Source organism: Cryptomeria japonica, chromosome 10, assembly GCF_030272615.1.
Source record: "Cryptomeria japonica chromosome 10, Sugi_1.0, whole genome shotgun sequence".
NCBI lineage: Eukaryota > Viridiplantae > Streptophyta > Pinopsida > Cupressales > Cupressaceae > Cryptomeria > Cryptomeria japonica.
Genome location: NC_081414.1, coordinates 62,164,077 through 62,740,792, shown reverse-complemented (window position 1 = coordinate 62,740,792; position 576,716 = coordinate 62,164,077). Strand labels below are relative to the sequence as shown.

The window sequence follows — 576,716 nt, the reverse complement described above, 5'->3', positions numbered from 1 at the left end:
GTTGGTGAACAATATAACCTATCGGTGAACAATATATCGGTGACTGTGCATAAGTGACTGAACTTGCCGGTGAACATAATGTGTCGATTCAACATAACCAAAGATCTCCAGAAGGATAAGTGTTGACATCAATGACAAAACCAATGCAACACATCCATAATACCAACAATCTCCCCATTTGTCATTGATGGCAACACAAGATGGAAAAACATCTAAGTACCAAAACAGAATGCCAAAAACCAAAAACCAACAATCTCCAAAATAGATCAATACCAAAAATCAAAATACAAATGCAAAGAGTATGTATCTCTCCCCCAATGAATAATCTCTCTCCATAGGATAATGTTTTTCCATAGATATCTCTCCCCCTTTGACATCAAATGCCAAACAATACAAATACTAGAACATACAACCAACTCATAGAACCCATTATTTTAACCAACTACTCCCCCTGAGAAGTAGCTCTCCTCCATCAAAGCTGGAAAAAAGGTTTCTCTATTAATTATGTCAGTTTGATGCCAATTATCAAGTGTTTAAGTCTCTACCGGTGAGGGTATTACCCCAAGTTGCTCTCTGAGATATTCAAAAGTTTCCTTAGGCAAAGGCTTAGTAAATATATCTACAATCTGCTCTTTAGTATTCACATAAACCAATCTCACTTCTTTTGCTTCAACATTCTCTTTTAGAAAATTATATTTGATAGAAACATGTTTAGTCTTAGAGTGAAATACCAGATTCTTAGATATATCAATTGTTTCTAAGTTATCACAATAAATGATTATAGGTTCTTTGCATTTTACCTTTATGTCCATCAACATTTGTTTAATTCATAATACCTAAGTACAATTAGTTGTTGCTGCAACATATTCTGATTCTACTGTTGATAATGATGTACAACTCTATTTCTTTCCCAATCATGAAATCAGTCTGCTACCAAGAAAGAATACCCCGCTAGTGGTGCTCTTTCTATCATCTATATCTCCTACCCAATTTGCATCGGTGTATGCACATAAATCAAAATTTTCATCTTTAGGATACCATAAACCAAGATTTGTTGTGCCTTGTAGATACTAGAAAATCCTTTTCACTCTTGATTCATGATTTTATTTAGGATTACTCTGAAATCTTGAAATAATACACACTGCATTCATTATTTTAGGTCTTGTTCATGTCAAATACAGTAAACCTTCAATCATAGATTTATATCTTGTCAGATTAACATGAGCTGAATCATCCTTCAATGTCAATTTATCAGTTGTAGTCATAGGAGTACTTACCAGTTTAGAGTTTTCCATTACAAATTTATTCAATAGTTCCTTCAAGTACTTTGTTTGACATATAAATATACCTTTATCAGTTTGTGAAATCTGCAATCCTAAAAAGAATTTTATCTCCCCAAACATAGACATTTCAAATTTTTCCTGCATCTTATTAGCAAAGTCTTTACATAATCCATCTTCTCCTCCAAAAATGATATCATCAACAAAAACTTCAATAACTAAGATGTCTTCATTACTCACTTTCAAATATAAGTTGATGTCAGCATTACCTTTAGTATAACCAAGCTTCAAAAGATATTTGTCCAATCTAGCATACCAAGCTTTACGAGCTTGCTTCAATGCATACAAATGTTTCCTTAATGTGCAAACCATATCTTTATCATTTGTCAATGAAAATCCATCAGGCTCTTCAAGATCACCATTCAACAATACACATTTTACATCCATTTGATATACTTTATAGTTCTTATGGGCTGCAAATGCAACAAAAAATATGACTGCCTCAATTCTAGCTACCGGTGCAAAGGTTTCATTATAATAAGTTCCCTCTTTTTGTGAATATCCTTTACACACTAATCTTTCTTTATTCCTGATTACCTTACCATCTTCATTAAGTTTATTTCTGAATACCCATTTAGTTCCAATTACATTTTTGTCTTTAGGCCAGGGAACCAATGTCCATATATTGTTCTTTTCAATTTGTTGTAATTCATCTTCCATAACTTTAATCCAATGTTTATATTCACATGCCTCACTAACATATGCTGGTTCAATTTGAGAAATTAAACACACCTCTTCATTTGCCAATCTTCCTCTTGTCATAACACCTTGATACTTATTCCCAATTATCTAACTTTTAGAGTGATTCAGTCTTACATACCTGGGTGTGTTCACTTGCTGTTGTTCTTCAGTCACTGTGGAATTCTCTGATGATGCCGGTGTGGATGGATCCACATTCTATACCAGTGCACTCTATATAGGTTCATTTATGATCATCTCAACTGTTGGTTTAGAGTCCATAGACCTTGAATTTCCTCTAAATTGTTCATCTATCTTCACATTTGCACTCTTAATGATTTTCTACAATCTTTTATTAAAAAATCTATTTGCCTTGCTCTTAGATGAATAACCAAGAAATATTCCTTCATCACTTCTAGGATCAAATTTACCAATATACTCATCTCTCCTAATGTAACATTTTCTTCCAAATATTCTGAAATATTTAAGAGCAGGAGTATTACCAAACCATAGTTCATAAAGTGTCTTACTGGTCTCACCTTTGATGTGAACTCTGTTAAAAGTGTAAACCATTGTATTCACTACTTCTCTCTAGTACACATGAGGTACATTTTCTTCTAATATCATGCTTCTAACTGCATCTAGAATAGTTATGATCTTCCTTTCCACAACTCCATTTTGCTGAGGTGCTTGGGGTGCTGATAGTTGTCTTCTAATTCCATTCACTTCACAAAATGTATTAAACTCCTTGGATGCAAATTCTCCTCCTTGATCTAATCTTAAACATTTTATTTTCTTATTGGTTTCATTCTATACCATTACCATGAACAGTTTGAATTTCCCAAAAGATTTTGATTTTTCTCTGAGAAAAGTAACCCAACACATTCTAGAATAATCATCAATGATTAGCATAAAGTATCTATCTCCCTATAGACTTCTTGTTCTTACCGGACCACACAAGTTAGTATGAATTAAATCAAGAACATTATTGGATTTCTCGGACATACTCTTAAAAGTTATTCTAAGTTGCTTTCCCATTTGACATTCCTTACATACAGGATTATGAGGTTTTACAATCTTAGGTAGATCCCTTACTACCTTAGATGAACTGATCTTTATAATGCTATCAAAATTCACATGACAAATTCTTTTATGCCATAACCAACTTTCATCAATATGTGCAATCTATAATGGAAGGAATATGCAAATGAAAAGTTTGAATTGTATCCTAGAGGCTTCCTCAGTGCAAATAAAATTAAAGATAAGGAAGTATGGATTGAGGAGCTGGGTCATAGGCTATCTCAAAGAATAAATAATATTATAAAGATGGATGACACTTCTTTGTTTATTCAAACCATTGAAGAAATTGAAAAGGTAAAATCACATTTTGGCTTTTTGGAGAAGGAGGTTAAACAACTAAGGGTGACATGGAAAGGTTTAAATAAACAAAACTAGAAAATTATCAGCTTCCCTTGGCCCAGTGATGATGTGTTCAAGTTATGGGAAAGCAAATATGTTGTGAAAGAGACAGAAGAGCAGGAAGATCCCACTGATGCTCTAGCATGTGGTAGTTCATAGGCATCTTGAAGCAGTTGGTTTTTTGCAACAGATTTTTGGGTAATTGGAACCTCGAAGGATTGAAAACATCTGGCGCCTGATTTATAATTATAGAGAGATTAGTTGGCCATTTTCCACCTGGAAAACTAATCAGTTGTGGAAGAGTACACTACAAAATCAGTTATGCTCCTACCTCAGTCGTAGTTTTGGAATCAGTGTAACTTTTGGAGGGAATTTTGGTTAGGATAGGAATATTCTTCTAGGGAAGTCCAAATCTTTTTGCATCCAAAATTTAATAAATGGATACCAGGACTACCTAGAAAGGGATCACAAAAAAATTTGTATCGAAGGTCTGGTTAAATATATGCAGCCATTTGTTTTGGCATTTTGAGTCATTCTTGTGTCTATGTAAAATTTTGATGAGAGAATAGTAATATACAATCAAAATATTTTCTTGAGCTCAGATCTATGTTGTCTTTATGTTTGTATGTTGGTTTTCATTTCTGATTAGATAATCAAGGATTGGTTAATTAGATGATTTTCAAGGCAAATGATGGGAATGTTTTAGGTCTTTTCCTCAAGGAGGAGAATTAAATATACTTATTTCATCTTCATTGATAATCACTACATTCACATGAATTTGATGACTAGGTCTAGCACAGGTTAAGAGTTTGTATATGTCAAGCATATACAGATTTGGTAGATCAAAGTGGTGATATGTATGTGAATTCTATTGCCAAATTTTAACCTAATTTTGATGACTCTAAGGCCCAGAGAAGGCACTGGTTTAAGTTGCTAGTGTTCATGGCATTCTTTGTGATCCTTTACAATGAAAACAAATCTTTCATTTATGTTTGGTTGCACTAAAGTGAAAAAGTTTACAGATATTCGCATTGGTTTTCTGTAAATCATCTACTAAGTTGTGAGAAATTAGTCACAAGTAGGTATACCCACCTAAACTTTGTCAAGCTTGAAGTGTAGGAGCTTTCCTTGTAAACCTTGTTAATTGTTGTCTTGTTTCCTATTCTTGTTATTCTCTTCTTTTGTAAATAGAGGAAAAATATTTTGAAGAGAAAACAAAGTAGTTAGAAATTGAGACCAACAACAATTGGTGACTCTTCTGGGGAGATTCATAATATAAGTCTTATAATACAGATTAGTGTATACATTCCATAAGTTGTTAAAAATCGAGTATCTCATGGTCTCCGTGAAAATCTATCAACCCTGCATTTACCCATGTCCCTGCAATAGTCTTTTTCCATCATTGCATTGTTTAAATATTTCTCTGAGAGTAGCGATCTCATTCTGTAGTCTCTTGTGAGTGAGCTATTGTGTTCAAAATATTTTCAATTCCCAAGTGATTGGGTGGTGACTCTGACAACAAAAAGAAGCTAGTGCTCTTTTTATATAATCACATATCACTTCAAGGAAGTTCACATAATGCAGAGAGGAAGGAACACTAGGTCCTAGATGAAGAAGAATCCTCAAGAGAAGCTGCAAGGAGGATTGCTCAAACTGGTTCGAAAAGGCCAAAGAGAAACAACTATACATGAACCAATTAATTCTTCATGGAGACAGAAAGGCAGCCATATGGGTAAGTCCTTTGGATGACTAGTGTATGCAAATTCTAATACATCATCTCATGAGTCTGAACAAGACATTATGGGTTTTCATATGGGTCTGTTTGGTAATAATGAGGTTATTCAAACTTTTCATCAAATATTCTCATTCTGGCATTTCTGGGAGAGATAGGAATAGCTCCAATGTTAGGATAGATTCTTTTCCCCGAACTATAGATGGGAATGTGAGTTTGATTGATATTGACCATGTCAATATATCAGATTCAAAGGAGATCTTTCCAAACCCTGATGAGGTTTCCTAGGAAATTGAGGCTCTCAATAAAAGAGTCCATCGGTTAATTTACTTAAGAAAACAAAAGGAGATGGAGAAGGAAAATGAAACTAAGGAAAAACTTATTGAGAGAGATAGGTTGTTGAGATAGACTGTAGATCTTGAGTTATTCACTCAAGAAGACCCTAAAAGTGAGGAGGAGGGCCCTGCTATTAGAGAGAATTTGACTGCCAAAATTAATTCTGAACCCAAAGTTGTTGTGCAAACTAATAGGGAGGTTCACAGTGATCCACGACCTACCAAAATTTGTACTAACAAGGGAAAGCAGAAGGTTGTAAAGATTGGAGCTGGTTCCAAAAATGCAGATGTAACATCAGGAAGTGGAAGGGTACCTCATGGAATGTCCTTACATGAAGTTGAAATAGAGAGGATGAGAAAAGAGAAGGAAAATTTGTAGAGGAAATTGGAGAAAGCTGAATTAGAAGCAACCAATGTCGAAGTCAGAAGAAAAATTGACTACCTAAATGCCCCTCCTATAACTTTCCCTTCAATGGATCAGAGTAAACCTATAACTCAACATACCTCACATTCGGTAATGAAAACTCAACCAACTATTCTATTCCCCCTGTTAACCAAAATAACTTTGCCTTTCCTTTTAATGCTGCTCTAGTAAATCAAATACCTCTTGGAAACCCCCCCACCAGAATAACCAAGTTTCTTGAGTTGGTGGTCTAAGTTCAAAAATGAATACTAGGAATATTTGTGTTGGTAACCAATTCCAGAGAAGACCCATCAATGTTGAATTATATAGACAACTTTTCTTTGATGGGATCCCAAGTTATCCAAACCATGTCCCTATTGAAATGAGGGACAAACTTCAAAAATTTGTTGGAAACAATGCCATAAGTGCAGAGGAGCATCTAGAGTTTTTCAGTGATATGATTAATAATTATGAGATTGCAAATAAGGATGTGATCATGAAGTTGTTTGTGCAATCTCTAGTTGAAGATGCCAAGGATTGGTACAGAGGGTTGCCTGTAGATAGCATAAGTTCTTGGGAAGAATTCAAGAATTCCTTTCAAGAGCAGTATGGGGACAAGACAAATGTGAACTTCATGCTCAATGAATTTAATAATATCAAAAAATATGATAATGAGGCCATCACAGACTTTAATGCAAGGTTCCAAAAGGAAATGCATATATTATTTCAAGTGATGAGGCTAGATGAAAATGTATGTTTAACCACCTATTATAATGCCTTTGACCCAAAGATGGCCTATATCCTCAGGGATAAAAACCCACACAGTTTGAGGGATGCTTTCAAAATTTTAATAAATATGGAAAGTAATAGGAAAGAATCAGGCAAAGTGGGAAGAAGAACTGATGGCAGACTGTGGAAAGAGCAAAAGCCACAACCAAATAAAGCCACTACAATTGGCAAGATAGGCATGCCAAGTTACATGATATGCCATATAACACTATTTGGAAAGATGACAAACCTGTGCAAGACAAGCCAAGAAGTACAGAGAATCATGATACTCTGGACCCTTTAAAAGTTGGAAACGTGTATAATGTGGAGTATACTCCTTGGTGTGCAACATGTGATGGACCACATTCCCCTTACTAGTGTGTTGTGTCTCAAGATTTAAATGAATCTATGAGGAGTGAGGGTGAATTGAGATATCACAATGAGGATAAGCCTACCCTAAATATGTTTGAAACCATTGTTGAAAGTGACTATGAGTCTTCACATGATGAAGCAAGTAAGTATGATGCACTAAGTAGCAATACAAATTGCCATGGGCAATTAACAATTTATTGGTATCCTACCCTAAATGTGGTGATAATTGAGGATGAACAAGTTCATCTTAGAAGGCCTAGTGAGGAAGAAGTCAAGAACCTCATGAAAGTTGCAATAGCTAAGGCCAAACATAATTATAATCTTAGAAGTAGCAAGAGAGATGAGAATCAGGGTGAGCCTAGTTCCATTTTTATTAAAGAAGTTTTTCAGAAAAGGGTGGCTGATAGTAATACTTATGCCAAAGACAATCATGCTAAAAAGGATCAGTCCAACACTTCAGATAAAACTGAGAAATTTAATGCAACTTGTGATTTATTAGAGACTGCTACTGATAAGAAGATAAGTCACCAAAAGGTAGATAAGGGTAAAGCCCATTCTAAGTCTAATATTAATATTGTGTTTAATATAACTCAAGCTTTAACCCAGATGAGAGTTACAATACCACTGATGGAGTTGTTAAAATTAAAAGAACACAAAGAAGCTGTGTTTTCTTTTCTTTCTAGTATATTAGATACATATGCATCTTCACCAAAAGGTACTGAAAAGGATAAAAAGGACCAAGATAAAAAAATCCCAGAAATTTATGTGGGAACCACAATTACTCAAGAACCTTCCCAAGTTGATCCCTTTTATGTGATATTATTAGTCAACAATAGACATGAAAAATTGCATGATAGATTATGGGGTCATGAAGGAGCTAGGATTGTTAGTAAATACCTTGTATGGGAAGTGCTATGCTATGGATAATAGAGAAGTACCTGTTCTGGGTACAATGAAAGATGTAGAGGTAAAAACAACAGCATTCCCTGAGGCCACCTATAAGATGGATGTCATATTAATTGACACCAAGCCCCATTATGGAATGCTTTTATCAAGATAATGGGTAGCAGTAGTTGGAGGAAATGTCCAACTAGACCTCTCGTATACAACCATCCTAGTGAATGGAAATCAAGTGAAATTATATAGAGAACCACGTGCTCCAAGGGTCATTGAGAAAGTAGATCCTAACATGCTTAATTGAATGATTGATGTGGATCGTGACAACTTTAGAATTGAACCAATTCATCCTCAGCTAAAAAATACAAACCCTATTGTTAATGAATCAGAATCTTAACAAGAAGGCCTATGACAGATGTACTTTGATGGAGCTTGTTCCAAACAAGGGTCTAGAGCAGGAGTACTTTTTGTTTCCCCATCGAATACTACTTTTAAATACTCCTTTCTATTGGCTTTTCAGTGCACAAACAATAAAACTGAGTACAAGGCCTTATTATTGGGTTAGAAATTGCTAAGAAACATGGGATTCAGTTGTTGAGAGTTTTTGGAGATTCAGAACTTGTAGTATCTTAGATAAGATCAAAATATGCATCTAAGAATGATAGGTTAAAAAAGTATAAGCATGTTGTTTGGGATGTGATTGAGTATTTTGATGCATTTTCAATTTACTGGATTGAAAGGTCAAAAAACATTATGTCAGACTTCTTAGCTAATGTTACATTGGAAAATGATGATGTAACATTAACTGGAGTATCAATAATTGAGATCAAGGCCATACCTTCTATCCCAGACAATGTGTATAACTGGTAGGTGTTCGAAAATGATAATGATTATATACTTAGGTTTGTACAATGCATTGATGAATATGAAGGTCAGAAAATCAAGTGTAATGCATTGGTAGTAGTAGATGAGAAAGAAATAGTTTTTGGAAATGACATAGTTCAACTAGAAACTAATGAGATACCCAGAGGACTAGTGGAACTAGAGGGTATGTTTAGCTATACTGACAGTCATTTACACCAGGAGCCATCTACAAGTTGGAAGAACTCGAAAAGGTAAACCTAGGGATAGAATCATCCCCTAAGTTGGTGTATATTGGGAAAATTTTGCCTTCCCATATCAAGGCTAACCTCATTAATATGCTAAAAAAGTACAAACATGTTTTTACTTGGTCTTATGATGACTTGAAGGCATATAGACAAGATTTATTATATCATAAAATACCTTTGCATCCTAATGCTAAGCCTTTTAGACAAAAGAAAAGACCTATCAACCCCCTCCTGGAACCCAAAATGCAACAAGAACTGACCAAGCTGAGAGAAGGGGAAATCATAAAGCCTATAAGGCATTCATCATGGGTATCCAATCTGGTTCTTGTCAAGAAGAAGAATGGGGACATAAGGCTTTGTGTAGATTTTAGGAATTTGAATGTCGCTTCTCTTAAGGACAATTACTCATCACCAAATATGGAAGCTATGCTATAGAGGGTCACTGGGTGTGACCTATTGTCAATGATGGATAGCTTCTCTGGTTACAATTAGGTATTGGTAAAAGAGTCTGAGCAGTTCAAGACTGCTTTTACTACCCCTTGGGGAAACTATGTTTATGTAAGGATGCTATTTAGTTTAAAGAATGTTGGGGCAACTTTTTCAGAGGGCTATGTATATAGCCTTCAAAGAATTTATTAACATAAAAAAGGTTGTCTACCAGGATGATCTTACATGTTTTTCAAAAAAGGTAGATGATCACTGTGATTAGCTGGAAAAATTATTTTGTAGGGCCTTGGAATTCAGTAAGTCTCTAAATCCCAAAAAATACCACTTTGTTGTAACTAAAGGAAAGCTATTAGGACATATTATTTCCAAGGGAGGAGTCAGGATTGACCTTGAGAGAATTGAGGCTATTAACAATGTGCCTCAACCAAAGGATGTTAAAGAAATTTAGTCCTTCTTGGGTAAGGTGAATTTTGTCAAAAGGTTTATAGCCAGTTTTGCTGAGATTGTTAAGCCTATTGTTAAGTTACTGAAAAAGGATGCTAAGTTTTCTTGGGATGAGGAAGCAACATAGGCTTTTGACAAGATTAAAAAGGCTATTCAGGAAGCCCCAGTGCTAAAATCTCTTGACTACAGTAAGCTTTTTTCATTGTTTTCCTTTGCTTCTTATCATACAATAGCAGTAGTTTTTCTTCAGAAGGATGATGAAGGGTATGAACATCCTATTGCTTTTTATAGTAAATCTTTGCAAGCTACTGAGTTAAAATATGAAATTATGGAAAATGGGCATATGCTTTGGTCAAGGTTGTTAAAGCATTCAGGCCTTATCTTGTAAATGCAAGAGTAGTGGCTTATGTCCCACATGCAGCTATCAAAGATATTTTATCCCAGTCTGAAGTTACCGGTAAAAGGTGCAGATGGATAAATAGGATACATGAGTTTGATCTTGAGATCAAGATCACAAAATTGGTAAGAGGATTGGGCCTTGCCAAACTAATGATTGAATCAAATCTTGCTAGCATTGACATCAACAATGTTGAAACTGAAGAGGTTATGGCCACTAGCATTGAAATGTAGCCATGGTATTCAGAGATTGTGCATTTCTTAAAAAATGCAACATGTCCAGTGGGAATGACCCACAATCAGAAGAGAACACTAAAGCTGAAGTCATAGAAATATGTTCTCGTTCAGGGAGACCTATACTTGAGAAATAGAGATGGGGCATTATTGATGTGTCTAGATGATTCCCAAGCTCAAAAGGTGCTAACAGAGATGCATAATGGAGTATGTGGAGGTCATTATTAAGCAAAGGCAACTACTGGCAAAATAATCAAGGCAAGATATTACTACCCTACCTTGTTTAAAGATACTCACAAGTATGTCCAGAAATGTGACCCTTGTCAGAAATTTGCTTCCAAATTGAAGTATGCAGGTGCCTTGCCACTTAACCATGTTACAGTTGAGGCCCCTTTTGTTCAATGGGGCATGGACTTCATTGGAGAGATAACAAAAAAATGAAGCCGAGGTCACAGGTGGATCTTGGTGGCCACCAATTATTTTACAAAATGGATTGAGGCCATACCTACCAAACGAGCAACTAGTAAAGTTGTTATTGAATTTTTAATGGATAATGTATTGACAAGGTTTGGTGTGCCTGTGAAGTTGATTATAGATAACGCTATGTGCTTCAGGTCAGAGGAATTCATAGAATTTTGTGCAAGTTATGGAATTATCATATCATATTCCTCACCATACCACCCACAGGGCAATGGCTAGGCAGAATCAAGCAACAAAAGCCTCTTGAACATCATTAAGAAGATTCTTGAGCAGAATAAAAGATCTTGGGATCAGAAGCTCAAGCTAGCTTTATGGGTAGATAGGGTTACAATGAAAAAGGCCATTGGTACATCTCCATTTGAATTGGTATATGGAGTACAGACCAGGGTACCTATAAATAATATCCTCCCTATATATAAATTCTTGCAAGATGAAGAATTGGAAGTGTTTGAACCTATGGAGGATAGAATGATCCAATTGGTAGAACTGGAAGAAATGAGAATTATGGCTCATAAAAGGAATCTAAAGATTCAGTTGCAGTCAAAATATCTTTTTGACAAGAGGACCACAACCAAAAAGTTTCAGATTGGTGATATGGTTCTTCAGTGGAATGCTAGAGAATGGGATAAGGGAAAGCACAAGAAGTTTGAATCATTATGGATAGGCCCTTTTATTGTCTTTGATGTCAATGGAAAAGATTCATACTTCCTGCAAAGAATGAACAGTGAGTTACAGAAATTCTCAGTGCATGGACTCTTCCTGAAATATTAATTCTAATGACTCATTTTGTCCATGCGCAGTAGTTGTAAATTTATATATATTAGGTTTTCTTTGGTTAGGGTTTTGTTTTGGTCTTCATCCTAGAGTTTTGCTAAGTTCTTGTATTGATCTTGTATCCAACCATCCCCAGTCAGAGCCATTGTTATCAATATTTTGGATTGTGTTGAAATATTCCTGATATCCCTAAGTTTTTCCACATTCTTTCTGATGTTCTAAGTCTACAAATCAATGGTTTCTAAGGGTTTTGGGTTTAATAATTTAAATCATTTAAAATAAACCTTTATGTCTTTTGTCCTAAAGAAAGGTTTTTGTAATTGTTGCCTTTATGTCTCTTAATTAGAAGGGTCATTATGTCATTAAAAGGGAGCCATTTAAGTCCCAGGCCTAGGCAGGTTTCATTTCTATAGTTGGAGCACTTTAAATTTTCCCTAAGTCCTAAGTAATACCTTTAATACATGTATCAGGTTCTTAAAAGTCAAGCAGATCACAGAGATCCAACGGTTGTCGCTAGACCGCAATGGGAAGATGAACATTGAATCCTCATCATGACTCAGCGACAAGTTGCTAGTGGTGGGGCCAGTCAGAGATCCAATGGTGATAGTTAAGTCTTGGTAGTTAAGTGACGATGGTTAAGTGATGAAGGGATCCTAAAGATTGAATGGCAAGGACTTGATTGGACGGTTGTCGCTAGACCGCGATGAAGAGTTGTGAGTCCTTTACTCTTTGTGGGTCAGCGACTAATGGGTGGGCCCAACCAGTGTTAGTGGCTAGGGTATTTTAAACTATGATCAAGTCCAAGGAAAATCAATGATGGTCGTGAGACCACGATGGGAAGATGTAGGTCCTTTTACCCATCATGACTCACTAACAAATGAAAAGTAGATGAAGAATGGTGGGCCCTCTTCAAAGGCTTAAGTGGTTAACGAGTGTGCTAAATTTGCATGATCTAAAGGTTTTTGCTAGACCACGATGGAAATTTGCTAGAGTTTTACTCTTCGCGGATCAGCGACTGAAAGGAAAAGCATAATGAAGAAACCCTTTTGGTCCGTTGGAGCTGAAATTTGAAATTCAAAAGAATTAATTGTAGAATGCGTGGCTTCATTGATGAGAAATCATGCTAATTTTCCACCGAGGTTGTTTCATAAAACCTTGTTTTGAAATTTTAATTGTAAAATTCATTCATGAAGGTTGGCAAAGACATAGTGTGCAAGCTTCTGTGAGTTCTCAAGCAACAAGTAAGTTGTTTTGTGACTGTGATTTGCAATTTCTGCTTGTGTTGATATTATCTAGTGCTGAAATTCTGAAAGGTTGTTTGAGTAAAAGTGAAATAAGATAAATCTTAGATTATTAAAATGGCACCACAAAGGGAATTTAAAGGAAAAGTAGACTATTAGGAAAGGGCTATATGTGATGATTTTCTAGAACAGTTGGTTCAGTCCATGAATAGTGCTGCAAAAATAAAGGAACTTGTGCCCAAATCTTCTTGCCTACAGATTAGTGATGGTTTGTATGATAAATGATGTTGGCTAAGAGATCCCTAGATAGGAATGTATGGTCTAGGTCTACTCAGGGTAGGGTTTGGTCAACGAAATACCCGTGCTCCTACAAATAACCTATGGGAATTAGATGTTGAGAAATTGGTGGTCCCTGGAGTCTTAATGGATATTGATTTGTTGACTCAGATTGCAAAGAACTATGACCCCATTACCAAGATTGTAAGGAATATAAGTGGAGGCCCTCTAATTGAAATTACAAGTTGTTGTTCTCAAATTCTGATTCCCCTTAAAATCCCTTATAATAAAATAATAAACTCTATCTGCAGAAGAGAAATCAAAGAGAAGGAAACTTCAAAGCAACATATGACAAGGTTTTATAACCTTCTACACTTCAAACTTATCCAAAGTTCAGGCAGGTATACCTTAGGTGAATTCTTTCACACTTTTAAACAAAATCCACAGTAACCATTGTCCAAAAACTAGTGGATCTTATCGCCTCAAAATCAACTGAAAAAAAGAAATAAAGCTTATGCTCATATTTAGTATCAACCTACAAGATATGTAAAAGATAACCACAATAGATACTAGTGCCATATCCAGGCCACATAGTCATCTAAGTTCAAACAATAATCTCACAATTAAACATCTCCATTCATCCCATCACTTTGACTTCTATAAAACCCCACATATGCCTGACATACATAAGAATTTACCCTCATCACAACTAGATAGCATTCATCAAATTCAAAGCCTCCCACAAGGAATTTACTGATAGAAATGATTCCTGCATATTTAATTCCCCTCCTGAAGAGAAAAGCTAAGAAACACATCTATTTAAGATTGCCTTACAATCCATATTCAAATGAACAACCCTAGATTACTCAAATTGAAAACAACAAATATTTGCAAGCACACTTGAAGACAACATAGATTCTAGGCTCAAAGTTGATGGTCTGTGTATTGATATTAATTCAGAAAATATTACAAGACACTTAAATGTTCTCCATAAGACTTAAAGAAAGCTCAGATAAATTTCTACAGCATTTTCTTACAATTCCTTGTGATCATTTTTTAGAAGTCCTGGTATCCATTTATAATAGCATGGATGCATACAAGCTTCGGACCTTTCAAAAGAAAGTTTGTTACAAACAACCATCTTTTCCAAGAAGTGGTTACAAGTCCTTTTCAACATCTGCAGCTTCCTCTTCTAACTGCTCTACATCTAGCACTGTGTACTTTCTTGTCCACTCCTGGTATACATTGTCAGCAGGCCACAAGAAGTTAATCACTTTTCCCTTCATCTTGGCTAATCTTTTCCAAGAGTTCCTCATTTTGTTGACCTCTGAATTTAGAAAACCATAGTGTGATTTGATTTTCTCTATCTCCTCAATTGTTTTGACAAATAGGGAAGTATCATCTGTATTAATGATTCCTTTTATTGTTAATGATAGGTTGGCTTCTAATTCATTAAGCCATATTTGTTTGTCCTTCAATTGAGTTGGACTGGCAAAACTCCTTAGGAGCAATTCAAATACTTGATTAGTGTACTCTTTCTTGTACAAGCTGATCTTTCTATGTGTATTATCTACTCCTTCTACTAACTTTGCTAGGTCCTTTGTTATGTCACAAGTGGATTTGATAATGGGGTCAGCCCCTACCTCATCATAAGATACACAAATAAGTTCTAGATCCTTCTCTCTGGGTTTCCACTTGTCAAAAATAGGCATTAGAACAACCTTGTCTCCATTGAGTTCATTCCACATGTCCAAAATTTTAATCATGTTATTATACATTAATGAGGACCTTATGGAGTCAGCAAAACTCAAAATTGTAGCCCTCACTCTCTCTTCATATTTCTTTGCAAACAGGTCTTGGGCCTGTTTTAGCTTCTCCAATTCATGGGGAGTGATCTCAACCGATTGGGAACTAGAAGCTTCTGGAGATGGTGGGAATTCAATGATGGGGCTAGTAGGTGGAGGTCATGCAGGAGAAGAAGCGATCATCAATGTTGAGGACTCACCTTGATGGTATTGTCCTGCCAACTGGCTTTTCAACTTGGCAATGATGCTATCTCTACCCATTACCTCCTCCTTGGCATTGTTGAAAGCTTTTAAAACTGTCTCCAACTTAGCTTGGAGATCTGCCTTTTCCTTTGCTTCTTTCTCTGCCACTGCAACACTGAACTTTGTAGTCTCTAGGACTGTGCTAGCAGCCTCCACTACCTCAGTACTTTGTACTCTTTTCACTATCATACCTCCAAGGTAGCTTGAACCTAGGGTGTCCTTTTTCTTTCTATTTTCATCTCTTTTCAGAGACCACATGACTAGGGCAGCATTATCCTTGCTGAAGGTGACTCCTTAGATAGGCTTGGTCTCCTTCCTTACTGCCTCTAAAACCAAGGCATCTGCTATATCCCATTCAAGGAGAATGAGTACACCAGCCTTTGATACCATGTCTCTTCCTTGCTCAAGAGTGATGGTCTTGAACTTAGTGACCATTTCTTTCTTTATTTCTTCCTCCACCACAGCTGGATCCTTGTGTGACTGCTCACTCTTCCTCTTCTCACATCTAGCATTAAACTGATCAATATTATGCTTCTACATGAATTGCATGAAAGCTCCTGATGTGACAAAGTTGCTATCAGCTAAGAAATCCTCATTAGCTTATTTAATATCGGGATCTAGCTCCTGGCCTTTGAACTCATTGGTGGTTATGTTCATCTTAGCATTAAGGGGCTCTTCTGGCATTCCCTCTTCTACTTCATCATAGGTGTAGGCTATCTCCCCAAGACTGCGTAATTGTAGCAGTTGCTCAGCTGCTGCCTGTTGATCTCCTATATGAATAGGGGATTGAGATGGGGATATAAGGGCTCATCAGATTACACTTCCTTTCCCACCTTTTTCTTCTTTGGGGAGTCCTGAATGTCAATGACATCTTGTATATTCCTCTTCCCTCTTGAAGTAGAAGGCTCCCTTGTTGTTGGCACTAGCACACTGTATTTGGACTTTTTATGTAGCACATAATCACCTAGAGGGATTGCTTTGGCAAATGTAGACATACTTAAAACTAGTCTTGCCTTCTTAGGGTTATTTTTAATCACTTCCTCCCTCTTCTCTTTCAATGTCTGCATTACATCTTCAAAACAAAGAATTAAAAATTTTGCCTTTTCTTCAAAGGGGTGGAAACTGGACAAAGGGTCATAGTTGGTGTCAAATTGGTGCACAAAATCTAGGGCCTTCTTGTAGGCCACCCACTTTTCTTTCCTTATCTCCTACTCATCCAAATTGAACTCATTCCTGATGAGGTCTTTAGGTAATTGGAATTGGTGAGGTCTGCTTCTACATATTGCCCTTTTTCTGAACATGTCGTTGAAGAAGTCTTCAGGGTTGGCACACCTTGATACTAGAGTTGATAAATGGTAGGGTCGAAGGAAATATTCAAAGCACTTCCAACCCCCTTTAGTTATTACAAACTGATATGTTATAGTTATTGTAGGGAGAATGGCCCCTTTACCTCTACCTATTAGCTCTGCCTCTTGCACACTTCCAATTTGCCTGAGGACTTCTGCAATTCCTATTTTTAGTGGGACCTGATATGGCAACAAAAATGGAGTGCCTCTGAAACCATACACTCTAAAAACTGTGGAAATGGGGTATAAGTACATATTACCCCAATTGTGGACAATTTTGATATCTTCAGCAAACTCCTTTGGCCTAAGGAACTCCAAAAGAGCTTTAGGGACTCTTGGATTCTCTGAGCATAAAAGAGTCCTGATTTTGGATGCAAAGCCATTATCAAACCTCAAGTAGCTAGCATCTTCTCTATCCCTAACACTCTTTGTAATGGGGTCATAGTTGTGTGCAATCTGAGTCAGGAGATCCACATCCATGAACACTCCAGAGACCACCAATTTTCCTACATCCAACTCCCAAATACTATTCATTGGGGCTAGGGAGTGTCTCATACCAAATTTGACCTTGAATAAACCCAACCCAGACAACCTTGTCTGCGGGTCTCTCAGCCAATTGCCTTTGTCATACAATCCTTCACCTATTCTCAGGCGAGGAGCTTTTGGCACCAACTCTTTAACTTTAGCTGCCACGTTAGTTGACATGGTTAACTATTCCTGCAAATCATCACAGATTGCCCTCTCATGGTAATTAACTTTCCCTGAGAACTCCCTTTTAGGTGCCATCTCAATAATACTATGCAAGTAACTTAATTACTAACCACAACAATTCTATAATAGAACAAAACCCCAATTCAAACAAACTGTCAAGTAATTGCTAAGCAAAAATACAAGAAAACCTGTTCTTGGCTTGAAGAAATCTACTCTACACCCGCTTTTTTGCAACAGCTCTTCGAGATGATGCCTACATTCAATTGATGTAAGACCATATACGATAATCGGGCTCTTAACTGCAACATTGATACTGCATGCTTCAGCTATCCCTTCAGAATTGAATACATGGAAGATTTCAAAAATTTGGCTCCAATGGGTCATAACGGGTCATAAAATTTGGCTCCAATGAAGTCACACCAACCGCTAGATCAAATAAAACTTGCACTGCCTTTACCCTTTTACCTTTCCTCATCCGGCAACGGGCTAGAAATCCTTTCACTATTTCGCAGATGGTAGCCAATGTGCACTTTAACCCAGTGAAGCCGCGCTAGCCATCTGATCAGATGGAACTTGATCGGTCTTTATCTCTGCTTGATCTCACTATGTTAGTGACGGGCCCTACCTCCTTTTCGCTACTTCACGGGCTTTAACCCTTGAACACTTTTCTTTCATGAAGTCATGCCAACCATTAGATTGAGCTCAAATCATCCAGTCTTTAATTCTAACCAGGACTATCAACCTCACTAATTAACCACGCTTCATCTTGACATCTTGTGGTTTTCTCCATTTCACAAAGGTTAAGCTGTGGGCATCTTTGGGCCATGAACCAATGAAAACCGTTGGATCATCCTTGAGATGGATACCTTTTAACAAGATTTGAACCTTTTAAGTTGGCCCTTTATTCAGAAATCACTTGCCCCACTTGTTCTCCGGTTAACAAAAGCCACATGGTAGTCAGCCATTAGCTCTAGAAGCTCCTCCGGGTTCAGTTCTGAGTCAGCCACGTGTCTTACTTCACTATTCCCACATAACTACCAGTTACACTTAGGCGGGCCCTCAACTACCCTTCAAAACCACGTGGCATTCGACACATCACTATCAAACCCTATAAAATGCACCAGCTGTCATGCCACGTCATGCCTTCGTGTGATTTCCACCTATCTTTCACCATTTTGTGAACATTAATCTTCATTCATCTTGCGGCCATGAAACCATGAGAACCATTGGATCAAAACAAAGTTGATCGGATTTTAATTTCATGCCTTGCCTGTCCTTTGGGCCCACTAGCCTTTTCGCCATTTCGCAGGCTTTAATTCACTAGCATCTTACCTTTGCAAATCCATGCAAGCCATCAGATCTCATGAACCTGCTTGTTGTTTATTCCTTTTATGACAACCTTGCCCAGGCCTACTGCGAATCACAAACTGAGCACCTCATCACTGCTCTATCATCACCAGCTGGACCTACCATCTTCACTACCACCTTTAGCGGGACCCACCACCTTTTCGTTATTTCAGGATTAATAAACTACAAGCATCTCCAGGCCATGAGTCAATGCGGGCCGTTGACCTCTTTCAAGCTTGATCACCTTTTAGCCTAGGGAGAAGTCCTCACCGCTGGGTCCCGCCAAACCTTTTTGCTATTTTGCAATAGGTAACTTGCGTGCTTATTTCGGTTGTGAATCAACATGAGCCATTAGATTCGAAATGAGATGGAGTCTCGTTAAGTTGGCTGCCAGTGCACCCGGTCATGCCTGCTTATGCCTTTCGCTATTTTGCAGAGGTTAACACACTAGCAACACCACCCAATGAAATAGTGAAAGTGATAGATTTATCTGAGAGTTGCACAATACTTACGGGGCCCGACAAACATTAGGAAAAGGCATGTGAGATAGGTGTAAAATTTTACAAGTATTTAACGACTGCCTAGGAAAAGAATAATGGGGGGACACTCGCACGACTAAGGAACCCATCACTTAAGTGAATAAAGTAACGAAGAATTAGAAGCCAAAGGGTTTTTATCAGACATTAAAGTGATTAAAACCTAAACCCTAAACCCCTTTGGATTTAAAATAGTTTTGAAGTAACAAGGGCATACCTGACTTAAAACTTCATAAACTTAGCCAATTATGGGAAAAGAATACCCATTTTTTAAACAGTGATAACAGCGGCTCTGACTGGGGATTGTTGATCACAAGATCAACACAAGAAACTCAGAAAACTATGAAGAAACAGACCAAAAACAAGCCCAAAAACAACAACTAAAGCAAACCTAAATATATACAAACAAGGACCTACTGTGCATGGACTTTTAAGAGAAATAATGCTTTAGGAATTGTCCATGCACTGGAAATTCCTGTATTTCATCATTCATATTCTTTAGAAAGTATGAATCTTTTCCATTCACATCACAGACCACAGAAGGGCCAATCCATAATGACTCAAACTTCTTATGCTTTCCCTTGTCCTATCCTTTTGCATTCCACTAAAGAACAACATCACCAATTTGAAACTTTCTCAATGATGTCCTCTTATCAAATAGATACTTAGAATGCAATTGGATCTTCAAATTTCTCTTATGGGCTAAAGTTCTAATTTCTTCCACTTCCACCATGTGAATCATCCGGTCCTCCATAGGCTCAAACAACTCCATGTCTTTAGCTTGTAGGAATTTATATACTAGAAGAAGATTATTTACTGGCACTCTAGCTTGTGTACCATAAACTAGTTCAAAAGGTGACATTCCAATGGCCTTCTTGACAGTAATTCTATCAGCCCACAAAGCTAATTTCAAATTTTGATCCCATGACCTCTTGTTCTCTTCTAAGATTTTCTTAATAATGTTCAAGAGGCTTTTATTACTGGATTCAGCTTGTCCATTCCCTTGAGGATGATAGGTTTGAAGAGTAGGACATAATTATCCCATGGCTAGTGCAAAATGTAACAAACTCTTCATACCTAAAACTCATTGCATTATATATTACTAATTTTGTAGGGACTCCAAATCTATTTATAACATTATCTATCAGGAAATCGATGACAACTTTACTTGTAGCTCTCCTGGTGGGTATGGCTTCGATCCATTTAGTAAAATAGTCAGTTGCTACTATAATCCACCCGTGGCCTCCTCCTAATCTTTCAACAATTTCTCCAATAAAATCAATGCCCCACTGGACAAAAGGAGCTTCCACTGTGACCGGATTTAAAGATAAAGCTCCCTCATATTGTTAGGCCCAATATGGAAAGCTAATGTACTGATAGGGGAGGGGTGAATCAGTACTCCAAAACTTTTCTTGAATAATAACTTCACTATTATGCATAAACAGAATAGTGCAGTAACATAAAATAAAGTTAAAACAAATAGATAATGATCATACATGATTCACTCCATAACACATATATTTTGGTTATACAGAAACTCTTGGTTAGAGAGAAAAAATGTGGTGGGGATGGCACCCACAACTTCACTACTACAATAATAAAGAATGTTCGGTTAGGGCTACATTTAGCTATTTCTAATAGCATACACTGTTAGCAGTAACAAGATCTGTTAGATCTACCTTGTTAAAGGATTTTACAACATTTATTCTAAATGTTGCACCTGGTTAGAGGCTTTGCAATTTATAGACTTGATTAGAGTCTTTTACCCTATTAAAGGTTTCTCTTTCAACTTCACAATATTACAATAAAATCATTACAAATATTTGCAACTTTACATCTAAAATGTTATAGTAGATTCTATGTGCTCAGAATAGATTACCTTGCTTATAGCATACCTCGGTAACCCATCTAGTAACTCGGTAAACCCTTCTGTTTACTCTGTTCTTTGACTGATCTCTGAAAACCTTCTCAGCGACCTCTGTGTCTCTATAATAGTCTTCTTTCATGCATATGTACACCCTTAACTCATACTGTATAAATAGATCTCTTAAAACATTGATCCAATTCATTGCTTCGATCTTACAAACAAGATTCCTCGAATGAATAACTAAACAAAATATTTCATTGGTTAGATTGTCCATGTAATCATACACAATCTTCTAGTGCAATTTCCAATGTAATAATGGCTAGATGTGCCTCGATCTTGTAACACATTTTCATGTGCATGTCCAGGTTCAATGTATCTGGTAACATGTTTCACTCGGTGTATGTCAACTCGGTGTGTCATCTTTGCTGCTCAGTAGTCTCAAAAATATACTCGGTAGACAACTCAGTGTATACTGCATTCTATGACTGCTTTACTCTATAACCGACTAGACTGTGCATACTAACTTCTCTATGTGTACCGACTACATGATTCAGTAGTGTTAACTGACTAGAATATATAGTATGACTTTGACTATAAAAACTAATGGCAATTTGATAAGTAGTAACAATCTCCCCTTTTGACATTAGTTGAGATGTTTGACAAAAACTACTTTCAAAGTCATAACTAAAACATCTATATACTTTGCAAAATGACTATACTTAACAGTAAATACAATAGTCAATGAAATAGTATATTCAGATATACTCCCCTTATCATTATACTGTACATAACTCTGATTTTGTGCATGCTCGGTTTTGTGCTTGTGAGCTCTACTTTCTATCCTTGGTATATACTCCCCCTATATATAATACTCTGAATACTGTATCAAAACTGTATCACAAAATATATTGTATTACTCCCTCAAGATTATCATATTACTCCCCCTTTTGGACAAACATCAAAAACTTAATTCCCATCCGGGGGTGGTAACTGGTCAAAAATAGATTTATACTTCTTTCAGGCATCAATGAGGGCAACAGAGAGTGCATCCTTTATACTTTCCATTAAAGAATTTTGTGCTTGAATATTAGCCAATAGGGATATTAAGCCATCAAGAGTGCTTCCCTCTTGTGTAGTAGATAGGAGTGTACCTCAGTTAATCTGTTCTTGAACTGATGAAAGATGAGGAAGGAATAATGTCTGGAGTGTCATTACATCCATTCGGATCTTATGTTCTTCATTTTTGAGTTCTAACTGTTGAGCCATGAGCTGTTGAAGCTTGGTATAAAATTTTTGAACTGAATTAGGCTCAGGAGTCAACTTATTTGAGAGATCGGTGATCTCTTTCTCAATTGCATTAGTCTTATTCTTGATATCTTTAATGAATATGGAAAATGTACAAAGTTTCTGAAATAAATAAAGAATATGCTTGAGTTGATGGGACAACTCAGTAATGAATTTGACAAGTTTGACTTTTCCAATAGCGAGAGCTTTTTGTACCTCTTCAATCATTTTTGCAATAAGCTCCTTGTCTTTGAGCTTGCTCAAGTACTCAGATGCATCAACTCTAGATGTTTCTATTTGAGTAAGGAGTTCATCCAGTTGAATGTGGATGGCTGCATCAGTTGACACTATAGCTGAAGGTAGCATATTTGTTAGCAGTGTCTTTACCTTCTGAAAAACTTTATTCTTCTTTTGAATGGCCATTTGTTTTTCTTGTTCGGCCTTTGCTTTGCATAGTTCACTGAAATCAATAAGTGCTTGCCCCTTTAATTTTGAGATATCCACATTGGGTAACACTATTAGTTTAGATAAATCAACTTTGAAACTATGATTTTTTACCTTCTTCTCTTTACCTTTGGTCAGTTGGACCAAGACAATAGCTTGAGAGGCTTGTTGACCCTCGGTAGGTTGCTCGGTAGAGGCAACACTTTGGTCGGTTCCTGTAGCTACTATGGTGTCTTTTGGTGTCTCGGTACTGGGTGTCTCAGCTACTACATTTTCAATGCTTTACGGTGCTTGAGAGGTCTGGTCTTGAGTTGTGCCTTCTCCTATTTCAGACTGGTGACCTTCGATGCCTTATGCTGTATCTTTAGGAGCTTTGGTAGAGATAGGTTGAGTGATCGGTGGGTAAGGCTGAACTTGTACTAACATGGATTCACTAGATACAAGTTTTTCATATGTAGTGCCTTCTATCATCTCCTGCTCCTGTTCTTCTATATCCATGACAGCTTCATCAATTTTAATAGTGTCAATAGGGTCTTGCTCGGTAGCATCAGGATCGTGCTCGGTGATATCAAGATCATGCTCGGTGACATCAACGATTCCAACTTTAGATTGTTCACCGACATCTTTTATTTTGAAGATTTCCTACCATTTTTCTTTTGTCTCATTCTCTACATCAATATATAGCCCATTCATCAATTTTAAGGCTCTTTGTTTGGCAAGAAATTTAGAATTGTAAGTTGTCAGATGCTCCTTAATTTCTACGATAGACATATCAGGAAATAGATGGACTAGACTTCTTTCTATAATTTGTTTCTCTGAGTCCATTGCATATTTCCACCTATTATCAATATGCAAGTAAAGTTCGTTCGGAAGTGACTTTACTAGTTCCAATGGAGCTAGCCGAAACTTTAGAAGTGTACAGATGATAGCTTCTTCAATTTGTCTCTTCTCATCATTATTTCTTGTTTCATACTTGACATATCTAAAAGAACCAAATCCACCATATTCTTTTAGATTGGTATAGAAATTTTCAACACTATGTATATTTTCCTTCTTGCTTTCGACAATTTGGAATTTGTTGGCATCCTCAGATTCTGTATCACTAGACTCTTTTGCCAAAATGAGTCTCCAAGTAGATTTCTTGTAGGTCTTGGTTACTTTGGGAGCAGTAACACTCTTTTGTTTCTTACTCGGTGATGCAACTGATGCTCTTGTATTAGGTCTCTTTGTTGGAGGAGTCAGTAGGGCCTTTGAAATGTCTTGTTTCTTTCTTTTCAATACTTTACCCTTAGGCAATTTGGTGCTGAATGTTATTGCTGCCTCTTGAGCTTCTGATTCTTCTTCAGTAATGGCAAGAGTACCTTTGATAGGTGTGGAGGAAGATTATTCTTTGAATTTCTTAGATAATGCCTTAATCATCTTTGTAGCCTTTCTTGTAGCTTTAGGTACTACAATGCTCATTTTCACCTTTTCCTTAACTTCATAAGTTCCATATCTTAGTTCGGTAGCATGCCTTGGTAATGAAAGATATGCATCAATTTGTTGTTGTGTGATGTCATAGTCAGTCTTGTAACCCATAGGTGGCAAAGATTGAGTCCTTAGTTCCATAGCATTCACATAATAGTAATCGGTGTCTACCTCAAAGCATATATCATCTTTACATTTCTCTACTAGCTGAGATGGAATCTGGTATCTGTTGTGCATCTTCTCTTGAAATTTTCTGAAATAATCATCCATGATATCATTGAAATTATCACCTAGCTTCTTGATAAAGTCATTAACCTGATGGGTGATTGGTCGATGTAGCTCCCATACTACTTTACCGATTGATAGAAAGAATTTTTCAAAGTAGAAAAACATGCATACAAGAAGTGAACCAAACTTTAGTGTATTTGCCGAGTTGTTCTTCTTTAGCTTCCTTATTGTGTTCAGGTTCTCAAATAGGTTCTTCAGTAATACTTCACATAAGTCAATCTTCATTCCCTTTTCCACAATTTTATAAGCTAAGTCAACTGTTGCACAAGGTACACTATTTTCCCTTGCTGATTGGAAGAAACAGTAACCAATTACTCAAATTGTAAACTTAAGTTCTGCATCAGTGACATTGTTCAGTTTCAGTCCTCGGTAATCAAATTCTACTCCAGTTAAACTAATTAACTCCTTCTGTGATATCATCTTCTATGCTTGTGCATGATCATAGATAGGATAACCGGTGATCACATGAATGATTTCCTTAGTGATTTTGAATGGTTGCTCCTCTAGCCACATAAAATCATCATGAACTCTACTCAAAACAAACTTAACCCACTAGGGTTTGAACACAAAGGGATAAGCTAGGGCTTTAGTTAATCCCTTGATTTTGATATGCTCGTACTTGCTATCCATTTTGCCATCGGTACATAGCTCATCATATGTGTCACTTATCTCAACATGACCGAGTTCTTCAACACGGCATTTGGTGAAGAATCTAACATCTTCGACTAACAAGACTCGATCCGGGATGAGTGAAAAGGCAGTTTTGTCATCCGGTTCAGAGGCAACTTTAGGAGTCAAAGAGTATTTCAGAGAGGGCTTCTTGACATTCTTGACAACTATGGGATCTTGGATCTTGGGTGCCATTTGTAAATTTCAAATAAAACTTAGCAAACTATCCTTAGGGTTTGACAGTTTACAAATGACAGATGCTTCACACTCAGTAGATAATAGCAATTTTACAAGATCGGTAAACTAGCTTAATAGTGTGATGAGATTTGATGTAAATACCTTGGATTCACTTGAATGAGGTTTGATCACCTTGATTTTCTCTGCTTTGCTCTCTTGAAAACTTGGTGAATGTAAATGACCGCTAAAATACCTTTAAGTACACAAAATACCTTATTGGGCTTTGTGCGGGTTAGTTCAAGATATTAAATGCACTCAGTTTACCTTTAACCGATTTACTCCTTTTTTCCTTTTAATCGAGTAACCAAATTTCCTTTATTTACCTACTTGATAGGCTTCCTGTAAAGTACTTTGGATAGAATTTCAAACTTACGAATACATCTTAACTTATGCAGATTTTGGATTTGGTACATAATAGAATAGGAACTATTATGATTTTAACCTTTAGAGAATGTAGTCCCTTCATACCTTAGTTGATTAATTTGGAATAGGTGCACCTAACTCGGTAGGTAAGGTGCTTTCTTCATTTGACACAATTTCCTTCTTTTTCCAAATCATCATTAATTTTTCTTTTATCTCTTCAGTGTCTTCTCTAGGGTGATCTCTGCAATCTCCAACTAAATGTCTAGCTTTGTGACAATGAAAACATGCCATACCAGGATTTCTCCATGATCTTCAGTTGTTAATTCCAAATCTTATAAAACAGTTGGCGCTAATATGTCCATATCTTCCACAACATTCGCACCATATCCTTGTATTGTAATCCCATGGTACTGCTGCATATTGTCAGTAAGGATCTATGTGAGTTCGGTAACCTTTAGCATTTGCTCGGTGTGCATACCACCTATAGTTCTTTTGTTTATGCCAGCACTTCTTGGTACTATGTCCATATCTATTGCAGTTTCTACAAAACCCTTTGAATTTTTCCTTCTGATAGTTGTTAACAGACTTTGTCCTACATTGATTAGATGTGTGACCATATTTATTGCAATTGTAACAATAACCATTGGACTTGGTGATATTCGATTGCTTACCTTTTTTGATTTGGCACATATTGGCAGTGTGCCCTTGATTTCCACAGTGGTAGCAAATAGGCTTCTTTCTTTTGATGTTATTCCTTTTTCCAACTTGCTTTGATGATTCTCCTCTCTCGATAGTATGAATTCCCTTCTCGATAGATTCTTTTCCTTTGTAACCAAGTCCTACATCTTTGTTGGGTCTTCTTGTATTCAATTGCTCATCCAACATCTTCGAGGCTTCATAACTCTTCTTTAGTGATTCTTCGGATTTCTTCTCTATTTCAATTTCATTGGACAACCTAGATACTTCAAATTTCAATGCTTGATTCTCATTCTCTTTCAAATTTGCATCATGATGTGCATAGCCTAGTTGATCTGGCATATTTTGTTGAATCCCAGTCAACCTTGTGATTTCATCATTCTTTTCAGATACTAAAGCTTCAAGTTGTTGTTTCTCTCTTTGTAGATCTATTGCTTTATCTTCAGCTGTCCTTAATGCATCTAGATTTTGAGTCATTTGTGTGCTGAAATATTCATGTTCTCTTTTCATTGCTTTTAGTTGATCAGCTAATGCCTTGTTATTTTCTTTCAAAACTCCAATCATTTCTTCAGTCTCTTCAGATATACTATTCTCAGATGATGTTTCAATTTGTTCCACTAACTCTTGAGAATCCTGCAAGTCATTAGATAATCTTCTTCTTACTTTCAAAGATTTTTGCATTTGCCTTTGCATGTCTGTAATCACTTGATTAGCATGATCCAACTCTTCTTGCAGATATACAAATCCTCTGAGATTGTTTGTATCCTTCCATTGATAAGATCCTTCTCTTTAGGCAATTAAACCCTTTTCCAAGATTCAAGCTCTAATACCAATTGTTAGGCCCAATATAGAAAGCTAATGTACTAAGAGGGGAGGGGTGAATCAGTACTCCAAAACTTTTCTTGAATAATAACTTCACTATTATGCATAAACAAAATAGTGCAGTAACATAAAATAAAGTTAAAACAAATAGATAACAATCATACATGATTCACTCCATAACACATATATTTTGGTTATGCAGAAACTCTTGGTTAGAGAGAAAAACTGTGGTGGGGATGGCACCCACAACTTCACTACTGCAATAATAAAGAATGCTCGATTAGAGCTACATTTAGCTATTTCTGATAGCATACCCTATTAGGAGTAACAAGATCTGTTAGATCTACCTTGCTAAAGGATTTTACAACATTTATTCTGAATGTTGCACCTGGTTAGAGGCTTTGCAATTTATAGACTTGATTAGAGTCTTTTACCCTATTAAAGGTTTCTCTTTCAACTTCATAATATTACAATAAAATCATTACAAATATCTGCAACTTTATGTCTGAAATGTTATAGCAGATTCTATGTGCTCAGAATAGATTACCTTGCTTATAACATATCTCGGTAACCCATCTAGTAACTCGGTAAACCCTTCTGTTTACTCTGTTCTTCAACTGTTCTCTGAAAACCTTCTCGGTGACCTCTGTGTCTCTATAACAGTCTTCTTTCATGCATATGTACACCCTTAACTCATACTGTATAAATAGATCTCTTAAAATGGTGATCCAATTCATTACTTCGATCTTACAAACAAGATTCCTCGAATGAATAACTAAACAAAATATTTCATTGGTTAGATTGTCCTTGTAATCATACACAATCTTCTGGTGCAATTTCCAATGTAATAATGGTTAGATGTGCCTTGATCTTGTAACACGTTTTCATGTGCATGTCCAGGTTCAATGTATCTGGTAACACATTTCGCTCAGTGTATGTCAACTCGATGTGTCATCTTTACTGCTCGGTAGTCTCAAAAATATACTCGGTAGACAGCTTGGTGTATACTGTGTTCTATGACTGCTTTCCTCTGAAACCAACTAGACTGTGCATATGGACTTCTCTACCGACTGCACGATTCGGTAGTGTTAACCGACTAGAATATATAGTATGACTTTGACTATAAAAACTAATTGCAATTTGATAAGTAGTAACACATATTTTAGCTTGGATGAAAACCTTTGGCATGGGTCACATTTCTTAACATGTTCATGAGCATCTTTAAATAAGGTAGGCCAATAATACCCAGCCCAGACTATCTTTCTAGCAGTTGTCTTAGCAGAGTAATGACCTCCACATACTCCATCATGCATTTGAATCAACACTTCCTTGGCCTAGAATTCATCCAAACACATTAGTAATGCCCCATCTCTATTTCTCCAAAACAGTTCACCCTGAATGAGAACATATTTTTGTGACTTAAGTTTTAAAGTCCTTTTCTGATTGTGGGTCATTCCTTCTGAAAATGTCACATCTCTCAAGAAATACACTACCTCTGGATACCAGGGTTGCTTTTCAATGCTAGTGACTATGACATTTTCAACTTCAACATTGCTTACTTCAACATCAAGAAGATTGGATGCAACCATAAGCTTGGCCTAGCCTAAGCCTCTCACCAATTTGGTGATCTTTATTTCCAAATCAAACTCTTGGATTCTGTTAATCCATTTGCACCTTTTTCCTATGACCTCAGATTGGGATAAAATATCCTTGACTACAGCATGTGGAACATAAGCAACTACTTGTGCATTTACAAGATATGGCCTAAAAGCCTTGACAGCGTTAACCAAAGCATATGCCTATTTTTCCATGATCTCATACCTTAATTCTACTACTTGTAAAGACTTTCTATAAAATGCTATGGGATGTTCAAATCCCTCATTATCCTTTTGCAACAATACAACAGCTACTGTATGATATGAAGCAAAAGAGAACAAAGAAAAGGGCTTACTATAATCCAGGGATTTCAACACAGGTGCTTCCTGAATGGCTCTTTTAATCTCAGCAAAAGTTTTTGAAGCTTCTTGATCCCAACAAAATTTTGTATCCTTCTTGAGTAGTCTAACAATGGGTTTTACCACCTTTACAAAGTTTGCAATGAATCTTCTAACAAAATTAACTTTTCCTAAAAAAGACTGAATACCTTTAACACTCTTTGGTTCAGGCACATTATTTATTGTTTCAATTCTTTCACGGTTTATCCTTACCCCTTCCTTGGAGACAATATGCCCCAACAAATTCCCTTTAATAACAGCAAAATGACACTTCTTGGGGTTTAATGACACACCATATTCCAAAGCCTTATTGAACACTTTTTCCAAATGTCCACAGTGGTCATTAGCCCTTTTAGAGAAACATGTTAAATCATCTTGGTACACTACCATGATGATGTTGATGAATTCTTTGAAGGCTACATCCATAGCTCTCTGAAATGTAGCTCCAGCATTTTTTAATCCAAATGGCATTCTTACATAAACATATGTTCCCCAAGGGGTGGTGAAAGTGGTTTTGAATTTCTCAGATTCCTTCACTAGCACTTGATTATACCCTGAGAAACCGTCCATCATTGACAAAAGATCACAGGCAGTTACTCTCTACAGCATGACTTCCATATTGGGAGAAGAACAATTATCCTTCAGGGAAGAAACATTTAAATTTCTAAAATCAACACACAATCTTATGTCCCCATTTTTCTTTCTAACTGGGACCAAATTGGAGACCCATGAAGTATGTCTTATAGGTTTAATAATCCCCCCTTCTCTTAGCTTAGTTAATTCTTGCTGCATCTTGGTTTCTAGCAGGGGATTAATAGGTCTCTGCTTTTGTCTGAAAGGCTTAGTATCTAGAAGTAAAGGGACTTCATGCTGAAATAGGTCTTGTCTATACGCCTTTAGGTCTTTCTAGGACCAAGCAAACACATGCTTATATCTTTTCAATAAATTAATAAGATTAGTTCTAACATGAGGAGACAAGTTTTTCCCAATGTATACCAACTTAGTGGATAATTTTGTCCCCAAGTTTACTTCCTACAATTCTTTTAACTTGGTAGTAGATTGCTGGTGCAGGTGACTGTCATTATAGTTGAACATGCCCTCAAGCTCTACCAACCCTTTTGGTATCTCATTTGTTTCCAACTGAAACAAGTCATTACCGAATACTGTCTCTCTATTATCAATAACCTCTACTAATGCATTGCAGTCAATTTTTTGTCCATCATAATCATCAATGCATTGTATGAATCTAAGAATATCTTCATCATTGGCAAAAACTTGCCAATTATACACATTATCAGGGATGGGAGGCCTAGATTTTATTTCCACAGTGGATATGTTGGTTAGTGTTGCATCATCATTTTTCAATGCAACATTGGCTAAAAAGTCTGCCATGATATTCTTTGATCTCTCTATCCAATTAATAGAAAAAGCACTAAAATGCTCAATGATAGCCCAACTGCATGCTCATATCTTTTCAATCTATCATTTTTTGATGCATATTTGGATCTTACCTAAGAGACAACCAATTATGAATCTCCTAAAACTTTCAATAGTTGTATCCCATGCCTCTTTGCAACTTCAAGCCCCAATAACAGAGCTTCATATTCTGCAGTGTTGTTTGTGCACTGAAAGGCTAATAAAAAGGAATATTTAAAAGTTATACCTGATGGGGATACAAAAGGAACTCCTACTCCAGACCCTTCTTTGGAGCAAGCTCCATCAAAATACATTTGCCATAGACTATGCTGTTGTGATTCTAATTCAATCACAATGGAGTCAGTATTCTTTAACTGAGGTAAAATTGGTTGTATTCTAAAGTTGTCAAGATCCACATCAATCATACAATTGAGCATGCTAGGATCTACATTTTCAATTACTCTAGGAGCACGTGGTTCTTTGTATAACTGGACTTGATTCCCATTGATTGGGATGGTAGCATAAGATAAATCCAATTGGTCATTTCTACCTACTGCTGTTGCCCACTGCCTGGTTAATAACATGCCATAATGAGGCTTAGTGTCAGTGACAATAACATCCATCTTATAGGTTGCTTTAGGGAATGTTGCTATCTTTACCTCAACATCTTTCATTGTACCTATCACAGGCACTTCTCTGTTATCCATAGCATAGCATTTCCCATATACTGTAGTCACTGATAATCCTAATTCTTTCATAGCACCATAAGGCATTACATTAGGAACTGCACCTGAATCTATCATACAATTTTTTATCAACCGGTTATTCACTAACAAAGTGACATAAAAAGGATCTACCTGTGAAGGCTCTTGAGTAATAGTTGTTCCAACATAAACCTCTGGGGTTTGGAACTCCTGATCCTTTCCATTTTTATAGGAACCGGTGGGTAGGACTGTGTTACTGTCAGATATATTAGAAAACAAAGACAAGGAAGCTTCTCTATGTTCTTTTATTTTCATTAACTCTATTAATGGGACAGTAACTTTCATTTATGTAAGAGCCTGAGCCATATCAAATGTGGAATTGCTGCTCAACTCAGCATTAACTTTAACTCTTTCTACCTTAGGCTGACTCGCCTTCTTTGTTGTGGCAACTCCTTGTGTATCATTTGCATTTTTATCATCTGTACTCTTGGGTACATCTTTAATTTGATCTTTCTTTTCTTGACCCATTTGAGGGGTAGTAGCACTACTTGTTGCCTTTTTCTAAAAAACCTCTTTTATAAACATAGAACTAGGTTCACCCTGATCACTATCCTTTTTGGTGCTCCTTAGGTTATAATTGTGCTTTGCCTTAGCTATAGCAGCTTTGGTGAGATTTTTCACTTCTTCCTCACTAGGCCTTCTAAGATGAACTTCTTCATCTTCAATAGTTACCACATTCAAAGTAGGATGCCAATCAAGTGTTAGTTGTCCTTGAAAAGACCTTTCACTATCCAGCACATCACTAAATTCACTTTGTACAGATTCCTTGTCACTTTCTACAACGGTTTCAAACATATTAATATCAGGCTCAACCTCTTGCCTTATGGACTCTTCAAGGGCTTGAGCAACTGCACAGTGATGAGGAGAATGTGGTCCATCACAAGCAATACACCAAGGAGTGTTTTCTATGTTGTGGACATTTTTTCCTTTTAAGGGATCAGGGGTGTCTTGGCTCTAAACATTCTTAGGCTTCTCATTCTGAGGTTTACCATCCTTCCAATTGGTATTATAAGGCATATCATGCAATCTGGGAGGTCTATCTTGCCAATTATAGTGAGGCTTATCATTTTTATTTACCTTAGCAGTTAGATCTTTCATAGCAGTGACTAACTTTTCTATCTTAATTTCCTCCTTAGAAACTTTGTTTGGTTGTTGTTTTGTTTCTTGCCATAGCCTACCATCAGTTCTTCTTCCTAATTTTCCGGATGCTTTCCTATTTCTCTCCACATTGATAGCAATTCTAAAAGCATCTCTCAGGCTATGTGGATTCTTATCCCTTAAAATATAAGCCATTTTGGAATCAAATGCATTGTAATAAGTGTTTAGGCACATGTTATCATCCAATCTCATCACCTGATATAACCTATGCATGGCTTTCTGAAATCTAGCATTGAAATCAGTGACCATTTCATTATCAGATTTTTTAATATTATTGAATTCATTTAACATGAAAGTCACATTCATTTTGTCACCATATTGTTTTTGGAAACAATTCTTGAAATCCTCCCAAGACCCAATGCTATTAATAGGGAGACCTCTATACCAATCTCTTGCATCATCTATTAGGGACTGGACAAATAATTTCATTATGACATCTTCATATTCTATCTCATAATCATTTATCAAGTCACCAAAAGATTTTAAATGCTCCTCTGCACTAATTGCATTATTTCCAACAAACTTAGGGAGTCTATCTCTTAACTCAATAGGGACATGGTTGGGATTTCCTGGGATTCCATCAAAAAATAACTTCCTGTACTACTCTAAGTTGATGGGTCTCCTTTGGAAAGGGTTAATAACATTATTATTACCCATGTTCATTCTCATAGTAGGGTTTTGAGTTTGAGATATCTAGTTATTCTGATTAATTATAGGGGCTTGAATGGCCATTGCTATATTGATAGGCAAAGTGGACTGAACCTTAATAGGGGGGAAAAAACTTGTTGAGGAATAGGCTTGTTTAGATCTTCTGATGGGAAAATGATAGGGGGAGCTTTTAGGTAACCAATTTTTCTTTTAACTTCCTGGTTAGCTACCTCTAATTCAGATTTCTCTAGCTCCATTTGTAGATCTTCTTTCTCTTTCCTCATTCTTTCCATTTCCCTTTCATGTGCTGATAATATATGAGAGATGTCCACTGTAATCTTTGATCCTAACCCGCCTTCCATGCATTTTTTCTTTCCTTTATCAACCTCATTTCTAATAGGCTATGGGTCACTAAAAGCCTCCTTATTTGGTTGGATTACTGACTTATATACTGGTTTGGCTTTGGGGACTAGAATTTCCCTGATCATAGGACCTCCATCATCACTCTTTTCCTTTTCTTGGGCCAACAATTCAAGATCAGAAATCTACCTAAGAAGCCTATCTCTTTCCATCAATTTTTCTTTGACTTCCTTCTCCCTATTTGCTTCTTTTTGGGCTCTTAAAGAGATTAAGTGATGAACCTTCCTATTTAGGTCTTCTATTTCTTGGGACACTTCATCTTCATCAGGGAAAATCTCCTCAGAGTCAGATACGTTAACTTGGTCTATATCAATCAAGCTGATATTTCCATCAACTGTTCTAGGCACAGAATGTCTGACTATATTGGAACTATTTCTATCTTTCTTAGAAAAACTAGCATGAGATATATCTTGATTTAAAACTTGAACATCATCTATATTTCCAAATAATCCAAAATGAAAACCTAAAACATCATGTTCAGATTCTCAGGAAGAAGAATTAGACTTTGCATTTACAGGTCTATCAGATACCTTACCAGTATTGTTACTTTTTTGCACCCATGTAGCATTTGATGGCTCATGTTGTACTGATCTTTTTTGACCTCTTCGTGACTCTTCAAGTAATCCCTCCTGCAATGTCTCACGAGGATGTTTCTTCATGAAGGACCTAGTGTTCTTTCCTCCTTGCATTATGCTTGTTTCCTTTTCAGAATTTTCTTATTTTAAAAGGACTGGTTGAACTAACAAAGTCACCACCCACAGATCTATGGGAAATATGAAAACAAGATTTGAACAAAATATTGCAAATCTTTAGACCAACATCATGTATCAAATATCATGCAAATTTCTTTAAATGAATATATCAAGACAACACTGATATTTTATTGAAACACCAATCTGCATAATTAACTAAAACAAAGAAATAAAGCTTATGCTCATATTCAGTATCGGCCTACAAGATATGTAAAAGATAACCACAATAGATACCAGTGCCTTATCCAGGCCACAGAGTCATTTAAGTTCAAAAAATAATCTCACAATTAAACATCTCCATTCATCCCATCACTTTGGCTTCTATAAAACCCCACATATGCCTAACATACATAAGAATTTACCCTCATCACAACTAGATAGAATTCATCAAATTCAAAGTCTCCCACAAGGAATTTACTAATAGAAATGATTCCTGCATGTTTGATTCCCCTCCTGAAGAGAAAAGCTAAGAAACGCATCTATTTAAGAATGCCTTACAATCCATATTCAAATGAATAACCCTAGATTACTCAAATTGAAAACAACAAATATTTCAAGCACACTTGAAGACAACACATATTCTAGGCTCAAAGTTGATGGTCTATGTATTGATATTAATTCAGAAAATATTACAAGACACTTAAATGTTCTCCATAAGACTTAAAAAAAGCTCAGATAAATTTCTATAGTGTTTTCTTACAATTCCTTGCGATCATTTTTTAGAAGTCCTAGTATCCATTTATAATAGCATGGATGTGTTTACGATGAAAATGGATAACAATAATAATAATATTGAAAGACTAAATGAATTCAACCACAAAACCCTAGCCTAACAACAACAAAGATCCACCATAACATATGAAGATTACCTAAGACAATGCAAATCAAATGAAATCACAAAGATTATACCATCACATGTCCAATAGGGTTTGAATCTTCATTTTTCCTATCTCCATTGATCTTGCTTGATATATTTTCTCTCAAATTTTATATGTGCACAAGAGCTCAACAAAGAATGGAAATGTGGTTGCAAGTAGGATCGCATATGTTCAAAAAGTGTAGTATAGTCGAGTAGTCATCGGGGGGTTGATAATGAAGGAAGCATCTCTTTATATAGAAGACACTATATGAAATGGAGGGATAAGATTGAGAGGTGTAAAAGATAAATGGTCAGCTATGATTAAAGGGTAGGTAGAGGAAATAAGAAAATAATAAGAGGGTAGGAGTGTATGAATTAAGAGATGAATGACATGTGTCATAAGTGGAAAAGGTTAATGAATTAATTAAATAAATAAAGATTTATTTAATTAATAGAGGAAGTGGGATCAATTAAATAAATAAAACTATTTATTTAATTTAAGGAAAAGGATAATTTAAATAAATAAATGTATTTATTTAAATGAGAAATAAGGCTAGAAGTGGATAAATAAATTAATTAAATAAATAAAGATTTATTTAATTAATAGAATAATTGGGCTAAAATAATTAAATAAATAAAGATATTTAATTAATTAGACTGGACAATTTTAGGTGTCTACATTTTGCCCCTCTTTGAGACAATGCAGCTTGTCGCCTTGTTTCAAAGAAGATAATATGAACTAATACAAAGTTGCCCCAAGATGGGAATTATATGCCCCCTCAAGAGATTGGATGAAAATGTCTAGAAAGATCGTAGACAATCTCTCGATAAGAAAGAAAGGCTAGAATGGACTAATCGGATAGAGTGACAGAGTCATGGGATAATGAAGACTGACTTGAGAAACGAGGGTTAGGGCTAGGGCTAGGGTAGTCTATAAAGTAGACCATGAGGGGAATACATCCTCATTGTCATCCATACATCTAGAAGATCAGAGTGCAAAGAGAGCATAGAGCAGCAGCAGTCAGCGGCGAAGGCATTGGTGCATAGATTCGATCGCATTCGTCAATTCTAGTGGCCAGCAGATGTAGGAGAGCTAGTGAGTACTGCAAAACCTCCTTGTACTTTGTTGCAATAAATGTTGTCATTAATGCATGCTAGGTAGTGCAATAAATGCGCATTTAGGTATGTCAAAAAAAAAGTCAAAACCATGTAGGCACGTTTGCGTTGGTGCCAGGTACGTCTGGGTTGGCTAGGCACGTCTGTGTTTGTGCCAGGCACGTCTATGAATGAAATGGCATCTATGTCAAATGCAAGTGCGTCTGTGTTGTGTAGGCATGTTTATGTTATGTCGGCACATCTGTGCAAGACAGGCGCATTTGTGCAGAGCAGAGTCACGTCTATGTTTTTCAGGTGCATATATGCAGTATGTAAGCACGTTTATGTCATGAAGGCGCGTTTATGTCTTCAAGGTCAAATCAGCAGTTCTGTGATGAACATACGTTGTCGAATGGATAAGCTACTGAGAGGATTCACTCAAGTAGGTCCTCTAGGGAAGACCAAGATAGATCAAGGCACTTTGTGATGAACAGGGAGTACCAAGACAAAGTAATTTGTGATGAATAGGGAGTACTAATATGAGCAGGACTTTGTGATGAACAAGGAGTACAAAATATGAGAAGCACTTTGTGATGAACAGGGAGTGCAAAAAAAACACGTAGTACTTTGTGATGAATAGGGAGTACCACTAGGATAAATAGAAACACTTTGTGATGAATAGTGAGTGTCACTAGGATAGAGTGCCATATGATAAATATAAGCACTAGGATAAAGAGAAACACTTTGTGATGAACAGTGAGCATCACTTTGACTGACAGAGTTGATTTGTTTGACTGCAAGAGGACTTACCTATGCTGGAGTCACGGGAGAGATTCCCCTCAACTCAAAGTTTGCAAGCAGAGCTGACAATTGAGGATAGAGTAGCAATTGAGGCTATGGGCTTATGCCACATTCTGTATGTGCCTAAGTTTTGGGTGAACATGGGTTTGCTGACTGCATTAGCTGAGAGATGGCACTCAGAGACTCACACATTCCATTTGTCGATGGGTGAGATGACAGTCACCTTGGAGGATGTATACAGGATATTGAGGATACCGATTGATGGGAGTTAGTACCCTATTATCAAGATGGAGACAGGGATGCACTGAGATGAGTGTTTCAGGATCCAGGACTAGAGATGAGGGTAGGACATGTCGCCTGGGACACCATGAGATAGAGTGGATTGGCACTACCAGTAGTACTGGCAGGAGTTATCAGCAAGTTCTTATGTCCTGATAGGGCTACACGAGGATTGGCTATGGGCTAGGGGAGCACCTTGGAGACACTAGTGACACAACATACCAGATATGCCTGGGGATCGTGCATGCTGGCGCATTTATATTATGAGCTCCATCAGTTTGTCTACCATGGATCCATAGGATTGGACTATGGAGTTACATTGCTATAGGTGTGGGCATATGAGCATCTGCTAGTGACACGACTGATACATTTCAAAGGCAAGGGTCATGGACGCAGCTTTGTGCATTTGTATGATTTGATTACATCATTGCCATGGATTGGTAGGTTGGAGTACTAGGATCGAGTCCTTGATGAGATTGACACTATGATATGGAGGCCATACTGAGAGTGTGAGAAGTGGGAGGATGATGTAGTTGAGCTGCCATATACTTTTAGGAGCAGGTATTTGATTGGGTAGATGCCCTATGTACTAGAGAGGCAGTTGGTAGACAGAGTGGACAGGCAGTTTGGCACGATCCAGTGGATGCCATGGAGTTCTAGTATGTATGCACAGATAGTGTGAGACAAGGCACACTTTGGGCCACTGTTATCATATGATCAGGCTGTGATGTAGCTAGTAGAGATGATTCCTTTGCCATGGGATATGTAGCCTAAGATTGAGGATGCAAGGATGGATGCAGAGTATACTGCATATTGGGTTGAGCATCCATTTCAATGCCTAATAGATCTAGGAGAGCTGATAGATGGGGATGGCGAAGGGGATGAGGATGAGGATGGAGATGGTGGGGGTAGAGGCCAATGGAGGAGGCAGGGTGCAATAGGAGAGTGGCTCCATAGAGAGAGGGTGGAGAGGAGAGACAGGCTCGAGTGGTGACGGGTCGTGGTATGTTGCCATTATAGATGCTAGCATCACAGGGTCCTAAACAAGAGCAGGGATAGGTACAGGGACAAGGACAAGGTCAGGGGTAGCCACATGAGTAGCCACAGGTATAGGCATAGGTACAACCACCAGTACAGGGGGCCGAGGAGGAGGAGGATGAGCTATTAGAACTAAGGGAGATCTTTTAGGGATAGGCAGATGAGATCCAGGAGCTGGAGAGGGAGAGGGATCGACTGAGGGACACTGAGCAGGAGCAAGATTAGGCTATCCAGTGTTACACTAAGGCTAAGATAACACTAAGGGCTGGGAGGTAGGCGACAGAAGACACAGGGGCTGGATACGCCTATGTTCTGTGGGTAGGGGAGGAGATAGGTTATTGGCGAGACCTATACTACGGAGCAGTGCCACCAGAGCAGTGGGCTAGGAGCTTCCGCAGACCATCACGGACAGCGACGACCACTGGAGGGAGTCACAGGAGACAGGTGTCTAGTGGTGGGGTTATGGGTCCTCCACCACCACCAGATAGGGGGGCAGGAGAGATGATCTTGGGGTGGGTCCTTCCAGGGCTCGGACTTCGTCGAGGCTAGCCGGCTCTGAGGGAGGGAGTTCATCATAGCCGTAGAGGGATCCCTATGTATCAGTTTTCTACCATTTTTTATTATGATGTAGACACCTCCGGGTGATTGTAGTCATATGATTTTGACATCATTGTATCATGACACTTATGATTATATATATATGAGATTCATACTTGCGGAAGCTATATGCATGTGTACCTATGTGATGCTTATGATATGGATGCAAATATGTACATGATGAAATGCAATATTTTTGTTCTTTTATGTTTTTTAAATGTTTATGCAAATGCAAGTGTGAATGTATAAAATGCAAATGACTATTTACATGATGAGAATGTAAAATGTGCTAACATATGTTGTGTGTAGGATGTGATACAATTGTGATATCTATATGTATGTATGAAATGCTTATATGTGGTAATGCAAGTGCAACTACATGAAATGCAAATATCTTTGGCATGTCATTATACTCAGTCATGTGATAGCAGGCTACATGGACTCAGGAAGGATCATGGAAGTCAATCAAAAAAGGGGGATGAAAGATAGAAGATATGGAAGTGAAAGAGCTTTTTGTGCATTATCATCATTAAGCTTTATTATGGCAAAATAGGTTATGACAATCGAGGCATATGTTCGACCTAGAAAGTCATTGTACCCGTTTGCATGGAGATAAGATTGTTGCAAACAAAGAATGCCCCGGTTCATACTAGACTCATAGTGTCCTCATATCCTTGGACAACTCATAGCATTACTAAGAGACAATCCACAGATAGCAAAGAAAAAAAATAGGTGACGATACCCCATCCTTGCCTTTCTAGTCAAAGACATTGTGGAGATAAAATTTCTAGTCAGAGACATCCTGGAAAAGCTAAAAGACATGTCACCCAAAAAGATAAAATCAAAAGAAAACCAAGACTCGACACAAATATCCACTATAGTCCTCAATTTTAGTCTCTCTTGTCACTTGTATAAGTCAATTTGATTGTGGTCACAATGTTTACTTTCACAAAAGGATATATAGCACTGAACCATAATGTTGTCTAAGTTTGTTGAAAGATTTGATTTGTTGAAGCCCATTGTTGCTGCTATGTCTATCTGAAATTGATTGAATCCATGAAACTAATAATTTATTGTAGAGAAGATGGAACTTTATTGTGGATTGTGATGCAAATGCTGCTTTATTGTGGATTGTGCGTGGATAGACTGAAGAAAATTGGAAGAAACTGTACTCCTTGAAACATGTGATGCTCTCAGTTCCACACCCATTACTAGACGTAGGATTTGCCTTAGCCATAGATAGGAGCTGATTTATTATGGATGGAAAGGGGTGAAAAGGAATGTTTATTATGAATGGCTAACAAATCTTGGGTAGATCAATAACAAGCCATGATGGGAATGGGTATGTTTATTATGGATGGATAGGTTGTGAGTGTGTGCAAAGTGAAGGATGAAATGGAATCCTGAAAGAGGGAGGAGCAATGTCTCTACACATGGCACCGGTGACCCGATTTTCACCATGGTACTTGCCCAAGGTGCCACCAAAGTGGTTTTCACCATCGGACGAAAATGTTTTTCTTTACTTTTTTTTTTTTTGATTTTTCAATTTTCTTTTTTGTGTCACAAGGCGCCTGTTTGCCAGGTTTTCACCAAGTAATGATTTTTTTATGTTTTATGATTGTTTTTTTTTTTGTATTTTTGAATAGGATACTCTGAAGAGCTATGTGTAAAACCTATGAAGGTGCATGCTATTGATAGGATCCTCCAAAGGTTCACCATTTGGAGTTGAAAGTTGATATGCACCAGATCCATAAGCTACTGTGATGATGTAAGGACCAAGTCAATTTGGTTCAAACTTGCCCTTCTTCTCTCTGTCTTGATGATTTTTAGGATTTTCTCTAAGAACCAAATCACCTACCTCAAATGTGTGAGGCTTGACTTTATGATTGTAGTTGCGACTCATGCATTGTTGATAAGCCTTAATATGATTAAAAGCAGTTTGTCTTCATTCATCCAATAGTTCAAGCTCTTGTAAGCAAGAGACCTTGTAGTCTTCATCATGGATAATGTTTTGCAAAGAGACTCATAAAGAGGGTAACTCGACCTCAATAGGCAAGATATCTTCAGCGTTGTATACAAGTGAATAAGGTGTAGCTCCTGTAGGTGTGCAGATGCTTGTGTGGTAAGCCCAAAGTGTAGGATCAAGTTGGATATGCCAATTGGGGCCAGCATCATCGACTGTCTTTTTTAAGATTTTAAGGATTGTTTTATTAGACGCCTCAGCTTGACCGTTACCTTGGGGGTAACAAGGTGTGGAGAAATGATGGGTAATATGGAAGCGATCATAGTGTTCACGAACATCCTGATTTTTGAAGGGATGTCCGTTATCATTGATGATGGAAACAGGAATACCGTATCGACAAATGATATAGTTGAGAATGATTGTAGCAATTTTTTTTCCAATGACTTGTGTGAGAGGCACGACTTCAATCCATTTTGTGAAATACTTTGTGGCAATGATAATGAATTTATGACCGTTGGAAGAAGGAGGGTGAATCTTGCCTATGAGATCGAGTCCCCATTGACAAAAGGGCAAAGGAGTCGCAATTGGTTGAAGTTCCTGCACTCGCACATGAATGAGGTCTCCATGAAGTTGACACTGCTTACATTTCTTGACAAACTGATATGAGTCTTTTTCCATGTTGGGCCAGTAATATCTAGTCCTAATGAGTTTCTTGGCTAAGGTAGGACCACTAGAATATGGACCACATATCCCTTCATGTACTTCACATAACGCAATCTGAGCTTCGTCTCTTTCTAAACATCTACGAAGAGTGCCATCTAGACCTTAATGGTATAGGATATCAGCTAAAATGACGTATCGAGAAGATTGGTGAATGAAAGTGTGGCATTGGTTATTAGATAGGTCAGGAGGAAGGGTATTGTTACAAAGGTATGTGAAAATGGAACCATATAACTAGGACTCAAGACCGACAATGCATATCATCTCAATAGGAGTGATCTCATATGAGGGAACCAAAAGGTTATCCACCAAGAACTCATAGCGGGCTTCATTCGGGGGTAGATCGATTAGTGAAGCAATTGTAGCCATGGCATCCACAGCTCGATTCTATTCTCTTGGTATCTGCTCAAAGTCTAACTTCGTGAAATGTTGTTTCAGGTCATCCACCATTCTTTTGTAAGGCATTAATTTCTCATCCTTTGTTTGGTACTCATCAGTTGCTTGACGAATTACAAGTTGAGAGTCCCCAAAAACATGAAGTTACTGGATCTTCCACTGAACTGCTATTCGTAATCCAGTTGTTAATGCCTTGTATTCTGCTATGTTATTAGTGCAGGGAAATGATAATCGATATGATTTTGGTATAGAATCCCCTTGAGGAGTTATGAAGAGGATGCCAGCTCCTACCCCATGCTGTGTGTATGAGCCATCAAAGTATAGCTGCCAAGGTTTTGCATGTGACGCTGTTAAGATGGATTCATCTAGAAATTCTGAAATTAGAGGAACATCATCTATCATGGGAGCATTTGCTAACTAGTCTACGATCACTTGTCCTTTTATTGCTTTTCTATCCACATATTCAATATCAAATTCACTCAGTAGCATCACCCATTTGGCTAGTCGACCAATAAGTGTTACTTTATTGAGAAGATATTTCAATGGATCGATCCTTGCAACCAACTTAGTTTTATGAGTTAGCATGTAATGTCGTAATTTCTGCGAAGCAAAGACCACAATGAGACATGCACACTCAATTGGTGTGTAATTTAGCTCATATCCCACTAATGTGAGACTAATGTAGTATACTGCCTTTCTTTGCCCTCAGCAACCTGTTGTGCTAAGAGTGCCCCCAGTGTTGTTGAAGTAGCTGATATGTATAGTAATAGAGGTTGATCTGGAACTGGTGGCATCAAAACTGGCAGATTCAAAAGATAATCTTTGAGTGTCTGGAAAGCTCATTGACAATTATCATCCCATTAGAATTTGATGTTTTTGTGTAGCAGGTGCTGAAAAGGATTACATTTATCCGCAAGTTGTGCTATGAATCTTTGTATGGACTGGAGTCTCCCTTGCAAAGATCAAAGTTGACTGATATTTCTCGGTGGTTGCATCTCTAGGATGGCCTTGACTTTTGCTGGATTGGCTTTGATTCCTCTTTTTGAGATAATGAATCCCAGGAGCTTCCCAGAGGTTACTCCAAAGACACATTTCTTGGGGTTTAATCTTACTTTATATTTTTCCAACTGATCAAAGATGATTGATAGTATGTCCAAATGTGTATCTTTGTCTATTGATTTTCCTAAGAGGTCATCAATATAATCTTCCATAGTAACATGCATGAGATCATGAAAGATAGTAGTCATGGCTCTTTGATATGTAGCACCTGCATTTTTTAGCCCAAAGGGCATAACATTCTAGCAGAAAGTTCCCCAAGGACAAGTAAATGCCATTTTGTGTTGATCTTCGGATGTGATTTTTATTTGATTATAACCAGAGAATCCATCCATCAAAGATAACATCGCATGACCTACTGTGAGATCTATGATCAAGTCAATATTTGGTAATGGAAAGTCATCCTTAGGACAAGCTTTGTTGATGTCTTTGAAATCTGTACATATTCTGATGCTATGATCTAGTTTAGTGACAGACACTAAGTTGGAGATCCATTTAGGATAATCAATTGGGCGTATGAATCCGACATCCAATAATTTCTCCAGCTCTGCTTTGACTAATAATGCCACTTGTGGATGCATCTTTCTTAATTTATGTTTTACTGGTTTTGCCCCCGTTTTAACTGTCAATTGATGCATTACCAAATTTGGATCCAATCCAAGTATATCAGCAAATGACCATGAAAAATTGATTTTTCGTTCTGTGAAGAAACTTATGAACTTTGATCTTTCTGTCTTTGTCAAAGATTGAACCAGGAATATGTTGTGTGGAACTTCTTCTGTGACAATGTTTGTTTTGATAGTCTCCTCTACCAACATGGATGACTTTTCCTCATATGATGCTGGGAGAATGTCGAGCCTTCCATCTTTGGGTGCCTCAGAGAGGTTTTCGCCCTCAGATACATCCTTTCTTTTTACATTTTTGGGGCTAGACAGTGCCACAATGTGATTTTCACCATAAGACCCTTGATTTGTTTTTATTTTTATATTTTTGCGACTAGAAGGCCCAACACCCTCACCAAAATATGCCATGCTATTGAGTTCTATAGTGTATCCTACCTTATGGTCCCCAGGGGGAAGATCATCTCATATTCTAAGATAGTCAATAAAAGCTTCATCATTTTGGAATGTGTCGAATTGTGTAGGTCCTTCATGGTCCCAGTCAATAAGTTGGTGGTGAACAAGGGGAAGGCCTTTGATGTCTTCAAAGTTAGCGGGGCTAAGGGTGAAGATGCAGTTATATTCAGGTATGTCAAGGTAGTTATCAAGGTCATCATTGGCACTCTCCTCATCTATCTCAATCATGAACAAATCCAAATTGTCATCACTACTAGCGCATTCTAGGATAGGTTCCCTCATTCTATGTGATTTCAACCTAGAACTTAGAGGCAAGGACTGTGTGGGATCCTCAGGGGTTGTTTCTTGATCAACTTTGAATTTTCTACAAAATTCCTCTTCTTCTGCGGGTTCACCTGGTTCTCTAAATGTCTCAGTGAGCTCATAGTCACTGACGAATTTGTCTGAACCCCATTCCCATTCATTGGAGTCTATGGAATAGTGATTCTCTTGTTTAGCTTTGATTTGTAATGCTTTTCCTGTCTTTTGAGTATTTACCTTGAAACTCATGAAACCAAGTCCTTTGGAGCATTCCTTTTTGAATGTCAATTCAGGTTGTAAAGGTTCAATGATGCCTTCTTTTCTTAAGCCAAGAGGACTTTTGCCATCATACCCAAAATTTTGTAGGATCTTGAATTGTTTGCTATACTTTTCACATGGTATGTTGATATGATCTTGTGTATCATTTTCAGGGTCTTTGTAAATCATTTTGTATAAGTCTTCTTCTTCCACTTCACCCCATTTTTGGAAGATTGTAGGATCCCATTTAAGTGTAATGATGGATACCCACTTAGTAGGATGTGGTCGTCCATATTCTTTTGGTGAATTTATGACTTGTTGTAAGTACATGGTTTGATTCAAAGTGTATTCACCCATGCCCTTATCCTGGAATTTTCCTTTAAGCTCACCTTGTTTTGATGTCGAAGGTTTTAATGATTCCAGATCAATGTACGTAGAAGAAGGGACAGCTTCTTGAATACTTGGAATGATCATCTTAGTTTTCAATCTCAAGTTATTACAGTATATGAATGGATTAAGATCTCCATTAACTGTTATTTCAACTCCATTGTGAGGAAATTTAATGCATTGGTGATATGTAGATGGGACTGCCCTCATTTCATGAATCCAAGGATGTCCTAGTAATATATTGTACGTGAGATCCAGGTCTAGGACTTGACAAACCACATCCTTTGTAACTAGCCCAACTCTGAGAGGTAAGGTGACTGTGCCTTTGGATGAACGCTCTTCATCATCATATGCCTTGATGGTAATTTTGTTTGTAGAATTCATAGCTTTATCAGAATATCCCAATTGTTTAATAGTGCTCAAAGTACAAATGTTTAGACTTTATCCTCCATCTATTGGGACTCAATTTATTCGGTGTTTGTGTAGGAAGGCTTCAATGTGTAAAGGTGCATTATGTGGTTGACTTACAGAGGCATCATCGACTTCTGTGAATGTAAGGGAGTGTGGAATGGAAGGTATCCCATCATGGCTTGAAACTGGTCCACATTCAGATCAGTAGGAACAGTAGTGTCTCTCAAGATTTTATCAAGAATGGCTTTATGTGCTAGGGATATGCGTAAGAGCTCAAGAATGGAGATGAGCACGGGTGTTTTCCCTAACTGTTCTACAAGATCATACTCAGGCTTGGTTGATTAGGAAGTAGTGTTTTTAGCTGGAGCACCTTGCAAAGTGAATTTACCTCGACGAGTTGTAACATTACATTCAAAGGTAGGTTTGGAAGAAGATCCAATGCCTTTTAGGACAATCTTGGGTCTTTGGGTAGAATTCTCAGGCGTTTTGTCCTTGATGATAATGGTAGAAACATAATTGTCCATTGAAATGTGATTGATAGTTGAATCATAATTATAAGATTCTCTGGTATAGTTGGTTTGGTCATCTATGGCTTTAGATTTTCCTTTGTCATGTTTTGGGAATGGTTCCTTAAATATCTCATGTTCCTGATTGAATGAGTGTCCCTCAATCTCAATGTTGCCTCTATCAATAAGATCTTGTATGATGTTCTTCAGTCGATGATAGTTTTTGTAGACATCTAAAAATGGTCAACGCTTGCAGAGTCATACTTTAACATCTGCGCATTGCCTTATTTTAGGGTTTTTGCATTGCATTAACATTTCTTCTATGTTGTGCGCTTGGTCTTTATCATTTGCGAGCATTGAGTCCTTCTACATTCCTCATTTTTCTCGCTTTAGAATTTGGTCTTGTCAATAACAATCTTCAGTCATGATTTTGGTCGATCTTATCCTGTCGCATCAATGTGCATGCTCATTTATCATCATTTTGGACATCGTCAATCCTAATCGATGATAGAATTAGGGTTTTGTTCTCTTGTCAATCTTTCAATCATCTTTGGCTTATTAGTAATCATTTGCGATTACCAACTTGTCAATCTCATCATTTTGTGATCAATTCATCATCGATCCTTGTCCTCTTGTCAATCTTGTCATTTAGCAATCGATTTGTCATCGATCCTTGTCCTTGTCAATCTTGTCATTTTGCAATCAATTCGTCATCGATCCTTGTCCTGATCAATCTTGTCATTTGGCAATCGATTCGTCATTGATCCTCATCCTTTTCAATCTTGTTATTTTGTGATCGATTCATCATCGATCCTTGTCCTGATCAATCCTATCATTTATTGATTGATTCGTCATCGATCCTCGTCCTTGTCAATCTTGTTATTTTGTGATCGATTCGTCATTGATCCTTGTCCTGATCAATCTTGTCATTTTGCGATCGATTCATCATTGATCATTGTCCTTTTCAATCGTGTCAATTTGGATCAATTAGTCATTGTTCCTCGTCAATTGGCACCTATCAATTTGATCTCTTTGTCAATCTTGGTCAATTTGTCAACCAATCTCAATCATTTGTCAATATTGGTCCTTTGTCAATCAAAATCATGATCGAATCGACTTTAATTTCTTGCTATCTTGACCTAATTCCTTGTCCTCTTATTTCTAGGGTTTTATGATTTGATCATTAAATCCTTTTCTTCTTCTTGGTGGGTTAAATAAATCTATTTATTTATTCCTAGGTCTTTTCATGAATTAATTAATGGATGAAAACCTATTAATTAATTCACCTAATTTCTATTTCATATTTTTCCTCAATTTTCCAATTTACTATTTTCTCCTAATTCCTAGTTTCTATTTCTCCTATTTTCTTCAATTTTTCTAATTTTTCCCCTAATTTCATGGGAGTGGTATTTCAATTTTGTCATAATTTGTCATAATTTGTCAATCAATCAATCTTGCATGTCAATTTTGTCATAATTTGTCAATCAATCAATCTTGAATGTCAATTTTGTCATAATTGTGTCAATCAATCAATCTTGCATAGAAAAAGTCAATCTTGTCATAATTTGTCATATTTGTCATCCTTGATTTGAAATTTCCTTTCAAATCTCTTCATGCTAATCTTGTCATCTCTCCAATTTGTCTATAAATTGGATGATTTTCTTCAAAAAAAAGATCAATCACATTTTCGAGTAACCATATGCTACAGATTTCATTAACAACTTGCTTTCCACTTGCAAATGCACTTCGTAGGTGAGAACAACATCAAATTGGAAGGTGAAAGAAGAAAAATGGAGCCACATGAAGGAGATATCTACATTTGGTTTGCTTTGATTTCATTTTGAATATCTTGTCTTCATGTTTTCATTGATTAGATTAGGATTGTTTTCATTATAGTTTTAGGTATTGTGATTGTCCTAATTGTTATTTGCTTTGATGAATCCTCAATTTCCTAGTCTACATTTTGGTGAACCCGACGTGAACTAACCATTTAACCATGTTTTTGAGTGCTTTTGAGCTGATTTGCAGGTGAAAACTCAAGAAATAGGGTGACTCAGAGCTTTCTGGACACTTCTATGCCTGTGTCAAAGCATTTTGCGCCTGTGTCAGGGCATCCTACGCTTGTGTCAAAGAGATCTGTGCCTATGTCAAAGAGATCTGCGCCTGTGTCAAGGCATTCTACGCATGTGTTAAGGAATTTTGTGCCTATGTTGAGACATTCTGTGCCTGTGTAAGGCCAGAAACAGAGGTGAAACCAGTGTTTTTACTTGCCAATTACTTTGTTTTCATTTTGTTCTTATATTCTGGTTTTTCTTTGGTACTGATTCTCTGTGCAGCACCTTGGCGTTACGTGTGACGAATACATGAAAATGAAACTACTAACAAATCTTATGCAGGACGCGGTCAAAGAATTCTATTAAAAGATCTTGCATGTGATTTTTAAAGTAGTTGCACATTTAAATTATTAAAGGTTAATGAACACCATGCATGCTTTGTCTATTTTTAATTTGATTGCATGTTTTAACCCTTAGAATTGGGCCTGCCTCCCGATCTGCTTGGCACTTTACATAGGAATTGGTTAGAGGGAACGACCCAAAGTGGTGATGGGCTAAAGCCAAGCTCTTCTAGACCACTCTAAATAACTATGGATGCAACAAAAGTTGTAGACAACGGGTGCTGGAATGGTATTGCGATAATTTATTCACTAGATCAATACCCACCCGAATGGATGCCCTTACTAGAATCCCTTGTTTTTAGAGGCCAAAATCCTTCTATCTGTTGGCTCAGGCATTGTGATACGTGCATGCCAAAGACACCTCTCATGTACTCCTTAGTTAGAGATAGAAAGTTCTTGGGAAGTGATGCCCCTTGAACTTGAAGCTTGGTATGCCCGAGAAGTGAGTGCACTGTAAGGGGGAGCCAGTGCTACCAAGTGTCTAGCTATCCGGCTGAGTGTTGTATTTCGAGTACAGGATTCAATAGATATTGCCCTTGCTAGCCATAGGATTTGTTGTAAATGTGCTTGATTGTCTTGAGTCAAAGTCAAACAAACATTTTGTCTTCCGTGATTGTCAAAGGTTAAATTAAAAACAAACTTTCAAAAGTGCTCATAATCAACTCAGATTTTCAAAAATCAACAACCTTCAACTCAAAACACAATCCGAACAAAAGTCTAAATTTGTCCAAGTATTCATCCAACATTTGAATATGGCTTGTCAAAACATTGAATGTCTTTGTTTCAAAATTCATGTCACTTTAGGCTAGGTTTTGCATAGTCCCACTTAGGTCCTAAGGCATATTGTCATCTCCTTTCATTTTAGTCCTTTTCATTGTAAGCATCCTCATTTTGCACTTAGGTCCAAGATCATTTTCCCTAAGTTTGCATTTCATTGTCATACTCAAGTTAGGTTTCCATTTAGGTAACATTCATGCATTATCCTTGTCATGCTAAAATTAGGTATTGCCTAGGTTGCATTTCGCATATTCCAAGTCATTGGTCTTCGCATATCCTTGTCACTGTATTGTCATATTGTCTTGGCTTCTTCTTGTCATATCATATCCTTAGATAATTTTCATGTCCTAAGTCATTGTCATAATCATTTCCTTCCTGCATTTAGTCTCAAAAATTTGATTTGTCAAACTTGGAAAATCAAAACTTTGGATGATACCCTAAGTTGTTGTTAGGGAGTCTTGACCTAGTCTAAAAATTTGTCCTTTCATTAATATCACTTTTTTCAAAACCTATCTTAGTATCCAAGCATATAGGTGCGACATTGTCAATTTGTCCTATTGTCATTTGGTCCTTTGTCCTTTAAGGTCTTGGCTTCATTCCAACTTCCCAAGGTTGAGACTTTAGGTTTACATTTCAAAAAGCTTGTCAAAATATTGAAAAACAACAAAAACATAGGTTGCATTCTTGCCATAGATTGCATTTTCATTACATTTAGTTGCATATCATACATCATCCTTTTAAAAGTGAAAAAGTCCCAAAAATATTGCATTTGCATAGTGACATGCCTGTTGAAACAAGGTCAAAGTCTAAGAAGATGGGTGAACCAATATATCAACCCATGGACAACATATCAAACTCACAGTTTCAACCCAGTCAAACATTACACATTGAAGGTTCGTCAAATACATCATTACCACAATATGGAATGGTTTAACTTGGACCACCTCCACTATATGAGCTAGTGTTTGTACCCATGAAACTAGGATATGGAAGTGTTCCACCAACGCCAAGGGAAAATGCACCTTTTGACTAGAATCAACCGAACATACAACATGAAATTCAAACTCAAACATTACATGAGAAACAAACTCTTTCACAAGGATTTGATTCAGATCAAGGCATTCAACAAGAAACAAATCCAAATATTTTACCAGATTCTTCATCAGATTCTGATGCTTCTGATGATGTTGATATGCTTCTTAAAGACCTGAAATTGACAAAAAAGATGGATAAATTCTTGAACAAGGTCTTTAAGATGCTTCCACAAAAATATCTTAATATGATGAGTAATGTGACCTCCTCAAATGAGCAAAATAATGTGCAAAGACAACAAGATGGTGATTTGTTAAGTTTCTCTCCACATCCAAACGAAGAAAATGTACAACAAGAACCTCAACACACATTGTTGAGTAAGCGTGTTTCACAAACTTTGACAGTGACTATTCCACAAAAATCAACATTTGAAACAATAAACAATCCATTTTTTACTACAACACCTTTAACACAAGATCAAATGATGGCCACACAAATGTAGACAGGTGTACCTCAACAAGAAGTGATTCCTCACATGCCTAAAATTGGAACCAAATCTAAGATGTAAGAAAGCTTTACGACTGGAATGCCTGATCTTCCGAATGTTCAAAACAATTCTACAATGCAACAAAGTTCATACGTCCTGTCAAGCTCAATATGTTTGGCAAATACTCAAGTACCCGTTACGCAAAATATATTGACAAATCCTTTGATAGTGACAACACAAAAGGCCACAAATAGTGATGTTCACCAACAACAAATGCTGCAACAATTGAGAAATACACAAAAAGCACAATCGAATGCATAAACACACAATGCACAACAACAACAATATCGCATTCAACAACAAGTTGCAATGTCTTCAGCATCATTACAAGTCAATTCAAACTTGCAACCACCACAATGGATTGGACAAACAACACAGCAAGTCAATGCAAGTGCCATACCCCATCCAAAGGAGAAACAACAAAAACCTCCCAAATAAAGTTTTTTGCAAATGATGGGATTTACATTAGGACAACAACAATTGGCACAAAGTCAACAAATGCCGATTCATCAGCATCAACAACAATATGTGCCTCAATATGTGCTAGGACAAACAAGTTATCATACATCACAACCACAACTGATGTCCATGCAATATCAATAATACCCTCAATTGCAATATCAACCAAGGCTACCAATGATGATCCCATCACAAGAAACACCGCAATAGGGTCAATGTCAAGGCATGGCACAACCACAGCAACAAGAGCTGTATCAAGAACTTTATATGCCAGAGACACCAAAGACAACAATTTTAGAATATCAACAGCCAATGGAGAACATGATGTATCGACAAAGAGTATACCCAATAATGAATGATGAACTTCCAAAATCTTCGATATCTGACACAGTTGCGCAATAGCTTGAGAAGTTACAATGAAAAATTGAAGCATTGCAAACCAAAGAGGCAAAGAAATCATACACTGATCAAGATTTATGTCCTAATCCATTTGACAAGAGCTTGTACATGCCTCCCTTTCCTAAGCATTTTGAGGCACCTCATTTTGAGAAATATAAAGGGACAGGCAACTCGAAAGACCATATACGAGCATTTTTTGCAGCATGTACTGAAGTGAGCTATGAGGAAACATATTTGATGCACTTATTCACATGAAGTCTCATAGGACAAGCCATGGATTGGTATTCACATTTGCCAGGGAACATAAAGACATGGCCGGAATTGGCTCAAAAGTTTATATCCCACTTCGCATTCAACATTGACACCAAAGTGACCATGTCAGATTTATGCAACACAAAGCAAAAGCAAGGTGAACCATTAGTGACTTTCTTACAAAGATGGTGAAGCTTATATAGTCATTCTTCCCTAGATATAGCTGAAGAACAACAAGTGAACTTGTTTATTTCAAAATTTGGTCCCAGAAATGATGTACGAGCTTAAACTGAAAAGTCCTAGTACCATTGAGAAGCTCATTAAGAAAGGGATGAACATTGAAAATGCTCTTGTGGCTAAGGGACTCATTAAACTCAACAAAGACAGTGATAACACAAACAATTCAGGGGAGAAAAATAGATTTTGGTACAAAAACAAGAATGTCACTAATGATGGAGTTGTTGATGCAAGAGTAGTGAATGCAAATCAACCCAAGTTCACGATAAAGAAATTGAGTGCTCCTAATATGCCAGCTATGCAACAAAATTAGACACAAGCAAGCAATGTTATTCAACAGCCACAACACCAACAGTATAACCAACAACAAGGTCAACAACAAAGCCAACAGCAAAAACCTTTTAGATCAAGGGATGGGCCCCCTTGATAGTTTAGACCATTGGGGGAGCCTATCGAGTCAGTAATGAAACAATTAATACAAGCAAATTTTATCAAGTTACCAGATGTCAAGGAAGAACCATTGGTAAAGCCGCATTGGTGGAATGATAATGCATATTGTGAATACCATCGGTCAAAAGGACATAAAACCACATCGTGTTTTCAATTCAAACATATGATTCAAGACTTGTTAGATCAAGGAGTAATTGAGGTAGACCCGCCCAACATGACTTCTAACACTGATCATACAATTTTCAAAACTCCTTTGCTTGATCATGACAAGGGTAAAGCATCTTCTTCAAACTCTACCCAAACAATGAATCTTAATTATGCAAATAATGGTTATAAAAATGTCATCAATTGTTTTCAAGCATCAAATGAGTATGTTTCCACCATAAGAGTAAAGGGACAAGATCCTTCTTGCGTAGTCACCACTCGTCGATCTAAAATAGTCCTGAAAGGAGCTCCTGCAATTCCTCCCAAATCCACTCCTACGAGTCAGTATAATCTCCTAGATCATCTGGGGAAGACACCTGCACAAATATCAATTCTTGAGTTATTGAGAATGTCCCCCATGCATCGCGTAGTCTTAGATAAAGCCTTAATTGAATCCACCATCCTAACAAACATTGATGTTGACCAGTTTCAAGCCCGAATTGGACATCTTGTTGTTTCCCAACATGTTGCCTTTTCTGATAATGATATTTCCCCTGATAAGCTCCCTCATAATGATCCTTTACATCTTGAAGTCTTTGTCCATAATTGCAAGATCCGATGAGTCTTGATAGATGGCGGAGCAGGTCTTAACATCTGTACCTTGAGAGTGGTCATTGGTCTTGGTTATACAGAAAATGACATTGATTCTTCCAGAAGAATAAAAATCAAAGCATATGATGATGCTGAGCACCCATCTAAAGGGGTAATTTCATTGCCTATCAGAGTTGATCCAATGACAGAAAACACTTTCCTGCAGGTCCTAGACCTCGATCTCCCTTACAATATGATTCTTGGCCATCTGTGGATCCATGCAATGAAAGCAGTTCCATCTACTTATCATTAGTGTTTAAAATATCCTTACAATGTGACTGAGATAACAATTCTAGGAGATCATAATCCATTTCAATTTTGTGCTAATCTAAAGGATTCCCCGTAGCAACAAGTCCCAGTCAATAGAGAGGCCCACTCACATAATTATGTGGATCCTAATGAGTTGTTAGATGTTGTCAAAGGAAAATTGAAGATATAAGACCAAGGATGCGGAGAGTATTCAATGGCTCAAACATTCTTTATTGGGAATTTACCAATATCTCCAAAATCACATGGCAAACCACATTTGTTGCAAAAGGAACCTAAGATAGTCATTCAATATTAGCCCCCCACTACATTTACAAGATGGGGTGAACTTGACAAGGAAACTTTGGATGATGGTGTCATAGATTCGCTTTATAAGGATCCAACTAAGACAACACCTGTCAGCTTGCCCATGGAGTGGTATGGCAAAGGGTTTACTATGCTGTAGAAAAAGGGATATGATGGTAGTAGTGGTTTGGGCCCTAACAAGAAAGGGAGACTGGAACCTATTATTCCTAAGATGCGACATCCAACTTTAGGGTTAGGTTTTGTACCATTGTGAATTGGAACATCATTTACCAAAGTGACCACATGTGGAAAAGGGCGTGACTCTGATGATGAAACAACACCTGAGGATATCCAACCTGAAACTGATTCTAATGAATGGGAATGGAGTTCCTTTTCTTCTAGCTCCTATGCCCTTGAAGATATTTTCCTTGACCCTGGTGATTTGCCCATGGAAGATAAACATGAAATAACTCCCCCTCCCAAAATGTGTCCTAATGCTTGGATAGAGTCATTCTGGGACCCAAGCTCCAAATCAAATATGAGCAGTTCAGAAAGTGATACCATAGACATCGTTATCCTTACCATCTCGGCCCTAACTCTCCCTGAAACCGATGATGACATGCCCCTTGTCTATCCACAGCTTATCCAACAGGACCAACAAGAACCGCTCAAATTGGATTGTTTTCAAAATGATGAAGCAATTGTAGAATTCCTTGGACTACGGGAAGGCATACCACAAGGTGATCATAAGGAAGGATTTTCTATTGATTTAGATTCCATAGCATATTTTGGGGAGTCAACTCCATCTTCTAGTCATAAAAATGAAAAAGAAAAAGTAAAAAATCAAAAGAATAGGTCTTTGAGTGAAAACCGTAAGGCACTCTCTGATCATGAAAAAGTAAAAATAAAAGACGTACCTGCGGGTGAAAACCTCTCTGAGGTGCCCAAAGGTGGAAGATTGGACATACCCTCGTCAAGTTAGGATAAATCAACATTGCTTGTGGAAATGACCAAAGAGATAAATTTGGGTACACCTGACAACCCTAAGGTCATTCATTTTGCTGCTTCTCTATCAAAACAAGAAAGAATATATTTTGTCAATTTCTTTCTCAAGAAAAAGATCAATTTTGCATGGTCTTATGCAGATATGCCTAGCCTTGATCCTAAATTAGTCCTTCATCACTTGCCATTAAAACTAGATGCCAAGCCCGTCAAACAAAAGCTTAGAAAGATGCATCCCCAGGTGGCTCTCTTGGTCAAAGTGGAACTCAAAAAATGATTAGATGTGGGCTTTATCAAACCAATTGATTATGCAAATTGGATTTCAAATTTGGTACCAGTTAGCAAAGTAACTGGGGGCATCCGAATCTGTACGGATTTTAGGGATCTTAATAAAGCATGCCCTAAAGATGACTTTCCACTGCCGAATATAGACATCATAGTTGACATGACTATTGGATATGAGATGCTATCATTGAGGGATGGTTTTTTCGGATATAATCAAATTTGTATTGCTCCTGAAGATCAACATAAGACTGCATTCACATGTGCTTGGGGTACCTACTGCTGGAATGCGATGCCCTTTGGCCTTAAAAATGATGGAGCAACATATCAAAGAGCTATGACAACAATTTTCCATGATTTTATGCATACTTTGATGGAAGACTATGTTGATGACCTATTATGCAAATCTAACACAAGAGATAGTCATCTAGCTATCCTCGGCCCAATCTTTGATTGAATGGAAACCTACGAGCTCATACTCAACCCAAAGAAATGTGTCTTTGGTGTCACAGCTGGCAAATTATTAGGGTACATTGTTTCTCACAGAGGCATCGAAGTAGACCTTGAAAAGGTTAAAGCAATAATGGATATGCCTCCTCCTTCAAATCTCCATCAATTAAGAAGTCTGCAAGGAAAGTTACAGTCAATCCGCCAGTTTATAGCTCAATTGGTAGACAAATGTCATCCCTTCGAGCATTTATTGCATAAAGGTGTCACTTTTAAATGGACTGAGCAATGTCAATCAACATTTCAAACTCTCAAGGATTATTTGCTATTGCCACCTATTCTAATGCCTCCTATAGAAGGGAAGCCATTCATATTGTATATCTCTCTAACTGAAATGGCACTGGGAGTTCTCTTAGCCCAACAGGATGAGAAAGGCAAAGAATGGGCTATTTATTATATCAGTCGGACGCTAGTAGGCTATGAGCTGAATTATTCAACTATTGAATGGGCATGTTTAGCAGTGGTATTTGCAACACAGAAGCTTCGACATTATATGTTAAATCATCAGACATTGCTAGTTGCAAAAATTGATCCTTTGAAATACTTGCTTAGCGGGGCAACTTTGATAGGTCGCCTAGCAAAGTGGGTTATGATCCTCAGTGAGTTTGATATTGAGTACATTAAGAGAAAGGTAATAAAAGGACAAATCATAGCGGATCAACTTGCAGAGGCACCTATTCATGATGATCATCCAATGTTGATGGATTTTCCAGATGAACTAGTCTTTGCTGTCACATCTTCTAATGAATGGAAATTATATTTTGATGGATCCCATACCAAATTCGGGTCCAGAGCAGGCAAATTGTTTGTCACCACTCAAGGTGATGCTATTCCCAAATCCTACAAAATAACTTTCCATTGCACCAATAATATTGCAGAATATGAAGCTCTGGTCATAGGACTCCGAGTAGCAATCCACTGGAACATCACACATTTGCAAGTCTATGGAGATTCCCAGTTAGTCATCCATCAAGTGAATGATGACTATGAAACAAAAGATGAAAAGCTTATTCCCTACAAGCATATGGTGTATTTATTCAAGACAAAATTTACGGTTATCCATTTCAGTCAAGTTCCAAGAATTCAAAACAAGTCAGCAGATGTGATGGCAACTATTTCTTCCATGTTAAATATGCCCCACAATATGGACAGATGTGAATTTTTGGTCGAATAGTTGCTTGTCCCATCTTTTGAAATTCTGACAGTAGATGTGATGTGTGTTCTTGTTGGTCCTAATTCCCCATGGTACAATGACATCTATCAATATTTGAAATCCCAAGCCTTACCACCTAACCTTTCCACTAACCAACATCGAGCCTTCATCCTCCAAACTACCAAATATGTCATCATCGCAGTGACCCTTTACCGTCATTCCTTTGACCACACCCTCCTAAGGTGTTTGGATTTTGACGAGGCACAAACGGCTTTACACGAGGTTCATGATGGTATATATGGGGGCCATTTCAATGGTCTAAGTCTAGCTAAAAAGTTGATTCGTGTTGGGTATTATTGGCCCACTATGGAAAATGATGCTCATGATTTTGTCAAGAAATGCTACAAATGCCAAATCCATGGAAATTACACTCATGCACCAGCTCAAGAATTTCACTCCATCATATCTCCATGGCCCTTTTCTCAATGGGGATTGGATCTTATTAGCGAAATTCACCCGGCATCTGCAAATGGACACAAATTCATCATCATGGCCATAGAATACTTTACAAAATGGATCGAGGCTATCCCCATGACCTATATCACTGGTTTTCAAATTTCAAATGTTTCTACTGAATTATATCATATGTAGATATGGGGTTCCCCTTGCAATTGTCATAGATAATGGCCGTCCATTTAAAAATAAAGATGTCATAGAACTCTATGAAAATTTTTGCATCCAACACCGTTTCTCTAGTCCTTATTATCCACAAAGTAATGGTCAAGCCAAAGCATCAAATAAAACCATCATTAAGATCCTGAAAAAGGTTGTCAATGACACTGGTCGAGATTGGCATGTATAGTTGAATCCAGCACTATGGGCTTATCGCACTTCCATCCACATACCTACTGGCGCAACACCTTATTCCTTGGTGTATGGTGTGGAAGCCATTTTACCCTTAGAAGTGGAGATTCCCTCTTTGTGTGTTTCCTTGCAACATTTGATTGATGATGAAATGTACAGAGTCTCTCGGTTGCATTAGCTTGAGATGTTAGATGAGAAATGTCAAATAGCCCTGACACATTTGCAGGCATATCAAAACCCTCTCTGTCGCTCTTATAATAAGAAGGTCAAAGGGTGACACTTCAAAGTGGGAGATTTGGTTTTAAAGGTGAACCCGAAGAATGTACAATCTACTGACATCATCAAAGGAAAGTTTGAGCCTAATTGGGTTGGGACTTTCATAGTTACTACAGCCTATGGCTCAGGGGCATATCAGCTTGCAACCCCAGAAGGTGAACCTTTGTCAGATCCTGTAAATAGCATGCACCTTTGCAAGTACTGGGCATAGTTCTTTTGTCAGCAGTTCTTTAATATGATCCTGAAAAAATACAAAAAAATCAAAAAGCTCAAAAAAAAAAAAAAAATACACAAAAAATCAAATAAAAAGTGAAAAATTGAAAAGAACAAAAGTAAAGAAAAATAATTTGCCCTCTAGTGAAAACCTGGAAAACAAGCACTTTGGGCAAGTACCATGGTGAAAACCTGGCAAACAAGCGCCATGTGTAAAAGATTATTGCTCTGTCATCTATCATGACCCCTAGCTATACTTTCCCTCTGCAGGTTTACAATGCTTATCCTTGCCCTAACCCAATGTTCTATTCCAAGCCTGTGATTGGTCAACATCATTGTCTTGCATACTCAAGTTCTAGTCCTTGTGCATGTGTTTTGATCCTGGTCACTGTATATATCTTTCAAATTTTCATTGGGTGTGTGCCCCTTGTCATAATCAATTACTGGAGCTTTCAAATCACATAATGTCTTGAAATAATCCAAAAAAAAAAAATCAAATAATGTCCTGAAAAAATCCCTAAAAATCAAATAATGTCCTGAAAAAAATCTCTAAAAAGTCAAATAAAGTCCTTAAAAAATGACAAAAAAAATTCCAAAAACATCAAAATCAAAAAATGATTCCTTTGGCATTTTGCATTTTGTCAATAAATGGTCCCCTTCATGCATGGATAGATTGTTGAGCATACATCCAATGACAAATTGATCAAACATTTATGTAGACAACAAACAAATAACATGTTGCAACATTATGCTTTAATGAAATCACGTATTAACAGATGAACTTTTCAATCAAACTCAACATTCAAACTGATCAAAATTGTCATATCAATAAATCAACATCAATATCATTTCTCCTTGTCACTATTATCATGGGTCTTATACAGGGTGTGGTATACTCGAAACCAGACTGTGTCCTGTCTTAGACGGGGTACCGCATTCCCTGAAACCAGACAATATGATCATTCTTGTTTTTCACTTTTGACAATGATGATCAAAATGTTTGTTTGACTTGGTTGAATTTGTGCGTCTTATCTTTTTATTGATTTATCTTTGGCTTTGATCATGTTCCTATGTTGCTCGATGATATCACTACATGATTTAGAGTGACCAGGATGGTTCATGGTCCCTTTCCTCTTTTTTTGTTATGTTTGCTATTTGTGGAATGTTTGTTACAAACTGGGGCAACTATATCATTGGGTGTCTATGATAAGTATGTTCACTTTGTGAATGCCGCACATACCTTGACCCTTGATGCTCTGCATCCGCTTTGCTACATTAAATAAAGGTTCTCACCTACTTCTGTGCATTGGTGAAAGCAAGTTTTTCTTCATCTCTAACTGTCCTCTGTCTAATTTCTTCTCACTAACATTTCTTCTGTCAGTTTGGGCAGTCAGTTTGGTCTAGTTCTCTGATCTCCAAAAACATAAGTTGTATCCTACATTCATTGATTAGTACATTTTCATTATATCAAGTCCATGCAAAACCATTTTATCCATTTCATATTATAAATGCATCAAAAACACATAAAAATATATTCATACATGTTCCACAATGGTATATAAATAGTGCATAAGCCATCCATACATGGAAAGTACATATAAGCCATAACACATTGCATTCTATCATATAGTTGCATATCATATCATATATCAAAACAATATTGGAGTACAAAATTGGACTGTCTGTCCTAAGTATGGCCCGCAGGCTGAGTATATAATGTCAAACTATATATGTCTCTGTCATAAGGAGCACATGCCTCTGTCACTGGATGCTCCCTCTGTCCTCCTCATCCCTACTATATCTTGAGGATGAAGCCCCTCCTATCCCTGGTCCTGGCTGTGGTGGTCTCCTAGGTCCACTCACCCCCATGCTGCTCACTAACCTCCAAGAGCATGGTCTGCTCTCTGTCCTTAACTGTGACTGATATGTTGCTGCTCTCTGCTCTGGTGGAACTGCACTCTCATAAAGTGTCCTCAACTAGCGTATCTCATCTCTGATCTCTACCAACATCTATGCCATCTCACGTGCACTGGCATCCCTAATCAACCCAATATACTCGGTCACTCTCTGCTCTGCTTGCTGTGGTTGGGCTATCGTTGTATCTCAAGCCGCTATTAGTCTGGCTATCTCTACTCTGAACTAATCCTGCTCTATCCTCAAGATAGCATTCTATCTCTCTAATGTGGCAATGTAATCATGCTGACTCGCTATGGTGGCCCTACATGTTTGCATCTCCTCTATGCTCACTATCTCCTATCCTATGGGTATATCCTACAATGCCTCATGATCTATCGGATCTGACTCATCTCGCTGCATGCACCTAGGACTCTCATCATCCCCCTCATCCTCATCATCCCCCTCATCCTCATCATCTCCCTCCTCATCATCTCTCTCCTCACCATCCCCCTCATCCTCATCATCTCTCTTCTCCTCTCCAGCAAGTGGGAAGTCCTCTTGTCTCCTAGGTACCAAACTATCAGGATCTGTCAATCGCACTGGCCATCATCATGCAAACCATCGCTCATACTCCTCTGTCATCTCGGCATCTACAACAAATAATCTCCAATCCTACTGTCTCCGCTGTAGCTGTGTGAAGTCAGTATATGCTATGTGTGGCTAAATCATCCTCCCTCACTAACTCGTCTCTCTGTGAGATTGGGCAAAGTGTGCAGTCCCTATCGATACATCCTGCCTCTCTCCAAACTATCATTTGACTCTCTCTGGCAGATACATCTCAATCACTCTCTGGTGGTTCATTGGTTGCCCAATCAGGTATCTCTCCTATCTACAATACGATAGCTCATCACTATCATCTGACCATCCAGGGCAATCAAGATATGGCCTTCATGTGAAATCTCTCAATCTATCTAGCTCATGTCACCAATACAGTATGTATCCAAATAGACCCTGTCTTAGCGTACCCCCATAATAGTACACATATGGTCGATGTGGTACTACCTATCTCTCTGCAATCGGTCAACATATGGCTATGTGCTCAAATGCTCGTACCTATAATAGTGTGACCCCACAGCTCAATGTCGAAACCCTTTGATATGCTATCTAATGCAACTGAAAATATAGCATGGCAAGCACACATGGTCCCCATGCATATACAATCCCCTCTGTCGCCATCCACTCTAGCACTCTTCCCCATCCAATAGGGAATCCATGTCTTTGTCTATCCCCTACTAATAGGCATGCTATAACAACTACTATCACCACATATCATTGATCATACTCTGTTGCGATGGTCTCCCAGCGAATCTCCCTCTCTATGATATCAAGCTCATCTGCATCGCACTCAAATAATCTGCACAATGAGTCTCTCCCTATCACTGGGTCATATACTATCATCTCCCCATGAATCGGAATGTGGAGGATACGCCACACGTCCTCTAGTGTCACCGTCACCTCTCCAGTTGGCAGATGGAATGAGGAAGTCTCTAAATACCATCGCTCTACCAATGCAGTGAGCAGTCCTATGTTTGCCCTAATCTCGGGCATGTATGTGATATAGTATAATCCAAGTCTTGCTAGTGTATCTTTGTCAGTACTCCTGAGTCTGTATCGCAACATGAAGCAGTCAGGTCTATTCTCCCATGTAATCAATGGATACTATCGACTCTGCATCACAATTGGGGCACAAATTTGTCAGTTTTAGGGTTTTCTCCTAAGGGCTACATTTCCTTGTTTCATGCACCAATCAAGGTTTTTCTTATCTATTTTGACCTATCCTACCCTTATCCCCCTTTTCAGGAGCATCCGTGTGCTATTTTCGGTCAAATTTGAGTCCTAAGTGCACAACTGCGCCCGTGTACCCTGTCCTACACCTGTGTAGTATCAAACTGCGCCTGTGTACCTTACACAGGTGCAGAACTTGTTTACACAGGTGTAGAATGCACCCACATAGGCACAAAACTCCCTTTTTCCTTCTTCTATGGGCCCTGCAATGTACCACAAGCAAGCAAAATTCATGAAATTTGACATATGAGTTTTTGAGCTACATACCACTTGTCCCACGTCATCCGATCATCTGTAGGTGTGTACACATTCCCCGAGATGATCTACCATTGGAATGTTCACCATCTCTATGCAAGGGTCCTTTTCTAGAGCAACAATTCCTCCACTTTGGCCAGTGCAAATGAGCTCTTTTCCTTCTCCTTGTATCATTTATAGCTCTTTGTCAGTACCTAGATGGATGTGCATGCTCTCCATCTTATGTTGGTCATGGTTTTTTGCACCTTCCACTACTTGTCATTTGTGTATCCGATCTCCGATCTTTCATCCGTTCAATCCTATCATTTTCTATCATTCTTATCAATCAATTGGCCTCTTTTTTTGATTTTTCCAGCCAATTCCTCGAGGGGGCATGCATATGTCATTGTTATTGTCTGGGGCATTTTCATTATTGTTCTTTGAAACAATGCTTAAAATCGCATTGTCTCAAAGAGGGGCAAAATGTAGACATCTAAAAATGGTCAACGCTTGCAGAGTCATACTTTAACATCTGCGAATTGCCTTATTTTAGGGTTTTTGCATTGCATTAACATTTCATCTATGTTGCACGCTTGGTCTTTATCATTTGTGAGCATCGAGTCCTTCTTCTGCATTCCTCATTTTTCTCACTTTCAAATTCGGTCTTGTCGATAACAATCTTCAGTCATGATTTTAGTCAATCTTATCCTGTCACATCAATGTGCGTGCTCATTTATCATCATTTTGGACATCGTCAATCCTAATCGATGATAGAATTAGGGTTTTGTCCTCTTGTCAATCTTTCAATCATCTTTGGCCTATTAGTAATCATTTGCGATTACCAACTTGTCAATCTCATCATTTTGTGATCGATTCATCATCGATCCTTGTCCTCTTGTCAAACTTGTCATTTAGCGATTGATTCATCATCGATCCTTGTCCTTGTCAATCTTGTCACTTTGCGATCGATTCATCATCGATCCTTGTCCTGATCAATCTTGTCATTTAGTGATTGATTCGTCATTGATCCTCGTCCTTGTCAATCTTGTTATTTTGCGATCAATTCGTCATCAATCCTTGTCCTGATCAATCTTGTCATTTAGCGATCGATTCATCATCGATCCTCATCCTTGTCAATCTTGTTATTTTGTGATCGATTTATCATTGATCCTTGTTTTGATCAATCTTGTCATTTTGTGATCAATTCGTCATTGATCATTGTCCTTTTCAATCGTGTCAATTTGGATCAATTAGTCATTGTTCCTCATCAATTGGCGCCTATCAATTTGATCTCTTTGTCAATCTTGGTCAATTTGTCAACCAATCTCAATCATTTGTCAATATTGGTCCTTTGTCAATCAAAATCATGATCGAATCGACAGTAATTTCTTGTTGTCTTGACCTAATTCCTTGTCCTCTTATTTCTAAGGTTTTATGATTTGATCATTAAATCCTTTTCTTCTTCTTGGTGGGTTAAATAAATCTATTTATTTAGTCCTAGGTCTTTTCATGAATTAATTAATGGATGAAAACCTATTAATTAATTCACCTAATTTCTATTTCATATTTTTCCTCAATTTTCCAATTTACTATTTTCTCCTAATTCCTAATTTCTATTTCTCCTATTTTCTTTAATTTTTCTAATTTTTCCCCTAATCTCATGGGAGTGGTATTTCAATTTTGTCATAATTTGTCATAATTTGTCAATCAATCAATCTTGCATGTCAATTTTGTCATAATTTGTCAATCAATCAATCTTGAATGTCAATTTTGTCATAATTGTGTCAATCAATCAATCTTGCATAGAAAAAGTCAATCTTTTCATAATTTGTCATATTTGTCATCCTTTATTTGAAATTTCCTTTCAAATCTCTTCATGCTAATCTTTTCATCTCTCCAATTTGTCTATAAATTGGATGATTTTCTTCAAAAAAAAGATCAATCACATTTTCGAGTAACCTTATGCTACAGATTTCATTAAAAACTTGCTTTCCACTTGCAAATGCACTTTGTAGGTGAGAACAACATCAAATTGGAAGGTGAAAGAAGAACAATGGAGCCACATGAAGGAGATATCTACATTTGGTTTGCTTTGATTTCATTTTGAATATCTTGTCTTCATGTTTTCATTGATTAGATTAGGATTGTTTTCATTGCAGTTTTAGGTTTTGTGATTGTCCTAATTGTTATTTGCTTTGATGAATCCTCAATTTCCTAGTCTACAGTTTCCTATTTTATGACCCTTGCTCTTATGAAATTCATAATACTCATCATCATTCCACCAATTTGGTTTAACCTTTGGCTCATATGGAGGCAAATATGGAATTGTTATTATTTTGTTTGCCACTAGCTTCTTGAAAACTGACTCTAGTGGTTCTCCCAATGGTGTGTACTTCCTTTATGATTTGGAACTTGTTTGAGTATTTACTTGATTATTTGTAGAGCTTGATCTAGAAAAGATGATTTTAGGTCATATTATATTGGCATCAACGACACCATCATTGACTGTGCTCTTGTTTTTATTCCAAAATCTTGGCTTGTCTTTTCCTTTATAGTCCTCTTTGTTTTCTTTGAATATTTTGATGATGCCTTGCTCAATTAGGACCTTCTTTGTTGCTAAGCCTTTTTCAATGATGTCCTTGAAGATGGACAAACAAGATTTTCTCAAGTCATAACCAATGTCTTTGTTAACATTCTGGGTGAACATTTCTACCATTTGTTTTTGTGGAATTTTACAAGAGCATCTACTGGCTAGATTCCTCCATCTTTGTAAAAATGATGAAAAAGACTCTCCATATTTTTGCTTGGTGTTGCACAAAGTAGTGACTGATATATCTATCTCTATGTTGTATGAGAAATGTTGGATAAATGCCTTTGCTAAGTCACCCCATGACTTAATTCCAGGTGGAAGTTGGGAGAACCATTCCATAGCTTGATCACCTAAGCTCTAAGGAAATAATCTCATCAAATATGTCTCCTCTGCTGCTACTTCAATGCAGGCTATGAAAAATTGTCTTATGTGTGCCTTAGGATCCCCTTTTCCTCTGTACTTATCAAAATTAGGTGTCACAAAGTGTGTAGGAAAAGGAGGCATTGGAATACTTTTGTCAAATGGATATGGACATATGTCTCTCATTGTGTAAGTTGGCTTTGGTGTATTTATGTCCTCCATTTTCTTTTGTAAGTCCTTGATTTGTTGTTCCAAATTGTTCTTAGGTGGAGACTGACTTCTTGGACCATACCCCATGCCTGAATCACCGTGTGGAGGAGGAGAATGTTGCATATATTGATGATATTAATCATACACATGTTCATATGGAGGAGGTCTGTAGTGATGTTGCGTATATGGACCACTTGGTATAGAGTCATGGTGAGGAATGGAATATATGTTTTGTCCATGTATACCATACTCTATCGGAATTTCATGAATTTGTTCTAATGTGTTGCCCCCAAATTTGACACGGGGTTTCCTTGTGTCCAAATTTTGCTCATGCCTCTGGATATCCAATTGCTTTGGTGGTTGATCCTTAGCATTGGTATGAGATTGAGCATATTTTTCTGCATAAAACTTCCATAATGGTCTACGAAGGTGATTATCATATGCTTGACCATGTGTTTATGGTATCTCGGGTTTTTGAAACAAAGATGATGGTGATTCAGGCACCATATATGGTCCTCTATTGCCTCCACTATTAGGCCTCCTTTGATCCATGTTGGAATGAGTTTGTTGCAAAGGTCGATTTTCCATTATTTGAGACATGTCAAAATCATGAGGGATCTTGGCTCCACTTTGTGCCATCACTTGTAGGAAGTATTGTCTATCTCTCCTCATTATTTCCTCAATCAATTGATTGAAACGGGGATCCATAATGGATTCTTCCACTTCTGCTAAATGTACTGAAATGTTGTCCATATTGTCATTATGTGTATCATTGTTGTTTGTAGTGTCCATGTTCTCAACATCTGGAATGTTTCTATAAGCATCCATGTCAGGTAATGTAGTATGATCAGAATTGAAAAAGATATCATTGTCATACTCATAGGAACTCATGTTTGTGGACTCTTGAGCCTATTTAGCTTCTCTCCTAGATTTTTGGAAATGGGTTTCAACCATGAACTAGGTATTGATCAAGATGTGTGAGACTAGATGAAAATGGAAAGATATGAAAGACCAAGAGTTGGATGTAATGTAAATGAACCTGAAGTGTACTTACAATGTCCAAAGTGTAAGACCAAGTATGTATGTAGTAGAGTAGGTGTGACTTCCAAAGAGATGATAGTTTCTCTTGATGAGGTAAGTTGACCTTGACTCTAAGTAAGACCAAATGAGACCCAAAGGTGATAGACCTTGATGAGGGACCACTTAGCAAAATGTTGTTGTATTTAATGTGTTGACAAAGTATAATGAGGACAAGCAAGTGACCTTTTGACTCAAGTTTAGACAAATGTGTATGTAATGTAAGGTGTAAAGAAATGATGGATTTTGTGAGACCCAAAGATAGGTTGAATGCTATATGAAAACCTAGAGAGATACCTAGGAAGCTCAATAAGTTTGAAACTAACTATTCTTGTTTGTTGGATGGTAACAGATTTTCAATTCTGAACACAGACGTGCCTGTATACTTCACAGATGTGCTTAAATGACACAAACGCTATTCTGTCAGACACAGACATGTTTCTAAAAATTGTGTAAATACAACGTTGCTCAAAGACATAGACGCATTTCTGCCCTTCACAAACATGGTTATATGACACAGACACGTTTCTGGAGATTTTGTGCAATTTTCCCAATGTGTAAAGTTGTTTGTTGTGACCCAATCTGAATTTTTTTTTTGACTATTTTTTCGTGATAAGAGGACATAGTGTTGATTAAGACTCAATGTTTGCAAGTGTTTAGACTTCAAAATGACTCAGAGAAAAGTCTGTTGTTTGATGTAAAAATATTTTTCATACACTTGAAGACACAAAAGACACAATGTTTCAATGTTTGGTCTTGAATGTTTGATTGTTCAAAATAAGACAAGCACAATTCTTATGGCTGGCCAGGACAATAGTTGTTGATTCCCACATGAGTCTACACTATTCAGAGCGGAAACTTAGATGCTTGACCCCACTAGCTCCACCCTTGGCACTCACTTCTTAGGGTAGCCAAGCATCAATCCCCATGAAAACTCCTCGTGGCAAACTTTGTATCTCTACTAAGAACTGTATGTGTGTGGGCCGCTCCAGAGGTCTGATCTCCTGCCCCAACAACTAGAAGGATTTTGGCTTCTAAAACAAAAAGGTGCTAGTAAGGGCATCCACTCATATGGCCATACATGCAGCACTTTTAGCTCTGTAAATACAGAAGGTTCCCAGCCGGTAGGGGTTACGCCCTACAACTGATCAAATAAATTTAATCAAATGGGTTTATGGGGAGACATAGTGTCGGTATGAATTAATCAGCACACGTTATCCATAGTTTTCACCATGAATAAAGTTATTTATAGTGGTTTGGAAGAGGATGGCTTTTCCTTGCTACCACTTGGGTTGTTCTCTCCTCACTAGTAGTCCTAATGACCACCCGGAGAGACAGGCCCTCTAAAGATTCAACAAAAAGAGCCTATTGCCCAAGACACAAAAGACAATGGTTCAATTTTATCGCACCAATTGAAGTGTTTGCTAGTCTATGAAAACAAGACACACAATAAAGATCAAAAACCCTTGCCAAGGTCCTACAACAAAGATTTATTAGTAATTTGGATTGTTTTAAATGATCACCCCTTCCTGCAAGCACACAAGTTAGGTAAATTTTAGATCCAAAAGACTTTGTGAAAATAGGAGCCTTCAACAAAATGATTTTTCTTTCAAAACAAGCTTCACCAATTTCGTTAGTTAGATCTGAAGATGTTAACTCAAAATAAACCAGATCTCAAAATCTGAATGATGAAAAACCGAATCAAAGAAACCCAAAATGTAACAACTTCACACAAACGCGCTTAGATCTAACACAAACGTAGTTCCAGAACACAAATGCCTTATAACTTCACAGATGCACTTAGATCCAACATAGATGTGATTCCAAAACACAAACGCAGTTCTTGGATGTAGACACGCCTGAAGACCTCACAGACGCGACTAGGGAACACAAATGCGTTTCCCAGAATCTGCAAAAAAAAAAAATACTGTCAAAGATTTAGACACGATTCCAGATGTCACATACATAGTAGGAAATCAAAAACGCAATTCGAAAGCATGCAGACGCAAAAATATCAAAATGTTGTCGGAAATATCAGATCTGCAACTTCAAAACACAAAATCTGCAACAAAAGATGTTAAATGCAAAAGGGACAAGAGTCCCACTGGGCGTGCCAAAATGTTTACAGTGAAAATGGATAACAATAATAATAATATTGAAATACTAAATGAATTCAACCACAAAACCCTATCCTAACAACAACGAAGATCCACCATAACATATGAAGATTACCTAAGACAATGCAAATCAAATGAAACCACAAAGATTATACCATCACATGTCCAATAGGATTTGAATCTCCATTTTTCCTATCTCCATTGATCTTGCTTGATATATTTGCTCTCAGATTTTATATGTGCACAAGAGCTCAACAAAGAATGGAAATGTGGTTGCAAGTAGGATCGCATATGTTCGAAAAGCGTAGTATAGTTGAGTAGTCATCAGGGGGTTGATAATGAAGGAAGCATCTCTTTATATAGAAGACACTATATGAAATGGAGGGATAAGATTGAGAGGTGTAAAAGATAAATGGTTGGCTATGATTAAAGGTTAGGTAGAGGAAATAAGAAAATAATAAGAGGGTAGGTAGTGTATGAATTAAGAGATGAATGACATGTGTCATAAGTGGTAAAGGTTAATGAATTAATTAAATAAATAAAGATTTATTTAATTAATAGAGGAAGTGGGATCAATTAAATAAATAAAACTATTTATTTAATTTAAGGAAAAGGATAATTTAAATAAATAAATGTATTTATTTAAATGAGAAATAAGGCTAGAAGAGGATAAATGAATTAATTAAATAGATAAAGATTTATTTAATTAATAGAAGAATTGGGCTAAAATAATTAAATAAATAAAGATATTTATTTAATTAGACTGGACAATTTTAGGTGTCTACAGGATGCATACAAGCTTCAGAACTTTCAAAAGAAAGTTTCTTACAAACAACCATCTTTTCCAAGAAGTAGTTAAAAGTCCTTTTCAACATCTGCGACTTCCTCTTCTTGTTGTTCTGTTGCAACCTCTTCTAACTGCTCTACATCTAGAACCATGTAATTTCTTGTCCACTCTTGGTATACATCATCAGCAAGCCACGAGAAGTTAATCACTTTTCCTTTCGTCTTGGCTAATCTTTTCCAAGAGTTCCTCATTTTGTTGACCTCTGAATTTAGAAAACCAAGTGTGATTTGATTTTTTCTATCTCCTCAATTGTTTTGACAAATAGGGAAGTATCATCTGTATTAATGATTCCTTTGAATCTTAATGATAGGTTGGCTTCTAATTCATTAAGCCATATTTGTTTGTCCTTCAATTGAGTTGGACTAGCAAAACCCCTTGGGAGTAATTCAAATACTTGATCAGTGTACTCTTTCTTGTACAAGTTGATCTTTCTATCTGCATTATCTACTCCTTCTACTAACTTTGCTAGATCCTTTGTTATGTCACAAGTGGATTTGATAATGGGGTCAGCCCCTGCCTCATCATAAGATACACAAATAAGTTCTAGATCCTGCTCTCTAGGTTTCCACTTGTCAAAAATAGGCATTAGAACAACCTTGTCTCCATTGGGTTCTTTCCACATGTCCAAAATTTTTCTCATGTTGTTGAACATTAATGAGGACCCTATGGAGTCAGCAAAACTCAAAATTGTAGCCCTCACTCTCTCTTTATATTTCTTTGCAAACAGGGTTTGGGCATGTTTTAGCTTCTCCAATTCATGGGGAGTGATCTCAACTGATTGGGAACTAGAAGGTGTTGGAGATGGTGGGAATTCAATAATGGAGCTAGTAGGTGGAGGCCGTGTAGAAGAAGAAGCAATCATCAATGTTGAGGACTCACCTTGATGGTATTGTCCTGCCAACTGGCTTTTCAACATGGCAATGATGCTATCTCTACCCATTACCTCCTCCTTTGAATTGTTGTAAGCTTTTAAAACTATCTCCAACTTAGCTTGGAGATCTGCCTTTTCCTTTGCTTCTTTCTCTACCACTACAACACTAAACTTTACAGTCTCTAGGACTGTGCTAGCAACCTCCACTACCCTAGTGCTTTGTACTCTTTTCACTATCATACCTCCAAGGTAGCTTGACCCTGGGGTGTCCTTTTTCTTTCTATTTTCATCTCTTTTCAGAGGCCACATGACCAGGGCAGCATTATCCTTTCTGAAGGTGACTCCTTCCATAGGCTTAGTCTCCTTCCTTACTGCCTCTAAAACCAAGGCATCTACTATATCCCATTCAGGGAGAATGAGTACACCAGCCTTTGCTACCATGTCTCTTCCTTGCTCAGGAGTGATGGTCTTGAACTTAGTGACCATTTATTGCTTTATTTCTTCCTCCACCATAGCTGGATCCTTGTGGGGCTACTCACTCTTCCTCTTCTTACATCTAGTATTAAACTGATCAATATTCTTCTTCCACATGAATTGAATGAAAGCTCCTGATGTGACAAAGTTGCTATCAGCCAAAAAATCCTCACTGACTTGTTTAATATCAAGATCCAGCTCTTGGCCTTTGAACTCATTGGTGGTTATGTTCATCTCAGCATTAAGGGGCTCTTCCAGCATTCCCTCTTCTACTTCATCATAGGTGTAGGTTATCTCCCCAAGACTACCTAATTGTAGTAGTTTCTTAACTGCTGCCTGTTCATCTCCCATATGAATAGGGCATTGAGATGGGGAATATAAAGGCTCATCAGATTGCACTTCCTTTCCCACCCTTTGCTTCTTTGGGGAGTCCTGAATGTCAATGACATCTTGTATTTTCCTCTTCCCTCTTAAAGTAGAAGGCTCCCCTGTTGTTGGAACTAGCACACTGTATTTGGACTTTTTATGTAGCACATAATCACCTAGAGGGATTGCTTTGGCAGATGTAGACCTAGTTGAAACTAATCTTGCCTTCTCAGGGTTATTTTTAATCACTGCCTCCCTCTTCTCTTTCAATGTCTGCATTACATCTTCAAAACAAAGAATTAAGAATTTTGTCTTTTCTTCAAAGGGGTGGAAACTGGACAAAGGGTCATAGGTGGTGTCAAATTGGTGCACAAAATCTAGGGCCTTCTTGTAGGCCACCCACTTTTCTTTCCTTAGCTCTTTCTCATCCAAATCGAACTCATTCCTGATGAGGTCTTCAAGGAATTGGAATTGGTGAGATCTACCTCTGCATACTGCCCTTTTTCTAAACATGTCATTGAAGAAATCTTCAGGGTCAGCACACATTGATACTGCAGTTGATAAATGGTAGGGTTGAAGGAAATATTCAAAGCACTTCCAACCCCCTTTAGTTATTACAAACTGGTGTGCTATAGTTATTGTAGGGAAAATGGTCCCTTTACCTCTACCTGTTAGCTCTGCTTCTTGCACACTTCCAATCTACTTGAGGACTTCTGCAATTCCTATTTTTAGTGGGACCTGATATGGCAACAAAAATGGAGTGCCTCTGAAACCATACACTCTGAAAACTATGGAAACGGGGTATAAGTACACATCACCCCAATTGTGGACAATTTTGATATCTTCAGCAAACTCCTTTGGCCTAAGGAACTCCAAAAGAGCTTTAGGGACTCTTGGATTCTCTGAGCATAAAAGAGTCCTGATTTTGGATGCAAAGCACTTATCAAACCTCAAGTAGCTAGCATCTTCTCTATCCCATGATAGCACTATGCTCCATAGCTGAACTGGCATCTTCTCTTCGTCCTTTTCTTTCACTAGATCCATTCCATTTGTAAAGTAATCACCACCCTTGAATAGAAATAGGTGCATGAGGAGGGAGTACCATCCAAAAGGCCTATCAACTTTTCCATTCTTTATCCCTATCAAGACTTCATGGATGGCATCAGTAATATAAGGGGCATAATCAAATGTCACTACCAGAGAAGGATTTAAAATTTGAGCAATCATTAACATGTAATGAGTTGGCATGTTTGCTTCAGCATCCTCTCCAAAAATGTTGCAGAGTGACCAGTATAATCCCTTGGCTCTAAGAGTGAACATATTTAAGGAGAAAGGCTCCATGGCATTAGGTCCTACAACACGTAATCTGCCTATTTTAACAAAGAATTCTTTAAGAGGCCTATTCCTAAGATGATTCCTCTATACATTGTAAACCTAAGCCAATGATTTAAAATTGATGGGTTCCAAGTAATTGGACACTTCACTAAGCCCAAATACATTTCTGAACTCCTCATCATTTATTTCAATGAGGGTTTTTCCTTTTATGTCCCTAACACTCTTTTTAATGGGGTCATAGTTGTGTGCAATCTGAGTCAAGAGATCCACATCCATGAACACTCCAGGGACCACCAATTTGGCTACATCCAACTCCCAAATATTGTTCATTGGGGCTGGGGAGTGTCTCATACTGAATCCGACCTTGAATAAACCCAACCCAGACAACCCTATCTACGGGTCTCTCAGCCAATTGCCTTTGTCGTACAATCCTTCTCCCATTCTCAGGCGAGGAGCTTTTGGCACCAACTCTTTAACCTTAGCTGCCACTTTAGTTGACATGGTTAACTGTTCTAGGAAATCATCACAAATTGCCCTCTCATGGTAATTAACTTTAACTCTCTTTTAGGTGCCATCTCAATAATACTATGCAAGTAACTTAATTACTAACCACAACAATTCTATAACAGAACAAAACCCCAATTCAAACAAACTATCAAGTAATTGCTAAGAAAAAATACAAGAAAACCTATTCTTGGCTTAAAGAAATATGCTCTGCACCCGCTTTTTCACAACAACTCTTCAAAATGATGCCTACATTCAATTGATGTGAGACCATATATAGTAATCGGGCTCTTAACTGCAACATTGATACCGCATGCTTTGGTCATCCCTTCAGAATTGAATTCATGGAAGAATTCAAAAATTTGGCTCCAACGGGTCATAACATGTTTGTGTATTTTCTTTTCTCTCTTTCACCATTTCACAGAGCATAACACCCTTGCATGTTCATCTAACAAAGTCACGCCAACCACTAGATCAAATAAAACTTGCACTGCCTTTACCCTTTTACCTTTCCTCATCCGGCAACGGGCTTGAAATCCTTTCGCTATTTTGAAGATGGTAGCCAACGTGCACTTTAAACTAGCAAAGCCATGCTAGCCGTCCGATCGGATGGAACTTGATCGGTCTTTATCTCTGCTTGATCTCACTGCATTAGTGTCGGGCCCTACCTCCTTTTCGCCACTTCATGGGCTTTAACCCTTGAACACTTTTCTTTCACTAAGCCATGCCAACCATTAGATTGAGCTCAAATCACCCAGTCTTTAACTCTAACCAGGACTGTCAACCTCACTAATTAACCGCACTTCATCTTGACAGCTAGTGGTTTTTGCCATTTCGGAGAGGTTAAGCCACGGGCATCTTTGGGCCACAAAACAATGAAAACCATTGGATCGTCCTCGAGATGGATACCTTTTTACAAGCTTCGTACCTTTTAAGTGGGCCCTTTATTTAGAAATCACTTGCCCCACTTGTTCTCCAGTTAATAAATGCCACATGGCAGTTGCCCATTAGCTCTGGAAGCTCCTTCGGGTTCATTTATGAGTCAGCCACATGTCTTACTTCACTATTCCCACATAACTGCTAGTTATGCCTAGGTGGGCCCTCAACTACCCTTCAAAACCACGTGGCATTTGACACATCACTATCAAACCCTATGAAATGCACCAGCTGTCATGCCAGGTCTTGCCTTCGTGTGATTTCCACCTATCTTTCGCCATTTTGTCAACATTAATCTTCGTTCATCTTGTAGCCATGAAACCATGAGAACGATTGGATCAAAACAGAGTTGATCAGCTTTTAATTTTGTGCCTTTCTTGTCCTTTGGGCCCACCAGCCTTTTTGCCATTTTGCAGGCTTTAATTCACTAGCATCTTACCTTCGCGAATCCACACGAGCCGTCAAATCTCAAGAACCTGCTCATTGTTTATTCCTTTTATGACAACCTTGCCTGGGCCTACTGCAAATCGCCAACTGAGTGCCTCATCACTGCTCTATCATCACCAGCTGGACCTACCATCTTCACTGCCACCTTTAGTAGGACCCACCACCTTTTCGCTATTTTGCGATTAATAAACTGTGAGCATCTCCTGGCTGCGAATCAACGTGGGCCATTGATCTCTTTCAAACCTGATCACCTTTTAGCCTAGGGAGAAGTCCTCACTGCTGGGTCCCGCCAAACCTTTTCGCTATTTCACAATAGGTAACTTGCATGCTTATTTTGGCTGCAAATCAACGCGAGCCATTGGATTCAAAATGAGATGGAGTCTCATTAAACTGGCTACCAGTGCACTTGATCAGGCCCGCTTATGCCTTTCTATTTCATAGAGGTTAACACACTAGTAACTCCGCCCAACAAAACAATGAATGTCATAGATTTATCTAAGAGTTGCGCGATACTTACCGGGCCCAAGAAACATTAGGAAAAGGCATATGAGATAGGCGTAAAATTTTACAAGTATTTAACGACCGCCTAGGCAAATAACAATGGGGGGAAACTCGCACGACTAAGGGACCCATCACTTAAGTGAATAAAGTAACATAGAATTAGAAGCCAAAGGGTTTTTATCAAACATTAAAGCGATTAAAACCTAAACCCTAAACCCCTTCAGATTTAAAACAGTTTTGAAGCAACAAGGGCATACCTGACTCAAAACTTCATAAACTTTGCCAATTATGGGAAAAGAATACCCATTTTTTAAATAGTGATAACACAAGTGATGAGGTTAAAAGGGTATTCTGGCTAAATGAAGCCTCAAGTTATCTAGAGCCCATTGATTTTGAAATGCTAAGGAAGGTTTATGATGCTCAAAAGGATCATCTTAGGAGTGGACCAATTAGGGAATTTTTTGCAAAGATAGGAGGACTAACACTGGTAGGGCCTAGTACAGTTGAACCTTTCCCTATGAATTTATTCACTTTGAAGGCTAAGGGGATATATTGGTCTTTGTGTCAAATTTTTAGAGAAGATGCATAAAATGCTATGCCAACTCACTACATGCTCATGATGGCACAAATTCTTAATCCCTCCATAGCACTAGCTTATGACTTTGTGCCCTATCTGATAAATGTCATCCATGAGGGTTTGATTGGGATCAATAATGCTAAAGTGGATAGACCTTTTCGCTGGTATTCTATGTTGATGCACATGTTTTTATTCAAGGGTGTAGAATATTTTGCAAAGGATATGGACCTATTGAGGGGAAAAGATGGTGAAGACATGCTAGTCCAATTATGGAGTGCAGATCTATTTTGGGACATAGAAGATGCTAGTTATTTGAAATTTGACAGATGTTTTGCATCTAAGCTAAGAATTCTTCTATGTCAAGAGAACCCCAAGATCCCAAAAGTTCTCATTCAATTCATCAGACCCAAGGAGTTTGCAGAGGAACGATTTTTCCAACCGTTACTCTGGCACATTGATTTGTTACTGTAACGTCATAAATTGTACGCACTTGCTAAAAGCGGTACAATTTAACACCTAGTTTAGCACCCGCCTTGGCACAGTTGCATTGTGCATTACATTTCTCCTTAAGTACTTAATTAATCAAATTAATTAGGTCTAAGGTCCTACCTCATCATTCTCTACATCATGAAGTTGGGCCCTTTCACTAAAGCGCGCCCTTCGCATTTTATTCCTCCAATACATCACTTAATCAAAAACCCTAATTAGGCCCTATTCTGAGCTTGGGGGCTTAATTTTGGGGGTCAAAACATCTCGAAATCACCTGTAACTTTGGGATTCTCTCTAAAAACATCATATCTGACAGTCCTGAAAATTTGGTGAAAAGTTGTCGGGACCGTGGCACCCGGAGTGCACACGGTCCCGGACGATTTTCCCAAAATTTTAGGAGTGCGATCCAATCATAAAATAAAGCTTAACCCCAAGAAATTGGCGGGATATTCAATCTCTAGGTCAACCAAAAGATGAAATTGCGACCTAGGGTTTCATACATAAGAGCTCTCTTTCTTCATTTGAAGGGATCCGATTTTGGTTTTCAGGAACTTCATATGCAGCGAAAGAGAAGATCTTTGAAGACTTCAACATCTTACAACATCCCTCTATCAAGCATTTATCAATTCCATTCATCCATTTAGGGCTTGGAAGACATTGAAGAACAATAGGAGATTACCGACTGAAGATTGGCTTGTACTCCTCCCTTGAGGGTTGGGTATGATTTCATGTTGTTTTCATGTCTTTACATAAGCTTCAATACATCATTTATTCATGCTTTAGATCACTTTGCATCTTGATTTAGAGCATTTACGTTATCATTTACAAGCAATTAGGGTTTACTTTCTAGGTTGCTCTAGTTTGCTTTGTTGCATTTTAGGACCTTGCACACACACAATACATTTTACAAAACAACTTGGCTATTCATGGAGGTGGAAATCACCGAAGCGGGGGTTTGACTAAGGCAAAACCCTATATAGCCGCCCATACACCCTTTTTCAGATATCATTGCAGGTTTCGGGATTCAGACGATGCCGCGGGATACAGATCCGGAGAGAGAAGATCAAGACAGCACTCTGTATCAAATTACAGAGCAAAAGACTGGGACAGGGGCACTGGGTGCCCTGGTCCTGCCACGACAAGGGCACTGGGTGCCCTGGTCCCTGGGACAGAGGCGCTGGGTGCCCTGGTCCTCCGGACAGACAGCTTTCAGACAGCTTTCCGATAGTGTTCCAGAGTGCAGAACATCAGTTTCCGGTGCAATTTTCAGGATAGTGGTGCCCATGCCCCCATCCTGAACATTTTCAATCCGATTTTGACTCCAGGTACACATCTGCATTCTTATTTCATCCTTGTATTTACAGCTGTTCATTGTTTAATCTCAATTCTGCAATCTTGTTATTAGTTCATACTTGCATTTTGGGATTAGGGTTTGAACTTGCATTACTTGATCTTACAATTTCAACAAGGGAATAGAAATCCTAATAGATATCCCATGGCTCTCTCTTTCACCAAAAGAAGTAGCCAATTATGCAATATCTCTAGGCTCTTTCGTATTCCGTAATGTGTGTCAAAAGGTAGGATTAGGGCATAGTCTCACTTTTTCCCCCACACATTTTGGTGAACCCGACATGAATCTATCATTGCTTCCTCTTGCATTACATTTGTTAGATCTAGATCTAGATTTAGTGTGTTTTCATTTCATTTTCATTAAAAGCAAAAAGAAGAAAAAAAAAAAAAAAAAAGTGTGTTTCTTTGCATTGGGTGTTTAAGTTTTGTGTAATCTTTTCAAAATGTCAGATTTTTATTTGCAAAATGTTCATGCTTTCGATGATTATTATGAGTATAGCCAAGACGAATTAGATGAAGCTTTAGATGAGTTTTTAAACCCTAAAGATGCCAAACCTTCATTTTACCAAAAACTCATAAACCTTGTTACTATGCCATTTCGTTGTGATGAGAAAGATAAGTTGAATGAGTCCTCTCAAGGGTACATTCCTATCAACTCTTCCACTAAATCTAGTAACATGGTTGTTTTCACCAATCCCCTCTATGAGGAGATGTCTCCTTTTGAATCAAAAGATAAACCTTTCAATAGATATGATCATGCTTTGTTGGATGATGCTCTTGATGACTTTGTGGCTTTATTGAAATCTTTAAACAAGAACAAAACTTCTAAATTAGTTAACATGATAAACTTGAATGAGCATAAAAAGCCTCTCTTTGAAGTCCAAGGAGCTTATCCTTCTCCCACCTTTCAAGTTTCTAAGTCACCTCTCCTTACTATCCAAGGAGGGTATGATCATGATTCCTTTCGTACTCTGAATAAACCAATCATCACTGTGCAAGGAAGAAAACTTATGAGTCCTTATAATTATGCCAAGCAAATAACTAGAGAGAGTTATCATGCGGTTGCCCATACTTATCATACCAGAAATAATAGGCAGCCTAGTCCTCCTCCTGTTATCCCAGTTTCCCTTCCGAATCCTCAACCGGTTCTTCCACAAGCTCCACGTATTTCACAAGTTCTTGGAAAGGAATATGATCTCATAGAAAAACTTAAAGCTACCCCTGCTAAGATATCCCTTTGGGATTTGATTCAAACTTCTTCCGCTCATCATGGAATGTTACAAGATGCCTTGAAAGATTTGAATGTTCCTACACCGAATACATCTAGTAATATAGCATCTTTGGTTAACTCTGTGATGAATCCTAAAGCTCAAATTGTGTTTACCCAAGATGAGTTGCCTACTAGTGAAATCCAACATCAATATGATCCCTTGATGATTGTGGTTATCATGAAAGACACTGCTATAAGGTGAACACTAGTAGATAATGGCTCTGGTCTTAATGTGTGTAGCATTAATCTTTTGCATAAGATGAATGTGGATAGATCCTTAATTGAACCGGACTCTCGTCCTATTCGAGGCTTTGATAATGTGGCTAAAACTTCATTAGGTACTATCACCTTACCCATCACAGTGGGGCCTGTTACTTTGCCTACACCTATCCATGTTATGTCGGGAAATCTAATGTACAACTTGCTACTGGGGAGACCTTGGATTCACAGTATGCAAGCTGTCCCTTCTACATTGCATAGACAAGTTAAATTTATTTATAACAATAAGACATATACCTTGATAGGTGATACTAATTTTCAAGCTTGTTTGCAAACATCCACTTCTAAGGGGGGGTCTTCTAAGCCGTCCTCATCTAGTGATGAATCTTTAAATAAGATACCTATCGGTGAATCCTTGCTCTCCGATGATCAAAATTCTTTGGATGAGTCTGGAGCTCTTGGAGAAGATTCTTCTCGACTTGAAACTACACATAAGAAGGATTTTGATCCTGGGAAGATCCTCGAAGATGACGATTGGGGATCCCCTGATTTTAATCCTACCTTTGTGGGTGAATATAAGGTTCCTTCTAGAGAAATTAAAGTTGAAAAGAAAGAAGAAACTAAAAATCAATCAACCTTACCTGAATCTATGAGTAATAATTTTGTGGCCTCCTCTCAAACTTCTTCTCCTCACATCTCTAATTATGAAGAGTTTGATTCTTTGTCTTATGAAAAACCACCTTCTCTTCCTGAAATGGCTGATCGTTATGGTCATGGTTTTCGCATTTTTGCTAAGCATGGGTATCATGGAAAAGGTTGTGGTGCTCATGAACAAGGGATAAGAGTTCCTCTAGAGACTAATTTTCACAATTATGCCTTTGGACTTGGCTTTAATCCCTGCAAACGTACTAAAGCTTCTAAAAGACCATGCATTAGTGTTAATGCTATTTCTACATCTCTATCAATGCAACACCCTGAGTATATTGATGGGGATCCTTTGTGTGCCTGTGCTTTGGATGTCTTCCCTACTGACGATGCTTTAGCTGAGTTCTTGGGAGCCTATGACACTCTTCCTCGTTATCATCACAATAGGGGACTCCCTTATTGTTTGAACACTGAAGCCTATTTTGGAAAAGAGATTGATAATGACGAGATTGTGAAAGAATTCCCTCAGTTAAAGGATACTCCTCAACAAAGTAATCTTCTCATAAGTGACACCACTGATGTTAAGATGGATCCTTGCAATAAAGAGAAAGTCATTAAAATTGGGAAATGTTTGGATGAAGAGGAACAGAAACAATATGAAGAACTATTGCATGAATTCCCTGAGATCTTTGCTTGGGCATATTCTGACATGCCTGGTATAGATCCTAAGATCGTTACTCATAATATTGTCTTAGTTCCTGATGCTAAGCCCGTGAAACAAAAGATTCGAAAAATGAATCCTAAGGTGGCTCTGCTTGTTAAAGCTGAGATTGAAAAATTATTGGAGGCTGGATTTATCCGCCCTATTGACTATTCCCCATGGATTTCAAATATTGTCGTTGTGGCTAAACCAGACAACAAAATAAGAATGTGTACCAACTTTCGGGATCTAAATAAGGCTTCTTTAAAAGATGATTTCCCTCTTCCAAACATTGACATGATAGTTGATTCTACGGCAGGACATGCTTTGTTATCCTTCATGGATGGTTTTTTAGGCTACAATCAAATTTTTATTAACCCTCAAGATCAATTCAAAACTGCTTTCACCACTCCTTGGGGTACGTTTTGTTGGATAATGATGCCTTTTGGACTTAAAAATGCCGGTGCAACTTGATGCCCTCCTAAATGGCACAATGTTAGTCTAAGATCAAACAACACAAAACACACAAGATGTTAGAGTTAGTCAATCAAAAACTAAAACATATGAAGGCATTCCAAGAGAGACACTAAAAACATGCTAATGAATCTAACTAAAGAAGTAAGACAATGAGATATCTCCAACCATCTCTTAACATGATATTAGCTCCTTTCTCCCTTGTTCCTCTCCTCTCCAAGTTCCAAAATAGTGTAGCTCTCAGCAGCTTTTTGCACTATGGATGCTTATGGAGGATTGAGATTTGTAGAATAGCTCCAAACATGAAATGAAAAGCTATTTTTAATGCTAAAATGATTGATTTTACCAAAAAGACAATATTTAGTTATGCTATGCTAAATGCTCTCTAAAATGGCTATAGTCTAAATGCTTACAAGTTTTCAGGATCTGGATTATGAAGGAATGGGCTCTATTTATAGGAAAAATGGAGCAATGGATGGTCAAGATTGAATGGTTTAATCAAGGGTCAAGCTTGAAAGTTGGGGATCCATGTGCACAATTTGCACCAATAAAATGGTGACAAGTGTCAACATAGGATTGGGTTGAGAGAAGAGGTTGGAGGCATTAAAGGCCTGAGAAGACCTCATGGTTATCTAGAAGGTAAGGGTCAAGTCTAAATTAGGATTACCCACTGGATTAGGAGTTAATGCAAGGATAAACCTTTGTGAAAATGATTAAGAGATAATCATGGTCAAAGCATTAATGACCTGATGAGACCCTTGGGTTGGGTAGAGGTTGAGTCAAAACAAATGTTTTAACCATGTGGGAGGGTTGAATTAACCATTAATGGTTATTGGAGACTTTGGGGATTAAGTGGTTGAAGGTTGAAAGCTTTCAAAGGTTATCCAAGACTTTGGGGTTTTTGGTGGTTGAAGGTTGAAAACCTTCAATGGTTATCCAAGACTTTGGGCCATTTGAGAAGTGACTCCATTTTGCTTATGAATGTGACAATATTTAGGGGATGAATTAGGCTAATTAGGAAGGGGTTAGAAGAATCTAGAAGGGGATTAGATTTTGCAAGTGGATTTGGTGGGTGAGGGAAAATAGGATTTTATTTAAAATAAAAATTCATTTATTTCAAAATGTGTGCAAGTTGCATTTGTAGGAAAATGCAAGTGGGGTGGGGATAATGATTTAAATAAATGTTTTATTTAATTTATTTAAAAGAGGAATAGGGGGATATAATTAAATAAATTGATTTTATTTATTTAATTGAATGAAATTTGATTTAATGAATTAATTAAAATAAATTGAATAATTTATTTAATTAATAGAAGAATGTTTGGGGATGAATTAATTAAATATTAATTTAATTAACTGATGGCTAGTGGATTTTTAATCAAATAAATACGAAATATTCATTTAATTAAAATGGACAGATTTATGTGACTACACAACTTATCAACGAGCGATGACCCTTATCTTTCATGATTATATGCATAAGATTTTAGAGGATTATGTTGATGATATTTTGGCCAAATCCTTTCTTCGCATGGATCATGTTAAAATCCTTCATCAAATCTTTGAAAGAATTCATAAATATCACATGCGCTTGAATCCCCGCAAATGTGTTTTTGGTGTGGATACTGGAAAACTATTAGGGTTCATAGTTTCGCATCGTGGGATTGAGGTGGATACTAAGAAAATAGATGCTATTGTCAACATGCCACCTCCTAGAAATGTGTCTCAACTTAAAAGCTTACAAAGAAAAATTCAAGCTATTCGTAGGTTTGTGTCTCAGCTTGCAGATCGTACCTTTCCTTTCACTCAACTTCTTAAAAAGGATATCACTTTTCAATGGAATGAGGATTGTCAACAAGAATTTGAAGATTTAAAAGTGTATTTGGCTAGTCCTCCTATTCTTCAACCTGCCGAACCGTCTAAACCTTTCCTTCTGTATATAGCTGCTTCTTCTCATGCTCTTGTAGCATTGTTAGCACAACATGATAAAGATGGTAAGGAATGTCCGGTTTATTACATAAGTCGTACCTTACTCGATTATGAGACTCGATATTCTGCGATAGAAAGACAATGCTTGGTCGTGGTGTTTGCGACTCAGAAATTGAGACATTATCTTTTAAATTCAGAAGTCCAGGTCATGGTAAAGTTTGATCCTTTGAAGCATCTTTTCTCTAAAACTGATTTATCAGGACGTCTAGCTAAGTGGGTTATGATGTTAACTGAATTTGACCTTAAATTTGTTTCACAAAGAGCAATTAAAGGACAAGCGTTGACCGATCACTTAGTTGAGGCCCCTTCACCTTTCTCCTTCCCTAACCCTGAATCCTTTCCTGATGACTTCATTCTTTCTATAGAGAAAGATGAAACTTGGGAGTTATACTTTGATGGCTCTAAGTGTCATACGGGATCGGGGGCAGGTGTTGTTCTGATTTCTCCTACAAAGAAACCTATTCCCTTATCATATCATCTAAATTTCCTGTGTACCAATAACATTGCTGAGTATGAGGCTCTTATAGCGGGAATAAAAGCAGCCTTAGCTCTGAACATAAAACACATACATATCTATGGAGATTCGCAATTGATTATAAGACAAGTAACAGGAATGTATCAAGCAAAACAAGACAAATTATCACAATATAAAGACCTTGCTATCTCTTTATTACAAAATTTTGATTCTTATACCATGGAACCCGTTCCTCGAAAAGATAATCGACATGCGGACGCAATGGCATGTGTGGCTTCTCTAGTATCTTTAGAGGACCCTATGGTCGATCTTAATTTTGTTATTCACAACCTTATTTCTCCAGCTATTGAAGATGATTCTAGCTTGGTAACATGTTGTGATTTTATAGACTCAGATGAATGGTACTCGCATATCGTAAGATATTTGACCGATGGTACCTTTCCTGATTCTGCTAATAGAAACACTAGGGCTAGAATCCACAAGTTGTCTGCTAGGTATATCATTCTTTCTAATGTCCTTTACCGAAGGGGTTATGATGGTCTTCTCCTTCGTTGTCTTAACAAGTCAGAAATCCCTGTTGCTCTTGAAGAGGCACATTCAAGTGCCTGTGGTGGGCATTTTGGGGGCAAATCCTTAGTTCATAGATTGCTTCGTATGGGATACTATTGGCAAACTATGCAGAAGGATTCCTTTTCATTTGTTAAAAAATGTCATCAATGTCAACAACACAATAATCTGATTCATGCTCCTGCCCAAGAACTTCGTTCTCAAGTAGCATCTTGGCCTTTCTCCGCATGGGGTTTGGATCTTATTGGAAAAATCTCCCCTCCTTCATCTCAAGGACACACCTTCATTATAACCGCAACGGATTACTTTACGAAGTGGGTAGAAGCTATTCCCCTTCGCTCTACTACTGCTGAAGTGATTTGTCAATTTCTTCTAGAAAACATTATTTCTCGATTTGGGATACCTTCCACTATAATCTCAGATAATGGGACATCATTTAAGAACAAGGACGTGAATAAATTCCTCAAGAAGTATCATATCAAACATCAATTTTCTACACCATACTATCCTCAGTCAAATGGTCAAGCCAAATCATCCAATAAGATAATTGAACAAATTCTTCGCAAAACCGTGAATAAGCATGGTAAGGATTGGAGTAACCAGCTAATCTATGCTCTTCGGGCTTACCGAACGAGTGTATGAATTGCCACAGGAGCTACTCCTTATAATCTTGTTTATGGTGCTGACGCTATTATGCCTTTAGAGCTAGAGATTCCATCACTTAGGGTTTCTCTCAAAGGTATAGTAGATGATGACTCTTATAGAGAACAACGACTTCAACAGCTTGAGATGCTTGATGAACAGCGTATAAATGCTCTTGAGCATATTCAAGCATATCACAAAACTCTACAACGAAGCTATAATGATAAGGTTATTCAACATTCCTTCTCAGTAGGTGACTTAGTCCTCTATGAGAATCAGCGCAATGTGAATGCCTTACCTGCAGAAAAGGGAAAATTCAGTCCTAATTGGCTTGGACCATACATCGTTATTGAGGATTATGGATCAGGTGCTTACAAAATAGCGGATGTAGACGGTACGCCTCTTAAAGAACCTATAAATGCTATGCACTTGCGTAGATATTATGCTTAATTCTTCATTCCTTATTTATCTTCTTTTCAATTCTTCGAACATTGGATAATATGTTAGTGTCTCTTAATTAAAGCAAAATAGAATTAAATGTTATGATGTTTTGCTTCGTTCTTGACAAGTGTGTTTCTTTACTTCATGGTTTGTCTTGAATTCATTTATGTAAATTGTGAAAGATTTACATTCCATTATGCTAGCATATTATATAGTGTCGTTATGTGTTAAGTAGAATCGTATCATGTTGTGTTTAAGTTCAAAATTAAATCACATTAGTTATATGATTCTTAGACTTAATACATATTTCTTCCTTATCATCAATGTTGTACTTGATTAAATATTTTAATTAAGTCACACATGTATCAATTTAATCATGGGGCATTGAGAAATCAATCACATGGAAATTAAATTCTGAACATACATGTACATTTACCAAATGTATTAGATTTAATCAAAACAAAATATATAATGTTTTAAGCATTAAAGATAACACATTTGAGACAAAAGAGAAGCATGTATATATACATATATATGTGTGGATCGTATACAAATATAGGTCACTATATATCCAAAATGTGACCAACCCTACATCATAAAATCATCTCCTATCCCTAGGGCTAGTGGCTGGAGAATGTCGACTGGACGCTCCCTCCTGATCTGGCCGTGAAGGTGGACCCATGGGTGTGTAGCATGATACAGATCGTGAGTGACTCCGAGAGGAACTCTTGCGATCCCTATCCATAAGGATCGCGTGATAGGTGGTAGCCTCGATCTGAGCCACTGCTAGATCTCGCCGCACCTGCTGGAGGTCCTCTGATAGGACTCTCTCTCTCTATTGCACCTGTTGGAGGTCCTCTGATAGGACTCTCTCTCTCTCCCTCCATATATCTACCTGTACTCAGAATGGGAAAAACAAATCCTCATGCCGACCCGCGTTCCCCTGAGGCCTATAGGCAATCTGTGAGGAACTGGGGATCTGTGCTATCATGGAAATGTCTGTCATTGCCTGCTGAATTAGGGAACGCCATTCCTGCACATTAGCTGTGGTAGTAGAACAGATTTTTGTTAGTACCATTCTATATCATCAAAACATTAATCAATCAATATAAACCTACTATACCTGGATCTCCCTCGCGCCAGTAGGGATCATGATATGGTAGCATCTATGCCTGGGAACCGCTAGGCTCCCCTCGCTCGAATAATCTGTCTACGATGGGTGTAGGTTAGATGGTACTAGGGACAAGTCTCTGTATCGCCTCATGTTCCCCCTGTTGGGGAATAAGAGGTGGATCCAGAGCTATGGTATCGTCTCCTGAATGGTGGGGAGCTACATCCAACTCCTCCTCATCATCTCTATCCTCCTCCTCATCGTCCTCCTCATCCTTCTCATCCTCATCCTCATCCTCATCTGCATCATCACCTGCATCCTCCTCCTCCTCCTCTCTATCTGTATCCTCCTCCTCCTCCTCCTCATCACTGGGCTGATCACCTATAGGTGGATCAGGATCTCCCGCCTCCTCATGACCCTCTCCCTCCTCTAGTTCCTCTGACCTAGATCCCTGGTCCTTGTCTCAGTCTCCATGTCTCCATGGGCCTGGATAGCCTATCGGATGATCTGGTGGAAAGATAGGACCTGGATATGATCTCATAAACCATGAGACGTACCTCCGCTGTGCTCCAGGCTCTGCAGAATAATCAGTAACTACATCCTGATCAGATCCCTCTAAGTCTGTCATCTCAATGTCATCTACCATCGGTCTCGCTACTGCTCTAGGTCTGGCAAGGACCCGTGAGTGTCGAGTATAGATGGGCACATCGGCTGGAACACACTGCTCTAGTCTGAACTGCCTCCATACTCGGTCAAAGTAGAAAGGGACTATGATGTGTGCATATCATCCCCGCAGTAGGCGGTACCTCTGTAGGCATGCTAACTGTCTCTCCATACCATCCCATCTGTGCATCCGTAGGTAAGGTCTCCACACTGTCACCTCGGCTGTCAGTCTATCAAAAATCACTCTCCAATATAACAAATCTCCAAATCTCCACTCGCTGGTAAGTGGATAAGCGAACACCCTAGGTCGCTCGCTTGCTGTACTCAGCGAAAAGCCGACGGGCCTGGTACATGTGAAGTGCTCTAAAATCCACACCTGCAGAAGTGTGCATGTCATCAAACTGAACCCCTGTCCAAATACGTACTCCTCAAGGTCGTGATAGAGATGTGCAAGCATACTCCGACCCCAAGCATACACTCTCCTGTGTCTCTCCATCGCTCTGATACACCATGTGAGACCCCCATGCATATGTGTCCCTCGCCCATTAGGGCAGACGGCTAGTGCTATGATGGCTATCATAAGGTATCTCAGAAGGGGTACCTCCCTTGTAGGATGTAAGAGCCAGCTAACCATGATGCGACCTCTCGTCTCGCTCAGCATGACTCTCCCTATGCAATACACCTACTCTCTCTGATGATCCTCCGCTGACCGATCGGTCGCGTATGTAATAGTCGCTCCTCTGATAGGAAGATGAAGTATACGGTACACATCCTCGAGTGTGACTATCAACTCTCCTACTGGAAGGTGAAAAGTGCATGTGTCAGGATCCCATCACTCCATCAATGCCATCAGCATCGTAGGATGGAACCGAATGGCTGGCATGAGGATCACATACCATAATCCTACTATTGCCAGTGTGTCTCTCTCTGACTGAGTAAGCCGCAGAATCTGATCTCGTAAACTGCGAAGAATATGTCCCGCTGTATGCTCTCTCATGTACGGGAGACCCTGCAACACCAAAACATGACCGTAATCAGTACTTGATCATCAAAATCACAAATACAAACTATCGCACATCGTATGCTAGCCCTAAAACCCTTCGCCAGGCCCTGATTGGGGACCATAGTGTCCTATCAGGGACCATGGCGCCCTGTTAGGGACCATGGCGCCCTGAAGGGACCATGGCGCCCTTGTCAGGGACCATGGCACCCTGGGGGGACCAGGGCACCCCACAGGGACCATGGCGCCCTGGGTGGGCCCCGGTCAGCCTTCAAGGCCCGCATACGATCACAGAAAAGTCAAAAATGCAGAAAATCAAAAGTCAAAGTTCAGTCAACTCACCTCGTCCAGTGGCTCGTCGTCAATCACGGCCTGGCGCAGGATCTTAACCCTCATGGGATGCTCCGGTCATCATGAAGGCATGATGATAGCTATGTGGGCTCCGCTGCAATGAACAGTACTCAGAATCAACAAAGTGACAAATGCAAGTGTCTCTTTCAAGGTATATACGTTCATTCCTGTACCTTTATTTTCAAAACCCTAATTTTCCTCTTTCACTCATTTCATCATAACTTGAGTTTGGGAGATGCGATTTTCGAACCGTTTGTTGCGTAGGAATCGTATTTTCAGTCCCCTATTCTCAGGATGTTCCAAAAAGTGCTCTGATAAAGCCTTTTTAGTGAACATCCCTCATCAATACTCTCTTACACAATTTGTCGTAAGTAAACATGCTACCCTGTTTCACCTCCCTAATAAGCAAGTTGAAACAGGGGGGGCATATAGCTACTCACAAATTTCATCACTTTCCTTAGTAAGCATTAGGTGATTTTTGTGATCTAACATTTGTTTTGTAGGGTGCGGTTCCTAACTGTGTACTGCAGATGCCGCTGGGGGCTTCGTCCGACAACTTATGGATATATCCTTTTTCAAATAATGTTTACTTTCTATACTTTAGCTTGCATATGCACATAGTACTCATATGACCGCTAAAGTGGGGGCTAAATGTAATGTCATAAATTGTACGCACTTGCTAAAAGCGGTACAATTTAACACCTAGTTTAGCACCCGCCTTGGCACAGTTGCATTGTGCATTACATTTCTCCTTAAGTACTTAATTAATCAAATTAATTAGGTCTAAGGTCCTACCTCATCATTCTCTACATCATGAAGTTGGGCCCTTTCACTAAAGCGCACCCTTCGCATTTTATTCCTCCAATACATCACTTAATCAAAAACCGTAATTAGGCCCTATTCTGAGCTTGGGGGCTTAATTTCGGGGGTCAAAATATCTCGAAATCACCTGTAACTTCGGGATTCTCTCTAAAAACATCATATCTGACGGTCCTGAAAATTTGGTGAAAAGTTGTCGGGACCGTGTCACCCGGAGTGCACACGATCCCGGACGATTTTCCCAAAATTTTAGGAGCGCAATCCAATCATAAAATAAAGCTTAACCCCAAGAAATTGGCGGGATATTCAATCTCTAGGTCAACCAAAATATGAAATTGCGACCTAGGGTTTCATACATAAGAGCTCTCTTTCTTCATTTGAAGGGATCCGATTTTGGTTTTCAGGAACTTCATATGCAGTGAAAGAGAAGATCTTTGAAGACTTCAACATCTTACAACATCCCTCTATCAAGCATTTATCAATTCCATTCATCCATTTAGGGCTTGGAAGACATTAAAGAACAATAGGAGATTACCGACTGAAGATTGGCTTGTACTCCTCCCTTGAGGGTTGGGTATGATTTCATGTTGTTTTCATGTCTTTACATAAGCTTCAATACATCATTTATTCATGCTTTAGATCACTTTGCATCTTGATTTAGAGCATTTACGTTATCATTTACAAGAAATTAGGGTTTACTTTCTAGGTTGCTCTAGTTTGCTTTGTTGCATTTTAGGACCTTGCACACACACTAGGTCTGCACACACAATACATTTTACAAAACAACTTGGCTATTCGTGGAGGTGGAAATCACCGAAGCGGGGGTTTGACTAAGGTAAAACCCTATATAGCTGCCCATACACCCTTTTTCAGATATCATTGCAGGTTTCAAGATTCAGACGATGCCGCGGGATACAGATCCGGAGAGAGAAGGTCAAGACAGCACTCTGTATCAAATTGCAGAGCAGAAGACTGGGACAGGGGCGCTGGGCGCCCTAGTCCTGCCAGGACAGGGGCACTGGGTGCCCTGGTCCTTGGGACAGAGGCGCTGGGCACCCTGGTCCTCCGGACAGACAGCTTTTAGACAGCTTTCCGACAATGTTCCAAAGTGCAGAACAGCAGTTTCCAGTGCAGTTTTCAGGACAGTGGCGCCCGCGCCCCCGTCCCGAACATTTTCAGTCCGATTTTGACTCCAGGTACACATCTGCATTCTTATTTCATCCTTGTATTTATAGCTGTTCATTGTTTAATCTCAATTCTGCAATCTTGTTATTAGTTCATACTTGCATTTTGGGATTAGGGTTTGAACTTGCATTACTTGATCTTACAATTTCAACAAGGGAATAGAAATCCTAATAGATATCCCGTGGCTCTCTCTTTCACCAAAAGAAGTAGCCAATTGTGCGATATCTCTAGGCTCTTTCGTATTCCGTAATGTGTGTCAAAAGGTAGGATTAGGGCATAGTCTCACTTTTTCCCCCACACAGTTACCACTAAAGGGGATTGGCTACATTTTGGGAAATTCTTCATGTCGTACAGATTGCCAACAATAGTTGCAAGGTTTGTTGATCCTGAAGATTTCTTCAATGGTATGTTTAGAAAGAAGGTGAGGTGTGGGGCCAAAGTTCATCAATTCCACTTCCCTGAGGACTTCATAAGAAATGAGTTTAATCTGGCAGAGCAAGAGGTGGGAAAGGAAAAATGGTTGGTGTTGACTCTAAATTTTACTTTGGAAACAAACAGTCTTATGGGAAATTCAGTGCTAGGGGACCGATGCGTAGGTTACACTGAATGACCTCCGGGATTGAGAAGTCGACTCTTCCTTGGTGTTTTGAGGAAAGGGAAAGAAAGAAACACCTTTAAAGACTACTAAGGTGATATACCAGATCATTAAAAGACATGAGCATACAAATTCCATAAAAACATATGACTTTCATAAGCCCATTCAACAATCTACAAGTCAGGATCCAGAACATAATAAAAAAATACAATCAAATTTATTTGCGACATAAGGAAATTTCCATCATGCATTTACCAGATAACAAGTACGAGACATGGTCTAATCGGAAAAATCTTAGATAGATAGATTTCCAAAGTTATTGAAACTTTAACACAACAGCATAGAAAATACCATCAAAAGCATACTGAAAGAGGCATCATAAAGGTCGTATGCACAATTTGAATAACCTTCCTCAAGCAAAACCATAATAGGTTTTAAAGGCTCTAAACTAAAACTTCTACTTAGCCAATTTGATTGTTCCTTTTTCAAAAGTTCAAAACCTCTACAATAGGGAAAATACCAGCATAAATAGAGCCCTAGGCTCCTGAAAACAACCCCCGAAAGCACACCAAAAGGGCATAACCTCCCTAAATAGAAAAACATGCCGTGCCACTCTAGAGATCATACCCAACAAAATGGCCTTTGAAATTCTACTCCTCACCTACAACGGTCCGCATACTACCACGAACTGAAAAGATTTTGCTAACTCCAAATGGGCTGCTGGAAATAGACAAAAATGAAAGAAACTGCTCGCATACTGCACCAAAAGGGTGGGCCTTGAAAGAACAACTAGTCAGCATGCCTTCCCATTTGTCACCACCACGCTACTTCAAAAAATGAATGCCCGAAACGGACCGAGGGAGCAACGTCGGGCCGACAACTGTCCTACGCACCCTGCGCAGCTAGATAACAAAAAAGGCAAAACTAACCGGGCCCGCAACAAACCTTAGATCGGGAAAATTAATGTGAATATTTCTTGGCAGTTAACAGGGGAAAATCCATCCACGGAGTAAGAGAACCCAAAATTACTAGTTCCACCAACCAGATTTCATACCACAATGGGATGGAGCAGATCGAAGGCCTATTGCAAAGGCAACCATTCATCTTCAGAGAGTGTAGCTTGTGCCTCTAAATCTTGAAAATATTGATCCAAGAAAATTACTTCATCAAAGGGCAGAGGTAGAGGCTCATCCTAGACCTTCTTCAGGAGAGCAAAGAGCTAGGCCAGACGGTACAAAAGATAGTCCACCTCATTCATCGAAATAGGAGTCCCCAGTCACTGCAAGAAAGCTCTATCTTGTTGCAAATACTTGACCTACTGAACTACTTGTTTAATTCCTAACACAGTATCATCTGCAGGGAGAGGAAAAGGCAAGCCCAAAGAAATGAACTTCTCTAAACATTGTTTGATATTTGGAACTAAAAACTGCAAAGGCGCCAGGGCTGCTGAAGCCTACATGATTATTCTATGCCGGTTTATGAAAACATTAGTCATTTTGATCAATTGCTAGTGGTCAACAATCCCTTTCTCCCTTAGTCCCTCATCTTGGGCGGAATACAACAACTAAATAAGACCTTGGGCTACTAGGAACTTAAGACCAATGAAAAGCATGGAAGTGCTAATAAGAGCATCGGCCTCAGTACATAGGGATTGCGCATCACTAAGAAATCTTAACACTGGCTGCAGGGATGGACAGTATTGTTTTACCTTTTCCCAATGAGAAACATACAACTTTGTCAGCATGATAGAAAAATCTGGAGGAATCTGCTGTAGAGGTGGAAGGTTCAACAATCGAGATATTTCATTATCTTTCACAATCATCTCTTACTAGAGCCAATTGCATTTACTTTGTTCAATGGCTACTTGGTTTACCAAAGTAATAACCTTTGCCTCCCCAGTCCTTACAGCTTGTTGTAGCTACAATACACGATCTTGCTTATGTTGTAAGAGAGTCTCCAACTCTAAAATGCACTCACCAGATTGTCCAAGACTAGTCTCTCTCTCTTTCAGCTCTGCTTCAAAATTCATCTTTTCTTCCGACTGTGATACCTGGGCTTGACTCAGTTGATGGGAATAATCTTCTTTGAGAAGGATTTCTTCATGCAACTTTATGTGGACCTAGGTGACATCCCTAGAGGTAGCCTTTAACTATTGTATTTCTGCATCCTTCTCTTGCAATTCCTTCAAAGCCACATTCCTTTTTGCTTCTTGGCCTTTTAGCTGAGAGCTTACATTGTTGAGAGATAACTACAATTTCCCTTTCTCTTAATTAGCCTAAGCTAGAAGACTTTGAAAATGATTGATCTCTAAGCTCTGAGCCTTATCTTTCTTCCTTTGCTGGGAAAGGGACTCATGGAGACTAACATTCTTTGCTTGGAACATTCTTTGCTTGGAGATTTTTCAGATGATGACTTTTCTTGATAAAATCTATGGATAGTGCTTTTGAAGTCTCTTCCATCATTCTGACTTTGTCAGATACTGTGGTGTTTTGGAGACTAACATCGATGGCTTGTAGCATGTAATCATCAGGTCTCATCTGAGATTCCAGTTTGTTAACCTTGGGAACTAGATTTGCAAAGTAGAGGCAATCCCTTTGCTCACTGAAATGTGTTTGTAAATGGGGGTGGGCTAGGAAAGCACCTTCCTTTTCCTTCCGCTTGTTGGACTTACTCAGGCTAGCAGTTCTATCATAAATGACTTGCTGATGGAAATCATCTGGACGATCAATGGCTTGACCTGCAAAAGCTACACCAAGAGGGACTGCAAAGGGGAAATGTGAAATGGGTCCAGTGAAAGCAGGTTGGAGGGGATGAGCTAGACCCAATAGGGAAAATAATGGGACAAAAGGGGAACCCCCTAACAGGAAAGGGCTAGAGGATGCGACACCCATAGCCTAGGGAGAGGATTCCTCAAAACCTAGCCTACATGACACAGGGACTGCTTTTGATGCAGGCGATTCAAAGGCTGCGGATATGGAAGCCATGTCTAGGAAAGGGGCAGAAACCTATGTGAATACATCTTGGGGATTGACTAGTGTACCCACTAGGGCTAGGGTGAGAATGGTAGGGATTGAGGCTTGCATTGTGGTCATGGGGACAGTTGAAAGAAAATTTGGAGCTTGAGATGAAGGGAAAAGAGGACGTACCTAAACTACGGAAGGATACGGCTGCTAAAGATTTGAAGATGTTGCCGATAACTTATAGGGTCAATTTCCTTCTAACACACCAAGGTATGTTTTCTTCTTTGGAGGGCTCTCAAAGGACTGCTTCTCGGACCCCCTCTTACTAGCCTGTGAATAGGCCTGCGAGCTACGCTATCTAAAGGAAGAAAAGATTATGGTTCTGGCGCTTGTCCTTCGATATTTGTAACCCCAACCTCCTGTTGGGTGGCTACCTTGGAGATGAGTCTCTGTGTGAGGAACTATCACCTGTCTCATCATCAGATTTATTTACCTTACCCCATTCTTGCTCAAAACTCTCTTCCAAGGATGCATTCCCAAGGCTAGCTCTAAGCTGATTCACCTCCTGACGATAAACCCAAAATCTTCCCTTTTCTTTTTGGACCAAGATAAAGTCTTCATGTTTTCCAACAATGCCCAAGGAATAGGCTTTGTAGGGTTGAACCTTTGCATGGGAGAATAGAACTTTAACCATGGGGGCATTCTAAAATAGGAAAATCATGAGGGCCCACATATAGGTTAAGGTCATCAACCGCGGGGTTCGTGCACTCGACCCATAAGTTTCGAGGTTTGTGCCTGATGACATTTTTCCTTTTGCTTAAGCAACCATCAGGATCATAACTCCAAGAGTCATCAATTACTACAAAACACAGCTGCACCATTTTTTACGTCAGGGTTTCCTTAACCAACTTTCTCTTTACTAGAGTAATTGGGCCAATGGCTTTGTTATCTTTGATGATAGAGGTGTCATGCCTTCCAGGACCAATAGCTTGCTCAATTCTCACCAACTGCCTTGCCATTTCAAGAGCTAGGGTTCGGTCAGTTACGTAAGTGGGGAGCCAAAAAGGTTCCTCGGAAAACCCATGCACATAGATGAAAGAAAAATCAGGGCCCACGAACTAGTCGCAAGGAGGTCGTTCATTTTGCATCTAGTTCATCTAAATCTGAGAGAACCAGGCTAATGGTTCCTTGGGAATCACTTCAAAGTCCTTAAGTATGAGAGTCATGAACAAATCTGAAAACTGATAGGAATCATAAGAGGCCAGCAGTAGAGGTGTCTAGTAGGACACCAACATTATGTTTCCTGACTCATCATAAGTGGCCAAGCACATGAACTATGTGAAGAAAGCTTCATTTTGGTGCAAAAGCAGGTGTACCAATACTGAAGAGAATCTGAAGCATCGCAACTATTGGAACTTGGATAACTGCTTAACGATGGCTTTAGCGATAGTAACAAAGAAGTCAAAGTGAAAAGGCTCTCTTTGCTTCCTACATTTGAAAAGAAAATCCATCATGGAAGCTGTGATATCCCAGTCATTGTCATGACCACACAGCCATCTCAAGGTAGACGAGATATCCTTGAGGTCATCTTGCTTTAGGTTGATGTAAGACAAAGGGAACTTTGGAAGTCTAGCCGATAAGCTGTGATTTAGGGCACTTTGATAGAAAGTCAAAGCGTCTCTCTTGGTGCTCCAGAACTCCTTCATGAATTTTTTTGAGAAAACCTCTATTATTTCAAAGATTGGGAAGCACAGCATCTCCCTAATGGCTTCTAGAGATATGACCAATTTTAGGTGGGAGCTGCTAATGGAGCACGAAGCAGGATCAAAAATCTTCGCACAAGCCGCAATGAGCTCAAGGCAGTGTGGGACTATGGGAACCAAAGATTGAGGAGCACCACTTTTCCAGAAATGCACTGCTACCAAATGAGGATCATTTCTATGATGCAGCATCCTTGAGCAAGCATCCTCTCTAAGGCTCTTGGGCTACCTATGGACCTTGGGCTCGTAGATATTTTCCAAAGAATCCAGAATGATAGACGCATTCCAGGTTGTCGTTTTAGCTTTAGCTTTCATCTTTGGAGGGATGGCATGGGCAGAATAAGACAGTTCTTCAAAAACATTAACCCAGAAACCCCTGGGAATGGCACTTGTGGATGCAGCCTCGGAATCCATTATAGGCAAATGACTTTCCTTATTTTTCCTAAAAAGCTAAAGATGGGAGATAGAACCTCACTCCTCCTTCTTTTCCCTCATTCCTCAGAAAATAAAAAGTAAACAGACCAATAGGAGGGAGGACTTTGAGATTTTAATGCATAACATGCCTTGATTTTCCTGAAAGCCGAGTGTTTAAAGGCAAGGACCTACTTACATGCATGCCAACTCAAATTGATGTTGCGATCAACCCCCATAGATGAAGGGCATCATCATTCCCACTTCCCTAGAAAACCCTTTGGCTAATTCGACATTACTCGAGAGGCATTTTCTCAGGTAAATCTTTACTTTGATTAAGGGGATCAGCTAGAAGTAATCACGCGAGCTGAAACAGGCTAGCGGAACCTAATATTTAAAGCATGACGTACCTAAATGTATGCATGGCTCTTGGTTCCATCCATTTTGCTCATCAAGGTAACTGACAAGACCCCGGTATCTTGAAGACAATCCCATTCGCATGACATGAATTAGTGGAGACATGATAGAAATATTGAAATGGGGAGGCATGCGCTTTGATCATCAGTAAACTATTTGCCAAAATTTTGCTATAAAGATGTCTTTTCAGACATTCTTTTACCATATTGCGAGCTTTAACGGTGGAGCTTCTGAAAAAATGGATACTCTCATTCGACTCGTCAGTAAGAGGGCATAGGTTGCTTTCTTGGGAAACATCTCAGACCAGAGACTGCAAAGGATGACGCGCAGGAAGAATCCTTTAATAATAGTCGTAATTAAATGATTACTTACAGAGGATTTTGTTGGCAACCCAAACTGATATCGGGTAAATAAGGACATCTGCTCATGCTTTATAGCCCCTCTGCTAGATTATGGTCAGTCCGGGATGCTCGTAACACAACTAACTTAGGTAATTTTTCCTGAAGATTACTTGTGTGGGCTGGTTGATGTTGTTGCATATCATGTACCCTTCTTAGGGCTTCCTGTGGCATCTGACTTGGAATGATTCATCATGCTCAATGAGGAGGTGGCGTGGCATCCACTCATCAGTGGGCTGAAGACCATGACACTATCTTCCCATCGATACTATGCCGAGCTTGCTACACAATTCCTTCTATGTGTCCATCTGATAGTCCCAGTTCCAGAAGGCACGAACTGGTACACTGGGTTCAGAGATTATATCTTCCCGAGAATTTTCATGCCAGACTGACCGCCAAACCTAGTGGTCATTTTCATGCCCAGGGAGCTTGAGATCTCTTCTGACTCAGAATGGCTAGGGGAAGAAGAAAACTTCAACACCAATGAGGGAGACTCGAGGGAGCTACTGAAAGAAGAAACAAAAACTTGACTTGTATCTGAACCCAAGGATGTAAAAAAAGGAGAGGCCAAGGGCCGACATATTTTATAATGAAAATATAAGAAACTCTTAATATAATCGATTTTACTTTTCTCTTCTATCTGACCTCTCTCTTTTTTTTTCTTCCTTTTCTGCTTTCTTGACTGTAAATAAATAAAATAAATAAGCACCATATACATCATGAACATAATATACATTATTTACTTAAAAAGGGGAAGGAACCCCTAATGGAAAGGCTTGAGATGGAAACCGTTAACTGGGATGGAGAGGGGGTCTCCATTCATATCTTCTAACTTGAAAGCATTGAAATCTTTGCCACCTATTATGTGGAAAGGTCCCTCCCATAAGCAGTCAAACTTGGCATGCTGACTAGGTTTCGTCATTCTCTCATTATATTTTAATACAAGGTCTCCGAGGGCGAAAATAAAATTAGAACTCTTTTTACTATCAAACCACCTTTTTATGACTTCCTGTCTGTCTCAGAGAGCTGCGAAAGCTGCCTCCCTTGCTTCCTCTAGTTCCATAATTTCTGCCAACCTTACAGCCATGGGGCTGTTTTCAGCAACTTCCATTGATTTTAGCAATTGTAATGTCGGGATCTCAAGTGACAGGGGAAAAAGTGCATCTTTCCCGTATACCAGCTTGTACGGGGAGTTTTTTAGAATCTATTTGGGTGTTATGTGGTCTGCCCATAGTGCGCTTCTTAGGTGGTGGTGCCACTCCTTCTTGTATTCAGAACCTATCCTTTTGATAAGTTGGATTAGGTTCTTATTGGTAGATTCGGCAAGTCCATTCCCTTGAGGGTAGTAGTTAGAAGAGGTCTTGAGATAAATACCTCTGCTGAGGGTGAATTGTGTGAATCGTGAGCCTGTGAATGTGTGTGCATTATCTGATATAATGGTTTTTGGGGGACCATACCGACAAGTCAGATCTTCTAAGAAAGCCAACACTTTGCTTTCAGATGAATTCTATAAAGGGATTGCTTCAGACCATCTAGTGAAATAATCAGTAGCAGTCAGGATCCATTTATGTCCAGCTAAACTTGGGGGGTTGATCATCCGATAAAATCAAGACCCCATTGAGCGAAAGGCTCTTCCACGGACACAGGCCTGAGTGGCATTGCAGATTTCTTACCTCTTCCTATGTAATATTGGCACTGTTTACATCCCCTTACCAAATTGTGTGTATCTTTGAACATGGACGGCAAAAAATATCCACCTCAGGTAATCTTGATAGTGGTTGTGGGTGTGGAGAAGTGACCTCCTAAGGAACCGTAGTGAAACTCATGTAGGATTTTATCAGCTTGGCTCTATTCCACACAACAGAGCAAAACTCCATTGAAATTCCTTTTGAAAAGAGTCCCATCTATCAAGCGGAAACCGCTATTTTGAAGTCGGTAGAACCTCCTCTTAGTCAGGGCAAGATGTTTGGGAAAAATCCCAGTCTTCACGAAAAGCTTCCTTTGGTCAATCCAACTGTCACTGGGGACATCAGGTACAAACATAACCATTTCCTCTACAACCGCTTCATCACCACAGGGTTCACAGTCCTGCACTATATATTCACATAGGCCTCTTCCACAAACAAGCTTTGTTGGCTTGATATCAACATCATATTCTATAATCTTAGTTATCCAATTTGATCTTTTTTTATTGATGTCGCCCTCCATGATGTATTCCCTTACCGCGGGATGAGTCACGTAAACTGTGGTCTTATTATAGGCAATGAAATGCCTGAATTTATTTAGTCCTTTGATGGCAGCCAAGGCTTGCTTTTCAACAAAGTTGTAGTGGACCTCATAATCCTTAAGGGTCTTTGAATGGAAAGCTATGGGACGCTCTCGTCCTCTTTGTGTATCATTTTGAGTTAAAACCATGGCGATGCTATGCTGACCAGAATAGACATACATTATGAAATCCTTAGACATGTCTGGGTTAGATAATACAGGAGCGAAGCAGATGACATTTTTTATTTCATCAAAAATCTTTTTTGGCTTCAGCAGCCCATTTGAAATGTATATCTTTTTTCAGCATGAGAGTGATGAGTCTTATTATTCCAACAAAGTCAGAGATAAAATGACTAAGAAAATTGATCTTTCCTAGGAAGGATTGGACTCCCTTTTTGTTGACTGGAAGGGGGAGGTCTTTAATAGATTTGAACTGGTCTAGATCAATGGAGACACCTTCCTTTGAAACTATATGCCCAAGTAATTTTCCTTGAGGAACCCCAAAGATACATTTCTTTGGGTTCAAGGAGATCCCAAATTCAAGACACTTTTGTAGGACTAACTCGAGATGATCAAAATGATCCTCTCGGTGTTTGGAAAACACAGTCAGGTCATCTAAGTATATTAGGATGATCTTGTTATTTAGTTTTTTGAAAGCTAAATCCATGGCCCTTTGGAAAGTTTCTCCAGCGTTTGACAAACCGAAAGGCATCTTTTGGTATGCAAATGTTCCCCACTTAGTAGTGAAAGTCATCTTGTGTTGGTCCTCCGCTTTCACACTTACCTAGTTATATCCTGAGAAACTATCAAGCATTGAGAACATTTCTGATCTAGCCACAGTGCTCAATAATTGTTCCATTGATGGCAAGGGATAGTGATCTTTGAATGATGCTTGATTCAGGTCTCAAAAGTCCACACAGAGTTGGATATCTCCATTTTTCTTCCTGATAGGGACTAAATTGGACACCTAGGTACTATGCTTTATGGGGTAAACAATCCTTGATTCGATCAACTTCTTCAACTCTTGAGCCATGAGGAATTCAATTTTGGGGTTGACTAGTCTTTTCTTCTGTTGGACCAGCTTAGCTTCATTTGTAAGCTCGATGGTATGTTGGATGATGTTAGGATCATACCCCTTTAAATCCTCACAAGACCAAGCCATGACACCTTCATATTCATCATAGTATTGAGCCAACTTCTTTTCTATCTTCAGCGGAAACACCTTTTCCTACTTTAAGGATTCTTCCACTTCCGACTGACATCTCAGCGTAATCCCCCTTATTTGCTATGAGTTTTTGTTTATCTTTTTTAGCATCCTCATGGTCAAACAATTTCTCTAAGGTGATCACACTATTAGGGAGCTTGTTGGACTTTAACTAAATGACCTAGCTCCTGTAAGCTTCTTTGATATTAGGTTGCAGCTGGTCAGCAAATTCTACCGAGCTTTGGATAGACAAAACGATCTGCTCATCACTTTCAAACACTTGACAATGTGCATCATTATTAGGGATAGCCAGGCAAACCACCATGTTGACTGCTTGGGGGTCAGTCAGGAAGTCCACGACGGGATCAAAATGTGCTCCTATGGTGGCCATGTGATCCATTGAAGTATTTAGTTTTTGAGGAATGCTTATGATATTGAAAGAATCAAAAATTTCTATTAGATCCCACACTCTGGCAGGGTAAGACCTCATGCGGACATTCTTAGCACTGGATATCCCTCAAACTTGGTGCACTACCAGCTCGAAATCACCCAGGACTTTCAATTTTTTAATGCCCATCTTTTCTGCCATGCTTAGGCCTTGAATCAGCCCTTCATATTCTGCTTCATTATTTGAACATGCAAACTACAACCGGAAAGGCTTTCATATTTGATCGCCCAAAGGGGGGGTGAGACAAACTCTAGCTCTGAATCCCATTTTGCATTTAGCTTCATTGAAGTGTAAGGTTGATAGTGCCGAAGACAACTAATCTTCAGAGAATGGGTCCTTAGTGAGCTTTGGGATGGTCTGATCTTCTTAAAAAATGCAATAGATACCCAGGCCGGTGGCATGATAATTAGAGAAGGGGTCCGAATCTATGAACTCATTTAGAAAGGATTCTTGCTCTGGTAGAGTCTCCCCTGTTACTTCTTCATCTTCTAAAAACTCTACTACCTTTCGTTCATCATTGGATATAGAAGTGTGTGTAGGCTCAAAATTAATCAAGGCCTAATCAGCTATGTGCTCAGCGTGAAGGGGTTTTGAAAGGATTTTCATCTTAGCACCATGCTAGGTACGGAGGATAAGATGGGACCAATCTAGAGACATATAGCCTCCTATTTTAGTAGTAAAATCTTGAGATAGACAAAGCCCAAAGACAGGGGGAATATCGATGACCACTACTTCTTGGGATACGGTTACACTTAGACATGCAAATAATGTTAAGGAGAGGCTTTTGATGAGGCCTACCATCTGAACCTTGTTCCCATCGAGTTGCATTACTCCTTTATTTAAAGGGTCATACCTAATGTTCAACACTTCGGCAATTTGCTTAGGCATGACCGTGGTGCTAGCCCCAGAATCTATCATGCAGGTATGCAAGAGTTTATCTCCAACTATAAGGGTAAAGTAAAAAGGATTTGGTTTAGGTTTACATTCTCCTTGGATAGCTGGGGATGTGCTTTCATTTGTCAATATGGTTGGGGAGCGTGCTTTACCAGCTACTGAGCAGAGACTCACCCCATCAGTCTGAAAGGATGACGGAGCTAACGCACTTGCATCTTTTTGATCACGAGACAAGGCCTCTCTTAGTTTGTTCTTCTATTCTGGGATACTTAGAAGATCCCACAGAGAGAGATGAGTCAGAGCTTTCTTCAACTGTTCAACTACATCCAACACCTAATGCGTGAGGACCTTTGGCTCTTTCGGTTTATAAGGGATGAAATATTTCCGCGAGTAGGCGGAATTGATGACTGGTGGTTTCGAGGGCCTATTCACGGGCACGAATCTCATATTGTCAGAATCCTCTCAGTCAAACACCTTTTAGAGAAAAGATTGTAATCTGAGTGCATAATAGGGGCTTCATCCTTTAGGGCACTTACATCATTGGTCAGTACAGTGTCTTCGTCTTCCATCCATGAAAAAAGTGCATGGTTAGGGGCGATCTCTGCTGCTTGTTGTAATGACATTCCTTGCATCTGAGCGACAAAAGCCACATTGTCCACACCCAGAGATGTGTATGCAGAATCATTCAGCGTCATGCATGAGCTCCTTTGTTCTGCGACCTTTTGTTGAAAATTTCCCCTTGGGCAATTCCTTGAAGTATGAGCATTGTTGCATGGGAAACATCGGAGTTGGTGTCGTCCGCCAGATTATTTTGACCTACTGTTAGTTCTCTACCAATGGTGGGGTACACGGCCTACAATGGATTGGGGACTGGGACTATTTGGCCATTTGGTGAAAGAGATTTCTTAGCATGATGATTCGTATGTTGGTATGGAGGTCGATTCCCTTAGAAATTTTGCTGAAAAGGGGGCTTGGTGGGCGAGACTTGGGCCCTTTTTAGGTTGACAATTTCATTGGAGAAGGATCTCTGGAGATTTTTCATATCACTGACTTCAGTAGCCAAAGAAGCAGTTTGGGGAGTAGGGAACGAATAAATAGATTGCAGAGTGCAAGTACTAGGAGCGGCTTCCTCCATGACTTGGGTAGATATTTCAGGGAATACTGGCATTATAAGGTGAGGGGCTAGCTTTCCAGTGTCAATAAGGTTGTTTTCAGCTTGGATTGCTATATCAAATGCTTGTGGAAGAGTGTTACCTCCTAAAAATTGAATCATCACTGATATGTCCAAGTCGAAAGCTTTTAGATAGAATACAAAAGCCATGTCTGCCAGAGGGCGAGAAAACAACGGGATCCTTTGCCAGGTTTGCTGAAACCTCGAGTTAAAATCAGTTAATGCTTCTATAGGAGCACTCTTGATTGTAATGAGTTGGTGCATTAAGGATGATCTGTTAGCTTTATCTGAGAATCTCTGAAAGAAACAATCCCCCAGCTGATCCCAATCCCCTATAGTACTAGGGCCCAAGGATCTAAACCAGTCCAGAGCTTTTCCTTTGAAAGATGCTATGAGCAACCTCAAAGCTACATTCTATTCGGTAATGCCATGGATAGTACAGACCATAGCTACATCTTGTAGATGCTCCCCAAGGGTTTTATGACATTCTTTGGTAAACTTAGGAATGACCTTAATCGCGGCTACCGGGATGGCTCCCCAGACTATGGGTGGAATCGGAGGAATGAGGGGGTTGCCATTATCCCAAGTCACAAAATTTCAGGGAGGAACTTGTGCCATCATAGCATGTATGATTGTGGGGAAACCCTGAGAAGATGAAGTTGTGGTTGAATGGATGATCACCAATGGAGGAAAAAGTTAGGGTTGTTTGACTTCTAGTGACAGGCCTATGACTCATAAACTAGCTGAAATATATTTCAAGAAATTAGTCCCACCGGGCATGCCGGAAAAAGAATTGTTGAGTCTAAATTTTACTTTGGAAACAAATAGTCTTATGGGAAATTCAATGCTGGGGGACTGATGCCTTGGTGTTTTGAGGAAAGGGAAAGAAAGAAACACCTTTAAAGACTACTAAGGTGATACGCCAGATCATTAAAAGACATGAGCATACAAATTCCATAAAAACATATGACTTTCATAAGCCCATTCAACATTCTACAAGTCAGGATCCAGAACATAATCAAAAGATACAATCAAATTTCTTTGCGACATAAGGAAATTTCCATCATGCATTTACCAGATAACAAGTATGAGACATGGTTTAATCAACAAAATCTTAGATAGATAGATTTTAGAAGTTATTGGAACTTTAACAAAATGACATTGAAAATACCATCAAAAGCATATTGAAAGAGGCATCATAAAGGCCGTAGACACAATTTGAATAACCTTCCTCAAGCAAAACCATAATAGTTTTTAAAGGCTCTAAACTAAAACTTCTACTTAGCCAATTTGATTGTTCCTTTTCCAAAAGTTCAAAACCCCTACAACAGGGAAAAAATCAGCATAAATAGAGCCCTAGGCTCCTAAAAACAACCCCCAAAAGCATGCCAAAAGGGCATAACCTCCCTAAATAGAAAAATATGTCATGTCGCTCAGAGATCATACCCAGAAAAACAGCCCCTGGAATTCTACTCCTCCTCTACAACGGTCTGCATACTACCATGAACTAAAAAGATTTTGCTAATTGCAGATGAGCTGTTGGAAATAGACAAAAATGCAGGAAACTGCTCGCATACTATGCCAAAAAGGTGGGCCTTGAAAGAACAACCAGTCAGCATGCCTTGCCATTTGTCACCACCACGCTACTTCAAAAATTGAATGCCCGAAATGGATTGAGGGAGCAACGTCAAGCCGACAACTGTCCTACGTGCCCTGCGTAGCTGGATAACAAAAAGGCAAAACTAAATGGGCCCGCAACAAACCTTAGACCGGGAAAATTAATGTGAACAGTTAGTATTTAAGAAAACTCTTGACTTTGTCCAACATTTTGATAAAAACTATGATCCATTGAAGAGTTTCAACCCATTTGGGGAAAAGATAAAAATTTTGATAGATTATTTTGAGGATGCTATGCAAAATTTGAATGAGAAGAAAGATGTAGTGATAAAGGTAGATCCTGAAAAGGCCAAGCTCATCTTGACCAAACCCATTTTTCCTAAGATCATTCCGCCTGGAGAGTATGTAATGTACAAGAAATCGGGCTATAATGTGGTGATGCCTAGGAGGGATGAACCTTCCACATTGAAGGGCAAAAGGTCAATGGAGGATTCTCCATAGTCCCAAACCTCCCCAAAGAGGCAGAGATTGGAGAAAGAGGCACAACCAAGTGAATTCATGTATTCACCTTCCTAATCCCCATTACATATAGGTGATGAGTAGGCCATTGCTAAGAAACTAATGCAATTAGGAAGCCTGGGGGGAATTTCTTTTACTTATGGAGAGTTGTAGGAAGGAATGCCAGAAGAACCATCAGGTGCTAAGATGGATTTGACTATTAAGGAATTTGCTGGTAGAGAATTGGATCCTGTTATAAATAAGCCAGTAATGAATTTTTGGTCGATGATAGTTTTGTGAAGTCAGGAGCCTTTTTGCAATTTGTTTGGAGAAAGAACATGGATAAGTTCAAGGAAAGATGTAAAAAAAGAAAAATTGAACAATCAAATAAAGATCCATTGGCTATTGAGGTAGAAATAAAGCAAGAAATGCTAAAGGACTTTGAGGTGATTACCCCAGAGGAGGAAAGGAAATTGATTGTAGATGTTGGAGTGCTAATTCTCCCAAAATGGGATAAAGCAGATGCTGTAATTTTTGATGCAGTGAGAAAAGAAACAAAACCCTTGGAGGGAATAACATATAGTAATTACCATGCAGCTCTTGTAATGTGGTGTCTTAAAAGAGAAGAGAATAGAAGAAAGTGAGAATCCTCAGGATCTGACTACTCAAGGGGCATGATAGTAAAGAGAGTCAGAGATACAAGGGTAATTGAAGCTACTAGCATGACTTTAGAGTCTGCTAAATTTGGAATGGCAGTGACCAAAAAGGAGGCAAAAGAAAAGGCTAATCTTCAAGTAAAAATAGAAGTTTTCCTCAAGGTCTATAATGAAGCAAAGGTTGAAATAGCTTCTAAAGACAACACCATTGTAGATCTGAAAGGTAAATTGGAGGGATAGCAACAAAAGGGTCAGTCTTCACAACTAACGATTGCTTCTTCTCCTACTAGGCCCCCTCCTTCCAATCCTATTGTTGAATTCCCTCCTTCCCCCATGACTCCTTGCTTTCAATCAACAAAAAGTGTTCAAGATGAGATTGAAAAACTGAAGCAGGCTTAGTCAACATTTACAAATAAATATGAATAAAAGGTCAGAGGCACCATTGTGAAATTTACTAATATGTTGGAGCAGCAATTGTTTATATAAACATGAAAAGAATAATGACTCTTTTGGTTTCTTTGAAGGAGGATAAGGCTACTTTGGGGCCATTTTTGGATAAATGGATTGCCAAAGAGGTGAACTTAGAGTCCATATATTCATTATCCCAGAAAGAATTAGGTGCTAATGATGAAATCAAATCTACTTATGAATTAGAAAAAGATTTGTCCAGGTTTGTAGCAGAAAGGGTACATATTGAAAGAAGGGCAAATCTATATCGGAAGGAATATGCAAATGAAAAGTTTGAATTGTATCCTGGAGGCTTTTTAAGTGCAAATAAAATTAAAGATAAGGAAGTATGGATTGAGGAGCTAGGTCATAGGCTATCTCAAAGAATAAATAATATTATAAACTTGGATGGCACTTCTTTGTTTATTCAAACCATTGAAGAAATTGAAAAGGTAAAATCACATTTTGGCTTTTTTGAGGAGGTTAAACAACTAAGGGTGACATGGAAAGGTTTAAATAAATAGAAGAAGAAAATTATCAGCTTCCCTTGGCCTAGTGATGATGTGTTCAAGTTATGGGAAAGCAAATATGTTGTGAAAGAGACAAAAGAGCAGGAAGATCCCACCGATGCTCCAGCATGTGGCAGTTCATAGGTATCTTCAAGTAGTTGGTTTTTTGCAACAGATTTTTGGGTAACTGGAACCTCGTAGGATTGAAAACATCTGGTGCCTGATTTATAATTATAGAGAGATTAGTTGGCCATTTTCTAGCTAGAAAACTAATCAGTCGTGGAAGAGTACATTCCAAAATTAGTTATGCTCCTACCTCAGTCACAGTTTTGGAATCAGTGTAACTTTTGGAGGGAATTTTGGTTAGGATAGGAATATTCTTCTAGGGAAGTCCGAAGCTTTTTGCATCCAAAATTTTATAAATGGATACTAGGACTACCTAGAAAGGGATCACAAAAAAATTTGTATCAAAGCTCTGGTGAAATATATGCAGGATTTTATTTTGGCATTTTGAGTCATTCTTGTGTCTATGTAAAATTTTGATGAGAGAATAGTAATATACAATCAAAATATTTTCTTGAGCTCAGATCTATGTTGTCTTTATGTTTGTATGTTGGTTTTCATTTCTGATTAGATAATCAAGGATTGTTTAATTAGATGATTTTCAAGGCAAATGATGGGAATGTTTTAGGTCTTTTCCTCAAGGAGGAGAATTAAATATACTTATTTCATCTTCATTGATAATCACTACATTCACATGAATTTGATGACTAGGTCTAGCACATGTTAAAAGTTTGTATATGTCAGGCATATACAGATTCAGTAGATCAAAGTGGTGATATGTATGTGAATTCTATTGTCAACTTTTAACTTGATTTTGATTACTCTAAGGCCCAGATAAGGCACTAGTTTAAGTTGCTAGTGTTTGTGGCATTCTTTGTGATCCTTTACAATGAAAACAAATCTTTCATTTATGTTTGGTTACACTAAAGTGAAAAAGTTTACAGATATTCGCACTATTTTTCTATAAATCATCTACTAAGTTGTGAGAAATTAGTCACAAGTAGGTATACCCACCTAAGCTTTGTCAAGCTTGAAGTGTAGGAGCTTTCCTTGTAAACCTTGTTAATTGTTGTCTTGTTTCCTATTCTTGTTATTCTCTTCTTTTGTAAACAGAGGCAAAATATTTTGAAGAGAAAACAAAGTAGTTAGAAATTAAGACCAACACAACTGAGAGGGGGTGTAAATCAATTATCAATAGATTATATCAATCAAACCACTTAATAACCTTTAACTAGAGCACATAAACATTAAATACCAGAATAGAAGAAACAAATACTGGTAAGCAATAAAAATTAAGAATGAAAAAGAGAATTAACACAATGCAACCATACCACATAAAACCATCATTTGTGGAAAACCTGGTAAAGATAAAAACCACAGTGGGAAGCCTACCCACAGTCAGATGATACTTATGCAGAAAGTATGTGATATAATGACAGGCCTGCACATGTAGGAAGGCACACTACCTAGAGCATACTGTTCATTACAAAAGAGTCTCACTGACTACAGAGAGGTTATAACCACCTCAAGATAATTGGATAACAATCCAGAATAATGAATTGCCTGAGATAGCATCTACCATGCCTGGTTACAGTCTCGGTTAAGCTCAACACCATAGGCCTTTTACCTCTTCCTTAAACCCAATTCCATCACCTGTGATTGACCAAATCTCCTTCGCATATCATATTACATTCCACAACCACGACACTTATTTTATTCTCATTCCATACCATTCCATGATCTACAATAAGATCTTACATCAATTTATACAAACCCTAAGGCCTAAATCAATTAGGTCAGCCACCTAAAATATATTACAATAATATCATTATGTACATCCATATTACAATGATATGCCATGTTGGCTTTAGACCAAAACAATAATAACCAATCCATAAATCATCCTGGTAATGTATAGAGAACATGTTAACATGATACCGTTCCATAACCTAGATAGGTACGAGACCTAATCTGTGTCCACCATGCCAAAGTGATGTCTTCAAACAGTTGAGGCATGATCAAGGATCACTTTCTGCATCCTGAATTCCATCTAGAAGCCACACCAGTACCACTTAGCATTCTGTCAAATTTTCTCGGTGAAGGCTCTGTCGGTTAAACCTTAAACCTATACTGATAACACAAGATCTTCTACCGGTAACCAAAACCTATTTGTCAGTAACCAACCATAACAAATAGTGCTGACATCAATGACAAAACATCAATGCAACACATAATCAATTCATCCATATTGCCAACAATAACAAAACACCTTATGAATTATGGCATGGAAAGAATCCTAGTGTAAGTTATTTCAAAAATCTTTGGGAGTAAATGTTATATTAAGAGAGATGATTACACTGAAAAATTTGATGCTAAGTGCGATGAAGGCATTTTTCTTGGTTACTCTACAAAGAGTAAGGCATTTAAATGTTATAACAAGAGAACTAAGAAGATCATTGAGAGTGCTAATGTGAACATAGATGAACTCCTTGAGAAATTTGATGAGTCCGATAGATTTGAGTCTGAGAAAGATGAAGAAAGACTTGTGTTCATAGAACCATAAGTGGATAAGACTAATGAGAAAAGTGTTACAGAAATAGGTGCTCAACCGGTAAATGCAGAGAGTGATGAAGAAGATGAAGAACATGAAGCAGGAAGCACAATACTAGAACCGGTTATTCCAAGGTGTGTCAGGTTAAATCATTCAGAAGAACAAATAATTGGAGATAAACATGTTGGAGTACAAACAAGGAGGAAAATCAGAGAAAATTCTTGTCTGATTTCTACTATTGAACCGAGAACAGTAAGAGAGGCATTAAAGGATGATGACTAGATTAGTGCAATGAATGAGGAGTTAGATTAGATAGAGAAGAACAAGATATGGACAATTGTTCCTAGATCGGAAGACAAGAATGTGATTGGAACCAAATGGGTTTTTAGAAACAAGTTAAATGAAGAAGGAAATGTTGCGAGAAATAAAGCAAGATTGATTTGCAAAGGCTATGCACAAGAAGAAGGAGAAAATTATGGTGAAACCTTTGCACCTATGGCGATATTGGAAGGAGTAAGAATGCTACTTGCTTATGCTGCATTTAAAGGATTTAAATTCTATCAAATGGATGTTAAATCAGTTTTTCTCAATGGCATCCTTGAAGAAGAAGTATGCATAGAACAACCAGATGGATTTTCTTTGTCTAAAGACAAAGATATGATTTGCAAACTAAATAAGGCACTATATGGACTGAAGCAAGCACCGAGAGCATGATTTGAAAGGTTGCATGCACACCTGATCAAGTTAGGATTCTAACGTACCAATGATGATAGTAACATATTGTTGGTCATTTGGTGGAATTGATTATGTGTTGCATTGATTTTTTGTCATTGATGTCAATACTAGCTATTTGGATACTTTACCGACACCCTTCCGGTTTCGGTAGATTGAGTTGTTTTTGGTTAACTTGGATCTGGCATGATCTGGTTAACTCCTGTATAATCTAGTGATGGATTTGGCTTATTTGGTCAGTTGGTTTCATTCTGGTGATTGGATGTTATCCTGCTTACACAGAAGATTGGTTTTTGGTTCCGGCAAGGGTTTCATCAGCAGATCTTTTGGTGGAGATCTTTGATGCATTGCATAATTGGTGTCAGTGCAGCTTATAATAGAGTTCCAGGATGTTGTTGGTAATCTTGTTTGAGACTTAGAGTTTGGAGATCATTGCTGAAGCGTGTGGACCTATACTTGGTCCCGGTTGACCTATGTTATGGACCGACATTAATGTAACATCTGGACAAGAATTATTGTTGTATTTTCGTGATATCTTATGTGTTAGATATTATTTGTTTTGGTCTAAGGCCAACATGGCTTGTAATAATATAATTATTTTATTGTTTGGTAGTCGACCTGATTATTTATGGTTGAGGGTTTGTATAAATAAGATGTAAGATCTCATTGTAGATCATCATGGTTATTGTAAGAGGCCATGGTCAAGGAATGTAGTGTTCAAATATTGTAATATCATTCAAACAGAGGATTTGGTCATTCAATGGAGATCGAATTGGGTTTGTAAGAGGATTTAGTCCTCTAGTATTGAGCTTAACCAGAACTGTACTCGGGCATAAGAGATGCTATCTTTTGCAGTTCAACACTTCTCTAGATTGTAGTCTGGATTTGTATGTAGTCAGTGAGACTCCTTTTGTGATGAGCAATGTGCTCTAGGCTATTGGCCATCCTGCATGTGTATGCCCCTTCATTTTAAATTCACATACTTACTATTGAAGTATTATCTGACTATGGGTAGGTTTCTCACTATGGTTTTTCCCTTTATCAGGTTTTCCACGTACAAATCTTGGTGTTGTGTGGATGGCTTTTATTATGTGATTATTGATTATGCTTAATTGGATTAAGTGTTATTTCGGTATTGTTTTAAATTGATAATGCTTTTGGTAATCTGTGACAACTGATTCACCCCCCTCTCAGTTGTCTTTCGGTTATCTAAACTATCTAACACATATATATAAAGACTGATGGAGAGAATGTATTGATAGCTGAAGTATTTGTGGATGATATTATCTTTGGTGGTAATGATGACTTATGCATGGATTTTGCTAAGGAGATGAAAAAGGAATTTGAGATGTCTCTTATTGGAGAGATTAAATTTTTTATTGGGTTGTAGGTCCAACAATTGGATGGTGGAATTTTTATTTGTCAAAGTAAGTATGTCAAAGAGTTGTTGAAAATATTTGGCATGGGAGATTGTAAACTGGTTGGTATGCCAATGGTGATAGGCTACAAGTTGTCTAAGAAAGATGACTCACCATATATGGATGAGAAAGAATATAGGTCTATGATTGGTAAATTGCATTATGTCATTCATAGAAGACTAACTATTGCACATGTTATTGGATTGGTTGCTAGATTTCAAAAGGATCCCAAGGAGACTCACTTGGTAGCTTTGAAAAGGATATTCTGGTACCTGAAAGCCACAATAGATTATGTTTTGTGGTATGCTTATAAAGGAAATTTCTCTTTGGATGTGTTTACTAATGCAGATTGGGTAGGCAATGTAGATGACTGGAAAAGAAATACCGGTGGAGATTTTCTTCTTGGAGGCAGATTGGTTGCTTGGACAAGTAAGAATAAAACTTGTGTTTCTCAGTCAACAGTAGAGGCAAAGTATGTTGCAACATCAATGAATTGCACATAGACAATCTGGATGAGATATGTGCTTAAAGGATTCAGATTTGATATATCTGAACCGGTAACTATTTACTGTGATAATACTACTGCAATCAATATTTCAATTTTTTTTGTGTTACATGCTAGAACAAAGCACATAGAATTGAAATATCATTTTCTAAGGGAAAGAGTACAGGAAAAAAAAGTCCACATGGAGTATGTGATAAGCAAAGAGCAGCTAGCTGATATTTTCACAAAACCATTTCCGAAGACAACCTTTGAGTATCTCAGAGGTAAATTAGAGGTCAGACCCCTACTCAGACAAAACTAGAATACATGATGCATCAATCCAATGGGCTTCATGACTATTTTTCACTTTGGACTGATGAGAAGCAGGCTACTCCATTGGGGGAGCATTTTAGATGTGTTTGCGGACATATTGAAGATAGAAATCGCAACAGACTTAATGATTTGTGATACTTATGCACCTTTGGCATTGCTATCAAAGGGGGAGAAGAAATATGATTAAGAGAAGACATATGATCAGTTGGAGTAGATATAGTGTAACTGACACATGAGATGCAACAGAGAAGAGAAGAGTTGCAAAGAAGGTCCAAAACATAGCAGAACAGTATGAGTTGAGTATATTGATATTTAGTGTAGCCATCAATGCCAAAGGGGTTGGCATGTTTGGCATAACTAATGAAGATGAGATGATGGTGGATGATTGTATCGGTAGAGGAAGATGACATGATCAATTATTTATATTGTCATTGATGGTAACCTAGTTCAACTAATGTTTAATGATGTTTATAGTTGGTTTTTGGTGGTTGACTTGCTAGCTAAGTGATTTGGTCTACCAGAGTAAGAGTTTGACAGTTTAATAGAGTTTACCGATAAGACTGTGAATTAGGACCTTAATCGGTAAAGTAGATAAGTTTTGATGGAATCAGGTGATTGGCGATGTTTGGTGACTTGTGGTTTGATACATAAGAATTTATGATGGATTTGAGTATGTAACCGGAACTACATCCTATGATGTTTATTGGAAGGCATGTTTTGAATTTTGATGAAGTTTTACCAAGGGTTTAAGAAGGGTTTAAGGATCGGTAAAGAATTCTCTTAACTGGTAATGATTTTTGGTTTGGCGGTGATCTACATAAATTTCACGTGTTGATGATAACGTGACACAAATTGCATGATGGGTTTTAAATATGTTTACGTGCATTTGTAGAACAAATTTATTGGGAATGTGCAAAGTGCTTAGCGGAATGTGCTAAGGGTTTGACTTTGTACCAAATCGACTTGCTGTGATGATTTATGATCATTCAATGACCGATATTGATTTGTAATTGATTGTAATGATCCCTATGATGATCTATAATGATTTGTAAAGATTTGTGATGATCTACGTAGTAATTCTTAGGGTTTTGATGCTCACATAGTTGTAGAAGTTATTTATGTTGACAAGGTTGATGTTTTGAAGTGTCAGTGATTTTGAGTAGTGTGAGAAGTCAAACTAGTGTGTGTGAGAAGATCTACCAAAGAGATGCAAACATAGAACCTAATTGGATCTAGTAAAGCAAGAAGTGGATTGCTATACACTGATCATTCATTGTTGTTTTCTGACAATTACAACAACTAAAATCCCTTAATTGGGTAGAGCCTAACAGGCCTCACATTGTAAAATCTTCTAATAGGGTGACACAATATCTGAGTTCTAAATCCTCTTGCAAGGTTGATCCTAACAGATCAAAGCATCTAACAGGGCTAAGGTAAATCCCTTAATTGGGTGACTCCTAACAGGGCATCATTGTAAGCTTCTAACTGAGCTTTGCTCCTAATAGTGCACATTTTGAAAGAGTGCAAAATATTTGTGGGTACCAATTCCCACCGTCATTTTTCCCTATTTGGGTTTCCACATGAAAAACATGGTGTTCATGTGTGGTATGCTTTTCTTGTGATGTTCATGTTCTATTTCTGATAACCAATAAAGACAGTTTATGTGTGTTTATCAGATATCTTAAAGTGGTTACCGATATTGATGATTATATAATTGATGAAGTATTTTGATCATTTAATAAGTTGGTAAATGTGTTTGTTGATCTGATATTGAATTGATGGCTAATCTGATTAATAAGCTTGCATAAGAGGAAATGATCACCTAGATCTGGTAAGAAAAACTATTATGAAGATTTAGTTGAAGTGTTGAATGTTTTCCGATCTAAAATAAGTCTATTTTGGTGTTGAAAGATTCAATATTTGTTAATACTGATTCATCCCCCTCCCACTATTAACCAAATCCTCTAGGTTTATCATAGGGTACCAACCCCTAGATTTAGGGCACCAACCCAAGGAGCACCAATCCCTAAAGTTTTATGGGCACCAACCCAAAGGAGCACCAACCCCTAGCTCTGAGAATCCACTCAGAGATTAAAATGAGTATAGATTTCAAATATAAATTATATGCCTTGTTTGAAATGAGGTTTTGCAACACCTTAATATTCTACTCTTTCTCTTCTTTCTCTCCACTCTTGTTCTCTACTCTCTGCTTCTAGTTTTGCTCTATTCTCAGCTCTCTATTCTTCCCTACTCTATGCACTTTCTTGTTCTCTACCTTGGCTTTCTACTTTGTCTTGACAACTACAACATTCAATCAGCTTAGCTGCTACTACACCTTCTCTGATCACCTCTCTCACTTGGTCTCTATTGCTTTCTCTTCTTTTCTATTCTATCTAATCTAGCTCTTAACTTTTGACCTCTAGTCATTGTTGCTCTCTATGTTTTTTAACTTTGTTATCACACTATGCCATTCACTATTCTCACCTCAGCATCTTTTCTTCTCCACATCTACACACATACTTATCCAACTCTCATCATCACTTCCTTTGCTGAAAAGTCTATGTTTTTGTATTTGGCATATACCTCTAGGAGGTTAGTTGGATCATAACTCATCACACATCAGATAAGATATGTTTGCCTAATTTTTATCCCACATGATCTGTACAATTTCCTATGCAACATGTAGATCATTCATTGAGTCTTTTTGCATTTTTTCCAAACAGCAATTTAAGTTCCTATACACACAAGACACTACCAATCTATTTATTTCATTGACTTTAACTTAGGACCATTGATCTTCAAGATTCAACCTCTACTGCTAGCATCATGGCGGTTTCACATGCCACATCATCTCTGTGTCCTCTCTCACTAACAATCTCAGTCCAAAATGCATTTACTATATTGCACAATCATCTCTACACATAGGAATGTTTTTCCTTCCAACTGAAATTTAAAAATTAATTCATTCTTGTCTTAAGAGATCTAATATGAATAATATTTGATCTCCTTTCTTGAATTGAACACTTACATTGAATGACTCTATAATGAATTGTCAATGATCTCCACTATATCAAATTGGATAACCTGCACTGAACACATCTCCTTTGTTCACATATTGTTCTCTGTACTTGGTTTTCTATATTTAGCAAACTCAATCTGTCTCATTGAATTGGTTCTTCCTTAGTCGATCATCTCAATCTTTTTAATCACCTATACCAGGGTCACCATTAATGCACCTCTATCCTCTGTCGACCTACCCTAAAGAAAAGATGGACAGCCACCATACTAAAATCCACCATCACCGACTTCAATATATCTTATTAGTCTTGTGACCTCTGGAAGCCAAATGTCCTCATTATCATCATCCAAGTCAGATGGTCACAGTCAGTCTAAGTCCATGTGGACAATCGGGCTTCTCAGATTAGTCAAACTTCATGTTGTGGATAACCTTCGTGTTATGCAAACATGTAGCACATATCATGTTGACAATAAACACTGATGCTCTACAAAATGGGACAAGTTTAGACTAAAACCTGTGGTCGTATAACACACAAAAACAAAGAAATAAAGGCAAATGTTAGTGTTAATCAACCAAAAATTAGTCTAAGTAGACATACCAAAATAGACACTAAAAACAAAGTAAAGCATTTAACTATGAATGTAAACGCAAGAAGACATGAAAACAAAATAGCTCCTTCTCCCTTGTTCCTCTCCTCTCCAAGTTCCAAATTAGTGTAGCTCTTAGTAGCTTTTTGCACTATGGATGCTTATGGAGGTTCAAGATTGTAGATGATTATGAAAAGTATGCAAATGCAAGCTTAATAACCAAATAAGGATGAGTTATCTAAATGCTATTTGTTAATTTTAACCAAAAGAGTGAATATGAGTAAGATATGCTAAATGCTCTCTAAACTTCTCTATAACTTAGATGCATACAAGTTTTCCGAATCTGGATTATGAAGAAATGGGCTCTATTTATAGGAAAAATGGAGCAATGGTTGGTTGAGATTGAGTAATCTCAACAAGGGTCAGGATTGAATGATATCAAATCCATGTGTAGGCTTTCAACCCAATCCCAGGATGACAAGTGTCAATATGAGATGGGTTGAGAGGAGAGGGAATAAGCATTAAATGCTTGATATGACCTGAAGGTTAACTTGGGAGTTAAGGTCAAGGTTGGGTTGAGTGAATAAATTCTTTATTCAAAGAATAAAGATTTTATCCAATGGATAAACTCTTATGCAAAGGTTAAAGGGATAACCATGGTCAAAGCAATAAATGCTTGTGGAGACATATGAGTCACATGAGGGTTGAGTTAGGGGTTAACCATAAATGGTCATGTAAGAGCCATAAGTGGTTTGGAAGACTTTAGAGGTTAAATTGTTGAACACACCAAGCATTTAATGTTTTTCAAAGACTTTGAAGTCTTTGAGAAGTGACTCCAAGTTTCTTAGGAATGTGACAATAATTAGGGGATGGATTAGGCTAATTTGGAAGGGGCTAGAAGAATCTAGAAGGGGGTTTTAGGAGTGCAAGTGGATTTGGTGGGTGAGGGAAAATAGGATTTTAATTAAGATAAAATTAATTTATTTCAACTTGTCGTTGCAACTTTCATTTGTAGGAAAATGCAAGTCGGGGGGGACTAATGATTTAAATAAATGTTTTATTTAGTTTATTTAAAAGAGGAAAGAGGATTAAATTGAATAAATAGTATTTATTCATTTAATTGAGCGTGAATTTGGTTGAATGAATTAATTAAAATAAATTGAATAATTTATTTAATTAATAGGAGAATGTTTGAAGATGAATTAATTAAATATTAATCTAATTATCTAATGGCTAGTGGATTTTTAATCAAATAATTATGAAATACTCATTTAATTAAAATGGACATATTTATGTGACTACATTTGCCCCTCTTTGAGACGGTGCCATTTATCGCATCGTTTCAAAGAAAGAGAAATAGGTGTGTAGAAATGCCCCATAAAATGTTAATTTAATGGGTTGTATGCCCCCTTGAGAGATGGGCGAAAAAATTTCAAAAAATCGGGCGATCTCTCGAAAAAGAATTAAAATTGGCAAGGTGGTAGAAGAGAATATTTTAGCAATACTGGTGAAAGAATGGAATAAAACAGAGTGAATACGGAGAAATGGTAAGCCAGTGAGTACTCGTAGGTTATGCAGGAGATACAGTGCAAATTTCATGTTGTGCTTTTGATTGATACTATACAATTGATCAAAATTAGTTGAACAATCTGGCACAATCGGTTTAATTGCCCCGGTCGAGTCAAAGCATGATAGTTGATGTCATTTGGTCACTTGGATATGATAAAGTCTGAGTAAGTGAATCAAAGTGACCTGATGTGACTTAGACAATTGATGTAATTGACCGATGAAGTCAAGGTATATGAAGAAAAATACTCATTGAGACATAGACAATTGAGGTAATTGTCTATTAGATTGTGTTTGGATTGGTTGATCAATTGATAGTGTGGGCGTGGGATGGATGGTTATGGTGAATCATGGCAGCCCCATTGAGACTAGGTCTTTATGATAAAGGTCTGACATAGTCTAGGATTACTACGATCGATTACCTATTGAGACCCAAAGATACTTGATCAGAGTATCTGATGAGAGTCTAGGTGTGTGTGAGTCAATGTACCTATGCAGACAGAGTAACTTGCTTGGCTTATAGGATGACTTAGGATAGGAAATGCAACCCCTCCTATTAGAGATGGATGGTGATGAACGTGGCTTGATTGATTTGATGGGGCATGATGTAGGGTATGTGATGTTGATTATCGAGATGGGGAGGGTGGGGCGGATTCGATGTTAGATAGAAGAAATGGAAGACCTATGACTCATTCCTATGGAAGAAGAGGAAAATAGAGTAGGCATTGTTATGACTATGTATGAATGATATGCAACTATTATGAATGTATGGATGGGTGGAATGCAATGGCATGCAATATATACAGATGAGATGAAATGAAGATCCATAGTGCTTTATTTTTCATCATTGGGATTTAAAATGTTTTAAGAAAATACAAGCAACTTGACATAATGATTCAAGATGACCCGAGTATTCCTTACATGGATTTTGATATAGCAAGTTAATACAAGCAACTTGATATAATGGATCAAGTTGACCTGAGTATTGCTTGCAAAACAGACAAGGATTATCTCCTTTCATGCATGACTTGGAACGTCCTCCTTGATCTTTTGTCAATCATATCCGGAGACAAGTTCATACCATAATCAGAGATAAACCATTATTGAGTTTGGATGAGGCAGTAGGAACCAAAGATGGAGCATTGTACCTATAAGAAAACAACATATATAATGAATAAAGAATATGGATCCTCGATAATGGTTCATGCTCATATGGTCGAGGTATACGCCGTAGTCATCAAATTGTAGTGATCTATGATTGTATTTTGCCTATGATCACATAGCTTAGTGAACTTCCCACGTAGACACCATTAGTACATGCCCCAGAACTTCATCAGAATAATTTGCAAAAGATACACAAACAATGTTGTAGGAACCTAATATATATAAATGAATGAATAACCTACAAATCAACCAGGTACTTGATAGCTTAAACAAAATTTTCTTGTCAAAGAAAATGTCATCTTGTCTTTGTTTTGGTAAGGAAAGATGCATCCTTGTTAAGACAGTGTGTGTGTAGATGTTGATTGTTTGGTTGATCGGATAAGTGGTCATCGTTTGATTATTTCACAATGTTTGCTTGGTATCTACTTTTAAGAATGTATGTACAAGGTTTTTCCATGTTTTTGATTGATTTTGATGTTTTCGAAATATTTTGGGATTTTCTGAGATAGTTTTCAATGTTTTTGGATTTTGTAGGATAATGTTTGAATGAAGAAAATGATGAATCATAAGTAATGCACAATCCACTTCCATCAATAGGTTAAGGGAACTGCCCCCAGTTTAGACATGACAATGAAAAAGTGGGATACAAGACGCTTGAAGGACTATCCTTGATTGTAGATCAATAACAAGCCACGGTTTTGGACTAATGGATGAGTGGATGCAAACGAATGTGATCGCAACAAGTCTAAAAGACAATGGAGGCATAGCCTTTATGAGTGGCACCTGTTTGCCAGGTTTTCACCATTGCACTTACCCAAAGTGCCACCGGAGTGGTTGTTCACCATTTGGATGTATGATTTTTTTTCTTTACTATTTTGATGTTTTGTATTTTCTTCAGGATATTTATCTAAATGTTTTTGGTGTTTTTGCCAAGATGTATGGGATCCTGATGCTCTATGCAGCTCATGTATAAAATTTTTTAAGGTACATGTTGTTGATCGGATCTCCTAGCGGTTTTCCTTCTGAAGTAGCCAATTGAAATGCCCCAGATCCAAATACAATAGTGATAATATATGGACCCAACCAGTTTGATTTAGACTTTCCCTGATGTTCTCAATTTGGTTGGTTACAAGGATCCTCTCGAAGAACAAGATCACCTACCTTGAATGTGTGAGGTCTAACTCAGTGATTATAGCTTCTTCTCATGTGCTGGTGATAGGCCTTGAGGTGATTATATGAAGCTTGTTGCTTCTCATCAAGTAGTTCTAAATCTTGGAGATGGTATACTTTGTATGCTTCATCATCTATGAGATTGTGTAAGGAAGCCTGTAGAGATGGTATCTTGACCTCAATAGGTAAGATAGCTTTTGTATCGTAGACCAGTGAGTAGGGAGTTGCTCCTGTAGGGGTTCGAATGCTAGTTTGGTATGCCCATAGTGCTAGATTCAATTGAACATGCCAATCATGGCTGGCATCATTGACTGTCTTCTTAAGGATTCTGAATATGTTCTTGTTTGATGCTTTGACCTGACCATTGCCTTGTGGGTAATAGGGAGTGGAAAAGCGATGTTGGATGTGAAATTTCTCACAAAGCTCATGAACATCCTAATTTTTGAATGGAAGTCCATTATCTATGATGATGGACATGGGTACACCATACCAGCAGATGATGTAATTAAGGATGAATGAGGTGATCTGCTTGTTGGTGACTTGGGTAAGTGGAATAGCGTCGATCCACTTTGTGAAGTACTCGACGGTAGTAATAATGAATTTGTGCCCATTGGATGAAGATGGATGGATTTTACCCACAAGGTCAAGGCCCCATTGACAAAAAGGCCATGGTGTTGTGATTGGTTGCAATTCCTGTGCTGGAGCATGTATCAAGTCTCCATGAACTTGGCATTTCTTGCACTTTCTAACAAAATAGTAGGAGTCTTTTTCCATGGATGGCCAATAGTATCCAGTGCGCAGGAGTTTCTTGGCTAATGATGGACTGCTTGCATGAGTTCCACAAATTCCTTCATGTACCTCTTCCAAGGCCTTTGTTATCTCATCCTATTCCAGACATCGAAGGAGAGTACCATCAAGACTACGTCAGTATAGGGTTTTAGCAATAATGGTATATCAAGTGGTTTGGCGAATGAAGGTTTTACATTGGTTATTCGATTGGTTAGGAGGAAGCATGTGCTCACAGAGGTAGGTGTAGAACTCACCGTACCATGGGGATTTAGAGCCAATAAGGTGACATATCATCTCAGATTCGGGGATATCATAAGCGGGAATCCAAAGCTGTTCGACCAAGAACTCATAGCATGTTGAATTTTGTGGAAGATCTAGGAGAGATGAAATGGTAGCCATAGTGTCAGCAGCTCGATTCTGATCTCTGGGTATCTGCTCAAAGGTGATAGTAGTGAATGATGTTTTTAATTTGTCCACCATTTGTTTGTACGACATGATTTTGTCATCCTTGGTCTGATATTCATCTGTTGCTTGTTGAATGACCAGTTGGGAGTCGCCATATACTTGTAGTTATTGTAACTTCCATTGTATGGTTAATATAAATCCTATGATCAAGGCCTCATACTCAGCTATGTTGTTTGTACATGAAATTGTGAGCCTGTAAGACTTCGAGATGTTGTCACCTTGAGGTGTGATAAATAGAATGCCTGCCCCCGAGCCATGCCTAGTGTATGAACCATCAAAGTATAGTTTCCATGGTTGTGTTGTTGTGATCATGAATATCTCTTCATCTAGAAAATTGGAAATGAGGGGATGATCACCTATGAGCGGTGCATCGGCCAACTGATCTGCAATAACTTGACCCTTGATAACCTTACAGTCTACATACTCGATGTCAAATTCACTTAGAATCATCACCCATTTGGCCAAGCGGCCTGTCAATGCTGCTTTGCTGAGTAAGTACTTTAGTGGATCAATCTTTTCAATGAGTTGTACTTTATGTGTCAACAAATAGTGCTTCAGTTTAGTGGCTGCCAAGATTATTGCTAGGCAAGCTCACGCAATAGGTGTGTAATTGAGTTCATAACCAACCAGTCTGCGAGAGATGTAGTAAATAGCACACTCTTTCCCTTCTGCATTGTGTTGTGCCAATAGTACACCCAATGTTGTACTTGTTGCTGATATATAGAGTAATAAAGTCCTACTTAGATCTAGTGTAATTAGCAATGGTGTATTCATGAGATAGTCTTTAAGCATCTAGAATGTGTGCTAGCATCTAGTATCCCACTGAAAACGGATGTTATTGTGTAATAGGTGTGTAAATGGGTGACACTTATCTGCCAATTGTGCAATGAATCTTCGGATGGATTGTAACCGCCCTTGGAATGTCTTGAGTTGACTGATATTCTTTGGAGGTGGCATGTCTATGATTGCTTTGACCTTTGTAGGATCAACCTCGATGCCTTTGCTTGAGACAATTTATCCTAGAAGCTTCCCTGACGTTACTCCAAAGACACATTTCTTTGGGTTGAGTCGAACATGATATTGTTCTAGTCTATCAAAGATTTTCTCTAATATGTTTAGATGACCTACTCTTGTTAGTGATTTTGCCAGTAAGTCATCAACATAATCTTCCATTATATTATGCATCATGTCATGGAAGATGGTGGTCATTGCTCGTTGATAGGTTGCTTATGTATTCTTTAGACCAAAAGGCATTACATTCCAGCAGTATGTTCCCCATGGACATGTGAAGGCCGTCTTATGTTGATCCTCTGGTGTGATCTTTATCTAATTGTACCCTAAAAAGCCATCCATGAGGGAAAGCATGGCATGCCCTACTGTTAGGTCCACTATTATGTCAATGTTTGGTAGGGGGAAGTCATCTTTAGGGCATGCCTTGTTCACATCTCTGAAGTCAATATAGATATGGATGCCCCCATTTGGTTTTCCGATAGGCACAATATTGGATATCCAATTTGCATAATCAATTGGTCTAATAAAACTAACATCTAGGAGTTTCTTGAGTTCTGCTTTGACTAGCACCGCAATCTGGGGATGCATCTTGCGAAGTTTCTGCTTGATAGGTTTGGCTCCTTCTGCTATAGTGAGGTGATGCATGACTAAATCCGGATCAAGACAAAGCATGTCTGCATATGACCATGCAAAGTTGATCTGACACTTTTGGAAGAATTCGACAAACTTAGGTTGTTCCTCTAGAGTTAAAAGAGATGCTAGATGTATGTGGTGAGGAGTTTCAGGAGTCCCCATGTTGTATTCTTTTGTTTCCTCAATGAGAATTGTTGATTGTTCCTCCTATGTACTAGAAGGGAGGATGTCAAACCTTTCATCCTTAGGTGCCTCAGAGAAGTTTTCACCATTGGATACACTCTCTCTTTTTACTTTTGTGAGACCAAACAATGCCATAGTGTGGTTTTCACCGGAAGATCCATGTTTTATTATTATATTTTTGCAACTGAAAGGCTTGGCATCCGCCCCAAAGTATGTTATGCTATTAAGTTATATGGTGAATCTAGCTTTGTGATCCCCACTTGGTGTGTTATCCCATAGTTCCAAAAAGTCAATGATCGCCTCATCATTTTGGAAATGGTCAAGACATGGGGGATTATGTTGGTTCCATTCGATGAGTTCGGGATGGATAATGGGAATTACCTCATTGATTAGGTTAAGTTCATTAGATGTGTCAGTGAGGGTTAAGATGTTGTGGTGAAGGTCGTTGATAGTACTCTCCCTATCAGAATTAGGCGTAGGATGTGACGTAGGGTCTGTGGAAGAAGTTTCCAGCTTAGGAACCCAAGAGGTCTTTATCTATGCTTCTTTGTAAACAAGGATGTCTTTGTAGGGTGGAGGTGGTGATGTGTCTTCCTCATCTAAAGTATTAAGTTGTATGGAATCAAATTCCCACTCATGTGAGTCAGTCTCTGAGTCACTTTCCACTAGTCGATTACTATACCATACGGGGATATCCTTTGAGTTAAACATTGTAGGTGTGATCAGTTGATGTACCTTTGGAGGTGAAATGATTGGTGTTGTAGGAAGGATTATGGGGATCAACAAATTTGATATGAGGAGTATCGGTAGTGTTGACTCTGTTGCTTCTACTAGAATTGTCGGTGTTGTTGATATTGTTGTGGGTTCTGATATAGTTGCTACTACTAATAGTGTTATTGAAGTTATTGCTGCTACTAATGGGGTTACTGGTTTGATTGGTGGGATGATGGGTGTTGTAGATGGTTTTTCTAGGATTTTTAGCCTCAATGGGGTAGTTGCTATGGTTTTTGATGCTGCTTTTATAACCAATGGTGACCTCTTTGTAATAGGCTGATATAGTGGTTTGTTGGGTTTCCCTTTGAATCTGAGCTTAGGAAGAATTGCCTTTTGAAAGCCTAGGCTAGTGTTATCTTTGGGCTTTAATTCCGGTTGTAGTTGTTCATGTTGTCCTTGCTTGCAAGGTCCTAGAGCATTCTGACCATCATAACCCATTCTTTGCATAATGAGAAGGCCTTTGCCATACTGATCTGTGGGAAGCTTAGCTTGTGGAATATCGGTGGTGATGGGATCTTTATAGATCCATTTTGCTAAGTCTTCATCTCTGGCCTCTTCTTCTTAACTCTTTCCAAGGATGAATGGCATCAAATTACATGTTCATTTGACCAATGGTGTTTGAAGTAACCGTTGAGGTTTGCCATGTGTCCTAGGAGAAGTAGGCATTTGTCCCACACAAAAGAGTTTGCTCAAATTGTACTCCCCAGGACCTTCCTTTTCTATTTTCATTTTGAGCTTTTCTTGCTTGGGTATAGTGGTGTTTGAACTGGAAAGAGAGGTTGGACTTATGTATGATGTGGAGGAGATGGCTTCTCTATTGTTGGGAATGGTAATCTCTGGTTGATGACTTATATTATGACAATATGCAAAGGGGTTTTCATTGCCTAGGATTGTAATTTATACACCATTATGCGGGAACTTGATACACTGATGGTAGGTGGATGGAATAGCTTGCATGGCATGTATCCAAGATCTTCCTAATAATGAATTGTATGGTAGAGGAAGGTCCAAAACTTGACAGATGATGTGTTTCACCATAGGGCCCACTCGGATTGATAGCACAACAGCTCCTTTGGATGAACTCTCTGCATCATCATAGGCTTTGATTGTGATCTTCTTGTGGGGATCCACTGATTCAATTGTATATCCCAAAGTTGTGACTAATTGTAGAGTACAAATATTCAGGCTTGCTCCATTATCAATCAAGACTCACTTGATCCTATGTTGGTTGATAAACCCTTCCATGTGTAGTGAGGCATTGTGAGGTTGCTGGAAGGATGAGTTGTCACTTTCAGAGAAGGTGAGACAAGGTGATGACCTTAGGTTTCCAGCCATGGCTTGGAACTGATCTGTATTTAGGATCATAGGGACTGATGCCTCTTGGAGATCTTGATCCAAGATTATTTTATGGGATGGAGATAGGCGCAATAGCTCTAAGATAGATATCAGTGCGGGTGTTTTATCTAATTGTTCCACAAGGTTATACTACTTTGGGATAGATGGGGTGCCTTGTGGAGTTGCTTTTATGGTAATCTTGTTGCAATGTGTAACAACATTGCAAGTGGAGCTGGGATTTTTGATGGTTATAGTTGCAATTTGTTCACTGGCATCATATAGGTGATTCACAGTGTAATTATATGCGGCTTGCATATAATCAGTAGTATCTGTGTTTCTCCCTAAAGTGGAAGGACCCCTTTGATCTTGTGATGGAAGTGGATTTTTAACATGAGATGATCATTGTTTGTTGTCTTTGGGTCATGTCCTTCAATTTCAATTTCACCTCGGTCAATAAGATCCTAAATAAGATCTTTTAATCTGTGACAATTGCTTGTCTTATGCCCTTTCCCTTGATGGAAATTGCAATGTTCAGTATCCCTCCACCATGAAGGTTTGACTTGAGGTTCATAATTTGATGTTTTGGGTAAGGTAACCAGATTTTGAGAAACCAACTGACATAATATTGTTTCGATGGGTTCCCCTAAGGGAGTGTATGTTTGTTTTGGTTTAAAATTTTGTTGACGTTGTCTAGGTTCCTCTTGAGATGTGTTGCATCCTTGATTTGGAGGAGCAACTATGTTATTCTTGGGTGGGGGTTTCTGTCCTGCAAATCAAACCATAGGTTGTGCACTTTTGATAGTTCTTGCATCCACAACCTTGTCGTTGACAATGTTTTTGTTTTTGTTCCATAAGTTAGGCTTGTCACTATTGAAGCGTGGATGAGGGCCATCCTTTGGTTCATTATATATTTTGATAATCCCTTTTTTGATGAGAGCCCGCTCACATTTTAAGCCTTTTGTGATCATGTCATTGAAAGAGTCTGTGTCTTTTACATCTAGGTGAAATTCCATTTTGTCATTTAAGTTGGAAATAAATATTTCCACTAGTTCTTGTTCAGGTAACTGAAGAGAACATCTGCTAGACATTTGACGCCATCGTTGCAGAAAGACTGAAAATAGCTCACCTGGTTTTTGTTTAGTGTTACATAGATCAGCCATTGTGATATCATGTTCAATGTTGTGTGAATAATGTGCCAAGAATTTTTGGATGAGTTCTTCAAATGTCCTAATACCACCTGGTAATTGGGAAAACCATGATGTGGTTGTTCCTCCAAAGCTTTAGGAAAAAAGTCACATTAGGTAAGTATCCTCATATGTCACTTCAAGGCAAGTTGAATGGAATTCTCTAACATGATCATGAGGATCTCCTTTTCCTCTATACTTTTCAAACTTGGGTGTTTCAAACCCTCGTGGAAAAGGTGGCATATGAAGATTCCTATCAAAGGGATAGGGACAAATGTCATTAAGTGAAAATTGATTGGTTTTACACCACTATGAAGTTTTTGGGCGAGATTCTCGACTTGTTGCCGCAACATGTCTATTTCATTTGGAGGAGGAGGAGGTGGGAGAATACCTTGATGAAGGTTGTATCTGATATGTTCTTGACCTCTTTGATCCTCATTACGACTTTGGCATTCTGATGCTTGTCTTAGTTGTGCAACATCAAAGTCAGAGGGTAGTTTAGCCCCCTCTTGAGCAAGTTTTAAAAAGTGAGCATCCGCATTGCTCCTAAGTATTTCATCAAAAAGTGTATTAAAGATAGGGTTGTGTTGTGCCCATTCTATTGCCACAGGAGTAGGAGTACTTGGGTTGTCATCATTTACGTTTCCTCCAAGGGCTTCTTGGAATTCATTGATATTTTCCTCCTCTTCCTCTTCAATTCCTTGTTGTCTAGACCTGGACCTGGTATGAGCCATTTTGTTTATAAGTTTTTGTTGAAGTTTGATGAAAATGATGATGAGTTGGTGATGAAATGAAAGATTGATGTTTGGTGAAGTGCTTTGCATACAAATCCCTAGCACTAAAGGTAGATTTTACCAAATTTATTTCTTGAATTGCTTGTTGTGTTGGATTGACAAAGTTTGATGTGATAAGGTTTAGAGGAATATGAGATGTATTATAAAGGCAACTACCTAGTAATGAGAGGATGCACTCATAGACTAGTTTTTAACTTGCATAGAAATGTCTCTTAGGATGAGTTTATCCTAGATGTAGAGACACTCTAAAAAGTGATGTATTGTGTTTGATTCAAGCAATATCGAAATAAAACTTAGGACAAAAAGAAAACCTTTTTGATGTTATGAGAGTTGGAAGTGGATTGGATGAAATGTGAATGTGATAATGGATGAAATGTGAACTTCAATAAAAGCTTTGTGTCACATATGGGACAAATTCTTCCTCTTCTCTTTCGGGAGTTGGTGGTTCTTCCCGAGCTACATTATATGTAATGCAAATGTCGGGAAAGAAGTTAGGATTGATTTTGCCTCCTTTGTTCTTGTGATAACTCAAAGCTCTGTATTGAGTAAAAGCTCTGCGGTTTAATGATTCTAAATCAAATTTGTTTGATTTCCCTTGAAGGTAAAGATGCATGTGACGTAAGAAGGTTTTGTGAGAGACAAAGATTTGTCTATTAAGATAGAATAATTTCCTCCTTTTGATAAAAGCCTTTGAGCTTAATGGTCTTTTCTTCAAGTTGATGTTTTGATGAAGATTCTTCTTTCTCAAGATGTGAAGAATGGTCATATAGTTTGATACTTTTGATTATTTCTCTTGGTTTTGGATCTTTTGTGTTTTTGAAAATGTTAGTGTTGGATGAATACTTGTTTTGGATTTTGGTTTTTTATGATGTTTCTTTGACAAGAAAACAAAGAAAGCACACAAACACAAGAATGTTGCCTCAAAAGGCACAAGTAAGTATGGGTCTAGATCAACCCAATCTTTTGAACTTTTTATGACTCTTTCCTTTAAATGTATTTTGGGTGTTTCCAAAGCCTGAAGTCGGCTCAATTTGCACTGGTCTTGACTCAAAAATGCAAACACTTCCAACACTTTGTATCCCTAAGGTCAAATGGCCAGTTGTGATAATTTCAGCCCACATCTTGATATTTCTTCGACTTTGGTATTACATACCTTATGAATCCCGCCATGGCAGGTAAGGATGTGATATATTAAGTCTTGCACGAGTATAACAAATAGATGATCCCTTTGATGGGGGAGTCACCACCTTTATCGGGCTATAGGTAACCTTTCAAAAAGCTATGTTTCTACTCAAGGAAATATGTATGGTGAGTATCTTGGGAGCAAAACCATCTATGCTCTTGCACTAAATTTATCACAAATATCCTCAATCAATAGAACGGGTGGGCTACTACTTAAAAGTGTTTAGTAATTTTTGATGTTTTTGGACATAAGTTCATTCTGTAGTGACTCACTTAAGAGCCTTGTAACTTGTGGTGGAGCCCATTTGTCCTTTTGGCAAGTTACACTATAGGAACATCTATACCCAAGGCTACAACTTTCGCTCTCACCCAATTTCTATAGCGGCTCGAAGGATTTATCACATGAGGTTGTTCCCAAAGAGTGATGTGTCTCTTGGCAGGCCTCTCTTAAAAAGATAAAACTTGAGTGTTACTAACACTTTTCTCTTGCACCTAGGACCATAAAAGCCAAGGGAGAGGATAGTGTGTGTTAGAAGTAAGACCACTTGACCAGCTCTTTTGCACAAGTGTGCCAAACACAAAATACACTTGTTCTTTTTAACTTGTCATTGCAATGATGTTCTATATAATTGGAGATGTTGCTCCAACAACCATGATGTTCTTTTTAACTTCAAAGGCAAAATGTTGAGTAAACTAGAATTTGAAATCCTGGTCAACTTAATGAAAAACACATTTCCATGAAGTAAAATCATTTTGCAAAAAATGAGACAAGTTGATTGTTCTTTTTACTTGCACAAAATCAAAATATTGATTGTGAATTTTTAAGTCTAGATTGATGCAAGGAAATCAAATTTGTGTTGTTGATTTTAAGGACCAAAAGGAAAATGAATCCTAATCTTGTAATGAAAACAAATTTGAAGTTGTTGTTCTTTTTACCTTGCAATAAAGAAAGATGAATTTTCTTTTAAGCACCAAAAACAAGTTTGAGGTTCATTTTATGCACTCCAAAATAAAATGTGAGGTTTATTTTAACTTGTACAAGAAGGGAGAGTGGATTCTTTTTAAACAACTTTTGTTGAAAGAAAGTAAAAAAATAAACTTAAAGCCTCTAAACTAACTCCTTCCCCTGCACAAAAAAGATTAAAACCTGCACACAGTCAGTGATCAAATGTTAGTGTGGGCTTACACGAGCCTAAATTCTGAACTTGGTTATAAATTTTACAATCCTGGTCCTGAAATGCCCTGAAATTTGACTAAGTCTGAAATTTGGAGGATCTTCAAGAAACTAGATTTTGCATTACAACTCCTAGAGGTCTGAACCCCTCTCAAACATCTTGACTTAGAACCTAATTGGATCTGATCAATCAAGCAGTAGATTTCTATACACTGATCATTCATTATTGTTTTCTGACAATTACAACAACTAAAATCCCTTAACCGAGTAGGGCCTAATAGACCTCACATTATAAAATCTTCTAATAGGGTGACTCAATATCTGAGTTCTAAATCCTCTTGCAAGGTTGATCCTAATAGATCAAAGCTTCTAACAGGGCTAGGGTAAATCCCTTAATCGGGTGACTCCTAACAGGGCATCATCGTAAGCTTCTAACTGGGCTTTGCTCCTAATAGTGCACATTTCGAAAGAGTGCAAAATATTTGTGGGTACCAATTCCCACCATCATTTTTCCCTATTTGGTTTTCCACATGAAAAACATGGTGTTCATGTGTGGTATGCTTTCCTTGTGATGTTCATGTTCTATTTCTGATAACCGGTAAAGACAGTTTATGTTTGTTTATTAGAGATCTTAAAGTGGTTACTGATATTGATGATTATATAATTGATAAAGTATTTTAATCATTTAATAAGTTGGTAAATGTTTTTGTTGATCTGATATTGAATTGATGGCTGATCTAATTAATAAGTTTACATAAGAGGAAATGATCATCTAGATCTAGTAAGAAAAACTATTATGAAGATTTGGTTGAAGTGTTGAATGTTTTCTGATCTGAAATAAGTCTGTTTTGGTGTTGAAAGATTCATTTTTTGCTAATACTAATTCACCCCCCTCCTAGTATTAACTAGATCCTCTAGGTTTATCATAGGGCACCAACCCCTAGATTTAGGGCACCAACCCAAGGAGCACCAATCCCTACAATTTTATGGGCACCAACCTAAAGGAGCACCAATCCCTATCTCTGAGCACCCACTCGGAGATTACAATGAGTATAGATTTCAAATATAAATTATATGCCTTGTTTGAAATGAGGTTTTGCAACACCTTAATATTCTTCTCTTTCTCTTCTTTCTCTCTACTCTTGTTCTCTGCTCTCTGCTCATAGTTCTTCTCTATTCTCAGCTCTCTATTCTTCCCTACTCTATGTACTTTCATGTTCTCTGCCTTGGCTTTCTACTTTGTCTTGACAACTAAAACATTCAATCAACTTAGCTACTACTACACCTTCTCTGATCACCTCTCTCACTTGGTCTCTATTGTTTTCTCTCTTTTTCTATTCTATCTACTCCATCACTTAACTTTTGACCTCTAGTCACTACTGCTCTCTATGTTTTTTAACTCTGTTATCACACTGTGCCATTCACTGTTCTCACCTCAACATCTTTTCTTCTCTACATCTACACACATACTTATCCAACTCTCATCATCACTTCCTTTGTCGAAAAGTCTATGTTTTTGTATTCGACATATACCTCCAAGAGGTCGGTTGGATCATAACTCATCACACATCAGATAAGATATGTTTGCCTCATTTGTATCCCACATGATCTGTACAATTTCCTATGCAACGTGCAGATCGTTCATTCAGTCTTTTTGCATTTTTCCAATCAGCAATTTAAGTTCCTATACACACAAGACACTACCAATCTGTTTATTTCATTGACTTTAACTTAGGACCATTGATCTGCAAGATTCAACCTCTACTACTAGCATCATGGCGATTTCACATGCCACATCATCTTTGTGTCCTCTCTCACTAACCATCTCAGTCAAAAATGCATTTACTATATTGCACAGTCATCTCTACACAGGAATGTTTTTCCTTCCAACTAAAATTTAAAAATTAATTCATTCTTGTCCTAAGAGATCTATTATGAATCAAATTTGATCTCCTTTCTTGAATTGAAGACTTGCATTAAAGGACTCTATATTGAGTTTCCGATGATCTCCACTATATCAAATTGGATAAACTACACTAAACACATCTCCTTTCTTCACATATTGTTCTATGTACTTGGTTTTCTATATTTAGCAAACTCAATCTGTCTCATTGATTTGGTTCTTCCTTAGTCGATCATCTCAATCTTTGCAATCACCTATACCAGGGTCACCATTAATGCACCTCTATCCTCTGTCGACCTACCCTGAAGAAAAGATGGACAACCACCATACTAAAATCCACCATCACCTACTTCAACATATCTGATTAGTCTTGTGACCTCTGGAAGCCACATGTCCTCATTATCATCATCCAAGTCAGATGGTCATAGTCAGTCTAAGTCCATGTGGACAATTGGGCTTCTTATATTAGTCGAACTTCATGTTGTGGATAACCTTCGTATTATGCAGACATGTAGCACAAATCATGTTGACAATAAACACTGATGGTCTGCAAATTGGGACAAGGTTAGACTAAAACCTCTGGTCGTATAACACACAAAAACAAAGAAACAAAGGCAAATGTTCGTGTTAATCAACCAAAAACTAGTCTAAGCAGGCATACCAAAAGAGACACTAAAAAAAAAGTAAAGCATTTGACTATGAATTTAAATGCAAGAAGACATCTCCAAATTCCTTCTACCATGCTCTTAGCTCCTTCTCCCTTGTTCCTCTCCTCTCCAAGCTCCAAATTAGTGTAGCTCTTAGCAGCTTTTTGCACTATGGATGCTTATGGAGGTTCAAGATTGTAGATGATTATGAAAAGTATGCAAATGCAAGCTTAATAACCAAATAAGGATGAGTTATCTAAATGCTATTTGTTAATTTTAACCAAAAGAGTGAATATGAGTAAGATGTGCTAAATGCTCTCTAAAATTATCTATAACTTAGATGCATACAAGTTTTCCGGATCTGGATTATGAAGAAATGGGCTCTATTTATAGGAAAAATGGAGCAATGGATGGTTGAGATTGAGTAATCTCAACAAGGGTCAAGATTGAATGATATCAAATCCATGTGAAGGCTTTCAACCCAATCCCAAGATGACAAGTGTCAATATGAGATGGGTTGAGAGGAGAGGGAATAAGCATTAAATGCTTGATATGACCTGAAGGTTAACTTGGGAGTTAAGGTCAAGGTTGGGTTGAGTGAATAAATTCTTTATTCAAAGAATAAAGCTTTTATCCAATGGATAAACTCTTGTGCAAAGGTTAAAGGGATAACCATGGTCAAAGCAATAAATGTTTGAGGAGATACATGAGTCACATGAGGGTTGAGTTAGGGGTTAACCATAAATGGTCATGTAAAAGCCATAAGTGGTTTGGAAGACTTTAGAGGTTAAATTGTTGAACACACCAAGCATTTAATGCTTTTCAAAGACTTTGAAGTCTTTGAGCAGTGACTCCAAGTTGCTTAGGAATGTGACAATAATTAGGGGATGGATTAGGCTAATTAGGAAAGGGTTAGAAGAATCTAGAAGGGGGTTTTAGGAGTGCAAGTGGATTTGGTGGGTGAGGGAAAATAGGATTTTAATTAAAATAAAATTTATTTATTTCAACTTGTGGTTGCAACTTGCATTTGTAGGAAAATGCAAGTGTGGCGGGGAATAATGATTTAAATAAATGTTTTATTTAGTTTATTTAAAAGAGGAAAGAGGATTAAATTGAATAAATAGTATTTATTCATTTAATTGAGTGTGAATTTGGTTGAATGAATGAATTAAAATAAATTGAATAATTTATTTAATTAATAGGAGAATGTTTGAAGATGAATTAATTAAATATTAATTTAATTAACTGATGGCTAGTGGATTTTTAATCAAATAAATATGAAATATTCATTTAATTAAAATGGACAGATTTATGTGACTACAAACACTTATCCCAATCTATTCTATCTTTTTTATTTCTCTTTCTCCATGTTCATCACCATTGTTATCCCGAAGTCAGATTCTCAAAGCTTCATCAATATAGCATTGACTATCGGGTTAACATCTTGCCACTACTCTGCTTGAAAAAATAATCCTGATGACTATTTGATGCCTTTGATCCTTCTCATCAGCATGAGTTATTCTAAAGAAAAACTCACCTTTGATTTTACTTGTCGCCATAGGCTATCCTGATGTAACACTTCTCACTTGCTATCAGAATAGTTTTCACTATCGACATAGGGAAAACATGCTAGAACAACATAACAATTTATTTTGATGCCTCACTGTCAACTCGCCTTTATCGGCATAGGGTATTTCGATACTCAAACTCTATGGTGATAAACTACATCGGCATAGGTTACTCTAATGAGAACCTCTATCAAAACAACCAACACTATTGACTTAGCACTTGGACACTATCCCATCAAAACAAACCTATTCAGATGACCCAACATGAACCTGCATTGACATAGTTACTTTGAAATTGTACATCCATAGTCCTTCAACATATTGACATATGTTATTCTGATAACCTTACAAATGGGCAATTCTTCTTATTCCTCTATCAACATGGCTTGTTCTATCTATAGACGTCTAAAAATGGTCAACGCTTGCAGAGTCATACTTTAACATTGGTGCATTGCCTTATTTTAGGGTCTTGCGTCGCATTAACATTTCTCCTATGATTCGCACTTGGTCTTTATCATTTGCGAGCATCGAGTCCTTCTTCTGCATTCTTCATTCGTCTCGCTTTCAAATTTGGTCTTGTCGATAACAATCTTCAGTCATGATTTTGGTCGATCTTATCTTATCATATCAATGTGCATGCTCATTTGTCATACTTTGACATCGTCAATCCTAATCGGTGATAGAATTAGGGTTTTGTCATTTTCAATCTCATCATCTTGCGATCGATTTGTCATCGATCATTGTCATTTTCAATCTCATCATCTTGCGATCGATTTGTCATCGATCGTTGTCATTTTTAATCTTGTCATCTTGTGATCGATTTGTCATCGATCGTTGTCATTTTCAATCTTGTCATTTTGTGATCGATTTGTCATCGATCGTCATCTTTCTCAATCATGTTAATTTGGATCAATTAGTCATTGTTCCTCGTCAATTGGCACATTTATCAATCAAATCACTTATCAGCATTGGTCCTTTGTCAGTTAGAATCATGATCAAATCGAATCGATATCAAATATCTTTTGTCAAGACCTAATTGTCATCCTTGCATTTCTAATTCATCTTCTAGGGTTTCATGATTTATTCATTTAACCTTGTTTGTCCTTTCTCCCTCTAGGTTAAAAAGTTTATTTATCCTAAGTCTTCTTGTCACAATTAAATATTTATTTAATCGGCTAACTAATTCTTCCTCTCTTTGTGTATTAATTAATGAATGAAAAATTATTAATTAATTTACCTAATTTTCCAATTTACTAATTTCTCCTAATTCCTAATTTTCTAATTTCATCAATTTCTAATTTTCTAATTTCCTCATTTTCTAATTTCCTAATTTCAATTTCCACCTAATCAATTCCTCTCCAGTCTTTCCCTATTTTTGTGCTTCGGTGGAAGCATGAATTTCTCATGTGTCATACTATTGGCATAGCAAGATGTCATAGGCTTTTAGTCTTCTAACCTTTGCATTGGCAATATGTCATAATTCATGACATAGAAGGTGTCATAACCTTCTTCCTTCAACTCAATTGTGCCATTTTTGAAATCAATTGCCTCTAATATCAATTTCATGCTAATCTTGTCTTTTCTCCAATTTGTCTATAAATTAGATGAATTTCTTCAATCAAAAGGTCGAATCAATCACGCTTCTAGTACCCTTATGTTGTCGTCTCGTCTTGACAATCTTGCTTTCACATTATGCTTATGCACTTGAAGGTGAGATCCACAAAACAAAAGCTATTTGAAGGAGAAAGAAGGACAATGGAGCCACATGAAGGAGACATCTGCATTTGGTTTGCTTAGATTTCATATTGAATGTCTTGTTTTCATGTTTTCATTGAATGTTTTTAGGATTGTTATCACTACAATTGAGTTTTCGTGATTGAGCTAGGCTAATATCGATTTGCTTTGATGATTTCCACATTTCCTATCTACACTATCAACATAGTTTAAATTAGTCATTCCACCTTTAATAGATACTCTGATACACCTACTTGGTCTCTTTGTCAGCATAGTTATTCCAACACAACAATGTTAGAGTAGTTTACTCTATCGGCATAACACAAACTCATTATGTTGCCTTCATTAGCAAACCCAAAAAGTGGCTCTTACATTGTGATTGGTATTGCTATCCCAGTCCAACAAGATATAAAAGAGACTCCAGATGACTTGGTATCAACCTAGCTATTCTGATATGACCACTAGAGAAGACATTACCTGCACACCACTTGATCAGCATATACTATTCCATTCTGATCACTTGAGCAACACAACAAACACTTGATCGGTATAACATAGTGAGGTTTTGTTGATATACAATTTTTTTTGTTTTCACAACTACTAGCTTCAGGACATCCAACAAGACCTTCATAGACACATCATATGGAATTGTGGGATTGTGCAATAATTCATCTCCCTGATCCATCAACCTAATCATTGGCTTCTCTTCTACTTAATCTATAGCCTGACTGATCTTCCTTTGAAACCTCATCATCCCACATCAGTGTCATCTTCATCAATTAGATCTCAATGATCTCTTCTGCAACTTCATTAGATTTGTACACACACATGTTGACATCAATGACAACTTCAATACCAACAATCTCCCCTTTTGGCATTGATGTCAACACCAATCATCACTCTTCCCCTTTGACAACAATGGTAAAGGGGTTAGCTGTCATATAACTTCTGATACTAGCATAAATGCTTCTCATCATTCTCCCTCTTTAAATCATTCAATTGTGTGCACTAACGTTGCCTTTCACTTTTCCCTTTTTACAAATAAGACTATTCTTTTTTGTAGCTAGATGAACCATTATTACAATATAATAAGCAGTGCCAATACTGCTTACAAAGATCACTTGTCTCCCCCTGAGGCCTGCAACTGCCAAGCTAAGACATCCTACATCTTCATCTTATCTAATATTATTCATCTTCATTCTTGCAGTCCCCTTGAACAATGATCTCCCCCTGAGATCTGCTACTATCAAATGCATTTTGTCTCCCCTTGAGAATCACAACTAGTATGCATCATTTGTTCATCTGTTTTCTTTTATTTTTCACTATTGTTGGCTTGTCTTGCAACCAATTTATTGTATCTATAATTTTATATACATACTATCAACATGTCTTCACTATTATGTCCATTCTCTTTTGTGCTGCAATAATCTTTCATGTTGAATGTAGTGCTTTGTGTACAATCTTCAAAATGTCTTCACTAAATGCAACAATATGCATCCTTATGTATGCAAATGTGAAACCATAACAACATGCCTCTTCATAGTGATCTATATGCCAACAATGTCAAAGCTTGGTATGCTTCCAAGGCATAAACTTCTAAAACTCCGAACTTAAGCAAAAGTGCAAACATTTTATACTAACTCAACATTAATTATGCATGAACAATCATCCTTTTTGGCTTATTTCATATCACTAGTTCCATCCTTTGAACCAACCTTGTTCATTTAAGAAATTTTATGGTGAATGATATGATTTACATGTAGCTCCTCCTAAAGCCATGCATCTCCTTAAGCTTTGGGAGATATCACTTGTGCATAAAATGCACTATGCTAGCCCATGAATACATTCTTACCATTCTCACATGCGTTCTGTCTCATTTTCCAAACTTGCTTCATTTCATTCCTCTTCTTCATTACAACTTCTAGACCAGCATCAATTTTCTTCTTGTGTTGGACAACCCTTTCTCTACAATACCTTGCAATGTGAGAGAAATTGTGACAATAGTAGTATACTGTGTTCTTGCTAAATGAAGAAGTATACGGGTATCTATCAACTTGATTTGTTCTCCTTCTCCAAGACATGCCATTATGACCAGCTACAGATGGAACAAAAGAACTTCTTAACCTTCTTGGAGCATTTCTGATTTTGTTCCATGCTAAATTTTGTCTCTGATATGTTCTGCCAACTCTTCCATGCTGACCATAAGTATTATATCTTGCAATTTTGTTGGAAGAGAAAGTGGAAGGGCTTCTATATGACTGAAAATTTCTCATTCTACATGCATGACTCATATGACCAACTTTATTACAATTATAATAGACAATATTTATATTTCTTGGAGTACCAAATGAACTCTTCCTATCATGGATGGAGGTAGATCTATGCATGAATTTACAACTTGACATACTATGTCCATATACATTACATTTTTGACAAAATACATTTTTATTTCCAGAAAAATCAGCTTGACCTTTCCTAGACCATTTTCTACACTCACTTTCTCTATGACCATAACCATTGCATGACTAACAATAACCAGAGAAAAGAGACTTGTTACTTACATACTTATTCTACCATGTATGTGGAGATCTTGCAGGTTTATTTGCTCCATTTATTCTTCTTTTGTTGTTGACCCTGGGTAGTACATTTGCAACAGTTCATTCATTTGAGCCTTTCTTTCTCCAAACTTGTTCAGTCTTATGAGCAGCAACATATTCTGTTCTTCTTCTAGTAGGAGGTCTTCTAGACAATCTTGTGTTTTTATTTCTAATGAAACCATCATCAATAATCTTTCCCTTTAATTTTAGATTAGCATGATTCTTCCTTGTAGAAGTAGCCTTCATCTTCATGTCTTCAGCAGTAGTAGTCAAATCTATCTTCGCTCTCTGGGCATTCCTGACTGTGAAGGTTTTTTTATTACCATTATCACTAGAAGAAACAAAATGTATCTCCTTCTTAGATGAGTCCTTGTTGGTAGAGAACTGACCAACATAGTATCCATCACCTTTGGTGTCCTTAGAGTGCGTTTGTTTACTCAATATTTTTTCCAAAGCCTCAGTGTTGTCCTCATATTTAATTCTTGTCTTGAGCTCATCTTGGCACTTCTCCAATTCTATTGTTAGCTTTTCTATTTCATCTTTTAGATTTTGACACTCATTTCCTTTAGTCTCCACTTCTTGCTCTAATTCCTCACATTTTCTTTTCTTGACATCAAAGTCTAATCTTATTTATTCATACATGCCTTTGGCTTCATCTAGTTGAGTTTTCAGTGTACTGATATTATTCTTAGACTCTTCAAAACTTGTATTTAATTTGTCTTGTTCTTTATCAACAACATTCCTATACTTTTTGTATACTCTCCTCACCTTTTTGAGCTCATCAAGTACACAAATACGCTCCCCTTCAAGATCCACTTCAGCTTCCACTTCTTCTTCATCTTCTTCATCACTGCTAAAATGTTATTTCCTGTTGTGTTGAGATGCACTATCACAACTAGATGTTTTCTCCTCATTTTGTGCCCCTTGTGCTATAAATAGATGTGATTCATTTTTATCTTCATTGCAACAATTGATAGGGTCTGCACTTATCAACTTCACATTTATCTACTTCATAAATATTCTTCCTCTCACCATCTAATCTAGTAGTGGTAAGCTCTTTACCATATAATTTCTTTAGTCTATCCCACAAGCTCTTTGCAGATTTGCATTTATCAACCTTTGAAGCTATAGTATCAGATAATCTGCTAATAATAGCCTTCATGGCTTCAACTTTACATTCATATCTTCTCTTTGCATCAGGATCAGTAGGAGGACAACCAGGACTAGAGTGGCAATTTACAACCGACATCAAAACATCATAACCCAAGGCAAACAAATAGACTTCTATCCTACTAGACCAAATAAAAGAGTTTGAACCATCAAACATAGGTGTAGGGATTGACTCAAATTTAACCATTGTGTCCAGACACCAGAATCTACCCAAGTTGGAGAAAGCTTTTCAACTAGGGAACCTAGGGATCTGATACCAATTGAAGGAACACAATGGACCCCTGGGAGGTGGGTGAATCAATGGTGATCAATAATTTTTTTTTACCTTCATTTTTTACCTTCTAAAAGATATAAGAATTAATAACAATAATCATGAAGCAATGAGCAGAGGTATAAAACACATAAGCACACACACATAAGAGGCACATCACATAACACCAGATGTATGAGGAAAACCCAATGTGGGAAAAACATTGGTGAGAAATGGTGTTGGAGTCTACTGCTCCAATCCAGCCTCATAGGTAAAATTGATTATAACATTTAGGGCACCAACACCTAGCTTTAGGGAACTAACCCAAGGAGAACCAACCCCTACAATTTTATGGGCACCAACCCAAAGGAGCACTAGCCCCTAGCTTCATAGGATACAACCTAAAGGAGAACAACCCCTAGCTCTGAGAACCCACTTAGAGATTACAATGAGTATAGATTTCAAATACAAATTATATGCCTTGTTGCAAGTGAGGTTTTGCAACACCTTACTGTTCTTCTCTTTCTCTTCCTTCTCTTTGCTCTCTACTTCTAGTTCTACTCTATTCTTATCTCTCTATTATGCCATGCTCTATGCACTTTCCTATTCTCTACCTTGGTTTTCTTCTTTCTCTCTACAACTACAACATTCAATCAACTCAACTGCTACTACACCTTCTCTAATCACCTCTCTCACTTGGTCTCTATTGCTTTCTCTCTTTTTCTATCCTATCTACTCTAGCTATGTATGTTTGACCTCTAGTCACTATTGCTCTCTATTTTTTTTCATTATGTTATCATACTATACCATTCAGTGTTCTCACCTAAGCATCTTTTCTTCCCCACAGCTACACACATACTTATCTAACTCTCATCATCACTTCCTTTGCCGAAAATTCTATGTTTTTGTATTTGACATACACCTCCAGGAGGTCAGTTGGATCATAACTCATCACATATCAAATAAGATCTATTTGCCTCATTGTCATCCCACATGATCTGTACAATTTAATATACATCATGCAGATCGTTCATTCAGTCGGTTTGCATTTTGCAAATCAGCAATTCAAGTTCCTATACACACTAGACACCGCCAATCTATTAATTTCATTGACTTTAACTCAGGACCATTGATCTACAAGATTCAACCTCTATTGTTGGCATCATGGCAGTTTCACGTGCCACATCATCTTTGTATCCTCTCTCACTAACCATCTCAGTCCAAAATGCATTTACTATATTGTACAGTCAGCTCTGCACACAAGAATGTTTTCCCCTCCAACTAGAATTTAAAAATTACTTCATTCTTCTCCTAAGAGATCTGACATGAATCATATTTGATCTCCCTTCTTGAATTGAACACCTACATTGAATGACTCTGTACTGAGTTGTCGATGATTTCCACTATATCAGATTGGATAACCTGCAATGAACACATCTCCTCTGCTCACACATTGTTCGTTGTACTTGGTTCTCTATATTTAGCAAACTCAATATGTCTCACAGATTTGGTTCTACCTCAGTAGATCATCTTGAACCCTGCAATCACCTGTACCAAATTTGCCATTAATGCACCTCTATCCTCTATCGACCTACCCTAAATAAAAGATGGACAACCACCATACTAAAATCCACCATCACCAACTTTAGCATATCTGATTTGTCCTATTACCTATAGAAGCCAAATGTCTTCATTATCATTGTCCTAGTCAGATGGTCACGATCGGTGAAAGTCCATGTGGACAATCGAGCTTCTCATATTAGTCAAACTTCATGTCATGGATAAGCTTCATGTTATGCAAAAATGTAACACATATCGGGTTGACAATAAACACTTATCCTGATATATTCTATCTTTTTTATTTTTCTTTCTTCATGTTCATCATCATAGTTATCCCGAAGTCAGATTCTCAAAGCTTCATCAGTATAGAATTTACTATCGGGTTAACATCTTGCCTCTACTCCAACTTCAAAACTTATCTTGATGACTACTTGATGCCTTTTATCCCTCTCATCAACATGAGTTATTTGGATGAAAAAATCACCTTTAATTTCACTTGTTGTCATTGGCTATGTTGATGTAACACTACTCACTTGCTATCAGAATAGTTTTAACTATCAACATAGGGAAAACATGCTATAATGAAAAAAAAAATTATTTTGATGCCTCACTATCAACTCGCCTTTATCGACATAGGGTATTCCGATACTCAAACTCTATGGTGATAAACTACATCGGCATAGGTTACTCCGATGAGAACCTCCATTGGAACAACCAACACTATCAACTTAGCACTTGGACACTATCCCATCAAAACAAACCCATTCCAATGACCCAATATGAACTTGCATCGACATAGTTACTCTGAAATTGCATATCCATAGTCCTTCAACATATCGACATATATTATTTCGATAACCTTGCCAATGAGTCAATTCTTTGTTTTCCTCTATTGAAATAGCTTGGTCTATCAGCATAGTTGAAATTAGTCATTCTACCTTCAATAGATACTCTGATACACCTAGTTGGTCTCCTTGTCGGCATATCTATTCTGACACAACAATGTCAAAGTAGTTTACTCTATTGGCATAACACAAACTTGTTATGCCACCTTTGTCAGCTAACCTGAAAAGTGTCTGTTACTTTGTGACTGGTATTGCTATCTTGATCCGACAAGATACAATAGAAACTCCACATGACTTGGTATTAGCCTAGCTATTCTGATACAACCACCAGAGCAGACATTACATGCACACCACTTGATCAGCATAGACTATTCCGATTTGATCACATGAGGAGAACAATAAATACTTGATTGGTATAACATAGTATGATTTTGCCGATATACAAAATTTGTTATTTTCATAGCTATTGGGTTCAGGACATCCAACAGGAACTTCATAGACACATCATATGGCATTGTAGGAGTATGAAACAATTCACCACTATGATCCATCAGCCTAATCCATCAACCTAAACACTAGCTTCTCTTCTACTTAATCTATAGCCTGACTGATCTTCCTTTGAAACCTCATAATCCTGCATCACTGTCATCTTCATCAATCAAATCTCTATGATATCTTCTGCAACTTCATTAGATCTGCACACACACATGTTGACATCAATGACAACTTCAATGCCAACAAGCTTGAATTCAATAAAGGTACTATTGACAGTAATCTGTACTTCAAGATTGATAATGACATCTTGATTGTTGAAGTTTTTGTTGATGATATTATTTTTGGTGGAAATGATTGTTTGTGCAAGAAGCTTGTTGATGATATATAGAATGAGTTTGAGATGTCTATGATAGGAAAGATGAAATTATTTATGGGATTGCAAATTACTCAATTGGATAAAGGTATCTTTATATCTCAATCTAATTATGTGAAAGAATTATTGAAGAAGTTTGGTTTGGATGATGCAAAGCTTGTTGGTACACCTATGGTGACCGGATGTAAGTTGATAGAGGATGATGATTCTTTGAAAGAAAATTGAACTAGATACAAATCTATGATTGGTGGTTTGTTGTATTTGACTTAGACTAGACTTGATATTATGAATGTTGTATGTCTTGTTGCTAGATTTCAAGCTGATCCTAAGGAATCTCATGTTCTTATTGTGAAAATATTTTTTAGATAGTTGAAAGGAACTATAGATTTTGGTTTGTGGTATCCTAGAGATGATGAATTTACTTTGTGCTTTTATTGATGTTGATGATAGAAAGAGTACTAGTGGTGGTGCATTTTTCTTGGGTAAGAGATTGGTTTCATGGATGAGTAAGAATTAGAATGTTATCTTTTTGTTTATTACAGAAGTTGAATACATTGCTGCTACTAGCAACTATACTCAGGTGATTTGGATGAAGCAGATGTTGAAGGATATCAATTTTTTTTGTTGGATATTATTTGATATGTTGTCATTAATGTCAACATATGTGGAGATTGTTGATGAGGAGATTGTTGGAAAGTTTTGTTAACATATTCTTCTGTGTATTCCAGTGTTGCAGTTTGATTAGATGAGTTGGTTTAGCCTGTGTGTTGTAGTTGATCTAATGTGGTTTAATGGGTTTCAGGTATGTTGTCTCTAAATGGTTCATTTCCATTTGGAGAGGTCCACATGATGTTGTAATCAAGTTATGAGATTTGGTATTGGGATGTTATGTAGTTGTTTGTGTCATTCGGTATTTTGGTTTGTGCTCCGTATTGCTTCAAAATTGATATATCTTTAGTTGTGGATGTATGGGATGTATTCTGGATGTTGATGTGTGTCCTTAGTTTGATTGGTTCATGATTTGGAAATCTACAAGAAAATATTTCACAGTGATAATCAGTTATGTTGATGTTCTTAAGCTACTATATAGAGATGATGATGATTCTGGTAATCTGAGTTGTTGTGGTTATTATGGTACAATTCACGTTGCTTGTGAATGTCTCTATATCATTCTCTATGCATATTGGTGGTCTACATTGATTATTGTGCACGTTATTGAAGATTTTCCTTGTTCGGTGATGTTCTTCGTGTTATGTGACATTCTTGGTGGTTGTACAATGTTGTGAATAATCAAGGCATAATTCTTGGAGGTGTTTCATATTTGTGGTATTGATTTGGGTCCATGTTATGTCTTAGCCGACATTATTTTGGTTCACTTGCATTGTTGTAGCAAGTGAGGATATTAGTTTGTAATTTGTATTGAGGGTTTGGCCAACCTTGTAATATAGGTTGAGGGTTTGTATAAATAAATGTAATAAACATACAAGATGTATGTTTGTGAATGTATGTGTTGTATATGCAAGTGAATGATCGAGTTGGATATGTGAACAAGTGATCTGATCTTTCGGAAGTGTGAAGAAGAGAAGTGTTGTAGAGAAGACTATGTGCTTAACCGGAACTGTACTCAAGCATATGGGGATGCTATTTTCATAATTCATATAATCTGGATTGTAGTCTGTATGTTTTTGTAAGTCAATGAGACTTCCTATAAGGCAGTGAGCCTTCCTTTAAGGTTGTAGCCTTTCTGAGTTGCTTATTTTGAGTAGTGAGATCTAGGCAGTGTGCTTGAATGCATGTTCATTATCCATTCTAATATTCACATTTTCTTCTAACAGGGTATTATCTCATTGTGGGTAGGTTCCCACCATGCTTTTTCCCTTAACTAAGTTTTCCACATCAAAAATATTGGTTTTATGTGTGTTATTGATGTGGTGTTGCTTCATGCTTTAACTATTAATTATCAAATCTATTTTGTAGTTTAATTTGCAGTAAGTTTTTGTGCAAATTGATTCACCCCCCCCCCCCCCTCTCATTTTGTTGTATTGTTATCAACAATTGGTATTAGAGCTAGATCCGCTGGAAGAAGCTTGACCACTTGAGGAGATTCGGGATGTAAACCTTTGATTTCAAGAAGGATAGTCTAAGATTTGATGAAACAAATTACAATCTCTTGAAGAGCCGGATGCAATGTCATTTGAGATGCATTGGAAAAGAGTACCAGAAGATTACTAAGAATGTATATAATGTTCCTCAGAATGATCCTACTACTCCGGATGAAATAAACGAAGGAAAACTCAATATTAGAGCCAAGGAAGCATTGCTAAGTGCATTGTCAGATTTTGAGATGACTAATGTGATGGACTTAGAGACAGCTTATGAGGTCTGGGTAAAGTTGGAGACCTTCCATGAAGTTGATAGTCATGTGAAGATTGCTAAGTAGTAGAGCTTGAAGGGTAAATATGAGAACTTGAAGATAAGTGAAGATGAGAATATTACTTCTTATATGCAAAAAGTGAATGAGCTTGTGTGTGTAATCAGTTGTGCTAGTGGAGTATTAGAAGAATCCAATATTGTTGCTAAAGTGTTGAGATCCTTGCCTCCTTAGAAACATAAAGTTACTGCTATTGATGAGATCCAGACTGTGACAAATATGACAAGAGACATGTTGATTGGTAAACTTGCTTCTTTTGAGCTGAGTGAGTTTGGAGACTCTCTTCCTAAGACTGAATCTGCATTCAAAGCTACTATTTCCAGGAAGCAGAGATATGATCTGGGAGAAAGTTCTACAAGAGTATCTAGATATGAGAAAGAGATGAAAGAGATGGAAGATCAAGAAAGAAAGCTTGAGGAGCTTGAAGCACTTATTGCCAGAAGATTGCCTAAAGGTGCTAATAAGTATGAAGGGAAGTTACCTCTTAAATGTTTTTCATGTAATAAGATAGGACATTTTGCATCAAGGTGTCTAGAAAGAGATATAAATTGTAAGAAGCCATTTAAGCCATATAATCCTAAATATCAAAAGAAGTTTTATTATGCTACTGATGAAGGTGTGACATATGATGATTCAGATAAGGGTAATTCAGGAGATCAATTTGTGTTCATTTCTATCAAGGAAGATGCTCTTATAACTATAGATTCTACAAGCTGCACCAATTAGGAGAAATCTTTAGCTGATAAAGTTGAGGAGAAAGATGGATGGGTAATTGATAGTGGTTTCTCTCATCATATGGCAGGTGATAAGAGTAAATTTGTGAACTTGGAAAGATATGATGGTGTTATAGTAAGATTTGGTGATAACAAAGCTTGTGTAATCCATGGTAGAGGTTCTATTTCTCTTTATGGTAAGCATAATACTGATGATGTGTTGTATGTTGAAAGATTAAAGCATAATATTTTGAGTGTTGATTAGATGGTTGATAAGGGATATAACTTGCAATTAAAGAATGACAAATATGAGATCTTGAGTAGATCCGGAACTAAGATTGCACTAGGGACAAAGACTAAAGGTAATATCTTTCACTTGAATGCTGGTGGTAGAAGTTGTCTGATTTCTTAGATTGATTAAAGTTAGTTATGGCATAAAAGGATGTGTCATGTAAATTTTGATTGCATGGTTAAGATAAGTTCTACTTAGGTAGTGAGAGATCTACCAAAGTTAATAAAGCCTTCTAATCTAGTATTTAAGGAATGTCAATTAGGGAAGCAGACAAGACTTACTTATTAGAGAAAATAGTATAATTCTAATGAATTGTTGGATATTGTGCATACTAATCTATGTGGTCCTTCTAGAGTGAGAAGCTTGTAGGGTGACATGTATTTCATGCTATTGATTGATGACTATTCAAGGATGATATGGGTTACTTTCTTAAGGAAGAAGTCTGCAGCATTGGAGAAGTTCAATATTTTCAAAGCTAGAGTTGAAACTAAGACTAGATTAAAGTTGAAGTGTCTAAGATCTGATAGAGCTGGAGAATTCACTTCTGGTGAGTTTAATGCATACTTTGAAGAGCATGGAGTTAAGAGACATTTATCTACTCCTAGGACACCATAGTAGAATGGTGTTGTGGAAAGGAAGAATGGAATAGTTTAAGAAGATGCTAGAACCATTATGATTGAAGAAAATATTTTGCATGTATTTTGGAGAGAAGATGTGAGTATTGTAGTATACAATCTTAATCAGGTAAATGCCAAAGGTGATACTAGTATGACTCCTTATGAGTTATGGTTTGGTCATGCTGGACTACTGTTAGATATTTCAAAAAATTTGGTAACTTAAATGCTATATCAAAAGAGATAAAGATCTTGGAAAGTTTGATGCTATATGTCATGAAGGAATCTTTCTTGGATATTCAACTAAAAGTAAAGCCTACCTATGTTATAATAAAATATTGAGAAATATGGTTGAAAGTGATAATGTGAAGGTTCATGAAGGCAATATAAGATAGATTAGATCTTGTGGATATGATTCTCATGATCAGGATGCTAGTTCTGATAAAGGAAAGCTAGTGCAGGCCCAAAGTCATGTTTAGATTGCTCCAAAAAAGTCTGAGAATGAAGGTGCAGATGTTAGTGTAGAAGAAAGAGTTCAAGAACCCAAAATTCAAGAAAAGACTAAAACTCCCAGGTATGTGAGGTTGAATCATTTAGAAAAGAAAATTATTGTTGACAAGAATAAAGGTGTAATGACTACAAGAGGACTTGTTGAAGAAATTTGTTTGATTTCTAAGATTGAGCCTAAGAATGTTGAAGAAATTTGTTTGATTTCTAAGATTGAGCCTAAGAATGTTGATGAAGCATGCAAAGATGAAAATTGGATTAAATCTATGGAAGAAGAATTGAATGAGATTGAGAAAAATAATGCATGGATTCTTGTTCCTGTTAGACAATTCAAATAACTGGAAGACAACTAAGAGGGGGGGGGAGTGAATCAGTTATCATAGATTACCAGAAATATTAGAAATTTAAAACTTTAATACCGAAAGACAACATTAATACCGAAATAGGATTTAAACCAATTAAGCATAAACAATAATCACAGAATAAAAACCATCCACATGACACCAAGATTTATACGTGGAAAACCCAGTAAAGGGAAAAACCATGGTGGGAAGCCTACCCACAGTCTAGATAATACTTCTACAATAAGTATGTGAATTATAATTGAGGGGTCTACACTCGTAGGAAGGCCAAGAGCCTAGAGCGCACTTCTTCCATATCTTTAATCCAATTTTTACCTTTGCATGCTTCATTGGGCAGGTGATGTTGATGATTGGAAAAGTATTATAGGCAGTGCATTCTTTTTGGGAAAGAAGTTGGTCTCTTGGGCAAGTAAGAAGTAGAATGTTATTTCCTTATCTACTGTGAAAGATGAATACATTTCTACTACTAGCAATTCTACTCAGGTAATTTGGATGGAGCAGATGTTGAAGGATTTATAAGTTATTTATGATGAACCTATTGCTATATAATGTGACAATTCAAGTTCTATCAATATTTCAAAGAATCCAGTGTTGCATTCCAAGACAAAGCATATATCAATCAAGTTTCATTTCTTGATAAAGAAGGTGAATGAGAAAGAAGTTAGATTGGATTATGTATCTATAAAGGAACAAATTGTAGATATCTTTACAAAGCCTTTGCCTAAAGATAATTTTGAGTATCTTACAGAGAAGTTAGGGGTAATTTCCCCTCTTGATGAGAAATAAGGTGCATGAATTTGCATCAGTCTGGTAAACTTCATAGAGCTATTTTATGCTTTGAATTAATGAGTGTGGTTGCTACTCAGGGGGAGTAGTCAGTGTCAGTGTTGTTGGTTCAGTTGTTCAAATTTGTGGGGAGAGAATCCTGATTCTTGAGACTTTGTCATTGATGTCAAAGGGAAAGAGAAGCATCTAAAAAACTCTAAAGTAGTTTGAGTTGTTTGTTAAAGGGGGAGTTGATCCTTGTGATTTTGACGGAGATTGCTGAGAACTGATTTTTTTCTTTGCATTGATTATTTTTCACATTCATATGTTTCCATGAATTCCAAAGGAGGAGATTGTTGGATATTGGTTGATATGTTATCATTGATGTGTTGTCGTTGATGTCAACATATGTGGAGATTGATGGTGTGATTAATCAATAAGGATCTAGACAACTACTGAGAGGGGGGGGTTAATCAGTAGATAGAAAACTAACTAAAATTTCACTAACCTTAAAAACAATCTCACAAGCCAATCTCAGAACTAACTGGTTCAAACACTGCACTACAAACTTCAATAGCATTGACAGTTTACCAGTTTTACTCGCATATCAAAATAACATTATAACAACTCTGAAACTCACAAACCATTTAACCAAAACATCCAAATACTTTACTAACAATAGTAAAATCACATTTCAGATTACAGTCGGTCATCTTATCATTTCTAAGTGGATTTAACAGTTAAGCAAATTAACCATATCAAACATAACCACAAAAATCATTCACCACTTGACATAATGATTTTTGACGTGGAAACCCAAATGGGAAAAACCAAGGTGGGGATGAATATGTTGGCATTTTTTATGATTATGTTGTGATTGTCATTGATGGACACACCCTTACATTGAGATTATTTTTGTATGTATATGTCAAATCTCAACCGGTACATGTTCCAACCAGTATGATGCATTATAGTCCTTAGACTATTGATGTTTTGCAGAAAGTGATTACCAATCTGAAGCGGTATGTTGATCCCAAGCGGTTTTAGGATCTCAAGCGGTACAAAGGATCAAAGCAGCAGAACACATATTTCCCAGTCTTCATTTTTGTCAAACCGACAACTGGCATTTTGCTTGAACCGGTATATTGTATGAACCGGTAATACTCTATGATGAGTTACCAACCGACATTTTGTGATGAGCTATCATCCACTGATTGTTTGATGGTGCCGACATGTTAATTGTGTTTTTTGTGTCATGTTACCAGGTATGTCTAGATGCATTGAACCTAGGAAATTGGATTGTAATCCTATTGCACCAACATGAAATCAAATTCCTTTATAAGGACATCATGTCTAGGGTTTTAGGTTGTTGCTATTGGTGAAGTTGATATTGTTGCTAGGGTTTAAGGTGGTTGAGGAGTTAGAGAGAGTATGAATATGTAGAAGACTGAAGTAATGTTATAATGCATTAGGATCGAGCTATCAAGGATCTAACCAAGCAATCTATGCTATTTGCTAGATCACTCACTTGTTGATTACTCATATCTTCGACAAGTCTATAGCCCTTAACCGGGTAGGCCCAAAAGCCTCTTGTAAATCCTCTAACAAGGTGGTTCACATCTGTGGATCTAAAATCCTCTAGCAAGGTATTCTTTAATTGGACTTATCTCCTAACAGAGATTGAGATTCCTAACAGGATCTGTTCTGGTAAAGAATATTGTAAGACCTTAACCGGTCTAACCTTAACCGGTCTAGTTCCTATTCTACAGATAGTTACTTGTGAGTTCCATCTCAACATGGTTTTTCCCATTTGGGTTTCCACGTCAAAATCTCTTGTGTTATGGTGTTTGTGCTTCTGTGGGTGAATGCATTATTTGCTATTTAGTTTGCATGTGTGCTAACTGGTCTGTCTGCTAAACTATTTTATCGGTTTACTGTTAGTCTTGCAAAGTGTTTAAGTACAAAGATTTTTGGCATACTAATTCACCCCCCCTCTTAGTATTCATCAATTGGTATCAGAGCCTACCTTTCTATAAGTTTAACCACTTGGAAAGAGATATGGGGGAATACACATTGAGGGAACTTACTCATCGGCTCACTTAGTCTGAGCAAGCCTATGATGATCTTATGGTCAAATACAAGGAATCTCAAGCAAAAAGGAGAGAACATGCAAAAAAGCTGATGGAGCTATCTGGAAATAGTTCCTCTGATGAAGCGAACATGGAAGCCCTGATTCAAGAAGTAGAAAAGCTGAATGAATCAAACTCCAACCTAAGAAAGGAGCTCGACGGACTGACTATCTGAATGTGTCAAGAGCTTGAGAACCAGAGGAAAACTAAAGATTTGGTGAAAGACAAAGATCATGAGAACTCCAAGCTAAAGCAAGAGATCGATGCACTAACTGCTCAACTCCATGCAAGAAAAGTGGAAAAGGAAGACATGCAAGGAGAACTGAATAGTGCCATCTCTGAGAATGAAAACCTGATGGAAACAAATGCTGCTATTTCCAAAGAACTCTCTGAGTCAAAGGAAATACTTGCTAAGTTCAACAAGAGCACTGTCAAGCTAGAGCAAAAGCTTGAATATGCCAAACCTGTCAAGAATACTGATGGACTTGGCTATTCCGATCATGAGGAAGGTGAGACCTCTGGTACAAATGATGGAGCATCAAAGAAACAACCAGCATCAAAGGATAAAGGTAAGAAAAAGTTTAAACCTGTTTTCTTTAACTATCTTAAAGAAGGACATATTGCCCATGTGTGTAGGAGTAAGGCTTACAACAATTTTCCTTATTTTCTAAATGATAAGCCTAGATCCTATAGATTCAATGGTAACCACTATGCATGCAACAAGTTTGAGCATAGAGCATCTGAATGTAGGTCTGTTATGAATAACACTGGAAGATATCCTCAGAGGACCCAAGGAGTTGGTCCTGAACCTTTTGTGAACTGGAATCACAACTGGTTTAATGCCTTCAATCAGCAGCCAAGAAGCGGTGGCTATCAAGCGGCAACCAGATGGAGAGAAAATTGTTGGATTTGTCATGGGCATGATCACACTGCTACAACATGAAAAAGGAAGAATGGAAACATGAACAATGGACCTTGGAGAGCATCTAGATTGGTTTGCTATCACTACAAAAAACCAGGTCACATTGCTAGATTCTGTAGATCAAGAAAGAGTATATCAGATGATATACCGGTCAGTCCATAAGGAAACATTGATGTTGACACTGTTCAAGTGGATATGAACAAAATCTGGAAGAAGAAACCAGTGGTGCTACAAGAGGAACCGATTTCTGCACCTAGTGTGGAAATCATGGAACCGACAAAATAAGATTCAGAAAAGCTTAGGGGGAGCAAACGGTAAAATTTTTCAAACCCCAGTTTACACCTGGTAAAAGACCTTAACCGGTATGTGATACCTGTCATTTGGTGGAAGACCAGAAAAGGTAAAAGGCAAATTAGGGTTTATGCCATAATAGTGGAGCATTTATTGCGATAGGTGAGGAATATGTTTCAAAGGATTTTTCAAATCATTTCTCACTATCAGTTTTCTAAGCGAAAGAGGTTTTCAAGTACAAAGCGATTTGTGTTGCGATTTTGAGAATTTAAGGAATCATCAAGGGGACTCAAATTCAAATTACAAACGGTCAAGTGAAGAATGCAAAGCAGTGATTCAACAACCATCGAAGTGTGAGGTGGAGAAGAATCTGAAAGCCCTAAATTCACATTTTTCGAAAGGTATTTTTTGAGTTTTCAGTTTCTATCATGGCTTCTGCATCCCATACTAGCTCTAGTACATCTGTAGATTCAGTAAGCTTTATTCAACACAAGTCTAGATATAATGCCCTATCTCAAGTTCCAGCTGGTGTGATAGTAGAAAAGGGAATCTCAGATTACATAGACTGTAAAATAGAAGACCTAGGGTCTCTAGCAATTCACTCACAGCTAGGTTTGTTTTGTGGACAAGATAAAAAGATCAAACTGGAGTATAGTATCTTGGAGAAGAAGAAGCTCCACAATGTTGTTTATTTTCTGGAGGATTTCATAGATGATCATTCTGAGTAGAGTTCATGGTGACAAGATGTACCTGGAAAGAACGCATGACATAACACCACAAGTAATTCATGTCATCATCAGTTTCTGCAATACAAGGGAAGTGCCAGCCCTAAGGATGGTAAGCAAAACTGAAATGTCCAAGCTCACTGGTTCTGTGAGCGACTCAAGAGGTATGACCATCAATTCTATCAAGGATGATTTGGTGAAATATGCATGTATGGTGATTGGATACCGGACGTTCTCAACTAGCAGAATTAACTTTGTATCTGTTGCAATAGTAAATGCTACTTACCGGATGATCAAGGAGGATGCATCATTTGACCTATGCACCGGTATGCAAAGGCAACTCCTATTGAATCTAAAATCAATCAAACAAGATAACGCATTGAGGTTCAAGTTTGGACAACTACTAGTTGGGTTATTCTTTTACTTCCAAGGCTACTTCCCAGGAGTAGGTGATGTCCAGTGGTCTGTTGACCAACCAGTAACCAAGCAAATCAAGGAAAGCATTCAAGCAGTTGGAACCGGTTACCCTAAAGTTCTGAACAAGTACTTTGATGAGTTCAGGTGCAAAATGAGTCAGAGGGTGAGAATATCAGGTGATATTGTCAAGAAATATGAAGATGATATTTGTTTCACCATTAAAGTGGATCAATGCATAATGGAGGCTGCTGAGCCCAGACAAGAGGAAGTGGAGCCTATGGGCTATGAGGTAATGAATGATATGCTGGATGGATATGCCTCTACCCTTATTGCCTCACCGCTTGATCCAAAGGCAAAAAGAACCAGCACCTACCTAGAAAGGATAACACCAGTTGAGGAACCCTTAGAAAAGAAAGGAAAAGAACCTTCAGTGAAGAAGGCAAAAGCAGTGCCTTTAGCATCGGCACCGACTACTACAGCCAGTCCTACAGTGACCAAGCAGTCACTAGCTAAAAAGAAATCTGAAGTGGAACCTACTAAAGTGATCGAGAGAAAGAGGAAAACAAGGAATACCTCTCCAGACTCAGAAGACACTATGTCTGAGGAAAAACCAAAGAAGACACGTCAAGCAAAGAAAAAGACAAAGAATGAACCAGCATCATCGGCACCGGTAAATATTGATATCTCCTCCTACAAACCTTTGACACATTGTCAAAGAACTATCAAAAACATTAGGAGAAAATTGTTGAATGATTTAATTGATTGTTTTGATGACTTTAATGATGATGAAAAGGAAGCGATTGAAAAGGAAATAATTTAGTATTTATGTGTTAATGATCGATCGCCTTCAGAAATTAGATCTGAGACACTGGATTCTTTGTATAAGTCCTTAGACAATAAATGGTGCATTGCCATAGAGAAGGACTGGGAAATTAAGGAGAAAGTTTTTGCTCAACACTTTCCCAACCTGTCCAATTCAGAGCTGTTTGATGTCATCAATCAGAATAAAGGAATCTTCTTCACCAAAAGAAGAAGACTTTGGTTATTGGAAGGAAGAATTGATGATGTTGAAAAAGACACTCATCTGCTTATGACAACAGCAGTTCACACGCACAAAGTGCGACCAGCCAATAGGGAGGTTGAACAAGAACCAGCTATATCTAAACCAGATGAAGTATTTGATGATGAAGGAAATCCGGTTGGTGAACCAATTGAAACTATTGATGTTGATGCTTTGGAGGAAGAGGATGTTGCTCAGGTCACACCATCAGAAGCATCAGGATAGGAGAAGCAAGCAGAATAGGAAGTAAAGAAAAAGGAAACTGAGGACAAAGAGAAGAAGAAGAAGGATGAAGAGGAGAAGAAGAAGAAGGATGAAGAGGAAAAGAGAAAAGAGGAGGAGAAAAGAAAAGAGGAAGAGAAAAGAGCAGAAGAGGAGAGGAAGAGACAAGAGGAAGATAAGAAGAAGAAAGAAGTGGAAAGGAAAAAGAAAGAAAAAGATGATGAGGACAAGAGAAAAGAGGAAGAAGAGAAAAGGAAACAAGAAGAAGCCAAGAAGAAAAAAGAAGAAGAGGAGAAGAAAAAGGAAGAGGAGAAGAAGAAGGAAGAGGAAGCAGAGAAGAAGAAGGAAGTAGAGAAGAAGAAAGCGGTGGAGGACAAGGAAGCAGAAGCGGCAAAGAGCACACAGATGGAGACTCCTAAGGCAACCGGTAGTCAAGCCAAACCGGCTGACCTCACCAGTCCTATTGACCTCTAGTCTACAAGAGAAATGGAGCTGCTACAAAGCATTAAGGTTGCTCAAGAATGCCTTGAGGTTTTAAGGAGGAAGAAGGAGGAAGATGTGATCCAAGCTGCGGTGGACACACTTACCGGTTTGTTACCTGGTACAAACCTCCCAAGCACTAACTCATCATTGGCCTAATTGAAGCTTCTATGCACTGTAGTGGATGACCAGGTGCAGAGCCTAGAGGAGGTAGCAGAGGCATATGCCAAGAAAGAGCATCAAAAGGCTCTCAACATTGCCCTTGTGAAAAAGCTTAATGAGCTCCGGTCTGAACTCCGAAAAGCACAAAAGGATATAAGGGATGCTCTGGATGAGGGGAATCTTCTACTCAGCAAGATTTGCCAACCCCATCTATTTTGTGATGATGTGCTTGTTCAAAAGCAAAAGCTAAAAATAGACTTACAGTCATACATGAGCACCTTCAAGCTGCCATATGACTCTTTCACAGTTTATGGACAAACCATTCAACAGTTTCATATCCAGTCTACAAGAATAGAGATTGAGATTAGTAATCGGACTCAAGATTTGCAGGAACTCCAACTGGTTCTACTCCCATGCCTGTAGATTCTTCAAAAATGTTATCTCAATCTGGATGCTTTAACAGTGACTCAGGAGATGAGCACACTAGATGCCATGGAAGAACAGGTCTCCCAGATGCAGACAGAGAAAGAAGTGGCAACCTCCCTACTTGAGTCCTGGTCTTTATCTATGAAACAATTCTTGCAGGACTTTAAATTTGTTTTTGACAAGTTTTATTCATTATTGTCATAAACTTTTATTATTTTAATACCAAATGGAAACAGGGGTTGTTCAATTGTACTTTGTCATTGTGGGCAAAGGGGGAGAAGTATTCTAAGGGGGAGAATATCTGGTATTTAAAATTTTGATGTATGCTCTGATATCTCTATATGCAAAATAGTTATACATTGTATTGTTAAAGGGATAGTGTATATGCTTAGGGGGAGCAATTTTGCTAATGGCATGATTTTGTTGTAAAACACTTAGATGTCAAAATTTTATTTTCCTAAGTGTTGTCATCAATGCCAAAGGGGGAGATTGTTGGCATTTTTTATTATTATGTTGTGATTGTCATTGATGGACACACACTTACATTGAGATCATTTTTGTATGTATATGTCAAAGCTCAACCGGTACATGTTCCAATTGGTATGATGTATTATACCCCTTAGGCTATTGGTGTTTTGCAGAAAGTGATTACTGATCTGAAGCAGTATGTTGACCCCAAGAAGTTTGAGGATCTCAAGTGGTATGAAGGATCAAAGCGACAGAACACATATTTCCTAGTCTTCATTTTGTCAAACCGGCAACCGGCATTTTGCTTGAACCGGTATATTGTATGAACCCGTAATACTCTATGATGAGTTACCAACTAGCATTTTGTGATGAGTTATCATCCACCAATTGTTTGATGGTGCCGACACATTAACGGTTCTTTTTGTGTCATGTTACTAGATATGTCTAGATGCATTGAACCTAGGAAATTGGATTGTAATCCTATTGGACCGACATGAAATCAGATTCCTTTATAAGGACATCATATCTAGGGTTTTAGATTGTTGCTATTGGTGAAGTTGATATTGTTGCTAGGGTTTAAGGTGGTTGAGGAGTTAGAGAGAGTATGAATGTGTAGAAGACTGAAGTAATGTTGTAATGCATTAGGATCGAGCTATCAAGGATCTAACCAAGAAATCTGTGTTATTTGCTAGATCACTCACCTGTTTATTACTCATATCTTCAACAAGTCTGTAGCCCTTAACCAGGTAGGCCCAAAAGCCTCTTGTAAATCCTCTAACAAGGTGGTTCACATCTATGGATCTAAAATCCTCTAGCAAGGTAGTCTTTAATCAGACTTATCTCCTAACAGAGATTGAGATTCCTAATAGGATCTATTCTGGTAAAGAACATTGTAAGACCTTAACCGGTCTGGTTCCTATTCTACAGATAGTTACTTGTGAGTTCCATCTCACCATGGTTTTTCCCATTTGGGTTTCCACATCAAAATATCTTGTGTTATGGTGTTTGTGCTTTTGTGGGTGAATGCATTATTTGCTATTTGGTTTGCATGTGTGCTAACCAGTCTGTCTGCTAAACTATTTTACTGGTTTACTGTTAGTCTTGCAAAGTGTTTAAGTACAAAGATTTTGGGCATACTAATTCACCCCCCCCTCTTAGTATTCATTAGAATACCCACAAGTATTCTAAACTCTTCTGAAGTTCTCCATGTTAGGAGCCAAGCCTGGTAAATCTTTTACAAAATGTCCTGTTAGGAATAGATCTTATTAAGGACCACTCGGTTAAGGGATTGAATATAATACCCTGTTAGAAGCAATACCGTGTTAGGAGTAACCTCAGTAGAGGATTTGGAATCCAAGCTAATGGATCACCTAGTTAGAGGATTTAGATAGAACTAAGCCCATTAAAGCTTACCTGGTTAAGTGATTTGACCATTGTAACTGTTAGAGAACAACAGGGGTTTGTTGATCTAGTAAATAACACTACTCTGCTTGATTAGATCCTTTTCATGCTTCTATCTACCTTCACACATACTGCAGATACACCTTCTAGTTTGGCAATCAATCACACTAACACAACTAAAATTGCCAACACTACAACAAAACAACTCATCGACCTTATAAGAAAAACAACAGGTCGGTAACACATCACAAACCTAAGATCTTATAGAAATTACAAACAAATCAGTTCAAGTATGACCATTAGATTACATAGAAATCATTCCATATTGTTCAAGACAACCTCAACCATTCCTTGATCACTGCTTCATTGGTTCCAGTAACTCATCACATGTTTTCCTCTTCATGCAATGTACTCACTCATTCCCAAGATAAAACCGTTATATCTATGCGCCAAAAACCATTTGAAACTCTTCACATACAACATGCATATGTGGCATAATCATCACCATTCATCATTTGATCATAAACCAATACAACCGATTCACCAAGCTCCATTGGTTAGGGTTTGGCACATCAACAGGTAGGGTTACCAGTTGATCTCACTGCTTCTTAAGTAATACCGGTTTCCTTCACTAACTCACCTACCAGTTGCAAAACAACGTCATAACAACATCATTACTGGTTACAATTGACATCAATGACAACATAATAGTTCATCAATGCAATCTTCATGCAAATGCCAACAATCTCCTCCTTTGGCATTGATGGCAATACAAATATCAACACCCTTAATTGTAATGATTGAGACTAATGCACATACATAGGTATAGGAATCATGGTTTATATTTTACCATGTACTCTCCTTCAACTGAGCCTCAATGTCTTTAGCTGGTATCTGGCTATAGATATTCTCTCTATCAATCATACAATTCTTCTCCCCATAATCATATAGTTCTTCTCCCCCTTTGACAACAATACCAAAGTGAAAGTAAACCATGCAGTGTCATACTTCACTATTCTGCATCAACAATTTGCAACTTGATGCTCCCCCTATGGAATAACTCCACTCTACACCAATCCTTCTTCAAGATTCTTCAATTTTCTCCTGGACTGATGTATTCCACGTCTACTCAATTGACCTCATGTAGGGGCACAACCCCTAGCTGACCTCTAAGATACTCAAAAGTAGTCTTAGGCAGAGGTTTCATAAAGATATCTGCTAGCTGCTCCTTAGTAGATACATGCTCGAGTAACACATATTTACTCTGCACTTTCTCCCTCGAGAAATGATATTTTATCTCAATATGCTTGGTTCTAGCATGCAACACCAGGTTCTTTGAAATATTTATTGCACTGGTGTTATCACATAAAATCTTTACTAGTTCTGTGACCTTCAACTTGAATCCTTCCAGAATGTGTTTCATCCAGATTGCCTGGGTACAATTCATATACACTGCAACATATTCAACTTCAGCAGTGGACTATGATATACAACTTTCCTTCTTGCTGCTCCAAGATACAAGTCTTCCTCTAAGAAAGAATACACCATCGGTTGTGCTCTTCCTATCATCAACATTTCCTGCCCAATCTGCATCTGTATAAACCTTCAAATCATAGTTACCTGCATATGGATACCATAATCCATAATCAATAGTACTTTTCAAATATCTGAATATCCTTTTAGTTGCAATCATGTGTGTCTGCTTTGGGTTCTTCTTAAATCAGGCAACTAAACCAACTGCATGAGCAATATCCTTTCTGTTATGAACAACGTAATGCAGTTTCCCTATCATTGATATGTACTTCTTTTCATCAAAAGATGTGGCATCATCCTCCTTAGATAATTTACAACCTGTAACCATTGGTGTCCCAACTAGTTTACAGTCACTCATTCCAAATATCTTCAATACCTCTTTCACATATTTAGACTGTGTGATAAAAATAGCACTCTTCATCTGCTAAATTTGCAAACCTATGAAATTTTTTATCTCTCCTACTAGAGACATTTCAAATTCACTTTTCATCTCATCTGCAAACTCATCACTCATGTTATCATTGTCTCCAAATATGATATCATCTACAAACAGTTCACCAACCTATACCTTATCTCCTTGAGTCTTGAGATATATATTGATGTCTTCATTGGTTCTCTGAAAACCTATCTTCATCAGGTGTGAATGTAGTCTTTCATACCATGCTCTTGGTGCTTTCTTCAAACCATATAGTGCCTTATGTATTTTACACACCATATCCTTTGCATTAGTCAAAGCATAGCTGTAGTGCCCCTACCCTAGTCAGCTTTGTAAAACCGGTTTGACCTTGGTTGACTTTTTTATGTGGCATTCTTGGATGGTTGATTTACCATTATGTAATGTTGTAGTCAGATATTATGATTATTGTGCATACCTGTTAATGTGCTTTTGCATTGATTCTTATGTAAGTTTATTTGTTCTCCTGATTCATGTTATTAATCTCAGGCTAACACTTTCATTATATATATATATATATATATATATGTATGCTTGTGTGACTCATGGTTGCAGGAGATTGTAGGTATAGTACCGCCTAGGTGCGAGGTTCATCTTCACTTGGATTTGTAGGTTTGAGTGTACCTCTTTGGTCCTTATTTTGGATTAGGTGCTCGTAAAACCCTCATTTTACCCTAGTCGTGCCCAAATTAGCATTGTCAGTTGTCTGTTGTTTTCCCTTTTGTTGGGTTTGTGGGTTGTGTATCTGGTTGGCTTTCTTGGGTTGTGTACTTTGTGTGTGGTAAAATTGAGTATTTAATCCTAAGTATGTAATTTGATTTAATGTGTGTTTACGCATTGTAATTAAGGAACTCAATTAAATAGGTTTCTTTTATGCGATTAATCATTAATTAAAAAAAATTCTCTATTCATGTTTGTAGCAAGTTCAATTTAATGGTTATTTTAAATGATGAATTTATCCAGTTTATGTGTTTTGAAAGGAAAGATTTAATTTATTCAAAAAATATATAATTTAACTTGTTTGGCATTTTGGAAATAAAAAGGTTAATTTCAATTAAGAGAGAAAATGAATTTTTATTAGAAAAGCAAGTTTAATATATTTAATTTGTTGAAAAGAATGATTTTTGGATTTTAATTGAAAGAAAGTATTTTAAATTCAAAAATAAGAAATTAGGTCAAACATTCCTCCATTTAACCTAGGTTTGAAAATATTTTTAGGGGGATTATTTTTGGAGAGCATTTTTTTGAAAAATATTTTTTGGAGAAGGATTTTTGGAGAAGATTTGGGCATTTTTGGGAAAGAAGGATTTCTTGAGCTACAGGTTGGGCTCTTCATCAGATCTTGCCAGAAATGTGAAATGAGGTAGGATTCTCGTGCATCTCTTTGATTTCTTGTTTTATTGGGATTGTATGGTTTTTGGAAAGAAATTTGGTTGTGTCTGTAGATAATCTCTTATTTTGTGTGGGAAATGGAAGAGTTGTAATGAAATGACAAACTCAAACCCTCCTTGCTCTCTTACCAAACCTCTAGTTTAAAATGTTGGTTGTTCTCATAAACTTTGTTCAAACTCCATGAATATTTTTAGATTTAAGTTTTAATCTGGGGGAATTAGTTTGTTTTGGGCAAGATTGGTTGAATGGATTGGATAAATGGGTGTAATTCAATCTTAGTTGCCAAGTATGGTGTTGATTGGAAAAGTTTCCCTTTTGCTGGGTCTGGTTATTTTGGAAATTATAAACATTTGATAACCATGGACATTTTGGAAATTTGTTGGAAGTCTTTGTTTGAGACTATAAATAATAAACAAGCTGGGTTTTTTTTTCTGTTTTGAAAAGTTTTTATTAAATATATATATAAAAAAAGAAGAAACAAAATTTATTTGGGCATTTAGGGTTTGGAGGGTGGAGGAGTCGAGGCTCAACCCGCGTCCCTTCCCCTCCATGGTCTTGCAGCCTTGGAGGTCTGCGACCACACTAGTGGCCTCAGTGCTCTGCAAACACAGTGTGGCCACAGAGACCTACGACTCCCCTGTGGCCATAGGAACTTGCGACCCCATGGTGGCCGTAGAAGCCTATGACCATAGCAGGGTCGTAGAAGCCTGCGTCCACATTGTGGCCGCAGGAACCTGCAACCCCATGGTGGCCGTAGAAGCCTGCAACCACAGTGTCGCCATAGAAGCCTGCGTCCACATTGTTGTCGCAGGGACTGCATTTGGACACACTCCATCTCCCGTGGATGGAGGGTGGGCCCCACAGGGTTGCCTATCTTTATATTTTGAAATAAAAAAATAAATGCATCGTATTTTATAGTTTGGTTTATTTTAAAAGTTTTTAATATTATTTTATTAAAAAAAATTAAATAGTTTTTTTTTAATTATTAATTATTATTTAGTATATATTTTATTAATTTCCGATTAATATATATATTAATTAATAGTTAATATGTAATTTTTTATTAATTATTAATTAGTATATATTTTATTAATTGCGGATTAATATATAGATATACTAATTAATATTTAATTTGTATTTTTCTATATGTATGCAAGGATGTATCAATTTACTTAGAAAATGAACATCGATTTTGATTTCTTTCTATTTTTGGAAAATGCATATTTGTGTTGCAAGAGATGAGATTAGATTATTGTTTTCGATCAAGGATGGAAATGATGTTTTATTTTGAAAATGCATATTGTATTTTGAGTTGATTATATTCTTGTGAATTTGGTTTGGAAACACATGATGACGTATTTATGTTATTATATGATGCAAATGAGCTATAGTGAGTTAGTAAACCATAGATTTCATGTTGCTAGACAAGGTAGACAGATAGAAATCAAATTAGACCAATTAGAAAATTGGATCGATTGTTGTGTGTAAACAATATGGAAGAAGATTGTCTTTTCTGATTTATGCCTATGCATGTTTAATTTTCTATGTTTGCATTTTCTTGAGAAATGGCAAGTCCTTGATGGTGAATGTTGAATATTGTTGCATGTTAATTTGGGTACCTGCTTATGTCCTTGATCTCGAGTATTTACTGTTTTCATGTGGTGGTGTTGTATCTGGTCATGTCCTGTTGTTTTTTCCCTTGTGAGAACCTGATATTCATGTTAGACCATGGGTTGCAAAGACTTAGTTTCGCGGATGCACCAGTTGATTTTTATATTTGTTTCTTATTATGTTCAGTTGGATCCTTTTCCTATTCAGGGATCATTCTTGTATTTATTGACCGATGTGGTCGTATGTATTATTGGTATAAGTACATCTTGATGGCAAGATGTAAATGATGTGAACCTTATGTATTCTTCACCCTATTATTTTATCAGAGGGGTCTTGTAGTTGAGCAGACCTGGAGATGTAGCCCACTAGGGGTGAACTCTGATATCATTTCGGTGTTATGTGGTGTTTATGTTCTTTTGTTTCCTCTTTAATTTAGCATGTATGGATGGCATTATGTTAAAATGTGTAATGTGGATTAGATGAAGTTAATCATAAATGCATGTATGTAGTCATCTTATTAATGCAGTAATTTGGATCACGAAGAATGTAAATTTGAATAATGGAATGTATTCATTTGTTGATAATGCAATTAAAGTATGCTTGGAAAGCATTCGTTATCTTATAATCAAATTAAAGTATGCAATGAAATTAAATGCATGACTTATGTTTTAATGAAAGATTGGGCAAAGAGGAGATGGCTTTGCTTGTGTGTGGGTGTTGTGCTAGGGCTGAAGTGCCCTAGCCTATGACCTGCGCTCTTCTTGCTTCGTTCTTGGGGGGGGGGGGGTTCTTGCTTGTTGGGGGTCAATTTTTGCTTGCCCGCGGTCGGGTTTTTTGGGCTGCCATAGGGTTTTTTGCAACCCTTTTCTGTTTCTTCTGCTCTGGGTTATCATTGGGGTTTGTGGGGTTTTGGGGTTTGGTTTTCTGCCCCTCTTCTTTTTATTCTTTTCGTATTTTTTCTAAATCCATGGAGAATAGAGGAGTATCCTCTTCTCCGATGGTCTCTGGAGATCTGGATATGGCGGATCCGTCGCATTTGACACATGCATGTGGAAAGGAACACATTGGTCATTCCCAATCAAGGGCAGACGTTTCTTCTTTGAAAGAGCCTTTTCGCATGAAAAACGTGAATGGTTGTTTGGAGAGATCCCAAAATCGTCCAGTTCTGGTTATTCAACCTGAGCAAATTTCAAAGGATGTTGAATATTGGTGCAACCATGCTCTCATATGCAAATTCATTGGTCTTTGCCTTTCTATACTTGTTTTAGAGTCTTGGACATGCCATGTCTAGAATCCTGAAGGAGACATGGAGCTACTTATGGCAGCCAGTAACTATTTTCTGGTTATTTTTTCCAACCTGGCAGACAAGAACAAGGCTTTTGAGGGTGGCCCTTATTTTTTCAACCAAGTGGGACTCTCTATCAAACCCTGGCATATTGGCTTTAATTTTGTTGAGGAGCTTCCCTCTCATGTGCCCGTGTGGATTTGATTGTCAAGGCTTCTGCTGGAGTTCTGGAGAGAAGATATTCTTCACTCAATCTCACTGCTTCTTGGTAAACCTGTGGGTTCAGCTTCACAAACTCAAGATCAAAAGGTAATTTCCTATGCTATCATATGTGTAGAAGTTGATTTAAATAATCCTTTGCCAGACTCTATGGAAATCTATTTGGGGACATCTTCTTGGATCCAACAGTTGGACTATGAGACCCTACCATTTAGATGCAGAATTTGTCATGAATATAGTCATTTACAGCGGAGATGTCCCAGAAATAAATCTTCTAAACTGGATGTTTCCGATCCTCCTCACTCTGTTCTGGGGGAAGATAATGGGAAAGCCCCTTTGCTTAATGGTCCTACTGATAAAGATGGCTTCATTCCTGTGAAACCCTGAAATAAAGACAAGGGAAAGAAGAGAACCTGGTTGGATAGGCAAAGTGATGTCACCCTACATAGGTTTGAGGTTCTAGAGGATTTGGTCAAAGAGGAAGGAGTTCCAGTTGAAATGTCCTTGGGTACCCAATTTCAGCATGAGGTGCTAGATGGGGATTCCAAGAAAGAGGGTTGGGCCCTATCTTTGGAGAATCAATAGGATGTTCAAATGGTTATGGATTTGCCTTCCCATGTTCAGGACAACAGAGATCTTAGTGAGTCACAGGTCCCTAAAGGTGTAGTGGTCATGGCGTCTACTCCTCCTTCCACTATAATGGCCTCAAGTTCAGTGAAGAGTAACAAAACCCTACCTGTTTTAGGTTTGCAGTAAAAGATCCTCAAAAAGGGTTCTTTAGACAAACCTTTAAGGAGTGGATGAAAAATGGATTAGGAAAAGGTTAAGCTTATTGGTGATACTTTGGTTGAGTCGGGGTCTATGAAGCCCATTGATTCTCATTCTCTCAACCACATAAATGATTGTTCTCTCATGAAATGTAAGGGGGTTGAACAACATACCTAGACAAAAGGTTGTTCGTGGATTAATTGACTCTGAGTCTCCTGATGTTGTTTTTATTCAGGAAACCAAGCTTTTAGTGGATGGTTTGGCTAGTTGATGGAAGACCTTTGGTAGGGAGTGAGCTCTCATGGCAATTTAGGGAGGGTTGCTTGCTTCTGGAACCTGAGGAAATTTTCCCCTTTGTGGTGGTTTTCTAGCAGGTCTTCCATTTCTATGGTCGCTTCTAGCTTTGAGACAGGAGAAAGATGCCTCTTCTCTAATATTTATGCTCCTACTGATCTTGTGGGTAAGTCTCATCTTTGGTCTCACATCAATTTTATTTGGGATCGGGATCCTTTTCTCCCCTAGATTTTGGCTAGAGATATAATGCCATCACTACTTTGGAGGAAAAGCGAGATGAGTTATTCAGGCTTGATCCTTCCTCAAATTTACTCAAAGATAATATTAGTCTCTTGAATCTCATTGATGTGAAGCCAATTAATGGTGTCTTTACATGGATTAATAGGAGGAGTGGTATTGAGGCTATCTCAGAAAGGCTTGATAGATTTTTGGTTTCCTTCTTTTGGGTGCATGATAGGTGGTCCACCAGTTCAGAAATTCTTGATTGGAGGGGTTTTGATCATTGGCCTATTAAGATTTCTATTACATCTTTTAGAACCTCAAAAAATTCCTCTTTCAAATTTCAATTGATGTGGCTTCGTGATCAGTCATTGAGGGATCTTATGGTTGATTGGTTGTATGAAGGGGTGCTTGCCCATGGACGGGCTATGTACTCCTTTGGGAAGAGATTACAACATTTAAAATACAGGCTGAAGAGGTGGAATAAACAATGTTTTAGGAACCTGCATAGACACAAGATGGCAGCTCAATCCAAGATGGATGAGGCTATGCATCAAATTAGGGATCAAGGGATGACTGTGGAGCTCAGTATGGTCGAGTCCCTTTCTCTAAAGGACTTAGAAGAGTGGGAGTTGCATGAGGAGATTTTCTAGAAACAAAAGTCTCATGTGGATTGGCTCCAAGAAGGTGATAGAAACACTGTTTTATTCATAATTTTGTTAAGGCTCATAGGTATGGTATTTCTATTACCTCTCTCATTTCTTTAGAAGGGGTTCATCTTTCATCTAAAGAAGAAATTGCTATGGAAGCTGTCATATTTTTTTCTAGTTTGTTTACCAAAGAGGATCCTGAAGCTATGGTGGAAGAAAGGGCCATCCTGAACTGTATTCCCCCTCCTGTCTTTGTTGAAATGAATGATGCTCTCTTATGCCCCATTTTGTTTTTTGAACTTGAGGGGGTTGTGTTTCAAATGAAAAAAGGCAAGGCTCCTAGCCCTGATCGATTTATTATTGAGTTTTTTCATGAATTTTGGGAGATTATAAAGTATGATCTTCTAGATGTGGTTCAAGAATCTCATAGGAATAAGCAAATGCTCAAATCTATGAATTTTACCTTCTTCTCTCTCATTCCTAAGGAGGGGGCTAATAGCTTGGATCAGTATAGCCCTATTACTTTATGTAATGTTGTCTACAAGATAATCACTAAATTGATTGTTGAACGACTCAAACCTCTTCTCTGCACTTTGGTTTCTAAGGAGCAAGGTAGTTTCATTAACGGAAGACGAATCCTTGATGAAGTTGTGATAGCAATGGAGGCTATTCATTCGATGGCTTTTGGTTTTGGAGAAGAGTGGGTGAATTGGGTTCTTAGTTGTGTGACTTCTACCTCTTTCTCAGTTTTTATTAATGGGGAACCCTCGGAATTGTTTAGCGCTTCATGGGGGCTTCGGCAAGAAGGCCCTTTATCTCCCTATTTATTTATTCTCATGGCTGAAGGTCTTGGAAGATTTCTCACTTCCCAGGTGAGACATGGTCTTATCCAGGGTTGGAGTTGGAGTAATGCTCTACCTCCCTACTGCCATCTTCAGTTTGTGGATGACACGGGTTTGATGGGCAGGGCCAGAATCAATGAGGCGGTGAATTTCAGGAGAGCTTTGGATATCTATTGCAAAGCCTTAGGTCAGAAAATTAATGAAGATAAATTATCCATATATTTCTTTAATACCCCTTAGCTTATTCAGAATAGGATTGCCAAGATCCTCAAATTTCAGATGGGGTCTCTTCCTTTGTTGTACCTCAGGATTCCTTTAGATTTGGGGGTTTAGCGCAGATATTTTTGGCAAGGAATTTTGGATAAATTTCATTGTAAGATTAATCATTGGACTTACAAGTGGTTATCCTCTGCTGGAAGAGTGATCCTTTTGAAGACTGTGGTGCAAGCACTTCCCATTTATAGGTGTTTTGTGCAGGCTCCCCCCTCCATCTTTGTGAGAGATTTTGATGCTCTTTCTCGTCAATTTCTTTGGTCTGGTAATTTTCTTTCTTCTAAGTGGAGCTTAGTTAAATGGGACTCTATTTGTAGACCAAGACATGCTGGGCATCTTGGCCTCAGATCTATTGCTTTGGTTAGCAAGGCCTTGGTAGCTAAGCTATATTGGAGGTGGTGTAACACTCAGGATTGGGACTGGGCCAAGATTTTAACCCACAAGTATCTCCTTAGTGCTTATAATCATGAGGTGCTTTGTCTTAGTTTAGTGGGCAGGGGCTCTTGTATCTAGGATACTCTTAAAAAAAGTGCCCAACTTATTAAATATGGCCTTTTTTGGATTTGTAATAGAGTCTATGAAGCTCTTTTTTGGCAGGACTCTTGGGATGGTCACCCTCCTATTTTGTCTAGTTATCCACAGCTTCAGCCTCTTTCCAACATTTTCATTGATGCTAGATGGGCTAAGGTGGAGAATTTTAAAATGGTTAGGCGCATTGGACAAGTTGAGGTGACTTGTTGGAAGGATCCTCTTGAATGGCCCTTGGGTGGTTCAGATGAAGATCATGTGGTGTTGGTTAATATCTTGGAGGGTAGGTTATGTAGTTTCTCAAGGAGAGAGATATTTTGGCTTGGGGTCCTAATCCAAAAGGCAAGTTTTCTATTGCTGAAGGTTATGCTCAGCTTGATAGGAAATTGCATGGCCTGACAAATGTTGCCTGGTGGAAGAAGGTTTGGAATAGCTTCTCTTGGCTGAAATGTAATTTCTTCGTATGGCTAGTTGCTCAGAGGAAATGCCTCATGTGGGAGAATCTTCATAAGGGAGGATTCTAGGGACCATCTATCTATTATCTTTGTATGCATAATGAGGAAGACTGCTCCCACTTGTTTTTTATATGCTCTTTCTCTAGGGATATTTGGCACAAGTGGTGGGAGGCTTGGCAACATGCTTGTTTTCATGCTACCTCCTTGATTGAATTTTGGGATAGCTTGGGCAGACCCCCAACAAAGACCTCTTTTCTTCAAGTGGCCTAGGCTATTGGGCCATCTCTTATTATCTAGAATTTATGGTTGGAAAGGAATTGAAGGGTCTTTTGTGATTCACATATAGGGAGTCCTTAGTTGTGGCAAAAGATAGTTAATAGGCTTTGGGAGACAATCTCAGCTAAGTGCAATTTGTCTGAAAATGTTGATCTGGGTGATTATGCTATTGTAAGGAATCTACAATTGGAAAACATTAAAATGGATTGTGCTGCTAGAAATAGATATCGCCATGTAAAGAAATGGATAAGTAGAGATGGAAGGTGGATTCCCCCTCCTATGGGAATCTTAAAAATTAATACTGATGGCTCTTCCCATGGGAATCCTGGACATGTAGGTATTGGAGGTATAGGTAGAGGTGATGATGGTTGTGCAGTTTTTTTCTTCTCTATTTATATTGGGCAGCACTCTAACAATCTTATGGAGGCCCTAGCTATTAAGATTGTTGTTGAGCGAGGCTGTTCTTTAGGATGGAGGAAGATTATTTGTGAGTTGGATTCTCAGATTGTTGTGGACATGCTGAACAAACAAAATTTGAATGATGTGAGTTGGCAACTAGATTCTGTGGTCAGACAAATTTTACAAATGTGTAATACATTGGAATTTGTCCCCTTTTGTCATATTCCCAGGGAGTGGAATAGAGTGGCTGATTGTTTGGTCAAGTGGGCTTTAGAGCATGTTGATGGTTGGTATTTTAGTGGAAGGGATGGTATACCTTCTGATTATCTTGAAACTTTAGACAGGTTAATGCTTGAAGACGGGATGATGCAAGAGCACCCAGTGGTGTAGGATCAATTTCCCTTTTATGTTTGTTTCATTTTCATTGTCATTTTTGAGGCCCTTTGAGGCTCCAGATGAGCCTGGTTTTTTGTGTAATTCCAAACTAGTTGGCCTTTGGCCCTATTTTGAGCAACGTCATCTTTCTGAGAGTTTTTCGAAAAGGTATTATCATTGGAAATCCGATGGTCGGATCTATTACTATGGTCACTGGACTTTGTAGTGGTGGTGTTGGTGGTTCTTTTAGGATCCTTTTAGTTTTTGTTGTTTTCTTGGTGGGCCTAAGGCCTATTCTTTGTAATTCTATGATTTCTAAATAAATTTTTACCCCCTTTTTTCAAAAAAAAAAAAATTATTTTTAAAATTAAATAACTATATATGTATTTTTTTTCAACTTTTTTAAAAAATGTTATGAAAAACATAGAAAACTAAGGTAGTAAATTAAAACTTAGAAAAACGTTAAGAAAAAATTAGCAAAATTAAAAATTAGAAAAATGTTACAAATCTAAATATAATAAATTAAAACATTAGAAAAATAAATAAATTTAAATTTATAAAACCATTATAAAACTTAGATAACAAATTTAAACAAATTAGACAAAATAAATCCTCTACATGACCCCTTTTCACATCCTATTACACACACAATATGACCCCTTAGGACCCCTTAAGACCACATATGCCCTTGATGAAACTATATGTCCCCTTAGGGCCATAGAGGATCACATAATGGACCCTAAGGGATCATATGTGGTCCTAAGGGGTCACGCATGTGTTCTAACATATGTGTGACCCCTTATAAAATCCTAGTGTGTACGACATACCCCTTAGTCCATCACATAGTGTCCTAAGGGGTCATATGTGGTCCTAAGGGGTCACGCATTTGTTAACAAATGTGTGACCCCTTAGGACCACATATGACCCTTTAAAACATCCTAGTGTGTACAACATACCCCTTAGGATCACATAGTGTCCTAAGGGATCATATGTGGTCCTAAGGGGTCACACATCTAACACATGTGTGACCCCTTAGAACCGCATATGACCCCTTATAAAATCCTAGTGTGAACAACATACCTCTTAGTCCATCACATAGTGTCCTAAGGGGTCATATGTGGTCCTAAGGGGTCACACATGTATTAACACATGTGTGACCCATTAGGACCACATATGACCCCTTATAACATCCTATTGTATACAACATGTACCCCTTAGGATCACATAGTGTTCTAGAAGGGGTCATATGTGGTCATAAGGGGTCATGCATGTGTGTTCAAACATTGTACATATGTGACCCCTTAGGACCACATATGACCCCTTATAACATCCTAGTGTCTACGACATATGATCCCTTAAGATCACATGTACAGTGTCCTAAGGGGTCACGCATGTCTTCTAACACATGTGTGACCCCTTAGGACAACATATGACCCCTTATAACATACTATTGTACATATGACATTCCCCTTAGGATCACATAGTGTCCTAAGGGGTCATATATGATCCTAAGAGGTCACGTGTGTGTTCTAACACATGCATGACCCCTTAGAACCATATATGAACCCTTATAAAATCCTAGCATGTACAACATATCGGTCCCTTAAGATCACATACATTAGTGTCCTAAGGGGTCAAGAATGTGTGGTCCTAAGGGGTCATGCATGTGTTCTAACACATGCGTGACCCCTTAGAACTGCATATGACCCCTTATAAATCTCTCTTCCCTTAATTTTCTTAGATGACAAGTGTTTTAATTTAGTATATGATGTATATATCTTTAATGATCTCTCTCTCTCTGAAATTAATGTTATCTCTCTCTCTATCATGAAAATGATCTCCCTCTCTCTCTTGAATCAATGTTTTAATAATTTAAAATGTATGTATGCTATCTATATAGATAAATTTATATATGTATTAATTTAGTAATTGTATGTATATATCTTTAATGATCTCGCTCTCTCTTTCTCTGAAATTAATGTTAGATCTCTCTCTAGATGTCATGATTTAAATGATCTCCCTCTCTCTCTCATTTATCACATAAGATGGATGCTATGAATTGACTTGTTCGTTTAGGAGGATCTTTTTCATAACCATCACTATCTTCTCTAATCTTTCAAAAGATCAAATTCGATGTGATAATGACAACAACAAGTTTTAAAGACTTTGTTTACCTTCACATAATATGGCCTTAACCGTTCAAACATGGTTTGTCCAATCTTTATATGAGGGTTTGTTTTAGTAAACAACACATACAAATCATGTTTTGTTGTGTCTAACCAATGTTTTATATGGAGATCATAACGATCAAGGCCAATCCTTTGCTTGATAACATCTCTAATGTTTGATGAAGGACGAGTATTATCATTCCAAAAACTTGTCACGGAGTTCCGAACAACACCTTCAATTCTATTAGAATGAGGAGCTCTAAACAATAATTGCCCAATTCCCTTCTGAGGTAGTATCATCCAAACCCTTTCTCCTTTTCACATATTTTGATATTGTCCTTCTACTAAAACCAAACTCAGATGACAGTGAAGAGATTTGTCTTTTTTGAGGCAATCTTTCATTTACTAAATATGTCAACATCACTCTTCTTGAAATGGTCTTATCAACTGTTCGAGCTTTTTTACAAATGTTCACCAAACCTTTCTTAACATTATCAACAATAGGATTTTGTAGCTGATAAGTTTTCCTCTTTTGACTTGTTGTATCTATACCCAATAATTTCAGTGGATCTATTAAGTCTTTACGAGTAAGTATAATTGATAACAATTGAGCTTTCTCTAGTGTAGTATCAAGATTGTAGAAATGAGATATTATTTCTTTTGCACTTTTATTCATTGACCTCCTTTTAGTATGTCTAGGTTCTTCACTGAGACGTTTCAACTCATCCACATCCATTTCAAGTAAATGATCTAAATTTTTATAAGAAATATTTCGCTTCACCTGTTTAGCTAGATCCACAATATGCTCATCCATACCAATGGTAGGAGGTAATGAGCCTAAACCCTCTCCTTCAACCTCCATTGGTTCAACTTGGGCAAGCTCCTCCCTATGTTCATCAACTAAATTGTGTTCTTCAACAGGTCCATTTACCTCGACTCTCGCTTGAGAACTCCCTTCTTCTCAAGCCCATTCTGCACATAATTTAAGATGACAGAGAATATTTTTAATGCAATGAAATTCCAAGTTTAATTTGAAACCAAATTTTCAAGTCATTTAGTAAGACCTAAAAATTGTGTCATAACAGGTGGACTATTATGTCATATTTAAGACCTATTATTGCATAATAGACTTCCTAATATCACATGTAATAGGTCCTAATATCTACATAATATAGGTCTTAAGGGGACTCTTGAGTATAATGTGAAATGTTTTTGCATATGTCAAGTCATATAAATAGAACCTATTATGACATAATAGGTTCTAAATTTATGTCATATTTAAGACCTATAATCACATAATAAGTCCTAATATCACATAATAGGCCTTATTATTACTTAATATGACCACGTATGCAAAAACATTTCACATTAATATACTTGACTCCCCTTAAGACAGATATATTATGTGATATTAGAGGACATTATCACATGAAATTAAGTAGGTCCTAAATATGATATAAGTTAGAACCTATTATGACATAATAGGTCTTATTAATTATGACTTAATACATGACCATATATGTAAAAACATTTCACATTATATACTTGTTCAATACCAAATAAAAAATCATGAAAAAAAATAAACTCGTTTATTGATACACAATAGTGAATCTAGGGCTTATGTTTGATTAAGAAACTCATGGTTATCCATAGATTGCATTGGGACATGTTTACATACTCACAAAATCAAACATGAAATTAAATTATTCTTTTTATCTATAAGAAAATTCATATTCTAAACATATCCTCTCCTACGATTAGGTGCATGCATTTAAAAAGAATACATTGCAATGGAAATAAATGTATCCTTTTTCTCAAGAATCCCTAAAATACTATTTAGTGAAATAAGTTTATATTAGAAGATATGGGCATACATAAATGTCTAGTGACAATAAGCTTATATTAGGAAAAAATGCACTTGGCATGCAAAAACCCACAACAGAATCACAGAGACTATCCTTGGTATAGAATCAGAAAAATTACTTTTCTGGGTGAGTAGTAAATGTTGTTGAGACCGAGACCGAGAGCATGTTATCCCTAAAATAGAGTTCAAAGCACACTCTATAAATTGTATAATGTGGACATTACAAAGCATTAACTCCTCAAAGGGAGCTTACTCTCATTACCATCATAATTTTCACTTGTAAAGCCTAAGTATGCCTATTGTTCACTTGCAACAACACTACAATAATCTTCTTGAGTCTTTTTATGAGGAGGTTGAAATTTTTGTTTCCAATACATATTTTTTAGTTGTTAAATCCTTTTTCTTTTCCTGGTTTGTGTATACTCATAGTTTGTGACTGTCTTCTAAGCACAATAAAACTATTGTAGGGATTTGTGACTGAGCAATTTAGTGAGTTGAGAGAAATGCAGAGTGATAACAATTCTCATTTAATGCGAGTAGCACTTTCTGACTTTTCTGATGATTTACATGGTTTTCTCAATACCTTCGACACCACACTATATGTTCTTTAATATGCTTCTTATTATTATTTTGTTAAATTTTCAATAAAGTTGGGGAAGACATTTGATAGCTTATATATATTCATTTCATGGTAATATGTAGGTTCTTTTAGACATGAGCAGCTCAAGGCATGCAAATTGCTCTTCTATATATAGTTGTTGCCTGAAGCATTTAAGTAACAATCATATATAGTTGTTGTGTACGTGCTACCTTCTCTAGGCTCGGGAACAACAAACCTAAGCGTGTACACGGTGAATTCAAATTTTAGAACCGTGTATGCGCTGCTTGTTTTTCCATGTTTATTTTGGGTGGTGTCCACTTTTCTAACCACCATCTTTGTGCACATACCCACCTATATTATGAAAATATTAGGACCTATTATGTATGTGATATTAGGACCTAAATTATACGATAATAGGTCATTAATTTATCACATGTACATAATAGGCCTTAATATATCATAAATATAGGTCTTAAGGCTTAGACTCAAGTATATAATGTGAAATGCTTTTGCATGCGTGGTCATGTTATTAATTCACAATAATACCTATTATGTCATAATAGGTTCTATTATGTCATATTTAAGATAGGTATTATCGCATATAATAGGTCTTAATATCACATAATAGGTCCCAGTATCACATAACATAGGTTTTAAGGGGACTCAAGTATAATGTGAAATATTTTTGCATACACTTGAAAACAAAGAAGACACAATGTTTGTTTGTTTTAAAGTGTTTGATTGTTTTGATCATGCAAGCACAAATCCTAGGGTTGGATGAGATAGTAGTTGTTGAATCTCACTTGGGGGGTTACCCCGAGCTATGCAATTCAGAGTGGATACTTAGGTGCTTGACCCCACTGGATCCCCTCCGCAGCACTCACTTCTCTGGGGCAGCCAAGCACCACTCCCCACGAAAACTCCTTGTGGCGAACTTTGTATCTCTACTAAGAACCATAAGAATGTGATCCACTTCAGAGATCCGACCTCATATGCCAACAACTAGAAGTGTTTTGGCTTCTAACACAAAAGGTGTCTAGTAAGGGCATTCGTCCGGGTGGCTAAAATCAGCAGCGTGTTACACTTCGTTAAATGGAAGGCCTCCCAGCCTATAAAGGTTGTGCTCTATAGGGTTTATGGGGAGTCATAACATCGTTATAGAAGCATGTAACACCTGTTGCTTGCAACTTTCGTCACAAACACATTTATTTATAGTGGCTTGGAAGAGCTTGGATTTAGCTTGTTACCACTTTGGGTCATTCCCTCTCACTGAGCCTTAAGGGCTACTCAGGAGGCAGGCCCCTTTCTAAGGATAAAACAAAAAGAGCCTATTTCAGAAAACACAAAAGACAATTTTGTTAATTTTAGAGCACGAATTGAAGTGTTTGCTAAACTATAAAGGCATTTGGTTTCAAAATCTAAATTAAATTATATATTTATGGACTATCTAAATTAAATTATAAATTATAAATAATAAATGGGAAAGAGAGGGTTCCTAAAGATCTAAATTTTAAATTAAAACCATGATCTATTATAAATGGACATAAGCAAGGAGAAAAAATGTCAATTACACAACAAGCAAGTTAATGGAATTTGAAATTTGCAAATACACATTATTTCAAATTAAAACATAATTATTTTTAATTAAAATGAGATTATTTTTAATCCTACTATTTCCAATTAATTTAATAAAAATAACACCATTTAGAATTATTATACAAATTAAATTAATTTAATTTAATTAATATTATTTAAAATAATTTTCATTAAAATATTAGATAAAAAATATTTAACTAATACTAACAAATAAACACAATTTTTGGTATGTAATACATATAAAATTAAATAGAAATAAAAATAAAAATGCATACTTGCATCATGATATCTTTGCCTTCTTTGTTCTCGATATCTTTGTTCCATTTTGGGAGAATAATTACTTGATGTCTTAGTTTGCCTTCTCTTCTTGTTCCCCATGCTTTTAAAATAACCTTCAAATATCTTTAAAAAAAAAATTTGGTAGGTAATAGGCCGAAGCCGCAATATTTTGAGTTATTATTATTATTATTATTATTATTATTATGTTTGATTAGATTGACCCTAGACCTTCCCCATTTTTATGGAAGGCCAAGAGTCACAGCTTAGAGTTCCATTTTAGATGTCCCTATTGGGAATTGAACTTGGGTCTCCACAGTGAGAACCCAGTGTTTTAACCAGTTAAGCTCAACCCCTTGGACTTCTAATATCTTAAAATTATTGTCCTCAAAATAACTTTCAAATGTCTTGTTTCATCCAAAAATATGAATTGTTTTAATCATTTGTGTGTAAAAAAATGAAAAAAGTTATGTATATTTATATGACTGTACAAAAATGTAAAAAAAAAAAAAAGTTGGGTTAGCCAGGGTTCGAATGAACTCTAACAGTTACAAAAGACCGGGTTCGTTCGAACCCGACCGTTACATGAATTACACGTCATTATGTTTCCCAGGGGGTTCGAGTGAAGGGGGGTTTGATCGAACCCCTTATGGTTTGATCAAACCCCCCTTCGCTCGAACCGCTATTCATTCGAACCCTCTTTTTAGAGATCTCTCCCCAAATTTTTTAGAGTTCTGAGAATTTTTTGCCTTCAAACCTCTGGTTCAAGGCACAAATGAAAGAATCTTGATAACCCCAAAATATAAGATGGTAGTTCTCGGAGCAAGCTTTCCAATGAGTATAATTTTATTACATTGTGAATTTATTATGTTCTTGTTTTTTTAATTTTATGGAATATTGGTTTTTCACTGAACATGAACTTCTTTGTTCAACGCATTAGGAAAAATAGGAAACTAATTCAAAAAAATTCTGAAAATATCTATGCCCCAAGTATTGATGTCTTCTTTCTAACAAAAAAAAAAATTGAATTTCGCTATATATAGAACAAGTTATGTGTTCAAACTTAACCCTATGCCTGAATTATAACTAGTTGGACTTCAAAACTTAATAAAATGGAAAATATTCAACATATCATGATCGAACCATCAACAAGCCCTAGATATTGATGTTACAAACCAAAATTCAAAAGAATTGAGTTTTTATCATTTATAGAAAAAAAGTTATGCATTTTGGGTGGCACATCACTCTTAAAAAATGTAGTTTGTTGTTAAAAAAAACTACTTTTCGAAGGAGATGGAAAAAAAAAAAATTTAAAAAAATATATTTAGAATCTACAAACAAAATGCTACAAATCACTAATTTACATCATCTACAAATTCTTAATAGTTTAAAAGTTATTGTTGTTGGAAGTTGAAGATTATTTTAAAAATGTTCATCTCATTGTCAAAAGTGGGAACCATTATTGTGAGTTCGCCCTTAAATAAATATTACACACCTACAACATGTGAAGATCTATCACATTGCCTCATGATATGGATAGTTATTGAATTACGCTACTACATCATGTGGATATTCGCCACATTACCTATATTGGACAAACTTTATCGCATTAAAAATTTCAGCTTGTGGATACATAGCATATGAAGTTTACAACATGGTGACATCACTTGGATATCTATTGCATTACCACACTAAATGTGGAGTACTTAATATCACTTTTTGTATGGGCAACATTTTATATCCCTTCTCTCTACTTTTTATTTTCATAGACAATTGAAGCACCTTAAATATAATGCTTATTTAATTATAAGACAAGAGATAATTGGTTCATATATTTTTGTTTTTTTTGTATATTTTAATAGAGTTCTCATACCCAAAAAGAATGTGTAGTCACATAAATCTGTCCACTTAATTAAATGAATACTTAGTATTTATTTGATTATTTAACCATCAATTAATAATTAATTAAATTAATATTTAATTAATTCATCTTAACCCTATTCTCCTATTAATTAAATAAATTATTCAATTTATTTGATTTAATTCACTTAACCAAATTCAGACCATTAATTAAATAAATAAATCATATTTATTTAATTAAATCTTCTCTCACATTTAAATAAATTAATATTTATTTAAAACCCCCAAAATCCCACCTCTCACATTTAAATAAATAAATCATTTATTTAAAATCACCTTTATCCTCCACCCACTTGCATTTTCCTACAAATACAAGTTGCACAATTATTTTAAATAAATAATTTATTTAAATCACCTTTATCCTCCACCCACTTGTATTTTCCTACAAAAGCAAGTTGCACAACTATTTTAAATAAATTATTTATTTAAAATCCTATTTATCCTCACCCACTTGAAACCTTTAATGGTTTCCCTTAAAGTATTCAAACTTGATGGCTTTAAAGTCTTCAAACTTGATGGCTTCCTTCTATAGTCTTCTTAAGACTTTAATGGTTTTCCTTAAAGTCTTCAAGCCTTTAATGGTTCCCCTCAAAGTCTTCAAGCATTTTAATGCTTTATCTTCCTTTTTCTCATTTAAATAAATTAATATTTATTTGAATATTTATCCAAATACAACTTGCACACATTTATTGAAATAAATGAATTTTTATTTTAATAAAATCCTATTTTCCCTCACCCACCAAATCCACTTGCATGCCTAAACCCCTTCTAAATTCTTCTAAACCCTTCCTAATTAGCCTAATCCATCCCCTAAATATTGTCACATTCCTAAGCAAATTGGAGTCACTTCTCAAAGACTCCAAAGTCTTTGAAAAGCAATTAATGCTTTGTGTGTTCAACAAATTAACCCTCAAAGTCTTGGATAACCTTTGAAAGCTTCCAACCTTCAACCACTAAATGGCTCAAAGTCTTTGATAACCATTGAAGGCTTTCAACCTTCAACCACTTAATCCCCAAAGTCTCCAATAACCATTAATGGTTACCTCAAACCCTCCCACATGGTTAAAACATTTGTTTTGACTCAACCTCTACCCAACCCAAGGGTCTCATCAAGCCTTTAATGCTTTGACCATGATTATCTCTTAATCATTTGCACAAAGGTTTATCCTTGGATTAACTCTTAATCCAATGGGTAATCTTAATTTAGACTTGACCCTTACCTTCTAGATAACCATGAGGTCTTCTCAGGCCTTTAATGCCTCCAACCTCTTCTCTCAACCCAATCCTATGTTGAAACTTGTCACCATTTTATTGGTGCCAATTGTGCACATGGATCCCCAACTTTCAATCCTAACCCTTGTTAAGATTGCTCAATCTTAACCCTTCATTTCCCTATTTCTTCTATAAATAGAACCCTTCTCCTCAAGCAAAAGGAGAAGCATTTTAGAGTATTGTTGTTATACTGGCATTAGCATAGAGCTTTTTCATAGCATCACTATCTACTCTTGCATAGTATTTGCTTATCATATTCAACCATCTTGAATCTCCATATGGCATCCATGGCTAGTGCTAAAAGCTGAGAGCTACACTCATTTGGGACTTGGAGAGGAGAGGAACAAGGGAGGAGCAACTATGAGCATCTTGATTAGCTATTTCATTCTATGTTTATATGCTTTCTATTTCATGCTTAATATCTCTCTTGATATGCCTGTTTAGGATAATCTTTTGTTGCTAACACTAACGTTTGTTTCTTGTGCTCTTGTGTGTGTTGCCATCAAACAGATTTTCTAATCCTTTTTGCAGAGCATCATTTGGTGAACCCGACGTGAATCCAAACACCAAAAAGTTCAACTTTTTTTTTTAACCAATAACATGTTTGAATGTTGAAAATGTCACACAGGTTGCGCTTTTGACACTGTTTTGGTGCATTTGACATTATTTTGGCGCTATTCACCCTGTTTCAGTGCTTTTTCCTTCTCTGTCTTTCCCTTTCTTTTAGTGCGTTTGTGTTAAATAGTGCCTCTGTTCAAACGCAGACTAGCGCTATTGTAACAAAACGTTGTACAAATCACCTTGTAACCAAAAAAAAAAAAATTAGGCTTGTAGAAGCCCACCAAATAGGCAGATTTTACTAACTATTTTTCTCTTTTGTGCAGATTTAAATTAGATTAAAAAGTAGATTTATATTTTTTACTAACTTGTTTTTGAAGTTGGTTTTAAAAATGAATTCACTTTTTATTTTGGTTTAAAATTAACTTCACATTTCAAATTTGGGCTTTTAAAAAAAGAATCACACATTTGTTTGGGGCTCTTAAAAAGAATTTCATTGTTCCAAGGTAAAAAGAACCACAAACTTATACAAAAACAACTTAATTTTTTTGCAAGTTAGGAAACAAACTTCGTTTTGGTGCTTAAAATCAACAAGGCAAATTTTATTTCTTGCATCAAGATAAAACTCACAATCCACACTTCCATTTTTGGTGCAAATAAAATTCACAATCAACTTGTCTCATTTTTAAAGCAATTTTACTTCAGGCAAACGTGTTTTTCATTAAGTTGACCAGGATTTTCAAATTCTAGTTTACTCAAACAATTGCCTTTGAAAATTAAAAAGAACACCATGATTGTTGGAGCAACATCTCCAAATAGTTAGATCACATTGCAATGATAGATTAAAAAGAACAAGTGTTTTTCATGCTTGGCACACTTGTGCAAAGAGTTGGTCGAGTGGTCCTACTTCTAACACACACTATCCTCTCCCTTGGCTTTCGTGGTCCTAGGTGCAAGAGAAAAGTGTTAGTAACACTCACATTTTATCTTTTTAAGAGAGGCCTGCCAAGGGATCGATACTCTTGGGAACGACCTCGAGCGGTAAATCCTTCGGGCCGCTATAGAAATCAGGTGAGAGCGAAAGCTGTAGCCTTGGGTATAGCTGTTCCTACAGTGTAACTGGCCGAAAGGACAAATGGGCCCCACCACCAGTTACAAGGCTCTTAAGTGAGTCACTGCAGAATGAACTTATGTCCAAAAACATCGAACATGACTAAACACTTTTAAGTAGTAGCCCACCCGTTCTATTGATTGAGGATATTTGAGATATAATTTAGTGCAAGAGCATAGATGGTTTTGCTCCCAAGATACTCACCATACATATTTCCTTGAGTAGAAACATAGCTTTTTGAAAAGTCACTTGTGGCTTGATAAAAGTGGTGACTCCCCCATCATAGGGATCATCTATTTGTTATGCTCATGCAAGACTTAGTATATCACATCCTTACCTGCCAAGGCGGGATTCATAAGGTATGTAGTACCAAAGTTGAAGAAATATCAAGATGTGGGCTAAATTTATCACAACTGGCCATTTGACCTTAGGGATAAAAAGTGTTTGAAGTGTGTTCGTTTTACAGACCTAGTGCAAATTGAGCCGACTTCAGGCTTTGGAAATACACTTTAAAATAAATCTAAAGGAAGGGTCATATACAAGTCCAAAGATTGGGTTGATCTAGACCCATACTCATTTGTGCCTTTGGGGGCAACATTCTTGTGTTTGTGTGCTTGCTTTGTTTTCTTGTCAAAAAAAAAATCAGCAAATCACTTTCAAAAACAAAGTACTCATCCAACATTTCTCAAAAAAAACCAAACACATCAAAAACAAAGTACAAACAACAAAGAGTCAAATTTTATGACCATTCTTCACATCTTGCGAAAGAAGAAGTGTCATCAGAATATCAACTTAAAAAGGTGACCATTAAGCTCAAAGGCTTTGATCAAAAGGAGGAAATTCTTCTATATCAATCGACAAATCTTTGTCTCCCATAGAGTCTTTCTACATCGCATGCGTCTATACCTTCAAGGTACAACAAACGAGTTTGATTCCGAATCATTGAACCGCAGAGCTTTTATGCAATATAGAGCTCTGAGTTATCACAAAAATCAAGGAGGAAAGATTAATCCCAACTTCTTCCCAAACATCTGTATCACCTACAACACAGCTCGAGAAATGCCACCAATGCCTGAAAGGGAAGAAGTAGACTTTGTTCCATTTGTAACACAAAGTTTTTATTAAAGTTGAAAACAAAACATCCATCATCTCATTCATACATCATTTTTCCATCATCAATTCATCCCAAAACTCTCAAAACATTAAGAGGTTCTTGTCCCAAGATTCCTTTTTTAGATATTGCTTGAAATCAAACACATCACATCACTTTTAGATTGTTTCTACATCTAGGATAAGCTCATCCTAAGAGACACATCTACGCAGGTTAAAACTAGTTCATGAGTGAATCCTCTCATTACTAGGTAGTCAAAATCTGTAACACATCTCAGATTTCTCTACACCTTATCACATCCAAAATCATCAAAACAAACAAGCAATTCAAAGAAAGAATTCTGGTTACATTTACCTTTAGAGTGCTAGAGATCTACAATCCACTAATCATCCATCTTTCATCGAACAACTCATCATCATCTTCAATCAACTTCAACACAAACTTGCAAACAAAATGGCTCAAACCCGATCGCGATCAAGGCAACGAGAAATAGAAATTGAGGAAGAAGAGGACAACCTCAATGAATTTCAAGAAGCACTTGGAGGAAATGTAAATGATGAAAACCCAAGTAGTCCCACTCCTTCAACAATCGAAAGGGTTCAGCATAACCCTCATTTTAACAGATTATTTGATGAAATATTAAGGAGCAATGCGGATGCTCACTTTTTAAGACTCGCTCAAGAAGGAGCCAAACTCCCCTCAGACTTTGATCTTGCCCAAATAAGACAAGCATCAGAAAGACAAAGTCGCCATGAGGAGGAAAGACGTAGAGATCCCATCAGATATAACATCCCTCGAGGTAACCCACCACCTCCTCCTCCAAATGAAATGGAGATGTTGCGGCAACAAGTCGCGAATCTCGCCCAACAACTTCATAGTGGTGTTAAGACCAATCAATTTTCACTTAACGACATCTGTCCCTATCCGTTTGATAGGAATCTTTATATGCCACCCTTTCCACGCGGGTTTGAAACACCCAAATTTGAAAAATATAGAGGAAAGGGGGATCCCCGTGATCATGTCCGAGAATTTCATTCTGCTTGTCTTGAAGTAGCTTATGAGGACACATACCTAATGCGCCTTTTTCCCCAAAGCTTGGGAGGAACAACCACATCATGGTTTTCCCGACTTCCAGGTGGCATTAGAACATTTGAGGAACTCATCCAAAAGTTCCTATCTCATTACTCTTATAATATTGAACGCGACATCACCATGGCTGATCTATGCAACACCAAACAAAAACCAGGTGAATTATTCGCAGTATTCCTGCAACGATGGCGCCAAATGTCTAGCAGACGTTCTCTTCAGTTACCTGAACGAGAACTAGTGGAAATTTTCATTTCCAACTTAAACGAAGAAATGGAATTTCACCTGGATGTCAAAGACACAGACTCTTTTAACGATATGATCACCAAGGGTATAAAATGTGAAAGGGCACTCATCAAAAAAGGACTCATCAAAATCTTTAATGAACCCAAAGATGGTCCTCGCCCGCGCTTCAATAGCGATAAACCGAAGTTCTGGAACAAGAATAAGAATATCGTCAACGATGGAGTTGTGGATGCTCGGACTGTCCAAAATGCACAACCTGTGGTTCGATTTGCAGGACAAAATCCTCCACCTCAAAATAACACAAATGTTCCTCTTAATCAAGGTCGCATCACATCTCATGATGAACCAAGACCTCGTCCACAAAAACAAAAACGCACATACACTCCCTTAGGGGAACCCATTGAAACAGTGTTACGACAACTCATTTCTCAGAATTTGATCACTTTACCTAAGTTATCAAATTATGAGCCTCAAGTCAAACCGGCATGGTGGAGAGATACTGAACATTGTGAGTTCCATCAAGGAAGAGGACATAAGACAAGTAATTGTCACCGATTGAAAGATCTCATTCAAGATCTTATTGATCGAGGAGAAATTGAGATTGAAGGACATGATCCAAAAACGACAAATAATGATCATCAGATGTTCAAAAATCCACTTCCATCGCAAGATCAAAGGGGTCCTTCCACTTCCCGGCGAGGCACTGATACCACTGATTATACGCAGGCTACGTATAACTACATTGTAAATCACCTGTATGATGCCAGTGAACAAATTGCAACCATAACCTTCAAAAATCCCACCTCAAATTGCAATGTTGTTACACGTCGTGGCAAGGTCACCATCAAGGCAGCTCCACAAGGCACCACCTCCAATCCAAAGCAGTACAATCTTGTGGAACAATTAGACAAAACGCCTGCGCTCATATCCATTTTAGAACTATTACGCCTATCGCCATCTCATAAAACAATCTTGGATCAAGCACTCCAAGAGGCGTCAGTCCCTGCAAACCTGAACACAGACCAATTTCAAGACATGGTTGGAAATCTAAAGTCATCACCTTGTCTCACTTTTTCCGAAAGTGACAACTCTTCGTTCCAGCAACCTCATAACGCCTCACTCCACATTGAAGGCTTTGTCAACCAACACAGGATCAAGCGAGTCTTGATAGATAATGGAGCAGGCCTAAACATTTGTACACTACAGTTGGTCACAGCATTGGGATATGCAATAGAATCAGTGGATCCTCGCAAGAAGATCACCATCAAGGCCTATGATGATGCAGAGCGTTCATCCAAAGGAGCGGTGGTGCTACCAATCCGAGTGGGCCCTGTGGTAAAACACATAATTTGTCAGGTTCTGGACCTTCCTCTGCCATATAATCTATTATTAGGAAGACCTTGGATACATGCCATGCAAGCTGTTCCATCTACCTACCATCAATGTATCAAGTTCCCACATAACGGGGTCGAGATCACAATCCTGGGCGATGCAAATCCCTTTGCATTTTGCCATAATATCAGCCATCAACCAGAGATTACCGTTCCTAATAATAGAGAAGCCATTTCCTCCACATCATATATAAATCCCGCCTCTCTTGCCAGTTCAAACACCCCTATGCCCAAGCAAGAAAAGCTAAAGATGAAAGTCGCAGAGGAAGGTCCTGGAGAATACAACTTGAGTCAGCTCTTTTGTGTGGGACAAATGCCTACTTCTCCTAGAACACATGGTAAACCACAGCAGTTGCTCCAGCAACCACTAATCACGCCTCCATGTGCCTTAACGCCTTTCATTCTTGGAAAGAGTCAAGAGGAAGAGACACAAGATGAGGACCTAGCGGAATGGATCTATAAAGATCCCATCACCACTGACAAACCGCAAGTTACACTTCCTACGGAACAATATGGCAAAGGCCTCCTCATTATGCAAAGAATGGGGTATGATGGTCAAAGTGCTTTGGGATACTGCAAACAAGGACGACATGAACCGTTGCTGCCAGAGTTCAAACCCGAGTTCAAGCCCAAAGGTAATACAGGCCTAGGCTTTGAAAAAGAGATCCTTCCTAAACTCAGATTTAAAGGAAAACCTAGCAAACCATTTTGCCCACCTACTGTAAAGAGGACACCTTTCATAATCAAAGCACCATCAAGCAATATTGTCACTGCCCCATCGAGGCTCACAAACCCACCGCAACCATCATCAGTGCCAAAAATCCCACCAATCGAACTAGTAATCCCATCCACAACAGTCATCACATCAATAAAACCATTCATAGCAGCAACTATATTGGAACCCGTAGCAGCATCTATGGCACCAGCCGTTCCAATAGAAGCCACTAAATCACCATTACCAATACTTCCAGTAACAAATCCATTAAACCCCATCACAATTCCTGCAACACCGATCACTACAAGGATACATAAACCAATCACACCTGTCGTGTTTAACTCCAAAGACATCCCAGTATGGTATAGCAATCGGATGCTGGAGAGTGATTCAGAGACCGACTCACATGAGTGGGAATTCGATTCAGTGCAACTTAACACTTCAGATGAGGAAGACACATCACCACCTCCACCCCGCAAAGACATCCCTGTTTACGGAAAAGCACAGATAAAGACCACTTGGGTACCTGAGCTGGAAACATCTTCCACAGACCCTACGTCTCATCCTACGCCTGATTCTGACAGGGAGAGTACCATCAACGACCTTCACCACACCGTCTTAACCCTCACTGATACATCTCCCGCACTTAACTTAATCAATGAAGTAATGCCCATTATCCACCCTGAACTCATTGAATGGAACCAACCAAATCCCCCATGTCTTGACCTCTTCCAGAACGATGAGGCTATCATTGACTTTTTGGAATTAAGGGATAATCTACCAAGCGGGGATCACAAAGCTGGATTCGCCATTGAACTTAATAGCGCAGCATACTTCGGGGCGGATGCCAAACCCTTCAGCTGCAAAAATATAACAATAAAACATGGATCTTCCAGTGAAAACCACACTGTGGCACTATTTGATCCGACAAAAGTAAAAAGAAAGAGCGTATCCAATGGTGAAAACCTCTCTGAGGCGCCTGAGGATGAAGGGTTTGACATCCTCCCTGCTAGTACACAACAGGAACGATCAACGATTCTTATCGAGGAAACCAAAGAATACAATGTGGGGACTCCTGAAAATCCTCATATCATACATCTGGCATCTCTTCTCACTCCAGAGGAACAGCCTCAATTTATAGAGTTCTTCCAACAGCGTCAGATCAACTTTGCATGGTCATATGCAGACATGCCTGGGCTTGATCCTGATTTAGTCATGCATCATCTCACAGTAGCAAAAGGAGCCAAACCTGTCAAGCAGAAGCTTCGTAAGATGCATCCTCAGATTGCCGTGCTAGTCAAAACAGAACTCAAGAAACTCCTGGATGTTGGTTTCATTAGACCAATTGATTATGCAGAATGGATCTCCAATATTGTGCCAGTTGGCAAACCAAAAGGGGGCATCCGCATTTGTACTGACTTCAGAGATCTAAATAAGGCATGTCCTAAGGATGATTTCCCTCTACCAAATATCGACATCATAGTGGATTTGACAGCAGGACATGCCATGCTTTCACTCATGGATGGCTTTTCAGGATACAATCAAATAAAGATCGCACCAGAGGACCAACATAAGACAGCCTTCACATGTCCATGGGGCACATACTGCTGGAATGTAATGCCTTTTGGTCTAAAGAATGCAGGAGCGACCTATCAAAGAGCAATGACCACCATCTTCCATGACATGATGCATACTATGATGGAAGATTATGTGGATGATTTACTAGCAAAATCACTTACTAGAGAAGGACATCTTCACATCTTAGATAAAATCTTTGATAGACTGGAACAATACCATGTTCGACTCAACCCAAAGAAATGTGTCTTCGGAGTGACCTCCGGGAAGCTTCTAGGATACATTGTCTCAAGCAAAGGTATTGAGGTCGATCCAGCAAAGGTTAAGGCAATCATGGACATGCCACCACCAAGGAATATCAGTCAGCTAAGAACACTACAAGGACGGCTTCAATCTATCCGCAGATTCATTGCACAATTAGCCGATAAGTGTCACCCATTCACACACCTGCTACACAAGAACATCCGCTTTCAGTGGGATGCTCGATGCCAGCAAGCATTTCAGACACTTAAAGACTATCTCATGAATCCACCATTGCTGATGCCACCAGATCCAAGTAGACCATTGTTACTCTATATCTCGGCAACAAGTACATCATTGGGTGTACTACTGGCACAACATAATGCAGAAGGAAAAGAGTGTGCTATTTACTACATCTCTCGCACACTGGTGGGCTATGAACTCAATTACACACCTATTGAGCGAGCTTGCCTAGCAGTAATCCTGGCAGCCACTAAATTGCGGCACTATCTATTAACACACAAGGTACAACTCATTGCAAAGATTGATCCACTCAAGTATTTACTCAGCAAAGCAGCATTGACAGGTCGCTTGGCCAAATGGGTAATGATTCTAAGTGAATTTGACATTGAGTATGTGGACCGTAAAGCTATCAAAGGTCAAGTTATTGCAGATCAGTTGGCTGATGCACCTCTCATAGGCGATCATCCTCTCATTTCCAATTTTCCAGATGAAGAGATATTCATGATTACAGAAGCACAGTCATGGAAATTATACTTTGATGGTTCATACACTAGGCATGGCTCGGGGGCAGGCATTCTGTTTATCACACCTCAAGGTGATAGCATCCCGAAGTCTTACAGGCTCACATTTCCATGCACAAACAACATAGCAGAGTATGAGGCCTTGATCACAGGACTCAGATTAGCCATACAATGGAAATTAAAAGAACTGCAAGTATATGGCGATTCCCAACTAGTCATTCGACAAGCAACAGATGAGTATCAGACCAAAGATGATAAACTCATGCCATACAAGCAAATGGTGGACAGTCTAAAGACATCATTTACTACTATCACTTTTGAGCAGATACCAAGAGATCAGAATCGAGCTGCTGACGCCATGGCTACCATCGCATCTCTACTAGATCTTCCACAGAATTCAACACGCTACGAGTTCTTGGTAGAACAACTTTGGATTCCCGCTTATGATATCCCCGAATCTGAAATGATATGTTGCCTTGTTGGTTCTGAATCCCCATGGTACGATGAGTTCTACACCTATCTCCGCGATCACACCCTTCCTCCCAACCAATCAAATAACCAACGTAAAACCTTCATTCGCCAAACTGCTCGATATACCATTATTGCCGAAACCCTATACCGACGCAGTCTTGATGGTACTCTCCTTCGATGTCTAGAACAAGGTGAGATAACAAAGGCTTTGGAAGAGGTACATGAAGGAATTTGCGGGACTCACTCAAGTGGTCCATCACTAGCCAAGAAGATCATGCGAGCTGGATACTATTGGCCATCTATGGAAAAGGATTCCTACTACTTTGTCAGGAAATGCAAGAAATGTCAAATTCATGGTGACCTGATACATGCACCGGCCCAGGAACTACAACCAATCACAACACCATGGCCTTTTTGTCAATGGGGTCTTGATCTTGTGGGTAAAATCCATCCATCTTCATCCAATGGCCATAAATTCATTATTACCGCCACCGAATATTTCACCAAGTGGATCGAAGCTGTTCCACTTACCCAAGTCACCGGCAAGCAGATCGCCTCATTCATCCTCAATTACATCATCTGCCGGTATGGTGTGCCCATGTCCATTGTCACAGATAATGGTCTTCCTTTCAAAAATCAGGATGTCCGTGAGCTTTGTGAGAAATTTCATATCCAACACCGTTTTTCCACTCCCTATTACCCACAAGGCAATGGTCAGGCCGAAGCATCCAATAAAAACATATTGAGGATCCTAAAGAAGACAGTCAATGATGCCGGCCGTGATTGGCATGTTCAATTGAATCCAGCGCTATGGGCATATCGAACTAGCATTCGGACCCCTACAGGTGCAACTCCTTATTCATTGGTCTATGGTGTTGAAGCTATCTTACCTATTGAGGTCGAGATACCATCCTTACGAGTTTCATTGCACAATCTCATCGATGATGAAGCATACAGAGTATCTCGTCTTCAGGACTTAGAGTTACTTGATGAGAAGCGACAAGCTGCATACAATCACCTCAAAGCCTATCAGCAGCGCATGAGTAGAAGCTACAATCACCGAGTTAGACCTCGTACATTTGAGGTAGGTGATCTTGTTCTTCGAGAGAATCCTCGTAACCAACCAAACAGAGAACATCAAGGCAAGTTTGAATCAAACTGGCTGGGCCCATATGTTGTCACTGCTGTATTTGGGTCCGGGGCATATCAGTTGGCTACATCAGAAGGAGAACCGCTCGCAGATCCAATTAACAGCATGCACCTCAAACGGTTTCACACATAAGCTGTACAGAGCATCAGGCTCCCCTGCCTATCAGAAAATACCAAAAAACATTCAGAAAAATGTCCTGAAGAAAATATAAAAACATTCAAAAAAGTAAAGAAAAATCATGCATCCAAACGGTGAACAACCACTCCGGTGGCACCTTGGGTAAGAACGATGGTAAAAACCTGGCAAACAGGCGCCACTCGTAAAGGCTATGGCTCCATTATCTTTCAGACTTGTGGCGATCACATCTACTTCATACATACATCCATCCATCCATCAACCATGGCTTGTTATTCCTCTGCAATTATGATAGTACTTCATGCGTCTAGCATCCCGCTTTTTCATAAATCATGTCCAACTTGGGGGCAATGCCCTTACAATCTAGATGATGGAAGTGGATTCTACATTACTGGTGATTCATTGGCAAAAACATTCAAAAATGTCTCGCAAAATATCAAAAACATTCACAAACAATACAAAATCCAAAAACATTCAAAAATGACTCACAAAATCCACAAACATTCAAAAACTATTACACAAAATCCAAAAACATCGGAAAAACCATCGAAAATCACCCAAAAACATGACAACACCTTGTACATATTCATCCGATCAGATACAAAACAAACATTAACAAAATACTCACACAAATGACCACTTATCAATCGACCACACAATCCACATCCAACAAATCAGAAACTGTCTTTAAAAACAAGGATGCATCCTTCCTTACCAAAACAAAGACAAAAGTGACGTTTTCTTTGACAAGAAAATTATGTTAAGCTATCAAATGCTTGGTTGATTCATGAGTAATTCATTTGTTTATCTGTATCGGGATCTTTCAGCATTGTTTTGTATCGTTTGCGCATTATTTCCGATGAAGTTCTGGGGCATGTACTAATGGTGTCTACGTGGGAAGTTCACCAAGCTACGTGATCTTATGCAAAATGCAGTCATAGATCACTATGGCTTGCTGACTACAGCGTATACCTCGACCATATGAGCATGAACCATTACCAAGGATCCATATTCTTTTATTCTTTATGTATATACTGTTTGTTTGCAGGTACAATGCTCTTCCTTTGGTTCCTCCTCATCCAATTTGGATAAAGGTTTTTATTTCTTAGTACGGTATGCACTTGTCTCAGGATATGATCAGCCTAAGATCAAGGAGGACGATCCAAGTCATGCATGAACGGAGATAATCCTTGTCTGTTCCGCAAGCAATACTCAGGTCAACTTGATCCATTATATCAAGTTGCTTGTATTAACTTGCTATATCAAAATTCATGTAAGAAATACTCTGGTCATCTTGAATCTTTATGTCAAGTTGCTTGTATTTTCTTATAACATTTTAAAGCTCAATGATGAAAAATAAAGCACCATGGATCATCATTCCATCTCATTTGTATATATTGCATTTCGTTGCATTCCATCCATCCATACATTCATAAATAGCTGCATATCATTCATACATAGTAATGACAATGGATACTCTATTTTCTTCTTCTTCCATAGGAATGTAATAGGTCCTCCATTTCTTCTATCTAACATTGAACCCCCCCCACCCTCCCCATCTCGATAATCACCATCACATACCCTACATCATGTCCCAATCAACCTAATCAAGCCACGTTCATCACCATCCATCTCTAAATAGGAGGGATTGTGTTTCCTATCCTAAGTCATCCAATAAGTCAAGAAAGTTACTCTATCTGCACAGATACATCGTCTCACACACACCTAGACTATCAACAGATACTCTGATCAAGTATCTTCGGGTCTCAACAGGTAATCGATTATGGTAATCCTAGACTACATCAGGCATTTATCATAATGACCTAGTCTCAACGGGACTGCCATGATTCCCCACAACCATCCATCACACGCACATACTATCAATTGATTAGCCAATCAAACACAATCCAACGGACAATTACATCAATTGTCTACGTCTCAACGAGTATTTTGCTTCATATACCTTGACTTCATCGGACAATTACATCAATTGTCTAAGTCACCATCAGGTCACTTTGATTCACTTACTCAGACTTTATCATGTTCAAGCGACCAACTGACATCAACTGTCACGCTTTGACTTGACCGGGGCAATTCAACCGATTGCACCAGATTGTCCAACCAATTTTGATCAATTGTATAGCATCAATCCAAACCCCACACTACATCTGCTATGTATCTCTTGCATGACCTCAGGGTACTCGTTGGCTTGTTGTTTCTTCATATTCACTCCATTTTCTCCCATTCTTTCATCATTAGTTCTAATTTCTTCTATTCTACCTCCCCTCCGCTTTTCATTCTTTTTCGAGAGATCGCCCGATTTTTCAAAAAAATTCGGCCCATCCCTCGAGGGGGCATACCACCCATTAAATTTACATTTTATGGGGCATTTCTTCACACCTATTTTTCTTTCTTTGAAACGATGCGATAAACCGCACCGTCTCAAAGAGGGGCAAATGTAGTCACATAAATCTGTCCACTTAATTAAATGAATACTTAGTATTTATTTGATTATTTAACCATCAATTAATAATTAATTAAATTAATATTTAATTAATTCATCTTAACCCTATTCTCCTATTAATTAAATAAATTATTCAATTTATTTGATTTAATTCACTTAACCAAATTCAGACCATTAATTAAATAAATAAATCATATTTATTTAATTAAATCTTCTCTCACATTTAAATAAATTAATATTTATTTAAAACCCCCAAAATCCCACCTCTCACATTTAAATAAATAAATCATTTATTTAAAATCACCTTTATCCTCCACCCACTTGCATTTTCCTACAAATACAAGTTGCACAATTATTTTAAATAAATAATTTATTTAAATCACCTTTATCCTCCACCCACTTGTATTTTCCTACAAAAGCAAGTTGCACAACTATTTTAAATAAATTATTTATTTAAAATCCTATTTATCCTCACCCACTTGAAACCTTTAATGGTTTCCCTTAAAGTATTCAAACTTGATGGCTTTAAAGTCTTCAAACTTGATGGCTTCCTTCTATAGTCTTCTTAAGACTTTAATGGTTTTCCTTAAAGTCTTCAAGCCTTTAATGGTTCCCCTCAAAGTCTTCAAGCATTTTAATGCTTTATCTTCCTTTTTCTCATTTAAATAAATTAATATTTATTTGAATATTTATCCAAATACAACTTGCACACATTTATTGAAATAAATGAATTTTTATTTTAATAAAATCCTATTTTCCCTCACCCACCAAATCCACTTGCATGCCTAAACCCCTTCTAAATTCTTCTAAACCCTTCCTAATTAGCCTAATCCATCCCCTAAATATTGTCACATTCCTAAGCAAATTGGAGTCACTTCTCAAAGACTCCAAAGTCTTTGAAAAGCAATTAATGCTTTGTGTGTTCAACAAATTAACCCTCAAAGTCTTGGATAACCTTTGAAAGCTTCCAACCTTCAACCACTAAATGGCTCAAAGTCTTTGATAACCATTGAAGGCTTTCAACCTTCAACCACTTAATCCCCAAAGTCTCCAATAACCATTAATGGTTACCTCAAACCCTCCCACATGGTTAAAACATTTGTTTTGACTCAACCTCTACCCAACCCAAGGGTCTCATCAAGCCTTTAATGCTTTGACCATGATTATCTCTTAATCATTTGCACAAAGGTTTATCCTTGGATTAACTCTTAATCCAATGGGTAATCTTAATTTAGACTTGACCCTTACCTTCTAGATAACCATGAGGTCTTCTCAGGCCTTTAATGCCTCCAACCTCTTCTCTCAACCCAATCCTATGTTGAAACTTGTCACCATTTTATTGGTGCCAATTGTGCACATGGATCCCCAACTTTCAATCCTAACCCTTGTTAAGATTGCTCAATCTTAACCCTTCATTTCCCTATTTCTTCTATAAATAGAACCCTTCTCCTCAAGCAAAAGGAGAAGCATTTTAGAGTATTGTTGTTATACTGGCATTAGCATAGAGCTTTTTCATAGCATCACTATCTACTCTTGCATAGTATTTGCTTATCATATTCAACCATCTTGAATCTCCATATGGCATCCATGGCTAGTGCTAAAAGCTGAGAGCTACACTCATTTGGGACTTGGAGAGGAGAGGAACAAGGGAGGAGCAACTATGAGCATCTTGATTAGCTATTTCATTCTATGTTTATATGCTTTCTATTTCATGCTTAATATCTCTCTTGATATGCCTGTTTAGGATAATCTTTTGTTGCTAACACTAACGTTTGTTTCTTGTGCTCTTGTGTGTGTTGCCATCAAACAGATTTTCTAATCCTTTTTGCAGAGCATCAGAATGTATGAAGAATTGTTGTATCCTTTTAGAAAGATAGTATCCTTTATTAGTGCCTCTATATTTATTTTAAATGTTGGCTAAGAATGTTCTTATACTTTGAAATTATGCTCATGTTACATTCACAATCAAAGTGTAGGAAAACTTTAATGATGAAATTTATATATCCATGTCATTTCTTATCTAGTTTGGTACATTTGCCTTGGTGGAATGGCTTAATGTGATAACACATTAAAAAGTGGCATACTCTTGAGCTAGGCTTGGCTCATGGTCTAAATCCTTTCAATCTCATTTACATTAATCAATATATGATGGTCAATCCCTATTTGCACCTTTTTTCATATACGTGCTCCCTATTTCAATATATATATGTTAATGTCTAAGTAACATGAGATCAACATAGTTCAATTTTGAGAAGCACGGGAATGGCCCCAAAATTTGAATATTCAAATTCAAATATAACTCTCCCACCACCTTCTACTAGCCATTATGAGTTGAATCAATCCACATATATGTGGCATGTTGTTTTGTCATAATATTTAAAGACATTCTATATACAATTAATTCACATATAAAAGATTAATAATAATAATAATAACAATTATAACACACTTTGATTTCTAATTACATCTACATGACAATGTGAAGCAGAAAAGAATACAATACAATACAAATTGACTTAGTGATAGAAATCCAGCTATGTCTATTCCATTGCCTTTTGCTATCAAGATTCTATTAAAGTGTGCTTAGCTGTGTTTGACAATTTAGATGATCAATACATGATACATAACTCAAAAAGTCTTTACCACAATTGTGAGATAAGAAACTTGTTCAATACCAAATAAAAAATTATGAAAAGAAATAAACTCGTTTATTGGTACACAATAGTGAATCTAAGACTTGTGTCTTCTTAAGAAACTCATGGTTATCCATTGGGGCATGTATACATACTCACAAAATCAAACATGGAATTAAATTATTCTTTTAATCTCTAAGAAAAGTCATATTGTAAACATATCCTCTCTCCTACGATTAGGTACATGCATTGAAAAATAATACATTGCAATGGGAATAAATGAATCATTTTTCTCAAGAAAAGTCATATTGTAAACATATCCTCTCTCCTACGATTAGGTACATGCATTGAAAAATAATACATTGCAATGGGAATAAATGAATCATTTTTCTCAAGAATCCCTAAAATACTATTTAGTGAAATAAGTCTATATTAGAAGATATGGGCATACATAAATGTCCAGTGACAATAAGCTTATATTAGGAAAAAATGCACTTGGCATGCAAAAACCCACAGCAGAATCACAGAGACTATCCTTGGTATAGAATCAGAAAAATTACTTTTTTGGGTGAGTAGTAAATGTTGATGAGAGCATGAGTTCAAAGCACACTCCATAAATTGTATAATGTGGACATTACAAAGCATTAACTCCTCAAAGGGAGCTTAATCTCATTACCATCATAATTTTCACTTGTAAAGCCTGAGTATGCCTATTGTTCACTTGCAACAACACTACAATAATCTTCTTGACTCCTTTTATGAGGAGGTTGAAATTTTTGTTTCCAATACATATTTTTTAGTTGTTAAATCCTTTTTCTTTTCCTGGTTTGTGTATACTCATAGTTTGTGACTGTCTTCTAAGCACAATAAAACTATTGTAGGGATTTGTGAGTGAGCAATTTAGTGAGGTGAGGCAAATGCAGAGTGATAACAATTCTCATTTAATGCGAGCAGCACTTTCTGACTTTTCTGATGATTTACATGGTTTTCTCAATACCTTCGACACCACACTGTATGTTCTTTAATATGCTTCTTATTATGATTTTATTATATTTTCAGTAAAGTTGGGGAAGACATTTGATAGCTTATATATATTCATTTCATGGTAATATGCAGGCGTCAAAAATGGATAAAATACAAAGAACTGCATCAACTGATAGTTCTTTTAGACACTAGCAGCTCAAGGCATGCTCCGTCATTGTTCTTCTATATTATATAGTTGTTGCCTGAAGCATTTAAGTAACAATGCTGATTACTTACATTACTAGTACTAGGGGCAAGGAGAGTTAAGAAGTACTTGTGCATCCCATTTCGTGCCTTCTGTCGACAGAAAAAGATAGACGGGTACACCCTTTCTCACTCTCACACTTCACTCACACCTTTAACTGCTTTCATATTTCTCAAGTGTTTGGTAAAATCTGTTGATTATCTGTTTTTGTTTGTGTTTTCAGGTGCTTCCAGTGTCTGGAACAAGTGAAGCGGGAGTGTTATCTTTTCATGAGCAAGGTCGAACAAATACTTCAGGCAATTATCACTTCAACTCTCCACAACATTATTTTTAAATTTCAACAAATTTTAAAATGGCTATCCAGCTTCATATACTATAATTTATGCATTCATTCATGAAAGAACTGGATTTAGCCATTTCCTCTAGAATACTAACTGAAAGCCACGTTTAATTTATTGATATAATTTTGCAGTCAAGTTCTAAAATGGGGTTTAGTTTAATTGCAGATTGAAGAACAAGTCCTGAGAGCAGGTGGGAGGATGACAAGACGACTATAAATATGCAACGTGAAAGAGGAGATACAGCATGCGTTGCAATTTAGTTCTAAAATGGAGTTTTGTTTAAGATTTTGAAACACTTTTTTAAGTATGTTTTTATGTTTAGTAAGTTGCGTGGCTACAGTCACTGAATGTACTGACAGTTTGACAATATTTAAGAATTAATGGAGGTGTCAGAAAGGAGCGGGGGAAACTATATCTACTTTGCTTGTGGAATGAATTGGAATAGGTTTAATGCTTAAGGTTTTAGCCGCAGGATGTTCAATGTTTGATTTTGTTTGATTTGTATAATGGAAGTGATTGACACACACAATTGTCTCCCTCTCCCTCCTCTTTCTGTATTTTCTTATATCTCTATCTTTCTATCATTTTATCTTTCCATATATCGAGCTCTATATCTCCCTCTCCCTCTTCCTCTATATCTCTCTCTATCTCTTCCTCTCTATTTTTATTTCCCTATCTCTATATTTATCTTTCCCTCTATGTCCCTCCCTTGTTATCAATATGTATCCCTCTTCTTCTCTCTATCTTAAAATCTATCTTTATTTTCCTCTACCTTCCCAATCTCTAGACTTATCTCCCTCTCTATCCATCTACCTCTCTTCGCCTCTCTCTCCAACTCTCCCTCTTCCTAGACCTCTATATCTATTTCTCTTTACCTCTCTATTTCTATTGCTCCATATTTCTTCTTTCATCTCTTTCTACCCCTACATATCTTCCTCTCTCTTTCCCTATATCTCTTTCTACCAATTGACCTTAGTACATAACAAATTATTGAAAAAATATACCATTTTTAAATTTTTTTTCTGAATTGACCTTGCAAACCTCATTACACACCAAGGTGCCAATACTAGTTATATTTTATAAGCATGGGCTTCAAAAAAATTATATATAAAATTCAATATTTCTTAGAAGATAAGCATAGAATGCAATATTGACATATTAGTAATTTTTTTCACTCCTTTTTTTAAATAATTTACTTTTTTTCTTTATTTATACTCTACTTGTTGCTTTAATTGTAAATCTAGTGATTTGTTCATATAAAATTTGTAAATATTAAATATTTTGTCACCATCTTTTACATTATTCTTTTTAAATATATGTAAATTCTATTTATACTTTTATAATGCAATTATAAATATGATGTCTTACATTATAATTAAATTATAAATATTTATTATAAGAGAATATAATATTTATTTTGTCTTATAAAAATTTATATATTATTCTAGAAGGGATTTATCTAAAAATTAAGAGAGCATGCTACCTATGTGTTATTATTAGAGAGAAAGATTTTTCATTTCACTCTAAAAGTGTTGGGTGTTGTTAGATCCATATTTTTCATGACAATCTATGGTGTTAGACCTAGGTTTAAGTGGTCTAACCTTTATGATGGTTCTAACAATGTTTTTAAACACCTTACATGAATAGTCAACTTATTGGCATGCTTGTGTTCAAAAAAGATAATTGTCATTTTTTATTACAAACAATCTATCGTTTCAAATTTAATGACATGACTAGATGACTTGTATATATACAAATAAAATATGATAACTTTTACTCAGTTTTATTTTTAATTCAAGTTGAAATTACAACTCATTGGCCACTTAAATGCTTTCATTCTCAAATCCCTCAATTTTGTTATGATTTATGACTAACGCTTGCCCCACTTTCTTGAGCATAATTAAAAAAAAAGTCATTGTAAATCGAAAGATTTTTTGTTTTTGTTTTTGTGCATTCTTTTGATTTTTAAAATCTCTAGAAAAGAAAAGAAAGATTTTGGAAAAGAATTATCCACATATGAGGTTCTAGGATTGGTGAATGGATTTCAAATATTATTATGTATAGAGTGGGTAATGCTCATGAAATTTGTGACATGCAAAAGAATTGAGAAAACATAAAAATATAAACACAATTTGTAATCAAAGGCATGAGGAGGCTAAGTCATGAGACAAATGAGCCTAAAAAATGCTAAGGTTAAACACTAAATCAAACCTAAAAGAAGCATAAATATTGTGAAGGTATGCAATTTTAAATATTACATTTAAATATGGCATATTTCTTGCAACACATAAGATTCTACCATAATATCTCATACTTATCCTCCTAATGGGTACTTCAATTTGTTTGATTTAAACCCTTAAAAGATGCTTTACAATAGTTAGCATAACAACATATCATAATTGGTGAATGTTTTTGGTTAATCCCTTTTACATCTCTTGCATGCATTATAGATGCTCTTACACTTTTTATGTGGAGGGACTAACTTATAGAGGCCATAAATTATGATATAAGAGGCTAAATGAACCGCCTAAATGTTTTGTTGAATAACTTAGAGAGGTTAATGTTAGCATAACTAGCGTCAATCAATTAAAGCCTATTTTGACAATTTTAGAACAAAAAATGACCTCTATAGCTCAAAATTTATATTTTAGTGTTTTTAACATTAAGATACAAGGTTAAGATAATTTTCTTTGCATTTTTGTAAATATCTATCCTCTTGGTCCCTACACCAATTATTTTTATGCCTACACAAGTTAGTTTGTGGTCAATATGCATCTACTTAATTTTTATCCTTATATCATGTCCACCTAATTTATTGTTGGACATAGCCTATCCTTTGTTCCAATTTCCATTTACCTACTCTTATTTTGCTTGTCCTAATTTATTTTTCTTTTATTCAGATTCTAAATTCACTCCAAAATCCTACCGGTTTTCTATTTCTACGTTGCTATTGAACTTTCCTCTCATTCTACCTCAAATGATGTTCATTAAAAATGTAGATGATAGACAATTTTGTTTTTAAATGATTTGATTCTAAAATAATATTTAGTAACTATTTTTACTTGTGTGTTTTCCTTGCTAATAAGAAGTGTGTATTGAACAAAGAAATGATTGCAAGGGACATAATTTGCACATATCAATTTTAAACGCCATAAATAATTAGTTATTGTTTACAAAATTTACTTTAGCATATTATATCGCAATAAAAACTTGGTGCTTTCACAAATTAAACTCAACCCCATTGACTTGTTAAATGAAATTAAATTATAAATTTATATTAAAAATATAATTTTTTTATAAATAATAAATCTACTATTAACCTAAAGTAATTTTTTTTGAGGTTTATAGAATAGAAATAAGATATACTAGTGAAAAATATTATTTATTAAGAACTTTGATATTCATTAAGTTTCACCATGATCACTTTCATTTAATTTTAAATTATTATGTAATTTAAAAGTAAATCAACAAATTTTCCTTGACCCCTTTTTCTATTTATGAAGCATTTTTATGAGGAAAATTATTTGTACATTCACTCAAAAAGTAGACAGGTAGGAGATGGATGACAATAATGTACATGCCTCTAATTTTTTAACAATTTATTTTGAAATCTCTAATTTAAAATCTAAATAAATTCATTTTTCTACAACCATCAAATGTAAGTTTTTGACATAAATAGAAAAATTATTTATCATTTTTGTGTGTATATGAGTTACAAAATATAGATAAGTTACATACAATTGCTTTAAATGTTTGACTGTAGAACCACTAAATGTCTAAAAAAGATGACTAAAGGTTTATGGTTAAAATAATTATAACAAATAAAATGTCTATTTTTCTATTGTGTTTAGAGTTCAAACTTTCTTAAATTCATTTGGGGCACAACCCTGACCTCATCCATTATGATGTCAGAGCCTATTGTTCAAAATTTCAATCCTATAATGTAAGGAAAAGTCGCTTGTGCCTCTTAAAAGCTTTTGTAGGCTACTTTCTTAATTTTTAATTTGAAGGTAAAAAAGTGGAAATTTTTGGATAAGGTGTTGTATGTTAGGTCTTGGAGACAACTGAGAGAGGGGGGGGTGGGTGAATCAGTTGTCAAATAAATTCAAACGAAACAACTTAACCAACTTTAATGCTTAATACCGGTAAACCAAACTTTTATGCCGGTAGACAGTTTTATCAGTTAATTTCAGTATCGGTAAATATTAATGCATGAAATAGAAAGACAATAACATCCACAACACATAACACCAATATTTATACGTGGAAACCCTATAAGGGGAAAAACCATGGTGGGAAACCTTACCCACAATCAGATGATACTACCGCAGATAGTATGTGTATACAAATGGGGTCTGCACATGTAGAAAGGCCAAGCGCCTAGAGCTCACTACTCAAACACAAATAGGAGTTACACTGACTACAATTGGATGGTTAAATCCAATAAGGATGTACTGCTTAAAATAGCATCTTACTATGTTGGATTCAGTACCGGTGTAGTTCTGTTTGTCTTCACAAAAACCTTTCTTCACCTTCAAATGATGTCTGTGTGTAAAGCCTGCTTATTCTCGCATATATCGAATTATTTCTTCCTTCGCACTCCACAATTGATCTTACAAATAAGATCTTACATTTATATCATAACCTAAGACCAATTTTAGTAGGTCAGCTCTAAAGGATATTACAATAAAATCAATTTACAAATAAAACAATATCCGATGAAATAATCGATTCAACATGTCGGCTTGATGCATTTACAACAATAATAAAACATCTCCATAGCGTGTCGTGCTAATCTAGAATAGATAAGCCTGTCGGTGTATAACCTGGACCTATTTGTCGGTAACAACAAATATGCAAATACGAATATGCCAATGAACAAATCTCCAAGACAAAGTGTCCAAACGATGTTTTCGACATAACCAGGTGTTTTTCATGCCATTCCAAGTGTCGGTGAACATCATATCCTGTCGGTGTACCAGTATCGGTGACTGTGAATAAGTCACTTGTTTGCTGGTGAACATTGTCGATTCTTCAAAGTGCCAGAGTTGATAAGTGATAGTAGGTGTTGACATCAATGACAAAACCATACCAAAATACTAACAATCTCCCCCTTTGGCATTGATGGCAACACAAGATGGAAAAACCATCAAAGTGCCAAACAGAAATGCCAAATACCAAAAACCAACAATCTCCCAAAAAGAGATCATAACCAGAAATCAAAATACAGATATAGAGAGTAATCAGTTTCTCTCAAAATAACAATCTCTCCCCAAGCGATAATGTCTTTTTCCATATTAATCTCTCCCCCTTTGACATCAAATGCCAAAGCCATTACAAAACCAGATTCAAATACAAAATACCAACGAATTCAGTATACCAACTACTCCCCCTTAGAAGTAGCTTTCTCATCAAAGCCGGAGTAAAAGATTTATGTGTTGATTATGTTGGTTGATGACTAACATCAACTATCTAAGTCTCTACCGGTGGGGGTATGACCCCAAGCTGATCTCTGAGATATTCAAAGGTCTCCTTAGGCAGAGGTTTAGTGAAAATATCTGCAATCTGCTCTTTAGTATTCACATAAATTAGTTTTACTTCTTTTGCTTCAACATTCTCTTTCTGAAAATTTAGTTTAATAGAAACATGTTTGGTTTCGGAATGTAATACCGGATTCTTAGATATATCAATTGTTGCAGTGTTATCACAATAGATAGTTATGGGTTCCTTGCATTTTACCTTTATGTCCTTCAACATTTGCTTAAGCCATAATACCTGTGTACAGTTAGTTGTGGTTGCAACATATTCAGATTTTGATGTTGATAAAGATGTACAACTTTGTTTCTTACTCAACCAAGAAATTAATCTGCTGCCAAGAAAAAATGCTCCGTTGGTGGTGCGTTTTCTATCATCCACATCTCTTGCCCAATTTGCATCTGTGTATGCACATAATTCAAAGTTTTCATCTCTAGGATACCATAAACCAAGATTTGTAGTACCTTGTAAGTACCAGAAAATCCTTTTTACTGTTGATTCATGATTTTCTCTAGGATTACCCTGAAATCTTGAAATAATACATACTGCATTCATAATATCAGGTCTTGTTTGTGTCAAATACAGTAAACCTCCTATCATTGATTTGTACCTAGTCGGATTAACAAGTGTAGATTCATCCCTTAGTGATAATTTGTCATTTGTAGTCATAGGTGTGCTTACTGGTTTAGAGTTTTCCATCCCAAATTTCTTTAGTAACTCCTTCAAGTATTTGGATTGACTCAAGAATATACCTTTATCAGTCTGTGAAATCTGCAATCCTAAAAAGAATTTTATCTCTCCAATCATAGACATTTAAAATTCATGTTGCATTTTGATAGAAAAGTCTTTACATAATTCATCTTCTCCTCCAAATATTATATCATCAACAAAAACTTCTATAACCAATATGTCATCATTAGTCACTTTGTAGTATAAGTTGTTGTCAGCATTACCTTTAGAAAATCCAATCTTCAAAAGATACTTATCCAATCTAGCATACCAAGCTCTTGGAGCTTGCTTCAACCCATACAAAGCTTTCCTTAACCTGCAAACCATATCTTTGTTATCTATCAAAGAAAATCCATCAGGTTGTTCAATGTAAACTTCTTCTTCAAGATCTCCATTTAGAAATGCACATTTAATATCCATTTGATATACTTTGTAGTTCTTGTGTACTGCAAAAGCCAAGAATAATCTGACTACCTCAATTCTAGCTACCGATGCAAAGGTTTCATTATAATCAATTCCTTCTTTCTGAGAATATCCCTTACACACTAGTCTTGCTTTATTTTTTATTACCTTACCTTCTTCATTAAGTTTATTTATGAATACCCATTTTGTTCCAATCACATTTTTGTCTTTAGGCCAAGGAACTAATGTACATGTGTTATTTTTCTCAATTTGGTCTAGTTCCTCTTCCATAGCTTTAATCCACAGTTTATCTTCACACGCCTCATTAATTGATGATGGTTCAATTTGATAAATAAGACATACCTCTTCATTTGCCAATCTTTCTCTTGTCATAACTCCTTTATACTTATTTCCAATTATCTGATCTTTAGAGTGATTTAGTCTTACATACCGAGGTGTCTTTGTTTGTTGTTGTTCCTCAGTTATAGTGGAATTTTCAGATGATACCAGTGTAACTGGATCTTCATTCTGTATCGGTGGGTTCAATGTAGATTCATTTGTCAGAATCTCTGTTGTCGGTTCAGAGTCTATATACCTTGAAGTTCCTCTGAATTATTCATCAATCTTCACAAATTTCTACTCTCAACAATTTTCTGCAATCTTTTGTTAAAACATCTGTATGCCTTGATTTAGATGAATAACCAAGAAAAATTCCTTCATCACTTCTAGGATCAATTTTGCCAATATACTCATCTCTTCTAATATAGAATCTACTTCCAAATATTCTAAAATATTTAAGAGTAGGAATAATACCTGTAGACACCCAAAATTGTCCAGTCTAATTAAATAAATATTTTATTTATTTAATTATCTAAGCTTAATTCTTCTATTAATTAAATAAATCTTTATTTATTTAATTAATTCATTTATCCTCTTCTAGCCTTATTTCTCATTTAAATAAATACATTTATTTATTTAAATTATCCTTTTCCTAAATTAAATAAATATCTTATTTATTTAATTATCCTACTTCTTCTATTAATTAAATAAATCTTTATTTATTTAATTAATTCATTAACCTTTTCTACCCATGACACATGTCATTCATCTCTTAATTCATACACTACCTACCCCTTTCATTATTTTATTATTTCTTTTACCTACCCTCTAATCATAGCCGACCTCCTTTTACACCTCTCAATCGTATCCCTCCATTTCATATAGTGTCTTCTATATAAGGAGATGCTTCCTTCATTATCAAACCCTAACTACATGATTAATTTGATTACTTGGCATATGCGATCCTACTTGCAACCACATTCTGTTCTTTGTTGAGCTCTTGTGCACATAAAATCTGAGAGCAAATATCTCAAGCAAGATCAATGGAGATAGGAAGAATGGAGATCAAAACACTATAGGACATGTGATGGTATAATATTTGTGATTTCATTTGATTTGCATTGTCTTAGGTAATCTTCATATGTTATGGTGGATCTTTGTTGTTGTTAGGCTAGGGTTTTGTGGTTGAATTCATTTAGCCTTTCAATATCGTTATTATTGTTATCCATTTTTCACCATATACAATACCACACCATAGTTCATGAGGGGTTTTACCGGTTTCACCTTTGATGTGAACTTTGTTGAATGTGTAGACTGTTGTGCTTACTGCCTCTCTCCAATATACATGTGGTAGATTTGCTTCAAATAACGTACTTCTAGCTGCATCCAAGATAGTTATGTTTTTCCTTTCTACAACCCCATTGTGTTGTGGTGTCTGGGGTGTTGATAACTGTCTTTTGATTCCATTCACTTCACGGAATGCATTAAATTCCTTAGATGTAAATTCTCCTCCTTGATTTGATCTCAGACATTTTATTTTCTTACCAGTTTCATTCTCTACCATTGCTTTGAATAGTTTGAAGTTCCCAAGTGCTTTTGATTTTTCTCCGAGAAAAGTAACCCAACACATTCTAGAATAGTCATCAATGATTAGCATGAAATATCTATCACCTTGTAAACTTTTAGCTCTAGCTGGACCACATAAATTAGTATGAATTAAGTCAAGAGCATTATTGGATTTTTCTGGAATACTTTTAAAAGATGCTCTAACTTGTTTTCCAAATTGACATTCCTTACATATCGGATTGTGAGGTTTAACAATCTTAGGTAAATCTCTAACTACCTTAATAGTACTAATTTTTACCATGCAATCAAAATTTACATGACAAAGTCTCTTATGCCATAGCCAACTTTCATCAATATGTGCAATCAAGCATGTCTTTTCATTGTTATTCAAATGAAATATGTTGCCTCTAGTTTGATTACCGGTTGCAATTTCCAAACCAGTTTTGTTCATAATTTTGCATTTTCCATTCTTGAATTGTAACTAAAATCCTTTTTCAACTAATTGACCAACACTTAAAAGACTATGTTTTAAACCTTCTACATAGTAAACGTTGTCAGTATTATACTTTCCATCAAGAGATATTGTACCTTTTCCTTTGATCAAACAAGCTTTATCATCTCCAAATCTTACTAGACCTCCATTATATTCCTGAAAAGTCAATAATTTGCTTTTATCACCAGTCATATGATGTGAGCATTCTGAATCAATGATCCACTCATCCTTAACTTCAATTTTAGCTACCAAGGCCTATTCTACCGGTTGAACAGTAGGTTCTGGTTGATCTTCTGTTATAGAAACAAAAACCCATCCATTGTCTGTCGGATCTTCATCAAAATCATCAATGACTCCTTCATCAGCTTGTATGTTCTCCTAGCTTCTTCTCTTAGTCTCGCATGTCTATCAGAGCATCTAGAAGCCATGTGACCAATCTTATTATAGTTAAAGCATTTAAAGGGTGCTTTACCTTCATACTTACTTCCAACTGGACCTTTAGGCATTTTTCTTCCAAATAGTGCTTCAAGCTCTTCAAGTTCTTCATTTTCTCTCTTGCTTTCTTCAAGTTCTCTTGCATAAAAGGCTTTTCAATCAGACTTGTCAAATGATGGTGCAGATGATGTTGATGCCTTAAAAGATAAATTTGTCTTTATAGTAGCAACAGGACCAAATTCCTCAATTTCAAAAGCTGAAAGTTTTCCAATCAATGTATCCCTAGTTACTGATGTATTAGGCATTGTTCTTAACTCATTTATAGCAGTAACCTTTATTTTGTATGTTGGTGGCAATCCTCTTAAAACTTTTGAAACAATTTCATCTTCACTTAAGGTTCCTCCACAACATTTAATACCCAAAACAATTTCATTTACCCTTTCCATAAAAGCAGAAATCCTTTCATCTTCTTCCATTTTTTAGATTTTCATACCTGACCCGGAAGCTTTCAAGTTTTGTAATTTTGACTATGGAATCTCCTTCATTCAATGTTTCCTAGTGATCCCAAATAGCTTTAGCAGTTGATCTATCTAATAATCCCATGATTTTCTGATCTGATAATGCGCTCAAAAGTGCTTCTCTAGCTTTGCAATCATTTTCCTCATCTTTTCCTAAGGTAGGTGGATTAGGCTGACCGGGAGTAGGAGCAGTATAGCCATTCTTTGTAACTTCCCAGATGTCCTTTCCAATGCAATTCAAATGTGTCTCCATTCTGATCTTCCATATGCCATAGTTGGTTCCATCAAGTTTAGGACTGTCCTTCCTAAAATAGTTAGTAGACATTGGATCTCCTCAAGCTGTTAAACTTCTGCAAAAGAGGACTAGGCTATGATACCAATTGTTAGGTCCAGGAGACAACTGAGAAGGGGGGTGAATCGGTTGTCAAATAAATTCAAATGAAACAACTTAACCAACTTTAATGCTTAATACCGGTAAACCAAACTTTTATGTCGGTAGATAGTTTTATCAGTTAATTACAATATCGGTAAAAATTAATGCATGAAATAGAAAGACAATAACATCCACAACACATAACACCAATATTTGTACGTGGAAACCCTGTAAGGGGGAAAACCATGGTGGGAAACCTTACCCACAATCAGATGATACTACTGCAGATAGTATGTGTATACAAATGGGGTCTGCACATGCAGAAAGGCCAAGTGCCTAGAGCTCACTGCTCAAACACAAATAGGAGTCACACTGACTACAATTGGATGGTTAAATCCAATAAGGATGTGCTGATCAAAATAGCATCTTACTATGCTGGATTCAGTATTGGTGTAGTTCTGATTGTCTTCACAAAAACCTTGCTTCACCTTCAAATGATGTCTACATGTAAAGCTCTCCTTATTCTCGCATATACCTAATTATTTCTTCCTTCGCATTCCACACTTGATCTTACAAATAAGATCTTATATTTATATCATAACCTGAGACCAATTTTAGTAGGTCATCTCTAAAGGATATTACAATAAAATAAATTTACAAATAAAACAATATCCAATGCAATAATCGATTCAACATGTTGGCTTGATGCATTTACAACATTAATAAAACATCTCCATAGCGTGTCATGCTGATCTGGAATAGATAAGCCTGTCGGTGTATAAACTGGACCTATTTGCCAGTAACAACAAATATGCAAATACGAATATGCCAATGAACAAATCTCCAAGACAAAGTGTCCAAATGATGTTTTCGACATAACCAGGTGTTTTTCATGCCATTCCAAGTGCCGGTGAACATCATATCATGCCGGTGTACCAGATACCGGTGATTGTGCATGTCACTTGTTTGCCGATGAACATTGTTGATTCTTCAAAGTGTCAGAGTTGATAAGTGATAGTAGGTGTTGACATCAATGACAAAACCATACCAAAATACCAATATTGTACACCTTGTATAATGTTTGTAATGTTTTATTTATTATTATGTGTGTAGTGCTCCTAGGGGAACCTAGATGGGCATGCATCACTAGAACTTAACTTTCTTGGGGCCAATTTATGTGTTGTCTGTAACTTTGGGAATAAATTTAATGTGGGTTTGGCATTGGGAAAATGTATTTAATTTAAAATTGAAGAAATATTAATAAAGTAAAAACTTAGTACCCAATATTCAATGAGGGGTCAATGGTTTTGTCAACTCATGATTTTGAGTCATGCAACTTTTCTTGACCACTAGCTATATTTGTGTAAGCTTGATTCTATATAAGCATGCACATATTTAGTGGTTAAGGCTAGTTGGGTGAGTTGGATGTCATTGTATTTAGTCTTGCATGATAGATAGTATTTTTATTTAAATCATTTGATTCTAAAATAATATTTAGTAACTTCTTCCCTTTTGTGTTTTCCTTGCTAATAAGAAGCAAATATTGAACAAAAAAATTATGGCAAGGGACATAATTTGCACATATCAATTTTTAATGTCATAAAAAATTATTTATTGTTTACAATTTTTATTTATTTTTTGATTAGTAATCACTTTTTATTAGAGCTTTGAACCAATGAGGCCACAATTTTGAGGGACCTCATCATAAAATCTTGGGGATCACACAAATTTTAGGATTAACCCCTAAGCTAGTAGAACTTCCTTATCTCTCTGTGCATGCCTTATCTCTCTATTTGATCCCTAGTTATATCTCCGTTCTCACCTTATTTCTTTGTTCTCACCTTATCTCTCTGATCTCACCTTATCTCTGTGTGTATACATATACACATACACACACATACAAACACACACATATACACACATACACACACATACACATACACACACATACGCATATGCATACACACATATATACATACACACATACATACACACATATATACACACATACACATGCACACATGCACATATACATACATCTACGTATTCATGTACATGTATACATCAAAGATACACACATACACACACATACATACATGTACACACATATGTTAGACACAATGCACCACTGAGAGGAGGAGGGGGTGAATCAGTGGTTCTCAAACTTTTCCCTTTACCTATCTCATGTGAGCATACCAGTTTGTGGTTCTAACTCAATGTAGACTTACCAGTTAGTGGGGAGACAAACACATATGCAATCACAAACAAGAGGAATCACATAACACTAGCATGTACGAGGAAAACCCAATATGGGAAAAACCTCGGTGAGTAATGTTATTGGAGTCTACTACTCCAATTTAGCCTCACAATGAAAACTGCTACAAAGTTTAGGGCACCAACCCAAGGAGCACCAACCCCTAACTTTATGCGATATAACCCAAAGGAGTTACAACCCCTGACTTTAGGGCACCTACCCAAGGACCACCAACCCGTGACTTTATGGGCTCCAACCCAAAGGAGCTACAACCCCTGCACCGAGCTACAACTCAGTGTTCTTAAAGTAAACTTCAAATACATAAGTAGTTATCTTATTACAACTGAATCTTGCAACCATTTCATATACCTTACTCTGTTAGTGAGATACCTTCTCTGCAACACCGACTTACTTCTCTCACCTGATGCTTCTTTGTCAGTAAGCCCTACCAATACACCTCTTCTACTCTTCTTCTCTACAGTATCTCCTCCTCGCTTCTCTGCACTTTACTAGTACTAAACTCTACTAGTCCACTGGCTGCTTTCTCTTCAGCACTCTTTACTTTTTGCTCTACCGATATAACCACTACTAATTCTTCTCTTCACTTTCCCTCTTGTCTTAAATACTCTCTAAGCACTTGGTTGGTTTTCTCTCACATCTTGAAGTAAAACTTAGTCACTTCGCAATAGCACAATATATTTCTCCTCTTTAGCAACACCTAACAATGTCTTACGCTCGCATATTTATAGCCTAGGTTTCCCGCCAAAAGACAATTCAAATTTCAGGTAGTTAGGGTTTCTTCACCATCCTCGAGGCAAACCAAATCCAATCAGATCTTGTCCGATCTGATCTTCCAAACTGCCAGCCTGCACAACTCTACCATTTATGCACCTCCTAGATTACGCCTTCCATCTCTAGCAATATGCTTTTTTTCTTATCGACTGGTCTCTTGGTCAAACACCAAGACTTGGTTATGTTATTTCCTTCATCCACCTCGATCTCCTCAATCACTCTTAGTTGGCTCATAGTTGTCCTCCAGACCTCGAGCCACACACCCCTGCAACAGCTCTACAACATGTCCTATGATTTGTGGGACCTTCCATTTATGTCGATCAACCCTGCAACTACCCCATCGGTGTTCATTCCATCCTTATCCAAATGTAGGTTCACCACCTTGACTCCAAGTGGCATCCATGTCGACCATCTGCTAGCTTGGCTCTTCATGTCAGTCCAAATAGGATCACCGACCAAATAATTCTACCAGTTACTCTTCTTTGTCAATATACAAACCCTGTCGGCATCTCACACTCTAGCGGTTAACTCATCATGTCTTCTCTCTGCTGAACTATTTGTGGAACACCTTGATCGATCGTCAAACATGTCTATCTTGAGCCTGCTCATTCCCACAAGGTGGGAGGATATTTGTAACTGCATCCTGCTCATATTATCGATGGACTTACATACCGGTAAACCTTGTTGATGACACTTTGTCTTCAACTATTAGCACACTTCATCTTTAGTCCGGCCATTCTCCTCTGACTGCATCTGATTAGCCTTGCCTTCTCCCTAATCATCTCAGACCATATCACAACCAGTTTGTCAAGATGACAAACACATCACTCTTCTTTTGTACCGACATCTCAACATGTCTTTACCTCTTCTCTCTTATCTCAAAGAATTATGATGAACACTATGCATACCTAGAGATAAGTTCCACTTACTGGTGGACTGACACCTTAACATCTGCATTTTGTAATGTACACATGTGACTCCCTTTTTGTGCAGCATATCTTCAAACAGGCACATGTGATCTGGTGTGGGAACATTCACTGTCAGTCATCTCTTCATATGGTGACTGCATCTTCATTAGGTGGGAGTCCTGTTGTCCGGAAACCTTACAACATAATACCTGGTCATTCTTCTCCTCCAGTGTTGATGTGATTTAGGTAACATTCTGCCTCTTCATCACAAACAACCGCTCAAACACCTTGCCCATCCTTCTTGTACATTGGTCATGACCTTTGCAGGCTAACAACCATTCACTTAGTTGATCTTACTTCTCCATGTTAACACATCACTTACCAGTTGACATCCTTTCCTTACCGGTGCTGCACTGTACCAGTACCGCTCACTTTCCAAACTCATCTTCACAAGTCGGGTACAATCTTGTGTACCAGTGACTCCCAAGGTCATCTTCCTTACCTTACTGGTGTTTTGCAACACAAGGTGATATCCAAGATATCTCAACCTGTAATCCTTCTTGATAGTGTTGCACATACATCTCTCATGTTGGTAGTCATCCCATACCAATTGACATCAATGACAATAGAATAATAACACACGCACATATACGTAACATGTACATACATACATATATACACACATACACATGCATACACATACATACACATGGGCACGCATACACATACATATATGCATTGCATAGACACATGCATACATGACATACATACATACATAACACACACACACATACATATATACATGCATACACGTACACACACACATGCACACACATGTAGAGAGACATACATGATACATACATATACATACATACACATACACGCGCGGGTAAGTGCACAAAGATGGTGGTTAAAAAGAGGGGTATAAGTGGACACTTTTTTTTTGAAATCAGGTGAACCTGAACTTAGAGGTAAAATTTGAAAGTCATCCACTCAAGATATGGAGATAATCAAAGAACAAATATTGTAGTCCTCAGAATCTAGTTTCCAAACTACTAAACGTTTTCAAAATTGGATAATATTAAGGGGGTCAACTCCTTCGCACACAAAAAACTGACCCTGATTTTTTTCTAAAAAACATAACATAGTGTCTGACGTGCGCATCAAAAAAGTCATAGTTAGATTTAGTATTTTACAAATCCTTTGGCAAAAAGACAGTTAAGAGTGAGCAATAGAAGATGTGTATTTTTTTGTAATTTTTTGTTGAGTATTTTATTTTTTATGATTTTTCCAATCGAGCACATCCTGAAAAATTAAGTACCTGTTCATGTGCGAAGCATAAGTTGCACTAAACAAATCGAAAATACAATTTTATTTTTTTTAAATTGTAAAGAATCAAGTGCACTATAATAATATATAATTTTTAAAAAATTTGGATAAGTATATCAAAATTTATTCAAAAAATGGTGCACCTATGTCTGTGAGAACTATGGGGACACTGGTAAAAGAAATTAAATAATAATATGTTATTGTTGTTCAAATTGAAAAAAATTATATGGTTAGAAAGCTCAGAAAATGGGTGAAAATATGGTGGCAATTTTAGAAATACCCACTTGATGAAGTGTAAAACTGATGATGACAAAGTCGATAAACCAAGTTGATAAAATAAAACACGTCAAAAATGAGAGAAATGGAGGGAAATCAAACTTCCAAACCGTATCTTTGTCATCCATGCCTATTTCCAAGCCTAAATAGTCAAAAGCACGTATGGGGTACTTATGGTTTAAAAAGTGCGTACGGGGTACTTATGGTGTAAGTAGCACATACGCGCTCTTTTTACTATAAACAGCACGTATATGCTCTTTTTACTATAAACAACACATACGCACTATTGTATAATATGATATTATATATATAATATGTGTATTCATTTAATATATGTAATGTATAATATGTGTATATACATATTGTGTGTGTGAAAAGTGGACCTATATCTATATCTGGAATACACAACACTTCAATTAAGTCATTAGATGAATGGTTAGGAAATCAATAATCAATGAATAATAAACCATTACAAAGCGATCTATTGCCTTCTAGGAGATGCGAGTTTAGATTGCTCTCAGATTGCTAAGCTATCCAGTGACTAGATAACACCTAAACGAAGGATTTTTAAATCTATATGAGCATGAATATGAGCTAAATGGATGCAAGATTAATCAAACATGATTTAAGTAATATATGAATATTTTAGCTAAATGATTTAACCAATATGAAACAACTAATATACAATATCTCAATGCAAATTCTCAATGAACCTAGAGAAAAAACAACATGATAACAATATATTCTCCATGATTTTTTAATGAGAGATGAGAGCCTGAATTTATAGAAAATTCAAAAAGAAACCAAAGGCTGAGATCAAATGATGATGAGCGGTCAAGATTTTCCAAGAGGAAGCACAATCCAGGTGAATTCATATGATTGGATGATTTTCTCAGTTTTAAAAGAAATTGAACTAAAATTAAGATAAAAAAAAAAAAAAAAAACTTATTTATTCTCTATAACTTGATTAAACTAGACACAATGAGTGAAGATAAAAATCGATCTTGAACTTGATTGATCAAGATACGATGAGCGAAGATAAACTATCCAGCTTGATTAGATGCGATGAAACTAAACACTTGCTTAGATTGAGTGTGATCAAAGATACTCTTTAAACCTTTGATTGAGTTTAAACGAATAATCAGCTTGATAAAAAGTGATGAAACTGATTAACGTTAAAAGATCGATTCAAACAAAGACAATGTTAGGTTGATATGAAGCAATGAAACTGATATGCCCCTAGAGATTGATTCAATTCAGATAATCAAGAGATCTACACTTGATATAAAGTGATGAAGTTGAGATGTCCCTAGAAATAAGAATTTGATTGATTTTCTTTAGTTGAAAAAGGTTTTTTTGCTTGACTTTTGATGAAGATTTGAAAATTTTCTCGACTTTGAAGATGTGAGGCCATAAGGTCACGAGTATGCCCCCTCAGGAGAGAAATCGAAAGATAGCGAGGGTACATAATTATAGGCAATTTCTTTAGCGATGATAATGATTTGAGCATGAAAGTGATTCAGAGGAATATTTGAAGATTAAGCGTGATGAGAAAAGTGAGCACAAATTTGATTTTTAGAATAAATTGAGGTTCAGCATTGATTTACGAGAAATTGAGCGCAAATTGGAGAAAGAGTGAGTTTTTAATGAAAAGCGCTAAGTGGTCCAAATTTGATGAAATTGACTAGCAAAATTATCTCGAATTTTGATTTCAATCCCAAAAATAGAATCAAGATGGGCAAATTAGCTAAGGGTATAATTTCCATGTCCATCGGAGCAAGTTGAAAAATTAGGGTTTTGGCTATATATGGGTAAAAAGTGTCATTTTCAATTCATTTTAACCCTCCAAGTTTGAAAATTCAAAAAGCCTTCTATGAATAAAATGGTTGTCCCTACTCATGAGCATCGATTTGAGTGCCAAAGACAACATAATCAACCTTGACACTATGAGCCAGCGGTAAGTGGTCAATCTTAAGCCTCTTTATGTTCTCAATTTTGAATTTTTTTGTTCATTTTTTATTTTTTGGCATGTTTGAAGTTGACCCTTCTCATTTTGTCATGCAAGATAGGATCTTGTCTCATACAACAAACTGCTGAAGGTTGTTTTGTCATTTTAGGCCATTATATTTGTCGTTCTAACCCCACCCTTCTATCGTACGACAACATGCATAAAAGACCATTTTGTCGTCCGAAGTCTAATCTTTTATCGTATGGGGTTCTTTTGTTGTACGGAGCCCAATCCTGACTCGTACGAGTTGTTGTCCTTCTATGTTTTGTCATTTTGGAAACAGTGAGCATTTTTTAAGGTTGAAACTTGAAATTTCAATTTTGCAATTGACGTAGTTGAATTTGTGTGATGTTTTACTTCTCTTGTAGGCTTATTTGGAATGTTTTATGATGCTTCATTGTTTTGATTTTTGCAGGTTTGATTGCCTCATGTTCTCTTCAGATGTGTTTATCCTCCTACCATGACATTAGTGTGGCAGTTATCAGAGGTTGATCAAGCTCGTATTGATTTGTGTGGCTTGACACACCCTCTTGGTTTACCAAACATCTGTGTGAATCACGGAATGCTCACAGCATTGGTTAAGCGATTCCATTTAGAGCATAATACCTTCCATTTGCTAGTTGGGGAGATGAATATCACTCCCAAGGATGTATATAGGATCCTCTATATCCCTTTTGCTGGGGATAAGGTAGATTACAATGTAGTGTTGCTACTTGGATTACAGGTAGTCAGGCATGTCTTTAGGGATTCTGATATATTGACACGTTCCATCAGTTGGGACATCATGATGAGCAAGTACAGTGAGGAGTTTCCTCTAGCTTGTGTTCTAGTAGGGTTTATCAGTTGTTTTATGATGTCGGATAGGGGACAATAGGGATTACAATGTGGATGGGGTAGGATGCTAGAGAGATTGATGGAGACCCCTCAGAGGCTTGGCTGGGTTTCTTGCATATTAGCCCACATGTATCGTGAGATGCATGAGATTGTGTATAGGGAGGGCAAGAGTATGGCTACAGGTGTTTTGATTTTAAAGGTTTGGGCTTAGGAGCACCTCCCAATTTGTCAACCGATTGTAGATGATAGTGGAGAGTCGGGGAAGAGATCGATGCTTTGCAGCAGGAGGTTTTGCACCAGACCAATCGGGCGGCTTATTACGTTGCAGCTTACAGCGTAGTTGTTTCTGTAGAGCAGCAGGTTGTACCATACTCACAGTATATGGCACGATCAGAGGGAGCTCAGGCACCTCATCAGGATCCCGATCAGTAGGCTCCACCTCCTCCACCAGGAGATGAGGGAGAGGCCGAGAGCTAGATATTATTTTTGTAGCTCTGATATTTATTTTTGTAGACATACCCATTTTTGTAGCCTATACAATTCTTTCTCTGATGGGAGTTTGCATATTTCATTTGACATCATTTTTTACTCTAAGACTTTATACAATATATATATATATATATATACGAGATCGATTTGACTTCATCGTACTTGTGTTGATTCATTTATGAGATGCTTTTATATGTTCTATTCTACATGTATGCATTTCTTTTCAGTATGGATGTAATGCAAATGAATATGGATGTTTATTATTTTTTTTAGTTCTTTTCATATGCAAATAAATGAATGTGAATGAGTAATGAGTAATGCAAATTTTTCATTTTTCTATGCAATGAGATGAATGCAAATGAGTAATAATGAAATGTATAAATCTATATAAGATTCTTATGTATGTAGCTAACATCTCAAAATACAAGTACTCGATCGGAGAAATGATGAAAAGAGACCACTTAGCGAAGAAATGATGATGCTTCCAACTTCTCATTCAGAAGATAAAGAGATCATTGTTATCATGCTAAAATCACTCTAAATTCATGAGATGCAAAATGAAATGCAAGATGATATTCAAAATGCAACCTAAACCTAGTCACTGGATTTTAAAAAAAGCTTAATTTTCATCACTGAGCGTTTTACAACCACAACAGGCAAATTTAGAGTTCCTTGCTTTTCATGTGCAATATTAATTATCTTGTCCACAATGACCCTTTTTTCGTTCATATCCTTGGATAGATTACGCATGGACCCAGATTGCACAATAAAGAAATTCCCTCAAAACAAACAAAGAAATGATGGGAACCTCCCTGTAGCATTCAAATTAGTGGAGTCGAGGTATGTGAGGCGATTTCACCTTAATGTGAAGGCACTTATCATAGACACCCAGCTAATTAGATGTTTTCAAATCATCAGAATCATTCCTACAGCAGAAAACAAAGAAAATATTATTCCCCCAATCCTTGCTCCTCTTAGTCAAGATAGACTTCCTCGAGTTACTCAGAGGGATAATAATAAGTGAAAGCCAATATAAAAGACAACACACAAAGAAAATTTCATGCATATCTCAAATTGTTTAGTGATTGTTTTTCAGTTTTGTTTTGCTTGTGTACTCAGTGATAAAACTCTTCAGTAGTCGGGAGATAGGTGACTGACTCAGAGTGGACTACCGGGTATTACTGACGTAAAGATGACTTAGTTGATACTGCTTAGGACATGTAATGTGCTCTATTGATTAACCTAAGACTAGGACATTGATCATTTTCAATCCATGAGGGTTCAAAAAGAACCAGGATGTCACGAAAGTGACTAAAAGATATGTACAAGAGACAACAAAGAATTTCATGAAAGCGGGAATGCCAATGTTGCGTTGATAGATGGAGTGCTTGAGTACAAGAGGTGCCTGTTAGACAGGTTTTCACCTGCTTGGCAGAGATTCCTTTTTTTTTTTACCAAGGTGCTTGTTTACTAGGTTTTCACCTACTTGGCAGAGATTCCTCTTTATTTTTTTACCAAGGTGCCTGTTTACCAGGTTTTCACCAAGACATTTTCTCTCTTTTTCCTTTTTTTTTTCTTTTTCTTTTTTTTTTTCTTTTTTTGAATTTCTTCAGGACTTTTTCTGATTTTTAGGATTTCTTCAGGACATTTTATGATTTTTAGGATTTCTTCAAGACTTTTTTATGATTTTTTATAATTTCTTTAGGATATTTTAGTTGTATAGGTTGTTGGAGTAGAGAATATTTAGGTGAAGAATCTCTTCAAATGGATGGTGTTGATCGGTTTGCGGAGCTGTTCTCCTTCTGATGTTGAGAGTTGATAGGTACCATAGCCAAAAGTTGTGGTAATGATATAGGGACCTAGCTTGTTGGGTTCAAACTTCTCTTTGTTGTCTCGAAACTGTTGATTTTTAGGATTTTCTCGTAGAACTAGGTCACCAACCTGAAATTCTCTTTGTCATACCTTCTTGTTATATCCTCTAGACATTCTCTTTTGATACACTTTGAGATGATCAAATGCCACTTGTCGATGCTCATCCAGCAATTTGAACTCTTGCAATCTAGATATTCTATAGTCTTCATCAGTAACAAGACCTTGCAAAGAAACTCTTAGAGATGGTATTTCCACCTCAATAGGTAATACTGCTTCAGACCCATAAACCAAAGAAAAAGGTGTATCCCTAGTAGATGTTCTGATGCCCCTTCTATAAGCTCACATGGAAGGATTGAGCTACAGATGCTAGTCCTTTCCAGATTTATTGACTGTAGAGTCGTAAATTGTACGCACTTGCTAGGGTGGTACAATTTCACACCTAGTTTAGCACCCGCCTTGGCGCATTTTGCATTTTGCATTGCATTTCCCTTTAGCACTTAATTATTTAAATTAATTAGGCCTAGGGTTCTATTTTATCATTTCATCATCATTAAGTTGGGCCCTTTTCATTAAAGTGTGCCCCTTTCATTTTATTCTTCCAATACATCATTTAATCAAAAACCCTAATTAGGTCCTATTTTGAACTTGGGGGCTTGATTTCGGGGGTCAAAACATCTCGAAATCAGCTGTAACTTCAAGATTCGCTCTAAAATCATCATATCCGACGGCCCTAAAAATTTGGTGAAAAGTTGTAGGGACCATGGCGCCCGGCATGCACATGGTCCCGGACATTTTTCCTGAAATTTTAGGAGCACGACCCAATCATAAAATAAAGCTTAACCCCAAGAAATTGGTGGGACATTCAATCTCTAGGTCGGCCAAATGTTGAAATTAAGACCTAGGGTTTCATATATAAGAGCTCTCTTTCTTCATTTGAAAGGATCCGAATTTTGGTTTCAGGGACCTTCTAGGCAGCGAAAGAGCAGATCTTTGAAGACTTCAACAACATTCAACATCCATCCATCAAGCATCTATCAATTTCATTCATCCATTTAGGGCTTTGAAGGCATTGAAGAACAATAAGGGATCACCAACTGAAGATTGGCTTGTACCCCTCCCTTGGGGTTGGGTATGATTTCATGTTGTTTTCATGTCTTTGCATAAGCTTCATCATATCATTTGTATTCATGCTTTAGATCACTTTGCATCTTGATTTGGAGCATTTACATTATCATGTACAAGCAATTAGGGTTTACTTTCTAGGTTGCTCTAGTTTGCTTACTTGCATTTTAGGATCTTGCACACACACAAGGTCTGCACACAGTACTTTTACAATACAACTTGGCTATTCGTGGAGGTGGAAATCACCAAAGCGGGGGTTTGACTAAGGCAAAACCCTATATAGCCGCCCACCATACCTTTTCAGATATAAGAGCAGGTTTCGGGATTCGGACGACGCCGCAAGTTGCAGATCCGACGGAAGCAGACGGAGACAGAACAACACACCAAATTTCAGAGCAAGAGACCAAGACAAGGGCGTGGGTCACCCTATTCCTGCCAGGATAGGGGTGCTAGACACCCTGGTCCCTGGGACAGGGGCCCTGGGCGCCCTGGTCCTTCTGTCAGACAGCAGTTTCAGCATTTTTTTGACAGCTTTTCAGGTTGCAAAACAACAGTTTCAGGTGCAGAATCAGGACAGTGGCGCCTACGCCCCCGTCCCGAACATTTTCACTCAGATTTTAGCTCCAGGTATGCATTTGCATTCTTGTCTTGTCCTTGTGTTTACAGCTTTCCATTGTTTAACCTTAATTCTACAATCTTGTTATTAGTTCATACTTGCACTTTGGGATTATTAGTTGAACTTGCATTATTTTATCCATCATTTGCAACAAAGGAATAGAAATCCTAATAGGTAGCCCGTGGCTCTCTCTTCCACAAAAAGAAGTAGCCAATTGTGTGGTACCTCTAGGCTCTTTCGTATTCCACAATGTGTGTCAAAAGGTTGGATTAGGACATGTTTGCTTAGTGTCACTTTTTCCCCCACACATTTTGGTGAACCCGACGTGAATCTTATTATTTCTTTCTCTTGCATTACATTTGTTAGATCTAAATCTAGATTTAGCGTGTTTCATTTTCATTAAAAAAAAAAAGAGAAAAAAAAAAAAAAAGGAGGAAAAGAAAGAGTGTGTTTTGTTTCTTTGCATTGTGTGTTTAAGTTTTATGCAATTTTTATTTCAAAATGTCAGATTTTTATTTGCAAGATGTTCATATTTGTGATGATTATGAGTTAGATGAAGCTTTAGATGAGTTTTTGAAACCTAAAGATACCAAACCTTCATTTTACCAAAAACTCATAAACATTGTTACTATGCCATTTCGTTGTGATGAGAAAGATAAGTCAAATGATTCCTCTCAAGGGTACATTCCTATGAACTCTTCCACTAAATCTAGTAACATGGTTGTTTTCAATGATCCCCTCTATGAAGAGATATCTCCTTTTGAATCAAAAGATAAACCTTTTAATAGATATGATCATGTTTTGTTGGATGATGCCCTTGATGACTTTGTGGCTCCTAAAAAACGCTCCCTTCATGAGGATCCTTTTGTGCAAGAAGATAACATTATCCCTACATTTCCTAGTGATGGCATTTCCTTTTCCAACAAAATTCCCACTAGAGATGATGAATTAATGATAAATGCTTACCCTTCTCCTAAATTTTGTCTTACCCATAAGCATCCCTTAGAGAAAGAAGATGAAATAAAAAGCAATTTCCCTAATTCTCTCTCCCCTAAAGATCATATTGAACATATTTAGAGGAAAGAGGATGAGTTTAACACATCTATTGATGCTCTCCCTCCTAAGGATGAGGAATTAATAAACAATGTTATCTCCCCTCCCGAAATTCACAATACTTCAAACACTCCTTTCAACAACCTCACTATTTGGGATGAACCATTAGAAGAAGGTGTAGATTATTCTCTTCCCCATGAGAGAACCCTAGCCAAAAGGGATGAAATCAAGATTGAAAACTCCCTTGTTAGTTTCTCACCTTCCTTTAATCTCAATCATTCTCCCTCTAAAAATAAAGCATCTCCCTCTCCTCAACTTGGTTCTACTCATAAGGAAACCCTAGTTCAAAACAAGATGGTTAACATCTCTTTCAAAGATCTCAATCTCAAAAGTGAGAATTTAGAGAGTAATTTTGATCCTTCCCCTAGAGAGTTTATTCCCCATGTAGATCCTTTGATGATAGAGGATGATATGACCTTTCCTAGTATTACTCTTCCTACTGGAACATCAATGCTTACCCCTTGTCTCTCTCCTAAAATTGATTTAATTCATGATAAGATTTTAGTGCAAGAGAAGACTATCAATAATTTTTCCAACACTTTTGTTCATTCCTCTAAACCATCCTCAATCAATTTAATACATGTGAATGAAACACCTAACAAACCTCTCTTCACTGTCCAAGGTGCTTGTCCTTCTCAAAATTCTCAACCTTTAAATAAGCCTATCTTAGTGGTTCAAGATGGTTATGCTAATGATTCTTTTTGCACTCCTAAGAAACCTATTATTACTGTGCAAGGAGGTTATTCTACTAAGAGCCCTTATGAGTATGCTAAGCAACTGACTAGAGAGAGTTATCATGCCGTTGCCCATACCTATAACACAAGAAACAATAGGCAACCTAATCCTCCTCCAGTTATCCCAACTTCACTTCCTCCTTCCCAACCTATTCTTCCTCAAGCTCCTTGTATTTCACAAATTTTTAGTAAGGACTATGATCTCATAGAACAACTTAAAGCTACCCCTGCTAAGATATCCCTTTGGGATTTGATCCAAACTTCTTCCGCTCATCATGGAATGTTACAAGATGCCTTGAAAGATTTGAATGTTCCTCCACCTAATACATCTAGTAATATAGTGTCTTTGGTTAACTCTGTGATGAATCCTAAAGCTCAAATTGTGTTTACTCAAGATGAGTTGCCTACTAGCGAAATTCAACATCAATATGATCCCTTGATGATTGTGGCTATCATAAATGACACTGCTATAAGATGAACACTGGTAGATAATGGTTCTGGCCTTAATGTGTGTAGCATTAATCTATTGCATAAGATGAATGTGGATACATCCCTTATTGAGCCTGACTCTCATCCCATTCGAGGCTTTGATAATGTGGCTAAGTCTTCATTAGGTATTATCACCTTACCCATCACAGTGGGACCTGTTACTTTGCCTAATCCTATCCATGTTATGTCAGGAAATCTAACATACAACTTGTTATTAGGGAGACCTTGGATTCACAGTATGCAAGCTGTCCCCTCTACATTGCATAGACAAGTTAAATTTATTTATAATAATAAGACATATACCTTGATAGGTGATACTAATTTTCAAGCTTGTTTGCAAACATCTACTTCCAAAGGGAGTTCTTCTAAGCCTTCCTCTTCTAGTGATGACTCGTTAAACAAGATACCTATGGATGAATCATCACCCTCCGATAATCAAAATTATTTGGATGAGTCTGAAGTTCCTGAAGAAGATTCTTCTCAACTTGAATCTACACATGAAAAGGCTTTTGATCCTGAGAAGGTTCTCGCAGAAGACGATTGGGGATCTCTTGATTTTAATCCCACCTTTGTAGGTGAGTATAGGGTTCCTCCTAGAGAGCTTAAAGTTAAAAAGAAGGAAGAAACTGGAGATCAATCAGTCTTACCTGAAACTATGAGCAATAATTTTGTGGCTGCTTCTCAAACTTCTTCTCCTCACACCTCTAATTCTGAAGAATTTGATTCTTTGTCTTATGAAAAACCACCTTTTCTTTCTGAAATGGCTAATCGTTATGGTCGTGGTTTCCACATTTTGGCTAAGAGTGGCTATAATGGAAATGGTTGTGGTGCAAATGAACAAGGAATTAAAGTTCCTTTAGAACATAACATGCATGAATATTCATTTGGACTTGGATATAATCTTTCTAAGCCCACCAAGGCATCTAAAAGACCATCTCTCAATGTGAATGCTATATTTAGTAGTGATGATGATGATCTCACTTCAACTAAATCATCTTCTACTTCTATCAACTCTCATTCCCCTCATAAGGAAATCTTGGCGATGAACAAATCTCTTTATGACTCCCCTCAAATTTCTAAATCCAGTTATGAATCTTTATCTCCTATTCATCATAAAGTCCTTTCCTCCAGGGATAAGGCTCTAATAGATTACACTCATCTCTCTTCTAAGATTTGTCGTAACTTTCCTTCTTCAATTTTTATCATTTTATACATGTTTTTGATCTTACTTATAGTTGAGCATTTAGCATGTCATATTCAAATACCTCAATCAATCTATCATGCCTTTAAATAACATTAATGGCTATGATGTTGCTCATCATTATGTGACATTGGTAGCTCATTTACTGGGGGCTCATTGTCATTCATGATGGTACAATTTCAAGTGCAATCATATTTTTGAAGCAACATAATAGCCTAATTTTCTATGTTATCTCTTGTTCCTATGGGGACAAGAGTGATTTCATACATCTCTTCTTTTTTATGGTAATAGTATGGAAATATTGATCATCTTTTCTCTAGAATCCTCTTTTCCTAGATATGGGAGAAGATGTGTATTCTCTTTCTTATCCTACCCACTTCTTGTAAGGAGCATTTTACATATACTAATGTCTTGCTCGCATGAACTCATGTGAGTATGTAGTACATTTTTCTTATGTCTAAATCTCTCCCTAGAAGATTGTGTAATTCCTTCTCATTGTCCTTATCCTTGAGAGGCAATGATGTTTCCTTATTTTTATCTAAGGATCCTCTTTTTCCTATTTCGTGGATGGTGTGAACTTTATTACTTGATGTTATTCCTTGTATGCATTTGTTGTTGTTTGTTCAAGGATTCTCTCTTACAAGAGGTGTAAGTCCTTGACTACAACCTCTTTTGCACTTGGTAAAATACATCCATAATGAATTCACTTTCCCAATTGGGTTAAAAAGAGCGTCATCCTTCATTAAGAATCACTTTCACCTCGCAAAAGAAGGAAGTATTGCATTCTTATTCTCTTCTTTGTCTTATTCTAGAAGATGTTATATTTGTCTAAGACAATTCCTCTCAGGGATAGGTGTCTTTTGTACAAAGATCCCTTCTCCTTTAAGGATCTCCTTTACACATACTACAAGATATCCCTTTTCAACTATCTTATCTTTTCTTCTCTTTGCATTTTGTTTCCATTTACATCCTTCATCTTGTGTTAGATAACTCTCAAATCCTCACACCCTTTGTTGTGTTGGAATTGAGATTTAGTCCTCTTTCTTACCAAATGATTCTCCATTAATTTTTGATCTCATATCAAATCTTCTTGTGAGCATTTGTCATCAATATTCTTTAACAATTCGAAGTGGTAAACATGATACCCTGTTTCAACTCACTAAAATTAGCAAGCCGAAACAGGGGGGGGGCATATAGCTACCCTCAAATTTTCATCACCTTCCTTAGTAAGCATTAGGTGTTTTTGTGATCTAACGTGTGTTTTGTAGGGTGCGGTTCCTAACTGTGTACTGCAGATACCGCTGGGGGCTTCGTTCAACAGACTTATGGATATATCCTTTTTCAAATAATGTTTACTTTTTTGTACTTTAGCTTGCATATGCACGTAGTGTTCATATGACCGCTAAAGTGGGAGCTAAATGTAGCGTCGTAAATTGTACGCACTTTCTAGGGTGGTACAATTTCACACCTAGTTTAGCACCCGCCTTGGCGCATTTTGCATTTTGCATTGTATTTCCCTTTAGCACTTAATTAATTAAATTAATTAGGTCTAGGGTTCTATTTTATCATTTCATCATCATTAAGTTGGGCCCTTTTCATTAAAGTGTGCCCCTTTCATTTTATTCTTCCAATACATCATTTAATCAAAAACCCTAATTAGGTCCTATTTTGAACTTGGGGGCTTGATTTCGGGGGTCAAAACATCTCGAAATCAGCTATAACTTCAGGATTCACTCTAAAATCATCATATCCGACGGCCCTGAAAATTTGGTGAAAAGTTGTCGGGACCATGGCGCCCAGCATGCACATGGTCCCGAACATTTTTCTCAAAATTTTAGGAGCACGACCCAATCATAAAATAAAGCTTAACCCCAAGAAATTGGTGGGAAATTCAATCTCTAGGTCGGCCAAAAGTTGAAATTAAGACCTAGGGTTTCATATATAAGAGCTCTCTTTCTTCATTTGAAAGGATCCGAATTTTGGTTTCAGGGACCTTCTAGGTAGCGAAAGAGTAGATCTTTGAAGACTTCAACAACATTCAACATCCATCCATCAAGCATCTATCAATTTCATTCGTCCATTTAGGGCTTTGAAGGCATTGAAGAACAATAAGGGATCACCGACTGAAGATTGGCTTGTGCCCCTTCCTTGGGGTTGGGTATGATTTCATGTTGTTTTCATGTCTTTGCATAAGCTTCATCATATCATTTGTATTCATGCTTTAGATCACTTTGCATCTTGATTTGGAGCATTTACATTATCATGTACAAGTAATTAGGGTTTACTTTCTAGGTTGCTCTAGTTTGCTTACTTGCATTTTAGGATCTTGCACACACACAAGGTCTGCACACACTACTTTTACAATACAACTTGGCTATTCATGGAGGTGGAAATCACCAAAGTGAGGGTTTGACTAAGGCAAAACCCTATATAGCCGCCCACCATACCTTTTCAGATATAAGTGCAGGTTTCGGGATTCGGACAACGCCGCAAGTTGCAAATCCGACGGAAGCAGACGAAGACAGAACAACACACCAAATTTCAGAGCAAGAGACCAAGACAGGGGCGTGGGGCACCCTGGTCCTGCCAGGACAAGGGCGCTGGGTGCCCTGGTCCCTGGGACAGGGGCGCTGGGCACCCTAGTCCTTCTGTCAGACAGCAGTTTCAGCATTTTTCTACAGCTTTTCAGGTTGCAAAACAACAGTTTCAGGTGCAGAATCAGGACAGTGGTGCCCGCGCCCCCGTCCTGAACATTTTCACTCACATTTTAGCTTCGGGTATGCATTTGCATTCTTGTCTTGTCCTTGTGTTTACAGCTTTCCATTGTTTAACCTTAATTCTGCAATCTTGTTATTAGTTCATACTTGCACTTTGGGATTAGTAGTTGAACTTGCATTATTTTATCCATCATTTGCAACAAAGGAATAGAAATCCTAATAGGTAGCCCATGGCTCTCTCTTCCACAAAAAGAAGTTGCCAATTGTGTGATACCTCTAGGCTCTTTCGTATTCCACAATGTGTGTCAAAAGGTTGGATTAGGACATGTTTGCTTAGTGTCACTTTTTCCCTCACACATTGACCTTATTGTGTAAGATAGTCAACATATTCTTGTTAGATGCTTCATCTTGTCCATTACCTTGAGGGTAGTATGCAAATGACCAATGTTGTTTTATTTTGAATTTTTTACAGAGTTCATTTAGATCTTTGTTCTTGAACTATCCTCCATTGTTAGTTATAATGGATGAAGGTATACCATACCTGCAAATGATATAATTAAGAATAAATAGAGCTACTTGTTTGTCGATTGCTTTGATGAGTGGAACCACTTCTACCCACTTAGTGAAATACTCAGTGGTAGTGAAAATAAATTTGTGTCTGTTAGATGATGCATGATATATTTGGCCAATTAGATCAAACGCCCACTGTTGAAAGGGGCAGTGTGTCACAAAGGGTATGAGATCCATTGCTGGAGCATGGATAAGGTGCCCATGCAGTTGACACTTTTCACAAGTTTTTGCAAATTTTATAGCTTCTTTCTCCATGTCTGGCTAGTAGTAGCCAGCCCTTAGTAGTTTTCGTGCTAAAGTTAGACCATTCAAATGGGATCCACAAACACCTTCATGAACCTCAGATAATGTGTGTTGGGACTCCTCAGTTTCTAGACATCTAAGAAAAGTATTATCTAAACCTCGCCTGAATGGGTCGTTATCAATGATGACGTACCGTGACGCATTTCAGATTAGGAACTTATTTCAGGAAAGATTACCAAGGATAACTTGGTCATGCAGGTAAGAGTAAATGTGGCTATAACGAGATGAGTCATGTCCAATAATAGAACAAACTATTTGGGACTCGGGAGAATCATAGGTAGGATAATGTAACTCTTCCACCAGGAATTCAAAGTGAAAATTAGATTCTTGTAGTTGTGGTATAGATGCCAAAGTGGCCATTGCATCCGCTACTCTATTTGTTGATCTAGGGATCTGCTGAAATGATACGAAGGTAAAGTATTTCTTGAGCTCATCAACCATTCTCTTGTCTGATATAGATCATTGATTTGGTTGATAATGAGTTGAGAATATCCATAGATGTTTAATTCAACAATCTTCCACTCGATGGTCAGCTTGATCCCGTTTACTAAAGCTTCATATTCTGCAATGTTGTTTGTGCAAGGGAACAGAAACTTGTAAGCTTTTGGGATTGAATATTTTTGGGGAGTAATAAAAAGTATTCCCGCACCAGAAGCATGTTGAGTGAAAGATCCATCAAAGAACATCTTCCATGATTGTTGAGTAAGGTGCATGATTCATTCATCTAGGAATTCTATATGTAGAGGTTGATTATCTTCAAGTGGAGCATCAGCAAGTTGGTCTCCAATAACCTATCCTTTGATGGCTTTATGTTCCACATATTCAATATCAAATTCCATAAGAACCATGACCCATTTAGCCAGTCTTCCTGTAAGCGTTGCTTTACTGAGAAGATATTTGAGCAGATCAATCTTGGCTACTAGCTTAATAGAGTGTGCTAACATATAGTGCCTTAATTTTTGTGATGCAAAGATCAATGCCAAGCATGCTTTCTCTATTATAGTGTAGTTCATTTCATAAGACACCAATGTTCTGCTGATGTAATAGATAGCTTGTTCCTTTTTATTGTCATCCTGTTGTGCCAGAAGTGTCCCCAATGAAGTATATGTAGCTGATATGTATAGAATCAATGGCTTACCTTGAATTGGTGGCATTAATATGGATGGATTAGAAAGATATTCTTTGATTAGTTTTAAATGTTGTTCACAATCTTTATCCCAGTTGTATTGAACTCTTTTCCTTAATACCTTTGTGAAGGGTTGAGCTTTGTCTGCTAGCTGAGATATAAAATGCCTTATTGACTGAAGATGGCCTTGTAAACTTCTCATTTGACTGATGTTCTTGGGCGGAGGAATTTCCATTATAGCTTGGACCTTTTTAGGGTCAACCTCAGATCCTTTTTTTCAGATTATGCAACCAAGCAATTTTCCTGATGTTACTCCAAATGCACCCTTTTTAGGATTTAACCAGAGCTTGAATCTTTCCATTCTATTTGGTATGAGATCTAGTTCTTGAATATGCATAGATCTCTTCATGGTTTTTACTAGGGTGTCATCAACATAATCTTCCATGTTTTTATGCATCATATCATGAAAGATAGTGGTTACTTCCCTTTGGTAAGTTTCTCCTGCATTCTTTAGCCCAAATGGCATAACATTCCAGTAGAAGGTTCCCCATGCACATGTGAAAGTTATCTTTTCTTAATCTTCAGGCACTATCTTGATCTAATTGTAATAAGAGAATCCATCCATTAATGAATACATATGATATCCAGCAGTCATATCTACTATTATGTCAATGTTGGGCAATGGAAAATCATCTTTCAAACATGCTTTGTTGAGATCCCTGAAGTATGTTCAAACTCTAATAGATTTGTCTGCCTTTGATATAGATACTATGTTTGATATCCATTTCGTGTAGTCTATAGCTCTGATAAATCCAACTTTTAGCAATTTTTCTAGTTCAGCCTTGACTAGCAGTGCCACATGAGGATGCATATTACGGAGTTTTTGCTTGACTAGTTTAACTCCTGGTGTAATAGATAGATGATGCATGATGAGATCAGGATCTAGTCCTGGCATATCTGAGTATGCCCATGCTAAGTTGATCTTCTTTTCTAAAAAAAGGTTGCTGAAATCTTTTAACTCTTCTCCTAATAGTGATTGAGCTAAATGAATGATGTGTGGTGTCTCTTGACTCCCAATGTCCACTGGCTCAGTTGGCTCGATCAATATGGAAGATCTCTCCTGGAAGTGACTTGGCAGTATATCAAGTATCTCACCTTTAGGCACCTTAGAGAGGTTTTCACCTTTAGGTACATCCTTTATTTTCTCTTTTTTAGATTCTGACACCACCACAATATGGTTTTCGCCATCGAGTCTTTTATTTTTATTTTTCTTATTTTAGCGACTAAGATACTTGATATATGTTTCAGTCCTGTTTTCACTCTGTTCATTGGTGGAAGAGTTCATGGGTTCAACTACATTGAGATAATAGGCTAACGTATAGTCATTGGCAAAAGTAGGTAGATTCAAGGGTTGGTTATAAAGAGTACAATCAATTAGTTTAGGATGTTTTAGGGATAAGGTTGGAACAGGCTCAAGGGATTTCACAATACTATCATCATGGCTTTGGACCAACCAGACGAGTTCCAGAAGACTACCTTGCATATGTGTCTCGAGACCAGGTACGACACGGTTATCAAAATTCATGCTAGTATCTATTGGACCTAATCCAACCAACCTACTTCTAGCATAGTCACCTACTTCAAACTGGACTACATACCGTGGTGTGACAGTAATAGGGTTAGCAAACAGTATCTCAACATTCATGAGGGAGTAGTCATAATGCATTGTTGAATAGTTGTTTTTATAAAAAGAGCTCGTGTCTGAGTTATCAGAGTCATAGGATGAAGTTTCTGACTCGTCTTCAAGTGGCTTAGTAAAAGTATATATAGTATATGTAGTCACACAAATCTATCCAGCTTAACTAAATAAATATTCGCTATTTATTTGATTAAAAATCCACTAGCCATTAGTTAATTAAATTAATATTTAATTAATTCATCTCCAAACATTCTTCTATTAATTAAATAAATTATTCAATTTATTTTAATTAATTCATTAAATCAAATTCAAATCAATTAAATAAATAAAATCTATTTATTTAATTAAAATCCCTTTTTCCTCTTTTAAATAAATTAAATAAAACATTTATTTAAATCATTATCCCCCCCCCACTTGCATTTTCCTACAAATGCAACTTGCACACATTTATTGGAATAAATGAATTTTTATTTTAATAAAATCCTATTTTCCCTCACCCAACAAATCCACTCGCAAAATCTAATCCCCTTTCTAGATTCTTCTAACCCCTTCCTAATTAGCCTAATCCATCTCCTAATTATTGTCACATTCCTAAGAAAAATGGAGTCACTTCTCAAAGACTCCAAAGTCTTTGAAAACCATTTAATGTTTTGTGTGTTCAACAAATTAACCCCCAAAGTCTTACAAGACCACTAATGGCTCTTACATAACCATTTATGGCTCTTACATAACTATTTATGGTTATTTCAAACTTGTCCTCCCAAACATTTATTGTTTTGACCATATTCATCCATTTCACATTTGCACAAGAGTTTATCCATTGGATAAAAGCTTTATTCTTTGAATAAAGAGTTTATTCATTCAACCAACCTTGACTTTAACTTCCAAAGTCATGTCAAGCATTTAATGCTTATTCTCTCTCCTCTCAACCTATCTCACATTGACACTTGTCATCCTGGGATTGGGTTGAAAGCCCTCACATGGATTTGAAATCATTCAATCCTGACCCTTATTGAGATTGCTCAATCTCAACCATCCATTGCTCCATTTTTCCTATAAATAGAGCCCATTTCTTCATAATCCAGGTCCTGAAAACTTGTATGCATTTAAGCTATAGGCATTTTAAGAGAGAATTTTAGCATAATCAACTCATATATTGTCATTTTGGATAAAATCAATCATTTTAGTATCAATAGCTTAATATTTGCTTCTTTATTTACATTTAGAGCAACATTTCAATCTCAATCCTCCATAAGCATCCATAGTGCAAAAAGCTGCTGAGAGTTACACTATTTTGGAACTTGGAGAGGAGAGGAACAAGGGAGAAGGAGCTAAGAGCATGCTAAGAGGCATTTGGAGATGCCTCATTATCTTTGTTTCATTAGTTAGAGATATTAGCATGATTTTAGTGTCTCTCTTGATATGCCTATTTAGATTAGTCTTTGATTAAATAACACTAACGGTTTCTTGTGTGTTTTGTGTTGTTTCTCTTAGACTAACCTTGTCCATTTTGTAGGGCATCATTTGGTGAACCCGACGTGAATCCAAGCACCAAAAATATCATTTTTTTTTAAAACTAACATGTTTGAATGTTGAAAATGTCACACAAGTTGTGCTTTGGTGCTATTGAACTTGTTCTAGCGCTATCGACACTTATCCTTTTAGCGCTATTGTTCTTACAATAGCGCTATTGTCTCAAGTTCAGCGCTTTTGGTATCGTTTTGGCGCTTTTGACGTTGTTTTGGCGCTATTAACCCTTTTTCAGCGCTTTTGCCTCTCTGTCTTTTCCCTTCTTTCAGTGCTTTTGAGTTAAATAGCACTTCTGTTCAAACACAGACTAGCGCTATTGTAACAGAATGTCGTAAAAATCACCTTGTAACCAAAAAAATTGAAAATTTTAGGCTTGTGGAAGCCCCCCTTGGACATAGATTTTACTAACAATTTGTTGTTTGTGCAGGTTTAAAACTCACCATAAAAAAATAAAAATAAATAAATTAATTAATTAAAAAAATCACAAACTTGTCTTTTTGGTGCTTTTAAAACTTGAACAAAAACAAATCTTCCTTGTTTTCTAGTTAGACTCACTCGTCTTTTGGTGCATTAAAAATTGAACAAAAGAAACATTTGCTTTCATTGCAAGTTAGGACTCATTTTCTTTTGGGGCTTAAAATCAACAATTTGATTTCCTTGCATCAAACTAAAAAAATTTACAATCCACACTTCAAAATTTTGGTGCAAATAAAATTCACAATCAACTTGTCTCAATTTTGCACAAGCGATTTACTTTATGCAAAACGTGTTTTTTTGTTAAGTTGACCAGGACTTCCCATTCCTAGTTTACAAAATATATTGCCTTTGAAAATTAAAAAGAACATCATGATTTTTGGAGCAACATCTCCAAATAGTTAGACCACATTTGCAATGATGGGTTAAAAAGAACAAGTGTTTTTCGTGTTTGGCATGCTTGTGCAAAAAGTCGGTCGAGTGGTCCTACCTCTAGCACACACTATCCTCTCCCTTGGCTTTCGTGGTCCTAGGTGCAAGAGAAAAGTGTTAGTAACACTCAAATTTTATCTTTTTAAGAGAGGCCTGCCAAGGGATCGATACTCTTGGGAACGACCTCGAGCAGTAAATCCTTCGAGCCACTATAGAAATCAGGTGAGAGCGAAAGCTATAGCCTTGGGTATAGCTGTTTCTATAGTGTAACTGGCCGAAAGGAAAAATGGGCCCCACCACCAGTTACAAGGCTCTTAAGTGAGTCACTACAGAATGAATTTATGTCCAAAAACATCAAACATGACTAAACACCTTTAAGTAGTATCCCACCCATTCTATTGATTGAGGATATTTGCGATATAATTTAGTGCAAGAGCATAGATGGTTTTGGTCCCAAGATACTTACCATACATATTTCCTTGAGTAGAAACATAGCTTTTTGAAAAGTCACTTGTGGCTTGATAAAAGTGGTGACTCCCCCATCATAGGGATCATCTATTTGTTATGCTCATGCAAGACTTAGTATATCACATCCTTACCTGCCACGGTGGGATTCATAAGGTATGTAGTACCAAAGTCAAAGAAATATCAATATGTGGGCTAAATTTATCACAACTGGCCATTTGACCTTAGGGATAAAAAGTGTTTGAAGTGTGTTCGTTTTAAAGACCAAGTGCAAATTGAGCCGACTTCAGGCTTTGGAAATACACCTTAAAATACATCTAAAGGAAGGATCATATACAAGTCCAAGGATTGGGTTGATCTAGACCCATACTCATTTGTGCCTTTTAGGCAACATTCTTGTGTTTGTGTGTTTGCTTTGTTTTCTTGTCAAAGAAAAATCAAAAATCACTTTCAAAACAAAGTATTCATCCAACCAAACATTTTTCAAAACAAACAAACACATCAAAAACAAAGTGCAAACAACAAAGAGACAAATTTTATGACCATTCTTCACATCTTGCGAAAGAAGAAGCATCATCAGAATATCAACTTGACAAGAAGACCATTAAGCTCAAAGGCTTTGATCAAAAAGAGGAAATTCTTCTATATAAATAGACAAATCTTTGTCTCCCATAGAGTTTTTTTGCGTCACATGCGTCTCTACCTTCAAGGCAAAACAAACGAATTTGATTCAGAATCATTGAACCGTGGAGCTTTTATGCAATATAGAGCTCTAAGTTATCACAAAAACCAAGGAGGTAAGATTAATCCCAACTTTTTCCCAAACGTTTGCATCACATACAACACAACTTGAGAAATACCACCAACACCCGAAAGGGAAGAGGTAGAGTTTGTCCCATTTGTAACACAAAGTTTTTATTGAAGTTGAAAAAAAAATTCATCCATTTCATCCATCATCACTTCATCATCAATTCATTCCAAACTCTCAAAACATTAAGAGGTTCTTGTCCCAAAGTTCTCTTTTAGATATTGCTTGAAATCAAAAACTTCACATCACTTTTTAGATTGTTTCTACATCTAGGATAAGCTCATCCTAAGAGACACATCTACGCAGGTTAAAACTAGTTCATGAGTGAATCCTCTCATTATTAGGTAGTTAAATCTGTAACACATCTTAGATTTCTCTACACCTTATCACATCCAACCTTATCAAAACAAACAAGCAATTCAAAGAAGGAATTTCGATTACATCTACCTTAAAAGGTGCTAGAGATCCACATGCAACACAAATCACCAACCATCAATCTCTCATTTCATCAAAAACTCATCATCATCTTCACTCACCTTCAACAAAAGCTTGTAAGCAAAATGGCTCAAACCCGATCACGGTCGAGGCAATGAGAAATAGAAATAGAAGAAGAAGAAGAGGAAAATCTCAATGAGTTTCAAGAGGCACTTGGGGGAAATGCAAATGACAAAAACCCAAGTACTCCTACTCCTGCAACAATAGAAAGGGCTCAGCATAACCCTCTCTTTAACAGACTGTTTGACGAAATACTCAGGAGCAATGCGGATGCTCACTTCTTAAAACTCGCTCAAGAAGGAGAAAAACTCCCCTCTGAATTTGATCTTTCCCAATTAAGAAAAGCCTCGGAAAGACAAAGTCGCCATGAAGAGGAAAGAGGTAGAGATCCCATCAGATATAACATTCCTCGAGGTAACCCACCACCTCCTCCTCCAACTGAAATGGAGATGTTGCGGCAACAAGTCGAGAATCTCGCCCAACAACTTCATAGTGGTGTCAAGACCAACCAATTCTCACTCAATGACATCTGTCCCTATCCTTTTGATAGGAATCTTTATATGTCACCCTTTCCCCGAGGATTCGAAACACCCAAATTTGAAAAATATAGAGGAAAGGGAGATCCCCACGATCATGTTAGAGAATTTCATTCCGCTTGTCTTGAAGTGGCATGTGAAGATACCTACCTAATGCGCCTTTTTCCCCAAAGCTTGGGAGAAACAACCACATCATGGTTTTCCCGACTACTAGGTGGCATTAGAACATTTGAGGAACTCATCCAGAAGTTTCTAGCTCATTACTCTCATAACATTGAACGCGACATTACCATGGCTGATCTATGCAACACTAAACAAAAACCAGGTGAACTATTCTCAGTATTCCTGCAACGATGGCGTCAAATGTCTAGCAGACGTTCTCTTCAGTTACCTGAATGAGAACTAGTGGAAATATTCATTTCCAACTTAAACGAAGAAATGGAATTTCACCTGGATGTCAAAGACACGGACTCTTTTAATGATATGATAACCAAGGGTTTGAAATGTGAAAGGGCACTTATCAAGAAAGGACTCATCAAAATCTTTAATAAACCAAAAGATGGTCCTCGCCCACGCTTCAATAGCGATAAACCAAACTTCTGGAATAAAAACAAGAATATTGTCAATGATGGGGTTGTGGATGCCTGGACTATCCAAAATGCACAACCCGTGGTTCGGTTTGCAGGACAAAATCCTCCACCTCAGAATAACACAAATGTTCCTTCCAATCAAGGTCGCATCACATCTCATGATGAACCTAGACCTCGTCAGCAAAAATAGAAACGAACATACACTCCCTTAGGGGAACCCATTGAAATAGTATTGCGACAACTCATTTCTCAAAATTTGGTCACTCTACCTAAACTATCAAACTATGAGCCTCAAGTCAAACCGGCATGGTGGAGAGATACTGAACACTGTGAATTCCATCAAGGAAGAGGACACAAGACAAGTAATTGTCACCGATTAAAAGATCTTATTCAGGATCTTATTGACCGAGGAGAAATTGAAATTGAAGGACATGACCCAAATACAACCAATAATGATCATCTGATGTTCAAAAATCCACTTCCATCACAAGATCAAAGGGGTCCTTCCACTTCCAGGCGAGGCACTGATACCACAGATTATACGCAGGCTGCGTATAATTACACTGTAAATCATCTATATGATGCCAGTGAACAAGTTGCAACCATAACCTTCAAAAATCCCAACTCAAATTGCAATGTTGTTACACGTCGCAATAAGGTTACCATAAAGGCAGCTCCACAAGGCACCACCTCCATCCCAAAGCAGTACAATCTTGTGGAACAATTAGATAAAATGCCTGCACTTATATCCATTTTAGAGCTATTGCGCCTATCGCCCTCTCATAAAACTATCTTGGATCAAGCACTCCAAGAGGTGTCAATCCCTGCAAATCTGAATACAGACCAATTTCAAGCCATGGTTGGAAGTCTAAAGTCGTCACCTTATCTCACTTTTTCCGAAAGTGACAACTCTTCCTTCCAGCAACCTCATAACGCTTCATTACACATCGAAGGATTTATTAACCAGCATAGGATCAAGCGAGTTTTGATTGATAATGGAGCAGGCCTAAATATTTGTACACTATAGTTGGTCACAGCATTGGGATATGCAGTAGAATCAGTAGATCCTCATAAGAAGATCACAATCAAAGCCTATGACGATGCAGAGCGGTCATCCAAAGGAGCTGTGGTACTACCCATCCGAGTGGGCCCTGTGGTAAAGCACATCATCTGTCAGGTTCTGGACCTTCCTCTGCCTTATAATCTATTGTTAGGAAGACCCTGGATACATGCCATGCAAGCCATTCCATCTACCTACCATCAATGTATCAAGTTCCCACATAACGGTGTAGAGATCACAATCATGGGCGATGTAAATCCCTTTGCGTACTGTCATAATATCAGTCATCAACTAGAGATTACCGTTCCTAATAATAGAGAAGCCATTTCCTCCACATCATATATAAGTCCTGCCTCTCTTGTGAGTTCAAACACCACTATACCAAAGCAAGAAAAGCTTAAAATGAAAATAGCAGAGGAAGGTCCTGGGGAATACAACTTGAGTCAACTCTTTTGTGTGGGACAAATGCCCACTTCTCCTAGAACACATGGTAAACCATAGTAGGTACTCCAGCAACCACTAGTCATGCCAGCATGTGCTTTGACACCTTTCATCCTTGGAAAGAGCCAAGAAGAAGAAACCCAAGAGGAGGACTTAGCGGACTGGATCTATAAAGATCCCATCACCACTGATATAGCACAAATTAGACTTCCTACGGATCAGTATGGCAAAGGCCTCCTCATTATGCAAAGAATGGGATATGATGGTTAGAGTGCTTTGGGATATTGCAAACAAGGACGACATGAACCTCTACTACCAGAATTAAAGCCCAAAGGTAATACAGGCCTAGGCTTTGAAAAAGAGATCTTTCCTAAACTCAAATTCAAAGGAAAACCTAGCAAACCATTATGTCAACCTATTGCAAAGAGGACACCTTTCATTGTCAAAGCAACATCGAGCACCATCATAACTGCCCCACCGAGGCTCAGAATCCCAACACAACCATCACCAATGCCACTCATCCCACCAAACGAACTCATAATCCCATCATCAGCACCATTAGCAGCAGCAACTATATCAGAACCCGCAGTAGCATCTATGGCACCAGCAGTTCCAGCAGAAGCCATTGAGTCAACACTACCGATACTCCCTATACCATATTCTTTAATCCCCATCGACTGTCCTGCAGCACCAATCACTACAAAGGTACATCAACCAATCACACCTGTAGTATTTAACTCCAAAGACATCCCAGTATGGTATAGTAATTGGATGCTGGAAAGTGACTCAGAGACCGACTCACATGAGTGGGAATTTGATTCTGTACAGCTTAACACTTCAAATGAGGAAGATGCATCACTACCTCCACCACGCAAAGACATCCCTGTTTATGGAGAAGCACAGATAAAGACCACATGGGTTCCTAAACTGGAAACATCTTCCATAGACCCTACGTCTCATCCTACACTTGATTCTGACAGGGAAAGTACCATCAACGACCTTCACCATAACATCTTAACCCTCACTAATACATCTGACGCACTTAACCTAATCGATGAAGTAATGCCCATTATCCACCCTAAACTCATCGAATGGAACCAACCAAATCCCCCATGTCTTGACTTCTTCCAAAATGATGAGGCTATCATTGACTTTTTGGAATTAAGGGATAACCTACCAAGCGGGGATCACAAAGCTAGATTCACCATAGAACTTAATAGCGCAGCATACTTCGGGGCGGATGCCAAACCTTTTAGCTACAAAAATATAACAATAAAGAAGGGATCTTCTAGTGAAAACCACACTATGGCACTGTTTGATCCAATAAAAGTAAAAAGAAAGAGCGTATCCAATGGTGAAAACCTCTCTGAGGGGCTTGAGGATGAAGGGTTTGACATTCTCCCTGGTAATGCACAACAGGAACGATCAACGATTCTCATCGAGGAAACCAAAGAATACAATGTGGGGACCCCTGAAAATCCTCACCTCGTACATCTGGCATCTCTTCTCACTCCAGAAGAACAACCTAAGTTTATAGAGTTCTTCTAGAAGCATCAGATCAACTTTGCATGGTCATATGCAGACATGCTTGGGCTTGATCCTGATTTAGTCATGCATCACCTTACCGTAGTAGAAGGAGCCAAACCTATCAAGCAGATGCTTCGTAAGATGCATCCTCAAATTGCAGTACTAGTCAAAACAGAACTCAAGAAACTCCTAGATGTTGGTTTCATTAGACCAATTGATTATGCAGAATGGATCTCCAATATTGTGCCTGTCGGCAAACCAAAAGGGGGCATTCGCATTTGTACTGACTTCAGAGATCTCAATAAAGCCTGTCCTAAGGATGACTTCCCCCTACCAAATATCGACATCATAGTGGATCTGACAGCGGGACATGCCATGCTTTCACTTATGGATGGCTTTTCAAGATACAATCAGATAAAGATCGCACCAGAAGATCAACATAAGACAACCTTCACCTATCCATGGGGCACATATTGCTGGAATGTGATGCATTTCGGTCTCAAGAATGCAGGAGCAACCTATCAAAGAGCAATGACCACAATCTTCCATGACATGATGCATACTATGATGGAAGATTATGTGGATGATTTACTAGCAAAGTCACTCACCAGAGAAGGGCATCTCCACATCTTAGATAAAATCTTTGATAGACTGGAACAATACCATGTTCGACTTAACCCAAAGAAATGTGTCTTTGGAGTAACCTCTGGGAAGCTTCTAGGATACATTATCTCAAGCAAAGGTATTGAGGTCGACCCAGCAAAGGTAAAAGCAATCATGGACATGCCACCACCAAAGAATATCAGTCAGCTAAGGACATTACAAGGGCGACTTCAATCCATCCGAAGATTCATTGCACAATTGGCTGATAAGTGTCACCCATTTACACACCTGCTACACAAGAACATCCGCTTTCAGTGGGATGCCCAATGCCAACAAGCATTTCAGATGCTTAAAGACTATCTCATGAATCCACCATTGCTGATGCCACCAGATCCAAGTAGACCATTGTTACTCTATATCTCAGTAACAAGTACAGCATTGGGTGTACTACTGGCACAACATAATGCAGAAGGAAAAGAGTGTGTTGTTTACTACATCTCTCGCACACTGGTAGGCTATGAACTCAATTACACACCTATTGAGAGAGCTTGCCTAGCAGTAATCTTAGCAACCACTAAACTGAGGCACTATCTGTTAACACACAAAGTACAACTCATTGCAAAGATTGATCCACTCAAGTATTTACTCAGCAAAGCAGCATTGACAGGTCACTTGGCCAAATGGGTGATGATTCTAAGTGAATTTGACATCGAGTATGTAGACCGTAAAGCTATCAAAGGGCAAGTTATTGTAGATCAGTTGGTCGATGCACCCCTCATAGGCGATCATCCTCTTATTTCCAATTTTCTAGATGAAGAGATATTCATGCTCACAACAACACAAACATGGAAGCTATACTTTGATGGTTCATACACTAGACATGGCTTGAGGGCAAGCATCCTATTTATCACACCTCAAGGTGATAGCATCCTGAAGTCTTACAGGCTCACATTTCCATGCACTAACAACATAGCAGAGTATGAGGCCTTGATCACAGGACTCAGGCTAGCCGTCCAATGGAAATTACAAGAACTGCAAGTATATGGTGACTCACAATTGGTCATTCAACAAGCAACCGATGAATATCAGACCAAAGATGATAAACTCATGCCATATGAGCAAATGGTGGACACTCTAAAGACATCATTTACTACTCTCACTTTTGAGCAGATACCAAGAGATCAGAATTGAGCTACTAACACCATGGCTACCATCGCATCTCTCCTAGATCTTCCGCAAAATTCAACAAGCTGTGAGTTCTTGGTAGAACAACTTTGGATCCCCATTTATGATATCCCTGAAGCTGAAATGATATGTCGCCTTGTTGGTTCTGAATCCCCATGGTATGGTGAATTCTACACCTATCTCCACGATCACACCCTTCCTCCCAATCAATCCAATAACCAACGTAAAACCTTCATTCGCCAAACTACTTGATATACCATTATTGTTGAAACCCTATACTGACGCGGTCTTGATGGTACTCTCCTTCGATGTCTGGAACAAGGTGAGATAACAAAGGCTTTGGAAGAAGTCCATGAAGGAATTTGCGGGACTCATTCAAGTGGTCCATCACTCACCAAGAAACTCCTGCGCAATGGATACTATTGGCCATCCATGAAAAAGGATTCCTACTACTTTGTCAGAAAATGCAAGAAATGTCAAGTTCATGGAGACCTGATACATGCACTAGCATAGGAACTACAACCAATCATGACACCATGGCCTTTTTGTCAATGGGGCCTTGACCTTGTGGGTAAAATTCATCCATCTTCATCCAATGGCCACAAATTCATTATTACCACCACCGAATATTTCACAAAGTGGATCGAAGTTGTTCCACTTACCCAGGTCATCAGCAAGCAAATCGCCTCATTCATCCTCAACTACATCATCTACCGGTATGGTGTGCCCATGTCCATCATCACAGATAACGGTCTTCCTTTCAAAAATTGGGATGTCCGCAAACTTTGTGAGAAATTTCATATCCAACATCGCTTTTCCACCCCTATTACCCACAAGGCAATGGTCAGGCTGAAGCATCAAATAAAAACATATTAAGAATCCTCAAGAAGACAGTCAATGATGCTGGCCGTGATTGGCATGTTCAATTGAATCCAGCACTATGGGCATATCGAACTAGCATTTGAACCCCTACAGGCGCAACTCCCTACTCATTGGTCTATGGTGCCAAAGCTATTCTACCTATTGAGGTCAAGATACCATCACTATGGGTTTCCTTGCATAATCTGATAGATGACGAAGCCTATAGAGTATCCTGTCTTCAGGACTTAGAGTTACTTGATGAGAAGCGACAAGCTACATATAATCACCTCAAAGCCTATCAGCAGTGCATGAGAAAAAGCTACAATCACTGAGTTAGACCTCGTACATTTGAGGTAGGTGATCTTGTTCTATGAGAGAATCCTCGCAACTAACCAAACAGAGAACATCAGGGCAAGTTTGAATCAAACTGGCTGGGCCCATATGTTGTCACTGCTGTGTTCGGGACCGGGGCATATCAGTTGGCTACATCAAAAGGAGAACCGCTTGCAGATCCAATCAGCAGCATGCACCTAAAACGGTTTTATACCTAAGCTGTACAGAGCATCAGGCTCCCCTACATACCAGAAAATACCAAAAACATTCAGAAAAATGTCTTGAAGAAAATACAAAAACATTCAAAAAAGTAAAGAAAAATCATGCATCCAAATGGTGAACAACCACTTTGGTGGCACCTTGGGTACGTACGATGGTGAAAACCTGGCAAACAGGTGCCACTCGTAAAGGCTATGGCTCCATTGTCTTTTAGACTTGTTGCGATCACATCTACTTCATACGTACATCCATCCGTCCAAAACCATGGCTTGTTATTCATCTGCAATTAAGAAAGTACTCCATGCATCTTGCATCCCACTTTTTCATAGTCATGTCTAAACTAGGGGCAATGCCCTTAACCTATTGATGGAAGTGGATTCTACATTGTCTTATGATTCATTAAAGTTCTTCATTCCAAACAATCATCAAACTACCAAAAACATTGGAAAATGTCTCACAAAATACCAAAAACATTCAAAACTGTTTCACAAAAATCCAAAAACATTCAAAATGTCTCACAAAATCCAAAAACATTAGAAAATATCAAAAAACAAACAAAAACATGGCAGCACATTGTACATACTCATCCGCGTAGATACCAAACAAACATTGTGATATACTCCACAAAATGACCACTTATCAATCGACCACACAATCACTATCAACACTCAAAACTGTCTTCAAACAAGGATGCATCCTTCCTTACCAAAACAAAGACAAAAGTGACATTTTCTTTGACAAGAAAATTATGTTAAGTTATCAAATACTTGGTTGATTTGTGAGTACAATCATTCGTTTATCTGTATCGAGATCTTTCATCATTTGTTTTGTATCGTTTGCACATTATTTCTGATGAAGTTCTGGGGCATGTACTAATGGTGTCTACGTGGGAAGTTCACCAAGCTATGTGATCTTATGCCAAATGCAGTCATAGATCATTACGTCTTATTGACTATAGCGTATACCTCGACCATATGGGCAGGAACCATTACCAAGGATCCTTAATCTTTATTCTTTATGTATATACTGTTTGTTTGTAGGTACAATGCTCTTTCTTTGGTTCCTCCTACCTCATCCAAACTGGATAAAGTTTTTATCTCTTAGTATGGTATGCACTTGTCTCAGGATATGATCGGCCTAAGATCAAGGAGGACAATCCAAGTCATGCATGAATAGAGATAATCCTTGTCTGTTCCGCAAGCAATACTCTGGTCGACTTGACCCTTATATCAAGTCGTTTGTATTAACTTGCTATATAAAATCCATGTAAGGAATACTCAGGTCATCTTGAATCATTATGTCAAGATGCTTGTATTCTCTTCCAACATTTTAAAGCTCAATGATGAAAATAGAGCACTATGGATCGTCATCTCATCTCATCTGTATATATTGCATTTCGTTGCATTCCACCCATCCATACATTCATAATAGTTGCATATCATGCATACATAGTCATAATAATGCATACTCTATTTTCCTCTTTTTCCATAGGAATGAGTCATAGGTTCTCCATTTCTTCTATCTAACATCAAACCCCCCCCCTCACCCTCCCCATCTCGATAATCAGCATCACATACCCTACATCATTTCTCAATCAACCCAATCAAGCCACGTTCATCACCATCCATCTCTAACTAGGAGGGATTATGTTTCCTATCCTCATTCATCCACACAATCAAGCAAGTTACTCTGTCTACATAGATACCTTGACTCACACACACCTAGACTATCAACAGATACTCTGATCAAGTATCTTCGGGTCTCAACAGGTAATCGATTATGGTAATCATAGACTACATCAGGCATTTATCATAATGACCTAGTCTCAACGGGGCTGCCATGATTCCCCACAACCATCCATCACACGCACACACTATCAATTGATCAACCAATCAAACACAATCACATTAGACAATTACATCAATTGTCTACGTCTCAATGAGTATTTTGCTTCATATACCTTGACTTCATCGGGCAATTACATCAATTGTCTAAGTCACATCAAGTCACTTTGATTCACTTACTCAGACTTTATCATGTACAAGCGACCAACTGACATCAACTGTCACTCTTTGACTTGATCGGGGCAATTAAACCGATTGCACCAGATTGTCCAACCAATTTTGATCAATTGTATAGAATCAATCCAAACCCCACACTACATCTGCTATGTATCTCTTGCATGACCTCAGGGTACTCGCTGACTTGTTGTTTCTCCGTATTCACTCTATTTTTCTTCCATTCTTTCACCGTTGTTGCTAATTTCTTCTATTCTACCTCCCCTCCACTTCTCATTCTTTTTCGAGAGATTGCTCGATTTTTTCAAAAAAATTCGGCCCATCTCTCGAGGGGGCATACCACCCATTAAATTTACATTTTATGGGGCATTTCTTCACACCAATTTTTCTTTCTTTGAAACGACGTGATAAACTGCACCATCTCAAAGAGGGGCAAATGTAGTTACACAAATCTATCCAGCTTAACTAAATAAATATTCACTATTTATTTGATTAAAAATCCACTAACCATCAGTTAATTAAATTAATATTTAATTAATTCATCTCCAAACATTCTTCTATTAATTAAATAAAGTATTCAATTTATTTTAATTAATTCATTAAATCAAATTCAAATCAATTAAATAAATAAAATCTATTTATTTAATTAAAATCCCTTTTTCCTCTTTTAAATAAATTAAATAAAACATTTATTTAAATCATTATCCCCCCCCCCCACTTGCATTTTCCTACAAATGCAACTTGCACACATTTATTGGAATAAATGAATTTTTATTTTAATAAAATCCTATTTTCCCTCACCCACCAAATCCACTTGCAAAATCTAATCCCCTTTCTAGATTCTTCTAACCCCTTCCGAATTAGCCTAATCCATCTCCTAATTATTGTCACATTCCTAAGCAAAATGGAGTCACTTCTCAAAGACTCCAAAGTCTTTGAAAACCATTTAATGCTTTGTGTGTTCAACAAATTAACCCCCAAAGTCTTCCAAGACTACTAATGGCTCTTACATAACCATTTATGGCTCTTACATAACCATTTATGGTTATTTCAAACTTGTCCTCCCAAACATTTATTGTTTTGACCATATTCATCCATTTCACATTTGCACAAGAGTTTATCCATTGGATAAAAGCTTTATTCTTTGAATAAAGAGTTTATTCATTCAACCAACCTTGACTTTAACTTCCAAAGTCATGTCAAGCATTTAATGCTTATTCTCTCTCCTCTCAACCTATCTCACATTGACACTTGTCATCCTGGGATTGGGTTGAAAGCCCTCACATGGATTTGAAATCATTCAATCCTGACCCTTGTTGAGATTGCTCAATCTCAACCATCCATTGCTCCATTTTTCCTATAAATAGAGCCCATTTCTTCATAATCCAGATCCTGAAAACTTGTATGCATTTAAGCTATAGGCATTTTAAGAGAGCATTTTAGCATAATTAACTCATATATTGTCATTTTGGATAAAATCAATCATTTTAGTATCAATAGCTTAATATTTGCTTCTTTATTTACATTTAGAGCAACATTTCAATCTCAATCCTCCATAAGCAACCATAGTGCAAAAAGCTGCTGAGAGCTACACTATTTTGGAACTTGGAGAGGAGAGGAACAAGGGAGAAGGAGCTAAGAGCATGCTAAGAGGCATTTGGAGATGCCTCATTATCTTTGTTTCATTAGTTAGAGATATTAGCATGATTTTAGTGTCTCTCTTGATATGCTTGTTTAGATTAGTCTTTGATTAAATAACACTAATGGTTTCTTGTGTGTTTTGTGTTGTTTCTCTTAGACTAACCTTGTCCATTTTGCAGGGCATCAGTATCAATATCCACATCTTTGATGCTGCAAGTTCCTTCATGATTTGGTTCATTGATTGCCTGTATTTGACACATTTGTGGACATAACCTTGATGGTTCTATTAATCCTTGTTGTCTATTCCATTCAGCTTCCTCTGGACTGATGACTAGTTCTATTTATGTAGCTTCTAATTCTTCTTTTGTAGTTTTGTACCTGATTTGTCCTATCTCATTAGAGGGAGAGTTATTAGGTGAAGAAATTGCTTGTGTTCATTCTTCCTCTAGCTGTTGTTCATAGTCTTCTTGTCTTTTTAGTCTGATTTCTTTCATTTCTCTTTGCATTCTTAGGCATATCATCTCTTGTGCATCATCTATGATATCACTGGATTCTTCAGGGGTTTCTGTAGTAGATGTATCTGAGAGGTGGTCAGGACCCCATTCATACTCATTTGAATCAGTTTTTGAATCATCTAGTTGTCATCTGCCAGTATATGTGACTGAAGATTTCAGTGGTGCAAACAATTCTTTGATTCTGTATACTTCATCTCTCATATCCTCTGGGACTTCTACTTCTTGTGGCATTACAGCTAATATAATTGGAACTTGATTCCCATCTATTTCCTCTCTTTGGGTTGGCAATTATTTTTGTTCATCGTCGCACTCTTCCTAAGTTTGTTGAGTATTAATTTCTTGTGTTGTTAAAGGTAGTGCCTTTTTCTTCCACTTAAGTTGATGGTGGGACATGTGCTTTTGCTCTGATGACTTTCTTATATCATATCCCAGTCCAGCTTTATCATTGGCAGACTTAGTTTGTAATTGAATAGGTTCAACAATACCTTTTTGATGCTTTCCTGGAGGACCGGTACCTAAATATCCCATGTGTTGAAGCATCTTATAGCTTGGACCATATTGTGTCGAAGAAATCTCACAATGTCGTATTTATTTGTTTAAGCTATCTTCTTTGAAAAGCGATTTGAGAACATCATCCTATTCTATTTCATCTGCAAGGGAAGTAGAGGACTGTATAAATAGACCATCATAAATGACTTTTGGACTTGAAGTTTGTGGCTTCATAACCTCTTATGTTTTTCTTGACTATCTTGGTGATGAAGGAAGAGACATTGGTGAGAGTATAGGCTCTATTTGGTAGCCATATATGCCAATGTTTGTGATTTTCAATTTATTTTCTAAATCTTTCAGCAAAAAATCCAAACTTTCAGCTGTACAGGTTGCTCTATTATGAGGAACAAAAGCATCAGCACTCTGTGTTAATGCATTGCAAGTATAGCTTGTATCGGCAGGAATACGGACTTTAACTCCATTATAAGGAAATTTTAAGCATTGATGATACGTAGATGGTACTGCTTTCATTTCATAAATCCATGGCCTGCCTAGTAAGATGTTGTATGAAAGATGAAGATCAAGGACCTAAAAAATGGCATCTCTTTCTACAAGTCCTACCCTAATTGGTAATAATACCAAACCCTTAGAAGTTATTTCTTCTTCATCATAAGCCTTGATTGTTATTTTCTTTGTTGGATCAATAACATTTTCAAAAAATCCCAGTTGTGCCAGTAGAATGTAGGTATAAATATTCAACCCAACGTCTCCATCTATCAAAACATGTCTAACGCGGTGTTTATGGATCATAGCTTCAATGTGTAATGGTTGGTTATGTGGGTGACTCAGTGAGTTATCATCTTATTCAGAGAAAGTGAGGTAATGGGTTGAAGTCAGGTGACCCACCATAGATTGAAATCGATCTACGTCTAAATCTTTAGGGGCACTGGTGCAAACAATTCTCTGATTTTATAAACTTCATCTTGTTGGGAAATGCACACTCCAATGAGATATTGTAGGTGATTGAAGGTTTTGTCATTGATGGCAACCTTACAATCTTATGACACCGGCAAGAAAATTTATCGGCACTAGCAAGGTTAGACTCTACACCAGCACATATACCACTGACAGTGAAAGGAAGTATACCGGCACAGAAGCTAATAGGAATTTTGTTTATAATATATTTTGTAAATTATTATAAAAATCATTGTAAGCTGACTTGGCAAGTTGTAAAATGACTCATATATATAAGAGATCATTGTAGAACATTTTAGAGATGATGGATGGAAGAAATTAGGCAAAATAAGGTAGACCTATTATGCGAATTATAGGTTAAGGGTTTATGTATGAAGTAGAGCTATAAACCAGTACTGGATCTGGCATAGTAGCTACTATTTTGAAGTAGTACAAGACATTGGATTTATATAATACATTTTGTAAGTCAGTGAGACTTCCCATTTTGTAATTGAGCAGTGAGCTCTAGGCACTTGGCCTTCCTGCATGTGTAGGTCCCTATTGTAGCAGAAATATTCTCTTATTGGCCAGTAAGTGAATATTGTGGGTCACAAATCCCACTGAGGCTTTTCCCACACCGGGTTTCCTCTTTAAACTACTATGTTATGGTGTGTTTTTCATGTGGTTGTTTCTATCTCTATTTATTGCATTAATTTTTGTTTACTGGTATACAGTATTGATATGCTTTACATGTTTTAAGTTAAGAAAACCGTATTACAGGTTAGATACCGATTCACACCCCCCCCCCTCTCAGTATCTTTGGGAATCCTAACAATTGGTATCAGAGCTTGGTCCTCTATTTTCAAAAGCCTAACATCTTGAGGAAGATCTTGACACCAGTAGAGATGGAAAACTTGATGAAGCAATTAGAAGCAGCTCTCTCAGACTATGATGCAGAAAAGTTGAAAAATATCAAACTTGAAGATGATCTAAAAGTTGCACAGGATATTATTCAAGCACTTCAAGAAAATCTTACCATTGCAAGAAACAAGAGAAGAGAACTTTGTGAAAAGATACAAAATGAGAATGATAAAAAGGTAACTCTTAGTGACCTGATAAACAAGCTGAAACAAGATAACATGACAACAAAGAATGAGATGCAGGATATGACTATGAGATTTTGTAAGGAAATTGAAGATAGGAAGAAAAATGAAGAAGATTTGACTAGAAGACTAAGTGATGCTGCAAATGAGAACACAAGACTTAGCTATGAAAATGATATGTTGAAGACAGATTTGATGCATACACAGAATGACTCAAATGAACTTATGAGACAGAAAGAAATCTTGGTAAGAGAACTAGATACTGCAAATCAGCACAAAGAAAAATTCAAGAAAAGCTCAGAAGAACTTGGTGACTTGTTGAAAAATCAAAAACCTAATGGTGACACTTGTGTACTTGGCTTTGAAGCTGGTGAAAGCTCCAGTACTACAAACACACAGGATCATAGAAAACCAGTAAGATAACCTACTGCTTATAAATTTAATGGCAAATGCTTTAACTATAACAAGTATGGTCATAGAGCAAATCAATGTAGATCTAGAAATTATCAGAATACCAATACACCCACCAGTCAATGTTCAAAATGCAACAAAGTTGGTCATAATTCAAAAAATTGTAGAATGAATGTAAGATGTTATGTTTGTGGAAGATTTGGACATCTATCTGATCAATGTAGAACACAAACTAACATAGGATATGGGACAGCTATTCAGAAAAATAATATGACTTGTTATGCCTGTAACAAGATTGGACATATTGTAAATTTTTGTAGAAGCAAGTCCTCACCGATAAATAACAAAGGTCCTAGTTTGAAAGGTAAAGAAAAAGTTGAAGAAGTAAAGCAAGAATTCTCAAAACAATGGATCAGGAAATTAGAACTAAATGGTGATAGGAATACTCCTCCATCGGCAGAACAGAGTAACAGTCCACCAACAGGAGACTCTTCATCTAACTGAAGAAAATTCCTTTGAGGGTTTGGCAATCAAATGTGAAACGTGCTATTATTCCCTCGGTTGATGGTGAGAAGTTGAAATTACTTCTATACCGGCAGATAAGTTAAGTCATTACTTAATCGGCAAGCATTAAATGTGGTGGTTGGCAAAATTAACATTATAAAACAAGTGTTTTGGCTCCATTTTTATTTCACCGAGCATTCAAACCTTCGAGAGCGCAAAAATTCCTGAGCAAAGGCATTCTGAGAAAAGAACTAAAGCAATTCAGCAAGCAATCATTCCTAAGGCAAATAAAGGTATTTATAATCATGGCTTCTTCATCTATTCCTGAATTCATAGAAAACCCTACTGTAGTTGAAGTGATTTAACGCCCTAGACTCGTATTTTAGTTAGTTCCCAAAATTGCCAAAAAAGATGATAATGTTGGTGCATTTTCTCAAATCCCTAAAGGAGTAGTTTTTGCTGAAGACCCTAGAATGTACATTCATTGTCACATAGATGAATTAGGTAATGAGGAAATCAAGAATATGTATAAATCAATAATTTTTTATGAATCCGGTAATGTTAAATTTGAACACAAGATAGTAGAAACCTTAGGTTTCACTGAAATCTTCAGTATCCCGGATTTTCCTAAGGATGTTATAAGGATAGTACTAAGTAGGGTACATGGTGCATTCTTCTGGTTGGACTCAATTCACAAAATCACTAAAGAGGCAGTAAAGGTTGTGATAGGGTTACCCTCCACCGGTAACAGACCTGATTAAACAAAGAAGGTCTCAAATGACCTAGTGATTAACCTAACAGGTGCGACATCTAATAAGAGATCTTTAAGAGTAAATGATGTAACAGATATCAATATCAGATTCATCAGTATGATCTTAGGCTACAAAACTACACATGCAAATAGGTTAAACTCAGTCTCTAGCCTATGCATAAAGAGTGCCTATGACATGATTAAAGATAATGCAAAAATAGATGTGTGTGAATGGCTTAAAGATGAACTAATTGACAATCTAGGAAAGATAAAGAAAGACAAAAAGGGGACATTCAGATTTGGAAACCTACTTGTCTGTCTAATGCTACACATAACAAAACAAGTGCCCGGTATCGATAATAGAAATATTGGTTTTGATATACCGGTAGGCAAACAGTTGTCAGATTTACTAAACAACATGGGAGAAAACAGAGAAAAGAATATAAATGAGTATTTTCAGGCATTAAAGGCCCGGATGAAGACCAGAGTCAGATTGTCACAAGAAATTGTAAACAAGTATAAGGATGAAATCTGTTTTGTTATCAAGAAGGATGAAATTTGGATGGAGGCAGTTATCCCAAGAACCATTTGGGTTACTGAAATGGGGTATGAAACTAATGACCACATAATAGAAACATATGCAAAAGCCCTCCTAGAAGCACCTAAGGAACCTAAAGAAGAGGTATTTGGCAGTGCTGAGACTATTGAAAATCAAATTCAATCAAAGAAAAGGGTTAAGAAGGTGGAAGCAACAGTTAGAAGAGGATCTAGGCAAGAAAAAAATATCAAGGAAGATGTACTTAAATAAACTGGTATTACTGAAGATGAGTTAGAAGCACTTCAACCGGAAACTCACCTTTCACCCATTGGAAATTCTTCAGAAAGTGATATACCAGCTGCATTCAAAAGAGTTGTGAGAAAAAGGAAACCTTCACCAGTATCCACACCTTCTCCTAAAATAACCAAACAAAAACAACAAGCAGTAAGGCCCCCAGCTAGGAAATTAACTCCAAAGAAGAAGTTAAACCCTAAGAAGAAAACTCAACAAACCATTGCTCCAATTGACAAACTTCTCAATGAAATAGCAAAGGATGGAAAGCTGAAAAACATCAACAAATTATATGACTCATTATCAGTTGATGACAAGGAGAAAGTTGAAAATAGTGTAATCCTACACTTGGACATTTACAAGAAATTTTTGATGCAAGTTGTCGATGAAATACCGGGAGAACTATACAAAAGACTTGAAGCTAGAAGGCAAGCTATTGTTGAGCTTGATAAGAAAATAAAAGTTGAAAAACTACTTGTTGTATATCTTGTCAACTCACCACAAGAGATAGATGAACTGATCTCTGTGGCTAACTGGTCAGTATTTTCAACTACACACCAGCATGTAGCACTTATGGTTGGTAGAGTGAATGAGGTTGCAGAGGAAATAGCTAATGCATGGGACATATTCCTTGTAGAGAAGGAAAAGCAGGAAGAATATCGAAACCCCAAACCCATCAAAGTATATCAAAAGGATAAGGATAAGGGAAAAGGTAAGGTTGGTGGACCACCTAGCATAAAAATAACAGATAACTTATCTCCACTACCTCTAGATACTCCACTGGTAGTTACCACTGACAATCAACCGATTAGTGAGAGTATGGACATACCACAAGAGGACACAAATCCTAATTCTGAGGTGTTATATATAATGAATATTGACACTCAGAAAGTCAATATTGTGGTAGATAAGGATTCAACAGTGAAAATAGATATGGCAAATGAACCACCGACAACAGATAGAATAGAAGGTAAACCGACAGGTGACAACATTGAGCAATAGGCTCACTCAGAGCAATAGGCTCCCTCAGAGCAACAGGTTCATACAAAGACAGTGCCACTGACATCAGCTGAGCAATCCAAACCTTTGCTTAAAGAAATGCAAACACAAACTGACCTACCAGAGGTCACCATAAGCAAAGAAATTGCTCCCACTGGTGGAATACAGATTGTTGGCTCTTCCAATGCAGAATTCAAACCAACAAATGTGACAGAAGTTCTTTTGGATTCTATCAAGAAGATAACAGAGTGTAGCTCACAAGCATACAAAGCAATTGATGACACAATTCCAATTTTGAAATTGATAGCACCTAAGTGTAATGTAGATAATAAAGATTATTTGAATCAACTTGAAACATTGTATAAGTATATTACTGACAACATTGTGACAGCTGAAAAAATAAAAGAGGAAGCATTCAAGGAGAGACTAGAGAAGGAAAAACACAAATTCTTTTAAGAAGAAATAAAGAAGTGTACAAGACAATTTGACACTCTTTTACCGAAACTGTGTAGTACATTGAAGGAATTTAAAACTTTGTATAGGGATACATGTAAAACTAACTTTTTGACAATAGATATAGACCAGAAGATCAGCAAGATACAGGAAGAAATAAATCAACTAGCTGATAATTTCATTAATTCATCTAAACCACTATCAGTTTTTGAGCAAACAATAATAGGTTTTGAGGAGGAACTTCTAAAGTTGGAAAGAGAAAAGGAAAGAATAAAAGGAAAGGCTAAAGATCTAAAATGGAGACTTAGTCCAAAATTGGACTACCTCACCTCCTTAAGAAAAGAAATATCTGATGCTTTAATTCAAGGATAGAAAACACCAGCAGAGCAAATGCAACACCTCACCGATACAGTTCAAAGGTCAGAGGCCGCATTAAAAGACAGCAAAAAGTTCATTGAGAGCCTAAATCTGGTTTTGGCATATCTTTTTTAGATTGTAACCAACTAGTTACAAGGATGAAACTAGAAACCACACTCAATTGACACTTTGACAACCTTTGTCATTGATGCCAAAGGGGGAGTAGTGGAATGAGAAAAATAATCAGCAAATGACTCATCAACTTAGGGGGAGCACACATTCTTTTGGTAGCACACATTCTTTTTTGGTACACAATTTTTGGTAAGACAATTCTAGCAAATTCTTTTTGGATGACAATTTTTGGTAAGACAATTCCAGCAGATTCTTTTTGGATGACAATTTTTGGATTTTTCTCATGAGTGTTGCCATCAATCCCAAAGGGGGAGATTGTTGGCAAATGCACACTCCAATGAGATATTGTAGGTGATTGAAGGTTTTGTCATTTATGGCAACTTTACAATCCTATGACACCGGCAAGACAATTTACTGACACATAGACCACCAGCAGTGAAAGGAAGTATACTAGCATAGAAGCCGACAAGAATTTTGTTTATAATATATTTTGTAAATTATTGTAAAAATAATTTTAAGTTGACTTGGCAAGTTGTAAAATGACTCATATATATAAGAGATCATTGTAGAACATTTTAGAGATGATGGATGGAAGAAATTAGGCGAAATAAGGTAGACCTATTATGTGAATTATAGGTTAAGGGTTTATGTATGAAGCAGAGCTATAAACCGGTATTGGATCTGGCATAGTAGATGCTATTTTGAAGCAGTACAAGATGTTGGATTTATATAATCCATTTTGTAAGTCAGTGAGACTTCCCATTTTGTAATTGAGCAGTGAGCTCTAGGCACTTGGCCTTCCTACATGTGCAGGCCCCTATTGTAGTAGTAATATTCTCTTATTGGCCAGTAAGTGAATATTGTGGGTCACAAATCCCACCGAGTTTTTTCCCACACCGAGTTTCCTCATTAAACTATTGTGTTATGGTGTGTTTTTCATGTGGTTGTTGCTATCTCTATTTATTGCATTAATTTATGTTTACCGATATACAATATTGATATGCTTTACATGTTTTAAGTTAAGAAAATCTTATTACTAGTTAGATACTGATTCACCCCCCCCCCTCTCAGTATCTTTGGGAATCCTAACACATCTCTCATATCCTCTGGGACTTCTACTTCCTGTGGTACTATAGCTGATATAATTGGAACTTTATTACCATTTGTTTCCTCTCTTTGGGTTGGCAATTCTTTTTGTTCATCGCCGCACTCTTCCTCAGTTTGTTGAGTATTAATTTCTTGTGTTGTTAGAGGTAGTACCTTTTTCTTCCACTTAAGTTGATGGTGGGACATGTGCTTCTAATCTGATGACTTTCTTGGATCATATCCCAGTCCAGCTTTATCATTTGCAGACTTGGTTTGTAACTGAATAGGTTCAACAATACCTTTTTGATGTTTTCCTAGAGGACCGGTACCTAATATCCCATGTGTTGAAGCATCTTATAGCCTGGACCATATTGTATTGGAGAAATCTCACAATGTCGTATTTCTTTATTTGCACTATCTTCTTTGAAAAGCGATTTGAGAACATCATCCTCTTCTATTTCATCTACAAGGGAAGTAGAGGATTGTATAAAGAGACCATCATAAATGACTTTTGGACTTGAAGTTTGTGGCTTCATAACCTCTGATGTTTTTCCTGACTGTCTTGGTGATGAAGGAAGAGACATTAGTGAGAGTATAGGCTCTATCTTGTAGCCATATATGCCAATGTTTGTGATTTTCAATTTCTTTTCTAAATCTTTTAGCAAAAATTCCAAACTTTTAGCTATAGAGGTTGCTCTATTATGAGGAACAAAAGCATCAGCACTCTGTGTTAATGCATTACAGGTATAGCTTGTATCGGTAGGAATACTGACTTCAACTCCATTATAAGGAAATTTCAAGCACTGATGATACGCAGATGGTACTACTTTCATTTCATGAATCCATGGCCTGCCCAGTAAGATGTTGTATGAAAGATGAAGATCAAGGACCTGAAAAATGACATCTCTTTCTACAGGTCCTACCCTGATTGGTAATAGTACCAGGCCCTTAGAAGTTATTTCTTCTTCATCATAAGCCTTGATTGTTATTTTCTTTGTTGGATCAATAACGTTTTCAGAAAATCCCAGCTGTGTCAGTAGATTATAGGTACAAATATTCAACCCAACGCCTCCATCTATCAAAACATGTTTAACTCGGTGTTTATGGATCATAGCTTCGATGTGTAATGGTTGGTTATGCGGGTGACTTAGTGAGTTATCATCTTCTTCAGAGAAAGTGAGGTAATGGGGTGAAGTCAAGTTGCCCACCATAGATTGAAACCGATCTACATCTAAATCTTTAGGGACACCGGTGGTAAGTAAAGCCTTGTCCAGGACCTCTCTATGAGCAGAAGAGATCTTAAGCAGTTCCAAAATGGAGATCTGAGCATTGGTTTTCTTCAATTGTTCAACAATAATATAACCAGGAGAAGATGATAAAGCCAGTTGTTTTGACTTGCTTATGATTGTGTCTGTTTATCTATTTGGTAGATTTGATATTGTTTGATCGAAAGTTGAGGAACTAGCTCCTTGGAGAGTAACCTTCTTTTGAGCGTGAGTCACAACATTAGCAGTTTGTGCTGAATTTTGTTGATCATGGATTATGATCACATTGCAATATTCAGGTTGGGAAGATTCAATCATGTTGATCACATTATCATTGTTAGTGTAGGTATAATTGACTCTAGATCCTCCCTTGGATTTTGAGGAATCTCCTTGTTTATAAGTCGGTAAGGGATCTTTAAAGGCCTTATGACCAGCATCAGTTGCATGATTTCCAACAATGATCTTCCCTTTGTCAATGAGATCTTGGATTTCATGTTGAAGTTTCATGCAGTTGTTTATGTTATGTCCCTTGTTCCGATGGTAGTCACAGTATTCATTTTCTCTCCACCATTTGGGTCTAATTTCTAGGTCATATGGTCTAGAATTGTCTGGCGATGTTATCAAAATATTTGCCAATAAGGTTTTAAAAGCTGATTCATATGATTCATCTAGAGGAGTAAAATCCCGCTTAGGTTTTGAAAGCCAAGGCTTTTCTTTAAACCATTCTCTTGCTTTCTTCGAAGGATTTTCTGCTATGGTTTCAGTTGCCTTTAGTGCTTGTGTGCCACTGGCTAGGTTAAATATTGTGGATTTTGTTTTTTCTTTGATAGTATCTACCACCCCGACATTAACAACATTTCTATTGTTATCTTTTTTGTATTTCTATTATTTTCTCTTTTCTTTAGAACTAGAACCTTGTGATGTTTCTTTCCAAAGTGATATATCTCCCTTTTTTATAAGCACGTCTTCCATTCTGGGGGCATTAACTACCATTTTCTTGAATGAAGGATGTACTTGCATCTGGACACTATATTTCAATTCAGCGATTAAGTTGTTGACAAAGATATCCATCTTCTCAAGATTTGGAATAGTCCGTGAATATCTAGAGAACATCTTTCTTCGTTGTTGGAGAAAAGTGAGAAAGGGTTCTCCTATATTTTGTTTGGTATTGCAAAGCTCTATCAAGTGACGGGGTGACGAATGTTATAGGAGTGTTATTGTAAGAATAGTTGGATTAATTCTTCAAAAGTTTTTATTCCCATTGGTAGACTTGAGAACCATTCCATAGCTTGCCCCCCTAAACTTCTTGGGAAAAGGCGCATGAGATACGTTTGGTTGTGCATGAACTCCATGCTAGAGCACAAAATTCTCTGATATGATCTTGAGGGTCTGTATTCCCATCATATTTGTCAAACTTAGGCATTTCTACTTTTTGAGGGAAATAGAGGCATGTAAAGGTTTTTGTCAAATGTGAATGGGCATATTATATCCAAAGAATATTGTTTTGGTGATTTATGTTTGTTTTTCAGTTTTGTGACATAAGTTTGTAATGCTTGTATTTGTTTGTTTATCCTTCCCAATGGTGTCTCTTCCTTTTTAGTGATAAGGGCCTCCACATTATAACCAGTAGGAAGTTTGGCACCTTGCTTTGCTAATTCTAGGAAAGAGTCTTCTTTTTCCCTAGCCATGATGACCTTCATTATTTTTCGGAACTCTTTATCATTCTGACATCTATGTATTTCAACCTCAGGAGGATTAGGGAGTTCAGATTCAGTTGATGAGGACTCATTGTTAGTGGCATGATTGTTGAAGTTGTCATAAGTGTCTCGTTTACTAGCTTGTCTTTCTTGCCTTTCTCCAGACATGGTGGGGGATACGGGCTGACCAAAGATTGGTAGATCATAAACTGGTATTTGTGACGAGGACGGTTTATTTGGAAAGAGATTTTCTACAAAGAATGGATTGTCGTTTGATGAAAAGGGTGTTTCTTTTTCTTTGTCTATTTTGCTGCGAGAGTTTTTGGTTTGAACAAGCATTTGCAACCGATGGGACTGAAAGCTAGATGTGTTGCAGAAGTCAAGATTAAATTGTAGCTAGTTATTCGCTTAACATAGTGATTGAGAGAAGTTACTAAGATCTGGTCTGGTTTCAGGAATGATCTATCCTATGTAAGACGTTATCTAAGTTAACTTAGGTTTGATAAGATGTTGTTTGATAGCTTAAAGATGATCGACAAAATCATGCAACACAATGGTAGGGGTACACTATCAAGGTTGTTTATGCTTAGGGGGATGATGACCAGTTTTATGCTCAGGGAGATGATGACCAGTTTTATGCTCGTTGTAGACTATTTTAGGCAGTTTTGACTGTTCTATACTGACAAAATTAGAGATTTATATGACAAAATTTACTGAGCTGGATGACAATTTAATAGTTCCAGGATGACAACAGTTATGTTTCATACGAGTTGCTGCCTAGTACCGTATGAAAAATGGGTATGTCTAGAATGACAAAAGATTTAGTGCAGTTTTGTTTCATATGACACATGATTTAGCTTTAAACGATAGACTACTAGGTTTCGTACGACAAAGGATTGAGCTTAGACAATAGATTATTAGACTCGTACGACACAGGATATGGTGCGGGACAATAAATAATCAGGTTTGTACGACTGTTAACAGGATAGAGACAACAAATTTGAGTTTTTTAATAGCTAAGTATGACAACTGAGTATGACCAATTCTGAGATGGACTGAATTTTTACCAGGATAGACTAGTTTTGGACAGATTTTCAACTTAGGGTAGACTAGTTCTGACACAGACAAAGTTTATCACTGAGTTGTTGATTTGTTTTCTCCTATTTTAGTATTCCAGTTTTAGTTTGAGGGATGAAAACACAGAAAACACGCAGTATGAATAGTAACTCTAATCACAGCATGCAAACCCTATGGAAGCTGGTTTAGAGAAGAAAACCTTTGCTTGCTGACTTAGGTACACACCCAATAGCTAATCAGAATACGGTCATTGAGTCTCATGCAATGGATTCTCAACGCTGTATTAGCCAACTCCAAACGCTAATGGGGGCACAATATAGCAAGTGTCTTGGGAGAGTTACTATCTCTTGCACAAAAATTATCAACCTTTCGGAGGTGAATCGGGTAGCTTCTAATTTTAATTGGATCTAGTAAGGGGTCTGTTCGGCGCGTCGAGGTATAAACTCAATTAAGAGGTCTCCCAGCCTTGAAAACCAAGGTTCAATATACCCGAAGGTACTGAGAAGATCTATTCCCGGCATTGCCATTGACTTGATTTTCATCAAATCATGTTTATTTTATAGTGGGTTGGAGTACTTGGAGTTTAGCCGTTCCCACTTAGGTCATTCCCCTCACACTGGCCTTAACGACTTTAAGATTTTTTAAGCTCCTCAAGAGGGAAGGCCTGCTAAAGATGTACAAATCTCAAACAAAGAAAATGCTTCAAGGTTCTAGATTTATGATTGTCTAAAAAAGATGAGCATACTCTCCTACCTCTCAAAATTTACCTAAAACATGAAATACAGATTTGTTCTTTAACCAGATAGCAAGTTAGGTGCCTAAAAAAATGAAATTAAAGAATACACGATGTTTGGTTGATTCACTTTAGGCAACCTGCAAAAACAACATATCAGTAGTCATGTTGTTTTTATTCTTTGACAGGCGTATGTTTGATTGATAAATTCTTTGACAAGCATCCTGCAAGAAACTGGTTAAGCTATGAAAATATCAGGTAGATAGAAGACGATCGAGGATTAGCGTTAGCATAATCAAAATTTGACAGAAGACCTGAAAAGTGAAACTTGTTTTAACCCAATAGAATACAGCATCGTACGACAATTATCATAGAATGAAACGACAAAAGGCTTTTATCGTATGAGTCAGAACTGAGTATAGGATGACAAAATATAAAATCAGATAATTAGAATAGTATGTCATACGACATAATTTTATGATTCGTATGACAAATAACAGGCTTCAATACAATGTCATACGATACAGTGATACTACTTGTACGATATTTCGCAGAGATTGTACAGACGAAACCTGCAGGATTAAAAAAATGATTTTGAGGCTGAAAAATTAGTTTCCTGCCCCACGGTGGGTGCCAAAAATGTGTGTGAAAAGTGGACCTGTATCTATATCTGGAATACACAACACTTCAATTAAGTCATTAGATGCATGGTTAGGAAATCAATAATCAATGAATAATAAACCATTACAAAGTGACCTATTGCCTTCTAGTAGATGCGAGTTTATATTGCTCTCAGATTGCTAAGTTATCCAGTGGCTAGACAACACCTAAATGAAGGATTTTTAAATCTATATGAGCATGAATATGAGCTAAATGGATGCAAGATTAATCTAACATGATTTAAGTAATATATGAATATTTAAGATAAATGATTTAAGCAATATGAAATAACTAATATGCAATATCTCAATGCAAATTCTCAATGAACCTAGAGCAAAAACAACATGATAACAATATATTCTCCAGGATTTTTTAATGAGAGATGAGAACCTGAATTTATAGAAAATTCAGAAAGAAACCAAAGGCTGAGATCAAATGATGATGAGCAGTCAAGATTTTCCAAGAGGAAGCACAATCTAGGTGAATTCATATGATTGGATGCTTTTCTCAGTTTTAAAGGAAATTGAACTAAAATTAAGATAAAATCAGAAAAAAACTAATTTATTCTCTATTTCATTCAATTTTAATATTTAATTGTTTTAATTGCTTTCTTTGAGATTATTTATCAATTTTTTATTTGTTTTTCAAGATTATCTCCAATTGATTTCTTTTCTCAATTTTTAATTCTTTTTTGGTCAATTAATTCCTTTTTCAATTTGTTTCCTTTTTTGAAGATTTGTGCTCATAATTTCCAATTCCTCTTTCTTGATTTGTTTCCTTTTTTGAAGATTTTGATGATTTAATGGCAAGTTGATTTATTTAATTAAATATATTAGGATATTTAATAAAATAAATAAGATAATTGTTTAAAATGATTTACTTGGAATGATCAAATAATTAAATAAATATTTAATTAATATTAAATGATTAATTTACCATGTGACATTTGATGATTAAAGAATTAATTGTGTGCTCAAGATTGATTTAATTGCCTTTGGTTAGGACCTTGGTGACGTTGTCGAGATTAGGGACCCATGGTTTAGATGACCATTTTTAGGGTATTACACATATAATATATGTAATATATAGTATGTGTAAAATATGATATTGTATATATAATATGTGTATATACATATAATATATAATATTTATATATATGTGTGTGTGTGTATAATATATTAAATATATATATACACATGTAAGTGTATTGTCTCCCCCTCTCAAACACATACAAGGTGCCTCTCTCTCTCTCTCTCTCTCTCTCTCTCTCTCTCTCTCTCTCTCTCTCTCTCTCTCTCTCTCTCTCTCTCCATACCCCATCCCTCTTTCTCTTATTCTCTCCCTCCCTCCCTCCATGCCCCACTGCAACTATGTCTACACTTCTATAGAAGTAAGTGAATTTATTTCTTGTCTACAACTTCCTCTTTGATTTTTATCATGTATGCTCTACTAAGAAAATTGACTGATGGATTTGTGTGTGTATATTGAATAGGAGGAATAGGGTTTGAAATTGAACCACGGATGTATTAGCATGACAAACAAGGAAACTTGTAGCAATATTCTTCTCGAATGTGTTTTCAATGAGTAGAGCAGATGTGGAAAATAGTATCAACAAAGCAATGTGATGAGTCATAGTACCTACAATATGTTTTTCAGAAGGAAACAACAAGTAGGAAGAGAAAGAGGGAGAGTAACACAGATGATGTCCTTGAGAATGATAGTGGTGGGTATGCAAGAGTTCCCATGTTGCTACATAATGCATGTCACCTAAATAAATTAAAGTTTGTTGTATGCATGGTAGTGGTAGTATATGATGATCAGCACTTGTCAAATAGTTTGGAACAGTACATACCCATGAAAGAAATCAAGTGTGTAATTCCTATAGTCACAATCGAGATCAGTCTTATAACCTTGCAAATTTAATAGCATCATATGTTTTAGAACTTAGGCAGTACTCTTAGGGTTAGGTCAAGCTCTTACACTTTCTTTTTAGCGAAGCCTCATTGTTTGTTCGCTTGGAGTCTCGTTGACTGATGGATTTGTGTGTGTATATTGAGTAGGAGGAATAGGGTATGAAATTGAACCATGGGTGTATTACAATGACAAACAAGGAAACCTACAACAATATTCTTCTCGAATGTGTTTTTAATGAGCAGAGCAAATGTGGAAAATAGTGTCAACAAAGCAACATGATGAGTCAGAGTACCTGCAATATGTTTTTCAGAAGGAAATAATAGGTAGGAAGAGAAAGAGGGAGAGTAACATAGATGATGTCCTAGAGAATGATAGTGGTGGGTATGCAAGAGTTCCCATGTTGTTACACAATTCCTATCACCTAAAGAAATTAAATTTTGGTGTATGCATGGTAGTGGTAGTATATGATGATCATCACTTGTCAAACAGCTTGGAACAGTACATACCCATGAAAGAAATCAAGTGTGTAATTCCTATAGTCACAATCGAGATCAGTCTTATAACCTTGCAAATTTAATAGCATCATATGTTTTCGAACTGAGGCAGTACTCTTAGGGTTAGGTCAATCTCTTATACTTGTTTTTTAGCAAAGCCTCATTGTTTGTTCGCTTGGAGTCTCGTTGTATGATGTTATATTCATAACTTTAAATTTAATATATCATTTTATTAGCCCACCATATGACCCCTTAGGTGTCATTGGGGGTCATATGGTGTCATATGGTGTCCTGTGTCCCTCTCTCTCTCTCTCTCTCTCTCTCTCTCTCTCTCTCTCTCTCTCTCTCTCTCTCTCTCTCTCTCTCTCTCTCTCTCTCCCCCTCTCTCTCTCCCTCTCTCCCTCTCCCTCCTTCCCTCCTCTCTCCCTCCACCCTACTCTCTCTCTCCCTTCCTCCATACCCATTCTTCTCTCCCACCCTTTTCTCTTCCTCTCTCCCTCCCTCTACCTCTATCCCTCTCTCTACCTTCCCTCCCCCCTCTCTCTCTCTCCCTCTCTCTCCCTCTCCCTCCTTCCCTCTCTCTCTCCCTCTCCCCCTTTCCCTCCTTCCCTCCTCTCTCCCTCCACCCTACTCTCCCTCTCCCTTCCTCCATAGCCCTTCTTCCCTCCCACCCTCCCCCATCTTCTCTCCCTCTCTCCCTCCCTCTACCTCTCTCCCTGTCTCTACCTTCCCTCTCCCCTCTCTCTCCCTCTCCCTCCCTCTCCCTCCTTCCATCTCTCTCTCTTCCTATCCCTCCCCCCTCTCTCTCTATCTCCCTCTCCCTCCTTCCCTCTCTCTCTCTCTTCCTCCCCTCCCCCTCCCTCCCCCCTCTCCTCTCCCTTCCTCCATACCCATTCTTCTCTCCCACCCTCCCACCCTCCCCCCTCTTCTCTCCCTCTCTCCCTCCCTCCTTCCCTCCTCTCTCCCTCCACCCTACTCTCCCTCTCCCTTCCTCCATACCTCTTATTCTCTCCCACCCTCCCCCCTCTTCTCTCCCTCTCTCCCTCCCTCTACCTCTCTCTCTCTACCTTCCCTCCCCCTCTCTCTATCTCTCCCTCTCCCTCCTTCCCTCTCTCTCTCTCTTCCTCTCCCTCCCCCCTCTCTCTCTCTCCCTCTCCCTCCTTCCCTCTCTCTCTCTCTCTTCCTCTCTCTCTCTTCCTCTCCCTCCCTCCCTCCCCCCTCTCCTCTTCCTCCCTCCCCCTACTCTCCCTCTCCCTTCCTCCATACCCCTTCTTCTCTCCCACCCTCCCCCCTCTTATCTCCCTCTCTCTCTCCCTCCTTCCCTTCCACCCCCCTCCTCTCTCCCTCCCCCTACTCTCCCCCCTCTCCCTCTCTCTCTCTCTCTCCCTCCCTCCCTTTTCATTCACATCTTTTCTACTACCAATAGCACGTATGGGGTACTAAAACTATTAGTTCACTGCCCTGCCATAACTTTTTTAAGGCAAAGGAGCATGTACATGGTACTTATTACTTGCAAGTGCGTACGGGGTACTGAGCCCATTATTCGCTACCCTGCAATAACATTTTTTAGGCTTAGGAGTGCGTATGCGCTACTTATTAATCCAGAATGGGAAAAAAGAATATCGTTGGGCTTGCCAATATTTTATGGACTAACAGCGCATACGCGGTACATAGACATTGTTTTAGTTCCCCAAGAGCCTCAATGGCCTCAAAAGAAGTTTTTGAGGTCATTGAAGGCCCCACTGGAACTGTGCCTGCACTTTTATCACTATTTTATACATAGAAGTAATTGAATTTTTTGTTTTTGCATGATATCAAATGATTGAATTGTTGTTCTTATTAGTTTTTGTCAATAGCATTGTGATTTTTTAATAGTTTGATTCCAAAAAATAGTGATAAGATGCATATTTATGGTTATTTGTTTGTTTATGAACTTTTGTTTACATATATATGTAATATGATTCTATTTAGGACAACCGATATCAACCATGGGAAATAACAAGTGAGGAATGATAGAATAATGAGAGGCTCAAAAGGAAAGACAAAGGTAGCGTATGAAGAAATTGTGTGACATAAGAACAATGGGAGAAGAAGGTATGTCATCCTCAACATCTCAATTCGATTTACCAAATGAATATAATGTACCTAATGCAATTGAAGAAAAAATATTTGATTTACTATATGAACCTAATGCAATTGAAGAAGATACCACATTGAATAATCAATTAAATAATGAACATATTACACCTTCTCTACTTGATGAATTGAATGTACATAATGCACCGATGTTAACACCTCCTAGAATCATTCGTAGGAAACCAAATTATCTAATTGACATTGATGAGAATATATTGAAGCCAATGCCCAATAAAATGAATGAACGAACTTGTAGGAGAATGGTTAAAATAATATGGCAAAACTATTTTGAAAACTTAAATCAAACCGCAAGATGTCAATTAATTCTTCAAATGATTAAAAATTTGAATTTTAGAGAGACAAAGAAAATTCTAGGCCTAAGATCATCTAAAAGTAATAGTGAAAGAACTATTGTGAGAAATCTATTTGATGCATATCAAGCTATTGGTTCAAAATCACATACTAAAGATTCTAATGCTACTCGACGTGTCATTACATCAACCATAATGAGCAAGAAAAAAAAAAGATCGTTTGATAAGAAAAACAAGTAAGTCATTAAACGTTAGTAGAACAACATTAAGTAAAGCATTAAAGAGGCAGGAAAAAATAGAGGAACCTAACAATAATTCTCTTTGGGCATTCTCGGGTAGACTACCATGCAAAGACAAGGTTGTTGTTGATGCACTAAGAACATTAATTGAAAAATTTTGGCATGACAACACAAGAGCTTCGCCCAACCAAAGAGATGTTGTTAGAAGGCAAATTGGGTCTAAAAATCGTGAGCCACATGCCAAACACTATTTGGATATGACTCAAACTAAATTTTATGAAAGATTCCTTCAAAATTTTCCTCAAATAAAATTTCTCAAAGATTTTTTGAAATGGCAAAACCTTTTTATATTAAGATTAATCATGTACGCACCACGTGTTGTTGTAGGATGCATATTGATTTTTCCATGCATTATGATATTTTTCGTCATATTTGTTCTACTTTGCACACTAACGATGTTTTGCAGGAATGTAATATACAAGTACCTCCTAAGTTGGTAAGAGAATTTATTTCAAGTGTGCTATGTAATAGACATGATGGGTGCATTTATTATAAGACACCTTGTTTGGAAGGTTCTTGTGTTATATGTGGTGGTTTGCAATATTTACCATGATGCGTACATTTGGAGAGCACACATGAAATTGGTATGTTCTTTTAGAAAATACAAGACAGACACATATGGATTTAAAGCTGGAAAAGATTTGAAGAGATGTGAGCTAGTGAAAAATGATATATGTGTAGCTCAATTTATGAAAATATTTCAAGAGAAACTAGTTTATGAGTACATAATGCATACACATAGAGCTCGATGGTTAGATGAGCAATTCAAGTTATTTAAGGACACATTTCCTCTTGGCACCATTGTCTCTATCATTGATTTCACTGAAAATTATACACTACAACCTCAAAATGAAGTGCAATCCATGTATTATCACTCTACACAAGTTTCTATTTTTGTACACGTAGCATTCATGCATGCAGATGATAGCACAGAGGAGGATAGAAAGGTTGTAAGAGAGTATCACTTCCACATAAGTGATGATAGTACTCATTCATCGGAGTTAGTACAAGGATGCTTTAAAGTTTTCTATGATAGTTTAAGGGAAAGGAACATACGATACAACCGACACTTAATATGGTCAGATAATTGCACCGCATAATTCAAGAATGCAAGGATGTTTATTGGTTGACAAGGATGTATATGACAAGCGATATACAACATTTTTGGAATTTCATTGAGGCTGGACATGGTAAGGGAGAGCACGATGGTACAGAAGCATGTGTGAAAAGAGCCCTAGCTAGGGAAGAATTGAAGTATGAAGGTGGTGCTGAGTTGATAGATGCAGAAACAATTGTGCGATGGTGTAAGTCTACGATGGGTCTAGGTAATCCAGGTACGTCAATGGTTCATAGATATTTTTGGCTGATCACTGAATCTAACATTGAAAACTATCTAGATTGTTGTACAGTTGCAGAATCGAGTGACATACACTCATTTATGAGTTCAAATTCAAGTTCACTGGTAATTTATATGAGATAGATGGTATATTTTTTCTCTTCATGCATGTATTGTTTGTGGGAAGAATGTGAATCACAAGAGTGGGTTGACAAATGGTTTTGTAGACCATTGGTTCCCATTGATTCATATCAAGTTCCCAAAGCACTACAATTGAGCCAGATGGAGACATCAGTGGATTTTGACCATGTATCCGACCTAGTTGATTCAGGTGATTTTTTGAGTTAATTTTTTTGCAAGTATTCTTTTTGGTTCATTTTTTGTACATCATACTTTATTTTTGGTATTAATTAACACTTTATAAAATGTAGGTCATGTGTATGCAGTTGTTGCAGAAGAGAACAATGAAGAAGGAACATATTACTATTTGTGTGGTTGTGTTGAGCCAAAAAGAAAATTGACAACCACAATCATTGATGGAGAGGGTATTGAGAACCCAATAGGGTCTGTTGTCGTGATAGGAACATGGCTTCAAAGATACCCTATCAAAAATTCTGATATTTGGTTGTTCGAGGACTTTGAAACACACAGACATATTCTTCATTTCTCTAACCTTGTTGCTGCAACAAATATTCATTTGATTAAGTATCGTAGTAGACCTCATAACAACATTTTATGGAAAGTTTGTGAATCTGACCACGAGGCAATACTTGACACAATATGGGTTAGAGCCGATCCTGAAGGCTCACTTGATTGATTCTACAGTTCAGAGTAGAATGATTTTGAGAATTTTGTGTAAATCATCGATGAATTGTTCTATATTCATTTTTTGTATATATAAATGCCCATGAGTTGATTTTTACATGTTTAGGCGCATAATTTTGTATATTTAAATGGCAATGAGCTGATTTGTACATATGTACATGCCAAATTTTGTATATTAAAATGGCGATGAGCTGAATCGCACATATTGTAATGCCAAATTTTGTATAAAATCCCATGAGATAATTTGTATATTAAAATGGCGATGAGTTGAATCACACATATTGTAATGCCAAATTTTGTATAAAAGCCCATGAGATGATTTGTAAGACATTTTTTTGTATAATCAAATAGCCAAGAGTTGATTTGACCATATTTAGAGGCAAATTTTTAAATAATATGTGACTATTTTGTGTGTCAATGTTTTGTGACTATGTTTTGAGTATATTTGATGTGTCCTTGGTCAATCATGAGCATTCTTGATTCTTGTATAATCATGGAGAATTATTTGAGTCATTATTGGGTCATAGGGGTCATAGATTGAGACTAAATACAATTTCAGCAAAAATTGTCATTGTTGTCAAAAAAGTTGTCAAGCAACTTCAACATTGCGTCGGTAGGGTATGACTCTCGACGTTCTGGTGCTTTGGGATGCATGACAGGGGCATGCCTAGCATAAAACTACCCACCTAGATGCGCTTGTGACTTCAATTTGTGTACACAACAAACCGAATCAATTCTAGCAAATCTTGCAACTTTTCATTGCATGCAACTGACAGTTTTTGCAGTAGGCAAAAAAATGCTACCAATTGAAAATGGCTTAGAGTCGTCAAAAACCAAGATAGGTCATTGTATAGGATCCTCACACGACCCCATAGGTTCAAATGGATTGACCATATGTGTCCTGGATTTGAAGAAACAGTTTGTCAAATTTTGACAATTTTTTGGACTCAAGGCACTTGAGAGATCGCACCAGTATGGTATGACTCTTGACGTTCCAGCGCTTTGGGATGCATGACAGGGGCATGCCTAGTGTAAAATTTCCCACTCAAATGTACTTGCGATGTTGGTTTGTGAACACGATGAACCGAATCAATTCTAGCCAATCTTGTAACTTTTCATTGCATGCAACTAACGGTTTTTGCAGCAGGCGAAAAAATGCTACCAATTGAAAATGGCTCGGATTCGTCAAAAATTGAGATAGGCCATTATAGAGGAGCCTCATGTGACCCCACAGGTTCAAATGGATCGACCATATGTGTCCTGGATTTGAAAAAATAGTCCATCAAATTTTGACATTTTTTAGGACTCAAGGCAATTGAGAGATCGCACTAGTACAGTATGACTCTTGACGTTTTAGCACTTTGGGATGCATGATGGGGGCATGCCTAGCATAAACCTACCCACTCAAACGTTCTCGTGACATCAGTTTGTGCACATGACGAACCGAATCAATTCTAGCCAATCTGGCAACTTTGCATTGCATGCAACTGACGATTTTTGCAGTAGGCAAAAAAATGCTACCAATTGAAAATGGCTCAAACTCATCAAAAAATAAGATAGGACATTGTAGAGGAGCCTCACTCAACCCCACGAGTTCAAATGGATCAACCATATGTGTTCTAGATTTGAAGAAACAGTCCGTCAAATTTTGACATTTTTTTGGACTCAAGGCACTTGAGAGATCGCACCAGTATGGTATGACTCTTGATGTTCTGGCACTTTGGGATCCATGATAGGGGCATGCCTAGCGTAAACCTACCCACCCAGACCTACTCATGACATTGGTTTGTGTACATGACAAACTGAATCAATTCTAGCCAATCTGGCAACTTTGCATTGCATGCAACTAACAGTTTTTGCAGCATACGAAAGAATGCTACCAATTGAAAATGGCTTTGACTCATCAAAAATTGAGATATTCCATTGTAGAGGAACCTCACGCAAGCCCAGAGGCTCAAACAGATTGACCATATGTGTGTTGGATTTGAAGAAACAGTCCGTCAAATTTTGACAATTTTTTGGACTCAGGGCACTTGAGAGATCACACCAGTATGGTATGACTCTCGATGTTCTGGTGCTTTGGGATGCATGTTAGGGGCATTTCTAGCATAAACCTACCCACTTGAACGTGCTCACGATGTTAGTTTGTGCACATGACGAACAAAATTTGACCATTGCGAGCATGAGGGTGCTCTCGCACCAAACACGTATTGTTGTTTATATTCATATTGTTGATTTTTGTTGTTTATATTCATATTGTTGATTACATATGCAAATATTCATTTAAATTTATAAAAGGGCAGCCACCAAATATAGCAAATACACAATAATGAACTAAATACAAGGAGTTTTGTAGGGTTATTTCAACATTTTAGAAATTTTATCAAATCATATTCCACGATTGCAATGCTTTTTATTAAGGTAAAAATAGGTTTTGAAGGGACCCTGAAACCCTTTACAAAAGGACCTTACAAGATAAAAGAATTAAGAAACTAGGAGGAACAAACCCAAGAAAATCCAGCAAAATAACTAGAGAAAACCAGCTAAAGCCCCAAAAAACCAACAAAATCTGGTAAGACCCGACAAAAGGAACTAATTAATATTTTTTAGGGCATTAGCCAAGTTATTTCTAATCCCATACAGGTCTTTGATATTTTCCCTAAGATTAGGGATCTCCTTAGCAGACACAGCAGCATCTTTCTTGACACTCGCTCTGGTTCTCTTTCCAGCTCCACCCCGTGTAGCTTCACCACTTCCAATATCGATAGCATCTTCATCCATGTCGAGGTCCACCACCGATTTGGGAGAGCTGGAATTATCAAGGACCTTCAAAATATCCTCAAGGTTTTTTGTGACAGCAGACAAGATATTCAGGATAATACCTAGTAGGTTTTTCATTGCCACTTTCCCTTCTTCCAACAAGTTAATCTAAGCAGCCATTTTATTAACTTTCTCCTCCATTTCCTTCTTCCACTGCTTTTGATCCCTATCATCTTCCTTCCTTTTGTCATCCATCTATTTCCCATTTTTGTCCAGGTTCTTGAATAGTTCATAAGTGCATCTGTCATAACCCAATATGGCCTCAGTGAGTTTTTTAAGGTTATCCAAGAATAACCCTTCTCCAGCACTTTCCTTTTCCTCACTCAAACTATCCTTTGCCATATCCTTCTTAGGTTCCTTGTTCTTCTCCCTCTCAGAATTCAAATATTTTTCCTCATTATCCTTGTCATCCACATCCACCATAGGTTGGTTGTTGTCGTTGCCAGGGCTGGCACTGTGAATTGGGCTATCATTGTTGGACTCATTCTCACCTTCTTCATGCTTTGCACCCACATCCTCATCTTTCCAGCTGTCCTCACCCTCTGACTCGTTTGTTTCCATTTCATTGCCCTCTTTTCCAGTTTCCTCTATGTCATTCTTATCTTTATGGGCTTTCATCCCAATGGCACTCTTGCTTTTTTCCCTGGAGGTAGCCTCCTCCTTGCTAGGTTCCCCTTCTTCCAGCATTCTCTTGCCTTTCCCTGGAGAAGCGGATAACCTCTTATTTTCTAGCATGGTAAGGGTTTTATAGTGCTCATAAATGAGCAGCAAAAGCCCACAATGGAGCACCGGATTCAAGGGATTCTTGTTGTGTTTATTGAGAGACCTAGAAAGGGACCTGAAGAGATAGTAGGATAGGGATACCTATTTCTCATGTCTAAAGTGGTTTAATAACACAAAGTGATAAGTGTGGGCCCTGGAAAAGAGACCCTCAATAGTTATGTATTCCATTATGGCATTCAAAACCCAGCCCCATATTTTCTTGATGTTGGAGGCTTCGTAATAACCCCCTGTGGCTTTTCCAATTTTAGCCCTCTCCTTTTCCTTATGCGAGAACAAATTTACCACATTATTGGAAACCTTGAGATCTCTAAAGAAATTAAGCCTGGAGTGGGACATACCTGTCATAGTCGCGATGAGGTCGGCATCCAATTTGAACCTAACACCATAGATTTTAAAGGACCCATTACACCAATTTTCAAAGATTTTGGAGACAACAAGATTAACCCTACCTTTGTCATAATCAACCAGCTTCTCCATGAAACTCGTAAGGGATCCTTTTTCTAGCTTCACCCAAACTTTCGGCATGTCCTTCCATCTGGATGTGTTGTCTGGTTCCTCCCTCCTTAAATCTCCTCCCATATTCAATTTCAGACTTTCACCTCTGTTCTTCTGCAAACTCAAAACTTTCTTCCCATTGTCTCTCAAGATTTTGGAAAAGATGACCCACAAAGTGTGCAAAGTGATATTATATTTGATTGGGATTCTGCCACTTTGCCAGGTAATCATAACCTTACCATCAAAGCATAAATTACTCATATAATCTATCATGATTATGGGATCCTTCTTTCCCCATAAATCTATCCTTTCTGAGGAGCTCTTTAATACTCAAATTAGTATCTTCCCCGTGCCAAATTATTTGAGAATTGGAGTTAACGCCTAGGTTCGCCAGACAGTCCACCACCATATTTTTCTCTCTAAAGGCATGTTCAATGATAATTGATTTAAAACTAGCAATGATTTCCCTAGCTTTAAAAATAATGTTTTCAATGGACCACGATGGCTTTGTCTCCCCCTTCAAACACTTAATGATATTAAGTGAGTCTCCCTCAAGCCATAATTTAACATGATTTAGGTTCTTAGCTATAATAAGAGTGTTCAGCGCAGCTGAGGCTTCAGCAAAATGACTGATATGACTCCCCAAAGGACTAGCAACCACCACTAGGCAACTACCAGCAAATTTCTGACAATGCCCCCATAACCAGCTTTACCCGGATTCCCCTTAGAAGCCCCATCAAAGTTGGCCTTTAGCCATCCCTGAGGTGGAAAACACCAAACAAGACCTTCTCTACCCTTCTCCTTACTAGGTTTGGTAGTGGAGAGCTTCCACCTGTCATTGAAGTCTTCTTTAGCAACTGGTCCATCATCAATACCATTGATGCATTCAAAGATACTCCTGTAAATTTTATCCACCACCACTTCAAGGATGGCACTTTTATATTCATATTGTCGATTTTTGTTGTTTATATTCATATTGTTGATTACATATGCAAATATTCATTTAAATTTATAAAAGGACAACCACAAAATACAACGAATACAAAATAATGAACTCAGTACACATTTATTGGATCGAATATCGATATTTATATATATAAAAAAAGGCATGTCTGCCAAGTCAATACAAGTATTACAAAAATGTGGCATATGCTATGTCCAAATCGATATACAATAAAAATGTAGAATATATCTACATGTATTGGTCATTCTATGACCAAAACTAACACTATATGATCCTAAACTTGTGGTGGATCATCAAAATCAAGCCTCTTTGATGCAGTACACGGCTCTATAGATGGCTGGAAAACCACAATTCAAAAGCCAAGTTCGAATTCTTTTGTAGAAAATAGTTCACAATTAACAACATAACTATGCATTTAACTTTAATTCCTTTGCAATTGAAATGTAGATTACCTCATCAGCTGATCTAGGAGCTAATGTCTTCGCTCTCCTTTCCTTGTCACTCTTAGGAGTTTTCTTGAAGACATACTTAAATGGATCCACGTTATGGTGGTACCACGAAGGGGTCTATTGCAGATTAAATGTACTAACATAAATATATCAAAAACACTTAAAAGCTATAATATAGAGAACAATGATGTACCTATGCCTGAGATGCTTCTCTAATGGACTGAGGATGGCTCACCATCGATGTAGAAACTATCGCTATTACCTATACAAATAATGTTCAAAGATTAAATACAATTAATATAATGATAAGTATTGAAGGTTAAAAACAATTAATTTTACATATCAAACAAAAGTTTACTGGATCCTGAGATGCTTCTCCAGTGCATAGAGGAGGGTTCACCATTGATGAAATAGGTATCGATATTTCTTGTATGAAAAAATTATAAGATTATAATATATCACAAGTTCACATCTACGTGTGCATATAATCATGAAATCAAGAAAATAAAGTAGAAATACATACCTTCGCCCTCTCTTGATCCACGGGCGAATCAAGTGCATTCAACAAATCCACATAGCTCAATGGTCATTGTACATGTAAAATAGACAAAAAACACTAATCAATCTACAAAACCCAACTAATACTTGATTTCAAAATTTTCAAACAATTGTACAACTAAAAATGTGTTCAATTACCTTCTTCCCATATTTTGGCATCTTCGAGGAATTCTTTTTCTTAGGATGAGCCCTAGACGTGGAGGGGGTACCCTAAAAAAACAAAATTAACATGAGATATTAGTACAGATAATAAATTAAACATAATTTTAAAAATCTAAAATGAAATGACTTGCATATTCCGTCAAAACAATACATAAAAAGGTTTGTACAAAATATGATACCGTATAGCCTTGAAGGCCAAAATTGATTCCTGAGAGTGTGATGTCATCAATCTGGGACATTTCGTCCCCTGTCAACACCTACAAACCAAAAATTGGACCAAGCATTAAAGATAGTTAGTATATCTTGTATTTTTTTGAATTCAAAGTGTACTATTCTATTCTAACATGTTACAAAATTTATACCTCAGGCATCGAAGTTGCAGCTATAGTAATTGGGGGAGGAGTATAGGATACCACTGCTGCATCCTGAAATGCATATTATTTGTCTCAATTTAAATCGATGTATAAATGAAAATTTATTTATGTAATTACAAATTTAAAGTGACTGATAAATAAAATGCTATGAATTCAAATCAACACACTTGTGTCTCTCGCTCATGGGCAAACACCATGTCCATCAACTCATTTGTCAACATGAAATCCTCAGTCGTGTGGGCCTGCCATCTACTCCCACAAATCGTGCATAGATGAGATGAGGATCCATCTGCATCGGTTGCATCATCTATCCCCAAGCATATCCCCGAGCAACTGACACACATATGTTGAATGGGCTCTTTGTCGCCACCTAATGGCTCATCATCCAATACAATAGGGTGTGCTAATGACGTCCCATGCTAGATGATGGCACTAGTCAATGTTGTAGCCGCCTGAAGAGTCTGTAGCTCCATCGACTCTTTCAGCTCTACTAGGACAACCTGATGCACCTTGGGTTTGGGTACTAGGAGGCAGTGACTCTCCGCGGGTAATCGCCTACGAGCTCCAGGTCTATCTTGGGCAGAGCCACCACCTCTACCATGGAACTCTCTCATGTCAAAATAGTTTGGGTGCACATTGAGCACAAACTCACAATATACTTCTCTCAAAAAATATAATGGCACCTCAAAATTATTACAAGGTGGATCATCAAAGACCATCCACCACCTCTGCCAAAAAATATTCTTCATCTGCACATTGGTACACCAATGTATGGGAAACCTCTTTGCATTAAGAGGTAATGACTGACCAGTTTTGGGATCAACGAAAAGGGCACATATTTGTTGTTTAGTAATATTTTTGTTTTTTACTCCATCGTATGATAGCCCATCGGCATAGAATTGATGACACCTATCCCTAAAGCTTCCCCATTTGGTAATTTGTGTGGAAACAACTATGGCACCACTAGCTAATGTTTCTAGGCTAGTGGCGAGAAATTGATGATTCTCAAGTTCAGAAGTTTTCAATTTAACAATCAATCTATTGATTTTAGACATATTTTTTCCTAACTGATTAATTAATTGCTCCTGTGTTTCGGTTGTGCGGTCAAAAGGAGGAATTGAGGGTTGTTCTTGTGTGTTTTCAGGAGGTGCATTTGGTTGTTCTTGTGAGTTTTCAAGAGGTGCATTTGGTTGTTCTTGTGGGTTTTCAAGAGGTGCATTTGGTTGTTCTTGTTGTGGATTAGAAGAATCTGGTTTTTGAAACAAAAAATGAAAAAACCTAATCAAAATTAATGAAATTAAATTCAAAATGTAAAACAAATTGAACAAACGGGAAAGAAAGACAAAAATAAACAAAAACTAACCTTGATCCATATCTTGGAGGAAAAATCTAGCACCCCGTTCACGGTTTAGGAGAGGAAATGGAAAAAAAGAAGTAAAACGCGCTATTCACGGGTAAATGAGACCCAGTTTTTTTTTATAACTTTTTTTAACAGACACCACATACGCAGTTATATTTGGATTATTAGCGCATATGCGCTCATTTTCCTATGAGCAGCGCGTACGCGCTCATTTTCCTATGACTAGCACGTACGCGCTCATTTTCCTAGGCATAGCGCGTATGCACTCATTTTCCTAAAAGCAACACGTACGCGCTACCTTTTCTAGGCTCGAGAAGAACAAACTTAAGCGCGTACGCGGGAATTTCAAAATTTAAAACCATGTACGCACTAGTTGTTTTTCCATGTTTTTTTTGGGTGGTGTCCATTTTTCTGACCACCATCTTTGTGCACATACCCATGCGTACACACATACACACACATGTAGACAAATATACATGATACATACATACATACACACACACATACATACACACATGTACATACATATATACATAGAAAAACATACACAGTTTTTTGTAGCCAGTTAGATCAAACATCGCAAACAAGAAAACAAAATGCTTGTTATAACTAGTGATAGTCCAAAAATTAATGTCAATGTGTATCTTCATAGGACAAATTCAGCCCAATTTCCACAGGTCTAAACACAATCAAAAACACATCAAACACTTTCTTATCCTAAGGTCAACATTCTCATGGTGATAACTTCAACCCACAACTTGGAATCTCCGTTAGCTCAAGTGTAGGGACACCTTGAGGGGTGTATTCACTAATTTTTCCTTTTTCATGAGAGGACAATTAGGGGCCTCTAGGATTGGAAGAATGACCCAATGACGCTCTCCCCAAAAAGCTACAAGTAGCTTATGATAAGCCGAGGATTTTTGCATCATCTCACGGGAGCCTTATGGTGAGTATCTTGTGGGGAAAACTAGTTATCCCCTTGCACTGAAATTATTGCGATGTTCGGTCAAAAAAAGGGTGGGCCACTACTCTAAGGTGTCTAGTGGGGTAACTTCAGCGATCCTTGGTGCCTATCAATGTGAAGTAGTCACCAGTGAGGAGGGACCTCAAAGAGATCAATCTGGACCAGTCAACAAGAGTAAACACAATGGAAACACAAAGATATGATGGAGGCAATGCAGAAAAGATAGTTTTATTGCATGAAAATTGATTACATCCAACCGAGTTACAACATACCTGCTCACAGGCCTGGTAGAATAGGTCACAATCGGGACCTTGAATCTTATGATCTATCTTCTACACACAGTCTAGCTACTTGATTCTCTCCTTAATTCTAATTGATTGCATTCTAATGCGTAATTTTGTGTGTGTGTGTGTGTGTGTGTGTGTGTGTGTGTGTGTGTGTGTGTGTGTGTGTGTGTCTGTATTGATCAAAAGGATCCAGTCGGCCCAAGAGGGATCAAAACCTGAAGAACAAGACCTAACGTGCAAAATAAACAAGGTTGGCCTCCGCCAAGAGATTCCTTCGAAAAATAAAAAGGATGAAATGTAGATCACAGGAAAAGGTTAGTCACACGTCAAGGAACATCAAAATCAATGCCCAAGGCTCCACAAGCTTCAAAATAGGTTCTGGTAGATCACTAGAATAGGTCTCATGCAATCGGTAACAAAGGAACAACCAGTAACAAGAAACTGTCATGGAAATCAATAGCGATATCTTGGCGGAAGATGATCCAAATGCGATGTGGTCTAGAAGCAAGAAAGATGATCAAGTCTTCAAGTAGAATCCAACTCCATAGGATCCGGCGAGCCAAAACCGAGACACAAAGAAAGGAAAACTGAAACTGCAAATAGAAAACAAAACAAAAAGGAAAATGTTTTTTTGTTGATGCAATATTGTTCATCAACCGAGGATGCTCCTGCATCACAATGTGACGGTGATCCACTTAAGAATCTATCCTAGTCCTCATAAGAGGATTTTTACGCATCTCACACAAGTGTGGATACTGAGGAAACCTATTGGATAGGCCAACTTCACCAAGTCATACTTTTGCCTAATGTATTAATTTATATAGCAGATTGAAGAAGTACCACTTGGGTCATTCCCTTCTCACCCAACCTTATGGGCATCTCGGGAGGGCAAGCCCTTCAACCTAAAAAGAAGATGATTAAAGTTTCTCTTACACCCAACATCCAATGGAAGATGAGGGGAGCTCTGATACTTTTGTTATCATAAGCAAGTTAATTAACCACGAAATGAAATAAAGATGTGAGCCTAATTAAACTAGAAAGGAAAAGACAAATAGACATCTAGACAAATTTAATAATTTTTTAGCATTATTTAAAAGAAAATATGGGTAAAAACTCAATGTTGTGTCACTTTTATCCAATTTAATATTTTTACATCTAATTGTAGACACATAATATAAATATTGAAACATTATTTATATTAATAAATTAAAAATTAACATTAAAAAATATTAAATTGAATAAAAAATACCTTTTAAAAGTTATCCACAAAAATACGTTTAAATGAACTGAACAAGTTAACCCTGTTAACCTATTCGATTGAAATTGTGAAAAGACAAAAAAATGACACTTTGTCCCCTAGTTAGTTGGGGGACCCAAACTGGCATGAAGTAGTTCGGACTGACTGAGTTCGGCTGAACTAAGGCAATCCAGTTGGACTGAGTTCGGCTAAACTTAGTTTGGTCGGACTCAATTTGACCGAACTAGCCTAGGTGTCATCTACTGTGGCACCAAAAAGCTCAAAAACTCTGCATTTCAAAATATTTTAACTTCTGCCCTATTTTTCTTCAGGAAGAATTTTTTTTTTACAAAAGTAATAAAATATCCTTTTTGACAACTCAAAGTCACGAATCTAGTCATATAATTTTTTTAGTATTTTGATTATTTTTAATATTTTTTATTAATTAAACATTGCAAATAGGTTTTTAAAGTTCAAAAAGAAGCTAATTAGAAATTTAAAAAATATATATTAAATGATATTAAAAAAAAAATTCAAAATATATTTTTCACTAAATGAGAGAATCTTCTCCAAAAGGGGTTTTATTTTTTGATAATGATAAATGTAGTAGTCAAAAAGTGACACTGAATGAAAACTACCAAATTAAGCTATGTTGGACTTCAAAATATTATTACGAAAAAAATATATATATCAAAATTTAATTTGATTTTTTTAACACTGCATATATATGTTCTCTATTTGGAAAATAAAAATCAGAAAAAAATAAGATCATTCTCATTTTTTTTGGTGACACCTAGAACCCCTAATTTTCAGTATTTTTAAAAAATGTCAAAATTTTAAAAATAACAGACATAAATTTCATTAAAATTTCTACATTTGATCAGTTTGCATCATTTTGAAATTCATTTTAGAAATGTCACTTTTATGTGGTCAAAGTTAAATAATTTTAGTTGTGTTGACCACTTCATTTATAAAGTGTGACACAACATATTGTGCTTTTACCCCTTTCAACTTAAATCCATTTGGTTCAATGTAAACTTCTTCTTTCAATTCTCCATTTAAAGATGTTGATTTCACATCCATCTGATAAACTTTGAAAAAGTTTCAAAAGTGTCTAAAGCATTTAAGCAACCTATATTTTGATAAGATCCATCTCTCCTCTAAGTAAGTCTTTGGTTTGGAGGCAAAGGACCAAATAACTGGCCCTTGAAAAGTAAAATGCTCTTAGAAAGAACATTCTTATAATCAGGAGCCCCTTTTGCTCGCTGCATTACAAAAAATCCGACTATTATAATTCCAAATTTGGTCATCTTTCACTTGTGGGTAGGGGCAACTTCAAATCAAAGAGAGACCAATGGCAAGGGAAAACTAAATTGCAACAACAAATGACGCATGAAGGAAAGATTATTTCAAATTTGCTTGCTTTTTTGTGAGCGAATCTTGCAAGCTCATGAGAAAAATGAGAAATCTTTGCTAGTGATTATATTTATTTGAATAAGTGCATTTTTTTCAAAAAAATTTAATTTAGAGGTTTTGAAATGGTTTAGAGATTAATTAGAAACAATTTGGTAAGATTTGTTTCTTGATATTGTCTCATTATACGCATATCATAAGGCTTCATACTAAATAAAACCACAATTAATATTAGTAAAATTAAAAGAGAAGGCCTCACATTTACAACAATGTCTAGAATCAAATCCATAAAAAGCCTTTGCATAGAGTCTACATTTTCCTTTGATTGCTATTTCAAAATGAAAACAAATGATAGAACACTTTTAGAAATAAAGAGGAAGCATGCCTCCAATTGCTCTCACAATAACAAGATTAGGTATGTATAATTTAACTATTTCCTTCTTTAATAGAAAAAAAAATATTAAAACTAATTATTTAAAGAAAAATAAAAAATTAAACTTCTTATCTTTTTTTCAAAAAAAAATTTTTTTATCTTTACGTAATGAAATAGTTACAAATTATGATTTTCTCATTGACAAATCTTGTGGTTCAATGTATACAATTGTCAAAACTTTCAAAAGACATTCTTATGTAACTTAGATTAATAAAAAATAGGTATTAATTGTTCAAAAAAATAAAAAATGAAAAAGATTCAACAACATTATGTATCTAATTAAATTATACAAAAATACAGATATAGATTTATATTTTAATATTAAAATTAATTTATATTTTACTTTTTATTTCTTATAGGTGTATTCTTTGGACCTACTAAAAGTGCAACCTCCTAAAAGTGCAAGTGCTAGTTTTCACTGGGTTTTAATTTTTTTAATCGATTGATCAAATTCGGGCTGTAAAATTTGTTGCAAATTTTGATCCCACTAAAAATCTAATTGAAAAAAATGTGGCCCTCGTAATTCAATAGAGAACTATGTGGCCTCATGATTCAATAGATTACAAACAAAGAAGTTTCAGAAATAAATCCTGCAATGTGAATCAAGTTTGTGGTAATGTGAATTGAGTATGTTGGGAGAAAGAGGATTTCTGTTAGGGTTTCCATCTGGCGGGGAGGAAGGCGAGTGGACACAAGAATGCTTCCATCTTTCAGACCATCCACAAACATGCCTCCGATCACATTCAAGGACGCCGCCTGCACATTCAATGGCGTCCCCCATCCATAATCAATCTCATAAACTGGAAATCTCGGAGAACTACTCACACTTGTACCATTTTTCCAGCCGATTCCCCTAAGTAAATCCACAACATCCCTACCCCCGGATTCCACCCACTCAATCATATTATTAACCTCATCTCCTGCAGTGCAGACAGAGATTAGTTCCTCAATAACACCAGCAGCAAAGCGGACGTCTTCCCTCAGTAATTTCTGGGCTGTAGTTTTGGCCACACAGAAAGACAAGCAATTTCCAAAATATGTTAATGGCAGAGGCGGTTTCACATGACCTCTGCAATCAGCCAGCACAGCGAAATAAACGGGCTCTTCCTCTGCAATCTCTCGAGCCTTGACTACGCATCTCCAGAATTGTGAGGCCACTGCAATAAATGAAGTAGTCGCACCAGTTCGTTCTTTCAAAGCTGCGATTTTCTCTCCTGTAAAACAAAACGTTTTGTATCCTGTCTCTGTTTCCAGATACCATTTTCAGGCTTCTGTGTGTAGCTGGCACTAATTCCTTTTGTGTGCTCTGCCTCCAGATTGACTCGCATGAACTTGTAAATCTGCGCACCGTCTATCCCTTGACGAGCTTCGTAAGATATCCTCACCGCAGTCTCCTGTGTTGATCTGAACATTGTCCTAATGTGGAGCGGGGGTTTCGAAACAGGGAGGTTTCTGCTGCACTCTGCCCACGATTTCATAAAATGCCAAAACGAATTTCCGTCTGCTACAATATGATGAAATGCGGTTCCTATGCAAATTCCCCCTCCCTCAAATCTCGTGACCTGCAATAACCATTGATTTGAATTGAAAACCCCCCAAAAAATGATACGAAACATTTAGATCATGTCTCACATTTCAACTAAAATTGAAGCTATTTACCTGAATTGAAAGAAGGGGTGTATTGTAAATTTCGTGCTGCTGGTAAGGATGCACGATTTGGACAAGGGTTTTGAAAAAGGGCTTTCGCTGAAATTCCTCTTTTTCCAGGTCCTTGAAAGGCATATCCATTAACGCTTCCACAAATTCCACTCCGCCATCGTTGCAATCAATCTCTGGTCTGCCCGATTCTTGCCCAATGACCAGCTGTCCTGCAAATGGATAGAAATGAACCAGAACTGATGAGAGGCTTTTCTTCAGGCTGTCTACGATTGAAGAAAATTCATTTGTGGGCAACAATCTGTAGAAGAGAAGCCTCTGAGGTTTGCTGGCTGGAAGCCAAAATAGGTCAAGGTTCGAAAGAAACATGCGTTGCCTACATGATGGGACAGCCAGAGCGACTGTGGATATCCCCAGCACTGTCACCTGCGCTTCCTCCATTTCGTGCAGGTGCCTCCATTGCTCGAACACACAAGCATAATGAATATATAACACTTTGGACCTAAATTTACTAAACCTGCTAGTAGATTGGATTGCTATGAAGTAAATGCGGTATAAAGGTCGATCAGATAAGATTCACTGGTGCTCTATCAGATTGCAGTTTTTTAAGGAATGCAAATATAATTATTTTGTTCACCTTTACCACCGTCCTAAGTCCTGCCGACTCTAAAACGGCCCAGAATCCTTTTTAAATACGTTTCAAATCTACTTTTGCAACAGATTTCTTTGCAATGCACTGACAGAAATACAATGGCTGCTGAGCTTCATGAAGTGGTGCCTACAAAAGTCACAGAGCATGGGAGAAGAAAGCCCAATAGCATACTGAATACATATTTTTGTATGTATTTAATTGTTTGTAGTCTAGTTATTGTTTTGGTTTTTGGTACTATTGGATTCAGGCAAGAGTTCGTCCAATATTTATTTAAAGATGTTCCAATAATAGTGCATTTAAAATTGTCAATATTTATGAACATATGATCCAATAGGAGCACCAGTTACAGTCCATAATCCAATGACCATTAACTCCTTGCACACCCAACCCTTCAATTAGTAACTTTAAAAAAACCAAAAAACAAATGACTAAAAGCTCATTAATAAATTTCACATGTACCAATAGTCGCTCATTTTTTATTTTTTTGGACCATAATTGACCCATTTGTGCACCTTTATTGGTACCCAAGCACACGACTACTATTGAGGCATTTGTGTATAAGTATTGACAATTTTAAGTGCACAGTTATTGGGGCATCTTTAAGCAAATATCATACAACACTTTGAAAAGTGTATTGTTTGACCCTTACATGCATAACGGAGCATCGTTACTACCCGAAAGCCAAAAACAAGTTAAGTCGCATGCGGAGACAACAACAAAAAAAAAATCGTACACGAAGTTAGCTATAATGGCTATTGGTGCGCTTCCCCCAATGTGTATTAAAAAAATAGATATATGTTGTAGAGGTTTTGTTAATAAAAGTGTGTCAAATTAGAATCAAAGCTCTATATACAATAATTTTTAATTATTAAATTAAAATTAATTAATATATAATTATAATAGTTATATAGCTATTATTGTTAGTTAATTAAATATCATAATAATAAATATATGTAATAATTATTTGTTATAATATTAATTATTAATAATTTATCTATTATTATTTATAATTGTTATTATATTATTTAATATTGATGATTATATATAAAAATAAGTATTAATTATTTAATTATATTTAATTTGTATAAAACTAATATAATGTTATTATTTAATGAATATGTATAAATTATATTACATTATTTATTACTTATTATATTATTATCTATTTATTTATATATATATATATATATATATATATATATATATATAATATTATATTAATAATATTATCTCATGATTATATAAATTGATTAATTATAGCTACACATTTAACTTTTTTATATGTTTGATATTTAAAATTTTATGTATTTTTTAAATTATTATTAAAATTAAATGGCTTTATCAATTATTGTATTGTCCAAAGAAATAGGACAAAATAGTTACCGGTATGTAATAGTGGTACTTTTGTAAAATACAATTGTTTGAAAAATGTCAGAAAAAATCAATGAATAGCTAAATGCTTACATCATACTAATAAGACTAGAATAATAGCTAAAGTAACTTGTGTATTTTGAAATAAATTTGAAAAAATATAAACATTAAGAAATTTGGTCAACCTATTTTAATTCTTTTCTTTCATTGGTTGATGCTTTGACATTTAAAAAACCAGGGGAATGCATAAATATTGTCATGTGTGGTAGGAACTAAAATTTGGTGTACAAATATGCTTATGTTATAATCAATCAAACTAAAAAAAATTGTTTAGAAGATTGAAGATAGTAGTGTGCAAGTGGGCACTTTACAATCACAAACCAATACAAAGAGATTTGTAGTCCTCATTCAAATTATATTTTCTTTACTCGATCACCATTTGTATCTTTATTTGTGTAAAAGGACTTTAAAAAAATGTTCGAAATGTATGATTGATTTTAAATTGTAATGAAAAAGCTACAAATTTATTGCCATAATCTATTTGCTTGGATTACCATTGAAACTTGTGATAAAATCTGTCTTTTTTATCATCAATTATGTAAAGTAAATTGCCTTTCATCACATTGGTTATACAATTTATGAGATTGACATATGTCATCTTTATTTGCCAATTTATGTTTATTGTGGACTACTCTAAATGATTATCACTAATAAATTGAATTGTGACCTTGAATAACATCTTCTAATTTTTTTAGTGGGAGATCATTTTAATGTGAAAAATCTAAGCTATATATATAAGATCAAGATTATAAATCTAGTGTATTTATTTTAGGTATTATCCTAAATATATAATTATTAAATAAAAATAAAATTCTATCTCATATTCCATTCTTTATTTTAAGTCGTTATTATATTGCTTAGCATATATTTTATTATGGTGGAACCGTTACACGTCCTTTCTATGCAAGTGTTGGTAATTAGATATTTTGAGAGAAACTACTTACAAGATCAGTTAAGAGGCTTTAGAGTATGAACCTTTTGCTTATATTTTATTTACTATCATTTGTATCTAAAGGACGTGCAAAGGTCATTCTGATTGTAATTTATAAATAATGTTTTATAAATTGAAATATTTTATTGAAAAAAGATACAACATCAATTGTGTGTACTAATCATTATTAATCATTTACATTTCTTGATACAACAATAAGTGGTGAGTCTTAATATGAGTCATTGTAGCATTATTGAATGCTACGTCCATGGATATGTTGAACATTGGTTTTTGTTGAATATAGAATTGAGAACACTAAACATCATCTAAATGATTCTGAAACAACAAATAATACGAATTCATGTAATTGACAAATATTTTATAGTGCAAATACTTTTATTATGAGTAAAATAAGATCTAAACTTGCACATTGATCATAAACATATTCTTGAAATAGAAAATATAAATTTGCAAATTATTTGTGTAGATTCCTCCACAGCGACCTAAGGCCAAGCTCACTTTGTTCATTTTAAATTCATTCACATTATTGGAATGCTTCATGACTCATTATTTTAATTTAGCATTCTTTATTGTAATCCATGGGATTTAATTCTCTAAGTGTTGAAGATCACCATAGGGTGAGCCAGATGGCATCATGGTGCAATTTCTAGCTAAACCATGACCCTTCATTCTACAAAGACATGCCAGCGCACCACACGGATCAACTAAAGATGACATCACGCATAGGAGGGAGCAAGAATCATCACCTGTGAACTTTTATAATAGTTACTATAATGATGAATGACATAGGGGATATGTAGAAGCTTGTTTAGTAACAACACCCATGTTTAATTTTGGAAGATTTGTCTATATAAGTCTGTGGGTGCAATGTAATAGGGGTTCGCCAATTTAAAAAGAAGAGCACTTGGATATAGTTTTATCTCTCTAAGCTTAGTTTTGTCCTGGATTAATTATTGAAAGAAGACATATTAGATTGTGTAGAATTCGCCTTTATTGTATGTTTACTGTTATTTTGTGAATGTTTTTAAGTCTTTGTGTCATTCTTAAATGATTATAGCCATAAATTTTTACGTTATTGTTTTTATGATTTCATCATAAGCACACAGGTCATTGAATCTTGTTTTGTATTATTTCAATTATCTATAACGTTTGTGATTGGGATTTATATTATGTCATTTGGTGAACTAGATTTATAAGGAATAAGAATTGTATTGAGATAATAGGAATAATTCACATTCTAGTGAACCTTAGTGGGCGCTTCCCTGTGACTTTCGCCCTTAAGAATTCTACTCTCTTTCCAACAACAAAGAGTCTATGACACTTTGTGCTCTTTTGAGGTGTTTTTTATTACCTTGAGGAGGAATTTAAAGTTTTGTAAAACCTTTGGCGTATTGCCTTAGATTTAGGTTTATTTATGTTATGTCTTTCTATCCCTTTTCCTCTCCCAGAAAGATGAACAAAGGGTTGGCTTCTAAAATCCCAGAGGTTGCACTACATAATGCAATCAGTCCACCATATCCACAACTTCCCATAAGGCTATTTACTTGAGACATAAGCTTTAAGGATCACCAATTTGTATTTTATATCTATTTGTAATGTTGAAAATACTTTTTTTCATTAGCTTGATTTTTTTAATTTGCTAATTATTAACATTTATTACTTTGAATGTTACAAAAAATGAGGTTTACAATCGCCAATATAAGTCATGAGTCCAAAACTTGATTCCAACAGAAGAAATGAAGAAAACTTAATGGATCATAACACTAGCACTTACAATTGGCCATTCATGCCATTTTTATAAGTTCAAAAAGAAAAAGAAAAAGAAATGTTTGGGGTTTGAAATAAGTGTGTGCACAAACAATGAATAAATAGTAGTAGTATTTAGATAGGGTGAACTCCAAATGTGAAAACATTGTAACCTTCTGAGTACCAAGTTCATGTCCCAAGGGGCATCAGAGGCTACTCTTTTAATTAACTGCAATACAAGACACAACATGAAAGGTTGTATTTAATTTACATGGAAGAGAAAAACAATCCTCTACCATAAGGTAAAGATCGATCTACTCTTGGATAGAAACCCCTAGATCTTTGTAGATTAGGGTGGTTAGTTTTGCTCCATCTATAGTACCAAAAGACAAAACAAAAATAAGTATGTTTTAGTAATGCATAATGCCACTAAAATTGACTTCAATCTTTCACCAATTACTCTTATGAGCAAGTAGGTTAGACAAAAACTAGTTAGCTCAGCTATTCTTTTCTTATATTTTGTTTGGGACCTACTGAGGACCTATATAATACAAAGATAACCATTACACATCAAGGGAATGGTAGTAAAATGATCCCCTCCACTTTCTCCATAGTTTTGTAAGTGGTAGTTGAATAAGGTATTCGAGAATAAGCTTGCAGATCACATAAACTACTAGAAGTTGAATGTGTAGGAGAATAATGAGGAGGATTCTCATGACCCCCAACCTCTATTATTGAGTGGATTGAGTGTGAAAATGCAAGCCAACTATTATTATTGCTATTAATTGTGGATTTCACCACCAACCAAGAACATCCAATTAAACAAGTCAATTGAATATTTTCTAGAAAATTAGTTGAAATGTGAGAAACTAGAAAACAAACTTATCCCAAGCTATAAGATTGATGACCTAAGGTCAAAATTCTAATGTGACCCTAAATAACGATTATAAATGAATCATAATCAATTTATTAGATGAGTAGGGCCCAACACAAAGCCAAAACTCCAATCTGAAAAATATTATCACAAGCAATTTCTAACATAATGTTAAACCCATTATCAAATAACTAGTACATGTTTAAGGAGGAAAAACATTTGTGAACAAAAATCCTATCAAACATCACTAATTTTTTTAATTTTTACTATACAACATCAATAAAATCTTGTTTTTGAGGGAATGCATGAATCCATTTAGTATGGTTTTTAGTCCTATTGAAGACAGGATATCAAATTTTATGAAATAAAAAAACATATATTATTCTAAATTCTAACAATGAATTCAATAACTAAGCCATAATTGCATTTTATAATGAGATTGACTCGTTGAATTCTAAAATAATATATTTGCAATGCAATTACTTATGATAAATATCTTTTTCAATCCAAACTACAAAATTAGTTCCCACCAACATATGTGCAACATATTTTATTATATTTTTTACTAACAAAGAGGAAAAAAAAAAAATCCAACAAAATTGATTTCAAAGAGGAAGTATGCAATACCCAAATCCATCTTCATATGGTGTTCATTAAAGAATAAGATTGTAGTAGGTATCAAAGTAATATCAAAATACTTGATCTATAAAGTTAGATTTGTTTAGCATCGACATCCATTAAAGTTATTAACACAAACATTGACACTTCACATATAGATTTTGCAGGTTGTGGTCATAATGAACTTGGTATAGAAAATAAAATAAAAACTGTCAACATATCCAATATCCATCCACCATTCCTTATGATTCTAAAAATGAGATAAGAATTCTAGAAGAAAGATTACAATTTCATCAAGTTGCATGCAAAAAATATTTGTGGCTCTTCCCAAACAAAGAACTAGGATTATGTCCAATGTATCCCTAATGAACTTGTCAACTTCATGTTTTCTCATGAGAATCTATAATAAGTAGCTCATATCTCTAGAAAAAAAAGAATCCAACTTCCCCCCATTTTATTGCTACAAGCACTAGCTATTACTAGTACCACAATGCATGCAATAAGAGAAACATAAAGTTGCTAGATAACATGCAAAGTAGAGAATGGATTTTAAAATAAACATCCATGCTAGAGATGTTTAGAATAAGGACAAAAAAGGAATGTAAAATAAGCTTATTATGCTAGATCTAGCCCCATATTTATTATAGCATAACTTTTTAAAAATAAACATATCATGTTTTTGGACTCAACTAAATATTTGGTATCAAGTCAATCTATTTGATCCATCTTTCACAAGGAATGATTCACAAGAGCCCATCTCTTACGGGATTGAATATCCTTCTTGTCATTATTTGCATTGGTTATATGAGTGAAGTATTGGGATTGAAAATGATAAATAAACATCACATAGTATCAATCAACTCCATTAGGAATTTCATAAGGAAAATCAAGACTTCTAAGGAGTCCAATCATCCAAGAAGAATTTTTCCTTAAGTGTACTCACCCATGGAGTTCCCTGATAACTATGCCCAATTAGCCAATTTGATGCCCAATATGTTTACAAACAAGAATACTCACCACTAGACTACAATGAAAATGTTGATTGAAAGTAAGTTAGACCACAAATGTTGATAACTAAATATAACCATTTATTAAAAACTCCCTAAAGGCATCAAGGAACTAACATAATGTAGAGGAGGGGATTTTTTATCTTCAAAGTGTTGAAATCTCAAGAAACAAACCTTCATTCACTACCTCACTTAACTTTCACTCTGGTGAGCTAGGAAGATACAAGTAACTAACTATCCAAACCTATGAATACAAATAACTGAATAGAAGAAGCATACATGTAACAATAAAATTATTTTTACCACTAAATCTGAAAGGGCGGGTCACATAGACCCTTTGATGAACTCTGCTTTCTCTCTACCCAAGGATGCATGAGCAGGTCATGGACGATAACGCGAGACACTAACATCTTGTATGGACAGGGTATAGAGGCTATGCCAAAGAGTGCAACAAATTGACTAGTACCCAGGTTTATGTTTATGATGTTACAAAAGATATAAAATGACAGCAACATAATGTAAAATACATTGGAAAGGTGGAAGGAAAGAGAAAGAGAGATAGCTCACAAAGGTCCATGAATGAAGTTTCTAGCACACACAAACTTTCTACGATAACCTACACAAAAATCAAGTGGAGATGAAATGTTGGGGCTATGTTTAGAGGTTTTGTTGAACACTAGATGTCACTTAGAGGGGGGTGAATCAATGATTTCCAAACCTTTTTCCCTTTTCTATCCTATGTGTATATACCGGTTAACTGATCTAACATAAATCAAACATACAGGTTAGATGGGAGGATAACACAAATGCAACCACACATAAAAGGGACACCACATAACACCATATGTACGAGGAAAACCCAAGATGGGAAAAACCTCAGTGAGAAAAGTTATTAGAGACTACTGCTCCAATCCAGCCTCACAATGAAACATTTGGTTACAACATTTAGGGCACCAACCCAAGGAGTACCACTCCTACTTTAGGGCACCAACCCAAGGAGCACCAACCCCTAATTTTAGGGCACCAACCCCTGCACTAAGCTCCAACTCAATGATTACAAGATCTTATAATAAATACAAAAGTTATCTTCTTGTTACAAAAGAACTTTGTAACTCTCATGTATGTCTCTCCACCGGTTCTCCTCTCTAAAAATCTTTGTCGATTCTCTATTCATCTTTGTTTTGTTGCAATCTTATCTCCTGGTGCCTCCCACTCTTTGTTGCACCTTACTCTCTATTGCACCCTTGCCAGTTCAGCCTCTTCTTATTCTCTACCAGTTCTGCTCTCTTTCGGTTCTCCAACCTCTCTGTCACACTACTGCTGGCCACCACTGGTCTACTTTTCTCAGTCAGTTGTCTGCTATCTGATTTGCTGCCGATTCTCAGCTAACCTTCTCTGCAATCTTCTATGACTCTTCTCTGTCGGTTCAGTCACCACCGGTATACTCCTCTATCAAACTCAATGGCAAGCTACCGATTGCTTCACTCTCACCGATTGAACTCTTCAACATGATTCTCACTCACACACTCAGTCTCTTCTCTGATTATCATTGAACACTTGACTGGTTTTCTCTCCCATGCAGTAGCTCCAACAATATCTTTGGTTCGCATTCTTATCACCAGATTTTCTAGCCTAAATGTTAGTTTGAACATTGGCATGCTAGGGTTTCCGCCATGCACTGAATTTGCATCTGATCTAATCTTTGATCAGTGTGACATATCATATCAAATCTGATATCATGTCCTTGATCGATGTCCAACACTCAATCAATGAGCATTGCCCAACTGTTTACCTTGCGAACCATGTCTTCTCTCTTTTGTCGTCTGTAGCATGATTTTCGACCTTTTGTCTGATCGATCACATGCATGATGTGGTTTACTTTATCCTCTTTGATCTACAAGATCAATCTGTACTCGATCTATGTTGTTTCCTTGATCTTGAGCCACAATCCCTTGCCTTCATTCCTCGAGCTTCGCAATCGCCATAAATGTTGGATCGGTCACCAACAACTTCACCAACACATCACACTAACATGTGCATGCATGCCACTTCACCTCCACATGAACCCTTTGTTGGCATCCACCTTTGATAGGTCAGTTATGTCAGTTTGGATAGGATCACCGACCAACCACATAACCAGGTTCATCTATCGGTTCATAGACCCTGTCAGTTATACCCTAACCAGTCTACCTTCAACCTTGCACTTTTCTTCTCTTCTGGTGGAGCACCTAAACCGATCAGCACACATTCCAGCCTACCTCATGCACATATTCATCAGATGGGAGCCTTCTACATCAATAGATCGGTTCTCCTATCAATTGGTTTGTCAAAGTGACAAACATATCCTTCCTTCTCTGTACCAACAACTCATCATTGTCTACCCGACTGATCCGATGCATATCTCTGATCTCATGCACCTAAGGAAGCTTAGTGTTTCACCATTTCATCCAGTGTGAGCCTTCAATCGCCTTCCTTTAACTCTTTTGTCTTATTTCAGAGGACTATGATGCATTCCATGCATAATAGGAGATAAGATCCACTTACCAATGGGAGTGGATCCTTGTCATTTACATCCTGCATTACACCAATGTGGCTTCCCTATTTGAGCATGCATATCTTCAAACAAGCACATTTGATCTGGTTGGGCACATTCACTATCAGTCATCTCTTCATTTGGTGACTGCATCTTTATCTGGTGCAAGTCCTATTATTTCACGTCCATATAGCATACCGGTGGCCTACACATACTTCACCTCCAGTGTTGATGTGAAGTATGTAACATTCCCCCTCTCCATCATAATCAACCACCCAACATCTTTCTCTCTTGTTGGTTGGCAACTATGCACTGCCAACATGTCACTTATCGGTCTACAATCCTTATGTCTTCAACACAAGTCAACACTAACTTGTGTACTAGTGACTCCGATGGCCATTATGCTAGATGACCTTCTCTTCCTTACCGGTAACTTGCTATGCTAGAGGACATCAATGACACCATTTCTGGTATTCATCCATGCCAGCCCTGCTCATCAATCTCCCATATCGGTTTCCATCCTATACCGATTGACATCAATGACAACACAATGCCAACATGTTTTTCATAGTCAAACCCTCTCTTTGATGTTTCCACCTCCATGAATGGCCAAGATGATAGATAATGGATAAAGAAGATAATATATGATAATGCAAAATAAACAAGATGAATAATATATTATTGGAGATGCAATGCTACAATGAAAATAAAGAAGAAGAAACTCCCCTTCAACACCAAAGAAGCACGAGCTTGTTGGAGTGAAGATGAGCACCAAGAAACTTCAAACACACAACTATGATGATGGTGACAAGATTAATGAGGTGCAACAATAGAAAAATGCAAAAAAGGTGATCAAGAAGCTCATATTGTGTTGAAATCCTAGAGAGTGTGTGTAGAAGACCAAAAAGTGTCATAAAGATTGATTACCCACTGCCAAATGAAGGCAAAAAAGGCAAGATATGAGGCCCAAGGACAAAATTGATATTTATGGCCATGAGAAGAGGCATTACGAATCGTTTCAGGCGTAGGTGTAACTCTCAAACGAACACCTGCAGACTGCAAATTCTTGGGATGCTAGTGCAATGTGCAGATGTCTCTGCAACACGTAGGCGTCTATGAGCCATATAGTCAACAAGGTCATGAAAAGGACAAAAGAAAAGGTGACAAATAAATCCAAATAGACAAAAGGACAAAAAGGTAAAAGAATTCTCCAATCAACATAAGAGAAGGCGGTTATGTAGTGTGAAATTACACAAGGTGCAATTTACAACACTACACATAATAAGTTGCCTTTACAATTAAAAAATTATTTATTGAAATGGTCTACACAATGAAAACTCATTTTTGGATCTCCCTTTATATTTTCTCTTAGCATTTCCAAGAAGAGAAAGATAGAAGATTGCAAGATTACCATATAACCTTTAATCTCATGTTCCCCTAACAAAGTGGTTAGATATAATAGACTAAAATGAGCATTAACAAAGTGGTCAAGCCCTACTCTAAAGGAAAGTAAATGAAACTTTTATGGGAAATCTAATGAAAAATCTTAATTTTATTGGAGAAAATGGTCTTATTACAGACAAGATGCTTGGGGACTTTGTTAGATTAATATAATAAACAAAAAAGCAACACAGGGAAAGCTTCAGAGTTGGTGCAAGACCTAAAGCAGGCCATCTTCTTCAATATAGAAAAATTAAAACCAATTAATCTAGGAAGATTCAACATTTTCCTATTAATTCAATCATAAGACTTCAAAATTTGGAAGCTAAATCAAATCATAAAGGAAGATTGAGCATTAGTCCTGTTAGGATCCGAGAGGCAACTGAGAGGGGGGGGGGCTGAATCAGTTGTCAATTAATTTCAACCCAAATATAACTTAATCAAACTTGATGCATAATACTGGTAAACCAAACTTAATGTTGGTTGACATATTAGCAGTTAGTATCAATTTTAGTGAAGCTTAATGCATAAAACAGAAAGAGAAACAACATCCACAACACATAACACAAAGATTTGTATGTGGAAACCCTATAAGGGGAAAAAACATGGTGGGAAAACTTACCCACAATCAGATGATACTACTGTAGATAGTATGTGTATACAAATGGGGTATGCACATGCAGAAAGGCCAACTGCCTAGAGCTCACTGCTCAATCACAAAATAGGAGTCACAATGACTACAATTGGATGGTTAAATCCAATGATAATGTACTGCTCAAAGTAGCATCTTCAATGCTGGATTCAGTATCGGTTAAGCTCTGATAATCACCTTCAAACCTTCCTTGAACCTTCTCTATGGTCTTCTCATATGATCTTCAATATTCACACATACCATCTTACAATACTGTAGCATCAAAATTAGGAATCATCACAATAAGATATATCAATGAAAACACAAGACAATCAAAGCAATATCATGAGAATACTCATTGAAATGAACCTAATTCCAAAGCACATTCAATGAAGGTATGAAAACGAAGCATTCAAAAGAAAACATTATGCAAACCAGATGTAAGATTGAATACTCCTTCCATGCGGCTCCATTGTTGTTCTTTCCTCTTCAATAGGTTTGTGGATCTCACCTACAAGTGCACACACAATTGAAAGCAAGATTGATGAAAGCTCAAGAGTACTAGAAGCGTAAGTTCGGTAGTTTTTGATAGAAATTCGGATTATTAAGGGCAGGTTTGATTGAAAATCATCCAATTTATAGAGAAATTGGAGAAAATGAGCAAATTAGCATGAAAGAGATTTGAATAGAAATTCAAATCAAAAATAGCAAAGTTATGACATATTGCTATGCAAAGAGGATTATGATAATTTTATGACAAATTTTATGACAAATTTCCATGTCAAGACAAGTTCTATGACAAATTGCTATGTCAAGACAAGTTCTATGACAAATTTCTATGTCAAGACAAGACTCTATGACAAATTTCTATGTCAAGAGTATGACACATGAAGCACACAAATAGGGAGAACTAGAGACAAGATAATTAGGTGGAATTTGAATTGGAAAATTAGAAAAATAGGTGGAAATTAGGAATTAGGAAAATAATGAAAATAGAAAATTAGAAATTTAGAAAAATAGGAACTTAGTGAATTAATTAATAATTTCTCATTTATCAATTAATTCACAAAGAGGGAATGAAAAATTAGGAAAATTAGATAAATTAATTAATACTTTTTTTCATTTATTAATTAATTTATAATAAGAAGAATAATTAATTAGCCAATTAAATGAAACATTTAATTGTAATGAGAAAACTTAGGATAAATAAGTAATTTATTAATCCTAAAGGAAGAAATGACGCACAAGGTTAAATGATTAAATCATGAAACCCTAGAAGGTGAATTAGCAATGCGAGGATGACAATTAGGTCTTGATTGAAGATAATTAATGTCGATCATGATTTTGAATTGATAACTGACCAGTGTTGATAAATGATTCGATTGAGATTGGTTGACAAAAATCAATGACAAATTGACCAGATTGACATGATTGAAAAAGGACAAGGATCGATGACGAATCGATCGCAATATGACAAGATTGACAAGGACAAAAATCGACCAAAATCATGATTAAAGATTGTTGTCGACAAGACCAAATTCGAAAGTGAGATAGATGAAGAATGTAGAAGAATGACTCGATGCTCGCAAATGATAAAAACCAAGTGCGTGACATAGGAGAAATGTTAATGCGATGCAAAAACCTAAAATGAGGCAATGCGCAAATGTTAAAGTATGACCTCGCAAGCGTTGACCATTTTTGGGTGTCTACATTTTGCCCCTCTTTGAGACAATGCGATTCTGAGCGTTGTTTCAAAGAACAATAATAAAAATGCCCCAGACAATAATAATGACATATGCATGCCCCCTCGAGGAATTGGCCGGAAACATCCAGAAAAGAGGCCAATTGATCGATAAGAATGATAAAAAAATGATAGGAGCAAATGGAATGACAAGACTGACGGAAGAAATGTTAGTAAGAAGAAATTAGACAGAGGACAGTTAGAGATGAAGAAAAACTTGCTTTCAGTAATGCACAGAAGTAGGTGAGAACCTTTATTTGATATGGCAAAATGGATGCGGCGCTACATGGCAATGAAGGCCAGAGTGATAATGCAATCCCTTTGCGTAAGACAGACACATCGCAGACAAACAACAATCACAATCAAAAAAAAAAAAAAAAAAAAAAAAGAAAAGGATCATGAACCATCCCGGTCACTCTAAATCACTCAGTGACATCATCGAGCAACATAGGAACATGATTGAAGATAAATCAATAAAAAGATAAGACTCACAAATTCAAGCAAATCAAACAAACATCTTGATCTTCATTGTCAAAAGTTGAAAGTGATAATAGGACGATCATGCTGTCTGGTTTCAGGAAATGCGGTACCCCGTCTAAGACAGGACATAGTCTGGTTTCGAGTATACCACACCCTGTATAAGACCCATGATAATGTGACAAGGACAAATGATTTTTAATGCTGATGTTCGATTGATATGACAATTTTTGATCAGTTTGAATGTTTGATTTTATTGAAAAGGTTCATCTATTTATGCATGATTTCATTAAAGCATGATGTTGGATTGCGAGTGTCGTTGGATGAATGCTCAGTGATCTGTCGATGCATAAAGGGAATACTTTATTGCAAAATGCATGTTTTTGTGAGTTTTATAATTTTTTGTTCGTTTTTTTCAGGACTTTATATGACTTTTTTTTAAGGATTTTGTTCAGGACATTTTTTGATTTTTTTGAATTACTTCAGGACATTTTTCGATTTTTAAGACTTTTTTTTTTTTTAGGACATTATTTGATTTTTTAGGATTTTTTCAGGAGATTTTTCAATTTTTAGGATTTTTTCAGGACATTTATAAATTTTTTGAATTGATTTTAGGACATTTCTCAATTTTTAGAGATTTTTTCAAGACATTTTTTGATTTTTTTGGAATTTTTTCAGGACATTATTTGATTTTTTTGGAATTTTTTCAGGACATTATTTGATTTAAAAGCTCCAGTGACTGATCATGACAAGGGGAAGGAACCTAATGCGCATTTGAAAGTCACATAGACCAGGTCCAACACATATGTACAAGAAACTAGAGTAGACAGGACAGTGATGTTGACCAATAACTGGCTTGGAATAGAACATTAGGTCGAGATCAAGATAAGTATGATAAATCGGTGGAGAAAAAGCATATCTAGAAGTCATGATAGATGACGGAGCAATAATCTTATTACTCATGGTGCCTGATTGCCAGGTTTTCACCATGGTACTTGCCCAAAGCGCCTGTTTGCCAGGTTTTCACTAGAGGGCGAATCATTCTTTTTCTTTTCTTTCTTTTTCATTTTTTTTTTTTGCTTTTTTTCATTTTTTGCTTTTTTTTTTAAATTTTTTTCTTTTTTTCATTTTTTTGTATTTTTTCAGTATCATATTTGAAGAGAAATCTGATAGCAAACTATGCCCAGTACTTGCGAAGATGCATGCTATTAATAGGATCAGACAGAGGTTCACCTTCGGGAGTCGCAAGCTGATATGCCCCCGAGCCATAGGCTGCAGTTACTATGAAAGGCCCAACCCAATTAGGTTCAAACTTGCCCTTGATGACGTCAGTAGACTGTGTATTCTTGGGATTTGCCTTTAAAACCAGGTCTCCCACTTCGAAGTGTCGCCCTTTGACCTTCTTATGATAAGAGCGACGGAGACGGTTTTGGTATGCTTGCAAATGTGTCAGAGCTGTCTAACGTTTTTCATCTAACATCTCAAGCTGATGCAGCCGAGAGACTCTGTGTGTCTCATCATCAATCAGGTGTTGCAAGGAAACCCTCAAGGAAGGAATCTCGACTTCCAAAGGTAAAATGGCTTCCGCACCATACACCAAGGAATAAGGTGTTGCGCCAGTAGGGGTGCGGATAGAAGTGCGATAGGCCCACAGTGCTAGATTTAACTGTACGTGCCAATCTCGACCAGCGTCATTGACCACTTTCTTTAGGATCTTGATAATGGTTTTATTTGAAGCTTCAGCTTGACTGTTACCCTGTGGATAGTATGGGCTAGAAAAACGGTGTTGAATATGAAATTTTTCACAAAGCTCTTTAACATCTTTATTCTTGAAGGGTCGACCATTATCTGTGACTATGGCAAGGGGAACCCCATATCTGCATATGATATAATTTAGCAAAAATTTTGAAATTTGGACACCAGTGATATAGGTCATGGGGATGGCTTCAATCCATTTTGTAAAATATTTTGTAGCTGTAATAATGAACTTGTGTCCATTTGCAGATGTTGGGTGAATCTTGCCAATAAGATCCAATCCCCACTGAGAAAAGGGCCATGGAGATATGACAGAATGAAGCTCTTGAGCTGGCGCATGAATATAATCTCCATGAATCTGGCACTTGTAGCATTTTTTAACAAAATCATGAACATCTTTTTCCAAAGTGGGCCAATAATACCCAGCATGAATCAACTTTTTGGCTAAGCTAAGACCGTTGAAATGGCCCCCACATATACCATCGTGAACCTCATGTAAAGCCGTTTGTGCTTCATCCGAATCCAAACACCTGAGGAGGGTATGGTCAAAGGAACGGCGGTAAAGGGTGTCAGCGATGATGACATATTTGGCTGCTTGTCGGATAAAGGCTCGGCGTTGGTTAGTGGAAAGGTTAGGTGGTAAGGTTTGAGATTTCAAATACTGATATATGTCATTGTACCACGGGGAGTTGGGACCAACAAGAACGCACATCACATCAGCTATCGAAATGTCAAAAGAAGGGACCAGCAATTGTTCAACCAAGAATTCACACTTGTCCATATTATGAGGCATATTTATCATGGAAGCAATTGTAGCCATTGCATCTGCTGACTTGTTTTGCATTCTTGGCACTTGACTGAAATTGATAACTATGAATTTTGTCTTGAAGAAATCCACCATGTTTTTATAAGGAATAAGTTTTTCATCCTTTGTTTCGTAGTCATCATTGACTTGTCGGATAACTAGTTGAGAATCTCCATAGACTTGCAAATGCTTGATATTCCAGTGGATTGCTACTCGGAGTCCTGTGACAAGTGCTTTGTACTCTGCAATGTTATTGGTACATTGGAAAGTTATTCTATACGACTTTGGAATAGCATCACCTTGAGGGGTGACAAACAAAATGCCTGCGCCAGATCTGAACTTGGTATGGGACCCATCAAAGTATAACTTCCATTCATGGGACGATGTGAGAGCAAAGACTGATTCATCTAGGAAATCAGTCAACATGGGATGATCGTCTGAAATAGGAGCATCTGCCAGTTGATCTGCTATGACTTGTCCTTTTATCGCCTTTCGCTCCATATACTCAATATCAAATTCGCTGAGGATCATTACCCACTTTGCTAGGCGACCCGTCAAAGTTGCGCGGCTAAGCAAATACTTTAAGGGATCAATTTTTGCAATCAACAATGTTTGGTGGCTTAGCATATAATGTCGGAGCTTTTGTGTTGCAAATACCACTGCTAAGCATGCCCTCTCAATAGTTGAATAATTTAGCTCATAGCTGACCAGTGTCCGGCTGATATAGTAAATAGCTCTTTCTTTGCCATTCTCATCTTGTTGAGCTAGGAGAACTCCTAATGCTGTTTCAGTTGCAGAGATATACAATAAAAATGGCTTTCCTTCTATAGGAGGCATTAGACTAGGTGGTGACAGCAAATAGTCTTTTAGAGCTTGAAAAGCTGATTGACATTGCTCAGTCCATTTAAAAGCGACACCTTTGTGTAGGAGATGTTGGAATGGATGGCATTTGTCGGCCAACTGAGCTATGAAGCGACGAATTGACTGGAGCTTTCCTTGTAAACTTTGTAATTGCCGGAGGTTGGAAGGTGGAGGCATATCCATTATTGCTTTGACTTTTGCAGGGTCGACCTCAATGCCTCGGTGGGAAACAATGTATCCAAGCAACTTGCCAGCTGTAACACCAAAGACACACTTTTTTGGATTGAGCCTGAGTTTGTAGGTTTCCATTCTGTCAAAAATTGGGCCCAGGATGGCTAGATGACTATCTCTGGTAACAGATTTGCACAACAAGTCATCAACATAATCCTCCATCAAAGTGTGCATGAAATCATGAAAGATTGTCGTCATTGCTCTTTGATATGTTGCACCAGCATTTTTGAGGCCAAAGGGCATCACATTCCAACAATAGGTGCCCCAAGCACAGGTGAATGCGGTCTTATGCTGATCTTCGGGTGCAATGCGGATTTGATTGTAGCCGGAGAAACCATCCATTAATGAAAGCATCTCATAACCAGCTGTCATGTCCACTATGATGTCTATATTTGGCAATGGAAAATCATCCTTAGGACATGCTTTATTCAGGTCCCTAAAATCTGTGCAGATGCGGATGCCCCCAGTTACTTTGCTAACAGGTACTAGATTTGAAATCCAGTCTGCATAATCAATGGGTCTAATGAAGCCCACATCTAGTAACTTTTTCAATTCCACTTTGACCAATAGAGCCACTTGAGGATGCATTTTTCTAAGTTTTTGTTTGACGGGTTTAGCACCTGCTTTCAGTGGCAAATGATGAAGTACTAACTCTGGATCGAGGCCAGGCATATCTGCATAAGACCACGCAAAGCTGATCTTCTTCTCCAGAAAGAAATTGATAAAATCTATTTTCTCTTGTTTTGACAAGGAGGCAGCAAAGTGAATGACCTTAGGGTTATCAGGTGTACCCAAATTGATTTCCTCGGTCATCTCTACCAGCAATGTGGATTTGTCCTGAATTGATAGGGGTACGTCCACTCTTCCACCTTTGGGCGCCTCAGAAAGGTTTTCACCCGCAGGTACGTCTTGTATTTTTATTTTTGTATGATCAGAGAGTGCCTTACGGTTTTCACTCAAAGATCTATTCTTTTGATTTTTTTCTTTTTCTTTTTCTTTTTCATGACTGGAAGAGGGAGTTGACTCCCCAAAATATGCTGTTGAATCCAGGTCAATAGCAAAGCCTGTCTTATGGTCGCCTTGTGGTATACCTTCCCGTAGTCCCAAGAACTCTGCAATTGCTTCATCATTCTGAAAATAGTCCAATGCGAGTGGTTCTTGTTGGTCATATTGGATAAGTTGGGCATAAATAAGGGGCATGTCATCATCGATTGTAAGGATAGAGAGGGTTGATATGGTAAAAATGTGAATGTCTGTGGTGTCACTATCTGAACTGCTTGTGTCAAATTCGGAGCTTGGATCCCAAAATGACTTGATCCAAGCATGAGGACAGGTTTTAGGAAGAGGAGTTATTGCATGTTTATCCTCCATAGGCAAGTTATCAGGGTCAATGAAGATATTGTCAAGGGCATAGGAGCTAGACGAAAAAGAACTCCACTCCCATTCATTAGAATCAGTCTCGGGTTGGGTAGCCTCAGGTGTTATTTCATCGTCAGAATCACGCCCTTTTCGACACGTGGACCTTTTGGTAGATGTGGATCCAATTCGTAATGGTACAAAACCTAACCCTAAAGTTGGGGGTCGCCGCTCAGGTATGATGGGTTCTAGCCTTCCATTGTTTTTCAAGCCTAAGCCACTGCAGCCATCATATCCTTTCTTCTGCAGCATAGTAAATCCTTTGCCATACAATTCCACTGGCAACTTGACAGGTGGGGTTTTAGTTGGATCTTTATAGAGCCAATCTATGACATCATCACCTATAGTTTCTTTGTCCAGTTCTCCCCATCTTGCAAATGTAGTGGGAGGCTGATATTGGATAATGATCTTGGGTTCCTTTTGCAATAGATGCGGTTTTCCATATGATTTTGGAGACATCGGCAAATTCCCAATGAGGAATGTTTGGTCCATTGAATATTCTCCACACCCTTGGTCTTGTATCTTTAGTTTTCCTTTTACAACATCCAACAATGCATTGGGATCCACATAGCTATTTGATTTTGCCTCCCTATTGACTGGGACTTGCTGCCGAGGAGTATCCCTTAAGGTAGCACAGAACTGGAACGGATTAGGATCTCCTGGAATTGTTATTTCAGTTCCATTGTAAGGATATTTTAGACATTGGTGATAAGTGGATGGAACTGCTTTCATGGCATGGATCCATGGACGGCCAAGGATCATATTATAAGGGAGGTCAAGGTCTAGGACTTGTAGGAAAGTGTTTTCTGTTACAGGACCAACTCTGATAGGCAATACAATGATCCCTTTGGATGGGCGCTCAGCGTCATCATAGGCTTTGATTGTTATCCTTTTGGAAGCATCAATATCATTTTCTGTATAGCCGAGGCCTATGACCACTCTCAAGGTGCAGATATTAAGACCTGCTCCACCATCTATCAAGACTCGCCGGATTTTGCAATTGTGGACAAAGACTTCTAGATGCAAAGGGTCATTATGGGGGAGCTTGTCAGGTGAGATATCACTGTCAGAAAATGCGACACTTTGGGAAATGGCTAAATGTCCAATCCACGCTTGAAATTGGTCAACATCAATATCTGTCGGGACAGTGGACTCAGTCAAAGCTTTATCTAGGACTGCACGATGCATGGGAGACATTTTCAATAACTCTAGAATGGATATTTGTGCAGGTGTTTTTCCTAGATGATCCAAAAGATTATATTGACTTGTAGGAGTTGGTTTAGGAGGAGCGGCAGGAGCTCCTTTCAAGACGATTTTAGACCGACGAGTGGTGACGACACAAGAAGGATCTTGTTCTTTTATTCGCAAGGTGGAAACATACTCATTTGACACATTAAAACAATTAATAACATTGTGGTAACTGGTATTTGCATAATTGGCCGTTTGAGCAGAGTTGGAAGAAGACGCTTTGCCCTTGTCATGATCAAGCAAAGGAGTTTTGAAAATAGTATGATCAGTGTTGGAGGTTGGATGGGGTGGATCTATCTCAATTACTCCTTGCTCCAATAAATCTTGAATTATGTGTTTTAGTTGAAAACATGAAGCAGTTTTATGTCCTTTAGACCGATGATACTCACAGTACGCATTATCATTCCACCAATGCGGCTTTACCACAGGTTCTGCTTTAATATCTGGTAGCTTGATAAATTTCGCTTGTATTAATTGCTTCATTACAGATTCAATAGGCTCTCCCAATGGCGTAAACTGTCGAGGAGGCCCATCCCGTGATCGGAAGGGTTTGCGTTGTTGATTTTGTTGTTGGCCTTGTTGTTGATTATATTGTTGAGCCTGCTGTTGTTGAGCATTTTGTTGATATTGCTGCTGTTGAGCATGCTGTTGATATTGCTGCTGTTGAGCATGCTATTGATACTACGTCTGTTGAGCAACATTGTTCCTGGGTGCTTGATTTTGTTCCATAGTCGACATATTAGGAACACTCAACTTCTTGATTGTGAATGGGGTAGATTAGCATTTACTGCTCTCGCATCAACAACACCATCATTAGTGACGTTCTTGTTCTTATACCAAAATCTGTTTCTGTCCCCTGAAGAATTTGTATTGTCATTGTCCTTATTGAGCTTGATAATTCCTTTAGCTACAAGAGCTGTTTCAATACTCATTCCTTTCTTAATGAGTTTTTCTATAGTACTAGGACTTTTTAATTTTAGCTCATACATCATTTCTGGGACCAGATTCTGGATAAACAGATTCACTTGTTGTTCTTCAGGTATATCGAGAGAAGAACGACTATACAAGCTTCGCCAGTGTTGCAAGAAAGTCACTAATGGCTCACCTTGCTTCTGCTTAGTATTACATAAATCCGACATAGTCACGTCACTATTGATATTGAACGCGAAATGAGATATAAACTTTTGTGCCAGTTCTGACCAAGTCTTTATATTTCCTGGCAAATGTGAATACCAATCCATAGCTTGTCCAGCAAGACTTCGTGCAAAGCACATTCAATGAAAACACAAGACAATCAAAGCAATATCATGAGAATACTCATTGAAATGAACCTAATTCCAAAGCACATTCAATGAAGGTATGAAAACGAAGCATTCAAAAGAAAACATTATGCAAACCAGATGTAAGATTGAATACTCCTTCCATGCGGCTCCATTGTTGTTCTTTCCTCTTCAATAGGTTTGTGGATCTCACCTACAAGTGCACACACAATTGAAAGCAAGATTGATGAAAGCTCAAGAGTACTAGAAGCGTAAGTTCGGTAGTTTTTGATAGAAATTCAGATTATTAAGGGCAGGTTTGATTGAAAATCATCCAATTTATAGAGAAATTGGAGAAAATGAGCAAATTAGCATGAAAGAGATTTGAATAGAAATTCAAATCAAAAATAGCAAAGTCATGACATATTGCTATGCAAAGAGGATTATGATAATTTTATGACAAATTTTATGACAAATTTCCATGTCAAGACAAGTTCTATGACAAATTGCTATGTCAAGACAAGTTCTATGACAAATTTCTATGTCAAGACAAGACTCTATGACAAATTTCTATGTCAAGAGTATGACACATGAAGCACACAAATAGGGAGAACTAGAGACAAGATAATTAGGTGGAATTTGAATTGGAAAATTAGAAAAATAGGTGGAAATTAGGAATTAGGAAAATAATGAAAATAGAAAATTAGAAATTTAGAAAAATAGGAACTTAGTGAATTAATTAATAATTTCTCATTTATCAATTAATTCACAAAGAGGGAATGAAAAATTAGGAAAATTAGATAAATTAATTAATACTTTTTTTCATTTATTAATTAATTTATAATAATAAGAATAATTAATTAGCCAATTAAATGAAACATTTAATTGTAATGAGAAAACTTAGGATAAATAAGTAATTTATTAATCCTAAAGGAAGAAATGACACACAAGGTTAAATGATTAAATCATGAAACCCTAGAAGGTGAATTAGCAATGCGAGGATGGCAATTAGGTCTTGATTGAAGATAATTAATGTCGATCATGATTTTGAATTGATAACTGACCAGTGTTGATAAATGATTCGATTGAGATTGGTTGACAAAAATCAATGACAAATTGACCAGATTGACATGATTGAAAAAGGACAAGGATCGATGACGAATCGATCGCAATATGACAAGATTGACAAGGACAAAAATCGACCAAATTCGAAAGTGAGATAGATGAAGAATGTAGAAGAATGACTCGATGCTCGCAAATGATAAAAACCAAGTGCGTGACATAGGAGAAATGTTAATGCGATGCAAAAACCTAAAATGAGGCAATGCGCAAATGTTAAAGTATGACCTCGCAAGCGTTGACCATTTTTGGGTGTCTACAAATACCATAACCATATACCATTTCTTCTCTATTTTCTCTACTGCATCTTTTTTCTCATCAATTGAGATCTTACATATATAGGTCGGCTTACTAAGAGTATTACAATAAAATCAATTACAAACAAGTCAAGATGTGATGCATCATGTCAGCTCAATACATTTACAACAATATCCAATTAATAAATCATCTTCATAATGTGTCGTGCTGATTTGGAATAGATAATGCATACTGGTCCATAACCTACACTAATTTGCCGGTAACAGCAAATATGTCAACCCGATTAGACCATTTACCAAAATACAAAAACCAAGTATCGAAACCATGTCTTCGACATAACCAAGTGATTTTCAAATGATAACAAGTCATCCTTAGTGTCAGTGAATAATATAACATGTCGGTGAACAATATAACCTGTGATTGTGCATAATTCACTAAACATGCCGGTGAACACAATGTGTTGGTTCAACATAACCAAAGATCTCCAGAAGGATAAGTGTTGACATCAATGACAAAACTAATACAACACATCCATAATACCAACAATCTCTCCCTTTGGCATTGATGGAAACACAAGATGGAAAAACATCTAAGTGCCAAAACAGAATGCCAAAAACCAAAAACCAAAAACCAACAATCTCTAGAATAGATTAATATCAGAAATCAAAATCTCTCCCCCAATGAATAATCTCTCCCCAAAGGATAATGTTTCCTAAATATAGAGTTTTTCCATAGATATCTCTCCCCCTTTGACATCAAATACCAAAGCAATACAAATACTAGAACATACAGTCAACTCATAAAACTAATTACAATAACCAATTGTTATAACCAACTACTCCCCTTGAGAAGTAGCTCTCCTCCATCAAAGCCCGAAAAAGGTTTCTCTATTAATTCTGTCAGTTTGATGCTAATCATCAACTGTCTAAGTCTCTACTAGTGAGGGTATTACCCCAAGCTTCTCTCTGAGATATTCAAAAGTTTCCTTAGGCAAAGGTTTAGTAAAGATATCCGCAATCTGCTCTTTAGTATTCACATAAACCAATCTCACTTCTTTTGTTTCAACATTCTCTTTTAGAAAATTATATTTGATAGAAACATGTTTAGTCTTAGAGTGAAACACCAGATTCTTTGATATATCAATTTCTGCTGAATTATCACAATAAATGATTATAGGTTCTTTACATTTTACCTTGATGTCCTTCAACATTTGCTTAATCCATAATACCTAAGTACAATTAGTTGCTGCTACAACATATCCTGATTCATGTTGTTGATAGTGATGTACAACTCTATTTCTTGCTCAACCATGAAATCAATCTGCTACCAAGAAAGAATGCTTCGCCAGTGGTACTCTTTTTGTCATCTACATCTCCTGCCCAATTTGCATCAGTGTATGCACATAATTCAAAATTTTCATCTTTAGGATACCATAAACCAAGATTTGTTGTGCCTTATAGATACCGGAAAATCCTTTTTACTGTTGATTCATGATTTTCTTTAGGATTACTCTAAAATCTTGAAACAATACATACTGCATTCATTATATCAGGTCTTGTTTGTGTCAAATACAATAAACCTCCAATCATAGATTTATAACTTGTCAGATTAACAAGAGTTGAATCATCCTTCAATGTCAATCTATCAGTTGTAGTCATAGCAGTACTTACCAATTTGGAATTTTCCATACCAAATTTCTTCAATAGTTCCTTCAAGTATTTTGTTTGACATATGAATATACCTTTATCAGTCTATGAAATCTACAATCCTAAAAAGAATTTTATCTCCCCAATCATAAACATTTCACATTCTTCCTGCATCTTATTAGCAAAGTCTTTACATAATCCATCTTCTCCTCCAAAAATGATATTGTAGCGTCCTAAAATTGCGACACTTGCAATTTCGACTGCATTTGGGTCTTCACGATGGTGATGCAACACGGGACCTAAATGGAGACCCCGAAACCTGTTTATAACACCAAAAACTGCATTTTTCTGCACCCTGGCCTGATCCCTCCTTGCACCCTGCTATCCCGGGAGGTGGGACCATGGCGCCTAGCGCCCTGGTCCCTAGCCCTATTTTGGGCCCGGTCTCTTTTGGGCATCGGGTCTTTAAGTTTTCAATTCGGGAAATAATGTTTCCTGGTCGGCCTAAGGTCGGGAAAATCAGTCTATCAGCCCTAATTGACAAGTATATAAACTACATTTCCCCTCCCATTTGAGGAGGGTAAGAAAGAGGAAGAAAATGAGCAAGAACAAGACGCGGAAGCGATATTCAAACATTCAAGCATTCAAGCATTCAAGCATTCCTTCAAGAAATTGAGCATTCTAAGTCTCCATTCAAGGCTAGGTGTTGCATTCAAGACAAGGATTCAACCATTGAAGAGGAGATCACTTACAACATACAAAATACAACATTCATTACACCTTCGCATGTAAGAATACAAACATTCTTACAAAAAGGTTGCAGGTATGCGGCTGTAATTGAAGATCTGGAATCCTTGTGCAGAGATGAACAGATCCCCCTTCGTTTCGTGGATTTTTCGGAGGACCGTGTGCACGTCGGGTGCCATCATCCCGTCAACTTTTGCTCAAATTTGCAAAACAGCACCATCTCAACATTTTACTGCTAATTCCAGGTCCCCAGCTTCATCCCATATCCCTATCTCTATTTATAAGCGAATCTTTCCTACTTTACATGCATTCCTAGTTCAATCTTTCTATCTACATTCTTTACAAAAGAGGGTATCCTTGATGTCACAACCCTTGAAACTCATTTAGAATCCAATCTTGCATTGCGTGGGATTGGATCTTGTGGGTTTCAACCCCTCTTTTGAATGTAAAGTCTCTCCTAAGTGAAAACCATCAACCCTAGTGACTCCCCCTTCTCTCTCCTTGGAGTTGGGGAGGGGAGAACAACTAGGGTTCAATTTTTCCGCTTTACATTTTGGTGAACCCGACGTGAACATCCTCGTTTTGATTATTCATGGTTAGATCTGAAAATTTTGCTTCTTTAATTACATTTTTCATGTTTGATCTTTTGCAAATTTTAGAGGTTAATTGCATAAAAACCCTAAAATTTTCTTTTTAGTAATTAAACTTGTGGAATGTTTAATTGTTAATGCTTATTTTAGATCCACCCTTCTATTGCAAATTGTCAATTCATATTTGTGCTTTAATTCTAAAAATTAAGTGGTTAAATGTCAAAACCCTAATTTTTAAAACCTTCTTGATTCAACCTTTGACTGATAATTTCACTAATCAAAACACCTCCAAATCGGCTGTAACTTTGAATTCCACAATAAAATCACAATATCTTTCATCCCTGAAAATTTGGAAAAAAAGTTGCGAGGACCGTGTGCACCCCGAGCGCCATCGTCCCCGACATTTTTTCTGAAATTTCGGGAGCTAGATCTTACTGTATTTTTCTGCTAAAATCCAGAATTTTGGCTAATTTTATCAATTTTAACACTTTCAAAATTAAAGTCAAAGTTGGTCTAGCGATTGCTTGGATTGAGGCTTCTAATCATTCAAAAATTGTGGAAATTGAAATTTGTGTCAAAATTGTGTTTCTTACAGTCCTAAATCTGAAAAGTGTGTTGGCATTCATTCGAAATTTCAGTGCTTTATTCAAATTTTTGTAGTTTGTGACTTTTGAAATTAAGTGTTCAATTGCAGCAACCTTGATTTCCATTTTCAAAATTTGAATTTTGCATGAAATTGAGTCAACTTTTAAATTTCAAAACTTGCATTGCTTTTAGTATTCCCTCTAAAATCATAAAATTCAAAATTTCAGTTTCCCTCTCTTTTTCAAAATTCAAATTTTGCATTTTTCAACAATCTTGGTAGGGTTCAATTTTGAGATTGCAACTTTAATTTGGCCTATCTACAGATCGTAATATCACTCAATTTTTTCAAATTAGCTTTAAAATCATCATAACTTTCATCCCTGAAAATTTCAAAAAAAGTTGCAAGGACTGTGTGCACTCCGTTCGCCACGGTCCCGGACATTTTTTTCGAAATTTTGGGAGATTGTCCTGATTGCATTTAACAGCTTAAATCTAGGAGATTGGCTGATTTTATTGAAATTTGCTACCTCTAAAATTCAAAATCTTCTCTCTCTCTTTAGTGCATGAGTTTTACAACAATAAGCCCTACTTACACTATTCCCGTTAGACGAAGCCTTAGAATTAAGTCTTTCCAAGGTTTAATTACTGAGGAGATGGAACCTAATTTGAATGGCCTTTTTAACGAGGACATGGGTAATTCCTCTAATCCTCTTAATGATGAAGAAGCTCTCCATGAGGTTTCTGTAGAACAACTTTCAAAATTGGATAACCAATTTGATGATTTTCGACAATGGATGTCTCAAGAATACCCCGATAGTGAAGCTCTTTCATTAATTGAGGGTCTAAAACGTATGGTTCAAAGTGATAAGAATGGAATTGATATTTTGCATGGTATTGCACACATTGTGGATTCGAATGTGATGCCTATGAAAAGTTGTGCCGAAACCTTAGGTTATACACAACCTCCTACTCAAGTTAATCATTCTATTCCTTTGACAACTTCTATTGCTAGTATACCTACTTTTACATCAAACATAATGACTACTTCAATACAAGACATTCCTCCTATGATCACAAGTCATGGGGGCAATCCTTCTTCTTCAATCAACCCACTTCCTTCATTCAATCCAACTTCTTCATTCATTCCTTCAATGAGTGTTCCTATTATATCTCCACAAATGAACATGATGCAAGGGGGCAATTCATTTAACCATTCCATTCCTCCTTGTAGTGTTCCTCCTTTCCAATCATCTCCTATGACTAACTATCATAGTGTCCCACCACCTTACTCTCTACCTTCTTTCAATAACATAACACCTCCATCACAATCTAACACGTCTAATATGAACTCTTCGACTGAAGCGACCATTAACAATCTTGCACAAACTGTCTCTTCTTTACAGCAACAAATTGCCTCTATGAATCAATCTAAGTTTAGTGTGCCCACATTTGATGTTGCGAGCCCACTTTCTCTTGACATTGTTCAAGCTATCCCCCCTAAACATGTTGAAATTCCGCATTTGGAGCTTTATAATGGTAAGGGTGATCCTCTAACACATGTTAAGACCTTTCAAACAATATGTACTGATTTTGCTTATGACCAAAGGCTGCTTGCAAAACTGTTTACTAGAACATTAAGAGATAAAGCCCTACAATGGTATTGCTCATTGCCTTCTTATTCTATTACTTCTTTCGAACAACTTGCAAATGCTTTTATTCAACAATTTCAAAACAATATAAGTCCTAAAGTTACTTTGATTGATTTAATGCATTGTAAACAAGGTGTTAAAGAAAAAGTGACTGATTTCATTGGTAGATATAAGCATTTGTATGCTCAAATTTCTTTTCTAGTGCCTGACTATGATATTCAAAGAATCTTTATTTCTAATTTACAAAAAGACATTAGAGAAAAACTTTTGTTTTCTGAGTTTACATCTTTCCAACAGTTGTGCGCAACTCTTCACAATTATCAACTGACTGTGAGTCAAATGGAACAAGCAAATCCTATGGCTCCGAGTGATAAGGGTGATAGTAGTCAACAACCATTTGGGAAGTTTAAACCGAACAGAGAGTCCATTAAATTCAATGAAAACATCATCAACAACAATGTGAATGCGGCATCAGGTGTGCCTCCTATTTCTAAGTTTTTCAAGAAAGAAAGAAAGTTCACTCCTTTGAATGAATCATTGCATAGTATTATGAATAAGTTATTGGAACAAAATGTGCTTACTCTTCCTCCTATAAGGCAAATAGACCCTGCAAAGATTAACTCACCCTATTTTGATAACAAATCTTTTTGTCAATTTCATCGTCAACCTGGGCATGATACTGAAAAATGTTTTGCTTTAAAGGGTAAAATTCAAGATTTGATTGATAATAATACTATCTCTGTTTCTGGTGTGAATGATAAAGGCAACACATCTGTAGCTCCTCCTAACCAAAATCTTTAGATTTTTACTGATCCATTACCTTCTCATACCTCTAATGCGATTGATACTAATGATTCCTCTGTCTCACCTGATGATCTTGTGTCCATGACTCCGAATGTGATTAACTTTGTAGAGCAGCAGAAAATCCCTAAAGAACCTTCCATCACCTTTGATTCTAGTGAAACTATCAGGGCACCTGATGGTCCTTTATATATAGTTGCAAAAGTCAAGAATACACCTTGTCGTGGAGTGCTTATTGATCCTTCTTGTATGGTTAATATCATTACTGAAGAATTTCTTTTTACTTTGCAATTGAATCAAGTGATCTATGATGAAACAAAGGTGGTTGTGAAACTATTTGATGCATTTTCTTCTCCTGCAATTGGTTCTATTACATTACCTATTGAGGTCCATAACAAATCCCTTGATGTGGACTTTGCTATTATTCCATCATCCGAACAATTTCGTGTGAAGCTAGGCTATCCTTGGCTATCTTCCATGAAAGCTATTACTTCTCCTATTCATAAGTGTTTGAAATTTCCCCATAATGGTGAAGTTGTTACTGTCAATCATAGTCTCTTTAAACCAGCTGAAAGAACTTCTAGCGTTCCTATTGATTACTTTTGGCCTAAAAAATTCCAATCTCTTCCTCCGCAAAGTGATCATCTTTTCAAATCTTATCAAAAGTGGAAAAAAGACATGATCCTATCTCTAAGTGAACCTAGAACACCCAAACTTGATATTCCTATCATTCTTGAGAAGGAAGTTCTTCCTTTGAAAGATAAAACTAATGTCTTTCCTCAAGAAGATTCCCAACCCATCCCTATGAATGTGACTATGCCTATATCTAATAAACTTCCTAAAAGTAGACCTATACCTCCTCGTCATGATGGACTTGGTCTCCTTCCTAAACTAGATATTCCTCCCTTATATGGAGCAGTTCCTCCTCCTTCCTCTTATGGAGAGAAGAGATCTTCCTCTTCTCCTATTGTTCAACCTAAGAGACCACAACCTAAACACCCAAGTGAAAAGGATGAGAACATTCCTCCTCCTCAATCTTCTCAACTTCCTACTAAGACTAGACGGAATCGTTTTGCATGTGAACGCCGACGAAAGCGTCATCTTAGAGCTCAGGCAGCTACTTCTCAAACTTTGCAATCCCCAAAAACACCTTCAGCCAGTATTATTCCATTTTCTCCTCAGCCGAAGATTGAGCCGAAATCTCCTAAACATAAGATGCATGATGGTCTTGATCCTGTACGAGTTAAAGATCTTATTTTTATAAATCTTGATGATGATATAGATGAAAATGTTATTCATGATGAAAATGTTACTCCTGTTCATTCTGATAGTGAATATGAATATGTTGATGTTAATAACCATCTATCTAATAAATTTTCTAAAGCGCTTATCCTAGCTCCTAGACAAGAACAATGTGGCTTGGAACATGAACATAGCCCTTGTTTGGATCTTGTGATAGCTCCATCTGTTGTGTTGGATGTTCCTCCTCTAGCGTGTTTCCTACCTTCCCGAAATATTGATCAGCAAGATCGGGGGGTAGATGACGTGCTAGACTAGTTCATTAGCATAGCAGACTCTCTCCTCCTCTTTTTTGTTACTTCTTCTATGTGTTATTCTCATTCTTCTATTTGTTGTCCTTAAGTGTTGTCTACTTGAGGACGATGCAAAACATTGAGAGCTCTTTTGGTCTCTCTCATGTTGACTCAAAAGACACATGTGTTCCCTTCTTCTAGGTGACCTTCCTTGATTGGGGAATGAAGAACAATTATGCATACATACATATGATATACATGAATTATCATACAGCATACTGACCCCGAGGAAAGCGAAGTCACCTTGTGCTTTGTGTTTTTTGTCTATTATCCTTGGGCTTATCTCACACTTGGGGGCTAAATCCTTGTGATAATGTGCTCCTTTCTCATTTCTTATATGTATCACTACCTTAAAGCAATCACCCCCGGTGAGGCATGTGCAATCGCTTTAACGTAGGGGGGCATACATCCCGTTCATATCTTTTCAAGATACTTAAAAATTTCTTGACAAACTTAGCTTTGCCTTGAAAATTTTTGATATCTTTCTTGCATGACTCATAGTGAGGGAACCTTACTACTGACAGTCATGGTTCTCCCTCGTGATCTTCCCTTTTACTTTGTCAATCGAAGTCGTAAGATCCTTAGTCCACTGGGGGCTTGGTGTATCTTGCCTCCTTGACGTGGTGAAAGTTTTTCAATGTTGTTTCCTTGTACTTTACCGGAAGTATGAGCGTACGCTTATACTCCCGCTAAAGTGGGGGCTAAATGTAGCGTCCTAAAATTGTGACACTTGTAATTTTGACTGCATTTGGGTCTTCACGATGGCGATGCAACACGGGACCTGAATGGAGACCCCGAAACCTATTTATAACACCAAAAACTGCATTTTTCTGCACCCTGGCCTGATCCCTCCTTGCACCCTGCTGTCCCGGGGGGTGGGACCATGGCGCCTAGCGCCCTGGTCCTTCAAAACCATGGCGCCCAATGCCCTGGTCCCCCAGGACCATGGCACCTAGCGCCCTGGTCCCTAGCCCTATTTTGGGCCCGGTCTCTTTTGGGCATCGGGTCTTTAAGTTTGCAATTCGGGAAATAATGTTTCCTGGTCGGCCTAAGGTCGAGAAAATCAGTCTATCAGCCCTAATTGACAAGTATATAAACTACATTTCTCCTCCCATTTGAGGAGGGTAAGAAAGAGGAAGAAAATGAGCAAGAACAAGACGCGGAAGCGATATTCAAACATTCAAGCATTCCTTCAAGCAATTGAGCATTCTAAGTTTCCATTCAAGGCTAGGTGTTGCATTCAAGACAAGGATTCAACCATTGAAGAGGAGATCACTTACAACATAAAAAATACAACATTCATTACACCTTCGCATGTAAGAATACAAACATTCTTACAACAAGGTTGCAGGTACGCGGCTGTAATTGAAGATCTGGAATCCTTGTGCAGAGACGAACAGATCCCCCTTCGTTTCGCAGATTTTTCGGAGGACCGTGTGCACGCCGGGCGCCATCGTCCTGTCAAATTTCGCTCAAATTTGCAGAACAGCACCGTCTTGACATTTTACTACTAATTCCAGGTCCGCAGCTTCATCCCATATCCCTATCTCTGTTTATAAGCGAATCTTTCCTACTTTACATGCATTCCTAGTTCAATCTTTCTATCTACATTCTTTACAAAAGAGGGTATTCTTGATGTCACAACCCTTGAAACTCATTTAGAATCCAATCTTGCATTGCGTGGGATTGGATCTTGTGGGTTTCAACCCCTCTTTTGAATGTAAAGTCTCTCCTAAGTGAAAACCATCAACCCTAGTGACTCCCCCTTCTCTCTCCTTGGAGTTGGGGAGGGGAGAACAACTAGGGTTCGATTTTTCCGCTTTACAGATATCATCAACAAAAACTTCAATAACCAAGATGTCATCATTAGTCACTTTGAAATATACATTGTTGTCAACATTACCTTTAGTGTAACCAAACTTCAATAGATATTTGTCTAATCTAGCATACCAAGCTCTAGGAGCTTGCTTCAATCCATAAAAAGCTTTCCTTAATTTGCAAACCATATCTTCATTATTTGTCAATGAAAATCTATCAGGATGTTCAATATAAACTTCCTCTTCAAGATCAATATTCATAAATGCACATTTTACATCCATCTGATATACTTTACAGTTCTTGTGAGCTGCAAATGCAAGAAATAATATGACTGTCTCATTCTAGCTACCGGTGCAAAGGTTTCATTATAATCAATTCCCTCTTTCTGTGAATATCCTTTACACACTAATCTTGCTTTTTATTTTATTACCTTACCATCTTCATTAAGTTTATTTCTGAATACCCATTTAATTCCAATTACATTTTTGTCTTTAGGTCGGGGAACTAATGTCCATGTATTATTCTTTTCAATTTGTTCTAATTCATCTTCCATTGCTTTAATCCAATGTTTATCTTCACATGCCTCAATAATAGGTTCAATTTGAGAAATTAAACATACCTCTTCATTTTCTAGTCTTCCTCTTGTCATAACACCCTGATACTTATTCCCAATTATCTGACTTTCAGAGTGATTTAGTCTTACATACCTGGGTGTGTTCACTTGTTGCTATTCTTCAGTCACTATGGAATTCTCTAATGATGCCGGTGTGAATGGATCCACATTCTATACCGGTGCACTCTGTATAGGTTCATTTATGATCATCTCAACTGTCGGTTCAGAATCTATAGACCTTGAATTTCCTCTAAAGTGTTCATCTATCTCCACATTAGCACTCTCAATGATTTTCTGTAGTCTTTTATTAAAACATCTATATGCCTTGCTCTTAGATGAATAACCAAGAAATATTCCTTCATCACTTCTAGGATCAAATTTACCAACATACTTATCTCTCCTAATATAACATTTTCTTCCAAATATTTTGAAGTATTTAACAGTAGGAGTATTACCAAACCATAGTTCATAAGGGGTCTTACCAGTTTCACCTTTGATTTGAACTTTGTTAAAAGTGTAAACTATTGTATTCATTGCTTCTCTCCAATACACATGAGGTATATTTGCTTCTCATATCATGCTTCTAGCTGCATCCAGAATAGTTCTATTCTTCCTTTCCACAATTCCATTTTGCTGAGGTGTCTGGGGTGCTGATAGTTGTCTTCTGATTCCATTTAATTTACAAAATGTATTAAACTCCTTAGATGTAAATTCTCCTCCTTGATTTGATCTTAAACATTTGATTTTCTTATTGGTTTCATTCTCTACCATTGCCTTGAACAGTTTGAATTTTCCAAAAGCTTCTGATTTCTCCCTGAGAAAAGTAACCCAACACATTCTAGAATAATCATCAATAATTATCATAAAGTATCTATCTCCCTATAGACTTCTTGTTCTTGCTGGACCACACAAGTCAGTATGAATTAAATCAAGAACATTATTGGATTTCTCAGAAATACTCTTAAAATTTGTTCTTACTTGCTTTCCCATTTGACATTCCTTACATACCGGGTTATGAGGTTTCACAATCTTAGGTAAATCCCTTACTTCCTTAGTTGAACTAATATTTACAATGCAATCAAAATTCACATGACAAAGTCTCTTATCTCATAACCAACTTTCATCAATATGTGCAATCAAGCATGTCCTTTCACTGTTATTCAAATGAAAGATATTACCTTTAGTCTAATTACCGGTTGCAATCTCCAATCTAGTTCTATTCATGATTTTGCATTTACCATTCTTGAATTGTAACTGAAAACCCTTTTCAACTAATTGACCAACACTCAAAAGATTATGCTTCAAACCTTCAACATAATAAACATTGTCAGTATTATGCTTACCATCAAAAGATATAGTGCCTTTTCCTTTGATCAAACAAGCTTTATCATCCCCAAATCTTACTAGATCTCCACTATATTCCTGAAAAGATAAGAATTTACTTTTATCACCAGTCATATGATGTGAACATCCAAAGTCTATAATCCATTCATCGTTTTCTTCAATTTTAGCTGCCAAGGCCTGCTCTACCTGTTGAACAGTAGGTGTCAGTTGATCTTCTTTTATTGCAACAAAATCTCATCCATTGTCTTCCGGTTCTTCATCAGAATCATTAGTAACTCCTTCATCGGCATAGTAACATGATTTGTCTCTATTCTTCTTAAAGATGTATTTGATATTCAAGGTTAGGCTTATATGTCCTTTTAGCTTCTTCTCTCAATCTTGCATGTCTATCAGGACATCTAGATGCCATATGACCAAATTTTTTGCGGTTAAAACATTTAAATGGTGCTTTACCTTCATACTTACTTCCAATAGGACCTTTAGGCATTTCCCTTGCAAATAGTGCTTCAAGTTCTTCCAGTTCTTCATTTTCCTTTCTAATATCTTCAAGTTCTTTTGCATAAAGTGCTTTCCAATCAGACTTCTCTGATGATGATGATGATGATGATGATGATGATGATGATGATGTTGCAGATGATGATGCTTTGAAGGCCAAATCTGTTTTAATTATAGCAACAGGACCAAATTCCTCAAGCTCAAATGTTGAAAGTTTTCCAACCAAGGTATCTCTAGATACTGATGTATTAGGCATTGTTCTCAACTCATTAATAGAAGTTACTTTCATTTTGTATGTCAGTGACAAAGCTCTTAAAACTTTAGAAACAATTTCATCTTCACTTAAGGATCCTCCACAACATTATATTCCCAAAATAATTTCATTTACTCTTTCCATAAAAGCAAAAATTCTTTCATCTTCTTCCATTTTCAAATTTCCATACCTGACCCAAAAGCATTCTAGTTTTGCAATTTTGACAGTGGTATCACCTTCTTTCAGTGTCCAATTTATTCCAAATAGATTTAGCAGTAGATCAGTCTGATAATCCCATGATTTATTGATCTGATAATGTGCTCAAAAGTGCTTCTCTTGCTTTGCAATCATTTTCTTGATCTTTACCCAATGTTGGTGGATTAGATTGATTTGGTGTAGGACCAACATAGCCATTCTTTGTAATATCCCATATGTCTCTTCCAATAAAATTCAAATGAGTATCCATTCTGATCTTCCATATACTATAGTTAGTTCCATCAAGTTTCAAACTATTCTTCCTGAAAAATATTGTTGCCATAGGATATCCTCAAGCTGTTAAACTTCTGCAAAAAGAGGACTTAGATCTAATACCAATTGTTAGGATCCAGGAGGCAACTGAGAGGGGGGGATGAATCAGTTGTCAATTAATTTCAACCCAAATATTAATTACTTAAACTTGATGTATAATATCGATAAACCAAACTTAATATTGGTTGACAGATTAGTAGTTAGTATTAATACTGGTGAAGCTTAATGCATAAAACAAAAACAAAAACAAAAACAACATCCACACCACATAACACAGAGATTTGTACGTGGAAACCTTGTAAGGGGAAAAACTACGGTGGGAAACCTTACCCATAATCAGATGATACTACTGCAGATAGTATGTGTATACAAATGGGGTCTGTACATGTAGAAAGGCCAACCGCCTAGAGCTCACTGCTCAATCACAAAATAGGAGTCACACTGACTACAATTGGATGGTTAAATCTAATGATAATGTACTGCTCAAAGTAGCATCTTCAATGTTGGATTCAGTACCGGTTAAGCTCTGATAATCACCTTCAAACCTTCCTTGAACCTTCTATATGGTCTGCTCATATGATCTTCAATATTCGCACATACCATGTTACAATACCATAACCATATACCGTTTCTTCTCTATTTTCTCTACTGCATCTTTTTTTCTCATCAATTGAGATCTTACATATATACCAAAACCTAAGACCAAATGTGTAGGTCGGATTACTAAGAATATTACAATAAAATCAATTACAAATAAGTCAAGATGCAATGCATCATATCAGCTCAATACATTTACAACAATATCCAATTAATAAATCATCTTCATAACATGTCGTGCTGATCTGGAATAGATAATGCATACCAGTCCATAACCTAGACCAATTTGTCAGTAACAACAAATATGCCAACTGATTAGACCATTTACCAAATACCAAAACCAAGTATCCAAACCATGTCTTTGACATAACCAAGTGATTTCCAGATGATAACAAGTCATCCTTAGTGCCGGTGAAAAATATAACCTGCCGGTGAACAATATAACCTGTGACTGTGCATAAGTCATTGAACATGTTGGTGAACACAATGTGTCGATTCAACATAATCAAATATCTCCAGAAGGATAAGTGTTGACATCAATGAAAAAACTAATGCAACACATCCATAATACCAACAAGTCCAACAACTTAACTTGGTTGTCATCTTTCATATTTACATAAAGGAAAATATCACAACAGGTTTCTAGACTGATGTGGGAATGTCTCTTTGTGAGTACCATATAAAATTGAATTTTGAAACATTAGGTTGGTAATAATGTAGCTCTAATTTAGACAAGGACCTCGACATTTTGTCACTGATAAATTATGATTAAGGACAAAGTTGTAATGGTGACCATTCTATTAGAAAATTATGCACAATGTAGATGGGTTTTGTAGGTCTGTGATTAGTTTTCCAAAAGACTTCATTGAAATAAAAATATAAAAATTCAATCATTACATTATATGAACAAAATGTGCTTTATGCTCTAAGGGAAATCAGATTTCTAATTATACATAAAGTGCATTTGTTGCAACCTTTGAGATAATTAAGCAAATGCAATTGAAAGGTCATAATAGAGTAATCATGCAAAAATATCAATTTTCCAAATTTCAGTAAGAACACAAGCACATATACAATGTTTTTAGAATATCAAACATTGTATCAATTACAAATTTTCCAAAATTTATCACCAAAATTACTAATCGCTAACTATCCATATTAAGACATGTCATTTTAACTTTTAACAAATACTGCTATATTCATTTATTTTTAATAGATCTAAAAAAAAAAAAAATTCAAATAAATTTTTCATAAATTTTGTTTCCAAGCATTTAAAATAACAATTAAATGACTATTTTCAAGATTTTGTTTTGGAAGTTAGATACATACATTAATAGTTATGGACAATCACATCACTAATATAGGCACCAATAACATGAATGTTGATAAAGTGTGATAAAGTTTTCCTTTCCACACAAACACAAAGTGCTAAATAAGATACTCAAAGAAAAAATGCGAATAAATATCTAGCTAATCAAATGCAACAATAAAATAAAAAGAGTATGCAAGTGTAAGCTATATCAAGTTCACCAAAATAGAATAGTGAAAAAGTGATCTTAGGCTAACATGTATATTAACCTATAATCAATCTCCCTTTTCCACACAAATCATTAGTAGAGGTGTGAATGGGTTTCATTTTAGTCCTCATCATCTATAGACATAAAATGCCCAAATGTATTCCCAATCCACAAAAAAATTTGCTCATCCCAGAACTCAAGTAGTAGTCCCGCAAGCAAACCCACACATGAGTGGTTTTGTTTAAATCTTCAAAGGATTAAAACCCGGTTTCCACCTACAAAGTGAGAGATGGTGCTTCCCATAGGCCCAAGACCCTAAGAGGATCACAACCAGATCTTCCTCCGTGATAAATTTGAACAAGAAGAGAGCGTTAGGCATGTCGCTCATAGTGACACTTCCCTTCAACCTCCATTTTAGGGACACTTGTTTCCTTACCATATCGATTGTCATTCTAAAGGAGAAAAAAATCCCAACTAGAGCATTATTCATTGACGAAACAATGCGGTCCAATACCAAATCCAATAACAAAATAGCAGTGCCTACCTCTATTTGTAAACACTCTGGGATTATGTTAAGGTAAAATTGACTATGCGTCTCACCGACAAGTGCATTCTTCCATCCAGTGGATTGTGTGTTCTACTTTGGATTCACATGCTCCAACTTATTGGAGTTAACAACATTATCATTACTAGAGTTCACATGTCTATTATTATCATTATTGTCTGGATTGGGAACAACAGAGCTTGTAGGATGAGAATCAGCCTTAACCAAAGTGGGGTCATCAAAACAAAGACACTTTGGCAATGATAAAAAGAGATCCCTCCAAAGCTGCCACAATCACAATGTTCAGAGGAGGATGTGCAAGTGGGGGAGCATGGCCCCCACCCTCCATGGATTCCATGTATGAGAATCCAAAGCAGGTTTGAAATTTGGAAAAAAAAAAACCGAGCGGGAAGTTCCAAAGTTGTTGTGTATATTGTTCAATTTATCTTAATTATCTAATTTCAAATTTTCAATCCTATGCTCTAAGAAAAAGTCACCCATGACTCTTACAATATTTTGTAAGCTAGTCTCTTAACTTTTAATGTGAAGGTAAAAACATGAAAATGATGTTCAAAAAGTTTTCAATTTAAGGAGAATGGGATGAGAATTATATAATTTAGACTATGAAAATAGAAAAATAACTAGTTATAGAAATCAAAAGAGAGAGATTTCATCTCTTTGTGATGTAAGATTTTATTAAACAAATTATTATCATTATTATTTGGGAAGATGAGGTGGGAAGGATGTCACACCATATTGGTCTCTCAAATTTATAGTACGGTGGCCTATTTAAATTTATGATACATCATTTTACATAATATTTATAAGAGTTACTTTAATTAAAATAAAATAAATCTTCCATTAAATGTATCCACTTGGCATCTTCTTGTAAAGGGTCGATATGGAATTTTAACCATCTAGTGAACCGAAATGTTGTCTCTATTTTTTTTTATTAAATCCTTTGACCAAATTCAAAGGAAAACAACCTTCACCAATTCAAAAAGACAATTATTTGCTCTTAATAGGTAGACTAGCTCTTGGTATTAAGTCTATGTGTGTGAAAAGTGGACCTATATCTGTATCTGGAATACACAACACTTCAATAAATCATTAGATGCATGGTTAGTAAATCAATAATCAATGAATAATAAACCATTACAAAGTGACCTATTACCTTCTAGTAGATGCAAGTTTAGTCTTGCTCTCATATTTTTATATGCAATACCAGGGACTAGACAACACCTAAACGAAGGATTTAATCTATATGAGTACGAAATTGAGCTAAATGAATGCAAGATTTAAGCTAGATGAATGCAAGATTTAATCTAACATGATGTAAGCTATGAAATGAATATTTAAGCTAAATGATGTAACAAATATGAAATAACTAATATGCAATATCTGAATGCAAATTCTCAATGAACCTAGAGCAAAAACAACATAATAACAATATATTCTCCAAGATCCTTGAATGAGAGATAAGAGCCTAAATTTATAGAAACTTCAGAAAGAAACCAACGACTGAGATCAAATGATGATGAGCAGTGAAGATTTTCCAAGAGGAAGCACAATCCAGGTGAATTGATGTGATTGGCTTCTTTTCTCAGTTTTAAAGGAAATTGAACTAAAATTAAGATAAAATCAGAAAAAACTGATTTATTCTCTATTTCATTCAATTTTGATATTTAATTGTTTTAATTGCTTTCTATGAGATTATTTATCAATTTTTAATTTGTTTTTCAAGATTATCTCCATTTGATTTATTTTCTCAATTTTAAATTCTTTTTTGTCAATTAATTCATTTTTTGATGATTTAATGGCAAATTGATTTATTTAATTAAATATGCTAGGATATTCAATAAAATAAATGAGATAATTATTAAAAATGATTTACTTGGAATGATCAATTAATTAAATAAATATTTAATTAATATTGGTTGATTAATTTTCCATGTGACATTTGATGATTTAAAAAATTAATTGTGTGCTCAAGATTAAATTTAATTGCCTTTGGTTAGGACCTTGGTGATGAAATTGAGATTAGGGGGCCTATGGTTTAGATGACCATTTTTAGGGTATTACAAAGTCCATCAAGGTAAGATTCTTCTCATAGGTTCCCACCTTATAAGAGTCTTTACAAATGTTTTTTGCATAATTTCTTTTAATATGTTTACAAATTCTATTGTAAATCCTCCTTCTTATGTTCTTATTGAGGGAACACAATATAACACATCATGATATTTCTAATTTATTTCAAAAATTACTTAACAATTGGTTTCTCTACTATATTTTTGGCCTCTTCTACTTCTTTCATAGGTAACAACTTATACCATTTTTCATCTTTTATCAATGTAATGTATTATTTCTCTCATCAAGCATGGCATGAACCTAACATATTACCAATGCCTTGCTAAAACAATATGAAACACATTTGTTAGAATAACATTAGATAGTTTCCAATTAAAGTATTTATTGATATCAAAATCAATCTTGCATTGATCAAACACCATTGTTTGTGGCCCTTTTACGACCATGAATCCTTGTTTAAGTTGGGATGCCTCACTATTTTCAATGTGTATTTCTTCACCATCCCTATATCATCTTTATAGACACCAAGTTGGTGTTACCACTAACTATATTAAAATTGCAAATTTTGCTCTTGGAATTTCATTAGTTTTGCATATGCTCCTCATCTAACACTATTCAACTCCTTAATTTTCTAGTTTTAAAGTTCCCCAACATCAATTGTTATCCATTTTATAATTTAACAAATGAAGTTGTGTGAAATTATCCCGCTCTGCAAAATTCAAATTTCAAACCTTCGCCATTCATGGTGGTGTTTGCTGGTGTGGACCTCCCCCCACCACCCACGGCCCCTGGTCTGGACCCTACGGTGCTGACACTATCTGCCACATCCTCTATTGGTCCCACAGCAGTTCCTCCTTCCATTCGGGTGGTGCCCCAGAATGATGGATCTCCTTTGGAGAACCCTCAGGTCATGAGTGAAGTTTCACATTCTGACCCTATTCCTGCCGTGTCGGTTGTTCTATCCTCGGAACCTCTGGCTAGCAACACGAATCTCAAAGGTTGGAAGAACATGTTGGTCGGAAAGTCAGAGACTATGGTCCCCAACTTTGTCCCAGTCTACTCACATTCTGAGGAGGGAACATCTTTTGAGCTTCTTGATGTTGTCTTGGACCGCATTTTATAGAACATGGCTAACACTCTGGTGGGGAAGTTCTTCTCCCTATGCCCCATGGTGGAGATGGTCTGAAAATGGGTCAAGGACAACTGGAAGTTGAAGGGAAGTGTTTCTGTCAGTGCTATGCCTGGTGCCCTCTTCCTCTTGAAATTCATTGTCGAGGAGGATGTCGCCCATGTCCTCTCTGGTTGCTGGTCCTATGGTCGTAACAACCTCTCCCTCTATCGTTGGAAGGTTGGCTTTGACCCTACGGCTGACTTGCAAAAAAGTGCACCAGTATGAGTTCATCTCCTGGGGCTCCCCCTTGAGTATTGGGACGAATCCATCTTCAAATGGATTGGAAACTCATTTGGTCACTTTGTAGGTGTTGATGAAATCACCAGATCCAAATCTCATCTGGTCTATGCTCGCCTTTGTGTCCAAGCTACTATAAGCATGAACCTCCCCAACTTCATAACCCTCAAATCTAGGCTGGGTAGCTGGACTCAAGCTTTGGTTTATGAAAATGCTAGCCTCTTTTGCTAGAAGTGCCGCAAATTCGGGCATGCTATCTCTCAATGCAAGGCCCCAAAACCCCCTCTCCTCAAGATTAAGGGCTCAGTCCTTGGGGAGGACTCTGTGATTCACCATGACCTTTTTGTGGGGCCTATTATCACCCCTACTCCTAGCCTGGACCTGCCTCACTTGGCTACTGAAGACCCATTTATAGAAGAATACCCATTTACTGAGAGTATCAACAACCTTCTCTAATCTCCTACAAAGATTGTGGAGGAAGCCTTATTCCGACCCAGATGGTACAATGCATGTCCCCGATGGCCAGCTTGGTCTCTCTGGTTGATCAACTAAAAGATGGTGAGATTGTGGGGGATCCCTCTCTCATTCTAGAGATAGCTCACTCCCTATTGGTGGCTCCCTCCCTGAACCAGGGCTTAACATCTCCTGGTGCCATTGGTGTGTCATCTAGTGGCTACATGACCCCTGCTGATGAGGGTTGGATTACTCAAAGACGCAAGACTAGGACTGTTAAGCCTAATGTGGGGACATATATCAAAGTGGGACGACTGTCACAAAGACTTTCAAGACAAAAGGAAGTAGCAAGGGACATTGCCAATGGCAGGAAGAGGACCTTGGAGATGACCATAAAAGGTAAGAAATGAAGGTCCTCTCTTGGAACATGAGGGGCCTGAACAACCCCCAAATGCAATATGCTCTGAAAAAATGCATTTTTGAAAATGAAATCATGGTCCTTCTTCTCCAAGAAGTTAAGATGTCTTTGTCCTCCTTCTCCATTATGGTTGGGAAAATCTAGCCTGGTGCTAAGTTTGTTATTAGTGAGGCTAATGGAGCCTCTGGTGGTTTGGTCACCATGTGGGACCTCTCCCATTTTTCTGGCAGTCTTCTCTCCTCCTCGGCCAACCTTTTGGTTTCTAAACTCTCCTCCCCGATGGACTCCTACATCCTTGTTAATGTTTATGCCCCTAATGTCCAATCTGGTAGATTAATGATCTGGAACAAGATATCTACTCTAATTCAGAATAATGTCGATGCTCACTAGCTGATTGCGGGTGATTTCAACTCCCCTTTGATTCCCTCTAAGAAGCTGGGAGGCCTTCCAGAATAATCTAACAGCATGGCTGACCTAGTTGACTTCATTGGCAGAAATGGGTTAATGGATGTGGAACTATAGGGGCAAAAATTCACTTGGTCCAATCTTAGGAAGGGAAAGGATCTTATCCAGGTCAGACTTGATAGATTTCTCATCTCGGGTAACTGGGGAATTGGTCCAACCTTTAAGCTCATTGCCCTTCCCAGAACGGTCTCTGACTACAACCCCCTACTCCTTTAGAATACCAGTAATGTTGTCAAGAGGAAGTTTCCTTTTTAGTATGAAATCATGTGGAACTCTCATCCTGAGGTCAAGGAGTGTGTTAAAAGATGGTGGAGTACCAACACATCTGGCACCCCTATGTTCAGGATTTCCCAAAAGCTCGACTTGGTCAAAATAAATGTCTGGGGTTGGAACAAATTCACCTTAGGGGATATCTTCAAGAAAAAAAAGGATATCAATAGTAAACTGATTGTTATTAAAGAGCGTATTGACCAAGGTGACTCCCTTGAAGCCACCCATATGGAGCAGGCTGCCCTTCGTAGAAAATGGAAGGAAAATTCCCACAAAGAAGAACTATATTGGAAAGAGAAATCTAGGGTTCAATGGCTCAAAGAGGGTGATAAAAACACTAGTTTCTTCCATAGATCTGCTTCTATTCACAAGCATAGGAACCACATCTCTTCCCTCATGGACGATAACAATCTGGTAGTCAACGACATTGATGGCTTGGGCCGTTTGACTACCAATTACTTTGCAGCCTTATTCCGGGATGATGATGACCGGGGGGACCCTGCGGGGGAGGACCTTCTCAACTGCCTCCCACCACCCCTCTCAATGGAAAATAACAATCTCATGATGGCCCCTATCTCTGAGGAGGAAGTTAAGTCAGTTGTTTTTACTATGAGCCCCTTCAAAGCCCCGGGTCCTGATGGTTTCCCCCCAACCTTTTTTCAAGATTTCTGGGATGTGGTTGGCCCTGATGTTGTTTTGGCTACTAGAGATTTTTTCAGATCGGGAAGGCTCCTTAACAAACTCAATCACACCTTCATTTCTCTTCTTCGGAAAACTTAGGAGGCATCTTCTCTCAAGGACTTCCACCCCATCAGCCTTTAAAACACTATTTATAAAATCTTCAGTAAAGTTCTTGTTAATAGGCTCAAACCTTTTTTGGATCCTTTGATTAGCCCATCCCAGAAGGGGTTCATTCCTGGCCACGAGATTCTTGATGTGGTCATCTCTACTCTTGAGACTATACACTCCATGGATAAATGTCATCAGGTGGGGATGGTTCTCAAGCTTGACATCTCGAAGGCATATGATAGGGTCAATTGGAACTTCCTCTTCAAAGTTCTCAAAGCTATGGGGTTTGGAGATAAACTTATCAAACTTATTAGGGAATGCATTTCTACTATCACCTATGTTGTGTTGCTAAACGGAAATCCCTTGGAGAAGTTCAGGGCCTCCAGAGGGTTGTGGCAAGGGGATCCCCTATCCCCCTACCTTTTCATCATCCTTGCTTAAGTTTTGGCCTCTAACTTGAACTCTTTGGTTCGCAGGGGTACTTTGCTGGGTATCAAGCCTGCCTCTACGACTTCCCCCAATATTTTGCAGCAGTTTGTTGATGATACGATCCTGTTTGGTGTCTCCTCTATTTGGGAAGCTAAAGCTTGGAAATCCTTTCTTAACGCCTATGCTCTGGCTTTTGTCCAACACATCAATTATGACAAGAGCAACATTTACTTCTTTAACACTAATGACCAACTCCAAGATAAAGTCTGCAGAATCCTTGGTTGTCAAAAGGCCTCCCTCCCTGACACCTATCTTGGTCTCCCTCTGATTGTTAAGGATGTCTCTAATTCCTTCTGGATCTCTATACTCGAAAGAAAGCAGAAAAATTTGGCTGACTGGAAAGGTAGATTCCTAAGCAGTGCTGGGAAGTTGCAGCTGCTTTCCTCCTCTCTCTAGGGGATCCCCATGTACTTTCTCTCCCTGTTCAAGATTTCTACGACTATGGCTGCTAAGCTGGAGAACATTCAAAAGACTTTCCTCTAGATAGGATTGGAAGAAAAGAAGAGGCTCGCCTTGGTGGGCTGGGACAAATTTTATCTTCCCAAGACCATGGGCAGCTTGGGAACCCATAGGATCTCTAAATTCAACAAGGACCTGATGACTAAAATTTCCTAGAAGCTTCTGAATAAGGATTCGGATTGGAGTAGGATCATTAGGGCTAAGTACTTGGGCAATGCGGTTTGTTCCTCTATCTTGAAAAAGGAGGGCCTTCCCAGGGGTTCCAAAATTTGGAATAACATCTTGAGTTGCAAGGACCCTTTATCTCATGGTTTGAGGTGGATCATTGGAAATGGCAGGAACATCCTTTTCTAGGAAGATTGCTGGCTTGGAGAGGGACCCTTGGCTTCTTCCCCCTCCCTAAGACGGATATAGGATGCCACCAAAGGCTTCTGTAGTGAAAGGGTCAGTGACTACTTTAGCAACTGCACTTGGAAGGCCTTGGAGGACTGATGTACAGACCACCCCTTGCTCTTTCCTGTTGCCAGAGAACTCCAGAAGCTTTTGGTTGGTATTTTCCTCCCCCTGTTCACCAGGGATGACAAACTTATTTGGAAATGGGACCCCTCTGGAGACTTTTCTGTCAAGACTGCCTATATAAGCTTACTAAGGGAACCTGTTGCCTCCTTTATCTGGAAAGAGGTCTGGAACCCCCAGCTCCTCCCCAAGGTCAATTTCTTCTAGTGGACTACCCTTCTCAACAAAATTTTGACCCAAGACAACTTGGTCAAGAGGGGTTTTCATCTCCCTAACAGATGCATTCTCTACAAAGAGGATGAAGAAAGTACTGCCCACCTCTTCCTCCACTGTGCCTTCTCTCGGGAGCTTTGGGGGATGGTCTATAATAAACTCAATATCAGTTAGGTAATGAATGATAACTTGGGTAATATGTGTCACGAGTTTCGGGGACCCTCTTCCAACCCTCTTATCCAACAGTTGTGGAAGCAGATCCCCCCACATGTTTGCTGGTGTATCTGGAAGGAACAAAATGATAGGATATTCAGAGACAAAGAGACCTTTGTGGAAAAGGTGTTTGCTTAGTTCCTTAATATGATTCTTGAGAATATCTTGGTCTCTAAAAATTGAATGGTGTCCAAGCCCCCCTCTACCTAGGACTAGAGAATTACTAGATGCTGGAACCTCCCCCCCTCGTTCTCCCTTGTTGATTCCTCTAAGAGACTTCTAAGATAATGCACAATTTGGTCCCCCCTGGCTACTAATTTTAAATTGAATTTTGATCAGGCTGCCAGGGGGGCCTTGCTGTTGGCAGTGGGGTGATCAAATCGCACCTGGAGGCCCTTGTTGCTACTCATGCGGGAAACCTAAATGGTCATTCCTCTAATCAGGCTGAAGTGATGGCCTTAGCCTGGGGAATTCACATTGCCCTCTCCATGGGAATCATAATTATGGACATTAAGGGGGACTCCATGCTCATCATTGATGTTGTCAAAGGAAGGAATAAGCTTAATTGGTCAATTGAGGGAACTATCAGGGACACCTTGAGGCTCATCTCCGGGCTTAACTCATTCAGAGTGATGCATATTTATAGGGAAGGAAATCGTGTGGCGGATGCCATGGCTACCATTGGCCTAAACATCTCAGGGCTCAAATGTTGGAGGAGTCTCAAATCTCTTCCAAACCATGTCAACTTCCTCCTACAGGAAGAGAAATCTAGAATTCCCACTAATGATTGAGTGGCTGCTAAATGCTTCCTCCCCCCTCCTATTTTCCCTCGGGATTATCTGGCGGTGGTGGTTTCATAATTCAAATAACAGGAATATTCTTCAGATCCCTTTTAATGAGGTGGCGACTTGTTCGGCCTGGCTGGTGATGATGCACGTTGTTGTTGTGTTGACACTTCACTTGCGCTTGCAAAGCCATGATGAAGTACAATGGGTTTGGAAATGTGTTGGCTGCCACCGGTTTCTGCTGGCGCTTATTGCCTTGTTTCCAACAAATCATTACTAAAAGTGACTTCTTGTTTTCCCATGCGCCCAACTTTATTTCTCATTTTTTGAATATGGGCTCACACATTCCCCATTTATTGAAGTTGGGCTCGTACATTCACCATTTTCTCTGCTGGGTTAGCTTCTCGAAGAATCCCTACATTTTCCTCTATTTCATGACTAAGGAAGCTTTGTTGGTAGATGAAATGGGGGGCAATAGAGTAAGATATGAACTAGACAATCCGGATGATTTTAAAAACGACCCTCTTGTTTGGAACTTCTGTGTTGAAGGTGGAATTGCTGATTTTCTGGATTGCCTAAAAGGCCATGACGAGTAGCTCTCGATTGCTTTTGCCTCTTGGTCTAGAAGGCGGGTCTCGGTTGGCGGCATTACTTTTGATGTCTCTGAGGAGACTATTGCCCAAGCTACCAAGCTAACCCTGGATGGCCGCCACTGGAAGCGCACTAGTCATGTGGCTAACAATGAGGGTTTGAAACAGTTCTTCCGTAACTGTGAGGAACCTATCAAGCTGCAAAGTGGGTTTGCGTGGGAGGAGCTCAAGCACCCATGGAACATGATCTGTCTCATGATCATGAAATACCTCACCCTTGAAGGTAGGTATAAGATATTCTATTACTACCATTTTGCCCTCCTCAATCACTTCCACAATAATGATTTCCTTTGCTTGTTGTTTTATTTACTGCACTCCTTGGAGAGCTCTGTTAAGGACACTATGTGTTGGCATATGTGCAAGAGTATGCTGACATGATGATATTGTATGTTGTCATTGATGTCAATATGCTGAGAAGTGAACCAGTATATTGAAGTTAAGCAACCGGCAAAGAGAACCGGTATGGTGTTGTAAACCGGTATATGAGCAATAGGTGAAGCGGTATGTTTGTCCAAGTGAACTGATATGGTGATATGTGAACCGATACATGGAATATGGTAGGACTACTGGCTAGTAGTCTTAGCTTCAGGGTTTCTGGTTGAAGTGTTCCAAGCCTGTGTGATTCAACCGATGACATCGTGTGATGAGTTAGCATTGTAATGAAAATCAAATCATGTTGCCACGTCAGTCTTGTGCGCGTGAAGGATCTGGCATGAAGGAGATTGATCCTATCTACCTCGGGAATGTGCAAAGTCTCTATAAATGGTGGAGAATGCATGATGAGTTATCACCTCCATGAAGCAGTGAAGAACGAACGATGGAGAATATCTTGAGATCTATTCAAGACCATTGTATTCAAATGCAAAGTGTTCAATGGTCAGGATTGAACCAATCAATTGCTTAACCTAAATGTTTAGGGTTTAGGGTTTATGCTGCCGACCTATCTATTTCCTATAAGGTCAATGATGTGTTTCATGTTGAGTTTGTTGGCAAATGGTGTGTGTGTGTGTATCTAAGTGCAGAGATACGTGATTCTTGCCATACCAGATAAGAGGATTGATACCTGCATAGTGTGTGTGCAGAAGGAAGGAACTAAAGCAGATCTGCATTGGCATTGTGTGCTATTACCAGATCATTGTAATATCTGTTGATCTTTAACCACTTCAACAGTTGGAAAATCCCTTAACTGGGTAGCTTTAACCAGCTTGCTGTAAATCCTTTAACAGGGTGAGTCAAAGCCATTGAGTTCATAAAATCCTCTAACAAAGTAACCTCTAATAGGGTTTAACCCTTAACCGGGTATTCTAGCCATCCCTTAATCGGGTGATCCCTAACAGGATTGGTTCCTAATAGAACTTGTTGTAACAGTCTTTAACCGGACTAGGCTCCTAACAGAGCGAACTTCTAAAGAGTTCAAAAATAGCTTGTGGGTATTCATCCCCACTGTGGTTTTTCCCAGTTGGGTTTCCACGTGAAAAATATGTATGTCATGTGTGATGCCTCTTTCATGTGATGCTTTGTTATTTTTTGTCAAGCAATGAATCATGTTATGCTAGTAAATTATTGTATCTCTGATGATAGATTATTTGTTTATGCATAAGGATAAAGTGGAAATGAGGGAGTAGGTTGTATGGAAAGCTAAGTGTTGCCGGTTTATGTCTTTCCCAGTTGCATTGTGTTTAACCGGTAGTAATCTGATTCAGACCGGTGTTAGTGATTGCTAGTCAAAGTTCACTGTTTGCAGTCAAACCAGTTTAGGAAAAGTTTTTGTGCCTGTACTGATTCACCCCCCCCTCTCAGTACCGGTTTGGTTCTTACCATTCATCATTGAGTTATCAATTGGTATCAGAGCATCCTCCAGGTCCTCTGTGTTGTAAGCTTAACTGCTTGAGGGAAAGATCCTATTGTAATGATGAAGAGGGAAGGTCCAAAGTTCAACAGAGATAACTTTAAAATATGGAAGGACAGAATGAAGATATACATCATAAGCATGGGTGCTCAACACTGGAGCTATGTTGAGAATGATTATGTTATCCCTACCGGTATTCTCACTGATGATCAAAAAAGAGAGATTCAGGAGAATGGGCAAGTCATGGAAGCCCTAATCAACAGTTTATCTGACATTGAGTTTATTGATGTCTAGGATAAAGAAAATCCCAAAGAAGTATGGGATACTCTTGAGAATATCTATGGCGGTGATGAGCATGTAAAACAAGCTAAGGAAGAAATCCTTAGAGGGAAGTTTGAAGACATGCGGATGGTTCAAGGTGAGACCATTCAACAATATGGAATAAGAATCAAGACTATTGTTGGAGACATCAAGAGTGTGGGAGGAAAAATAGAAGATTCTACTATTATTAGTAAAGTCCTGAGGTCCTTATTACTGGTCTACGCAATAAGGGTTGTTGCTATTCAGGAGTTGAGGTCAATAGACAAGACTAAGGTATCCCTAGACTCCATCATTGCAAAATTAACAACCTATGAGCTAAATAGTTTTGATGGCAGTGTTCAAAAGACTGAATTAGATTTTAGAGCTTCTGCTGCACCATCCAAAAAAGGAAAAGAAGCAAGCACCAGCGATGAACAAAGACAAAGCAGAGAAATGGATGATGAGGAGATTCTGATGGAATTTGAAGCTCTTCTTGCCAAGAGACTTCCTAAGGGAACCGGTAAATACAAAGGTAAGCTCCTTTTGAAATGCTTTTCTTGTAACCAGATAGGACATATTGCTATAAACTGTCCTAATGGTGACAACAAGGACAAACCAGAAAGGTTCAAGAAATTCAAAGGAGGAAACCGGAGAAATAGCTTTGTAGCAGTTGATGAAGGTGTCACAGATGAGGAATCAGAAGATGAAGAAAATGAAGATATTGTGTTTGTTGCAGTAAAGGAAGATGTGTCAGACAAGAAGGCTCTTGTCTCCCGCTTTGATAATTCCAATGAGTGGATTATTGACAATGGTTGTTCTCACCATATGACTGGTGACTGGAGCAAGTTTCTATCTTTGGAAGAATATGATGGTGGTGTGGTTCGCTTTGGTAATGATGCACCATGTATGGTCAAAGGAAGAGGGTCCATCTCTCTGAATGGAAAGAGCAGTGCTGACAATGTGTATTGGGTTGAAGGTCTCAGACACAATCTATTGAGTGTTGTCCAGCTGAATGATAGTGGACTCACTTTGGAATTCAAAAATGGAGTGTGCAAAATCAAAGGAAAGAATGGTGAATTGATGGCCATCGATATGTAGACCAAAGGTAACTTATTTAAGCTAAATGTAAATATAAGTACATGTCTTATGGCTAAGCTCAATGATAGTTGGAAATGGCATAGGAGACTCTGCCATGTAAACTTTGATAACATAATAAAGGCCAGTAAGATCAAGGCAGTTAGAGGACTGCCGATGCTGAGCAAACCAAAAAATCCTTTATGCAGAGAATGTCAACTAGGGAAAATGTCTTCCTCAACCTTCAAAGGTAAATCTTTCACTACTGACAACTTACTTGATCTTGTGCATACAGATTTGTGTGGTCCTATGAAAACTAGGAGTGTGCAGGGAGATAGGTATTTTATGATTCTTACAGATGATTGCTGAAGAATGATGTGGGTCACATTCTTGAAGGACAAGTTTGAAGCCTTTGGAAAGTTCAAAGCTTTCAGAACGTGGTAGAAAAGGAAAGTGGTAGAAGAATCAAATGCCTTAGAATTGATCAAGGAGGGGAATTCACTTCTGGTGAATTCAACAAATATTGTGAAGAGAATGACATCAAAAGGCAACTGTCTACCCCCCGGACTCCTCAGCAGAATGGCCTAGTAGAGAGAAACAACCGAACTATGGTTGAAGCAGCTAGAATTATGTTGATCCAAGGAAAGGTTGCTCACACCTTTTGGAGAGAAGTGGTGAGCACTGCAGTCTACACAATGAACTGGGTACTCATCAAAAAGGGAAAGGATAAGACTCCTTATGAGTACTGGACCGGTAAGACACCAGTGGTAAGCTACTTTAGAGTGTTTGGTAGTAAATGTTACATCAAGAGGAGTGAACATCAGAGCAAGTTTGATGCTAAATGTGATGAGGGAATATTCCTAGGATATTCCACCTAGATTAAAGCTCTCAAATGCTTCAACAATAGGACTCAGAGAATTGTTGAAAGCATCAATATTAGGATTGATGAAAACTCTGGGAAACCTAAGGAAACCGGCAGTGAGCAAGTAGGAGATGAACCAGTAGTAACCTTCTGGGAACTAGTTGCAAATTAGCCCAGTACTAGTAATTGTGCTCCTACACTAGTGGATGTTGATGTTGATGAAGATGAGGATGAAGAAGAAAAGCAAGAGGAATCTTTTAAGAACATACCTAGGTATGTCAAACTCAATCATGATCCAAAGCAGATCATAGGAGACAAAGATGTAGGAATTCTTACAAGAAGAAAGGTCAGAGAAAGCTCATGTATGATCTCTGAATTTGAGCCTAAATCATTCAAAGAGGCACATAAAGATGAAGATTGGATCAAGGCAATGGAGGAGGAACTTGACTAGATAGAAAAGAATGGTACATGGTCTTTGGTACCCAGACCGGAGCATAAAAATATCATTGGAACCAAATGGGTTTTCAGAAACAAGCTAAATGAGGATGGCACAGTGGTGAGGAGCAAAGCCAAACTAGTGTGCAAAGGATACGCCCCAGAAGAAGGAGAAGACTATGGAGAAACCTTTGCTCCAGTAGCAAGATTGGAAGGAGTGCGTATGATTCTTGCATATGCAGCTTTTAAAGGATTCAAGGTATACCAAATGGATGTAAAATCTGCATTCCTAAATGGAATACTTGAAGAGGAGGTGTATATAGAGCAACTTGATGGGTTTGCCCTATCAGAAGATAGTGACATGGTGTGTAGGCTACATAAAGCCTTGTATGGACTAAAGAAGGCACCGAGAGCATGGTATGAATGCTTGCATTCTCATCTTGTGAAGATTGGATTTGAAAGAACAAGTGAAGATAGCAATATCTACTTGAAATCAGAAGGAGATCAAATTCTGATCTACGAAGTATTTATTGATGACATCATCTTTGGAGGAGATGACAAGATGAGTCATGATTTTGCAGATGAGATGAAAAAAGAGTTTGAGATGTCACTTATAGGGGAGATTAAGTTCTTCATTGGACTACAGATTCAACAAATGAAAGATGTAATCTTTATCACTCAGTCCAAGTATGTCAAAGAAGTGTTGAAGACTTTTGGCATGAAAGACAACAAACCGGTTGGTACACCAATGGTGACCAGATGTAGGCTATCAAAAGAGGATGACTTGGCATTGGTAAATGAGAAGGATTACCGATCAATGATTGGTAAGTTGCATTATGTAGTGCATAGCAGACCAGACATTGCACATGCAGTGGGTATTACCACTCGGTTTCAGCAAAGCCCAAGAGAATCCCACTTGGTAGCAGTCAAGCGGATTCTTAGATATCTGAAGGGAATTATTGACTATGGGTTATGGTATCCATACAATAATGATTTCAACCTGAAAGTGTTCACAAATGTTGATTGGGCTGGTAATGTAGATGACTGGAAGAGCACAATCGGTGGTGCATTCTTTCTCGGTGGTAGACTGGTCTCATGGATGAGTAAAAAGCAGAGTTGTATTTCTCAGTCTACAACAGAAGCGGAGTATGTTGTAGCTTTTATGAACTGCACCCAGACTCTTTGGATGAAGCATGTATTGAATGGCTTCAAAGTTCCTGTCTCTGAAACAGTAAGTATATTTTGTGACAACACAAGTGCAATTAACATCTCCAAGAACCCAGTTTTGCATGCTAGAACCAAGCATTTTGAACTCAAGTATCATTTCTTGAGGGAAAAGGTTTAGAACAAAGAAGTGGTATTGGAACATGTTTCCAGTAAGGAACAGTTAGCAGATATATTCACCAAACCTCTACCAAAGGCTTCATTTACCTATTTGAGAGGTGAATTAGGGGTGCTGCCCCTTCAAGAGGTGAACTAAAAGTATGTGCTCCACATCAGTCAGGTATTGCAGTGTCCAATCTTTTTTAGGACTGATGTGTTGAAGGATGCTACTCCTTAGGGGGAGCAACATAGTGGAACAGGAAAGCTTGTGCCTCCACTTTGGCATTGTTGTCAAAGGGGGAGAAGATGTGAAGCGGAGAAGATATCCATAGCAAAAGGGAGAAGATATCTGCAACAGAAGATGTGTTGCTGAGTGATATCTTTGTATATTGCCATCAATGCCAAAAGGGGAGATTGTTGGCATATGTGCAAGAGTATGATGACATGATGATATTGTATGTTGTCATTGATGTCAATATGTTGAGAAGTGAACCGGTATATTGAAGTTAAGCAACCGACAAAGAGAACTGGTATGGTGTTGTAAACTGATATATGAGCAATAGGTGAAGCGATATATTTGTCCAAGTGAACCGGTACATGGAATATGGCAGGACTACTGGTTCATAGTCTTAGCTTCAGGGTTTCCGGTTGAAGTGTTCCAAGCCTATGTGATTCAACTGATTACATTGTGTGATGAGTTAGCATTGTAATGAAAATCAGATCCTGTTGCCACGTCAGCCTTGTGCGCGTGAAGGATCTTGCATGAAGGAGATTGATCCTATCTTCCTCAGGAATGTGTGAAGTCTCTGTAAATGGTGGAGAACGTGTGATGAGTCATCGCCTCCATGAAGCGGTGAAGAATGAATGATGGAGAATGTCTTGAGATCTGTTCAAGACCGTTGTATTCAAATGCAAAGTGTTCAATGGTTAGGATTGAACCAATCAATTGCTTAACCTAAATGTTTAGGGTTTAGGGTTTATGCTGCCGACCTATGTGTTTCCTATAAGGTTGATGATGTGTTTCATGTTGAGGTTGTTGGCAAATGGTTTTTGTGCCGTACTGATTCACCCCCCCGCTCTCAGTACTGGTTTGGTACTTACCATTCATCATTAAGTTATCATTATGGACCCCAAGCGTGGAGATAAACCTCCTTTCCTCCTCCACCAGGGTCTTATTTACAGGTTGTACAAATTCCATGAGGCCCTCTGCTCCCCAAGGAATCTCTCGCTCTCTCAGCCCCCCATGCCGACTCCCCAGCAGCTTGTGGCCCCATCTTTGGCTTTCCCTAGATTCTTCCAATTTCCCCAAGAGGGATTTGCAACGGCCACCATGTCCCCGCCTGCCTTCACCTCGATTGTTTCTCTATCAGCCTCCCCCACTATTTCTTGCTCCCTAGCCAAGGGCAAGAGTAAAACCTCCGCAAATACATTGTCTATGATGACAATTCTTCCTCTAAAGATGCTGACAATGATTACCCCTCCCCAGATTTGGAGGTTAAGAGGAGATCCTCTAGACTTGCTTCTAAAGGTCGCAGGAAGAAGACCCCTGTTATTGAAAATCTGGACTTTGAGGAGGACCCCATTAGGGACAACAAGGAGGAGGGCCCAAAAAAATTGGGGGCCCCTAATGGGGGTGCTGACAATGTTAATATGACTAGGGACCCCATTGTCCCAACCACTACTACCGCTGTTGACATTACTACTCTGGAAAGGAAAACCGAGGAACTCATTGATGATAAAGATATGGCCCCTGACACTTTGGGCCTTATGGATGTGGAAAACCCCAACAACAACGCTCTGGATCCGGGAAATTTGGAAGTAGATTTAAACTTGGCTGAGTAGGTGATGCATTCTATACCATTGATGGACCTGGTTAAAGACATTGATAACCCCATTGCTGGTGGCGAGTAGAAAGAGACTACTGAAACTGATCAGACTACTGAGGTCCCCCAGGAGGCCCCCACGATACAACAAATAGAAAAGCTGAGCATGGAGGCTTCGGATATTACACAAAGAATTAAAAATCTAGGCCCTATCCTAGATCTGCAGTCTATCAAGCAGGAGATTAATCAGCTAAAGATCAAAATGGCGGCTTGGGAAGCCCAAATGGTGGGCCTCAACAAATTTCATATGCAGGTTCTTCGCAGCTCTGCACTCACCCTCTCTCTATTGAGGGAATGCCATGCTGACACCGAGGAGGACAAGCTGGAGGATGTGAGCCTCTATAAATTCATGTCTAATGAATGGAGCAGTACTATGGAGGCCTCGGGGGTGCACATGGCACCTCTGTAGTTTGTTTTCCTTACTTGTTGTTTTTTATTGCAAAAAACACTTGGTTCCTTTTTGATAGTTGTTGTTTTTTGCTGTTATAGTGTTGTCTCAGTGCTATGATTTTTGATAGTTTAGCTATGTAAAGGGTCAGTGCCCTTGTTCTCAATGCTTTTTTAATAAAAAACAAATGAAGTTGTGTCATCTTTTATTAGTTTGGCTTGAGTATTATTTGTTCTATTGTCACTCTATTTTCCTTAGTCATTTATTAACATTCACATGTCTAATGCCCATGTGATAAAATCACCTAGTAATTCTTTGAACACATCAAGAATTTAATTTGCAAAGGGGATAAAAGAAATTTAACAATATTACTAAATAATTACAACTACAGATGTCCTAGGTCCATCACATGCTTTCTTCTTGTCTTCAATCTCTTATTCATTTGTAAAATTTGGTTCAGTTATAGACTAATTGAGGAGAATGTGACCCCATGATTCAATAAATTACAACCATAGATTTGTAGAATGCCATATCTTTGTTCGAAAAATCCAAATGATCAAACAATCTAACAAAATCAATTTCTAACATTTACCACTACATATTTCCATCATTTAAATTTAAATTAAAATAACTTATATAAAAAAATCTATTTATTTCCATTGCAATACAAAAATATTCCAATGTTTTCCACTGAAATTTGAAAATAGCTCAGCTACATTCTCCATTTAACCTTAAAATGTAATACAAACTCCCTAATGAGAGAGATCAATCCTCCATTGAGGACTGAATCAAGTTTGTGATAATGTGAATTCAGTGTGTTGGGAGAAAGAGGATTTTTGTTAGGGTTTCCATCTGGCAGGGAGGAAGACGAGTGGAGACAACAATGCTTCCATCTTTCAGACCATCCACAAACATGCCTCCAATTGCATTCATGGATGCCGCCTGCACATTCAATGGCGACACCCATCCATAATCAATCTCATAAACTGGAAATCTCAGAGAGCTACTGACACTTGTACTATTTTTCCAGTCGATTTCCATAAGTAAATCCACAACATCCCTCCCACCAGATTCCACCCACTCTATTATATGATTAACTTGATCTCTGGCAGTGCAGACAGAGATTAGCTCCTCAATAACACCAGAAGCAAAGAGGACATCCTCCTTTACTAGTTTCTCGGTTGAAGTCTTGGCCAGGCAGAAGATCGAGCAGTTTCCAAAATGTTGGACGCAGAGGCGGCTTCACACGACCTCTGCAATCAGTCGGCATACTGAAATAAACTGGCCCTTCCTCTGCGATCTCCCGAGCTTTGATTACACATCTCCAGAACTGTGTGGCCACTGCAATAAATGAAGTAGATGCCCCCGTTCGCTCTTTCAAACCTATAATTTTCTCTCCTGTAAAACAAATGGTTTTGTATACTGTCTCTGTTTTATGATCCATCAGTTTCCAGTTACTATTTGCAGGCTTCTGTGTGTATCTGGTACTAATTCCTTTTATGTGCTTTGCCTCTAGGTTGATTCGCATGAACTTGTAAATCTGCGCCCCGTTAATCCCTTGATGAGCTTCGTAAGATATTCCTACCGTTGTCTCGTGTTCTGGTTTGAACATTGTCCTAATGTGGAGCGGGGGTTTTGAAATAGGTATGTTTCTGCTGCATTCTGCCCACAATTTCATAAAATGCCAAAACGAATTTCCATCTGCTATAATATGATGAAATGTAGTTCCTATGCAAATTCCCCCTCCCTCAAATCTTGTGAATTGCAATAACTATTGATGATTTGATCTAAAAGCCCCCCAAAAAAGGGTATGAAACATTTAGATCATGACTTACATTTCAATTAAAGTCTAAAATTTAAGCTATTTACCTGAATTGAGAGAAGGGGTGTATTGAAATTTTCATGCCGCTGGGAAGGATGCACAATTTGGACAAGGGTTTTGAGAAAGGGTTTATGCTGAAATTCCTCTTTTTCCAGGTCATTGAAAGGTATATCCATTGACGCTTCCACAAATTCCACTCCGCCATCGTTGCAGTCAATCTCTGGTCGGCCTGATATTTCACCAATGACTAGCTGTCCTGCAAATGGATAGAAATGAACCAGAACCGAAGAGAGGCTTTTCTTCAGGCTGTCCACAATTGAAGAATATTCATTTGCAGGCAACACTCTGTAGAAGAGAAGCCTCTGAGGTTTGCTGGTTTGCAGCCAAAACAGGTCGAGGTTGGAAAGGAACATGCGTTGCCTACAGGATTGAACAGCCGGAGCCACTGTGGATACCCTCAGTAGTTTAACCGTTATTTGTTCCATCTGTGCAGTTGCCTCCATTGCTTGAACTCACGATTGGACTTAAACAACACATTTGTCTGTTTAGATGACTGGTATGGAGTCCTCTTAATATAAAACTCTTAGAGATCTCTTTATCAATTCCAGATACCAGCTCAAAGAAATGTGATCTCGTGTAATGCTATGATTGCAAGATTTGGGAACTTTTAATCAATCTTGTAATAGTATTTGTGACTTTTTTTGAGTATTTCAGTAATAGAAGTAATAAAACTAAGACTAAAGGATCAACAAATTTCTTCAAATAGATACATTTATCAATTTAAGATCATAAGCAAAAAGCAGCCATCAACAAATTTCCTCAAATAGAAACAAATCAATTTAAATCATAAACAAAAAGTAGCCATCACTGGTGAAGAGCATTTTCTTTTCTTTTCTATTACAATTTGTTTGCTTCAGCTTCAAACAGTGAATATTAAAGTTATCTTTTAAACTGATAGATTTTTCTGTAGAGCTAAGAAATTTAAATGATTCATTTGAAAACAAAAATTATCAAAGTTAATGTCAAATAAAATCAATTTTTTCATAATGGTTTTGTTAAGTTATCTTTAATTGTTCTACAGTTTTTTAGATTAAATACATAATCAAAATTTGAATTAAATAATTGTAGACTAAAATCAGATATACAATAATTTTGAGATTTATAATCTTTAAATCTATTAAATAATTAATATTATTCTAAGTTCATTATTTCTATTATAATTAAATTAATTAAAGAATATTTATTGTGTAATTAATTTAAAATAAATCATTTATCACATTATCTACTATTGGAGTAATTTAAGGACTGTACGTTAGGAAATAGGAAATCATCACAAGACAAGATAAAAACTAATAATCAATTACAAATGCATTCATTGCGATGAATCTATCCTAAGACACATTCAATAGAGACATGAAAACAAAGCATACAAAACTAGAAATTATGCAAACCGGATGACGATTTGAATGCTCCTTCCATGCGGCTCCATTGTTCTTCTTTCCTCTTCAAAGGGTTGTGGATCTCACCTACAAGTGCACATACATGATTGAAAGCAAGATTGACATTGATTATTGATCAAGAGTACTAGAAGCATAAATTCGATACCCTGATTAAGGATTATTCTCATTATTAGCCAAGATTGAAGAAATTCATCCAATTTATAGAAAAATTGGAGAGATGACAAGATTAGCATGATAGTGATTCGAATGGAAATTCAAATCAAGAATAGCAAAATTATGACATGTCTATGACAAATTGCTATGCAAGGGTTTATGACAATTTATGACAAATTCTATGTCAAGAATTTATGACAATTTATGACAAATTTCTATGTCAAGAATTGACAAATTATGACAAATTTCTATGTCATTTCCATGAATTTAGGAGAGAAATAGGAGGAAATTGAAATTAAGAATTAAGAAATTAGAAAAATTAGAAAATAGGAGGAATTAGGAAAATTAGGAATTAATAAATGATGAAATTAGGAATTAGGTAAATTAATTAATAATCTTTCATTTATTAATTAATTCACAAAGAGGAATAATTAGCCAATTAAATGAATATTTAATTGCAATGAGAAGACTTAGGATAAATAAACAATTTATTAATCCTAAAGGAAGAAATGACACACACAAGGTTAAATGATTAAATCACGAAACCCTAGAAGATGAATTAGGTCTTGATGAAAGATAATTGACTCGATCATAATTTGATTTTGGATTGATAAATGACCAATGTGATAAATGATTTAATTGATAAAATGCGCCAATTGACGAGGAACAATGACAAATTGATCCAAATTGACATATTTGAGACAGACAACGATCGATGACAAATCGAATGCAAAATGACAAGATCAAACAAGATGACAAGAGTTGATGATAAATAGATTGCAAAATGACAGGATTGAAAATGACCACAATCAATGACGAATTGATCGCAAAATGACAAGATCGATAAGAGGACAACGATCGATGACAAATCGATCGTTAGATGACAAGATTGAAGTATTGATGATAAATTGATCGCCAGATGACAAAATTGATAAGATGACAACGATCGATGACAAATTGATCGCAAGATTGACAGGAGGACAAAACCCTAATTAGGATTGATGATGTCCAAAATGATGACAAATAAGCATGCACATTGATGCAATAGGATAAGATCGATTAAAATCATGACTGGATAGTGTTGTCGACAAGACCAAATTCGAGAGCGAGATAAATGAAGAATGTAGAAGAATGACTCGATGCTCGCAAATGATAAAAACCAAGTACGAATCATAGGAGAAATGTTAATGCGACACAAAAACCTAAAATGAGGCAATGCGCAAATGTTAAAGTATGACTCCGCAAGCGTTGACCATTTTTAGGTGTCTACATTTTGCCCCTCTTTGAGACAATGCGATTTTAAGCATTGTTTCAAAGAACAGTAATGAAAATGCCCCAGACAATGATAATGACATATGCATGCCCCCTCGAGGAATTGGCTAGAAATATGCAGAAAAGAGGCCAATTGATCGATAAGAATGAAAGGAGATGATAGGATCGAACAAACGGACAATCAGATACTAGATGCATGAAGGACAAGCAATTTAAGGTGCAAAAGACCGTGACCAGCATAAGATGGAGAGGGTGCACGTCCATCTATGCACTGAAAGAGCTATAAATGAGACCAAGAGGTTGAAAATTGCTCATTTGCACTAGACAAAGAGGAGAATTTGTTGCTCTGGACAAGGACACTTGCAGATAGATGGCGAACATTCCGATGGCGAATCACCTCGGGGAACGCGCACGCACATTCAGACGACCAGACGACGCGGGAGCAGCGGTATGGATCTCAAAAACCCATGTTTTCAATTTCATGACTTTTGATTGCTTGCGGGACATTGCAGGGCCCACAAGAAATGTAGAAACTGACTCCTGCGCTTGTGTAGGGCGAATCCTGTGCTTGTGCAGGGTCTTCTGCGCTTGTGTAGGGAGATACAAGCACAGGTTACCTAACACAGGCGCTGGTTCCTTGACACAGGCGCAAGAGTGCATGGAAAACCCTAATTTTGGTCAAAATGACATGCAAATGATCTGGAACGGAAGGAGAAGGGTAGGATAGATCAGATTAGATGAAAAACACCTTGATTTGAACATGAAAATGAGAAAATGCAACCCATAGGAGAAAACCCTAAAACTGACAAAAATGTGCCCCAATTGTGATGCAGACTCGACAGTATCCATTGATCACGCGAGAGAACCGACCAGATTGCTTCATGCTACGACACAGACTTAGGAGCATAGAGAGAGATACTTTAGCAGGACTGGGGATATACTATGTCACATTCATGCCCAAGATTAGGGCAAACACAGGATTGCTTACCGCATTGGCAGAGCGATGGCATTCAGAGACTTCCTCATTCCATCTGGCGACTGGAGAGGCGACAGTGACACTGGAGGATGTATGGCGTATCCTCCACATTCCGATTCATGGAGAGATGATAGAGTATGACCCAGTGACAGGGAGAGACGCATTGTGCAGATTGTTTGAGTGCGACGCAAATGAGCTGGATATTGTAGAGAGGGAGATCGGTTGGGAGACTATGGCATCAGAGTATGATCGACGATACATGGTGATAGCCGTGGTGATAGCATGTCTACTGGCAGGGGACAGTCGAGGACATGGATTCCCTATTGGATGGGGAAGAGTGCTAGAGCGGATGGCGACAGAGGGGACGGTGTACGCATGGGGACCATGTGTACTGGCTATGCTTTATTTTCAGCTGCATCAGATAGCATATCAGGGAGTGCAGACTTTGAGCTGTGGAGTTACATTGCTACAGGTATGGGCATTTGAGCACATAGCTATATGTCGACCATAGACAGGTAGTACCACACCGACCATATGTGTATTGCTATGGGGGAGCATTGAGACAGGGTCCTTTTGGATACATATTGTACTGGCGACATGAGCTAGACAGATTGAGAGAGTTCATATGGAGGTCATATCGTGATTGCCCGGGATGGTCCGATGACAGTGAGGAGCTACCATATTGTAGACAGGAGAGGTACCTGATTGGGCGGCCAGTGAATCGCCAGAGAGTGATTGAGTTGTACCTGCCAGAGAGAGTCAGACGACAGTTTGGAGAGAGGCAGGATGTACCCAGGAGGACTGCACACTTTGCTCGATCTCACAGAGAGACGAGTCAGTGGGGGAGTATGATTCAGCCACACACAGCATATGCAGACTTCTCACAGCTACAGCAGAGACAGTGGGATTGGAGATTAGATGTGGCAGACGTCGAGACGACAGATGAGTATGAGAGATGGTTTGCACGATGACGGCCAGTGCCATTGACAGATCCGGATATTCCAGTACCGAGGCGATAGGAGGACTTCCCAATCACAGGAGAGGAGGAGGGAGATGATGAGGACGAGGAGGATGAGGACGGGGATGAGGATGAGGACAGGGATAAGGATGAGGACAGAGATGAGGATGGTGGGGACGATGAGGACAGAGATGAGGATGGGGAGCAGGAGGCATTACAGGACATACCCATAGAGCCAGAGACAGCTAGGACAAAGGAGATGGAGATATACACGGCTACCATAGCGAGTCAACAGGATCACATTGAGACTTTAGAGAGAGAGCATGATCAGTTCAGAGCGGAGATAGCTAGACTCACAGCAGCTCGAGATGCAGCGATTGCTCAGGCACAGCGAGAGGAACAGAGAGTCACGGAGTATATTGGGTCGATTCGGGATGCTAGTGTACGGGAACTAGGACAGATGCTGGTAGAGACTAGAGAGGAGATACGCCATTGGAGGACACTATATGAGAGTGTAGTTCCACCAGAGTAGAGAGCACCTTCATATCGGGCACGATCGAGGACAGAGAGCAGGGCACGCTCTCGGAGGTCATTGAGCAGCATGGGGGTGAGTGGACCAATGAGACCACCACAGCCAGGACCAGGAGGGACATCATCCGCAAGACCTTGCAAGGATGAGGAGGACTGAGGGAGCACCCAGTGACAGAGGCACGTGCTCCTTAGGACAGACAGTAGACATTATGTAGTTTGACATTTTGTAGTCAGCCTGCAAGCCATACTGAGGACAGACAGTCCAATTTTGTACTCCGATATTATGTGGATATATGATATGATATGCATCGATATGATGGGATGCAATATGTTATGACTTATGTTATTTGGCATGTATGGATGACTTATGCATTGTTTATGTACCATTGTGGAACATCTGTGGATGCATTTCTTTTTGCTTATGCGTTTTTGATGCATTTATAATATGAAATGGATAAGATGCTTGATGTGATGCTCGATGTGATGCAAACGTACTAACCAAATGGATGCAGGGTGCAGCATATGTGTGCGGGGAAATCGGAGCACTAAACCGAACTGACTATCTGAACTGACGAAAGAAATGTTAGTAAGAAGAAAGTGAGACAGAAGACAGTTAAAGATGAAGAAAACTTGCTTTCAGTAATGCACTTTGTAGGTGAGAACCTTTATTTTTATATAGCAAAATGGATGCGTAGCATCATGGCATTGAAGGCCAGAGCTGAAATGCAACCCTTTTTGCAAAAGACAGACACATCACAGACAAACAACAATCACAATCAAGAAAAGGACCATGATCCATCCTGGTCACTCTAAATCACTCAGTGACATCATCGAGCAACATAGGAACATGACCGAAGCCAAAGATAAATCAATAAAAAGATAAGATGCACAAATTCCAACAAATCAAACAAACATCTAGATCTTCGTTGTCAAAAGTTGAAAGTGCTAATAGGACAATCATGCTGTCTGGTTTCAGGACATGTGGTACCCCGTCTAAGACAGGACATAGTCTGGTTTCGAGTATACCACACCCTGTATAAGACCCATGATAGTAGAGACAAGGACAAATGATTTTGATGGTACCGTTCGATTGATATGACAATTCGGATCAGTTTGAATGTTTGGTTTGAGTAAAAAGTTCATCTGTTTAAGCGTGATTTCAATAAAGCACAATGTTGGATTGCAAGTCGTTGGATGTATACTTAGTGATCTGTTTATGCACAGAGGGATCATTTATTGACAAAATGCTTGTTTTTGGATTTTGATGTTTTGAAATGTTTTTGTTCATTTTTTCAGGACTTTATTATGATTTTTAGGGATTTTCATTTCAGGACGTTTTTCAATTTTTTAGATATTTTTTCAGGACATTATTTGATTTTTTTGGTCTTATTTCAGGACATTTTTCAATTTTTATGATCTTTCTTCAGGACATTTTTGAATTTTTTTTTTTTTGTGAATTATTTCAGGACATTTTTAAATGTTTTTGAGATTTTTTTAGGACATTTTTAAATGCAAAAGTTCCAGTGATCGATCATGACAAGGGAACGCACCCAATGTGCATCGGAAAGACATACATAGACCCGGACCAAAACATATGGACAAAGAACCGGGGTATGTAAGACAATGATGTTGACCAATAACAAGCCTGGAATAGGACATCGGGTCAAGACAAAGATAAACATGAGAAACCGGCCGAGAAAAAGCATAGCTTAGAGGTCATGATAGATGACGGAGCAACGATCTCATTTTACACATGGCGCTTGTTTGCCAGGTTTTCACCAAGGTACTTGCCCCAAGCGCCTGTTTGCCAGGTTTTCACTAGAGGGCGAATCATTTTTCTTTGCTCTTTTTTGCTCGTTTTCTTTTTTTCTTTTTTTCAATTTTTTTGTATTTTTCTCTTTTTTTCATTTTTTTGTATTTTTTTCTTTTTTCATTTTTTTGTATTTTTTTCAGGATCATATTTGAAGAAGTACTGATAGAAAATTATGCCCAGTACTTGCAAAGATGCATGCTGTTTATAGGATCGGACAGAGGTTCACCTTCCGGGGTAGCAAGCTGATATGCCCCCAAGCCATATGTTGCAGTTACTATGAAAGGACCAACCCAATTAGGTTCAAATTTACCTTTGATGATGTCAGTAGACTGTGTATTCTTAGGGTTTGCCTTTAAAACCAGGTCTCCCACTTCGAAGTGTCGCCCTTTGACCTTCTTATTATAAGAGCGACGGAGACGGTTTTGATATGCTTGCAAATGTGTCAGAGCTGTCTGACGTTTCTCATCTAACATCTCAAGTTGATGCAGCCGAGAGACTCTGTGTGTCTCGTCATCAATCAGATGTTGCAAGGAAACACACAAGGAAGGAATCTCCACTTCCAAGGGTAAAATAGCTTCCGCACCATACACTAAGGAATAAGGTGTTGCGCCAGTAGGTGTGCGGATAGAAGTGCGATAAGCCCATAGTGCTGGATTCATCTGTACATGCCAATCTCGACCAGCATCATTGACAACCTTTTTCAGGATCTTGATAATGGTTTTATTTGATGCTTCAGCTTGACCATTCCCTTGTGGATAGTATGGACTGGAGAAACGGTGTTGGATATGAAACTTTGTACAAAGCTCTTTAACATCTTTATTCTTGAAAGGACGACCATTATCAGTGACTATGGCAAGGGGAACCCCATACCAGCATATGATATAATTTAGCAAGAATTTTGAAATTTGGACACCTGTGATATAGGTCATGGGGATAGCCTCAATCCATTGTAAAATACTCTATGGCTGTAATGATGAACTTGTGTCCATTTGCAGAGGTCGGGTGAATCTTGCCAATAAGATCCAATCCCCATTGAGAAAAAGGCCACAGAGATATGATAGAATGAAGCTCTTGGGCTGGTGCATGAATGTAGTTTCCATGAATCTGACATTTGTAGCACTTCTTAACAAAATCATGAACATCTTTTTCCAGAGTGGGCCAATAATACCCAGCACGAATCAACTTTTTAGCTAAGCTTAGACCATTGAAATGGCCCCCACATATACCATCGTGAACCTCGTGTAAAGCCGTTTGTGCTTCGTCAGAATCCAAACACCAGAGGAGGGTATGGTCAAAGGAACGGTGGTAAAGGGTGTCGGCGATGATGACATATTTGACTGTCTGTCGGATAAAGGCTCGGCGTTGGTTAGCGGAAAAGTTGGGTGGTAAGGTTTGGGATTTTAAATATTGATAGACGTCATTGTACCATGGGGAATTGGGACCAACAAGAACACACATCACATCTGCTGTCAGAATGTCAAAAGAAGGAACCAACAATTGTTCAACTAAAAATTCACATTTGTCCATATTGCTTGGCATATTCAACATGGAAGCAATCGTAGCCATCGCATCTACCGACTTATTTTGCATTCTTGGAACTTGATTGAAATGGATAGCCATGAACTTGGTCTTGAAGAAATCTACCATATGCTTATAGGGAATAAGCTTTTCATCTTTTGTTTCATAGTCATCATTCACTTGTCGGATGACTAATTGAGAATCTCCATAGACTTGCAAATGCTTGACGTTCCAGTGGACCGCTACTCGGAGTCCTGTAACCAGTGCTTCATACTCTGCAATGTTATTGGTGCAGGGGAAAGTTATTCTATAAGACTTTGGAATAGCATCACCTTGAGGGGTGACAAACAAGATGCCTGCTCTGGACCCGAACTTGGTATGGGACCCATCAAAGTATAACTTCCATTCAGTAGATGATGTGAAAGCAAAGACTGACTCATCTGGAAAATCAGTCAACATGGGATGATCATCAGAAATAGGAGCCTCTGCAAGTTGATCTGCTATGACTTGTCCTTTTATGGCCTTTCGCTCCATATACTCAATGTCAAATTCACTGAGAATCATGACCCATTTTGCTAGGCGACCCGTCAAAGCTGCTTGGCTAAGCAAATATTTTAAGGGGTCAATTTTTGCAACCAACAATGTTTGGTGGCTTAGCATATAATGTCGGAGTTTCTGCATTGCAAATACCACTGCTAAGCATGCCCTTTCAATAGTTGAATAATTTAGCTCATAGCCTACCAGTGTCCGACTGATATAGTAAATAGCTCTCTCTTTGCTGTTCTCATCTTGTTGGGCCAAGAGAACTCCTAATGCCATTTCAGTTGCAGAAATATACAATAAAAATGGCTTTCCATCTATTGGAGGCATTAGAATAGGTGGCGACAACAAATATTCTTTAAGAGCTTGAAAGGCTGATTGACATTGCTCAGTCCATTTGAAAGCGACACCTTTATGCAATAGATGCTGGAATGGATGACATTTGTCGGCCAACTGAGCTATGAAGCAGTGGATTGACTGGAGCTTTCCTTGCAGACTTCTTAATTACCGGAGATTTGAAGGCGGAGGCATATCCATTAGTGCTTTGACTTTGGCAGGGTCGACCTCAATGCCGCGGTGAGAAACAATGTATCCTAGTAACTTGCCAGCTGTGACACCAAATACACACTTCTTTGGATTGAGCCTGAGTTTGTAGGTCTCCATTCGGTCAAAGATTGGGCCCAGGATGGCCAGATGACTATCTCTAGTGACAGATTTGCATAGCAAGTCATCAACATAGTCCTCCATCAGAGTGTGCATGAAATCATGAAAAATTGTCGTCATTGCTCTTTGATATGTTGCACCTGCATTTTTAAGACCGAAGGGCATCACATTCCAACAATATGTACCCCAAGCATAGGTGAATGCTATCTTATGCTGATCTTCAGGAGCAATGCGAATTTGGTTATAGCCAGAGAAACCATCCATTAATGAAAGCATCTCATATCCAGCCGTCATGTCCACTATGATGTCTATGTTTGGCAATGGAAAATCATCTTTAGGGCATGCTTTATTGAGATCCCTAAAATATGTGCAGATTCTGATGCCCCCAGTTACTTTGCTAACTGGTACTAAATTTGAAATCCAGTCTGCATAATCAATGGGTCTGATGAAGCCCAAATCTAGCAATTTTTTTAATTCCACTTTGACCAGAAGAGCCACCTGAGGATGCATCTTTCTAAGTTTCTGTTTGACAGGCTTGGCATCCACTTTTAGTGGCAAATGATGAAGAACCAATTCTGGATCAAGGCTAGGCATATCTGCATAGGACCATGCAAAGCTGATCTTCTTCTCAAGAAAGAAATTGACAAAATCTATTTTTTTCCTGTTGTGAGAGGGAAGCAGCAAAATGAATGACCTTAGGGTTGTCAGGTGTACCCAAATTGATTTCCTCGGTCATTTCCACAAGTAATGTTGATTTGTCCTGACTTGATAGGGGTATATCCACTCTTCCACCTTTGGGCGCCTCAGAGAGGTTTTCACCCGTAGGTACGTCTTTTCTTTTTACTTTTGTATGATCAGAGAGTGCCTTACGGTTTTCACCCAAAGATCTATTCTTTTGATTTTTTATTATTTCTTTTCTTTCTTCATTTTGATGAGTGGAAGAGGGAGTTGACTCCCCAAAATATGCCGTGGAATCCAGGTCGATAGCAAATCCTGCCTTGTGATCCCCTTGTGGTATGCTCTCCCGTAGTCCAAGGAATTCTGCAATTGCTTCATCATTTTGAAAACAGTCCAATGTGAGCAGTTCTTGTTGGTCATGTTGGATAAGCTGGGGATAGATGAGGGGCATGTCATCATCAGTTGTAAGGAGAGAGAGGGCTGATATGGTAAAGATATGAACATCTATAGTGTCACTATCCGAACTGCTTGTATCGGATTTGGAGCTTGGATCCCAAAATGTCTCTATCCAAGTGTGAGGACAGGTTTTAGGAAGAGGAGTTATTTCATGTTTGTCTTCCATAGGCAAGTTATCAGGGTTAATGAAAATATTATTGAGGGCATAGGAACTAGAAGAGAAAGAACTCCACTCCCATTCATTAGAATTAGTTTTGGGTCGGGTATCCTCAGGTGTTATTTCATCGTCAGAATCATGCCCTTTTCTACACGTGGGCACTTTGGTAGATGTGGATCCAATTTGCAAGGGTACAAAACCTAACCCTAAAATTGGAGGTCGTCTCTTGGGTATGACAGGTTCTAGCCTTCCATTGTTGTTCAGGTCTAAGCCATTGCAACCATCATATCCTTTCTTTTGCAGCATGGTAAATCCTTTGCCATATCGTTCCACTGACAATCTGACAGGTGGGGTCTCAATTGGATCTTTATAAATCCAATCTATGACATCGTCATCTACAGTTTCCTTGTCAAGTTCTCCCCATTTGGTAAATGTAGTAGGAGGCTGATATTGAATAATGACCTTAGGTTCTTTTTGCAATAAATGCGGTTTGCCATATGATTTTGGAGATATTGGCAAATTCCCGATGAGGAATGTTTGATCCATCGAATATTCTCCACATCCTTGGTCTTGTATCTTCAATTTTCCTTTGACAGCCTCTAACAATTGATTGGGATCCACATAGCTATGTGATTTGGCCTCTCTGTTGACTGGGACTTGCCACTGAGGGGTATCCTTTAGAGTAGTACAAAATTGAAATGGATTAGGATCTCCAGGAATTGTTATCTCAGTTCCATTGTAAGGATATTTCAAACATTGATGATAGGTGGATGGAACGGCTTTCATTGCATGAATCCATGGACGGCCAAGGATCATATTATAAGGGAGATCAAGGTCGAGGACTTGCAGGAAAGTGTTTTCTGTCACTGGACCAACTCTGATAGGCAATGTAATTATCCCTTTGGATGGGCGCTCAGCATCATCATATGCTTTGATTGTTATTCTTTTAGAAGCATCAATGTCATTTTCTGTATACCCAAGGCCAATAACCATTCTCAAAGTACAAATATTAAGACCTGCTCCGCCATCTATCAAGACTCGTCGGATTTTGCAGTTATGAACAAAGACTTCAAGGTGTAAAGGATCATTGTGAGGGAGCTTGTCGGGTGATATATCATTGTCAGAAAATGCGACATTTTGGGAAACGACTAAATGTCCAATCTAGGCTTGAAACTGGTCAACATCAATATCTGTTGGAACCGTGGACTCAGCTAAAGCTTTATCCAGGACTGCACGATGCATGGGAGACATTTTCAATAACTCAAGGATTGATATTTGTGCAGGTGTCTTTCCTAGGTGATCCAAAAGGTTATACTGACTTGCAGGAGTTGGCTTGGGAGGAGCTGTAGGAGCTCCTTTCAAGACTATCTTGGATCGGCGAGTGGTAACTGCACAAGAAGGATCTTGTCCCTTTATTCTCAAGGTAGAAACATACTCATTTGATGTGTGAAAACAATTAATGACATTATTATAACCAGAACTTGCATAATTTGTTGTTTGGGCAGAGTTGGAAGAAGACACTTTTCCCTTGTCATGATCAAGCAAAGGAGTTTTGAAAATAGTATGATCAGTGTTAGAGGTCGGATGGGGTGGATCTACCTCAATTACTCCTTTCTCTAATAAATCTTGAATCATGTGTTTCAATTGGAAATAGGATGCAGTTTTGTGTCCTTTAAACCGATGATATTCACAGTACACATTATCATTCCACCAATGCAGTTTTCCCGCTGGTTCTGCCTTGATATCTGGTAGCTTGATAAATTTTGCTTGTATCAATTGTCTCATTACTGATTCAATAGGCTCTCCCAATGGCGTAAATTGTCGAGGAGGCCCATCCCGCGATCGGAAGGGTTTGCGCTGCTGGTTTTGTTGTTGGCCTTGTTGTTGAGTATGCTGTTGTTGAGCATGTTGTTGATATTGCGATTGTTGAGTAACATTGCTCATTGGTGCTTGATTTTGTTCCATAGTTGACATATTAAGAACACTCAATATCTTGATCGTGAATGGGGGTTGATTTGCATTCACCGCTCTTGCATCAACAACTCCATCATTAGTGACATTCTTGTTCTTATACCAAAATCTGTTTCTATCCCCCGAATAATTGGTGTTGTCATTGTCCTTATTGAGCTTGATAATTCCTTTAGCTACCAGAGCCGTTTCAATGCTCATTCCCTTCTTAATGAGTTTCTCTATAGTACTGGGACTTTTCAATTTTAGCTCATACATCAATTCTGGGACCAAATTTTGGATAAACAAATTCACTTGTTGTTCTTCGAGTATATCAAGAGAAGAACGACTATACAAGCTTCACCATCGTTGCAAGAAAGTCACTAATGATTCACCTTGCTTTTGCTTGGTGTTGCATAAATCTGACATGGTCACATCACTGTCGATGTTGAACGCAAAATGAGATAAAAACTTTTGAGCCAATTCAGACCAAGTCTTTATATTTCCTGGCAAATGTGAATACCAATCCATAGCTTGTCCCGTGAGACTTCGTGCAAATAAGCGCATTAAATACGTCTCTTCATAGCTTACCTCAGTACATGCCGCGAAAAAATGCTCGGATGTGATCTTTTGGATTGCCATTCCCTTTATATTTCTCAAAATTAGGTGCCTCAAAATGCTTAGGGAATGGAGGCATGTGTACACTCTTGTCAAATGGATTAGGACATAAATCTTGATCTGTATACAACTTCTTTGTTCCTTTAGTTTCTAATGCGTCAACTTTTCGTTGCAACTTCTCAAGTTGTTGCGCAATTGTATCAGAATTTAGAGGTCCATCATTAATCCCAGTTGGTATCCTTTGTCGATACATCACATTTTCGATCGGTTGTTGATACTCTGAAATGGCCGTTTTTGGTGTTTCCGGCATATAAAGTTCTTGATACATCGGTTGTTGTTGCGGTTGTGCTATGCCTTGATATTGACCTTGTTGTTGTGCTTCTTGGAGCCTAGGTTGATATTGCAATTGAGTAGGTTGTTGATATTGCATAGGCGCCAATTGCAGTTGTAAAGTAGGATAGCTTGCTTGCCTTGGCACATATTGTGGCACATGTTGGTGTTGAGGCTGACGAATCAGAACTTGCTGACTTTGTGCCAATTGTCATCATGGTGTATATCCCATCATTTGTAAAAAACTTTGTTTAGGCACTTTTCGTTGCTTCTCCTTAGGATGGGGTATAGCACTTGCACTAACTTGCTGTGTTGTTTGTCCAATCCATTGTGATGGTTGCAAGTTTGCATTAACTTGTAATGGTGCCGAAGGTGCTGCAATTTGTTGTCGAATGTGAAATTGTTGTTGTTGCACATTACTTGTTTGCACATTCGATTGTACCTTTTGTATATTACTCAATTGTTGCAACAATTGTTGTTGGTGCAAACCACTATCTGTAGCTCTTTGTGTCGCCATTATCAAAGGATTTGTCACAATAGTGTTCGGCAAAGATATTGAACTTAACGGGACATAAGAACTTTGTTGCATCATGGAATTATTTTGAACATTGGTGACATTAGGCATTCCAGTTGTGAAGCTTTCCTGCATCTTAGATTTTGATCCCACTTTATGCATGTAAGGAACCACTTCTTGTTGAGGGACAGCTGTGAATACTTGCGTGCTCTTCATTTGATCTTGCGTTACAGGTGTTGTGTTGAATAATGGATTATTTATTGTTTCAAATGGTGACTTTTGAGGAATAGTCACTGTCAATGCCTTTGAAGCACGTTTACTCATCAAGGTAGGTTGAGCTGCTTGTTGTGCACCTTCTTCATTTGGATGCAGGGAAAAACTTAACAACTCACCACCTTGTTGTTCTTGCACATTGATCTGGTCACTTGAAGATGTCACGTTACTCATCATGTTAAGATACTTTTGTGGAAACATCTTAAAGACTTTGTTCAAGAACTTATCCATCTTTTTTGTTATCTTCGGATCTTGAAGGAACATGTCAACATCGTCAGAAGTATCAGAATCGGATGAGGAATCTGGTTGGACATTTGGATTCGTTTCTTGGTGAAAGCCTTGATCTGAACCAAATCCTTGTGAGAGGGTTTGTTCTTCATATAATGTTTGATTTTGAATGTCATGTTGTAGGTGTGGTTGATTGAAATTGAAAGGCGCACTTCCTCTTGGAGTTGGTGGAACACTCCGATGTCCTGGTTTCATAGGTACAAACACTGGTTCATACAATGGAGGTGGCCCAAGTTGAACCGTTCCATATGGTGGTAGAGATGTGTTTGATGAACCTTCAATTTGTACTATTTGACTGGTTTGAAATTGAGAATTTGCTATGTTGTCCATGGGTTGATACATTGGTTCGCCCATCTTTTTAGATTTTGATCTTGTCTCAACAGGAATGTCACTTGTGCAAATGCAATGTTTTTGGAATTTTCAAAGATAATGTATGATATGCAACTAAATGCAAACTATATAGATGAGCATGCAATCTATGTTTTTGGTTGTTTTGAAGATTTTGACAAACTTTTGAAATGCAAATCTAAGAGAGGGACCATTAGGAAATTGGAATGATATCTAGACCTTAAAGGACAAGAGGACGTAAGTGACAAAAGGACAAATGACAAAGTCTCCCCTATATGCTTGGATACTAAGCTAGTTTTGACCAAATGATATTGATGACAAAAGGACAAAAGATTTGATAAGGTCTAGACTTCTTAACAATGACTTAGGGTTTATCAAAGATTAGGATTGCTCAAGTATGACAAAACCTAATTTTGGCACTATATGCAAAGGGACATTACTATGCAAGTGACCTTAATATGATATGATAATGACCTAAGCTTAATGAAGAGACCTAGGGTATGCAAATATGAATGAATGACAATGATATGACTTTGATGCAAGAGGACATATGCAAATGGATGACTCTTATTGATATGCAAAGGAATATGACTTAGGTGACACCTAACCTTGGTACTTGACAATGACTTTTGCAAAATGCAACCTAGGATGAACTTAAATGTAAGTGACATGAATGTTGAGACAAGATTTTGAACCATATTTGACAACCATGTTTGAAGATGAGTTTTGAATCTTGATAAACTTTTGTTGGATGAATGTCTCTTGTGCTTAAACTTATGTTGGATCAATTTGTTTTGCTCTTTGAAATGGGATGCAATTCAACTTTTGACAAGCAAAGAATACAAGATATTGCAACTTAGACTCAAGACAATCATGCTCATTTCCACATTTCTTATGGTAGGCAAAGACATTAGGTACTTGAGAGGTAGACTCATTATGGGATTCAAGGAGAATACATAGATGCTTGACCCCACAGGCTCCCCTCCACGACACTCACTTCTCAGGGCAGCCAAGCATCAGTCCCCATGGAAATATCCCCATGGCGAACTTAGTATCTCTTCCAAGTATCCGAATTTGTCCTTCTCAAGCAACTAGAAGGGTTTTTGGCCTCTAAAAACAAGGTGTTTAGTAAGGATTTCTGTTAAGCATTACTCCTTGATGTCACACAAGCGTGATTGAGACATTAAGCCCATCAAGATACCAAACAAATTTAGTCGTGCAAGCACGATTTAGACCAAGAGGCCCTACTTAGATGTTGATATGAGAAAGAGTCCAAGGGTCATCACTTCCCAAGTAACTGCAATTCCCACGTAATACTTCCTTCAAAGCTTTCACTCATCGGGTATTTTTTTATAGTGAGTTAGAATGCCAAGGAATTCTAGCCGTACTCACTTTGGGTCGTTCCCTTCTCACGATTATCACTTGCTTGCAAAAGCAAAGTGGTCGGGAAGGCAAGCCCTCTAAAGGAGACACACAATCAACAACACAAGCATGGTATCGAAGATCTGGATTTCTGATCACCCTAAGGAGGATGAGAGCATACTCTCCTACTCCAATGTCATACTCAACAATCAAAGCAAACAAATGTTCATTCCAACCTATTTAGAAATCACTAGGTGCCTAAAAATTAAATACAAACACAAAGTTTGATTGTTTCTCCAAGGCAACCTGCAAAAACCCAAGTTAGAAGTTTGATACGCTTATTCTTTGACTTTCGAATCTGCACAAAGCGTGTTAGTAGTTTGATTTATTTTCTTTGCCATGCGTATGCCAAGATTCTGCACAGATAATTAGTACCAAAATCCAAAGCATAGAAAACAAAATGCAAAAACACAACAAATTTCAAGTAAACACTGCATTTTTTACCTTTGTTCTGGACTTTACACAGGTGTAGAACCCATGACACAGGCGTAGAATGTAGGACACAAGCACAAAATGTCTTCAACATAGGCGCAAAATGCTCAACATAGGCGCAGGATGCAGGACACAGGCGCAGAAGTCTCCAGAAAACCCTGCACGACCCTGTTTTTGGGTTTTTTGGCCTGCAAATCAACTTGAGAGCACTCAAAACACCATAAAGAGGTTAGAAGGTTAGTGTTCACATCGGGTTCACCAATTAATGTACGTTAGGAAATAGGAAATCATCACAAGACAAGATAAAAACTAATAATCAATTACAAATGCATTCATTGCGATGAATCTATCCTAAGACACATTCAATAGAGACATGAAAACAAAGCATACAAAACTAGAAATTATGCAAACTGGATGAAGATTTGAATGCTCCTTCCATGCGGCTCCATTGTTCTTCTTTCCTCTTCAAAGGGTTGTGGATCTCACCTACAAGTGCACATACATGATTGAAAGCAAGATTGACATTGATTATTGATCAAGAGTACTAGAAGCATAAATTCGATAGCCTGATTAAGGATTATTCTCATTATTAGCCAAGATTGAAGAAATTCATCCAATTTAGAGAGAAATTGGAGAGATGAAAAGATTAGCATGATAGTGATTCGAATGGAAATTCAAATCAAGAATAGCAAAATTATGACATGTCTATGACAAATTGCTATGCAAGGGTTTATGACAATTTATGACAAATTCTATGTCAAGAATTTATGACAATTTATGACAAATTTCTATGTCAAGAATTGACAAATTATGACAAATTTCTATGTCATTTCCATGAATTTAGGAGAGAAATAGGAGGAAATTGAAATTAAGAATTAAGAAATTAGAAAAATTAGAAAATAGGAGGAATTAGGAAAATTAGGAATTAATAAATGATGAAATTAGGAATTAGGTAAATTAATTAATAATCTTTCATTTATTAATTAATTCACAAAGAGGAATAATTAGCCAATTAAATGAATATTTAATTGCAATGAGAAGACTTAGGATAAATAAACAATTTATTAATCCTAAAGGAAGAAATGACACACACAAGGTTAAATGATTAAATCAAGAAACCCTAGAAGATGAATTAGGTCTTGATGAAAGATAATTGACTCGATCATAATTTGATTTTGGATTGATAAATGACCAATGTGATAAATGATTTAATTGATAAAATGCGCCAATTGACGAGGAACAATGACAAATTGATCCAAATTGACATATTTGAGACAGACAACGATCGATGACAAATCGATCGCAAAATGACAAGATCGAACAAGATGACAAGAGTTGATGATAAATAGATTGCAAAATGACAGGATTGAAAATGACCACAATCAATGACGAATTGATCGCAAAATGACAAGATCGATAAGAGGACAATGATCGATGACAAATCGATCGTTAGACGACAAGATTGAAGTATTGATGATAAATTGATCGCCAGATGACAAAATTGATAAGAGGACAATGATCAATGACAAATTGATCGCAAGATTGACAGGTGGACAAAACCCTAATTAGGATTGACGATGTCCAAAATGATGACAAATAAGCACGCACATTGATGCAATAGGATAAGATCGATTAAAATCATGACTGGATAGTGTTGTCGACAAGACCAAATTTGAGAGCGAGATAAATGAAGAATGTAGAAGAATGACTCGATGCTCGCAAATGATAAAAACCAAGTATGAATCATAGGAGAAATGTTAATGCGACGCAAAAACCTAAAATGAGGCAATGCACAAATGTTAAAGTATGACTCCGCAAGCGTTGACCATTTTTAGGTGTCTACAAGGACAATTATCTAATTATTTATTAATTAGGTCCTTTAATTACTTTTTCACTTAAGCTGAACTTAGGTGCTTTATTTTATCTAGGTGTTATGCTTTTTTAGTTCGAGTTCCTTAGAGGCATTTCTAGTTAGCCTTTTTAAGCTTGTAGTTGAGATTAATTTAGCGCCTACTTTGCATTGCTTTAGTTCTTCTAATTTTAGGATTAGGGCATCTCTTTCTTTCTATAAAGCAAGTCATTCGTTCATCGTAATTATACCTTGAATACTGAATCTTCAATTCTTTTGTGCATTATACAAAATTCTTTGGTTGTTATAGAGCATACAATCTTTTCTTGATCTCTTTTGTGTGATAGGTATTTTTCTTAGAGACGATTCTTGGTTCTTGTGGTTGATTATCAGCTTCTACATCTACTAATAAGTTAATTTAAATCCTATGTTGCGTTTCATTAGTTAACTATCCAATCAAAATGGTTAACTAAAACAACCAATTTAGTTAATTCACCAATCAAAATAGCTAACTAAATAATTGATTTAGTTGACTTATCACTAACAAGTCAATCAATTTGACTAATACAAAATTACAAATAAAAATTAAATTTTAAATAATTATCAACTCACTCATCAAATGAGTTAGACTACTTAGTCAGCTCCACCTAGTTGGTAAATTGACTTTCACCTCTCCCCCATCACATTCACCAATCAAAGGTAAAGTTGTGATTTAAGATTTAATCTCCACTATTCAATTTCCCCCCCAAAAATAATTATAAGTCGAAGGCCAATACTTCATTCATCAAGGGTGCCAAATTGAGCAGATAGGCATTATTCAAACAAGCAACAAACATCATCAAGAGTGTATCTATTGTGCTAGGTTTGTATCTAGTTATAATAATGGGTTTCAATTATTGTTTATAATTCTTTTTTTAATTCAAATTTACATGTTTAAATTTGACACACTCAAAGGGACCAAACCCTTTCATCTAAATTCTATGATTTATATTTTATATTTTATATATTATATTAAACGTACTAAAAATCATTTTTAATCATTTGTAGTTCTTTCTTTCCAACCCACCAATGTTTTATACACATTAAGATTGTCTCATACTAGAGAATAAGGATTAGCTAGGTTTTGTCAATAATGATTTTATCCATTATATATCTCTCCAAGCATGGAGATCTAAACATATCTAGGCACTAGTTACCATGTAATCAAAACTCAATCTAAGAATAAAATATTGATAAAGAGTGTATATCCTTATATAGTATTAGCCAAAGTATTGTTATGATGTAACAATAATGTAAAAGTCAAGCAATAAGGCTCAAGTGGGATCCCACTACAATATTTTTCAATGATATCGAGTATTATAATAATATATGACATCATCCTATCAACAAGGCCACATAAAAATCATTTGAACAACACAAGATATAACACCTTAGCTATAGAATTGTTCAAGCATGATAGATACCAGAGTGAGAGTCATCCTTACAATGATGGAAAAAAATATATTCATTAGATCATGTATTGAGATATACACCCAATAATTTAAGTAACATTAATTTTCTTAACATTATAATTTCATCTACCCTATGGTGTAACTACATATCCTTGCACTGATCTAATTCATGATCTAGATAATGTTTTCACTTGTCATTTATATAATTTATGACCTTAATAATTAATGATAAGTGACTTTTCATTGCCGCAATAAGTTTTCCTATCAGCACTAATACTCAAAATATAATTAAATAGACCGTGTAATCATTTATACAAAATCCATAACTACACAAAAAGGGCTAATATTAAATCCTATCATTATTGAATCACCAAATCTAGTAACCATTCTCCATAATCTTGGAATAAAATAAAGCATCTAAAATAAATCCCCTCATAATTAAAAATATTTGATTATAAAAGAACATATAATTGTGAATATAACCAATTATCATGATGTATAGATGCACATGTTCATTTGGGCTAAAACCTCCATTTCAATTATTCTCTTTACAATCTACAGGTATATAGAGATTATAGAGAACATACAATCTGAGGATAAAAGTACAAACCTGTGTCACACTTTTACAAAGGAAAATGCTAACACAACAATAACTGTTCAATTTCGTCACCATAAAAGTGTCATTTGCATTTTGAATTTGAAGATGATGTAAGATGATTAAATGTGTAAAATTTGTTGAAGTTTAAGTCTACTATTTTTTGAATTTTTTTTGTCAATAATTTATATGTTTTTTTAGCTTTAAAGTCCATTTTTTTATTGCTGAAAAACGCTAAAAAATAGGGGGTTTAGTTCCCACCTCAAAAGAAAATGTAAATAGACTTTTTTTTTCGAATTTGATATCCATTATAGATCACATATTTATGTAGTGCACAAAAAAAATAATTAATTTTTGATGTATATTTTCTTTGTTATAGCATTTGAAAGTCGAATACACCAGAATTTGACAGTTTTTGTCTCCCACCACAATTTGTCTATTCAATTTATGATAATAAAAAAAATAAAAATACCCTTTTGGAGAAGACTCTCTCTTCTAGTGAACCATATTTTTTTCAAATTTTTTTGAAGTGATTCGATATTTTGTTTTGTTTTTCAAAGCAACCTATTATTGAGCAAAATAATGCTTAGTTGTAGTATTCTTATTTTTTTTATATATTAAATGTAATCAAAAATTTATAAAAATTATATGAGTAGAATCGTGACTTTGATCTCTACAAAAAGGTATTTTTAATTTTTTTAATAAGTTTAATTACCTATTGAATTTTGTTGCAGAAGTGACAAGTTTGAGAAAATCATCATTTTTGTTGATGTGGCTGCCACTTGGCACTCCACATAGGCTGTTCTGGCCGGAAACGTTCCGACCGGAAGTGTGAGGGTCGACATGACCGGTCGTACAAGCGACCGGTTGCTTGCACAACATATTAAAAAAAAAATTGTTGATGCATTTATTTTACATTTTATACGTTAATTTTACATGTTTTATTCTTAAATTATAAAATATTTTGTGTCTATGCATTGAACATGTATACATATTGATTTTAATTTTTAATTTTATTTATGTGTATGGATTCATTTCATTACATGTTGTCTTAAGGGGTCATTTAAACACATGTATGGATTCGTTTATATTTGTACACATGCATGGATTCATTTTACTCATCTATGTATTCATTTAATTTATATTTACACATGTATAGTTTTATTTAATTATGTTGTATATATAGTTACACATGTATATATAGTTACACAGGTACCTTGAATTTTCAATGTGTGAATCACCTATTAAACCATCTTTAAATGTATGTATACATATATCGATTCATTTATAGATATGCATGATCCAAGAGATCATCTCTCTCTCTCTCTCTATATATATATGTGTGTGTGTGTGTGTGTGTGTGTGTGTGTGTGTGTGTGTGTTGTCTTAAAGGGTCTTAAGGGGATATTTGTGTCATGGATTCATTTATATTTTTACACATGCATGCATTCGTTTTATTCATCTATGTATTCATTTAATTTATATTTACACATTTATGGTTTCATTTAATTATTTTTTATGGATTCATTTAATTATGTTGTTGTAAGGTGTTTTAAGTGGTCTTAAGGGGATTTAAGGGGATATTTTCATCATGGATATAAGTTCATTAAATTTAAATATATAGATATAAGTTCATCAAATTTTTTAAGTTCATTAAACATACATAAACACTTAACTAAAACGAACAACTAAATTAAATTTTAACGACTAAATTTGTATGCTTAAGGGGATTTAAGGGGATTTAACTAAAATGAACAACTAATTATGTTGTCTCAAGGTGTTTTAAGTGGTCTTAAGGGGATTTAAGGGGATATTTGTGTCATTGATTATTTTATATTTTTACACATGCATGGATTTGTTTTATTCATCTATGTACATTCATTTAATTTATATTTACACATATATTGTTTCATTTAATTATGTTGTTTGGATTCATCTAATTATGTTGTCCTAAGGTGTGTTTTAAGTAGTCTTAAGGGGATTTAAGGGGATATTTGTGTCATGGATATAAGTTCATTAAATTTAAATATATAGATATAAGTTCATTAAATTTTTGAAGTAATTTCATTAAACATGTACATAAACACTTAACTAAAATAAACAACTAAATTAAATTTTAACAACTAAATTTATTTAATAATGAACAACTAAAATATACATATACACTTAAATTTCACATACACATACAATTAACTAGAACACTTAACTAAATTCAAATGACTTAGAGATTCTATCATTTAAACACTTAACTTTCAAAAACGTAATATATATAAACGTGCAAAGTGTTGGTATTTTGGTTATGTTGATATGGTTTTGTCATTGATGTCAACACCTATTAACACTTATCAACTCTGGCACTTTGGAGAATTCACAATGTTCACCGGCAAGCAAGTGACTTATGCACAGTCACCGGTATCTGGTACACTAGTAGGATATATCATTCATCGACACTTGGAATGACATGAAAAACACTTGGTTATGTCGAAGACATCGTTTGGACACTTTGTCTTGGAGATTTGTTCATTGGTATATTCGTATTTGCATATTTGTTGTTATCGGCAAATAGGTCTAGAATAAGCACCGACAGGCTTATCTATTCCAGATCAGCACGACACGCTTTGGAGATGATTTATTATTGTTGTAAATGCATTAAGCCGACAAATTGTATCGGTTATTGCATCGGTCATTGATTTATTTGTAAAATGTCATTGTAATATCTTTTAGAGCCGACCTACTAAAATTGGTCTTAGGTTATGGTATATATGTAAGATCTTATTTGTAAGATTGATAGGTGAATGTGAGAAGGATTATATTCAGTATGCGCGAGATTAAGCAGAACTATACACATAGACATCATTTGAAGGTGAAGTAAGGTTTTTGTGAAGGCAATCAGAACTACACCGGTACTGAATCCAGCATATGAAGATGCTATTTTGTGCAGTACATCATTATTGGATTTAACCATCCAATTGTAGTCAGTGTGACTCCTATTTGTGTTTGAGCAGTGAGCTCTAGACGCTTGGCCTTTTTGCATGTGTAGACCCGATTTGTATACACATACTATCTGCAGTAGTATCATCTGATTGTGGGTAAGGTTTCCCACCATGGTTTTTCCCCTTACAGGGTTTCCACGTACAAATATTGGTGTTATGTGTTGTGGATGTTGTTGTCTTTCTGTTTCATGCATTAATCTTTACCGGTACAACAATTAACTGATAAACTGTCTACCAGCACAAAGTTTGGTTTACCTGTATTAAGCATTAAGGTTGGTTAAGTTGTTTTGGTTTGAATTTATTTGACAACTGATTCACGCCCCCCTCTTAGTTGTCTCCGAGACCTAACAATTGGTATCAGAGCCTAGTCCTCTTTTTGCAGAAGTTTAACAGCTTGAGGAGATCCAATGTCTACTAACTATTTCAGGAAGGACAGTCCTAAACTTGATGGAACCAACTATGGGATATGGAAGATCATAATGGAGACACATCTGAATTGTATTGGAAAGGACATCTAGGATGTTACAAAGAATGGCCATATTGCTCCTACTCAAAGTCGACCTAATCCACCTAATCTGACCAAAGATGAAGAGAATGATTGCAAGGCAAGAGAAAAAACTTTTGAGCGCATTATCAGATCAGCGAATCATGGGATTATCAGATAGGTCTACTGCTAAAGCTATTTGGGATCATTTAGAAACATGGAATGAAGGAGATTCCGCAGTCAAAACTGCAAAACTTGAAAGCTTCCGAGTCAGATATGAAAATCTGAAAATGGAAAAAGATGAAAGGATTTATGCTTTTATGGAAAGAGTTAATGAAATTGTTTTGGGTATTAAATGTTGTGGAGGAACCTTAAGTGAAGATGAAATTGTTTCAAAAGTTTTAAGAGGATTGCCACCTGCATACAAAATTAAAGTTACTACTATAAATGAGTTAAGAACAATGCCTAATACATCAGTAACTAGAGATACATTGATTGGAAAATTGTCAACCCTTGAAATTGAGGAATTTGGTCTTGTTGCTACTATAAAGACAATTTTAGCTTTTAAGGCATCAACATCATCTGCACCATCATTTGACAAATTTGATTGGAAAGCCTTTTATGCAAGAGAACTTGAAGAAAGCAGGAGGGAAAATGAAGAAATTGAAGAGCTTGAAGCACTATTTGCAAGGAAAATGCCTAAAGGTCTAGTTGGGATTAAGTATGAAGGAAAAGCACCCTTTAAATGTTTTAACTGTAATAAGATCAGTCATATGTCTTCAAGATGCCTTGATAGACATTCTAGACTAAGAGAAGAAGCTAGAAGAACATACAAGCCTAACCTTGAATATCAAAGATATAGATTTAAGAAGAATAAAGATAAATCTTGTTATCTTGCTGATGAAGGAGTCACTAATGATTCTGATGAGGATTCGGAAGACAATGGATGGGTCTTTGTTGCTATAACAGAAGATCAACCGACACCTACTGTTCAACCGGTAGAGCAGGCCCTGACAGCTAAAGTTGAAGTTAAGGATGAATGGATCATTGATTCAGGATGTTCACATCATATGACTGGTGATAAAGGTAAATTCTTGAACTTTCAAGAATACAAAGGAGGTTTAGTAAGATTTGGAGATGATAAAGCTTGTTTGATCAAAGGAAAAGGTACAATATCTCTTGATGGTAAGCATAATACTGACAATGTTTACTATGTAGAAGGTTTAAAGCATAATCTTTGAGTGTTGGTCAATTAATTGAAAAAGGATTTCAATTACAATTCAAGGATGGTGAATGCAAAATTATGAACAGAATTGGTTTGGAAATTGCAACCAATAATCAAACTAGAGGTAACATCTTTCATTTGAATAACAGTGAAAAGACATGCTTGATTGCACATATTGATGAAAGTTGGCTATGGCATAAGAGACTCTGTCATGTAAATTTTGATTGCATGGTCAATATCAGTACTACTAAGGCAGTTAGAGACTTACCTAAGATTGTTAAACCTTACAATCTGGTATGTAAGGAATGTCAATTTGGAAAACAAGTTAGAGCATCTTTTAAAAGTATTCCAGAAAAATCAAATAATGCTCTTGACTTAATTCACATTGATTTATGTGGTCCAGCTAGAACTAAAAGCTTACAAGGTGATAGATATTTCATGCTAATTATTGATGACTATTCTAGAATGTGCTGGGTTACTTTTCTTAGAGAAAAATCAGAAGCACTTGGGAAGTTCAAACTATTCAAGGCAATGGTAGAAAATGAAACCGATAAGAAAATCAAATGTCTAAGATCAGATCAAGGAGGTGAATTCACATCTAAGGAATTTAATGCATTCTGTGAAGTGAATGGAATCAGAAGACAGTTATCAGCACCCCGGACACCACAACAAAATGGAGTTGTAGAAAGGAAAATAAGAACTATCTTGGCTGCAGCTAGAAGTATGTTATCTGAAGCAAATCTACCACATGTATATTGGAGAGATGCATTAAGTACAATGGTCTATACATTCAACAAAGTTCACATCAAAGGTGAAACCGGTAAGACCCCTCATGAACTATGGTTTGGTATTACTCATACTCTTAAATATTTCAGAATATTTGGAAGTAAATGCTATATTAGAAGAGATGAGTATATTGGAAAATTTGATCCTAGAAGTGAAGGAATATTTCTTGGTTATTCATCTAAGAGAAAAGCATATAGATGTTTTAACAAGAGATTGCAGAAAATTGTTGAGAGTACAAATGTGAAGATTGATGAACAATTTAGAGAAACTTCAAGGTATATAGACTCTGAATCGGCAACAGAAATATTGACAAATGAACCTACATTGAATCCACCAGTACAGAATGAAGATCCAATTACACCGGTATCATCTGAAAACTCCACTGTAACTGAGGAACAACAACAAACAAAGACACCCCGGTATGTAAGACTGAATCACTCCTAAAATTAGATAATTGGGAACAAGTATCAAGGAGTTATGACAAGAGGAAAACTGACAAATGAAGAGGTATGTCTTATTTCTCAAATTGAACCATCATCAATTAATGAGGCATGTGAAGATAAGCACTAGATTAAAGCTATGTAAGAGGAATTAGAACAAATTGAAAATAATAACACATGGACATTAGTTCCCCGGCCTAAAGACAAAAATGTGATTGGAACAAAATGGGTATTCAGAAAAAAACTTAATGAAGATGGGGAGGGAATCAAAAATAAAGCAAGACTAGTGTGTAAGGGATATTCTTAGAAAGAAGGAATTGATTATAATGAAACCTTTGCACTGGTAGCTAGAATTGAGGCAGTCATATTATTCTTGGCTTTTGCAGCACACAAGAACTACAAAGTATATCAAATGGATATTAAATGTGCATTTTTGAATGGAGATCTTGAAGAAGAAGTTTACATTGAGCAACTTGATGGATTTTATTTGATAGATAACAAAGATATGGTTTGCAGGTTAAGGAAAGCTTTGTATGGGTTGAAGCAAGCTCCAAGAGCTTGGTATGCAAGATTGGATAAGTATCTTTTGAAGATTGGATTTTATAAAGGTAATGCTGACAACAACTTATACTATAAAATGACTAATGATGACATCTTGGTTATAGAATTTTTTTGTTGATGATATAATCTTTGGAGGAGAAGATGGATTATGTAAAGATTTTTCTATTGAAATGCAACAAGAATTTGAAATGTCTATGATTGAAGAGATAAAATTATTTTTAGGATTGCAGATTTCACAGACTGATAAAGGTATATTCTTGAGTCAATCTAAGTACTTGAAGGAGTTACTAAAGAAATTTGGGATGGAAAACTCTAAAGCGGTAAGCACACCTATGACTACAAATGACAAATTCTCACTAAGGGATGAAATCTACACTTGTTAATCCGACTGGGTACAAATCTATGATAGGAGGTTTACTGTATTTAACACAAACAAGACCTGATATTATGGATACAGTATGCATTGTTTCAAGATTTCAGAGTAATCCTAAAGAAAATCATGAATCAATAATAAAAAAGATTTTTTGGTACTTACAAGGTACTACAAATCTTGGTTTATGGTATCCTAGAGATGAAAACTTTAAATTATGTGCATGCACAGATGCAAATTGGGCAGGAGATGTGGATGATAGAAAAAACACCACCGGTGAAGCATTTTTTTTGGAAGCAGATTAATACCTTGGTTGAGTAAGAAACAAAGTTGCACATCTTTATCAACAGCAAAATCAGAATATGTTGCAGCAGCAACCAACTTTACACAGGTATTATGGCTTAAGCAAATGTTGAAGGACATAAAGGTAAAATGCAAGGAACCTATAACTATCTATTGTGATAACACTGCAACAATTGATATATCTAAGAATCTGGTACCACATTCCAAAACTAAACATGTTTCTATCAAACTGAATTTTCTGAAAGAGAATGTTGAAGCAAAAGAAGTAAAACTGGTTTATGTGAATACTAAAGAGCAAATTGCAGATATTTTCACTAAGCCTTTGCCTAAAGAGACTTTTGAATATCTCAAAGATCAGCTTGGGGTCATACCCCCACCGATAGAGACTTAGACAGTTGATGTTTATCATCAATCGACAGAATTAACAGAGAAATCTTTTACTTCAACTTTGATGAGGAGAGCTACTTCTTAGAGGGAGTTGTTGGTATGCTGAATTGGTTGGTATTTTGTATTTGAACTTGGTTTTGTAGTAACTTTGGCATTTGATGTCAAAGGGGGAGAGATTGATATGGAAAAAACACAAGGAAAAATCATGTTACTCCTAGGGGGAGAGATTGTTACTTTTGGGAGAGATTGATTACTCTTTGTATCTGAATTTTGATTTCTGGTTATGATCTCTTTTTTGGGAGATTGTTGGTTTTTGGTATTTGGCATTTATGTTTTGGCACTTTGATGGTTTTTCCATCTTGTGTTGGCATCAATGCCAAAGGGAGAGATTGTTGGTATTCTGGTTATGTTGATATGGTTTTGTCATTGATGTCAACACCTATTAACACTTATCAACTCTGGTACTTTGGAGAATCGACAATGTTCACCAGCAAGCAAGTGACTTATGCACAGTCACCAGTATCTGGTACATTGATAGGATATATTGTTCACCGACACTTGGAATGACATGGAAAACACTTGGTTATGTCGAAGACATCATTTGGACACTTTGTCTTGGAGATTTATTCATTGGTATATTCGTATTTGCATATTTGTTATTACCGACAAATAGGTCCAGAATAAGCATCAATAGGCTTATCTATTCCAGATCAGTACGACACGCTTTGGAGATTATTTATTATTGTTGTAAATGCATTAAGCTGACATGTTGTATCGGTTATTGCATCAGTCATTGATTTATTTGTAAAATGTCTTATTGTAATATCTTTTAGAGATAACCTACTAAAATTGGTCTTAGGTTATGGTATATATGTAAGATCTTATTTGTAAGATTGATAGGCAAATGTGAGAAGGATTATATTCAGTATGTGCGAGATTAAGCAGATCTATACATGTAGACATCATTTGAAGGTGAAGCAAGGTTTTTGTGAAGGCAATCAGAACTACAACGGTACTGAATCCAACATATGAAGATGCTATTTTGTGCAGTACATCATTATTGAATTTAACCATCCAATTGTAGTCAGTGTGACTCCTATTTGTGTTTGAGTAGTGAGCTCTAGGGGCTTGGCCTTTCTGCATGTGCAAACCCCATTTGTATACACATACTATCTACAGTAGTATCATCTGATTGTGGGTAAGGTTTCCCACCGTGTTTTTTCCCCTCACAGGGTTTCCACGTACAAATATTGGTGTTATGTGTTGTGGATATTGTTTTCTTTCTGTTTCATGCATTAATCTTTACTGGTACAACAATTAACTAATAAACTATCTACCGGCATAAAGTTTGGTTTACCGGTATTAAGCATTAAGGTTGGTTAAGTTGTTTTGGCTTGAATTTATTTGACAACTTATTCACCCCCCCCTCTAAGTTGTCTTCAGGACCTAACACAAAGTAGTATGAAATGTAGATCTATCTAATACATACACATATATGTCTATCTATCGCATGTACACATGTATTAAATGTCGAGTACACATACACACATGAAATATGGAAAATAAATATCTTGTACACATATGCATATGAAATGTGTATAGTACACATGTATGAAATGTCTAGTACACATGTACAAATATGAAATGTCTAGAAAATGTGTGCACATGCACACACATATATATATAAACAATGGGTCACTCGGGGCCCTATCCTGAACCATGCGCCTGCAATAGAGTATGCATGCATAAAATCATACATTAAACATTTATTTCATGTACTAGAGTAAATTGTTTTAAGTAACATAAACTAAGAGCATTTGCACATAGACAACCATACCTCTGAAGAGTCTCTAACATCACCACCATTGCATGTAGGATTCTAGGACATCTATGTGATGAGGAGCTCAATCTGCATGATAGTGGTGCATCCTGCAATGTTGAAATTTTGTTAGATATGCATACACATATATATTTATAAATTGGAACCTAACCCTTTAAATACAGAACTTAAATATTTAAAAGAAACAATTAATTTAAAGTTATAATGTATACCTGTGGCTCCTGATGAACAGGGTCGGTGGCAATGTGCAAATCCTCAAACATCGCCCCATGTGCATGCAATAGAGTATGCATGCATAAACTCATATATTAAAAACATTTAATTTGAATACTAGAGTGAATTTTTTTAAGTAACATATATTAAGAGCATATGTGTAGACAAACATACCTATGAAGGGTCTCTAACATCACCACCATGTGCATGCAGGATTCTAAGACGTCTATGTGACGAGGAGCCCAACCTGCGTTTTTAGTGGTGTATCCTACAATGTTGAAATTTTGTTAGATATACATGTACACATATATTTATAACTTGCAACCTAACCCTTTAAAAATAGAACTTAAATATTTAAGAAACAATCAATTTAAAGTTATAATGTATACCCATGTCTCCTGATGAACAGGGTCGGTGGAAATGTGCAAATCCTCAAACATCGCCCCCTGCGCCTACAATATAAATTACACATGAACTCACATGTACATTATTTAAATATTCATTATTAAGTTTTAAATATATATATATATATATATATAATTTATTTTAAAGATCAAATCGAATATACTTGAACATGTACATGTACGTGATTGTAGATAAACATACCTCGGGGTCTCTAACACCTCCATCACGCGCATGTTGAACTCTAGAATGTTTGTGAGATGAATGGCTCATCCTGCGCAATGCTCACTCATCCTAGACAATGCACACATTTTGTTCTATATATATATAATTTAAATCACTTGAAATTATTTAATCAACACCTAGATATCCATTTAAATATAACTTAAAAACAAAATAATAATAATTTAAACTTTATGTATACTTGTGTCTCCTGATGAACAACTGAGTCAGTGGCAGCATCCAAATCTCCATACATCGATCCTAACGTGATACCCTATATAGTTCAAAAAATACAATCCAATATATATAATTAATTTAATCTATGGAGTTCATGTGTACAATCAAGTAGCTATATAAAATTTCTAAATTAAAACTAGTAAATTATATATAATAATTCATACCTCTCCTGCAGCATGTAAGGCACATCCGATCCTGCTGATGTTAGAATCATGCAAGGATCCCACTGCAACATGATCCCCCTCACTGTCTGGCTCCATTAGCATGGTAGTGAACATCCCCAAAAATCCAATACCAGGTACTGTGGCTCGATCAACTGATGTATAAATAAGAGGAGGAGGTGTATCCTGACCAACTACTGTATGTTGGGGCAGGGCAGTAGGATGGGCAACAATAGTAGGCTGAGAATCTGTATGCTCACAACCATGGCTAGAAGCACCCGATCTACCAAGTACACGCATAACAAATGATGGGGCGTCCTCTAGTGGGATCCCATGCTCCATAGCAATGAACTGATATGAATCCAAGAGATCACTGGATAAGCATGCACTCATTTGCCGTAAAGGATCTATGTCATGCATGCATGCAACATCCATCGATGATGGTATGTCTACTCGAACATATGGATCATCACTCGCCAATACATCATGAATGCTAGTATGAGAGTGCAACAAATATCTACCCACCCGATCTGATGTCATATCATCCACCTATGTGGCTATAGTAGTAATACTGGAAAAGATGGATTGTCGAGTGTCATCTGGTACACTATCTACAGCATGTGCTAGGTCTGCACTCTTGGGAAGAAACAAAAGGTTTGGACCAATCAATGCATGTTTATTAACGGGTGGGGGTGCACAAGGTCGTCTAAACTTATCTGAAAATCTGCCCTTCCCTTGCCTAGCATGTTTCGAAAAATCGGTGTAATCAACATCATCCAACAAATGAAACTCTGTAAACAATTATTTGCAAAAATAAAGGGGCAACTCATCCTTTTGGCACCACCTATGATGAGTGGCTAACCATCTAGGATAGATAAAAGGTGCTACTAGTGCATCTATGTACCTGGTAGCCATATAACCCTTCACCCTACCAAAGGCCTGATAATGAGGAAACATGGTTTTCACATCAGCTGTGGAAACCTTATCATTCACTGTGTCCCATTTCACCGTACCATGTACACTGCGTGAAAGGGATCTATAGAATTACTTTGTGTTGATCTCATCATATGGATTATAATTGTCAACAAGGTCAATCATATGAAGTAGCTCCTATCTAATAATCTCACCCCTTTGTTTATTTGTTTGATCATGCATGTTTCCCAATGTGATATTTAAATGATCTAAGGCACGTTGGAGTGCCTCTACTGTCTTATTGTAGAGATATTGTCTCTCCTGTGGAGTTGTGGCAGACCTATGTGACATCTTCTCACTCCCACGAGGATGGACACTAGGCTCATAACTACTAGTGTTATGTGATCCAGGTTCATCAGACATGATGTGAGTGGGTAATGTAGATCTATATATATATATATATATATATATATATGCACATGTGCATGTATGTAGTACACATTAAACAATAATTTAAAAAGTATACATACATTTAAATCATTTTAAACATATTTAAACATGTAAATTTAAAAAATTAGATATACAAAAAAGAAATTTAAACGTCATAAATGCATACAAGTTAAAATTTTCTAGATATAAAGACAAATTTAAGATAGATTTCTAGATATATGCACAAAATAAATTTAAACAACAATTATAAATTTAATTTTAAATTTGAATATATGTCTAATTTACAATTACATATATTTGCATATACAATAATTAAATTGAAAATTAGTCAAATTAAGACAAATTAAGTGAAATTAATTTATGATTAAGTCAAATTAATTTATAATTGCATATACAATTTAATTAATAGGTCCTAATTTGGTCTTATGTGGTCCTAATGGGTCTTAAGGGATGCAGATGTGTCATAAGGGGTCTTGTGTGGTCGTAAAGGGTCACCCATGTGTTAGAACACATGCATGACCCCTTTTGACACCATTTGGTCGTATGTGGTCCTAATAGGTTCTAAGGGGTGCACATGTGTCGTAAGGGGCGTTGTGTGCTCCTAATGGGTCACCCATGTTTTAGAACACATGCATTACCCCTTAGGATCACATAAGACCCCTTGCGACACCATTTGGTCTTATGTGGTCCTAATAGCTCCTAAGGGGTGCACATGTGTCGTAAGGAGCCTTGTGTGGTCCTAAGGGGTCACCCATGTATGACCCCTTAGGACCACATAACACCCCTTGCGACACCATTTGGTCTTATGTGGTCCTAATGGGTCCTAAGGGGAGCACATGTGTCATAAGGGGCCTTGTGTGGTCCTAAGGGGTCACTCATGTGTTAGAACACATACGTGACCCCTTAGGACCACATAAGACCCCTTGTGACACCATTTGGTCTTATGTGGTCACATGCATGACCCCTTAGGACCACACAAGGCCCCTTGCGACACGTGCGCTGCTAGGACCTATTAGGAGCACATAAGACCAAATGGAACACATATGTGACCCCTTAGGACCACACAAGGCCCCTTGCAACACATGTGCACCCCTTAGGACCTATTAGGACCACATAAGACCAAATGGTGTCGCAAGGGGTCTTATGTGGTCCTAAGGGGTCACCCATGTGTTTTCCTTGCGACACATGTGCACCCCTTAGGACCTATTAGGACCACATAAGACCAAATGGTGTCACAAGGGGTCTTATGTGGTCCTAAGGGGTCATGCACATAAGACCCCTTGTGACACCATTTGGTCTTATGTGGTCCTAATAGGTCCTAAGGGGTGCACATTTGTCATGAGGGGCCTTCTATGGTACTAAGGGGTCACCCATTTGTTAGAACACATGTGTGACCTCGTAGGACCAAACAAGACCCCTTGCGACACCATTTGGTTTTATGTGGTCTTAATATGTCCTAAGAGGTTCACATGTGTCATGAGGGGCCTTGTGTGGTCCTAAGGGGTCACCCATGTGTTGGAACACATGCGTGACCCATTAGGACCACATAAGACCCCTCGCGACACCATTTGGTCTTATGTGGTCCTAATAGGTCCTAAGGGGTGCACATGTGTCGTCAGGGGCCTTGTCTGGTCCTAAGGGGTCACCCATGTGTTAGAACACATGCGTGACCCCTTAGGACCACATAAGACCCCTTGTGACACCATTTGGTCTAATGTGGTCCTAATAGGTCCTAAGGGGTGCACATGTGTCGTTAGGGGCCTTGTGTGCTCCTAAGGGGTCACCCATGTGTTAGAACACATGTGTGACCCCTTAGGACCAAATAAGACCCCTTGCAACACCATTTGGTCTTATGTGGTCCTAATAGGTCCTAAGGGGTGCACATGTGTCGTCAGGGGCGTTGTGTGGTGGTGTAGGAGCACCTAGTTGAGCAAAACTCTCCTTTTTGAGTATTTAATGATTTCATGTTTGTAATGTCTTGTGTCAAGTTTATAATGTTGTTTTAGGTTGTTGTGTGTCTTGTCTAGTGGTTTTGATCTCATTTTGGGCTCAAGAGGTCAAGTTTTGCCTCTCAGGCTTTGAGTTGACAACTTTTGGCAAAAATGTGCAAAATTGATAAAAAGGTCTTCTAATGCTTTCCAAAGCATTGAAAAATGTTTTATAAGTGTTTTTAATCATTTATAAGGTGTTTATACAAGTTGATAAGGTTAGATTGTCAAAAATGTCTTTTGGAGCAAGAAATGTTGTCATTTGGGCTTGCAAAAGTTGTCCAAGTTGTCATTTTTGGGTTTTTCTAGTAAAATATAGTTGTGGAAGCCTCATTTCCATACAAATATTGGTAACTAATTGGAAACATTATAAAAATGCCTCCCTTTTCCTTAAGAAACGTTGGTGATTGTATGAGCAAGAGATTCCTAATAAAAATTATGAAATTTTGGCTTTTATGATTGGTTTTTCCTTCCTTAGAGTAACAGTCTGTACTGTAGCTTTCATAGTCCATACTGTACCTTTGGAAAGTGTGCATAATAGTTGTACAATTCTCTATAAGTGATTTTTGTTCTAGTTTCCTTTGGCAATTTGATTGTATAAAATTATTTTCACTTTTGTGTGCTCACTGCCCTGTTAAGGGTTTGGAGTGGAAAAATGCCACAACTTGACTAATCCAGGTCTGGGATCCTACAAAATGTATTTGGTCAAGTTGGCACTCATGTATATAGTGTACATATGCTTCTTTTTGTGCCAATATTGTGTTTGGAAGAAGGATCTAAGTGAATACTAGCCAAGCATTGATTACTCGGCTAGTAGCATGATCAAAAACTCAAAATTTGCACCCAAAAGTAATTTGGAGTGAACAAATGTATGAGGCAGAGGTCTAGACATATGGCCAAGGGTGTTGAGAATCACTTGGTTTGTTAGAGAAAATTGTTCTTACTAAATATTCTCAATTTGTAAGCAAAACAATGAGTTCACTATTTTTGTAAGTTGTGTTTGCCAAAATGCTCAAGGAATGCTTCAAAAGCATAATCCAAGCCTTGTAACTATGAAGGCTATGCAATAGGAAAGTTCACTAGTGTCTTGTAGACCTCATTTAGGTATATTTCCAATTCAATATCCTTTGTTATGAAAGTGCAAAGGTGTAGCAGTCATTGACTGGTAAAAGGGCAACATTTTGACAGTGATAGTGGCAATTTTACTACTTTTCTCAGTTGTTTGCCAAGTGTTTGGTATAATGCTTGTCTATCAAAGGTAGGGGAAGCTTTAATTTGTTGTGGTAGAGGTCTCCTAGTAGTGTGGGAGTTTGAATCAAGTTTGGTAAAAGGAATCTATGGTGGAAGCATCCAAACCCTCACTAAACCCTACTTTTAAGCCCAATTTGTGGACAATCACTAAACTAGGTTGATGGAGCCTAAAACCACAAAAAATCTCTTTGCAATGAACTATTCCACACTATCTAAAACATCTCCCATGGTCAAGAAGCCCATCATTGGGCAGGGTGAGCAAAATTTGGCCAATTAGGCCTCCACGGGCTAGTAGCCCTTTAGACTGCAGAACACACACTTTACAAGAACCCGATTGCAGGGAGAACTTTGGGACTCATGGAACTTTGTAAGATCATACAAAAATAGTGAAATGAGCAACATATAGGACCTTGGATAGTTGGTAGTCCCTTTTGGAGGCTTTGACCCTTAGTTGATGAGTTGAGTAAGCCAAAGGCTATAGGCCTTAAACTAGTTTTGTGATTGTCATACCTTGGGTAAATCTTGTTGCTCTACATGTCCATGTTGGAGTCTCCTCATGCACTCTGAAATAGTGAGTTGAATGCCAAAATAATAGGGATTGGGAAATGTGTAGATGGGTGGAGTGAGCAATTGAAGAAAGTTTGAGCAGGGGTGTGAGTTTCCACCAAAAAGGGAGGTTGTTGGTGAAGACTTGTAGAGAGACCTGACTATTGTAACTAAACTTGATATTTGCAAACATAAGGAGTAGACATAAACAATACTTTTATTTCCTATTGTAACTTCTTGACCAAAATTGGCCTTTTGAGCACTTGCCTAGCAATTCTTCCTATCATAGTGGTATCAAAGCCAATGAAAGATTCAGGAGAAAAGGATCATTAGGAAAACATGGTGACTAATGTTGTGTTAGCCAAGAAGGTTGAAGACCAAGAAGAGGAAAATAGGGCACTCAGAGAAAGATTGGATCAACTAGCAATGAAACTAGCTGAAGTAGAAGTCAAAGCTAAAGAAGTCCATGATAAGGTTGGAGATCAGGGTAAAATGATGGCCATAGAAGATGAGGTTCCCATACCTGACCCTGTTATTGAGCAAGAACCATTCTTGAAAGCTTTGAGGGATATGAGTTGTAAAACCTTAGAGGGAGTGGATCTTTTCAGTGTAAAGATGGATCCAAATGTTCTTATAGAGTGGATTGAAGGTTTAGAAAACCATTTTGAATGTGATGGAGTAACTAAAGCACAAAAGGTTAAGGTATCAAAACCAAGGTTGAGAGGGGCAACCTTAACTTGGTGGAAGTTCAGCCAAGAAGAAAGGGTGAAAGAAGGTAAGCAACCAATAGCCACCTGGAAAGCAATGGTAGCCAAAATAAAAGAAACCTACCTTCTTGAAGACTATGAAATACAACTTCACAGGATAAGACAAAATTTGAGACAAAAAGACCTAGATGTCAGTAGCTACACTGAGGAGTTTCAAAAACTGTGCATGAGATCCAGATTAGTAGAGGATGAGAGCATAAAAGTGGCAAGGTACTTGAATGGGTTGAGGTGGAACATCCAGGGAGAGATGAGCTTGTTATGCCTACAAATAGTACACAAGTGTTATCAACTAGCACTTAAGGTGGAAGAGAAAAGTAGGAGAAAGCAAGAACACAATAATAGAGGAAGAGGTCGGGGAAGAGATGGTAGAGGCCATAGAGGTAGTTTTGGGGGAAGGAGCATAGATCAACGATCCCAGGGAGAGTCTAAACTTATAGAGAAAAGTGGGGATTCTTAGAGAAAACCCAACTATAGGGGTAGGGGATCAAGCAACCTGAGTAGGGGTAGATCTAATGGACTAGGGAGAGGGTCCTAATTCTCAACCATGAAGTGCTATAAATGTCCAAAGTTGGGCCACCCTACCTATAGATGCCCAGAGAAGCCTAGTTCATCCTATGGTGGTGAAAAGAGGGTAAATTATGTTCAGGAAGATGGAGGAAATACCAGAACTTCAGCATTGAACCTAGCTTCAAAAGATGGTGAGAGTTTAATGATCAAGAGAGTGTTAATGAAGAAGCCACATAGTATAGAGGTCTCACAGAGAAGAGAATTGTTCAAGATTAAGTGTAAAATAATGGGAAAGGTGTGTAAGTTGATCATAGATTTAGGATCCACAGATAACATCATATCAGAGGAAGTAGTAAGTAAATTAAAACTACCTAGGATACAATACAAGGAGCCATACAAGGTCACATGGTTAAATAAGGGACAACATGTGTTAGTAAATGAGCAATCCTGGGTAGATTTCCACATAGGTGGATATATGGATATGATCCTATGTGACATCCTCCCTATGGATGCTTGCCACCTACTATTGGGTAGACCATGGCAGTTTGACCGAAAAGCACAACATGATGGGGAAAAAAACTCCTACTCATTTTAGAAAGATGGAGTAACCTATCAGATTCAATCCCTCAATGAAGAAGGAGAGAGCAGCAATAAAGTGCCTAACATCTTGTTAGTGAATGAGAAAGAATTCATAAAAACACTAGAAGAAGGTGAAGGAGTGGGATTTGTACTCATAGTGAAACCCAAGGAAGAAAAGGTAGAAAGGAAAGTTGAGATACCATATGAGGTGCAGCAAATCCTTGATAACTTCAAAGAAATAATCAGTGATGGTACACCTGCAACCTTACCACCTCCTAGAGCCATTAGCCATCAGATTGATTTCATACCTGGAGCCTCTTTACCAAATAAGGCAGCCTATAAGATGACCCTTGAACAAAATGAAGAGGTAGCAAGACAAATACAAGAACTCTTAGACCAAGGGCTGATTAGGAAAAGCATTAGTCCTTGTGCATTACCTACAATGTTGGCACCTAAGAAGGGTGGAACATGGAGACTTTGTACAGATTCTAGAGCCATAAACAAGATCACCATTAGATACAAATTTTCCATACCCAGGATAGAGGATTTGATGGATTGTTTGGGAGCTGTATAGTATTTCAGTAAGATTGACTTGAAGAGTGGTTACCATCAGATAAGAATCAAAGAGGGTGATGAATGGAAGACAAATTTCAAAATGAATGAGGGTCTTTATGAGTGGCTTGTCATACCATTTGGACTATCTAATGCTCCCAACACATTCATGAGACTCATGAATGAAGTTTTACATGATTTCATTGGCAAGTTTGTTGTTGTGTATTTAGATGATATTCTTATTTTTAGTAAAACTAAGGAAGAACATCTGAAGCATTTAGCTATTGTTTTGAGATAGTTATCTGATGAACAACGAACCATTAATCTAGAAAAATGTGATTTTATGAAGCAAGAATTGGTCTATCTTGGTTTTGTTGTATCAGGAGGCAATCTGAAAATGGATCAATCTAAAGTTGCAACAATAACTAGTTGGACAAATCCTAAGACAACCAGTGATGTCAGAAGTTTCCATGGTTTGGCACAATTTTACAGAAAATTCATCAGGGGATTCAGTGAAATTTGTGCTCCAATGTTAGACACCATCAAAGGGGGTGTAAAGGTAAAACTTCAGTGGATAGATGCAGCCATTAAGGGGTTTCAATTATTGAAAACTAAAGTAGCTACTCAACCAGTGCTCATTTTACCTAGTTTTGATAAGCTTTTTACTATTGAATGTGATGCTAGTAATATTGTTGTAGGAGTTGTTTTAAGTCAGGAAAATAGACTAGTTGAATTATTTAGTGAGAAGTTGAATGATGCTAAGAAAAAGTACTCTTCCTATGATTTAGAACTCTATGCATTAATACAGGCACTTAGGAAATGGAGACACCATCTTCTTCCTAAAGAGTTTATTGTATACACATATAATCAGGCACTAAGTTTGTTGAACTCATAGGATAAACTGAATCATAGGCATGTCAAATGGGTTGAATACTTGCAAGCTTACACTTTTACTCTTAAGCATAAGAAGGGTCAGTTGAATAAAGTAGCAGATGCTTTGAGTAGAAGGTTGTTAACTATTCATGAGATTCAAGTTCAGAGCATTGGTATTGATAGTTTTAAAGGGATGTATCCTATTGATGATGATTTTGCCGAAGCTTATAAAGTTTGTCAAGATTTTGAGAATCATTTCCATGGTGCATTTTCTAATTTCACTTTGCAGGATGGTTTGTTATTCAGGGGTGGACAATTATGTGTTCCAAAAGGTTCTCTGAGGGAGAACCTCATTCAAGAGAAGCAAAATGGGTTCTTAAGTGGACATTTCGGTCTTAACAAGACCTTAGAGGTGGTTCAAAGGTTCTATTATTGGCATAAGATGCAAAGAGACATCAGGAGGTATGTTGAGAAATGTTTGGTATGTTAGAAAGAAAAAGGTAATTCCTCCAATGCTGGTTTATATCAGCCTCTTCCCATTCCACATAGGCCTTGGGATTGCATTAGTATGGATTTTGTGGTAGGATTACCTAGAACTCAAGCAAGATTTGATAGCATCTTTGTAGTAGTTGACAGATTTAGAAAAATGGCTCATTTTATTCGTTGTAAGAAAACACATGATGCAAGTCATATTTCTTACTTATTTTTCAAAGAAGCTGTTAGAATACATGGTTTACCTACTAGCATTGTTTCAGATAGGGATGTTAAGTTTCTTGGTCATTTATGGAAAACATTGTGGAAGAGATTAAGTACTAATCTCTCTTTTGGTTCAGCTTATTATCCACAAACTGATGGCCAAACTAAAGTTGTGAACAGGTCTCTTGGAAATATGCTTAGGTGCTTGACAAAGGAATATGGGCAGAGTTGGGATCAACTCATTCATCAAGCAGAATATGCCTACAATGATAGTGTTAACTGGTCTATAGGTAAAAGTCCTTTTGAAGTTGTCTATGGTATGCATCCAAGGGGTATAATGGAATTGAGGGATATCACTAACTTGTAGCCTAAGAGTGGAACAATAGATGACATGGCTCAATCCATGAAGGAGGTTCATGAACAAGTGAGAAAGGCTCTTCAAGAAACCTCCCAAAAAGTTAAAGCAAGAGTGGATGCTACAAAAAGAGATGTTTAGTTTTTAGTAGGAGATTATGTGATGGTTCAGTTGAACAAGGCAAGGCTACAAAAGGGAGTTCCAAGAAAACTTCAGATGAGGAGAATAGGCCCTTGCAACATATTGGCTAAGTATGGGTCTAATGCTTACAAAGTTGATTTGCCTACTAATGTTTCTTTGTCTCCCATTTTTAATGTTGCAGATTTGATTGCTTTCAAAGGGAAGCCACCTGAGGAGATTCGAATATTTTTAGATGTTGCACAATCCCTTTCTGATCTATCTCTCCCTTCTCTTTCTATTCCCCAAGCAGAACAAGTTCTAGACTCCAGGATTCTCAAAAAGACAAGGAATCACACCTACATGGAGCATCTAATCAAATGGAAGGATAAGCCTATCTCAGAGGCCACATGGATACCTGAAACTGACTTTTAGAAGTTTGGCATCCTTTCTTCTTTTCTACCTTAAGGAGTCACATGACTTCTTTTTTTTTGGGGGAGTATGGTGCAGGAGCACCTAGTTGAGCAAAACTCTCCTTTTTGAGTATTTAATGCTTTCATGTTTGTAATGTCTTTTGTCAAGTTTATAATGTTTTTTTAGGTTTTTGTGTCATATCTAGTGGTTTTGATCTCATTTTGGGCTCAAGAGGTCAAGTTTTGCCTCTCAGGCTTTGAGTTGACAATTTTAGGCAAAAATGTGCAAAATTGCCAAAAAGGTCTTCTAATGCTTTCCAAAGAATTGAAACATGTTTGATAAGTGTTTTTAAGCATGTATAAGGTGTTTAGACAAGTTGATAAGGTTAGATTGTCAAAAATGTCTTTTGGAGCAAGAAATGTTGTCATTTGGGCTTGCAAAAGTTGTCAAAGTTGTCATTTTTGGGTTTTTCTAGTAAAATATAGTTGTGAAAGCCTTATGTCCATATAGGGCTTGGTAACTAATTGGAAACACTATGAAAAGGCTTCCCTTTTCCTTAAGAAAGGCTGGTGATTGTATGAGCAAGAGATTCCTAATAAAAATTATGAAATTTTGGCTTTTATGATTGGTTTTTCCTTCCTTGGAGTAACAGTCCGTACTGTAGCTTTCATAGTCCATACTGTACCTTTGGAAACTATGAATAATAATTGTACAATTATCTCTAAGTGATTGTTGTTCTGGTTTCCTTTGGCAATTTGATTGTACAAAATTATTTTCACTTTTGTGTGCTCACTGCCCTGTTAAGGGTTTGGAGTGGAGAAATGCCACAACTTGACTAATCCAGGTCAGGGATCCCACAAAATGGATTTGGTCAAGTTGGTAATCATGTATATAGTGTACATATGATTATTTTTGTGCCAAGATTGTGTTTGGAAGAAGGATTTGAGTGAATTCTAGGCAAGTATTGATTACTCAGCTAGTAGCATGATCAAAAACTCAAAATTTGCACCCAAAAGTAATTTGGAGTGAACAAATGTATGAGGTAGAGGTCGGTACATATGGCCAAGGGTGTTGAGAATCACCTTGGTTTGTTAGAGCAGCTTGTTCTTACTAAATATTCTTAGCTTGTAAGCAAAACAACGAGTTCATTGTTTTTGTAAGTTGTGTTTGCCAAAATTCTCAAGGAATGCTTCAAAAGCATAATCCAAGCCTTATAACTATGAAGGCTATGTAATAGGAAAGTTCAATAGTGTCTTGTAGACCTCATTGAGGTATATTTCTAGTTCAATCTCCTTTGTTATGCAGGTCCAAAGGTGTAGCAGTTGTTGACTGGTAAAAGGGTAGCATATTGATAGTGACAGTGGTAAGTTTACTGCTTTTCTCAGTTGTTTGCCAAGTGTTTGTTATAATTCTTGTCTATAAAAGGTAGGGGAAGCTTTAGTTTGTTGTGGCAGAGGTCTCCTAGCAGTGTGGGAGTTTGAATCGAGTTTGGTAAAAGGAATCTATGGTGGAAGCATCCAAACCCTCACTAAACCCTACTTTTAAGCCCGAATTTGTGGATAGTCACTAAACCAGGTTGATGGAGCCTAAAACCACAAAAATATCTTTGCAGTGACCTATTCCACACTATCCAAAACATCTCCCATGGTCAAGCATCCCATCGTTGGGTAGGGTGAGCAAAATTTGGCCAATTAGGCCTCCACGGGCTAGTAGCCCTTTAGACTGCATAACACACACTTTACAAGAACCTGATTGCAGGGAGGACTTTGGGATCCATGGAACTTTGTAAGATCATAAAAAAATAGTGAAATAAGCAACATATAGGCCCTTGGATAGTGGGTAGTCTTGTTTGGAGGCTTTGACACTTTGTTGATGAGTTGAGTAAGCCAAAGGCTATAGGCCTTAAACTAAGTTTGTGATTGTCATACCTTGAGTAAATCTTGTTTCTCTACATGTCCATGTTGGATTCTCCTCATTCACTCTAAAATAGTGAGTTGAATGCCAAAAGAACAGGGATTGTGAAATGTGTAGATGGATGGAGTGAGCAATTGAAGAAAGTTTGAGCAAGGGTGTGAGTTTCCACCAAAAAGGGAGGTTGTTGGTGAAGACTTGTAGAGAGACCTGACTATTGTAACTAAACTTGATATTTGCAAACATAAGGAGCAGACATAAATAATACTTTTGTTTCCTATTGTAACTTCTTGACCAAAATTGGCCTTTTGAGCACTTGCCTAGCAATTCTCCCTATCATGTGGTCCTAAGGGGTCACCCATGTGTTAGAACACATGCGTGACCCCTTAGGACCACATAAGACCCCTTGCAACACCATTTGGTCTTATGTGGTCCTAATAGGTCCTAAGGAGTCACCCATGTTTTAAAACACATGCGTGACCCCTTAGGACCATATAAGACCCCTTGCGACACAATTTGGTCTTCTGTGGTCCTAATAGGTCCTAAGGGGTACACATGTGTCGTAAGGGGCCTTGTGTGGTCCTAAGGGGTCACCAATGTGTTAGAACACATGCGTGACCCCTTAGGACCACATAAGACCCCTTGCGACACCATTTGGTCTTATGTGGTCCTAATAGGTCCTACGGGGTGCACATGTGTCGTCAGGGGCCGTGTGTGGTCCTAAGGGGTCATATAAAAATTACATACACCTTAGGATGTATATATACACATACATACATACACCTCAGGATATGCTATCAGGGGTCGTGTGTGGTCCTAAGGGGTCACACACATGTCCTAAGGTGACCCTTGATAGCATGTCTTGAGGTGTATGTATTTCCTAAGGCATATATAGTTATTTTATGTGTATTTATGTATGTATATGTATGCATTTATGTATGTGTATGTACAAGTATGTGTGTATGTATGTGATAGTTTTGATACTAAATGTAAGTATAGATCCAATAGATAAGAAGATGAGAGGGGGGGTGAATCATACAAACTTAATCTTCTATAAAAACATCAGATTCAACCTCGGTAACTTATACTTCAGTAATATAACCAAAACAGTTAAACATGCAAACTCAAAAGCATATAAACATCATAAACCTCATAACACCAGATTTAATGCGGAAACCCAAATAGGGAAAAACCACTGTGGGATTTTAGACCCACTAAGAAATATACTCTTCTAGAGTATGCTCGGTTAAAAGCAAATCCTATTAAAGATTACAAACACATTGCTAGATGTGACCCGATTAAGGGATTTCCCTCAGATCTGTTAGGATCTTCACTTTGTCAGAAGTGACCTTGTTAAAGGATTTCAAACATTCAATTAGAATGTCACCTTGCTAGAGGATTTTACAAATAAGACTATTAAGTCCACTCGGTTAAGAGATTTTCTGTTAATTCACAAAATAACAGTAATAAAAATCTATCTGCAATTTCACATCTAAAATGCTAAAGCAGATTCTTATTTGTTCAATACAATCTAGACATAGAACTAATCTTGTCCATCTGCTGGGCTTCTATACTCTGTTATTCAAACAGGTCTTCAAGCATCTGTGCTCGGTAATAACTATGTAGAATCCCTATGCATACACTTTCCCACATTCATTGTTTATCAACAGTTCCCTATTTATAAACAATTGCTAACCGCTTAATCTCCTTGATCACATTTCCCATGATCAATCATAGCCATCAGATCTTCAAACTTGTCCAGGTTCAATGTATCCTTCGATCTGAAAATATTTTACCTTGCCTTGGAACTTGCATACATTTCTTGGAACTTGTGCTAAGGTATTGCGGTTCAATCTGAACTGTAGATCTTCCTGCCGATTTTCCTTTGCCATAGATTCATTAACAAACTTCATTCACAACTTACCAATCATTTAATTAGTTCCATCTCATCAGCTTCCTTCATTAAATAACGCATGTAACCATTTAATACATTCTGTTATAGCTCGGTTACAACTTGGTTACAACTCGGTAAATACTAAAATTTACTCGGTAGACATTACGCCTTCATTAACCGATAGCAATAACCTTAGGGTTTACCGACTAGGTTCTTTGCTCGGTAACATAGTATAGTATCAACCTTACAATTAGCAACATATGTAGGATATCAAAACAATCTAAACATCATGATCTCGTCATTGTCTAACTCGGTAATAGTTGCCCATTGAATAACTTATTCTTCCCCTCATTCATCATAATCTTTCCTGTGTCTTTTACCGATATCTTAATTCTCTTCAAAACATACTTCTTAAGATATGGCAACATCATACTGAATTAGAAAATCAATTTCTTGACATCAATGACAAAATAATAATATTAAGACAGTAAAACATCCTTAATCAGTTATATCCATAATCATCAACAACCTTCTCAATATCCTTATTGAAATGCCAACAATCTCCCCCTTTGGCATTGATGGCAAAACCAATTGATTTGACCTAATTGATTCCAGATTGCTGTGAAATGCTGAAATGCTCTCCCCCATACATTAGTCTTCTCCTCTTTGTCTTCAGTCTTCTCCCCTATACATTGGTCTGCTCCCGCTTTGACAACAATGCCAAAAAGTAAAGAACTAAAACATGATTTGTTCCGCTGAGAAGTGAATTCCTTGCTAATATGTATTTACTCAGTCTTGGTTAGAGCATTTGTCTTCAATATCTGTTACCTGTATTGTTTCCTGTACACCTTTAGAAAAATTCCTAAAGTGTGTAAATTAGCATCAACTCCTAAAAGATATTCAATAAAATCATCGAATTGATGCTTTCACCGAACTCGGTCAGTGAATGGAAGATAGGGGTAGGACCCCTAACTTGCTTCTGAGATACTCAAAAGTGTCCTTTGGTAGTGGCTTGGTGAAGCTATCTGCTATTTGTTCCTTTGTGCTAACATACTCCAACACCACTTTCTTCTCTTGAAATTCTTCTCTAAGATAATGATATTTGATAGAGATGTGCTTTGTCTTAGAGTGCATAACAGGATTCTTTGAAATGTTAATAGCACTAGTATTGTCACAAAATATAGTTACTGGCTCGGTAACTTTCTCATTTATACATTCCAACAGTTGTTTGATCCATGCTATATTAGTGCAATTCAATGCTGCAGCAACATATTCCACTTCTGCTGTTGATTGTGAAACACATCCTTGTTTCTTGCTAAGCCAACTCACTAGTCTTTCTCCTAAAAAGAAAGCTCCTCCACTTGTGCTTTTTCTTTCATCAATGTTGCCTGCCCAATCAACATAAGTATAAAATTTTAAATCAAAATCATTTCCTTTCTGATATACTAAGCCATAATCCTCTGTACCTCTCAGGTATCTGAAAATTCTTTTGATTGCTGTCATATGTGTTTCCTTAGGATCTACAGAAAATCTTGCAACTATACCTACTGCATGTGCTATATCTGGTCTGCTGTGAACAACATATTGCAACTTTCCAATCATAGATCGGTAAAGTGTCTCATCAACATATGTAGATTCATCATTCTTTGATAATTTACAATTGGTAGTCATAGGAGTACTTACTAGTTTTGAATCCTCCATTCCAAATTTCTTCAAGATTTCCTTTATGTACTTGGATTGAGTAATAAAAATCTCATTTTTTATTTGCAGTATCTGTAAACCTATAAAATACTTTATCTCACCGATTAATGACATCTCAAATTCTTTGCTCATTTCATTTCCAAAGTTCTTGCATAAAGAGTCATTTCCACAAAATATAATATCATCAACAAATATGGATGAGATCAGTATTCCATTTTCATCATTCTTCATGTACATATTGTTGTTCTCACTTGTCCTTATAAAACCACTCTTAATCAAATAAGAGTGCAATCTTTCATACCATGCTCTAGGTGCTTGTTTCAAACCATATAAAGCTTTGTTTAATTTACATACCTGATCTTTACTCTTGTCTTCAACAAATCCTTCAGGTTGTTCAATAAAAACTTCTTCTTCTAATATACCATTTAGAAATGCAGATTTGACATACATTTGATATACCTTGAAATTCTTAAAAGCAGCATATGCCAACAATGTTCTTACTCCTTCAAGTCTAGCCACAGGTGCAAGAGTTTCACCATAATCAATTCCTTCTTCTTGAGCATAACCTTTGCAAACTAGTCTTGCTTTTTTTCGAATGACCTCTCCTTTTTCATTTAGCTTGTTCCTGAAAATCCACTTAGTACCGATTACATTTTTATCCTTCAGTCTTGGGATTAGTGTCCATGTGTCATTCTTCTTGATTTTATCAATCTCTTCTATCATAGAATTTATCCAATCTTCACTGTTAAATGCCTCTTTCACTATTCTCGGTTCAAATTCAGATATCAGACATGTGTTCTGTCTCAGTTTGTTCCTTGTCATCATTGGATCATTCTTATCTCCTATAATCTAACTTGGTGCATGATGTCTTCTGACATACTTGGCTAATACAGGCTCGGTAGGCTCTGTATGATCTTCTTCATCACTCGGTAACTGGATATTCTCTTCATTTTCTTTTGCAGTCTTCTCGGTAGAACTTCTTGGTTGAACATAGACAAATTCATCATAATCTTCTGGTTCCTTGGAATTTCCTTCATCATTTCTTTCTGCAAATTCATCAATTTTCACATTTGCACTTTCTACTATTTTGTTAGATGATTTGATCAGACATTTAAATGCTTTGCTTCTAGAAGAATAACCTAGAAATGTTCCTTCTTCACTTTTCTGATCAAACTTACCATTTTTGTCATCTTTGTGAATGTAGCATCTACTTCCAAAGATTTCAAAATAACTTACATTAGGTTTCTTATCATACCAAATTTCATAAGGTGTCTTCAAAGTTCCTTTCTTCAGTTGTACTCGGTTCAGGGTGTAAACTGCTGTGCTTATTGCTTCTCTCCAAAATGTTTGTGGCACTTTCTTTTCAATCATCAGTGTTCTAGCACAATCCACAATAGATCTGTTTCTTCTCTCAGCTATTCCATTCTGCTATGGAGTTCTCAGTGTAGAGACTTGTCTTCTAATACCATGATCATTGCAGAATAAGTTGAATTCATCAAATGTGAACTCTCCTACTCTATCTGATCTAAGACATTTCAGTTGTCTTCCTGTTTCATTTTCAACTCTTGCCTTGTACCATTTAAACATTTTAAAAGCTTCTAATTTTTCTTTTAAAAACATTACTGACATCATCCTTGAATAATCATCCACAAATAAAATGAAATATTTGTCACCATAATAACTTTGAACTTTCATAGGACCATAAAGATCAGTATGCACAAGATCTAAAATTCCCTTAGAAGTGTAAGACTTACTTGTAAAGCTTGATCTTGTCATCTTACCCATCTGGCTTCCTCGACATATAACATTCTCAGGTTTCTCAAGACTCGATAGACCTCTTACTCGGTGCTTCTTACTTATTTTGATCAAATTATCAAAATTTACATGACAAAACCTTTTATGCCATAACCAGGTATCATCTATCTTTGCATAAAGACAATTCTTCAGAGTTGAGTCAAGGTGAAATGTGATACCTTTTGTTTGTGTCCTGGTAGTAGCTAACTTTCCATACTTGTCATGAACTTTGACAATTCCATTCTGAAATTCTATTCGGTAACCTGTGTTGTTTAGCTATGCTACACTCAATAAATTATATTTCAAACCTTCAACCCAATAAACATCATCACATTTTGCATTGTCAAGAAGTGTTATGGATCCTTTACCTTTTACCGGACATGGTGCATCATTACCAAATCTTACATAGCCTCCATCATAATCTTCTAATATAACAAACTTGTGTTTATCTCCTGTCATATGATGTGAGCATCCACTATCTATGATCCAAGAGTCATTAGTATTTATGTGAGATATTAGGGCTTTTTCTTCATACCTTTCTTCATCTGATCCATCTTTGATAGCCACATAAACTACTTCCTTTGTATCAGTTTCATTTGATTTATCATCATTAGATTCCTCATCAGCTATTAGACATGTCTTTTTATCTCTTCTCCTGAAGTCTCAGTGTCCTCTGTAATGATTATCTTTCTGTCTGTCATCTCGGTAATCTCTCTTTTCACTAGATTCTTTGTCAAGACAGTTAGAAGCCATATGTCCAATTCTATCACAATTAAAACATTTCAAAGGTAGTTTTCCTTTATACTTACCTTTGCCTCTCGGTAGCCTTTTGGCTAATAGTGCTTCAAACTCTTCGTGCTTTCTGATTTCCTCATACAGTTTGTGCACTTTTTCCATATTCTTACGAAATCTTTCATTTTCTCCACTATGATCTCCTTAAGAGTATTTACTCATTCTATCATTGTAATAATCAGATTTATCAATATGGGAAGAACTGAATGCAGACTCAACTTTATTTACCGAAGACCCAATGTTATCAAAGTTACTTAACTCAAATGCATGTAGCTTACTGATAGTAGCATCTAAAGAGACTGACATATTAGGTACAGACCTCAATTCATTGATTGCAGATACTCGGATTGCATAAGCTGGTAGAAGGGTTCTCAACCACTTACTTGTTATATCCTTCTCTTCAATAGTTCCACCCGCTCCTTTGATTTGATTGACAATCTCCTTTAGCCTTGTACTGTACTGAGTTATGTTCTCACCTTCATTCATCCTCATAGATTCAAGTTGTCCTCTTAGACTATCCACTTTTGCTCTTTGAACATGTTCATCACCACCATACATAGATATGAGCTTGTCCCACATTGCCTTTGCATCATTGCAACCTTCTAGATCATTAAACTCTAAATCGATCAATGTAGATGTTATTTCAATCATAGCTTGAATATGTTCTTCCTTTGCCTTTATCACTTCCATTGTCAATGGATAGGTGCTCGGTGTAACAAAATCATTCTCTAGATAGTATACAACATATTCTCCAACTCCTAATAAGTGCAGCTTCATCCTTTTCTACCATGTAGAGAAACTTGACTTGTTCAGCTTTGATGCATCCCTCTTATACATCTTCGGATCTTTGCCTCAAGTGCCTTAAAACTTTTTCTCTCGGAGTCCAAAGCTCTGATACCAATTGATAGTTCTGATACTAAATGTAAGTACAGATCCAATAGCCAACAAGATGAGAGGGGGGGGGGTGAATAATACAAACTTAATCTTCTATAAAAACATCAGATTCAACCTTGGTAACTTATACTTCAGTAATATAACCAAAACTGTTAAACATGCAAACTCAAAAGCATATAAACATCATAAACCTCATAACACTAGATTTAACATGGAAACCCAAATAGGGAAAAACCACTATGGGATTTCGAACCCACTAAGAAATATACTCTTCTAGAGTATGCTCGGTTAAAAGCAAATCCTATTAAAGATTACAAACACATTGCTAGATGTGACCCGGTTAAGGGATTTCCCTCAGATCTGTTAGGATCTTCACTTTGTTAGAAGTGACCTTGTTAAAGGATTTCAAACATTCAATCAAAATGTCACCTTGCTAGAGGATTTTACAAATAAGACTATTAAGTCCACTCGGTTAAGAGATTTTCTGTTACTTCACAAAATAACAGTAATAAAAATCTATCTGCAACTTCACATCTAAAATGCTAAAGCAGATTCTTATTTGTTCAATACAATCTAGACATAGAACTAATCTTGTCCATCTGCTGGGCTTCTATACTCTATTATTCAAACAGGACTTCAAGCTTTTGTGCTCGGTAATCACTATGTAGCATCCATGTGCATACACTTGCCCGCATTCATTGTTTATCAACAGTTCCCTATTTATAAACAATTGCTAACCACTTAATATCCTTGATCACATTTCCCATGATCAATCATAGCCATCAGATCTTGAAATTTGTCTAGGTTCAATGTATCCTTTGATCTGAAAATGTTTTACCTTGCCTTGGAACTTGCATACATTTCTTGGAACTTGTGCTAAGGTATTGCGGTTCAATCTGAACTATAGATCTTCCTGCCGATTTTCCTTTGCCATAGATTCATTAACAAACTTCATTCACGACTTACCAATCATTTAATCAGTTCCAGCTCATCAGCTTCCTTCATTAAATAATGCATGTAACCATTTAATACATTCTATTATAGCTCAGTTACAACTTGGTTACAACTCGGTAAATACTAAAATTTACTCGGTAGACATTACACCTTCATTAACCGATAGCGATAACCTTAGGGTTTACCGACTAGGTTCTTTGCTCGGTAACATAGTATAGTATCAACCTTACAACTAACAACATATGTAGGATATCAAAATAATCTAAACATCATGATCTCATCATTGTCTAACTCGGTAATAGTTGCCCATTGAATAACTTATTCTTCCCCTCATTCATCATAATCTTTCCTGTGTCTTTTACCGACATCTTAATTCTCTTCAAAACATACTTCTTAAGATATGGCAACATCATATTGAATTAGAAAATCAATTTCTTGACATCAATGACAAAATAATAATATTAAGACAGTAAAACATCCTTAATCAATTATATCCATAATCATCAACAACCTTCTCAATATCCTTATTGAAATGCCAACAATCTCCCTTGTCTGTTATAATGCAAACAGTATGTATGTAAACCTATGTATGTATGTTTATGTATGTATGTGTATGTATTTTTATGTATGTGTATGTCCTAAGTGTCATCATGCTTGAAATCATCAGGAATCTAAGGCTAATTAGACTTAAAGGATGAATCACAAGAATCCTTAACTAATTAAACTGATTCTAAACACAATTCAATGAAATAAATGAAGGAAATAAGAAGATTAAACTAATTAAAACTCCCTATTCTCCACTTGTGCTTCCATTGTTCTTCTCCAATTTGCGTGATTGATGGCTCTCTGTATTGCACCAATTTCCTGCATACAAATGTTTTGAAGACAGTGATTCTAGACTGAATTGAGTAAAGAGGTTGAATTTATAGATTTTTAACACAAAGATGGTGAGAAATAGAACTCAAGTGTTGATTGGTAAACAACTGATTTAGATTGATCAGTGAACTCAATTGATTGATCTGTTAACTCATTTGATTGATTAGACAAATGGATTGATTGAAGAGTGAACTAGATAGATGGATTAGTCAACTCACCTAATTGATTAGTGAAGTAAATAGATTGGGGAGATGACTTACTTGGTTGATTAGTGAACTGAATAGATGGAATAGTCATAAGAAGGTAATTGAGAGTTAAAAAGGATGATTGATGAGTTAACTGATTAGACAACTAATTTGATCAATCAGTTATGATTTTAGAATGTGTTGTGGGAATTTGAAATTGTATTTGACTTTCATTTTCAATTTGGATTTGAGTTTTGTCATTCGAATGCTGAAATGCACATGAAATTGACTGAAATTCAGATTTGGGGAAAATGTGAATTTGGAAATGTGAAATTAGATGAAATTAGGTGAAATTCGAATTTGGGAGAAATGAAATGAAATTGGATGGAATTAATTGGAATTATAATTTGGGGAAATGGAGGAATAAGTTAATTAATTTAAATAATTTAAATGAACTTATTTAAACATTAGAGATTGAAATAATTAAATAATAAAGATTATTTAACTAAGGAAAAGGTTGCAATTAATTAAATATTTGATATTTAATTAATAATTGAGATAGGGTTAACTGATTAAAATGATTTGAGAATCACTGCCAGTGTAATCAACATCGGAGAATATGTTGGGTTGATCATACAGACCCTAAATGGGGATCAGTAAAAGGCATAACCAAGTATGCCTTGTCTATGTCTGTTGTCCTGTAGATAGTTTTACTCACTGCAGATAGCAGTGTTTGTATGGATCTGCCAGTAGGCAGTGAAATCTCTTGTAATAGTTTCATTTATGCAATACAAGGGTGCTATCCCCGTACTAATAGCTCTTACCATTAAAAATAAAAAATAAAATAAAAATGATTTGAGAATAGAAATAGAATAATTAGAAGAAATAGTTAGTTTAATCAAATAATTAAAGAATCAATTAATTAATTAGACGAATAATTAGTGTAGAATTAATGAGACATTTTTAGGTGTCCACATTTTCCCCTCTTTGAGACAATGTCAAAACGATGTTGTTTCAAAGAAAAAGAAAAACTACCCCAGTATGCCCCAATGATGCTAGGGTATAATGCCCCCTCAAAAAAGTGGTCGAAATTTTTTACATCGAAGACCAGCTTTTCAGAAATATGCTAGGTAGTGATAATATGAAGTTTGAAAGAGTTTCGATCCTGTTTGCTATGTCTAACATTGCGTTGAAGCTGGAGGGGTCCACAGGCGTTTATGTTAAGAAACCCTAATTTTTGAGTGTATAAATGGAGGATTGGTATGGGTTTGAGCTCATTTGTATTTTTTTGTTTTAAAAGAATTTCTTAGAGATATTAGAGTTTCTAGCATCCTTGGAGTGAAATGGCAGGTCATAGAGAAAGGTTTCATTTATTTGAGCAAGTGCAATCCTATCAGAGACCTCCCGACACTGGTGGCATGGTGAGTTGCTTGATTTTCTACTTGTTTTTGTTTGTATTTTGCAAATTTTTAATCATTTTTTGGTGTGTTATTTTTTTATGTATGTTGCAATTAAGTATCGAGACTGTCGCAATTGACTTTATTATGTCGCAATTGAGTTTAACGCATCACATTTGATATTTTGTCATAGTTGTTAACTTTATGTCGCACTTGACAAAATTGTATCACAATTGGATGTTTTGTATCGCATTTGATTATATCATGTCATATTTGGCATAAATATGTCACAGTTGGCATAAATATGTTGCAGTTGTTAAGGTTGAATCACAATTGATAATAAAGGCCCTTCTTTCTTCAGTTTATGCATCCTAATAGTTTTGATGACGTAGTTGACTCATTTTTTATATTTTCCAAATGCAGGTGCATTATCCAGTACTTCTTGCTAGGCAAACACGACCAGATAGTCTTGATCGACGTCATGAGTTGGATGCAAAGGATACTGCTTTGTTACGATAGGATGGATTATATTATATTACACATTTGCCTGAGGTTATGGCCAACAAGGCTATGATTACTGCTTTGGTTGAGCGGTGGCATTTAGAGACATGTTCTTTTCATCTATCGACTGGTGAGGCATCTATCACACTTGAGGATGTGTGGTGTATTTTACACATTCCGATATCTGGAAGGCAAGTTACTTTTGATTGTGATGATGGTATTTCAGCTTTGTGTACATTGTTCAAGTGTGAGGAGTAGGATCTACATATTCATGGTCATTATGATATTCATTGGGATGATTTTGATTATGATGATCTCACCATTGTGCCTTCTTGTACTGTTGCTGGATTATTGATTCCTGATAGGCGTGCCCATGGTTTTCATGTTGGATAGGGACGTGTTATACATGATATGATTATTTCCAGACATGTGTTTTCTTGGGGTCCTTGTCTTCTTGTGACTTTGTATCATCAGATGCATGGGGTTGTTTACTTGCAATAGAAATCAGTTGGATGTGGTATTACTTTGCTTTAAACATGGGCTTGGGAACACATTGCTATTTTTCATCCTGCGTTACATATAAATTTAGAGCCAGATCAGCCATATGCTTATGGATATACTGTTGATGTGAGGCATAGGGCATCGGGTAACATCTTGTATTGGCATCATCAGATTGATATCTTACAATACTTCTCATGGAGACCCTAACTTACTTGTCCTGGTTAGACTGATGATGCTAAACATCTTCCTTTTTGTTGACAATAGAGATATCTTATTGGTCAAGATGTTGGTAGCCACAAGATTATTGATATGCATCTTCCTAGTCGTGTGCTCAGACAGTTTGGGGAAGTACAGGGTATTCCAGACGTGGCAACTTATTTTTCTTGCACTACTCGAGAGGTTGGCGATTGCGGTGCTTGTATATAGCCTCATGTTTCTATTGCTGAGTTTTATGCTCTTGCTCCTATTTTTTGGGGATGGCGGCTTGGTGTAGCAGATCTAGGGTCCACAATGCAGTATAGTGTATGGTGGATACATCATAGGCATATACCTTTGATAGATCTAACAATTCTGATTGGTGCTCAACAAATTAGACATGGTAGGGGTCCCAGAAGGAGAGGTGGAGAGGATAGGGGTGGAGGAGTTAGAGGTGGAGGAGGTAGGGATGGAGGAGGTAGAGGTGGAGGAGGTAGGGATGGAGGAGGTAGAGGTGGAGGAGGTATAGATCTGATAGCAGCGATCACAGGATAGGTGGATAGTGATAGGGAGGATGTGGATATTGGTGGAGAGACTACATCCATGAGCAGTTCTGATGATAGTGATGAGTTAGGATCAGGGTCATCGAGCAGTGATGGAGATGAGGGTGGGGATAATGGTTATGATGTGGATATGCCCCAAGCTACAGAGTTTGTAGGTGTGGATAGAGGAGATGAGGAGGGATTAAGAGATCAGGTTAGGCGTTTGGAGAATTTAGTCGCTACTTTGCGGCAGTGGGGAATGGAGGATAGGGATCAGTATCGACATGCAATGGGCGATTTGACTGTGAAGAGGAATCAGATAGCTGCTAATAGAGATCAATTACAACAGGGGAGAGATGAGGCAGTTAGGCAGTCTTAGATCACTATGGATGCATATGATCAATTATTTGGGCCAGTGATAGAGGCACGTAGCCAGGTAGATAGATATTTTACTACAAAACAGTAGGCTATTTATTATCGACATGTTTATGAGAGAGCTATCCCTGAGGGTCAGAGGGAGTCTAGTTTTGGTACTTTCTTGGGGAGAAGATCGAGTCGATCTACTTCTTGATAAACTAGTAGTGGGGGAGTGATGGGTCCACCTAGAGCATTGTCGGGACAGGCTGGAGCTAGTCGAGATGCTCCTACTGATAGAGGTAGTATAGGTTGAGAGACTGGATGTTGATTTTGGTGATGTAGATACGATGTATCTTGACACATTTTTATATGATATATATATATATATATATATATATATATATATATATATGATATGTGTTCTTGATGAGCTTTTGATTGTGAACTTCATACAATTTTTTGTTGTGATGATGAATGCAATATGAATGTGATATCATGCAGTGATTTGATGTAGCTTTATGTTGTGATGCATAATAGTTGATCAAAACTTTATTATCAGTATGAAATGGTAATGAACATGAAATGTGATGATGCTTATATATTTTTTTGTGTCAAAATACATGTTGAAGATGTTAATTGTTAGACATAGAAAATAATCAATCAACTAAATCAATCTTTGTAAGCCAAATTTTGATGTAATAATGAATGATATGATAGAAATTTTGATGAGAAAGTCTTCATTGCTTTATTCGTAGTGCAATATATTATTATCATTGAGCCTTATTATATAATAATGGAGCTTATTACACTAGGGTATAAGGAACCAAGATCTATAGATATCTCATTGGAAAGAAACAAACACGTAACAGATAAGGAATGAACCCTCCATTCTAGGAATTACACTAGGGGTCGAGGTATGTGTGGAATTCATAAGCTAAATGCTCCTATCACAGACACCCACTAGAGAAATTTCCCCAGAACTTCATCGGTTCAAACCACAAACAACAAACAAAGAAAAGGATCATGCCCATCATGGCTCCTCTAGTCACTTTTGGACATCCTTGAGTAGCTAAAAGCAATGATCTTCACCAATTTGATAAAAATAATCAACCAGAATAGACAAAACTCAATAGTGAGACTAAATATGCTTTTTCTTTGATATGCTTGGTGTGATTTTGATAATGTCTGGTTTCAGAAGTTTTGGACCCCGTATAAGACCGATTTGTCTGGTTTCTAGTGTACTGATTTTGTTTAAGACAATGATGTTGATCACAATGATAGTTTGATAAATCGATAGATTATATAGTTGACCAGTGTGATTGTAAACGTTTTGACAAGTTAGTTGTATCCTTTGTTTAACTTCGTGTGAAGTGTTTGCTAGAAATCTGTTGGGGTGTTTGATTCTTGTGAGACAATTTATTGGAAGTTTTACAATTGTTTTTTTGTTTTCGAAGAGATTTTCCGATGTTTAGGATTTTTGGTATTTTCTCAATGTTTTTGTTCTTTTTTCAAGATCGTATTTGAATTTTTTTGTTGTGATTTTGATTTTTTTCTGATTTTTTCTTTTTTCAGGACTTTTTTCGAATGTTTAGGATTTTTTCAGGATCATTTTTTGAATGTTTTGTATGTCTTTTCAATTATGCCCCAAAGTATGCAGGCCTTACATGATGATGCATAATGTGATGGAGACAATAAGTTTTTGATATGAGTTATGCTAATGCAGGATGCATGACAAAAATGCAGTTCGTATTCGAACAAGGATGAGTGTGTGTGTCTTTCATTCTGAAATGCACTAATTGGATTAAAGGTGTGAAATATTTTAGAGATAGGAGTTCAATCCATTATCAAAAGACTTAGAACATCCAACTTAACACACTATGTAACCAAGATTTGTGAATGGAGATGCATAAAACTTTTCCATCAATTCTTGAAACTTTGATCTTCTTTTGCCCATGTGTGTGCAATTGAGTTCATTCTGACTCTTATAACCATCAAAGACCCTTGGAATCCTATGTGGCTAGCTACGTGAGTTATTTTGACTTCAAAAGAAACCTGGATAGAGCCTTGCTGCCAGCAAGCCTTTAGGGCTCCAACGAGGTTATGCACTATAATCTCTCAAATATTTCTCCATTGTCAGTAGGCGTCTATAGCCCTGATGGAGTTACTTGCATGTTCCCATAGTAAAGCTTTCTCTTTTTTGTTGCACTTGTATGCATGATATTTCAGTAATATATCTTTTTTTTTTTTGTTTTGCCTTGAGATTGACATAACACTTTTTTCTTTTATTTTCTTGCCTTGACTAGTAAGTAATGAAACCTACTTGAGTATGATAATTATAGAGGCGCTGAAGCAGAATATTGGATTTTTCACTAGCCACATGATCAACTAGGTATTTGTAATGACTTAGAGCTTTTGATTAATGTGTAAGATATAGCAATTGATAGATTTTTGGTAACAAGACTTGATAAGGAACCCTCTACCCAACCAAGGATAAAGCATAATCACAACGTGATGTTGAAGATAAATGACTAGAGACCTCATAAAGACTTCATGAACAAGTATCTATGAAATGAGACAACCTTCGTTCCTTTCAGTGCAGATAGGTGAATGACTCAAACAATCACCTCGTTTTATTGATGCAACTATATGAGAAGAGATAATGCAATGCGGTAAAGAAATATGCAAATGCAATACTGGAATTGAAATGAACCCACCCTTAGATGTAATATCTTTTTAGGTGCATATTGTTGATTGGATCAGGGAGTGAATCTTCCTCCATTGTTTGCAAATGATAAGCACCATTTCCAATTACTTTCGTAATGACAAATGAACCTAACTAGTTAGGTTCAAACTTTCTTGGTTTTTCACATTCAACAAGGTTTCTTTGATTTTCTTTAAGAACAATATCTCCTATTTCGAAGCATCGTGGGTTGACTAGTTTGTTGTAGCTTCTTCTCATTCTGTTTGGTAGCCTTGTAAATGGTTTAGAGCACTTTGTCATTTTTCATCTAGGAATTCTAATTCTTGCAAACATGCGACTCTATGGTTTTCTTTTGAGATAATGTTTTTTAGAGAGACTCTCGGGGATGGCAATTCTACTTCGATAGGTAAAATGGCTTCTACACCATAAACCAAAGAGAATGGTGTTATACCAGTTGTCGTATGTATACTAGTTTGATAAGCCCATAGAGTTGGATTTAGTTGGAGATGCCAATCTCGTCCACTATAATTGACAACTTTCTTTAAGATTTTCAAAATAGTTTTGTTTGTTGCTTCAGCTTGACCATTGCTTTGGGGGTAGTAAGGTGTTGCAAAATGTTACTGGATCTTAAATTGTTCACAAAGCTTGCTCACTTCTTGATTTTTAAAGGGTCATCCATTATCAGTCACGATGCACATGGGTACCCCATACCTATAAATGATATAATTCAGGATAATTTTTGCTATTTGTTTTCTTGTTGTAAAAATCATTGGGATTGCTTTAACCCATTTTGTGAAATATTCTATAGCGGTGAGAATAAACTTATGTTTGTTGGAAGAGGTAGGATTTATTTTCCCTACAAGATCTAATCCCCATTGTGAAAATGGCCATGGTGATGTTATTGGTTGAAGATCTTGAGCAGGTGCATGAATGAGAGTCCCATGTATTTGGCATTGCTTGCATCTTTGGACATACTTATAAACGTCCTTTTCCATTATAGGCCAATAATAACCTATTCGTAACAGTTTTTTTGCTAGAGTAGGTCCAGAAGAATGTGCGCCACATATTCTGTCATGAACTTCTTTTAAGGAAATTTGTGTCTCTTCCATATCAAGGCATCTGAGTAAGGTGTTGTCTATACTTTTCCTGTATAAAGTATCAATAATGATTGCATGTTTTGATGATTGTCATATGAGTGCTTTTCTTTGATTCCATGAAAGATCTAGGGGTATATATTGATCATCCAGGTATGCGTATATATCTTTGTACCATGGAGACTTAGGTCCTACTATCATACAGACATATTTAGTGGATGGTATTTCATAAGCTGGGACAATGAGTTGTTCCACTTGAAATTCAAAATGAGTTCCATCATTTGGCATATCTAGAAGAGATCCTACCGTTGCCATTGCATCTGCTACCCTGTTTTGCACTCTCACAATTTGTTCAAATGTAATGTTGGTGAAGTGTTGCTTGTATTCTTCTACCAATTCTATGTAGGGTTGTAACCTATCATATTTTGTATTGTAATCATCATTGAATTGATTAATGATGAGTTATGAGTCTCCAAAGAATTGTAGAGCTTTGATATTCCATTGTAGTGCAGTGCATATTCCTACCATCAGGGCTTCGTATTTAATAATGTTATTGGTACAAGGGAAGCTAATACTGAATGATTTGGGAATTGAATCTCCTTGAGAAGTTATGAACATAATTCTTTCTCCTTCTCCATGATTTGTATGTGAACCATCAAAGAATAATTTCCATTGTGTCTGTGTTGATAGTGCAAATGCTTATTCATCTGGAAAATCTATCACCATTAGATGGTTGTCTTGTAATGGTGCTTCTCCAGTTTGGTCTACTATGATTTGTCCCTTTATAGCTTTTCTACTGATGTATTCAATGTCAAATTCACTAAGTACCATGACCCATTTTGCAAGTCTTCCGGTTAGTGCTACTCTATTCATCAAGTATTTGAGTGGATCAAATTGTGCAACCAACTGTATTTTATGACTCAACATATAATGTCTCAGTTTTTGTGATGCAAAGACTACTGCAAGACACACTCTTTCTATCTATGTGTAGTTGAGTTCATATCCAATGAGTGTTCTACTAATGTAGTACACGACTCTCTCTTTTCCTTGTTCATCATGTTGCGCTAGGAGAGCGGCTAAGGAAGAATTTGTTGTAGCTATGTATAGTAGTAATGGTTTCCCATGTACTAGTGGAACCAATATTGGAGTGGACGATAGATATTCTTTTAGTTTTTTGAATGCCTCATGGAATTATTGTGTCCATTTAAATGTAACACCTTTCTTCAGAAGATGTTGAAATGGTTGGAACTTTTCTACCAATTGGGCTATGAAGCGCCTTATGGATTGTAATATCCCTTGCAGACTTCTGAGTTGTTTGAGTGTAGCAGGTGATGGCATATCTAAAATAGCTTTAACTTTCTCTGGATCTATCTCAATTCCATGATTGGATATAATGAAGCCCAAGAGTTTACCCCGAAGACACAATTTTTTGGATTTAGTCTTACATTGTATTGCTCCAGTCTATCAAAGATCTTAGCTAATATGCTTAAGTGACTATCCCTTATTTTGGATTTTTCTAGCAAGTCGTCTATATAATCCTCCATGATTGTGTGTATCATATCATGAAACAAGGTGGTCATTGCTCTTTGATAAGTAGCACCTGCATTCTTAAGGCTAAATGGCATGACATTCCAGTAATAAGTTCCCCATGGGCAAGTAAATACTATCTTTGGTTGATCTTTTGGCACAATTTTGATTTGATTATACCCAAAAAAACCATCCATGAGTGATAGCATTTCATTTCCAACTGTTAAGTCCACTATGATGTCTATATAAGGGAGCAGAAAGTCATCTTTGGGACAAGCCTTGTTAAGATCTCTGAAGTCGGTGCAGATCCTGATACCTCCAATATGCTTGGATACTGGGACTAGATTTAAAATCCATTCAACATAGTCTATAGGTCTGATGAAACCCACATCTAACAATTTTTGTAATTCAATTTTCACTAACAAGGCTATGTGAGGGTGCATTTTCTTGAGCTTTTGTTTGTATGGCTTTACCCCTGGAAGTAAAGGCAAGTGATGTAAGACTAATTCTGGGTCTAATCCAGGCATATTTGCATAAGACCATGCAAAATTGATGGGTCTTTTCTTAAAGAAGTCGATAAATTTCTCTTTTTCCACAGGACCAAGGGATTTTGCCAGGTGAATATTACGAACCTTCTCAGCATCACTGATGTTGATTTCCCCAGTTTCTTCTACCAGTAATGTTGACCATTCTTTACCAACATGTAGGGCAGCTATTATGTGTTCAACTTTATCATCACTGTCGTGAGTAAGAGAAGAGCTTTCTTCTCCAAAATATGCAGTTCTGTCTAGATCTATTGCATAGCCAGCTTTGTGATCATTATAAGGGAATCCATTCCTTGCACCTAAGAATTTTGCTATAGCTTCATCATTTTGGAACCAATCTAATTGTGGAACTCCTTCTTGCCCCCAACCAATCAAACATGGATGTATGAGGGGCAGATATTTGCCTCTTGTTATTTTAGATGATCCAGATATCATGCATACTTGATTATGATCTGTTGTCTCTTCATCATATATTGGTGATGAGTTGTCTTCATTGTCAGATGGAAATTCATGGTCATGATAATTTGTGATGCTTTCTATGTACATTTCACTTTCTGATTTTGTATCACTTATCTTCTCTTTCTCTAGTAACTGAGTTCATTGTAAATGAGTAGGCCTCCTTTGCATTGTGGATACCCTTCTTATGCATGGTATTAGTCTTTACAGTCTTTCTTCGTCTGATTCAAATGGAGGTGTTGATTTTGTTTCTGAAGATGGTGAAAAGGAGAGTGAGGTGGATTAGTTAGTAAACATGCAAATCAAACATGGAAGCATATGAATTCAAAAGACGTAACTCAAATCACATGAAAATATGAATAAAATGCATATACCTCACAATGTTTTTACCTCTCCCTCAGATTGAGCTTGATGAAGTGAAGGCGCCCCTTGATGATGCTCCACTTGATGTGCTCCTTTGATTGCTTGATGTGGATGGCTCTCCAAATATTATGCACAAATGGATAAAAATGGATCTTGAGGAATGATATGGATGAGATGATTAAGTGTCGATGAGGGATGATTTTGGCATGGTAAGGATGCTATGATGATTTTCTAGGCTCAAATTAACATCATAAGATTACTAAACTTGGAGATGATGAATGAAGGAATGTATTCCTCAATTTATAGGAAGAGGAGAGGAAGAATGGATGGCTAGGATTTCTTGTGAGCTCACACAAGGCCCCAGAGAGGGTGTGGAGACCAAGAGATATGCCTTAAAGGCATTTCTTGTCTCCACACTCCTCAAGGTGCATTGAGAAGACTTCCCAATGTGCCTTGAGAAGAGAAAGGGATGGGACATTCCTTGAAGAATGGGGAGGAAGAATTTAAAATTCTTCAAAAGGGATGATCATGGGGATTTGAGGAATAAGAAGGAATTAAAAATTCCTTGGGAGATGAGATGCCTAGAGGAATGTGAGATTTAAGGATAGTGGTTGTATGAAAGGGACAAGAAGTTGACTTTGTGGCTAATCATGATGATTAGCCACTAGCAACTCATTAGGAGGGGGATTAGAGGAAAGATTAGGTGGGATGGGATTTGTAGGAGGATTTGACTAGGAGAGAGAATGAGTGGGGCAAATTAAAAATTAAAAGAATAAGGTTAAGTGAGTTAATTTATTAGATTAATGATGGATTAGGAAGATGATTTGTAGGAATCATGTAGGTTAACTAATTAATTGAAATTAATTAGCTAAGGGGAGGATTTGAGAAGATTTAATTTTTAGAAGAATAAAAAGAGGGGTTGATTTATTAAATAAATCAATCACATACTATAGTGACAGTATTAATTATAATTAATTAATATTGAGGAGAATCAGAATTTGCATAATTAATTAATAAATTAATTATGTGAGGAATTAAAAATAATAAATTTTTTTTTTTTTTAAGTGTCTACATTTTGCCCCTCTTTTATGCAGCGGCAAATTTGGTGATGGGTAAAAGATAGAAGAAGAATAAGATGCCCCAGTGTAAAGCGTGGGAGGTGTATGCCCCCTCGATATTTTTTTTGGAAAAAAGATGAAAAATTCTTGAAAATAAAGGAAGAAGAATTTGGGTGGAAGATATAAGTGAGGAAGAAATATGGAGCAAATGCGGAAATTTTGGAAGGAAGAATAGAAGATGCGAGACCGTGGAGGAAAATGGGCCCTCATGGGGGCCCATATAAGGCACAACAGGCCCTAATGAGGAGTTGTTGTTACACACAAGCCTTGGAGCCACTCAGAGCAAAGAAAAAGAGAAGGAGAGATGGACTGCATTCCAGTTTGTGATCATCGCACTGAGAGGATCCAATGATTTGACTGACCGACTAGCTATGGACCACCGGTGAGTAGGACTATCCCTCTTTTAGAATTTTTGATTTTGAGTAAAAATTTGGGCTAGAAATAGGGGTCTAGGTTAGGCGAGGCACACGCGCTGATCATTGTTTTAATGCGCGTGCCTCTAGGTTAGCGCGAGTGCTAGCGATTAGCGCAGGCGCTCGCTGTAGGGTTGGGTAGAGTAGGGATTTTTTGGGGAATGGGGGGGATTGGTGTGGTTGCTCGCGCTTCGACGCAAGCACCCAAGGGGTTACGCAGGCGCTCGCACTGAAGCACGGGCACTTGCGTTGATGGGTCCGAGAAGTGACCTGAACAGGGGAGGACTCTCTGTTGGCACAAGTGCCTGCCGATTGGCGCAAGCATCATGGTTTTGGTGCAAGCACTGGGTAGATCAGCGCATGTGCCTGGGAAGGGGGGAAATGAAGTTTTTTCTTAGGATTTTGGAATAGGGGGAGGGTATGGTTGGTTCCAGAGGTGGAAGTAATGATTTGGTCAGATGAATGTAGGTGGAGATGGGGCCGTTGGCTTCGAGAGAGCATTAACCTACTACGATGAGCCTGTATCGTGAGTTAGGTCACGATGAGTTGGAGGTGCTAGCTGTGTTGGGATTACATTATGTAGGTAGGTTGCCGAGGATACGGGCGCATACTACTATGATGATGACGCTAGTGGAGAGGTGGGATAGTCGGTATAACACCTTTCGTTTGCCGACTGGAGAGGCCACAGTTACTCTGTTAGATGTTTGGAGGATCTTTAAGATCCTTGTTTGTGGTGTTATCCCCGAGTATCAGTTAGATGCAGTAGATTTTTATCTATGGGAGATGTTCTAGTATGAGACACCACCGATGTTGGATAGGAGCAGGATGCATTTGGGCCAGGCGATGGGTGTTTGGCAGATTCCTCAATTAGTTTTGGTTATTTGTGGATTTCTGAGTGGGCGAATCATTCTGGATTTGGGCGGACATGGATTTCCTCTGGGATGGAGCAGGTGTCTATACTTCATGTTGCATGATGGTTAGCAATATGTGTGGGGCGCGACGATGCTAGCCCAACTATATCATGATATACATCTGGTGGTCTATAGAGAGTATGCTAGTTTATCTGTAGGGGTCACACTGTTACACATCTCGGCGTGGGAGCATATTGTAGTGACTTGGCCATTGGGGGTACAGGACAAGCGACCTCGATAGCCATCTATGGACAGATATAGGGGATTATTACATTATACACAGACAGCTTCTGTATGGTTCTGGAGGAGGATTTTGGATTAGCTGGCACAGTTTACATGGAGGCCATTTTTGGGATCTGAGAGGTGGAGAGATGATTGGTAGTTGCACTGGGTGAGAGTGGAGATGTGGATATTTGGGAGATCTGTATATATCATGGAGTACTATGCTCCATTTAGGGTGGCTCGATAGCTTGGGCAAATACAAGATATAGTGGGGGATATTTTGATGTATCCTTGGATTACATGGGAGGTGAGGTATTAGTGCCTGACAGCGAGTCCCTTGGAGGGTCGGACCAGCTTCTAGACAACGTTTCACTTGGTTTAGGATGAGTGGATGGGGGCAAGGGAGGATCCAGGCATGACAGGTAGATATAGGAGCTAGTGGGAGGGGCACTTGCCAGTGCGGCTTACCATTCCTGGGGTGTTGGAGGATGAGGAGTTGCAGCCAATGGTTGATCAGGTGGTGGGTGGGGAGGATGATGGCCCAAGAGAGAGAGTTGTGGTTGGTGTAGGGCATGGTGTGGACGGATAGCAAAGGAGAGTTTGGGTGGTATGGAGGAGGGACCTAGAGGAGGGAGAGGATTCCCCAATGGGAGAGGCTATGGAGGCCGTAGTTGGTGAGGGAGGGGAAGTTTTACCTATGGATATTCCTAAGGCATAGGCAGAGGAGAGGGGAGGAGTGACACAAGCTGATTTTGACCATTTATAGTAGGAGGAGAATAGTTATCAGGTGGGGCTTCATTCTGTGGAGGATGAGCTATAGGTAGAGATGGATCAGAGGGAGAGCATGGAGGTAGAGGTGGAGCGGTTGACATAGGAGATAGCTGATTTGACAGAGAGTCTCCATACTGCCAGGACAGAGGTGGATGCCTTGAGGGAGGAGAGGGAGGAGTCAGAGAGGATGTTGGAGGAGGCCCAGACAGGGATAGCCATAACAAGACTACAAGATGTTATTTGCTAACAGGATGCCGAGCTAGCAGGGATTGAGGCCAGGGTACAAAGGGCAGAGGCAGATGTGACTCGGTTGCAGGGGGAGAGGGATGCAACCCACCAGGCATTGGTTCCTATAGGGCTAGTGCAGATATTTACTGATAGTATGCAGCATGAGAGGGCAAAGAGGGCAGCCAGAGAGGTAGAGTACTAGAGGGGGTTGTAACATGGAGTAGTGCCTATAGCACAACAAGCAATCTCATACACTGGGAGTGTGCGATCTCACGGGACCCATGGTCAACGGTCATCTCAGAGTCAGCAAATAGGGAGATCAGTGGGTTTTTGGCCACTAGCAGGGGGGAGGCAGGAGGATCAGGCGGAGGAGGTACAATAGAGGGGGGTGGAGAGACAGGAGGGGAAAGCTAGCTCCTTATTTTTCTTGTGTATCATATTTTGACCCTTCAGGGCGATCATTGTATTATGACAGACACATTTACCTCTTTATATATATATATATATACATGATTTGATGATGATGGATGGTGTGTACTTTTTATTATGATGGACTCTCTTTGTTTTTCTTATGATGCAATATATGGATGAAATTATGGATATGTTGTGCTAACCTATTTGTGTTGCAGAGTGGATGCTTATACATGTATGTTTATGATGTGTTGCTGACACGTTTTTGGATGCAGTATGAGTAACTTATGCTTTTTGATGTGCATATATGCAAATGTGTGATGGATTCGTAGATATAGAATGATTTATGATGCAATCTGAATGTAATGTTACATGGATGAATAAGTATCTTTTATTAATGTGATGCAACCTAAGTGCAACCTATGTGATAAATATTTTGTGGAAAATGACTATCTGAATGAAATAAGAAATGCAATCTATATGATGTGAATAAATAATAAAGAGGGAATATGACAATAATAACACAATGATCTTAGATAGAAAAATATAAGAATATAGAATAAATGGGAAATGGAGGAAATTGAGGACTCCCTAGGATTATCAAGTTTAGGATTTTATGGAATGATGGTGAAATTTTGTGCACAAAAAATGTGGAGAAACAACCTAGTTTGATATTGCCTTGGGTGACTTACACCATTGATTATAGAAATCAGGATGCCATGAGAAACCCAAAGCATGGACTGACTCTCAGACAAACGAGAATTCCCTACACATAGATATGCAAGTGTTGAGAAACACTACTACAAAGTTGTGGGTATGTGCAAGGAAACCCTCAAACACACCGATACCTCTTGTACGCGAGAAGGTAAGTGTTGATAAATACTAGTACCAGGTCGCCGGTTTATACAAGAAAGATCCAAAATATGCCATGCTATGAAAATATGCCCTAGTATGCAGCTATTGTAACATACTTGGATATGGTAAATCCAGGCAGTCATAGATAGTTGCAGTCGTAGGGCAAAAGATGCAAGTCTAAATGAAAAATCCAATAAGTCAAACAAGTCACTCACTCATGACCAACTTGATACCTCTTGCCAAGAGTAGGATTAGGATGAGGGATTAGGTTGTCAGGTGAGGGAAGGATTCATCCTTACGGCAAAGTGGACTTTTGGATTAGGCAAGTGATCCTATGGTTTTGAAGTTTGACTTGCTGACTTAGGACTATTCTCAAGACTTCTTGAAGCTCACATAGAGGCAAATAAGCTCAGTTTAATGGGACATTTCTTATTCATGACTCAGGCAAAGACTCATCATCATACACATGTTTTATTGGGAGGCAGAAGGGAAGGAATGTTGTGAATGGGTGGAGTGGATGGAGGGTGTTTTTGCAATGTCAACTTGATAGACAATGGATCCGGTTATTTACCTTGGCACCTGCATGGAGGTTTTCACCAAGGTACTTGTCCATAGTGCCACAAAGTGGTTTTCACTAATGGACGAATTGTTTTTTCTTTTCCTTTTTTGATTTTTTTTTTTTTTGTCACAAGGTGCCTGTTTACTAGCTTTTCACCAAAGTGATGATTTATTTTTAGGATCTTTTTCTCATTTTTTTGTCTTTTTCTTGATTTTTTGATTTTTTTGATTTTTTTGATTTTTTGACAATTTAAGACTTTTTGAGGACTAGGCATAAAATATTTTGAGGTGCATGATATTCATTGGATCATCCAAAGGATCACCTTCAAGAGTAGCTAGCTGATAAGCTCGTGATCCATATTTTGCTGTGATTACATATGGTCCAAGCCAATTAGGCTCGAACTTGCCTTTCTTTTCTCTTTCTTGTAGGTTTTTCTGATTCTCCATGAGGACAAGATCAACAATTTGGAATTCCTAGGTTCTGGCTTTTTTGTGATAACTCATGCATAGACAGTTTTGATATACCGGAAGATGATTCAAGGCCTTGAGGTGCCTTTCATCTAACAATTCTAGCTCTTGTAAGTGGGCAATTATGTATTCCTCGTCTGGTAGGATATTTTGCAATGTTATCCTTAGAGAGGGGATCTCGATCTCAAGGGGAAGGATGGCTTCAGAGCCAAAGACCAGGGAATAAGGGGTGGCGCCTGTGGGGGAAAGGATGGAGGTGCGGTAGGTCCACAAAGTGGGATGGAGTTGGAGGTGCCAATCACGACCATCTTCATTGACTGTCTTTTTGAGGATTTTGATTAGGGTTTTATTAGAAGCCTCAACTTGGCCATTGCCTTGGGGGTAATATGGAGTGGAAAAATGATCTTGGATGTTGAATTTTTGGCAGAGTTCTTTGACATCCTAGTTTTTAAATTGTCTACCATTATCTGTGGTAATAATTTTTGGAATGTCATATCAGTAGATCAGGTAGTTCAGGATGAATTTGGAAATCTGCTTACCAGTGGTAAAAGTAAGAGGGATAGCCTCTACCCACTTGGTGAAATACTCGGTGGCGGTGATAATGAATTTATGCCCATTGGAGGATGAAGGGTGGATTTTCCCAATGAGATCGAGCCCCCACTGTGAGAAGGGTCATGGTGTAATGAATGGCTACAATTCTTATGACGGTGCATGAATGTTGTAACCATGTTGTTGGAAAGGGATGCATTTCTTCACATAGTTATATGCATCTACTTCCATTTTAGGCCAATAATATCTTGTTCTCAGAAGTTTTTTAGCCAAGGTGAGCCCACTTGAGTGTGCCCCATAGATGCCCTCGTGTACTTCATGTAATGCCCATTCCGCCTCTTGTTTATCTAAACACCTTAGGAGGGAACCATCAAAATGCCTTCTGAATAGGGTGCCTCCAAGGATGGTGTAACGAGCACATCGGCGAATGAATGTTTGTTGTTAGGTTTTGGTGAGATGTGGGGGAATGGTGTTGTCTTTGAGGAAAGCAAAGGTTTCTTGGTACCAAGGGGACTCGGGACCAACAAGTACACACACCATTTCAGACTTTGGTAGATCGTATGCCGGTATAAATAGTTGCTCAACCAAGAACTCACACTTCTGACTATGTGCTGGCATTTGAAGGGGGGAGCCAATGGTGGCCATTGCATCTGCAGACCTGTTCTTTGTTCATGGGACTTGATCAAACTTGATTATCGTAAAGTGTTTCTTAAGATCTTCAACCATGGTATGGTAGGGAAGGAGTTTATCATCTTTTTTTTTGGTACTCATCATTGACTTATTTTATGACGAGTTGGGAATCACCATAGACTTGTAACCTTTATTTTCTAGTGGATAGCCAAGTGCAAACCTGTGATGAGTGCCTCATATTCTACGATGTTGTTAGTACATGAAAAGGCTATCTTGTATGACTTTGGGATGCCATCTCCTTGAGTGTGATCAATAATATTCTTGCCCCCAATCCATTTTGGTGCAAGAGCAATCAAAGTATAATCGCCATGTGGAGGATGTGGTAACTGTCATAATGAACTCATCTGGTAATTCTGTGAGAATAGGATGGTCACCTGGGAGTGGAGCGTCCGCCAACTGTTCTGCGATGACTTGTCCCTTGATTGCCTTTTTGTCCACATATTCAATGTCAAACTTGCTTAAGAGCATGACCCATTTAGCAGTTCTGCCCATGAGAGCAACTTTTGACAAGAGATATTTAAGTGGATCAATCTTAGAAATTAGTTTTGTTTTGTTGTTCAACATATAGTGGCAGAGCTTCTGTGTGCTAAACACCAATGCCAAGCATGCTCTTTCAGTGGGGGTATAATTGAGTTCATACTCTACTAGTGTCTGACTGATGTAGTAAATGGCATGTTCCTTCCATTGATCATTTGTTTGTGCCAGCAATGCCCCCAATGCCACTATGGTAGCACATATGTATAAAATGAAGGGTTTTCCAGGAGTAGGAGGCATCAAAACTAGAGGTGATGCTAGATATTCTTTTAGTTTCTCAAAGGCCTTTTGACATAAGAAGTCCCATTTGAATTTTGTGTCTTTGCCCAACAAGTGTACAAATGGATGACACTTATTTGCTAGTTGTGAAATAAAATGTCTAACCAATTGGAGTTTTCTCTTGAGACTGCGTAGTTGTCTGAGAGTTTTTGGTGGAGACATTTCCATGATAGCTTTTACCTTTGCAGGATCGACCTCAATGCCTCTATGGGAAATAATGAATCCTAATAGTTTTCTTGATATGACCCCAAAAACACACTTCTTGGGATTCAGGTGCAATTTATATTTTCCCAATCTTTCAAAGATCTGCTTCAGAATAGGGATGTGTTCTTGTCTTGTCTTAGATTTGCCTAGAAGGTCATCCACATAGTCCTCCATAATTTTGTGCAAGAGGTCATGAAAAATTGTTGTCATGGCACATTGATATGTAGCTCCAACATTTTTGAGGCCAAAAGGCATGACTCGGTAACAAAAGGTCCCCCATGGTGTTGTGAATGCAGTTTTATGCTGATCCTCATCTGCAATCCTGATTTGGTTGTATCCAGAAAATCCATCCCTAAGTGACATCATCTCATGTCCTGCTGTAAGGTCCACAATCATATCTATATTAGGGAGCGGGAAATCATCTTTAGGACAAGCTTTATTTAGATCTCAAAAATCTGTGCAGATGTGGATGCCCCCGACGGGTTTGCCAATAGGTACAATGTTGGAGACCCATTCAGCGTAGTCTATTGGTTTGATGAATTCTGCATCTAACATCTTTTGGAGTTCCACCTTGACCAGGAGTGCAATATGTGGGTGCATTTTGTGCAATTTTTGTTTTACAGGTTTTGCGTCAGGGCAGATAGCGAGATTGTGAACCACCAAGGCAGGATCCAACCCTGACATATCGACATAGGACCATGCAAAATTAATTTTTACCTCTGTAAGGAAGTTGATGAAATCTTGTTTCTCTTTTTCTGTGAGGGACTTGGCAATGAGCACATTTTTCGGAGTGACTTCGGTGCCCATGTTGATGTTGTTTATTTCTTCTATCAGCAAATTTGATCTATCCTGTGGAAGGTAACCAATGGTAGGGAGGTCAAGTCCCTCATCGTCAAGTGCCTTTTCCAGGTTTTCACCTAGGGAATCATGTTTTTTGTTTTGATTCTTTTTTGCGACTAAGGGCATTGACCTGACTACCAAAGTATCCCTTTTCATGTAGTTGAATACCCTCTATTATGTTACAATCTTGTAGATTTTGCACCGTCAAGAGAGTAATGAGAACATTATAATCAGCACAGATGTCTACAGTGGGTTTGTCTCATTGGCCCCAATGTATGAGTTCAGGATGGACAAGATGTAGCTCATGTGAAGGGGGAGTGGTTATGGGGGTGATGGTATTGATGTGAGAGTCAAAGAAGATATCATTTTTGTATTCATAAGGCATTTCATGGAAATCCTCTTCGTCAGCACTTTCGATATCCAAAGAAGGACTAGAAGGGGCACCAACGATAGTAATCTTAGGTGCCGAGGTATACCCCAAGCATCTTTTGTACTCGTAGGAGATAGGATTTATGGGTGCTTTTCTTCCTTTATCCTCTGGTCCCAAGCCATGTCATTTGTAACCCATTTTTTTGACTATGGCTGATGCTTTTGGGTACATCTTTTTGGATATTTTTGTTGGATCTTCATCTTCTTCCTGGTACAACCATGAAGAGACATCTTCTTCAAGGCTCTCCTCATCAAGTGGGCCCCATTGCTGGAAAGTAGTATTTTGGAATTGTATGACTAGTTTCGGGTCTTTCTTGAGCTCTTTTGGTTTGCCAAATGACTTAAGAGATAGGGGGAGGTTGCCTATTAATAAGACATCTTCCAATTTGTATTCTCCACGACCATTGTCCAAGATCTTGATTTGAGTATCTGGTTGGGATGAAGTGGAGGTAACATTTGATGTGTCTGATGGAGGCATTGGCGAAGGTATATTTAGTGGCAAATGATATGGATGCTTCCCCTCCAATAGTTTGCAATATTGAAAAGGTTGTGGATCACCTTTGACAGTGATCTCTCTTTCGTTGAAGGGGAATTTGATGCATTGGTGATAGGTGGAGGGTATAGACTGCAAGGAGTTAATCCATGGCTGACCGAGGAGAATGTTGTACGGGAGGTCAAGATCTAGTACTTGGCAAGGGGTTTCAATTGTAATAGGGCCCACTTGAAGAGGTAAGGTGATCATGCCCTTCAAAACTCTTTCTGCATCATCATATGCTTTTATTGTGATACTTCTTTATGTGTCTACCAGGTCCTCAGAAAGTCCCAATTGTTTTATTAACTTGTATGTACATAGGTTAAGTCTGGATCCACCATCTATCAAAATATGTTTGACCTTGTGCTTTTGGATAAGTGCTTCAATGTGCAAAGGCTTGTTGTGGTCTTCATTTGCAGGAGCATCTTTGGAGGTAAATACAAGGTGTTGTTAGGCAACAAGGTTTCCAATGAGAGCTTGGAATTGAGTAGCATTGATGTTATCAGTGTTAGTATTTTGGTATGGTTTTGTCATTGATGTCAACACCTACTAAACCTTATCAACTCTGGCACTTTGGTGAATCAGCAACATTCACCAGCAAGCAAATAACTCATGCATAGTCACTAGTATCTGGTACACCGATAGGATATAATGATCACTGGCACTTGGAATGGCATGGAAAACACTTGGTTATGTCGCAGACATCATTTGGACACTTTGTCTTGGAAATTCATTTATTGGCATATTCATATTTGCATATTTGCTGTTACCGGTAAATAGGTCCAGGTTATACACTGGCAGGATTATCTTTTCCAGATCAGCATGGCACGTTATGAAGATGATTTATTATTGTTGTAAATGCATCAAGCCGACATGTTGTATCAGTTATTGCATTGGATATTGTTTTATTTGTAAATTGATTTTATTGTAATATCTTTTAGAACTGACCTACTAAAATTGGTCCTAGGTTATGATATAAATGTAAGATCTTATTTGTAAGATAAGATGTGGAATGCGAAGAAGAATTGTGAGAACGTATATGCGAGAATAAGCAGAGCTATACATGCAGACATCATTTGAAGGTGAAGCAAGGTTTTTGTGAAATCATATCAGAACTACACTGGTACTGAATCTAGCATATGAAGATGTTATTTTGAGCAGTACATCCTTATTGGATTTAGCCATCCAACTATAGTTAGTGTGACTCCTATTTTGTGTTTGAGTAGTGAGCTCTAGGCGCTTGGCCTTTCTGCATGTGCAGACCCCATTTGTATACACTTACTATCTGCAGTAGTATCATCTAATTGTGGGTAAGGTTTCCCACCATGGTTTTTCCCCTTATAGGGTTTCCACGTACAAATATTTGTGTTATGTGTTGTGGATGACTTGGTCTTTTTGTTTCATGCATTAAATCTTTACTAGTATTGTAATTGTCTGATAAAATTGTCCATCGGTATAAAATATTGGTTCACTGGTATTAAGTAGTAAGTAGGTTAAGTTGTTTTGGTTTGAATTTATTTGACAACTGATTCACCCCCCCTCTCAGTTGTCTCTGAGACCTAACAATCAGGAACACGATACTCAAGGAGGGATTGCTCCAAAATTTCCTTATGTACAAGGGAAGTCTTGAGAAGTTCTAGGATGGAAATTTGTGTGGGGGTCTTCCCAAGTTGGTCAAGGAGATCATATCGACGGGTGGAAGACATGGGCGGGAGGTTTGGTGGGGGAGGAACTCCTTGGACGGTGACTTTACCTTGGCATGTGGTTACAACATGGGACGTGGAAGGCATGGTGCCTTGAATGACTATCGTAGCAGGATTTGGTCTTCTTTGGGTAGGGGGAGGATTAATTTCTTGGATAGTTATGACATTAACATAGTTATTTGTGGGTTCAATGGGACCTACTAAAGAGTCAAATTCGGTTATATGATTAGTGTAGTTATAACTCACTATGTTAGCTGATGAGCCTTTTCCTTTATCATGCTTCGAGAAGGGTTCCTAGTACATTTTAAGTTTGTCATTGTTATTACCAGGTTTTGCATTTGCTACTTCAATCTCATCCCTATCAATTAGATCTTGTATGTATATTTTAAGCTTCATGAACTTTCATGTATCATGTCCCTTGATACGATGATACTCACAATACTCATTCTCATTATACCATCTAGGTTTGGGTTGATTGGGGTCAAATGGGCGAGTGATCAGAAAAACCATTGCACCTGCTTGGACAAGTTTTTGAAACACCATTTCAATAGGCTCAGCAAGAGGAGTGAAGTCTCTTGGAGTCCTATTATTTGATCGGGGTGGTTGTCCCTGGACTAAAACATTGTTGTGAGGTTTTTGGCATTGATTTTGATTGTTTTGATTGTTGAATTGATGATTATTGGTGGTGGATTTTGGGGGAGCATCCACTATTTGGACCCACTTTGCATCAGTTACACCATCGTTGACTACGTTTTTTGTTTTTAGACCATAACTTTGGATTGTCATTATGATAAGAGGAAGAAATTTGTGTCAATTTTTGGTAATGTTTCAAGGTTCCTTCCTCCAACAAGACATGTTTGAGGGCGAGGCCCTTATCGGTCAATTTTTGGAAGGATTTGATGCATTGAGACATCAAAGGTCTTGAAAGTTTGGGTACCAAGTTCTTTTGGAATAATTCAATTTGATGTTGTTCTGGCATGTCCCATTGGAATTTCTTGATAAGATGTCACCATCTTTGTAAGAAGTTGGCGAAAGTCTCTCCGAGCCTTTGTTTTGTGTTACATAGGTCCATCATAGAAATGTCATTAGCCATGTTGTAGGAATAGTGAGCTACACATTTCTTTGCCAAGTTTGGAAGGGAGACAATGGAGCCTCATGGTAGAGATGAGAACCATGCCAGGGCGTATCCTGTGAGACTCTTGGGAAAGAGTCTATGAAGATATAGGTCACTATAGGAGACTTCTTGACATAAGATGTGAAATTCCCGGACATGGTCACCGAAGGTCTCCTTTTCCTTCATACTTGGTGAATTTAGGGATCTCAAATCCTGAGGGATAAGGTGCAATTGATATAGATGGGTCATAGGGACAAGGAAAAAATTCCTCAAATGAGTAAGGTTTCCTCTTATTAGTCCCTTCTTTCATGTCCTTGATGATATTTTTCATGTCTTGAATTTCCTTGATGAGGTCTTGTTGTGGACTTTGATAATGATGAATTGTATTTTCCCCAAGAATTGGATGAGTCAAGGAAGGTGTACCACCACCAATGTATTGATATGATGAGGAGGCGAGAATATGAGATGTGATGATCGATGTCATTGGGATTTGAGTGATAGTTGGTTGTGGTCCACAAAATATTGTGATGGGATTGAGTGCGACCCAGATAAATTTTGCAACCTTGTTGATAGGAAGAAAAGTTTGTGGAATAGATATGTGTGGTTGAATGGAAGGAGGTGGTATAGAAACGTGTTGGAGAATAGATGAGATCGGATTTGATAATGGTATAGATGGTAAGAAGGAAGAAGGTAGGATGGAGACCATGGTGGGAGGTGTCACGGGTGGCATTGATTGAGTTTGGATTATTGGTGGGGTTGAAATTGATTGAGTTTGACTAACAAGTGTAGGATACTATGTGGGAGTAAGGTCTCCTTGTGGTTGTTGGTCGAGAGCGGATCTATCAAATTCAGGAGGAAGTTGAGCTCCATTTTCAAGGAGAGTTTTTAGAAGTGCAGTAGGATTGTGTTGGATGAACTTTTCAATCATCTCTTGGTTATAAGAGTCCGCTAGGAAAGTTTGCACTTCTGGAGAGAGTTCATCTTGACTAACCATGTTAGGATTTTGGCTTTGATCTTGATTTCTAGGTTTCCCACTCTATGTAGGATCTTGCATGGGATCTTCATATAGGAAACTAATTTCTGACATGCCATATTGTTGTTCAACTATCTTTTTCTTTTGAGATTGAGTTGTGACCATACACGAATAACCTTAGAAAAGCTTGGAGGAAGAAAATTTTGATGAAAGGACTTAGCAAGATTTTGGGGGAATTTTTGGATTTTGTCTTTGATGATAAGGGATTTTGCTTATTGGTGGGGTTCTTGGATTAGAGCCCGGATTTGATTAGGATTGACACCTTAGTCCTTGGATGAGGATTTTAGGTGGTGGATGAAACCACAAGCAAGGTAATGACCAAGTTGGGTGGGATTTAGAACTTGGAATGATGATTAAAAAGCCTCTTTTCCACCAAGGGTTGACTAATGACCCTAAGCAAAGAAAAGATGTAAGTTAAGAGTCTTGATCAACTCAAAAGGATGAGGTAAAAGATACTTGGAGAGGATTCTTCTTCAAGCACAAAAACCCAATTGATTAATGATGAGGTCTAAATGGAACTTCACAAGGCATGCAACCTTAACACGAGGTTAAATTGGATTAAAGGATGATTGGATTTGAATTTTAAGAATTGATTTAATAGTGGATGGAGATTGATTTCATGTGCTAAGTCCTTAGGAAATTGAGGATGATTGATTGAGGAGGTATGATAGTGATGACTAGAAGAAACTTGATGACTAGGTTATTCTTGGCATGAACATGACTCGATAGATGATTGGTTTGGATGGCAAGTTGTATGAAGGGACATGACCACCTTAATTTTGATGATAGTTGGTGTTAAAGGACAAACCTGAACCTTGATGGAGAGCACAGACTCTTAGTTCATCACTAGTATCAAACTCATTGCTATGACCATGGACGTAATCGTGGTAATGATGCAAGAATGTCCTATGTTTGAGCAAGAGTTTACGGTTGGTATACCAAAATTTACGATGCCTAAGGAGTTGTGCTTGTGTGAGATTTTTCTTCTTGATAGGTTGGTGAATTGACTTCTTAGGATGTTTATACAACTTAGGCTTATAAAACATGAGACGGACAAAGTTTTGAAGCAATTTTGGACTTTCTGTGGGTAGTGACTTGGATAATTGTTTGTGCTTGGACAAAAAAAATTTCAAAGTGTTTGAGGATAATGGTGTGTTCTTTAGTCTACTCTTGGCAAGTATGTATAAAACAAAGAAAACACAATGATCAAATTCATTTTAACTCAAAGACACTCGTGCTCATATACAACACTCTTAAGGCTAGCAAGGACAATAGTCATTAGATCCCAATTGGTTTCCCAGCTATGCTTACCCAGAGCGGACACTTAGATGCTTGACCCCATTGGCTCCCCTCCATGACACTCACTTCTCCAAGGCAGCCAAGCATCAATTCCCATAAAAAACTCCTCATGGCAAACTTTGTGTCTCTACTAAGGGCCATAAAAATATGGGTGGCTTCGGAGGTCCGACCTCCTGCACCAATGACTAGAAGGTTTTTGGCCACTATGAACAAGGTGTTTAGTAATTCATCTTGTTAGGAGCTACCCTTCATAGTTGTGCAAGCACAATTGAGGCCTATAGCCCAACGAAGCACTAAGAACTTAGCAATCACACAAGCGTGATTGAGATCTCTAGGTTCCTACTAAGCACCCAATGTGAGAGTGAACTCTCATATAGCCCCAACCATTGACCCTTTCATAGTCAATGGCCTATTTATTATAGTGAGTTGGGAACCCGAGGTCCGGGTGTACTCACTTGGGTCGTTCCCCTCTTACCTTCTCAAAGAGAAATTTGGGAGGGCATGCCCGCTAAGGGTAAGCATGCAATCAAACAAGAAAAGGTTGGAGGGTCTGGATTTCTGATCGTCTAGCTAGACGAGAGCATACTCTCCTACCTTTACGCTTTTCTCAAAACACAAAAAAAATGATTCATTCACCCTTTAATTAACATCTAGGTGCCTAGCTAAAAAAAAAAGAAGCACAATGTTTGGTTGGGTCTCCTAGGCAACCTACAAAAAAGTGGAATAATAGTTTTTATGTTTTCTAAGGTCTAGGATGATCGATTTAAATTGCAAAACTAAAAAAAAGGCAATTAGTACCTACTGCACTACACATACAGCGCATGCGCTGAAGTGCAGTCAGTCGCGCTAAATCATCTGCGCAAGCGCTGAAATGCCTGCACAAGCGCAAATAAAAATAATTAAAAAAAAGATAAAGTCAACATAGAGGACACAGGGGTTTTATACTTGTTTGTCATGCTAGTCCAAAAACGCTCGCCCTGAAATGCCTGCGTCCAGGCTGAAATGCCTGCGCTCGAGCTAAAATCCTGAAAACAGAGACCGAACAAGTTAGCGGGTAAAATTTTCAAAATTCAAATTTAAAAATTGAAATGGTGTTAGGAGCAGGAATTTTGTAAAAGAAGTCATGCTAATTAAAATTGCTCGCACGGAAACACTTGCACTCGCGCCGATATGCATGCGTACGCGGTAAACAGACAGACAACGAGTAAAAAAAATTTAAAATTTAAAAGAGAGAGAGAAAATTTTTAATGTTATGAGGCGGTCATGTTGATGCGTCAGCACACGTGCCGAAATAGGTTTTTTGTCACGCTGAACCTGAGTCGCTCGCGCTGATTTGCAGTCTCTAGCATTGTTCCAGAACCTGTGTCTCACAACTCACAAAAACTCACAAAAAATGTTAGTTTTTAGGGACATGGGTCCCACCGAGCATGCCAAAATGAAGATGGTGAAAAGGAGAGTGAGGTGGATTAGTTAGTAAACATGCAAATCAAATAGGGAAGCATATGAATTCAAAAGACATAACTCAAATCACATGAAAACATGAATAAAATGCATGTACCTCACAACCTTTTTACCTCTCCCTTAGATTGAGCTTGATGAAGTGAAGGCGCCCCTTGATGATGCTCCACTTAATGTGCTCCTTTGATTTCTTGATGTGGATGGCTCTCCAAATATTGTGCACAAATGGATAAAAATGGATCTTGAGGAATGATATGGATGAGATGATTAAGTGTGGATGAGGGATGATTTTGGCATGGTAAGGATGCTATGATGATTTTCTAGGCTCAAATTAACAACATAAGATTACTAAACTTGGAGATGATGAATGAAGAAATGTATTCCTCAATTTATAAGAAGAGGAGAGGAAGAATGGATGGCTAGAATGGACCCAAGATGAAGGGCTAGGATTTCTTGTGAGCTCACACAAGGCCCAAGAGAGGGTGTGGAGACCAAGAGATATGCCTTAAAGGCATTTCTTGTATCCACACTCCTCAAGGTGCATTGGGAAGACTTCCCAATGTGCCTTGAGAAGAGCAAGGGATGAGACATTCCTTGAAGAATGGGGAGGAAGCATTTAAAATTCTTCAAAAATGGATGATCATGGGGATTTGAGGAATAAGAAGGAATTAATAATTCTTTGGGAGATGAGATGCCTAGAGGAATGTGAGATTAGTGGTTGGATGGAAGGGACAAGGAGTTGAATTTGTGGATAATCATGATGATTAGCCACTAGCAACTCATTAGGAGGTGGATTAGAGGAAAGGTTAGGTGGGAAAGGATTTGTAGGAGGATTTGACTAGGAGAGAGAATGAGTGGGGGGAATTAAAAATTAGAAGAATAAGGTTAAGTGAGTTTAGGGAGTTTCTAGAAGAATTTATTAAATTAATGATGGATTAGGAAGATGATTTGTAGGAATCATGTAGGTTAACTAATTAATTGAAATTAATTAGCTAAGGGGAGGATTTGAGAAGATTTAATTTTTAAAAGAATAAAAAGAGGGGTTGATTTATTAAATAAATCAATCACATACTATAGTGACAATATTAATTATAAATTAATATTGAGGAGAATTAGAATTTGCATAATTAATTAATAAATTAATTATGTGAGGAATTAAAAATAATAAAAATAATTATTTTTAAGTGTCTATAGTTTCTCTTGGCAAGAGTATTGACAATAACCAAGGATTTGGTTCATTTGCTGGTATTAAGCTTGTATCTGTTACCATGTTTTCTTGCATAGATGATTCAAGTATTGTACTATTGGTTGTCTCTATGTTAGGTTGTTGCAGAATTTGCCGCATGTCTTCACCATTTTGATTCTGTGATAGGAGATTTTGGTAGTTTCTTTCTTTTTTGAGGTGGAAAGAAATCCATCTAGCTTATAGGTATGAAATCTGAGGGTACCTTTGGTCTGTTTAATATATCCAATGTTCTTTGTCTATCTTCTATAATTGGTGGTGATGAATAATGATGAACAATAAATACCCAACAGATACTGAGAGGGGGGGTGAATCAGTATAGACAAAAACTTCTTAAACAACTTAAACTACAAAGACTGCACTAACTGGTAAATAATATCACCAATCTAAATCAAGGCACTACCAGTAAAACATAGTATGACTGTAAAAGACATAAATAAATAACATTTATATCTTCTCAAAACCTAATATCTCATCTCAACCTCACCCATATGCTTAAGCAAGTAATACATCAAAAATACAATGACCATTGGATTAGCTTGCATTACCGCTTAACTGAAAACACTAAAACATCACATGAAAAAGCATCACACATAACACACTAATTTTTCACGTGGAAACCCAACTGGGAAAAACCACAGTGGGGATGAATACCCACAAGTTGTTCTTGAACTCTTCTAAAGTTCGCTCTATAGGGAGCCTAGTCTAGTTAAAGACTTCACAACTGGTTCTGCTAGGAACTGATCCTGCTAGGGATCACCCGGTTAAGGGATGGCAAAATACTCGGTTAGAGGTTAAAACCTTGTTAAAGGTTACCTTGTAAGAGGATTTGAAGAACTCAATGATTTTGAGTCACCCTATTAAAGGATTTACAAAATGCCTATTAAAGCTACCCGGTAAAGGGATTTTCCATCTGCTAAAGTGGTTAGAAATCAACAGGTAATACACTGATATGATAACAACACTTAATGCCAAGGAAGGTTCGCTTCAATTTCTTTACATCAGAAATCACACTCTGCAAATCTCTTCTTACTCCTTTGGTTTGGCAAGAATCGCCTCACATACATTCATTTTTCAACAACTTCAAATGAAAATCATCATCGACCTTATAAACAACAATTAGGTTGGTGGCCAAAACCTAAAACCCTAAGCATCTAGGTTAACAATACAGTCAGTCCAATCCTGGCCATTTAAACACATTACATAGGGTAAAACAATCTTGAACAAATCTCAAGACGTTCTCCATCACCCGTTCTTCACCGCTTTTGGAAGCTAATAACCCATCACGCACTCTCCACCATTTACTAAGATTTTGCACATTCCCGAGGTAGATAGAATCAATCTTCTTCATGCAAGATCCTCAAGGAGATCCTTCACATGCATAAGGTTGATGTGGTAATACGGTCTAATCTTCATTTCAATGCTAACTCATCACAGGATGTCGTCGGTCGAATCACACAGACTTGGAATGCATCAACCGGAAACCCTGAAGTTGAGACTACCAACTGGTAGTAATATCTAATGAAACTCCAATACAAAATTTGCATATACCGGTTCACACTCCAACATACCGGTTCACTTTTTGCATATACCGGTTCACTTGCCAGTTTGCTTACTTCAATATATCGGTTCATACTTCAACATATTGACATCAATGACAACATACAATATCATCATGTCATCAAACTCTGCACATATACCAACAATCTCCCCCTTTGGCATTGATGGCAATATATAAAGATATCTCTATATCTTCTTCCATATAATATGTCTTCAATACTGCAGATATCATCTATGCTTCACATCTTCTCCCCCTTTGACAACAATGCCAAAGTGGAGGGACAAACATCCATGATCTACTATGTTGCTCCCCCTGAGGAGTAGCATCCTTCAACACATCAATCCTAAAAAAGATTTGACAATACAATACCTGACTGATGTGGAGCACATACCTTTAGTTCACCTCTTGAAGGGGCAACACCCCTAATTCACCTCTTAAATAGGTAAATGTAGCCTTTGGTAGAGGTTTGGTGATTATATTTGCTAACTGCTCTTTACTGGAAACATGTTCCAATACAACCTCTTTGTTTTTAACTTTCTCCCTCAAGAAATGATACTTGAGCTCGAAGTGTTTGGTTCTAGCATGCAATACCAGATTATTGGAAATATTAATTACACTTGTGTTATCACAAAATATACTCACCGGTTCAGATATAGGGAATTTGAAACCACTTAATACATGCTTCATCCAAATTGTCTGAGTGCGGTTCATGAATGCTGCTACATATTCTACTTATGCTGTGGACTGAGAGATACAACTTTGCTTCTTGCTCATCCATGAGACTAGTCTACCACCGAGAAAGAATGCACCACCAGTTGTGCTCTTCCGGTCATCCACATTACCAGCCCAATCAGCATCAGTAAACACTTTGAGATTGAAATCAATATTGTATGGATACCACAATCCATAATCTTTAGTTCCCTTCAAATATCTAAGAATCTACTTGACTGCTACCAAGTGGGATTCTCTTGGACTTTTCTGGAAATGTGCAACAATGCCCATTGCATGTGCAATGTCCAGTCTGTTGTGTACTACATAGTGCAACTTACCAATCATTAACCGATATTCCTTCTCATTCACCAATGCTGAATCATCTTCTTTTGACAATTTACAATTGGTCATCATCGGTGTACCAACCGGTTTGCTATCTTCCATGCCAAAGGTCTTCAACACCTCTTTGACATACTTGGACTGAGTGATAAAGATACCATCTTTCATTTGTTGAATATGTAGTCCAATGAAGAACTTAATCTCTCTTATTAGTAACATCTTGAATTCCTTCATCATTTCATCTGCAAACACGTGGCTCATCTTGTCATCTCCACCAAAAATTATGTCATCAACAAACACTTCACAGATCAGAATCTGATCTCCTTCTGTCTTCAGATAGATATTGCTATCTTCACTTGTTCTTTCAAATCCAATCTTCACAATATGGGAGTGTATACATTCATACCATGCTCTAGGTGCTTGCTTCAATCCATACAAGGCTTTATGTAGCCTACACACCATATCATTATCTTCTGATAGGGAAAACCCATCTGGTTGCTCTATATACACTTCCTCTTCAAGTATTCCATTCAGGAATGTAGATTTCACATCCATCTAATACACTTTAAATCCCTTGAAGGTTGCATATGCAAGTAGCATTTGAACTCCTTCCAATCTAGCTCCTGGAGCAACGGTTTCTCCATAGTCTTCTCCTTCTTCTTGAGCATATCCCTTACATACCAATCTTGCTTTATTTCTAAAAACCCATTTGGTGCCAATAACATTTTTGTGCTCAGGTCTGGGTACCAAAGACCATGTACCATTCTTTTCTATTTGGTCATGTAAACACCTAAAAATGGTCAATGCTTGCGGAATCATACTTTAACATTTGCGCATTGCCTCATTTTAGGTTTTTGCGTCGCATTAACATTTCTCCTATGATTTGTACTTGGTTTTTATCATTTGCGAACATTGAGTCATTCTTCTACATTCTTCATTTATCTCGCTCTCGAATTTGGTCTTGTCGACAACAATCTCCAATCATGATTTTGATCAATTTTATCCTATTGCATCAATGTGCGTGCTTATTTGTCATCATTTTGGACATCGTCAATCCTCATTAGGGTTTTCTCCTCCTGTCAATCTTGCGATCGATTTGTCATCGATCGTTGTCCTCTTATCAATCTTGTCATCTGGCAATCGATTTATCATCAATCCTTCAATCTTGTCCTCTTAACGATCGATTTGTCATCAATTGTTGTCATGTTTGATCTTGTCATTTCACAATCAATTTGTCATTGATCGTGGTCATTTTCAATATTGTCGTTTTGCAATTTATTTTGTCATCGATTCTTGTCCTCTTGTTCGATCTTGTCATTTTGCGACCGATTTGTCATCGATCGTTGTTTGTCTCAATTATGTCAATTTGGATCAATTTGTCATTGTTCCTTGTCAATTGGCGCATTTTATCAATTAAATCATTTATCATATTGGTCATTTATCAATCCAAAATCAAATCAAATTGAGTCAATTATCTTTCATCAAGACCTAATTCATTCTCTAGGGTTTCATGATTTAATCATTTAACCTTGTGCGTGTCATTTCTTCCTTTAGGATTAATAAATTGTTTATTTATCCTAAGTCTTCTCATTGCAATTAAATGTTCATTTAATTGGCTAATTATTCCTCCTTGTGAATTAATTAATAAATGAAAGATTATTAATTAATTTACCTAATTTCTAATTTTCATCAAATTTCTTAATTTCTTAATTCCTCAATTTCCTAATTTTCTAATTTCTTAATTCTTAATTTCAATTTCCTCCTATTTCTCTCCTAAATTCATGGAAATGACATAGAAATTTGTCATAATTTGTCATAATTGACAATCAATCAATCCTTGCATAGAAATTTGTCATAAATTGTCATAAATTCTTGACATAGAATTTGTCATAAATTGTCATAAACCCTTGCATAGCAATTTGTCATAGACATGTCATAATTTTGCTATTCTTGATTTGAATTTCCATTCGAATCACTATCATGCTAATCTTGTCATCTCTCCAATTCTTCTATAAATTGGATGAATTTCTTCAATCTTGGCTAATAATGAGAATAATCTTTAATCAGGCTATCGAATTTATGCTTCTAGTACTCTTGATCAATAATCAATGTCAATCTTGCTTTCAATTATGTATGTGCACTTGTAGGTGAGATCCACAACCATTTGAAGAGGAAAGAAGAACAATGGAGCCGCATGAAGGAAGAATTCATATCCACATATGGTTTGCATAAATATTTAGTTTTGTATGCTTTGTTTTCATGTCTCTATTAAGTGTGTCTTAGGATAGATTCATTACAATGAATGCATTTGTGATTGAGCTATTACGTTTATCTTGTTTGTGATGATTTCCTATTTCCTAACGTACAGGTCAAGTTCCTCTTCCATAGCCTTAATCCAATCTTCATCTTTGTGTGCCTCTTTAAATGTTTTGGGCTCAAATTCAAAAATCATGCAAGAATTCTCTCTGGCCTTTCTTCTTGTAAGTATTCATGCATCCTTATCCCCTATGATCTTCTTTGGATCATGATACAACTTTACATATGTAGGAATGATCTTAACCGATTCTTCTTGCTTTTCCTCTTCATCCTCGTCTTCATCAGCATCTACTGGTGTAGGAGTACTGTTACTTGTACTTGGTTGTTTTGCAACCAATTCCTAGAAGGTTACATCCAGTTCATCTACCGCTCGCTTGTTGCTGGTTTCCTCAGGTTTCTCAAAGGTTTCATCAGCTATAACATTGATACTTTCAACAATTTTCTAAGTCCTATTGTTAAAACACTTGAGAGCTTTTCTCTTGGTGGAATACCCTAAGAATATTCGCTCATCACATTTTGCATCAAACTTGCTCTAGTATTCACTTCTCTTGATATAACACTTGCTACCAGACACTCTAAAGTAGCTTACTATTGGAGTCTTACCGGTCCAATACTCATAAGGATTTTTATCCTTACCTTTCTTGATGAGTACTCGGTTTATAGTGTAGACTGCAGTGCTCATCGCTTCTCTCCAAAAAGTGTGAGCAACCTTCCCTTGAATCAACATCATTCTAGAAGCTTCAACTATAGTCCGGTTGTTCCTTTTTGCTATGCCATTCTGTTGTGGAGTCTCGGGGGCAGACAGTTGCCTCTTGATGTCATTCTCTTCATAGTACTTATTGAATTCACCAGAAGTGAACTCACCTCCTTGGTCGATTCTAAGGCATTTAATCCTCTTACCACTTTCCTTTTCCAATAGTTCTCTAAAGGCATTAAACTTTCCAAAAGCTTCAGACTTATCTTTCAAGAATGTGACCCACATCATTCTTGAGCAATCAATAGTAAGAATCATAAAGTACCTATCTCCTTGAACACTCCTAGTTTTCATAGGACCACACAAATCAGTGTGTACAAGATCAAGTAAATTATCTATTGTGAAAGATTTACCTTTGAAGGTTGAGGAAGACATTTTCCCAGTTGACATTCTTTGCACAAAGGATTCTGTGGTTTGTTCAGCACAGGCACTCCTCTAACTGCCTTGATCCTACTGGCCTTCACAATATTACCAAAATTTACATGGCAGAGTCTCCTATGCCATATCCAACTCTCATCAAACTTACCCATTAGACATTGACTGATATTTATATTTAACTAAAATAAGTTACCTTTGGTCTGCATATCGGTGGCTATCAGTTCACCACTCTTTCCTTTTATTTTGCACACTCCATCTTTGAATTCCAGAATGAGTCCTTTATCATTTAGCTAGGCAACCCTCAAAAGGTTATTCCTGAGACCTTCTACCCAATACACATTATCAGCATTGCTTTTTCCATTTAGAGAGAATAAGCGTATCAAACTTCTAACTTGGGTTTTTGCAGGTTGCCTTGGAGAAACAATCAAACTTTGTGTTTGCAATTAATATTTAGGCACCTAGTGATTTCTAAATAGGTTGGAATGAATATTTATTTGCTTTGATTGTTGAGTATGACATTGGAGTAGGAGAGTATGCTCTCATCCTTCTTAGGGTGATCAAAAATCCAGATCTTCGATACCATGCTTGTGTTGTTGATTGTGTGTCTCCTTTAGAGGGCCTGCCTTCCCGACCACATTGCTTTTGCAAGCAAGTGATAATCGTGAGAAGGGAATGACCCAAAGTGAGTATGGCTAGAATTCCTTGGCACTCTAACTCACTATAAAAAAATACCCGATGAGCGAAAGGTTTGAAGGAAGTATTACGTGGGAATTGCAGTTACTTGGGAAGTGATGACCCTTGGACTCTTTCTCATATCAACATCTAAGTAGGGCCTCTTGGTCTAAATCGTGCTTGCATGACTACATTTGTTTGGTATCTTGATGGGCTTAATGTCTTAATCACGCTTGTGTGACAGCAAGGAGTAATGCTTAACAGAAATCCTTACTAAACACCTTGTTTTTAGAGGCCAAAAACCCTTCTAGTTGCTTGAGAAGGACAAATTCGGATACTTGGAAGAGATACTAAGTTTTCCATGGGGAGATTTCCATGGGGACTAATGCTTGGCTGCCCTGAGAAGTGAGTGCCATGGAGGGGAGCCCGTGGGGTCAAGCATCTATGTATTCTCCTTGAATCCCATAATGAGTGTACCTCTCAAGTACCTAATGTCTTTGCCTACCATAAGAAATGTGGAAATGAGCATGATTGTCTTGAGTCTAAGTTGCAATATCTTGTATTCTTTGCTTGTCAAAAGTTGAATAGCATCTCATTTCAAGAACAAGGCAAATTGATCCAACATAAGTTTTAACACAAGAGACATTCATCCAACAAAAGTTTATCAAGATTCAAAACATATCTTCAAACATGGTTGTCAAACATTGTTCAAAAATCTTATCTCAATAAGAATGTCACTTACATTTAAGTTCATCCTAGGTTGCATTTTGCAAAAGTCATTGTCAAGTACCAAGGTTAGGTGTCACCTAAGTCATATTCCTTTGCATATCAATAAGAGTTATCCATTTGCATATGTCCTCTTGCATTAAAGTCATATCATTGTCATTCATTCATATTTGCATACCCTAGGTCTCTTCATTAAGTTTAGGTTATTATCATATCATATTAAGGTCACTTGAATAGTAATGTCCCTTTGCATATAGTGCCAAAATTAGGTTTTGTCATACTTGAGTAATCCTAATCTTTGATAAACCCTAAGTCATTGTTAAGAAGTCTAGATCTTATCAAATCTTTTGTCCTTTTGTCATCAATATCATTTGGTCAAACCTAGCTTAGTATCCAAGCATATAGGGGAGACTTTGTCATTTGTCCTTTTGTCACTTACGTCCTCTTGTCCTTTAAGGTCTAGATATCATTCCAATTTCCTAAGGGTCCCTCTCTTAGATTTGCATTTCAAAAGTTTGTCAAAATCTTCGAAAACAACCAAAAACATAGATTGCATTTAGTTGCATATCATACATTATCTTTGAAAATTCCAAAAACATTGCATTTGCACAAGTGACATGCCTATTGAGACAAGATCAAAATCTAAAAAGATGGGCGAACCAATGTATCAACCCATGGACAACATAGCAAATTCTCAGTTTCAAACCGGTCAAACAGTACAAATTGAAGGTTCATCAAACACATCTCTACCACCATATGGAACGGTTCAACTTGGGCCACCTCCATTATATGAACCAGTGTTTGTACCTATGAAACCAGGACATGGGAGTGTTCCACCAACTCCAAGAGGAAGTGCGCCTTTCAATTTCAATCAACCACACCTGCAACATGACATTCAAAATCAAACATTATATGAAGAACAAACCCTCTCACAAGGATTTGGTTCAGATCACGGCTTTCACCAAGAAACGAATCCAAATGTCCAACCAGATTCCTCATCCGATTCCGACACTTCTGATGATGTTGACATGTTCCTTCAAGATCTAAAGATAACAAAAAAGATGGATAAGTTCTTGAACAAAGTCTTTAAGATGTTTCCACAAAAGTATCTTAACATGATGAGTAATGTGACATCTTCAAGTGAACAAATCAATGTGCAAGAACAACAAGGTGGTGAGTTGTTAAGTTTTTCCCTACATCCAAATGAAGACGGTGCACAACAAGAAACTCAACCTACCTTGATGAGTAAACGTGCTTCAAAGGCATTGACAGTGACTATTCCTCAAAAGTCACCATTTGAAACGATAAATAATCCACTATTCAACACAACACCTATAACGCAAGATCAAATGAAGAGCACACAAGTATTCACAGCTGTCCCTCAACAAGAAGTGGTTCCTTGCATGCATAAAGTGGGATCAAAATCTAAGACACAAGAAAGCTTCCCAACTGGAATGCCTAATGTCACCAATGTCCAAAATAATTCCATGATGCAACAAAGTTCTTATGTCCTGTTAAGTTCAATATCTTTGCCGAATACTATTGCGACAAATCCTTCAATAATAGCAACACAAAGAGCTACAGATAGTGGGTTGCACCAACAACAATTGTTGCAACAATTGAGTAATATACAAAAGGTACAATCGAATGTGCAAACAAGTAATGTGCAACAACAACAATTTCACATTCGACAACAAATTGCAGCACCTTCAACACCATTACAAGTTAATGCAAACTTGCAACCATCACAATGGATTGGACAAACAACACAACAAGTTAATGCAAGTGCTATACCCCATCCTAAGGAGAAGCAACGAAAAGTGCCTAAACAAAGTTTTTTACAAATGATGGGATATACACCACAACGACAATTGGCACAAAGTCAACAAGTTCCGATCCGTCAGACTCAACACCAACATGTGCCACAATATGTGCCAAGACAAGCAAGCTATCCTACTTTACAACCGCAATTGGCGCCTGTGCAATATCAACAACCTACTCAATTGCAATATCAACCTAGGCTCCAAGAAGCGCAACAACAGGGTCGATATCAAGGCATAGCACAACCGTAGCAACAAGTGATGTATCAAGAACTTTATATGCCGGAAACACCACAAACAACCATTTCAGAGTATCAACAACCGATCGGAAATGCGATGTATTGACAAAGGATACTAACTGGGATTAATGATGGACCTCTAAATTCTGATACAATTGTGCAACAACTTGAGAAGTTGCAATGAAAAGTTGACGCATTAGAGACTAAAGGAACAAAGAAGTTGTATACAGATCAAGATTTATGTCCTAATCCATTTGACAAGAGTGTACACATGCCTCCATTCCCTAAGCATTTTGAGGCACCTAATTTTGAGAAATATAAAGGGAATGGCAATCCAAAAGATCACATTCGAGCATTTTTTGCGGCATGTACTAAGGTAAGCTATGAAGAGACGTATTTAATGTGCTTATTTGCACGAAGTCTCACAGGACAAGCTATGGATTGGTATTCACATTTGCCAGGAAATATAAAGACTTGGTCTGAATTGGATCAAAAGTTTTTATCTCATTTTGCGTTCAACATCGACAATGATGTGACAATGTCAGATTTATGCAACACCAAGCAAAAGCAAGGTGAATCATTAGTGACTTTCTTGCAACAATGGCGAAGCTTGTATAGTCCTTCTTCTCTTGATATACCCGAAGAACAACAAGTGAATTTGTTTATCCAAAATTTGGTCCCAGAAATGATGTGTGAGCTAAAGTTGAAAAGTCCCAGTACTATAGAGAAACTCATTAAGAAGGGAATGAGCATTGAAACAGCTCTAGTAGCTAAAGGAATTATCAAGCTCAATAAGGACAATGACAACACCAATTATTCGGGGGATAGAAACAGATTTTGGTATAAGAACAAGAATGTCACTAATGATGGAGTTGTTGATGCAAGAGCGGTGAATGCAAATTAACCCCCATTCACGATCAAGAAATTGAGTGTTCCTAATATGTCAACTATGGAACAAAATCAAGCACCAATGAGCAATGTCACTCAACAGTTGCAATATCAACAACATGCTCAACAACAACATACTCAACAACATGCTCAACAACAGCATACTCAACAACAAGGCCAACAACAAAACCAGCAGCACAAACCCTTCTGATCGCAGGATGGGCCTCCTCGACAATTTATGCCATTGGGAGAGCCTATTGAATCAGTAATGAGACAATTGATACAAGCAAAATTTATTAAGCTACCAGATATCAAGACAGAACCAGCGGTAAAACCACATTGGTGGAATGATAATGCGTACTGTGAATATCATCGGTCTAAAGGACACAAAACTGCATCCTGTTTCCAATTGAAATACATGATTCAAGATTTATTAGAGCAAGGAGTGATTGAGGTAGATCCACCCCATCCGACCTCTAACACTGATCATACTATTTTCAAAACTCCTTTGCTTGATCATGACAAGGGTAAAGCGTCCTCTTCCAACTCTACCCAAATGGCCAATTATGCAAATACTGGTTATAATAATGTCATTAATTGTTTTCATGCATCAACTGAGTATGTTTCTACTTTGAGAATAAAGGGACAAGATCCTTCTTGTGTGGTCACCACTCATCGATCCAAGATAGTCCTGAAAGGAGCTCCTGTAGCTCCTCCCAAGCCAACTCCTGCAAGTCAGTATAATCTTTTGGATCACCTAGGAAAGACACCTGCACAAATATCAATCCTTGAGTTATTGAAAATGTCTCCCATGCATCATGCAGTCCTGGATAAAGCCTTAGTGGAGTCCACTGTTCCAATAGATATTGATGTTGACCAGTTTCAAGCCCGGATTGGACATTTAGCCATTTCCCAAAATGTCACATTTTCTGATAGTGATATCTCACCCGACAAGCTCCCTCACAGTGATCCTTTACACTTGAAGTCTTTGTTCATAACTGCAAAATCCGATGAGTCTTGGTAGATGGTGGAGCAGGTCTTAATATTTGTACTTTGAGAGTGGTTATTGGCCTTGGGTATACAGAAAATGACATTGATGCTTCTAAAAGAATAACAATCAAAGCATATGATGATGCTGAGCGCCCATCCAAAGGGATAATTACATTGCCTATCAGAGTTGGTCCAGTGACAGAAAACACTTTCCTGCAAGTCCTCGACCTTGATCTCCCTTATAATATGATCCTTGGCCATCCATGGAATCATGCAATGAAAGCAGTTCCATCCACCTATCATCAATGTTTGAAATATCCTTACAATGGAACTGAGATAACAATTCCTGGAGATCCTAATCCATTTCAATTTTGTGCTACTCTAAAGGATACCCCTCAGCGGCAAGTTCCAGTCAACAGAGAGGCCAAATCACATAGCTATGTGGATCCCAATCAATTGTTAGAGGCTGTCAAAGGAAAATTGAAGATACAAGACCAAGGATGTGGAGAATATTCAATGGATCAGACATTCCTCATCGGGAATTTTCCAATATCTCCAAAATCATATGGCAAACCGCATTTATTGCAAAAAGAACCTAAGGTCATTATTCAATATCAGCCTCCTACTACATTTACCAAATGGGGAGAACTTGACAAGGAAACTGTAGATGACGATGTCATAGATTGGATTTAAAAAGATCCAATTGAGACCCCACCTGTCAGATTGCCAGTGGAATGATATGGCAAAGGATTTACCATGCTGCAAAAGAAAGGATATGAAGGTTGCAGTGGCTTAGCCCTGAACAACAATGGAAGGCTAGAACCTGTCATACCCAAGAGACGACCTCCAACTTTAGGGTTAGGTTTTGTACCGTTGTGAATTGGGTCCACATCTACCAAAGTGCCCACGTGTAGAAAAGGGTGTGATTCTGACGATGAAATAACACCTGAGGATACCCGACCCGAAACTGATTCTAATGAATGGGAATGGAGTTCCTTTTCTTCTAGTTCCTATGCCCTTGACAATATCTTCATTGACCCTGATAATTTGCCTATGGAGGACAAACATGAAATAATTCCTCTTCCTAAAATGACGAAGCAATTGCAGAATTCCTTGGACTCCGGGAAGGCATACCACAAGGTGATCATAAGGCAGGATTTGCTATCGACCTAGATTCCATGGCTTATTTTGGGGAGTCAACTCCCTCTTCCAGTCATCAAAATGAAAAAACAAAAGAAATAGTAAAAAATCAAAAGAATAGATCTTTGGGTGAAAACCGTAAGGCACTCTCTGATCATACAAAAGTAAAAAGAAAAGACGTACCTGCGGGTAAAAACCTCTCTAAGGCACCCAAAGGTGGAAGAGTGGACATACCCCTATCAAGTCAGGACAAATCAACATTACTTGTGGAAATGACCAAGGAAATCAATTTAGGTACACCTGACAACCCTAAGGTCATTCATTTTGCTGCTTCCCTCTCACAACAGGAAAAAATAGATTTTGTCAATTTCTTTCTTGAGAAGAAGATCAGCTTTGCATGGTCCTATGCATATATGCCTAGCCTTGATCTAGAATTGGTTCTTCATCATTTTCCATTAAAAGCGGATGCCAAGCCTGTCAAACAGAAACTTAGAAAGATGCATCCTCAAGTGGCTCTTCTCGTCAAAGTGGAATTAAAAAAATTGCTAGATGCGGGCTTCATCAGACCCATTGATTATGCAGAGTGGATTTCGAATTTAGTGCCAGTTAGCAAAGTAACTGGGGGCATCAAAATCTGCACAGATTTTAGGGATCTCAATAAAGCATGCCCTAAAGATGATTTTCCATTGCCAAACATAGACATCATAGTGGACATGACGACTGGATATGAGATGCTTTCATTGATGGATGGTTTCTCCGGCTATAACCAAATTCGCATTGCTCCTGAAGATCAGCATAAGACAACATTCACCTGTGCTTGGGGTACCTATTGTTGGAATGTGATGCCCTTCGGTCTTAAAAATGCAGGTGCAACATATCAAAGAGCAATGACGACAATTTTTCATGATTTCATGCACACTCTGATGGAGGACTATGTTGATGACTTGCTATGCAAATCTGTCACCAGAGATAGTCATTTGGCCATTCTGGGCCCAATCTTTGACTGAATGGAGACCTACAAACTCAAGCTCAATCCAAAGAAGTGTGTATTTGGTGTCACAGCTGGCAAGTTACTAGGATACATTATTTCTCACCGAGGCATTGAGGTCGACCCTGCCAAAGTCAAAGCAATAATGGATATGCCTCCACCTTCAAATCTCCAGCAATTAAGAAGTCTGCAAGGAAAGCTCCAGTCAATCCGTCGCTTCATAGCTCAGTTGGCCAACAAATGTCATCCATTCCAGCATCTATTACATAAAGGTGTCGCTTTCAAATGGACTGAGCAATGTCAATCAACCTTTCAAGCTCTTAAAGAATATTTGCTGTCGCCACCTATTCTAATGCCTCCAATAGACGGAAAGCCATTTTTATTGTATATTTCTGCAACTGAAACGGCATTAGGAGTTCTCTTGGCCCAACAAGATGAGAACGGCAAAGAGCGAGCTATTTACTATATCAGTCGGACACTGGTAGGCTATGAGCTAAATTATTCAACTATTGAAAGGGCATGCTTAGCAGTAGTATTTGCAACGCAAAAACTTTGACATTATATGCTGAGCCACCGAACATTGTTGGTTGCAAAAATTGACCCCTTAAAATATTTGCTTAGCCAAGCAGCTTTGACGGGTCGCCTAGCAAAATGGGTCATGATTCTTAGTGAATTTGACATTGAGTATATGGAGCGAAAGGCGATAAAAGGACAAGTCATAGCAGATCAACTTGCAGAGGCTCCTATTTCTGATGATCATCCCATGTTGACCAATTTTCCAGATGAATCAGTCTTTGGTTTCACATCATCTAATGAATGGAAGTTATACTTTGATGGGTCCCATACCAAGTTCGGGTCTAGAGCAGGCATCTTGTTTGTCACCCCTCAAGGTGATGCTATTCCAAAGTCTTATAGAATAACTTTCCCCTGCACCAATAACATTGCAGAATATGAAGCACTGGTTACAGGACTTTGAGTAGCAGTCCACTGGAATGTCAAGCATTTGCAAGTCTATGGAGATTCTCAATTAGTCATCCGACAAGTGAATGATGACTACGAAACAAAAGATGAAAAGCTTATTCCCTATAAGCATATGGTAGATTTCTTCAAGACCAAGTTCACGGCTATCCATTTCAATCAAGTTCCAAGAATGCAAAATAAGTCGGCAGATGCCATGGCTATGATTGCCTCCATGTTAAATATGCCAAACAATATGGACAAATGTGAGTTTTTAGCTGAACAATTGCTGGTTCCTTCTTTTGACATTCCGACAGTGGATGTGATGTGCGTTCTTGTTGGTCCCAACTCCCCATGGTACAATGATGTCTATCAATATTTAAAATCCCAAACCTTACCACCCAGCCTTTCCGCTAACCAACGCCGAGCCTTTATCCGACAGACAGCCAAATATGTCATCATCGCCGACACCCTTTACCGTCGTTCCTTTGACTATACCCTCCTCAGGTGTTTGAATTCTGACGAAGCACAAACGGCTTTACATGAGGTTCACGATGGTATATGTGGGGGCCATTTCAATGGTCTAAGCTTAGCTAAAAAGCTGATTCGTGCTGGGTATTATTGGCCCACTCTGGAAAAAGATGTTCATGATTTTTTTAAGAAGTGCTATAAATGCCAGATTCATGGAAACTACATTCATGCACCAGCCCAAGAGCTTCATTCTGTCATATCTCCGTGGCCTTTTTCTCAATGGGGATTGGATCTTATTGGCAAGATTCACCCGACCTCTGCAAATGGACACAAGTTCATCATTACAGCCACAGAGTATTTTACAAAGTGGATCGAGGCTATCCCCATGACCTATATCACGGGTGTCCAAATTTCAAAGTTTCTACTAAATTATATCATATGCCGGTATGGGGTTCCCCTTGCCATAGTCACTGATAATGGTCGTCCTTTCAAGAATAAAGATGTTAAAGAGCTTTGTGCAAAGTTTCATATCCAACACTGTTTCTCCAGTCCATACTATCCACAGGGGAATGGTCAAGCTGAAGCATCAAATAAAACCATTATCAAGATCTTGAAAAAGGTTGTCAATGATGTTGGTCGAGATTGGCATGTACAGCTGAATCCAGCACTATGGGCTTATCGCACTTCTATCCGCACACCTACTGGCGCAACACCTTATTCCTTGGTGTATGGTGCGGAAGCTATTTTACCTTTGGAGGTGGAGATTCCTTCCTTGTGTGTCTCCTTGCAACATCTGATTGATGATGAGACACACAGAGTCTCTCGGTTGCATCAGCTTGAGATGTTAGATGAGAAACGTCAGACAACTCTGACACATTTGCAAGCATATCAAAACCGTCTCCGTCGCTCTTATAATAAGAAGGTCAAAGGGCGACACTTCGAAGTGGTTGACCTAGTTTTAAAGGCAAACCCTAAGAATGCACAATCTACTGACATCATCAAAGGTAAATTTGAACCTAATTGGGTTGGTCCTTTCATAGTAACTGCAGCATATGGCTTGGGGGCATATCAGCTTGCTACCCCGGAAGGTGAACCTCTGTCCGATCCTATAAATAGCATGCATCTTTGCAAGTACTGGGCATAATTCTCTATCAGTACTTATTCAAATATGATCCTGAAAAAATACAAAAAAAATGGAAAAAAGAGAAAAATACAAAAAAAAATGAAAAAAAGAGAAAAAAAAAAAAAGAGCAAAGAAAAATGATTCGCCCTCTAGTGAAAACCTGGCAAACAGGCGCTTGGGGCAAGTACCTTGGTGAAAACCTGGCAAACAGGCGCCATGTGTAAAATGAGATCGTTGCTCTATCATCTATCATGACCTCTAAGCTATGCTTTTTCTCGGCCGGTTTCTCATGTTTATCTTTGTCTTGACCCGATGTCCTATTCCAGGCTCGTTATTGGTCAACATCATTGTCTTACATACCCCGGTTCTTTGTCTATATGTTTTGGTCCCGGTCTATGTATGTCTTTCTGATGCACATTGGATGCATTCCCTTGTCATGATCGATCACTAGAACTTTTGTATTTAATAATGTCTTGAAAAAATCTTCCAAAAACATTTAAAAATGTCTTGAAAAAATCTTTAAAAAAAATCGAATAATGTCCTGAAAAAATTCAAAAATTTTTTTTTGCAAAATTTCCTGCAAAAAAGTCTCTTAAAAAAAAAATCAAATAAAGTCCTGAAAAAATCTTCAAGCAAAAAAATCGAATAAAGTCCTGAAAAAAAAAGTATCCAAAAAATTGAAAAATGAAAATCCCTAAAAATCATAAAAAGTCTTGAAAAAATGAACAAAAACATTTCAAAACATTAAAATCCAAAAACATGCATTTTGCAATAAAGGGTCTCTTTTTGTGTATAGACAACTCACTGAGTATACATCCGACAACTAGCAATCGCACCCTGTGCTTTAATGAAATCACGCATTAACAGAAGAACTTTTCACTCAAACTAGACATTCAAACTGATACGAGTTGTCATATCAATCAACCTCAAAATCAATTCGTCCTTGGCACATTATCATGGGTCTTATACAGGGTGTGGTATACTCGAAACCAGACTATGTCCTGTCTTAGACGGGGTACCACATTCCCTGAAACCAGACAGCATGATCGTCCTATCAGCACTTTCAACTTTTGACAATGAAGATCAAGATATTTGTTTGATTTGTTGGAATTTGTGCATCTTATCTTTTTATTGATTTATCTTTGGCTTTGGTCATGTTCCTATGTTGCTCGATGATGTCACTGAGTGATTTAGAGTGACCGGGATGGATCATGGTCCTTTTCTTGATTGTGATTGTTGTTTGTCTGTGATGTGTCTATCTTCTGCAAAAAGGGTTGCATTTCAGCTCTGGCCTTCAATGCCATGATGCTACGCATCCATTTTGCTACATAAAAATAAAGGTTCTCACCTACACAGTGCATTACTGAAAGCAAGTTTTCTTCATCTTTAACTATCTTCTGTCTCATTTTCTTCTTACTAACATTTCTTCCGTCAGTTCGGATAGTCAGTTCGGTTTAGTGCTCCGATTTCCCCGCGCATATGCTGCATCCTGCATCCATTTGGTTAGTACACTTGCATTACATCGAGCATCCCATCAAGCATCTTATCCATTTCATATTATAAATGCATCAAAAACGCATAAGCAAAAAAATATATACATCCATATATATTCCACAATGGTGCATAAAATAGTGCATAAGCCATCCATACATGGAAAATAACATCAGTCATAACATATTGCATCTCATCATATCGATGCATATCATATCATATATCCACATAATATCGGAGTACAAAATTGGATTGTCTGTCCTAAGTATGGCCCGTAGGCTGACTACAAACATGTCAAAATACATAATGTCCACTGTCTGTCCTAAGGAGCACGTGCCTCTGTCACTGGGTGCTCCCTCTGTCCTCCTCATCTTTGCAAGGTCTCATGGATGATGTCCCTCCTGGTCCTAGCTGTGGTGGTCTCATAGGTCCACTCACCCCCATGCTGCTCAATGACCTCCGAGAGCGTGCCCTGCTCTCTGTCCTCGATCGTGCCCGATATGAAGGTGCTCTCTGCTCTGGTGGAACTGCACTCTCATATAGTGACCTCCAATGGCGTATCTCCTCTCCAGTCTCTACCAGCATCTGTCCTAGCTCCCATACACTAGCATCCCGAATCGACCCAATATACTCTGTGACTCTCTATTCCTCTCACTGTGCCTGAGCAATCGCTGCATCTCAAGCTGCTATGAGTTTAGCTATCTCCGCTCTGAACTGATCATGCTCTCTCTCTAAAGTCTCAATGTGATCCTGCTGACTTGCTATGGTAGCCCTGAATATCTCCATCTCCTCTGTCCTAGCTGTCTCTGGCTCTATGGGTATGTCCTGTAATGCCTCCTGCTCCCCATCCTCATCTCTGTCCTCCTCATCCCCGCCATCCTCATCTCTATCATCATCCCCATCCTCATCCTCATCCTCATCCCCATCCTCATCCTCCTCGTCCTCATCATCTCCCTCATCCTCTCCTGTGAGTGGGAAGTCCTCCTGTCGCCTTGGTACTGGAATATCCGGATCTGTCAATGGCACTGGCCGTCGTCATGCAAACCATCTATCATACTCATCTATCGTCCCGACGTCTGCCACATCTGATCTCCAATCCCACTGTCTCTGCTATAGCTATGAGAAGTTTGCATATGCTGTGTGTGGCTAAATCATACTCCCCCACTGACTCGTCTCTCTGTGAGATCGGGCAAAGTGTGCAGTCCTCCTCGGTACATCCTGCCTCTCTCCAAACTGTCGTCTGACTCTCTCTGGCAGGTACAACTCAATCACTCTCTGGTGATTCACTGGTTGCCCAATCAAGTACCTCTCCTGTCTACAATATGGTAACTCCTCACTGTCATCTGACCATCCCGAGCAATCACGATATGGCCTCCATATGAACTCTCTCAATCTGTCTAGCTCATGTCGCCAATACAATCTGTATCCAAAAGGACCCTGTCTCAATGCTCCCCCATAGCAATACACATATGGTCGGTGTGGTACTACCTATCTATCTGTAATCGGTCGACATATGGCTATGTGCTCAAATGCCCATACCTGTAGCAATGTGACTCCACAGCTCAATGTCTGCACTCCCTGATATGCTATTTGATGCAGCTGAAAATAGAGCATAGCCAGTACACATGGTCCCCATGCATACACTGTCCCCTCTGTCGCCATCCACTCCAGCACTCTTCCTCATCCAATAGGGAATCCATTTCCTCTTCTATCTCCTACCAGTAGACATGCTATCACCACGGCTATCACCATGTATCGTCGATCATACTCTGATGCCATCGTCTCCCAGCCAATCTCTCTCTCGACAATATCCAGATCATCTGCGTTGCACTCAAACAATCTGCACAATGCATCTCTCCCTATCACTGTGTCATACTCTATCATCTCTCCATGAATCAGAATGCGGAGGATATGCCATACATCCTCCAGTGTCACCGTCGCCTCTCCAGTCGCCAGATGGAATGAGGAAGTCTCTGAATGCCATCGCTCTGCCAATGCGGTAAGCAGTCCTGTGTTTGCCCTAATCTTGGGCATGAATGTGACATAGTATATCCCAAGTCCTGCTAAGGTATCTCTCTCTATGCTCCTGAGTCTATGTCGTAGCATGAAGCAATCAGGTCGGTTTTCCCGTGTGATCAACGGATACTGTCGACTCTGCATCACAAATTGGGGCAAATTTTGTCATTTTTAGGGTTTGCTCCTATGGGTTGCATTTCCTCATTTTCATGTCTAATCAGGGTGCTTTTCATCTAATTTGACCTATCCTATCCTTGTCCCCCCTTTCTGGAGCATTTGCATGCCGTTTTGACCAAAATTAGGGTTTCCAATGCACACTTGCGCCTGTGTCCAGGAACCTGTGCTTGTGTCAGGTAACCTACGCTTGTATCTCCCTACACAAGCGCAGAAGACCCTACACAAGCACAAGATTTGCCCTACACAAGTGCAGGAGTCCTTTTCTGCATCCTCTGTGGGCCCCGCGATGTCTCGCAAGCAATCAAAATTCATGAAATTGAAAACATGGGTATTTGAGATCCTTACCACTGCTCCTGCGTCGTCCGGTCTTCTGAATGTGTGTACACGTTCCCCAAGGTGATCTGCCATTGGAATGTTCACCATCTCTCTGCAAGTGTTCTTGTCCAGAGCAACAAATTCTCCTCCTTGGCTAGTGCAAATGAGCAATTTTCAACCTCTTGGTCTCATTTATAGCTCTTTGCCAGTGCATAGATGGACGTGCATCCTCTCCATCTTATGCTGGTCATGGTCTTTTGCACCTTAAATTGCTTGTCCTTCATGCATCCGGTACCCGATTGTCCATCTGTTCGATCCTATCATTTTTATCGATCATTTGGCCTCTTTTCTGGACATTTCCGACCAATTCCTCGAGGGGGCATGCATATGTCATTGTCATTGTCTGGGGCATTTTCATTACTGTTCTTTGAAACAACGCTTAAAATCGCATTGTCTCAAAGAGGGGCAAAATTTAGACACCTAAAAATGGTCAATGCTTGCGGAATCATACTTTAACATTTGCGCATTGCCTCATTTTAGGTTTTTGCGTCACATTAACATTTCTTCTATGATTCGTACTTGGTTTTTATCATTTGCGAACATTGAGTCATTCTTCTACATTCTTCATTTATCTCACCCTCGAATTTGGTCTTGTCGACAACAATCTCCAATCATGATTTTGATCAATTTTATCCTATTGCATCAATGTGCGTGCTTATTTGTCATCATTTTGGACATCGTCAATCCTCATTAGTGTTTTGTCCTCCTGTCAATCTTGCGATCGATTTGTCATCGATCATTGTCCTCTTATCAATCTTGTCATCTAGCGATCGATTTATCATCAATCCTTCAATCTTGTCCTCTTAACGATCGATTTGTCATCAATTGTTGTCATGTTCGATCTTGTCATTTCACAATCAAATTGTCATTGATCGTGGTCATTTTCAATATTGTCGTTTTGCAATTTATTTTGTCATCGATTCTTGTCCTCTTATTCGATCTTGTCATTTTGCGACCGATTTGTCATCGATCGTTGTTTGTCTCAATTATGTCAATTTGGATCAATTTGTCATTGTTCCTCGTCAATTGGTGCATTTTATCAATTAAATCATTTATCATATTGGTCATTTATCAATCCAAAATCAAATCGAATTGAGTCAATTATCTTTCATCAAAACCTAATTCATTCTCTAGGGTTTCGTGATTTAATCATTTAACCTTGTGCGTGTCATTTCTTCCTTTAGGATTAATAAATTGTTTATTTATCCTAAGTCTTCTCATTGCAATTAAATGTTCATTTAATTGGCTAATTATTCCTCCTTGTGAATTAATTAATAAATGAAAGATTATTAATTAATTTACCTAATTTCTAATTTTCATCAAATTTCTTAATTTCTTAATTCTTCAATTTCCTAATTTTCTAATTTCTTAATTCTTAATTTCAATTTCCTCCTATTTCTCTCCTAAATTCATGGAAATGACATAGAAATTTGTCATAATTTGTCATAATTGACAATCAATCAATCCTTCATAGAAATTTGTCATAAATTGTCATAAATTCTTGACATAGAATTTGTCATAAATTGTCATAAACCCTTGCATAGCAATTTGTCATAGACATGTCATAATTTTGCTATTCTTGATTTGAATTTCCATTCGAATCACTATCATGCTAATCTTGTCATCTCTCCAATTCTTCTATAAATTGGATGAATTTCTTCAATCTTGGCTAATAATGAGAATAATCTTTAATCAGGCTATCGAATTTATGCTTCTAGTACTCTTGATCAATAATCAATGTCAATCTTGCTTTCAATTATGTATGTGCACTTGTAGGTGAGATCCACAACCATTTGAAGAGGAAAGAAGAACAATGGAGCTGCATGAAGGAAGCATTCATATTCACATATGGTTTGCATAAATATTTAGTTTTGTATGCTTTGTTTTCATGTCTCTATTAAGTGTGTCTTAGGATAGATTCATTACAATGAATGCATTTGTGATTGACCTATTACGTTTATCTTGTTTGTGATGATTTCCTATTTCCTAACGTACAGGTCAAGTTCCTCTTCCATAGCCTTAATCCAATCTTCATCTTTGTGTGCCTCTTTAAATGTTTTGGGTTCAAATTCAAAAATCATGCAAGAATTCTCTCTGACCTTTCTTCTTGTAAGTATTCATGCATCCTTATCCCCTATGATCTTCTTTGGATCATGATACAACTTTACATATGTAGGAATGATCTTAACCGATTTTTCTTGCTTTTCCTCTTCATCCTCATCTTCATCAGCATCTACTGGTGTAGGAGTACTGTTACTTGTACTTGGTTGTTTTGCAACCAATTCCCAGAAGGTTACATCCAGTTCATCTACCGCTCGCTTGCTACTGGTTTCCTCAAGTTTCTCAGAGGTTTCATCAGCTATAACATTGATACTTTCAACAATTTTCTAAGTCCTATTGTTAAAACACTTGAGAGCTTTGCTCTTGGTGGAATACCCTAAGAATATTCGCTCATCACATTTTGCATCAAACTTGCTCTAGTATTCACTTCTCTTGATATAACACTTGCTACCAAACACTCTAAAGTAGCTTACTATTGGAGTCTTACCGGTCCAATACTCATAAGGATTTTTATCCTTACCTTTCTTGATGAGTACTCAGTTTATAGTGTAGACTGCAGTGCTCATCGCTTCTCTCCAAAAAGTGTGAGCAACCTTCCCTTGAATCAACATCATTCTAGAAGCTTCAACTATAGTCCGGTTGTTCCTTTTTGCTATGCCATTCTGTTGTGGAGTCTCGGGGGCAGACAGTTGCCTCTTGATGTCATTCTCTTCACAGTACTTATTGAATTCACCAGAAGTGAACTCACCTCCTTGGTCGATTCTAAGGCATTTAATCCTCTTACCACTTTCCTTTTCCAATAGTTCTCTAAAGGCATTAAACTTTCCAAAAGCTTCAGACTTATCTTTCAAGAATGTGACCCACATCATTCTTGAGCAATCAATAGTAAGAATCATAAAGTACCTATCTCCTTGAACACTCCTAGTTTTCATAGGACCACACAAATCAGTGTGTACAAGATCAAGTAAATTATCTATTGTGAAAGATTTACCTTTGAAGGTTGAGGAAGACATTTTCCCAGTTGACATTCTTTGCACAAAGGATTCTGTGGTTTGTTCAGCACAGGCACTCCTCTAACTGCCTTGATCCTACTGGCCTTCACAATATTACCAAAATTTACATGGCAGAGTCTCCTATGCCATATCCAACTCTCATCAAACTTACCCATTAGACATTGACTGATATTTATATTTAACTAAAATAAGTTACCTTTGGTCTGCATATCGGTGGCTATCAGTTCACCACTCTTTCCTTTTATTTTGCACACTCCATCTTTGAATTCCAGAATGAGTCCTTTATCATTCAGCTGGGCAACACTCAAAAGGTTATTCCTGAGACCTTCTACCCAATACACATTATCAGCATTGCTTTTTCCATTTAGAGAGATGGAACCTTTTCCTTTTACCATACATGGTGCATCATTACCAAATCATACTACACCTCCATCATACTCTTCCAGAGACAGAAACTTCCTCCGGTTGCCAGTCATGTGGTGAGAACATCCACTATCAATAATCCACTCATTAGAATTATCAAAGCGGGAGACAAGAGCCTTCTTGTCTATCACATCTTCCTTAATGGCTACAAACACTATGTCTTCACTTTCTTCATCTTTTGATTCATCATCAGTGACACCTTCATCGACTGCAACAAGACAGTTTCTCCTATTTCCTCCTTTGAACTTTTCAAACTTCTCCTTTTTGTCCTTATTATCATTGTTGGGATAGTTGATAGCAATGTGTCCTATCCTATTGCAAGAAAAACATTTCAAAGGGAGCTTACCACTGTATTTACTAGCTCCCTTAGGAAGTCTCTTGGCAAGAAGAGCTTCAAACTCCATCAGGATCTCCTCATAATCCATATCTCTGTTTTGTCTAGGCTCACAGCTAGTACCAACTTCTTTTCCCTTTCTAGATAGTGCAGCAGATGCCCTAAAGGTTGATTCAATCTTCTGAATACTACCATCATAACTATTTAGCTCATATGCAGTCAACTTAACAATGATGGAGTCAAGGGATACCTTTGTCTTGTCAATAGATCTCAACTCCTGAATAGCGGCAACCCTTATTGCATAGACCGTTAATAAGGATCTCAAAACTTTGCTAACAACGGTGGGATCATCTATTTTGCCTCCTGCACTCTTGATGTCTCCTACAATAGTTTTAATTTGTATCCCATATTGTTGAATGGTCTCTCCTTCAACCATTTGCATGTCTTCAAATTTTCCTCTAAGGCTTTCTTCCTTAGCTTGCTTCACATACTCATCACCGCCATAGATAGTCTCCAGAGTATCCCATACATCTTTGGGATTGTCTTTGTCTTCAACATCTATAAACTCAATGTCAGATAGACTACTGATAAGAGCTTCCATGACTTGCCCATTCTCCTGAATTTCTCTTCTTTGATCATCGGTGAGAGTATAGTTCCAATGTTGAGCACCCATACTTTTAATGTAGATCTTCATTCCGTCCTTCCATATCTTCAAGTTATCTCTGTTGAACTTAGGACCTTCCCTCTTCATCATTAGAATAGGATATTTTCCTCAAGCAGTTAAGCTTATAACACAGAGGACCTGGAGGACACTCTGATACTAATTGATGAATAATGATGAACAGTAAATACCCAAAAGATACTCAAAGGGGGGGGGTGAATCAGTATATACAAAAACTTCTTAAACAACTTAAACTGCAAACACTGCACTAACTGGTAAACAATATCACCAATCTAAATCAAGGCACTACCGGTAAAACACATTATGACTGTAAAAGACATAAACCAGTAATATATCAAATGTGACATGATGAACCTTCAATTGTGAATTACTCTGTAAGCAATTGTGACATGATGACTGATCAATTGTGATGTGATGTGATAGTAATTGCGACTTTTGAAATTTTTTATTTTTTATTTTTTAACAAAAAAACGTAAGGAAAAGACAGAAGATAGAAGAGTTATTCTGCAATGATGTTGTTCCACACTACGCAAGCCAACACATCAATTTCGTCAAAGAACTTGTACTTGGTTAGAAAGCGATGGATGGTTCTATGATACTGAGCAATCTCCTCTTTTTCTTCGATTTCACGGAGCTCCTTTTCAGCCTTTAGAAGTTTCTGATAAGCTTTTTGTTGTCTCCTATTTTTCTTTGCCTTCCTTGCACCTAAAATTCGGAATGTCACCTTTCTTGCCATTGAATTACAAATATTTTATATGCAGAAATCAAATTTTCCAGAATTTGATAAAAATTCAGGGTTAGATGCGCAATACAAAATCATGTAAAAATGACACAAGAATTTTTTAATTATCAATCTTTTAGGGAAATTGCAATCTATTTAAGCAATTACGACATCCTATCTGATCAATTGTGACATGCTATCAGGGCGATTGCGATATGATATGAGCAATTGTGAATTTCTGCATATGCAATTACGACATCCAATTTCCTATGTCCATACGGATCTACAAAACATATCAAAACAAAATCAAAGGTTATAGTGTTTCACATCGGGCTCACCAAATGTCATCATGCTTAAAATCATCAGGAATCTGAGGCTAATTAGACTAAAAGGACAAATCACAAGAATCCTTAACTAATTAAACCGATTCTAAACATAATTCAATGAAATAAATGAAGGAAATAAGAAGATTAAACTAATTAAAACTCCCTATTCTCCACTTGTGCTTCCATTGTTCTTCTCCAATTTGCGTGGTTGATGGCTCTCAGGCATTGCACCAATTTCTTGCATACAAATGTTTTGAAGTCTGTGATTCTAGACTGAATTGAGTAAAGAGGTTGAATTTATAGATTTTCAATACAAAGGGGGTGAGAAATAGAACTCAAGTGTTGATTGGTAGATAACTAATTTAGATTGATCAGTGAACTCAATTGACTGATCTGTTAACTCATTTGATTGATTAGACAACTGGATTGATTGAAGAGTGAACTGGATAGATGGATTAGTCAACTCACTTAATTGATTAGTGAACTAAATAGATGGAATAGTCATAAAAAGGTGATTGAGAGTTAAAAAGGATGATTGATGAGTTAACTAAGGTAACTGATTAGACAACTGATTTGATCAATCTGTTCTAATTTTAGCATGTGTTGTAGGAATTTGAAATTAAATTTGACTTTCATTTTTAATTTGGATTTGAATTTGATCATTCGAATGCTGGAATGCACATGAAATTAACTGAAATTCAGATTTGGGGAAAATGTGAATTTAGAAATGTGAAATTAGATGAAATTAGGTGAAATTCGAATTTGGGAGAAATGAAATGAAATTGGATGGAATTAATTGGCATTATATTTTGGGGAAATGGAGGAATAAGTTAATTAATTTAAATAATTTAAATGAAATTATTTAAAGATTAGAGATTGAACTAATTAAATAATAAAGATTATTTAACTAAGGAAAAGGTCGCAATTAATTAAATATTTGATATTTAATTAATAATTGAGATAGGGTTAATTGATTAAAATGATTTAAGAATAGAAATAGAATAATTAGAAGTGTTGAAGGGAAATAATTAGAAGAAATAGTTAGTTTAATCAAATAATTAAAGAAATACTTAATTAAATAGACGAATGATTAGTGTAGAATTAATGAGACACTTTTAGGTGTCTACACTAAGGTGTACATATAATTATTTTATATGTATGTATGTATGTATGTACGTAGGTAGGTATGTATGTTTGTGTATGTTTGTATGTAGGTTTGCATGTATGTGTATGTATGTATGTATGTAGGTATTTATGTGTATGTATGTATGTAGGTTTGTATGTATGTGTGTATGTATGTATGTGTATGTTTGTGTATGTATCCGTATGTATGTGTGTATTTATATACATGTATGTATTTATTTTCTAATATTCTAAACTAATATGATAGAATAAATACAAATATATATATAGATTTTAAAAAAACTTAAAAAAAACTAATTTGCTATCAAAAAATTATTTTTTCTATTAAAAACTATTTAAAAAAAAAATAATATAAATTAATATGATAAAATAAATACATTTGAAAAAAAAAAAAAAGGTACTTACCACTGAAACCCTTCCAACCGGATCTTTGGGAATTTTTGTGTCCTCTTGCTCAACTCCAAGCCGCTCAATGCAAAATGAGGGGCTTGGGAAGATTTCGGCTCTTATATAGGGCAAGGGGGTTCTGGCCGGAAACACCTTGCCACACACGCGCTACGTGGCTGCCAAATCGGTCTGACCAAAGCCCTTCCGATTGGAACAAGCATTTTTAGCCTAAAGTGCGACACAGATCTACACGATCACCCAAGAGACTTCTTTTTTAGGATTCAAATACTACTAGGTGTTGAACATAGGTTGTCATTGATGTCAAAGATGCTGGTTAGTTCTATCATTGGTGTCAATGTATCTAGAAGAGTGCAAATCCATATTAACTTATCATTTGGAATACCCACAAGTCTAAAAAAATAATGTTAAATCAAAACAATGGAATAGCATAGATGAGCATAACCATAGATTTTGAATGGGAAATCTATAAAACCCTCAGATCCAATGAATATGAAGCTAACACATGCAAGTGCAATCAACCAAAGTAGGAATAAGAGGTCTCGGAACTCCAGGTCCATTAGTACACCAACTCTGTGATGACCCCTTCCTAACTTCACCCTAAAAACATAAATTAGCAATAATTTTAGGATTTAGGAATAGGAGCTCATCCTTAATACAAATTGACCTTTTTCCATATTATCCAACCCATAGCCATTATTATGCATATCTATCAATCATTTACTTATGCCAATAAAATATTTTCAATTTAAGGCGAATAGATTGTTAATTTGTTGTATGATTTACTTTCCATAGATTGCATGAGACTCATCTTCCCTATTTTGCTAAACCTTACAAGATGGAAGATTTACTATGCCAAGGGTGCATGACATAGTCTACATGTGGCTCCCTCAAGGTTTTCTACCTATCTTGGGACATTTTCTCCATGTGACCGATTTACTCTACCTTTCCCCCACACACTCCCTATCTTTGCAAGTATTAGAGAAAGACGAAGAATCAGATCCTCCAATCTATGGGTTTAGAATTAAATTCAATATGGCATTATTCGAATTACATTGTCAATTGTTTACTTAGTCCTTAATTATTTGTTATGTGAATTGTCAACATTTTATTGCTATCATTACGATAATTGATTATTTCCAAACCCATTTATTAGATTGACATTAACAGTATTACTAATATCATTATATTGATATTGTGTTATATTATCAGCATTATTTTATTTTATTTTTTTATTGTGTGATAGCCTTATTATATTATTAGCATCAGCAATCTTATATTCCCATATTTATACCATACGTATTGCTTAGGTAGTGACTCCTCATATATTTTAATATTAATTCAGAAAAAGTCATAAACATTATACCTGGCCCTCTTTTTATCTTTGTTGTTGTCTCTTCCTTGTTCCTCCCTCCTATCTCTTTTTCCCCGTGTGAGAGAATGTTGTCTTGCATCCCCCTTTTATATTTTTCCTTCCCTTGCATCCACGGTATCTCTCCCTTTTTACTTCCTTTCTTCCTAACTCCCCTCCCAAGAAGGATCGGGCTTCTATTAAATATGATAAGATGGTTTCTTTTGGAGAGGGACGTGGATGTATTGAAACTCATGTCCTCCCCCTTTATCGATGCTTGTTTTTTTTGTTTGTTTTTTGTTATCGTGCCTATTGATTAGCATCCTCCATAGTTAAATTTGATTAATATTCATTTTGTTTTGGTTAAGTTTTTTTTATTAATTAACATAGGAGGCTCATATAAATATTTATTTATTATTTTTTAAAAATTAATGTATGATGTAATCAACCACTGATTAGTAATCAACAAATATAATCAAGATATTTCTTCATAAATAAATTATGAAGAGATATAACACAAAATAGGGATTATGACCAAATATTTAATACATCAATATAAGTGTATATAAAAAGAATTATGGATTAGAATTTGAATCATTATGTTTATGATTTTTTTTTTTAATTATATTTTAATTATATTCTTTTATATTTTAATTTAGTTTTTAATATATTAATTTTATTATTATTATTCGTTATTAAATTATATTTCAAAGTGGGGACATTATAAACTTCTCAAACACCATCATGTAAATGCATACAAAGGAGCTAGGCTATTCCAAAATCCTTCAAAGCATCCAATGATCAACTCCATAGCCTACATGTATTTGGGGCTAATGAAATATTGCCTTCCAAGGTTAGGAACTTAAAACCAAGCACCCAACATAAATACATCACACCATAATCATGACGACCCAAGTTTCTCCATATTACTAAGGAGATTAAAAATAGAAATCCAACATGAATACTCTACTACATACAACCATGGAATGAAACAATAACACCATGAAGTAGGGTTATTAAACATTGTCATACAAAAGATCAAATCAAAATCATTTTAAATAAAAAAACATGATCAACTCCATTGAACTTCATCTTCCCCATCCTTCAAAAGCCTTATGTAACCCAAAATCAAGATCAACTGCAAGAACTTCACTCAAACAAGGATAAATGTATCAACCAATTCCTTCAAAACATATTCCCTCAAGCCTACCAAGCTAAGAAACCTTAGTAGAAGAAACACTTAGAACCTCAAAAACCATGAATCCTCACATGTAATACATGCAAATCATGGAATTAAGCTCTGATACCAATTGAAAGGAAATGTTAGCATCCCAGAAAGACCTCTAAGAATTAGTGTAGACGTATAAAAATGACCATATTCCTAAATGAATATTTTATGTTCATTTCTCTATTTAATTAAATCCAATTTAATTAAATTACCCGCATTCCTCTATTTAATTAAGTAAATTACTCAATTTATTTAAATTAAATTCACTATACCCATTTAATGAATAAATCATTTTATTCAATTAAATCCCCCCTATCCACTTTAATTAAATTCAAATTTAATTAAATAGTTATCCTAAATTGAATAAATCTAATTTATTTAATTGCAACCAAATTGAATTAAATTAACTTTATTTCAATTAAATCCTATTATCCCTCCATCCACTTGCAAAATCCTACATCTCCCACTTGCCTTCCTAAACCCCTTTCTAATCCCTTCTAGACTCTTCTAATCACTTCTAATTAGCCTAACCCATCTTCTAAACTTTGTCACATCCCTAAGCAAGTGGAGGTCACTTCTCAAATCCTCAAAGTCTTTGATAACCATTAAAGGCTTCAAGCCTTCAACCACTTAATTCCTCAAAGTCTTTGATAACCATTAAAGGCTTCAAGCCTTCAACCACTTAATTCCCCAAAGTCTTCAATAGCCATTAATGGTTAACTCAAACCCTATTACATGGTTAAAGAATTTCTTTTAACTCAACCTTCATCCAACCCAAGGGTCTCATCAAGCCTTTAATACTTTGACCATGATTATCTCTCAATCATTTGCACAAGGGTTTATCCTTGGATTAACTCTTAATCCAATGGGTAATCTTAACTTAGACTTGACCCTTACCCTCTAGATAACCATAAGGTCTTCTCAGGCATTTAATGCCTCCAACCCCTTCTCTCAACCCAACCCTATGTTGACACTTGTCACCATTTCATTGGTGCAAATTACAAACATGGATCCCCAACTTTCAAACTCAACCCTTGATCAACTCTTTTAATCCTGACCATCCATTGCCCTGTTTTTGCTATAAATAGAGCTCTCATTCCTCCATTTTGAATCATCCTCCAAATTTGCAGTATCACACTTATGCTCAAATACATTCAAGCTTTCATATATCATTTTTATGCTCATCATTTAGCCTCTCTTTAATCAGGAACTAGACTAAATATGCATGTTTAGAATATTTTCTTTATCATTTAGCTCAATCATAGACTAAATATATCATGTTAGGATAGTACTCATACTAACCTTGTCAATCTTATCATCTAGTTTATTGCATTTCTAAGATCATGCATAGCTTAGGATGTATTTCATTCTAAAATCTATCAAAGCATCCCTCGTTCTTGCATTTGCCATCCCTAAACCATTTTGCTCAGTGATCTGAGAGCAAAAACATTGATTTGAGGGACATTGTAAGATAGAGAACCATGGGACCAACCTTGGGAAGTTGAGTGATACTTTATCACTCCATAGCTTGCACCAAGAAGTCCTGTGTGTGTGTGTGGATAGGTATTTTGGAACATTTTTCACATATTAAGTTCTATCGACCCACTTTTCCCGCATACAATTAGTATACACCTTTAGTGCTTTGTGTTTTCTTTAAATATAGGTTCAACAACTTGATACAAGCACATACTAATATGCCATTAAAGTGGTAACAAACACAATTGATTCCCCATACATTAACCCTTGAAAGAAAGGTAATATAGTTTCTAGATCTATGTAAAATTCAGCAACATATTGGCATGTAAATCAATACTTTAAGAACATGGAAGAAAGAAGAACAAGATAGAAAAGAAGGAACAAAAATATACATGGGGAAAACCCTTTTGGGTAAAGAACCTGACACTCTAAAGCATGAAACGAATCTATTAATCATCAACAAGCATTTTTACAATACATTTACAAGCTTTAAGACTTAACATGGAGATTTACATCTTGCTCTTCTTTGGAGGAGATCCAACAACATAACCCCTGTAAAATGAATAATTGTCCTCACAAATCAACCAAAAACTTGTATTTTTAGAGCTTACAATATAACAAATTACAAGTTTCCAAATACCACACCTAAGAATGAAGATGCAACATGGAAAGCACCAAAAATATTACAAATGCAAAAAGTAACTTTCCAATCGACAACTCATGTAAAATAGGAAATTGCCAATTATTATCAAACTTGCATAAGCAACTTGCACTTGCCAAAGTGTAATTACACCTCCAAAGTCATCCACATTCAATGTAGACTCAACATGAAATAGAAACTCCCATTATGGATCCACCTAACACTTAGTCACTCCAAGTGGTTGTCATAGTCCCGACAAAGCAATATTTCCAAGTTGCCAATATTAACACACCAATAATGTTTATGAATCTTTTCCCAAGATGAGTGCCTAGGTGACAAGGGGTGCAATTTATTGCTCCTCACTGCACATGTAGGAATCCAACTTAGAAATGGGTCCCACAAAGTGATATAACACACATTGTAAGATAACACTTCATGAAATAATTAATAAAAATGATCAAGAATTAATCCATGTTGAGACTCTTAAGGTTGACACACCTTAATCCCAACATATCCTTGAAAAAACCTATCAATTATGAGGAGTACCAGGTTGTATGCTTACCTCAATTATAGATCCTAGATGAGCTATACCTTAACACATTAATCACTTGTAGACTTATTAGAATTGCCTTTTGTGGAAGCTACAACATGAAGATCAAGCCTAGCAAATTCCAAGTCAGTGACCTTGTTCTTAGTGAAAATCAAAGGAACCTAACTGACCAAGAAAAGAAGGGAAAATTTGAGCCTAATTGGTTGGATCCTTATGTGATTACTACTAATTATGGATCCGCTACTTATTGAAGAATACAAATGGACATTGAGAGGGGGGTGAATCAGTGTATTTTAAAAATTTAACTATATGTGCAAGTGTTAACTACAAATTAATTAAGAACATACACACATAGAGAGAATATACAAGGAAAACCCAATGTGGAAAATACCTTGATGAGAATAGTTGATGGAGTCTACTACTCCAATCCAACCTCACAATGAATAGATGATTACAAAATTTTAGGGCACCAACCCAAGGATCACCATCCCACATCATCATTTACAAGCCCTCTTTACCCATGTGGGCTGGCGGGATGCACGATTATTCAGTTTATCTTGCCCTGCAAGAGTTCTAACTTATGGTATTTGACATTGCGAGAAGCGGGGGACATGTCTCTCTTCACCTTTTGTTGGCCCGCATGATATTTAGCATGACCTCTTAGCCTATGCGGGATAAGAGACTTCATAGTTCACTTCGTCCTCTATTCATCCCTCTTAGGGTCCTCTATTCATCCCTCTGCAAGTTGCGAGATAACGTGATCCTTCTCTCACTTTACTATCTTATCTTGCATGACCATTGCCTTGTGCTTCTTAGCAGTATGAGATAGCGAGATGCATCTCTCGCTTCTTCTTATGTTACCCTGCATGACCGTCACTTCACATATTTTGATGACACGGGATAGCAAGGAGCCTCTATCCATCCATTGAATTTTAATCTCACAGGACCAATTTGCTTTTGTCATCAGTAGTGTGAGATAGTGGGGGGGAACCCAGTGTGCCTTTTTCATTGTTATCTCGCATGGTCACAAACTTCTTGTCCATTACATTGTGAGATAGAGGGAAGCATCTCTTGCTTTTATATCTGTTATCCCACACAGTTATGTCACCCTAGCCTTCTATGATGCAGGGTAGTAGGATACACAATTTTCCTCTGACTTTGTTATCCCACAAGGTCATTTGGCTACCTTCCAACTAGCCACATGGTAGTGGGATGCAACACATACATAACGGGTCCCACATAGAAGGCTCCAAAAATCAATCAATGAATTTGAAATTGCAATCCTCTTGAATCAAAATCGATGGGTCCAACATACTGTGAGGCATATGTAGATTAGCTCCAACATTGATTTGTACTCTGCATCCCATATTCATTTGCAACTTACAAGATTTGTGTAGTTGTGTAGCATAATATGTGTGTTATGCGCTTGCCTATTTTTGTGTTATGCACACTTGCAACCTCTTGACATCCCTGCAAGTCTTATTGACATCAATGACAATAATACGAACAATCTCCTCTTTTGGCATTGATGTCAACACACTTGCATACCACTACACAAACCATTTCTCCCCTTTGACAACAATGGCAAAGGGTGAAACGACTAACTATCAACTACACACATTTTCCCCTTTGGTTTTCTATAGCAATGAATGGAACTTCCAATTTCAAGCATGACGGATTTGCAATACATTATAAAATTTACTTTACAGCTTCTTGAAAAATATCCTATCTATCTACCTTTGTTGTCTATAGCAAGATGAACCATTATTACAGTATAAAAGGCAGTACCAATACTGCTTATGAAAATTCAGTTACCCCCTTGATAGTGTACATGGGGTTCAAGGCGGAAAGTGTAAAACAATATTCTCCCCCTAAACCACAAACTACACAAAAATGTTTAAGTGTTGAAGGCGGGTGGAAGAACATCCAATTTTTGTCTCAGATAATCAAAGTTGTCTTTAGGCAGTGGCTTGGTGAAAATATCAGCAATTTGTTCACTAGTGCACACATATTCAACTTTTACCTCTTTCTCTGCAACCTTTTCTCTGAAAAAATGATATTTGATTGCAATGTGCATTGTCCTAGAATGCATGACAGGGTTCTTTGATATATTGATTGCACTTGAGTTGTCACACATGATGAGAATGGGATTTGAACACTCTACATGAATATCTTTGAGAGTTAGCTTCATCCACAACACTTGTGAGCAACATGTAGCAACAACAATATACTCTGCTTCAGTAGTTGATAATGAAATGGATTCTTGCTTCTTGTTATGCCATGAAACTAGCCTATCTCCAAGAAAAAAAGCTCCACCACCAATGCTCTCCCTATCATCTACACATGATCCTACCCAATCAGCATGAGTATAGGCTTGCAATGTGAAATCTCCTTTCTTTGGATACCATAAGTCATAAGTGAGTGTTCCCTGCATATACTTGAATATTCTCCTAACTAAGTTGACATGTGATTGCTTAGGAGTTGCTTGGAATCTTGCAATCATGCACACATTTTGAACCATATCAGGCCTTGATGTTATAAGGTATAGCAGACTTCCAATCATGGATCTATACAAGGTCTGATGTACACTAGGTGACTCTTCATCTTTGCTTAACTTGCATCTTGTCACCATGGGGGTACTAACCAATTTGTTGTCCTTCATCTGGAATTTCTTGAACATGTCTTTAGCATACCTAGTTTGTGAAATGAATATGCCCTTATTTTGTTGTGATATTTGCAAACCAAGGAAATATGATAACTCTCCAAGCATGGACATTTCAAATTCTGACTGGATCTGATCAGCAAATTCTTTAAATAGAATATCTTTGTTGCCTCCAAAGATGATATCATCTACATATACCACAACTATGATCATGTGGTCTCCTTCCACCTTAATATACAAGTTGTTGTCAGCATTTCCCTTTTTGAAACTCTGCTGATGTAAGTACTTATCCAATCTAGAATACCATGCTCTAGGTGCCTGCTTTATGTAAGGAAGTAAAGTAGCAGAAACAACTTCCTACACTAACCTTGAGAGGAGGGTAATGCAAAAAATTTTCAGATCGTTACAACAATTATAGAAAATAGAAATAGATATAATAGCATTCATACCACAACACAATGATTTACGTGGGGAAAACCCTTTCGGGAGAAAAACCCCACCCTCCAAAAGCAGCTCAATATTTTATTCAGCAATCAAAAACAGATTACAACATACTTGCAGAGAAAGCTCTTCGCAGGAGTACCACTAATCAGAGATTCAGAGGCAACTCAATAGCCATAAGACTCTTCCACCCAACCTCTATCTCACACACCTCATAAATAGGAGATACAATACAAGAAACCGTCAAACGGTATTACAAAACCATGGGCTAAAACCACCCAATAAGGTGTAGCCAACCTTATCTCCCTTCTATGACATGTTAAAGCACACATCAACACGTGTCGCTCCCTTTTACAGCTCATTTATGTATCCGATACAAATTATTTTTCCTATTTCAGGAGTACAAACTTCTGGAGGCCATAACTTGAGAACCGGGTGTCCGATTGACGAACCGTTTGAAGCGCCGGAAAGCTCGTGAAGTGCTCTATCACCTCGTAACCCGCTTTTCCGGTTACGGACACTTTTCAGGGCATTTCGGAGCCTCTAAAGTCCCCAAAATTAAGTTTAAACATTTTATTGCACCCCTCCAAGATGAAAACTTTAATATCTTCAAAACTAGCTGTGACCTTGCGACGCAACTTTACCGGAATGCTTATCTAACCAACCAGAAGCTTTAGGGAGAGTTTCGCACCATTTCGTGCTCAAATGAAAACTTACTATAAATAGTAACTTTGCATAAATGCAAGGTTGAGACACCATTTTTCCCAACAAATCTCCCACTTGTCGAACACCTTGCAAGAGCGGAAGGGAATGTCAACACAATGAATCAATTGCTAGGGGCCATAAGGCCCATAGACTCTGAACACCATCTGAACTTCTCTGTGCTCACAGCCTTAGTTAAAGCATCTGCAACATTCATCAAAGTTTCCACCTTAACCAGCTTCACCCTACCATCTTCGACCATATCTCTAACAAAATGATACTGAACATCAATATGTTTGGTCCAGGCATGAAATGTCGGGTTCTTAGCTAGGCTAATTGCACTCTGACTATCACAGTAAACTGTCACTGTACCTTGTTTTATTCCAATATCCGAACATAGTATCTTAAGCCAAATGGCCTCTTTACAAGCATGAGTAGCTGCCATATACTCTGCTTCAGTAGTGGATAAAGCAATCACAGCCTGTCGCTTACTCATCCAACTAATTACACCACCAAACAAAGTAAACACATAAGCACTGGTGGATCTTCTGCTATCAATATCACCTGCCCAATCTGAATCCACATAACCATGGATATCAAGGGAAGTCATGTCTCCAACTGAATTACCATGATAACACAAAGAATACTCTGAAGTACCCTTCAAATATCTGAAGACTCTTTTGACTGCATCCCAATGAACTCTACCAGGATTAAACATATATCTAGAAAGTACTCCCACTGCTTGGGCAATGTCTGGTCTAGTACAGACCATAGCATACATCAAGCTTCCAACCGCACTCTGGTAAGGCACTCTGCTCATGTCTTCCATCTCCAATGGGGATGTAGGACAATCTGAAACAGATAGTTTCGTTCCAACTGTAAAAGGAACACTCAATGGTCTACAATTCTGCATGTTGAACCTCTGTAACACTGAATTCACATACTTACTCTGACCTAGCCATAGCTTTCTGTTTACCCTATCTCTTCTAATTTCCATCCCAAGAATGTGCTTTGCTACACCAAGATCTTTCATTTCAAATTTAGCAGTGAGCTGAGACTTCAGTTCTGAAATCATACCTTTCCCTTTACCAATGAATAACATATCATCAACATACAATGCAATGAATAAGAAATGATCACCATCAGATTTATAATAAACACAGTGATCTGATTTAGAACGTTCAAATCCCAAACTCAACACATATGTATCAAATTTCTGGTACCACATCCTAGGACTTTGTTTGAGGCCATACAAAGATTTCTTCAATTTACAGACCAAATTACTTTTGCCTATCACCACATAGTGCTCCGGCTGTGTCATATAAATATCTTCCTCCAAATCACCATGAAGGAAAGCAGTTTTCACATCCATTTTCTCAACCTCTAAATCATAAGCAGTAGCAATAGAAAGCAAAAATCTAATGGACGTCATTTTTGCAACAGGAGAAAATATCTCACCGTAATCAACACCCTCAACCTGAGAGTAGCCTTTTGCAACCAACCTTGCTTTATACTTCTCAATGCTTCCATCTGAACCAATCTTTTTCTTGAACACCCATTTACAACCAACAGGTTTTCGTCCTTCAGGCAATGGTACAAGATCCCATGTATCATTCTTTTTCAAAGCTGCCATTTCTTCCTCCATAGCAATCTTCCAGGATTCTGCATCATTCATACCTAATGCCTCTTCTACAGATTTCGGTTCATCCACACTAGTATTCAGAGCAAAAATACATCTCCAATCATTAGGTGAATACCTTTCAGGTGGTTGTCTATGTCTTGTAGACCTTCGAACAAGCTGAGTTGGAGGTTCTTGCTCCTCTTCTGAAGATTCAGAGCTAGACGAGCTCTCTTCAAATTCTTGCCTATCTAGGGGTCTCGATTCAATTCTTTCAGGTTTAGAAGGAAGTTGAATCACATCTTCTTTTTTAGTCTGTTCTGGCTGCAATGTAATAGAAGGAGACTTAATTTCTCTAAAAATAACACTTCTACTGTGAATTACCTTTTGTGCAACAGGGTTCCAAAGCTTGTATCCTTTCACACCATAACTATACCCGATGAAGATACATTTCACAGCCTTGTTCTCCAACTTTGTTCGCTTCTCCTTTGGCACATGTGCATATGCCTCGCAACCAAAAACTCTAAGATGTCTCAATGAAGGCTTGTGACCTGACCATGCTTCCATAGGCGTTTTATCAACAAGAGCTGATGTAGGAGACCTGTTAATCAGGTAGCAAGCAGTGGCAACAGCTTCAGCCCAAAACTTTTGTTCGAGACCAGCACCACTCAACATACTCCTAGCCTTCTCCATCAGTGTCCTGTTCATTCTTTCTGCAACTCCATTCTGCTGTGGAGAATACGGAGTTGTCTTATGACTGTTAATTCCACAGTCTTTACAGAATCTATCAAAATCATTAGAGCAAAACTCACCGCCATTATCAATTCTCAAACATTTTATTTTCTTTCCAGTCTGCAACTCAACCATTGCTTTAAATTCTTTAAAACGACTAAAAACTTCAGATTTACTCTTTAGAAAATAAACCCATGTCCTTCTACTAAAATCATCAATAAATGAAACATAATATGTGGATTTTCCAATCGAAGAGACATCTACTGGACCAAACACATCAAAATGGATAAGATCCAAAACACCACAAGTTTTATGAGAACTCGAGTAAAACTGAACGCGGTTTTGTTTTCCATAAATGCAATGCTCACAGAAATCAAAGTCAAGATTACAATCATTCAAACCTTCAACAAGATTTTTATTTTTCAAGGTCCTTAGACCCTTTTCTCCAATGTGGCCAAGTCTCTGGTGCCATAACATAGTCTTCTCTGCAGGTAACTTTGCTTCAGACGAAAGAGCACCCTTAGGTACCCAAAAACCATTTCCATCTGCTGAAGGTGAAACCTTCAAATCTTCCAGTGAAGTATCCGCAGATTTACTTTTTACAGAAGTGCTATTACATTCAACAGTGTATGCTTCAAACTTATACAAAGTGCCAAACCTGACACCTCTAGCTACTACCATAGCACCCTTAATCATCTTACATCCTGCTTCAGAAAAGACTACCTGCACACCTGCATCTATCAGTTTGCTCACAAATAATAGGTTTCGTTTTAATCCAGGGATATGCAGCACACCATTAATCCTTTTTATTCTACCATTAGAAAACCTGATTCTAACTTTACCTCGACCAACAATGTCTAGATGTGAATCATCACCCAAGTCCACCTTACCTCCATTAAATCCTTCATATTCAGAAAACCAATCTCTATTGGAAGTCATATGAAAAGATGCACCTGAGTCAATTAGCCAGGCATCATTACCTGCATGAGTCGCCAAAGCCGCAATAAATGCATCGCCATCTTCCTTGTCGGACTCAGAATCAGAATCAAACTTTTTCTTTTTCTTCTTCTTCTTTTCTTCTTTGCAGTCCTTATGGATGTGACCCGATTTACCGCAGTTCCAGCAAATGACTTTGGACTTTCCAGGAGATTTCGATCTCCCTTTGGATTTGGACTTGTCGCGCTTCTCATTCTTCTTGCCTTTCTCCTTAGGTCTTCCACGAATGGTTAGGGCTTCCTTTGAACTGATGGATACCTTCCTTCGCATCTCTTCATCGAGTAGGGCACCCACCACGTTTTCAGATTTCAAAACAACCGAAGTACTACCAATAGCCATAACAAGAGAATCCCACGAATCAGGCAAAGAACAAAGCAAGATCTGACATTTCTCCTCCTCGTCCATCTTAACACCGACAATTACTAATTGAGCCACCAACATATTGAATGCTTCCAGGTGGTCTGCAATTCATCCACCCTCTTCCATCTTCAAGGAATACAATTTCTTTCTTAAGAAAATTTGATTTAATAAAGATTTCACTTGATACATCTCACCAAGCTTAGTCCATAGCTTCTTTGCAGAGTTTTCTTCATGGACATTGATTAGAATAGAGTCTGCCAGACACAGTCTGATTAGACCCTTGGCTTTTCGGTCCATAACATCATACTGAGCTGCCACAATAGGATCTGAGGGCCTTTGAACATTCGCATCAACAGCATCCCAAAGATCTTGATCTATTAGCAGATCTTCCATCTTCAGCTTCCACATCTCAAAATTACTTCCATTAAATTTCTCCACCTCTATTCTCCCTGATGAACTCGCCATTTGAATATTCCTGCAACAAGATCAAAAAGTGTCTTCTACACAAGCTCCCACTCAAATCTGGATTAGTTCAAAAAACCCAACTGCCCACAATTGAAACCAAAGGTGATCAGACTCTGATACCACTTGTAAGGAAGTAAAGTAGCGGAAACAACTTCCTACACTAACCTTGAGAGGAGGGTAATGCAAAACTTTTTCAGATCGTTACAACAATTACAGAAAATAGAAATAGATATAATAGCATTCATACCACAACACAATGATTTACGTGGGGAAAACCCTTTCGGGAGAAAAACCCCACCCTCCAAAAGCAGCTCAATATTTTATTCAGCAATCAAAAACAGATTACAACATACTTGCAGAGCAAGCTCTTCACAGGAGTACCACTAATCAGAGATTCAGAGGCAACTCAATAGCCATAAGACTCTTCCACCCAACCTCTATCTCACACACCTCATAAATAGGAGATACAATACAAGAAACCGTCAAACGGTATTACAAAACCATGGGCTAAAACCACCCAATAAGGTGTAGCCGACCTTATCTCCCTTCTATGACATGTTAAAGCACACATCAACACGTGTCGCTCCCTTTTACAGCTCATTTATGTATCCGATACAAATTATTTTTCCTATTTCAGGAGTACAAACTTCTGGAGGCCATAACTTGAGAACCGGGTGTCCGATTGACGAACCGTTTGAAGCGCCAGAAAGCTCGCGAAGTGCTCTATCACCTCGTAACCAGCTTCGCTGGTTACGACCACTTTTCAGGGCGTTTCGGAGCCTCTAAAGTCCCCAAAATTAAGTTTAAACATTTTATTGCACCCCTCCAAGATGAAAACTTTAATATCTTCAAAACTAGCTGTGACCTTGCGACGCAACTTTACCGGAATGCTTATCTATCCAACCAGAAGCTTTAGGGAGAGTTTCGCACCATTTCGTGCTCAAATGAAAACTTACTATAAATAGTAACTTTGCATAAATGCAAGGTTGAGACACCATTTTTCCCAACACTTTAGACCATATACTGATTTCTTCAATCTACAAACAAAGTTCTCATCTTCATGCAGCTAAAACCCTTCAAGTTGCTCAATATAGACTTCATCTTCTAGATTTCCATTAAGGAATGCATATTTAACATCCATTTGATAATCTATGTATCGCTTATAGGTCAAGAATGCCAAGAACATTCTAATTGCTTCAAGTCTTGCAATAGGTGCAAAAATTTCTTCAAAGTCTATACCCTCTACTTGAGCACATCTCTCATACTAGTCTTGCCTTGTTTCTTACTACCTTGCCATCTTCATTCATCTTGTTCCTATAGACCCATTTAGTCCAAATGAATTTTTTGTCTGCAGGTCTACAAACCAATTCCCATGTTTTGTTCTTCTCAATCCGTTGCAACTCTTCTTCCATGGCCTTCATCCACTTCTCATCCTTGTTGGCTTCATCATATGTCTTGGGTTACATCTCAGTCATAAGGTAGAAATTCACTCACTTAGTGTTCCTTACTCTCCTTCTAGTTTTCACACCATCATTCTTGTTGCGAATAATTTGATCCTCAGGGTGATTCTTTTGCACATATTTGTTTGGGGCTTTGCTTGGTGCTTCTTCTTCATGTTCACTCTCAAATTGATCTTCGTCTTCAATGTTTGGTTCATTAGTCTAAGTTATGAAGTTATGCTTTCCTTTGTGCATATCCTCATCAACTCTCACATGTACACTCTCAACAACCTTCTTTTGTCTTTTGTTGAAACACTTATAGGCCTTGTTGTGAGTAGAGTATCCAAAGAAGATACCTTCATCACTTCTTGATTCAAAGCTACGTTTTGATGTAGCATTTTCTATCAAACACCTTGAAATACTTGATTGAGGGTCTCATTTCATATCATAGTTCATAAGGTATCATATTGTTGTTCACCCTTAGTTGTACTCTGTTTAAGGTGTATTTAGCAATGCGAATTGCCTCTTTCCAATAAACATCAGGCATATTTGCTTCATTTAGCATTGCTCTTACCATTTCCTTGGCTGTTCTATTTTTCCTTTCCACAACACCATTTTGTTGTGGTGTCCTAGGGGCTGAATATTTTCTTTTTATTCCATGCCTCATAGTAATCTTAAAACTCATTTGAAGTAAACTCACCTCCACAGTCCGACCTCAGGAATTTTAGCTTGTATTTACTTTCCTTCTCAACCATTTTCTTGAATACCTTGAATCTTTCAAATTCTTGTGACTTGTCTTGCAAGAAGGTGACCCATGTCATCCTTGAAAAATTATCTATAATCAACATAAGGTATCTTTCTCCATTTAGGGCTCTTGTTCTTGTAGGCCCACACAAATCCGTATGCATAAGCTCAAGAGGTCTTGTAGTTGAATACTCTTATATTAAAATTGACCTTTGTTTGCTTACCTCTTTGACACTCATCACATAAGGTACTACCTATCTTAATAATTTGAGGTATGTGTCTTAAATACCCTTTCTTGCTTACCTTAACCAGATTATCAAAATTGATGTGACCGAGTCTTCTATGCCATAACCAACTCTCATCAACTTGTCTCATCATACATCGAGACTCAAAACATTCCTTCAAGTTATAAACATTTCCATATGTTCATTTACCTTTTGCCACTAGTCGACCATTACTTTCTTTTTTGATTTCACAACCCTTGGAATCAAATGTAAATTTCTATCATTTGTCACACATTTGACTCACACTTAGCAGATTATGTTTTAGACCTTCCACACAATAAAAATTATGAGCTTTCAACTTCCCATCAATGTTCAGTGTACCTTTACCCTTGATTTTGATTGATGAGTTGTCTCCAAACCTTACTAAACCACCATTCCAATCTTCAAGTTTAATAAATTTCTTCTTGTCTCTAGCCATGTGATTGTAGCAGCCATTGTTTACCACTTACAAGTTTTTCCTTTTAGCATCTAGGGCAGTTTGAACAATCAAACTTGACTCAGCCTTGTCGTAATCCTTTTCTGCCGAAACTTGTTTGGTTTCTTTCTTCTTTTTTGCTGTCCTATTCTGTTATGGTTCTGCATTAGGTCCAAATGTTGACACTGTTTTCTTTTGCTTAGCTGTCCTAAGCTTACAATGTTTTGCAATGTGTCCCAAGTTTTGACAATGATAGAATTTTACATTCACATTGAATGATGAATTTGAAAACCTATTGTAGAACTGAGATACATTTCTCCTACATTCATAACTCTTATGACCAAACCCATTACATTGATAACAAGTAATATTCATATCCCTAAAAAACAACAAATTGATTTCTACTTTCAAAACTAGGTGAAGACCTATACATATGCTTACAATTAAAAATTCTATGACCATAAGTGTTACTGTAGCATCGTAAATTGTACACCCTTGCTAGGGTAGTACAATTCTACGCTTAGTTTAGCACCTGCCTTAGTGTGTTTGCATCTTGCATTGTAATTTCCCTTTAAGCATTTAATTAATTAATTTAATTGAATCGAAAGTCATATTTCATCACTCCCCACATAATAAAATTGGGCCCTTTACCCTAAGTGTGCCCCTTTTTATTTTATTCCTCCAATAAATCATTAAATCATAAACCCTAGTTATGTCTTATTTCAACCTTTAAGGCCCAATTTTTCATATCAAAACATCTTGAAATCAACTGTAACTTTGGGATTCTCTCTAATATCATCATATCAAACAACCCTGAAAATTTGGTAAAAAGTTGGTCGGACCGGGTGCAAAGTGCACCTGGTCCCTGACATTTTTCTCAAAATTTTGGGAGCATAATTCTATGATATTATAATGCTTAACCCCAAGAAATTGGTGAGAAATTCAAATCCTAGGTCAACCTAAAAATGAAATTAAGATCTAGGGTTTCATACATAAGAACTCTCTTTCTTCATTTAAAGGCATCTAATCGATTCGAGGAAAAAGCTTTTGGCCAAGCGAGCACAAGGAGTCTTCTATGTAGTGAAAGAGAATCTTAGGTGGAGTCTTCAACAACATTCAAAAACATTCATCAAGCATTCATCATCAATTAGGATCCTTGAAGATATTTAAGAATAATAGGAGATCATCGACTGACGATTGGCTTGTACCCCTCCCTTACGGGTTGGGTATGATTTCATGTTGTTCTCATGTCTTTGTAAGAGCTTCATTGCATCAATTTGCATACTAACATTCATGTTTTATATCACTTTGCATCACTGATTTAGAGCATTTACTTTGTCAATTACAAGCATTTAGGGTTGCTCTAGATTGTTCGCATTCATCCTAGGGTCTTGCACACACACAAGATTCCTACACACACTATTTTACTATACAAATCGACTATTAGTTGAGGTGGAAATCATCAAAACAGGGGTTTGACTAAGGCAAAACCCTACATAGCCACCCAAACCCTCTCTTTTCAATTGCAGGTGCAGAATTAGGTACCAGGAAGGCTTCTCGGATCAACAAAAGGCACAAGGACAGTCCCAAGGCCTCAGATTGTTGGCCATTTGGTGGAATTAATTATGTGTTGCATTGATGTTTTATCATTGATGTCAACACTAGTTGTTTGGATTCTTTACCGACACGCTTCTTATCTCGGTAGATTGAGTGGTTTTTGGTTAACTTGGATCCAACATGATCTGGTTAACTCCGGTATAATTTGGTGATGGAATTGGCTTGTTCATAATGCCTATACTCATATTTGGTCAATTGGTTTCGGTCTAGTGATTGGATGATTATACTGCTTACACAAAAGATTGGTTTCTGGTTCTGGTGAGGGTTTCACCGGTAGATCTTTTGGTGGAGATCTTTGATGCATTGCATAATTGGTGTTGGTGCAACTTTTGATGGAGTTTCAGGATGATGTTGGTAATATTGTTTGAGACTTGGCGTTTGGAGATCATTGCTGAAGCGTGTGGACCTATACTTGGTCCCAGTTGATCTAGGTTATGAACTGGTATTAATGTAACATGTGGACATGAATTATTATTGCATTTCTAAGATGTATTATGTGTTGGATATTATTTGTTTTAGTCTAAGGTCGACATGGTTTGTAATAATGTAATTGGTTTATTGTCTGGTAGCCGACCTGATTGTTTATGATCGAGGGTTTGTATAAATAAGATGTAAGATCTCATTGTAGATCATCATGGTTATTCCAAGAGGTCATGGTCAATGAATGTAGTGTGTGAATATTGTAATATCATTCAAACAGAGGAGTTGGTCAATCAATGGAGATCGAATTGGGTTTGTAAGAGGATTTAGTCCTTCGGGATTGAGCTTAACCGAAACTGTACTAAGGCATAGGAGATGCTATCATTTGCAGTTCAACACCTCCACATTGTAGTCTGGATTTGTATGTAGTCAGTGAGACTCCTTTTGTGATGAGCAGTGTGCTCTAGGTTGTTGGCCTTCCTGCAAGTGTGGGCCCCTTCATTGTAAATTCACATACTTACTGCAGAAGTATTATCTGACTGTGGGTAGGCTTCCCACTATGCTTTTTTCCTTTACCGGATTTTCCACACACAAATCTTAGTGTTGTGTGGATGAAATTTTTTTTGTGATTATTGTCTATGCTTAATTGGATTAACTATTATTCTTGTATTATTGTTTTAATTAGATAATGCTTTTGGTAATCTGTGACAACTGATTCACCCCCCCTCTCAATTGTCTTCCAGTTATCTGAACTATCTAACATAGATTGCCCCAAATCCATTAGGGGAAGGGGTATGGTACCCTATTCCTACCTAGGACAAGGGCATGGTGCGCTGGTCCCCCTTAATTTCAGTGAAATTTAATAGGGTGAAAGCTTTGGATCTCAGGTTTGTAGCCTTTTAGTTGCAGCTCTTTGTCAAATCATCAGGGATAGGGGCGTGGCGCCCTGGTCCTAGTCAGTTTGGATCAGTTTTCAGCATCAGGTACACATCCAAATTCCTCCTTCTTTTCTTTTAGCATCTTAGTTTCAGATCTGCAAGTGTATGCAATTTTAGTTCATATATGCTTCATTGTTTATCTCCTAGTCTAGTTGATCAATCTTTCACATCTTATCTTCATATACAACAAGAGGAATAGAAACCCTAAGATATAATCCTTGGCTCTCTCTTTCTCACAAAATTAGCCAAAGTGAGCTATCTCCCTAGGCTCTTTCATATTCCCAATGTGTTGGCTAAAGTGGGATTAGGTCCTAGTCACCCGGTCTCACTTTTCCCCTCCACATTTTGGTGAACCCGACGTGAATCCAATATTCTTTAATTCTGATTTATGTTCTCAGACCTGAGTGTTTTTTCTATTTCAAATTCAAATTTACATTTACAAGTTTCAATTCCTTGCAAATTTCAAAAAATTTAGAGGTCAATTTTGTTAAAATCCTAATTTTTGAATTCAAAATTGAACTTGTGGATAGCTTAATTTGGATCATTAATTTCATATCTGATTTAGGAACACATTTGACCCATAAATTTCATTTTTCTAAATCAACATTTAGAGTGCTTGCATTGGTTAAAATTGAACATTTTCTTCTATTTTGCATATGTTATCATTTGAAAGAGGAAAATTCTTGTCATGATGCATTCATTTCATAAATGTGATAATGGGTTAGCTTCCCTTGCTTCAAATTTTCCATCTCTTAAAGAACCTTCTCCTATCTATGACTAAATTTTAGTGCCTAAAATAGTTTCTACGAACCCCTTCAAAATTCTCCCATGCTCTAAGGATGAAGATTTGAAGAATGATCTTGACAATTCTCCTAAAATGTGCCCTTCACATCTAGCTATCTTACAAGAAGAGGATGATATCATAAACACTTTTCTTAATGTTACTTTACCTTCTTTACACGATGCCTCTCTAAGTGAAAAGGTATTGATGGACATTGAATTATCTTCTCCTAAATTTGGTCTTACCAATGGGGGCATGTTAGTGCAACACGAGGTTATGAGCACTTCTTTCAAAGATCTTCTCTCTAAGCATGAATCTTTGGAGAAAGATGTTCATCTCCCTCCTAAAGAATACTCCCCTCATGAGGATAATTTTGTGCAAGAAGATGGTATTGTCCCTACTTTTCCTAGTGATGGCATTTCCTCTTTTGACTTCAATAAAATTCCCACTAGAGATGATGCATTAATGAGAAATGATTGCCCTTTTCCTAAATTTTCTCTTACCCCTAAAGATGCCTTAGAGAAAGAAGATGAAATCATAATCAATTTCCTTAATTCTATTTCCCCTAAATATCCTATTGAACACATTTTGAGGCAAGAGGATGATTTAAACACATGTAGTGATTCTCTCCCTCCTAAGGATGAAGAATTAATGAACAATGTTATCCCTGATGAATACTAAGAGGGGGGGTGAATTAGTATACCAAAAATTACTGAACTCAAACACTTAAACAGTTTAGCAGTTAACCAATATAGCAGATTTACTAACAAACTAGTTAAGACAAATGCAAACCAAACAACAAATAAAGAATTCACCCACAAGAGCACAATCACCATAACACAAGAGATTTTGACATGGAAACCTAAATGGGAAAAACCACGGTGAGATGAAACTCAAAAGTAACTATCTGTAGAATAGTAACCAGGCCGGTTAAGGTCATACAATATTCTTCACCAAAATAGATCCTGTTAGGAATCTCAATCTTTGTTAGGAGATAAGTCCGATTAAAGACTACCTTGTAAGAGGATTTCAGATCCACAGTTGTGAACCACCTTATTAGAGGATTTACAAAGGCTATGCTAGGCCTACCCAGTTAAGGGTTTCAGACTTGTTGAAGATGTGAGTAATCAACAAGTGAGTGATCTAGATACTAGCACAATATGCTTGGTTAGATCCTTGATAGCTCATTGTTAATGCATTTCAGCATTACTTTAGTCTTCAATATCTCCACGCTCTTCTTTTTCACACAGACCTAATCTTCTTCTATGATCACACATACAAAAACCTCATCAACCACCTAAAACCCTAGACATGATGTCCTTATAAAGGAATCATATTTCATGTCGGTCTAATAGGATTACATAGCAAGTTCCTAGGTTCAGTGCATCTGGACACATTTGGTAACATGACACAGAATCATCGCCAAAGTGTTGGTGGATGATAACTCATCACAGAGTAATACCGGTTCATACATTTACCGATTTCCAGTTTGTCAAAATGAAGATTGGGAAAAATGATAACAACCACTTTGTTCCTTCAAACCACTTTGGGATCCTCGAACCACTTGAGGTCTTCATACCGCTTTGGGTCTTCATACCGCTTGAGATCGGTAAAGACTTTCTACAAAACACTGATAGTCTAAAGACTATAATACATAATACTGGTTGGAATAAATATCAGTTGAGCATAACTCATACATACAAAAGTGATCTCAAAGCAAGTGTGTGTCCATCAATGACAATCACAACATCATCATCAAAAATGCCAACAATCTCCCCCTTTGGCATTGATGACAACACTTAGGAAAATTTTGACATCTAAGTGTTTTACAACAAAAATATGCCATAATCAAAATTACTCCCCCTAAGCATATACACTATCCCTTTTGCAGAAAATACAATGTATACTACTCCCTTAAAGAGATAACATGAAAGTATACATAGCATTCACCAAAATTTTAAATACAAAATACTACTCCCCCTTTGCCAGCAATGACAAAGTATTGCAGAATAACCCCTATTTCTCATTATCAGTAATATAATAAATGTTTATGACAATAGTGAGTGAAACTTATCAAAAACTGATTTAAAATCCTGCATAAAAGTCTTCATGGATAGAGACCATGACTCAAGTAATGAGGTAGCCACCTCACTTTCTATTTGCATCTCGGAGACTTGTTCTTCCATGACATCAATGGTGCTCATCTCTTGAGTGACCATTAAGGCATCCAGATTGAGATAGCATTTCTGAAGTATTTGCAGTCTGGGTAGTAGAACCAGTTGAAGTTCCTACAAATCTCTGGTCTGGTTGCTGATCTCCAACTCGATTATGGCAGACTGGAGCTGAAACCGATGAATAGTTTGCCCATATGTAGTGAAAGAATCATAGGGCATCTTGAAGGTTCTTATAAATGTCAGCAAATCAGAGTGTAGTTTTTCTTTCTGTGCAAGTACATCATCACAAAATAGATGGGGTTGGCTGATCTTACTGAGCAAAAGTTTTCCCTCATCCATAGCATCTCTTATGTCCTTCTGTTCTTTCTAAAGTTCAGACCAGAGCTCATTCAGTTTCTACACTAAGGCAGTGTTTAGTGCCTTTTGATGCTTCTTCTATGCATTAGCTTCGGCCACCTCTTCCTGGCATTGCACCTAGTCTTCCACAACTGTACATAAAAGTTTTATTTGGGACAAAGAGGAATCGGTACTGGGGAGGTTAGTACCAGGAATCAAACTGGTAAGAGTTTCGATCGCAGTTTGAATAACATCTTGCTCCTTTTTCCTCCTTAATGCTTCTAGTCGCTCTTGGTCAAGCTTAATGCTTTGGAGTGGCTCTAATTCATTTGCAGATTGGAGGTCAATAGGACTGGTAATGTCCGCTGGTTTGGCTTGACTACCGGTTGCCTTTGGTGTCTCCACATGTGTGCTCTTTGCCGCTTCCTTCTTTGCTTCAACTCTTTGATTTTCCTCTTTTGCCTTCTTTTGTTCCTCTGCTTCTTTCTTTTTCTTCTCTTCATCCTTCTTCCTTTCTTCTTCCTTCTATTTCTCTTCTTCTTTCTTCTTCTCCTCTTCCTGTTTCCTCTTCTCCTCTTCCTTTATCTTCTTCTCCTCTACCTGTTTCCTCTTCTCCTCTTCCTGTTTCCTTTTCTCCTCTTCCTTTTTCTTCTTCTCCACTTCCTTTTTCTTCTTCTCCTCTTCCTATTTCCTCTTCTCCTCTTCCTTTTTCTTCTTCTCTTCCTCTTGATTTATTTTCTCTTTCTCCACTTGCACTTTATCAACCTTTTCTTTGTCCTGTTGTTCCTTGTCCACTCTCTCTTTATCAGCTTTTTCCTTTGCTGCATCCAGAGTGACATTTTCACCATCCAAAGCATCAATGTCAATTGTGTTTGTTTGTTTAGTGACCGGTTTGATGAATACTAAGAGGGGGGGTGAATTAGTATGCCAAAAATCTCTGCACTAAAACACTTACACAGTCTAAAGATAAACCGGTAAAGCAGTCTAACAGTCAAACCGGTTACCACACATGCAAACCAAAATGAGAATAAAGCATTCACCCACAAAAGCAATACAACCATAACACAAGATATTTGACGTGGAAACCCAATTGGGAAAAACCACGGTGAGATGGAACTCACAAGTCACTATCTGTAGAATAGAAACCAGACCGGTTAAGGTCTTACAATGTTCTTCACCAGAACAGATCCTATTAGGAATCTCAATCTCTGTTAGGAGATAAGTCCGATTAAAGACTACCTTGTTAGAGGATTTTAGATTCACATGTGTGAACCACCTTGTTAGAGGATTTTACAAAGGCTTTGAGGCCTACCCGGTTAAGGGCTACAGACTTGTCAAAGATGTGAGTAATCAACAAGTGTTTGATCTATCTAATAGCACAAACTACTTGGTTAGATCCAATATTGCTCACAGCTAATGCATTCCAGCATTACTTCAGTCTTCTCTCTCTCTCTCACAATTACAACTTGATATTCTCAGATAAGATCGTTCTCAACTTCCACCGGTTGGAACAAATACCGGTTGAGCATAAGCTCATACATATAAAGGGGATCTCAATACAAGTGTGTGTCCATCAATGACAATCATAGCATAATCATCAAAAATGCCAACACGGTTCTCCTTCACTGTCATATAACTCATCCGGTTTTCCAGTTTTCGGTTCTTGTTCAGCCTTCTTGTTGGCTTCAGACACTTGGTACAATCTCAGAGCAGCTTTGGCATGTGAGTATGTATCTTTCACCACTTCAAGGACTTTCCCTTCCAGTAACAAGAGTCTTCTTCTTCTCATGAAGAAGAGGCCTTTTTATTTATCCATAACTTCATAGAGCTCTGAATTTGACACATCAGGAAAATATTGTGCAAAAGTTTCCTCTCTTATTTCCTGTTCCTTTTCTATGGCAATGCGCCATTTGTTATCGAAAGAATTGTATAAAGAATCTAGTGTTACAGATCTAATTTCTAATGGCGACTGGTCATTAATACATAGATATTGAATAACTTCCTGTTCGACTTCCTCCTTTTCATTGTCATTAAAATCATCAGAATGATCTATTAAATCACTTAGCATTTTTTTCCTAATATTCTGGATAGTTCTTTGACAATGTGTTAATGGTTTGGATGAGGAAATGTCTATATTTACTGGTGCTGATGATGTCGGTTCATTGCTGATTGTCTTTGTCTTCTTCCTTGTTTGCCTAGTCTTTTTAGGCTGCAATTCAGGTTCTGTGTCCTCAGAATCTGGTGAGTTGTTCTTAGTTTTTTGCTTTCTTTCAAAGACCTTGGTAGGTGCAAATTTTGGTTTCTTCTTGGCCGGTGACTTCTTGGTCACTTTAGGACTTGTTGAAGTAATCGGTGTCGATACCAATGGCATTGCCTTTCCCTTCTTCACTAAAGGTTCTTCAACCAGTGTTACCCTTTCCAAGTAGGTTTTGGTTCTCTTCTTCTTTGGATAAAGAGGCGAGGCAAGTAGGGTAGAGGCATACCTATCTAGCATGTCATACATCAACTCATATCCCATGGGCTCCACTTCTTCCTTTCTAGGCTCAATTGCCTCCATTATGCACTCATCTACTCTGATGATAAAGTAGATGTCTTCTTTATATTTCTTGACAATATCGCTAGATATCCTCATCCTTTGGCTCATCTTCCATCTGAACTCATCAAATTATTTGTTCAAGACTTCAGGATAACCGGTTCCCACCTCTTGAAGACTTTCTCTGATTTGCTTGGTAACCGGTTGGTCAACAGACCATTGAATATCACCAACTCCCAAAAAATAGCCTTGAAAATAGAAAAACAAACCTACCAATAGTTTTCCAAATTTAAATCTTAAGGCATTGTCCTATTTAATAGACTTCAGGTTTACCAGAAGTTGCCTCTGCATATAGGTGCATAGATCAAATGATGCATCTTCCATGATCATTCTGTAGGTGGCATTCACCGCAACAACAGAGACAGAGTTAATTCTACTAGCATAGAATGTCCGGTATCCGATCACCATGCAGGCATACTTGACCAAATCATCCTTGATGGTGTTGATGATCATTCCCTATTGATCGCTCACAAAACTAGTGAGCTTGGTCATTTCCATCTTAATGACTTTCCTTAGGGCTGGCACTTCTCCACCATTATAGAAATTGGTGACGACATGAATCGCTTCTGGTGTGATGTCATGTGTCCACTCAAGATACATTTTATCACCGTGCACTCTACTTTAGATGATGTGGATGTGATCTTCTGTGAATTCTTCAAGAAAATAGACCGTATTGTGAAGTTTCTTTCTTTCCAGGATGTTGTATTCTGGTTTGATCTTCTTGTCATCTCTGCAGAATAAACCTAATTGGGAATGGATCACTAGGGATCCTAGGTCTTCTATTTTGCAATCAATATAATCTAAAATACCTTCCTCAATTATAACACCAGTGGGTATCTGGGATAGGGCATTAAATTTCATCTTCCTTTGTATGAAATCCACTGAATCAATAGGTGCACTTGAACTAGAGTGTGAAGGAGAAGCCATGATAAACAAAGAAACTCAAAAAATACCTTCACGAATTGAGATTTAGGGCTTTGACACTATAGCTAGCAACACACCACTTCGGTCACTTGGAACACCGCTTAGTGTTGTTCACTTGACTGATTGATACTATCTCTAGATTCTACTTCAAATTTTTTGAAATCTCTCTGAATCGCAAAACAAATCTCCTTTGGTCACTTTGCACTTGAGAATTTATTTGCTTGCAAATTGATAAGTGAAAATGACTAAAAAATCCCTTTTAAACAAATTCTTCACCTACCATAATAAATGCTCCACCATTAGGTTATAAACCCTAATTTTGCCTTTTACCATTTTTGGTCTTCTTCTGATTGACAGGTAACACATGCCGGTTAAGGTCTTTTACCAGTGTAAACCGCGGGTTCAAAACATTTCACCAATTTGTTCCCCCTAAGATTTTTTGAAGCTTAGTTTGTCGGTTCAGCGACTTCCACACTATGTGCAGAAGCCGGTTCTTCTTGTGATACCTCTTCTAGTTTCTTCTTCCATGTTGTCTTCATATCTACTTGAATAGTTTCAACATCAATCTTTCCTTCTGGAGTGACTGTTATATCATCTGATATGTTCTTTCTCATTCTATAGGTTCTGGCAGGGTGTCCCGGTTTGTTGCAATGGTAGCATACCATTCCAGGTGTTCTCCATTGTTCATTCTACCATTCTTCCTTCTGCATGTTGTAGCAGTGTGACCACTACCATGACAGATCAAATAGGTTGCTATCCAACTGGTTGCCGCTTGATAGCCACCACCACCTGACTGATGATCATAGGCATTATACCAGTTTGGATTCTGGTTCACAAAGGATTCAGGAAAAACTCCTTGACTCCTTTGAGGATATCTTCCAGTGTTGTGTATAACAGACCTGCATTCAAATTCTCTATGCCCAAACTTGTTGCATGCATAATAGTTACCATTGAATCTATTGGATCTAGGCTTATTGTTTAAAAAGTAAGGAAAATTATTGTAAGCCTTACTTCTACATACATTGGCAGTGTGTCCTTCCTTGAGACAATTAAAGCAAATAGGTTTTAACTTTTACTTACCTTTATCCTTTGGTGTCAGTTGCTTCTTTGATGCTCCATCTTTTGTTCCAGAGGTCTCACCTTCCTCATAACTAGAAAAACCAAGTCTAGTGGTATTCTTTACCGGTTTTGCTGATTCAAGCTATTAGTCTAGCTTAACAGTACTCTTATTGAATTTGGCAAGTATTTCCTTTGACTCAGTGAGTTCCTTGGAAATAGTAGCATTGGATTCCTTCAAGGTTGCATTCTCAGAAATAGTCATGTTTAGTTTACCTTGCATTTTTTCTTTTTCCACTTTACTCTCTTGTAGATGAGCGGTAAGTGCATTGATTTCTTGCTTTAGTTTGGAGATCTCATGATCTTTGTCTTTTACCAACTCTTTAGCTTTCCTCCGGTTCTCAAGCTCTTGACACATTCTGATAGTCATTCCTTCTAGTTCCCTTCTTAGGTTGGCATTAGACTCATTCAGTTTTTCAACTTCTTCAACTAGGGCTTCCATGTCTGCTTCATCAGAAGAACTATTTTCAGTAAGCTCCATCAGTTTTTCAGCATGCTCTCTTCTCTTTGCTAGAGAGGCCTTATATTTGACTTTAAGTTCATCAAAGGCTTTCTCAGTTTGAGTGAGACGATGAGTAAGCTCCCTCACAGTGTATTCCCCCATATCTCCTTTCAAGTGGTTAAACTTATAGAAAGGTTGGCTCTGATGACAATTGATGAATACTAAGAGGGGGGGGTGTGAATTAGTATACTAAAAATTACTGAACTCAAACACTTAAACAATTTAGCACTTAACCGATATAGCAGATTTACTAACAAACCAGTTAAGACAAATGCAAACCAAATAGCAAATACAAGATTCACCCACAAGAGAACAATCACCGTAACACAAGAGATTTTGACGTGGAAACCAAAATGGGAAAAACCACGGTGATATGAAACTCACAAGTAACTATTTACAGAATAGTAACCAAACCGGTTAAGGTCAGACCGGTTAAGGTCATAGAATGTTCTTCACCAAAAAGGATCCTGTTAGGAATCTCAATCTCTATTAGGAGATAAGTTTGATTAAAGACTACCTTGTGAGAGGATTTCAGATCCATAATTGTGAACCACCTTGTTAGAGGATTTACAAAGGCTTTGCCAGGCCCACCCAGTTAAGGGTTTCAGACTTGTCAAAGATGTGTGTAATCAACAAGTGAGTGATCTAGATACTAGCATAGTATGCTTGGTTAGATCCTTGATAGCTCATTGTTAATACATTTCAGCATTACTTCAGTCTTCAATATCTCCACACTCTTCTTCTTCACACAGACCTAATCTTCTTCTATGATCGCACATACAAAATTCTCATCAACCACCTAAAAGCCTAACAACACCTAAAACCCTAGACATGACGTCCTTATAAAGGAATCAGATTTCATGTCAGTCCAATAGGATTACATTGCAAGTTCCTAGGTTCAGTGCATCTGGACACATTTGGTAACATGACATAGAATCACCACCAAAGTGTCTGTGGATGATAACTCATCACAGAAATACCAGCTGGTAACTCATCATAGAGTAATACCAGTTCATACATTTACCGATTACCAGTTTGTCAAAATGAAGACTGGGAAAAATGATAACAACCATTTTGTTCCTTCATACCTCTTTGGGATCCTCGAACCGCTTGAGGTCTTCATACCACTTGAGATCGGTAAACACTTTCTGCAAAACACCGATAGTCTAAAGACTATAATACATAATACTGGTTGGAACAAATACCGGTTGAGCATAACTCATACATACAAAAGTGATCTCAAAGCAAGTGTGTGTCCATCAATGACAATCACAACATCATCATAAAAAATGCCAACAATCCCTTCTCCCAAAATTGGCACTAACAATAAGGACATCTTTGTGCAAGATATTTCTAATACTTTTTTCAATGACCTCATTATTTGGGATGAACCATTAGAAGAAGGTTTTGATTATTCTCTACCATATGAGAGTAACTCTCTTGATAGAATCTCACCTTCCATGAATGTCAATCATTTTTCCTCTAAAGGTAAGGCATCTCCTTCTCCCCAACTAGGTTCTACTCATAAGGATACCTTAGTTCAAGAAGAGATTGTTAACATCTCTTTCAAATGTCTCCCTCTCAAAGGTGAAACTCTAGAGAGTAATTTTGATCCTTCTCCTAGAGATTCTATTCCCCATGTAGATCCATTGATGATAAAGGATTATATGACCTTTCCTACTAATACTCTTCCTTCTAAAACATCAATGCCTACTCCTAGTCTACCTCCTAAAATTGATCTTATCCATGATAACATTTTAGTGCAAGAAGAGACTATCAACAATTTTCGAACAATCTTGTCCAATCTTCTTCTAAAATTCATAAGGACACCTTTGATATTCCTAAACCATCTTCAATCAATTTGATACATGTGAATGAAACACCTAATAAACCCCTCTTCATAGTTCAAGGTGCTTGTCCTTTTCAAAGTTCTCAATGTAAGCCTATCTTAGAGGTTCAAGGTGGTTATGCTAATGATTCTTTTTGCACTCCTAAGAAACATGTTATTACTATGCAAGGAGGCTATCCTACTAAGAGCCCTTATTAGTATGCTAAGAAAATCACTAAAGAGAGTTATCATATGGTTTCTCATACCTACAACACAAAGAACAATAAGCAACCTAATCCTCTTCCAGTTATCCCAACTTCACGTCCTCCCTCTCAACCTACTCTTCCACAAGTACCTCGTATATCACAGACTCTTAGTAAGGAGTATTATCTCATTGAACAACTTAAAGCTACTCCTACCAAGATTTCTATTTGGGATTTGGTTCAAACATCACCTACTTATCACAGGATGTTACAAGATGCTTTGAAAAACTTAGATGTCCCACCTATAGTGACACCTAATAACATGTCTTCTTTGATTGATCCTACAAACAAACCCAAAGCTCAAATTTTATTCACACAAGATGAGTTACCTTATCCTGAAATCCAACATCAATATGATCCTCTCGTGATTGTGGTTATTATCAATAATAGTTCTATAAGATGAACCCTTGTGGACAATGGATATTGCCTTAATTTTTATAGTATGGACCTATTGGATAAGATTAATGTGGAGTGTTCTCTCATCGAACCTGCTTCTATTTATATTCGAGGCTTTGATAATGTTGATAAAAAATATTTAGGTATCATAACCTTGCATGTTAACGCAGGTCCTATTACTTTACATACACCTTTTCATATCATGTCTGGTAAATTAGCATATAACCTTCTATTAGGGAGACCTCAGATTCATAGCATGCAAGCTATCCCCTCAAATTTTCATAGGCAAGCCAAGTTCATTTACAACAATATGACATACACCTTATTAGTTGATACCAATCTTCAAGCTCCCTTGAAATCTGGATCTTCTTGTTCAAATACTTCCCATTCTTCTCCCAATCCTCCTACTTCTTCAAATACATCTATTTTCTTTAATGATCTTGTTCCTTCTAGTACTCCTAATTCTTATACTCAATCATAATCTCCTTCGAAAGATATCTTTTCTCCTAAAGGAGTGCTCTCAGATGATGATTGGGGATCTCTAGACTTTAACCCTACTTTTATAGGAGAGTATAGTGTGTCTTGGAAATAATCTAAGACTAAGAAAGATAAATCTAAGGAGGAACCTAAAGAGAAACTCACTTTGTCTGAAAAACTAAGTAACCACTTTGTGGCTGCTTCTAATCCAAACAATTCTTCAAATCCTTCCTCTAATTCATATAGGACTGAGACCTATGAGGTGCACCCATCTCTCTCTGATTTAGCTGTTGGCAATATAGCATTATAATAGACAATGAAAGATTGTTGGCATTTCATAAGGATATTGAGAAGGTTGTTAATGATTATGGATATAACTGATTAAGGATGTTTTACTGTCTTGATATTATTATTTTGTCATTGATGTCAAGAAATTGATTTTCTAATTCAGTATGATGTTGCCATATCTTGAGAAGTATGATTTGAAGATTATAAAGATGTCAGTAAAAAACACAGGAAAGAATATGATGAATAAGGGGATGAATAAAGTATTCAATGGGCAACTAGTACCGAGTCAGACAATGATGAGACCATGATGTTTTAGATTGTTTTAACATCATACATATGTTGTAAAATGTAAAGGGTTAATACTATACTATGTTATCAAGCAAAGAACCTAGTCGGTAAACCCTAAGGTTATCACTATCAGTTAATGAAGGCGGAATGTCTACCGAGTGAAGTTTAGTATTCACCGAGTTGTTACCAAGTTGTAACCGAGCTATAACAGAATGCATTAAATGTTTACATGCGTTATTTAATGAAAGAAGCTAATGAGCTAGAACTGATTAAATGATTGGTGAGATGTGGATGAAGTTTGTTAATGAATCTAAGGCAAAGGAAAGTCGGCATGAAGATCTACAGCTCAGATTGAACCACAATACCCTGGCACAAGTTCCAAGACATATATGCAAGTTCCAAGGTGGGGTAAAACATTTTCAGATCAAAAGATGCATTGAACCTGGACAAGATCAAAGATCTAATGACTATGATTGATCATGGGAAATGTGATCAAGGAGATTATGCGGTTACCTACTTATTTATAAATAGGAAATTGTTGATAAACAATGTATGCAGGCAAGTGTATGCACAGGGATGCTACATAGTGATTACTAAGCACATAAGCTTGAAGACCTATTTGAATAATAGAGTATAGAAGCCCAGCAGATAGACAAGATTAGTTCTATGTCTAGATTGTATTAAACAAATAGGAATCTGCTTTAGCATTTTAGATGTGAAGTTACAGATAGATTTTTATTACTATTATTTTGTGAAAGTGACAGAAAATCTCTTAACCGAGTGGACTTAACAGTCTTATTTGTAAAACCCTCTAGCAAGGTGACATTCTGATTGAGTGTTTGAAATCCTTTAACAAGGTCACTTCTAACAAGGTGAAGATCCTAACAGATCTGAGGGAAATCCCTTAACCGGGTCACATCTAGCAATGTGTTTGTAATCTTTAACAGGATTTACTTTTAATTGAGCATACTCTAGAAGAGTATATTTCTTAGTGGGTTCAAAATCCCATAGTGGTTTTTCCCTATTTGGGTTTCCACGTTAAATCTGGTGTTATGAGGTTTATGATGTTTATATGCTTTTGAGTTTGCATGTTTAACAGTTTTGGTTATATTACTGAAATATATGTTACCGAGGTTGAATCTGATGTTTTTATGGATGATTAAGTTTGTATGATTCACCCCCCCCCTCTCATCTTGTTGGCTATTGGATCTGTACTTATATTAAGTATCAGAACTATCAATTGGTATCATAGCTTTGGACTTTGGAAGGAAAGTTTAAAGTTACTTGAGTTAAAGATCCAAAGATGTATAAGAGGGATGCATCGAAGCTGAACAAGTCAAGTTTCTCTACATGGCAGAAAAGGATGAAGCTACATCTATCAAGAGTTGGAGAATATGATGTATACTATCTGGAGAATGATTTTATCACACCAAGAACCTATCCATTAACTATGGAAGAGATAAAGGCAAAGCAAAAACATATTCAAGCAATGATTGAAATAACATCTGCACTGACCGACTCAGAGTTTAATGATCTAGAAGGCTGCAATGATGCAAATGCAATGTGGGATAAGCTCATATTAGTATATGGAGGAGATGAACATGTTCAAAGAGAAAAAGTAGATAGTCTAAGAGGACAACTTGAATATATGAGGATGAATGAAGGTGAGAACATAACTCAGTACAGTACAAGACTAACGGAGATTGTTAATCAAATCAAAGGAGCAAGTGGAACTATTGAAGAAAAGGATATAACAAGTAAGTTGTTAAGAACCCTTCTACCAACTTATGCAATCCGAGTCTCTACAATCAATGAATTGAGGTTTGTACCTAATATGCCAGTTTCTTTAGATGCTACTATTGGTAAGCTACATGCATTTGAATTAAGTAATTTTGATAACAGTGGATCTTCGGTAAATAAAGTTGAATCTGCATTTAGTTCTTTTCATCTTGATGAATCTAATGATTTCAATGAAAGAAAGTATAAGTAGTCTGAAGGAGATCACAGTGGAGCAAGTGAAATATTTCGTAAGAACATGGAGGCAGTACACAAACTGTATGAGGAAATCAGAAAGCAAGAAGAGTTTGAAGCACTATTAGCCAAAAGGTTATCGAGAGGCAAAGGTAAGTATAAAGGAAAACTACCTTTGAAATGTTTCAATTGTGATAAGATAGGACATATGGCTTCTAACATTCCTGACAAAGATTCTACTGAAAAGAGAGATTACCGAGATGACAAACAGAAAGACATTCATTACAGAGGACACCGAGACTTCAAAAGAAGAGATAGAAAGACATGCCTAATAGCTGATGAGGAATCTAATGATGATAAATCAGATGAGACTGATACAGAGGAAGTAATTTATGTGGCTATCAAAGATGGATCAGATGAAGAAAGGTATGAAGAAAAAGCCCTAATATCTCACATAAACACTAATGATTCTTGGATTATGGATAGTGGATGCTCACATCATATGACAGGAGATAAACACAAGTTTGTTATATTAGAAGATTATGATGGAGGCTATGTCAGATTTGGTAATGATGCACCATGTCCAGTGAAAGGTAAAGGATCTATGACACATCTTGATAATGCAAGATGCAATGATGTTTATTGGGTTGAAGGTTTTAAATACAATTTGTTGAGTGTAGCACAGCTAAACAACACAGGTTACTAAATAGAATTTCAGAAGCGAATTGTCAAATTTCATGACCAGAATGGAAAGTTAGTGGCTACTGGGACACAAACAAAAGGTAACACATTTCACCTTGACTCAACTCAGAATAAGTGTTTGCATGCAAAGATAGATAATACCTGGTTATGGCATAAAAGATTTTGTCACGTAAATTTTGATAATCTAATCAAAATAAGTAAGAAGCACTGAGTAAGAAGTCTACCGAGTCTTGAAAAACCTAAGAATGCTATGTGTCGAGGATGCCAGATGGGTAAGATGACAAGATCAAGCTTTACAAGTAAGTCTTACACTTCTAAGGGAATTTTAGATCTAGTGCACATTGATCTTTGTGGTCCTATGAAAGTTCAAAGTTATTATGGTGATAAATATTTCATATTATTTGTGGATGATTATTCAAGGATGATGTCAGTAATGTTTCTAAAAGAAAAATCAGAAGCTTTTCAAATGTTTAAATGGTACAAGACAAGAGTTGAAAATGAAACAGGAAGACAACTGAAATGTCTTAGATCAGATAGAGGAGGAGAGTTCACATATGATGAATTCAACTTATTTTGCAATGATCATGGTATTAAAAGACAAGTCTCTGCACCAAGAACTCCACAGCAGAATGGAATAGCTGAGAGAAGAAACTGATCTATTGTGGATTGTGCTAGAACACTGATGATTGAAAAGAAGGTGCCACAAACATTTTGGAGAGAAGCAATAAGCACAGCTGTTTACACCTTGAACCAAGTTCAATTGAAGAAAGGTACTTTGAAGACACCATATGAAATCTGGTATGATAAGAAACCTAATGTTATCTATTTTAAATTCTTTGGAAGTAGATGCTATGTTCACAAAGATGATAGAAATGGCAAGTTTGATCAAAAGAGTGAAGAAGGAACATTTCTAGGTTATTCTTCTAGAAGCAAAGCATTTAAATGTTTGATCAAATCATCTAACAAAATAGTAGAAAGTGCAAATGTGAAAATTGATGAATTTGCAGAAAGAAATGATGAAGGAAATTCCAAGGAACCATAAGACTATGATGAATTTGTCTATGTTCAACTGAGAAGTCTTACCGAGAAGACTGTTGACAAAAATGAAGAGAATATCTAGTTACCGAGTGATGAAGAAGATCATACAGAGCCTACCGGGCCTGTATTAGCCAAGTATGTCAGAAGATGTCATGCACCAAGTCAGATTATAGGAGATCAAGATGATCCAGTGATGACAAGGAACAAACTGAGACAGAACACATGTTTGATATCTGAATTTGAATCGAGAATAGTGAAAGAGGCATTTAACAGTGAAGATTGGATAAATGCTATGACATAAGAGATTGATCAAATCAAGAAGAATGACACATGGACACTAATCCCAAGACTAAAGGACAAAAATGTAATCAGTACAAAGTGGATTTTCAGAAACAAACTAAATGAAAAAGGAGAGGTCATTCAAAACAAGGCAAGACTAGTTTGCAAAGGTTATGCTCAAGAAGAAGGAATTGATTATGGTGAAACTTTTGCACCTGTTGCTAGACTTGAAGGAGTAAGAACATTGTTGGCCTATGCTGCTTTCAAATATTTCAAGGTATATCAAATGGATGTCAAATCTACATTTATGAATGGAATATTAGAAGAAGAAGTTTTTATTGAACAACCTGAAGGATTTGTTGAAGACAATAATAAAGATCAGGTATGTAAATTGAACAAAGCTTTATATGGTTTGAAACAAGCACCTAGAGCATGGTATGAAAGATTGCACTCTTATTTGATTAAGATTGGTTTTATAAGGACAAGTGAGAACATCAATATGTACATGAAGAATGATGAAAATGGAATACTGATCTTAGTCATATTTGTTGATGATATTATATTTTGTGGAAATGACTCTTTATGCAAGAACTTTGGAAATGAAATGAGCAAAGAATTTGAGATGTCATTAATCAGTGAGATAAAGTATTTTATAGGTTTACAGATACTGCAAATGAAAAATGAGATTTTCATTACTCAATCCAAGTACATAAAGGAAATCTTGAAGAAATTTGGAATGGAGGATTCAAAACCAGTAAGTACTCCTATGACTACCAACTGTAAATTATCAAAGAATGATGAATCTGCACTTGTTGATGAGACACTTTACCGATCCATGATTGGAAAGCTACAATATGTTGCTCACAGTAGATCGGATATAGCACATGTAGTAGGTATAGTTGCAAGATTCTCTACATATCCTAAGGAAACACACATGACTGCAATCAAAAGAATCTTTAGATACTTGAAAGGGACTGAGGATTATGGCTTAGTATATCAGAAAGGAAATGATTTTGATTTAAAAGTTTATATTGATGCTGATTGGGCAGGCAACATTGATGATAGAAAAAGTACAAGTGGAGGAGCTTTCTTTTTAGGAGAAAGACTAGTGAGTTGGCTTAGCAAGAAACAAGGATGTGTTTCACAATCAACAACAGAAGCTAAATATGCTACTGCAGCACTGAATTGTACAAACATTGCATGGATCAAACAATTGTTGGAAGGTATAAATGAGAAAGTTACCGAGCCAGTAACTATATTCTGTGACAATACTAGTGCCATCAATATTTCAAAGAATCCTATTATGCACTCTAAGACAAAGCACATCTCTATCAAATATCATTATCTTAGAGAAGAAGCTCAAGAGAAGAAAGTGGTGTTGGATTATGTTAGCACAAAGGAACAAATAGCAGATATCTTCACCAAACCACTACCAAGGGACACTTTTGAATATCTTAGAACTAAGTTAGGGGTCCTACCCCTATCTTCTACTCACTGACCGAGTTCGGTGAAAGCATCAATCTGATGACTCTATCAAATATCTTTTGGGAGTTGATGCTGATTTATACACTTTAGGATGTTTTCTAAAGGTGCACATGAATTATTACATGAAATAATATAGGGAACAGGAATTGAAGACAAAATGCTCTGATCGAGACTGAATTGATACACAACAGTAGGAAATCACTCCATACAGACAAAAATTATGTTCTAGTTCTTTACTTTTTGGCATTGTTGTCAAAGGGGGAGAACACTAATATCAGGGGAGAAGACTAAGGAGAAGACTAATGAGAAGACTACAGATTGGAAAGAAAAATGATGAAACAGGAGAAGTCTAATGTATGGGGGAGAGCATTTCAGCATTTCAGAATCACAACAATCCGAATCTTTTAAGGTCAAATCAATTGGTTTTTCCATCAATGCCAAAGGGGGAGATTGTTGGCAATATAGCATTATAACAGACAATGAAAGATTGTTGGCATTTCATAAGGATATTGAGAAGGTTGTTGATGATTATGGATATAACTGATTAAGGATGTTTTACTGTCTTGATATTATTATTTTGTCATTGATGTCAAGAAATTGATTTTCTAATTCAGTATGATGTTACCATATCTTGAGAAGTATGATTTGAAGATTATAAAGATGTCGGTAAAAGACACAAGAAAGAATATGATGAATAAGGGGATGAATAAGGTATTCAATGGGTAACTAGTACCGAGTCAGACAATGATGAGATCATGATGTTTTAGATTGTTTTAACATCATATATATGTTGTAAAATGTAAAGGGTTAATACTATACTATGTTATCAAGCAAAGAACCTAGTCAGTAAACCCTAAGGAACCTAGTCGGTAAACCCTAAGGTTATTGCTATCGGTTAATGAAGGCAGAATGTCTTCCGAGTGAAGTTTAGTAATCACCAAGTGTTACTGAGTTGTAACTGAGCTATAACAGAATGCATTAAATGTTTACATGCATTATTTAATGAAAGAAGCTGATGAGTTGGAACTGATTAAATGATTGGTGAGTCGTGGATGAAGTTTGTTAATGAATCTAAGGCAAAGGAAAGTCGGAATAAAGATCTACAGCTCAGATTGAACCATAATACCCTGGCACAAGTTCCAAGACATATATGCAAGTTCCAAGGTGGGGTAAAACATTTTCAGATCGAAAGATGCATTGAACCTAGACAAGATCGAAGATCTGATGACTATGATTGATCATGGGAAATGTGATCAAGGAGATTATGTGGTTACCTAATTATTTATAAATAGGAAACTATTGATAAACAATGTATGCGGGAAAGTGTATGCATAGGGATGCTACATAGTGATTACTGAGCATAGAAGCTTGAAGACCTATTTGAATAACAGAGTATAGAAGCCCAGTAGATAGACAAGATTAGTTCTATGTCTAGATTGTATTGAACAAATAGGAATCTGCTTTAGCATTTTAGATGTGAAGTTGCAAATGGATTTTTATTACTGTTATTTTGTGAAAGTGATAGAAAATCTCTTAACCAAGTGGACTTAACAGTCTTATTTGTAAAACCCTCTAGCAAGGTGATATTCGGATTGAGTGTTTGAAATCCTTTAACAAGGTCACTTCTAACAAGGTGAAGATCCTAACAGATCTGAGGGAAATCCCTTAACCGGGTCACATCTAGAAATGTGTTTATAATCTTTAACAAGGTTTTCTTTTAACCGAGCATACTCTAGAAGAGTATATTTCTTAGTGGGTCTGAATTCCCACAGTGGTTTTTCCCTATTTGGGTTTCCACGTTAAATCTGGTGTTATGAGGTTTATGATATTTATATGCTTTTGAGTTTGCATGTTTAATAGTTTTGGTTATATTACTGGAATATATGTTATAGAGGTTGAATCTGATGTTTTTATGGATGATTATGTTTGTATGATTCACCCCCCCCTCTCATCTTGTTGGCTATTGGATCTGTACTTATATTAAGTATCAGAACTATCATTAGCATCCCTTTATGGTCCTGGTTTTCACATTTTATCTAGTAGTGGCTATGATGGCAATGGTTGTGGCATAAATGAACAAGGAATTAAAGTTCCTTTATAACATAACACACATGAAGCTTCATTTGGACTTGGATATGATCCCTCTTATCCCACCAAAGAATCTAAAAGACCATCTCTCAACGTGAATGCTATATTTAGTAGTGATGATGACCTCACCTCAATTAAATCATCTTCTACCTCTTTCGACACTCATCCCCCTCATAAGGAAATCTTGGTGATGAACAAATCTCTTTATGAATCTCCTCAAGAGATTTCTAATCCTACTTATGAGACTTTATCTTCTACTCATTCTAAAATCCCTTCTTCTAGTAATAAGGCTCTAATGAATTACACTTATCCCTCTCCTAAGATTTCTTGTGTGCAAGAAAAGTATGACTTAGTGGCCTATTCTTCTCCTATAAACTTCTCTCTTTCTAAAGAATTTTTAGCATTCATCATCTTATACATGTTTTTAATCTCACATATAGTAGAGCGTTTAAAATGTCATATTCAAATACCTCATTCAATCTATCATGTCTTTAAATAACATTAATAGCTATTATGTTGTTCATCATTATGTGACATTGGTAGCTCATTTACTCGGGGCTCATTGTCATTCATGATGGTACAATTTCACGTGCAATCATACTTTTGGAAGCAACATAATAGCCTATTTCTATCTCATCTCTTCTCCCTATATATATGGGGGGGCAAGAGTGATTTCAAACATCTCTCCTTAAGATTAAAATTTCCCCTTTGTGAAGTAGTGTCTTCTATAAGGATTTCTTATTGATTGTAGAGGTGTATTCATATTTGAATTCCTTCTCCCATATTGGAACAAACATCCCTAATGGGGATCTTAAGTACATATCCTTAATTGGGACCTCCTCCTTGGTATTGGAAGTATTTGATCATTCATCAATTTCCTTTCTTCATTGAGTAGTATCTTTTATAATAAACCCTTCTATTTTGTGAACATGCATGTCCTTGATGAGCATCTCTTGCCTTCTTTTAGAAGAGTGTTGCTATAAATAATCTCTCTTTGATGTCATTTCAATCCTCCATTCTTTTCCAATTTCCTTTATGGTGTTGTATTTTTGGATTATATCTCTTGCATTTATTTCCATTTAAATCTTTCATCTTGTGTTAGAGAGCTCTCAAATCCTCACACTCTTTGTTGTGTTGGAATTGAGGTTTAGTCATCTTTCTTACCAAATGATTCTCTATTAGATTTTGATCTTGTATCAAATATTCTTGTGAGCCTTTGTCATCAATCTTCTTTCACAATTTGATGTGGTAAACATGATACCCTGTTTCAACTCACTAAATTAGCAAGCTGATATAGGGGGGCATATAGCTACCCTCAAATTTTCATCACCTTTCTTAGTAAGCATTTAGGTGATTTTGTGATTTTATCTAACATGTGGTTTTGTAGGGTGCGGTTCCTAACTATGTACTGTAGATACCACTGGGGGCTTCATCTGACAACTTGTGGATATATCCTTTTTCATGAATGTTTACTTTTCTTTACTTTAGCTTGCATATGAACGTAGTATCTGTTATTGTGAGGATCCGATTATTACTGAGAAGGGGGTGAATCAGTGATAACAATAAACTAAAATCTTTCACCAATCAGAAAACACTTCCCAAAAATAGTTCATAACTAGTACCAGTAACTACTCAATCAATCACTTAAAGTGGATTTAACAAACTACTCATACATGTGTTCATCAACATGTATGCAATGCAAAGATATCAAATCCACACATAAACAAATCAACCACCATATGAACACAAATATTTTTCACATGGAAACCCAAATGAGAAAAATCACAGTGGGAATTGGCACCCACAAAATATTTGCACTCTTTCAGAATGCGCCCTGTTAAAGGCCTAGCTTGGTTAGGAGCTTTATAATAATGCTCGGTTAAGAGCAGACCCTATTAGGAGTCACGCGTGTGTGTGTGATAAGTGGACCTGTATTTGTATCTAGAATACACAACACTTCAATTAAGTCATTAGATGCATGGTTAGTAAATCAATAATCAATGAATAATAAACCATTACAAAGCAACCCATTGCCTTCTAGTAGATGTGATTTTAGATTGCTCTCAGATTGCTAAGCTATCCAGTGACTAGACAACACCTAAATGAAGGATTTTTAAATCTATATGAGCATGAATATGAGCTAAATGTATGCAAGATGTAAGCTAGATATGCAAGATTAATCTAACATGATTTAAGCAATATATGAATATTTAAGCTAAATGATTTAAATAATATGAAATAACTAATATGCAATATCTCAATGCAAATTCTCAATGAACCTAGAGAAAAAACAACATAATAACAATATATTCTCCAGGATTTTTGAATGAGAGATGAGAGCCCGAATTTATACAAAATTCAGAAATAAACCAATGGTTGAGATCAAATGATGATGAGCAGTCAATTTTTTCCAAGAGGAAGCACAATCCAGGTGAATTGATGTGATTGGATGATTTTCTCAGTTTTAAAGGAAATTGAACTAAAATTAAGATAAAATCAGGAAAAAACTGATTTATTCTCTATTTTATTCAATTTTAATATTTAATTGTTTTAATTGCTTTCTTTGATATTATTTATCAATTTTTTAATTTGGTTTTCAAGATTATCTCCAATTGATTTCTTTTCTCAAATTTTAATTCTTTTTTGTCAATTAATTCCTTTTTTGATGATTTAATGGCAAATTGATTTATTTAATTAAATATGCTAAGATATTCAATAAAATAAATAGGATAATTGTTTAAAAATGATTTACTTGGAATGATTTAATTAATTAAATAAATATTTAATTAATATTGGTTGATCAATTTGCCGTGTGACATTGATGATTTTATAATTTAATTGTGTGCTCAAGATTGATTTAATTGCCTTTGGTTAGGACCTTGGTGATGTTGTCGAGATTAGGGGCTCATGGTTTAGATGACCATTTTTAGGGCATTACATTTGCCCCTCTTTGAATTAGTGTGCGAGCAATGTGTTGGTTCAAAGAAAAATTGATGTCTTGGAGATGCCAGTTTTGAACTTGATTGATCACGAACCAGATGAAGAGCAAGGTATTCAACTTGTTTTGAAGCAATGAAACTGAACAGAGTTGATTAAAGCGAAATCGATCCCGAACTTGATTGAACTAGGAGCAATGAAGAGAAAAGATACCAAACTTGAACTTGATTGATCAAGAAGCAGATCTTACTGATCTAGAACTTGATTGAACTAGACTTAGTGAGCGAAGAGAAAATGGATCTTGAACTTGATTGATCAAGATACGATGAGCGAAGATAAACTGTCCAGCTTGATTTGATATGATAAAACTGAACACCTGCTTATATTGAGTGTGTGATCGAAGATACTCTTTAAACCCTTGATTAAGTTTAAATGAATAAGCAGCTTGATGAAAATCTATGAAACTGATTAATGTTAAGAGATTGATTCAAACAAAGACAATATCAGCTTGATATGAAGCGATAAAACTGATATGTCCCTAGCGATTGATTTGATGAAGCTTAGCTGCTTGACTTGTAACAAAGATTTTTGAAATAAATTCTTGACTTTGAGGTCATGAGTATGCCCCCTTGGGAGCGAAATCGAAAGATAGCGAGGGTTGCGTAGTGATTGTAGGCAATTTTTTTTGTAGCGATGATAAGTTATTTGAGCACAAAGATTAATGTTGAAGATTAAAATCAGAGTTAATGTGAGAATTAAATTGAGATTTAGCATTGATTAATGAGAAATTGAGCACAAATTGAAGAAGAAAATGAGCAGTTGATGAAAGCGCTAAGTGGTCAACATCATGAAATTTCGATGAGAGAATTGACATCAGATTTTGATTTCGATCCCGAAAATAGACTCAAGATAGCTAATTTACGAGCTCTTGATTTGATTTCATCGTACTTGTGTTGATTTGATATGTTGTTCTATATGCTTTATTCTATATGTATGCATATCTTTTCAGTATAGATGAATGAATGAAAATGGAATATAGATGTTTATTTTTGTTTCTTTGTATGCAAATAAATGATGATACAAATAAATGAGGAGAATGGGTAACTAGTAATGCAAATGTTTATTTTTATTCATGCAATAATATGAATGCAAATAAGTATAAAATGAAATGTATGGATCTATATAAGATGCTCATGTATGCAGCTAACATCTCAATACACAAGTACTCGATCAGAGAAACGATGATGAAAAAGAGACCACTTAGCTAAGAAATGATGATGCTTCCAACTTCTCATTCAAAAGATAAAGAAATCAATGTTACCATATTGAAATCACTCTAAATTCACTAGATGTAAAATGAAATGCAAGATGAGATGCAGCTGAAACCTAGTCACTGGATTTGAAAAGCTTAATTTTCATTATTGAGCATTTTACAAACATAGCAGGCAGATTAGAGTTCCTTTCTTTTCATGTGCACTATTAATTATCTTGTCCACAATGACCTTTTTTCATTCATATCCCTGGACAGTTTTCCCAGGGACCTAGATTGCATGATAAAGAAATTCCCTCAAAATAGACAAAGCAATGATGGAAACCTCCCTGTAGCATACAAATAAGCAGAGTTGAGGTATGTGTGGCAATTTCACCTTGATGTGAAGGCACTTATTAGAGACACCGAGCTGATTAGATGTTTCTAGATCATTAGAATAATTCCTACAAGAAGAAAACAAAGAAAAGTACTATGCCCCCAATCCTTGCTCCTCTTAGTCAAGATAGACTTCCTCGAGTTACTCAGAGGGATAATAATCGAAAACCAATATAAAAGACAACACACAAAGAAAATTTCATGCATAGCTCAAACTATTGAGTGATTGTTTTTAGTAATGTTGGTTTTCTTGTGTACTCAGTGATAAAACTCTCCAGTAGTTAGGAGATAGGTGACTAACTCGGAGTGGATGACCAGGTTTCACTGACGTAAAGTTGACTTGGTTGATATTGCTTAGGACATGTAATGTGCTCTGCCAATTAACCTAAGACTAGGACATTAATCAGTTTCAAGCCATGAGGGTTCTAAAAGAACCAGGATGTCACGAAAGTGACTAAAAGATATGTACAAGCTAAAGCAAAGATGCAACATTTCAGTACAAGAGATAAGACTACCCTAGACAAAATCCAATAGCCATACTGATCTATGTCATTGTTTTGATTTGTGTGATCATAGATAGGAATGTCTGGTTTCAAAGAGTAAGTACCTCGTATAAGACTGATCTGTCTAGTTTCAGGTGTACCCTTCCTTGTATAAGACATGCTGATGTTTGATAGAGTTTGATAGATTGATTAACAAGACATGTGATAAGTTTGATTGCAGACCTTGAGAGTTTGTCTGATGTTGGTTTAGTTTGATGGAAATTCTATGCTTTCTTGCTTTTATTTTTCAATTTTTTTTTTATTTTGTGGCTTTTTTTTTTGAGGATTTTGTTCAAGACATTTTATGCTTTTTAGGAGTTTGTTTAGAACTTTTTATAATTTTTAGGAGTTTGTTCAGGGCATTTTATGATTTTTAGGATTTCTTCAGGACTTTTTATGATTTTTTAGGATTTTGATGTTTGCTCCTAGTGTCTAGCAAGGCAAAAAGGGATTTTGAGTACATGAATGGATAAGCGAATGATGGTGGACGCTTTCAAGGACTATCTCACAATGTTAATCCAAGCACAGGGTCCAGATATAGCATTGTAAACCAAGGATTTTAGTGATGTAAAGCAAGGATATAGCATAGCGAAGCAAGGATATAGCACAACAAAGCAAGGATATAGTGTAATGAAGCCATATGGTCCAAAGAAGTGGCCATGTCAAGAGGTTTGTGGAAAGCATGTTTTTGCATTTTGTCCATAGTGTTGATCAAGGTCAAGGGATAGATTTGGATAAGAGGCAGATATGATAAGCAAGATCAAAAGGGAGTAATGAAGGATGTAAGAAAGCAATGGATAGGAGATAAAAGGTCTAGATCAAGTATAATAGATAGGACACATGAAGCCTGCAAAGAGCCTTAACCTTGTCAAGATCAAAGGTGGAAAAGGGATATGAATGTAGATAGAGCAAATGAGGAATAATGGAGGATGAAGGATAATAGAAGGATGTACATGGATGGAACTTGCCCCCAGTGTAAAGTACAAAAGGATAATGGATTATGCATGACGCCTATTTACCACATTTTCATCATGGTACTTGCCCAAGGCACCACAAGAAGTGGTTTTCACACAAGGACGAATTTATTTCTCTTTACTTTTTTTCTGATTTTTTTTTTTCACTTTTTCATCATTTTTTTTTGGAAGATAATGGAGCCATGATAGGGGATGGAAGAAGGACCCCAACATATCACTTCTTTGGATGGTACCCTTAGAAAATGATTTGCAATAAACCATGGCTATGAAGGTATGCTCAAAGATGTTGGCAAGATAATGAAATGAAACTACGGAAAGGATTTATGCAAAGGATTGGATAAGAGGGATGGAAGGGTGAAAAAGAGTTGTTGGATAACGGATGGGATGTTGGAAGAATTGTGTATGGCTAGATGGAAATGTTGGAAAGATCAACATTGACACACACCTTGAGGGATGGTGGACATATGGAAGAGAAGTGAATCTCAGATTTTGAGATTTGGATGGAGGAAAGGTTACAAATTTTGGGGCATACAAACCCAAAATGGATGAAGGAGGTGATGGAGGAATAGACTCGGAAGGTTTGGATGGGGGAACGACAATTTTGGATGCCAATTTTGATTTTTCTTTAGACTTTTGTACTTCAAGCAGCCACTTAGGGATCCACATGGTTTTTTATTTTTCATGCTTTTGTAGTTCCTTAGAGCCCATTGCTTGTACAAGTGCCTTAGGAACCCATATAACTTTTGACTTTTCTTATTTCTTTGTGGGCCTTTGTGGCATTTTGTATTTTTCTTTTTCTTTTTGGATCATATTTTTCTTTGTTTTGACATGTCGATTAGATGGGACATGTTGATCCTTGAATACATGTGGATTACTTGACTTATGACTTTTATGCTTGGCATCCAAATTGCTTGGAGGGAGATGCGTGGATAGATAGGAATGATATGGAGGTTTTTTAGATGGATGGAAGGTACTCGAAGATGTGTGCCTTTGTTGATCCTACATAAGGGATGGAGGGATATAGGGACCTAGGATGGATGGAAGCGATGATGGGGAAAGCGTATATTTGGATTTAACTGGAGAAAGGTAGGATTTATGAGAGATACCAACATCTTGAGAAATGTCCCTGAGGCCATGACCTTTAAAAATTTCTTTAATATGGAGGGGTTCTTTCTTGTGGAGATCTACCCCTTTGCCTTTATAAATATTTTGACTTGTAGGATACATTTTGCTTTGGAAAGAAAGCGCGAGTCCATTATGAGGTGGAAGTAGAATGTAGGGAATGGTAGGATCATGAGAGGGATTTGTAGGCATGATGGATCCTTGAGGTGAACATGGAGGATTATGACAAGGGAATAAAGGGATACTTTGATCTTGACATGGAAGAGGTCCATTGGGTAGAGTAGGAAGGTTGTTTGACACTACATTTTGAATAGGATCGTTTGAAAAGGTGTAAGAGACATCATGATCTTGCTTAGGAAGTGGATTAGGAATGAGATTTGGAAGGATTATTTTCTCTTGAGATGGAAGGAGTTCATCTTGGAAGAAATGGAAAGGTATAAGGGGATCATCATAGGATTCTAGTGAAATAGGATATTTTTCAATCATTAGATGGGATTGAGGAGTTTTGGTGTCTTGATCTTGATTTATGATAGGACTTGTTTCTTCATTTTTTAGATTATCCTCTTGACATGGAGTCCCTTCTAAGGAAGGGGTAATATTGTTGATATGGATGGAGGATTCTTGGAAGGTGTTCATGTTTTGGCATGTCAGGGAAGCATTTTGAGTGGGACTCTCTGGAGTGGGTACGTTTGGAATTGGAGTGCATGATGGCATAGGATCTGGGATTTTTAAATCTTTAGAGGAACTTGTAGCATTAACTTGGATTTCCATAGGAGATAGCCCTTGAAGGTAAACATGAGAAGTTTCATTGTTTGAAGGAGATGAAGACATCATGGAAGGGATGGAAGCTACGTGTGAAGCCTTGCTAGACATAGGTTCAGGATTTTGATCATGCTTAGAAGTAGTTCCTTCTTTTTCTTTAGGTGAGTCATTAGGATCTTCAATTTTAATGACACCATTATCAATGAGATCTTAAATCTTATGTTTTAATTCCATGCATTTTGAAGTCTTACGTTCATTTTGTCTATGATATGCACAATACTTACTCAAAAATTCACACCCCCATGTGGTCTTTTTAGGTAATATGATAAGATTGTTCTTAAGAAGCTCTTCCAAAGCTGACTCAATAGATTGCCCCAAAGGTGTAAACTGTCTATCTAGAGGATATTTGGAGGAAATGGCTTTATGTCTTGATGAAGGTGTCTTTTGATTGTCAATTATTTGTTGTTCCATCTTTTGTAATTTTTTTTAACATTTCTTGAAGTTTCTCACTCTTGACATCATGCATTTGTTTTTCAAATGGAGTCATTGATTTATTTTGTTGGATTTTCATGTCATATATTTCTTTCTTGATATCTTGAAGCATTTGAGCCAAGGTAGCCATGGGAATTAGAGCTAAGGTAGCCATGGGATTCTTACTTTTGTCAAAAAAATTAGAAGAGCTTTTGGTTTGAACAGGCATTTACAACCGATGGGACCAAGAGCTAGATATGTTGCGTAAGTCGAGATCAAATTGTAGCTAGTTGTTCGTTTAACGTATTGATTGAGTGAAGTAACTAAGATCTGGTCTGGTTTCAGGAATGATATATCCTGTGTAAGATGTTATATAAATTAAATTAGGTTTGATAAAATGTTGTTTGAACTAGCTTAGAGATGATCGACAAAATCATGCAACACAATGGTAGGGGTATACTATCAAGATTGTTTATGCTCAAGAGGATGATAACTAGTTTTATGCTTGTTGTTGATTGTTTTAGGCAAGTTTGACTATTCAGGACTAATAAAATCAGGAATTCATATGACAGAGGATTGGACAGAGATGAGATTCTGACAGACGGAGTTTCAATGACTGACAAAGATCATTTTTTTATAAGGACTAATTTTTTGATGTTTGACAGAGACCAGTTTTGGACACGGATAGTTTATCACTGAGTTGTTGATTTGTTTTCTCTAGATTTAGTATTTCAGTTTCAGTTTCAAGGATGAAAACACAAAAAACATGCAAGATATATAATAATTCAATCACAACATGCTAACCTTACAAAAGTTGGCTTAGAGAAGAAAATATTTTCTTGCTGACTTAGGTACACACCCAATAGCTAATCAAAATACAGCTGCCGAGTCTCACACAATGGATTCTCAATTCCGTATTAGCCGACTCCAAACGCTAATGGGGGCACAATATGGCAGGTGTCTTGGGAGAGTTACTATCTCTCTTGCACAAAGATTATCCCCATTTCGGAGGTGAATCAGGTAGCCTCTATCTTATAGTTTTTAGTAAGGGTTTTGTTCAGAAGGACTACTTGACTATCACGCAAGCATGATTTAGATACAAACCTAGTAGGATGTTGAAACCATGTAGTCACACAAGCGTGATTTAGACCGTGAGGCCCTACAAGATTCTCAACATGAGACACTCCTCATAAATGAATCAGTGCCACTGATTATTTTGTCTCCTGGGACTTTCACCCTAGAAGCATTTTATTATAGTGAGTTGGATTCTTAGCTTTGGCCAGACTCACTTGTGTCATTCCCTCTCATCAAGCCTTAGGGGCTTCTTGGGAGCTAGGCCCTCTAAAGGTATCAACAGATCTCAAACTCTAATAGAAAAAACCTCAAGGTCTAGATTTCTGATTGTCCAAATGGACAAGAGCATACTCTCCTACTCTAGATTTCTCCCAAAAACACGTAAAACAAAGTTCTTTCCCTTATATAAATTCAAGTGTTCCTAAAAAGATTAAGAAGACGGAATGTTTGTTTGTATCTCCAGAGGCAACCTGCAAAACAAAGATATCAATAGTTTGAGTTTATAATCTTTGGCAAGCGTATGTTTAATGATTGAATTCTTTGTCAAGTGAACCTACAAACATTAAAAGCTCAAAATTAGTTGCCAAAATAACATAAAAAAAATCATCAAAAGAAAATTCTAGCATGCAAACTGTAAATTAAACTAGTCTAACAAGAATTTCCATTTTTTATGACTATCCTAGTTATGACAGTTTTGATATTACTACACTCTATCATTTGTTCAAGAAACATTATAAATCTTTTAGTCATGGTTTCGAGCCCCATGTTGGGTGCCAAAAATGTGTGTGAAAAGTGGACCTGCATTTGTATTTGGAATACACAACACTTCAATTAAGTCATTAGATGTATGGTTAGACAGATATAAGCATGAATAATAAAACCATAACAAATCAACCCATTGCCTTCTAAAAGATGCGAGTATAAGATTGCTCTCAGATTTGTATAAGCAATACCAGTGACTAGACTACACCAAGATGAAAGATTTAATCTATATGAGCATGAGATTAAGCTAAATGGATGCAAGATGTAAGCTAGATATGCAAGATTAATCTAACATGATTTAAGCAATCTATGAATATTTAAGCTAAATGATCTAAGCAATATGAAATAACTAATATGCAATATCTCAATGCATATTCTAAATGAACCTAGAGCAAAAACAACATAATAACAATATATTCTCTAGCATTTTTGAATGAGAGATGAGAGCCTGAATTTATAGAAAATTTAGAAAGAAACCAATGCCTGAGATCAAATGATGATGAGCGGTCAAGATTTTCCAAGAGGAAGCACAATCCAGGTGAATTGATGTGATTGGATGCTTTTCTCAATTTTAAAGGAAATTGAAATAAAATTAAGATAAAATCAGGAAAAAACTGATTTATTCTCTATTTTATTCAATTTTAATATTTAATTGTTTTAATTGCTTTCTTTGATATTATTTATCAAATTTTTAATTTGTTTTTCAAGATTATCTCCAATTGATTTCTTTTCTCAAATTTTAATTCTTTTTTGTCAATTAATTCCTTTTTTGATGATTTAATGGCAAATTGATTTATTTAATTAAATATGCTAGGATATTCAATAAAATAAATAGGATAATTGTTTTAAAATGATTTACTTGGAATGATTTAATTAATTAAATAAATATTTAATTAATACTGGTTGATTAATTTTCCATGTGACATTGATGATTTTAGAATTTAATTGTGTGCTCAAGATTGATTTAATTGCCTTTGGTTAGGACCTTGGTGACGTTGTTGAGACTAGGGGCTCATGGTTTAGATGACCATTTATAGGGTATTACAACCCGGTGAAGGGATTGCAACCTTAGCTCTTTTAGGAGATCTACCCTGTTAGGAGTAACCTTGCTAAAGGATTTAAACCCAAGTTAATAAGCCACCCGATGAAGGGATTTAGAAGATCAGGCCTATTACGACCTACCCGATTAAGGGATTTTAATGTTGATATTGTTAGGATATTCGGTGAACAACTGAGAGGGGGGGGGTGAATCAGTTGTTAATAGTTATAACATTTAATCCACAATACAACCTTAAACCAGAGCCCATAAACATTCAAATACCGGTAAAGCAGAAACAAATGTCGGTAGACATAGATACTGGTAAACAATGTAACTCAATAATTAAACAGATAATCAATAGAAAGAAACCATACCACATAACACCATGATTTGCACATGGAAAACATGGAAAGGGAAAAACCATGGTGGGAAGCCTACCCACAGTCAGATAATACTTCTGCAAAAAGTATGTGATACAATGAGAGGCCTGCACATGCAGAAAGGCACACTGCCTAGAGCATACTACTCATTACAAAAGAGTCTCACTGACTATAGAGGTTAAAAACACCTCAAGATAAATGGACAACAATCCAATAAAGTGAACTGCTAGAGATAGCATCTACCATGCCTGATTATAGTCTCGGTTGAGCTCAATATCGAAAGCCTTTGATCTCTTCCTTAATCCCAATTCGATCACCTATGATCGACCTGATCCTTTGCATATGATATTACAATTCATGACCACTATACACCTTTTATTTCCACACCACACATGCCACCATCTTACAATGAGATCTTATATTCATTTATACCAACCCTAAGACCTAAATCAATTAGGTCGGCCACCTAAAAGATATTACATTAAGATCATTACATAATTCCATATTACAATGATATGCCATGTCGATTTAAGACAAAAACAACAATAACAAATCCATAAATCCTCCTGAAACATCCTCGTAACATGTAGAGTACACGTTAGTATGATACTGGTCCATAACCTAGCTAGGTACCAGATCTATTTTGGGTCCACCACGCCAAAGCAATGTCTTCAAGCACTTGAAGAATGATCAAAGAACATCTTCAACGTCTTGAAATCCATCTAGAAGCCACACCAACACCACTTATGCATCCTGTCATGATTCCTCAGTGAAATCTCTATCGGTAAAGCCTTAAACCAATGTCGGTAAGGGTTTACAAGAGTGTATGATAGTATTCAATACCAAGCCAATACCAACTAACCAAAACATGCTCTAGAAGCATGTATCACATATAACCAATCACATTCCATAGATCCAAATATGTTGGAAGTATCCAACAAATAATCTATTATGTCGGTAACACTAGATCTTCTACTGGTAACCAAAACCTGTTTGCCGATAACCATCCATAATAGCTAGTGTTGACATCAATGACAAAACATCAATGTAACACATAATCAATTCATCCATAATGGCAACAGCTACAACTGTTAGGAACAACAAGTAAATTATCTGATCAATGAACTCTCTACTTGCTAGTACAGATCCATTTCAACTCCAATCTGCTTCACACATGTAGACATCTCAATTTGGTTTGGCACACTCTCCTTCTTTGATTACCGACACACTAAACCTTCTCAAACTTGACCTAAATACACTTTACAATTATGTTGGTTACAAAACCCTAACCAAATTCAAAATACATTGAATTTGCATCACAAATCATATCAAATCATCATTACAGATCATTACAACAAATTTCAAGACAATTACAGTCGTTGAATGATCATAACATGTTAGAAATTAGGATCTTAGGATACTAATCATTATAAACAAGATTATAAAGTAAATGAAATATGAAACATACATGCAAAATCTACACATTACACAAGATATACATGGGGAAAACCCTTCCGGGTAAAAAAACCCCATAAAGCATCATTTAATTAACACTTACAAATATAGTCTATAATAAAATAGACATGAACCTGGGGACACTTCTCCAATACTTCCACATGGCCAATAATACCTCATATGCATAGTGATACAACTTGTCGTAAAGCTCCAAATTCACCCACCTCTCAAATGAGAGAGAACCTCCTTAAATATAGGAGGAAGGGTGACTTCACTAGTCACACCTTTTCAATAACCCTCACTCATAAATAATTAATAATCTAATAGTTAATTATATTATAATTATTTCAAATGGGATATGCTTATAAAGCATATAATATATAAGGTTTTATAACCTTATATTATAACATTATATATAAATGTTATAAGGATGTGATCCCTAATAACATTATGTTCTAACACTCCCCCTTAATGTTAATAGGGGATCACATGTCGATTTCCATAGAAGAAAAAATGAAGCACCCCAGTAATATAGGTCTTCTTTGACAGTGATAAATAGGGACACAAATATATGTCAACATGAAGATCATGCATTCCAGACTACATGAAAGTCATCTTGTCATAATTTATAATCCCAGTGTTTTAAAAATGATTTTAAAATTATATTGGAGCCGCAGTCCCCTCAAATAAGCCTCTCCCCAAGTTCATTACATAGTGCCTGTAGGTCTTAATACAATGCTTTTACAAGTGGAAGATTTACAAGGAGAAGAATTTATAATATTCCATAGGACTTAAAAAAATCTGCCTGTATGTCTTACGATAATGTGCCCGTAGGACTTAAAAGTAAAAGGATTTAGCCACTAGGTGGTGTCATTGACATGCACACTCCCCCTCAATTGCATCACCTAAGGCCAAGCATTATTTGAATTTGGAGCATATACTACCTGTATATAGTGAAAATGGATAACAATAATAACGATATTGAAAGGCTAAATGAATTCAACCACAAAACACTAGCCTAACAACAACAAAGATCTACCATAACATATGAAGATTACCTAAGACAATGCAAATCACATGAAATCACAAAGATTATACCATCACATGTCCCATAGGGTTTTGATCTCCATTCTTCCTATCTCCATTGATCTTGCTTGATATATTTGCTCTCAGATCTTATATGCACAAGAGCTCAACAAAGAACGGAATGTGGTTGTAAGTAGGATCGTAGTGTAGTCAATTGATCAAGTAGTTAGCTCCTTAGGATCATTAGGGTTTGATAATGAAGGAAGCATCTCCTTATATAGAAGACACTATATGAAATGGAGGGATAAGATTGAGAGGTGTAAAAGGAGGTCGGCTATGATTAGAGGGTAGGTAAAAGAAATAATAAAATAATAAAAGGGGTAAGTAGTGTATAAATTAAGAGATGAATGACATGTGTCATGGGTAGAAAATGAATTAATTAAATAAATAAAGATTTATTTAATTAATAGAAGAAGTGGGATAATTAAATAAATAAAAATATTTATTTAATTTAGGAAAAGGATAATTTAAATAAATAAATGTATTTATTTAAATGATAAATAAGGCTAGAAGAGGATAAATGAATTAATTAAATAAATAAAGATTTATTTAATTAATAGAAGAATTAAGCTTAGATAATTAAATAAATAAAATATTTATTTAATTAGACATGACAATTTTAGGTGTCTACATTTTGCCCCTCTTTGAGACAATGCGGCTTGTCGCGTTGTTTCAAAGAAGATAAGATGAACTGATACAGAGTTGCCCTAGAATGGGAATGATATGCCCCCTCGAGAGATTGGATGAAAATGTCTAAAAAGATTGCAGACAATCTCTCGATAAGAAAGAAAGGCTAGAATGGATTGACCAGATAAAGTGACAAAGTCACGGGATAATGAAGACTGACTCGGAAAATGAAGGCGAGGGCTAGGGTAGGCTATAAGATAGACCACGGGGGAAAATACATCCTCATTGTCATCTACACATCCACAAGAGCGTATTGCAGAGCGAGAATAGAGCAAGAGCAGTCAACAGCGATGGCTTTCATTCACAGATTCAATTGCATTCGCCGATTTCAGAGGCCAGCAGAGGCAGGAGAGCCGGTAAGTACCACCAAACCTCCTCGTACTTTGACGCATTTAATTTTGTCATTAATGCATGTCGAATAGGGTAATAAATGCGCTTAGACTAGGGTCCAAAAAGTGTCAAAAAACGTCCAGGCACGTCTGCATTGGTGCCAGACGCGTCTATGCTCGCGAGGCGCATCTGTGTTTGTCAGGTGTGTTTATGTCAGGTAAGCACGTTTGCGTTTGAAAAGTATGAATTTGCATCTTCTAGGTCAAATCGGCAGTTCTATGATGAACATATGTTGTCGATTGGATAAGCTGCTGAGGGGATACACTCAAGCAGGTCCTCTAGGAAGACTAGGATAGATCAAGGCACTTTGTGATGAACAGTGAGTACCAAGATAGAGTACTTTGTGATGAACAGGGAGTACTGAAATATGAGCAGCACTTTGTGATGAACAGGGAGTGCAAATGTGAGTAACACTTTGTGATGAACAGGGAGTGTCACACACGTAGTACTTTGTGATGAACAGTGAGTACCACTAGGATAAATAGCAACACTTTGTGATGAACAGTGAGTGTCACTAGGGTAGATAGCCATATGCATTTAGATAGCGAGTAGCATTTTGTGATAAACAGTGAATGCCACTATAACTGACATGATTGAGTTGTTTGACTGCAGGAGTATTTGTCGATGCTAGAGTCACGGGAGAGATTCCCGTCGACGCAGAGGTTGCGACCTGAGTTGTTGCTCGAGGACAAAGCTGCCATCGAGGAGATGGGTTTGAGACATGTGCTGTATGTGCCTAAGTTTTGGGCGAACATGGGACTGCTGACTACATTAGTTGAGAGATGGCACTCTAAGACGTGCACGTTTCATCTGCCGATGGGTGAGATGACAGTCACCCTGGAGGATGTATACAAGATTCTACGGGTGCCGATCGATGGGGAGTTGCTCCCATACGATCGAGATGGAGATAGGGATGCCCTTAGACGAGTGTTCTAGGATCCAAGACTGGAGATGAGGGTGGGACACGTGGCATGGGATACCATGACATGGATAGGATTAGCACTACCGATAGTGTTGGCAGGAGTGATCAGTGAGTTCCTCTGTATCAGTTTTGTACCATTTTGTATAATGATGTAGACACCCGCGGGTGATTGTAGCCATATGATTTTGACATCATTGTATCATGACACTTTATATATATATATGAGATGATGCATCTTTGCGGCAGCTATATGCATGTGTACCTATGTGATGAGATGTTCCTATGTGATGCTTATGATATGGATGCAAATATGTATATAATGCAATGCAATATTTTTTATTTATTTTTGTTCGTTTATGTTTTATATGTGTATGCATGATGCAAATGTGAATGTAAGTAATGCAGATGAATATGATAACGCAAATGTAAATTGTGCTAACAGGTGTTGTGTGCAGGATGTGATGCAGTTGTGATATCTATATGTATGTATGAAATGCTTATATGTGGTAATGTAGGTGCAACTACATGAAATGCAAATGTTTTTGGTGTGTCATTATACTCAGTCATGTGATAGCAGGCTACGCGGACTCGAGAAGGATGATGGAAGTCAATCAAGAAAGGGGGATGGAAGACAGAAGATATGAAAGTGAAAGAGCTTCTTGTGTGTTATCATGATTGAGCTTTATTATGGCAAAATAGGTTATGACAATCGAGGCATATGTTCGACCCAGAAAGTCATTGTACCTGTTTGCATGGAGATAAGATAGTCACAAACAAGGAATGCCCCAATTCATACTAGACTCATAGTGTCCTCATATCCTTGGACAAGTCATAGCATTACTAAGAGACAATCCACAGATAGCAAATACAAATAGGTGACGATACCTCATCCTCGCCTTTCTAGTCAAAGACATCCTGGAGATAGAATCTCTAGTCAAAGACATCCCGAAAAAGCTAAAAGACATGTCACCAAAAAAGATGAAATCAAAAGAAAACCAAGACTCGACACCAACAAACATTGTAGTCCTCAATTTTAGTGTCTCTTGTCACTTGTATAAGTCTTATTTGATTGTGGTCACAATGTTTACTTTCACAAAATGGATAGACAGCACTGAACCATATGTTGTCTGAGTCTGTTGAAAGATTTGATTTGTTGAAGCCCATTGTTGCTGCTGTGTCTCATCTGAAACTGACTGAATCCATGAAACTGATACTTTATTGTGAAGAAGATGAAACTTTATTGCAGATCTATGATGCAAATGCTGCTTTATTGCGGATTGTGCGCGGATAGATTGAAGAAACTAGAAGAAACTGTACTCCTCGAAACATGTGATGTTATTAGTTCCACACCCATTACTAGACGTAGGATTTTCCTTAGCCATAGATAGGATTTGATTTATTATGGATGGAAAGAGAGATTTATTATGAATGGCTAACCAATCTTAGGTAGATCAATAACAAGCCATGATGGGAATGGGTAAGTTTATTATGAACGAATAGGTTGTGAGTGTGTGCAAAGTGAAAGGATGAAAGTGAATCCTGAAGGAGGGAGGAGCAATGTCTCTACACATGGTGCTGGTGACCCAGTTTTCACCATGGTACTTGCCCAGGGTGCCACCGAAGTGGTTTTCACCATTGGACGAAATTATTTCTCTTTACTTTTTTAATTTTTTCAATGTTTTTGTGTCACAAAGCGCCTGTTTGCCAGGTTTTCACCAAGTAATGATTTTTTTTGTTTTATAATTTTTTTTGTATTTTTGAAATTTTTTTGATTTTTTTGGTATTTTTGAAATTAGGATACTCTGAAGAGCTATGTGTAGAACCTGCGAAGGTGCATGTTGTTGATAGGATCCTCCAAAGGTTCACCTTCTATAGTTGAGAGCTGATATGCACCCAATCCATATGCTGCTATAATAATGTAGGGACCAAGCCAGTTTGGTTCGAACTTGCCCTTCTTCTCTCTGTCTTGTTGATTTTTAGGATTTTCTCTGAGCACCAAGTCACCTACCTCAAATGTGCGAGGCTTGACCTTGTGATTGTAGCTACGACTCATTCATTGTTGGTAAGCTTTGAGATGACTAAAAGCAATTTGTCTTCGTTCATCCAGTAGTTCCAGCTCTTGTAAGCGAGAGACCCTATAGTCTTCATCACTAATGATGTTTTGCAAAGAGACCCGTAAAGAGGGTAGCTTGACCTCAATAGGCAAGATGGCTTCAAAACCATAGATGAGTGAATAGGGTGTAGCTCCTGTGGGTGTATGGACACTTGTGCGGTAGGCCCAAAGTGTAGGATTAAGTTGAATATGCCAATTATGACCAGCATCGTCGACTGTCTTCTTTAGGATTTTAAGGATTGTTTTGTTAGACGCCTTAGCTTGGCCATTACCTTGGGGGTAGTATGGTGTGGAGAAATGGTGGGCGATATGGAAGCGGTCACAGAGTTCACGAACATCTTGATTTTTGAAGGGACGCCGGTTATCAGTGATAATGGAAACAGGAATACTGTATCGGCAAATGATATAGTTGAGGATGAATGTTGCAATCTATTTTCCAGTAACTTGTGTGAGAGGCACGGCTTCAATCCATTTTGTAAAATACTCTGTGGCAGTGATAATGAATTTATGACCATTGGAAGAAGAAGGGTGAATCTTGCCTATGAGATCGAGTCCCCATTGAAAAAAGGGCCAAGGAGACGCAAGCAGTTGAATTTCTTGTGCTGGCACATGTATGAGATCTCCATGAATTTGACATTGCTTACATTTCTTGACAAACTGGTATGAGTCTTTTTCCATCTTGGGCTAGTAATATCCAGTCCTGATGAGTTTCTTGGCCAAGGTAGGACCACTAGCATGTGGACCACATATCCCCTCATGCACTTCCCGTTACGCAATCTGAGCTTCGTCGCTTTCTAGACATCTAAGAAGAGTGCCATCTAGACCTCGTCGGTATAGGATATCAGCTAAAATGACATATCGAGAGGATTGGCAAATGAAAGTGCGACGTTGGTTATTTGATAGATCAGGAGGTAAAATATTGTCACGTAGGTATGTGAAAATGGAACCATATAACTGGGATTCGGGACCGACAACGCATAACGTCTTAGTAGGCATGATCTCATATGAAGGGACCAAAAGGTTATCCACCAATAACTCATAGTAGGCCTCGTTTGGAGGTAGATCGATCAGTGAAGCAATTGTAGCCATGGCATCTGCGGCGCGATTCTTCTCTCTTGGTATCTGCTCAAAGTCTATTTTTATGAAATTTTGTTTCAGACCATCCACCATTTGTTTATAAGGAATTAGCTTCTCATATTTTTTTTGGTAATCACCAATTGCTTGACGGATAACAAGTTGGGAATCCCCAAAAACACGAAGTTCCTGGATCTTCCATTGAACTGCAATTCGTAATCCTGTTGTTAATGCCTCATATTCCACTATATTGTTAGTGCAAGGAAATGATAAGCAGTATGATTTTGGTATAGAATCTCCTTGAGGAGTTATAAAGAGGATGCCAGCTCCTGCCCCATGCTGTGTATATGAGCCATCAAAGTATAGTTGCCATGGCTTTGCATGTGACATTGTCAAAATGGATTCATCTGGAAATTCTGAACTTAGAGGAACATCATCTATCATGGGAGCATCTGCTAATTGATCTACGATGGCTTGTCCTTTTATTGCTTTTCTGTCCACATACTCGATGTCGAATTCACTCAGTATCATTACCCATTTGGCTAGTCGCCCAGTAAGTGTTGCCTTATTAAGAACGTATTTCAATGGGTCTATCCTTGTGACTAACTTTGTCTTATGAGTAAGCATGTAATGTCATAATTTCTGTGAAGCAAAGACCATAGTGAGGCATGCGCACTCAATTGGTGTGTAGTTTAGCTCATATCCCACCAGTGTGCGACTGATATAATATACTACTTTTTCCTTGCCTTCAGCAATTTGTTGCGCTAAGAGTGCCCTCAATGCTGTTGGAGTAGCTGAAATGTATAATAACAATGGTTGATCTGGAACTGGTGGCATCAGAACTGGTGGATTTAGAAGATAATCTTTGAGCATCTAGAAATCCTGTTGATAGTTGTCATCCCATTTGAATTTGATGTTTTTATGTAGCAGGTGCTGAAAAGGATTACACTTATCTGCCAGTTGTGCTATGAATCTTCGAATGGACTAGAGTCTGCCTTGTAAGGATCAAAGTTGACTGATATTTCTTGGTGGTTACATTTCCAAAATAGCTTTGACTTTTGCTGGATCCGCTTCAATTCCTCTTTTGGATACAATGAATCCTAGGAGCTTCCCCGAGGTTACTCCAAAGACACATTTCTTAGGGTTTAATCTTACTTTGTATTTTTCCAACCGATCAAAGGCAACTGAGAGTATGTCCAAATGTGTATTTCTGTCTATTGATTTGACCAAGAGGTCATCAACATAATCTTCCACTGTTACATGCATGAGATCATGAAAGATAGTAGTCATGGCTCTTTGATATGTAGCACCTGCATTCTTTAGCCCGAAAGGCATGACATTCCAGCAGAAAGTTCCCCATGGACAAGTAAATGATGTTTTGTGTTGATCCTCGGGTGCAATCCTTATCTGATTATAACCAGAGAATCCATCCATTAATGATAGCATTTCATGACCTGCTGTGAGATCAACAATCAAGTCAATATTTGGTAATGGGAAGTCATCCTTTGGACAAGCTTTGTTGATGTCTCTAAAATTTGTACATATTCTGATGCTGTGATCTGGTTTACTGACAGGTACCAAGTTGGAGATCCATTCAGGGTAATCAATTGGGTGTATGAATCCGACATCCAATAACTTCTCAAGTTCTTCTTTGACTAGTAATGCCACTCTAGGCATATCAGCATATCCGGATCCAATCCAAGCATATCAGCGTATGACCAGGCGAAGTTGATTTGTCATTCTTTGAAGAAACTTATGAATTTTGACCTTTCGGACTCTGTCAGTGATTGAGCTAGGAATATGTTGTGTGGAACCTCTTCTGTACCAATGTTTGTTTTGATAGTCTCCTCTACCAACATGGATGACTTTTCTTCATATGATGCTGGGAGAATTTCGAGCCTTCCATCTTCGGGTGCCTCAGAGAGGTTTTCACCCTCAGATACGTCCTTTCTTTTTACTTTTTTGGAGTCAGATAGCGCCACAATGTGGTTTTCACCATAAGACCCTTGATTTGTTCTTATTTTCACATTTTTGCGACTGGAAGGTCCAACACCCTTGCCAAAATATGCCACGCTATTGAGTTCTATGGTGTATCCTTCTTTATGGTCTCCAGGGGGAAGATCATCTCGTATGCCTAGATAGTCAATAAAAGCTTCATCGTTTTGGAATGTATCCAACTGTGCAGGTCCTTCCTGATCCCAGTCAATGAGTTGGCGATGAACAAGGGGAAGGTCGTTAATGTCTTCGAAGTTAGTGGGGCTAAGAGTGAAGATGTGGTTATATTCGGGTATGTCAAGGTAATTATCGAGGTCATCGATGGCACTCTCCTCATCAGTCTCGATCACGAGCGAATCCAAATTATCATCACTAGTAGTGTGTTCTGGGACAGGTGTTCTCATCCTATGTGATTTCAACCTAGAACCTTGAGACAAGGACTGTGTAGACTCCTCATAGGTTGTTTTTTGACCAACTCTGAATTTGTTATAAAACTCCTCCTCTTCTGTGGGTTCACCTAGCTCTCTGAATGTCTCAGTGAGCTCGTAGTCACTGGAAGACTTGTCGGAACCCCATTCCCATTCGTTGGAATATGTGGAATAGTGATTCTCTTGTTGAATTTTGGCAGCTTTGATCTGTAAGGCTTCTTCTGTCCTTTAGGTGTGGACCTTGGAAGTTAAGAAACCAAGTCCTTTCAAACGTTCTTTCTTGAAAGTCAATTCAAGTTGTAAAGGTTCAATGATGCCTTCCTTTCGTAACCCTAGAGGGCTTTTTCCATCATACCCAAATTTTTGTAGAATTTTGAAGCCTTTGCCATATTTCTCACATGGAAGATTGATGTGGTTTTGTGTTTCCTCTTCATTGTCTCTGAAAAGCATTTGGTATAAATCTTCCTCTTCTAGTTCACCCCATCTTTGAAAGGTAGTGGGATCCCATTTGAGCTTCATGATGGAGATTTGCTTGTTAGGATGTGGTCTTCCATATTCTTTTGGGGAACTCATGACTTGTCGTAAGTACATGGTCTAATTGAAAGTATATTCCCCCATGCCTTTGTCCTGAAACTTGCCTTTAAGCTCACCTTGTTTGGATGTCGAAGGTTTTAATGACTCAAGATCAATGTATGCCGACGAAGGAACAGCTTCCCGATTACTAGGAATGATGGTCTCAGTCTTTGATTTCAGGTTATTGCAATATATGAATGGATTAGGATCACCGTTAACTGTTACTTCCACTCCATTATGAGGAAACTTAATGCATTGGTGATATGTGGATGGGACTGCCCTCATTTCATGGATCCAAGGACATCCTAGTAATATGTTATAAGTGAGATTTAAATCCAGGACTTGACAGACCACATCCTTTGTAACTGGCCCAACTCTGAGAGGTAAGATGACTGTACCCTTGGATGAACGCTCTTCATCATCATATGCCTTAATGGTGATCTTGTTTGTAGAATTTACAGCTTTATCAAAATATCCCAATTGTGTGATAGTGCTTAATGTGCAAATGTTTAGACCTGCTCCTCCATCTATCAGGACTCGTTTTATTCGATGTTTGTGTATGAAGGCTTCAATGTGTAATGGTGCATTATGTGGCTGACTTACGGAGGCATCATTGGCTTCTGTGAAAGTAAGGGAGTGTGGAATGGAAAGGTATCCCACCATGGCTTGAAACTGGTCCACGTTTAGATTAGTAGGAACAGCAGTATCTCTCAAGATTTTATCAAGAATGGCTTTATGTGCGGGATATATGCGTAATAGTTCAAGGATTGAAATGAGCGCGGGTGTCTTCCCTAATTGTTCTACAAGGTCATACTCAGGTTTGGTTGATGAAGAAGTGGTTTTTTTAGTTGGAGCACCTTGCAAAGTTATTTTACCTCGGCGGGTTGTAACATGACATTCAGAGGTAGGTTCAAAAGAAGATCCAACACCTTTTAGGACAATCTTGGGTCTCTGAGTAGAATTCTCAGACGCTTTGTCCTTGATGATAATGGTAGAGACATAATTGTCCATCGAGATGTGATTGATAGTTGAATCATAGTTGTAGGATGCTCTGGTATGGTTGGTTTGATCATCTGTGGCTTTAGCTTTTCCCTTGTCATGTTTTGGGAATGGTTCCTTAAACATCTCATGTTCTTGATTGGATGAATGTCCCTCAATCTCAATGTCACCTCTATTAATGAGATCTTGTATGATGTTCTTCAGTCAATGACAATTTCCTGTCTTATGACCCTTGCTCTTATGAAATTCACAATACTCATCATCATTCCACAAATTTGGTTTAACCTTTGGTTCATATGGAGGAAAATCTAGAACTGTGATTACCTTGTTTGCTACTAGCTTCTTAAAGACTGACTCAAGTGGTTCTCCCAATGGGGTGTACTTCCTTCGTGATCTGGAAGTTGTTTGAATATTCACTTGATTGTTTGTAGAACTTGATCCCGAAAAGATGACTTTGGGTCACACTGTGTTGGCATCGACAACACCATCATTGACTGTGTTCTTGTTTTTATTCCAAAATCTTGGCTTGTCTTTTCCTTTAAAGTCATCTTTGTTTTCCATGAATATTTTAATGACTCCCTGTTCAATTAGGACCTTTTCTGTCGCTAAGCCTTTTTCAATGACATCCTTGAAGGTGGAAAAACAAGCTTTCCTTAAGTCATAACCAATCTCTTTGTTAACATTTTGTGTGAACATTTCTACCATTTGTTTTTGTGGAATTTCACAAGAGCATCTGCTGGCTAGATTTCTCCATCTTTGTAAAAATGATGCAAAGGATTCTCCCTCTTTTTTCTTGGTGTTGCACAAAGTAGTGATTGATATGTCTGTCTCTATGTTGTAGGAGAAATGTTGAATAAATGCCTCTGCTAGATCACCCCATGACTTAATACCAGGTGGGAGTTGGGAGAACCATTCCATAGCTTGATCGCCTAAGCTTTGTGGGAATAATCTCATCAAATATGTCTCTTCTGCTACTACCTCAATGCAAGCTGTGAAAAATTGTCTTATGTGTGCCTTAGGATCCCCTTTTCCTCTATACTTATCAAATTTAGGCGTCACAAAGTGTGTAGGAAAAGGAGGCATTGGAATGCTCCTGTCAAATGGATAAGGACATATGTCTCTCGTTGTGTATGTTGGCTTCGGTGTATTTATGTCCTCCATTTTCTTTTGTAAGTCCCTAATTTGTTGCTCCAAATTGCTCTTAGGTGGAGATCGACTTCTTGGACCATATCCTATGTTTGAGGTACCCATTGGAGGAGGAGCATGTTGCATATATGGATGATATTGATCATACACATGTTCATATGGAGGAGGTCTATAATGATGCTGCGTATATGGACCACTTGGTATAGATTCATGTTGAGGAACCCCATATCTATTTTGTGCATGTATACCATATTCTACAGGCATATCATGTTCCATTGTGTTGCCCCCAAATTTGACATGAGGTTTCCTTGTGTCCAAATTTTGAGCATGCCTTTGAACATCCAATTGCTTTGGTGGTTGATCCTTAACATTGATATGTGATTGAGCATATTTTTCTCCATAAGACTTCCATAATGGTCTGCAAAGGTGAGTATCATATGTTTGACCATGTGTATGTGGGACCTCTGGTTTTTGAAGCAAAGTTGATGGTGATTCAGGTACCATGTGTGGTCCTCTATTTCCTCCACTATTAGGTCTCCTTTGATCCATATTGGAGTGAGGTTGTTGCAAAGGTCTATGTTCCATTATTTGAGACATGTCAAAATCATGAGGTATCTTGGCTCCACTTTGTGCAATCATTTGTAAGAAGTATTGTCTATCCCTCCTCATTATTTCCTCAACCAATCGATTGAAATGGGGATTCATAATGGATTCTTCCACATCTGCTGAATGTACTGAAAAGTTGTCCACATTGTCATTGTGTGTAGCATTGTTGTTTATAGTGTCCATGTTCTCAACATTTGGAATGTTTCTATAGGCATCCATGTCAGGTAATGTAGTATGATCAGAATTGAAAAAGATATCATTGTCATACTCATAAGAACTCATGTTTGCGAACTCTTGAGCCTCTTTAGTTTCTTTCCTAGATTTTTGAAGACGGGTTTCAACCATGAACTAGGTATTGACCAAGATGTGAGAGACTAGATGAAAAGTGGAAAGAGTATGGAAGACCAAGAGTTGAATGGAATGTAAATGAATCTGAAGTGTACTTGTAATGTCCAAAGTGTAAGACCAAGTATGTATGTAGTAGAGTAGGTGTGACTTCCGAAGAGAGGATAGTTTCTCTTGATGAGGTAAGCTGACCTTAACTCTAAGTAAAACCAAACGAGACCCAAAGGTAAGAAACCTTGATGAGGGACCACTTAGCAAAGTGTTGTTGTATGTAGTGTGTTGACAAAGTATGATGAGGACAAGCAAGTGACCTTTTGACTCAAGTTTAGACAAATGTGAATGTAATGTAAGATGTGAAGCAATGATGGACTTTGTGAGACCCAAGGATAGGTTGAATGCTAAATGAAACCCTAGAGAGATGACCTAGGAAGTTCAAGAATTCCGAAACTGACTGTGTTGTTTGCTGGACTGTAACAGTTTTTCAATTCTAGACATAGACGCGCCTGTATACTTCATAAACGCGGTTTCCTGACACAGGCGTCGCTCTGCTTAACACAGACATGCTTCTGAGATTTTCTTGTTTATGTTTGCTAGACTGTTGGAACACAGACGCGATTCTGTCCTTCACAGACGCGACTAGACAACACAGACGCTATTATGCCTGACACAGACGCGTTTCTGCAAATTTTGTGCAATTTTTCCAATCTGTGAAGTTGTTTTGTTGTGACCAAATCTGACTGTTTGACTATTTTTCATGATAAGACGACACAATGTTGATGAGGACTCAATGTTTGCAAGTGTCTAGACTCCAAAATGACTCCAAGAAAGTGTGTTGTTTGATGTAAAAATGTTTTGCATACACTTGAAGACACAAAAGACACAATGTTTTGTTGTTTGGTCTTGAATGTTTTGAATGTTTAAAATAAGTCAAGCACAATTCTTATGGCTGGCCAAGACAATAGTTGTTGATCCCACATGGGGTTTTACCCCCGAGGCTACGCTATTCAGAGTAGATACTTAGATGCTTGACCTCACTGGCTCCACCCTCAGCACTCACTTCTCGGGTCAGCCAAGCATCAATCCCCATGAAAACTCCCCATGGCGAACTTTGTATCTCTACTAAGAATCGTATGTGTGTGGACCGCTACCAGAGGTCCGACCTCCTGCCCCAACAACTAGAAGGATTTGGGCCTCTAAAACAAAAAGGTGCTAGTAAGGGCATCCACTCATGTGGCCACACATGCGGCACTTTCAGCTCTGTAAATACAGAAGGCTCCTAGTCGGTAGGGGTTATGCCCTACAACTAATCAAATAAATTTGATCAAACAGGTTTATGGGGAGACATAGTGTCAGTATGAACTAATCAGCACACGTTATTCATAGTTTTCACCATGAATACATTTGATTATAGTGGTTCGGATGAGGTGGGTTTTCCTCGCTACCACTTGGGTCGTTCTCTTCTCACTAGTAGTCCTAATGACCACACGGGAAGACAGGCCCTCTAAAGATTAAACAAAAAGAGCCTATTGCTCAAGACACAAAAGATAATGATTCAATTTTAGTGCACCAATGGAAGTGTTTGCTAGTCTATGAAAATAAGGCACACAATAAAAATCCAAAACCCTCACCAAGGATCTGCAACAAAGAATTGTTAATAGTTTGGATTTGTTTGAAATAATCACCCCTTCTTGCATGCACACAAGTTAGGTAAATTTTAAAACCCAAAAGACTTTGTGAAAATAGGGGCCTTCAACCAAACAATTTTGCTTCCAAGACAAGCTGCACCAATTTTGTTAGTCTAGATCTGAAAATGTTAGTCCAAAAACAAACCAGATCTGAAACCCTAAATGCAAAATCCGAAAACTGAATCAATGAAAAAGGCAAAATTTCAAAACTGGTGAACACAGACACAGTTACCCTCTACACAGACGCGACTCTGAGACACAGACGCGGTTCTATGAGACACAGACGTGGATAAAAATGACTCAGACGCGTTTCAGTAACACAGACGCGCCTTTCGGAAACCTGCAAAATAAAATTTTGTCAAAAACACGGATGCGATTAAAGATGTCGCATACGCACCAAGAAATCAAAAACATGATCCGAAAGTATGCAGACGCGAAAATGTAGAAAATGTTGTTGGTAATGCCAGATCTGCAACTTCAAACACAAAATCTACAAGCAAAGGTTAAATGCAAAAGGGACAAGAGTCCCACTGGGCGTGCCAAAATTTATATGGTGAAAATGGATAACAATAATAACGATATTGAAAGGCTAAATGAATTCAACCACAAAACCCTAGCCTAACAACAACAAAGATCCACCATAACATATGAAGATTACCTAAGACAATGCAAATCACATGAAATCACAAAGATTATACCATCACATGTCCCATAGGGTTTTGATCTCCATTCTTCCTATCTCCATTGATCTTGCTTGATATATTTGCTCTCAGATCTTATATGCACAAGAGCTCAACAAAGAACGGAATGTGGTTGTAAGTAGGATCGTAGTGTAGTCAATTGATCAAGTAGTTAGCTCCTTAGGATCATTAGGGTTTGATAATGAAGGAAGCATCTCCTTATATAGAAGACACTATATGAAATGGAGGGATAAGATTGAGAGGTGTAAAAGAAGGTCGGCTATGATTAGAGGGTAGGTAAAAGAAATAATAAAATAATGAAAGGGGTAGGTAGTGTATAAATTAAGAGATGAATGACATGTGTCATGGGTAGAAAATGAATTAATTAAATAAATAAAGATTTATTTAATTAATAGAAGAAGTGGGATAATTAAATAAATAAAAATATTTATTTAATTTAGGAAAAGGATAATTTAAATAAATAAATGTATTTATTTAAATGAGAAATAAGGCTAGAAGAGGATAAATGAATTAATTAAATAAATAAAGATTTATTTAATTAATAGAAGAATTAAGCTTAGATAATTAAATAAATAAAATATTTATTTAATTAGACATGACAATTTTAGGTGTCTACACTACCTAAATGTCTTATGCTTATTAGGTGATAAATCTAGGATTTAGCCACTAGGTGGTGTCATGCACACTCCCCCTTAATGACATCACCTCAAAGGCAATCACTACATAGAGGATTTCAAAGTGATGGCTAAAATTACAATATATAGTATGTGCCCATGATATTCAAAGTGTCTTTATTATAGAATGATTTTACTTGAGTGAGGTGCCCATGATCTTCAAGGTGTCTTTATTATAGAATGATTTCACTTGAGTGAGGTGCCCATGATCTTCAAGGTGCCTTTATTATAGAATGCTTTCACTTGAGTGATGTGCCCATGATCTTCAATGTTCATTTTGATCTTTAGAAATGATATTCTCTAGAAAGAGTAAAGTAACTTCAAGTAATATGGTACTTTCATATGTATCCAAATGGAACTCTTCCATAAATCTTCAAGGCCATATTGATTCTTCAAGAGCTATATTCATATATTGTCCATTTGATTCAAAGACACATAGAAGATAGTCTTCTTATTAAAGTATTGTACCATCCATGTAATAGCACTTACACCATATGTTTTGAAGGCATAACCTCACCATAGACGAAACAATATAGTTAGTAACATAGTAATCAATTAAATTTGATTTTTGGTGCAAAGAAAGAACATAATAGTATGCATTTTCCATTTGCCAAAGATCATATAATATTCCTCATAAATATAATATAGTCCAATAATTGGTAGCAAGGAGATCAATGTATATTTTCATGAGAATGTGCATGAATAATTAGTTTTCTTGTTTAAAATACAAAATAGACATGCTACTACATATAGTAATGATCCATAGAAAATTTTTAGGCAATGGGTGAGCTATCCTTTCTAGGTTTTCTCCCCAGACAATTTATAAGGGTGATAGCCACTTATTATAAATAGTGTGAAAAATAGATCAAATACAAATTAAAACAATAGATCTCTTTGATCTACAATAAAAAATGCTAGTAATAAATTTTTAATTTAGTTATGAACTTTAATAGCCTTTATATTTTATAGATAAATATCTTATGCTCTATCTATGGATAAATAGATGATCATTGTGATAGTTTGATAGTAGTTCATTAAATATACTACAAGTAGCAATATTCTCAATATAATCCTCTGAAATATTATTAGGAGATAAATTATGATGTTTCTTCCCTTTGTCTCAATTAGTGCACTAATGAGTCTTTTGTAATGCAACTTAGAACACTATTGTACCAATTAATTTGGAAGGAAAAACTTGAAAATAGTAATTGGCACTCTATGCACCAAACATATTATAGCATTAGATGGAAGCATCAACACCATTAGTTATGAGATGCTTCCTTCTTTGTTCACATCTCATCCACAAGTGATTTACAAGAAGATAGCATAAAAATGAAAATAGGGACATTATTATATCTAACCATACTAAATGACAATCAAAATTAATTCTAAAGTGCCTTTATATAGGGAATTATGAAGTATCAACACTTATATTGGATAATCTAGGAAAGTACAAGTCTACACCATCTCTTATAACTTTGTGAAAGCAACACTCTTAACTCTTAAGGATATTCTTCATATATGCATGTATCTTCAATGATATGATTGACAACAAAAAAATCTTACATTAATCATAGACAATGTGTTTTTCTTACATTGACCATTTTTAATGATAAGATTATTTACATGTATGTTAAATATGCAAGTTTGTTGGAGACCTTTAAAATATTTGACAACATAAAAGAATGAGACATCTCATAGAACACATGGAATTGCTCATGAGATAATCACACCATTTTTTTATATACATATGCACACTTTTCTTTCTTACAAAATTAACATCAAATTAAACAATTTTATAATGGTGCATGGAAGGATGTAAAATTCAAATGTGAAGAAAATAATATCATGAGAATAATGAGTTTCTTTGTGAGAGGTGCTTAATCGAAATTGTAGTTGAAACCAATGTTTTATTGATGAAAAAATAAACTTTGATGTGCCATAAATAATCAACTCAAACCCTTTCTAAAATTGAAATGAATTGATAACAAAAAAATATCTTTAATTTTGATGGTTGCTGAAAATCATAGCTTGACAACTAATTATGCTAAATAATCATTAAGATTCATTTTTTCAAACTCTTTGAGTGTGGCTACATAACAATTCACTTGCTCGGAGTGTTGGGAGTAAAAACAAAATGTAAATATATTTTATTGAATGGTCCAAGTTTATGTGGATATTCTCTTGCATGAGCTTTATATCTATTGGGAATAAGTTGTGTGCTCTCATATTTGCCATTTACAGTGTGTGAGGAAGTTTTGTATTGTGGAGTCAAAGTGATTCTATCTTGGCCACTATTTTCTTCTTCTTTGGGCGTGGTGACTTGGATATCCCGATCACCTATATTGATGCAATCGGAATATAGTTGGGAGAATATATAATGATAATTTTAGTAGATGGTGTGACCTTTCTGAAGAGTTAAAAAATGCTCAAATTTTGAGATTGGCCGCAGGTACTTCCAAGGGCATAAATATATTAAGGCAACGAATCGCCTTACCATATGCTGGCCGCGTGGAATAATGTTAAGTGTGGAGATACTCTTGGCATGAGAAGGCTTGGCTTTGTTTATTCCTTGAACTGAGACAGAGGTATGGCTTTGTTTATGGATTGAACTGAGACAAAGGTAATCTTAGTACTGTTTACTGATAGGAATTTTGGAAGTGGGAAGTCCCGAGCTAAGTGTTGGACATAATTCTAAGGAGTTAAAGAGAAAAATCCACATCATTTCTTGCTTCTCATCTCTTATAAATTCCACTTAGGAAGGTTGGTATTTATAAGTTTTATATCTATTTGTAGTTGTTATGGCCAGAAACAGTGCAGAAATAAGAATGTTACTCATCAAGTTTGTGGAAGAGAGATCTGTGTAATATCAATAATGAGAATAGAGCATTTCATTTATTATCCCATTGATAGACTTCATATTAGGAAGTTTTGAGAATGAATCATGACCAATATATAAGGATTGCAACTTATGCTTTTTATGATAATTAGTTCAATATTAATTGATCATTGTGGTTGGCCCATAACAATGCACTATCAATATTAAAGGATAGTTACCTTTTCACAAAAGGCACATCGTTTAGATTTAGATTTTGTATAGGGTTTTGATCTAATAAAGAGAACATACCTCTCAAAAAATGTATAAAATCAACAAGATTGATTGAAACATTAAACTATTTGATATATGGCGAATTTAAAATGGTTGTGTTCATGTGCTTGTTTTGAGATGGTGTAACTCATTTTATGAATTTTTTAATTGATTTAATCTCAAAAATCAATCAAGTGAATATCTTTTAGCAAGAGAAGAAGTTGTGGGATGGATTTTCCTAAGGTTATTAAAAAAAATTATCATGGAGATATAATTAGATATTGTATTATTAAATTGCATATACTTGAGATCCTCTTGAAAATAAATCTAGTCTTGTTGGAAAGAATCATGACTAAATAATATCATTTAATTACCTAAGAAGGTGAAAAATGCATTCTAATCTTTCAAATGAATATGCACCTTTCACAAGTCTTAAATTTTTGTGTTAAAATAATTTGATGATACATGTAATTCAAAAAAGTAATTCAATTTTTTCTACATTATACAAGATGCAAATAAATTTTACATATTCAATATTTCCAAAATTGGAGGAAAGTAAAAAAAAATAAAACTATTTGTCAATTATTCTCATACAAAAACATTCTATTTTTTTTTAAAAATATCACTCTTTACCTCTTGAAGTGCAATCCCAAATGCTAGCCTCTATTTTTGGAAAAGGTGACCTTGTAATCATGCTACTCAACTAATGAAATATATGATACATCTCTTCCTCAAAAAAATAGAAATAAACAATTATGTCACTTACTCAAATTTGTGGCATGGATTGTAGGAAATTTCATAAGGATATTTTTCATCAATCTTGACATATTTTTTTAATATAACCTTCAAAAATGATTACTATAGCCTAACCTGCTCTGATACCATGTTAGAAATTAGGATCTTAGGATACTAATCATTATAAACAAGATTATAAAGTAAATGAAATATGAAACATACATGCAAAATCTACACATTACACAAGATATACATGGGGAAAACCCTTTCAGGTTAAAAAAACCCCATAAAGCATCATTTAATTAAAACACTTACAAATATAGTCTATAATAAAATAGACATGAACCTAGGGACACTCCTTGAATACTTCCACATGGCCAATAATACCTCATATGCATAGTGATACAACTCACCATAAAGTTCCAAATTCACCCACCTTTCAAATGAGAGAGAACCTCGTTAAATATAGGAGGAAGGGTGACTTCACTAGTCACACCTTTTCAATAACCCCCACTCATAAATAATTAATAATCTAATAGTTATTAGATTATAATTATTTCAAATGGGATATGCTTATAAATCATATAATATATAAGGTTTTATAACCTTATATTAGAACATTATATATAAATGTTATAAGGATGTGATCCCTAATAACATTATGTTCTAACATAACACATCACTGCACATCGATCTGATAAGTTGTCAAACCCTTAACACATTCTGCTAAGCACTTCACTATTTCCCAAGAAATTCGCTCCTTTTATGCACTTAAAAGCAATTTTATCATCACACACAATTTTTGACATACCATCACTAAGTAATGAACATGATAAGATTCATCGCCAAACCATAAAACATCATCGGTTAAAGATCTTGATACCGGTTCTCAATCCCTTTACTAAATATACAATAGTCAATTACAAACATGACTTCCAATTCTCCAAACATGATGTGATTCTAGTCATAGACTTATTATAATGTCATAAGCATGCATTCCAAACCGCAATGCCTAACTCAACAGGTATCTCTACCACAATCATCTCCTTCATTGTTCCTGCTTACTGGTTGACTGCAACTTAGCAGTTTTGTTGTCCAACTCAATTCGTTACCGATTAGGCTATACTTAGATAACTTAGATGATATACCAAACATAAACAAATATGGTTGCCATCAATGACAACACAAATAACTGATCATAGAGCATCATATCATAATTATATCATCACCAACAATCCATCAATATATCATCAACATCCTTTACCGGTACATCATCATCTCCATCATTTATTCCAATATGCCAACATAGTCCCCTTTTGGCATTGATGGCAACACTAAAAGAATGCAACACCAAAACAATCAACTAATGACAAATATCAGGAACTCATCATACCATGTTGTATTGATCTGTTCTTCACTTGATCTTTTCCTCTTTTGCATTACTTCTCCCTGTCATCATTCTTCTCCCCCTTTGACAGCAATGCCAAAGGTGCAAAGGCATCTTCTATCTTCATCTTTGTTTCTCCCCCTAAGGAGTAGCCCTCTTCTCATCAATTCTTCAGTGAAAGATATTCAAGAAGTCCACTGGATTGATGCTTCCACATCTTCTTAGTTGACCTTAGGTAGGGGTATAACCCCTAACTTACCTCTGAGATATTCAAAGGTTGCCTTAGGTAATGGCTTAGAAAATATGTCAGCCAGCTGCTCCTTACTTGACACATGCTCCAGTCTCAATTTCTTTTGCTGCACTCTTTCTCTCAAAAAGTGATACTTCAATTCAATATGTTTAGTCCTAACATGCAGTACCGGGTTCTTTGAAATGTTTATAGCACTAGTGTTATCACAATTTATGATCATTGGTTCTGTCATATCCTGCTTGAGTCCTTCTAAGACATGTCTTGTCCATATAGCTTGTGTACAATTCATGGATGCAACTACATACTCTGCTTTTGTTGTAGACTAAGAAATACAAGTTTGTTTCTTACTAGTCCAAGATATCAGCCTTCCTCCTAGAAAGAATGCACCACCAGTTGTGCTCTTCTGGTCATCTACATTACCTGCCCAATCTGCATCAGTGAATACCTACAAAGAAAAAATTCCTCTGTATGGATACCATAATCCATAGTCAATTGTCCCTCTAAGATATATGAATATTCTCTTCACTGCTGTCATATGTGTCTCCTTAGGGCTCTTCTGAAATCTCACTACTAAACCAACTGCATGGGAAATATCCATTCTACTGTGAATAACATAATGAAGTTTCCTAATCATAGATATGTATTCCTTCGTATCCACTGAGGGTGAATCATCTTCTTTTGACAAACTGCAACCTGTAACCATAGGTGTTCCAACTGGTTTACAATCTTCCATTCCAAAGGTCTTTAACACTTCCTTCACATACTTAGACTGAATGATAAACATTCCACCTTCCAGCCATTGGACCTGCAAACCAATGAAATTTTTCATCTCACCTATTAGAGACATCTCAAACTCTTCCTTCATCTCATCTACAAAAGTCAGACTCATATCATAATTTCCTCCAAATATGATATCATCAACAAATACTTCTGCAATCAACATCTTGTCTCCTTTAGTCTTCAAATAAATATGGTGTCCTCACTAGTTCTCTTAAATCCTATCTTTATCAGATGTGCATGAATTCTTTCAAAATTAGTCCTTGGTGCTTTCTTTAATCCATATAATGCTTTATGCAATTTGCATACCATATCCTTATCTTCTGTCAATGAAAACCCATCTGGTTGTTCTATATACATCTCTTCTTCAAGAATACCATTCATAAATGCTAACTTTACATCCATTTGCTAAACTTTAAAACCTTTAAAGGCTGCAAATGCAAGTAGCATTCTAACTCCTTCAAGCCTAGCAACTGGTGCAAAGGTCTCTCCATAATCTTCACCTTCTTCTTGTGCATACCCTTTGCAAAATAGTCTTTCCTTGTTTCTAACAACTTTGTACAAATCACATTTGTATCATCAGGTCTAGGAACAAGTGACCAAGTGTTGTTTTTCTCAATCTGATCAAGCTCTTCATTCATTGCCTTTATCCAATCATCCTTAAGAGCTTCTCTCAGTGTCTCTAGTTCAACTGTGGAAATCAGACATGCACTTTCTCTAATTTTTCTTCTTGTTTGAACTCTATCATTCCTATCTCCAATTATCTGATCTATTGAGTGATTCAACTTTGCATAACTAGGTTTAACTGGTTTTTTGTATATAAGTCTCTTCTTGTTCTTCTTCATCATTATTTTCATCTACTATCAGTTGAGCAATATCCACCACACTGTTATGCTCAACATCAATTTGTATCTCTAGTTTAATAATCACTATCTTCTGTTCCTCAACTGCATCAGACTTACTGGTAACAATAGATATATCAGAATACTCATCAACTTCTTTACAACTAGGGTTTCCGGTCTGAATGCTCTTCCATAATCTTTACAATCAACTATCAACTTCGCCAAAGTAGCGATCAAAAGTTCTTCAATGTTTCTGTTGTTCTCCAGATGTGCTCTCAAAAATGTCAAGTGAAACATGAGACTACAAAACACCTTTTATTTTCCTTTTATCATACCGGTTGAACATACCCTAATCAGTGTTCAACTCTAAAACTTGATACCGATACACATATCACATTCAATTTACCAAATATATCTCAAGATCACTTAATAACAACATAATGCATCAAAGTATGCAAATTTGACTTACCGCACATCATTGAGGGGGTCTGGAAATGGATATGACAATATGTTCCCCCTAAGCTTCACATAGCTTAGTTTACCGGTGAAGGATTCTCCACACTAGGTGAAGAATTGGAGTCCTCTGAAGGTGTCTCTTCACTTTTCTTCTTCCATATCTTATTCATATCGCTTCTGATTTCTTCAACATCAACCTTCTTCTTTCCTTTCTAGTCAACAGACTGATTAGTCGGTTTGTTCAATCTAGCTCTACAAAACTTTGCAAGGTATCCCAGTTTGTGACAATGGAAACATGCCATTCCAGATGCTCTCCACAGTCCACTATTGCCTCTACTAGTTCTTGTTTGGAAATTCATAGCTACATGACCATAGTTGTGATAGATTGAGCATGTCACATTCCATCTATTCTCCATTTCATATGGACTAGATCAATTCACATAAGATCTCTGCCAAGTAGGGTTCCTCCGGTCATTGTAAGATCTTTGCCAAGTAGGGTTTCTCAATTCATTATAAGATCTATGCCATTCTCCATTAGACCTTTGACCCATGTAAGATCCCAGATTATTCACTCTTGACCTGCACTCAACATCTATATGCCCACACTTGTTGCAATTGAAGCAATATCCATTAAAAGTTCTAGGCTTATATCCTTCATATGCATTAGATCTATATCCATCAAAATTATTGGATCTACTTCTACAAACATTAGTAGTATGATCTACCTTATGAAAGTTAAAGCATACTAGTTTGTAGGATTTCTCACTGGTGCCCTTCTTTATGGACTTTCATGTAGATTTGCCTTCATGCATAGTGTCCTTGGTACTAGATGGCTCTCCTTTTTCAAAGGTTGTGAATCCCAAGCCATGTGTATCTCCATTCTGCCTCTGTGACTGAATCTTCTCATCAAGCATAGCATTGCTCTTGGTGAATTTAGCCAATATCTCATTAGCATCAACCAACTCCTTAGTAAGATCTTCATTCTTCTTTGTAAGATTTTCTTTGAGAGACATAGCCATGTCTAGATCAGCTTGCATTTCCTCTTTTTCCTCTTTTTCCTCATGAAGTTGTGCATGCAAGTTACCAATCTCCTGGTTCAGCTTTAAGATCTCATGATCCTTATCTTTTATTGTGTCTTTAGTAGTCCTTCTTTCTTCCAACTCTTGACTCGTCCTAATGGTAAGGGCTTCTATCTCTCTCCTTAAATTTGCCTTATCATCATTCAGTTTTTCTACTTCATTAACCAGGGCATCAATTTTTGCTTCATCAGATGAACTGCTTTCAGTGAATTCCATCAACTGCTCAGCCAACTCTCTTCTCTTAGCTAGTGAAGCTTTAGATTTGACCTTTAGTTCATCATAGGGTTCTTCAGATTCTGCAAGCCTTTGTGAAAGCTCTCGCTCACTCATTGAACCTTCCCTCGTGCTATCCTCAAGAATCTTTACCTCAAGCGATTAAGCTTCTGCACAAAGAGGACCTAGTGTTGTGATAACAATTGTTATTGTGAGGATCCAGTTTTTACTAAGTGGGGGGGTGAATCAATGATAATAATAAATTGAAATATTTCACCAATCAGAAAACACTTCCCCAAAATAGTTCATAACCAGTACCAGTAACTACTCAATCAATCACTTAAAGAAGATTTACCAAACTACTCATTCATGTGTTCATCAACATGTATGCAATGTAAAGATATCAAATCCACACATAAACAAATCAACCACCATATGAGCACATAGATTTTTCACATGGAAACCCAAATGGGAAAAACCACGGTGGGAATTAGCACCCACAAAATATTTGCACTCTTTTGGAATGTGCCCTATTAAAGGCTTAGCCCAGTTAGGAGCTTTACAGTAATGCCCAGTTAAGAGAAGACCCTGTTAGGAGTCACCCAGTGAAGAGATTTGAACCTCAACTTTTTTATGAGCTCTACCCTATTAGGAGTAACCTTGCTAAAGGATTTAAACCCAAGTTAATGAGTCACCCAGTGAAGGGATTTACAAGATTAGTCCTGTTAGGACCTACTCAGTTAAGGGATTTTAATATTGCTACAACTGTTAGGAAACAACAGGTAAATGATCTGATCAATGCACTCTCTGCTTGCTAGTACAAATCCATTTCAGCTCCAATCTACTTCACACATGCAGACATCTCAATCTGGTTCGATACACTCTCCTTTTCTGATTACCGACACACTAAACCTTCTCAAACTTGACCTAAATACACTTTACAATTAGGTCGGTTACAAAACCCTTACCAAATTCAAAATGCATTGAATTTGCATCACAAATCATATCAGATTATCATTACAGATCATTATAACAAATTTCAAGACAATTACAGTTGTTGAATGATCATAACACATTACCATACATCGATCTAATAAGTTGCCAAACCCTTAATAGATTTTGCTAAGCACTTCACTGTTTCCCAAGAAATTCGCTCCTTATACGCGCTTAAAAGTAATCTTATCATCACACACAGTTTCTGACACATCATCACTAAGTAATGAACATGATAAGATTCACCGCCAAACCATAAAACATCACCGATTAAAGATCTTAATACCGGTTCTCAAACCTTGCGCTAAATATACAACAATCACTTACAAACATGACTTCCAGTTCTCCAAACATTATGTGGTTCTAGACATAGACTCATTATAATGTCATAAGCATACATTCCAAATTGCAACACCTAACTCAACAGGGATCTCTACCACGTCAATCATCTCCTTCATTGTTCCTGCTTACTGGTTGACTACAACTTAGTAGTTTTGTTGTCCAACTCAATTCATTACTGGGTAGGCTATACTTAGATAATGTAGATGATATACCAAACATAAACAAATATGGTTGCCATCAATGACAACACAAACAACTGATCATAGAGCATCATATCATAATTATATCATCACCAACAGTCCATCAATATATCATCAACATCCTTTACTGGTACATCATCATCTCCATCAGTTTTGCCAATATTCCAACAATGTCATATGACCGCTAAAGTGGGGACTAAATGTAGCGTCATAAATTGTCCACCCTTGCTAGGGTGGTACAATTAGTTTAGCACCCACCTTAGTGTGTTTGCATCTTGCATTGTAATTTCCCTTTAAGAATTTAATTAATTAATTTAATTAAATCTAAAGTCATATTTCATCACTCCCCACATAATAAAATTGGGCCCTTTACCCTAAGTGTGCCCCTTTTATTTTATTCCTCTAATAAATCGTTAAACCATAAACCCTAATTATGTCTTATTTCAACCTTTAAGGCCCAATTTTGCATATCAAAACATCTCAAAATCAACTGTAACTTTGGGATTCTCTCTAATATCATCATATCAAACGACCCTGAAAAGTTGGTAAAAAGCTGGTTGGACCGGGTGCAAAGTGCACCTGGTCCCTGACATTTTTCCCAAAATTTCGGGAGCATAATTCTATGATATTATAATGCTTAACCCCAAGAAATTGGCAGGAAATTCAAATCTTAGGTCTGCCTAAAAATGAAATTAATATCTAGGGTTTCATATATAAGAGCTCTCTTTCTTCATTTAAAGGCATCTAATCGAATCGAGGAAAACACTTTTAACTGAGCGAGCACAAGGAGCCTTCTATGTAGTGAAAGAGAAGCTTAGGTGGAGTCTTCAACAACATTTAACAACATTCATCAAGCATTCAACAAGTATTTTTCAAGCATTCATCATTAATTAGGAGCCTTGAAGACATTGAAGAGTAATAGGAGATCACCGACTAACGATTGGCTTGTACCCCTCCCTTAGGGGTTGGGTATGATTTCATGTTGTTCTCATATCTTTGTATGCGCTTCATTGCATCAATTCACATACTTACATTCATGCTTTATATCACTTTTTAATACTTATTTAAAGCATTTATTTTGTCAATTACAAGCATTTAGGGTTTACTCTTTAGGATTGCTCTAGATTGTTTTCATTCATCCTAGGGTCTTGCACACATACAATATTCCTGCACTCACTATTTTACTATACAAATTGACTATTTGTTGAGTTGGAAATCACTGAAACAGGGGTTTGACTAAGGAAAACCCTACATAGCCACTCAAACCCTCTCTTTTCAGTTGTAGGTGTAGAAATAGGTACGCGGAAGGCTTCCCAGATCAGAATAAGGTACAAGGATAGTCCCAAGGCCTCGGATTGCCCCAAATCCATTAGGGATAGGGGCATGTTACCCTAGTCCCCCTCAATTTCAGTGAATTTTAACAGGGTGAAAGCTCGAGATCTCAGGTTTGCAGCCTTTTAGTTGCATCTCTCTTTCAAATCATTAGGGACAAGGGAGTGGCACCTTGGTCTTGGTCAATTTGGCTCAGTTTTCAGCATCAGGTACACATCCAAATTCCTCCCCCTTCTCTGCTTTTAGTATCTCAGTTTCAAATCTACAAGTGTATGCAAATTCAGTTTATATATGCTTCATTGTTTATCTCCTAGTCACTTCTTATCTTCATATACAAGAGGAATATAAACCCTAAGAGATAATCCTTGGCTCTCTCTTTCTCACAATAAGTGGCCAAAGTGATCTATCTCCCTAGGCTTTTTCGTATTCCCAATGTGTTGGCTTAAGTGGGATTAGGTCCTAGTCACTCAATCTCGCTTTTTCCCCACCACAGTTACATTTATAGCAATAGCCATGGAATTGAGGTACATACCAATTATTCTTGAAGTTGTCTCCCATTTGTCTCCTTGGAGAAGCATAGTTTTTTCTTCTTGAGCTCTTCCTTCTTGTATCCTCGACCTTTGTGAAGCCTCCATTATCAACATTTACTTTTCTTTTAGGATCAACATGCCAGATCATTGACTAATTATTTGTAGTAGCAGCATATGTCTTCTTCTCATTTGGCTTGCTGATTGTGAATGTTTGTTTGACTTCACTTTCACTTGAAGAGGTGAGGTGTATCTCTTTTCCTAATGAATCTTTACTGTAAGAACATTGTCCATTTTCAAATCCAACACCATTGAGGTCCTTGTTGTGCTTCTTCTTACTCAACATTTTGTATAATGCTTTAATGTTGCCACCATACTTAATCCTCAGATTGAGTTCATCCTTATTCTTTTCCAATTTCTTTCTTAGATTTACAAGATCTTCTTCCAATTTTTGATACTCCTTATCCTTCCTTTCTAAATCTGATTTTGTTACTTCATACATCCTTTTTGCTTCTTCCAACTGGATTCTCAAATCTAAAATTGTTGTCTTTGACTCCTCAAGTGATTTGTTTAGTAGGTCTTGTTCTTCAGCAACAACATTCCTGCACTTTTTATATTTCTTTCTCACTTTTTCTAAGTTCTTCTAGTGCACTCACAAGTTCACCTTCAAGGTCTACTTCAGCTTCTATTTCCTCTTCTTCATCATCATCAATGATATGTTCAACAAATAAGTCTTCTTGTGCCATAAAGAGATTGACTTCTCTTTCCCCTTCACTACAACAATCTTCAGAGACACTTTCTTCATCAAAGGCATCATCTTCAAATGTGTAAAGACTGATCTTTCTCCTAAAATTTCTTCTCCTTGGCTTATAAGAATTCTTTATCTTTTCCTTGCCAAGTGCCTTCATGTTTTTCTTTTCATCTTTATCCTTCTCTCCATAAGGGAATTTAGATGCAAAGTGTCCAATCTTGCCACAGTTGAAAAATTTGAAAGACAACTTACCTATGTACTTTCCTGAAACTCTTTTGAGCTTTCTTACAAAGTTTGCTAGAGAAACCTCAAAATAATTTTCATCCTCATTTGTAGCTTTTTCTTTTTCTTTTTGTGTGGTATTGAAAGCAACCTCTCTCTTTGAAGGTTCAACACTTACTATCCTCATTTCATAGGCTAACAGAGAACCAAATAACTCATCCATAGAGAAACCTTTTAGATATTTAGCTTCTTCAATAGTAGAAAATTTTATGTCATACCTTGTAGTTAATGATCTCGAGACCTTTTTGATAGTGAATTCATCTATTAGATCTTCTCCAAGTCCTCTTATTATGCTCATAATCTTATCCACTTTTTGTAGATAATCAACTATCTTCTCTTCTTCTTTCATTTTCAAATTTTCAAGCTTAGTTCTTAAATTTTGCAATTTTGCTTCTTTTAGTTTAGTGTCTCTTTCATATATGCTTTGACGCTTATCCCATGTCACTTTTTCTAAAGTGTAGTGCATGACTTTGACAAACTCTGTATCAAACAAACCACTTAAGATTGTGTTCTTAGCTTTTGCATTGTTTTCATACTCTCTTTTAGCATTAGGGTTGGTAGGGGGAACTTGAGGAACAATATATCCATTTTTTATTGACATCCAAACATCAAATCCAAGGGAAGACAAATATGTCTCCATTCTTCTACTCTAGAAGGCATAGTTAGTGCCATCAAACATAGGTGCTTTGGAGGAGGACTCATTTCTATCCATTGTGTTCACAAGACAGGATCTATCCAAGCTAGAGAAAGCTTTTCACTAAGGGAAACTTGGGCTTTGATACCAATTAAAGAACATGAATGGACATTGAGAGGGGAGTGAATCAATATATTTTAAAACTTTAACTATATGTGCAAGTGTTGAAACTAAAATTTAATTAAGAACATACACACATACACAAATTAAACCACAACACATAATATACGAGGAAAACCCAATGTGGTAAAAACCTTGGTGAGAATAGCTACTGGAGTCTATTGCTCCAATCTAGCCTCACAGTGAATAGTTGATTACAAAATTTTAGGGCACCAACCCAAGGAGCACCAACCCCTGAAACTTTAGGGCACCAACCCAAGGAGCACCAACTCCTAATTTTATGAGAACCTACTCAAAGGAGCACCTGCCCCTGCTCTGAGCACCCACTCAAAGATTTACAATAATTATCAAAATTTACAATGGAGTTATAAAGCCTTGTTACAAATGAGTTTTGTAACACTTACAAATTTCTCATATTTTGGGAATGAATTTCTCTGCCTGCAAAGGTTCTTCCTTTGCTTCTTCTTCTTCCTCTATCTGATTGTCTTCTTCTTTCTACTACAACTTCACCTTTCAGAACACTCTATTCTAGTTTAGTGCTTACTCTCTCTACCTTCTCACAACAACCGCACTACAACCCACAACACACACTCACTACACAATCGACTCGTTGAAATATTTCTATTTTCCACCTCTATCTTTGTCTCGACAACCTACTTCTATCAACTCACATTTACTACCCTGCATAGTCAACTTTGCATAGAAGAATGTTTTTCCCTCCAAATCTGCAATTTAAAATTAATTCATTTGTCTCTTTGGGATTTGGTTTGTAGTAGATTTGATTTTCTTTCTTGGATCGACCATCTACATTAAATGGCTCTTCTCTAATTTTCTAAAAGTTCTCTGTACCGGGTCACTATATTTAGAAAGCTCAATCTATCCAACAAATTTGATTCTACCTCTATTGATCACCTCAAGCAATTCAACCATCTGCAACTCGGTCGCCATTAATGCGTTTTCTATCCTCTATCGACCTACCCGGACAAGATTGACAACTACCATACTGAAAACTATTTTTACTGACTTCTACATTAGATATTCTTTATTGACAACTAGGGATCCATATGTCTCCATTTCCTTCATCATATTACTCGGTCAAGGTTGGTCAACTTCCATGTAAAACCCTTATGCCTATCGACATGCACATATGTCAAAAGTCTTCTTTATTGATATCCAAATCACCTTGTCAACCATAGAAAATCGCCACGTGGACTATCGATCCAATTGGGATACATCATTCTTTCTTTTCATTATCTTGCATCATCTTTTACAAGCCCTCTTTACCCATGTGAGCTAGCGGGATGCACAATTATTTAATTTATCTTGCCTCGCAAGAGTTTTAACTTATGATCTTTGACATCGTGGGATAGTGGGGGACATGTCTCTCTTCACCTTTTGTTGGTCCGCATGACATTCGACATGAATTCTTAACCTATGTGGGTTAAGAGACTTCGTAGTTTACTTTGTTCTCTTTTACCTTGCAGGGTCCTCTTTTCATCCCTCTGCAAGTTGCGGGATAGCGGGATCCTTCTCCCGCTTCACTATCTTATCCTACACAACCATCACCTTATGCTTCTTAGCACTGTGGGATAGCAAGATGCATCTCTCACTTCTTCTTGTGTTACCCCGCATGACCATCACTTCACTCATTTTGATGACGCGAGATAGCGGGGAGCCATTGTCCGTCCATCAAATTTTAATCCCGTAGGACCAATTCACTTCTGTCATCAGCGGTGCAAGATAGTGGGGGGAACCTGGTGTGCCTTTTTCATTGTCATCCCGCATGGTCACAAACTTCTTGTCCATTATGCCATGGGATAGCGGGAAGCATCTCTTGCTTTTATATTTGTTACCCCACACGGTTATGTCACCCAAGCCTTCTATGATGCAGGATAGTGGGATACACCATTTTCCTCTAACTTCATTATCCCACAAGGTCATTTCGCTACCTTTCAACTTGTCGTGGGATGCCAGCACATACATAACGGGTCCCACACGAACATAGCACAACTTGAATAACCACTGAGCTACCAACACGTGTACATATGCGAACATCTGGATAGATGGGAACCACTCAAATCCAACTCAACGTTTCCAGTGAAGAACGATACTATGATAAGCGAGAAAGACTGTGGAGTCAAATTGCCATTTTGGTTGAACTACCATGAATCAACGAATTGGAAATTGCAGTCCTCTTGAATCAAAACCGATGGGTCCAACGCATTGTTAGGACTAGCAAGAGATAACTCCCGGGGAAGATGAGCAGATCCAACACTGATTTGCACTCTACAACCAATATTCGTCTGCAACTTACAAGACTTGTGAAGTTGTGTAGCATAACCTGTGTGTTATGCACATTGCCTGTTTTCATGTTATGCACACTTGCAACCTGCTTCTCTGCAACCTCTTGACATCCCTGCAACTCTTATTGACATCAATGACAATAATGCCAACACTTATTAGTTGGATAATATAGAAGTGAAACCCTTGGGTGAACCTCTCAACATCCTCCATCTCAAGCAGTTTCATACCTGAATTTATGTAACATCCCACATTCAAAAATGAAGAAAATGCAAGAAAAAGAAAAATCCAAAACTAGTAAAGAGAAACAATTTTTCTTATGATGAAATTTACCCTTTGTGGTGCCTTAGACAAGTACCATGGTGCAAATTTGACAAACAAGCACCATGTGTAGAAGGGAAATCCATTATCTTGCTAGTCCTAACAATGCTTTTAAGTCATCTAATATCCTTACAATTCCTACCATTTTTCCACATCCAATGAATTCATTATTCCTTCCAATCCATCCAATCATATTCCCACTTGGTCTTTTGAAAATTCAAATACTATCCCATTTCTGAGCTTCATGCATGGATTTATTGACATGTTTGGAAAATCCGTACACACAGTCACAATTTTTATTTACGAAACTAGGATATAACATAATCAATATCCTTTGTAAATATTTTACATCTTGTTAACATTGTCTCATTCATCGCCACCAAGGTCCACCCTCGTACATATTTATCCTTAGGTCCCATTCTTATGTTTTTCATCCTAGGGTCATTAAGAATTTCCTTCAAAGCTGGTATTTCAACAAAATCCAATAGTCCCCTTGGTTTCATGTGTCCTGATTGCCTCTTGTTATGAGAATCCCAAATCCTATCCATCCATCATTTGCCTTTGCAAGATATATTGTTCTTCAAATTAGGCAAGATCTACTCATTCACCATCTTTGACAAAAGGCACTTGAGATGCATGTTATTTCATTGTTGCTTTTGGATATTGTTTATGTTTCTTTTGAGACTCCTACTTCTTTTAGGCTTCCTACATTACCTACCCAAGGTTACCATGATCCATCATATAATTATGTGATTTGAATGGCAAAATTGGGGGTAAGTTATTGACTTTTATGTACTATGTCTATCTGGTTGTCCTATGTTATACCCATCAAGGCCCATTGAGTCCATGTGTTGCACTAGGGAATTCCTTCTATTTGTGGTTTATCAACATCCTACCCACCAAGAACCATTTAGACCTTGTGTTACACTATGGCATTCCTTCTATTTGTGGTTTTTTAGCATATTGCCCACCAAGGCCCCTTGTGAACTTGTGAGGTGTTGGACTAACGTTTTTGTTTGTTGAGTCAATCCTATGCATGTGATGTGAAGTTGCCCTATATCCTCTAACCTTGGTGCATAGTATCTCATGCTATATCAAATGAAGTGCGCACTACATTTCAAGTTTTACTATATTCAAAATCCGTCAACTATTAATCCTATATTTCTATCCCCCATCCACTTATTGCTAGCCCTTTCTTAATCATTGATTGCATGTGACTTGAATTCTCACCTATCTTTTTTTTCTATCTTCCCATCTTCCACTTGTCCTACTCCTACATCTAAGGTACTATGACCTAACACCTACATCCGCAAAATATCATGTGCATCTCATAGATCTTAATCATTCCATTACCCATTAGTTTCATTTTAGTTTATTTGTTAGTATGTGTATCTTTCCATCTCAATCATTTCATTATTCATTAGGTTCATTTTATGTCAATATAAATTTGTTAATCTATGCATCTTTTTATCTTAATAATTTCATTATCCATTAGATTCATTTTAAATTAATATAGATTTGTTAGTCTAAGCATCCATAATAGTCATTTCATTATCATTAGACTCATTAACTTCATTTAGATTAATCAATACACTACATAATTTCATCAGCATAAGCATCCATGTATGACATACATTATGAACTCATAAACATACATAATCATCACAAATATATAGGATCAACATCCTATATCACCATCATTTAAAACAATAGACATAAGCACCTACAACATCTAAATCATGTAATCATACATCTTATACATCATAAGCATCTATAAACCATCACATGTATAATCATACATCATCACCATCATAAGCATAGATATAAGTAAACCACCACATGCATAACCATCCATATATATATTTAAAAAATGCCTATCATATATGTACACGATTCATCAAAATACATCATCAATGTCATATGTATATCAATATCTTGTTATAAATATATTGTGCACATCAATGGATAATAGCTAATCGAAATCAAGTGAAATTAAATTAAAACCTAGAAATACAAGTCAAGATTACCCTTACACAACTACCTATTTAAGTCCATTTCATTACATTATTGTTTTATTTGAGAGAGATGCTTAACCACATAGAAGTGTGACTCGGACTTGAAACCTACTCCTAAGACAACTCTACCAACTCCCAATAAGTAATCCTCTTTTTTAAAAAGGAAATATATATATTTAACCATTTAAAAAAAAACAAATAGACATATGTTAATGTATCATTAAAAAATATTAATTAAATAAATACATGATGTCATCAGAAGAAGTCAATTGAGTTTTGGTATATCCTATTTATCCTACTCAATCTCCATCTATACTATTCCTCCATTTATAATTACATTGTGTCAGCTTGAGAAGACTTCTGCATGGTGAAGTTAGCTCAAAGAGCTCACTCGTTCAATTAATTTATGAAACATTACATTTAAAATTTCCATATATTAATGCGAACTGCCACTGCATGGTGAATTTCACCAGGATCCCAGCTAAAGATGTTTGCTTGTGAACTCAAACAAGGCCATAATTTGAAACTTAAGATCAAAATTTAATGATTACAGTAAGAATTTTATTATGAAAAGGAGAACAAAACTTCTTTTATTCATTCGGATTTTCTCTTTTCAAGTTTATTCATTGGATTATGGAGGATGATCCAAAATGTTAAGAAAAATTATTATCAAGAACAGAAAGTAACATGGTTGGATGAGGATCAACGATGTAAAATATATATATTCTCCACAATAGGCTAAAATACTACCAAATCCAAGCGTTCTCTGTAGAAAGCTAATGCAATGCCATGTCCATCCACATAATGCATCTCAAACACTCCCCTCCCTTCAACAATTCAAATGACTTGTTGATCTCTGGAAATGAGATTTCATGAGTAATGAGATCATCAAGCTGAAGCTCCTGGTACAACAGCAAACACAATCAGAGTAATAATATTACAAAACAATTACATCTATTAAGGTTAAACTTAAAAAACTTTGAAGCATCCTATTTTCATGATCATATATTCAGACTCAAAATGCCAAGTTCAGAAGATGAGTAAAACCTTTTTCATATACATGTCTACCAGTAGGGGAAGATCTGTTTTTGCCTTCATTCCTCCAAATAATGATCCTTTTATGGTCTTACCACACAGCAATTCTCCAAAGTCTATGGGTATCTCTGTCATATTGACCCCTATAATCACTGTTGTACCCCATCCCTGCAAATTCCCTCTGTTTACTGTTAATAACAATACAATACAATGGCATCAAGCCCATCTTGATTCCACTTCAATAAAACAATGCAAGAGATCTTACATTACGAGTGCTTTTGAAGGCTTCAACAATGACAGACTTGTTGCCTGTGCATTCAAAGCTGTAATCCACCCCACTTCCAGTCATTTCTTTGATCACCTGTAATAAAACATACAGATTTTTGGCACACTCGAATTCGTCCCATCACATTCATCCTTCGTTAAAAATTAAAGGATTGAAGAAGAAAAACCTGATGAACAGGCTTTTCATGGTCTTTAGGATTCACAAATTCTGTAACACCGAATTTCTTTCCTGCCAGTTGCAAACAGCATAGATAAGTTTTGTTGTTTATTGCATGTAAATATTTTAGTTGATTTCACTGACAGATGTAACCTGTGGTGGAAGAGAAAAAATTTAAAGACAACATTAAAAAAATATAGAGATATACAAGCTAAGATATTTGATGTCTAAGCATAAGATTGGATTAAATTCATACAATGCATCCTGAAACCACTGAAAATTCTTGATAAGAAGTACCCAGCAAAGATAAGTAGTGGATTATTACAGAACATGAGACAATTTAGACACATGCTGTCAATAGTGTCAGTTTGAGACCTGTCTAGGTCTGATGGCTAGGAACAGCCTATAATACTGGGTAATGTTTGCAGCTAAAGACCTGCCTGAAAAAGAATAGACATTTCAGACTTGTGTAAACGAAGGAAATAAAGAAGATCTGATCGGAACCTGATCAGAAAATGGAACTGCAACTGCATTGAGATGAATTGAATGATTGTTTGTAAACACAGAACGTTCAATACTCGAAAGCAACAAAATAGTTTAACTATTGATAATTAACATATAAATATCAGGTACTAGAACTGGAATTTCAGCTACAGGGTAGTGGGTACAACTTTGGCCTAAATGGCATTTAAGCTGCAGAATTTCTCATAAGTTTCACTGTAAATTAGTCCATAGATTAGCGAAATGGTTATGCAGCCGATAAAATGTTCTTAATTAGACAGTTTTCTGTCATTTATTTAATTAAATTAAAAATTACAACACAACAATTGTGATTTTTGTGATTTTTAAATAACAAAGAAACTGTCTAATCAGGAGCATTCTATCTGCTGCATGGATTGGTTCTCCAATGATGTAATAAAAATGATTATTTTAATGCAAAACAACGTGAAAGAGGTTCAAATCTATCACCATACCAATGTCAAATTTTTTAGGGTTCACATCAACACCGATGATTCTAGATGCACCTCTGATTCTTGCCCCTTCTGCAACCTGCAATTTTACATGTCAGACAGAAAACTCTTGAAATAGCTATAAAATCTGTAAACCAAATCCTCTGTATTTGTCATTGGGTGAATAAAGTGTAGGTGAATTACAGCCATGCCAACAGTTCCTAAACCAAAGACAGCAACAGTTGAGCCTTTCTGTACATTACCCACCTTCCAAACCCCACCTAACCCTGAAAAACAACAACATAAAGGTAATTAGTTCTCCAAAACAATAGCAAAATTTCAATTTGTATAACTCATTTTGATCTACTAAGTCACACTGGCTCACGTATGCTGAAGTCTTCCTTTTCTTCCTTAGAGGAACATCTCCCCCATTTTCCCAATTAAGTAATATTACCACACTTTGTCATGCAGTTGCAACTAAATAGCACAGACTTATAGCAGTCTAGTAGCCTATATTAGAAGAAGAGGACAGAGCTGTTATTAGGATGACTTGGAATGAACACTCGAGGCAGCTGAAAATATCCTTTTTACCCAGCCTCATAAGAGCACTAAAGATTTGATTCTTGGTAGGTGGGCGCACAAAAGCCTCATCAATATAACAACCAGCACATTACTCTAAATCTTTACCTCTAAGCCAAGGAAGACTGACTTGTGGGTGCACAGAAGACCAAAGAGGACATTCAAATTTCTTCAGTCAAATGTATATAAGACTTATTTTATGACTTCAGGATACCACTAATTTGAGAATTATAATTGTCTTAAACACAGTAGCTCTTGTCCCATTGAAATGATCAAAACTATCTACTAAATAAAAATGTAGTATCTTTACCTGTTGTGACCCCACAGCTAAGAAGACAAACTTTATCAGGGGCAGCCATTGGATCTATCTTGACGAGAGAGTCAACTTCTACAACAGTGTATTCGGAGAAGCTGGAAACACCCAAAAAATGGTATATGGGTTTCCCATTGATGCTGAATCTGCTGCTATTGTCACTTGCCATCAGTCCAGAAATTAGATTTTCTGATCTGGCACACATATTGCTTTCGGTTGACTTGCAATCCACACACTCAGTGCAATGCGGCATAAACACAGGTATTACCAGGTCTCCTTCCTCAATATCCTTCACATTTTCCCCCACACTTTCCACTCTTCTGCATCATATACAAACCCGTAATCAAAATTTTACGAGTTGACAGAATTAGTGCCATTGAAATCATGGAATGGGAACTGAACAACATACCCAACTGCTTCGTGGCCAAAAATTTGAGGATACCTTGTGTTATCCTGACATTTTCACATCAAAGAATCACAATTACAGATGCCTGATGACAGATGAGTGCTGAATGCAAATGAGATGAAAGGTACCAACCTGTTTATTGCTCCAAAAACTGACATCAGTGTGACACAGAGCAGTGCATATGATCCTGATGCGAACTTCCAGAGCCTGCGGTGGGGCCACTTGAATATCTTCCATCACCAGAGCTTCCCCAGGTGCCCAACACACAGCAGCTTCAATAAATCCACCATTCATCCGATTTCGCTTTCAAAACCTCAATGGTTGGATGTAAGATTATAAAGCAACTAGGAAAAATCACACTAGGGAACAGCTTACCTTTACAGGTGATAACTTTTCCCTTGGAGTTGCCAACTGATCCATTCATGGCTGTCTGTAATGGTGGAATGTATGGTGTACACAGTGAAGAGACAGATCATCAAGGGGACATGGAACTGTATGAAGAAGAATGCTAGAAAGGTCAACGGGATGGAGAAGAGAACGGGGCTAAATCGAAAACTGTGCTAGATGCAGACAGTAACAACAAATACCCTGTTGTGTTATATAATTTTCTCAGCACGATTTGTCAGATTTTGAACCAAAGGGTATAACAGTACCGGCATTGTTCTTACTGATGTTTTTAATCTATGTTGTTATTCAGAGGTAGGTTGGGATGGAAGGTGAGGAATGTAGAGAAAGGGTGAATTGTGGCTGTATTTGTTAAGGAACCTAATTGTCATTGACTTGATTATAACAGGTTCCCCAATGGCCGGCAGTGGGGAAAATGTAAGTTTTAAGAGACCATCGCATTAAGGCAAGTGACCTACGAGTCTGCAAACAGCTATTCATCTAACTAAAACATAATTCATGCAAACATAATTCAAACAAAGGAGAACGCTTAACTTTTTTCAAAAACTCTTTTTCATATGAATTGGGTTTTAGTTGGTTGGATAGTCTTTTGCAATCTTGAAGGGTCTTTTAATTTTTTTTGGTAAGATCTCATAATTTTGGAAGATAGTTATTCTTAAATATTATTTAGTTTAATGATCGAAGATAAATTTTGAGCAATAAAAATAAGACAATCATTTATCACTTTTTTATATAAAAAAGATAAAGTTATGATTGATCGACCATTGAAACATGTGGTTATCATAGATTAAGTGGGGCTTGAAAAGTGGGCAATGTGGAAAGAGTGGCTTGTGGCTGTCTTTAGTTTAGGAATTTTTGGCATGAATCTAATTCACTTGATTATAACATTCTTACCAAATTAAAAGTGAGGGATGAGGTGTCAAATCTATATTTTGAGTGTTTGACTATTAAAGAGTGGTATTTAAGTGGAGTGAAAAAATTTCAATCAACTTTCCCTAGAGCATGAGTACCATACACATAGGGGAGGGGTCCCATTAGTTGAGCATGTTTTAATAGATGTGATAGTATATTTTGATTTAATGTCCTAATAGTTTTTAGAATATAGCACTTGTAGTCTTGACTTTAAGTTAGTGTTAGTAATGAGCACTCATAATTGAATAAAATGTATTCTTTAGATCTAAAAAACTAAATCATATGATGTCACATAAACACACCAATAAAACATGACTTCAAGCACAACTATCCGTCTAACTTTTTGGGGGGCCTTTTATGAACACCCCGATAAAAAGTATGCTAATGAGACATCATATTTGATGATGTGGACTTAAAACCTTAGTTATAAGTAGGGGACTTGCCAAGCAAGCAAGCTATTGTACAAAATTAGTAGTGATTTGAAATTGTCATGTAGAAATTCAACAAGCACAAAGTGAGGGTGCTCAACTACCAAATCTTTCCCCCTAGATATCATCTAATTATATCCTTTATATGTACATCTTGAAACAATGTTACCCAGGGATGTATTTCTTGGATAAAAACCACGCATCCCATAAATAGTCCCAAAGACGAGGGGATGATATGGGATGTCCCCACCTATATTAACTATTAAGTTACATCATGTATATGAATTTATGAATTTCAACTCTGATTTGAACTTTCAATTCAACTTGATTGCTATATATAATGTTATGATGAATGATTTATCAATGTTATCAAATGAATATTTGAAAAATTTCCTATTTTTGTATGTCATCCCCTTTGCCATCCTCTTTGTCCCCAAAAATGGCAAAAAAAAAATTGTCCCCAAAACTCATTTCTCCATCCCACTGTCCCCTCGTCCGAGAAACTTGAGGTAACATAGTCTTGAAATTTAATGTTACAAAGAAATTTGGAACTTATATATGCGAGGAAAAAAAAAAAATTAATATAAAATTAGGTTAATTAAATAAATATAATTGATCAATGTAAATTAACTTAAATGAATAAAAGTTAGGATTAGATAATTATCATAAATATTTACAAATTAAAGAAGAACGATATTTAGTTTGAGATTTAATGGCTGACTAACGTTGTTAATGTCATGTGTATAATTCATCCACCATTGTCCTATAATTTTCTGTCATTGGTACGATGACTGTCTATGAATTAAAACTATTAAAAAGAACTTAAAGGTTTGATCCTTTTTGTTAGATTTGATTCAGATTGTCATGGAATTAAACCTTAATGGATGGATCTAAACTAAAAAAAAATAGACTTTTGAAACCTATTTTTTTTTAATCTTTGACATCTAATGTGGTTGTATTTTTCGTGTCCTACTTACACAACTCATTTTGTTTTTGGCAAAATGTGGACCCCAAGTTTTGTTTTCAACTTTTGGCTTGGTTTTGTTCCCTCCCTTTGGTCTAGAGAATGTACTTGCAAATAAACAATGGCTAAGATTCACGTATATTAAGTGAAAAATTTGTTTGCAAAAGGTTCAAATTGTTTGCCTTAGTAAATTTACAAACTCCAAGTATCTTGTGGATTGTTGAGTGTCAAAGGACTACTAGACTTTTACAATAATGTAAATCTCTTAAAATCTCATCCCTTTCCATAAAGTTTTTCCTTGGTGATTGTTAGTATTTGAAATCTTTGTTCAAAGGGATTTTATGAGATTCCCTTTTTATGAGATTTTGGTGTACATCAAGGTTTCTGTATTTATAATCATACTTCTTCCTATCCTTTTTTTTTTTTTGCAAAATATCTTTAGCGTGCTTTAAAGGTTGATTTCTTGGTGAATTTATTTTTACAAAGTTTCAATGTAGAAGTAAACATATGATGTGTCTCTAAATGATAATTGAAATGTGTGGTCCACGTTCACATTCTTTTCATACACATTTGTGAAAGTGTTATAAATGTTAGGATAACCGGTGAACAATTGAGAGGGCGGGAGAGGGGGAGGGTGAATCAGTTGTTAACAATTATAACATTTAATCCATAATACAACCTTAAACCAGAGCACATAAATATTCAAATACCGGTAAAGCAGAAATAAATACCGGTAGACACAGATACCGGTAAACAATGTAACTCAACCATTGAACAGATAATCAATGCAAAGAAACCATACCACATAACACCATGATTTGTACATGGAAAACCCGGAAAGGGAAAAACCACGGTGGGAAGCCTACCCACAGTCAAATGATACTTCTGCAGAAAGTATGTGATACAATGAGGGGCCTGCACATGCAGGAAGGCACACTGCCTAGAGCATACTCCTCATTACAAAGGAGTCTCACTAACTACAGAGGTTAAAACCACCTCAAGACAAATGGACAACAATCCAATAAAGTGAACTGCCAGAGATAGCATCTACCATGCCCGATTACAGTCCTGATTAAGCTCAATACCGGAGGCCTTTGACCTCTTCCTTAATCCCAATTTGATCACCTACGATCGACTAAATCTCCTTTGCATATGATATTGCATTCCAAGACCACGATACATAATCCCCATTATCTACAATGAGATCTTACATCATTTTATACAAACCCTAAGGCCTAAACCAATTACGTCAACCACCTAAGAGATATTACAATAAGATCATTACATAATTCCATATTACATTGATATGCCATGTTAGCTTAAGACCAAAACAATAATAACAAATCCATAAATCCTCTTGAAACATCCTGGTAACGTGTAGAGTACACGTTAACATGATACCGGTCCATAACCTAGATAGGCACTAGACCTATTCTAGGTCCACCATGCCAAAGCAATGTCTTCAAGCAGTTGAAGCACGATCAAAGAACATATTCAACATCCTGAAATCCATCTAGCAGCTGCACCAACACCACGTATGCATCCGGTCACGATTCCTCAATGAAAGTTTTGTCGGTAAAGCCTTAAACCAATGCAAGTAAGGGTTTACAAGAGTGTATGATAGTATCTAATACCAAGCCAATACCAACTGACCAAAACATGTTCCAGAAGAACATATCACATGTAACCAATCACATTCCATAGATCCAAACATGCCAGAAGTGTCCAACAGGTAATCTCTTCTACCAGTAACACTAGATCTTCTACCGGTAACCAAAACCTATCTATCGGTAACCATCCATAACAACTAGTGTTGACAACAATGCAACATAATCAATTCATCCATAATGCCAACAATCTCCCCCTTTGGCATTGATGGCAACACTAGATGTGAAAAACATCTAAGTACCAAGAAGTGCCAAACAAGTCTCCCCCTGTGGAAGACAACCAACAATCTGTATGAATGATATCTATGTAAAGTTTTGAATAAATCTCTCCCCCTAATGTATACAACTCCTTTTTTTTTATTTTCACATCAATATCTCTCCCCCTTTGACATCAATGCCAGAAATCTGACAAAAAATATCAAAGCAATAATGTAAACCTCAAAGCCGACTACTCCCCCTGAGTAGTAGCACCACTCATCATTGTCGGAATGAATAATGTCTCTCATAATGCATGCCAGACTAATGACAAACTTCATCAATCAAGTCTCTGCCGGAGGGGCAGAAACCCCTAACCTGTCTCTCAAATACTCAAATGATTCCTTAGACAATGGTTTAGTGAATACGTCTACAATCTATTCTTTAGTGTTCACATAAACCAATTTGACCTCCTTTTCTTCTACCTTGTCCTTCAGAAAGTTGTACTTTAATGATATATGCTTAGTCTTAGAGTGAAATAATGGATTTTTAGACATGTCAATAGCTGCATAGTTATCACAATAGATAACTACCGGTTCACTACAATTTAGCATGATATCCTTCAACATTTTCTTCATCCACAAGACTTGAGTGCAATTAGTTGCTGCTGCAACATACTTAGCTTCTGCAGTAGATAAAGAAATGCATGACTATTTTTTGCTGATCCATGAAACCAGTATCTTTCCAAGAAAGAAAGCTCCACCAGAAGTGCTCTTCCTGTCATTAGTATCACCTGCCCAATCTGAGTCAGTATATGCAATTAAAGTGAAATCATCATTTTTAGAATATCATAGGCCATATTTTGTTGTTCATTGCAAATACTGAAATATTCTCTTTACTGCACATTCATGATTTTCTTTAGGATTACTTTGATATCTTGAAACAATAGTTACTGCATTCATAATATTAGGTCTAGTCTGAGTTAGATATAACAAACCACCAATCATAGACTTATACCTTGTTAGATTTACCGGTGTAGAAGTATCCTTGATAGATAATTTCTCACTTGTCACCATAGGAGTACTTATCGGTTTGGAATTATACATACCAAACTTTTTCAACAATTTCCTTAGATACTTAGTTTGATAGATAAAAATGCCTTTGTCAGTTTGAGTAATCTGCAAACCTAATAAAAATTTTATCTCACCAATCATGGACATTTCAAATTCATTCTTCATATTGTTAGCAAATTCCATGCACAATTTATCTTCTCCTCCAAAAATGATATCATCAACAAATACTTCAATAATCAGAATATCATCATCAGTGATCTTATAATATAAATTACTATCAGCAATGCCTTTAGTAAAACCAAGCTTCAAAATATATTTATCCAACATTGCATACCAAGCTCTAGGAGCTTGTTTCAATCCACATAAAGCTTTCTTCAATCTGCAAACCATATCTTTATCATCTGTCAGTGAAAATCCATCAGGTTGCTCAATGTATACTTCTTCCTTAAGCTCACCATTCAAAAATACACATTTAACATCTATTTGATAGACCTTATAGTTTTTATAAGCTGCATAGGCAAGAAATAGTCTAACAGCTTCAATTCTAGCTACAGGTGCAAATGTCTCACCATAATCAATTCCTTCCATTTGAGAATATCCTTTACAAACCAATCTAGCCTTGTTTCTTATAACTTGACCATCCTCATTTAGTTTATTCCTAAAAACCCATTTAGTTCCAATAGCATTCTTATTTTTAGGCCAGGGAACTAAAGTCCAAGTTTCATTCTTCTCTATCCGATCTAATTCATCTTCCAACCTTTAACCAATGTTTATTCTTACAAGCTTCAATAATAGTTGCCGGTTCAATTTGAGAAATAAGACATACCTATTCATTAGCTAGTTTCTTTCTAGTCATAACTCCCTTGTTCCTATCTCCAATGATTTGATCTTCCGAATGATTTAATCTTACATACCTTGGTGTCTTTTGAACTTCAGGTTCACTGCTCTGATCATCAGTCACAGTTAAATTTTTTGATTGTGTCGATGTAACTATCTCAACTTCATGTACCGGTTGAGGCATTGTTGGTTCAGTTATGATCATCTTCACTGTCGATTCCCTGTCGTATGATATAGAATGATTCCTGTACTTCTCATCCACTTTCACATTAGCACTCTCAACAATTTTTTGCAATCTTTTATTATAACATCTATATGCTTTTCTTTGAATTGAATATCCAAGAAATATCCCTTCATCATATCTAGGATCAAACTTTCATTGAATCATCTCTTTTGATATAGCATTTACTTCCAAAACTTATGAAATATTTAATAGTAGGTGTATGTCCAAACCATAGTTCATAAGGGGTCTTATCGGTTTCACCTTTGATGTGAACTCTGTTGAATATGTAGACTATTGTACTCACAGCTTCTCTCTCCAGTAGATATTGATAACTCAACGATGAACGAATAGTACCAAACTGGTACTAAGAGAGGGGGGGTGAATCAGTACAGTCAAAATATAGACCTAAACCGGTTCAGCAGAAATCACTCCAAATGACTGGCAAACAGTGACACCAGTTTGAAACAAAGTGCAACTGGTAAAACTCAAAACAACTAAAACAATCATAAACCGGTTACTCATTGAGCTTTCCACTCAACTCAAAACTACACTACCATTTCACCCTTATGTATGAATACGTAATCTATCATCATATCTTCACAATAGCTAGTTCAACATGTTTTATTGACAGGCATAAAACACAAAACCATCATATGCTTAACAGGTAATAACAAAGCATCACAAGATAAAAGCATCACACATATTTCTCATGTGGAAACCCAACTGGGAAAAACCACGGTGGGGATGAATACCCACAATCTTGTTGTTGAACTCTTTGGAAGTCCACTCTGTTAGAAGCCTTGTCCGGTTAAAGACATTACAAAAGGTTCTGCTAGGAACCGATCTTGTTAGAGATCACTCGGTTAAGGGTTAAACCCTGTTAAGGGTACCTTGTTAGAGGATTTCAAGAACTCAATAGCTAAAGGATTTCCAGAGCTCTCTAGCTTTCCAGATCTCAATAACTTTGAGCTACCCTGTTAGGGGATTTTCCAACTGTTGAGGTGGTTAGAGATCAACAGGTATTACAATGATCTGTTAACAACACTCAATGCCAATGCAGATCTACTTAAGCTCCTCTTCACCTTCTGCACTTACACTCTACAGGTATCACTTCTCTCCTCTGGTCTGGCAAGGATCTTGTATCCCTTCTCTTGGATACTCACACACAGCTTTTGCCAACAACCTTTGAAAGAATCACAACATCAACCTTATAGGACAACAGACAGGTTGGTAGCATAAACCCTAAACCCTAGACCTGTTAGGCTAAGGAATTCAAACAGTTCAATCCTGATCATTGATCATACTGTATTAAATGCAGCATATCTTGAATAAATCTCAAGACATTCTCCATCGTTCATTATCCACTAATTTCATGGTTGCTGATAATCCATCATGTGTTTTCACCGTTTACAAACTTCGCACATTCCCAAGGTAGATATGGATAGTCTTCTTCATGCAAGATCCTTCATGCATGCAAGGCTGATGTGGCAACATGATCTATTCTTTGATATACTACTTACTCATTACACAAAGATCACCGGTTGAGCCATACAGGCTTGAAGCAATTCAACCAGAAACCCTGAAGTTGAGACTACCAACCAGTAGTCATACAACGCTTCCATGTGCCAGTTCCCATAACCATATGCCGGCTCATCTTGAACAAGCACACCACTTCACTTTGGCACAAATGTCGGTTCATAGTGTTATACCGGTTCTCACATATGCCAGTTCCCATAACCGTATGCCGGTTCATCTCTCTTCAATATATTGACATCAATGACAACATACAATGTCATTATGTCAACATACCGGTTCACATAATGCCAACAATCTCCCCCTTTGGCATTGATGGCAATATACAAAGATATCTCTCCGCTTCACATTTTCTCCCACAATTTCTGCAGATCTCCACTTGACATCTTCTCCCCCTTTGACAACAATTCCAAAGTGGAGGCACAAGCTTTTCAGTTCCATTATGCTACTCCCCCTGAGCAGTAGCATCCTTCAACACATCAATCCTGAAGAAAGATTTGACTATGCAATACATGACTGATGTGGAAAATATACCTTTAGTTCACCTCTTGAAGGGGCAGTACCCCTAATTCACCTCTTAAGTGTGTAAATGTAGTCTTTGGAAGAGGCTTGGTGAACATGTCTGCTAACTACTCCTTACTGGACACATGCTCCAGTGCAATCTCTTTGTTTTGAACCTTTTCCCTTAAGAAATGATACTGAAGCTCAAAGTGCTTGGTTCTAGAATGTAAAACCAGATTTTTTGAAATATTGATAGCACTTGTGTTATCATAGAATATACTTACCGGTTCAGGTACAGGGATTTTGAAGCCTTTCAGTACATGCTTCACCCAAATTGTCTAAGTGCAGTTCATGAAAGCTGCAACATACTCCGCTTCCACTGTAGACTAAGAGATACAACTCTACATTTAATTCATCCATGAGACCAGTCTACCACCAAGGAAGAATGCACCACTGATTGTGCTCTTCCGGTCATCTACATTACCAGCCCAATCAACATCTGTGAACACTTTCAAGTTGAAGTCCTTGCTATATGGATACCACAATCCATAGTCAACAGTTCCCTTCAGATACCTAAGAATCCGCTTGACTGCAACCAAGTGGGATTCTCTTGGACTTTTCTGGAACCTTGCAGTAATGCCAACTGCATGTGCAATATCCGGTCTATTATGTATTACATAATGCAACTTACCAATCATTGATCGGTATTCCTTCTCATCAACCAATGCAGAGTCATCCTCTTTGGATAGTTTACAACCGGTCACCATCGGTGTACCAACCGGTTTGCTACCTTCCATGTCAAAGGTCTTCAACACCTCTCTGACATATTTGGACTAAGTGATAAAGATTCCATCCTTCATCTGTTGAATCTGTAGTCCAATGAAGAACTTAATCTTCCCTATGAGTGACATCTCAAACTCTTCCTTCATCTCATCAACAAACTCATGACTCATCTTGTCATCACCACCAAAGATAATGTCATCAACAAATACCTCATAGATTAGGATTTGATCTCCTTCAGACTTCAAGTAGATATTGCTATCTTCACTTGTTCTCTCAAATCCAGTCTTCACAAGATGGGAATGTAGGTGCTCATACCATGCCCTAGGTGCTTGCTTTAGACCATATAAGGCTTTATGTAGCCTACATACCATGTCACTATCTTCAGATAGGGCAAACCCATCTGGTTGCTTAGTATACACCTCCTCTTCAAGTACACCATTTAGGAATGTAGATTTTACATCCATTTGATATACTTTGAAGCCTTTAAAAGCTGCATATGCAAGAAGCGTACGAACTCCTTCCCATCTGGCTATAGGAGCAAAGGTTTCTCCATAGTCTTCTCCATCTTCTTGAGCATATCCTTTGCACACCAATCTGGCTTTATTCCTAATCACTGTGCCATCCTCATTTAGCTTGTTTTTGAACATCCATTTGGTGCCAATGACATTTTTATACTCTAGTCTGGGTACCAAGGACCATGTACCATTTTTCTCTATCTGGTCAAGTTCCTCTTCCATTGCCTTGATTCAGTCTTCATCTTTATGAGCCTCTTTAAATGATTTAGGCTCAAATTCAGAGATCATACATGAGTTTTCTTTGATCTTTCTTCTTGTAAGGATTCCTGCATCCTTATCTCCTATAATCTGCTTAGGATCATGATTCAGCTTGACATACCGAGGAATGGTCTTGACTGGTTCTTCTTGCTTTTCCTCTTCATCCTCATCTTCATCACTATCAGCATTCACTGGTTTAGGAACACTGTTACTGGTACTTGGTTGACTGACAACCGGTTCCCAGAAGGTTGCAACCGGTTCATTTATAGCTTGCTCACTACCGGTTTCCTTAGTTTTCTCAGAGGATTCATCAACTCTTACATTGATACTTTCCATAATTCTCTGAGTCCTATTGTTGTAACACTTGAGAGCTTTACTCTTGGTGGAATATCCTAAGAATATTCCCTCATCGCATTTAGCTTCAAATTTTCCCTAATGTTCAATCCTCTTGATGTAACATTTGCTACCAAATACCCTAAAGTAGCTAACCACAGGTATCTTACTGGTCCAATACTCATAAAGAGTTTTGTCCTTACCTTTCTCGATGAGTACCCGGTTCATTGTGTAGATTGCAGTGCTCACCGCTTCTCTCCAAAAGGTGTGAGCTACCTTCCTTGAACCAACATGGTTCTAGCTACTTCAACCACAGTCCGGTTATTCCTCTCTACTAGGCCATTCTGTTGTGGAGTCCGGGGGGCAAATAGTTGCCTCTTGATGCCAAATTCTTCATAATACTTGTTGAATTCACCAGAAGTGAATTCCCCTCCTTGATCAGTTCTGAGACACTTGATCCTTTTACCGCTTTCCTTCTCCACTAATGCTCTGAAAGCTTTGAACTTCACAAAGGCTTCAGACTTGTCTTTCAAGAATATGACCCACATAATTCTTGAGCAGTCATCAGTGAGAATCATGAAGTACCTATCACCCTGCATACTTCTAGTTTTCATAGGACCACACAAATCAGTATGCACAAGATCAAGGAAGTTGTCAGTAGTGAGAGATTTACCTTTAAAGGTTGAGGAAGACATTTTCCCCAATTGACACTCTCTACAAAAGGTATTATCCAGTTTGCTTAGCATCAACAACCCTCTAACTGCCTTGATCTTACTAGCCTTCACAATGTTATCAAAGTTTACATGGCAAAGTCTCCTATGCCATATCCATCTATCATCAAACTTAGCCATAAGACATGTACTTATATTTACATTATGACGAAATAGGTTACCTTTTGTCTGCATGCCGGTGGACACCAATTTACCATCTTTTCCTTTGATTCTGCAAACTCCATTCTTGAAATCCAAAGTGAGGCCACTATCATTCAACTGGGCAACACTCAGAAGGTTGTGTCTGAGACCATCAACCCAGTACACATTGTCAGCACTGCTCTTTCCATTCAGAGAGATGGACCCTTTGCCTTTGACCATGCATGGTGCATCATTGCCAAAGCGAACTACACCTCCATCATACTCCTCCAAGGATAGAAACTTGCTCCGGTCACCAGTCATATGGTGAGAACAACCACTGTCAATGATCCACTCATTGGAATTATCAAACCGGGAGACAAGAGCCTTCTTGTCTGACACATCTTCTTTGACAACAACAAACACAATATCTTCATTTTCTTCATCCTCTGATTCTTCATCTGTGACACCTTCATCAACTGCCACAAAACAGTTTCTTCGGTTTCCTCCTTTGAATTTCCTGAACCTTTCTGATTTGTACTTGTTATCGCCATTAGGACAGTTTATAGCAATATGTCCTATCCGGTTACAATAAAAGCATTTCAAAGGTAGCTTACCTTTGTATTTACCGGTTCCTTTAGGAAGCTTCCTGGCAAGGAGAGCTTCAAATGCCATCAGAATCTCCTCATCATCCATTTCTCTGGTCTGTCTAGGTTCACCACTAGTGCTAGCTTCTTTTCCTTTTCTGGATGGTATAGCAGAGGCTTTAAAAGCTGATTCAGTCTTTTGAACATTGACATCAAAACTATTTAGCTCATAGGCTGTCAACTTGGCTATGATGGAATCCAAGGATACCTTAGTCTTGTCTATTGATCTCAGCTCCTGAATAGCAGCAACCCTTATTGCATAGACCGGCAATAGGGATCTCAGGACTTTTCTTACCACAGTGGAATCTTCTATTTAACCACCTGCACTCTTGATTTCTCCAACAACTATTTTGATTCTTATTCCATACTGTTGAATGGTCTCACCTTCAACCATCCGCATATCTTCAAACTTCCCTCTCAGGCTTTCTTCCTTAGCCTCTTTTACATGTTCATCACAACCATAGATATTTTCAAGAGCATCCCATACCTCTTTGGGATTTACCTTGTCCTAAACATCAATGAACTCAATCTCAGATAGACTACTAATAAGGGCTTCCATGACTTGCCCATTTTCTTGTATCTCTCTCTTTTGGACATCGGTGAGAGTACCGGTAGGGACAACATAGACATTCTCAACATAACTCCAGTGTTGAGCACCCATGCTTCTGATGAATATCTTCATCCTATCTTTCCATATACCAAAATTTTCCTTGTTAAACTTTGGACCTTCCCTCTCCATCATTTGATTGGGATCTTTACCTCAAGCGGTTAAGCTTACAACATAGAGGACTTAGAGAGCTCTGATATCAATTGATAACTCAATGATGAATGAATATTACCAAATCAGTACTGAGAGGGGGGATGAATCAGTATAGACAAAATAAAGACCTAAAACGGTTCAACAACAATCACTCCAAATGACTGGCAAACAGCGACACCGGTTTGAAACAAAGTGCAACCGGTAAAACTCAGAACAACTAAAACAATCATAAACCGGTTACTCACTGAGCTTTCCACTCAACTTAGAACTACACTACCATTTCACCCTTATGTATGAACAGGTAATCTATCATCATATCTTCACAACAGCTAGTTCAACATGTTTTATTGATAGGCATAAAACACAGAACCATCATATGCTTAATAGGTAATAACAAAGCATCACAAGATAAAAGCATAACACATGACACACATATTTTTCACGTGGAAACCCAACTGGGAAAAACCACGTTGGGGATGAATACCCACAAGCTTGTTGTTGAGCTCTTTGGAAGTCCACTCTGTTAGAAGCCTTGTCCAGTTAAAGACATTACATAAGCTTCTGCTAGGAACTGATCCTGTTAGAGATCACCCGATTAAGGGATGGCTACAATACTCGGTTAAGGGTTAAATCCTGTTAAGGGTACCTTGTTAGAGGATTTCAAGAACTCAATAGCTAAAGGATTTCCAGAGCTCTCTAGCTTTCAGATCTCAATAACTTTGAGTTACCCTGTTAAGGGATTTACAGCAAGCCGGTTAAGGCTACCCTGTTAGGGGATTTTCCAGCTGTTGAGCTAGTTAGAGATCAACATGTATTACAATGATCTGGTAACAACACTCAATGCCAATGCAGATCTGCTTAAGCTCCTCTTCACCTTCTGCACTTACACTTTGTGGGTATCACTTCTCTCCTCTGTTCTGGCAAGGATCTCGTATCCCTTCTCTTGGATACTCACACATAGCTTTTGCCAACAACCTCTGAAAGAATCACAACATCGACCTTATAGGACAACAGACAGGTCAGTAGCATAAACCCTAAACCCTAGACCTGTTAGGTTAAGGAATTCAAACAGTTCAATCCTGATCGTTGATCATATTGTATTAAATACAACAGATCTTGAATAAATCTCAAGACATTCTCCATCATTCATTATCCACCGATTTCATGGCGGCTGATAATCCATCATGCGTTTTCACCATTTACAAACTTCGCACATTCTCGAGGTAGATAGGGATAGTCGTCTTCATGCTAGATCCTTCACGCGTGCAAGGCTGGTGTGGCAACACGATCTATTCTTTGATATATTGTTTACTTATTACACAAAGATCACCGATTGAGCCATACAGGCTTGAAGCACTTCAATTGGAAACCCTGAAGTTGAGACTACCAACCGGTAGTCATACAATGCTTCCATGTGCCAGTTCCCATAACCATATGTCAGTTCATCTTGAATAAGCACACCACTTCACTTTGGCAAAAAATTCAAATGCCGGTTCAGAGAGTTATAACAGTTCTCACATATGCCGGTTCATCTCTCTTCAACATATTGACATCAATGACAACATACAATGTCATTATGTCCACATACCGGTTCACATAATGCCAAAAATCTCTGCCTTTGGCATTGATGGCAATATACAAAGATATCTCTCCGCTTCACATTTTCTCCCCCAATTTCTACAGATATCTTCTCCGCTTGACATCTTCTCCCCCTTTGACAACAATGCCAAAGTGGAGGCACAAGCTTCTTAGTTCCATTATGCTCCTCCCCCTGAGGAGTAGCATCCTTCAACACATCAATCCCGAAGAAAGCTTTGACTATGCAATACATGACTAATGTGGAGAATATACCTTTAGTTCACCTCTTGAAGGGGCAGTACCCCTAATTGACCTCTTAAGTGTATAAATGTAGTCTTTGGAAGAGGCTTGGTGAATATGTTTGCTAACTACTCCTTACTGGACACATGCTCCAATGCAATCTCTTTGTTCTAAACCTTTTCCCTTAAGAAATGATACTGAAGCTCAAAGTGCTTGGTTCTAGAATGTAAAACCAGATTTTTTGAAATATTGATAGCACTTGTGTTATCACAGAATATACTTACCGGTTCAGGTACAGGGATTTTGAAGCCTTTCAGTACATGCTTCACCCAAATTGTCTAAGTGCAGTTCATGAAAGCTGCAACATACTCCGCTTCCACTGTAGACTAAGAGATACAACTCTACATTTAATTCATCCATGAGACCAGTCTACCACCAAGGAAGAATGCACCACCGATTGTGCTCTTCCGGTCATCTACATTACCAGCCCAATCAACATCTGTGAACACTTTCAAGTTGAAGTCCTTGCTATATGGATACCACAATCCATAGTCAACAGTTCCCGTTAGATACCTAAGAATCTTCTTGACTGCAACCAAGTGGGATTCTCTTGGACTTTTCTGGAACCTTGTAGTAATGCCAACTGCATGTGCAATATCTGGTCTACTATGTATTACATAATGCAACTTACCATTCATTGATCGCTATTCCTTCTCATCAACCAATGCAGAGTCATCCTCTTTGGATAGTTTACAACCAGTCACCATCGATGTACCAATCGGTTTGCTATCTTCCATGCCAAAGGTCTTCATCACCTCTTTGACATATTTGGACTGAGTCATAAAGATTCCATCCTTCATCTATTGAATCTGTAGTCCAATGAAGAACTTAATCTCCCCTATGAGTGACATCTCAAACTCTTCCTTCATCTCATCAGCAAACTCATGACTCATCTTGTCATCACCACCAAAGATAATGTCATCAACAAATACCTCACAGATCAGGATTTGATCTCCTTCAGACTTCAAGTAGATATTGCTATCTTCACTTGTTCTCTCAAATCCAATCTTCACAAGATGGGAATGTAGGTGCTCATACCATGCCCTAGGTGCTTGCTTTAGACAATATAAGGCTTTATGTAGCCTACATACCATGTCACTATCTTCAGATAGGGAAAACCCATCTGGTTGCTCAATATACACCTCCTCTTCAAGTACACCATTTAGGAATGCAGATTTTACATCCATTTGATATACTTTGATGCCTTTAAAAGCTGCATATGCAAGAAGAATACAAACTCCTTCCAATCTGGCTATAGGAGCAAAGGTTTCTCCATAGTCTTCTCCTTCTTTTTGAGCATATCCTTTGCACACCAATTTGGCTTTATTCCTAATCACTGTGCCATCCTCATTCAGCTTGTTTCTGAACACCCATTTGGTGCCAATGACATTTTTATGCTCTGGTCTGGGTACAAATGACCTTGTACCATTTTTCTCTATTTTCCTCTTCCATTGCCTTGATTCAGTCTTCATCTTTATGAGCCTCTTTGAATGCTTTAGGTTCAAATTCAGAGATCATACATGAGTTTTCTTTGATCTTTCTTCTTGTAAGGATTCCTACATCCTTATCTCCTGTGATCTGCTTAGGATCATGATTCAGCTTGACATACCGAGGAATGGTCTTGACTGGTTCTTCTTTCTTTTCCTCTTCATCGTCATCTTCATTAGTATCAGCATTCACTAGTTTAGGAACACTGTTACTAGTACTTGGTTGACTGACAACCAGTTCCCAGAAGGTTGCAACCGGTTCATTTATAGCTTGCTCACTGCCGGTTTCCTCAGTTTTCCTAGAGGATTCATCAACTCTTACATTGATACTTTCCATAATTCTCTGAGTCCTATTGTTGTAACACTTGAGAGCTTTACTCTTGGTGGAATATCCTAAGAATATTCCCTCATCGCATTTAGCTTCAAGTTTGCCCTGATGTTCACTCCTCTTGATGTAACATTTGCTACAAAATACCCTACAGTATCTAACCACAGGTATCTTACCGGTCCAATACTCATAAGGAGTTTTGTCCCTACCTTTCTTGATGAGTACCCAGTTCATTGTGTAGACTATAGTACTCACCGCTTCTCTCCAAAAGGTGTGACCTACCTTTCCTTGAATCAACATGGTTTTAGTTGCTTCAACCACAGTCTGGTTATTCCTCTCTACTAGGCCATTCTACTATGGAGTCCGGGGGGTCGACAGTTGCCTCTTGATGCCAAATTCTTCACAATACTTGTTGAATTCACTGGAAGTGAATTCCCCTCCTTGATCAGTTTTGAGACACTTGATCCTTTTACTGCTTTCCTTCTCCACTAATTCTTTGAAAGCTTTGAACTTCACAAAGGCTTCAGACTTGTCTTTCAAGAATGTGACCCACATCATTCTTGAGTAGTCATCAGTGAGAATCATGAAGTACCTATCACCCTGCATACTTCTAGTTTTCATAGGACCACACAAATCAGTATGCACAAGATCAAGCAAGTTGTCAGTAGTGAAAGATTTACATTTAAAGGTTGAGAAAGACATTTTCCGCAATTGACACTCTCTGCACAAGGTATTATCCAGTTTGCTTAGCACCGACAACCCTCTAACTGCCTTGATCTTACTAGCCTTCATAATGTTATCAAAGTTTACATGGTAGAGTCACCTATGCCATATCCAGCTATCATCAAACTTAGCCATAATACATGTACTTATATTTGCATTCAGATGAAATAGGTTACCTTTGGACTCCATGTCGCTGGCCACCAATTCACCATCTTTTCCTTTGATTCTGCAAACTCCATCTTGAATTCTAGAGTGAGGCACTATCATTCAGTTGGGCCACACTCAGAAGGTTGTGTTTGAGACCATCAACCCAATACACATTGTCAGCACTGCTCTTTCCATTCAGAGAGATGGACCCTTTGCCTTTGACCATGCATGGTGCATCATTGCCAAAGTGAGCGACACCTCCATCATACTCCTCCAAGGATACAAACTTTCTCCAGTCACCAGTCATATGGTGAGAATAGCCACTATCAATGATCCACTCATTGGAATTATCAAACTGGGAGACAAGAGCCTTCTTGTCTGAGACATCTTCTTTGACAGCAACAAACACAATATCTTCATTTTCTTCATCCTCTGATTCTTCATCTATGACACCTTCATCGACTGCCACAAAACAGTTTCTCCAGTTTCCTCCTTTGAATTTCCTGAACCTTTCTGGTTTGTCCTTGTTATCGCCATTAGGACAGTTTATAGCAATATGTCCTTGTGTGGGGGAAAAAGCGAGACTAGGTCAACAAACCCTAATCCTACTCTTTGACACACATTACGGAATACGAAAGAGCCTAGAGATATCGCACAATTGGCTACTTCTTTCGGTGAAAGAGAGAGCCATGGGATATCTATTAGGATTCCTATTCCCTTGTTGAAATTGTAAGATCAAGTAATGCAAGTTCAAACCCTAATCTCAAAATGCAAGTATGAACTAATAACAAGATTGCAGAATTGAGATTAAACAATGAACAGCTGTAAATACAAGGATGAAATGAGAATGCAGATATGTACCCAGAGTCAAAATCGGACTGAAAATGTTCGGGACGGGCGCGCGGGTGCCACTGTCCTGAAAACTGCACCGGAAACCACTGTTCTGCACTCTGAAACACTGTTTGGAAACTGTCTGTAAACTGTCTGTCCGGAGGACCCGGGCACCCAGCGCCTCTGTCCCAGGGACCAGGGCACCCAGCGCCCCTGTCCTAGTAGGACCAGGGCGCCCAGCGCCCCTGTCCCGGTCTTCTGCTCTGCAATTTCACACAGAGTGCTGTCACAACTTTCTCTCTCCGGATCTGTATCCCGCGGCGTCGTCCAAATCTCGAAACCTGCAATAATATCTGAAAAGGGGGAGGGGCGGCTATATAGGGTTTTGCCTTAGTCAAACCCCCGCTTCGGTGATTTCCACCTCCATGAATAGCCAAGTTGTTTTGTAAAATGTATTGTGTGTGCAGACCTAGTGTGTGTGCAAGGTCCAAAATGCAAGAAAGCAAACTAGAGAAACCTAGAAAGTAAACCCTAATTGCTTGTAAATGATAATGTAAATGCTTTAAATCAAGATGCAATGTGATCTAAAGCATGAATAAATGATGTATCAAAGCTTATGCAAAGACATGAAAACAATACGAAATCATACCCAACCCTCAATGGAGGAGTACAAGCCAATCTTCAGTCGGTAATCTCCTATTGTTCTTCAATGTCTTCCAAGCCCTAAGTGGATGAATGAATTTGATAAATGCTTGATAGAATGATGTTGAATGTTGTTGAAGTCCTCAAAGATCTGCTCTTTCGCTGCATATGAAGTTCCCGGAAACAAAAATCCGATCCTTTCCAATGAAGAAAGAGAGCTCTTATGTATGAAACCCTAGGTCGTAAATTCGTATTTTGGCCGACCTAGAGATTGAATATCCCACCAATTTCTTGGGGTTAAGCTTTATTTTATGATTGGATCGTGCTCCTAAAATTTCGGGAAAAATGTCCGGGACCATGTGCACTGGGCGCCACGGTCCCGGCAACTTTTCACCAAATTTTCAGGGCCGCCGGATATGATGATTTTAGAGAGAATCCCGAAGTTACAGGTGATTTCGAGATGTTTTGACCCCGAAACCAAGCCCCCAAATTCGGAATAGGACTTAATTAGGGTTTTTGATTAAGTGATGTATTGGAGGAATAAAATGCGAAGGGCGCGCTTTAGTGAAAGGGCCCAACTTTATGATGTAGAGAACAATGAAATAGGAACCTTAGACCTAATTAATTTGATTAATTAAGTGCTTAAGGAGAAATGCAATGCAGAATGTAAAATGCACTAAGGCGGGTGCTAAACTAGGTGTGAAATTGTACCACCCTAGCGAGTGCGTACAATTTACGACGCTACATTTAGCCCCCACTTTAGCGGTCATATGAGTACTACGTGCATATGCAAGCTAAAGTACAGAAAAGTAAACATCATTTGAAAAAAGGATATATCCATAAGTTGTCGGACGAATCCCCCAGCGGTATCTGCAGTACACAGTTAGGAACCGCACCCTACAAAACAAACGTTAGATCACAAAATCACCTAATGCTTACTAGGGAAAGTGATGAAATCTGTGAGTAGCTGTATGCCCCCCCTGTTTTGACTTGCTTATTAGGGAGGTGAAACAGGGTAGCATGTTTACTTGCGACAAATTGTGTAAGAGAGTATTGATGAGGGGTGTTCACTAAATAGGCTTCATCATAGCACTTTTTGGAACATCCTGGGAGTAGGGGAAGGAAAGTATGATTCCAACGCAACAAACGGCTCAAAAATCGCATCTCCCAAACTCAAGTTATGATAAGATGAATGACAGAGGAAAAATTAGGGTTTCAAAAAGTAAGAACAAGCAAACGAGAGTATATACCTCGAAAGTGACACTTGTATTCGTCACTTTGTCAATTTCAGGATACTATTCAGTGTAGCGGAGCCCACCTAGCCATCACCATGCCTTCACGACGACCGGAGCGTCCCACGAGGATCGAGATCCTGCGCCAGGCCGTGATCGACGACGAGCCACTAGACGAGGTGAGTTGACTGAACATTTGACTTTTGATTTTTTCGCATGTTTGACTTTTCCGTGATCGTATGCGGGCCTTGAAGGCTGACCGGGGCCCACCCAGGGCGCCATGGTCCCTGAGGGGCGCCCTGGTCCCCCCAGGGCACCATAGTCCCTGACAGGGGCGCCATGGTCCCTGCAGGGCGCCATGGTCCCCTCAGGGCGCCATGGTCCCTGACAGGGCGCCATGGTCCCCATCAGGGCGCCATGGTCCCCAATCAGGGCCTGGCGAGGGGTTCGGGGCTTGCATACGATGTGCGACGGTTTGCATTTGCGATTTCGATGATCGAGTACTGATTATCGTCATGTTTTCGTTTGCAGGGTCTCCCGTACATGAGAGAGCACACAGCGGGACATATTCTTCACACTTTGCGAGATCAGATTCCACGGCTGACTCAGTCGAAGAGAGACACACTATCGATTGTAGGATTGTGGTACGTGATTTTGATGCCGGCCATTCGATTTCATCCTGCGATGCTGATGGCCTTGATGGAGCGATGGGATCCTGACACATGCACCTTTCACCTTCCAGTAGGAGAGCTGACGGTCAAACTCGAGGATGTGTACCGTATACTTCGTCTTCCTATCAGAGGAGTGACAGTTACATACGCGACCGATCAGTCAGCGGAGGATCATCAGAGAGAGTAGGTGTATTGCATAGGGAGAGTCATGCCGAGCGAGACTAGAGGTCACATCATGGTCAGCTGGCTCTTACATCCTACAGGGGAGGTACCACTTCTGAGACGCCTTATGATAGCCATCATAGCACTAGTCGTCTGCCCTAATGGGCAAGGGACACACATGCATGGGGGCCTCACATGGTGTATCAGAGCGATGGAGAGACACAGGAGAGTGTATGCTTGGGGTCAGAGTATGCTTGCGCATCTCTATCACGACCTTGGGGAGTATGTGTTTGAACAGGGTTGCAGTTTGATGACATGCACACTTCTATAGGTGTGGATTTTAGAGCACTTCACATGCACCAGGCCCGTCGGCTTTCCACTGAGTACAGCGAGCGAGCGACCTAGGGTGTTCGCTTATCCACTTACCAGAGAGTGGAGATTTGGTGATTTGTTGTATTGGAGAGTGATTGTTGACAGACTGACATCCGAGGTGATAGTGTGGAGACCTTACCTACTGATGCACAGATGGGATGGTATGGAGAGACAGTTAGCATGTCTACAGAGGAACCGCCTACTGCGAGGACGATATGCACACATCATAGTCCCTTTCTACTTTGACCGAGTACGGAGGCAGTTCGGACTAGAGCAGTGTGTTCCAGCCGATGTGCCCATCTATACTCGACACTCATGGGTCCTTCCCAGACCTGGAGCAGTAGCGAGACCGACGGTAGATGATATTGAGACGACAGACTTAGAGGGATCTGATCAGGATGTAGTCACCGACTATTCTGCAGAGCCTGGAGCACAGCGTAGATATGTTTCATGGTTCATGAGATCATATCCAGGTCCTATCTTTCCACCAGATCATCCGACAGGCTATCCAGGCCCATGGAGACATGGAGACCGAGACGAGGATGAGGGATCCAGGTCAGAGGAGTCAGAGGAGGGAGAGGGTCACGAGGAGGCGGGAGATCCTGATCCACCTACAGGCGATCAGCCCAGTGACGAGGAGGAGGAGGATGAGGATGCAGATAGAGAGGAGGATGAGGAGGATGCAGGTGAAGATGCGGATGAGGACGAGGATGATGATGATGAGGAGGACGAGGAGGAGGAGGATCGAGATGATGAGGAGGAGTCGGATGCAGCTCCCCACCATTCAGGAGATGATACCATAGCTCTGGATCCACCTCTTATTCCCCAACAGGGGGAACAGGAGGCGATACGGAGACCTGTCACCAGTACCATCCAGCCTACACCCATCGTGGATAGAGTATACGAGCAAGGGGAGCCTAGCGGTTCTCAGTCGCAGATACTACCATATCATGATCCCTACTGGCACGAGGGAGATCCAGGTATAGTAGGTTTATATTGGTTGATTAATGTTTTGATGATAAAGAATGGTACTAACAAAAATCTATTCTACTGCCACAGCTAATGTGCAGGAATGGCGTTCCTTGATTCAGTAGGCAATGACAGACATTTCCATGATAGCACAGATCCCCAGTTCCTCACAGATTGCCTATAGGCCTCAGGGGAACACGGGTCAGCATGGGGATTTGTTTTTCCCATTCTGAGTACAGGTAGATATATGGAGGGAGAGAGAGAGAGTCCTATCAGAGGACCTCCAGCAGGCGCGACAAAGAGAGAGAGTCCTATCAGAGGACCTCTAGCAGGCACGGCAGAGAGAGAGAGTCCTATCAGAGGACCTCCAGCAGGTGTGGCGAGATCTAGTAGCGGCCCAGATCGAGGCTACCACCTATCGTGCGATCCTTATGGATAGGGATCGTAGGAGTTCCTCTCAGAGTCACTCATGATCTGTATCGCGCTACACACCCATGGGTCCACCTCCACGGCCAGATCAGGAGGGAGCATCCAGTCGACACTCTCCAGCCACTAGCCCTAGGGATAGGAGATGATTGTATGATGTAGGAGAGGTCACATTTTGGATATATAGTGACCTATGTTTGTATACGATTCACACATATATATGTATATATACATGCCTCTCTTTTGTCTCAAATGTGTTATCTTTAATGCCTAAAACAATGTATATTTTGTTTTGATTAAATCTAATACATTTGGTAAATGTACATGTATGTTCAGAATTTAATTTCCATGTGATTGATTTCTCAATGCTCCATGATTAAATTGATACATGTGTGACTTAATTAAGATATTTAATCAAGTACGACATTGATGATAAGGAAGAAATATGCATTAAGTCTAAGAATCATATAACTAATGTGATTTAATTTTGAACTTAAACACAACATGATATGATTCTACTTAACACATAAAGACATTGTATAATATGCTAGCATAATGAAAAAAAATGTAAATCTTTTACAATTTACATAAATGAATTCAAGACAAACTATAAAGTAAGAAGACATGCTTGTCAGGAACGAAGCAATATAGATTAAACAACATAACATTTAATTCTATTTTTCTTTAATTAAGAGATACTAACATATTATCCAATGTTGAAGAAAAAAAAAAAGAAGATAGATGAAGAATGAAGAATTAAGCATAATATCTACGCAAGTGCATAGCATTTATAGGTTCTTTAAGAGGCGTACCATCTACATCCGCTATTTTGTAAGCACCTGATCCATAATCCTCAATAACGATATATGGTCCAAGCCAATTAGGACTAAATTTTCCCTTTTCTGCAGGCAAGGCATTCACATTGCGCTGATTCTCATAAAGGACTAAGTCACCTACTGAGAAGGAACGTTGAATAACCTTGTCATTATAGCTTCATTGTAGAGTTTTGTGATACGCTTGAATATGCTTAAGAGCGTTTATGCGTTGTTCGTCAAGCATCTCAAGCTGTTGAAGTCGTTGTTCCCTATAAGAGTCATCATCTACTATACCTTTGAGAGAAACCCTAAGTGATGGAATCTCTAATTCTAAGGGCATAATAGCATCAGCACCATAAACAAGATTATAAGGAGTAGTTCCCATAGCAATTCGTACACTCGTTCGGTAGGCCCAAAGAGCATAGATCAGCTGGTTACTCCAATCCTTACCATGCTTATTCACGGTTTTACGAAGAATTTGTTCAATTATCTTATTGGATGATTTGGCTTGGCCATTTGATTGAGGATAATATGGTGTAGAAAATCGATGTTTGATATGATACTTCTCGAGGAATTTCTTCACATCCTTGTTTTTAAACGATGTCCCATTATCTGAGATAATAGTGGAAGGTATCCCAAATTGAGAAATGATGTTTTCTAGAAGAAATTGACAAATCACTTCAGCAGTAGTAGAGCGAAGAGGAATAGCTTCTACCCACTTCGTAAAGTAATCTGTTGCAGTTATAATGAAGGTGTGTCCTTGAGATGAAGGAGGAGAAATTTTTCCAATAAGATCCAAACCCCATGCGGAAAAAGGCCAAGAAGCTACTTGAGAACGGAGTTCTTGGGCAGGAGCATGAATCAGATTATTGTGTTGTTGACATTGATGACATTTTTTAACAAATGAAAAGGAATCCTTCTGCATAGTTTGCCAATAGTATCCCATACGAAGCAATCTATGAACCAAGGATTTGCCCCCAAAATGCCCCCCACAGGCACCTGAATGTGCCTCTTCAAGAGCAACGGGGATTTCCGACTTGTTAAGACAACGAAGGAGAAGACCATCATAACCCCTTCGATAAAGGACATTAGAAAGGATGATATATCTAGCAGACAGCTTGCGGATTCTAGCCCTAGTGTTCCTATTAGCGGAATCAGGAAAGGTACCATCGGTCAAATATCTTATGATATGCGAGAACCATTCATCTGAGTCTACAAAGTCACAACATGTTATCAAGCTAGAATCATCTTCAATAGATGGAGAAATAAGATTGTGAATAACGAAATTAAGATCGACCATAGGGTCCTCTAAAGATACTAGAGAAGCCACACATGCCATTGCATCCGCATGTCGATTATCTTTTCGAGGAACGGGTTCCATGGTATAAGAATCGAAATTTTGTAATAAAGAGATAGCAAGATCTTTATATTGTGATAATTTGTCTTGTTTTGCTTGATATATTCCTGTTACTTGTCTTATAATCAATTGTGAATCTCCATAGATATGTATGTATTTTATATTCAGAGCTAAGGCTACTTTTATTCCCGCTATAAGAGCCTCATACTCAGCAATGTTATTGGTACACAAGAAATTTAGACGATATGATAAAGGAATGGACTTCTTTGTAGGAGAAATCAGAACAACACCTGCCCCCGATCCCGTACGACACTTAGAGACATCAAAGTATAACTCCCAAGTTTCATCTTTCTCTATAGAAAGAATGAAGTCATCAGGAAAGGACTCAGGGTTAGGGAAGGAGAAAGGCGAAGGGGCCTCAACTAAGTGATCGGTCAACACTTGTCCTTTAATTGCTCTTTGTGAAACAAATTTAAGGTCAAATTTAGTTAACATCATAACCCACTTAGCTAGACGTCCTGATAAATCAGTTTTAGAGAAAAGATGCTTCAAAGGATCAAACTTAACCATGACGTGGACTTCTGAATTTAAAAGATAATGTCTCAATTTCTGAGTCGCAAACACCATGGCCAAGCATTGTCTTTCTATCGCAGAATATCGGGTCTCATAATCGAGTAAGGTATGACTTATGTAATAAACCGGACATTCCTTACCATCTTTATCATGTTGTGCCAACAATGCTGCGAGAGCATGAGAGGAAGCAGCTGTATACAGAAGGAAGGGTTTAGAAGGTTCAGCAGGTTGAAGAATAGGAGGACTAGCCAAATACATTTTTAAATCTTCAAATGCTTGCTGGCAATCCTCATTCCATTGAAAAGTGATATCCTTTTTAAGAAGTTGAGTAAAAGGAAAGGTACGATCCGCAAGCTGAGACACGAACCTACGAATAGCTTGAATCTTTCCTTGTAAACTTTTAAGTTGAGACACATTTCTAGGAGGTGGCATGTTGACAATAGCATCTATTTTCTTAGTATCCACCTCAATCCCACGATGCGAAACTATGAACCCTAATAGTTTTCCACTATCCACACCAAAAACACATTTTCGGGGATTCAAGCGCATGTGATATTTACAAATTATTTCAAAGATTTGACGGAGGACTTTAACATGATCCATGCGAAGAAAGGATTTGGCCAAAATATCATCAACATAATCCTCTAAAATCTTATGCATATAATCATGAAAGATAAGGGTCATCGCTCGTTGATAAGTTGCACCGGCATTTTTAAGTCCAAAAGGCATCATTATCCAACAAAAGGTACCCCAAGGAGTAGTGAAAGCAGTTTTGAATTGATCTTGAGGGTTTATGAAAATTTGATTGTAGCCTAAAAAACCATCCATGAAGGATAACAAGGCATGTCCTGCCGTAGAATCAACTATCATGTCAATGTTTGGAAGAGGGAAATCATCTTTCAAGGAAGCTTTATTCAAATCTCGAAAGTCAGTACACATTCTTATTTTGTTATCTGGTTTAGCCACAGCAACAATATTTGAAATCCATGGGGAATAGTCAATAGGGCGGATAAATCCAGCCTCCAATAATTTTTCAATCTCAGCTTTAACAAGCAGAGCCACCTTAGGATTCATTTTTCGAATCTTTTGTTTCACGGCCTTAGCGTCAGGAACTAAGACAATATTATGAGTAACGATCTTAGGATCTATACCAAGCATGTCAGAATATGCCCAAGCAAAGATCTCAGGGAATTCATGCAATAGTTCTTCATATTGTTTCTGTTCCTTTTCATCCAAACATTTCCCAATTTTAATGACTTTCTCTTTATTGCAAGGATCCATCTTAACATCAGTGGTGTCACGTATGAGAAGATTACTTTGTTGAGGAGTATCCTTTAACTGAGGGAATTATTTCACAATCTTATCGTTATCAATCTCTTCTCCAAAATAGGCTTCGGTGTTCAAACAATAAGGGAGTCCCCTATTGTGATGATAACGAGGAAGAGTGTCATAGGCTCCCAAGAACTCAGCTAAAGCATCGTCGGTAGGGAAGATATCCAAAGCACAATCACCCAAAGAATCCTCATCAATATACTCAGGGTGTTGTATTGATAGAGATGTAGAAATAGCATTAACACTAATGCATGGTCTTTTAGAAGCTTTAGTACGTCTGCAGGGATTAAAGCCAAGTCCAAAGGCATAATTGTGAAAATTAGTCTCTAGAGGAACTCTTATCCCTTGTTCATTAGCACCACAACCTTTTCCATGATACCCATGCTTAGCGAAAATGCGAAAACCACGACCATAACAATCAGCCATTTCAGGAAGAGAAGGTGGTTTTTCATAAGACAAAGAATCAAAATCTTCATAATTATAGATGTGAGGAGAAGAAGTTTGAGAAGAAGTTTGAGAAGCAGCAACAAAATTATTACTCATAGATTCAGGTAAGGTTGATTGACTTTTAGTTTCTTCTTTCTTTTCAACTTTATGATTTTCAGCTTCTTCCTTCTTTTCAATTTTAATTTCTCTAGAAGGAACCTTATATTCACCTACAAAGGTAGGGTTAAAATCAAGAGATCCCCAATCATCTTCTGCGAGAACCTTCTCAGGATCAAAATCCTTTTCATGTGTATTTTCAAGTCGAGAAGGATCTTCTTCAGGAGTTCCAGGCTCATCCAAAGGATTTTGATCATCAGAGAGTGAGGACTCAGCGATAGGTTTCTTGTTTAAAGAGTCATCACTAGACGAGGATGGCTTAGAAGACTCTCCTTTGGAATTAGATGTTTGTAGACAAGCTTGAAAATTAGTATCACCCATCAAAGTGTATGTCTTATTGTTATAAATGAATTTAACTTGTCTATGCAATGTAGAGGGGACAGCTTGCATGCTGTGAATCCAAGGCCTCCCTAATAACAAGTTATATGTTAAATTTCCCAGCATAACATGGATAGGAGTAGGCAAAGTAACAGGTCCCACTGTGAGAGGTAAGGTGATGATACCTAATGAAGTCTTAGCCACATTGTCAAAGCCACGAATGGGACGGGAGTCAGGCTCCATAAGAGATGTATCCACATTCATCTTATGCAATAAATTAATGCTACACACATTAAGGCCAGAGCCATTATCTACTAGTGTTCGTCTTATAGCAGTGTCTTTCATGACAACCACAATCATCAAGGGATCATATTGTTGTTGAATTTCACTAGTAGGCAACTCATCTTCGGTAAACACAATTTGAGCTTTAGGATTCATCACAGAGTTAACAAAAGATGCTATATTACTAGATGTATTTGGTGGAGGAACATTCAAATCTTTCAAGGCATCTTGTAACATTCCATGATAAGCGGAAGAAGTTTGAATCAAATCCCAAAGGGATATCTTAGCAGGGGTAGCTTTGAGTTGTTCTATGAGATCATATTCCTTACCCATAACTTGTGAAATACAGGGAGCTTGAGGAAGAATTGGTTGAGGATTAGGAAGAGAGACTGGAATAACAGGAGGAGGATTAGGTTGCCTATTATTTCTGGTATGATAGGTATGGGCAACCGCATGATAACTCTCTCTAGTTATTTGCTTAGCATAATTGTAAGGACTTATAGGTTTTCTTCCTTGCACGGTGATGATTGGTTTATTCGGAGTACGAAAGGAATCATGATCATACCTTCCTTGGACAGTAAGGAGAGGAGTTTTAGGAATTTGAAAGGTGGGAGAAGGATAAGCACCTTGGACTTCAAAGAGAGGCTTGTTATATTCATTCAAATTTATCATGTTAACCAATTTAGAGGTCTTGTTTTTGTTTAAAGGTTTCGACAAAGCCACAAAGTCATCAAGAGCATCATCCAACAAAGCATGATCATATCGGTTAAAATGTTTGTCTTTTGATTCAAAAGGAGACATCTCCTCATAGAGGGGATTATTGAAAACAACCATGTTACTAGATTCAGGGGAAGAGTGAATAGGAATGTATCCTTGAGAGGAACCATTCGACTTATCTTTCTCATCACACCTAAATGGCATAGTAACAAGGTTTATGAGTTTTTGGTAAAATGAAGGTTTGGCATCCTTAGGGTTTAAAAACTCATCTAAAGATTCATCTAATTCATCATGGCTATACTCATAATAATCATCAAAAGCATGAACATTTTGTAAATAAAAATCTGACATTTTGAAAAGATTGCATAAAATTTAAACACACAATGCAAAGAAACACACTCTTTTTTTTTTTCTTTTTCTCTTTTAATGAAAATGAAATGAAAACACACTAAATCTAGATCTAGATCTAACAAATGTAATGCAAGAGGAAGTAATGATAGATTCACGTCGGGTTCACCAAAATGTGTGGGGGAAAAAGCGAGACTAGGTCAACAAACCCTAATCCTACTCTTTGACACACATTACGGAATACGAAAGAGCCTAGAGATATCGCACAATTGGCTACTTCTTTCGGTGAAAGAGAGAGCCACAGGATATCTATTAGGATTCCTATTCCCTTGTTGAAATTGTAAGATCAAGTAATGCAAGTTTAAACCCTAATCTCAAAATGCAAGTATGAACTAATAACAAGATTGCAGAATTGAGATTAAAATATGAACAGCTGTAAATACAAGGATGAAATGAGAATGCAGATATGTACCCGGAGTCAAAATCGAACTGAAAATGTTCGAGACGGGGGCGCGGGTGCCACTGTCCTAAAAACTGCACCGGAAACCACTGTTCTGCACTCTGAAACACTGTTTGGAAACTGTCTGTAAACTGTCTGTCCGGAGGACCAGGGTGCCCAGCGCCTCTGTCCCAGGGACCAGGGCGCCCAGCGCCCCTGTCCCGGTCTTCTACTCTGCAATTTCACACAGAGTGCTGTCACAACTTTCTCTCTCCGGATCTGTATCCCACGGCGTCGTCCGAATCTCGAAACCTGCAATAATATCTGAAAAGGGGGAGGGGCGGCTATATAGGGTTTTGCCTTAGTCAAACCCCCGCTTCGGTGATTTTCACCTCCACGAATAGCCAAGTTGTTTTGTAAAATATATTGTGTGTGCAGACCTAGTGTGTGTGCAAGGTCCAAAATGCAAGAAAGCAAACTAGAGCAACCTAGAAAGTAAACCCTAATTGCTTGTAAATGATAATGTAAATGCTTTAAATCAAGATGCAATGTGATCTAAAGCATGAATAAATGATGTATCAAAGCTTATGCAAAGACATGAAAACAATACGAAATCATACCCAACCCTTAATGGAGGAGTACAAGCCAATCTTCAGTCGGTAATCTCCTATTGTTCTTCAATGTCTTCCAAGCCCTAAGTGGATGAATGAATTTGATAAATGCTTGATAGAATGATGTTGAATGTTGTTGAAGTCCTCAAAGATCTGCTCTTTCGCTGCATATGAAGTTCCCGGAAACAAAAATCTGATCCTTTCCAATGAAGAAAGAGAGCTCTTATGTATGAAACCCTAGGTCGTAAATTCGTATTTTGGCTGACCTAGAGATTGAATATCCCGCCAATTTCTTGGGGTTAAGCTTTATTTTATGATTGGATCGCGCTCCTAAAATTTCGGGAAAAATGTCCGGGACCATGTGCACCGGGCGCCACGGTCCCGACAACTTTTCACCAAATTTTCAGGGCCGTCGGATATGATGATTTTAGAGAGAATCCCGAAGTTATAGGTGATTTCGAGATGTTTTGACCCCGAAACCAAGCCCCCAAATTTGGAATAGGACTTAATTAGGGTTTTTGATTAAGTGATGTATTGAGGAATAAAATGCGAAGGGCGCGCTTTAGTGAAAGGGCCCAACTTTATGATGTAGAGAACGATGAAATAGGAACCTTAGACCTAATTAATTTGATTAATTAAGTGCTTAAGGAGAAATGCAATGCAGAATGTAAAATGCACTAAGGCGGGTGCTAAACTAGGTGTGAAATTGTACCACCCTAGCGAGTGCGTACAATTTACGACGCTACAGTCCTATCTGGTTAGAAGAGAAGCATTTCAAAGGTAGCTTACCTTTGTATTTACTGGTTCCTTTAGGAAGCTTCCTGGCAAGGAGAGCTTCAAATTCCATTAGAATCTCCTCATCATCCATTTCTCTACTCTATCTAGGTTCACCACTAGTGCTAGCTTCTTTTCCTTTTCTGGATGGTATAGCAGAGGCTTTAAAAGCTGATTCAATCTTTTGAACACTACCATCAAAACTATTTAGCTCATAGGCTGTCAACTTGGCTATGATGGAGTCTAAGGATACCTTAGTGTTTTCTACTGATCTCAGCTCTTGAATAGCAGCAACCCTTATTGCATAGACCGGAAATAGGGATCTCAGGACTTTGCTTACCACAGTGGAATCTTCTATTTTACCACCTGCACTCTTGATTTCTCCAACAACTATTTTAATTCTTATTCCATACTGTTGAATGGTATCACCTTCAACCATCCACATATTTTCAAACTTCCCTCTCAGGCTTTCTTCCCTCACTTGTTTTAAATGTTCACCACCACTATAGATATTTTCAAGAGCATCCCATACCTCTTTGGGATTTACCTTGTCCTAAACATCAATGAACTCAATGTCAGATAGACTACTAATAAGGGCTTCCATGACTTGCCCATTTTCTTGTATCTCTCTCTTTTGGTCATCGGTGAGAGTACTGGTAGGGACAACATAGATATTCTCAGCATAACTCTAGTGTTGAGCATCCATGCTTCTGATGAATATCTTCATCCTATCTTTCCATATACCAAAATTTTCCCTGTTAAACTTTGGACCTTCCCTCTTCATCATTTGACTGTGATCTTTACCTCAAGCGATTAAGCTTACAACACAGAGGACCTAGAGAGCTCTGATACCAATTGATAACTCAATGATGAATAAATATTACCAAACCGGTACTGAGAGGGGGGGGGTGAATCAATACAGACAAAATACAGACCTAAACTGGTTCAACAGCAATCACTCCAAATGACTGGCAAACAGTGACACTGGTTTGAAAGAAAGTGCAACCGGTAAAACTCAGAACAACTCAAACAATCATAAACCGGTTACTCACTGAGCTTTCCACTCAACTCAGAAATACACTACCATTTCACCCTTATGTATGAACAGGTAGTCTATCATCATATCTTCACAACAACTAGTTCAACATGTTTTATTGATAGGCATAAAACACAGAACCATCATATGCTTAATAGGTAATAACAAAGCATAACAAGATAAAAGCATCACACATGACACACATATTTTTCACGTGGAAACCCAACTGGGAAAAATCATGATGGGGATGAATATCCACAAGCTTGTTGTTGAACTCTTTGGAAGTCCGCTCTGTTAGAAGCCTTGTTTGGTTAAAGACATTACAAAAGGTTCTATTAGGAACTGATCCTATTAGAGATCACCTGGTTAAGGGATGGCTATAATATCTGGTTAATGGTTAAACCCTGTTAAGGGTACCTTGTTAGAGGATTTCAAGAACTCAATAGCTAAAGGATTTCCAGAGCTCTCTAGCTTTCCAGATCTCAATAACTTTGAGTTACCCTGTTAAGGGATTTACAACAAGCTGGTTAAGGCTACCCTGTTAGGGGATTTTCCAACTGTTGAGGTGGTTAGAGATCAACAGGTATTACAATGATCTGGTAACAACACTCAATGCTAATGCAGATCCGCTTAGGCTCCTCTTTACCTTCTGCACTTACACTCTACAGGTATCACTTCTCTCCTTTGGTCTGGCAAGGATCTCGTATCCCTTCTCTTGGATACTCACACACAACTTTTCCCAACAACCTCTGAAAGAATCACAAGTTTGACCTTATAGGAAAACAGAGAGGTCGGTAGCATAAACCCTAAACCCTAGACCTATTAGGTTAAGGAATTCAAACAGTTTAATCCTAATCATTGATCATACTGTATTAAATGTAGCAGATCTTGAATAAATCTCAAGACATTCTCCATCGTTCATTATCCACTAATTTCATGGCGGCTGATAATCCATCATGCGTTTTCACCATTTACAAACTTCGCACATTCCTGAGGTAGATAGGGATAGTCTTCTTCATGCAAGATCCTTCACACGTGTAAGGCTGACGTGGAAACATGATCTATTCTTTGATATACTGCTTACTCATTACACAAAGATCACCGGTTGAGCCATACAGGCTTGAAGCACTTCAACCGGAAACCCTGAAGTTGAGATTACCAACTAGTAGTCATACAATGCTTCCATGTGCTGGTTCCCATAACCATATGCTAGTTCATCTTGAACAAGCACACCACTTCACTTTGGCACAAATGTCGGTTCACAGTGTTATACCGGTTCTCACATATGCTAGTTCTCATAACCATATGTCGGTTCATCTCTCTTCAACATATTGACATCAATGACAACATACAATGTCATTATGTCCACATACTAGTTCACATAATGCCAACAGATATGAGGCAATTTGGCTCTCATCATCATAGATCTTGCTGCATCCAAAATAGTTTTGTTCTTTCTTTCCACTACTCCATTTTGCTGAGGAGTCCTAGGTGCAGATAGTTGTCTCCTAATTCCATTTGTCTCACAATAACTATTAAATTAATGAGAAGTGAACTCACCTCCTTGATCTGATCTTAGACATTTGATTTTCAATCCAGTTTTAGTTTAAACCTTCGCTTTAAATATCTTGAATTTCTCAAAAGCTTCAGACTTCTCCGTTAGAAAGTTCACCCACATCATTCTAGAATAGTCATCAATAATCAGCATGAAATACCTATCATATTGAAAGCTTCTAGTCCTTGCTGGACCACACAAGTCGGAATGAATCAAATCAAGTATATCAGTAGATGTATCATGTATTCTCTTGAAAGAACTTCTAGCTTGCTTACACAATTGACATTATTTACATACCGGATTATGAGGCTTCATAATCTTAGGTATATCTCTATCCCCCTTAGTTAAACTGATCTTAACAATACAATCAAAATTAAGATGACACAACCTCTTATGCCATAGCCAACCCTCATCAATATGAGCAATTAAGCATGTCTTATTACCAGTTTTCAAGTGGAAGATATTACTTCCTGTCTAAATACCGGTTGCAATCTCCAAACCAGTCTTGTTAATGATTTTGCATTTTCCATCTTTAAACTAAAGTTGGAAACCCTTATCAACCAATTGACCAACACTCAAAAGATTATGCTTTAAACCTTCTACATCATAGACATTATCAATATTATGCTTACCATCCAAAAAAATAATACCTCTACCTTTAATCATACATGCCTTGTCATCTCCAAATCTGACTTGACCGCCATTGTATTCTTGTAGGGACAAAAATTTCCCTTTATCTCTAGTCATATGATGTGAGAATCCACTATCAATTACCCATTCATCCTTATCTTCAACTTTTGCTGCCAAGGCCTTTCTTCATTTTTGATATCCAGTTTCGGTTCATCTTCCTTCAAAGCATAGAACACCCATTCCTTTCCATTGTTGGATCCACTAGCAGAGTCTTCTGCCGGTTCATCTCCAAAGTCATCAGTTACTCCTTTCTCATATGCTATGTAGCATTGTTTACTTTTACTGAATCTATATTTGTTCTAGTTAGTCTTAAAAGATTTCTTAACTCTTTCCTCAAACCTTGCAGTCCTTTCAGGACATCTAGATGAAAAATGACCAATCTTATTACATGCAAAACATTTAAAAGGTGCTTTTCCTTCATACTTACTTCCAGTTGGTCCTTTAGGTACTCTTCTAGAAATTAAGGCTTCAAGTTGCTCAAGTTCCTCATCTTCTTTCCTCGTGTCTTCCAATTCTTTTGCATATAGGGATTTCTAATCACTTTTGATGGTAGATGATGATGATGATGATGATGATGCATGAAAAGCATGTTCAGACTTTACAGATCCAGAAGATCCAAATTCTTCAAGCTCAAAAGAAGATAATTTCCCAATGAGAATGTCTCTATTAACTAAAGAGTTTGCCATTGTTCTTAACTCATTAATTGTAGTTTCGTTCATCTTGTAAGCTGGTGGAAGGTCTCTCAAGACTTTGGAAACTATTTCATCTTCACTTAGAAATCCTCCACAATATTGAATTCCCATAACAATCTCATTTACTCTTTCCATAAATATATCAATCCCCTCATTATCTTCCATTTTCAATTTTTCATATCTTACCTGGTAACCATCAAGTTTAGCAATTCTGATAGTAGGGTCACCTTCATTTAGAGTTTGCAATTTATCCCACATAACCTTTGCCGATGATTTATCAGTCAATCCCATGATGTGCTGATCAGTAAGTGCACACAAGAGGGCTTCTCTAGCTCTGCAATCATTTTCAATATTCTTATCCAAGTTTGCAGGAGCAGAATTCCCAGATGCTGGATCATAAGGTGTGTACCCTTTCTCAGCGATCTCCCAAATATCATTGCCAAGATATCTAAGATGAGTCTCCATTCGAATTTTCCATATCCCATAATTTGTTCCATCAAGATTAGGAATTTCTCTTCGAAAAATAGTTGTCGGTGGATTAGAAGTGTTAGTTTCCATAGGATCTACCTCAAGTGGTTAAGCTTCTGCAAAATAGGACCAAAGCTTTGATACCAATTGTTAGGATAACCAGTGAACAACTGAGAGGGGGGGGGTGAATCAGTTGTTAATAGTTATAACATTTATCCACAATACAACCTTAAACTAGAGCACATAAACATTCAAATATCGGTAAAGTAGAAACAGATGTCTGTAGACACAAATACTGGTAAACAATAAGACAGATAAAACCCATTGAATTCTCTTGTTCCCTACGAATGGAGGGAACAACACAACTAGAAGGAAATTTGAATTTTACGAATGGAGGGAACAACGCAGCTGGTTCCTCTGGTTCTGCTGCCTCTATAGCACAAGGACCCATGATAGATGATGAGGATGGGAGTCCAGATGGGGAACCATGGCCTTGGGACCCTCCTCCTGACCATGAAAACTTGAAAGATTCTTCCAAATTGGGTCTCGAGGGTGTGAAAACTGACTTGGAAAAGGCAACTGAGGTGAAGGCTCTCAAACCCTAGAACCACCTTTTTGCAAACAAACCCACTAGTAAATCTTCCTTCCCCTCTGTGGAAGACCTTTCTAATAGAAAAACTAGCAAATTTTCTATTGCAATTCCTGATATGGTCATCGATCATAGTATATCTTTAATGGCCTTTTCTCTAGTGGGAAATTTTGTTGGGCCACAACCCAATATTGAGGATGTTAGATCCTTTGTTAAGAGAAAATGGAGGTTGAAAGGTCAGGTTGATGTTTCCACCCTATCAAGGGGCTTTTTTTCTTCTCTTTCTCCTGTGGGGAAGATCTGGAAATGACCTTGAGTGGCAAACCATGGATGTTGGGTAGATCTTCATTATCCCTAAGGAAATGGTCCCCAAATATGGAACTCAATGACTCCTTCTTTGAATCTACCCTGGTCTTGGTTAGGTTGCCTGGCTTGAGGCTTGAATTCTAGGTGGAGGGTGTTTTTTTAAGTATTGCTAACTCATTCAAGCAGCTTGTTGCGATAGATCCTATGACAACAGCTCATAAGAGACTGGTATATGTGAGAATCTATGTCAATATCTCTCAGAATATGGATCTTCCCAGCTCTATTGATATAAGCTCCAAACTTGGGGTATGGGAATAGACTATAGAGTTTGAGTCCCTCCCCTTTGTGTGCTTTTCCTATAAGAAAGTTGGTCACTGGGCTAAGGCTTGCCCTAGTAACCCCAAAAAACCTCTAAAGACTAATAATCTTCACAAACAAGTATGGAGAGAGAAGATTAACATTAAGGAGGATAGTAGAGTGGAAGTAGGTAGTGGAAGTCCTAGTAACCCTAAAGACTCTATAGAAGATGATAGGAAAGCTAGTCCTTTTAAGGTTCCTCTTCTGAAGGAAAATAAAAAGGTTGAAAATAATGGATTTGAGATCAAAACAGTTAATGTTTTTGAAGTTTTACAGACTCGAGAGGAAGAGAATGTAGTTATAGAAGAGATTTGAAGAAGGTGAGATTGATGATATGAATGAATCCCAATATGGGGACATTCAAGTTTCAAAAATCCAAAGTAATAAAGTTTGCCTACATGACTTTGAAGGACCTGAAGTTATTTTTGAAGGGAAGAATGAGTTCGGATCACCTCAGGGTAACCTAAATTCTTTATTTCAAAAGGCTGGAGCTGAAACACCTAATTCATCCCAGAAAGGAGGAGAACCATGGAATAATATGCAAGCTTAACACAAAGATGAACATGAGGAAGAGAGTATAGGGGTTGGAAAAAAGAAAAATAAGAAGACAAGATGCTCTAATGGGGTTAAAAATAGTACTAGATCTAAGGTAGATATTGGTCTTTCTAAATCTCCGCAGGGTCATAAACCCATGAAATGGCATAGGGACCAGGAGAGTAAACAAAACATAGTTGATGGAAGGTAGTGAACTATACAAGAATCCTGTCATCAGTTTTCCAAATGAAGGTAATCTCTTGGAACATTCAAGGCCTAAATGGTCTCAACAAACAGGATATATTACAGAATCTTATTAGAGACCATAAGCCAGATATCATCCTAGTTCAGGAAACCAAAATGAGTAAGGAAAAAGTTGAGAATTTAAATTTCTACAAACATGGTGGAGTCCATGACAGTACCTTGAATGGGGCCTCAGGTGGGGTGGCTATATTATGGAACAAGAAAACTATTTTAGGAGATATCATTGATGAAGATGGTAATATTATATCAATGAAAGTTAAAAGTATCATTGAAGGAAAGGAATGGGTGGTTACTAACATTTATGCCCAAGATAGCTAGTTGTTGATGGGAGATTTCAACACTCCGTTACAAGGAACTGACAAATTTGGAGGAACTCAAGCCTAGCTGGATAGCAGAACCGACTTGATGGAATTCATCAATGCTAATGCCTTCATTGATACTGATCTTACTGGAGCCTCTTACACTTGGTCTAACCAAAGGGATGGAGATGACCTCATTCAGGCAAGGCTTGATAGATCCCTTATCACTAATGATTGGATCCTTTCTCATAGATGTTCTTTGTCAGTTATCAATAGAATTGGCTCAGACCATTATCCCATTTCTTTTGTTGCTGAGTCTGTTAAGAGTAAAAAGTGTTTTCCTTTCTGGTTTGAGAAGATGTGGATATCTCATCCATCTTTGGAAAAAATCCATTGCCAATTGGTGGAATATTGAGGTGAATGGATCTGCTATGTACAAAGTTGCTAAAAAACTTAGAAACATCAAAGATAGCATTAAGATCTGGAATAAGAAGGTTTTTGGTGATATTTTTGAATAAAAAAAAAAGATGAAGGAGGAATTAGAATAGATCCAAAAATCTATACAAAAAGATGGCTATAATAAGTATTCTAAGGCTAAGGAAGATGAAATTTTAGTCAACCTTCACAACATTATTTCTAGGGAGGAAAATTATTGGAGACAGAGATCTAGGGCTATCTGGTTGGAAGCTGGGGATAAGAACACCAAATTTTTTCACATCACCTCCATGAAACATAAAGCTGCTAATAGAATATCATGTCTAATGGATGAGGAAAAAATTCTTCTTAAAGATGATGACATTGAGGATGAAGTTGTTAGGTTCTTCTCTCAGCTCCTTATTGGTAGTAGGGAGATTGACATTGCTAAGCAACAGGACCTGGTTGATAACATTCTCAAGATTATTGAACCTCACCAGAATAAGGCTCTTTCTGCTATCCCTTTTGCTGAGGAAATTAAAAAAGTTATTTTTTTTTTCAAGGGGATAAGGCTCCGAGACCGGATGGTTTTCCCATGTTCTTCTTTCAGGAATATTGGCATATTGTGGGGAAAGATTACGGTCAATGCTGTTAAAGAATATTTTGGAGCCAGAAGAATCCTTAAGGAAATCAATTCAACTTTCATTGCCCTTATCCCTAAGGTGGCTGGAGCAGATTCCATGAGAAAATTCAAGCCAATAAGTCTTTGCAACTCCTTTTATAAGATTATCTCTAAAGTTATAACTTCCAGACTTCTGGTTGTTCTCCCCTTCATCATCTCAGAGGAGAAAAAAGGATTTGTCCCTAGTTCTTCTTAGAATTATGGAGGCTTTTGGTTTTGATGATAAGATAATAAAAATTATCAGAGAACTAATCTCCACCCCAAACTTCTCTATTCTTATCAATAGATCTTCGTCTAGATTTATAAATCTTCCAGGGGGCTCAGGAAAGGAGATCCTATCTCTCCTATTCTTTTTACCATCTTGGCAGAGAGTATGAGTAGACTGATTCAAAAAATGAAAGTGAATAAAACCATCAAAGGTCTTCAACCTTCCTCTGCTAATGTGTCTTGCACTCATCAACAATTTGTTGATGACACTATCTTGATGGGATACTCTCTGTTGGGGAGGTTGTTTCCTTCAAAGGTTCTCTTAGCTCTTATTCTTTGGTGATAGGTCAGCAAGTCAATTGGGAGAAGTTAGCTATCTACTTCATGAATACCCCTATTTTAAGGCATCAAAGAATTGCTAATATTATTGGGTGCAAGATGGAATTGCTTCCCTCCACTTATCTGGGTCTACCTCTGGGTTTGGTCCCCCCAAACTCCTTCTGGAACTTGTTAATTGATAAAATCAACAATAAATTGGCTGGTTGGAAAGGATCTGTGTTATCTCAAGCAGGAAAACTGCAGCTTCTTCAAGCTACCCTTTAGAACCTTCCAGTCTATGCTCTTAGTCTATTTGGTATTCTAGCTAAATTTGCTGAAGCTCTAGAAAGGATTCAGAAAAGATTTCTTTGGTTAGGGGTTGAAGAGAAAAAAAGGATTGCCTTGGTTGCCTGGGATAAAGTGTGTAAGCCTAAGTGCAAGGGGGGTTTAGGTATAAAAGTTCTTAAAACTTTTAATAAAGCTTTTCTTGCTAAACAGATATGGAGGGCTTATGGCATTAAGAAAGATTGGAATTGGGTGTGGTTTGATAAATATATTCATGACCAACCCCTGCATTCTATCCTCTACTCTGAAGACATCCCTGCTGGGTCTTTCATATGGAATAGTATAACCAAATCAATAAAAGTTGCTAAATCTATAGCTTGATGGGTCCTTGGCAAAGGTGACAAAATCAGGTTTTGGGAGGATGCCTGGATTAAAGATGAACCTATCTTTAACCAAGACTGCAGTCAATTCATTGATGAATGCAAAAGAAGGTATGGGCCTTTGGTTTGTAATTATTGGAAGGAAAATAAATGGGTGAGGCTTGATGCTATTTATGTTGGGTTTTCAGGGCTTCAACAAGATCTGTTGTCCTTTTCTATTAATAAATATTTTGATGATGTGTTTCTTTGGAAGAGTAATCCCAGGGGTAACTTCATTGTTGCTTCTTCTTAAAATAATACTTTCACTCAGATCAGCAACCCTATATGGACTAAAATCTAGAATAGAGTTCTTATTCCTAAAGTTAACATGGTTTTTTGGCTTGCAGTTTATAACAGGATTCTGACTATTGACAACCTGACCCATAGAGGCTTCATGCTTCCTAACATATGTGAGTTATGTCAGAAAGAGGAAGAATCAGTGGATCATTTGTTCATCCATTACTCCTTCACTTGGGAAATCTGGAGTAAATTTTGGGAGAAATGGAAAGTTGATTGGGTTATACATAATACTCTCAAGGAAGTTGTCTAGAAATGGATCTTTCCCACCAAATATCCTCTCATCAAGATTATCTGGTCCTTGATCCTTTCCATGAATTTTTGGTATATCTGGAAGGAGAGAAATATTAGATTTTTTAGGGAGGCTAAGTGCACGTCTCAGGTGGTTTTTGAAAAAATTTGCAAGGCGATAAAAGAAAACATTAATATTCCTCACAGAAATAACAAGAAATGGATTTCTTCTAACATGAATGACATTAAGAAGGGTATCCTTACTGATTGGAATTTGATTAACAAGGTGTGGGATTGCCATGTTATGATTGGGTCAAGTTGAATTTTGATGGGGCTACCAAAGGCAATCCTGGGAAGTCTGGAGGGGAAGGAGTTATCAGAAACTCTCATGGTGTTTGTATTGTTGCTATTGCTTCCCCCTTTGGAATTCAAAACAATCATGTTGCTGAAGCTCAGACTATGTTGAAATGTCTCCAGCATGCTCAAGGTTTTAAATTTTAAAAAATATGCTGGAAGGGGATTCCCTCAATATTATTCAAGTTATTAAAGGTTCTAACTCCCCCTCTTGGAACATATTCAACATTATTGAAAATGCCAAAAAGTTATTAAAAGACTATGATAGTGTCTTCATCTCCCATACGCTTAGGGAAGGTAATAAGGTTGCTGACCTTCTAGCTAATGAGGGGGTTTATTTAGAGGAGGATGCTAAATATATCGGAGAAGCCAACTGCAAAAAAGATGTCAGGGTGCAATTATTATATGATCGTGTCAATGACTCAAGTTAATTTTATCATTACCCCTTTTGGTTTGGATACCAAAGGAAGAGATTGGGGTTATGTGAAGTGCCAGTTAATGATTTTGTTAAGGCATCATTATTATGATCAAATGTGTGACGGGGCTAATCATAATAAGTGTTGGAGTGTCATGACCATCATTAAATACTCCTTCAAAATCAAGGAAAGCACCCTATTTTTTGAACCCAGCATTCTGTTCAAGAGCCCGTGTTTAAGTTTTGGTCTTCAGTTTGTGGGCATTTTGTGCACTATTGAAAACCTTGACCTGCATTTCAAAATGGGAGGTAACCTTAACCGGAATGAGCCCTTTGGTTGTGAAAACTAGAAAAATGAGCAGAAAGTTTGGAGGAGGTTCCATCGATATGGTTTCACAGACTACATGGAGAAGTTGCATGGTAGCAAAAAGTTAGTTTCGCACGGCTTTGTAAAGGGATGGCACAACAACAAAGTCACTTTGTTTGGTGAGACCTGGAAGGTCGACGAATACCTAGTGGCTGAAGTCATGAGATTACAGAAGGAAGGCACCAAGTTCTATAGAGACCGAAAGTTTGCAGTTGAAGCTATAAAAAATTTCCCTAAAACTGATGATGAGAAGGTTCGGCTCATCAAGAAAGACAATGTTTCGTACTACTTCCCTCATCAGGTAAAGTCCTTCTGGCAGAAGATGCTAAGGGTTTTGATGGAATTCCTTACTATTGAAGGTAGATTCATGAAGGTTTACAACTATCATTTTTCTATTCTTAACCATTTCCGCCATGGGGTTAAGATCTCTTTGCCTTTCTATTTAGCTTCTTCTCTGAATGAGAGTTTGGCTAACCATGCCAAAAAGCCCAATTCCTATCCCATAGCACATCAAGGGCTCATTTTGCTTATTTATGAACACTTGAAGAAAAAGGCTAGGGTTAGTAAGGATGACCATTTGGTGGCAAATGCACATATTTTAGATAGTCGCGTTGATTCTGAGTCTGATGATGATTTGTCAAATGCTCCTCTCCATAAAAAATGAAGAGCTGATGATGTGGATAAAGAGGACATAGATGATAAAGCTGGTATGGAGGAGGAATAGGGGAAGGAGGTTGATTATGAAGCGGAGAGTGAGAATAAAGAGGAAGTTGGAGAAGAGGAGGAGATGAAGAGAAAAGTCTCTGTTGAAAAGTCAGCCTCAAACCCTATTGCTTCAAATAGTAGGAATGTTGCCCAGAATTTCATGGAGGAAGCTAACCCTATTTCTATGAGCTCTGAGCGGGGAAGGGAAATGATAGACTCCATTTTAAATGCAACCAGAAATAGCACACTGGAATCTTTCAATTTCCAGAAATGGGTAATTGATAATATTACTAGTATTTAGAGTAAACAGAGGGATTTGGAGTATAAGATTCAGGATTTGATTAAGGATGCCAATACTGGGAAAAAGGATGCAGAGGTGGATAACAGTGAGGCAGAGGATGAAATTGAAATGCAGGATTGGTTGGAAAAAGATTTGATAAGGGAGACTTAAAACATCAGGAAGATGTTATCAGAATTGTCAAAGATAAAGTTGAGGTTGATAATGAAGCCATCATCAACCGGGTTGCTAAAAATGAGAAGGCTTTGAATAATTTCATGAATCACAGTCGTGAGGTCTTGAGGGTTTCATCTC

At 37.3% G+C, this 576,716-nt stretch overlaps 3 protein-coding genes, 1 long non-coding RNA gene and 1 pseudogene across 5 annotated transcripts; 1 reads left to right on the top strand and 4 right to left on the bottom strand.

Annotated features, from left to right (window-relative positions):
- Positions 1-267,390: 267,390 nt before the first annotated feature.
- LOC131029935 (uncharacterized) lies at positions 267,391-268,017 on the bottom strand. Its single transcript, XM_057960624.2, has 2 exons — positions 267,703-268,017; positions 267,391-267,477 (listed from the first exon to the last, which is right to left on the bottom strand). Exons 1-2 carry the CDS (start codon positions 268,015-268,017, stop codon positions 267,391-267,393), a joined length of 402 nt encoding a protein of 133 aa, XP_057816607.1.
- Positions 268,018-277,225: 9,208 nt separating this feature from the next.
- Positions 277,226-279,214, bottom strand: LOC131029871 (shikimate O-hydroxycinnamoyltransferase-like; annotated as a pseudogene).
- Positions 279,215-335,396: 56,182 nt separating this feature from the next.
- LOC131029870 (uncharacterized) lies at positions 335,397-336,233 on the top strand. Its single transcript, XR_009102845.1, has 3 exons — positions 335,397-335,532; positions 335,637-335,764; positions 336,098-336,233. It is a non-coding gene; the product is annotated as an uncharacterized LOC131029870 (long non-coding RNA).
- Positions 335,702-336,445, bottom strand: LOC131029862 (tabersonine-19-hydroxy-O-acetyltransferase-like). The gene is made up of 2 exons (XM_057960519.1): positions 335,990-336,445; positions 335,702-335,782 (listed from the first exon to the last, which is right to left on the bottom strand). The coding sequence occupies exons 1-2, from the start codon at positions 336,443-336,445 to the stop codon at positions 335,702-335,704; spliced, it is 537 nt and encodes a 178-aa protein (XP_057816502.1).
- Positions 336,446-530,361: 193,916 nt separating this feature from the next.
- LOC131029848 (alcohol dehydrogenase-like 1) lies at positions 530,362-534,639 on the bottom strand. Of its 2 annotated transcripts, none has more exons than XM_057960507.2 (10): positions 534,097-534,639; positions 533,854-533,993; positions 533,725-533,768; positions 533,313-533,635; positions 532,691-532,710; positions 532,448-532,523; positions 531,484-531,545; positions 531,297-531,392; positions 531,044-531,199; positions 530,362-530,898 (listed from the first exon to the last, which is right to left on the bottom strand). In XM_057960507.2, exons 1-10 carry the CDS (start codon positions 534,143-534,145, stop codon positions 530,773-530,775), a joined length of 1,092 nt encoding a protein of 363 aa, XP_057816490.1. In that variant the 5' UTR covers positions 534,146-534,639; the 3' UTR covers positions 530,362-530,772. The 2 variants fall into 2 exon arrangements, with proteins under 2 accessions (XP_057816490.1, XP_057816485.1); XM_057960502.2 differs by having other exon boundaries at positions 532,628-532,710; positions 534,097-534,635.
- Between the last annotated feature and the right edge of the window lie 42,077 nt (positions 534,640-576,716).

Excerpts from the sequence above, each read along its gene's own strand:
- LOC131029935 (XM_057960624.2), bottom strand. The coding sequence starts at position 268,017 with ATGCTAGAAAATAAGAGGTTATCCGCTTCTCCAGGGAAAGGCAAGAGA. Across the intron at positions 267,478-267,702 it reads ACGACAACAACCAACCTATG|ATGGATGACAAAAGGAAGGA; the intron begins GTGGATGTGGAT and ends AATGGGAAATAG.
- LOC131029862 (XM_057960519.1), bottom strand. The coding sequence starts at position 336,445 with ATGGAGGCAACTGCACAGATGGAACAAATAACGGTTAAACTACTGAGG. Across the intron at positions 335,783-335,989 it reads CACCCCTTCTCTCAATTCAG|AATGCAGCAGAAACATACCT; the intron begins GTAAATAGCTTA and ends AATTGTGGGCAG.
- LOC131029848 (XM_057960502.2), bottom strand. The coding sequence starts at position 534,145 with ATGAATGGATCAGTTGGCAACTCCAAGGGAAAAGTTATCACCTGTAAA. Across the intron at positions 533,636-533,724 it reads TTTGGCCACGAAGCAGTTGG|AAGAGTGGAAAGTGTGGGGG; the intron begins GTATGTTGTTCA and ends TATATGATGCAG. Across the intron at positions 530,899-531,043 it reads TAGACATGTATATGAAAAAG|GAGCTTCAGCTTGATGATCT; the intron begins GTTTTACTCATC and ends CTGTTGTACCAG.